This window comes from Falco punctatus (genome assembly GCF_963210335.1).
Source record: "Falco punctatus genome assembly, chromosome: 2".
Taxonomy (NCBI): Eukaryota; Metazoa; Chordata; class Aves; order Falconiformes; family Falconidae; genus Falco; species Falco punctatus.
Window position 1 is genome coordinate 91,519,026 of NC_137581.1, and position 462,329 is coordinate 91,981,354.

At 39.9% G+C, this 462,329-nt stretch overlaps 6 protein-coding genes across 24 annotated transcripts; 4 read left to right on the plus strand and 2 right to left on the minus strand.

Annotated features, from left to right (window-relative positions):
* The first annotated feature begins 33,492 nt into the window (after positions 1–33,492).
* Positions 33,493–96,998, plus strand: ADGRG2 (adhesion G protein-coupled receptor G2). 8 transcript variants are annotated; one of them, XM_080377121.1, is made up of 29 exons: positions 33,493–34,023; positions 45,092–45,210; positions 52,482–53,099; positions 63,810–63,851; positions 65,208–65,246; positions 67,101–67,133; positions 68,002–68,043; positions 69,933–69,989; positions 71,112–71,179; positions 72,759–72,832; positions 73,815–73,854; positions 73,983–74,017; positions 75,391–75,473; positions 76,150–76,210; positions 76,747–77,474; positions 78,255–78,453; positions 78,792–78,948; positions 81,030–81,179; positions 81,407–81,529; positions 82,666–82,711; positions 82,812–82,915; positions 83,498–83,622; positions 84,473–84,741; positions 85,586–85,685; positions 85,994–86,268; positions 88,169–88,270; positions 89,009–89,161; positions 91,837–91,864; positions 94,102–94,252. In XM_080377121.1, the coding sequence occupies exons 2-29, from the start codon at positions 45,093–45,095 to the stop codon at positions 94,115–94,117; spliced, it is 3,885 nt and encodes a 1,294-aa protein (XP_080233247.1). In that variant the 5' UTR covers positions 33,493–34,023; position 45,092; the 3' UTR covers positions 94,118–94,252. The 8 variants fall into 8 exon arrangements, with proteins under 8 accessions (XP_080233247.1, XP_080233243.1, XP_080233246.1 ...); XM_080377117.1 differs by lacking the exon at positions 91,837–91,864 and having other exon boundaries at positions 94,102–96,998; XM_080377118.1 differs by lacking the exon at positions 91,837–91,864 and having other exon boundaries at positions 33,495–33,596; positions 94,102–96,998.
* Positions 96,999–97,006: 8 nt separating this feature from the next.
* On the plus strand, positions 97,007–147,473 carry PHKA2 (phosphorylase kinase regulatory subunit alpha 2). 2 transcript variants are annotated; one of them, XM_080377125.1, is made up of 31 exons: positions 97,007–98,478; positions 103,887–104,045; positions 105,392–105,439; positions 105,930–106,098; positions 106,961–107,043; positions 107,706–107,786; positions 109,901–109,999; positions 110,323–110,469; positions 110,701–110,754; positions 111,284–111,406; positions 113,374–113,469; positions 114,881–114,988; positions 115,693–115,771; positions 117,177–117,311; positions 118,235–118,344; positions 120,798–120,942; positions 121,443–121,521; positions 122,408–122,571; positions 123,194–123,367; positions 124,501–124,589; positions 125,715–125,848; positions 127,358–127,514; positions 129,035–129,114; positions 129,362–129,440; positions 129,561–129,690; positions 131,437–131,538; positions 132,903–133,021; positions 138,647–138,814; positions 140,390–140,443; positions 141,812–142,012; positions 142,516–147,473. In XM_080377125.1, exons 1-31 carry the CDS (start codon positions 98,188–98,190, stop codon positions 142,687–142,689), a joined length of 3,831 nt encoding a protein of 1,276 aa, XP_080233251.1. In that variant the 5' UTR covers positions 97,007–98,187; the 3' UTR covers positions 142,690–147,473. The 2 variants fall into 2 exon arrangements, with proteins under 2 accessions (XP_080233251.1, XP_080233252.1); XM_080377126.1 differs by lacking the exons at positions 132,903–133,021; positions 140,390–140,443; positions 141,812–142,012; positions 142,516–147,473 and having other exon boundaries at positions 138,647–138,784.
* Positions 147,474–147,960: 487 nt separating this feature from the next.
* On the minus strand, positions 147,961–190,432 carry PPEF1 (protein phosphatase with EF-hand domain 1). 3 transcript variants are annotated; one of them, XM_080377145.1, is made up of 20 exons: positions 189,809–190,432; positions 189,507–189,599; positions 188,963–189,132; positions 188,489–188,607; positions 178,541–178,740; positions 173,889–174,016; positions 172,994–173,045; positions 167,125–167,297; positions 165,295–165,409; positions 163,203–163,249; positions 159,083–159,249; positions 157,530–157,566; positions 156,926–157,075; positions 154,597–154,797; positions 152,963–153,148; positions 152,204–152,346; positions 151,478–151,584; positions 150,336–150,499; positions 149,408–149,498; positions 147,961–148,934 (listed from the first exon to the last, which is right to left on the minus strand). In XM_080377145.1, the coding sequence occupies exons 5-20, from the start codon at positions 178,602–178,604 to the stop codon at positions 148,741–148,743; spliced, it is 2,019 nt and encodes a 672-aa protein (XP_080233271.1). In that variant the 5' UTR covers positions 178,605–178,740; positions 188,489–188,607; positions 188,963–189,132; positions 189,507–189,599; positions 189,809–190,432; the 3' UTR covers positions 147,961–148,740. The 3 variants fall into 3 exon arrangements, with proteins under 3 accessions (XP_080233271.1, XP_080233270.1, XP_080233272.1); XM_080377144.1 differs by lacking the exon at positions 188,963–189,132; XM_080377146.1 differs by lacking the exons at positions 178,541–178,740; positions 188,963–189,132 and having other exon boundaries at positions 189,507–190,432.
* Positions 190,433–195,782: 5,350 nt separating this feature from the next.
* Positions 195,783–213,241, plus strand: RS1 (retinoschisin 1). Its single transcript, XM_080377157.1, has 6 exons — positions 195,783–196,010; positions 204,232–204,257; positions 204,568–204,673; positions 209,135–209,276; positions 209,418–209,613; positions 210,746–213,241. The coding sequence occupies exons 1-6, from the start codon at positions 195,881–195,883 to the stop codon at positions 210,896–210,898; spliced, it is 753 nt and encodes a 250-aa protein (XP_080233283.1). The 5' UTR covers positions 195,783–195,880; the 3' UTR covers positions 210,899–213,241.
* A 103-nt stretch (positions 213,242–213,344) lies between these two features.
* On the minus strand, positions 213,345–355,652 carry CDKL5 (cyclin dependent kinase like 5). Of its 2 annotated transcripts, XM_080377128.1 has the most exons (19): positions 311,593–331,304; positions 304,976–305,205; positions 304,424–304,458; positions 272,884–272,929; positions 269,861–269,997; positions 266,754–266,874; positions 265,512–265,571; positions 259,607–259,697; positions 254,956–255,145; positions 250,494–250,574; positions 246,129–246,289; positions 242,789–243,815; positions 239,559–239,678; positions 239,206–239,311; positions 237,025–237,148; positions 228,886–228,988; positions 225,037–225,159; positions 223,787–223,906; positions 213,345–222,491 (listed from the first exon to the last, which is right to left on the minus strand). In XM_080377128.1, the coding sequence occupies exons 2-19, from the start codon at positions 305,037–305,039 to the stop codon at positions 222,105–222,107; spliced, it is 3,096 nt and encodes a 1,031-aa protein (XP_080233254.1). In that variant the 5' UTR covers positions 305,040–305,205; positions 311,593–331,304; the 3' UTR covers positions 213,345–222,104. The 2 variants fall into 2 exon arrangements, with proteins under 2 accessions (XP_080233254.1, XP_080233253.1); XM_080377127.1 differs by lacking the exons at positions 225,037–225,159; positions 239,559–239,678; positions 311,593–331,304 and adding an exon at positions 355,094–355,652.
* Positions 355,653–363,154: 7,502 nt separating this feature from the next.
* Positions 363,155–459,527, plus strand: SCML2 (Scm polycomb group protein like 2). Of its 8 annotated transcripts, none has more exons than XM_080377137.1 (16): positions 386,170–387,012; positions 398,963–399,070; positions 400,378–400,626; positions 404,370–404,438; positions 410,655–410,725; positions 414,166–414,400; positions 418,748–418,836; positions 420,277–420,520; positions 433,397–433,647; positions 438,477–438,612; positions 440,500–440,703; positions 445,076–445,258; positions 446,354–446,467; positions 451,393–451,674; positions 452,380–452,543; positions 454,097–459,527. In XM_080377137.1, exons 3-16 carry the CDS (start codon positions 400,566–400,568, stop codon positions 454,220–454,222), a joined length of 2,229 nt encoding a protein of 742 aa, XP_080233263.1. In that variant the 5' UTR covers positions 386,170–387,012; positions 398,963–399,070; positions 400,378–400,565; the 3' UTR covers positions 454,223–459,527. The 8 variants fall into 8 exon arrangements, with proteins under 8 accessions (XP_080233265.1, XP_080233266.1, XP_080233263.1 ...); XM_080377136.1 differs by lacking the exon at positions 386,170–387,012 and adding an exon at positions 387,227–388,111 and having other exon boundaries at positions 399,907–400,626; XM_080377139.1 differs by lacking the exons at positions 386,170–387,012; positions 400,378–400,626 and adding an exon at positions 363,155–385,729.
* Positions 459,528–462,329: the final 2,802 nt, after the last annotated feature.

The window sequence follows — 462,329 nt, forward strand, 5'->3', positions numbered from 1 at the left end:
TTGAAGGTCTGCCTGGAAGATCTAAACACCCACGTATACACTGAACATCAAATGCAAACAGAAACAGATCAAAGCCCTTCACAGAGAAAGACTGTTCCCCCTCCCCATACAATCAGTGGTTTCTACACTGATTTCTGTATGAAATTGCATCCCAGCCTCCTGAAACACTCTTGCTTGAAATGTCCTGTCCCTCATTCCCTATGAATACCCAAACAAACAAAAACCACTCCTCATCCCTGCCCTCCATGAAACAAGGTGTCTTTATAACACTGTAACTTTTATTGCTGATGTCAAGGATAAATCCTGGTTTCCATTTATTAGAAACAGCGCAAATCCTGTGTTTGTGCCACTGAAAGAGATTGCTTGATTGCTTTCTGGAATCCGCCGTGGCTTCCAGTGTCTTGCTGCCTGGCAGAGACCCTTCCCTAATGATCACTAGGCTATTCTGGCCCCTGTGAAGAACACCCTGTTATTGTTTGATACTCAGGAGATGCATATTATGGTGCTGTTAAGGTACTGCAGTTTATATATTCATCACGTATTTGGGTGGGGAACGCTTTGTTGTTATTCAGTCATCTTGAAATCACTCTTAATGCATGCCTAGTTAACCAAAGCTGCAAATAAAGCATTCATTCACTGAAACCAAGCAGACCATGCAGCTTAAAAGGCTTACAAAAGACAACGGTGAAGAAAAGAAAGAGTGCGCTTCACCTGTTTGAAGTATGGGATGGCTAAACTGGCCTAGCAGCTGACACCTGCCTCAGCACCCATGCTGCGGGAGAGCATCAGGTAGGCAGTCTGACCACACTCAGTGGGAACATTTCTGGGTTGCCACCAGTCTGATTACTACGGAACAGACCCTGTATTGCACATCTATATTCCAGCTGCCAAAGATCCAGAAGACTTTTCCATCATCTTCTTCAGGGTCTCCTCAGTCTGACATGCAGAACACCACAGGCAGGCAAACAACTGCTGCCTCATGATGCTACTGCCCTTGGAGACAACGGGGTCTCCCCATTAGTGTCCAGGCACTTCTCTTGCTCTGTAATCCTTGTAGCCCTTGTAGCTCTTGGGTTACAGTAGCTGCACCTGGTCAGACACTATTTATCCTTCCACCCATGTCCCAATGGAAGTGAAACAGATGAGCTCTGATATGAAGGAGACTATGCTTTGAGGCAGGGAATTGCAGGAGCAGGAAACATGTTTCATACTGAAAGCAGCTGCCATCTGGCAGCTTCCAGAAGAGTGGAAATACTGGTTCAGTCCATGGGTGCCATGGCTCAGTTTTCTATCTCCCTCAAGAGCCAGAAGTAGACCCTTTGAAGAATAACACAAAGCAAACTTCCTTTTTTCTCCTGGCCCAGTACTCTCCTAGCCTTCATTTGCATCTCAAGTGATTTTCTGAGCTTTTGTGGCTTTCCTTTGTGGCTTATTTAGTAACTCCCAGGTTGGATGTCTCTTCCAGGTACTTGGTCTGTCCCTTTTGAACCCACATAAACTTCACGCACTTACATGGAGTTCCCGTGTGGTGCTGAAAAAAACGGTGTTTTGAGGCCTTCCGATACTACAGTGGGCAGAATGTGTAGGGGCTTATATGCCTGCATATAGCTGTTGGCCCATGATGTCATTCTGGCGCCTAAAAGAGTGTGTATCATCACTTTTCTGGTATGGCTGCAGAACGAATACACTGCGTACCGGTACTTGTCAGTTACTATGCCAGGAAATATCAGGACTTCGAAACTGCTATGCTACAAAGTACCAGGGCAGCTCAACTTCATTCTTGAGTATCCAGATGAACTTGGGTTTTTTGGGGTACTCATCGATACAAACCTGAAGTGACTATAATAGCACATATTTACCACAAAAGGGCACTTTAAAAACAAATTAATATTTGTGAGGCACTCGCTGTGATAAAAGCTATAAAATTTTACACGGGAGACCTACTTTTAGGAAGCTGAGAGCATGTAGTTAAATATATTCTCACAATGCCTTCCCACAAGAAAGCCAGGCAAAGATTGTACAAACTACCGTAACCTGTTGTACTCAGTGCAGCCTTAATACTTGCTTTCTCAGTATTCCTGTGAGGACTTAATTAACAGCAGAGATGAATCCAAGTTACATGATCCTGATCTGGATCCAAATGTAGCTGAAATCTGAGGTAGCTCAGATGCATAATTTCCAAATAAGTATTGTCAGAAATGCCCCCAGCACATCCAAAGTGAAAGACAACTTCAAGAATCAAAATAAAACTCCACTGACAACATCGGAGGGGTGCATACTGGTATTGAAATTCAACAGAAGAGCTAAAGGTGTAAATTTGATTCCACTGCCATGTCTTAATTAGGATAATTAACATTTCTGTCTTTGGCCTGTTTCTTAGGACTGGCCCATACTTAGAACAAAGTGTCCCAGGAGCACGAGGCAATTCTGTAATAGAAATAGCATGTCCTTTCTGCTCCTTGCTGGGCTGTTTCTGGGAAATTGAGTTACATTCTGAGAAGACGAGCCTATCACCCTGTGCTCTTCAGCAACACACTGAGAAGCTGAGTTGCTGTTTGGCTGTGTTAGCCTGTTTTTCACTGTGATGCACAGTTTGATTAGTGGGAGCCCTCAAAAGCTGTGTTTTCTCCTGTACCCTAGCTATATAGATGACGTACCCTAACTATATGGATGACTTGCACTGCTGTCTGACTGAGCGCTCTGCCCTGTTCCAGTCCCTTGTTCACACTGTAGCGTGGGATACGATGGAATTGCTGTGCTTGTGCACTGCTAAAACTGCCTCTGACGTGGATACCTTGTGACAGCTTCTGAAGACACTGAGGCATGAGAGGAATATGAATATTTTAGGAGCACGTTTGCTGTGTTATTAACATTCCTTCAGTGTGAATCTAGTGCCACTCTCTGTAAAGGTTTGTGTATATAAAACTAATAAATGGCCAAAAAATTTGCAGATTTATTACAACATGTTGTTAAGTGTCCAACAGATAATCATGTTGTTTATTTTCATAGTATGTAACACTCTGGTTATATATCCTCCAGTATGGTGCTTGTAACAATCCAGAACATATGACTGCTGAATCTATTACTTATCCTGCCTTTGCTATAAAATGGATGTTAATATAAAATATAATCAAAATGTCTCATCATTATCTGAACATGGAAGTCCTAGGTTAAAATCATACTCAGGAGCTGAATACCTCATTCCAGGAGAGAATAATGTATCTTGGTTCTAAGTATATAAATGAATGTGCGTATCTAAGAACAGCTCCGATTTTTCAGACCTGGCCCAGCATCACCAGTCTCTATATTCTGTTATTTTTGAAAATTACTAAGCAATTGGAACATCAGCAACAGGCCTTGCAAATACATTTGATTCTTTGAACATCATTAGCATGCCAATAGCCAGCAGAAATTGAGCCTTCAGCACAACTTTTGCTCATTTCAACAGTAAGGTAACTTAGCCTTAAAACTGTTTGCGCTTAACTGAGCCGTTGACCAGTGCATCTACAAAGAGCTGCCAATATTTTTGAGGCTGAGTTATGATCTGCAATATTTATTTTGAGAGTGAGACATCTAAACAAAGCCTGATGTCCAAGAGAAATGGTGAGCACACAGTAATCAGGCCCTTCTGGTATTTCTTGGGCACTTGATTCATATAATAAACCCATGAAATTTCTTAGCACTTTTAACATTATGATGGTTATGTTAATAACTAGATTGTCATATAATAAACCCCTGAAATTTGTTAGCATTTTTAATATTAAGATAGTGATGTTAATAACCAGATTGTGGTGGTACAGACCATGACCCATGATGCCAAAATATCAATTCTTTTACTTGTTTAAGGTTAACTCACAGGATTCGTTAGACAGCATTTGTAGGGTCCCACTGATTTTGGAATTCATACAGGCTTCATAACAGAAGAAGTTTGCTTTTGCAGGAGATAAAAATGTAGACTCTTGGGGACACAGAAATAATCTTCTTGTTAAAAGGCAATATTATACAGGTCTCTTGCTGGTATTTTCTTGCATAAGTAACTTCAATGAAGCTACTACGCTTGTTAGTGTTGATCAGGATCAGTGAAAAGGGATTAGGCATACTTCTGGAAAAAAGCAGTAATGGAAGAAATAACAGAAATAAATAGCATTCAGTTTGCAGTAAGGGTTTCTTGAAAGCTAGTTCAACATAATTTTGTTTAGGTCTATCACACATCCTCACTGTCACTTGTGGGAAGCCACTACTTTGCAACTAATATTTGCACCTGCACACAGACAAAGAAAATATTAATCCATGTGTGGGAAGTGTCTTGAGATCTTGTGTGAAAGGAATTGTTCAGATGCATATAATACCATGTTTATGCCAGTATACAGCATGGAATTTGTTCCACAATTGCTTCCTTGTCAAAACTTTCATTAACTTTTGTGGGCAGCTTTGTATTTGGCTCTGGTCCATAAGAAGTGTTGCTAACAAGGCTTCTGTAAGTCTTTGAGCAATGAATACACCTTCCTCAGTGGAGTCACATCTGTAAGGCTGGCTCATATAAACAGCAGTTTGCAGGACAAAGTCACGACTTTAGCATTCAACTTCCATGCTTCTCAGATGCCTTCACACAGAACACGTGCAATTCCCCTCTAACATTTCCCTTTAATCTGTTCAGTGTCTTGCTAAAGCACTGCATAACACTAGGAAATCTGCCAAGTTTGCCTCCAGCTAAGCCTACTTTGGAAGACCCCTCTGGACTTCGCTTGCACGGGTGCAGCCCTGAGCATAGAGGACGATTAACAACATGCTCACCTGAGCTCTCAGCCTAGCTCTCTGTTGGGATCTGATTAACTTCAGCGAGAGATACATGCTAAAAAATGCAGTTGTTGTAGACAGGAGAAATTACAGAAGGAGACCAACACTTTTTAAAACATTATGCAGAGATATATATAAAAGGGTGATTGCAGTTCGTGGAAAGATTTGAATGACTTCAATAAGCTTTGGATCAGATCCTACATTTTTTTTAACTTTTAGTACAAGCTTTTGCTAGTAAAAAGTAAACTGGTTTAAGTGTTTCCTGTGACTCATTGAAAAGTAAATGAGTTATTTAATACAATGCTGTGTTCATTTCAATGGATATAATCTAACACCAGTCTAACTACAGGGCAGAATTATGTAAATCGCTATTGGGCTAGTAGCAACTGATAAGATAATTGCTAAAACACCATTAACAGGAAAGCAGTCTGTGTGAAAAGCAGTGTTGGATCGATGCTTATTTAATTGCTGTGTGATTTCAGTTCTGGAACCTTGTTCCTTATTCTTACCTGCCTAATTTAAATAATGAGATGCTGTGTGCTTTTCTTTGTCACAGAGAACATTATTGTGTGCTGTCCTCAATGTACAAAGCAATGCTTGAGATGCAGGTAACTACGCAGTAACTCCATTACTAAAACTAAGAATTTTTCAGTTCAAAATATGTTCCACACTTAATAAAACACAGAAAACCTTATCATCAAATTTGTATACCTTCCACCACAGCTACACAGTAACCATGAAATAAGAAAATGTACCAAATGTCCTTTACAATGAACTGCAAACCCAAACTGGGAACAAAAATGACAATAGCTTCTCTGGGTAATTACAGTGGAAGACTGAAATTCTTTTTTGGTATCTTGCAGTCATAACACAGATATAGATAAGAAGTCACTTTGATTGGCTACGATGTACAGTGAAAAAAGTCCAAAGCATTTTAATTTAAGCCTTGTATTTCATATAAAAATGATAGAATTTCTTGCTGGTGAAATAACAATGTGCAACAAAAGTTCTTAAAATGTAGGTGAATTTTACATCAACAAAAAGCTGTTCTTGTGCTTGCTAATTTAAGTGAAACCTGAGACACTAAAACCCCAGAAAAATGTCAAGGTCATTGCCAATAGCTTTGATTAGCAATAAAAAAGGGACACAAGAACAGGCTAATGGTATGAGGACATTAAATATTAAAAAGGAGCTATCGATTTAAAGGTGGTATTGCTAAAACTAAGCAGCAGTAGTTAATGACCGAATAGTAGACTGTACCTTTCTGACAATGTGTCCACCAACCTATTAGCATTTATCAGATTTTTCCAGTTGTCTTATAGATGCTACTTACTGTTATGTTTTCCATTTATTTTTAATCTACATTTTAACACCAGAGTGAAATAAGAGGATGAACATTCCAACCTGTTCACAAATCATTACACACACTAATTTATGTTTCTGTGTCTAGGTATATGCAGAAAAGGGAGCAAATAATACACATTATTCTAGGGACAAATTTTTATATTCCACTACCCAAGAAGAGGCATCAATTCATAAATATATCCTAGGTGCAAAGATGTGCATCTGTGAGCTGCAAGTATACATACCTTTGCCAAACACTGGAGATTTCTCCAGGAAGACAAGCCACAGGAGATGCAAAGTCCTCCCAAGAAAATGGGATCTCCCTTTCACTGTTCACAGGGGCTTGGACTGCAGAAAGGGGAAATAACAAAGGGAGAAGACCCTCAACTTACCTCTTTACTCATCTTCCTCTGCTCCACTCCCAAATAACTTACATGTTTTCAGCAGAAATGCACACCTGCAAGATTTTACTGCCAGGTCATACGACAGATGCATATGCCAGGGACACTTGCACATCATAAGAGGATGGCATAATCTTTCCAAGCATAAATTTTATTTAGAGAGTAAGTCATTCAAAGGTGCACTTATTCCCTGGATAAGCACACTGCATGCTTGTCCTTCAGTCTTGTGCCTCTTCTCTGGGTAGTTACAAAAAGAATAATGGAAGTCACCTTTCTGATAGACTGAGCCTCTTGCTCATTATGGGAAGGCATGAATTCAGTGATTTCTGTGGAGCTTAAGTTTTTGCACAGATATGTAAGAACTAAGGAAAAACTAATTTTATGCTTGAGAATGCTAAAACACCAGTGGAAATTATAGACCAACCAAACTCCAGCAAAGTGTCAACCCCATTTTTCATTGGCGAAATCTGGTGTACTGTGCATCAGCTTCAAGTAAGTTGAGTAATTATACTAAGTTAGATGTTGCAGGAAATCAGCTCAGATGTTCAACTAGTCACTGTGAGGTTACCAACCTGATGCTTTTAGTCAAACAAAGACATACAGATTTAAAGTGAATTATAATGAAAACTTTAGTCTTTAAAAACTACAGTGGTTTCTATTTAGAATAGCACAACGAGACTATAACATGTCTTTGTGAGGACTGTCAACAGGAAGCTTTAGGATCATTTTAAGAGCCATTCTGCAAATTACTGTTAAAATTCAAGATGTTCCAAGTGGAAAATTTCAGAGCGGACACACAGGTATTTTCCTATGATCGTCTGTCCCTCTCCAGAGTCTTACTAATCAGTTGTGGTTACAAACACAGTCGTCTTTCAGGCCTAACATTTATGTTGGTGCTAAGCAATCTGTAAACTGTTTTAGGAATCATCCAATGCAAACATTTAAAACATCACGTATAGTGCATATCCTTATTATTCTTGATAACTAAACTAGAAACAACATGGAAGAATGCTGCTGATAAGAGAAATTCAGTTGTTGGAGTTGGAGCTTACTAGTGAATTCATGGCAGCAGTTTCAGAATCTGAAAACGCAGCTGTTTCACTGGAGACCATAGATACTGCTTGCCAGAAGGGGGGATGTTTTGTTTGATTTCAGAATCCAGTGAAATGAGATAATCTATACTGTTACATGAAAGAATAGAGAAACCTGCATGTTGTTTGCCTTAGAAGTAAAATCCCCAAATACTACACTCCATGTAAGTAATAGGCCCATTTATGTAAATTGAATTCAAGGAGTGCACAAATCTTGTGCTAGCTTTCTGCTGAGGGTGAATTTCTCTGTATATGGGAGAAGAAACTTTCTTTCTGTTTGGTTTTGTTGTTTTTTTTTTTTAGTTTTTGGTTTTGTTTTTTTTTTTGTTGTTTGTTTTTTTTTTAAATATTTATAATGCAGCATTGAAGCTTTCTTAAAGTATCATGTCTTGACTGTTCAACTGTACATATTTCCCATTTTAGGATGCTGCTGAACAAGAGAGGTTAGACATCTGGCAAAGAACATAAAGCAGTATTTAGACATTAACACTTTCTAGAACCAAGATAAGCATTCTCATTATATTCAGGGGGACTACACACACACATGAAGTTAACAGGTGCCTTAATGTGTTAATAACTCTATGACTCAGTGAATGTCTCAGATAAATACCTAGAATTCTGCATGGCATTTTGTGGCTTTACATTGTAACCTTTCAACTTGGGATAGGGGGATTTTTTTCATGCTTATTTTATACCTTGATGACAACAAAAGCCTTTGTGGTGTGCTGAAATGCAAAATCAATGTAAAGCACTCAAGGAAAATCAGTATAAATAGAAAATATTAATATAGTAGTGTATTAAACCACTGGAGAAAGTAATATAAGAAATAATTCCACACTAGCAGTGACGTGGAAGTGATGAGCTATCTTTTAAATCCATTAACTCCATGACTCAGTGCATATCTCAGATAAACATCTAGAACTCTACATAACAGTCTGTAACTTCCTGCTTTTTTCCTGTAGCCTCTAAAATAATTGGAATTTATATTTGTCACTTATTATTTTTAACTCCAGGTGGTTTTAGCACCCTTTCTCTCCTGGGAGTGATGTAAGAGAATAGATAATGTAGATATCAGTGAGGAAGCAATACAGTCACTTCAGCCTCACCTTTGCCATCACTAGATTATTTGCAGTTGTGGCACAGACACTGCTGTGATGAAAGTAGATGTGGAGAAATCTCTTTAGGAGTAAGATTATAGCTGCTTTAGTGTGGTATAGTAAAATGTGTATGCATGTACAGAGGTGTATGAAAAGTGTTTTATTTTCACATGATAAAAGTCTGTAAACCTGTTCCTGCCCCTGTATACTTCGCCTTGACTTTTACATGAGGCTCAAATCAAGAGAATAAGTGGTTAGCTGGGTTTCAGAAGAAATGTTCTGTGGATATGTGGTATGGTACAGCAGTATAAAGAGTTACACATGCATCAGTCAGTGAAGCATGGCCGCAGACCAGGAGATGAAGCAAATTAAGTTTCAGCTTTCCCACAGATCACTCCATCAAAAAGAAGATGGTGATGATTTGTTCCTAGATTCACCAAGGGAAAGTGGTCAACAGACCGTGAAGTGTATGGCACTGTGCTCAGGTAGCTGAGAGATGCAGAGTGACAACTTCTTGGTCTGTACATCCTTAATGGCAAAAGAAGTCCCTGAGAGAATGTACTCAGGGAAAAATGTGCCAAGTTCCTCAAGAAGCTCTTAAGGGCTGCCATTTTTTGGTGAGACTAAATCGCTATACTCCCTTTCAGATCAGCAGAGGCCGTTTGCCTGCCTCATGACGTGGAGCACATTCTGTTTTTCCACCCAAGTGGCACAGTGAAGCCAGCTGGCATATGATGCAGAGGAGCAAATCCCTGCTCAGTTCCATGCAACACTGTCACCTGCATGTGCTGGACTCCCATTTCTCTCCAAGTTATCCCAAGACACATTTCTGTCTTTCCCTTTTTTTTTTCCCTCACCATCACCATGCCTCCCAGCGGCACATTTCACGGCTTCATAGAAATAGTGTGGATGAGCAAAGCATCTTGTGGGAAACATTTGTCACCCTTAAGAAAATGAGCAATTTTTCAGGACACTGCAAGCCTAAACATTTACTTTGACTGAAAGTACTTCAGGTTTATTATAAAGTATTTCTACTTTTAAAAAGATCTTGTGAGTGTTTTTGGTGTTTTGATACACGGACTAGCAATTTTGTCTTCTAGTATCTACCAAATATTATAGAACAGAAAAAATATGGCAGAAAACAATATACTGGACACAGAAGGAATTCACCTGAAAAAGAGGACATATTCTTTGTGTGTGTGCCCACCTCTAATAAACATTAGTCTTTTTGCAGAAATCTATAGGATTGTCCAGGGAATTTGATGTAGCCTGTGGTTAATCATTGATCATCTTCCTATGTAAAACTGCAAGTCACGTGACTTGGTGAATAGCATATAGGGGAAGAATGTAATAAGTAAATATTTACCCACTAGCTTATTCTTTCCATTGGTATCATGTAGCGCAAACAGCACTGTGTACAAACTGCTACTTCCTTAATAAGAGCAAAAAGGTAGTAATGCAAATAAAACGTTATTTTCTTTACAGAATATTAAAGCAGTTACAGATTTTTCACACTTTAACTTCATTTATTAAATTAAGATTATTGCACTAGTGCATAGCTTAGGTATTGCCTTTGTTTGCACTACAGTTTGTATACTTTGAAAAGAGTTGGAAACAAACTGTGAAGGAGTTGCCTTAAAAAAAAAGAGGAAAGAGGACTTTAAAACTACCTCAAAGTGTATAAAAATTAATGCTTCAGAAATGTTCAAGGCACTTTATCTTGGGACGTTTCCTGTTAAATGCTTTTTCCAGTATACAATCTATGTGCTTTAAAATGTTACATACTGTTATTATGAAAACAAAGAGACTTACAATGATCTCATTGCATGATTTATAATCATAAATGTAACCACAGATGCTTCATTTTCTGAAGATCCTCCCGGGAATCAAAACACCAAGAAGTTGATCTTAGCACCTGCACCCAACCACAGCCTTGGAAATATGTGTCATTATATAATCAACATGAGAAAGTCATTGAGCCAAAATTGGGAACACCCAAACTAGCTGCTATAAAACATACACAATCCAATTTTTACCTAGAGTAGAATGATGAAAATATTGATGTAAGTAACTTCAGCTGTAATTAAACTCCCTTTACAGTGGAATGTAACTTTACATATATTCTGGTGCATAGTGTCTTGTTTTACAGAGTACATGTTCTAATATACTGTAATATACAGCAATAAGAAACTCTTTCAAGAATGTACTTTTGTTGATTATTTAGTATTTGATAATAACCTTCCTTTTCCTCCTGCTTTAAAGCTCTCAGGCATCTGGGCAGTCAACTGGAAAATGTTGTTAGACATATGTGACTAATCACATACCATTGATAGTGAAGAGCCAATAGTCAAATTAAATACTCTTGAGGGAAAAAAAACACCAAACAACAAACCAAACAAAAAAACCCCTAAACAAAAACCAAACTGAAATTTATTTCCTAAGTTCTTTGGTAGAAGCTTAAGGATAGCAAAATGTGTTTACAGTGATCATGGTGAACCGGTGGATTATTCACAGGTAGGAAGAAGCCTTTTTTCAAGAAACCCAGCCTCATAAGCTTAACAAGCACAAGAACCTCCTAGCTGGAACTGACAGTAAGAGCAGCGTCCTGGGTATCCAGCACTTACCTCAATTCACTTGAATTAGCTTAGTGGGAGTCTGAGCAATCCCAGCCAGGGAGAGAGCTGCATCCTGATCTGACTGGGAGTGCAGGTCATCTGCCTAAAATCTGCTGGATGAAGCAGCATCCCCAATTCAAACACCAGCTCAAGTGTCAGCTGATGGTCACCTACCTTCAGCTTAAGTAGCGCTAACAAGAGTTAGAGATACTGTCCAGTAAATGAGAACCGCCCCAGGGAAACACTTGAGCTGTAATTTGGAGATAAGAAAGCATGAAAGGTAAGCAAAACTAGCAAAGACCAGAACAGATACTGGCTAAGGTCACATGATAAGCACAAAGCTATACATGTGTTACTGGGTGGCCTGCTCAAGGTGAAAAGATTTCCCATCCCCTTTCCAGAGAGTTTTTGAAAATAAATCTGCCAGTCCTAGAGAGTACATAGGCCTGAATGGTGTTTGGATTCTCCTGAAACCAAGACTGGTATTTCACTTCACATACCCCCGACTCCATTACAGCATGTTAGCTTTTTGTTTCCTTGTGGTGGCCTAAATAGAGAAGAGGTGATTATTTTCTTTCAGATTGTTAGTTGAATGTACGTCTTAATGGAATAAAAGTGCTGTAGCCTTGGAGTATTTTTAGACTGGAGTATTGGGTTCCTACAATATTTCTCTCTGAACTGTCACATTTATGTACACTGTTGAAGAAACACCACAAGAACTTGTTTATACAACATTTTTGTGGGCCAACATGTTCCATATTTGGTTGATCAGGTAAGGAGAAAAAATAAATCTGTAGAGAGGACTTTCCCTCAGCTGTCTTGGCACAAACTGTTTACTTTTGAACACGTTTCCCAGCACTCAGTTTCTGATCCACAATGTGTCTGAAATTCCTTTGACCATGGTGAGCTTGGACCTTATTTTTGATTTTTTTTATTAAAAGTAATTTTTTATTACAGCATTTCATTGTTGCTGTGCATTTAGCTACAGGTCTTCTCATTGTTTATATGTTTATGCCAAGCTGCTAACCATACTATGTCATATAATAACTTGGACATAACAGTTAAAAAGGTTTAAAAGCAAAAAATCTTGTCTTTGGGTTTCTTCAACCAAATACTGTTGATGATTTTTACTTGCTCATTTCAGTGGACTTTTAAAAATTGATTTTTGCAGTTAATGCTGACAAAAGTACACTGAGTTTCTTCCCTGGGGTTGTCTGTGTGAGGCTAGGAAAGCTCGGATGAGAACCCCCCCCAGCTGAGTTTCATCACTCAGCCAGCCCCCTGCGGTCATGCTGTGGCAGATGGGGACAGTTCCTTCCTTCCACTTTGCCCCAGCTACGATTTCCTACCGTAACACCAGTGTTGGCAGCCGCAATCATTCAGCAGCACATGGTTAAATGGCTCAAGCCGCTCTTCTGACAGCTACCTACTTTTTTATGGACTCATTTTCAACTCTGTTCATGAGTTGGTTCACCTTGCCTTGTGGCTGGATGCTGGCTGGTACATCTTCTTGAGAAGTCCCCAACCAGAAGTCAAGCCCAGACCCAGAGATAAGCGCAGCGGATCCTGGCTGTGAGGCCACCAGGGAGGCCTCCAGCTGATGCTAAGTAGGTGTTGAAAAGGCCTAGTTTGGTTGGGAAGCGTGTGGGCTGGCCGCAGTTTCCAGGGTCTGGGACACCACACCCTTGGGCTTGCTTTTGCAAAGGCAGCAGCTGTGCAGTCCAAGGAAAACAGAATGAGATGCAGCTGCTGGGTCCAGTCGCAAGCTCTGCTCTGCCACTCCCTAATGCATCCCAGAGCCCACCACAGTTCCCGAGGCTTTCAAAAACCTGTTCCTAACCCACATATGGTATGTTGATTCTGGGCCCTTATCAAATGTTGATTCACTTCAAATCTCGGATACATGTTGAATAAATTAATTCACTTATTCATTACAAATACATAAATTCACCACTTATTAGAAAAGCAATTAGCTTTTATTCTTGCCATTTATCCTTTTCCGTTGTCTCCAACTCATAAATATTTTAGTATACATGTGAGGCCTGAGATATTTATAACATATTAAAAGCAGAGCTCTTTTTAAGACAATCAGCTTGAGGGAGGTAGGAACCACAGGCTTAACTTCTTCTTCCGTGCCTCGCAACATAGAACAGCCATATTAGTTTTATATGTATTTATTTTTTTAAAAATAAAAATTTTCCTGGTGCTAAAAGCTTCTCTGCCAAATGTTACAGTATAGTAAGAAACACCTCAAAGTAAGGATTTAGAATGGAAAGACTAGCACACCAACACTAAAAATGCTGGAGGGTCTGCTCTTATACCACTTCCCTTGTGCATATCTTTCCAAACAAAGTGGACCCATCAAGATTATTGAAGTAGAACATTGACTATATATTTAATTTCCTGAGTTTTGGAGTAAAATATCCAATTTAACAGAGCAGGCAAAATCACTCTCCTGAAATCAATGAAGGGCTGGAGTTTTGCAGCTGTGCCTGTGACACAGAAATTTTAATAGCTTTAGAGAAACAAGAACTAAAGTTGGCACATTCAAATTGTAAATACAATTTGATAATTATAGTGTCTGTGATCTCATGTAATAGTTTTTCCTTCATATTGCAACATTTTTGTTTCAGTATTTTTATGTTGGCTCATGGCTTTTATTTACATATTCTGATGTAACCAGAAAACACTACAAAGTCTCTGAAAATATTTTCCTTCAGCAATTATGAGACGCTTTACTTCTTTAACTTAATCATATTACAACCCTGATTTGTTTAGTTTTAGAAATAGAAAGTTGTTTTTACAAACTTTTTACTGTACATGATGGATGCTGCTGGTAACTGGCTACGAAATATATAGCTAGGAAGACATGGTTCAAAATACAGAGCATTTTGGCAACTACTGCTTTATTTAGTAGAAAGCTGAAGCCCTCAGAATTCCAGCATTCTGGAGTGCCAAGCCCTAGGTTAAGTTGTACAGAATTTTTCATTTCCAAATCAGACAACCACTTTCCCTAATACTTCACTGATGTGTTCAAAATAAGCCATGAAACACTTTTCGTCCTTGGATGTTCTTGAGAACTTTGGGAGAGATCAACAAAGATGCTGTACAAGTAATGTTTCTAAAAAAAATGATACAATCTTCTCAGCTTACCAAAATGTGAATTATGGAAAATTCTTATGATTTTTTCTAGATTAGAGGAAGCAAAGATGCTGGTTAAAACTTTGTAAAATATTCCCCTGTTCTGAACACATCCCCAGCCTTAGTAGACCCCTCTGCAGTGAAAACTGCTGGTGGTGCACAGAAGAGAAACTACTGCAAATCTTCTATGATATGTTTCTTCTGCACTAGTTGGTATTTTTGTTAATGAATTATGTGAAGGTGCATTTAGACAAAAGTTGAAATACACTTAATGTGACTAAAAAGAATTTTAAACATCTTGATCTGCTGGAGAAATTGGGTGAATTTTTTGAAATAGTGAAACAAATTAGAAGTAAGATTATGAAAATATGCTTTGAATTTTAAGATGAATGATTTATTAAACAATGTGTACATGTAGTTAGGTAACTGAAAAAATTATTTCAGAGCACCACATCTTACAGAAATGGTAGGTCTGATCTTACCACCCTTTACTATTCTATTAATTAAAAGAGGAAAAAGAAAAGTTTCTTATTTTTTTCCTGAGGCTTTCTTTACACTGTTCACATTAAATAGAGGCCTTAAAATATCTGTTTCACCATTACTTATTGCGAGCTTTAAATAGTTCACATGATTTGTTATGTCCTTTTTATGTATACCTGATGAGTTGACAGAACTGAAGCATCCTTCTATGGGCTGGATAGTTTAACCCCTCTCAGCCCTAAAATCCTAAAATTAAAAAAAAAATCTTAAAGTGCTTTGCAGGCTGAGGCCATAATTTTCAAAGTAATATTCCTGTAACAATAGGTTTGGGCTTCCACATTTGGATTTAGATGTCTAGGTCTTTTTTGCATGGGAGAAGGTCAATTTGCCATTTCAGAGATTGACCTTCGTGCAGATGTCTAACAACTGGCATGCAGAGCTGCCAAGTCAGATCAGTGTGCAGCAGAGTACGTTAGTTGCCTCTGCAAAAATTGCCATGGTGAATACCTTGCATGTTTTATTTTAGGAGAGAGAGTGAATGATTTACCAGGAGGAAATACTGAAAGAACTCGACTTGTTTAATTTGTGGCTCTTAACACTGAAAATCAGTTCTGCTTCATCTTTGGATCAGGTTGATGGTCCTTTTCCTTGACTATGAGGCATGAGTGATCATAGAAATACCTGGGGACTTATCTCTGCTGGAGAAATTAATTCTGCTAAGGGGGGAAACTTATCCTCTATGTAACACAATTTCCCCAGTTCCCTAAAAACTCCATTACTAATTCAAGATGGTGGGGTTTAGCAAGGTTTTGAATACATTTTCTAAGCAGGCAACATACATTACATCTGCAGTTAGGTCATTATTCTGTCACTTGAAAAATCTTGGGAAGCTGTCCAAGAAAAATCAGATTACTTTAGATACTTTTGTGAAATCATCCAATTATTCAAAATATGTTAGATGCTATCTTGGCACCATTAGATATCACTGAGCCAAGAGGGTGTCATAATTGGGATACACTGGAAATAAACTACCTTGTACTTTTTGCAGATCCCAAGTTGATTTCATAATACTCCTTGGAATTGTCATCAGTTATTTAGAAGAAAGCCTGCAAAATCCACTTGTTAAAATCTCTAATTTAGGAGACAAGGAGGTAATCAAAACATAAAGATCCCATTATTTAAGAAAAAACTAGGCTAGTTTATACTGACTGTAGATCTTCTGTGTAGGAATTCTAAGCATTTGCACAGCCTTATGCTGACATTTGATACAAGTTTCATGAAACTTTGGTAACAGTTCCAGTCCTGTGGTAAAGCTTCCTTTACTAGGTACCTGTTGGACTACTGTGTTCAGGCCTGCCACACGAAGACCATAGTCTTAAACTTTGTGAGCTTGAGTATACTTCAGCATACACCTTTTTGCCTGCCTGCAGAAGTACAACCTGGCTTCTGGCATCTGGCATCAACCTGTACACTTGACTCCCACACCTAGGAAGTGTGCCTGTTCTCAGAGGGGACTGACTGGCTTCCCAGTTCTGTGTTTCTACTTAAACAACCAGTAGATATCTATGGGGAAAACCAGAAGGTTGCAGTAGCTTCTCTCCCCACACAACATTCAGTGCTTTGTGGGCTACAAACATGGGAGTAAAGGGGAAGTTTCTTCCAAACCCTTCTTATCTAAGATAGCCTCCTTGCCTGTGATTTGCCCTAACCTGTTTTTCTTATCCCAATGGCTCCTTGTCTTTAAAGCTTTCTGATTTTCATTTCTTGTGTACATACTGCATGGGCAGGGCTGGGCATGAGAAAATACATTACTGAAATTGCTCTTTACCTTTCCATGAGCATGTGATAATTTGAATATATAAAAAAAGACTTTACGTAAGTTTCCCAACAAATCACCTCTTACTCTAGCAAGAAGCAGATTCACACAGAATTGCAATCTACCCTAATACCATGGGGTAGAGTTCTTTGGGTTCAGACAGAATCAGCAGGACTTGGGTCATCACCACACACCATGAGCTCCTGGAAACAGTCTCTACCTGGTAAAGGATGAAAAAGTTCTCAGTCATTGTTCAGGCATTCTGATGCTTAAAGAAAAGAAGAGAAACCCCTGGAATGTATAGTCTATATACAGTGAGGTGATTTTACCATGAATTAATCAAATCATTTGCAATAGCTGCCTAAGAAACTATCATCTCCTTTGAGCATTTTTCTTATGTCTGTGTCCACAAACTAAAAGACAGGCTCAGATTATCATTAATATTCACATGCTTTTATCACAAATATTTTCATTTTAAAATCTATCTATTCTGCCTATTAATGTAGCAAGACATATTTTCCAACCTCTTATTACGGCCTGGTAAGCCTTCACTGACTTGTACCCTCGCTTTGGTAACCACTGACTTAAGCAATTAAATGAAGGCTCAGATGTCTTCAGGCAGGAAGCCTGGAACAACATCTGTTTTCTCCTTCCACTTTTTTTTAGTTGAAGTCAAATGAATGAAAACACTTTCAAATGCCACCCTTTCACAGAAAAAAAATATGTTAAGTGGAAAGAGATGCAGTAAAACCTGTGATATTATAAGGCGTTTTTTTCTACCACCTGTGACCTAGACCACGGTGTCTTACAGAAAAAATACACTTTTCTGTTTTTTGGGTGTCTAGAAATGAGTAAACTTGTTCTATTCAGGCATTAAGTCCTGCTTGACTTCTCCTCCCATGCAGACCACAGTTTCTTAGCACTCAAGAGTGTTTGTAATTTAGGCACTGTTTCTTTGGAATGTATATATGTGGCATATAGATGAGACTGGGAATTCAGTCATGTTCCAATCACTCATGCACACATTACCTGAATGCAGGCTTTTATTTGTATAACTTTTTTGAAGGTACCTTCTAAAGTGAATCTCCATACAGAAAGCCTGCACACTCAATACTAGGACATAAGGACAGTGTCCTGAGAAAGACATTAACACAGTCTCATCACCAAAAATGAAATGAAAATAAATGCCATGGACTTGTTAAGAACACGCTTGTTTCTGTGACTGAGCCCTCAATGTAACTTGAATATATAACAACAAATGTCTAACTGGCTGCACATTTGGTGCTCATTATGTCAAAAGGGAGGAATTTTCTAGCAGTTACCACACAGCCGTATCTGGCATTACCATTTTCACTAAATATAGAACAGGAAATGATTGTATTAACTGACACAGCAGTCCCATGAGCGTTTCAGGCTGAGACTGCCACTGAAAAAAGTGTCCCTGCCTCACCCCCACCCCTGCTGCTCGCTGCTCCTGCCTAGACCATCCTCTGCTCTTCATGTGAAAGCATCCCACGTGGCCCCTCATCCCCTGGGTTGAGGCACAAACCCAGGTGAAAGCAACCCCAGTTCACTGGGTGGGCACATGAGTAGATGTGCTGGTACAAAGCTGGACGTGATGTGAAAAGGGGAGAAGGAGCCACAGAGATGGGCAACTGGAAAAAAGCAGAGGATGTGGTGCACTGGCTTAGCCTGTCTTAGATGTCGCAAGAAACTACAGCAACAAACATTGACTTCTGCTTCACGCATGCTTAGGGACTAAATTTCTTTATAATTGCCTTCTTTCTAATCAGGTATCTCTATCTAATGCTGAGGAAGCTCAGGTGTATTTAGCAACTTCACAGTTATTTATTATGGAACAATAACATTATTAAAAATCAAAACACAATTTCCTAACTGAAAATCCTGTAGTTCGTGGTTAGCGTCTTTTCACAAAGAACAATAATTCAAGGGGTATCAGCAGATCTCTTGATCCTGCACTCTGCAGCAAGTATGACCAGCTCGAAAATCCATGAACAGAGAGAGGTATGCCTTGGGAATTTACACTTGCCTTTTCAAATGAATTTACCCACAGAAACTTTCTAATCAGTCCTTAATTGTAACAGCCTTTCACTGCTTACTTTTCCCTGTAGAAAACTTTGTGAGGACTTGCCATTTATACTTATCAGTTGCTCCTGTGGGGGACAGCAGTATCTAAGTCGTGTATATGGAATAACTCACATAAATTTTTAATATTCCTGAAACTAAACATAAAACTTATTACTAAACAGTAAAAAAATGCTTTATCTTTGACAATCGTTCTTTCAAATGCTTATTACATTTTTGCAGCACGTTCCATGAGAGTTTCTCCATCCAGTTGAGCTTCCAGATTATTTAATCCTCACAGCTATATCTCTATTAATCTTCATTCATTCATCTGTAAAAATGTCATTATCTGTCATTCTTGGTCAAAGTAGTAGTTGGATTTCATTACTGCTCAAATAATTCAATGATGGGAAAATATTCAAGGCGATAGATTAGTGAAGGCTGCCAAGCTTCTGATTCAATATATGTCAAATTTTGGCATAGAATGGTGGCAGATTTTTAATCAATAAGGAGCAAATAAGTAATTTTTTAATTTTTTTTTTTTTTTTTTTTTTTTTTTTTTTTTTTTTAGAAAATACAGTTGGTTCACTCAGAAACACCCATTATAAATGGAAAAGAATGCTCTTACACCCAAACACAGGGCTGGGAGGCAGGAGGGACAAATGATCCCTTTGTTTGCCCTGCACATTTACTGTAAATCATGCTTCCTTGTAGCTCATTGCCTGTGAACTGAGATTTGTCCTTCCCCTGTTTGCTCTGATGACTTGAGATTGGGACACATCTTACATCCTTTTTTCCTCCCAAACTTAAAAGAGCACACAGTTTGTTGTTATCAAGTCAAAACAAGACCTGTAGATAATGGCTTGCCCACATATCTCCAGTTCACATTCACAGAGTACTTGGGCAGCTTCTCATTCAGCTTTTCACTCTCTCATGACTCTGTTACAAGATCTTGTCTGAACTTGCCAGAACCGGAAAGAGATTTTCTCTCCTGCTCTTTGAACGATGCCAAGATGCATTCATCTACTGTTGGCAGGTCACTAGAAAGAAAAAGGGTCATCTTTATTCCTGTCCCAGATCCACCCACTTGCTTGCAATTACACTGCTGTTCTTCAACCTCTGATGAAATTTTTGAAAACCATGTGTGTTGAAGAGATATTTATCCATCTCCAGGAAATTCTTCCTCCTCTTCTCCAAACAGAAGTCAGTCAAAAATCCTGAATAAGGTGCAGAACAGATGAAGCTCAAATGGTAGTGGGTTATCCATGTGTCTGCCAACAGAAAAGGAGTCGTTTTCTTGTTCCAATGATACAGTAAAATACCCTGGCTATGTAAGATACAAGGAAGCATGAGCATCTTTCAGATTAAAATTGTTTGAGCAGGCTAATTCCTGAGAATGCCGATAAAATCACTTACTGTACCTGTGCTATAATCTGGGTTACAGACAGCCTACAGTAGCCATCACCTTTTCCTTCAGGAAAAGGTATCAAGAAAATATAAGGAGCCTGGGAGAAACCAACCGCTGTGAAAAAGCTTTCACTCAAGCCGTCATGTCTGACAGCAAATTCCAAACCTTTAGCTTGTTTTTCAGTGGAAGAGGATGAAGAGGGGTGAGCATAACATCTAGCCAAGCATCATGCCACATTTGCTTCTGTATTTGGACAGAATCAGGCCCTGGTTTGCTCACCAACGGCCCGAGCATTATATACTTGTTTTACCTGCAAGCAAAATGAGCCATGAACAGTTCAATACTTTTCTGAGGCCAGTAAGCTAAGCTTCAATTTTCACTTCTGCACTCTGGCCATTGTCTGTAAATAGCATACTTGAAGCTATCAATGCATCTAAGTATTTGGAATGATAATCCAGCTTACACTGACAATGAAGTCAGTGGAGATACGCCAGTTCAATGGATCTAAGCCAGAAGACTTGGGTGTGTAGCCTACGCAATGGTAATACACAGATGAACTTGCTTCCTTCTTTCACCAGCAATACTTCAGTACTTCAGATTACTGCAGAAAAATTAATTTGTCCAAAGAAACTGAATACCATTACTCCACAATCCGATACTCTCTTTTACTTCTCATGAATAATAGTGACCTAATAATTGAAAGTAATTCAAAAGCAAATTAAAAAGTAATTTTCAGAGAAAAGTAAATGTTTTCAGATAAACTAATTGCTGAGAACAGTCACTCAAGGGTACTTCTCAATTCAAGTTTGTTGAATATGTGTAGTCACATATGTACATGATCAAACTCACTTTTTTTTTGCATTTCAGAAAAAGTTGATGATTTTCTGGTTTTAGGATGATAAATTATTAAAGCCAAATCAGACCTTTTAATCACATTGATGATTATCCTTTATTATTCATATATACACATACCTAAACCATAACAATAAATTCATATGGATATTAAATATGGTATATACCTCACGCAAGGAGTGATACATGTTTCATGGTTGTAACTCAGGCTAAATTTACATTTTTACAAAAGCAAACTGAGAAGAGAATCAGACATTAAGAGTTTATACTGCAGGCTGATAGACATCACATATTAATTACATATTATATAAATTATACATTAAATGTCAAGAGGTATTTGCAAGTCAAGGACCACAATATCACAAAAAGAGTCAGAATAACCCAGGCAGCAAGTTCTGTTTTTCCTAGTAACTTACTTTTCTGTTGCTAGGTTTATTGTATCTCTAGATAAGCACTTTCAAGATTTTTGGTTTCCAGCTGTCAACTGTGAAAATAAATTCCACTCATGCAGGAATGCTTGAAATCTCTTTTTGTCCCCCTGGTCACATCACAATAGCTTGAAGACTGAGCTGAAACATCTGCTACCAGGATTAGATGAGTTACCAGGGCCTAACGAATCTACATTATCTTTGATCTCATAACATCTTTATATTCCAATAGCTGCATCTTTTAAACTACAATTATATTTTCAATGGAACTGTGGAGCCAGTACCCATAAAAGAAATCTGAAGTATCAGCAAATTTAAATTAAATGGAGTTAGAGATAGTCAACTAAATTGAGAGAAATACATTTTTATTAGCTTTGCAGAAAACCAGCCATTCTTTCAGGCTTCATGAAAAACAAAGGGCCATTTTTTTCATGCAAAAATGTAATCGACTCTGAAATGTTTTCTTGGCAAAATGGTCAACTTAGGATGTGCAAATCATGCTTTCCAACTTAGGTAATTTATGAAAATACTTCATTAATCCATGGTAGAATTTTATTGCCGTAGCAGTGTGCAACTGCCACATGAACCATAATAAATCTGTTGTTTCGGCAACACCTTGTGGCATTAGGGTGACGGTCTGTACCCCAAAGTGTCAGTCCCTTACTAGGGGATGTCTGGGGGTCCATCCTCTTCTCATTCAGAGCTGTTCTTAAACAGACATAACTTAACTCCATGGAGCTCAGAAAACTAACCCCGATTGACCCTTGCCTGAATAGCAATACTGATAATGCAACGCCTTGGGTGTCGGTGGTAAGGTTTGGCGTCAGAGGAGCTGCGGGTGCCCTCTGTGAGAAGCGGCCGGGGCCGCCCCATGCCAGACACAGCTGGTTTCAGCCAGTCCCAAGGGACTCACGGCAGGGCACGGCTGGGTGCCACAGCAAAGATGGTGGCACCTCTGGGAAAAGGTGTTTAAGAAAGCGCAAAATGCCACATGGCAGTATGAGAGAAAGAGCCCTTGCAGACACCAAGGCCAGTGAAGAAGGAGGGAAGGAGGCGCTCCACGTGCCAGGGCAGAGACTCCTCCACAGCTTCTGGAGGAGATCCCAGTGGAACAGGTGTTTCCCTGCAGCCCATGGAAAGGGTCTTGGTGGAGCAGATATCCACACTGCTGCCTCTGGAGGCAGGTATAGCCTGAAGGCAAGGCAGCCCATGGAAAGCCCACACTGGAGCAGATTCTCCTGACAGGAACTGCATCCCACGACGGACCCTTGCCAAAGCAGGTTTATCCTGAAGGACTCTGGAGCAGGGAAAGAGCAGCAGAGAAGAACTGTTCTGAACTGACCACAAGCTCCATGCTCCATCCCCCTGTACCGCTTGCAGGGAGGAGGGAGAGGAGCTGGGAACGAAGAAGCGAATTTGAGCCTGGGAAGAACAGGGGGTGGGAGGAAGGTGTTTTAGTTTTTTACTTTGTTTCTCACCATCCAGCTTGGTTACTTGGAAAGAAACTAACTTTCCCCAAGTCAAGTCAGGTCTGTTTTGCCTCTGATGGTAATTGGTAACTGATGTCCTTGCCTTTATCTTGACCATGAGCTTTTTCATCATATTTTCTCCTGCATCCTGCAGAGCAGGGTGAATGAGAGAGAGGCTGGGTGAGCACCTGGCAGCTGGAGAAGGCCAACCCACCACATGCTCTGTGATAGTTTCTGTTACCTTTTATAAGCAATATCTGGTTTTTTTTCACAATATGCTGCCACTTAAGTGTTTTTAGTGCAGCTCAGACCACATTCTCACCTCACAGTGCTGCAAAATATGGAACTCAAGAACCGTGCAGACACAGCAGAAACACATGCCAGATGCTAACTATGATTTTTAGCTGATATTGCCCTTAGTGACCTTAGTTTCTTACACTTATAATGCCTGATACAGTCTCTGGAACCAAGAGACCCCAGTAATTACCTCAGGAATGTCACACATTTGAAATCCAGTTATTCAACTTCAAATATTTTAATATCATGAAAGACAAATCTTGAAGACATTTCTTTGAAGATACCATAAAACTAAGTTAATATTTTAAAGAATCAACCATTAACTCAATATGACTATTCTGAAATTAAAATATTTCTGTGGGGCAATATTTTAATTTACTAAACCACTGAATGTGGTTAAAATGTACTTAACAGCAAACAAAGAAACACAAATAATATGTGGTTAAGTAAAAACTTATCAGGTAAAAAAGATGCAAGGCACCCAAGACTTGCCAGAAGACATTGCAAATATGGTTTTCCTGAAGTTACCAGAAGGTATAAGGTTAGCCCTTACATTATGGGTAGAAAACTTCTGCCAGGACCAGATCTCATGAGATGTCATATATGATCATAAGATCATATATGAATCTCAGCATGCAATGAATTTAAGATTAGTTAGGAATGTAAGGCCAAACGCAACTACTGAGAAAAAAAAAATTAGATTCTACTGTCTGAGTACAAGCATCCATACTCTTGCTTTTTTAATTACATTATTCTTTTATTCCACAGTATTCTTGGAAAATTGAAGGCCATTGTTATATCCATTCTGGTTTGCTCCAAGTAACTATAGTTACATCAAGCTCAGCAAAATTGTATCTTATGGAAGCATGTTCCAGGTATCAGCTGACATCATGATCTCAGCTAGACATTAACTCTGTTTGGCAATATTATTTTCAGGCATGTAACACATATGTTGTCCCTTTTATTTATTTATTTTCTTTTTTGGCCACAGGTATGGGCATTTTTCTGACCCAGGAACCTAGCACAATCAACTACCTTTCCAGGCTCATTTCCATTTGAATGGACCTTTCTGAATAAAGAGGACTAACCAAAACTCCTCTTAAGACCTTGGTGATACTTGACAAACCAAAGATATTAATACAAAGTGGCATGAAGAAGTTTATGTTCAATACTTTACTGGAGATACAAGGGACAACCACTGGGTCTTTCCTGAAAGGCAGAACAAAGTTCTGTCAAGATTAGTGAGGGGTATTTTACATCATTGCAAAATTAATCTGTCACCAGTACAGAAACCAAAGAATGAGATAATTTAAAGAAAATAATTTATCATACAGAAAAGATCCTAGAAAAAGTAATGTTAAAATTGTTTTTTTGTGGAAATCTCTTGTTTATTCACGAAGAAGAATCACATAGTTCTTCAGTTTTGACATGTATCTCAGGTTAAAAGTCAGACTCAGATGCCATTGAATATGAAAAGTACCCAAGGTAGCTACAAAACACTATCCTCAGCAATGTGTACCTCCTTTCCAAAAGACAGGAGCAGATCCAATTCTACATCCAAAATGCAAATACAAAGAACGAATTTGACCTATGTTCAGAAAATTTGCATAAGACCTAGTAATCACTTAAGTAATTAAGTAATACCTAAGTTCTCAAAACAGACATTTAACTCCACAAACTATGTGTAAACTTTCTCCTGGCCTTTTGAATAGGAATGAATTATACTTGAAATACATATGCTGTTATATTGGATTTGTTCACGCAGAATAATATTAAGATTCAGGACAAGAACCTCGATAAATTTTAATATAAACTTGGAGGTAATACATTTCAGAAGATTATATGACATCCAAATTTGTGTCAGAGCCAGGCTAAGTTTGAAAGTGTTAAAAAGATAACTCCTGAAACTCCCAAAGAGGTTTAGGGACTACAAAAAGGGAATCCTAGCAAAACAAATTTTATAGGAGATAGTTAACATATCATATTTACATATCAGCTATGGTGGTTTCAATTTTACTTTTCTGCACTGCAAGTCCAGTGCCACTACTCTACTCCATGTTTCAGCTGCCTGGTCTCAAAGCTACCAGGCTGGGTAAGAACTCGATATAATGCACAGAAATGTAAGCAGAACTTTGAAACAAACAAACAAAAAAAAAAAATAATGAGAGTTTTGGAGCAAAATTTGGGGTTGCATAAAGTTATGAAAAATTCTGAATTTATTTTCTCTAGATCTGTATGTTCCAATAACTTTACATGAAGAGACAATACTAGTTTGTCCATGACTTAGCCATTGTGCCAAGGTGAACTATAAGACATAACCATTACTTTCTCCTGAGTATTATTTTCACTGCTCATAAAATAATGCTAACCTAAACTGAATAATTAAAGTTGCTATTTAGTATAAAGAAACATAACAATATAATATTCTTTTTTTGTGTGCGTGTAATATGATGTATAGGTTTATGACTACTTGCTTCAGGGAGAATTTTGCTAAGATGCTGTGAAAGACAAGGAAAGCAGTCCCCGAAGCACAAAAGATACAAAAGTATGTATCTGTGTGCTCAGTAAAATGCCCATTTAATTTCAGTACAATAATTAGCACGTGGATCAAAGTCAGCATTAAAGTGAGTTCTATTTATGTAAGGCTGGTTTTAGGGTAGTACAATCCTGTGTTTTCCATGGCTGGCCAAATTATTGCATTTAGCTGAACACCAGAACAGGGTGGGCAGGAAAAGGGAATATAACAATGAACTGGAGATACAAAAAGTGGTTAAGAATACAATATAATAAGTAATGTAGTCAAGCAATAGGAGTAAGTAAGGCTTCAGGCGTAGAAAAGCATTTGTAGAAAATATACAATGGTCTAGAAACAGGCTGACAGTTTTCTTTCAAAGGTTTACTCCCTTAAGCTCCGCAGAGATTCATTTGGCTTATTCCAATGGAGGCTTTCATCTAGATAAACACATACAATATGTGAAAAACAGGGCAAAAGAAGAAAAGTCAACACCAAAAATATTAGTTAAGGGATTCAATACAGAAAAGCCCTACAGCCAAAAAGGTGTAATTCTTCAAATTACAAAAGACCATTCCCCCTGCCATAACACAAAATGTAATAGCTTCTGTTATAAAAACATGTTTTATTCAATTGAGTTATTCCAGTTGGAAGCCCTGTTTTTTTGAAATAAAATAAAGTCTTGTGAAAGATCTAGAAGTTTTAAGAAGACATTCCAAACTATTTGAGGAGACGGGCACATAAGGGTAAAAGAAAACATTAATTTCCTGGCACTTGAGGCTTTACGCACTTCTTTTTTTATCTCAAACATCCAGTATTATAGGCTGTTTAATTTTTAATATTGCAAATTACTTGACCTAGGTAGAAACAAGTGGATTTTCTGCACAGAGCATTTATAGCGTCAGTCAAATTACAACTAATGGCAGTGCTGAGGTTTATTAAAACCCCTGTGGTTCACTTAGCCAAAGAGCTTTCTGGCACCACCAAGAATGACATATTAGCATCACTGTTAACATTTTAAAATATTAAATAAAAATATATTTAATATAAAACAACTGATGCATATAGAAAAAAAGACTGAAATATTATCTCTGTTCTACAGATGAACAGCCACATTGCTGTCTACCATTTTATTGTCCTTTTCCATCAGACATGCCACTTGTGATTTCAGTGCATCCTGGATGAAGATAACTAGCCATATCTTATGTGGTGGCTGTTACCATGCGTTGTATGTGCTTCCAACCAGATGTAAGTATAGTTGACATGCAGATGACCTGTAGTAGGTTGTCTAGCTGCACATAGCCTGTCGCAGAACCTGCCACCTGAATAGCACTTGACATTCTAGTATTCACATCAGAACTAATTTCTTGAAAAGTATACATACGCTGAAGTCTTTGGAAAGCCAGATATCTCCTTTGCCTTAATACTCCTACAGAATACCAGTATTAAAAGTCAGGTTTCATATATATATACTCCTGCACCTCAGATAGAGCCATGGAGGAAGGGCTCTTCACACTCTGGTTTTCCTCCCAAAAGTTCTAGTATGAATAAAGAGAAACTTCATGAAACAGATTTATGCTGGTGTAAAATCAAAGGCATCATGGATTAGTTGACTTTTTAGGAACTACTTTCCTAACTTCCAAACCAGTAAAAGACTGAAAAATGGACGAGATTGAAAAGGAACATGATCAGTGGCATTGAAACTGTAGGAGCTGAAACTTTACCAGAAAGGTCTTCCACAGTTTGCTATGGTCTCCCCCCACTCCCTTATTTGATCACTTCTTGTAAAGTGTTGTGGGCAGAGTTCAACATTGAAAAACAGGGAAATAAATTATAGTTAACCTGGGAATAGGAAATCTCCTCTCCTTCGCTACATCAAAAGCAGTCTGCCTTCCTCACTAATCCTGAAAACATGATGGCATCTCACATTTCACACTATTTGCCACCATCTACCTCTTATTTTACAGCTACGATGCACATACTTTTTAAAACAGATACAGCAAAGCCAAGAACAGAGTTCAGACAGGTCAACTACGAATGCAAGTTTTCCTCTCAAAGAGAAGAAAAAAGTGTTGTCTGGGAGGAAAGGACTTGGCGTGAAAGCTAAAATCCTTTCCTTAGTACGTGAAAGATACACATTGCAGACCATACATCGGAAAAGTGTTGCCTGATAGAAAAAAAAAAAAAAAAAGAAAAAAGATACTTCTCTGTTGCTTTACAACTTACATAGACCTGGGAATCAACAGGGGTATAGCAACCCATTGGCTTTATTTTAATAGTTCATGCTATGATCAAGGTCTTACTACACAAGAGCATTTAATGTGGAATCACTAGAGTCAGTGTAAACTTTCAGAGGTTAACACAGCTTTTTTGTAAATTAAGTTTTAAAATAAGAAAAGTAAAAATGTGAAATGTTCTCAGAATGAGAATTTGCCTGCCAAGATCTACACAGGCTCATTTTTTATGGACAAGTTACAACTCCTTTAAAATGTTTGTTTAATGGAAATACAAATGTTGGTACGATTTAAAGAGAGTGAGTGCCATAAATAGAGAATTGAAAGGTTTTATAGTCTTTTCCAGGTGTTCTCTTCCTTGGCAACTCTTCTTTGTAGTTTCCCATAATGTTAATTAACACCTCGGTCTGGGCTTTTGGGCATGTGAACCTTTTGTCACCTGCAAGTTTTTTACAGTTTAAGGATCATTGTCCTTTGCTTGGCTAAAAATATATTTTCATACTGAAGGAAAGCAGAGTGTAAGCATCAGTTCTTCTCACAGCATCACAGACTGGCTGAGTCTGCAGGGCACCTCTGGAGGTCATCTAGTCCAACCTCCTGCTCAGAGCAAGGGCTGCTGCAGCAGGTTGCCCAGGATTATATCCAGACGTCTTTTGAATATCTCTAAGGGTGGAGACTCCACGACCTCTCTGGGCAATCTGCTCCACTGTTTGATCACCCTCACCATAAAAAAAAATAATAAAAATCTTATGTTTAAATGGAATTTCTTGCATTTCAGTTTGTGCTCTGTTCACTTTTAACTCCAAGGTAATAAGGAGGGCTCTCAACTCCACAAAATGGAGTGTTGCATGAAAACATATGCAGAGGGTAAAGTATTGAAGGGCTGATCACCCACCAAAGCAGGATGCTCATCCTGCTGCTCCATATAACCACTCACTCCTCATACAAGTAGCATGAAATTTTGCTAAACAAAACAGCATCAAAGATTTCTATTTTCTTCTGGCTTGGGTACCTAACAAAGTGCCTCCCCCCTTTATCCCATTTTGGAATGTAAATGCAACAGGGACACTGAGCTCACTGAGCTAGAATACAGTCTGCTGTGACATGGCTGTGTGTCTGTAAACAGGAGGATCTGCAAGATGGAATTTGATAGAGCCAGATAATATGGTAAACATAAATATTGTTCATCATCAGTAATGATACAGGACACAATTCTCTAAACATGTTTTCTCTTAAGAACTAGAGAAACACATGTTTCTTCAGTGAATTAAGTCTTAGAAGTTAACCACAGTGATATTATTATTATTATTGCTGTTATTATTATTATTATTATTATTATTATTATTATTATTACCAGCACCACCCTTCCTGGACCTTCAGTCGAGAAGATATTACGTATTTCAGAAACTGCAAGAGTCAAAAGAAAATCTTACCCTGGGCGTTGTACTTAGTATTTGACAACAGGTGTAAAATCACAGATGGATAGACTAAACCTCCTTATTTAAAGATTACATATCTAGGCGATTTCTTTTACATATTGGTTCAGTTAACATTCAGCAAATACTGTGCTCATGGTATCCACACCTATATGCTACTTTCTGATAAAGGAACGTTAATAAGTAGTTATTCCATTAGAATGCTGATAGATATATCTACTCAAGGACTCTCTTGTAAGATATGGATTTGTTGGTAAGGCACAAATTTTGAACAGAGGCAGCCTCTTTTTCACAAACTGAGCTCTCAACTTTGTGTTAAATAGTGCAGTTTTAAGACTAGATTTAAGAGCCCTTTCCCTTGCTATGTTTAACTCCTTTTAGCATCACAGCTAGTCTGTATCATTTCCTTATCCTAAAATTGCTTACTTGTTGTTTACATCTTTGCAATGCTGAAAGCAGAAAATGGATTGACACATATATCAGTGTTACCATCAGTTTAAAACCCCCACATAAACATAAACATAGGTTTAAAACCTATCTTTTACCTAATAATCTGTAATTTACTTGACTTCTAACTAGTACAAGAGATTATGGAACTAAGCATGTGTGATTGAGGTGTGTGGGGGGGAGGGGCACTGTATATATGAAACAGAGAAGTGAAACCATTTTAACTGCTGCTTTATACCTCCAGTCAGTTTCTGGTGTTCACAGAAACCTGTAATGTGGCAAAGAGGATGACAAATCCCCACAAAATCCAGAGCCATGGAAATTATCAGGTCTTTTTGCTTTGTTTTTAAATTGAGTAGATTTGATGTAAATGGTGTTACGTTAATGTGATTCATTGAAACAGTCATTCCCCCAACTTCACGCTTAGTTCTTTTTAAAAGAATAACCTACTTAAAATCTCTGGGATTGACCATACATACACACACCACCGGGCAAAGCAATCTCCAATCCCGTGCACTAGGAATAGTGAAGGAGCAAGGAGAAGCAAGCACAGGTCAGCTATGCTCTGCCAAGCACCTTTATGAAACAACAGCACCATAAATTCACAGCATAAATGAAAACAAAAACAGACCTCACCTCTCCCACCACCTCTCCTCTCCCCTTTCATGGTCAATTACTTAAGTTTTTTTCCTACTGAGACATGAATTACAACATTAGAACAAGTCCCATTTGGATAAATAAACATGAAATGAATACTGCAATATGTTGCAGTAATGTCTCACCTCCCTAGGAAACACATATACACATACACATAAATAAAGAGAGAAAGAATTTAAAGAAAACAGAATCATAATAAATCCCAAACCAATTAAAAAGCATAATATGAAATTCTGGTTAAAGTGAAGTTAATGGGAACTTAGGCACTGGCTTTGCTTGGAGTCATTGTTGGGGTTTCTACATTCAAGCTTCTTGAGCACAGTTGAAAATAAAATGCCTGAATTGCCAAACCCTTGAAATCCAGTATTTCTCCACTAGCAGGATGCATGGCCAAACTTATATCAGCACCAGTTTATGGTATCCATGCTCCCATTTTCAAGTTAGTCGCCTTTTGGTCAGAACATTTCTGGAGACTTCCTGCTCCAGGAACTATTAGTTTTTTTCAAGATGTTATTAATATGATCATTTTTCCTGGGGAGAGACTTGTCTCCTTGTTTCCAAGGGAGTATTACTCTCTTAAACCTGCGTATGTCACCCACCATTCCTACAAAACCAGTGTTCAGTATTGCACAAGTGTACAACAAAGGAGGCATTGAGCAATCTGAGTTAAGACAACCCTTTTTTTGGCATTTTCTCAGAAACATGACAAAACTCATGGGACTGAAAAGTTCTTTATTGTTCAGCTATCCATGCTTGTTCCTCAGACCTGCTATAGTCTACGATTTCTTGAGAAGCGCACAGGAGTTTGTCTTTGGCTTCCATGCAACGCTAGCCAGATTCAGTGTAGTCGTAGAACTGTATAGCTGGCATACAGCTGGTATCGGAGTGAATCTGCATAGATTTCAGGGACTTTTCCAGTTAACAACAGCCATAAAAATGCACTTTGGGAACTAAGTTCTTTACTTAGTCCTGGTTTTTAGGTCATTACCAATCAATTCTGTTTAGTTTCTCTGTATGTTACTGGACACTACCCAGTTGTAGGTAATACACAGTGTAAATAAATAATTATTGATATAAATTGTTTTCCTTTTTTGAATTACACAGTACTTTCTTCTAGTAAATGAAGCTGGTTTGAGTGGAAAGGGAATAGGTATTTTGAGGTAATTCCCTTGCCTGCAGTTATAGTTCAGTGCTTGAAAATCAACAACTGATTTTTATTCAAAAGAGCATTATCATTTGTCAGAAGCATTGGGAGGACAAAGACAGACTTCCATTTATCTGTATGCTGGCAACTACTTGCACAAGAAGCATCACAGTAAACTTACTAACCCTACACTGCCAATGAGTAAGGTGCCCAGGGGTGAGCTGGGCCTCAGTTTCCACCCTCATTGAATGTTTTAGCCTTTCTGTTGAGATACCACTAAGCTACATTGGTAAAGCCCACTGTTTGTGGATGTGTCAAAAGAGCACTGATGTAGAACTGCTAGACAAGTCTTTTCATAGATGAACAATACTCTCATATATCGGACACCCAGCATTAACTTCAGGACAATGTTACTCTTCCTCCTTATTGACCTCAAACATCCAGATCAGGACTGAATAAGGAGGCACAGTTCTCACAGGCTGCATAAGGTAGGAAGAGAATGCCATTTGTGATACTTAAACATTTGAGGAAGATAATCCATTAAGCAAGGCAGAGAAAAAAAATGCCTCCTGTCTTTTCCTGTGTGAGGAACTGCAAAAGCACTGGCCTTGCATTCCAGTAGATGCTAGCTCCAAAGCATCCAAAGACACCATTAATCTAACAAACATGAAACAAGCTTCTTCATCTAACCCCAGCTCTTTACAAGTATTTTTCTATGAAACTCTGCACATCATGTAGACTCATCACACCCTGCATCAGCAGGAACACCTAGTGTCTGGGGGGTTTGTAGAATTTGCCCCTATCTTATCTTCAGTAACACCGAGAAGAGTTGTTACCAAAGTTCCAGCTTTTCCCTCAGGATGTGCAGTGTGAGCGGCTTTGCCCAGCCGTGCCCTGGGTGCCAGGCACTTCTCAGCAGTGCCTACTGACTAAAGCTCCAGTCCACACACAGAAAGCAGTTCCTAAACATGTTGGTAATAATAAAAATGAAAAAAAAAAAGGAGTGAAAATGCTGTATTTTCAGAACAGCTTCATCCCAAGCAGTTAAAAAGAGGGAAGAAGAGGGCCACCGCTGCAGCTGACAGTGGGCCGGCCTGATGGCTAAGTGGTGCTCCTTTACCCTGCCGCTGACCGCAGGTGTGAATCTCAAACGGGACTGAATGAAGGGTACTAATTCTGAAAAACTACACTGACATTAGGGCCTAATGCAGTTAAGCCTGTTTAAAGCTATACAAGAAAAAGGGCCGTTTTAACGCTGAACACGTTGCCCACCAACGAATTCAAAACGGTTTAACCAGAGCGGTAATTCCTTCCCCCCGAGCTTGTTGTAGCCAGGGACGCAGTGTCCCTGCGTTTCCTCCCACCGCGGCCGGTGCTGCTCGCTGCCTCCCCCGCCCCGGCCAGCCGCACGCCGGGGGAGCTGCCCCGCCAGCCCCGCGCTGCCCACAGCGGCCGGGACGACGCCCGCGCCGCGGGGCCGCCGGGCGGGGAGGGGCCCGCCTTGCCGAGGGGCCCGCCTTGCCGCGGGGAGCGGCCCCGCCGGCCGCCGCCGCGCCGGGTTCCCTCTCGGCTCCTCGCCGCACCTCCCTCGGCTGCCTCCGCCCTCCGGCCGCGTCCAGCGGCTGCCCCAGCTGCGGGGGCCAGCGGCGGCCTCTCCTGCGCCGATCGCCGGGCGGGCAGGGCGGGCGGCGCGGGCCGGGACGGGCGGTCCCCCGGGGACAGGTGAGCGCCGGCTCGGGTGGAGGGGGCAGGGGCGGCCGGAGGCGGCGGGCTCTCGAGGGCGAGGAGGGACCAGCAGCGCGGCGGGCTGCGGAGGCGGGAGTCGCCCTGCGCTGCTGAGCTGAGGTGAGCGGCGCTCGGGGGCTGGGCGGCAGAGGTGCGCGCCTCCCGGCGACGGGCTTTCCCGGCGACCCTCCCGGAGGGACGATGGGGCTGAGGGCAGGCGGGTCGCGCGGGAAGCTGCCTGCGAGGCTGGCGGCGGCGGGCGGAGGAGGGCAGGTCAGAGGGCTTCGAGCTCCGTCGCCGAGCCCCGACGCTCCCGTTTAGTCACGTCCCCTTCACCGACCCCTCCCTCCCTCCCCTTGGGCGGCACTGGCGGGTCTCGCCTGGCCGAGGGAAGCGCGGGCGGGGGACGCTGAGGGGAGATCCCGCCTGCGAGGGCAGAGCGCGCTGCGGGAGCGGGAGCGGGGCGGGCGCGGGCCCCGCGGCGGGTGTGAGGCGGCGGGGGACGCGCGTCTCAGTTCGCCTTGGAGGGGGACCCGCTCCTTACCAGGTACGTTTCTCGGTGCTGCTGGGGAAAAGGGCCCTTCCTGGTTTCCAGTCTTGTTTGAAGCACGTAATTAACGGTGATGAAAACGTCGGTAACATACTTAAATAGACTTTAAAAGTGAATGATTTTGCGTGACGCGTCAGTAGGGTCTAGATGCGGTTTGCCATGAGGAGGTCGGGCGGCGTCCTGCTGGGACTGTATCTCCAGGCTGGCTCAGGTTTTGCTCTCACACACGTTTTCTGTGGGAATGGGTGCTGAGAATATGTTCAGCTCAAAAGTCTTTTGTGTCTTTTTTTTCCTTGTATGTTCTGCAAGATAGCCTGTGTCACTGGAAGTGAAACGTCTTCAGAGTGACCTGTTGCACACAATAATTGCTTTGCAGAGGGTTTTGTTTGTTTTTTGTCTTGACCTGTTACACTGGCTGGATGTACTGGAACCATTCTTCCCTGGCTGTGTTTATTTTTGCTTTGCTTTGCAAATATATAGATTTTCTTGTTCATGGGTAGTACTTAGAATGGTGCTGAACTCTTGCTTTTACTCTGTGGTTGTCTTGTGTTGACTTATGTGGAAATGTTGAAGAAATGTTTATAAACTAATTCACTAGCCTTCTAAAGACGTGCCTGCTCAGCAAATTAAATGTGGATGTATAAGCCTGAGCTGGTTTTGACTTACATGAAATCACTTATAGCAGTGCTGAAGACGTGGTAGAATGAGCTTCAACATGAGCCAAAATAGAGTTCACAACCTCAGGCGTGCAGATCTGGGTGTTGTTCAGTCCCCAAGCAAATACATTGGGGCTTCAGCTCTGTCACTTGTGCTGAAAAGGTAAAGCTGGCGTCATGTGTCTCAAAACATATTTCTTCCTTTTGCTTGCGTAGGCTAACAGTGTACATCATCATTAGAAGAGAATCGTGCAAGTTGATATTCCTGTTCTTAAGCTTTAAGCCCTTCCTTCCTAAGCTGGAAAGTATACTTTCTGTAACTGTTTGCATGAGGGGAACAAGCAGGATTTGGTCCTCTGCTGGTTGACTAGAAATGTGTTGAATTAAACTGGTGAACAGAAAGCATGTCTTTACTTAGGACCGTCTCCAAGTGCTTGTCTTCTCAAAGGAAGCACACTGACAACTTAGTGATAAAGGCAATCTCTAAAGTGAAATGGTTTGAAAGAAGATTCAGGAAAGAAATTGCATATAAACAAAATTCGCTCAGATATGAAATGGGGCCACAAAATTTTCTGCTTACACTACAAGCTAGTATCATTTCTGCAGTGGCAGTCAGACACCAAGTGAACTAATGTTATTAGTATATTTATTAATATTATTTTAGTATCAAGGTAATTCTGTAGATGGAGTTTTCTCTTCAGTGCCTTCCAAATTTAATGTTAAACTTCGATTTCTAATACATTAACAGAAATTGGCTCAAATTAGAGCCAGCTGGAGAGGGGTAAAGGACCAAATTCCCATTCTCAAGTTAATTGCTCAATTTATACAATTTTTGTGCTGTGAATGCTTTTAGTCAGGTCTTTCACTAATAACTGTAGAATATTGGCAGACTGAGAAAATTTTGGACTTCATGAAAGAATAACTGTTGTTAAATTTGGACAAGTTTTAGTTCTTAATATGTAACGTAATCAGTGGCCTTGGCAAATACAGTATAGATTTAAAACTGATCACTACACTTACAAAGTTTGGAATTTTGTGTTTTCAGTGGAAATAGATTAGATTACTTGAAGGCCAAAATCAGGGTAGCTTTTAAAATTTAATCTTGTTGACTTCAACAGAAAAATTGGCATGAATAAGGCACGCTATTTGGCCTGAAATGTTAGCTTTCTGATAAATGGTAAGTTTAGTAGTATAACTACAAATACATTATTGTATCTAGGTTCAATTAAAAGCTTTTCTTTTTTTTTTTGAGGTGCATGGATTTAAAGAATATTATTTTTTTGCAGGACACTGGTAGGTGCTGCTCTGCTTGTGAACAAGAAAGGAGCAGAGTGAATAATTTCATGTTTATTAGATAGGTAGTCCTGATTATGAGGATCTTACTCTTTCCAGTCATAAATTGCTGGTGTAAGTAGAATTTGGAGAGGATCAGTACTTGTTCTATGAGAAGACAGGCTTGTGTAACTATATGGTAATTAGTAGGACTCAGTTATGTGGGAGCCTTGCATTCCTTTTGTGCCAAAATATCTTTAAAATTTATTGTTGGTCAGTGTGGACAAAATATCGTTTGTAGTTGACATTAGATTGAAGGCAAAAAAATGGATCTCAAACTCCTCCCTGCACGAGTCACATGGATTTGACTCTGTGAGCCTCTGTTCGTGTGAGCTGAACGTCTTGTTACTACAGGTGCTCAGCCTGTGAGTCTTTTTTACATTGGCTTCAGGACAGTTTTATTGCAGGTAATGTGTAGTGGAACTCATACAAGATTTTAGAAGTGTATTTGGTAGCTAAAGTCCCACCCTCATAATTTTCTGTTTTTCTTTTATCGCAGAGAGTTGTAGCCTAGAAATCTAATTATTGTTTGACATAACAGCTGCTTTTCAGCTAGTGCCTTATTAAAACAGTGATTTTGTTCTTCCCTTCTAGGTCCTCTTCTGCTGGCTACTGAGATACAGTGTTCCTAAAATCTCAGACAAAAACTGTAGTTTGTAACATGATTTACTTATTTTTGTTTGCTTTAGAAGAAAATTGTGGAAAGTCAGTTATACTAGATGAGACAGTGTATGGAAAAGAAACAGGTTGTAAAGTTCCCCAGTCTGCTTAAAATACTTTTGCACATCATATAGAGGAAATTACTAGAAATTATTACATTATCTCTTGTTTTCTGAGATTTGCATGAGATGAGTAACTCAGGTGATGCCTTAGTTTCCAAAAAAAACCCCAACCACTCACAAATTAAACACTGTATATGTTCTCATTTATGGTGTTGCTTTAAGTATTCATTGAGGAGTGAAGGCCTGAGAGATCCATCAGTAGGTTTGCTGGAAGTTGTCATGTTTGACAGGATGTGACACATTTAGAAATGGTAGAATTAGCAAGAAAATAGGTAATGTGTATGCTGATTATGGAAACGTTATTGTGCACATGTAATAGAACCCAACATCTTTTTACTGATGCTTTTGGTGTTTGAAATGTTCTCTTAAAAATCCCTTTTATATTCTTCAGAGAAAAAATTACTGTGGTGCTCTGCCTGGATTTATTAGACATCTGGGCATGCTGATTGTGAATGTCACCAAATTCCACATTTAATTTACGAATTCCCAACCAGGCTTTTAATATGTTTGTTTCTTTTGCACCAAATTAATTATGGACATAAGCTGGCTGAATGGGTTTCTGATAATACTTGTTACTTGGTGTTTTGAGGTCTGAGGGACTTTGTTCCATCATTATTTATTCATAGCATAGTCCAAGCGTTCATATAACTTGAGCTAAAAAATGCATCCTTTTTTTCACCCTTATATATGTTTCAGCAACTCAGCATTGTGGTTAGGGTGGTTTATTTGTAAGAAGGCCAATCACTTTTTTTATAGAGGTGGTGATGGTGGAAGAAACTATATGGAGTGTAGTTGTACAAAGTGGATTTTCTGAGCTGATACGTTCCTGGGGGCTGCACACAGAAATGGTGCTGATTTAAATGAATTATTATGAAGTTGCTTTGAAGTCACTACTCTCTTGTGTGACAACTTTCAAGTATTTAAGAATGATTGCTATTGATTAACTTGTTGTAGTTAAATTAGTCTAACATGGTTTCCAGATGGAGCTTTGCCTCCCCTTCTTTCCCTAACAACTGATTACGGGACCTGTCCTGGCAATGGTACCATCTCCTTTCCTGTATGCACCATAGACTTGCATTGTACCCTAAGGAGGAGCAGTGCTAAAAGAGGCCCAGAATTCTGTTCTGGCATAACCATGTTGCCTAGAATGTCTTAATGGAGGACCCCTAAATATTTACCCTGTGTGAAGACGGAGGTGCCAAAGTGACTGTATTTCCTTAGGCTGTATAAGGGTAGTGATGACGTATTCCTAGTCAGAGTTGTAGTGGGACTCTGGAAGATGCTTTCTTTAGTGCATTTGTCTTTCAAAACTGATAAGCTTTATTTCTTTGGTACAAACTATTAATTTTGGTCATTGGGCTGTTGATTAAAATAATCTGAGAGATTGTTTAAAACAAACAAACTCTACCAAGGATTGTGCTTCCTAGCTTCGAGAGAAATTTTGACAGCTCCAAGAGACCTAATAGGTCCTTAAGTCTGCAAAGTGAAGCTTAGGAAGTGTAAACTGAACAGGAAGAACTATTTCCTCGCTGCCCCCCCCCCCGCTTACAGTAAGATGAGATAAACTTTCAGATCCCATTTTTGAAAAGTAGGAAAATTGCATGCATGACCTGAACACTCTTCTTTCTGCCATGCCTGGCCCACACTTGATTCTTTACAGCCTGCTTACATCGTTCACTGGTTTGAATCTGGTTTGAATATTCCAGCTTTAGAAAAGTCTTTGTTCTTCCATCTTCCTTTCTGCATCAAACTGAATATAAGGTTTTGCAAAACTTGGTGTTTGTCCGCTTTTCTATGCTTGCCTTTGTACACCCTTCCTCATGCCTTTTACATGGCTCAAGGTGCATGTCTAGCATTCCTTTAGTCTTTTTCTATATGTCAGCTTAAATGTAGTCTTTGTTGTACTTTGTCTTCTACTCTGTAGAACACTTCTTTTGTTATTCCCCTCCACCCATGAAACTTGTATACCTCTATACTCCAAAGTTTTATTAATGAAAATATAAACAAACTGCCTGTAGGTGCAGTAACCAGACTTGTGACAAAAATAAGTACTTTATTATATCTGTGCTTCTTACGCTTCATCAGTAATTTGTAAACTCTTTGAAGTGGAAACCTGCTCAGGTATTGTCACTGATGGGCTTTTTAGTTTGCTCTAGAAGTTATAATAGAGTGTGTGGTAGATAATACTATTGTCTTGAGAGGATACACAACGCAGAAGAGGTTTTCTTGGATATTGTAGAACTTATTTGTAAGAGCTAGGAGGACACCTCTTGCACATCTCCCAGGTGACTACTGGATATAAGGAGGTGAAACATTGCCAATCTGGGTAAGAGTGAACAAAAACTTGCTTGAAATTGTCCCCTGCACTATATATGGAGACACAAGTTACTGTAAGAGAGAATTAACTACCAAAAGGGCTTTTTGGCACTGAGGTCTGTAACGGAGAACCATCCAATAGCATATTACACTCGTGAATCCACTTTTACAAACCTTAATAATTAAGCTTACACTTTTACATGAATCTAATGGGAGATCTATGAGTTGAACTGAGGGAAGACGTTGGCTTGCAGAGCTTGGTATTTGTAGAATATAATAAAAAGAAATCTTTCTAATACCAGTATCCTGCAGCAGTTGAAAGACTGCACAAAAGAATGGATTTCTGGGAGAGTTTTTCCTCCTGTTCATTTCTTTTAAGAACTGAACTAATGAGTTATGAGTTTTGCAGAGGACTGATGTCTGCAGCTAAGTGGCTTGTTGCTCTCTGTAAGCCAACTTATTAAAAAATAAAATATTTAGTATCTTTGAAAACAGTAAAGATTTATGTCAGAAGGACATGTTTGGAAGGTCTTTGAACTAGCTCCACACGTCACCATTGCAGTCTTAGAAGAAGCTGGTGTTCTTCATGAAGTGACTAGAAGTAGAACACAGTATGCCAGTTTTTACAGCCTTTGATAAAGACTGGAGAAAATTAATGACAGCCAAACTATTATCAGATAGTAATAACCCTATTACTGTCTTCTGAAAAAAAATATTTAAATAAACCCCATGGAACAACATTTTTAAGTCAATGGTGTTACTTCTGCTGTTGTCAGTGAATACTGTATGTGCCAAAACTCACAGTGACATAAGACTTTCCAACATAAGTGTCCTCCCTATTACATGTAACTTGTTTCAGCCAAAACTTAAAAATAACATATAAATTTTACTACATTTTGGTTCCAGTCTGGAAAATATAAAGGGCTTATGGAAGAAGTCTACAGTCTTACGTTTCTGAAAGTAATTAAAGGTATCAAGAAGTTCTCATACCTGGGCAGTATGATGTTTCTCTTGCTCTTTTCTGCCTTTAACAGTTTATGCGTTGGCAATGAGGACCTGCTCTGGCTAAAACTTGACATAAAAGAACTAATAGTTTTTCAAAGACTTCCAGTAAATAGATATATTAAACAGGAATTGTAAAATTTGAATGTATTTCTCAAAAAGTGATTTAACAAAGTACACTACAGCACAGAACAGCTGTATTCACATTTTGCACTTTCTTTGGCTTTAAGTCTGTTGAAAATATATCTGCTGTAATACAAGGCAATCAGTAGCTTAAGGTAAGCCCTGTTTGTCTTGATACATGGGTGCACACTTGGAAAGAAGTCCAGGTTTCTCATACTGCACTTTGAGTGGAGCTGCACCGTGCAGTCCCCCTTGAGGCTGCTTGCAGAGGCACGGACTCCCATCTCCTCTGCCTTCCAGCTGCATTTGTAACACAAGCCCAGTTTCCTGGGACACCTCAAAGTCCTTTCACTGTGGATGCCGGTGACTGAACAGCTAGCTGAAGGGCTTTAAAAACATCAACTTCAAATGTTACTCATCTTTCAGAGGTACAAAGCTGGGTACAACTGAGTAAATGTGGTAAAAGCCTTACAGGCCTTGGTTTTAACAGTCATCTTAGCCTGCTCTTGTAAGTTGCTGTTGGCTTACTGACCTTCATCCCTGTATTCTGCCCATCCTTGAGCAGCAGGCTTCCTGTCACAGTGTTTGTCTTGGTCAGCCTGTTAAATTTCAGTAAATTCTACAGAAACTGTATTCTCTAGGCAGGTAGAACTCCCATGGTGCTGAAGGATGATTCCATCAAAAGACTAGAAAAATAGCATGACATAAGCTAATTAATACAAGTGATAAGAATGCACACTCCTTTTTATACCATCTTTCTGTCTTTGTTTCCCGTAACCTCTACAATTTCCAGAGAATGTGATACTAATGCACAACTGCAATGTGTATAACACAACATACAACACAACCATCTAATTTTTCAAAGTATGTTTGTTCATTTGTTTTTTAAAAAAGTTCTATCAATGCTAGTTTTACTTTCAAATTAATGACGTGGTACAAAATGTTGTGAAACCTGGGTACCAATGCTACAAGATCATCGCTGGTCAAAATAGAGCATTCTTCATGGAGGGCAAACAAGAGGGAACAGTTTTATGGCTGAGCCCTTACTTTCTGTTTTCTGAATTTCCATTTTATCCACTGACCATGAAGAAAAGTAATTAATATTTTATATATATATATAATTTTATATATATATATATATATTCTTCAGGGAGTTAGCTCTTTGTGAATAAAAGTGACTTCATTATTTGAGAATAGTGAGAAAGTAAAGACAGCCAGTTACATCTTTACTTGTAGCCTGTGCATATAATTCCTTCCCACACTTGGGTGGCTCAGTAGTTGTGCCTAGTAGCTGTTGTAATTTATTAGATATGCTTGATTTACAAGTGAAAATTTTTCATCATACTGCAAAAACTACACAGATTCATGCTGAGCTTTGTGAGTCATGCTGTTTTCATTTAGTATAATGAACAATAAAAATGTTCATTTGAACAAAATGAATAACAAATTAAAAAAATCACTTATGCCTAATTTTATAATGGCCACAACTATATATTTACAATTACATTACTTTTCAGTATCATTATTAGGAGCAGAGCTTTAGAATTCCAGTACAAAGAAGGGCTTAAGTAAGTTTAAGATAAACATAACATCAAAATGTTTTAGAATGTATCCTATGAACTTCATTTCAATAGATATGATGAAATCGTATTGTACATCTCTCTTTTTAAAAAAAAAATCTAAAAAAATCCATCAAGGCCAGCAGCATCTTTTTTTTGGTTGTGTCTAAACAGCATTGTTGCAAAAATAAAGAAACATTAATGTTATTTTCCTAACTCTTTTAATAGTATCTTTTATCCACACATTGGAACAAATCTTGAGCTAGCATTCAAGTATCTGGAGTCTTGCAAAAAGTCATCTGATCTGTGTCAGGATTTCACTTTATATATTTCCTCACTTTCCTGCTATCTGGATTTTATTGCTGTCCCTGGGACCATTAATCTGCATTCATAGCTCTGAATAGTTTCGGAGTTCTTGTGACTATTTTGCAAATGAGAAGCTGTGCCTCTGTCCCCACTTGTCTTTGCTGGGCTCACCTCAGGAAGTGAGAACAGTGTCAAAAAAAACCAGAGGAGACAAAAGCTAAATGTGCTGGAAGAATTTATTACTTTTCATTTAAACACTGGACAAGTATTAGCAAAGCTTACTCTGGAAGACCTGAGTTAGAGGAAGGTCTGTTGGAACTCCTCAGGGCTACTTAGCACTAGGGCAGAACTGGAGCCAGAACCAGGAATTTCTAGGCTCCTGCCCTCAAATTTAGACTCTTATTATTTCTGGTGACTCAATTGTCATTCTCAGTTGTTATTTCTGGTGGATGGGGCACTAACGTGGTTGTCTAATGAGGTCTACCAGACTAAATAGAAGGCACGCTTTATAGTACAAGAGTAAACCTTTGTCCTAGTCAGCTCATTTCATGTATATCTCCTTGCAGAACTGAGGCTTAAGGAGGCAACTAAATGCAGGAAATGTAAGAGCACTCTGAACCAGTACTATATGTGACACGTGCAAGGAATTTGCTTCGCCAACATCGATGGCTAAACTTCTGGGTGCCACTGAGTATTTTTGGGCTCCATCCCATTCATATTTCAACTCTAGTAGAGGCCAGGGATGCTGGAATTAGTGTTTGTTTGTTGTCTAAATACATCACAATGGATAGATGGTTTACTGTATAAAAGAAGACATTTCCCCATAAATGGAGGAATAGACGTGCAGCTTGATTCTGCTTGGAAGTGACCTAATTTCAGACTAGAGTGGGAAGCATGAGTAGGCAAAGAAAGGAAACACAGCTTTTGGATGGGCACCTCTTTTCACCCTAAGAAATTATATTGTAGATGCACAATCCTTAAAGTTGTAAAATGTATTTAAGCTTGGCAGTTTTCATTATTAGGTTCTTAGTATAATTACTGTAAGTCTGCTACTTAGTTTGCTGACTGAACTACTTTATTAATACATGATTTTTAGGCATTCAAGAGACGCAAGCTAAGGACATGTTTAGACAAGTTTTCTGTGAATCTTTGGAAAGCTAGCCCGCCACTGACATGTCTTGCTATTTTTGCTTGTCTGTCTTTGGGTTTTTGTCTGTTCCTGCATAGGGTTCTGTGTATTAGCTATGTCCACTGTTTTAGCAGACCATTTATTTTCTCTCACCTTTAATATGCTTGATTTTGTATTCCTTGTATCAATAGCCTTTCTTCCTGCTGGTTAACTTCTCCAGCACCCATGCAGATGTCATACATGGTGTTGCCACAATTTGACTGTTATTTCCTTAGTGTATTTCGATTTTAAGTGTAGCACCCAGAATCTGAGAAGTGGAAGCAGTATGGGTCATCGTCCAGATTGGCCTGTTTCAATGGAATCAGTATGATCTTATTTTTCAGCTAGAAATATCACATACTGTGTAATTATTGAAAACACTGGCAACAGTGTTGCAGTGTTCTAATTCTTAAAAAGCCTTTGCTTATTTTTTCTATGTTACATTATTATATGTGTACACTTTATTTGCACGTACATTTAATCAGTTTCCAAACTGTCAAATACCTAGCAACTTCACTGTTTCTCAGTTTATTTCTGTAGCACTTTCTTGGAAGGTTCAGCCCATAGTAACCATTTAATGCTCATAAATATTTATGTTAATGTGAATGCTTGCAAAAAATACATCTTAGCCCTAACCTTAATTGAATTTACAGCTTCTGAAAGAGTTCACAATTTACAGTCCCTGAAAAGAAGGGAACTTAACTGCTGCCTGATACAGCATGTATGAAAATACAGTAAAGTTTGCAAGCAGTATGAGTACTAACCAATGCACTCATACATGCACCAAACTTAACAATAGTAAAGTTGAACTTCTGGTGTCATGCAGCATGCTCTGGCCTGCCATAAAGCTGATACATCAAAGATAAACAATATAAAAAGTTTACTGCGTTGCATTTGTTCAAGAATCAGTTATAGAATCACTTGTAACTATGTATCTCTAAGCCTGTTTATTTAAGAAATAATACATGCAAAAAGCAAATGAATGTTTCATGTAATTTTTCTTTCGGCATGCAAAATATTCAGATGATGTACCTTTTTTGAAAAGATCTCTTTACAAAAAGTTTATCTCTTATAGTAGTTCTTTTTCTACCACCGTGCCCTATTGCTCACAATAGGTAACCATCGCTAAAAAGAAATGTGGACAAACCAGGTTTCTGTGATACACCCCATGAATTTGCAGCCCACAATGTCTTGTGGCATTTCTCTTTTTCTTTTTTTTTTTTTTTTTTTTTTTTTTGCGGTAGCTTCTTGTCTTGAGAATGAGGTGGGGATCAGGAATCAAACTCTTGCTTCTTCTGTTGGAGTTCACAGTGTTGCTATTGAAATGTCAGATGAAGAGATACTTTCTATATACTTACTGAGATTAGCAAAGCTTTTGGATGAGCTCTTCAGGCTTGCTCACTAGGTGCTTTTGGTTTGGTTTTTTTTTTGTGGTTTGTTTTTTTGGGGGGGTTAGGTTTTTTTGTTGTTGTTGTTTTGTTCTTCAAATGTTGAAAGCCTTATTTGTGCAAGGATCATGGCCATGCTCTGATGTATTTGTGAATCCTTGGAGAATTAGAGCTTGAGTGTCTGGGATTTTTGTTGGTTTTTTTTTTTTTTTGTGTGTGTGTTTTTTTTTTCTTTCAGCAAACAGCTCTTTCTTTATCCATAACTTGGCAATAATACACAGAGTATTTGTGCATTTCTGTACAATATATACCCAATAGTATAATAGAGTTGAAAAGATTTACACTGATGGGTTGGAAGCATAATTTGTCATAATATCTGTACACCTGCACTTTTTCTAGTCACTGTGGTTTATTTATTTATTTTTTCTCCTAGAATGGTTGCCTGGGGAAAACAGCACTGCTGTGTTGGCAGAATACAGGACATTTTCTTGAGATTCAGGCTTGTTCTAGCAGTCCTTTTACTTCATTTGTTCCTGGCTACAGCAGGCAAAGGTAAGACAATTTCTTCCTGATTTATCTAGTGTTGGTATTCCAAATAAATAGCATTAGTCATGGTGAACAGCACTGCTGAATATATTCAGAACTAGCAAGTTTCTGCCCTCTTGAAATCAAGAGGAAAAACTGCCATTAACAAGAAATTAAACAGTTGGTGCTTAGCACGTAAACTTAGCACATAAACCCTATGTTTACAGTATTTGTTTTCATTAAAAAATATTTAGTAGTAACTTATTTTCTGATATGGATGAGGAGAGAATGTAAACACAATATGTAATAACAAGATAAATTAACTTCCTTGCTGTTTTTTTGAACTGGAAATGTTACTTTTTTCGGAATATGTTGTTAAATCTTTTACACTTCTTGCACAAACACCACAAGATCCTTTAAGCTTCACTCTACTTAGTGCTCGTTTGAGTACAGCACATCTGCTGCGTTGCTCTTTGTTGTGTATCTCAATACGGCAAAGGAAAAGGTAGTAAGGTCCAAAATGTGTAACAGGAATGATGTATTTGAATTTGACAGCCTATGCTCTTTAAATAACAGTAAATAAAAGATAAGTTCATAAGGTTCTTGTACAAATTTTTTAACTGACATGGTGATGCTTTTGTATGAGGTGTGGTAGAATCAGTAATTTGGTTTATTCGTGGCTGTTCTGTAAGCTGGCAGAGACAAGTTTGTCGCTACTCTGGACCTCAAGTGATATAGGTAACAGTGCTTGTCACTCATAAATCTTCCGTATATCAGTAGTGTGTAATACATTTATCATGTTAGTAATGTGCATGGAATTTAAATAAAATTAGAAGTGTTTTTTTGCCACATACTTAATGACTAGTTTTAGAAACTGTTTTGCTCAGAGAAGTCATGGATGCCCCATCCCTGAAAGTGTTCAGGGCCAGCTTGGATGAGGCTTTGAGCAACCTGGTCTAGTGGAAGGTGTCCCTACCTGTGGTGAGGGCTTTGGAACTAGATGATCTTTAAGGTCCCTTCCAACTCAAACCATTCTATGATTCTGTGTTACTTTACTCCAGAAGGTCAGAGTTTCTTGCAGTTCAAAGGTACTTTGTAAGTATGTCTGCTTAACGACATTGTTCTAGCAATGAAATTTCATATGTTTACAGACTAGACTAATTCCGATTCTAATTCCCCAAATGTAGTAATTTTCATAGAAAGAAGCTCTTATTGAGACAAAATTTGAGATTCGGGTGATAAAACTCTTACTAAGATGGTGAGGTTTTAACCTCATGTACTTTCAATAGTAAAAAGGACAGGGCTGCTCAGCAGATGGGCAAATGTCAAGAATTTTTCCAGGGGAAATGCAACTGCATCTAGGGTTCCAAGTAAGCAAGCAAAGAGGGATTTTGTCTTCAACGATCACTTGCGAGTGCCAGTAATCCTTCAAGAAAAGATGAACTGGCACAAGAATGTATTTATGGTTCCACCCTATTTATTTATTATTATTATTTTAAGGCTGTTAGCACTGTCAGCAGCATCTCTGCTCAGTTCTCCCCCCATCTAAGGGGCCAGAGTATGTTTGTGTTCTCCAGGAAATACAAAGAGAGAATAACTGCCTGTGTTCTTCCTGATGTCTAGGACACTCTGCATAATGTGGCATAGTTTATCCAAATACAACTGTGAATGAAAAAGGAGGGATGAAATTAATTGTGAGGAATAAGTTCTTAGCTTTAGATTTCCAAAACATTGAGCACAATCAAGTGACCCACATGTAGAAAGTTTAGAGTTTTCAATTTCTTATAAAGAACAGTTATGAGCTCTAGGCGGAATACATTAAGATACAAGATTCTTGTGATGTCATTTTAATGGTCTGTCGCAAGCACTTTGTTACAGGTGGCAAACACTTGCATAGAAATTAATGACTATTGTTGTTACTGGTTAAAAGCCAGATTGTGCAGATACATAAATTTGTGAGTATTTTTATTCAAGAGAATACTCAGCTGTATTAATCCTCAACTATACTGGTAAAGTAGCTATCAGTAATAGAAAATTAGTAATAGAAAATAGTGCTAGTGCTTATGTACTGAGAGAATCTGCTCCTGTATGTCTATTTCTTACTACGTATGGTTGGCTATGTCTTGTAAAGCTATCAGTTATCACCATCTGAAAATGTTTGAAAAAAGAGAGATTACATTTGGGGTTTATGTTTGCATTATCTTGCCATTCTCAGAAAATTTATTTTAAATGTTTGGAAGTATGAGCATACATTTCAGGATTTCTTTCAGGGCTTAAGAGAACTTATTAAGTGGATGCTCTTTATTTTTAGTGAGGCTAAAAAACCCAGTTCTTGCTTCTATTAGAGGTAAATATATTAAGAAGGAACAATTTGTATTTCTGAAAGAGGTTAAGTGCCTGAATACAGCAAATGACATAAAAAAATCAGTCCGCAATTACTACTGCATGGAGTTTCCTTGACTCCAGATTGTGATTTTTGCTTATTTTTCTTACTCTGGAGATGTTTTGAGCATTCTTTCTACTATGCTACCTTTTCTGTGTTGGGGTGATTAAGGTATGTTCATGGCAAGGTTTCTGAATGTGATTTGTATTGTCTGGACCCAAAGGAGCTAATTGTAAGCTAGGAATGCCACTGTCAGAGCACAGCCAATTCCAGCTCCTCAGTTCTACGCTCAAGGGTAGATTGCAGCCCACAAGTACCATTACTAGAGAAAATAAGTGATGGTTGACAGAACTTCCAAAAGCTTTAAAGTAATGTCATCTCCTACATGCATTGCATCCACCCACATATCAGACTTATCCAAGATTGTTTTGATAATGAATTTCTAACTTAATGCTGTACTCCATGTGTTCTACTTGGAACAGTGAAGTGCATTTTCTGACTGTGGTTATGATTTCCTGTGTGCTTTTTCAGCATTCTTTGGGTAGACAAACCATATAAAATTTTCTGAGTCTTTCTTGTTACAACTCAGATAGTATTGGTATCTCTTCTCTTAACTTTGGCACCCCTGTTTGGCACCTGTTGCTTTTTTTAACTCTTTAGAGCAAAGTGGGCCAGACTTTCCAGGTTTTGGAAGGGTAGACTTCTCTAAATAACCTCTTTTGGTAGTTTAAGTTGTCAGGCCTTTTACGCCTATCAGTAGTGGTCTTTTTGAATCATCAACAGGACTGATGTAATTTTGCATAATTTCTGTTGGTTACCTGCCTTAGAACTGTTTTTATCTGCAAGTCAGTCCACACTGACTCCCTTGACAACTCTACAGTGTCAACTCCTCTAAAAAATGTGATTGGGTTTTGCAGCCCTTTAATTAATTTACTGTTGATGCATAAACACTGATTTAACATTTAACATGAAATTAAGCCTCACTCAAAATTTGTCCACTTCCAGAATCAAGTTGTCTGATGGTACCTGAAGTTTTGATGAACACTTTTTTTCTCAGGAATGGACTTCCATTCTTCCAATCTGGATAGTCAACAGAGACTTAAAGTTTTGAAGCTATGTCAGGAAACTTCCTTAACCAATGACTTTGGTCATCTCTGCATGCTCAAGACTGCTTACAGAAATTTTGCAGGGTATATGAGTCGTGCAGGTATATTTGACATATCTTCTCTGAGGAACAGCAGCTGCATCAAATCTTTCAAAACCTGCAGCATAATTCCTACTTGATAATGAAAGACTCGAGAAATTATTTTTCTTTGGTGAGATGTCACAAGTGTTGCCTTATAACTGTATATGTAGCTAGCTGTTTCCTTTATAAAATCAGTTTCCTCATGATCTGTCCAAACTGGAAGGTAGCAGATCTATTTTAATTGTAGGTACATTTGAGTCTATCTAAAAATCTGTACTTCTGTGACACTTTCCTGTCCCGCCCAATCTTCCTCACACCAACTTTTTAAGTCGTGTTTTAAAAACTAGTTTTCCATGTGGTTAGCTGAGTAGTCCGTATCTTGCTTCTGGGTTCTGACAAATGGCCAAAGTGAAAGAATTCATGCTGTAGGGTTGGACAGGGGGGAAGTAGTTCTACCGATTGCTGTTGGGCCAGTTGTGGTTTTCTTCTCCATTACCGTAGAACCATGCTAAATATTACCTTGCCATTCAAAATTCACTGTCTGCTAGTTAGGATTTTCACCTAATTCAGCCTGTGCCCTGAGAGATTTTGTTTGGTCTGTAGCCTTGTATGGCACTTTCATGATGTATGTTGAATTTCAGGAATGATTCAGAGTTATGAAAGATGCCTACAGATTTCAGCTAATTAGTATCACAAAAGGAGTCTCAAAGCTATAGTATGCAACAAGAATAGTTATCAGTGGGGGTTTGTTTTATACTTTTTCTGGTAGCTTATACCTATCAAGCCACACTTGGAAGTTAGGAACTTCCTCCTGTTTTCCATTTGTTGCTACTGAAAAAGAAACTTGAGAGCCCTGTGCTCAAGAGACAGAGAAGTTGAACACATTCCTGATTCAGAATTGGCCTGATGCAAGCTGGTGCTCTGGCTGGTTGAGAAGGTGACAGAAAAGCTGGCTGTGATCTTGACAGCTAACTAGGACTATAAATGTAACCTACCTAGGGAAAAAAAACCCCGCAGACTGATCCAAGTTGCCTGGAAATTTGTCTTTTCACAGGGGAGCTAATGGAAAAGCTTTCTTCCTGTAATGACTGACCTTTTCCTGCTATCCAACCCTGACCAATCATGATTAATCATATACCTCCTCTGGAGGGAACATAAAAGCTCTGCATATATTGATAAATAAATACCTTCCTAAAGGTGTCAGTAATATGTTCTCTTGCGCTGGCTGAGCATCTACCAGGCTCTTCCATTTTTCTGTAGCTCCATTTCATGTCCCATAGGAGTTTTTCTTAGTTTGGATTTATTTTGTTGCTGATGGGTACACAGTAAAGCAAGTAATCATGGTAATGATTGTGTGATTGGGATGTGTGTTTTTCGGCAAAATAAGAGTCAGCTGCAAAGAGTTTACATCTATAGCCACAAAAACCTGTGCTTTCCTATAGCAGGACAATGGAGGAGATGAGGCATCTACAAGAACTTAACAGTTATGATTAAGTTCCAGGGTTTGAGGCATTCCCTGGCACTACTTGTTTTACCACCATTGTCAGAGCCTGACACTTTGTTTTCACCTGTAAATGTACTGTTAGCACCTAAAATTCTTTTTACTGTTGCAGTTGAACTCTGGGTTGCCATCATCTCATTGCCTCAGTAAATTTGAGATTCACAAACCAAACTTCTCTCCAAGTGTGTGCCCTGGTAGAGAACAGGGAGTGGGAGCTGGATGAGATTCCATTTAAAATAAACCAGTGGCTCAGAAACACGTTTCTTGAAAGTTACCTAAACTCAGTCTCTTCTAGAATATGACTGTTTTCTACCTTTCTTTCGGAAACTCTGCCAGTATGCAACAGAAGATTTAAAAATCTCAGGGTTGGGAAAAAATCGTACAATCAGAGTGGTTTGAGATGGAAGGGACCTTAAAGATCACTACTTCCAGCCCCACTGCCATGGGCAGGGACATCTTCCACTAGACCAGGTTGCTCAAAGCCCCATCCAGCCTGGCCGTGCCTGAACACTTCCAGGGATGGGGCATCCACAACTTATCCAGGCAACACAGCTCCAGTGCCTGACCACCCTCACAATGGAAAATATCTAATCAAAATCTATCCTCTTTCAGTTTGAAGCCATTACCCCTTCTCCTATCACTACAAGTCCCTGTAAAAAGTCCCTCTCCAGCTTTCTTGTAGGCCCCCTTTAGGCACTGGAAGGCTGCTGGAAGGTCTCCCTGGAGCCTTCTCTTCTCCAGGCTGAACAAGCCCAACCCTCTCGGCATGTCTTGTCTTCATAGCAGAGGTGCTCCAGCCCTCTGATCATCTTTGTGGCCCACCCCTGGACTTCCTCCAACAGGTCCATGGCCTTCTTATGCTGGGGGCTCTGGAGCTGAATGCAGTAGTTCAGGTGAGGTCTCACAAGAGCAGAGCAGAAGGGTGAGGGGCAGAATCACTCCCCTTGACCTGCTGGCCACACTTCTTCTGATGCAGCCCAGCATACGGTTGGCTTTGTGGGCTGTGAGTGCACATTGCCAGGCCATGTTGAGCTTCTCATCCATCAACACTCCCAAGTCCTTCTCCTCAGGGCTGCTCTCAATCCATTTTCCACCCAGCCTGTATTTGTGCTTGGGATTGCCCTGACCCATGTACAGGACACCTTACACTTGGTCTTGTATTTCATGAGGTTTGCAGGGGCCAACCTCTCAAGCCTATCCGTGTCCCTCTGGATGGCATCTCTTCCATCCACCGTGTTGACCACACCACACAGCTCGGTGTTGTTGGCAAACTTGCTGAGGATGCACTCAGTCTCATTGTCTGTGTCACCAACAAAGATGTTAGAACAGCACTGGCCCCAGGACGGACTCCTGAGGAACACCACTCATCACTGGTCTCCACTTGGACATTGACCTGTTGACTGCAACTCTTTGAGTACAACCATCCAGCCAATTCCTTATGCACCAAGCTGTCCATCCATCAAATCCATGTCCCTACATTTTAGAGACAAGTATGTTGTGTGGGACAATGTCAAATATTTTGCATGAGTCTAGGTAAATGACGTCTAGCCCCATAGTAGAAGGCCACCAAATCTTTCAGGCATGATTTTCAGATAGTGAAGTCATGTTGGCTGCCGTGAATCGCATCCTTATTTTCCATGGGCCTTAGCATAGTTTCCAGGGGAATCTGCTCTATGATCTTGCCGGGCACAGAGGTAAGACAGATTGGCCTGTAGTTCCCCAGGTCTTAGTTTTTTTAGTTTTTAAGTGTGACATGGAGAAGCATGATCTTGCTCAGAGAAGGAGGATGCAATGCTGAGACACAAGAAGGCAGTAAGGGTACAGTCCCTTCTTCTAACTCTGTTTCTATATTTTTTCTCAGTATCTATTAAATGCAAAATATCTACAGAGTCCTGGGCATAGGAACTAGGATCTGTGATTCTCTTTTTGCCTCCCACTTGCTCTTTAAGACAGCACTCAAATACCTACATGGTTGTCCTTCATCTTGTACATGAGCTTTACTTCAAAACTTTCATGGGCAACTACAATTTATTGATTGCCTCCAAATTTGCCGCTTTCCCACCACAAAAATAAAGCAAAAAGAGAAAGATACAAGATTGTTTCTTATTGTGTTGTTTTGAAAACGCCTAGGTAAATGCCTAGGAATGGTACTGTATGGAAGAATAACGTTCATATAGAAGATTTTTAAAAACTGAAATAATTTTACAAATCACCTTTTCTTTATTTAGATCAGGAGGATTTCCTAGGACAGTATAAAGCTGTCTTTAAGACTGCATGCGAAGATCCTTGGATTATGTCAGCAAGAGTTTCTCTGCGTCCCTTGAAAGAATTCATTGTTTGTGTGCACCTCAAGCTCTATTCCTCACATAGTCCCTGGACAGCGTATGTATACAATCAAGAAACTCTTCACACCAACCTCTCTGCAAATAAGTATGATCTTGGACTTACAGGAGATCATGGTAAATTGAGGATATGGTTATTTGGAAAACAAATAAATGCAGCAGCAAGACTTCATGAAAACACTTGGAACCAAATATGTATCCTGTGGAAAAGTGAAGATGGGGAGATGAAGGTGTTCGTAAATGGAACAAAAAAAGTAAACAGAAAACTAACCGGGAAAATTAATTTTCCTGGAAAAGGGAAGTTCTTACTTGGCTGTTCAAAGCTGCCAGGTACAGCTATGTCACCTCACCTGGGTATGACCGGGGAGTTGTACATGTTCAGGATGTGGGATAAAGCAAATATAAAGCAATCTCTGGACTGTGAAGACAGTGGTGTTATACGCTGGAGAAAGGAGGATTGGGTCTATAATAAGACAGTAGAAGAGGATAACTCTTTGCCGTGTGGTAAGTGCCATTGCACTCCTGTTTTTAAAATAGTGTTTTTGTCAAAAGTTCATCGGAATATGTCTAATGTTTTTCTTCCAGATTTTACAAAGTATTTGTCTATTAGCCATTTCTAGGTAAATGCTTAATGAGATCATGTGAAGATCTGCAGCTTTCATCAGCTTTTATCCATATATAAAAAGCATAGCAGCAGTCCTTTGAAGACTTTCAGCTTGCTTCAACTTTTGTGTCTGTCTACTGCCCGTGTAATGGTAATGAGAACAGGATGCATCCAGCCAAAACTCCTTGGAGTATTACGGCTTTCTATCAATGTCATCTTAAAATAATTAATTTTCACACCTTCTATTCAGGGAATAAATATAGAGGAAAGCATTGCTGATCCTCATTCTGCATATTCACTGGGCCAGAACTTCAATGAGTGCAACTTTTCATTGTTTCACTGGCACATTGCACCATCTTTAGCTCATACATCTGTAAAGATGACTGGAGGCTCTGATTTCTTGTTTCTGTACCAGTAATGCCTTCCTTTATTAAAATGGCCAAATGGTTTCTCACGCATTTGTCAAAATTCCTCTCTGCCTTGAAAAAGAACCATAAAAAGCTTTAAACCAAACCAAAACAAGATTTTTTTTCAGAGAAATTCAGTTAAAGCAAGAGAATAATCTTCTTTCTAGCTTTTGCTGTTGCATCTATTGTCAAAAAAGACAAACATGAATCAAGCTTGGGCGACATCCAATTTATCAACCGTAGTAAATGGTATTACCCCCCAAGACCTTCAGAGATTTTAAGGTGACTAACTCAATTGGTTCTTAAATTTCTTACATGATATAGGTACTTCACTTAAACTGTGGCACCGATCTTACTCTTCATCACCTTTATATTTAAAAACTGTACCTATCTATTTTGTGCAGACTAAACAATATCTTTTAGCTATGTAAAGTTATAATCACTGCCTGACTGGGTAGATTAAAAATATCTTAAGGCATTAAAATAAGGTGACCAGATTTCTTTTTCTGGGTGAGAAAGAAATCTGTCTGACAAACCAGGACTCATGGAGAATGCCTCTAACACTGGGTCATAATGAATGAAATGCCTCTGCTGGCCTCATGCTGTAGTTGGGAGCACATCTTTTCGTTGGGTTGTGTGATTTGGGAGAGGAGCTGAAGAAAGGATGTCTTTCTTTTGCTCATGTGTGACTGTGTTTGAAAGAACACAGTTGTAGAGCTCTCTAGTTCCTCTGTACACCTGTGCAAAAAATACCTGATTTTGGGGGCTTCTCTGTTAAAACAGAAGGACTTTGGGTGGTAAGCTTTCAGAAAGACCTGATTTTGCATCTGCAAAGAACATAACTGGCAAAGGGCTAAAGCTTGGAAAGTGCTATGCCTCCTGTGTAGGCACAAAAGGTGAAAAGGAAGTGGTTCATTGTAGTCATCATTGTGCTGGAGGACAAGTTTCAGAATTTTTTTTATGACCTGGTTGGCATTTTGTGCCTACATAAAACAACGGTTTATAAAATGTTCAGTCAAAGATTACCGTGATTTCTGTGATTTCTCCTTTGCTTAACCACTCAAAATCTTTGCGCAGTTGAAGCCATTACCTAATTGGTGTCTCATAGGCAGTGATGCACTCCATTAATAAATCTGGATTTACTTAACTTCACATTATTTTCTTATGTTTCCTTACCTCCTTTTCCTGCCTTTCTTTTTGTTGGCTCCTCAGATTCTTTTTCTTTTGGTTTTATCATTTACTTTTGTAATAATTTTTCAGATGACCAAAAATTTATTGAGTTTTTATTAACCATGTGAGACCAGAATCCTGATTCTGCTAAGAGGTACGCACATGTGTAATGCTTAAAGGCATGCTCAGCTTTAACCAAGTAGTTTACTTTAACCAGGTAGCTCTGTATCTTATGCATCTGAAGGTTTGCAAGAAAGGACATATCTGACTACTTCCCAGTATATGATGAGGGCTGGTCATGTTTCTTGGACTAATGGAAGTCAGCAACAGCAAACTCTTAGGTCTGAGTTAAAGATGCAACTCTTGCTTCTTCCAGTCACACAGTCTTCCAGTTCTCCTCTGTTTGTATAGCCATTGCGCACTAGCAGGTGTAAGTACTGCAGGTAGGGCCAAAGGGGGAAGGAGGCCCCAGACATTGTGCGTCACTAAACCTTCCACTTGCATTCCTCAGGTTTCTCTGATAATTCCTCTTTTGCTGAGAATGAGAAGTAGCTTAACAACTGTGATATGGAGAAAGAGTGCCATAGATTGGATGTATCTCACTTTAGAGATTATCTCTTGGTATTTAAAAATATGTAAGTGAAGAAAGAAGTGCTCACTGTTCCAAACGCCAGCTTTGGAAAATTTCTTTAGCTTGTTCCTCGATTCCTATCTAACTACATACTTTAATGTGGACAATATGAATGATACCACTATTGTCTCTACATAATCCAGGAAAGAAGTACAAAGTAATATAAAGTGCTGGGTGATTTGAGAGAATACAAAACCACAAGAAAAGAGGCAAGTTTAAACGCTAAATGCTTGAAAAGAAATTTTAGTAATCTGTGAGCACCAGCTCTTCGATTGTCATTTTTACATGGGGTATTTGCAAGTTGCCTTTAATAAGCTGCCTTTAATAATAACCTGACAACTGGAAGAAATGTACTGTTTAAACATTAATCATTTCAGTTACATGTTAAACAGGAACATTCTTAATCCAAATATAAATATCCAAACTGTTACATTGTGCATTTATGCAAGGAGCACTGAGATGACAGAGTATCTTTTACAAATTGCAATGAATAAATAAAATAGATTATTTATGGCATAACTGTAAATAGTATCACTGACAGTAAAGCACTGTCATCTCATTGGTGGTATCAGTGCCCTAACTTTTAGCAGGAGTCCAGTGCCTGTTGCTTTTCGTTGCATTTTTTTTGCATAAGTACAATTCAGTGTTTATATTGTGGCATTTTAGGCTTTTCTAATCTGTCCTGTCCAACTTTCAAGACTAAGGTGTTGCCCTCTATTTTGCATGTATCCTTTTCACTCCCAATATTGCTGAGCCTGCTACTGGTGGTGCTGGAGGAGGTTTCCAGGCTTGTGGGAACAAAGCAGTCTAATGCTGATGGGAGAAATGTGTCCTGTGTGACTGTTTTGCCTTTGCATGCTCAAGGAATAGAAAACCTTCAGTTTGGGCTGTTGCTCTGCTTTGTAGGTGTGGGCAATAAGAGGCTTGTGTAATCCCTTTTTAAGATTTCTGAGGCTATGTGTACTTCTGGTGATAGGATCGGCTTTCCTGGAAGGAGGGTGGAGTTCCAAGGCTTTACCTTCTCAGACAGAAGGTGGAAAAGTAGCTGCCACTCATCAGTCTGCATCGCAGTCTGTTGGGTACCAAACTTTGGGCCATGTTGTTACATTTACTGAGCAAATCATGGAAGTTGGAGATGAAAAAATAAATTATTTTCCCCAATACTGTTTTCTTTCTGAAATTGTGAGGACAGGATACTGCAGAAACCTCTAGAAGCTCTTAAAGGAAGTAAATGTGATGGGGGCGTTGGGTGGGGAGAGGAAACTGAACTCTGGAGTGCCTATTTGATGAGTCATGTACCACTCCACTTTGTACCTATTAACTGAGTGTATGTTTGACCTCTTTCTTTGCCCTCATTGCCTCCCTTTTCTGTGATATCAAAGGAAGTAGCTTTTTGGAAATCAGCCTGCCAGATAAGAGGTGATTTGATTCACCTCAGTATCTAATGTACAGCTTTATACAAACAGAGCTTTATACAGATAAAAACTGTATTTATAGCCTAATATCCTAAAAACCTGTGTAAAATCAAAGCTGAGTTAAAAATATTTCACCTAAATTTTCTGTTCGGGTTACTAAAATGAACTGGCCAAAGTGACAGAGCCTGATGTGAACAAGCACTTGCATTGTTTTCTTATGCTTGCTTCTGTCCAATAGCCAGTGATAATTCATCCTTTCATCCCTGGTGCTGCCACTAAGGGTCAGAGCAGATGTGAGGTGTCATGAGAGGCACCAAAGTTTACAATTAAGATTGTACTTACACAATGTGCCTCAAAATCTGACTTGCATAAAAATTTGACACAGGCTAATGTCAACAGTGGAACAGTTGGAGAGGATTTTTACATGTTACTGTTACAAATGCCTTCTGTGATGGGATGGTTCATTTTGGCAGAATGTTTATCCAGCTGGAAGGTTTATCAGATGTTAAAGGGACCCAATCTCTTAATAGAAAATAACGATTTAATTTGAATATGAGAATTGCATGTCATATTTTTGGTGCTTATTTCACTAAATAGGTGGATTTTGTAACAGTACCATTTTAAAATTTTGGTGTTTGGGCTACTCAGTTTTGTTCATGAGCAAGTCCTATGAAATGTATTAGTGCCAGGCATTTTCATATGATTGTATCCTAGTAACACTGAACATCAATGGATGGTAGTTGCTACACTGGCCTGGTAACTGATGTAATCATACTGATAACTGTTGCCTGTGAGAATGTTTAGAAGAGAATTTGTATAGACCTGAAAATGCAGTCTGGAATCAACTTTTCAATGAAAAATGGTTTGATTTTTTTTTAAGCCAGAAAGTGATATTATGCATCTGTTTGGAATGAAAATGTGCACTTTGGTATTTCTGATGGGAATTTTTAATGGAAATCAATTCCCCTGCCTGAATCGGTTGAATTTTCAGTGAAAAAATCAGCACTAAGTTTGCTATCACATCTTATTTAGAAAATCTGATTTTTATTAATTTCCTGATATTTTTGTGTGTATTTGTAAGTCAAAACTGATCTTACCAGCAATGCACAGTTGTGGTTATCTAATGCCGCTCTGTGGTGTCAGCCAAGTACTTTGGCATGGGGAAAACATACTATATAGCCACCAAGGTATCCAATGGGATTCTTCCATTTGGATTCTGCTGTTGATCTGTTTGTGAGAGCTGACGTGGTCAAGGGTACATTTAGTTTGAAAGAGTAGTCGTGGGTGATAATACAAACTGTTCTGATTTTTGGCATGTTTTTCAATTACAATGAGTAAAATTTCATTTCATAAACCTGTCATCTAGGCCCCAGAACATCTAAGTCCATAGATGTATGTTTTTCTGCCAGTAATGTTGTCTGTGCTGCAGTAGATTGACAGGGCTGTTGCAACTCCTTAAGTGTTTAGTGCCTGTTCTGTGTCTGGGCCTGACTAGAAATCAGCTGTGCCTTGCATTCTCTCACCATGTTTCCTGCGAGACAGAGGCCAGTAGGACGCCCCTTCCTTCTGTACCATCCCCAGCACCTCCACATTGCACAGGCTGGGCAGGGTGGGTGTCCATTGGAGGCTCTAGTTCACTACAGTTCAGACTCTTCTGAGTAATCACTCTAGTTGCTGTTTCAGGCTTTTTCAAAGGATGCTTTCTGCCAAAGTTCGAAGGCAATGATGAAGTGTTAGGTACAACAGTATTAACAGCAACACTGCTCCCCTGAGACAGGGGAGCAAGAAGCAGCTGCCAGTAACTTAGTTCTTGCACAATGTCGTTACCTGCAGCCAGGTTCTAGCTGCTTCCCACTCCTCCACCCTGGAAAAACTGACCTGCTTCTGGCAGAGTGGATTGCCTGAAGACAGGTGAATCAGAAAGGGTGTTGCCTTTCCAAAAATTTGAAGAGTGTACTGGTGATAATTTACATAGGAGGTAGGGACAAAAAAAAAAAGGGTATTTTTCATTCTTCCAGTTGGAGATAGAACATTGTACACTGTTCATGCTTTAAGGGCTTTTTCTGTATCCTGTGTCTAAGTTACTGAACAAAAGGCATGCTGAGTGGCAATGCCTTTGGTGCAGGGACCAGAACCATCCCATCCCATCTTTACCAGTGTGTTACAAAGCCTCCTTCACCCTTTCTTTCCCTGTGGCTGAATTGATTTATGAATTCTGCTTGGCTTGGTGGAGCAGCTTCAGCAGGACATGTGGAGACCATCCCATCATAAAAGAGCCAGTAGACTGATGGTTAAGATCTGTCATGCTAAGGAATGGTGTAAGCACAAGGCTATTTTGTAGACAGGGCCAAGGACTGGTCTCTTTCAGAGCTACATCAGTTTGTGGATGTAGCCTTAAGTACTGTTATTAATGGATTTAGTCTCCTACCAGGCTAGAGCTGCTAAGTTACACTGTTTCCCATTGTCATACAAAGTCATTATGGGAAATAAAGATTGTCACAATGCAAATACTGGTTCCTAAGTAAGTTTTTTGCAGCTGTGGTATCCCGCAATGGCAAGAGTTGCTAAACAGATTCCATGTAAGTGGAACAGTTTTTTCTGTCTATACAAATGGGATTCTTGAATCTCCTCTCAGTGTCAGAAGAGTACAAAGTGATAGGAAGACAGTAAGAGACTTGCTGATTTTGTTTGCAATGATGCATGCTAGTAACAGAAACTGATGCTTATCTCATTTAATGGAGGTCCCTTTTCCCTCAAGACGACCCATTTCTTACGGAGACCTAGTCTGTCTCCCTTGCAGCAAAAGCAAAGAATAATATTGAATAATGTTATTTGCCTGTTTATTTGCTGTTTGGATCCTCAGGAATGTTCTCTATTAGAGAAAATGTAGAACATTATTACTACAATACTTTTTACATTGCTACATAATGTCTTCTTATGGAATAGGATATTAGGTATGTTGATTGGATGATCCTAAACTAAGAGAGTTGCAAATGAAAATGCATGGACCAAATAAAATGAAGTTTCATATATGTTAAGATTTTCTTGCTCTTCTCAATAGTAAACAACTTCAGGGAAATAAATTTTCTGCTAGCTTGTAACTAGCAGGTGCTGAGTTACTTTACCTTTCTTCTTACATGTCAACTTTAAGGATGTTTTAGATTGGACTTTAGTCCTTCTCCAAATAAACTCTATTTGCTTTCTTTTCTAGTTCTTAAACACAAAGGAGGAGGGTTGACAAATGTAAGTGACATTAAATAATGTATAACAGCCTCTCCTTCCTCCTTTCTGTATGCAAATTGATTCTGATTAAAGACTTGGTTAGTGAACTTAAAGCTGCACCTTGATCAATGACAAGTCTCATTCTCATGGATGCTTTCTAGTAACTAGGGACGTGAATATTGTGCTGTAAGAGAAGTCATGGTTAGATTTGTGTCCAGAAGGAAGTGCTTCTCTGATTATGCATGCCATCATCACTTGCTGCATGTGCCAGCTCCATATTCAGAGCTTGTGTTAGCTTATTTTGCTCCCTGTACTGCCGAATTTTTTTATTAAAAGCATTTGTCATTTTTAGAGTTCACTGTCTTCTTACAAACCTACAGTACTAAATGTGTTAGTGGACAATTTTCTCACCTACCTCAGGATACTACTTGTATTCTCAAAAATTCACATAACAAGTTGAAGGGATATGGAGGATCGGAAGTGTGGTTTGTCTACACTGACTATGTCTACACTTGACTCCTCAAGAGTACGTGAGAAAGATCTTAAGGTCAGATTCCCCAGGCAGATTTTTTTGATTTTTTTTTTAGTGGGTAGGGGCAGCAGTGTGGTCTTTTTTGTGAGATGCTGCACACTTCAAGATGTGGGTTCCTTTTGAGAATTTAGTTTCCTGCAGGGTCCTTTGGTTGGAAATAAGGGCTTTTGCACAAGGTGCTAGCCACTTAGTAAGACAGGACTGCTGGCAAGTAAATTTTTGGAGATGGAATTAACTTCCTATGGTAGAAAAGCCAGTTTACCCACATGTGGAAGGATACTTTCTTCTCTAACTGGAAGTTCACTTTACTTTATGTAGAATGACTCAATTACTTTTATTCACCCTGTTCTACCTTAAAGAACTTTCTCCTGTTTAAACAATACAGAACAGTTATATCTTTATCTTACATAAGAGCTCTAGAACACTTACCTTATAGGATCATGTGCTTTAACTGGACTTACCATTTAGTGAGAAGTCCTAATTTTCCTGAAAAATTACTGTAAAGATTAAGGTTATAGCCAAATTTTCATGATCTGTGAAGTTCATACAGTGCTAGGTGTTAAAAAGGCCAATTGTATTTCTCTGTAGGCAGAATCCTAGTTGTCTCAAATGAGATGTTTGATGTAACTTGGTTTTGTCTTTACTGAAATAGTTTAAATTCAGTAGACTGATACATATGAAGGTATAATACTTTTCTTACATTTTTTACTTAATGGATGTGTGTTATTTTAGTTGAGAGTATTGGTTCTCTCTCTCTCTTTTACATGAGAAAATTTCTACCCAGGATGCAAATCAACTAAAACTAACAGTTAATTTCAAGGAAGACTCCTAAAAAATTAAACATAGTGCCATTAATCTGACTTCCATGTATTCATCCTGCTGTATTTCAGAGTTGCTGCTTCTAGCTTCATACGGTAGATGACATTCAACAAAAATGAACTGACTTTTCTTTACATCTCATCAAGCTTTCATGTACTCTCTTACCCAGTATTGCAGCACTGGAGCAACCAGGCAGCAATCTGCTTACCTGGCTGGCAGCTGTAATCTTTGTGCATATGTCATAGCTCACGCAGAAATATGGATGACTGTGTCTACACTGCCTACTCTGTCTGCATAGTCAATCAGAGTCTGGGTGGTTTCTGACTCATATGATTTCTGGCACTTCCCCCTCCTTTTCTTGTGGCTGTCCTGCAGAACAGGCTGCCTCTTTTGAGCCTTCTTCCTGCATCCCCTCAAGAGAAGCTTCTTCAGCCTTCACTAACTGGGTCAGCCTCTGCTTCCACTGTTCCCTGTGGGCTGCAGGAGTGACTGTTGTGGTTAGGGTTATGTCTCTGATTTAGCCACAGCATCCATTTGTATGGCCTTAGATCCAGACACTCTTTTGCTCCTTTCAGGGTGTTGGACACAGTCCTGGTTGGTGTAGGCCAGGGCCCAACACAACACCAAAAGTCTCTGTCTTTGGTGTAAGAGAGACATCCTTCCTTCAGGTGGTCTGGTGTTTCAACAGGATTCTGTGCTTGTTCAGATGTGAATTCTCAAGCCATCAGAGCTGAAAACTTCTGTAAGCATCTGCCCAGATTCTCCCACACACCTTGCTACCCAGGAATTTGCTGCCTCAGAGCACTTCCCTGTGTGTCATCTCCAACTAGTTGGTTACTGGAAGTCCCACAGAGATGTGAACTTGGATCACTGGATTCAGAGTCAGAGGGTAGCCTTGTAGGTTACTGATGCAAGTGGACCACCACTGATGAAAGAAGGCAGGTGTCCATTATCTGAGGGGATTAGTAGTGGTGGAGGTGGTCTACAGCAGCCTAGGCAGCAACTAGGTCTCCAAAGATCTGGATGACGTCCGTTGCAAACGGGCCATGTGGCAGAGGTTAGTATAGTATGCACCAGTGTAATATACCAACACCTGATGATGTTGGACTGGACAGGTATCAGGGCATTAACTGTGGAGAAACTGTCCCACCAGCTCTGGCAATACAAAGAGAATCTCTCCCTGCAACCCTGAGGGCCTGCATCTTGACTGTGGCTAGAATTTCCCACCAGGTTCAGTGGCTTGAAGAGAATATCTCTTCCTCCTTGCCCCAGCAGCCAGGGTCTCAGCTATCAAGGGTGCTGAAGTAGGAGACAGTGCCTTAATGATGTATTGCTGTGTTACCACTTGTTTTTTAAAGTTGCAGGATGATGTTTTAGCTGATGGCATAAGCTGCAGGGTACATTTCTAGCCACCTGCTAGTTGCCCCCACTGTGGGAAGCACATAGCACTTGCCCTGGTGGCGGATTTGCAGTGGTGGTCTGATGTAATTGATCTGCTAGGCCTCCTCATATTGATAGCCCAGACACATCATCTTTTCCAGGGAGACTTAAGTCACTTGGCTCACTTGATTATGGCATGTTTCACATTTGTGGGTGGCCTGTGCAATAGCTTCAATTGTCAGATCCACACCTTGATCAAGAGCCCATGTGTATGTTGCATCTCTCCCTAGGTGTCCCTAGGAACATGTTTTATGGGCCCATTAAGCTTTACATTGCCAGTTCAGGTCCACCTGAGATGCTTTGTTTCTGGCAGCATGATCTATCTGCTCATTGTGTAGATGTTTGGTGGTGCAGCTGTTTGGCATGTAAGTGTCTATATGATGTATATGCACATCGTGATGTAGACGTATTCTCAAAGTACATCTCACGTTACTTGTAAATGTGTATGGAATAAAGCATCCCTGTCTTACCCAACTCTTCTCCCCCTCTTTTTTTTTTTTGTTTTGTTTAATTTCTCTGTTTCTCTTTGTATTAATAAAATCTTGCTTCTTGAGTAATTCATCAGCATTTCTTTTCCATATTTTTACAAAAATATCTGTGCGAAAGCACAGATGTCTGTACCTGTTACATTTTTCATTGCTATTTAGTCTATCTTCACTCAAGCAAATGTGCTGAAAGGGTTTCTGAAGACATTGACAGTGGAAGTGCAGTGGGAAAGCTGAAAGCCTAATCTGTGCCTTCCATAAGTATAAAAGTGATGAACAGTAAAAAATTGAACTCTAAAGAGTTCAACTGTCAGCTTTCAAAAAGACTGGTCAGACATTTCTCAGTGGATGCAGCGTAGTTTTGCAAATCAGGTTGATTTTAGGTGAGTAGCACATCTAAAATGGTTGCATTTAAAAAAAGTGTGTGTGTATATTGGTGTGTACAAATATATAAAAACTTCTGCTCCTAAAATTCTTTTTCCTTTGTAGTTGAAACTACTGCTACATTGCCTGGCAGAAGATGGATAACAGGTATGTGGGGGTTCTGTGTCGTTTTTTCCCCATTGTTCTTGTATTTTAGAAAGTGCATAGGAAGATTGCTCTGCTGTTACTTTTTAATTCATGGAGATAGTTAAGAATATGAAAATATCTGCAAGTTAATTATCCATATCATCCTTGTGGCTTATTAGCGTATTACATGGTGCAAGTAACATCAGTAATTTTCCAGAGAAAATGAAAATAAGGTCACTGAGATGACTCCTATTCTCCTTTCATTGCAGAAATTATATTTATATTTATTGTTTGGAAAGGAGCTACTACTGGTTTTCAGTAAGGCGAGCAGAATAGTCTGAACAAGGAATCATGTGAATTATTAGCATTTCAGAAACTCCTTGTATACTATGTTTAACCAGAAAGAACTGGGTTTCCACAGAGACTTTTGGTATCACTGACTTAACTTTTCTACAACAGTATGAAAGGCTGTACAGTGTAATTAGTATATTGTAAGTAACATTGTACAATGACTTTTGAATTCTGAGAGAAGAAGTTGAAAAACTATTTTTTAAAATAGTGTATCATATTTGCAGCCAGCTATTCTTTAGATTATATTTCTGTGATAACTGTGACTTGACTTGTCCATGGCACTGTCAAAAAACACTCAGTGAACGAAAGGGCTAACTTTGAAGTTGCTATGTGAACCAGGTATTGAATTTTCTAACTTCTTTTTGATCAAAATGACTGTAGCAACATCAAAGATTTAGTGGCTAATTTTTGCTGTATAAATAGTTGGCTGGCTCCTATCAAGATCAGAGGTTCAATGTTGAAATGAATTAGCTTTTTGTAATGCCGCCTTTTGCAGGACAAAAAAAGAGAACAGATATTTATAGGATAAATTTGAAATAGCAGGTCTTAGTGTTATTATGCAAAGCCTGAGAACAGTTCTTGATACTGTAGTTAGCCATCTTGTTATGTACGCTTGATTCCCATTCCCAGAATTAGCAAGACTTTCAGGGTAGGCATGCAGCTTTCAGATATAGTGTGGCACATACCTTGGGTCAATGATTTTTGTTTTCGTAACATTATACAATGCTAACTGTCCAGTCCTTGTTGAAAAAAAATCATCATCAGTTAAATTCCGTTTGAATTAATAAAAATTGTAAATTTTTTAATCAGTGATTGTTACATCTGCCTTTTTTGAACACCTGGAAGTGTTCTTCTTATAAGCAGGTGTTGCCCTCTTCTGGTGAATGCAATAAACGTTTGATAATGCAAGGAAAGGCTGCTGAGGATGGCTATGCATGTGTCTGAAACTTCATTATGGTCTTTTTTCTCCCCTCTGTTTTTTTGGGGTTTGTTTTTTTTTTTTTTTTTTTTTCGTCTGAAACAAAGCTGCAAGTTCAGAAGAATCGGCTGCAACAGTCATTTCTGGTAAGAAAATCAGGACTTAACTGATTTTTTGCAATGTTTCTTATTTGCTGTTAGGTAAATCTGCTTTTTTTTTACCTCAGGTAATGGAGAAAAGTTGTAACATAAATGAGTTCCAACATTTAATGTTCTCATTGTTGGGTTTTTTTTAAGAGAAAATTAATTTCTTCATTCTAATTTGTAATGAAATAGCTTACCTTGTAGGACCACTCATGGTTTGTGGCAGTGATGCTTGGGGATTTAGTAGGTGTGAGTTGCTTTTTGTCCAGTAACCTAAACGGTTAACAATTTGCAGAGATGTCAGAGGAGGAATACTGTAGTGGGAGAGCTCCCTTATATCTCCTGCTGCCCTAGCAGATGTGCTTATGTCATTTCATGAAGTGTTGTATACTGCAAACACACACACACGACTGTGATAACTCTGGGACCAGAGGTGATGAACATCATTTATGAAAGCATTTTTAAAAAATGAAGAATGTAGACACACAGAAATAGCTGTGTGAAACCCAGTTGCTTTCTTGCTCTAATGTATACTGACATATTGTGCTCTGGAAAAAAGAAATAATACGGACACAGACATGTGCTTTTGTTTTTTTACAGACATAATCTTTCTCTATGAATGGTTCATCTTGGTTCCCTTGAATGGTTCAACTGCAGCCAATTCAATACTTGTTGTAGTTTATACCAAGCCAAATAATACAGATGAAATCAGTACCTAGTCTTCACTCTGTTTCCTGATATTTTGGCTGCTTGTTAGTTGCCTCAGAAAACCCGTTGTCTTCAGGGTTGTTGCTGAAGAACCAAATAAGCTTAGCTTTTATTCTGAGTTGAAATAAATACATCAGAAAGAAAAGCTCCCTTTCCATGTAATGAAGTAGATGGCTTTTTTTTTTCTTGATATGCAACTATCTTTATGTAGAGCCACCAACTTTTCTTTAAGATACTTAAGATATTGCATCTACTAATGACTGATGCTTTTATTGAAGAAGTTTGGAAAGCATAATGTTCTTCTGTTATAAAGGTGCTGTGGCCCATTTTAAACAAGTCACTAAGTTGTCATTTTGGAGTGATATCAAGTGGTCCTCTTAACCACTTCGTAGTCCTGCACTAGCACCTAAAATATTCTTACTGAGGACATCCTTCCTGAGCAATCTTTAAATTTTCTTCTATTGTCTTAATACAGTTTGGGTTTGTTTTTTTCCTTTTGATGTTACTGGGGAAAAAAATTGCATCCTCACTCTATTTTACTTATGTATGGTTACTGGCAAAAATGGCTTTTTTGGAGAGACAGTTTGCCAAACCCAGTGCGTCATCTCTGCTCATGCGTTGTGTGTGCAGGAAAAAGTCCTTGGGGCTGAGTAGTTATTGCTGTTGTATATGCCAAATTAATCTGCATCTTCTGAAAGAATGAAACCAATAAAAGCACCTTAACTGAATGAATTTGATTACCAGCTGTTTGTATTCAGATACTCAGATTTTTGATATAATGTAAACATTATTTCAAATATTTATTTTGAAATAATGTGAATGTTCTTGAGGAGCACTGCAGTTCTTAAAATGGAATTTAGATAAATAACATTCAGTTCCTATTTAAAGTTTTGCATGCTTGATCTTTTTTCTCCAAAATTCATAGACATAAAATACTATATTAATAGGTTTTACTTCTTTTATTTTTTTTTTCTTTCCAGAATCCTCTATTATTACCTTTATCACTTATCCTGTAATTCCTACAGGCAAGATTTTATTGATGTTTCTCTTATTTAGATTTAGTTACATTTAGATTCAGTTACATTTAGATTTTTTAAAATTGTTATTTTGTTTTTATTCTTTCTACTGTTATTAATTTTTCTTTTTCAGATATGACTTCAGAGGAGACTACACAAACTACAGGTGAGAATTAGCACAAAGAGAGTTAGGTTCTGGAGATGTTTGTTGCATTCGTGAAAGATTGCTTTTTTTGTTAATAACTGGGATTTGTTTAGTCCAAATTCTTTTCTTACATGATCTTAACATTTATATTTATCTTCAATTTGTATTTTAAGTCTGTATGGCTAGGGATTTGAAGCACATTGACACTGAGCTGTTAACTTTTCTTTTTTATTCAAAATATTACATTGTTTACCAAAGCCAAAACTGGACATATTTATTTTCAGAAAGTATGTAGTTTTTTGGTACATCTATAGATAGAATGTTTTCTATACTTTCTGATACTGTTTAAAGTATTTCAAAGAACTAGAACGTACACCCCATTCCTTAAGGCATTTACATGGTACAGTTTCTTGCAATGAGTTGCCAAATAGGATCAGTAAAGACTCAATCAAGACATACTACCCCTTTTTTTCCTGATGTTTACATCTGAAAAGAAGTAGGTTCATCCCATATCAGTATAGGTTCTTACATGTCTGTGTATGACCTAGATACCCTGCTAGCCTTCATAGTGGATGGAGAGAAAGACACGTTTTTCAAACGTGTTTCACAGCTTAAAAGCACCACTTTCTCCACTGAATAACAGGGAGCCTGGCCTCTGTGGGGACATGAACATCTGACTGGATGGATCTCGCTCTGAATGCTGCTTTTTCATTGCCTGTGCTGAAAGTAATTTAATTCCCTTCTAAATGGTCATGTGTTTATACTTCTGGGAAGACAGTTCTTAAGTAGAAATTAGGAAACTTATTTTTGTGACATGTATTTCATAGACTTTTTAAGTTGAAATGTGAAAACTTAATTTTAAAACCTTTTTTTTTCTTCTTTTTAACAGAAGCTCTTAACATCACTGGTTATTACTCCACCATAACACCAGGTAAGATTTGTATATCACCACTGATCTTCTCTTATGCTCCTCAAAATGTAAGTGTGTGTGAGTTCAGGAAGTCTGCTCCCAAATATTTTTAAAAGGACTTTTTTTCTTGGTATTATGGTGTGTCATATTAGCAGTCTGCCTTACTTTGCATTGATCTCCAGTCTGGTAGAAGGTCTAATTCTGCAATGCTTGCCTAAATGGCCGCATACAGAAGAGCCTGGTTGTTTTGTAAGTCAGAGCAGCATGTTACCACAAAGATGTAAGAAACACAGTCTCAGGGACCATGTTTACTTTAAAAAAAATAAAAATCCTCATGCTTTTTAGTAGATTGAAGCAGACTGAATGCAGTCACAGTGTTCTCAGGGCAGATCCAGTCTATAGGAGCAGGCTGAATTTAATTTTTTTATTATCCATGTAGAAGCCTGGTAGACCAATTAGAATGTATTTGCATTGAATTAGTGCAAGTGGTAGAGGAATTGGCTTGGAGCCACACTGGCTGGTATAATTTGACTGTGTGAATGTGACCTGTAGAAAGTGCAGCTGTGTTATCTGATGATCTTTGGGGGCTGGAAGCTCTACTGATTTTTGATCAGTCTTTTATCCTCCACACTGCTTATCGATTTTGGTGGCATGCAGAGATCCTAAGCAAGACTAGGTGGCACACAAGTGGGTGCTCTGTAAAAAAAAAAAAAAAAAAAAGAGGCTGATGCTATGCTATTTTTGAGTCACTCCTGGATTTTTTCTTGGGTTTTTATAAGTGTTGTTATAAGTGTTATTCTTTATATAGTTAATAATTTTGACAAATTCAGTTCTTTATGAACATTTAATTTATTTAAGGATTGTTTAAAAAAGTGCTGACACATTTTTCATAAGTATTTCACTGACAACTTCCCAACAAAAGGGAAGGCAAATATATTTAAATCTAAATTGCTGTCTGAAAAAATAATATATTCCTAATAATTTTAATATTGTCACCAGCTCACAGTCTGTACCCTCTGATGGCTGTTTGTTGATGGTAATAAAATTGATGAAGCATCAAGGTATAACAGGCAGATTTTTATACCACAGAAAAAAAATCCCAACCAAACAATTACCATCTCATTTGGTACTAGCTAATGATAACAGCAGATAAAACGCCATTTGTTTTTCTGCTAATGGAGCCTGATCTCTCTGCTTAATTAAGGAAAGTTGTGCTGCCATGTTGTTTTTATAAACAAGTGTATATTGTATGAATAAGTTTTGTCTTGGATGCAAATATCTTTCTGGTCCTTTATTTTGATTTTATACAACCGAGCCAGCTGTTTACAGTATCCTTAATTTGGGATCAGTGTTATTTGTCTGCAGTGTAGGTAAGGTAGTATTAAAAATATAGGAGCAGCCAAAAACTTGCTGTAACTAGCTAAAGACATGTTCAGCTAGATGAGAGTATATGTGTTTGCTCATCATAATTCTAGTTCTATCAGGTAGAACAGTTTTAGTTTCATGCTATCATAAGTATCTATAGTAGGATCCTCAGAAGCACATAATATGCTACCTAGTGATTAAATACTGTGATATTTGAAGGGCTTATTTATGATATGTTGATTTCTGGTTTATTTGGATTTTTTTAAAAAAAAGATTGCTTGCATGTAGGTTTTCCATGGAGACTGTTACAGAAAAATTTTCAAAATTAATTAATCAAAATCAGCATGTTTCACTCAGTATTCAGAGTCTTGGAAAATGTCACGGTAAGTGCCCTAGAGAAGTGAAGCCTAGACAGTATGTGAAATATTGCTAAAAGGCAAGGACTTTTACCTTTAAAACACTGAAATGATTGTAAAATATGTACGTTTGTTAGTACTGGGTTTAAGTCCAACTTTTTACTCACTAAATTATTTTTTTCCCCAAAGAAGCTATAGCGGGAGAAACTATTTTGTGCAACGTAACACCTGTCTGTAATTTTTCAGGTCAGTAGTTTTCTTTTTCCTTTTTTTCTTACTAAAAAAATGTCCAACTATTTTCTATTCCGAGTAATAAGACAACTTTTAGTTGCTATGTAAAAGCATATCAGGTTTTTTTCTAATTTAGATTTTATACAACTTCTTTGAAAAAACAAGAAACTAGTATGCTATTGTAGACATTGTTTGCCATATTTGGCCTAACTCTGTATCAGGAATAGAAGTTGAAATAGTGTTTAGGTGACTAATTGTAAAAGCCTGTGTGTATTTTAAAAGTGTGATGTGACAAAACAGGCAAACAAAGGAAAATGGAAAGGGCAGTGGTGTTCCCTTTACGTGTGTTAGCAAAAACCCAGTAAAAGAAGATTTTGTTGATACGTGTTGCTGCCTTCCAAAATACTTTGATAAATGGCTTCTGTGAGAAATACCTAGGAAAGTCACTTCTGCCAAGTAGCCATATGCTGGGTACTTCATAGAGTAAAAAGAGTATCTGCTCCCCACTGCCCCAAAGTTTCCCTACTGGTTGACACAGTAAACTACTAGATGATTTGGGTGATGTAATGTATGCATTCCTGTACAGGTCTTTCTCTATACCTGCACTTGAATTTGTGGCTACAGGAAGAGAAATGTCATAGAAGTTACTTTTTGTCTCCAAGATGGGCCTACCAGTTCTCAAGGACTGTTGAATGATGCTTTGAATTATGGTATTCTGAAAGTTCTTAAATTCATGAGGGAATAATTTTCAGAGTATCACTTTGCCTTTATCCACGCATTTTGTTCTTGTTGAGGGAGTTGGAGTTGCAGTAATAGTAATGTGCAGTACAGTTTTTCTGTTTTGGGGGAAAACCAACCAACCAAAAAAAAAGAAAAAAATAGAAGGAATTTAGAAACAGCAAGCAAAAGTAAGTATACAGATAATAATGAAGTTATTGGACTAATTCATTTGTGGAAATAGTAAGTGAAGAAATGGAAGAACAATTGCAAAACCAATGAAATATTAGAAAAGCTAGCATAAGTGTTCTTATTTCCCTTCTATTTTAAAACAACATAGTGAATTTTTAAATTCTCAAATAATTTTACATCATGCCATTCTCCATTGATTTTCTTAACTTTTTTATCTTTTGGTTTTAGTGTTCTATGTGGGCAAGGTAAAACTTCAGGCAAGCGAAGAAGGTAACACGTCACTAAATGTAGAAATAGTAAGTGCTCTGTCTTTTAAAACTTTGTTGTAAGGAAAGTTGAAATGAGTTTCTTGGTCTACAATTAACATGCTGATATCCTGACATGATTTTTTTATATAGTTTTATTTTATTTCAAATACAGTTTGCAGTACAAGTTAATATTTGCAGTGGATGGATCTACTCTCTCTCTTACTGCTTTGCTGCTAAATTTTAGAATTTAAACTAAGTAAACTTCCTGCAGTAAGGGCCTGTATTCTCTATATAGTCACTGAAAGGAGGGGGAAGCGCTGGGAAGTCTGGAGAGAGGAACTGTCTAATTAAGAATCTACATTTAGGCATACAGGATATTCCTTTGGAGATTAATTTAGGCACTTTACTTTAGAAGGTGAGCATCATTAGATGGCAACAATGTGGGCCTAAATTAAGTTGGATTGCATCCGGGAATAATTCATGTTGAGAATATCATTCTATGGTTTTTGGCATGTGGTATATCAGTTATTAATTTTGCAATAGGCCTATGTGACATGAGTGTGTCCACATATACCACACAACAGTTTTAAGAGAATGGTATGCAAAACAATGGCCGTATAGATTATTCAATATTGAGGTAATACTATGATGATTAGAATGATTAGTTGTCATAGATGGAAAGCTTAAGGGAGGGAAAAGACATTAGCTTGTAAAGGACCTTGTGTCTTTCTCCTGCACAACTCTGTCTGCCCTCAGTCTGAGATTTCACATGCCAATCTCTGCAAGCTTGAAAGGAGTAAAATCACTGCAGAGAACTACTGAACAGGTGCACATAGAGCACCGAGTTTGGTAGAGGGTAGACAGCTGGCAAAAGCCACCTCTGCATCGTGTTGCATTTCAGTGGTGATAATGCCTACTGAAACCATCCTAGTATATAAATGTTATGCTTACAGCTACTAGAAAAATGGGTTTCCTGTGTCTTGAAACACTTTTACTTTTTAGCACAATATTTCTTAGGTAATGTCAATACCATATATGTTAGATAACATTTTCATCATGGTACTTGCTGCTTGCATGAAATGTAAAAATAACCAGTAATGGCGGCAACCAGAAGAACATCAGAATGCAGATCTATAAAGGGCCTTTAGATAAACCTTAGTGTATCTACCAGCCCTAAGGCTAGGTATTCAGATCATTCTTAACATGTCTTTCACCTCAGTTCTTGACTTCTTACTCCCAGGGTTCAATGTTGTCTCTAACTTACACCTATTATGGAGCTTGTCCCATTGCTGCACTTAAAAGTTTGTTTGGAGTCTGGTCTAAGCTCTCTTTGTTGCAAACTAAGCCAAATTCCTCTTTTTCCAACATGAGATATGGTGAGGTCACTATCCTTTTGCCGATATCTTTCACAAATCAGATCCTGTTATTCAGTCTGTACTAGATTGAGCCAATGTCTTCCGTAAGTTGTGAAAACAATGTCATGGTAAATATTTTTTGAAGGGTATTCATGAGAAAATGTGCATATCTTTGGAATTTCAGACTGTTAAAATGTGTGAAATTAACATGTTTCTTTTAAGGCTAAAAATTAGTGGTTTTACTATAGCTATGGAATCTTTGTTTTTAACAGATTAATAACATAACCACCAACAATCAAGTTACGAAAGTAATTGCAATTCCAGCACCTACCCCACAAGAACTGAGGTAACTAGTTTTGAATAAGGATTGAAATTCCTGTTATATTTGAAAAAGATAGTGAGACCTTCCATGTGGTTAGCAGACTCTCTTATCCCTGCATTTTATAAATTAAAATTTTGAGGCATTGTAAGTTACTTCCTTTAACATAAAGTTCATATTGGTTAGAATAGCCTTAGTTTTGTTTTATGTACCACTGGAGTTTATTTAAGAACTGATAGACTTGTTGATTTTCTTTTAGGTCCTTCACTTTCACTGGGGCTCATCAAGGCCCAAAGGCCTTGTCATTTATATGCCAGTGATCTTAATAGTAGTAATAATAATACCTGAGGACATGAGCTGTGGATTGTTGAGAATGCCAGTCTGGCTGCTGCTCTTCATGAATTTTTTTTTATATAATTTCAGGGGGTTCAGTCTGTTTCTTAGGAATTACTAAGAAAACTTGCATAGCTGCATGGTTTTTAATACATATTGTCATAGTCATATCCATATTTTTATTTTGGTGTAGTTTCTTCTTTATAAGGGGAGATTTGAATGAGTGAATATTTACTGCTATTTCCAAAACTTGCCCTGAAAATCAAAAAGATGTAATTGGCCAACAGGTCTTGTTTGTAGAAGAAATCTGTATTTCTTACTCAATTTTATTTCTGTACATTTGAGTATAAACTTAAAATTCCGTTCCAAATGCTTGGTTGCCAAAAGTCAACATTGAGATTGATCTGTTGCTCTTTAAATAACTTAAAGAAGTGGAGTAATGTTAACAGAGGTTTAAACTTAGTTTTTTGAGTGACTAATAAAACGCAACTTCTAAAATGCTTAATCCTTTAAAAAGCAGTTTTACAATATTAGAACTGGCACAATTTTTAAAAATCACTGATCAACTGGAAATATTTTTTCCCCAGTAATTGCTTGGGTTTTTTTATTAACTGTTGTAATTGTCTTTAGAAGTGTTGCTAGAAAGCCTCCATAATGGTAACTTTTTGTTTTAAAGAATTGCAGAGTTCAACAAAACCTTGCAAGCAATAAGTGAGGTAAGGTTACTAATTCTTGTTACTGCTTGGAAATGTTCTTTCCAACTTATTTCTGATAATATAATTATCTATCAGTCCCATTTTCTCCTGATAAAACAATTTCTTTCTGTTTTCACTTGTCATTACAGTCCTCTGTTATGGAATGCAGTGCAGAAAACCAGAGGTTTGTTCTTATTTTTTTAAATGCTCATATATTTAAAAGCTCATATATTGTCTTGTGATAAAGTAAATATGAATGGCTATATAACGGAAGAAAACCAATCTTTTTAGGAAGTTTGAGAAACAGACTGGAGAAATGTATTTAGACTGCCAGAAATTCTGATCTCATTATTATCCTAGAATTAGTGATTTTTTAAAGATTTTTTTAGGTTTTTTTTTAACCAAACTGTAATGCTTTTTATTAATCTTCTGGTCAAGTACAGGGCTGCCTGCTCTATTTCTTCCGCATCTTTGTATTAGCTGAGTCACACAGCAACTTAACCACTAACACTATGGGATTTGAGACCAGACCACTAAATGTCCAGAATTTGTGATTACAATGCAATCTGTATGAGGGAATTGCTTCAGACATCCCAAGCTGCTGTTTTTCAGCTTGGGAAACCAGCCATCCTCAGGGCAGGGGAAGCCTCAGAAGGTTACCAGTTCAGATGCCATGGTGTATCAGAATGGCAGGGCAGCTCCACAGAGGTGATCCTGGAAACCCTGAAATGTAGTTAATGTCTGCCAAAGGACCACTAAATTGCTGGTCCTTTAAACTGATCAGCTTGGAAACACTATATGCTAATAAAGACAAAATGTGTAACTTCATTTCCCTAGATACTTGAATTTGGGGTTTGTCTTCCTGGGTAAGGGTGAAAGAGAAGTTTAAAACACTCAAATAGTAATAGACAGTCAGATCACATGTCATATACTGGCAATAATTAGGCTACTTTTTTTCATTCTTGTTAGTTGGAAACAAGCTTCACTTCATCTTTTATGTGTTGCCTTTTCTTTGACCTATATGTTTGAGTTTGGTGAACACTAATACTTACTATAGGTTTGCTAGTTTAGGCAGGGTTTCAAGTGATCAGTCTATAATAGTACATGTGTAGTTATACGCTTGAGTGGGTCATTAGTCTAAAGTGAGGACACTGGCTTTCCCCAGGTGATAGAGTTCTGATATACACTGACATAGCCACCTAGAACACTTGCTAGTTCTTCTCTGGAGTTTCTTCAGAGTAGCAGTGGAGATTACATTATTATCTTAACAAAATTATCAAATCTTTAATGGCTAATATTAATTAGGGAGGACCCCATTCAAGAATTAACAGTGTCTATAGAGAAAAGAGAAAATAAGCTGCCACAAACTGATGTTTTACTCTTCTATTTAGTGTTTTATGTGCATAAAAAATATCCCCAAATCTGAAAGAGCCTAGGAAAAATACGCTTTCACAATTAGCATTTGTGCTAATGTTCTTTCACTTAGCATGTGATAATGTGTTGCAAAGGTGAGGCAGATCTGTTTCTCAAGTCTAAGGCTTTTTCTTCTCATTATAGTCTACACTGCAGTTTTATAATGAAGTTGGCTGAGAGAGAGAACATAAGCAGTTTAAAAGACAAAGCAGAAATAAGCCAACTTGGTAAGTTATGCTTTAAACACATTCTCATCACAGTTCCCCCTTCAGATTAAATTTCCTTTCTTTATACTTGACCTCCAGGTAGCTAAAAGAAAAGATTATTATTTATTTTTAGATAAAAATAATTTTTTGTTCAACAATGTAAATACATCAAAAATGCAGCCTTCTGATTTTTGGGTGGGGAGGGGGAAGGTAGAAATATTTTTTAAAAAGATTTGGTATAAAATTGCTGAGTAAATTAATAAAGCAGACTGTGAAAGGATTAGGTGTAAAATTACTTGAGAACTTAAATGTGTTACTGAAAAGGTGATCTGAATTGAAAAGTTTATAAAACACCCAAGCTTTCTTAGTGATATTGTGGCAGTATGGAGTGGTAATTCTTACCATTTGTCTCTTTGTTTCAAAGATGTATCTTTGCATTTTGTTGGGGTTTTTTTCCAATGACAAAAAGAGAAATCTGTACTTGTGAGACATTGAGCAAAAATCTGTAGATATTATAGTGTTCTGACTGGTCAAGATCTATTTTGCAAATGTAAATTCAGAAGAAAACTCAAAATCAAATATGCAATATGCACTATTGCTTACAAAACATAAAACACATGTTTATTTGAATATCCTACTTAACAGTATTAGCAATTTTTATACTTCAAGATAAACTAGATTAATGCTTATTTGTCAGAACGGTGCTGTTGTTCATCACTGAAGTATTGTTCCTTGACTGCTGAAGAATTACACACATAGTAAGTGTAAATACAAAATGTGACTTGTTTATTTCCTGAATTTTCTAATGCATTAATAGATTCAACTTCCATGTTGTAGTGTAATAGCTAGGAAGGACTCCACTAGAACAACCTGACAGACATTGCTGTATATAGCTGCCTGCTTGTTCTCCCTCTTCCTCTCACATCCCTTCTCTTCCTTCTCTTCCCCTTCTCCCTCCCCCCCCCGGCTTTTTTTTTTTTTTTTTCCTTTCCTTTTTTTAATCTCCTGATGCAGAAAGCTGTTGTGTTCAGGATCAGGTCACCTCCAGGACAGGCAGCAAAGGCAGTAGTAGTATAGGACTTGCTAGTTAATGGCTACAGCAAAATAAAATAGCGGAACACTCAAAATGTTGCGGAATTCATGAAATATCCAACCAGATTGATTTTACAATACAGATTATTAGTATTATGTCCATATCATTCATATATATTCCTCTGTTACTACTCTATTTAATTACAATATAAACAATGTTAAATTTAACATGCATCTCTGTGCTTTTTTTTTTTTTTTACAGTACTATACAAATACCACCTGATTCTATACGGGTTCATTTGCCTCGTTCTTCTCTCCCTAAAAAGATTTCCCCCAAATCTAATACTTTTTCCCCTACAATGATTTCTACCAAACAAAGCCCCATAATTAGACCACTGATCCCACCATTCACAGAGATTTCTTTTTCTGAAACTCTCTCCACATCTCCCACTACAGATGCTCTCTCTGAAACTTCTGCTGCATCTACTGCTGAAACTTCTGAGTTTTCCACCAGTGTTACCACTACACTTCCCTCTTCTGAGTCTCTTGCACAACCTACTGTGCCAACTTTTCCTTCCATAGCTTCTTATAAATCTGTTGCTATTTCCACACCTGCAACAAAATCTTTCACTAATGCTGCTTTCTCAGTTAAATCTGAGGCTGCATATCTTAGCAAGCCTATTACAGTTTCTCCTTCTGTAGGTTTCACTAAACACTCTGCAGTTTCCTCTTCAGAGCTTTCCCCCAAACCTTCAACAGCAATTCCTCACTTTGAGGCTACCACCAAATCTGTTGCACAAATTCATCCTGCTACAGATTTGACCCAACGTGGTCCTGCTAACAAAAATGTTACTACAGCACCCATTCTTCCCCTTACTCCATTCACAATAACTTTGACCCCTACTATTAGTCCTATCAACCATTCTGTCTCAGCTTCTCATCCTCATTCTACTGCTGATGGCCATGGTAGCCTGCCTAATGGAAGCACAGGTAAATATGACATTTTTTTTTTTTAATGCCATATACTGTATTTGCTTTTGAACTTTATTAAACAAGGTTATATTTCTGAACTGTGACCTTCCAGTTACTGTGAAAAACCTGAGACAACTCTCATGAGGTATATACTTGTTCTAAAATACATTCTGATGCCTTTAGCCATGATGAGCGATACCTCACTCTACAAATTGATTGGTAACTGTGATAGATAGGTACTGTGCTAAGTTCCCAACAGGTACCTTTGGCAGAAAAAATTAAGTCACAGAGCCAGGTAGCTATGTTTTTTTACGAAGCTAGTATTTAAACTATTGCAAGTCAGTGTTGGATCTTCCTTAAAATATTGCTGTTGATTAGAAATATTCTTAGTTGGTATGTATTTTCCTATGAAGATTGTATGCATCTTTACAAGCTTCTTTTTGAATTGCTGATCTTAGCTTGAATTTATTCTGCTTTCAGACATCCAGTGGCTAAAAATCCAAAATAATAGATTATTTAACATCACTAATTGTCTGATGTGAGGAACTTTGTAATCAACAAAAATGGAAATTAATGCTGGCCATTTGAAACATTGCCTTATGTTTTCATTAGATTAGAGGTATGGCTATTTGCAAAGTAGCTGATAGGGAGAAAAAAGGATTGTCTCTGTTGAGAGACTTTACAGTTGTGATAAGGTTTATTGGTCAAGAGAACCGCTTATTTTTTCTGCTTCTCAAAGCTTACTTCATTTGTTGAACACCATGTTTAAATAAATGCACAACTTTTCTTTTGTCACAGGAAAGATACTATCAGCAACCGCATACACAACTTCTGTATATACCACCATTACTGTCACCACAGCTGAACAAATTGTGTCCAAAATAGAAAATGATTTAGCAGCTGGAAAAGTAGAGCCAAAAGATGTAGAAAGGATGGTTAGTCAGGTTAGCAAAGTCCTAACTGCTTCTCAACCATTACCACCCCAAATTTCTAACAGGTAGGTCGTTCTGGCAGTACATTAAACGTGTGTTGTATTGACTGTCTTGATAAATTTGCTTCAGCAAGTTTCATTATTTCATAATCATAACAAAAAGAATATTTCTTACTCTTTAATGTACTAATGCAAAACAGAAGGGAGTATCATTCTAGTGTTACCAGCTGTACTATAATATCATACCATGGAAAACAGTGTATTTTTTTGTGTTGACACTGCAATAAGTGAGCAGTCAGCTGTATTTTACACTGTGCTTGGATTGCTGCTCCATAACTGCAACTGACCTGAGAATTTTGGGTGTATGTGCTTGGTAAGACTAAGTATCTCTTTTTTCTTAACAGAATTATAAAACTTGTGGATTATATTGGCCTAAAACTAAACTTTTCAGCAGTGTCTGCTGATTTTGCATCCCCTTCCTTGGCTCTGGCAGTTGTCAAAACCAACAGCATCCGCTCCAACCAAATGTCTTTTGCTGTCCAGGACTCAACTGATCTCCAGGTTAAACACTGATAATTCTAACTACTTAAAAATTCTCAAACATTTATTTTTAGGTATTTATGGGTTTATCTTTATATATAGCATGCGTTTTTTCTGTGTTCATGTCACAATTTCAGGATCTTTTGTTCACAGTAGTTTGAGAAGAAGAGTTTTTGTAGCCCTTCATAGTTTTTCCTTTAATTTTCTGTTGTGTAAATAAGTAACAAACTTAGCAGAAACCTGCATTTGACTAAGAAGCTGTTAAGAGAGGGTACAGTCACAACACCAGAATGGACAGAGCACTTGGTGGAACAATTTTGCTTCAAAACACCTGAATCAGGAGTCATTTAATCACCCACCATGACAGCCCTGAAATTTGTCAAGGAGTGTTCCCAGATGGCTTCATCTGTTAGAGGTTAACTGCAGCAGGTTCCAGGAAAGAAATAATATGCTTCCTGGATAATGACATTCGTCTGTTTGTCACTCATGACTAGTTGGTTTCACCAAGAAAGAAGTGCTTAGAAAGTTTGGATCCACTTTGTCTCACTCAGAACCTCCCTCCTGGTTGAGGAAATAATACTTTGGACAGTGCCAGTCCTGGAGGCTTAAGCAAGGAAGAGATGGAAAGTTCTGAACAAATTTTAGCACATTCTGGCTTCTCAGAGAAGGGAATATCTTAATGTAGTGTGACTTGTAGTAGTAATGGAACTGTTCTGTGATACTGAAAATTATATGAAATGCTAACCTTTGAGTTCTTTTCTATTTTCTTAGCAATATGTGGTGCCTGAATGTGAGGTGACTAGGAGGTGGTAGTGCTGAAAACCAGGTTTTTGCTAAATAATGCTTTTCTGGAAATCTCATGGAACTGGCAATGAAATACAGAGAATTTTCAACAAGTATCATCCAGTTCAAACCAAAGCACCAGGAGTGCTTTTGTGGAATTGATTTGTGATTCCTTTGGTGACTGTCTAAACCAGTGATCTCCAAAGTGGGGTGTGAGTACCCCAGGACATACACACAACAGTGCATTTGGGTGTGGGAAGAAGATGGTTTTATATGATTAATAAAAATAATATTTTTTTTAAAAAATATGTTTAATCTTTATCTCATCCTTTTAAAATTTCTTTTTTTTGTGTTTTGTAATGTGCATAATATATTAGTACAGTACTATATGCATATAACTTATAAATAGATACATTTTGGGGTGCATGCTCAAAAAATTTTTAGGGAGAGAATGATCAAAATAGTTTGGAGACTACTGGTCTAAACAGAAAAATTAAACCCCATATTGTTAGGGCACTGTGGGGAGCTCACACTGCTTCTCTACTACAGCCATTCTTTGCATACGTAGATAATTTATTTCTTCACTTCTTCTGATGTTTCACATCTCTCAGGAACTCTGAGATGATATTTGTGTGTAAATACAAAGTGACTCATGCTACAAGAAAACGTTAGAGATTTTGTACTAAATGAAGCTGTCTGTCCCGTAAGTACAGCACAGATAACTTGGTGAAAGTTCAAACCTTTTTTTTATAATTTTAGAACACTAACCTCTTGAGATATCTGAATTGTAGCTTATCCAGTTTTATTTTTGTCATTTTTGCCACATGATCATAAAAGCATGGTTTATGTTCTTAGATTTTGCTTAACCTACTGCACTTAAAAAGCTATTTGCAAACAATGACTGTTTACAGTTTTTCTGAATTCTGGCATACTTCGTATGGGGTATAAAAATTATTTGCCTTTGTAGGCTTCTGTGTGGTGAAATGTTAATCTCCCTACAGAGTTACATAGACCTACCTAGGTTGTTGCTGTTCACCTTTTTCAAATCACTATTTTTCACCACAGTGATGTGTTCTGTCCCTGTAAGCCAGGTAAAGCCAGAGCATTTTCAATGGTAGGCAGACCTGAAATGAGTTGCATCCTTTTTGGGCCTGCAGATGCTATTTATGCATTGGAGCAGGAGAGGAATGAAAGCAGCAGTGAGTTCCTGACAGTGATTGCTGAGATACGTATTTCAAAGTTCTAAACTGAAAACAAGTCATAATTTAATTTTTCTTTAGGGACTGAAATGAAGTATAATCCTTGCATTTATTTTCCAGATCTCTCTAGGCATTAATACGATTCATGATTTAAATAATCTCGGATCAATTACACTTCCTTCATCATTGCTGACAAATTTACCCCCTGAAGAGGTGGACTTAGCTTCTAGAATTATATTCAACTTCTTTAAAAAGACCACCGTGTTCCAGGTATCTTTCTGATCCTCTGTTCATAAGGGTTTTAAACTGAAGCCTAGAGCAAAATAAAACATGACTGGACTTTTTTTCCCACAAAACACATTTCACAGCTTCCTGATTTAAAAAGTAATTGTGTTTGTCCAGTGCTCATTCCACATAAGAATTGAGCTTGTGGGTGCTGTACTTTACTGTTGTTTCCTTTAATATTTTAAAATTATATGATTTTTTTGCCGTTCCAGGATCTGTCCTTGAAGAATGCATGTTTAATCAGCAATGTTATATCATCAAGTGTTGCTAACCTCACAATTAGTAACTTAAAGGCAAACGTTACTGTCACTTTACAGAATATCAAACCTAATCAGGTATGATTTACACTTTGGCAGACTTAAAGTACATTTCAGTGCCTCCATTAGAGTTGTTGAAGAAATACTGTACTAAGAATACAGATTGATTGGTTCTGCTTTACTAGTGTGGACATTTCATCTCCATCTGGACTTTCAAAATCATTCATCTTTGCTTATTTATGACTCATGAATTTTTGTTCTCAAATAGTTTTAGGTAATTTTGCTCTGTCACTTACCCATCCAGTTTATATCTTTCCTATCTACCCTTCTGTTTACTTCTTCAAAGAAAAAAACCTCTTAGATAAAGGCCTGACAGTGGGGGTTGCTATGGAGATACTGCAGTCATGACATCTGTAGGTGCTGCATGGCCAGAAAAGCAAAATAAGTCTTTTTCTCTTAGGGAGAATGTTGTTCCTTAAATTGGAACATAGGATTCTGTCATCTGGAAGTATTAGTACTCATATACAGGATCTCTTTCCTAAATGAGCATCAAGGATTAAAATATTCTATACCATATCTTAAAAGAGTTTTAAATACTAAAATTTTATAAACTGAAAATTGTAGCAATTCCAGTGATGTACCTGAAGCTTTTTTCAAGAACTGGCTTAGTGTAGTCTTTACTTGTATTGATATAAAACTGAGTTTCGAGATGTAACTGTAGAAGCGTCAGTAGTCGTAGCAGTATAGTGTATTACTGCTACTGTTTTTAGGATTTTCGTGTGTGTGTGTGAAATTATATATAAAACCTTTATCATCATGGTAATACAAAGTGATCAAATGTTTGCAAACGATTTTTTTTTCCTTTTCTGCGTGGTCATGTTCTTTATACTTACAAAATCAGGAAGGATGAGAAATCCCAATAATCTGTGTAGTGTGGGAAGACAATGGAAGAGTATTCATAATGTTCTACCAGAAACGGAATCTTAGCATAAGCACAAAAGCTAGCTCCCGTGTGGTGACTTCAGATTTGTTCAGCATATTTTCACATGCATGTTGCAATATGAATCCATTCTATGCACTTAAATTCATTTTGTGTTCATGTAAACCAGGTATATTTGCTGTATACAGTATTTTTGCCTGCATTTTGTAGATAAATTACTTGATCTTAAACTCAAAGTTTAGTAAACCATCTTTTTTTTTAACTTCCTAAACAGGATAACTCAACAGTTAGATGTGCTTTTTGGGATTTTAATAAAAATGGTAAGTACTTGATCTTATGTTATATACCATGCTATGTTAACTCATGTTAATAATGTTAATATAAGGCTTTTATGAATAAAAAAGCTGTTTTCTTTAACAGGTGGACATGGAGGCTGGTCATACGAAGGTTGCATAGTTAAAGAAAGTAGAGTAAATGAAACGGTCTGTTCATGCAACCACCTCACGAGCTTTGCAGTTTTGATGGTAATTATTAAAAAAATTATGCAATGATTCAAGAACACATTGAAGCACGTGTTATCTTAAGCAAATGAGTATTCAGTAAGCACATACAGCACATACCACCTATGAAATGCTACTCAGGTTTTATTCACTGCAGTATTAGTACATATAGCCATACAATTAGTCACATGCTTAAGCTGTTGAATGGTGGCCCATGAGTTCCATTGGAGTAAAAAATTTCTTAAGGACTTATTGAACTGCAGCTTTTGCATTTCAGCAGTTTATATTGTAGGAAATAAAAATTAGGATAAATCAAATTTAAAACAGGTTTTTAATCAAGTGGAATTTCACAATTAGAATCATAGAATATCTCAGATTTGAAGGGACCCATAAGGATCATTGAGTGCAACTCCCGGTTCCTTGCAGAATTAGATTGGATTTTCAGTTTTTCTGTTAACCTTTTATCAGATCCATGATGAAAATAACTGTTTCCTTATTTTTGTTTGGTTTAATTGCAAAGGGAAAGGTGCGTTTTGGTTTTGGTTTTTTTCTCTTTTTCCATTTAATAAACATGTTCTCTGAAATTAAGTTCTGTTTCCATTTTAGAACTTGTATGGAAATGCTCCTTTGAGTCCCACACAAGAATTGGTACTGACTTTTATATCCTATATAGGATGTGGCCTCTCTGCAATATTTCTTTCTATTACTCTTGTGACCTACATAGCCTTTGAGTAAGTACCTGTTCAACTAAGTTCCCATTATTCTTCAATAGTGATTGTTTGTAGTCTTCACTGCCAAGTCCTTTCCAATAGGTACAAATTCTGTCTCTTAATAATGCACAAATTTGTCCAGTTTACCAGGAAGGTGTTGATTCAGTCTTCAGGAATGTTAATCTTGTGGACAAGTGAATTAATCATGGGGCTCTATGCAGTAAGAAGTGAAGAAGTAGCACTCTTAAGTATAATGGATTATCATAATAGAAGTGTGAAGGAATGTGTTTAAAGTATAACATACAGAGAGCAGCGCAGAATGATAGTGTTTTAAAATAAATTTGTATTCTTATTTGTTTGTTGGAACATTTTGTTATGTTTGAGTCTTAAGTATTGAATCCTCCATACTGTGTTTTGGAAATCCTCCTCGAAGTTATTCAGCACACATTTACTCTCTCATTATCCTGTTATCAAGGACTTGTATCTATCAAGGCTTTAGAAGCCCAGTCAAAAGCCTAACCTATCTTAGCAATAAAGAATAGTCCCATTTTGTGTTTTAGAAGTACTGTAACAAGAAGTCCAACACACAATGTTAAAGAAAAAAATCATGGTACTAATAATTCTTAATCTTAAGAATCCACATTATTTTTTTTTATTTATTACAGCAAAATTTATTCAGACAGACTGTTAATTTGGAAATCTTTTGTAAATTACTCTCTGTGTATAAATGCAATATATGAAGCAATATACCTGAATGAAAATACGTAAATGATTTTTTTCTTAACGTTTGTGCACTAAGGACTACAAGATAGGAGGTGAGCCAGGGATCCATGGGTAATTGATGTCATCTCACAAATCTGCTTTTTTTTAGGAAAATCCGGAGAGACTACCCCTCCAAAATCCTTATTCAGCTATGTGCTGCATTACTTCTACTCAACTTAATTTTCCTCCTTGACTCATGGATTGCACTGTATGATACGCAAGGCCTGTGCATTGCAGTTGCAGTATTTCTTCACTATTTCCTCTTGGTTTCATTCACCTGGATGGGCCTGGAAGCTTTCCACATGTATCTAGCCCTTGTGAAAGTCTTTAATACCTATGTGCGGAAATACATTCTTAAATTTTGCATTGTTGGTTGGGGTATGTATTTTTTTTCTTTTGGATGCTATGTAGATAAATCCTCTTATCAGGTATTTCAGTGAATGTGACACAGTTCAGAAATGACAATGAAGCAGTTATTAATTTGACGACCTTGCAGTGATCAGGTATTCATTATCAGTAAACCTGATCCTATATATTCCACCTTTCTGAGGGAGGGAACTCCGCCCTAACTGCAGAACTGAAGCTGCTGCAATGAAAACTGATAATTATTTTCTCTTGTGCCAGTACAATAGAACCAATTTTGAATGTGCATATTTCCATTTACCAGACAGATAGTGTCGGTTGTGTTTTAAAAATAAATGCTAGTAAGTATATATAAATATTCCATTTCTGGGATACTGGTGTTACTAACAAAAAGCAGCAAAACAGGTCTAACTGGATAAAGGATGCAGAGATTCTGGACCTGATTATTCTCTCTGACTACTTAAGTAAACATGAATGAAGACACTAAAAACAATTTCTTAAAACAGATGTTGGAAAGAAAATCAGGTATGCTGTATTTGATGTTTTAAATCAGTTTGAATGATAGTATTTATTGCCTGATTCAGAAAGGTTTGGAGCTAGCTGTGGAGAATAACTCTTGTTTCTTGGGAAGTTACACTCCTGAGCAGTTTGAATGCTCCAGTTTTTAGATTCTTTCAGACAATAGTAGTCAACAGAATTCAACAGATGAATTTCAGAAATAAGTTGTAGATTTCATAGAAAAAATAGAGTAATTTCAAGTCCTCATAATATTGTCTTTGTCATGATTTTCACTTATAGAATCATAGAATTGTTTAGGTTTGAAAAGACCTTTAATATGTGTTTACTCATAATCTCTTAGGGTTACCAGCAGTAGTTGTGTCCATTGTGTTGGCAATATCACCAGATAATTATGGACTTATAACCACTGGAAAGGTTTCAATAAACAGACCTGATGAATTGTGAGTTAAAGGGAGGTGCTTTTCTGGGGGTGGGTGGAAGGGAGGTCCTGTAAAATTGCTTTTCTTTAAAGTAAAGGTGGGGAAGAGAGGGAAGCAGTGGGAGAGCTTTGAAACCGTGTAGCTCAGCTGTATGTCATGTATTTTGTGCTTATTGCCTATATGAAAGCTCTTACCCTTTGGCCAAAAAATCCTTTTTACTAAAGAGGCAAAAATGGTTTGCATGTGCAACAAACTACACCTTTATCTCATGCTTGTTTTACATAATTTCTCTTTCTGATAATGGTTGACAGACTGTTCTTGTGTTCTAGCTGCTGGATAAAAAACAGAATTGTCTTTTATATTACTGCTGTGGGATACTTTTGCCTGATATTCCTGATCAATATCAGCATGTTCATTGTTGTGCTGATCCAGCTCTGTCGTATCAAAAAGAAAAAACAACTTGGTGCTCAAAGAAAAACCAGCATTCAAGACCTTAGGAGTGTTGCTGGCCTCACATTCTTGTTGGGAATTACTTGGGGATTTGCTTTCTTCACAGTAAATGAGGTATTTACTTACCTCTTTACTATTTTCAACACTTTGCAAGGTAAGTTCATCCTTTGTGTGACAGCCCATTGCATATAATATAATGAACAAAACATTTGGAAATGGCCTTTTCTTGATTCAGCAATGAAGATGTGATTTAACATGCTTTAACATACTAATTAAATTAGAGATGATACTGCTTTAGTGTAATCTTAAGTTACAGCTGTGTTACAGTAAGGTATGGGAAAGTAGCTACTTTTTATAGGTATAGTATATTTATATCTATAAATACTGTCATTTTAAAAATGTATGCAAACCAGACACCATTAGAAGTGACTGTATTTCTCTAGTCAACAGATCAGTTGTAAATACTTGATTACTCTAAGTGTTCACATAATAATGCAATTAATTTAGTGAAAACTGTATCATTTCTCCACTTACCCCTAAGGCTTAAGGGTGAGGTGTGACAGTCAAAAACGGGCCGTCAAGACAGGAAAGGGTGCAGCATCGAAAAAGAGGTAGTGGTCTAACTCTTAAGCATTTGCAAAGGCCAAGATGCTACTGGACATACCCAAAAGCAGTTTCAGAGGCTGCAGAAGCCTTCATATGAATAGGAGGTACTGTAGGTGCCTGCAGTTATCTAAGTATACCTGAATTGCCCTACTAAAGTTTGGATCCACACTTCTGCTTCAGTGGCACTTTAGATGACTGGGTGGCTGATTTCCCAGGGAGACTAAAGCAATTAAAATTACAGTTCAGTTTATATAACCCTCCTCTGTTTGGTATGTTGATTTTTGAGTACCTTACTCTGGTAACTTGGGCGGGTTGAACACATATCTTCCCAGGTCTTGCATGCAAATGTGTTGAACTAACACAAGACTAGATTTTATGTGGTCAGAGTAACCTGTTATGTGAAGCTACGTTCCCCTTTTACCGGGTTTTAAGTTAGATGCTAGGTGCTATTGACTTTAATTAAGCTTATGCCAGTGTTTCAAAACTGCATTTGAGAATGGTATAGAACCATCTGGGTAGAACAACACTTGGTTACTTTCAAAAATTCATCCTAAAAGACAAAGTTAAGAAAGTTGTGAGTAATCTCTTCTAGTGGGATTTTACATGCTTCACTGGCCTTAAAAACAATGTAAACATAACGTACACGTGTGTCTGCACCAGTCTGATCATTTAGTTTTTCTTCATATTGTTTTCTATTAATTGTAAACCTAACACATCTGTTATCAGGGACACATTGCAGCTGGAAAATTGTGCAAAAATTGAGAGCCACTTTTTCTTAAAGGGGGATGATGATGATCAACTTCTAAGCAGGGAAAGTTAGGTCCCACCCTGTGTCAGTCAGAAGTGAATGAGAAGCAGGCCGTGAGTCTGTCATGTGGCACTGCCAAGAGACAAGGGTGAGCCTCAGCCCTTCTAGAAAATATTTGGCTTAGAATTTGTGGTAAAGGGGATACTATTTATTACTGGCTTAGATACAAGCTATTTTCTTTGCATGAATGCTCAAAATTTTACTGGTTCTGTTACAGTTGGTGGTAACAGGCTAGTTGCTAATAAAAGATGGAGCAGTGCTGCACCATGTGCTAACAGATGCGTAGCTTGACAGTGCCATCAGGCCCTCTGTTCAGCATTGCTTTGAATGATTTTCCAAAAGTGTTAAGTAAATTTTAGGGTCTACAGAATTTTTCCCCTCTTAACTGATAGAAGGAAGCTTTTATGCTCTTTGTGGATTTGTTTGTATTTGTTGTTCTTGCCTTTGTGTGTATGATTCCTCTCATCTATGTAAGGGGAAAGTACTATTCAGTGTTCAGAGTTGTGAACTTTTTCACCAAAGAAAGGTGTCATTAGTTTTGTTTAGAAATTTAAAAGAAATGGAAGAAAACCAAAACATTGTTCATCAAGAAGCAGTAAAAGTAAATTTTGCAACATTCTTTAATGTTATTGCTTTGCAGGGTTCTTCATTTTTATCTTCTATTGTGTAACAAAGGAGAATGTCCGTAAACAGTGGAGAAGATATCTCTGTTGTGGGAAGTTCAGACTGGCTGAAAACTCTGGTAAATATTAATATTTTTTTCCTTTTATTTCTGAATACTTCTAATTGGTGTTAAGTTCCTAGTATTTTGTAAGTTGTTTAAAAAAAAAATACTCAGTAAATCATGTTGCTGCAGTTGCAGTTCTAATTTATTATCCAAGGTATAATAAACCTCAAAAATTACTCATTAAAGGTGGTAGTTGATGCAGTTCTTACAGGCTGTTGCATTAAGCTGTTAACTGCAGTTGATCTCTTCCACTGCAGTATAAAGGCATGTCTTTGCAGAAGACTTTTGATTAGCTAGAAACTGTAAGATTTGTTCTGGCTTCTGAATCAACTGTAGCTTTACCAATGACTTCCATAAAAACAAGATGAAGACAGTTTAAACTAAAAAGACTATAAATGATTTTGTTATTTTGTTATTCAGTAGTTGACTTCTCATAAAGCTATATACTTTTTATACACTTTAACTTAAAGGATCAACTGTACTTCAGTTACTTTTTTGATCTGGTCTGTAGTCATAAAACTATGACAGTTGGATGCTTGTATTAAAAAGGGGACAAGAGAAAAAGGAACTAGATTGAAATAATTTTACACACCAAGAATCATTAAATTCTTAGGAGAATAAATTCTGTCTAGAATACTATGAGGAGAGTGGGTAAAGCCTTGTTTTTGTTTTAATTCAGTTACATTATTATCTATATTTTTATACGTTGCTTGTATGAGTTCTGCTATCTTCTGTAACATGTATCTGTTGTAGACTGGAGTAGAACTGCTACTAATGGTTTAAAGAAGCAGACAGTAAATCAAGGAGTATCCAGTTCTTCCAATTCCTTACAGTCAAACAGTAACTCCACTAACTCTACAACACTGCTAATGAATAATGATTACTCAGTGCATGCAAATGGAAATGGTATGTATAATGCAAAATAGTATTTCTCAGCTATTTTTTTCTTGTCTTAAAACAGAAGTGCTGCACTCTATCATGCTGATGTAAAGTGAAGTGCTGACAAAATATTATTCATAAGTATCAGGTCCGAATATTTCAGGGGGTCCTCACAAACAATACCACGCATCTGTTTTAGGGAACTATAGACAGTTTTAAAATGCTCATTTCTCCTACTCAGTGGGAACTCTTGATTTATATATCAAATACTAAGTAATATTTGTTATTAGACCAATTACTTACCAGAAGCTGCTGTTAAAACTGTTCTTGTCACCTGAGTATATGACAAAAAACTTCGAGCGTGTTTTAAAACAGTTCATATTTAAAACCTTATTAAAGTAAACATTGCTTGAAGAAGAAAGACATATAAGATAATAATATAGCTTGAAAGTATGAAAGAAATTACGTAGGAGGCAGTATGAGGAAAAAACATTAATGGAATGCTCACATGGTAGCTGCTTATGAGAGGAAAAGAGAAAATAGAGACTGACTTACAAAATCACCTCAGTGAAGAGAGCACTGCTAGGAGGGCTCACTGTTGGCTACAGAGTTAAGTAATGAAACTTAATTTCTCTACAGCTCTTTATTTCCCCTGTAGTGTTTTTAAGGATGTTTTTGCCTAGCAGATATATCATTGTTGCAGGAAACAATTCTTCAGAAGTAAAATTCTCTATGGTTCCTGTTCTAACACAGTATTGTCCTCTGAACTGTTACCCTCTCCTCTGCTCCTGAGAAGTTGAAATGCAGGTGTAGGTAGCACTTCAATTTCCCTTGCAAATTAGTGTGGCTTGTTTGTGTATTGAGAAAACAAGATATGAATCTCCATTGAATGTACTTATTAAAAAATTATCTTTTTTCAATGGACATAATCTAGTTTTTCCACACTCTTGCTGAACAAACATCATGCCTATGATTTGAGCTCTTACAGTAAAGAGAATCACTTTTTCAAAGAGAAAAATAACTTCTAAATCTGTAATGTATAAAAGCCAAAGTTGAGCAAAAGGTAGAGGATGTTACTCCTGTGTGCCTGAGGTATTTTTCCCAACTGATCAAGAGCTGAGGCTAAGAAGTCATGCTATCAGTTAGATTGTTGATAGTATGAAGTTGTAGAACATGCTGACAGAGGCTGTGTTGTCCTTGTTTCCTGGCATATGCTATTGGAAGACAGCAGATAATCAATTGGATAATCTCAGCGCATAATCTCTCAGATGTACAGAGTAAAAGCTATAGAATACGAATGTGCTGCCCTCTTAATAGGTTACTGTCCATTTGGGTGTTCTAGCTGCATATTGTAAAGAAATAGCAACGCTTCAGGAAATGGCATTTGGACATGCCCTGAATAGTTTTCCAAATTGAGTTTGTAAAATTAGTTCCTCTTGGGTGGTTTTTTTTTTTTTTGTTTTGGTTTGGTTTTGGGTTTTTTTTGTCAAACCTCTCTGTTTGGGTACCACACAATGTAATAATTAACATACTTTGTATCTAACAGATCATTTGAGAACCAGAATCCACTAACTCTCACTGTCATTAAATACAAGCAAGGCAGTATTTTTCAGTAGAAGTAATACTTTTCCAATCCTCTTTCAAAGAGAAATTTTCAGGCACAAAAGCCTGCATGTCTTGCAGGTTTTTTTCCAGCCATGTTAGTTAATCTCATGAAAGGTGCCACCTCTCCCTGCGACATTTGACATGCTCGTACACAGATACAAAAGCATTTTGGCTACTTTTCTCAACAGAAAGAAAGATAGCAGAAATTTTTTATTGAGCTTGGTTGTTGCAACAGCTGAGTGAATGGTCCTGTTGTGGCTTTCTAGAATAAGTTTTTGTTGATTTGGGTAGTATTTTAGAATGAGATGCAAAATTGATGGTCTGAACCATTGAGCGATGTCAGTTCTGTGTGACATGCTCCAGTTCCGTCCTAGTTTAGTCATATAATTAGATCTTTCCAGGGTGAGAGTCTGTATGTCCTGTGCCAACTTCTCAGACAAAGCAGCTAAAAGAACTTCAATAGCACTTTGTTCCTATACACTCATGAACACAGACATCTCGGGTGACCCACTCTTTTTGTATTCTACGGTATGTTTTGGATGCTGTGAACCCTGTACCGCAGCCTCCATTCATATCAAGGGTTGTATGATACCTTGCCTGCATAGTTTCACTGATTAAGTAATTCTTCTGGGTCTTTAGGACTCCCACAAAAAGACGCTAAACATATACTTGGGTAGAGTTGGTCCTCCCAGCAAAGCTCTTTGAGCTTACACTTAAATCTTCCAAACATGGGGCAGCTGTATCTTAGAAGAGCTGAGCAAATGCCTGCAAAAGGTAGTTGACTGGTGTTAGGTGGAAACATGAAACCTAATTAGTTGTACCGGATTTCCCCGCTCTCACTGCCAGAACTTCAAACTAACATTCCAATGCCTTATTTCAAAAGAGTTCCAACAAGAAAGCACTGTAGAAATTAAGACCTATGTCATAATGCACTGAGCTGTAAACTGAAATGCTATTCCAGATGCAGGACTGAATGACTTGCCATGGTAAGTTTGGGGTGTCTATACAACCTGTGGCTTTGCTTGCCTACTCGACTGTGTAACTTCGTCTTTTCATGGCATACTAGTATTTCCTTGGTTTTGGTTTTTCTTTTACAGGTCTGCATGTTCGGGGACCTACCATCAGGTATCACATGGCTGAACCTGCAGATTTCATAACTGAGGAACAGAACCCACCTTTCTGAATTTGTTCACAGAATAGCCTTATTTTCTTCTCAGATTTTACCCTAGCATTAGGGCACAGCTATTTTGAACACTCCTTCTAAAATATAAAACAGTTGTAGTCAGGCGGGGTTTAAACAGCGATATATACACAGTTATAGTGTCAGCAAGTATGGTTATTTTCTGTCATTTCAGTCTTTATCTGATTTGAATTAGCAAAGCTCTTCTGCTCGTCTTGCCCTGTTTACATTTGTGCCCAAGTGCTTGGTGGACTTTTAATAGTTAAATATTAGATTTTGTACTTAAGAGGGTTTGCATAATCTGTTGGGCCATTGCTGCCATTTTGTGGGTCCAATGGCAGCTCAGAAGTTGCGCATATAATTTGTGATCTTTGTTTGGCAGCCATCACCACAAGCCCACTTTCTTAAACTCCCATCCAGAGATGTCAAATTTATATGCATTACATTTTCAAACTGGTAGTAAGCTTTATCAGCTAGAAATACATGTTCACATTTTATTTAAAAAATGCCATATCTCATTCCAAAGACAAGTTTGCCAATGAGACTTCGATGCAGCTGATAATGCTGACATCTGCTTGAATCAGTAGGATAACTGCTGGAAGGTATGCAGTCTGTCTAAAGTGAAGGATTATTTTCTGGAGGAAATGTTTGGGTAAACTGATACTAAACCTGTGTGCTTGGGGGATCTGGCCCAAGTGGAATAGAGGAGCAGTCCAGCCCAGACACTCAAGCAGTAGAATCCTTTCTGTGGGAAGGATTAAGTGCAGGGGAGGGATGTCACCAAATACTTCTCCATCTGGTGACCCCAACAAGAAATAGTTGAAGAGCATCCTGTAATGTGGCCCTGCTGCTTCTGGAAGGGTTCAGGAGCTTGAGGTAGTAAGAGAGTGAAAGGGGAGGCAGAGCCAAAGCAGAATTCAGCTCCAGGATATTTGAGGTATTTTGTGTCTGATTACAACTGTACTACTAGAGAGGATCAGATTTTGATCCCTGTAACAGAATCATCTTTCACTGCCTAGGGGTTTCTCACTAGTGTTTTTCCTTCTCCTCCTAAACCATAAACCACAAACCGTTTCTACCTTCACTGTTGTGTCTTTTCAGTAGATTTACTGAAATCTCCCAAATCATGATGATGCTTGTGTATGAATTGTTGTGAATATTAACACAAATAGCAAACTTGGGTGCTTTATGGTTTTTATTAATTCTTTGTCTGGTATAAATGGTAAATGACAGCTCTGCATCTTAGTTTGTGAACTCATTTCTCAGTGTTTAACAAAATTATCCCTCCCAAAAGAAATACTAGCTCTGGTTTTGGTTTCTCCATTGTGCTATTCCTTATAGTTTATTCCTACTGATAGTGATGCATATGATACCAGGATCCTGGCAGTTTTCTTAAACTTGACGGCTTTGCAAAAAAAACGCCGACCCCAACAAATCAACCAACCAACCAAAAAAAAACCCCAACAAAAATCAAACCGAAATCCAACCAGAAGCATTTGCACAAATACTTACATTAAAAAAAATTAAATTCTAATTCTCATCAGAATTATATAGAACGTGATGCATAGAGGTAGGAGATTCTATCCGGTGAACTAAGCATTTGTGGAGCATTTCATTAATAGGCTTCAGTCAGCAGTGGTGTCACACGTGTTCATTGTAGATTAACCTAAAGGTGTAAGAATCTGTCTTAATATATCCTAGACCCATGATTGGACCTAGGCCGTATTCTAGTTGTCCTCCAGAAATAAATCCTGCAAGTTGAGTGCCTTTCAAAGGAAAAAAAATATCCTTATTTTCTCAAACACTTTTGTTGCAGATGCATAGCAAACCTGAGAGACCTTTTAAACTTAACTTGTTAAAGCAAAACTAGAATGAAAAGTGTTTTGCATCTTATCTAGTTATATTTATACCAAGTCGAAGTCTACATCCTGAGAATTGTGACCTTCACTGCTTAAAATATGGAATCCTATTGTGCAAAAATTTATTAACATCTCTCAGATCTCTTACTGATTTTGCACAGGAGAAGAAATACATACGCAGTATGTACAGAAAAGCCCACATTTTGAGATTGTTGCAGGGATAATACAAGAGTGCATGAACACCCTACAGTGACTGAAAAAGCATGGGAGACTTGATTCTGAACCTTTCTGATAGGGGACGCACTTTTTTTTTGTTTCAACAGGCCATCTTCCCAGTGAGAAGAATAGTGTTTCTTTCATTGTACAGAATGGTGATGTGTGTCTCCGTGACTTTTCAGGCAAACAACTTGTATTTCAAGAAAAGGATGATACAGGCAGCCAAAAAAGCCATATCTCACTCAGAAGGACTTCAAAGAGGGGAAGCCTAACTTTTTTTTGAGAAAATGTGATTTCCTTTTAAACAGCGCATTGTTTTACAGTGTGAAGTAGAGATTTACTTTAACAGTTTTACATAATGTGAGCAGACCAAGAACTGATCTTGTTTAATAATATGGTACTGGAACTTCAAGGCAGCCATGCAGTGGATTGACAAGGACAATTATTAAAAAAAAAAAAAAAACAACAACAAAAAAGCTACTATTTTGACAAGGTATGTTGGATGTCAAATTACAGCTGGCACATTTCCATTTAAATTCTTTATTAGATGTTTTATTGATGTTGTTTTTTACATTTAAAGGGAAGGTTTTGTTTAGACTTTTTCATTACAACTATGTTTGTCTGGATATAATGCATAGTAGTATTGTATAAATGTAGGAAGTTACAACTTGTGCATATAAATGATGTTCTCTTTAAAAACATTAGCTACACTGTCTACAACTTTTTGTATGTTGTAGTAGCAAACTGTAGTGATGTACATAAACAGAAAAATACCAACTTTTAAGCATCTTAATGATACTTTTATATTTATTTCTTGTAATATAAATTTAAATATTCCTTATGTATAGAAAAATAATTGATATTTTGTTTTAACTTTTATTGTAAGTTTGCATTTTTCTTTAATTGAGATAATTAATATAGCATGATACAGAATTTTTTCAGTAAGTGAAATTACTTACAGTGGTTTAAATATATCACTAGATATAGAAGTGTAAATACGAACACTATCAATCTTGAACCTTTAGCAACCTCTTAGTACACCACAGAGGGAGAGAAACTGGGTGTCATCAGAGTGCCATGAATGAGGGAGTGATAAATAAGGTAGTCAATAGGTTATTAAATATAACTAAGATATGTTAGTGGCTTGAATAAGTCAGTGGGAGCTTTTGCCATTGATTTCAGCAGGGTCAATATTTATCTTGAGTTGTGGTTCCAGAGATTAAACACACTGCCATTTCTTATTTGCAGTGATAAAGAAAAGTAGAGAAGTGTTATTTTTTTGAAGAAAAAAATAGAGTAAATGCTAGCTGCTATATTTAGGAGCTGAGAAATTGTTCCATTGTGTGGCTGTTTTTTAAGGGGCAGCTCTTGAGCTATTCTAATGAATATTTCTGCTTGTACCTTGGCCCTTGGTTGGCAAGCCAAATCCTGAGGCCCTAGCTCAGTGCTTCCTGAGGCAAAATTTCATTCCTGTTATGGTATTTGTCTGAAAATGCTGGATTTTGGCTCTTCATGCACAACAGCTGAAACCTATACAACGGTGTGAGGATTCTCCCTGAACAGAAATTAGCCTGAGCCCTGGTTGTGCCTCTTCTTCCTTACACAAATGTGCAGCTGTGGCCATTACTTCCTCCCCACCCCTTGTGTTCTTGGGCAAAGGTTGGATGCTCCTGGAGCAAGAGCTAGAACAAACTGGTGCCACACTGTGGAGTGCCAGACCCCATAAAGGGGATTTTATGAGGCAAGTGCATGCTGGAGGGGAGCAAAGGACATTGCTTTCCCAGAGGACTCTGTAGGGAGCCCTGGAAAGATCTTCTCAACAAAAGCATCGATTAAATGCTTCCTGTCTGGGGTTCTGTTGTACTTCAGCAATTGAACCTCTTCAGTACTCAAACCTGCTTGTGGTTTTATATGCAATGCATGGGTTCTTTTGGTCATCTATGTCCAAGACTACTCTGAATATGCTTTTAAAATGAGAATTTAAAGTATTTGTTGTGTTTATCCAGAAGGTTTTCACTGCATGTTAATAAAAGACTCTCCTGGAATGCTAGTAGCTGGAATGCATTTCTGTGAATGCTTTAACTGTTTGGCTAATTGCCTTTGCACTGTTTCCTGTAAATTTATTTAATGTTCTTGTATTTATATTTTCAACTGTAAAAAAAAATATTACAGCAAGTAAAACACGTAAAAAATATAAACTTTGTCTTTTAGATAAATGCCTCATTATGCTGGTTTTTGTTAGAATTCTTCAGATTATATGAGCTGTAGTACATAACCTCTTGGAGAAAGTGCAGACCCTAGCCCTTAACATTTATTGTCTTCTACATATTTTGCCTTTCACGGGAAAACCCGAAATTAAGTCTGCCCAGCCAATGCTCACACTCACATCTGCTGAAGCTCTTCCATAAGAATGCTATGAGCAGAAGTCCATGGCGACTTTGGCTTCAGTAATTAACTTACCTATGAAAATGCATATTTCACTATCACTAGAGTCTTCCTTTGTTTTTATTTCTGCACACTAACATATGTTAGAATTCTTTTAATCATTTTTTATTTGATATATTCCTGGGGGTGAGGAGTCTTTTCTGACTTCGCCACTTAAAAGCACACATATACTGTAGTAAAATCTTGCACCCACAGCAGCATACTGTTTTAGCGCAGTAAATAATTCTCATCATTAAACTAGCAAAAAAAAAAGTGTTTGCACACTGGGTGTTGTATCCTTTTGGTACTTGGTCTCTTGTGCACTGCTAGCGTTTTAGCCATGGCAGCCCAGAGCTCGATGAAAGCTGCAACCGCTTGCTAGAGCACAGAGTAAGATTCGGTGCATCATCTTGTGGCTGCCAAAGCTAACTGGAGGACATCTCTGAGGAAGTTTTAAGCTTTGTCATAGATCAACAGCAACAGGCTGTGTACAGCTGGAACCACCTTGCTGAGCAAACCTGTTCCCTAAGCATATGCAATCTTTTCTGTAAAAAGTAGTGCCCTGAAGAAGGAAGTTCATGCAGAGGACGGGTCTGTTTTGGGACTGCACAGCCTTCACCGAACTGCAGCTGCAGGGCGCTGGCTGATGGAGTTTAACCTCTGAGTAGTGCTGTCACCTGCCTGCTGCGCAGTCCCTACAGAAATGCTGTCTGCCGCCACTGCTGAATGAACACATCTGCTTTTGAGCCTGCTTTCTCAGCCATGGCTGTTGGTTACACAGTTGATGAAGTAAGCATCAGTTAGTTACAAAATTTACTCTCTTAATGCTTAATGCTCTTAAGACACGAGGAAAAAGAAAAAAAATCCTTTCGGAAGTCTCAGTGAATCCCACACCTTCAGCTACTCGGCAACAGCCTTTCCATGCTTCAGTGGCCGTCCATCCAGCGGCCGTCCATCCAGCGGCTGTCCGGCTGTCCATCCACACTCACCATCGTGTCTCCCTGCTGCCAGGAGCACAGAGCAAACTCTGAAGATTTTGCAACTGTAACACATGGTTTTGGTCGGTTGGTTGGTTTGGGGTTTTTTTCCTTTTAAGCCTTTGTCAAGTTCCCAAGTCTCGGTTCTCTTTGCCTGACTCCCCCACTTTCCGCTTGCTCCTGGCCCACCCGTGTGCGGGAGCTGCGGCGTCACAGCGCCAGCCGGCGAGCGCAGGGCGGGCAGGGCCGCGCGTTACCTGGCGCCCCTAGCGGGTGCTGTGGGAACAGCAGGCTCATTCACAGCAGGAATCTCTACATCCTTACATTAGTAAAGCTGGAAAGCCAAGACTGGGGTGTGACGACACCTGATAAAGCCTTGCTTTTTTGCCCTTTTTTTTTTCTTCAAGGCTTTCATTCTCTCAGATCTCAAAACGGTATTTTTTTAAGGCTGGGGGAAAAAATCCACCTTCCAACAAATGTTCTGGCCTTCTGCATTTTATCTTATGAACTTAACGATGAGGATGTATACAATCTCCTTTATTTTTGACAGTTAAGCCTAACTTTTGTCACTTGTCGCACTGCGGCTCCTGCCGCTGGGCCTTTGCTCCCAGTCAGTCCCTCGAGCACGGACCCCCGCGGCGCCTCCCGCCCATTCTCTGCCGCTTCCCAGGGCAGCGCGCTGGGCCTTGGTGCGAACACTGCAGGGAGAAGCCTGCTGGTTCCTCGGAAGAGCTGAATGTGGGATTTCAACACCTTACCCGCGCGGGAGCAGCCCTGCCCCTGCTCCCGTTCATGCGCCCGCCGCCACAGCCGGCGCCGCCCGCTCCCACCGCCCGCCCTGGGGGAGGAGCCCGGGGGCCGCCCCGCCCCGCGCAGGCCGGCAGGGAGGGAGGAGGCAGCGGCCGCCATCAGGCAGTGGCGCCGCGCCGGTCGTGGCTGTGGGTGAGGGGCTGGGCCGGGCAGCCGGGCCGGCTGAGGCGGGGGGCGCGGGCCGGCCGTGGGGCGATGAGGAGCCGCAGCAACTCGGGTGTGCGCCTGGACGGCTACGCCCGCCTGGTCCAGCGGACCATCCTCTGCCACCAGGTGAGGGCATGCGCCGCCGCGGGACGCCTGTGAGGGGCCGGGGGTGCCCGGCGCTGGGGGGCCGGCCGGGGCGTGGGGGGCCGCGGCGGGGGTCGCGGAGGGGCTGCGCCGAGCGGCTGGAGCGGCCGGGGCGGGTGACCGTAACCTGGGTGCGCAAGGGTCGCGGCGGGGCCGGGGGAGGAAAATACCTGCTGCGGCCGGCGGCCGGCCTCTGCGCCGCATCCCCTGTCCCCGCCTGCGGCGGTGCGGGAGCGCTGAGGCGGCGCGGGTCCTCGGGGGGGTCGCTAGCCGCTTACATAAACGCACGTCGGAAGATACGTGGAAAATACAGCAGGTCTGAGCTTGCAAACAATAATACAGCGCATGGCGATATGATACACGCCCACCCGTTGTAAGACTGTATATACGTGCGCGTAACACCGCTGAGGCCCAGGGACACAGAGCTCCCCGGCAGGGCCTTCACAACGTGCCTGTCAGCATCGGCGCGGTGCGAGTGCGGGGCCGGCGGGGCCCGGTGGGGCTCGGCGTGTGTGCGGCGGGGCACGTCCCAGGGATTCCCGGGCCGCTGCCCTGCAGCTTGTGCAGCCCCGGTGTCGGTGGAGCATCACCCGATGTGACACCGCTTGGGCTCTGGCTTGCCGGTGTGTGAGCTGTACAAGATTGAAGGTGTCAGGGCTGGTAGGGAAAAACCTGTGACCCGCTCTGGTTTTTGGCCAGGCCGTACAGAGGAGCACGTAGCGTAGTGCTGGCTGCTTAAGGTGCTCACTTCACCCAGGCAGGCAGCGGGGAATCGCAGTGTGCTCTGCAGCATCATGCTTTGCTTAAAACAGTTCAGTACATCAAGATGAGAGCAACAAGTGTTCTGGCACAAGTCGGTTCCCAAATAGACGTAGTTGCTGAGAGTTATGAGAAACTGGAAAACAGTGAAATAAGAGGGTAGGACCCAAATTGGCTTAAGGCAGTAAGATTTTTGTCACTGACTGTTGTGTGCACAGGGTCCAGACACCTGTGAATTAATGTTTGTGTACTAATTGCTGTAAACTCACCAGGAGGAAATGCAAGAACATGGTGTGAGTGCTGTGCTGGAGTGCAGGAGATGCCTTGTCTTGTGCTCCTGTCTCTGCCTTTTGTCTGCAGAATGCCAGAGGACAAGTCACTTTGGCTTCCAGTGCCTGCCTTGATTTCCACATTTATGGGATGAGGATGCTGATAACAGCCTCGATTAGGGGAGAGATGGAACCTGAGATCAAACATGCCCCATGAAAGCTATGCCTTAATGATATTAATAGTTAATAAGGGTAACTTAATGGTAATATGGTAGTTTATCCCAGTGACCTAGAATTTTGTAATTGCTATTTACAGTGCTTGGATGCATGTTCATGACTTGGTGCTGCCTTTTCCACTAAGTGCTCAATGCTGGGGAGAGCTCAGTGGTGGGGGAAGGAGATAAGTAAGTTTTCTGTGTGTGGAAAGCCAGTCACAGGCTAGCAGCAAGGCAGAGGGACAGTGATATCCCAAGAGGGCCCAGAGATGCTGCAAGATGTGTTTCTAGATTTGTTTTCTGTACCTATACTCTATGGTTTTGCACCGCAGTAGATTGTAAATGTCCTGTTCAGCTGGGTGAAAGGATGCAGTTAGACATGGGCAAGTTATGACCATTATCTCTGGGCTACATGCCCTGTCTTGCTTGGGACCAGAATAGCCCAGGCTGGGCAGCTGCTTCACTGCTGCTGGTGCCTTCCTGATGCCTTTCAGGACGGAGCCAGGGAGTGGAAATTTCTGCCATTGGTTTGCCCAGGAGCAGCCTGGCAGAAGAGGCAGGAGGCATTTAAGATTGCTGGTCAGCACAGGGGTGACGTGTGACTGTGACCTTGTACCTCGCATCCACAAGCATGCCGGATATGCAGATTTGGGCCACTTTGCAGGATTGCATTCGTAGCAAATTTTTTCTTGTTTTGCAAGTGTTGCATTCTGCTGATCAGTGTCTGCTGCATGCACAGTGATAAGTACAATCCTGTTAAAGGTTGTACAAGGAAGCTAAGACCAAATTACTGGCTCCTGTCTCATGCCCTTGCTTTGCTTATACTGGCCTGTTGTGGTGTAGAGTCTGCCAGCTATTGCATGTGCCCCTGGGGACAGGAGCCAGAGGAGTGCTTCGATACTGTAGCTGAGCAAGCGCTGAAGAGCATCACCAGAAGGCTGTTCTGGGCTGCTTATTACACTTGTTAATTTGCATGAGATAAGATATGTCCATGAAATAGCAAAACTTATCATCTATGTACACTTTAAATATTGCTAGGGTACTATAAGAGAAAAGCATATGGAGCTGATAAGGAAAGCGCATCTGGCATACTGTCGTGGTTTACTCCCAGCCAACAGCTAAGCACCACACAGCTGCTTGCTCACTCTCCCCTGGTGGGATGGGAGAGAGAATCAGAGAAGTTAAAGTGGGGAAAATCGTGGGTTGAAGTAAAGACAGTTTAATAGGTAAAACAAAAGTTGCACATTGAAGCAAAGCAAAACAAGGAATTCATTCACTGTTTTCCATCTGCAGGCAGGTGTTCAGCCATCTCCAGGAAAGCAGGGCACCATCACATGTAACAGTTCCTTGGAAAGACGAAGTACCATTACTCTGAACGTTCCCCCCTTCCTCCTCCTTCCCCCACCTTTATATGCTGAGCATGACACCATATGGTATGGAATATCCCTTTGGTCGGTCAGGGTTAGTAGTTCCTGCTGTGTCCCCTCGCAACTCCTTGTGCACCCCCAGCCAGCTTGCTGGTGGGGTGGTGTGAGAAGCAGAAAAAGCCTTGGCTCTGTGTAAGCACTGCTCAGCAGGAACTAAACATCATCAACACTGTTTTCAGCACAAATCCAAAACATAGCCCCATATTAGCTACCATGAGGAAACTAACTACACCAGCCAAAACCAGCACACATACAGTTATGGGTAACCCCAGTTGTGTAATGGCTGGTTTCATGCAAACACTCCATCAGCAAACTTTGCTGGAGCTTACGTCGTTTTTTGTCTGATGTATCAAAGAGACAGATGCAAAATAAATAGATTTTCAGCAAGATGCTAAATTTGGGCTTACTTGTATTGCTGCTTTGGTTATGACCTTGCTATTTTTGTGCCTTTATTGCTGAAGTTCTTATTAGCATCTGGTCCCCTGTAGGATCTGGTGTTGTGTTTAGGGATTTTTTTTTTTTTGTCTTCGGATTAATAGATAGACTTAAAAGTAGTATTTGGCATGATATAACAGTTTAAGTCTTAGTTCAGCAATCAGCTTTCTGTTGCAGTGCTTTCAGCTGACAGAGCCCGTGGGTGCTGGTAAAATTCTTTGCTGTGTGGATCTGTATGTGCAGTGTGATTTGCAGGATGAGACCTGCTAGGCCAATTAGTGATCGCTGCGTAGACATAATGCTTTGAAGTACTAGCTGAGCTGAAATCCCTTTGACATCTTTGGCATTAAGCACACTCAATATTTCTTTGGGTTCTTTAGCACCCTGTAAGGGCTGTACTTTTCATATGGTGTCAGCAGGTAAAAATAACTGTAGTTTTTAAGAGTAAGCACTTTCTAAAAAAAAAAAAAAAAGCCCAACCAAAACTATTTAAAATATTAATATATTGTGGTGTTCTGCTAACATTCTGAATGTGCATGAGGAAAGACATTAATTGTCAGTCTGTGAAAGCCAGCCCCAATGAGCCCCAAGAACTGGGACCTTCTTGTAGAGGAACCAAAGGCACCGAAATGGTGATAGCTGCCCTTGGATGTATTTAATGCAGCCTCTTGAAGATGGGCAGATCCCTCCCTGGGGACTGAATGGTCTTTTAAAGTCTTGCATGGGCCATTTTTCTGGGATTTCCATCTTGTTACTTGGAGGCATTTTTATTTCGCAACTGGCAGCCAGCCCAGTGTGAGAGGAAAAATAAGCCAAAATGATAATTTTCTCAGATAGCAGGGCGATCTCTGTCAAGCCAGGCCTGCAGGTACATAGGCATTTGTTGTCCTTCGTGGGAGGGAGGGAAACATAGTGCCCTCTAAAAATACTGGGAATGTGTAGTCTGCCTTTTGAGATCCTAGTTTTTATCACGTGGGCACAGTGATAAACTGGGATCGGGGTCTCCTTTCTTTGCTTGCTCATTTGTTCTTCTGTTACTCCCTGGTTTGACTTTTCAAGTTCAAAAAGTTTTTTAAGCTCTTTGGGTTCATGTGTGCAACTTTCCCCATCAAATAGATAAGTAAGTTGTCCTTTGGTTGCCATTTGGTTTGTGAAGATTATGCTGAGGGACTGTTTCAGCAGAACTACATGTTTCAGCGCTCCACGAGCCACTAGAGATTGCTGTATTTAAACCATAACAATTGCTCTGACTGTGCCCAGTCACATGTGTCAGGCTGTCACCCATGTCCTGTTCAGTTGACAGGTGCAAAGCCCAGGAAATAGTAATTGAAGCTCCTCCCTCTCAAAACTTCTTTCTTAAAAGTAACTACAGGAGTCGAGTGAACCAGTGTGTGGCAGAAATAAAAAATTGGTGTATGTATTCTTTTTAATTTTGCTTATCTTTATTATTGTGATCTTTACCCCTTGTCACAGCAGCCCTGGCAATTGGTCTTTGTTCACTGAAGTTTTCTGTAAAGGGTTGATTTGATTGAAAGCTCTGTTGGTCTTTTGCCTCTCTTTTTTTTGTTAATAAAGAACATAGAGCTGAGAAAGATGGTCTTAAAAATTAATGACAATGATGCAATGAAAAATTTAATGGAGTATTTGGGATGCAGGAGGCTACTCAGTGTGCTGGTTTTCAGGAAGTGTTGCTTTTCAACACCATCAGAATTTGTCTTTCTGTACATTTTCCAAAGGAGAATATAAAAAGGCTTTACATGCATTCATGCTTTAGCTATTATAAATCCAGCAGGTAAATAAATAGAAATACTTTTTTAATTTCCTAGGACAGAAGTAGTGGGTTTTTACTTCCTCAGGATTGTGCCACAGACCAGTTGCATAGGGAAGAATAGATCCCAGACTCAATTTCTCATGTTAATTCAGTACCATCTTTTCCTTACAGATACGTAAAATTTAAATTCCTATTTCCTCGATGTATTTCAAATTTCACTCAGTGACTTAGCTAGTAATCCTGTGTGGATGAAGAAGCCCAGCTGGCTGCTATGAGCTTTACATCCTGAACTGTTCAAAGAAATTTTGCATTTCACTTGTGTGAGTTTGGGAAGAAAAGATGGGACCTCACTTCTGTTGTGAAATTGTGAGCAGCCTCAGCATGCAATCATCTTCAGTCATATTTGGCACTCTCTTTTGTTTTATTACTCTTTGATACAGAAAGAACTGGTGCTTCTTAATAGATGGGATTTCAGGCAGTAATGTTTGTTCTTTATTCCTTCTACCATGGCTAGAATCCAATTACAGGGCTGCTTTCAGCCAGTGCGGACCATAAAGATGCTTGGGTACGGGACAACATCTATAGCATCCTGGCAGTGTGGGGGCTGGGAATGGCTTATCGGAAGAATGCGGACCGGGATGAGGATAAGGCCAAAGCCTATGAGCTCGAGCAGGTATGTCAAAGTTTTAGCATTAACCAGTTATGCTGTTTGGTTTTTTTCATATAGTAGTGGTTTTGAATGGTGCATTCGCATTCCTGCTGTATATAGGATCTGGCACAGTTTTGCCACTTGGAGTACGTGTCTTGTTCCTGTGACAGCAGCATCCACGCAGCATGTGGTGTGCAGGGTTCCTGGAGCCTTCTAGCAAGCAGGGTTTGGAGAACTGAGTGGTAGAGAGACTAGCATCTGAACTAAAATATAAACAAAACAAAAGCATTGAGGGGTCAAATTTCCATCAGTTGGCCAATTGTTGAAAACTAGGCTTCTGAGAGATTTTATGACCGGGTGTACAAGTCTCTGATTAAACCTTGTGATCCCTCCTGAGGTGTATAATGCAGCAGAACATCAAGCCTAGGTAGCTTAGATCGTAGGGTGACAATCTATCTGCTAGACCATTCTTCCCCGTAAGGAGAAGCATGCTGTTTAAAGCAGCAATCTTTGAATTGTGCGCTTGTCTCGTGGAAGTTGTACATCTGTTTGATCAAAACAGGCAAAGTAACAGTCTCCAAGCTGGTAAGTCTCATGTGCTGGAGAACTGGAAGGGGAGGGAAGTCACACCGTTAATTTCTATAATCTCTAGCTGGGAAAGTGGGTACCAGAAGTAAGAGTGTAGAGGTGGGTTAAATGAGGAGTGAGTGATGGTGTCAGTGTGCTGCTGTTGTTTTAAGGGACTGAGTAGATTTTATGCTGACATGTACAGTTCAGACCAGGGAGGCCTGTAGTGACAGAATAACTTTGACTCAGTTTGCACCATCATATTTTGAGGCTCTATTATTTTTTGGGTAAAAAGATGGGATTGATTTCTTCATTTAAGGCAAAATCCTGCGCTTCTCCTTGTATGCACTAAAGGCCGTTTCTTTACATTAGTTGTCTGCTTTCTGTTGTACTCTATAAAAAGCAGAAGAAACTCCGCAGGTTTGCCAGTCATGTCAATGTCTGAGTGTTCCCTGGATCTGCCACTCTAAAAATTATTATTATTACTATTATTATTATTACTATTATTATTGTTATACATAGCATTCCTATTACTTCCTTAGCTGAATAGAAGAACCACAGAGTTGCTGCACTGTTTAAAGAGGGCCTTTGGGAAAAGATTGTTCTCTTAGATAGGGATGTAGGAATAAAATTCAACCATTGTATTAAAAAAAAAAAAAGGTATGTAAAGCATTTCAGGCAAATAATGTGGTTTATTACCTTTGGTGGGACGTTAGTAGGGTGTGTGAACTTTGTCACTTTTGAACATTGTTTGTAACAGCTGATGAGGCTGGCCATGTCACTGGTCTGTTTCGTTCCTGCAGAATGTTGTGAAGCTGATGCGGGGACTCCTACAGTGTATGATGAGACAGGTAATGTCATAGGTATGAGTTGAATTGGTACATGTTGTATTTGCAAAGCATTTCATCTGAAGCATGTATTTCTTGTGTCTTTTCTGTAGAGTGATTTTTTTTTTTTTTTTTTTGCATATGTGTAGATGATGTGGGGAGTCTTTTTAAAACTCTTGAGCAAAACTCTGATCTTACTTGCACCTTTTTGAGATTGTGCTTGTAGTGAATCACAGTTTTGCATTTGCAAACTGATTTTCACCAAGATGCATACCTGTAACTAAGATCTGAACTAAGCAAGGTAATTACATCTTCTTTCCTGAAGAGATGTGGATTTAGCTGGAGCCTAAAGCTAGAGTTGTGTTTAAGCGCTCTGATCAATCTGAACACAGAAGTGAGTTTACAGGAATTAGGACTTTGTTTCTCCTCACCTGAGAGAAGTTGTTAATTTTGAAATAGTTTGGAGAATTTATTCCAAAATCTTTCAGATTTTATATTTGTGGTGGCTTTGTAGGTAGATAAGGTAGAGAAGTTCAAACGCACCCAGAGTACCAAGGACTGCCTACATGCCAAGTATAACTCTGCAACTTGTGCCACAGTGGTTGGAGATGACCAGTGGGGGCATCTACAAGTGGATGCAACTTCACTGTACCTGCTCTTCTTGGCACAGATGACTGCATCAGGTAAGCAGGAGTCCTTTTAACCTTGACTGTTATTGCACTCTTTTGCCATTCTAGCATTCACTTGAAAAGGAAAAAAAGTAACTATCTTCAGAGACCTTTACTTAATTATTACTCGGATGAAAATACTTCTCTGGAAAAGAGATATGACTTAGTTACGATTTTATGTTTATAGTAACTGACAACGTTCATTCCCTTAATGTTTGTTGGCATACAAATACATGAGAAGTTCAGAGTCATGTCAGAGAAGAGTTTCGTGTTTGAAGACTACGTAGGACATCCTAATGGACAGCTAGGTTTCTTCAGAGAGTGGCGATGTTGAGTCAGGTGCCACTAGTGCCATTTGTGTTCCACTTCTTGCTGGTACTGTTTTATTTTGTGCCCTTCTGAACGGTACTCCTCCTGTGAGGATAAGGATTTACTTCCTTATGTATTTTTCTGTCCTCAGAGCCCCTTGCCATTGACCCCTGCAGAGTGGACACCTGCTTGTCCTGATGGTCCCTCAATAGAACTCTTAAGCGGGCGAGGCGGGATGGGGAGCTGTGGGAATTGGGATGCACGGCTCTCAAGCGCCAGAGCTAGCTCAGATGTCTGTGCTTGGTACCAACTGTGTCTGAATGCCACCCTCCCAGGAGTGTTTTTTGGTTTGTGAAACTTCGAAACAGTATGTGTTGGTAGCATTTGAAGTATTTTACCAGTAGCAAGTATTGACTTGCTGCCTGATCTTTTGAAATCAGCGTGAGTTTTTCTATTGATTTCAGTGGGGAGTAGATGGTAGCAAATAAACAAAAGCATGAAACTCACTGAAGAATAAATACTTCAGTTCTGATACAGTGTAATTACTCTCTTCTCTTCTTTTAATCAGGGCTACGTATTATCTTCACCCTCGATGAAGTTACCTTTATTCAGAATCTTGTTTTTTACATAGAAGCTGCCTACAAAGTTGCTGTAAGTAGTTATTTGTGTGTAAATCACCTGAACACTGCTCAGATGTGGGTGGAAAATTATATATTGATGGAGAAGGAAAATACAGGCTTCTTTTTCCATTGTAAGGTATCATAACCTGTCAGTACTCTACATTGTGAGCATTATATTTGGAGATGGTGGGAGGGCTGTGGAGGATTTACTGCTGCCCGGGTGAGGTGTATATATTCAATCTATATCTAATAATAGTTTTTCTTTATTGATAATTAATAAAACTGCCTGATGTCTCATTAAAAGCTTAAGGTTCTTTCTAAAAAGAACATAGTGTTAAAAAAAGTTTTGGAAAGTGAAAAGTTGGAAGTGGCACAGGGAGAAGCACACACAGGGGGAAGGAATTAAAAGCTTTGTGTGTTCTGTGAAGACAGTGATTCATCACTGTAGACCTGATCCTGCTAGGGTATGTTTTTATGTGCTGCTCTTTAAATATGGGGAGGAGCTCTTTGGAGACTTGAAGCCTTTTGTTTTTTCTTTCTTTTTTTCTTTGTTTTTCTTTGTGGTTTTTTTGTTGTTTTGTTAAGTCAAATAAACAAATTTCATGCAGGGGTCTGATTTTGTTGGGGGTGAGGGGGCGGGAAACATTGGGTTTATATATAATCATGCCATTTTTCTTGATGATGTTGTTGCAGGATTATGGAATTTGGGAACGTGGTGATAAGACAAACCAGGGCATCCCTGAACTGAATGCGAGCTCCGTAGGGATGGCCAAAGTGAGAATGTCTTCCTGATACCTTCTTCATGGTTGATTTGTCATGCTGAAGGGCTCTGACAAACGTGATTATTTCCTTTGCATGGTCTTCTTGGCTACTGCAATAGTTAACTGACTGTATAAGAACTTTTATTTGGGCGTGAGTGAATATTTGTTAGTGTCAAGTCCTTGTGATAATGGCTTTCATTGAAGGACCTCAGTGGAGTTCTGGGGATTGATTGCAAGAAGGGTAGCAGGTTCATTGAGCCATTAATCTGATAGATTCAGTGAGGTGCAGTCTCATAAAGTGGCCTCTAGTTTTCTGTCCCTCATTCGTAATTCTCCAGACCCAGTATTATATGTGATGTTTTCATAGTAAGATTAAGTTGGATGTAAATTCTGGAAAACAACAGACTATCAGTCTAAAAATTATTGACAAATAACTTAGAGAAAAAAAATTAATAAGTAATTAAAAGAAAGTGGATATTTCTGGTTCCCCCATAGCACAAGGTCACAGAGATACCAAATGAAACTCAGAAAGCCATAAATGTGAATGTGTAATTGACAACTGCCTTTTCATGTGGTGTCTGGGGGACTCATAGAAGCCAAACGTAGCTAAGGTCAAAGGTTTAGTTGCATTTCAGTGGGATATATTAGTTACCAAGATCTTGTGTGGCTGCAAGAGGGAAAACCTGCTGGTCTTTGCCACAGTTCAGTTGGATAGCAATGGGGTGGTGTCCATGGGGGAGGTTATTCTCTCTTAGCTGTCCATTACGAGATTTCTTGCAGGGAACAGTCTGGTGCAGGTTGCCATGGTCTCTGCACAACTTCTGGGCATGTCGATGTGGGGATGACCCGTGGGACTCGCTGCACAGCTCTGCTTTTCTGTGGCTCCGAGTCCAAGAAAAGTGCTGTTTGGGGTGGGGACTTGGGGGGCATACTGGAAGCCGTGCTGCAGAGGGTGAGATAGATGCTATTTTTTTTTAATCTGCCTCTGGAATTCCCTCTTAATGTTTATGCCTCATATCTGCTTTGTGTGGCTACCCACGACAGCAGTACAGCACAGAGCACAGGCCTTTGGTTCTCAAGTGTCTTTTCTGTACCGTTAAGACTGCCCATGGTCCAGGCTATCAATTCTTCAGTGGGGCTTTCTGTGCTATCAGGAACATCTGCTTGCTCTAGCACTCAGCTAGAGAGGCTCTGCAGAGCCAGTAAACCCATGTTTGTGTTGGAAGAAGAAAAGTACACTTGTCCCTCTGCAGAGAGATAAGGCAGGTGGTGCTGTGCAATCCTTCGTTTGTCAGAGACTGACACTACTGTGAAGCTGCAGGAGAAAAACGGGCACAGAGCAACGTTCAGTGCTACTGCAACCCTGTGAATACGCATTTCAGAGGAGGGCTCTGCTAGCCTGGCTCTGGCCAGTCCTTGCTGTCTTTCTGGCGCATTCCCTGCATGGTGCTTCATACCTCGCTGCTTCAAAGCCAGGTTGTGTGGCCTGCTAGGTTAAAGTAGAAGTGTCCAGATGGAGTGGGTGGTTGGGCTGCTGATGTCTTCAGTAGGCAAACGCATTATGGCCAAGAGGTATGAGACACGGTGATTCCCCTGTTGACACGGAATGTGCTGTGCCTTGACTGGCTGTGGAGAGAGGCAGACATCTCTTTTCTCTTTCCCTCGAGAAGTGATAGTGTCAGAGTGTGGTGATGCTCTCCTGTTGGGGCACCAGCCTCTGCTGATTCTGGGTCGCCTTCCTCTTTGAACAACCTTTCAGACAGGAAAAGTGAAAGATCACTGAGTGGGGGCTATTTTGGAATATAGGATATGAGAAGCATTTATTAGGAAGTCCTTTGATATTTAGACATTATCTCAGTGGAAACCCATCTCCCCATTGTTTTGCGTTGCCTTTAAATTGTAAGAAGGGTCATCAGTGCATCAGTCCTGTATCCTGCTAGCAGAAAAACAGAAATACTTAGTTTTTCTAAAATACTGCCAGGCTTCTCTTTAAAGATGAAAAAATGTCTGTGGAGCGAACTTCTGTCTTAGGTAATTTCCTTCAGAGGATAAGCACAAGTGCTAGGATGTATACTTGGCTTAAAAGGTATTCAGTGATTTTGCGTGGTTGTTTTGTTTTTCTTGAAGGCTGCTTTGGAAGCAATTGATGAACTAGATCTTTTTGGAGCTCATGGAGGACACAAATCAGTGATTCATGTTCTTCCTGATGAAGTAGAACATTGTCAGGTAAAAATTAGTCTTCTGTTCCCTTTGCTAGGGGAAAACCAAACACCTGCTCCCTTTTATTTTTAAATGAAATGTTGATTAACTGAACCAAGCACTTGACGTAATAAGGATGGCTTCAGACTATGCTGTTCACCTTGTTTTCTAGTAGATTGTGTGAAAGTGAGTGGTGTGAAGCATTCTTTCTAATTCAGTTAAAAAAAAATCATGCAGTGAGTTCTTTGTCACTTTGCAGGTAGTATAGTCTATTCCATTTGCACTTGACATAGTCTTTTGAAGTAGGTAAATTGTTTTACATCCCTGTCTTCTGTTCCTGTCTCGCTCAGTCTATTCTATACTCCATGTTGCCAAGGGCATCCACATCAAAGGAGATAGATGCTGGCCTTCTGTCTATTATTTCTTACCCGGCTTTTGCAGTGGAGGATCTAAACCTTGTTAATGTAACGAAGAGTGAAATCATATCCAAATTGCAGGTAAGGATTCCCTTTATTTTTATTTTTCAGAGGGAAAGAGAAGCAGAACCTCCCTTTCTTAAACAAAAATCCTAATTAAACAAAGGTTTCCAGACTTGGTTCATCTGTGTGTGGAAGAGAAGGAGGAAAAACCCCAAGCGACACTTAAAACTCGGCACATAACTTTTATGCTGATGTTAGTCTGTGAGGAAGAACAGTATGTGAAGTTTTCTATTTTGTCTGTTTTTACAGGGCCGCTATGGCTGCTGTCGCTTTCTCAGAGATGGCTACAAGACACCCAGAGAGGTACTTCTGATGTATATTTTCAGTAGGCATTAGGAATAATTTTATTTCTTGTTTATAGAAATCTTTGTCTCATTTTCATGAAGGGGTGAAGTTCTGTCTGTATCGCTGTTGAGACGTCTTAGTGGATTTGGAGTATCCACCCTAGAAATGGATGACACATATCTGAAGGAAACTAAGGGTTTGAAAACAAATTAAGGACAGAACTTTATTAATAATTCTGTAAGAAATGAACCATTAGATATGCTTATGGTACCTAAGTGGAAGCGGTGTCTGATGTCTCCCAAAATATCTTTGAACTGAGACAGAGCCAAGATTATTTGGGTGACGCCTAGATTCTGAGACTGGGAAAAGTTGATTTGTCTAGGGAGTGATTAAATGAGTTTGGGACTGAATGTGAAAAAGAAGCCAAGAGACTGTGGAAGCTGTTTCTGGTGTGTTTATTGGTTTCTTGGTTTTAATTACTTGTATAAAGTAGGTGGCCATTATGATTGGAATATTAGTGACTAAATGAGTATGATTGAATTTCTAGGATCCAAGCAGGCTGCACTATGATCCCGCTGAGCTCAAGCTCTTTGAGAATATAGAATGTGAGTGGCCAGTGTTCTGGACATACTTCCTAATTGATGGAGTATTTAATGAGGACAAAATTCAGGTGAGGAAAGGAGAAATTAATTTCAATGAAAATGCAAAGCCATTTACCCACGGTATTTTGTAGCTCTGCTCTGTGTTTAATTTGGGTATCAGTTGGATACCCCATCAGCAGGATGGGAGTAGTCTTCAGCCAATCTCACCTTCCTGGGGAGTTTGCAACATGGTAGAGGCTGCAGCGTTGTGCACACTGAGGCCTTGTTGCCCGCTCTCTACGAGGTTGAGTGGCTCTGTTAGCTGGTGTGGTCAAACTGGGCTGAATGGGATTTATTTGCCTGGTTCTGTCTTACCACCAACCTTGATGCTCTTTTCCCAATTAATTCAGGATGAGACCAGCTTCTTTTTCCCCTGACCTCTGTGACTTGGCTGCTGAGAACAAGATTCATAGTGCTTTCAGTCCTTTTGTACATTCAGGGAGATTTGAGATTGGATTATGAGGAGCCATTTCATTTTCATTGATTGCCTGAGTTACTTCATGCCTTCACTGTGTCAAGCATTCAGTAGTCAGGGGAGCTAAACTGATTGAGCCCTCCAAAGTTATAGTGGCACCTGGAGAGTATTGGTGAATGAAAGAGTGACAAGTAACCAAGACTAAATGTATTCATACCAGGACTTCTGTAGATTGGTGGCTTGAAATACATGTGATTTAAAAGTGCCTAGTATGCAAAGGGACAACAGTCTGCTAAACATAACCCCTTAAAAAATAAAATGGAATCAGAAACAAAACAGAGTTTCAGACCAAAAAGCCCTCTTTCTGTACCAGATGTTGTAAATAAAGTGAAATACTTACTGACACTAGAAAATATAAGTTGCTTTCCTGAACACAGTAAAAATAGTCTGATAGAGAAATGGCATTAGGTCATGAAGAGGAGTATCAGAATTCAGTCATGTGAATAAAATACCATTTCACAAAGCAGTCTCTAGAAATTAGTTGGATTATCTGGCATGGTATATACCTGTTTTCGTTTATGGTGTGCAGACGGGCTGTGCTAGGGTATGGTCAGACTGAGCAATTGCTCCCAGTTCCCACCATTTAAACTGAGTTAAACTGAGGTTGAATGAGTCACTGAGACACTCAGGTGAGTGTCTGATCTGCAGAGAACTGGTTGCAATGGCAGCAACTGGTAGAAAAAGAAGCACCCTGAGGACTGAAAGAGTGGAGAAGGACAGGATACTGAAAAATCAGTTTACCATAATATGAACCTGTGGTTGCTTTACTTTACATGTTCCACTGTACTCAGAAGGGATAGCAGAAATAGCATTTCAGAGGTGGGTGCTGGTAACACTTTAAAACAGTTCCCCTGTAAGCAAAGATTTGTAATGAGGTAGTTAAGAAATCGAACAAAATAAGGGATCTGGTAAAAAGAATATTAAATGTTCTTTATCTTGTATCAATCTGGCGTTCCTGTCCGTTGTCTAACAAACAAGAAAAAAAGGATTTTAAGTTCAGTGAACTTAGATATTTTTAAGCAGTTTATTCTGAGTTTTCCATCGGGCAAATTTTTAAGCAAATCAGGTAAGAGAAACAGATTTCCCGAACTTGAAAATGAGAATTCAGAAGATGGTAGACAAATGTGCATGGTAGGAAGCTAACAATTGATATACCTTTTATGAATATTGGCAATCCTGATGTCCGTGTCACTGCATTGGTGTCTATTGCAAATTTCATGTAGGATTTGTTCCAATGGCTTCTTGATAGGAATATGTTAGAAGTTTTGTACTGCAGCAGTGTGTTATAAAGGTGTGTCTTCATGTTTCTGAGGCTGGTAATAGAGATGCTGGAACAGTCTCTGAGAATCTGAACCCTGATCTTCCATCAGCAAGTCATCAACCCCTCCCTCCCTTTTCATTTTTAAATGAACTTTCAGCAGAAAAGTACTGTTAGAAAGTACTAAAACTTTAACTTTACTCTTTTGGGCTTGCTGACTGTATGTAATGTAAATTCTCACTGTTTTTTAAAAATATTTCCAGGTACAAGAGTATAGAGAGGCTCTGGAAGGAATACTTATTAGAGAGAAGAGTGGAATAGTGCTAATGCCTGAATTGTATGCTGTCCCTCCAGAAAAGGTATTGTGAAAATGCAGCGTCCACTTCAGTACGCAAAGTATAGATACAGAGATGAACGTTGGTTTTATAGTTTTCCTGTAGCTGATAAATTTAAACAAGCAATAAAAAAAAAAAAATACTGCACATTATTTAAAAGTTAAGAGACCTCTCACAGCTCCTGCTGAGAAATGATGAACTTCAGGTGTCCAAATGGTCACATTTTTTATTTGGGAATCTGGGTGCCTGTGGAAATATTAGAGCAAGTCTAAAGTTTTAAATCTTTGTAGTAAGGCATATATTGAAGAAGTGCTGATGCTGACTTAGGAGCTGAAGCTGAAAGAAAAAAAAGCATACTGTCCTACCTGTGTAGTCTATTTGTTGATAGTCTATTTTTTTTCCACAGCTTGTATCTGAGAGATAAACAGGTTTCAGATGGGCTCTCAAATTAGAGTTTGGGCTGGGGTTTTTGTTTGTTTTGTTTGGGTTTCCGCCCACCACCACCCCATCTTTGCTGTTACTGTTTACCTCATTCTCCCATTGTGATAGAGAAATTCAGATGAGCTTATGTGCTTTTCCATGCTATTTGCCTTCATATCACTCCCTGCCAGCTTCTCCCACTCCAGACTTCTCAGCCCTCACTCACTAAGGGTGTGAAGCCTCCTGGGTTGCTCTGAGTTTGAGCAGGGAGTGTTGACAGCTGATGTCTTGCTTGCAGATCTGAGGTGGGAACTGTGAATTGCCTTCCTAGTGGGAACAAGCATGTAAGAGTTCAGAGCCGCCTTGGGAATTTTGAGGTGATGATGATCGGATGAATGTGCCAAATAAACAGGGTAGATTTTGCCTGTCATTTAGAAATTTTAAAATGATTACAGTAAAGATATTATCTAGGAGGGTTTTTCCCCCACCCTTAATAGATCTATATACCTCAAAACCAAGACAGTTTTTCTTTTTCTAAATTAATAAGAGTCTGCTCCGAATTTTTCCATTGACCATTCTTGCTAACACAGGAAAGGTGAAAAAGTCTTTGGTTTTGGATAGCACCTTTACTTCAGGAATCTAGTTGGGCGTTAATGAAGTTAAGTGCTGTCCTGCAAGGGGTCAGAAAGCAGACACACAATTACTGACAAGCTCTCCAGAGAGAAGGCAGCAAAGGCATAGTGAGAACAAAGGGCAAGTGCTAACACCAAAGCTGTAACTGCATGCAGAGTCCCCATTCAATGCCCAGCTTTGAAGGGTGGGGCAGTGTACTATAAGAAAGCACAGTTCTTGTCCCAGAAAACATACAGCCTTAAAAGTAAACCAGAGAGATCACGATGTCACAGCAAGTTAAAAAGGGTAGATGATAGACGATATTCTTTTTAAATACTTCCATGTTATTGATTGTTCTTCACAACTTTAGGGTAATTTTTCTTGTTTATATGTTTGCTTTCAGGTAGATGAGGAGTATGAAAATCCTCACTCAGTGGATCGTGTTCCAGTGGGAAAGTTGCCTCATCTTTGGGGTCAATCATTGTATATCCTTAGTTGCCTATTAGCAGAGGTAATTGTTTCTTGTATAGTAGGTGAGCTTGTATTTCACTTTCTTTTGAGATGGCTTGTGCTTAAAGTACAGTTCTGTTGACAGGTAGGGTTCAGTGTGTTTTCCAGTAGGAACATGTACCTGAACCATGGAAGGGTGACTCTGAGCTTTCAGGAACTTTTTTGTTATATATAGATATCTGTTTCTAGTCGAGCTGAATAAGTTGTCAGATGAACTGGATGTATAATTAAGCTAGAGGAGTATGCCCAGGCTGATTTGGCTGTTCCAGAGCTGCTAGGACTTTGCATTGTTTCTACTCCACTAGGCTATACCTTAGGATTCCTAGTCAGATTCCTAGTTGCCTGTGGAGTTGTCCCTTATTAGCCATGGACTTGTTAAAGGAACCACTGAATATCTCTGCGGAGCTACAAAAAAAATCACCGGCCTGGCAAAATTGGTCAGTTGCTGCAACTCTAAAATAGGAAACCTGAACATGCAGATTGTGTCAGTCATAACCTTTTATTTGTTGTTCTGAAAAATATTGCAGCCATTGTTTTTATTGAATGTACTACTTAGTGGAAGGGGTAGATAAACCAGGCTTTAAGTCCTGTGTCTCCTGATAAAATATGGAAATCAGTTAAGAATTCTTCTGGGTGTCATCAGAAGCGTTTTACATAATTTTTGTTTGTTTCCTTTCTTTTTTCTTTCCTTTGTATTTATTCTAGGGGTTTCTTGCTGCAGGTGAAATTGATCCCTTAAACAGGAGATTTTCCACTGGATTTAAACCTGATGTTGTGGTACAAGGTGAGGGAGTTTTTTGAACGTTCTGGGTGAATTGGATCATGTGATGGTGAAGTCCCTATGTACAGGAAGGAAGGAAGACATGTTTAAAAATAACGTGGATTTTTGCATGGGATATAGATGCTTTGATGATACTGTGAGAAGGAGAAAGGGGGTGTTTGCCTAGCTGCCTTTTTACAGGAGGGAAGATCAGGTTTAACAACTTCTTTTGTTTTTTAAATAGTGGATAAAACATTAAGGCTTCTCAGGGACTGGGAGACTGGCAAACTTGTAGTGAAAAGGAAAATCTTGGTGGGTTCTAGGTAGAAAGAGCAGGACTGACAGGTCAGTTTAGTTAGGTTTCTGTGCAGCCCCTTTTCAGAGGAACCAGAGAGCCACGAGTGGGGAGGATCTCTGTAAACAGAGGTGAGGTGGCCAGACTTATGGCTATCTATTGGCTGCTGCAGGATGGGACTTCCTTAGTCAGTGCAGGAACAGCCAAAACCAGAAAATCAAGTAGAGGGCAAACACCAACTGATCAGGGCTTAAAGGCTTTTCAAGGGCTCGTACTGCTCTGGAAGAGCAGCCAGCTCGTTTATCAGGAGCAGCCTCTGTCAATGATACTGTGACCTGGGCAGGTGCTTGCTTACCCCATGTTCGTGGATCATGGGGGTGATATTTTTTTATTCCAAAGTGCTTAATTTCTAGTAGAAATAAAGTGCTTGCTTATTTTTGGCATTATTTCACAAGTATTTATAATGCAAAGAAGAATACTGAGTTATCAGTCCCAAACCGATAAGCCACCTAACATGGGCAAAACCTCAAGCAGGACAAGATGTGGAATGAGGTCCCAGACTGTAAATTCCTCTGATTTTGAGACTGTATTTATTCCCTACCTCTGCCATTTTGAGGCCTCTGTAACGTTACAAGTAACAGCACTTATTCCCCGTTGACTTGGCTGTGTTGTTTCAGTATGCTGTATTAAAACAACAAAGATTTGCAAGTCATGTTTCCCCTTGTTTTATGGGGGGAAAGCCCGATCTGCTAAAAGAGACTGCGTGATCCAAACCTGCGGTACTGAAAGAAATCAGAAGAAACTGATAAAGCCCCAAAGAACTTGATCTAACCTCAGAGCTTGACCCTGCCTTGAGCAGGAGGTTGGAGTAGAGGCCTCATGAGGGAGGACCCTTCCAACTTGGAATATCCTGTGGTCCAAAGGGGACAAGAATGGCAAGACTTGCTGAGAAGCAGAGAGCCAGTATCTGTCTGACACTCTTGCAATCCCTTTTGATCTCACGGGCCGATAAATTCAGAAAGAATTAAGCTCTTCATGCATCTGGTCAACCAAATGCATTAGTTGAGAGGTGACAGTAGTGACAGTTGAACAGAACATCGATTCTTACTTGTGTTTTCATTTTCTGTTTTACAGTAACTGTTTTGGCAGAATCTAATCAAATAAAGAACCTCTTGCAAGACCATGGGATCAATGTTCAGAGCATGGCTGATATCCATCCACTCAGAGTGCAGCCAGCTCGCATCCTGAGTAACCTCTACACCATGCTGGGTAGGTATTTGAACACGGAAACCTCTTTCTGCTGCTGTGCAAGGTATTTTTTAAGGGTGATGTTTTGAGGTTTTTTGTTTTTTCTTGCTTTACACTGTCTCAATTCCTTTGATTTAATTTATATAAATCAATTTCTTTGATTTTTAAAAAATGCATTTGTACGAAGTAGCTTAACAAAATTAGAATTTCTGTCTTAAGTAGGGGACTCCAACAGGAAACATAATAATTCATAATAGCCTTCTTTCACTAGTAGGGGAGTAAGTAGGATGATTTGACACATTGGTGTATTGTTTTTAATAATGCCTTCTCTGGGAATTTTCACAGTGGTATTTTTTCAGGCACAAGGTTATTTGGAACAGATTGAAGATTCCTTGTCAGACAGATTCAAGTCAGCTCCTGACTGCTGGAGCAAATGGTGCATTGTGGGTCATTCACTAGTAAGCTCTGCTGAGAAAAGTGCAGCTTACTAGCCTGATGAAAAGAATAAAAATCTGTCTTTGTATTTAGATGTACTTTGTATTTAGATTTAGCCTTCTTCAGGCAAGAATCTTTAAGGTTCTACAGTGAAAGCAGTGCAGTTTCTGTTGTGTGTTGGTGGCCTTGTTTTTTGAAAGGGTGTACCACCTGACCTTGGTGGGGAAGCTTTGGGTGCTGAGCAATGACTGTAATTGAAAAACCTGATCCAGTGGTCAGTGTCAGTGAAGCCAAATTTTCTATTTTTAATTAGGCTTTTGAAGAACTCTAGCTTTTATATTGATGGCTGCTACAAATGGACCAGTCTGTAGCATCTCACTGTTATCTTTATCTGTCTTCTGCCTTGCTGATACCAATGAAGTAGGTCTCCTTGCCTAAACTGGTTGTTGTGGAAAACCATAGAGGAAATATTATGTGATTATTTTTTTTTCTTCCCCTTTTCTTTACAGGCCGGAACAAGAACATGAAATTAAGTGGACGGCCACACCGACATATTGGAGTGTTAGGCACCTCCAAGTTGTATGTGATAAGAAATCAAATATTTGCTTTTACCCCTCAGGTGAGCGTGTAAAGCTGGCAGAGAAATCACTGCTTACTCAATGGCTAATCGTTAATGAAGCACTTTGCTGTTCTGTGCTGTCACTCTAGGTAGAGCAGAGCTGATAAAGCAGATGTGCTTTGCTTTGTGGTTTTTTTAAGTGTTGGATGATCTGCATGGTAGGAGTGCTGATAAATATCTTGTCATACAGAATCTGGCTTCTTTGGCTTCTGGCTTAGGAGAACACAGCAAATCAATAGTACAAAGTTGTTACTGATCTCTGCCTGAACCAACATTCCAGCTAATGAAATACTTTCTCCAGAGATAGGTCACTTCATGTATCTTTCTCCTGATTGCTTTGATGGAAAATTTTGTTTCACAGTAAGCGTGCAAAGTACTGTAACCCCAAGAGCCTAAGATGTGATCTTTTCATTGTATTGCTGAAAGGGTCAGTAGGGCAGAGGAAGCGATATTTTTGTCTTTGTTTTCTGTTTAGTGCCTTTTTCAGTGTTACTCAAAGTTCGGATCCCCCCAGAATCAATGGCTCTTACTTATGCATGTAATGAAATACAACACACTTGTTCCTGTAGATTTATTCTAGCAGTTGGTACTAGACAGCCAAGGGGTCACCTACTCCAAACATGTGCACCTGAAGTAGGATAAAGAATGCTCACACCCTCCTAAATAGATGTTTGAATAATTTAGTCTTTAAGTTCCAGTGGAAGATTTAAGTTCAGTGGACTCCATAGATGGCTTCTGCAGTGCTTCATAAGGTCCAAACATCAGATTTACTGCCAAAAATGTGGATCCTTTCCCATTCTTCCCCATGTCAATTAATCACAAGCAGCTTTATGACAGATCATTTATGTGTTGTTCCCTCACATCCGTTGTCACTTTTGCAAATTAGGTAAAAATTCCTTAGTCATGATTTTTTTCAAAATATCTTTGTCCACATCTTACTATGCAAGTAGGACTTGCTACTAAAATTCCAGCTAAAATCTTGCCATGTGTCAAGTGTGGACATACTAATATATTCCAAAATGGCATTTATCGTTGCATTAGCAGCACACTGACAGTTCCTGCTTATTCTGTGTTTGACTAAAACCTCCATAACATTTTCTGTGGTACTGTGTAGCCAGACATTTCCCCCTGACTTTTTTTTTTGAGGCGAGTATGACTTAATGTTTAATTTCACCTTCCTAATGTTAGCTCAGCATTAGTCCTAACATTAGTCAGCTCATCTGTGTTGATCTTGACTAATGTCCACAAATACTGTGGTTTTGTAGATTATATTTCATCCTGTTCTCTAATGAAAACATTGATTACGTGTGGGGCAAAGGCTGACCCCATTTAGATACCCTCTCATTCTGAAAAAAAGTGGTTAATAACTACCTTTCGAGAACAATTTTTCAAGCAGTTCTGCCACATCAGATGTTTTTTCTTCACCTCCCTAGCGTGAAAATTTGCAGGAGTTGAGAGATATCAACCAGTTTCTTGTACCTACCATGTAGTTGCTCCGAGAGAAGGAAATTGGACTCGTTTGCTGATATTTTTTTATATGACTGTTTATCCATTTTGCTTTATCATTTTGTAATTATCTTGGCAGTCTCAAATTGGCTTTGTTGTCATGTGCTCTCAGGCACTGGAATTGACTTGACTGGTCTATGTTGTCACTGCTTTTCCTTTTTAAAGACGGGCGGTGTGTTGCTTCTGTCTGTATTTCTGGGACTTGTTCATCCACAATTAGCAAAACTAATTGTGAGTGGCTCGGGGATTGTTTTGGCTAGTCCCTTAAGTTCTCTGAAGTAACTTCTCTGGACTTGTCCAGCTTGAATTTACGTGCTTTTTATGTGTTGACCCCTCCCCAAGTCTTATATGCTTCCTTAACTTGTATTGTGGCAGCTTTAACATACTTACCACTGTTCATCTAGCTTTTTTGGTTTCCAGCTCCTGAAGTAGCCATGATAATCTCTTATTGTGGTTCTTGGCTTTTCTCTGTAGCGGAAAAGGCATGCTTTACCATTGTACATCTAGTGTACCTTTTATCCACAGTAACTGCCAGCTTTTCTGTATTCTGCTTGACTTTCAGATTGTTCCCAAGAGACATATGGTTACTAGTTCCCAGTCCTTAACATGCTACTGTTAGCTTTTTTCTTCCACATTTAGAGTACTTCTGTCTTCCAGATCATAGGTTACTGTAATTCGTCATTGTGAGGATTCTACTTCATGGCTGTGTTTGTCTACTTTTTGTTTGTATGGCTTACTTCTTTCACAGTCAGCTTACAAGTGTAAGAAAATGGACTCTGCATAAGTATGGATTTCATTTTCACAGTCACATGCCTTATTAGGTTAATTCATGCAGTTTGTTTTGTGGGCAGGAATAGCTCATATGGCTTTTGTGAATGATTTAAGGGAGGAAATGGGAATAAATGAGAGCACTGGCCACTCATGTACCATATTTCTCTGTTCTCTAGTTTACTGACCAGCATCACTTCTATCTGGCTCTAGACAATCAGATGATTGTGGAGATGCTCAAGACAGAGCTGGCTTACCTCACTTCTTGTTGGAGGATGACAGGAAGACCAACCCTGACGTTTCCCATCACCCACACGATGCTTGGTAAACTTGATTTTCTTTTTCAAGCAAAGTAGGTTACTGCAGGGGAGTAGGATGGAAGTCAGTTTGAGAGGAGGCAGGAGGCATGACTGTTTCAACATCTGAGTTCTAACATCAGAAGTACAATTTAACTTTCTCAAGTATACACTGAATTTGTATGACATGGTAATACTTCATTTTGGTTTTACTCCCCCTTTATAATCTTGCATCTCCCCATCATCTCCATACTATTTCTGTCCGAAGAAATTTGATAGAAATCCCTTTGGAACTTGTCTTGAGTGGGTTGGGTTTTGTCCTGAGAGATCTCTTTAGAATTTGCCTGAGGGCTGGTTTTTGTTTGCTTGCTTGTTTGGGTTTTTTTGAATAAGCTGGTATTGGTAGCAGTTGTGGGTTCTATTTTAAATTTGTCTGATTTACTTCATAGAGAATACCCAGTAATCCACTGGACATGATAATTTGAGGATGTGTTGGTAAGCTTCAACTCTTTCATTATTCTTTTTCAGTTGATGATGGTACTGACATTCATCCAGCAGTTCTTGCCACCATAAGAAAATTAAAGGATGGTTATTTTGGAGGTGCAAGGTAATATCAGAAACCCCAGATGACTGTCTCCATGATTTTTATTTTTTTTTAATTAAATCTTGTACAGGCCTTAGTTTTGACCTTGTGATAGTGCACAGACCTTGTACTATAACTCCGAAGAGCGAGGAGTTTCAGTTTTAGTTGTTATTTGGCGATCAGGTGGTAGCTGGACTTCAGATGTAGTGGGAAAGATCTGTCTCCCAAAAGGTGTAGCATCTCTGACTGCCATTAGTGGATAAGGAAAAACAAATGTCAAACTTAGGAAATACAAAAACTTGATCTTGGCCGGGCTTCTGTTTTTAAGAAGTAATTATCTTTCACAGTTATCAGACACATTTTAAACATGCATTACGTGTAGTACTGAGAAGCTTATGTATTCCATTCATCTACATATAAAAGCAATTTAATTGTACCTTCCTATTCTCTTTCTGCTTGCCATCTTTCAGTCAGTATTTTCCTCCGACAATCAGATGTGCTTTCTGATTTTTTAGCAGCAGTGCAGTTCTGTGAAAAGCTACTGCTGTTCAGAGGAACTTCTCAGCCCCAGTTCCTCATGCATTATCCTTGCAGTTTAGGTCTTTGTTTAGGTCTCTCTTCATGTAAACATACAGCACCCTGCATCATTAAACTTTGAGTTAGGCCTGTAGGTGTAATGCAGTTAGGTTCAATTAGCAAGCAGAGCAGTTAAGTACCCAGATGGATCTACAACTGTTGTTTTGTGAGGTTTTTTTTTTCCTCAGTATCAGTATCTGCTGCTTTGTAGTTACTAAAGGCAGATTTAACAGTAGGTCTTATGAATTTTGGGAGTTGTTGAAAGCTCATTGAGCATTAATCAGTATCAAAATGGTGGTTGTTAATGCTCTTTGGTATGTGTTCCTGTTTGCAGGGTGAAGATAGGTAAGCTGTCAGAATTTCTTACCACCTCTTTTCACACGTATCTGAGCTTCCTGGATCCAGACTGTGATCTAAAACTGTTTGATGACCATAATGAAGGCCATAATAGTCCTGACAGTGAATATGAAGGTTTTCCAGCAGATTTCTGTGAAAAAGGTAGGTTTTTTTCACTTCAGATTTTTTCTCTCTCAAGTTCTATCCGCAGACCCTGGGTTTACCTACAATGCAGAGTTTTTGTGTGCAGTTGATATTCATACAGGTTTCTTATGTATCAGTCCTGTACCTGCATGACTTAATTTGCAGAAGGAATTTGTGCTTATTCTTCCTACGTCCATAGTATGGCATTGACCAGTAACTGCTGCTGTAAAAGCTGAGTCTGAAGAGTCAGCAGATGGAGGGGGGGTATAGAAGAGGCTAGAGGGAGGAAGGGCCTGTGAGGAGCCATAGACAAGGGCTTGCATGGAGGAGATGATGGAATCATGGAATCATTTAGGTTGGAAAAAACCTTTAAGATCATCAAGTCCAACCATGATCTGTGGACTACCAGCAAGATAAAAACTATTTTGCTTCCTTTGAAAGGGAAAACCAACTTCTTAATATAACTGTTTTCAAAGTGTCAAAAACTGATTATTTTTTTTCTTTCCAATTTGTTCAGCTTAAAAATCTCTTGCATTTTTGTGTGCCTTTCTATATAAGTGAGAATAGAGTGGTGTGTTTGAAACAGAAAGCACTGATAAATTATGATTTTAGATTTAATAAACCTTGTATGTCACACTAGAAAGCCAGGATGAGCTGGATCAGTATATACATAATGTCCTGCAGAGTACAGCACTGAAGTCATACCTGCCTCCAACTTCAAAGACTGCAAATCAACCACCTGTGTTCAGCGCAAACCATTCTACAGAAGAGATACTGTCAATAATGGCCAAGACAAAGGGTTTAGAGGTTCCAGGTATTTCTCCCTATTATTTGCTTAGTGATAATAATAATAGAAAACCTGTTTACCTACAAGGGGCAAGTTCAAGTACTTCAGAACTCTGCCACTGAAAAAGAATTGGTGGCACAAGTATGTTGTTACCAAGGAATGAGTCTGAAGCTGTTACTGTTGTGTTCCCACAGTATCCAGTATCATGGTGTATGCATAGACAACCTGCTATGAAATGTAACATTTAATCAAAAATAGTGTTATGGAAACTCCTACAACTTCTCAGCTGGATAGAATTTTAGAACCTGAGTCAGTGAACTCATTTTTTTGGTCTTTGTTTATACAAAGGCTTTCAAAATGTACTTTCTTATTTTAATAAAGTTGTGGTGAAATTAAATGTTTCAGTGCCAGAAAAATATAAGTATGTGCAGGTACTTTCTAAATTTGTGAGAACAAATGGAGTAGAGATGACAGTATTCCTAATAATGCTACATTTCTAATAGACTGATTGGAGGATTTACACCTAAATAATGCTTTGACTGAATTTCTAAATAGATTAAAACATATAGCTTGTTTTATATGTAGGTATGTAGTATTTGATGCCCTGGTCAAGGGAAGGCTTCCCATAACTTCAGTGTAAATTAATAACTTTCAAGCTTTTTTGTTAGTTTTTTTTCACCCATCTTTCATGTGCCGCATCATCTGATCCTCTATTGAATTCAGTATATGAAGGTAACAGAGCATTAGCCTATATTTAGCATCACCACTTTGATTATGACACTTTGCCAGTTGGACCGTTTTCTCCACATTCTTCCTGTTAGAGTGTTTAAAACACTTGGCAGGGTCAGGTCATTGGGCTGTAGGATTTCTGAGGCATGGGCAATCAGAAGGGATACCAGTTGAGGACGTAGTGCCTGGGCCTTTGACGTGCTGATGTTAGAAGCTTTGGGGGCAAGCCTGGAAGGAAATGATGTTCAGAATGTGTGCTTGTCTCCCGAGTTCCACGTACAGCATCTCAGAAGCATCGCCTCTATATTTTGACTCTTGGAGGTATTTCTCTTCTTTTTACCTAGTATAGTTGCTTTGTGTAGGTGTTCTCGATTTTCATATTTATGAACTGGACTTTTAAAATCTCTTTTTCTGGTGGCTTTGCTTTCCAGCTGTGTCTATGTCTCTTCCCACTAAAGTTCTGAACACGCACCGGAAGTCTCTAAATCTCGTTGATAATCCTCATTTGTTTGAGACAAAGGTAAGCTGTGAGAATTTTTATGCTATTTGTAGTTTTAGGATGCAATACTGTGGCCTTTCCTGTGTTTTCCAGCCAAACCCTATGCTAGTTCTCATTTTCCTTCACAGACAAGCCATTTTGCTTGAGGCACTGGATAGCTGCTCCCTTGGTTTGAAGTTTATTTTTTGGCTGGGTGAAAGTATTCTGGTTAAATAGACATTATCAAGTGGAAAAATTTTAATTGTGTGTGCAAACCAGAAAATAATACAATAGGTGCTTGTTTTGAAGGGCCAAATGCTATTGTCTTTAATTCTAACTGAACACACAAAGGGAAGGATGGGATGTTCACAGCCTTTAGAGACGTTCTCCAAGAAATGCTACTTACAGTAATGTCTGGGGAGCAGCGTAGTGTGTGAAGGGACAGATGTCCTTAAGGCACCAGTCACATCCCACTACAAGGCATGAAGATGGGGTTGTGCTTGCCACTTATTTTGTCTTAATATATGTGTGCAGTTGCTGAGAATGGTTACAGGGGGTAGTGTCCAGCCTCCTAAAGGATTCTGCTCTACAGGCTCTGTTTGTGGAAATGATATTTTAGGATTGTATAAATTGCTGAATAGCTTATTAGGCAAAACTCCTCTTCATCCAAGATCTCACCACAGGATTGCATCATCTCATTAGATAACATACTAGTTTCATAAGCTTGTAAAGGTTATGATGGCAACATCTGCATTTGTAAAGCACCATATATATATACTGGTAGGAGGTGGAACTCAAAAACCTCTAAATTATTTTAGCTAAAAAAAGGTAGTATCCTTGTCCTTTTCTCTTTACAAGTAACAGCAAATGTCAGGAAGAGCATGCAAATAAATTGGTTTCCTTCTTTGACAAAATATTTCTTTGTTTTATCCAAAAAATGGCTTTCTTTGTTGATTGAACCAAAACTAGAGGCAAAGTTCCATTCTGGAACTTTCCTGGGATTAGTCTCCTTTTCATGCCTGCAGTGGTCTGGCAAGGACTATGTGATGCGTCCGTATGTCAGCTGGGGTTATGTTGCAAGTCTGTTGTGTTGTTTAATGGGAAGTTACAGTTTCACTACTTTTTTCAAGATGATTTCTTTGATTTTTCATCCATCTTTGTTATTAGGACCGTGGAAATGTTTTGCACTTACCTAAAGATGCTCATGGTGATTTGGATTGTAGGAAGCTTGTTGAGCAGCTGAAGGAATGTCCAACGCTCCACGATCAAGCAGATATCTTGTATATCTTGCATATACTGAAGTGAGTTGTCTGAATATAAACTTCAGCATCTTTTGAGTTTGGTCACAACTGTCTGATTATTCCTGTACAAAAGCTTTCCACTGTTCAGGGTGGGTTGTTGAGGGGAGAGGTTAAAATTTTCTGAGCTTTAACAAGCATATTTTCATTTAGCTTGATTACATAAATGATTTGAATACAAAAAAAAATGCTCATGCAGATTTCAGAGTTGATTGGCACACAGTTGTGAATACATACAAGCTGCAAGGCTCACAAGTGAAATGCACAAATCCTTTCCATGAGTGGGAACACACTATGCTATATTTGTGGCATTCTTAAGTTCACAAAGATTTGGTGTGAGTTTTATGCACAAGAAGAAAAGCGGAGGGAAACTTCATCTTGTCATTTTCTAAATAAAGGCAAAATGCTATTTAATGATTAATTACTATTTTTCCTCTAATACCTCTCCATATTTAAGTGCACCACTGGCTAAAACTCGACGTTCTTCAAAACATTCTTGGAAACCATCTAAGCCCAGCTGCTGGGGTTAGTAAACAGCTGCTATTTAAACAGGTTTGATGGGACCAAAATGGAAATACACGCCATCGGAATCATCTTCTGGAGTGCATTTTCTGGGCCTTTTTCCATGTGCAGGAGAACACTGCTGGAACCTGTCAGGAAGCTAACTTTGGGTGCAAAGACAAGCATGTATTAATCACAGATGATCTTTCTTTACTGCTACAAAGATTGTATTTCTGTTTATTTTCATTTTCTCCTATGAGGAACTCTATTTTGATCATCTTGATTTCCCAAACGAAATGTTTAGCAGCCTCTTTTTAAGAGCAAAGGAGATCCTGAAAAAAAATACCATTTTGTTGTTTAACTACATGTAATGCCCTTCTTTTTCCTGTTTTGGACTTGTTTTGCTGTGGGAGTCTCTGTTGGGCAGGCAGGTGGACTTCTGGTGCCCCCCTGGCAGGGATTGGAAGGTCATTCTGTGACACAGCAAAATCTTACCAAAGAGAAGCCGTACTGCAGTGAATCTCAAAACGAGGAGAGGAATAGAAATCTCCTTTGCTTTTTCAGTAATGGCTTAAGCAGCATAGAAGCTTAGTTAATAGCTAAGAAAGAGGCAGGCCCCCCTGAGACATCTAAAAAATGGGTGCAGTCTTCAGCAGTACTGAAGACATTACTGAATTCTGCTCTGAAAAAGCACCACATGCAGCAGTGTTCCTCCAGCAAACTATCTGCATGCATACTCTGAAGTCTGGTGGAAAATCCTTTGGGTGATTGCTTTGGAGTCACAGGCTCATGGCTAAGAGAATGCTCAAGTTAATATGAAGGTTCCTGGTGTCAAGAGGGTTTTGTCCACATACAACCAATCTCTGGTGAAGGCCCACATGTCCCATGCACTACTTAATTCTGTCACCAAAATGAGTAATGGGATCAAAGTCAGGCTGCTTGTTGTGTGGTAAGGTTAAGCAGTGTAGCTTTTTATCTGATGACCGTTACCTTCTGTGTCTTTTCTGGCAGAGGCGCTGACTGGGACACAGAGCTGGATGGACAGTACGGCGTTACTGTTCATTGCCTGCTCAATGAGCTTTACAGAAAAGCAGGCCTCAATCAAGAGTGGGGTTTAATCCGTTACATTTCTGGTATACTCAAGAAAAGAGTAGAAGTCCTGGCTGAGGTATGAAATATAAATAATGTTGATTCAGTTCCCTGCCTGGAAACCAACATAAACTACCGGTTTGCTGGTGGGGCTTATGCTTGCCCTTCTGATCTTACTTCACAACATACATAGTGCAGCATTTTTCAATAACATTGGTCACTTTTCTGATCTAAAATCTTATTTTGACATCTTTACCTTTCATCTGTACTATGAACTGTGCTAATGTTGGCATGGACCAAGAATGTCATACTGTAAATGGTTGTGAAGGCTTCATTTCATCTCAGTTAATTGGAGAAGTTTAATTATGTGCTTTGAAAACTGTAGTTGTCATTGGTAGTTATCTATTGCTGTTGTGGTTGCACGAACACTTTTGGAGCATCACTATGTCAGGATGCTAGCAGTGATGCAAAAGCATGTTCTGCCAATTTCCGGCCCATTGGGCAGACAGTCTGCTCTGTGTGTGGATATGAACGGTTGAAGGCATTAAAATATCTGGGACTATTATATGGCAAGAAGAAGGATTCACTGTAAGGGTACATATTTATTTTGAACATAACAAAAATGTTTCCTCTCAAGTACTCTTAAAGTATTTGTTTAATTTCCTGCTTACCCTGCATATTTCTGAAGAGCTCTTTCACTAATTCCTGGCCATTTTCAAAGCTTTGGCTGTCACACCTAGGATGCCCTATTTTGGTGACAGTCATATCTGCGGAGAGCACTTTGTGGTAATCGCCCTGCTCAGTACTTCATTAAGTGCATAACCTTTTCCATCCTGAAGACATGATGGACCAGTAGTACAGACATGCTCACAGAAAGCTGGGTATGTTAAATCAAGGAGGAAAAGAGTAGAGATGATCTGTTTTGTTCCACATAAGGGAGGGAAAATAGACCCTTAAAAATTAGACGAACAGTGCTCTGTGAGGTCTTTGATTCAGGATGCTAAAACAGGTAAACTGAACACCTAGTTTTAAAGGAGGTTGATACAAGAGAGTAAACACTGTAGTACTGGGGGAAGCACCTATTTCAGAATATATCAAGATGCCTAATTCAGGAATGTGATGCAATATGTTTGGTGTTTGAAGAGATTTATTAGTACGCAGATTTTTTTTTTTTTAGCTAATACTACCAATTTTCATTCATTAAAAATGGGGGTTTTTTTGTCTTAAATAAAGAACAAATGTTTATCTTATGATAAAGTCCTTTACTGATCTGCCAGCCCCACTGGAGTCCCTAATCATCATGCTGCTGATTTCACTGAACAGGGAAGCAGGCTTTCAGCCTGGGCAGACTCTCATAGCCCTGTTAGCCTCGGGGGATCTTTGGCAACTAGTTAACAGCATTCTGCTGGATCTGCATGTCTGGTAATTAATAGAAATGCACTTAAAAATTGTTAAAGAATTGCTTATTTCATGGAATACCGGATTGAAAAGGGACCTCAAAGATCATCTGGTCCAACCTTTCAATTTTTGGGAATTAAAAGCTCTGTCACGTCCACATGACTCAAAAAAGGTCTCTTGCTTTCTGTCCTATTACGGTAGGCATGCACAGACCTTCTCTCGCACCACAAGCAACTTACAGTGGGCCTGCCACCAGAACCCCGTGAGAAAATCATCACCACGTAAGTTGGAGCTCTGCCTCAGTTACAGAAGCAGCCTGCCCTTCATCTTCCTGCCTGTACCGTTCTGCTGCTATTACCGTGGCTTAAAACTTACTCCTCACCTTCAGAAGGAATTGCAGCCACCCAGGCAGACTCATAGGACCTTTGTGGTGCAAAGGGGTTTCTGGGTGACTTGGCTCCAGTGCTTGTTCAAGAGGTTAATAGCAGATGCCTGAGTTACTGCTAACTGTGGTTTGCCTTCTTGTAGCCCGCTGCCACCTGAGGAGCTCACAGATCTTATTTATGAAGCCAGCGGCCAAGACATCAGTATTGCAGTCCTGACACAGGTATGCAGCATGTGTAAAAAGGGTTCCTTCAGCTGTGCCCAGCGTGATGCCAGTGTTTGTGTCTGGGAAAGCCAAGAGGACCCACTCTGAATAGGTGCCCTTATGGATTTGTCCCTACAGGAAATAATTATGTACTTGGCGATGTATGTCCGGTCACAGCCTAGTCTTTTTGTGGAGATGCTCAGGCTCCGCATTGGTCTGATAATTCAGGTGATGGCCACTGAGCTGGCTCGAAGTCTGAAATGCTCAGGTAAGAGCAATTTTATCATAAGGGTACTTACAGCATTATTTCTGCTTCACCTCAGTGGTTGATTTTTCATTTTTGTGTGTTAAATCCTTTTATTAAATTCTTCATTCAGCATATGCAGTTTTTTGCTTTGAAAAAAAAAACTTTGAAAATAATTCTCGTTTTGATTTAATGAAAGATTCCTGTCCCTCCATCCCCCAGTTATTCAAACTGAAGTGGATATTAAATACTTAAGTCCCCTGACTTTCAGTATGTGTTTGAGGTCCAGGTCATCAAATTGCATGTGTGTGTATATTTAGGGACCCTGTGCTATTAATGTCAATGGGAATGGGACCCTAGGTATCTTCTGAATATTTGAGCCTTAATTCATAGTTCCGGTCATTTTTTTATTCAAAGTAACTGCTGATCATCTTCCTTTTATGTGTATGCCTTCTCCCCTTGAATGTTCTTAGTTGAAAATTATCTGCTGTTTAGATTTCAGCTAGTGAAACATTATTTTGCCAGGAGGTCAGTAAACAAAATAATCTCACAGGCCCCCAGGATGTTGCATACGCCCTTCAAAAACCCAAGAAGTAACAAACAAGTGGTGCAACACAAAAGTATTTTAAAACTTATTTTGGAAGAAAAAACTGAAACTAAAGAGAAATCACGACTGAAGAGAGATCTGAAAAATCACTGAAGAGTTTTCCCCATTGAAAAGGGTCAGAAGTCTAAGAAGGACCAGTCTTGAAAAGTAATCAATTTAAGTGACATATATAGTCAAACATATGTGTGACACTTAGGAGCACGATCTGGGCCATATTTTTATGTTGTCAGCTCTTGTTACCATTTCTAATGCCCTAGCACATCCTAAAGGGGGATAACTTTGTAGAAGCATATTTTCTGGTCTCCCCAGTTTTCTCCCTCCTGTAGTGAAGAGGGGGGTCCCTGGTAGCTGGTTAGATGGAGCCCACTTTGAATGCTACTGCTCTCTAACTTCAGCGGCTAGCTGCCACTGGGGGATAGCAGGTTTCTCCCTTAGGTTGACAAAAGGAGCCAAGTCATTTCTGGGATAATTTTTCTGTGTGAAGAATGTACAGAAAGCCCTGTTGTCCCCAAATCTGTAGCTGAATAGTGGAAGCTGTTTTGTTCACAGTCAAAGCCTGTCTTTCCTGGGGTCCCTGCTGTTACTCCTTAGCCTTAAATGCCAGCTGCTTTGTACACTGCCCTCGGCTTCATTGCTGCCTTTTTTTGTGGTCTCCTATGGGAGATTTCTCTGTGCATACATGTGTGCTCATGTGTATGCATGTGCTTTTTATATCTCTCACTTACAAGCATGATCGTTTAATTAAATAAAACACAAGCCTTCCACACGCATGCAGTTCTTTATAGAATAACTCTGGCCTTTAGTTGAGATCTACATGTTATCTGCTTTTGGGAGACGGCTGTAATGCCTTGCCAAGTGGTCTTGCCCTACAAAGGAGCAACTGCTTTCTCATCAGCAGCTTCAGTAAGAATTTGCACAAGGTGCAGCATAATATTCACTGTGCCAATAGTGTTATTTCCATTCAGTGTTTGTTGTTCAGTCCTGAAACGTATTTTTGAAATCTGACTCTGCATATTAGTTTTTTAAAGGAAGTCTTAGCTACAAAGGTAAATGTGATTGAACTTCATTCATTAGCAGTTTACTTAAGAAAACAAGCTGTAAAGCCACCTACAGTGATAATTTGTCTTTTTTGTTGGTTTTGGCGTGTGTTTTTTTTAAACTAGGTGAAGAAGCTTCAGAGAGTTTGATGAATCTAAGCCCCTTTGATATGAAAAATCTCCTGCACCATATTCTCAGTGGAAAAGAGTTTGGAGTGGAAAGAAGCTGTAAGTTGTCCACTTGGGCACTTTTATATGTTAAGTGAGAACTATAAATATAAAGTTAGATTGTCTTATGAATAGGAATCTACTCTCTCAGCACATAAAGTAGAGGTATATGTAATGTGTTAATTATGGGTGGGCAGTACCTGTGTCTGCCTGCTGTGGAATAAACAAAACAAGTACGATGGAAGCTGTTGTGCACTGGAATAAGGTTGTATCAAGTTTTCACTGATATGAAGGCAAGCTTTTAAAATGAAGAAATTTTATATGACCTGTCCTGGTTTTGGCTGGGATAGTATTTTTCTTCTCAGTAGCTGGTACAATGCTGTGTTTTGGATTTAGTATGAGATTATGTTGGTAACACTGATGGTTATAGTTGTTGCTAGGTAGTGCTTATACTAAGTCAAGGACTTCTCAGTTTCTCAGGCCCTGCCAGCCAGAGGGCTGGAGGGGCGCAAGAAATTGAGTGGGACACAGCCGGGACAGCTGACCTGAACTAGCCCGAGCTCCATACCATAGACCAGGGGTCCTCAAACTCTTTAACCAGGGGGCCGGCGCGCGGATGCAGTGGTAGGCCGTCATCTGTGGCTGCTTGGTTCCCCCCCCAACCTCCGGCGGGCGTGTCTGTAAATACCGGGGGCCGGATTGAGGACCCTGGGGGGCCGTATCCTGCCCGCAGGCCGTAGTTTGAGGACCCCTGCCATAGAACATCATGCTCAGTATATAAACTGGGGGGAGTTGGCCAGGGCCTGCTGATCACTGCTTTATTTTATTCCTCTCCCGTTCTTTCTCCTTTATTATTATTATCATCATCATTATTATTATTGTTGTTGTTAGCATTATTATTATTATATTTCAATTACTAAATTGTTCTTATCTCGGTACTCAAATGTTACCTTTTCCCTGATTCTCCTCTCCATCCCACTAGGGAAGGGTGGGGTGGGGGAGGGAGCAGCTGCATGGTACTTAGTTGCCAGCTGGGGTTAAACCACAACAGACCATAAGGAAAACCATAACAAGGTCACATGTAGCCTGCCTTCCAGGAGCCTGTCTCTGGTGCCCACATATTCCCAACTGGCATGTCAACTGTATCCTGGGTTCATTCTTGGCCCTCACAGACTCATTGTAACTCTAACATCTTTTAAGGCTACAATTGCTCAGTGTCATGGAAAATCAGGCCCCAATATCCAAGTATGGAACTAGGCCCCTTACTTGATGCAATCAGGTTTTGAACTGTTGATGTGATTTCAAAGAATGTTGTCATGAAAAGCATTGTACACTTCTGAAAGGATATGTGTTTAAATTCTAGATACAATTTAATCTGTTTTGCTACCCCTAGAATTTTAAAAATGTCCATTTGCTTCTTTTAGTGCGACCTGTAGATTCCTCTTCATCTAGCCCTGCAATTTCTATTCATGAAATGGGGCATTCTGGAGCAACCAAAACAGAAAGAAGTGGTATTACTAAATTGAAGAGTGAGATGAAGCAGGTGAGGGTTTTCTGTCAATGCTCATCAGAAAATGCAGCTGTTCTGGAACTGTGTTATGTTAGGTTTTATTCTTGGTAAATGGCAGAAATTTCCAAGGGTCTGATTTAAAGTTGGTAACTAAACAGAAGGCAGTAAGGGGATGTGCTGGTAACTAAATAGAAGGCAGTAAGGGGATGTTTCCTCCAAAAATGTGCTCCCTTTTTTGTTTTTCTTTCACATGCCTAAATACAGAACTTGAACAAACTCTAATGCATTCACGGCACCAACTTCAAAACAGCTCTTTTATCATCTTTAGCTAAGGAAAAGTCAGATGCACAAAGTGAAGCTTTCATGCAAACAGTGTTCATTCTTGTGCTCTGTACAAGTTGCTAAAGTGGTCCACGTGCCTTTTGGAAAAGATACACTTGGAAAAGAAATGTTGGGTTTTTTTTCTTCCTGTTTTGTTTCTTCAGGAATGTGGGATGATTGCTGCTAGAATACACTTAATTTCAGTACTTTAAATTACACAGCAACAGAGTATATGGGGAGATATCACAGAAAACCCAACAAAATATTATGAATGAATGGGACTGATGGTTTTGTTACGAGTGGTTTTGATTTCTCTGTTTTGTGTGTCTATTTTCTTTTGCTCTAGATAAATAGGAAGGTAGTGGTCAAATAAAATGCATTTCTAAGAATGGTTCTATATTTTCCAGCCTGGGTTATTCAGCCTGGAGAAGAGAAGGCTCCAGGGGGACCTTATTGCAGCCTTTCATTATATAAAGGGGGCTTGTAAGAAAGATGAAGATGTGATTTTTACGGAGGCCTGTAGTGGCAGGACAAGGGGCAATGGTTATAAACTGAAAGTGGGTAGGTTTAGATTAGACATAAAAATAATTTTTTTTATTATGAAAGTGGTGAGATACTGGAACAGGTTGCTCAGACAAGTTTTGGATGCCATCCATCATTGAAAGTGTTCAAGGTCAGGTACGACAGGGCTTTGAGCAGCCTGACCTAATGAAAGATGTCCCTGCCCATAGCACGGACTAGGTGATCATTAAAGGTGAATTCCAATTCAGCTATGCTATGATTTTGTATTAGAAACCTGTTGTTTAAAGGCTGTCTTAACGAGCCAGCCTGTTTCATTTAATCTGGGGCCATTTCTGCACGTTTTGAAGGAAATATTTGATGTTTTCCTTTCTGTGAAACAATTTGCTCAATGAGCCTTCAGAAAGGAGTGGCATTTCTGCATGGCCTTGACATGGTGACAATAAAGATCAGTTAATGATCCTTCGTAGGACGTGACCAGGCAGGGAAGCAAAGCCACCTGTGAAACGCAGTGTCTCTTATGAGACCTGCTTGTGGTGTTTAAGCCATGCCGCTGCCTCAGCATTGTCACAGCCAAGCCTCGTGCTGTGGCTGTGGCTGTGGAGGTGCTGCTGGTGGCTTTCCACGGGCCCTGAAGTGGCTTTGGGGGTTCACAGTTGCACTGCCAGCGTCTGACTTCGGCCCTTCCAGGAAGGAAGAAAGACTAGGCACTAGGTGGCAGCATTATTTTGTTTTAATACAATTTGTTTTAAATACAGAGGTGCACCCCAGCTGAAATATTTGGACCTTTCTTGGGGTTGGAAATGTCGTTCCTGTGTGGCTTCTGCATTAGATTAGATGGAAACTTGGTATTTTGCACAGAGGAGGAGTTGGCTGGACTCCTGGACATCATCTACCTGGACTTGTGCAAAGCATGTGACACTGTCCCACACAACATACTTGTCTCTAAAATGGAGAGACGTGGATTTGACAGATGGGCCACTCGGTATATAAGGAATTGGCTGGATGGTTGTACTCAAAGAGTTGCAGTCAACAGGTCAACGTCCAAGTGGAGACCAGTGATGAGTGGTGTTCCTCAGGAGTCCGTCCTGGGACCAGTGCTGTTCTAACATCTTTGTTGGTGACACAGACAATGAGACTGAGTGCATCCTCAGCAAGTTTGCCAACAACACCGAGCTGTGTGGTGTGGTCAACACGGTGGATGGAAGAGATGCCATCCAGAGGGACACGGATAGGCTTGAGAGGTTGGCCCCTGCAAACCTCATGAAATACAAGACCAAGTGTAAGGTGTCCTGTACATGGGTCAGGGCAATCCCAAGCACAAATACAGGCTGGGTGGAAAATGGATTGAGAGCAGCCCTGAGGAGAAGGACTTGGGAGTGTTGATGGATGAGAAGCTCAACATGGCCTGGCAATGTGCACTCACAGCCCACAAAGCCAACCGTATGCTGGGCTGCATCAGAAGAAGTGTGGCCAGCAGGTCAAGGGGAGTGATTCTGCCCCTCACCCTTCTGCTCTGCTCTTGTGAGACCTCACCTGAACTACTGCATTCAGCTCCAGAGCCCCCAGCATAAGAAGGCCATGGACCTGTTGGAGGAAGTCCAGGGGTGGGCCACAAAGATGATCAGAGGGCTGGAGCACCTCTGCTATGAAGACAAGACATGCCGAGAGGGTTGGGCTTGTTCAGCCTGGAGAAGAGAAGGCTCCAGGGAGACCTTCCAGCAGCCTTCCAGTGCCTAAAGGGGGCCTACAAGAAAGCTGGAGAGGGACTTTTTACAGGGACTTGTAGTGATAGGAGAAGGGGTAATGGCTTCAAACTGAAAGAGGGTAGATTTAGGTTGGGTATTGGGAAGAAATTCTTCACTGTGAGGGTGGTCAGGCACTGGAGCTGTGTTGCCTGGATAAGTTGTGGATGCCCCATCCCTGGAAGTGTTCAAGGCCAGGCTGGATGGGGCTCTGAGCAACCTGGTCTAGTGGAAAAGGTGTCCCTGCCCAGGGCAGGAGGATTGGAACTAAGTGGTCTTTAAGGTCCCTTCCAACCCAAACCATTCTATGGTTGCATGTTTGTTCCCCCCACCTTGCCATTCATGCTGCTTCCTGTCTCATCTCACTGCATCCTTCGAATAATAGGCTAGATATTAATTTAATGTCATTTTGGTGGGGAGGGAATCAACTTTGTGTTACAAGGAACATTTCAAGTACTTGTGCTACCATCTCTTTGCACCAGAGCTCAGGTGTTGAGCGACTGCGGCACTCTTCTTTGCTGCCGTTGTTTCTCAAGTCTAAACATCAAGCCTTTGCCTGGGTCTGGACCATTAATGGTGAATAAGGAGGCACGGCTTGGGGTGGACAGTTACAGGAAAGTGCTGTAAGTCTGCGGTGCTGCATCTGCATTTCAGCAGAATTTTTTTGCTGTGCATCTGTTTGTTTAATGCTGCCCCCTCCCAGCTGGCAGCCCGCAGACTTTCTGCAGCAGGATGGCCTTCTCGTGCAGAGTAGCTCCTGGCATTGCAGTGAACGGGGAATGGAAGGGGGGAGCTTGGGGTTTTTGCCAGCTGTAAGTCACAGGGAGGCTTCTACCTGCATCTTAAACTGTGGCGGTTTGCGTTGGAGCTCAGTGGATGGCGTGGGGGCTCCTGGCACCGTGGGGTCTGCCTCATGGTGGCCCTGGGAATGAGCAGCAGCTGCCCCAAGGTCAGTTGATGTGCAGCACTGCAAGGGGCCCAGGGGCCATTGCAGTTTTCCCCTGAGTACCTGAGCTTAATCCATGTTTCTTGTCTTTGCACAAACGGGTTACTTAACCTTGTTTGCATCCTGTTCTGTCATGGCTGGCTGGCTGACATGTTGGTGTCTGTCTGGTTTTTTTGTAGTTCTTTCATGAGGGCCACTCCATGCCCAGCAGCATGTTCACTTCCATGGTAAAACACTGTCTGCAGCTCTGCACCTGCTTTTCACCCTGTGTGTGTTCCCAAGGGTTTTAGTTCTAGACACCTCCTGTGACTTCTCCTGCCTACAAACTTCTTTTCAAACCCTGCCTCTTTCTTTTGTTCATCTTAATTGATAGCCAGTTCTCATTAGTGATCTTTTAATAGAGGTTGAGTCTTGCATTTAGATCTACTTAGTTCTTCTGAAGCTTAAGCAGTTGTAGCAGATAAAACATTATAGCAGATTTAGCTACTTGATGGTGGATTACGTTACAGGTGTCATCAGTATTTAAAAGTAACATAGTGTTGATAAATGCTGGCAGTCTCTGGGCAGTAATGAACCCAGAATGGCTTCAGGTTGCTGAGACAGGGGGTTTATGGGCATGAGTATCTCCTCACACAGTTACCTTCTTTCAAGGCAGAGAACTGTAGCTCTTCATTAGCTCTCACTGTTAAGAAGGAAGATTACTGTTTAAATAAAACAGAGACCTCAACAATTTGGGGTAAGTCTGAGGCTCCAAATCTGTTGTGAAGAGATGGAAAGTTTGCAACTATGCGTGCACCTTGAACTGGCAGTTGTGATTTATGGTTCTCTGCACCTGCAGATTTGCTGTCAGTGGCACACCTGCCAAGTGTCCTAAATACACATCTGCAGAGCACCACTGGCCCTGTGGCCTGGCCTGACAACTGCCAGGTTGCTGATGTCTCTGTCTGCCCACAAACCAGGGCAGAGAGGCAGTCTTCAACTGTGTGTTTGATTCAAGTGCACAGAATTGTTCAATGACATCTTTGCTTCTCTGAACCACCTGAATGGCCAGATTAATTATTGTATGCAGATGGATTTCTCTACTTTGGCACTGATCCTCTTGCTGACCTCCTGCATCCCCTAGCTTTGCTCAGCAGGGTGGAGGAAGTTCTGTCTGTCTTGAGCGGTGTGCAGTGGAAAGGAACAGCAAGCATCAAAACATCAAACACCACCTATGCCTCGCTGATACTGGTAGTAGTGGAAATGGGCTCTTCTCATTTGCTGGTCTGTGCAGAGCTTGGTTGTGTAGAATCAGTGAGCAAACAAACAGTTTTCAGTCTTAGTTTTCTCCTTCATAAGTACTTTGCTCAGGCGGTTACTTACTCGGAGATGATGGGATTTGAGATGGGGCGGTCAGTGAAGTCCTTTCTGGGCTGAAAGTAGTAGATGTGCAGAGAGAAAGGAAACAGAAGAGCACAGTCTCCGTGAGTGCAAAGAGCAGGCAGACTGCGTGTGTGGAAATGGGAACCAGAAGTTGGTGGTAGTGCCACAACTTTGAAGGTGATTGGCTGCCTAATTTAATCTTCGAGTCTGGTAGAGTAAAATAATAGAGCAATAGGGAGAAGGGAAATAAGACTGACTGATACACAGAGGCAGGCATGATGATTACATGACCACATTAAGTTAATTTTTAATCTGCTTACTTGAATGGAGCTTTTTGCATTGAAGACCTCTCTTGCTGGATGCATGGACCCTTTGGTTCTCTTACAAAACTGAGCCTGAAGTCCGAGTGAGTCAGACCTACCTGCAAATCCCATCGTCTCGCACTCCGGTGATGCTGCCCTGGCCGACAGCTTATGCTTGTTAAATCAGTCGGGCCATGTGTGGAGCCAAGCCGTGAAGTTTACCGGGTTATGCCTTGTTGAACTGCTTGCCTGTTCTGTTGAGAAATGATTGAAGTACTGGAGAGGTAAAGCTTGTTGTGAAGGGAATAGAAAGGGGTCAGGCCTGCTCCATCATCTGGTATGACGACATGCCCTGTATTTTTTCCCTGGTTTTGAGGTGACATTTTAACAGAATGATGTGTTCCCCAGGAGGAGCCCTTGGGGTGGTAGTAAGCAGCTAACCAAGGCTTTAATTTTTTTACAGAGGGGCAGTACTCCATCATCTCCCACTAGTACTTCTCCTACTCGGTCCAGTGGAGACACGAGCTGGGGTGACCGAAAAGGGCAGTGGCTGCGCAGAAGGAGGCTTGATGGTGCTATTAACAGAGTTCCTGTTGGCTTTTATGAGAAAGTGTGGAAAATCCTTCAGAAGGTAAGCTGACAGCTGCGGAGGGCAGGAAGCAAGCAAGCTGTACAGTGACTTGGGGAAGTGGTGGTCCAGAGGTGGCATGTTGATGGGAGTTTAAGCTGGTCTTCAGCTGGAAGTCTGGTGGAAACTAGAGTCAGTAGGAGTGTGTCTCTTGAACATAAAAGGGCTCCATTAACACAAGTTCATGTGTTTGAAAGTGTTTTTCCCTGAAACCACCAGCACTGAATTTTGGCTGAGTGATTCTCTTCTGTCACTGTTTTGCATCACCTGTGGCCTAATACAAATTACAGTCAGTGCTGCTGAGGGACACTGTGATGCAGTGCAGCTGGTGTGCTGCAGTTCAGAAAGGCTGTGAGGAATGAAGTAGGAAACTGCACTGGCTCTTCCAAAAGGTCTTGAGATTTCTTGCTGGCTCTTCTGAGCTGTGTGGCATTCTTAACATTTGTTTGGGTTTTTTTTTTAAGTGAAAAGTAAGTCCTTGTCGGCACCTTGAAGACCAGGGATATGGAAATGTTTTGAAACAGCTCTCCAGGAAGAAGGAGAGAAGAATTAGGAATTTTTATTCATTTCAAAGAACATTTGTTCTTCTGATTTGCTGGATAAAAGCCAGCATTCGGCACGTTGCAGCACTGAGCTGTTCATGCCTACACAGTTGGGAAGAATGTGTATCACCAGCTTTGATTTTGGTTGTCCTTCTAAAATCACTTACGCTGAAGCTGTTAGTGTTGATGTTAGCCAAGACGAGTCATATGTGACCTCGTGGCTATTTGCTAAGGGGATCTTTCAGCAGAGTGAGCATCACTTCTGTCCTGACCCTAATGTAATAGCTGGGGATATTTGAATGGTTTTCTCTGGCTGTTAAAATCGATTTTGCTTATTTAAGTTGTCTTCAACATTTAATTCTTAAACTCTCTTTGGACTATTCGTAAAATATCTCTCTTGCTCTTGGTGCATTTTTGATACCTTGGGTACCCAGATGTTTTATTCCTTAGCCTGCCTACTTTTCAGCATTTAGGTTTTGTCACTCTTTTCTTGTATACCACTTGGTATTTCTAACACTACCTCACCCCCACTGTTTGTGGCCCATGTCCATCGCCACAACATATTGACATCCTGGAGTTGTGGTGCCCTGGATCTAAAACACTTCATGTTGTTTTAGGGAAAATGAAAGGAAAAAAAAAAAAAAAAAAGGTTCTCACTTTCGTGGTCTGTTGTCATGCTTTTACATTATCATTTATTTTCACATCCTTTCCCACAGAATGTTCTCATTGATTTGTTTCTCTCCTTTGTGTGCTTCCTGGTGTAGTGGCTCTCTAAGTACTTTTTTCCCCTTTAGTAGCTGAACTGGAACACAGCACGCTCACTACGTGTCATGTCAGGCTATTTCTAATGTTTGCCAGGTTACATAACTTTTTCAGCAAAGATGAAATCATATTTTTAACAGGTCTTGTGGTTTTTGTTTGGGGGGTTTGGGTGCTGTTTTTTTAAACTGAAAGTTGTTACATACTGGCTTAGAGCAGAGAGCCCTTGGATTTCTTGCAAGAACTGTAATTTCTGTTCATTGTCAAAATGTTTCAGTGCCATGGTCTGTCCATTGAAGGGTACGTCCTTCCTTCTTCAACCACCAGAGAGGTACAGTACAATGCCAATGATTTTCTAGCCCCATGACTGAATGTTTGGTTTGACAGTGTAAGATGCAGCAGGACTGCTGCTGCAGGCCCTTGGTTTCTAGAAGGTCCAGATCTTCTGTCCTTCCCCCAGCACCTTGCCAGCTTCCCTGAGGCTGTGCCGATGAGTTCCTGCCAGGCAGGCCTGGGAGAGCAGCTGTGTGCAGGCTTTCCCGTCTCCCAGGCCTCCCTCTGCACACCTTCGCTGACCCCGTGCGCCCGTGGAGCACTGCTTGAAAGAGGCTGGCTGATGGCCGTCCCTTGGGCAGGGTGAGGAGGAAGCATGGCCTTGCTGGAAGGAAGCAGGCACATTGCTTGCCGCTTTTCTTTTTTAATATGCTGCAACAGCAGCCAGTGTATTTTGGCATTACAGTCTCAAAAGTAAATACCAATTAAGGATGATTGTTTCTAACCAAATCTTTGACTCCTTATATCCGTAAACCCTTCCTTACATTTTTTTTTTTTCCTTAGCTGGATTGCCACTCTATCTTTAGGTGCTCTGCAAGTTTTGAATTTGCACCTATAAAATGAACTCTTGTGAACTGTAATCCATCAGTGGAAGAGAGGTGCTTTTGTGCCTGAGACTTTTTTTCCTGTCTGGTTCCCTCAGATTTGTCTCTGGCTTCCTTCTCTTCTGAGGGATGGTGGTAACAGCTGAAGAGAGGAGCTGGAATTTTCTGCCAAAATTAAACATGTTTTTTTTTTTCAGAATGGAGAGCTTTATTTATTCCTATTGTGTAGACAAATAGGCTTATATTTTTAGCCTGTCAGACCTAGACAGTATCTAATTTTGGCATTTAAAGGAGTCCATCGAAGTAAGGACAAACCTCCTAAGGCAGCAGCCTTTCACATAACATCCATAGAGCTATGGCAGTGCAAATCAGGCTGCTTTACCAAAAATACAGCTGTATCTCCGTGTTGAAGAGTTTTCACTCTAAGCAGTTATTTTTAAAACTCAACAATGCTTTCGGCTTTGCAACTAACCTGCAATGCCAGAAAGATACTTACAAGGCAGTGTGTTGTGAGACCACAGCATGAGGAGCAAAGAGTTAATTTGCCAGCTAAGCATCAGCAGACCTGTATGCAACTAAAACGTGTGTGTGATGGATCGCAGGGCTGGAGCAGCCTTCGGAAAGCTGTCCTGTTCACAGGATCAGGGTCTAGCAACACAAAAAAATCTCTGTAAGTGCTAAAGCTGCACAGAAATGGTGCTCGCTTCAGTCAGCCTACCCCCGTGTGCAGAGAGGAGCATACATTTAAGTGCTTGCAGGACGTGTGGCTCTAGTCTTGTGATTTGTCAGTTTTTCTTTCCATTTCCACTCAAACTCGCCAGATGACCCCGTGTGAAATCAAGTTTGCTGTGCACGTGGAGTCGGTGCTGAACCACGTACCCCAGCCTGAGTACAGGCAGCTCTTGGTGGAAGCTATTCTTGTTCTCACGTTCCTCTCTGACCTCGAGGTGAACAGCATCGGGGGCATCATCCACATAGATCGAATTGTGCACATGGCCAACGAGTTGTTTCTGCAAGAGCTGGTGAGTTCAGGGGGCAGCGGTAGGAAGCCTCTGCATCTGAAAATTGTGCCCTGCTCCTTTTTTGATCCGTGTGATGAGCTTGATCTGATTCTTTGCCTTACAAAGAGAGACCAGATAACTTAAGTATCTTCTGGAAATATATTTGGAAAACTAATTTAAGGATTGTAGGAGATCTAAAGGGAATAAAATTGTAGTGGCTGGCAAGCTCTGAAGTGGGTAGATTGAAGTGAAGTTTTGCTTTACCACAGCATTAGAATTACCAATATTTGAGTAATCCTGCTGCAAAGAACAAAAATCTGTGAAGTTATATGTTCCTCATTTACTTACGCTGATCCAGCTAGGTCATGTGGGTCCTATAATGATCCTGATTAAGGTTTTCATGAGGAAAAGGAGAATTGCTTTCAGTGTTCAGCACAAATGCAAATCATAATGCAGTGGGGTTTTTTCCAATAAGTAGGCGTGCACACGTAACTTCCCTTACTTCTTTGCTTGTATCTTTTCAGAAATCATTTGGAGCTACAGGCTGTATCTTGGAGAAGGACGTAGCCACAGGAATTTGCCACTTCTTTTATGACAGTGCACCAAGTGGGGCCTATGGCACCATGACATACCTAACAAAAGCCATAATTATTTATTTACATGATTTCCTGCCTAGCACAGGCTGTACGATGCAGTAAGCGATGCCTCATGCAGGAGGGAAGGCTCAGAAGCTCCTTCTCCCCATTTCCCTGTCATGAACCTCTTGTTTGGTTGCTGCATGTTTGTGTGCCGTGCACTACCTCAGCATTTTACCCTAGTGATCGTGCTACGTGCATGCCTACCTGTGGGGGACAGGTAGGTGGAATTGGGCCTGGTTTTAAGAGAGTGTGTGAGAAATAACAAATAACGAGGCTTATTCTGCCCAAAGTGCATAAATGTAATTCATATTAAATTAGCAAGAATTACACAGTTCTGCCAAGGGGAGAACAGATTACTCTGTGGAGATCAAAAGGCATAATAAAACGAGAGCACTGTATCTCAGGCATAAAGCCTCCCAAATAAGAGAAGTGATGGAATTCATTAATTTTTCTCCTGCTGTGTGTAAATGTGCATTGTTGTGCATCACTAATGCACAGTGTGAAACATCCAGGGAAATGTAAATTAGAGGAATAGGAATAACTTGAAATAACCAGGTGATACTTCTGATACATTTTTATCCTGACTCTCATTGCATTTGCATCTAGCCAGTTCAGGGCTAATGCCAGTAGAGACAAATGTCTTAAAATATCCACTCATTTGCGAAGGTAGCCTCCCTCAGGAAGTTGCATCTGTCTTTAATCTGAACAAAATAGCTTCCTTCCCTGCATCCCCAAGGCTTTGGAGGCAAAATGTCAGGACTCCAGCTCTTCCAGGGTGACAGACAGTTTTATGCCTGTAATCCTTTCCTCTGAATGCAGCAAGATAAACCTCTTCCACTCAGGCACCTGAGTGTCCCCGTCCTTTCCCTTGCAAATAGCCTCAGAGTTCAGAATGGCCTAATTGCCGGCCGTCCAGCACAGCATGAATTTATGGAAGGCTTTGATGTTTCACTTCACACATCCCCACCCCTTTCCCTCCCCCCCCCTTTTTTTTCCCCTTCCCCCCCCCCCCTTTTTCCCCACTATTTTTTTCTTTATTTCCCCTTTTTTACCACCACCCCCTTTTTTTTTCTCCTTTTTTTTTTCTTCTTTCCTTTTTTCCTTTTTTTTTTTTAATTTGAAGTTGCACTTGTAGCATGTGGTTAGGGGTGGGCTGCCTGGAAGTCTCCCTTCAGACAGCTCCCAGGTTAGTGCCTGCACCTTGAACCCATCAACTGGAAACCACTTTCTGGAGCTGCTGCAAGAATGGTTGTGTCCTGCAGGGAGGTGGCTCTGTGGCCACTGAAATTGAAAACAGAGGTCTGCTGCCTCTGGAGGGGAACCCCTGCTTTACCCCAGGCCTCAGCTGAGGTTTTCCTTGAGCCAGGCTGTTGGCTTTGCCACCAGCCAGCATGCGTGTGGCTGACAGATGAGGAAAGTGGCTGTGGCTTTCGCCTCTCCCGTGGCCGTGGCTCCCTCAGCAGCGTGGGGGTGCGCCAGCACTGCTGCCGTGCAAGCAGGGGGGATTGGAGTGGTTCTGTCTTGCCAGGTAGAGGGGAAAAGAGCAGAGATAGCCTGTTAAAAGCAAGTATTTTCTGTGCTTAATAAGCCTGATAAGCAATTTCTGCGAGACCCCTCCTCCACTCTTTCGAAACATAACTATGCCATTTGTACAGGATTTGAAATGAGATTTTTTGTGACAGTAACACGTGGTGCTTTTGCGGAAGAGGTTTTTGGTTCCAGTTTTGTACAGGTATCTGAAATAACTTTGATGAAGGGAAGGGAGTAAACCCCTGTCTCACTTGTCGTTGCCAGCAGCCGTGGTCCTGGGCAGGCGAAGCTCCTGCTGGCCGTGCCACCCCGCGTGCTGTCCCCCTGCAGAGTCGCTGCTGCGGTAACATCTGGTCGCTGGCTCAAGAGAGCAAAGGTGTGGGGAGGCCTAAGGAGGTGACTTTGTGGTTTTGCAGGGACCAGTCTGGCGGTCCAAGGGTCTGGGATTTCTTGGACCGGGTGCTCCGAGAGAGGCACGTGCTCTGTTCACCACTGTGAAAACCGTGGGCTTGTTGAGGGTCTGCTATAAAGGTACGGTTTGGGTACAATTAGCACTTGGATGTGGAAGTGATTTTATTGGCAAGGTGCCTGTTCTGTAGGGTTTTGCCTTCATTATGGTTTGGGGTTTTTTTCCGTTTCATAGGTATTGTAGAGATCACTGAGCCTGTTTCCCAGCAAATGAAAGTAAAATCCTTTAGTGTAAGCAGACAGCTGTGACAGTGCAGAGCACGAGCACACGAGAGCCTGTGTGATGGCTTCTTGTTCTATCCAGTATCATACAAAAAGTCATTAGGAGCAGTTATTTTTGCTTTTCTTGTTGAATCCTAGATTGTGAGGGTTGCAAGGTGATTTTCCCTCAGACTCTTAGTTTATTTTCTTTGCCAAGGTTGTGATGTTGTTTTTGGAAACAAGAAGGGTGATGTTGGTTTCACATGCAGCTGCGCTGAAGTCTAAAGCAATTGAGCTTCTGGCCAAACATACCCAGACACCCCTTAACACGCTTTTTGTTTTAATGGGAGTATCGTTCATTTGAAATTCATAGTATGACCTAGGTTTTGGTAGTTTATGCTCATCGTGATCAGTTATCACATGGAGTGCCAGTACTTAGAAGCTATTTATGTGGTAATTTGAAGAGTTTAGGTAGCTGGTGGCGGAGGGTAGAATTCTGAAACGCTGGGCCAGTAGAAGGGACACTCGCGTTACCCCGGGGTCGGGCACAGCTGCGACTTGCTGCTGCGTTACTGCTCGGGCAGAAGAACCACGCTGGCTGGAGAGTCGCATTTTAGCCCAAACCTGATTAAGCACATAAGGTTTTATACAGACCCCCAGCTTTGCCGAGGATCCACCTGTGTGTGTGTGTGTGTGTGTGTGAGGCTGTTGCAAAGCAGAGGTAGCGGTGGTGCTGGCGGGGGTCTGCTCCGGGTTAAGTCACCTGACAGCTTCGCGCTTGGCTGTCAGGCCAGCCTCAAGTCCTTGAAAATTCATTTATGGAAACAAGGGAAAGGTAAACAGACACGTCCTGTGCCTCCGAAACCAGGGCACTGATGAATTAAAATAGACCCACCTGAGACCTGGTCTTTCCAGTCTGAGGGCACTGCTGCCCTAAGCAGTGTGCAGCTGTGGGGGCAGGAGCACTGGCATGGCCGTGGGGGCGGCACACAGACGGGGGCCGCTTGGGGGCCAGGGTAATGAGCGGTGCCCAGCTCGGCACACGTACCGCATGGCCCCCAGCCCAGCTCCTCCAGGCCAGCGCCCTCGTGGCTGTTTCCTTCTCCCGGCCGCTGTGCCGAGGGGATGAGTGTGTCATACTAGACAGATCAAAAGCAGCGTTCATCTCCCTCGGCTGCTGTTCCTCCAAGTAAATGTGCAAATGTCATGGTTGGGGGTACAAAGTTTATCTGGTTTCTGCCCTGCGTATTGTGGTCTCCTTCCCCAGGGAAAGAGCCCTGCTTGCTCATGGAAGGTGAAGGTGAGCTGAGCAGCCCTAAACGGGGACTGTCACTTTCTGTGGTTGGAAGTGAAACACCTGGGCTGCACCCCTGGGCACAGGGCACTGCAGGGCGGTGTCAGCCCTCGGCAGCGGCCCGGGGCTTGAGTGACACAAGAGCTTGGGTCAGTCTGGGCCCAGCACCGGGCACTTCGTGGTGTGGCCAGGGGATGGGAGCAGTTGCCCACAAAGTGGGAGAATGAAGGATGCCACCAGCGGTGGCATCTGCACCCGTAGGGCAAGAGTTTGGGGACTGATTCAGTCCCTGCTCAAGGGACCACTCCCAGCTGTAACATTAAGTAGCCGCTGCAATAAAACTGTGGGATAAAAATAAAGGATTTGTGCGTGGGGGTTATGGAAGAAGAGCTTCAGCTGAACAGTTCGGCTTTTAAGTACAAGTAGCCGGGCTCTCTCCCACTCCCAGTTGCAGTCTTGAGTGGCTTTTTATTCCTGGCATTAGATGTTTCACAGTTACTCCCCCTGCCACCCCCCCTTCTTCTGTTAGGGGTAAAGATGCTCTAGCGTGCCGCTGGCAGCTGACAGGACGGGCTTTTTCCTCTTCTGGCTGTGTGACTCAGCTCCTCTCATACCTCAGTACTGCATCCCTGAAAGCCTCTTCTCGCTGCCAGCTGAGGGAAGCGCTGCACCACAACCTTCGCATCTCCTCTCCTGAAGCGATCCCTCAAGGCAAGCATCCTTCAGCTCCATGTTAGGGTAGCTTCAGGATCACGTCACGAGAGGGGGACATCCAAGCTGGAGGCTGTCAGCCATTTCTGGGCTCCCACGTCTTGCTGCACACCCTAGCTTTGCCCTCTTCTCGTGGGGGGTGGTGGCAAAGGACTTTGGAGCTGCCACTGTCCTGTTCCACCTTGTTGCTTTGCGCCCACAGCAAGGAAACCTACAGTGGGAAGCGAGAGCCCACCACACGCGGTGTTTGTTTATCTTGGGTGGAGCCTTTTTGTCACCCCACTGGAGTAAGGTGGAACTCATCCTCAGGGTGCATAGATCAGAATAAATGCATGCTAAAAAATACACATTCAGTATTACCAATGCCATTAAAATTTTACTGTAAATCTTGTTTGCACTATTAAAGATTTTACTTCCCCCTCCCCTAGGCAACAGAAATAAGTGTGTGCATATTTATTCATTCATCTGTCAAGTTACAAAATACTTACGGAAAAGTAGTTTGTATTTAACTGTAGAAAATAAGATTTAAGACGGAGCAGTACCTTAATCTTGGGCTGTTGTGACATTGTGTGATGATGAACTGGGAAGGATGCTTTTTTTTGTACTGTCAACACTTATTAAATAAAACCTAGATACTGTACTTTGCTCATATTTTACTATTAAAATTTAAAGATGGGCTAGGCTGGAACCTTTTTCTACCCAAAAAGCACTTTATGCACATTGTATTTACTAAGGCAGAATTAGGTTGTACTGTTTTCAAAAAGCTCCTGACCTGGTGGCACTTCATATCAGCGTGTCGCTCTCGGAGCATGGCGTGCAAGAGCATGAGGTCCAGGTCTCCCTGTTCTCCCTGCCAGGAGCCGACATTTGGCTTGAAGCCTTGGGGGAGGCCAGGGGCGCTGGACTCTGCCATCTTGCTGTGTTCCAAAAACTCAGTTTCAGAATTTCTCGGTTTACTTGGTAAAGAATTTATGCTTAACTATATGTAAGGGTATTTAGGTTCGGTAGTATCAAAATTTGTTTCCTTTTGTGTTCTTACTGATCTTTTTTTAAAAGATATCCAGTTCATCTCAGGAAAAGTGTGGTGTACTCTGATTATGTGTAGGATACCAAAATGCAGGCAAGAAGACACCATACTTAAACATTACTGTGAAAGCTAAAGCTTTATTTTGTGATCTATCATCCGTTACATTAACATGCTATGGATTTAGCCTTTATTAAGGTGATGAGTTAGGACTGTTTCTTAGCTCCAAACCCCAACAAATGTAGGGGAAAAGTAGCCAGTGGCAAGAGGAAATCTAGTGCAAGTGTGAATGCTTTTCAACTAAGCTCCTTTAAGCTGTGTCTGTAAACTTCAAGGAGGATACAGTGACCCGGAATGTTTTATTTCCGCTGCATCATGCAAAAAGCAAGATTAAATGCCGAACTACCCATTTGAACTAGATGGTGGTTCTTCCCCGTTTCCCTCTCCTGAGCTGGCTAGCCCCTCGCCGGCCTCTGTCCTGCCTGTTAACGTTGCCAGGGAGGGTCTGATATGTTCCTTGTAGCCACCAGTGCTATTTCTCAGCTGTCGCTAAGGCTGCTCAAAGAAATGTACCAACATTTCTCCCGGTTGTAGGTGCGACCTCGGCAGTGTTCACAGGTGAGATTGATGGGGGAGATGCCAGCACGGGAGGGGGAGTAATCTGTAATGCACTGATGTGGCAGTACTCTTAAGTACTGGGTTTTCATCTCTTCTGTCTCATTACTAGCAGGTATATATCACCCAGAAGGGACTAAAGAAAGGCTTACACGGTGACCACAATGCTTACCATTTGTTGTCAGTCTGGAAATGGGTTTCCCAGACCGCTTACGACAAATGACAGCAAGGTGAGCTTCCCAAACAGCCCAGAAGACATTCTGCCCTTTCATGAGTTTGCCTTTTTCTCTAGTCTATGAACCACGTGAAAGGCCTCTAAAAATTCATTGAAGTCGATGTGGCCATCTTTGTTGTAGTCTATGCTGAGGACTAACTTGTCAATGGATTCATCATCTGCATCAATGCCCAGGTGAGAAGTGAAGAGTTTCCATGTCTGGCTGAACTCCTCAAGAGAAATCAGACCTAAAGGAGAAAGAAAGCAGGTTCCTTTTTCCTGTGCTGTTTCCCCTTCCTGCATGCGTGCAATGCACGCGCGCTCCTGCACTGCAAGAAAATTACCTGCCTACTGTGCCTCGGGTTGTTTTGTGGTTTCATGACTGAAGTACGTTTTTACTTCAGGTGATGATCTGTTTTCAGCAGTGGAATTGGGAAAGCAGTAAATACTGAGGTGGACAAGGGGAGAAAAAGCCCCCAGAAGAATGAAGCCAGTACTGAAGATGGGATACGTGAGAACTTGGTCTCAAGTTAGGCTCTGTGCGCCGTCCCTTATATGGTGTTACAGCCCGACTGCTTAAATTAGGCTTCACTAAATGGGGAAAAAATGACATCACCTCTGGTTCCTCTATATTTGGAAGCCTTAAGGAGGAAACACGGTGGGCAAAGATAACTCGTGTAGGGCTTCCTAGAGCTGGTACAGTGAGGTTACGTACACTTACCTGAGTGATCTTTGTCGATGACATTAAAGATGATCTCCAGATCCTTTCTGTATCTGCACAGTGTTTCCACCAAAGCTGGCTGAACCTGGGTCTGAAATTGCGTACAGGAAACCACTCAGACCTCAGTTTGAGTTAGTCTAACCAGCAGAATAGGTGCTATCCCAGTTCTGTTTCCTCACTTTAACTTGTCAAATGTACCGACAAGAACAAAATCCTTATGCTTGAATTCCCTGAAATGACACTTTGTGTCTTGCCCTGAGGAATAATCAGCTAAACCCTGTCACAGATGGCAGGGCATGGGGAAGGAGCCTTTCGCTCCTCCTGCTTTCAGTAATTATATGTGGAAATACGGATAATCTAGGGAAGATGCTGTATACCATGCACTCGTACAAAGTTTTTTGCTGTATGTATGTGAATGGAGCCTACTGTTTAGAAAAATTATGGTGATAGCTAAGTACTTGAGCACTACACAGCCACCGGGTAACAACTGGCCTCTGAAGAAGAGACCTCAGCTACCATTAAACATCTAAAAAGTCCATCGACAAATGTGACTCTCCTACAGGTGCCTGAACTTGGCTCTGGAGCACACTTGAAAAGCTCATCTCAAAGAGTGAGGGTTGAGTGCTCTGGGTAGGATTTGACGCATCTCCTCAGCCACGTTATCTAAACGCCCTTGCAAGTCAGGGGAAAGTTAAGAAGCAGTTCTAGCATGTGATTCATCCAACCTATTTTAGGCAGCATCTACCTTAGCAGGGAATGATGAGTCGTACCCTAGCAGTGCTCATTTCCCTCCAGTGACTATAAAAGGAAGCTCAGCAACTAGTTCAGCCGTAGATGTCTACCTGATTGGCCAAACCATAGTCTTGTGCCTCAAGTTGCACCAAAAGCTGTTCCTCCAAGATTCACAAGGAGGAGTTTTCCTCCTTACCTCTTTTATAGGTTGGCCTATTTTCAAATCGTAAAAGCATGACATGAAGTCAATTTCTCCATCTGGGTTCATCTGTGCTAGCTGAGGCTGCAGCATCCTCCAGGGCAGTTCCAGCTGTAGGACAGACTCCATGGCTTCAGCCCAGTTGTTGACAGAAATCCTGCCTGTCAGAAAGGGTCAGTTCATGGTTACGAGTGGTACGTGACACGGCACGCATCAGTCACCAGCAAGCCACCTGCCATTTTTAAGAACAATTGCAAGACGTAAACGTATCCTAACCCTGGGATAAAACCTTCAGATCAACGAACAGCGGCACTGGGCTACACGTTTGTTTCCACAGGTAAACCTCAACAACTTTGTGATGCTATTACAATGTTTGGTATGTTTTAATAGCTTCTGAGAAAACCAGATTATGCCATAAAGAGTAGTTCTGGTTTGAGCTGAGCTGCAGCTAGAGAGACCTAAGTGGCTGAAAACCCAATCAGACAAAAACGTTAAACAGTTGTTCAGCGGCCTAAGAAACAGTACCATCAAGTTATTGATTGCCCTTTTAGGGACACAGATAACCCGGTCAAGTGAGAAGCCATCATGAGGAAAAGTTGTATTTGTGCTAGAAATCAACTCCTTGCTCCTGCATAAAACGTTTGTGTATAATTTTGCCACTGACTTTTCTTCAGCTGATGCATGAATGTGTCTGCTAGTGGCATAACCAGTAAGCGTTCCATGGATGTCTCCCAGATTCAGGAGGAGACCGGTTCCCCCTCACCTGAGACCCTAGTTCCCTGCCTGACATCTTCTGAAGATGCTCGTAAGGAAAGGTGGTGACCTCTGAGCTTCTGGAGCTGGATTTGCCTACCCAAACTCTGCCCAACAACAAACACCATTTCCTTATTTGCCCACGTGTTTCAGTTGTTTTCTTCTTCCTACTTAAAGCTTCATCCCCTCAAGTTGTTTTCTGGGGCTAAACGCTTGCTAATACCTGTCCTTTGTGGTCAGGAAGAAGATGAGATCAACCAGTCTCTCTGCCCTCCAGCCTTACGCCGGCAGGCAGGACCTTTGTCTGTGGGGTTTGTCCCCTTTGCCCCCACACACACAGAAGCTGTTTTCCCCGTGGTGGCAACTGGACAAAGAGGTAGCATTACCTGTGCCTTTGAGGTCATACTGTGCAAAAGCACTAGTGAGTTCAGATCTGTGAGCATAAATCTTCTCTCGTAAGGACTTTAAGGCAGATGATTCAATTGTACCCACCCTAGAGGGGAAAAAATGCAGACCAAATCATTAAAGGATTTAAATCTTCTAGCATTTTATGCTTTTTAACATGATTTGCCAAATTGCTATGTCCTTTAACATGTAGTATGTTTAGGGTCATCCTAAAAGACAAGACAGGGGCAAAAAAAAACCCAAACCAACAAAACAAAGAAAGCCCCATAAGAATAATTTGAATTTACAAGATAATCGAGTTTATGCAGGTAATTCTAAGCTGCTTTGCTTTAGTAAATCTTATCACAGCGCTAGGCATGGCAAAGCTGTCATGATAAACTTTTTGGACTCAATTCATAACAGGATTTGTCCAGATTAAGGCTGTAGCCTTAACACAGACCTGACAGACAGGCATAGGCCCTTTTATGAGTCCATGACAATTGGCTGTTCTAACCACTTACCTTCGGGAGTTTCTCAGGAAACCAGGTTAGAGCACTTAGAACACATTTTTGTCTACTGTATTAATTTTTAAATTGTAAAATAGAAAAAAACAAGGAAACCCAAGGAAGATAGATGCTTATTCAATTACTCAGTCAAGCTATACATTTGTGGCAGGTACTCGCATGCTAAGTGGGTACGTGCTCACTGCACACAACGCACAGCTTTACCTCTCCCGAAGATTCTGCCTGCGTGTGTACTTGCTGACTTGATACTGTACAAACCGAGGAATCAGTTCAGGATTCAGTTTGATATATGCTCCCCGGTTGCTCCCCTCTTCGTAATAGTTAGAGGCAGAAAATATAGTAATAACCTGGTCATAGGAAACAAAGAAACTGGATTGGCTACAACTCTTCTTGTGACCAATTTCTGAAACTGATCTTAGAAAAACATGCAGGTTACAAAATGAAGTGTCTACATGTAAAACCAGAGATCAAAAACTATGTTGTTGACCAAATTGCTCATATTTTTTGAGTCAGAGCTTCAGGCCTGTATTTTTGGCCTGTCATAGGAAGACTTCTGTTCAGAGGGCAGTGTGATACAACGTGCTGCTTAACAGAAACCTCTTCCTAAGATAGACCTGTTGTTCAGGATTCTAGCTGGCCTCCTGATACAGCATATCAGAAAGCAGGGCCAGATACTAAAAGACTTCTAGAGCCTTAGAGTATCTCTTGCACTGTATTTACACAAAACTCTCCTCAGGGATTTTGTTTATGTACAATTGTTTTCACACAAATAAGCTAGTTCCCCACTCCTGAAGCTGTCAAGAATTTTGTTTGTCAGAACTCCGTAATTCATTCTAACAGCTATCTAGCTCATGATTCCCGCAAACCCATCTTCATTTTTTTAATTAACTTTGCAGACAAATCTACTGCGAATGTGCCTGTGAAATTCACAGGAGAGTTCTACTTTATATGGAAGCATCTTACCTTCCCATTGTGACTGATCTCATAACCTTCTGGCTTAAATTCATGAGATCTGATGAGCATCTTCAGGTTATACTTTTCAAACAGCTTGGCAGTGACATCAGGACCAAAGTAACAACCTCCTCCTCGACACTTATTTGGTGTACAGCCATTTTGGCTTCTTGGATCACTCCAGAGAATGTCAAGGATCTATAAATGGCAAATTCAAGCAAGTGAGGACTGACAGGCTATGGCTGTGTAAAGTACTGGCCATAACAAAAACCCCACAGCAGAGAAAACACCTGAGCTAACAAGTAGGTCTTGTGTTTTCTTCCTTCCTTTCAGTAGGGGATTCTTCTGGGCTGCAACTTTCGTTCTACTTTTCTTAAGAAACATTATGGAGACTTTGGGTGAACTTTTTTCAGATAAATATTATTTCAGAAACATACCTCCTTTTAACGCTGAGGTTTCCAGGCTCACGTAGGTGCAGCAGGTATGGTACCTGGGCTATTTGAGAGTGCAAAAGCTGCCGCCTTTGGATGTAGGTGTGAGACATTTTCTATTTCCCAGCACAGACCTGATAACCACATGGGTCTGCGGTTCTACCTAAGCTTGGGAGTGCCTGCTCTGAACATGACAGGAATTGCTTTTGCCTCTGTTGTCTTCGGTTAACTTGTATTTCTAAATAAGATTTTACATATTAGCATTTTAGCAGGATTTAGACATCAGGACGAATTATCATGGTTTGAAGTCACCTAACCTAATAATTCTAGTCAGTAGCAAACATTAGGCAAAACACATTTGTTTAAAACTCCCTGGACGAGGTTTACATGAACACATTCCATTTCACATTTGTGAGTGCAGCTCAGTGAACACTTGGTTAGCTGGGGGAATGACAGATTTGGGAAGGAGTGGGGGTTGCTTGTGCCTATTACGTTAGTTTGTGGGTCAGATAGGTATCTTGGGAAATCACATTTTCAGAGAGATTTACTTCCCAAGAAGCAAAAGAAAATTGTCTGCCCCTTAAAGCAGTTGGCTGAAGAGAAGCTCAGAAAAATAAACTTATACAGAACTAAATTTTGAACTTCTAAATTGCCTTGCAAATTAAGCTTTTCAAGTTGTCACTATTTATTAAATTGTAGTACAACAAGAGCTCCACATTGCCTGTAACCACTCAAGAGGAAATAAAGAGGTAGAGGACAAAATCTTCCCACTCTTGAGTAATCAGTCTCTAGGTCTCAGGAGCTGGGGTTTTTGGACAGTATCAGCATTCAGCTGTCAAAACCAGGGGCAAAAAAAGGTGCTCACTCTCACTAACAATTGCAAAAGCTGACCTATTTAAAGTAACCACGTATGTCCCAACAGATCCAGCCACAGGAGGGCACGCAAACACACTGCACAGTCGGCGTTTCCCCCTCCTGACGGCTAAGAAAAGGAAACACTGGGTAAATTGTACTTGTAAGATATAAAATCACAAGTTATTGCCAGGTCTACAAAAAGCATCCAACTAACAAATAGCTGGCTAGTATACTCCCCAAAATGATGGGTTTCTTTGTAAGAGACAGTTCCCTCAGACTCAAACATACTGCCTGAATAGAGCATGGGCTGGTTTTGTACAGGAGGGGGTTGGGTATCAGCCTGTCTTTGGTTTCACCTACTTGTTTCCATTCCTTCAGGGCAGGGTCCGGTGGCAAATGTGAGCCTGAAGGCTCAGTGGAGCCTGATGAAGAGATGTGTTGTGTTTTCCCTGCAACATTCTGGTTGGCAATATGTTTGCTGGGTCTGGTTGTGGGAATTCTCTCCTTCCCTTGGTGCTGTGTGTCTCTCACTGAATTCGGTGGCCGCATCAAAGACTTCAACTTAAAAAAAACAAAACCAAAAACAAACAAACAAACAAAAAACATTGTTACCAGAACATAAAGAAGATACAGAGATGTTAGCTGAAAGGCCCATCAGTTCCCATTTCCTATACTCAATATTGAACTCTTGTAATGTCCTGAACTCACAGGTTTGGTGGAAGCTGCAGATTTTGGCACTTGCAGAAATTTTGCTTTATATCTATCAGTGACCAGCCTCTTCAGAGCTGCTCTCTTATTCTTATCCAGATGCACAGACTCATTTCAAGCCACAGTCAATCATAAGGTCTCACTGTACAGCAAGCACAGCCTAGGCTCAGGGATGACACGTAAGTACCCAGCTTCACTGGAAACTGAAAATGTACATTTATTGTACTGAGATGAAACTGCATTCACTACTGGTCTGATACAGTAACTTGCTGCTAGGTCAATTTGGCTAAAATAAATGTAATATCAGGAGGATAACAGTAAAATTGATGAAGTATTACACCGGGCCCTTTTATTGTTAAATCAGCCTCCTCCACTGTGCATGGGCATTTGCTTTTTATGGCTCCGTGAATGCCCATTAATACAGACTCTTCTCCAGGGAGTGCCTTCTCTTCTCATTTGAAATTTTCTCATACTAGCTCATTTCCGGAACAAAAAATAAAACCCAGCAACAAAACACACACACTGCACAACGACACACACACACAAAATTCTACTCTTTAACAAAGAAAAGGACTGATGCAAAACACTGGGTTATTCCCCTGTGCACTGACCAGTATTTGAGACCTGTCAGTTGCCAGCTGTACCAATTAAAATACATCAGTTGGCCTTGAGTGATATCGCCCTGAGTTGTGGCCCACACATGTCTCATTAGCAATGCGCTGCCGTGGCAGCAACTTTGACCTGTTCATTCTGCATTTCACAGATACCGCATCGGTAACACGCTGAGCCCAGCCTTGGTGAAAGCGTGGGCAGAACTCAACTCGCAGTTGACACACCTAAATCTGTAGTTAGGCACCCAATTTTAGTGCACAGTGGTACAGCCAACAGAGCCTAGGCTCCGATGACCAGAAGTATTCATTGCCCTTTTTTCACATCCTTAAGAAACAAATTCACCTGACTGTCCTGTAAAGCATTTAATTCTGCATTAGAAGACACGAGCATGAAAGAAATAGCTCTAGATTCCACAGATGCTAATGACAAGGTACACAAGGTTGCATAAACATAGGTATCTTGTGCCACCTGGGATGCTCTACCATGCCTGTGAATTAGCATGAGGTGGACAGATACGAATCAGACCTAAAGGAGACCAGTGGAGGAGATCTGCAAAGACAACTTTCTCCAGAGGCCAGAGGGGACATCCCTAGGCTACAGGGTGCTTCCATGAACAGCAACAGAGACTTACACCTGAGCAATGACAAGACCAGGATCTCCACCAGATCTCCTGGATCTCCATTGATTATAAGGAGCCTAAGCACCCTGATCACAAGCAGACGTCTTGATTTAGTTGTCCAAATCGAGACCAAATCCCACACCATTTTCCACTGATTTGAAAGAGCTGTGTTTGCTCACCATTTCAGAAAAAAATGAATATTTCTGTCTTCCAAATCCCTGAAAAACAGTAGTTTCTGTTCTTTCAAGGACAGGTCTTGAAGTTTGATTCTGCTGGAAAGAGTCTCCCACATCTGCAAAGCTCAGCTGCTGCCAAAGGAGCACCTCACAGCTGGAGAACTTTCCCCACACAACAGATGGAAGAAGCACAGCCCCAGGACAAAAGGCAATGCTAGAAAGATGTGGCTAGATTGATTTTAAAGTGTTTAGAAATGGCTGGGAATTAAGTACTTTTCATACTTCTCTGGCTAATGCGTCATCACTGCAGGAAGGAGGTATCCAAAGTGGGTTTAGTTATTTCAGAGTCAAAAGACCCATGTTGTTTTACAGCAGCCAAACAATTGGCTCCCAACACTTACTAAAACCTTTCTTCCTAAACACTGGTTTTGAACAAAAACAAAACTTTTTTTTTCCTTACATGCCTTACACAGCAGCCGTTTCCTTTCCTATTGCAAACAACTTGATCTTAGCATTTGTACTGCTAAATTTTGTAAAGAAACAAAATGACCCCCACATGAATATGACTTCTTACCTTATTTCTCTTGAGTGCATTCAGGAAATCCAAATCTGTGGTGTCTGAAATCCCTCCGTGTAGGATAAGAACTTTGCTATCAATTATAGTGGCAAGGGGAAGCCAGCTAAAGACATCTTGCAGAAGACACAAAATCTGTTTCCCGTGGTCCTGTAAAACATACTCTTATATTAGATCCTATTTCTGGCAGATGCTGTTGCTTCTAAATTTAAGATTTTGCCGAAGCGTTTGCCACAGTCTGTATGAACAGTTCTGTCCAGACACCCCAAACTGCAACACTGACAAACATGTTCTGATATTTACTTTAGAGCCATTTACATTGTCTCTGTAGCATTTCATTTTTCTTTCATGTTCACCTCATTTTGTGTTCTTGAGTGGCCTTACGGATGTTATTTATTTCATCCCATAGAATTCTAAGCATAAAAGAGTTAAAACTGTATTTTTAGTTATTCCACTGACAATCCAAAATTATCTCAACTACATTACTAAAGTCATTCTGTGTTACACCTAAATGAACTGGTTGGAAGTTTTCGTGTTTACACAGGTTTCATTTTACATGTGCAAGACTACAAAGAAAATACAGTGGGAGGAGGAACCACCTTACCTTGTACTTCTTCGAAACTTCTTTTGTGAAGCCGTATCTGAAAATAGGACAGCATCGTGAACTGGTTTTCAGTATGCTTCTTCTGCATGATTTTTTGTGCTATAGTGTTTGCCACGAGTTTTCTAGACCTCTTTTTCTCCTGCCATTCTGTCTCACCTCAGTTTAAATGTGCTTTCTTCAGCTCTGTCTCGAGAATTGAGTTAAACCGATTCCTTGTACATACAAGGGATCAGGAACAGAATCCAGACCAGTTAATTACTAAGTTTTTCACATCTTTTTCACATCTAAATGAAATAGCTTAGCAGTTTTACTTTTTAGATACTGGAGAAAAATTTCAAAGGAACCTAACTGACGGTGGGCAAAAATTCTCACAAAACCTCCACAGAGGTTTTGTTCTAAATCGCTCAACTTGATTAGACAATGTTGTCTATCACGTCTTTTCCCCCACAAGGATTTAGATACTTTGTTCTTTTAACGCTAAGATCTCTTTGGAGCAAGAGGCATTTTCACAACACCCTAACTCAGTTTTCAGATTTACTGATATGCAGCACTGCTAATCAAAACGCTCGGCAAAGAGCCATACGCAGGAATGCATCTTTGCACTCCGTACCATCACAGACTTAGTTAATATTTTCCATTATTTTGGGTGGGAATTTTCCTACCTTGTAGATAAAGTAACTGGTTTGGTTTATGTTGGTTTGCTGTTTATTTTCTTTTAAATTAAGTGCTGGAAAAAGGAAGTATGTGAAACTGATTCTCTTAGGATTTGAACACAGGCAGGCCCTCTAACCCAGGTTTATGCCTGTGTTAAAACTGCAACGTATTCTGTGAGCATGCATCAAATGCTAGAAGTGGTACAACAGGTTACCCACCAGCCAGTCACCCAAAGACTTACTGGGGTGCCTTAGAATTGTAGGGACTAGGACTGAGGCGTTCTCGTGTCTGTGAGATGATTTTGTTTACAAGTCACACTTCCCCTATGGCAAGAGACACTGGCTGTGCTCGCTCCCTTGGCAGGGCTGTACAGCTGAGTGCTACCGCCTGTTTTAGAAAACAGGGTCTCAGCTGGTCCTGCAATGGGGCAGACTGCCACCTCTCAGCTACTGGACCTCCACTGTGTAGAAGTTGGGATATTTACCTGCCCCTCATGTCTGAGAAGTGACATCTTAGTCTAAAGTTAAGTGAAATATCAGCTCCTGGTTTACTGGTTCCATTATATTGCATACCATTATGTCTTTTGCTATGCTATGGAAAAAGCCAATGTTTTAACTAAAATGTCATCCTCAAATTTGATACTCTGGAAGCTGCACTGAGCCCACTGACTTCAATGGATTGTGGTTAGGTCAGAGACAACACATGACCGCCATTCAAGTGTCTGTGTGTAATGAGGATGTTCTTTGTCTCCCTCCCACATTTTGAAGATGCAAAGCTACACCTGAATATCTAATAAAACATTATTTCTGCTACAGAGTGTCACAGTGGCTGAAGTAGCATTCAAAAGCTTCAACATTTCTAGTGAAAGGCCAGATACTCCCCCCTCCCCCTAAATCTACCTCAAGTTCATGATGTAGTCTTCATGGTTTCCTCTATTTAAGTGTAAATCATTGGGGTAGATAAGAAGAAATGCGAAGAGGATTATAAGTATTTCCATAGAGTTTTTCCCTCTGTCAACAAAATCCCCATTAAAGACATAACGGTTTTGTTCTGAAGGCAGACCATTCTGCAGAAAGAAACAAAAACAAGGACATTTAGAGATGCTGCTGTGCTACTGTGATACAGGAAATAGCATTTAAATGATGATCACATTGCTAGAAAATCTGCAGAAAACCTGCCTAATACCAAGATCTAAAATGCAGCATTTCTTTATTTCCACTGCTTAAGAACAAAAATCTCCATATGAGACAATCTCTATGAGCCATCAGAGAAGAGGTGACCTCTTTAGCTGTTCTTATGATACCGTCCCCAACCCTTTGCTCTACTTATTAAATTAAACTGAAAAGGACCAAAAGGAACATGATTCTTGCAATAAAATACACTTTTCTGTTAATGCAGCTGCTGCCAGGAAGTTATGCACTTGCAAATAGAAGTCATTAATTTTTGAATGGAAGACAAAAAATCCATGGAAAATTATCTTCTGATGCAAGTCTGCAGGTCCTTATGCTTCCTTACACAGTAAGAAAATGGATTTCATATATTTATGTTGTTTGCAGCGTATGCTTCCAAAAGTCCTGAGAAAGACTAGTCCAGAGGACATCAAATCTTAATACAGAACTCTGAGGAACTTGATTCAAGTTGCTTTAATCCTGAAAGCACTACTTGAATTTTACTCATATTGCACTTTGTCCCCACCCAGGGCAAACGCTCACAAATACTGGAACGCTCACAAATCTGAGAGGCTGTACCTACAGGTGTTTCTTACCTTATTTTTCCCTGAAGATACAGAGCAATGCTTTATTATAAATAGTGACTTACCAAAAGCTAGTATTGCGAATTGATGTTACGTTTCATTAGATTAGTTATCAACACGTCAATGGGTGCCATCAGCTTACAGAAAGTATAGCAGCAGCTACACGCAGCTTCATCATTTCCAATCATGAACATCAGAAATATTATTTCAATTTTGACTTGCCAGAAAAAGGAACCTCTCTTTTCACTATTGGCATGCACAAGAATTATCAATAGAACATATCTATAAAATCACATTACGACTGTGTAAGCCACTCTTAACAGGTTTGATAGCATTGCAAGACATTCCACTTCCTGAATATAGCCACTGCATCAGTGTCCAGCATTTCCTATGTTCCTGTGGCATTCCCTGATGCACTGCCTTCGCAGGTTTATTGCGGAATGCATGACTGGGCCAGGTACTCAATTAAATGTTTCATTTGAATCCATTAGGAAATATCTTTTTTGTACCAATCAGTGTCCTCTGCTGTTATGTCAGGATGCAGTAGTGAATCCTGGTCTCTCAGTTCTCACAGCAGCACAATCCTGACTGCTGTAAATATGGTTTGCTTGGATTTTGCCATAGCTTCTCCCCAGCTCTCTTCAAGTTTAGAAGAGGCCTGTGGTTGCTCTGTGCTCACAAGAGTGGAAATTTCTAAGACTCTGCTAATGCAGTGGATTGTAGTGGTTTTAAAAAAGAAAGGACAGATTTCAGGAGTGGAACAGACAGGAGAGACTCAGCAGCAGCTCCTGGAAAGATGAATTAACAAAAGCTTTGCCTTAAAAACCAATAGGCATGTGAATCACCAGCAGGTTTTCACTATACACACAGCCACTCTGTAACTGCAGTCCTCACGAAAGGTAGATCTACTGAAGCACTTGCCAGACTCTATCATTCTTCTTTTGGAAAAGTTCACCCACAATTCTTAGTTTTAAATGAGAGTTTGTTTTAGACTTCCGACTTCAATGAACATTTTAGTTCTGTTCCACACTCATGCAAAGTTTTAATTTCCTTTTCTGTGGTTTTGACCAACAATAAGAGCAAAACTAAATTAAAAAGCTGTTGCAGCCTCTGATCTGTTAAAGAGGTGAACAAGGCCCTCTAATGATTAGCAACTTGTTGCTGAGCATCATTACTGTATGTGCTGGGTTAGTGATTAATTAACTTCCATTTGTCCTTTGCATTTTCTACAGCTTCAGGCTATTTCTGTCCATAGCATCCATTTAACAATCAAACTTAGCAATACATAATGTAAAATTCAAGCGTTTCAAGGAACTTCAGAAATGTTGTAATTTAATGGAGATTAATGCAGGGACTGAATGAACCTTACAATCTGGCTGTTGAGAAAAAAGTAATTATCTTAGTCTTACCCAAACCAGGTTTAAGAATTATACGCACTATTACAACCAGTATTCTATCGATAAACTGTAGACTGCTAGCTTCTGTGTATTTGTTGTTGGCAGTTTGTAAAAGTGCTGTGATAAAAGTTCCCTGGACAGAGCCCCATGCTCCAGGCACCTGGTCTGCATGCAGGACTGCAGAATACTTCAGCAGCGATTTCAGCTCTGCATAGCTCTGCACAGACTCTGGAGATCACCACGCTCCTCATTGCACTGTTTAGGATTGCACCCTCTTGTTTAAGGTTACAGGTGATTCATACCACGTTGAAGGAAGAAATCTCTTCCAGCTGAAACAGAGTTAGGGAACCAGAAAACAAATGGATCCCAGAAGCTGACTGGGTTCACTGCTCAGCTGAGTAAACTGCTCAGAGGGGACGGAAAATACTGTGTTATTTAATTTGCTTCTAAATAACTAAGCAGCTCTATCACGCGCTCTCCATTTTCTCAACCACTCTGAAATGACAAAGTATTTATCCATTTTATTTGGTTTGGTGGAAGGACTCCACTAAAAGCTTAACAGAGAACAACTAGGGGTAAACTCTTGTCCCTGAAGTCAGTGGGAGTTTTGGCTCTGAATTTACTGAAGTCAGGATTTACACCTTGCTTAGAGGTGTTTTCTCTGTAACATCCATTAAAGCAGGGAAAAAGAATCATCATCTGTTTACCCCAGAAGGGTAAAATTCAGGCTGACTGCAGTTGTAAATATAACTATAGTCCAGCATTTATCTTCAAAACAGTTCTTTTTCACATTCCAGTGTATGAAACCAATTTGTATCATACTCCTATTCCAGTTTCAAAAACGGAGATTGTCTAATTAAAATAACAACTGAAAGCCTGCAAGCCAAGGACCATCTAAACGTAACTGATTGATTAATAAGAAAAGCAGAACTCTGTAATAAGGTCTGATTATATTTCAACAGACTTCAGGTATGCACTTCGGCAAGTTTCCATTCAGCCAATGTCAGATAACGTGTAACGAAGTTGGAAGCAGGGGGGAATACATCATTTAAACACCTGGTTTAGTTCACTTCAGTTTCCATTCAGTGCAGATGAATGTATAAGGACCAGACACAAACCCTTTCCCCCGGAAAGCTCAAATCAAAGAGTATCTGCTAAATGAAAGGTGGTGATTCATGCTAAAGATAAATGTGAAACTAAATACAGGAAATTTCCCGCATCTTCAGTTAAAGATACAATTGTGCAAAAGATAGCCTGGAGCTTAATCTTTTTCACATCAGTAAAATGGAGCTAAGCTTTTTTAACATTAAAAGGTGATCAGCTGTTCAAAGATATATGAAGAGTGCCCAAGGTACTTCCATTTTGTGCAGGCTAATGTGACTGCTTCCAAGCCTTAAAAAGCTTTTAAACAGATAGCGCTGTTTCATGTAAACAAATAACAATAATAAACATTTTGCAGGTATCAACAGAGAACCTAAATGAAAGCTTCTGCATTTTTTCTGGAGGGCCTAAATTATCCATGGTGTACTGTTACATCAGGAATTAAGTTAGCTCCTGATTTTAGAAGACTTTAGTCAATATGGAATATGAAACAGTGGCAAGACTTTGGAGACATTGCAAGAAACCCTCTAAAGTTTTGGTTCGTGCTCCAGTTCAACATTTAGGAAGAGAAACATCTCCTGGATCTTCTTTCACAGTGAGGAGAATATAGAGAAGGAAAAGCTATGATAAAGACACCATTCAAATTGGTGCGTGGTACACACACAGCACATGTACAGTTCTAACAGTGATAAATAGATCAGACATAAATATGTGTTCTCAACAACAAGTCGTGAAGTGAAAATGCTACGTCCCAGACTACCTACTTACCTTATAGAATATCAGCAAAAGATCATCCAGGTTTCCGTGCAAATCTCCTACAGGAAACAAAAACGTGATTTTCTTTTTTTTTTTTTCCTCACAGAGGAGGGAAAAAATGAAATTATAAAACTGGAATTAGTTAATCCTAACAATTTTTCCCCTGTTTTCCTTAGTAATTTGCCTTGTATTAGGATTAGCTTCATTTTAAGGTACGTGCTGAAGCTGCTTGTAAAATCTGGCAATTAAATACTTAAAGGAGTATACAATTGTCTTGCATAAAGTTTTTGTCTTTCCAGCTGGATCTGAAGATCAGACTAGTCACACAGCCAAAATTTCACTCAGGCAAATGGGAGTGAGATGAACACACACACTATGAACTTGAAAACCAGAAAATGTCACTAAAATACATTTACAAATATGATAGACTTCTACATTCTAACGTAGCTCACTATATACAGCACAATTGAACATCTGCCTGATTTAGGGTCAGGTTTTGATTACTACAGGCAGGATTTGATGGAGAGTGTCAAGAACTGTCTGTATTTGTATGCCTCAGTGCTAAGGCTACAGGAATGACAGATTTGGCCTTTCCAAGAGGTTTATTTTGGCAGGTATATTAGGCAGGGGGATTTCACCCCAACAGAAAGGATCACTGCAGCATAGCTCCCCTCTGTATGTCACTGAATTTCATGCTCTCAGAAACAACCTTCTCACATCTGTGACTCACCACCACAAAGCCACAGAACGGTTTCAAAACCTATCTTGTGATAATATGCTTTCACCACCAATGAGTAGCAAAAGAGAAATGGCATTTTTACCCTGCCTACATATTTTCTGTGCAACTTTTTACCAGTTATGATCCTGCTGAAGTCATTCTAAGGAATCCTTCAGGCTATGACAGGTTGTGGATTCAAACATTTCAGGTGTGTATTTAATCTGTGTTATTCATTTGAAATCAAAAGAAAATGGGAAGAGGGATATCTTATTTTAAGGAAAAGAACATTTTGGACCAATTATATCTAAAAATTGGTCTTTCATCTTCTACAGAGGATCTTTCTGGTTAAAAAAGCTATTAAGTTTCAATGGCAGGAAAGGGACCCCTTCAGACACTGCTTACATAGTTCAAATGCAGTACAAACATAAGGACGTACCGTTTGCTTAGTAAAAACATGCTGTGTAGCAAACAAGTATGAATCTGTGTTTCCTTCCTTTGAAGAGAGGTTGTGTTGGTTTGGTTAATGAATTATTGTTTGTACAAACCTCATCTCAACAAACCATTTCCCGGCAATCAAAGTAGGTGCATAATCACATCTTAAAAAACATTTTTTGTTTTCCATGGGTCACAGTACCCATCTTTATACCGTTTTATACCACACACTGCTAGCTATCAAGAGTTAATGTCACCATTACTGTTCTGTTTTGCAGCTACTGTGTTCTGTGGTGATTCAGGATACTGCATCCCCTTATCCATAATTTACAAAAGCGTAACAAAATAGATGGGCAATGAGCTCTTGGTTCTTTACCTTATGACACATCACATCATTCTGTGAGACTAATTTGTTGGTTGTATAAAGACTGATTTATCCTCTTGGGTCCCTTTAGAAATGAGGGTTTATTATAATTTCAATTTATTTTAGATAGTCATGCTGTCAATGAAAGGTCTTGTTTGCCACCCTTATTAAGCCCTCATTAAAACCATTACTGAGTAAATTAAGATGGTAAAGTCTTTTTCTCAGTAAGAGGAGAAAGCAGTGAGACTTGCAGTCAGTGATCAAAATACTCAGTGGCATTTTAGAGATGGAAGTGCAGGAATATTTAAGCTAAACTGCAGTGTTAGCTGAATGAATACTGACTCATTCAGAAATGTTTAGTAAGAAAAGAAAAGAGGAGGTGAGGGACTTTCTTAAAATATAGTGTGGCTCAGGAACCTTTTTTTTTTGTTTGTTCCAATTTATGCATTTGGAGGGGTGGGGGAGTAGGGGGATAGGAAGTACTAAGAACTTTCTTGCAATGGCAACATTTGGAAATGTCTGTATCATTCTCTAACTACTCTAGAATATCAACCTGTAGCTCAGAGCAGTTATCCTCTGTGGCACCTTACCACAGATAGTTATCTCCTTGGAGTAAGAAGTTGAAAGATGGGTGATATTTGGCATCTCCTTGAGAACCCTCCTGGTTTCACATAGTAGCTGCAGTACATAGCGGGCATGAAGCAGCTGTGAGGAAAAAATGCAGGGAGAAAAGGAACTTATTAGACGTAGCAATATCTCTGCCTGCTTTATTAACATCAGACACGTATTGCCAAGATTATTTATACTACAGACCTCCAGACATGATTATAGTCTGTATGGTTTAGTGCTGGGAATTATGAGTGTTCTTAGCTTTGCACTTGCTTCCCAGTGAAAGGATATAGGGGCCTTTATGAACTTGCTTTACATATTTTCATTTTTTATTTCTAGTGTACTGTTTCTAGTCTTCCCATCTACAGAACAGATAAGAGACTGAGTTATATAGCATTCAGCATCATTGCATAAGGTCATTTGTTCAAAGTAAGGTGGCAGGGGGGAAGGTGGGAAGGCTGTAGTTCTAGCTGTGAGTAAAAACATAGACCACAAACCAATGAAAACAACCCCCGAAGGCCATAAATGACATTTCAGCAAATTAAAAAAATAATGAGAGGGAAACTCCGGCAAGGGTTGCCTTGGTAAGAGTTATTTTCCTGTTTACTGTGAAGATGTTACAACAATGCAACATTGAAGCTTCTGGTCTTCTCTGCTAATGCTTTTCATGAAAATTTTGTCAGTTATTTTTAAGGCTTTTAATTCAAACACAGCTCTGAGGAAATTTGGTAGAGGAGATGATAGATGAGCTACAGACTGACTTTTCAAGATTCATGTTTTTAAAGCAAACAAAAAGGTCAGTTACATATAATCATTTCCTTAATAAAATGCCAACCATAGTAAAAGGAGAGATGACAGTAAGGAGAAGTTTGGGTGGGCTCATTTATCATATTTTATATTGTAAGATCAACCTCCACAGAAAATTACAGAACCCCAGCACCACCATTATTTAGTAAATTAAAAAGCAAGATAGACCCTTATCCTTTATTTACAGAATATTCTTCAGCACAAATGATCACAAGTTCCACTAAAGCTAATGTAACGCCACCCTGCCCTACCCTCATCTTGTAAAAGGGCAGCATAGGGGCTGGCTCGGGAACACAGAGTCAGCAACAGCCTTCTCAGTGCCTCGGCAGCTGCAGACAGCAAGCTCCTGAGATTTGTGCTGTCACCCTGTTCCACTACATTAGCAATGCTTATGGTCAGTCTTCCATTAGGGTGGAGTCTTGCACACTGGAAAGAGGTGATTAACTCTTACACCTCAATTTCTCTGAAAAGAATGGGGTGTGAGGCAAAAAAAAAAAAAAGAAAGAAAAAAAGAACAAGGACCATACAAGGCGCACTTTTAACCCAGAAAGACAACTAGTTTCTAGGTTATCTTAGGACACCTTCCCCAGTCCTGCACCCTCACTGATAACCCCTACCTTGCAGCTGCTAAGGTTTCTCATTTCGTGATCACTGTAATCTCAGTGCTAGAGAGGAGGTTCCCACTAGTCCCTGCCCCTCCCCAGCGCTGGCTCTGGTGGTGTGCAGATCTGGTGGTGAATCAAATCTGGGAACCAATCCGGCTGAGAACTGACTGCTTTTGATTTTGTTGTGTCACCTTCCAGCCAGATCAGTTTCCCAAGACATCCCACTAGTACCTGTACGATCATGTGGGGCTAGCAGGAAAGGGTAATGGGATGGAAGGAAAAGGTGAAACATCTCATTGGGCAACAGTTTAGCCTTACATTGGATTCAACTAATTGTGTAGCTACAACTTAACAGAGATGTAAAATCAGTAAAAAGTAATCAAACCAGCTGCAACTTACCTGTTCATTCCTGAAAGCATGAAGAAGAGCATTGGCATCTTTAACAGTAAGGGGGAATGAGAGTCGTGGTCCATAATAGGAGTCTGGAACATCAATCTTCTTTTCAAATTCTGTTAAACATAAGCCTTCATCCAACATCTGAGAAACACCAGGGCTGGTGAAAATGTGAGAAACTGGAACAAGAGGGAAGAAAAGCAATCAATGTAGAAACTCCAGCAGTCCCCCATAGGGCTGTAACAGCAGGACCAGAACCGGTTGAATGTAACTGATGCTTTGCTTGCTGCAGTATTACCATGGCTAACTCCTGCCTTGTACAGTGAAAGAGCTCCAGGTCTCCCTAAATTGTTTCACAATACTAAAACCAACCAACCAACCAACCACACACACACAAAAAAAAACCCAAGCAAAAACCAACCAAATGAAAAAACCAGGCAAAACCTCTGTCCCAACAATCAGTAGCTGTGGTCAGGATGCAAACCATTTTGCACTGAAGTTGTGGAGAAATATTCTATTATAGGTGTTACAGTTACAGACTTTTCTTCTGCCCCCACAAAGCAAGGACATTCAAAAGTCATGGCTGATCATTCAATGACAATCATCTGTTTAAAGTGCAATATTACACTTTTAAAACAGTTTTTAAAGATTCATTTTTATTGCTTTTCTACATAAAATCTTTAGGCTAAATACCAGCAGGTCAGTGATTATTTAAAATGTCATCAACAAAATCCTATTTATTTACAGTGCTTGCAAAGCACTCCTTTCTGATACAACTAGGAGACAATGCCAGCTTTTGGTTGGCTGCCATAAAACCATTGGATGAAATAAAGTAAACAAAAACATAGCAGTAAAAGTAGAGCATAGCTTCTAATTTTCCTGGAACATAGACAAAGCAGGAACATTGCTAATTGCTTCCATCCAATATTTTCTTGACATACCCTTGAAATGTAACTGAGTAAACAGTAGATTTTCAGTGTTTTCTTCTTGCAGATTGTCTTTATCATACATCATTCTAAAAGACAGAACCAAACCCTAGAGGACCGTGTTCTGGCAGCTGCTGCTGCAGAACTGCTCTTGTGAGATGATTGTTGTAAACACTTTTTGCTGGGCCACGGGTAAGTTTTCTGTAACCTTGATTAGATGCAACTGGAAATAAAAATGTATTATTCATTGTTGGAAGAATACCTGTGGCTGTGACTCAAAACTCACAGCAGCCAAAACTGGCATGTGGCCTCATAGATTATGAAATTCATAAAGGCCAACTTGTCTTGTAACTGGATAAAATCCATAGTAAAGAAATAAACAGACAAAAATACACTTCTAATCAGCTCTGGATTAAACCTCCCCCCTTTTTTTTATCACTCTTCTGCTGTGAGCTGATTATCACATTCAGTGTACAGCCATGTAAATGGATAAAGGCATCAAGTAACAGCAAGGTGCTCAGGGTTCGCCGTTTCCACCAAGTACAGTCTGTTTTGCAGTCTTCCACCACAATGACAGCTTTGACTGGCTGGATGCCAGAGTATCACCCATGGACTGAAACTGCTGGTTCCCACATACTGATCAGCCAAGCACATCCGCACCAAGTCTCATCCCACCTCTAGCAGCAGGTCTCTGGACGGCATCTCCCCCTGTGCCCTACTTCTCAGGAAGTGGGTGGCTGCAGACCACCGAGCCAGTTCTTCAGACCACCCAAATTCCTCATTGCTTGCCTTTTCTAGCCAGAGGTTCTCCTCATCTGACATGATTCCTTCAGAGTCAGCGGTCTCCTCAGCGTTTCAATCCAGGCAGACACCTGCCCATGCCTGCTTCTACTCCGGCCCTCCCTTCCTGCACACAACAGGCTACCTCCGAACGTGAACCCTGCCTTCCTCACAGCCTTGCTTCCTTTTTGGCATATACCCAGGCTGGGAAACCCAATCTCCTTCTCTGTAGGGCATATCTCTGCAAAGTACACCTCATTTTCTACTTCTGGATGAATTGTCAAAAGCCAGTCATGGTCATTAGCTTTAGAGTGCACTTACGTCGCCTCAGGCAGTTTTTCAGTGGGATTTTAAGGCTTTTTCCTGCACAGAATGAGTGTCTTGTCTCAGAGCAGTCAGTAATGGATGCCCTAATGCAGCCTGGAGATTAACTCACTGGCCAACAAGTACCCCAGTTCACCACAAGCCCCATGCAGGACAAAATCTGAAGGGTTTGGCACCCCTCTCATTTTAGTCATCTTCTAGTCGAAACTGTCAAGGCTCTTTCAGTCCATGTTGAACAACAGGGACAAAAACGCTCAACGTGTCTAGTTCAGGCACATGTCTTAAGACAGAACGAAACACCCTCTGCCAGTATCTGCATCTCTCCACCGACTACAGAGAGCACAGGCGATGACCTGCTTTGTACTCTGACACCAGAGATCTAGCCCAAGCTCAGTGAGTTGAGCCTTCACTGTTAGCAGACCCCACACAACTACCCTACAGGACAGTAGCCATATTCCATGTTAAACATGAAAGCCCAGAGCTATGTGGAGTCAGTTTGGGCACAGAAAGTCCAGGGACCTGGTTCTCCTGGCAAGACCACCTCGCCATGAGAGTTGTTCAAGGCAAGTCAAAGACACCACTGCCAAGGAAGTACTCACTATTGGGGTAATAGGGAATCCGCTACTTCTGCAGCTTCAAAATAAGCTCTCTTTTCTGCTACCATCCATGCACCTTCAGACCATTGGGGTACCTGAGAGCACCTCTGACTCCTGAGAAGTGCTCTTATACCTGCCAGACGCTGATCCCCAGCCACCAGGTCAAAGCCAGATGGTCCTTGAGCCCACTGAGAGGATGAAGATTTCTCTCCGAATTTGTATTCCTTCACTCCATTCCTGGTACTGTGAGCTGCAAGCAGCTGTAATTCCCCACTGGAAGAATCACTCTATACAAAAAGCCTTGAAAGGGTGTTCATGATGTAAGGGAGGCATCATGGGGAGTGAAACTGCAGAAAACAGCAAATTTTTTTGTTCCCTTTTGAAGGAAGGCTCCAGAAGGTGTGGCTCCTGCCCTGGTGACCTTGAGAGGCACAGCCAGGACTACCTTGGACTCCCAGTCCTATCACTTTGCCCAGGACATATCTGCAGCCTTCTCACCCTCAATGCGCCCACAAAAGAGTGAGTAAATGGGTCACCTCTTGCTAGAAAAGCAGTTTCCACCTTTCTCTGACCAGAGGTCTTTCCATTGAAAGGCTGAGTAGCTATGAAGGTTTTTTGGTGATGGAGGAAGAAGAGTATAAAGTGGAAAAGGTTTTAATTTTTACTTCCCACAAACCCTTGGAAAATAGCCTTTAATCAGGAGCAGAACAAGAACAAGACACACAGCTAGATAATATCCCAATCACAACTTAAACAACACTGACATCTTAAGCAGGATGACAGGATGAAAAAAAGCTTCAGGGTACAACAGATAAATAATCACATCTAAAGCACTACTGTGTTAACGAGATGGTGGCTGCTTTCTTTCTTTGAAAAACATATTCTGAAAAAGAAGATTAAGAAGAGGAAAGTGACAAGATGAATTGTGGAGACTGCGTGGTTTATAATGCAAGGAAAAACACAGATCAGAAAATCTTCAAGTAGCTTTCTCATCACATACCGAGAACAGGCAACCTATTCTCTGGTAAGAATATTATATATTATCTTCTTGGAGAGGGCTTTTGAACCATATGCTATCACTCTAACTAAAGTGAGCACAGACTGATGAAAAAAAAAGCCAGAGAACCATGGGGTTTAGAACATGCTTGAGAATAGCAAAGCCAATTTAAAGCCTCTCTACCTGTTATGTTTACACTCACCATGGCTCACATCTTAAGACCATGATTCAGCAGAAGTGGAAGCAGTTTGTTAACAATCACTCTATTCAGCACTGATTTTGCTTAAAACAGTGGGGCTAGCATGCGTGCTGCAAAGGTCACTTACAGGGGCAAGCAATCAAGAGCTTGAAGTAAAGAGTGCACACAGCCAAGAGTTGGACAAACATAACCGCAAACCACACAACACAAATTTGATATGCAATTTCTCAAAAGAGACCTGAGTCAGCTCCTTTACATAGACGGCCTCGGCCATCTCTCTATTAAACAGGTACTTTATGGAATATTTGTTTCATTTTAGGTTCTGGTATCTGTAACACGGGGTGTTAGAAAGGGGGAAGTAACAAACCGAGATGAAAATAAAGCCTCTGGAGCAGTTACCAAGTCTTAACAACTTCAGTCCTAACAGATGAGTTTTAAGCAAGCCAGATGAAGGGGAGCTTTGCCATAAACCATACACTTTATCCCGTGTTCAGCCTCAACCACATCCACAGCTCCCAATATCTGCAAGACCAAGAAACAGGTCACCCCCGCACTGGTGACACAGCACAGCCCACAGTACTCTCCATCCCTCCCTGTGCACAGGTAGTGCCTGCGTCTCTACCTGCCCACAAACAGCCTATGCATGCAGCAGCTTGCTCTGTACCACCTGCGTACTGAGCCCTAGCAAGTCACTGAGGCACCTCACCTTTGTTCTTACTGTCAATAGACACTTCATAAAGGTAGATAAATCATATCTACAATGAGCAGCTATAAAATTCTCTTTCAATGTTATCATGCAAATAGAGATTAACACTATTTTTCCAAATCTCAGATGTAGCATTACTATTTTCTTTCCCACTCAGGTGGAAAAGATGAACTGAGGTGTGCTATCAGCATGTAGAAATAGACAAAGTGAACAGTCTCTGATTTTTCTTTAAATCTGCCAACTCCTTCCCAGGAAGTTAAATGACTAAAGCAGATTGTTTTTCAGAATACAGTGGTAATGGAAAAAAAAAACAACAAAGGAAGGACTGTTGTATCATCTGCCTTGGCTTTGGAGCAAGGCTCAAACATAATTTCTTTTTCTGCAGAGCACAGAGAGCATTAGGTACTCTAAAGTATTTAAGAGAGAAAAAAATGCCTTTTCTAATGGTTGTTATTAGAACACGGAACCACTTATGGTTTTGATGGTGGTTTTATCCTGCTATCAAAGTGTCTTGTGCAAATTTTAATTGGAATAACCTGTGGCTGGACCAGATGAAAGAGAAAGGGCATTCTCTTGTAATTCAATAAGAAGGGGACAGCCTCTTTTTTAATTCTGCTGGGATTAGATCTATACTTAGTTTGTTCAGGGAAGTCATGTCTGTTTTCTGGACTTAGGAATCACTTTCAGTGTGTCCTTCTGTAAAGCTTGGCCTCAAAAGTAAGTTTTGTCCAAGGATCCCAAAATACTTCAAAAATTAATGGTTTTCTTTGAATAACTGAGCTTTAATTGAGATGGTTTCTAAAGATTTATCTCCAGAAGTTGAAATGCATTTTATTTTTAATCACATATTGATACATGTTTTGCAGTGAAATCTAGAAGAAACTAAATTAAAAAGTGGTCCAGAACTGCTTCAGGGGGGAAAAAGAAAGAAAAAGAAGAGCAACCTCTTTGAAGGCAACTTCTTTGATTATACCTGCCCTAAACCAACTAGACAGGCCTTCTGGATAATCTTATCTCACAGTTTAAGAAAACAAGCTGTGAAAACTGGAGTCAGTAAGAATACTGGGAGAACAGCCTAAGGGCAGTAACATATAAGAAACAACTCTGAGCACCTCTGAGTATTCTCATAAGGACAACAGGTCTATGTTCTGTCTTACATCTTGACTCACTGAGTGGATATTGAGCAGAGTCAACACTTACAGGATCAAATTGTTATTACAGTATTTGGGAAATTAACACTCAGCCCCAGCACATGCCATAGGTTGTAAACATCACATTGAAAATTAACTTTCCTCAGATCAGGTTTTTTAAACAGAATCTCCATATTACTTTGATTTTTATCCTTACCTGAATCAGGTTGAGTACAGTGATCCAGCATGAATGTAAAGAAGTTGGATAGCTGAATGTGGAAAAGAAAAGAACAAACACACACTGATCAGTTTAGGGGATCCAACAAGCATTAACATTCTCTTTCCTTACTCAATTACTAGTGATTTCCCATTTACGGGGATCTAAAACACTACTGTAAGTTCCCATATCATCAGCCTGCAATAATGACACAACTTATGTCCTACTACAAAAATTGGTTTACTCCTTTCCTTCTTTGCTATGAATTTGACACTATATGAATACACAAAAAGTTCCAGGACTGTATCAATGCTGCTGACAGTTTTGGGTGTAATTCATCTTAGCTTTCATCTAGACTATTTGCCTAGACTTCCTTGTAGTCAATAGAAAAATACTGCTACAACGCACCAAACTGACTTTAGACACTGATGCTAGGATGAACACAAACCCCTAGAAGTTCCTAATTCCCTGTATTGATCCTAAAGGAAGCCTTGGCTGACATGCTGAGACACTGATGTCTCTGTTGCATGTATTGTGCCTCACAGACGTGATTAAGATCACCCATAGTGGGATAACCTGCAATCCCTGGCTAATAGAGCTGTTCTGCAGGAACCTCTAACCTAGATATGGCTGTATAGGCAGAATGGTGTCCTGCTGCTTAGATGTGTGTGTGTATATATATATATATATGTACACACACATGTATACAGATATATATACGCACACCACACATATTTATGTATGTATACTCACAACATAATTAGTTTATGTGTGAGGTAGGGAAGCAGACACAGCTCTGTAGGAAGAAATAACCACATGTCCATTTTGTTTGTGCAGCTTCAGTCCTCTGGGGACAACATAACTGTTCATACAGGAAGAATTGAAGATTACAAACCTGTAGTTGATCTTGCTCATCAGCATATTCAATTGACTGAAAGATATTCAGAGAATAGCGGCGCCTCATTTCTAGCCGGGCCATCGTGAAGCGGTACCAATTCTGGATGAGGATAGCAGCTCTAATGGCTGTCAAAACAGAAAGCAATGGAGTACACATGGAGGCAGTATAATCTACAATGAAAACACACATGCTGCCTTTGCAGAATTTTGCAGACAGATGACAAATTCAGTCCATTGTGCACAGTTGACATTAAGATGAAACTCTGCAAAAGTGAGACTGAAAAAGTGTTTTCTGATAATGAACACATGATGCTTTTACTGTTTCTGTCTTCATGGACAGATCCCAAACTAGCTGACTTGCTCAGGCCTACATTGTTAGAAACCTTCCCCATTTCATTGTCCTGAAGACAGTACTCATTTAAGAAGTCAGCCATGTTCAGCTGATGGGCAGTATGGGGGTTTTGGGAAGGTAAGGAAATGAAAAGCAGCAGTTTGGCCTACCAACAAAATGTATTTCTTTACCAAGCAGCAGTAAAAAGCTTCAGAATTCACAAGCTGTAACATGAACACCATGTAATGACACAGTTTGTAATAGCTTCTTTTAACAGAAAGTTTTTGCCTGCACAGCTGTATCACCAAGCCAGAAAAATTCAAACCTTAGGATAAAATGTTAACTAATAGTACTGAAGGGCAGCATATGTTGCTTAAATAGACGTGCCAAAAGGCTAGCTTGGTGAACAAAGGAATGCTCGCCACAAGAATTCAGTGGGACATGCCAGAAGATAATTTTGGACTATGTGTTGAATACACATCCCACTCAGCACTTTATGAAGTTGTGTCTACTATTGTCTCAGTCTGGAGTACTGCTGGAGTCTGGAAACATCACGGAAGGACAATCACCAAGACTGCAGCCTGGAGCAAAGGGCCTGCTGCCTACAGGACCCATTCATGCCACAAAAGGATCACATCCCCTTAGCTGCTCAGATAAAAGTTTATCAACCAGATCAACAACTGGTTGCACAAAGAGGTCCTAGAGTGGGCAGTGTCCTGTGCTAGGAGCTCCTCACGCCTTTATCAAGCAGTTAGTGCCACATGAACAGTGGCCACCAGTGAGAGCTATGCGGGACGACAAGAGCTCCAGGAGCTGATGCCCACTTGATCCCTCACTACCATGCTGACAATCCCTCCTGCTACTCCTGCTACCCAAAGGGCAGCAGCTGTAAGGAGACGGGGTGTGAAACATGGGTGGCAGTAGCACTGCTAGCAGGAAGACAAGAGGGAGGAGTGAAAGCAGAAGGCTGGAGGGGCTGTGTTCAGCCTGAATTAACCATGAGCTTGGAAAAGGAGGAACAGGTAACCTCAGCAGTAACTTCTGCTGTTGAAGGGTGTTTATTCAGAAAAATCAACTAACTTTGAGAAAAGCATTCCTTGGTCACTTGTTAACGGGTTTTTTAAGGTCAGCTACAGAGGAATAAATGCACCTTTCAGATACTTAGGGCATATGTAAGTATGGATTTATCATCCAGGGGAGGACACCATTTACTATACAAAATTGGAAAAAAATGCAGCTACTGCCTTGAAGATCGAGCAGCTGAAAAGATGGTAAATTCAAATCTAGTCATTTGCTTAAATTATGGTCAGAAGGGGACTCAGTATTAACGTGCTTAGCCCTACAGAGCACTAACAAGGGCAGTCAAGAGGCATTACATGCATCACTGCGTAACGGTGAGAGGAAGATAAAGCACAGGGGCATTGCTTCCTATACCTGTCCCAATATAACCACATTGCCGCTACCATATTGCCTGGCAACAAAAAATAGAGTAAGGTATGAGACTGCTCTCAAGAGATGACAAGTTTACTCAAAGTTGAACAGAAGTATTTGTCAGCTGGTTCCTTACCTTATTTTCCCTACCTCTTCTTCCCTATCTCTTTCCCCCTGTACTCTCAACAGGACACCAGTAAATAAATAGACAGGGCCAGCAATGCCAAGCCTTTGCCTCCAGCCCTGCAGCTAACACCTCACTTTAAGAAGTTTCCTAAGGAACTCAATCCTGAATAGCTCAGCATAGGACACAGAAAAAAAGTCTTTACGCTTCTGATCTTGGGGGAACAAGCCAAAGCACCTGCAAGGCACCACTGTCAAAAGTACAAGGACCAAAGGGGTACACTGATCTTAGCTCCTGACACTCCCAAGAGCTAGAGCTCATTTCTGAGCAGATGAACAGAGGATCAGAAGCACAGAAACAAAACTGAGATGTTCCCCTGAATTCCAGAGTTTGACACAATCACCACTGCACAGCACTGCAAATTCATGAAAAAGGAGGAAACGAAAACCAACACTAATGTCTTAACACAAATGTTTCTGTTTTATTACTGTTGCCAAAATGAACAGTTGATGCTGAAAAACAAAACAAGAAATAACAACCAACAAACAATTCATATTAATGCTTTTTCTCCCTGCAAAACAGCAAAGAAAAGCTCTGTATTAGAGGGACAACAGTTTATAGTAGTCAGTTATTCTAGCTGATCACAAATACCAGGAATTTTGAGACTCGGACAAGTAGTACCCCCGAGCGAGAATGATTTTTTTCTTAAACTGACAGTTACACAGGTAAAGAAAAAACTTCATGGAAAAGTGATTTGAGTAATAAATGTATAACATTAAGGGAGCTTTTTCATTAAAATGCTTACAGGTGCCATAATAGCACATTGTTGGTATATTTTACCGTTAATAAGTATACAATATAGTTAAAGTGGTAAAGTTTTCCAGTCCAGACAAAGCCAAAATCAGTAAAGACTCCCATCCTACAGGTATCACATCCAACCTAGAAAAATCCTCCTGCCTGAAGGGTACGTAACCCTTATATGACTAAGAGCATCCTTCATACCCTACATAAACTCTGAAATCTCTCTTATTTTCTGTCCTTTCTAGAATTCACCATCACTACAGACCTGAAAATCTGACACACCATAGCAAGGCTGTCATCAGCTTTTCTGTTTAGAAGAGTACCTAAGGGGCAAAGCGCAGCCACCAGCACAGAAACTGAATTCCAGCATCAGAACCATTAAACTTCCCATTAAAGCCCCTCTGGGTTGCTTAATGGTCCTGAGCACTTAACACAGCACAGTTCCACTGGTATTACAAAAGACAGATATATATCGACCACTATGGTTAATGTTGCAAATCTAACAGAATATTTCCTGGTGGTTTTTTTTTTTAATTGTACTTATTACAATCCTGTTATTCTCAGGACTGAATCAGAATATGATTTTCACACTAGGCTAAACTGCATCTGTAACAGAAATTAACAGCTGCAGAAGGTCCCCACGTCAGCAAATACCTGATAAATTCATGTTATTAATGCATTAGAGGGACGTACAGCCTCAGGCTGCAGATGGAATTATGGTTCAACATCATTTGACTACTGCTGAAGTGCAGAAAGAACACCATCCAGCAACTGGAGAGGACAAAACATTGTCAAACAAGCACACAAAATCATAAGCCAGCTTTGGAGTAGTGAAGCCTGGCTCCATGCCAATGTGTATTGATGAATGTAAGATGAGAAAGAGTACTACTCCTTGTGACGACTCCAAGCTTTTACACCCTCAGAAATTTTCCCAACTAACTCATCTCTGAGGCCTTGCAAGGCACAAATATGCATAGCATGCAAACCCAAAAAGGATGGACTGCTTCCCAGTTACAGGTAGGTCTGTGACTCCAGATGTTTCCATTCTACTTTCACTGCTGTGACACAGCACTGATGGTGCTGTGACAGCCAAGTAGTGTACACAAAGCTGAGGGCTACGTTAAACCAGTCAGCTTGGATCCCTGTAGCCATGTAGCTCCAGCTTCTTAGTCATGAGTTTCCTGTGACTTGTGTCCTGGTTGTTCAGTGAAATAATCTCCTAAGACTATGCACAGTGCTACAATAACATGGCTCTCGGCAGACCTGTAAATTGTGCTTTAATGACAAACCTTGAAAGAGAACACAAAGAGTCTGAACAAAGATCTGAGCTAATCCTGGAATCCACCTGTCTGTGCAAAGCCCGGTGTGTTCACATCAGGGTGTGGTATGATTAAAAGCAGGGAGATGATGCATTAATTTTTTAATTGTATGTTTAACTAGGTACTGTAGAAACTTCCGACTGACAGCCCCGGTAACTGTCAGGGAGAATTTCAGGCCAGGCACTTGGTATGGCAGAAAATTGATTCTGAGAGTCATTGTAGTAGCTCTGCTTTATTACAGTTGTTTCTTATTTGGGGTCACCCAGCAGCAGGGAAACTGGGGCAGTTTGCCCAGGAATCTTGTGTTGTGAAAGGGCATAAGAAGTCCCCCTCAGTACCTTACCCCATATGTTTTAGCGGTGACAGAGCAAGCACAGACACATCTGAAATTTAGCTTCTGTCTCAGATGCTGTGAATCTTTTCCAACTCAATCTGTAGATGTTAGAGATTGTCTACAGTTGCCCTCTGACCGCAGCCAGCATCTAAAAGCTATGAACAGTCTTTTAAAAAGAGGACTATCAGAAAATAATTTTTTCTTAATAAGTATTTTGACACCAGGACTAGGGAGAAATATTAACTTGCAATCCTCTTCTGGTATTACAGAGAGAACAACCACTGACCCTGAAGACAAAGGCAGCACTCACCTTTCTCTGACTTTCTGTCAGCTACAGAACTGCTGCACCCCATGGTTCCAATGGTGCTGCCCATCAGTTTTAATTGCTGCTGATACGAAGCATGTTTCTGTCAGCTGTTTGCATTACACACTTTCCTCTCTGCTCCTTCTGTGATGAGGATTACACCCCTCGGGGCTCCTGGGCACCTCCTAGCACTCCCAACGAGCGGACTGGGGGAGAGGGAGAGGGGAGGAGGGGGAAAAAAAAAAAAAAAAAAAGTGACAACACAGAATCGCACTTACCTACTGCTCATAACAAATTACTGTACAGCACATTCTACACAAACTGGACCTGATGAACCACACTAGGTTTCTTTTTCACATTTGATTACTATCAGCTTGCATTCAAGACATGAACTCAGTAATTAATACAGTTTACTCCTTATATGTTAGCTGAAAGTTAATGTGCACCAGTGATTTCTTAATCTGAAGCATAGCTATTTAAAGCCTTACTACCAGGGACAAGGGACTACAGAGGCATGTTACTCTTCATTCTTGTGATTTGAAAATCGGAACTGCAGAATTTTAAGGCCTTAAAATTACATCTGATACTACTGCTAAAAAAACCCCAAACCTCAGTCCTCCTAACACTATTGATTTGAAAAGGTGCCCTACCACCCCATTTATTACTTTAACCCGCAGTGTCACCACCACCACACTTACAAGGGGAAACAGCGCCATTGTAAATTGCTTTATTATCAGATTTCATTTAAATAAACCATCCAATTTTCTGTCGCATTTCTACTGAAACATTCTAAAGAAACAATCGGGTTTAATTAAATAAATGAACAAAGTACATTTTGCAGTGTGGCCTTTTGGGTTTTTCTCCTGGCACTTGCTCAGCCCTTCGCTAAATGGTATCATTCACTAATGCAACACACTTCCTAATCAACAAGTTTAAATGAATGCAATTCCCCTGAGATAGAAAATGGATTAATTTCTAAGTAACAAGAAAGTCACTGATGCTCTTAGAGAGACTGAACTTTGCTGTAGCTAAAGATTTCTTACATGATCACACTGACCCCACTCTCTCCCTGTCTCCAGGGATACATGTTTCTCTCTAGCATGTCTGACACCTACATTTTTACATTTGTTTTGTTTCATTGATATTCCTTTTCTTTAACTTGAGTTTTAAAACAAACAAGACACTCATTATCATATAATGAATACTTAACTACTATTCTTTTCCTTTGGCTTTACTAGCAGAAGTAAAAATAACAGGATGATAAGAGAGAGAAAGACATAAATGCCTATTTTCAATTTCAATAGTTAGACTACATTTATTGTTGTGGGACTATTTGCACGTTTAATATATTTATTATTTTGCATTATATTATAACATGTCGTGACATATTATATTAATAACATATGACTCTTTATACCTGTGGGGCTATTTTTCAGGGTCCCACAACACAAGGGTATCCTACACTTGAACTGGTTCTGTCTCCTTCTGAGTCAGTTTTTATTTCAGAAAAGAAGGATTTTAGGGTTTTTTCCCTACAATGGACTGCTTTTCTTCTCTCTGAAGGAGCTATCATGAAAACCAAAAAAGTGCTGTTACATTAATTTTGAGCCAATCCGTGGCTTTGGCAGCATCAAATACAGCACTGATATTGCCAATAGCTCAAATCAGTCTTCTCTCCAAACCATTGTTGTTCTCCTGAATAACATTTTTGCACTTGCCCTCTTCGGAAAATCTCAGGTTTTCATTGCTCCATCTCAAAACAGCCAGCCATGACTTGAATTGTGATCTGAAGACTAGTACCAAGAGCAAAATAGAGCTTACAATCTAAGTCCTGTTGTAGCAAGACTGTCTTCGCCAAAGGGCATGTCAGTGTATGCCCAGCGACTGGGCAACAGGAGCCCCAAACAGAACCATCACACCCCTCAGGACTCCACCCAAGCCCTAGCAAACAATGGAATAGCCCAAGAAAGGGTGATCTGAATCACCGTCACACCCTACTTTCAACAGCTTAAGCTTTTCTCCCAGTCATTCCCACTCTTCCTTCCACCTACCTCTAAATTCATGGACTTCTATCACCTCCTTGAGCAAAGAAATAAAAAAGAGACATAGGGACAGAATTTTATAGTGATAGTAAATGAAACGTGAAACATACACTCAAAGCTTGGAGGAAAACTTGCACAAACATAGCCTATCGTTAACCTCTTAAGAAAGCCAAATCTGGCATCAAAGAGCTGGTACAGGGGAATAATCATCACCTTCAGTCCCAAATATCTGCATCCTAAGATGGACACAGTAAGCATCCAAGCTACTACCCTATTTCCTGATGGCTTCTTAAGCTGCTTCAGAGCCCTCCTGGCCACCAACCTGCATGTCCAGACTCCAGCATGCAGGGTCCCCACCCAGGCTCAGCAAATTCACTTTCTTCCCTTCTTGTAAGAATCATGAATGAGGGGAACAAGCCACTGCAGAAAGAGCCAGTGCTACCCCATCCCCCCCACCCCCCTTCCCGGGCTCTTCATTGCTCCTGACTGAGCCGCTTCAAGGGAAGAAATCCCTCGCCTCCCCCTCCTTAGGTAGGTTTGTTCAAGCCAACTCCTGCTCCATGCCAAACCCTGCCTTCCTGGGCAAAGACATAGAAAAACACTGGGCAAAGGCCATGAAGGCCTTCCAAAGGGAAGAAGGTTGAAAACCAAGCATTTAAAATGTTAGAGTCATTTCTCTGAGTTATTTACCATGCAGTGTAGCAATGTCTGGTGAAGAATCATTTGTCATTACAAAACTTCCCCAAATGTTGGCTGATGAAATGGAAATCTGGGCGATTACCAAGGTACTGAAAAAGGCTTCAGAGAGCCAAGGTAGCTGGGTGAGAATTTGGGACATAATGCTCTGTTAGCATTCTGGTTACTATACCACTAATTCACCCTTAAGACAGAATCTGTCATGCCCACTAAAAAGCAGGCAGTAATTCAATCTCTACAAGGCAGTGACCTGTCCCATTTTCAGACATAACTCCAAGAAATTGCTACCTTTCAGTTCAACAAAAAGGCATTTTTGTGATGGACAGGCACTGAATACACAGCCCATCCACTGAAGCAAAATAAAATGTTATTCCAACCAGGCCAATAGACGTGCACCAAGCTAAGTTGGAGTGGCATATGCTGCTCTTTTTCTGGATAGGAGTCACTGAAGGTTACACTGTAGCAAGTGCTCAGAAATTTGGGGTTCAGAACCTGAGCTGTCGAAAGCCTGATTTACAGAGATAATGAATCAGCACCATTTGATCTGGATATGATAGGTGCTGCCCCAAATCAATCATGCTTCCAGTTTGTCAGTCACGTAAAGACCAGGTTGCCTCAAGAATAATGGAAATCTTGTAAAGATTTATAGCTGACTTTTAATGAAATCAGCCTGAAGATCCTTTGGGAGGGAGCTATCCTTTCAAGCGTACCTTATCTTTTAAAATTAGATGAGCTGTGCTGCTGGCAGACAAGTGTAAGCTAGGTCAAGCCTGAGGATGTGGAAGCCATATGAATAAGAGCCACTAGGCTTTAACTTCTTATTCTTGCTTTGTCCCATTTGTTTCTTACCTTTGATAAGCAAAGAATGAAAGGCTCTTCCCTTTATTTTTGTTAATATGGGATTTCCACAATTATGCTACTTCCCCTACAAGTTGTTTCAACAGCTACCACAAGCAATGTGCCTTGTTTCCCTACTTGCTCCTTTCTCAAACATATCTGTGAACAGATAGTTATGATCTCCCATGACTTAGAAGGTACTCTCATGTCTTAGAAGGTACATGTGATTGGAGAGGTGATGAGATAGGGAGAGTTTTCTCCATAAGGATCAGGTGGATGGATGGGTGGATGCTTCCAATGCTATCTATTTTTTAATGTTCTGTGACTCACAGATTTCTTCCAAGAAAAAGTTGTTTTCCTTTGGAAACAAGGACTGAGGAGAACTGAGAGATCCTTTAACATGGGTTTGTGATGGATTTGCTGCTGTGCATTGCTGAGGGAATGAAGCAGGAAAGAGAAAAATACCCTAGAAAAGAGAACCCAGACATTAAATCACAACACCTAGGTAGCACCTGTAGAGGGACAACTCTTTAAAACTGTCTTGTTGCCAGAGCTGGGATTGTCAAGGACAGGAATCTAGATATGAGTTAAAAGTTTTCATTAGCTAAAAAGACCCACTCAGCAAAAAGCGGGATGAAGCAGCCATAGTCAACTAACAGAGTGAAAGAGAACCTAGCTATGGCACAAGAGCTGTAATTTTGACACCGACACTGAATTTGGTGTGCTAAGAGGCTGACACGAGAACATCAAACATAGGCAAGACAGTATGTATTTAGTTCTCTCTTATTTTACATCCATGGGACAAATTGATGCTTCTATCAAGTGACTTTCAGTGATTATATATATGTGAAAGAAAGAAATGAGAAAGGCTTTTTGTTTACAGATAATTTCTTCAGCCTGCTCAGAGAAGCAAGGCTAAGCTTAATATAGAACTGATGGAATAATTTCTAGCGATGGCTGTGTTGACAGATCTCAGTGTTTGGGCCAAGAATCAATACGGAATGGATGTAGTAAGATACTGGAAAGCCAGCAATGCCTGAAAGAGAATAAGATGAAGACAGACCAGCTCATTAAGGTGTACTTATATTCCTGACCCCAAAAATGCACTACAAAAAAAGAAATAAAAGCAAGAGCTACAAAGGTGTGAACTTGCAGAGGTTGTTTGAGCAATTGTTGAGTTCAGGAACTGCAGGCAAATCCAAAGAGAACCTGCAGAAAAATGATGGGAGAATGCCAGTTCATGCTATGTAAAATCAATAAAGGATACATTTAAACAAAACATTTGCACTTCTTTGTATGGAACGTAAGTAAACAAAGCAAGCAGCCTTATTTTTTGTGCAGCAAGACTTTGGGGAGAATGTTTTTTTAAAAAGAGGGGAAATGGCATATACAAGTAGACAAATGGGGTGCAGATCACCTTGAAGTATAAGCAAAGCCATCATATCACTTTCCAGAAAGGTTAAATGCCTCTAGGGGGAGATTCCTATAGGAAGCAAGGAAAAAGCTGAAAATCCTGACGGGAAGTTAGTTCTAGTAAACTGGATCCAACTGGAGCATAAAAGTTAACACCCATTGTAAGCAAAATCCGAATCATGCACTGTTCTGCAGTTAATGAGCAGAGTCTTAATGACATCCCATTCAATTCTCCTTACTTGAAGAGGGAAAGTGGTGAAAAAGCAAAGCTCCAGCATAAATATGTGTTGACTTCTGAGTCAGTTTAAAACTGAAAATCATGCTTCAGCTGAAATTCATGTTGGTTTTAATAAAATTTAAGTTATGCATCAGAACAAGGTTCAAAATTATCATCATAAAATACTTCTTCCTAAACAGAAAGCACATGAAATATTCTCAAAGCTATTTGATCTCATCTGTGCTGAGAAGTTCTTGATAACTGATCTAGTCCAGGTCAAACTTTATAGTTTGAAGCACACAGATTCTTCTATCATAAATAGTCCACATACAACCGTCATTCATTCCCTACACAGACTTTAGGATGAAGTCAGTTTTCTCTTTAAGTGAGCTAAAATATATACATACACCCCACCCAAAGATATTACCTGTTTTTTTCTTTCTGCTTCAGCAATATCGGGATTTTTTCTACAAGAGTACCTTTAGAAGATTCTTTTGTTAAGAGAAAGCAGCCCCTTTTTGGAAGCAGAACTGCACAATGAGGGGCACAGCTCTGCAGAATAGGTGCTTCGATTCGCTCTGGGGCTCTGGAGCTCAGGAGCTGCAATGCACTTGCCCTCCACCTATTTATACAGCTTCCCGAGAGGAAATTTCTTGAGCGCTGCTCTTCAGAAACAGTCAGGGGAAAACACCGTATTCATTGTCCAGCCTGATGTGAAAGTTCATGGCTGCAGCCCTCCAGCTGCACTGTGTGCGTGCTGTTGAAGAGCTGGTTTGTCACCATGCATCCTGAATCTCAGGCAGAGAAAGGGATGGGCTGAAGTTATCTGCTTCGCATCTGGAGTCACATGATCTCTTTCAAGAGGAACGGTCTTTCTGCTGTGTTGAGGCAATGATCTGCATTTTAGCAGATCTAGCACAGCAGGAAAAAACCTAAGGGCTGTCTAGGTATTTGGTTATTGGATGTGATTGGCATGATTATGAAAGACCTTAAGGAAAGAAATACTGAATTTACCATGAGGCATTGTATCTGCACATTAGTGATATAGGTGTCCTCCGAAACTATCAGTCATACCCAGATAACGGGGCAAGTACAAAGCACTCAAATCTTGCGCTCAGAAGCACTGCATTAATGCCCGTACACTTTATTTCTTCATGTTCATGCACACGTTTCTCCTCTTAAACCGTGAATTCAGTGGACTCGGTTCATGCTTCAGCTCGTCTGCTCCTTGTGCAACCACTGGAAAGGGATGGGACAAGCCGAGAACGCTGCAGCATTGCTCCCCTGTGCGGTCAGGAAGCCACGGTGCTGCATGCTTTGAAATCAAACCCTGACCCCCAGCAGCAGGGTCTGCACCTCTGCCCTGGCTCCTCACCCTGCTGAGTCACTGCACGGGTGCTTGGGGAAGGGCAGAGCCATCACACCGCGGGTGAGTTGTCACTGCCCACTGCTGGCACAACAGCCCCTGAGGAATCTGCCACTTCTGGCAGTGTATCGATGGGGACACTGCGATATTGAACACATCCACCACAAACCGCTCAAAACCAGGAGGTGTCAGTAGAAGTATGGTATTGTAATATCACCAGTACAGTTTTGGGCCCAGTCTTCAACACCACTCGTCCACATCCTCATCACACCAACTTTCCCCCGGTCTGTCCTTCCGTCCCTCTCTGAAAGCTGGGGAGGGGCTGCTTGCTGCTGCGCATAGTGATGGAACAGAGCACAGCAGTCACTTCTGTGCAGTCAGCATGGAGGCCTGTGGGTCCAAAGAGGACCATGGGTTATAAAGCTCGCTGTGGTGGGAGAAAGCTTCACATGGATGGGCACAAGATGGGGGAATCACTGTGCCCCTTGCCCTGCAGCCTCTCCACATAACAGAGTCCCACCAGGACTGGATAAAGAGCAAAAGATTTCTGAGAAAACAGACAAACAAAGCAAGATCTTCTCCCTCCTGCCCCTGCCCCAAAGTACTAATAATACTGTAATGTGATATTTTCAGGAAATATTTGCCATCAGCCACCACTGTGAAGGACAGAGTGATCCAATTGTCTTTTGGGACAGACAGACAGCTGCCCTTACCGTGACAGAACAGATACAGTTGTTAATATGCAAAAGATATTTAAAACGTCAAAACAGCAGAGCAGAAGGCACTGTGTGAATACACTGGTTTGATTGACTGAGCTAGTCCTTTGAGATTCTGGAGTCCCAGACACAAGCTTCCACTTTCAAAGCTGTTCCTCTCCTGTGAGACAAGATAGTAAGTGGAATACATACCAGGCAATTCTGCATGACCCAGAAGACTTTTGATGTTTGTTTTTCTGGCAGGATGCACTTTCCCTGATCAGGGTTACAGTAGCTAATCATTTATGTATGATCACACTGTTCCGCCAAAATGCATGCAAGCAAAAATACATCATAAATTCTTTCCACTGCACTCTGGGGATACACATTATTTATAAAACATTTACAGTACCTGATAAATGCATCTATATTGGCATTGACCAAGATCTCTGCACAATTAGAGGCTATAAGGTTTGTTCCAATGGCCAACAAATCCATCAGAAATATTTCATCCAAGATCACTGGGAGAGGGATCAAACCCTTGGCTGTTAGATTCTGTAGGACTTAAAGTCCCCACTGCATGTTTTCTTTTGTTATTCATGGTAGATGTTCATCCTCTGTCTTAGTGGTCAGCCATGACTAAGCAACCTGATAAAGAGTCAGTCTTGCTGGACTGAGCCACCTCTCCAGTTACCTATGGGGATCACAGTAACATGCAACTTGAGGAAACACAAATGTGCTTTCCAAATTAACCTTTCCTGTTCAAGTCCAAGGACATAGGCTGTACCAAACAAGACCATTCTCCTTCCTACAAAGGGCGAAGAGAACATACCAGTCCCACCAACAAGGTCACACATACTACTGCTTTTTTGTTCAGCAGTCATATCACACACTTATGATACTGAGAAGGGTTTTAGCATTAAAAGCTGGAACAGAAAGTAGGCCAGAAATTCTGAGAATATGTTGTTGAGCAGTCTAGCATGACAAGAAAAAAAACAGTTATGTTGCTAGTGCAGAAATTGGGACATCCCTTTACAAGAAGCCCTTTTCAATGTAATAGCACATATTCTGTTTTCCAAATACTTTGGAAACATTAACCTCCTGACCAAGCCTCCATGCAGGCATTCGACATACATAATTCAAATTCTGCTTCAGGCTTATTTCTCAGAAACTCCCACTACAAAGTGATGTAACCATTATTTTTCAGAAAGACTGAAGATAACCATAGTCTAAGTGGATGTGCTCCTTCTGAGCCCTGAATATGGTTCTCCTCCTCTTACCCTACCAAGCTCAAAGAATTATTTTTATGTGACCCAATAAAGTATTTTAAAATACTAGCCAGGGGACAAGTCCCTGTCTGAAAGACTTGGCTATCCAGTCACAAACAGAAAGATTAAAAGGAATAGAAGAAATGAAGAAAGAAATAAATTCCAGAACAATTTTAAACTGTGTCTCAGTCAGTGAAACGACAGAAATCTGTTCTCACAATCAGAAGGAGTAAGTTAATTTGGGTGAATGAACAGGAAAAGAAATCTCTCCCCCCCCTGCCCCTGCCCCCCCCCCCCCCCCCCCCCCCCCCCAATTCTGGGTGAGATGATGAATAAAAGACATCAAAACACACAAAATCAGAAATGTGAAAGAAAGGCAGATGTAGGGCTTCCAGACTCCTGAAGGTCAAGAAACTAGACCAGAACTCTATGAAAGCATCAGGATACCTTCTGTAAAAATGAGAACAATTCTTTTAAGAAAGGAGAATTTCCCAAATTATTAGTTGAATGCAGATTATTCTGGGAAGCAATGACTAATAACCTAATTTGTACAATTCTACCTCCCTCACGTTAGCTTCAGCCTCCACTTAGACCTATAGAGATGACAGCTATCTACAGCACTCAGGTTTTGCCAAATCTTAGTAAAGCAACATAAGGAAAAATAAATGGGTTCAAGAATTTCCTAATGACAGCTTGGTCTGCATTTTGTTGGTCTCGTGAACCATAAGCTGCACAGAGAGTGCAAAACCTACATTCTGAAGCCTCAAGCCTACCAGATTGTCTCTTCCCAAAAGGTGCCTCTGGGTTAAAGCAGGATCTCCAGGTCAGCAGAGTACACAGATTTGACTCATACACTAATGGATCACTATGTAAAAGGATTTAAATTTTTTAATTGTTTTTTTTTTTTAAAGACTGGGACCTGTCAACAAAGTGAAGCCATCACATACATGGTGGAGGGTCAGCAAAGTTTATAGAAACAAATTTCTTCACCTCCATATTAATCTTGTCCTTATGAAATCGCTTCTAGTGACAAAAAGACAGAATTGCTACCTTGTAATGGTAAATCATCTGCTGCTTCAGCAAAAATATTAGTTTCAAAATTCATGGCAACTACAACATATAGCTACAAAATTACAGTTTTGCCCACAGGCACCACGTGCTTCTGAAAATTCATAAACTTACCTTTATATTTCGAACAACAGTTTCTGTTCGTAACTTTTAATCACAGCCCTATAAACACTGTACAGGTGCCTTAATTTGTACTTCTACAAGCCACTCCCTTTGGGATGTGAAGATTTAGTATGGTGGGTACTGAGGTAAAATGAATAGTGCAAAACCCCAGGTAAAACATAATAGAGGAAATAAGGCAATCATTGTGTGGTATAACAGAAGACAAAGAAGTCCCTGAATGAATGAATACCTGATGCAGATGGGCACAGAACTGCACAGAAACAGCCACGCTACTCTGTATCCTCACCAAGAGCCATCTTCTGCAGCGGATACACCGTGAATCCACAACCTGAGTAATCTTGGATATTGCTGGATGGAAGTAGGGGGTTAGCAGACAGTACTCCATCAGCTTCCCTTTAGTAAAGACACGCTTACGCACACTCTGGCCTTCTCATGCTGCTTGTAACAAAACACTTTCCCCTCCCCCCCCAAAAAAAAAAAACAGTTGCAAAGGGGTGTCATTCACAACCCCCACGGACCGGGCCGCGCAGCAGCAAACGTCTCGGCCCGGGGCCCTGCGGTGAGTCGGTGAGCGCGGGGCGCCCCCTGCTGGCGGCGCCGCACCGGCAGCCGCCCCGCTCCGAGCAGCCCAGCCCAGCCCAGCGCAGCCCCGCGGCCACCCCAACCGCCCCGATCCCGCCGTGCAGGCCCACACAGGCTTTACGTGCTACGCGACGAGATGCAGCAGCGTTGGGGGGGAGGGTCTGCTTTCGGGGCCTCTGCCAGGCTTGTAAAGGAAAGTCCTCGATGCTCTCAAGGTGGATTTTAGAAAGCATATGGTTTCGCTTTCACACCTCGTTTTAGAAACACTGATTGGTGTGTCCCATGCTGTGTCTGAAGGGATAAACCACAACTTTTGCAGATCCATTAGGCACCACACACCTTCCTCAAGGGCTTTACAGAGTCACCGACAAACTTCAGGCTCTGCCACCTCTTAGTACATTATTTTAGACACTGTCTCCTGCGCTGAGGAAATGATCTACACCTTCCTCCTGCAGCTGAAAAGAGAGGTGAAACACCCCACAGTAAGCAGCAGAGCACCTTCCCATGAGCGATTTACACAAAATCCATGCAGCCAGGTTCCCCTGAAGGAGTGGGGGTGTTGCTACACCTCTCACGGGGCTCAGCCTGCCTTTCCCACGCTCTGGGCAACCTGCCAGGTACCGAGATGTAACGCACCAACCCAGCGACCTCTGTTCTCCACTCACCTGGGAGAACCGAGCGGCCGAGCAGATTGCAGGAAGGCTTGCCAGCTGTTTCCAAAGTCAGGGTTGGAGGCAATGAGGTTAGGAGCGCATAGGCTGAAAGCAGAGATGTGCCAAACACGTGCCGGGGAGGGGAGTGCTCAGGGTCCCCGCTACAGGCGGCATAGGGCCATAACGGGGCCCTGCCCCTCAGGCTGTTACCGGCCTCCCTGGGCCCAGCCTGGCGGGGAGGGCCGGGCCCCAGGCTGCGGGCTGGCAGGCCTCACACGCAGGGGCAGCCCGCAGCGCTCCCACAGACACCTCACCTCTGCTTTCCGATGCCATGAGCCCTATTAAAGTGATTTACTCCCTTCAGTGCTCCTCTGCAGCTATCCGAGGGGCAGAAAACGCGTTAAGATATTTGTTAATCACTACACTTTTAATTAACTAGCAATTAAAAAAAAAAAAAAAAAGACAAGGAAAAGCCCAGGGGCTCCTGCTGCAGAGAGCTGGCCCGCCCCGCCCTCAGAAGCTGTTCCCCACAGCCCAACGGCTCGCCGCGTGCCCAACGGCTGCCCGCCGACGCGGGTGCGGCGCGCGGTGTGTGTGGGGGGCAACGCACGACACCACCCCCCGTCACGCACCGCACCCGCGTCGGCAGGGGAAGGAAGCGCGCCAGCGTCTTGTCGATAGGGGCACTGCTGCGGCGCTGAGTCGGCGTGGCGGTTCCATAGTGTAGTGGTTATCACGTCTGCTTTACACGCAGAAGGTCCTGGGTTCGAGCCCCAGTGGAACCATCGCCAGCTCTCCGTTTTGTGCTTTTGCTTACTTCTTTTATCATTTCCGTTGAAGCGATGAGTCTCTGGTTTTTTCCTGCCCAAGACGGGCAACCTCATAACTGTAAAGAAAGTGGGGTCCTGCCTCTGGCAGAGGGGGTGCAGTGTGTGGCAGAGGAAACAGGAAGGCCCTTCAAGCAGGAAACCCTGGCCCAGCAGGGTCATTTCCACAGGCGCCCTGCAATCACGTGTTTCTAAGGGTATGAACATAATTTAGACAATGTTGCTGCAGTGCTTGCTTTTATCCCCTAAAAAGCTCTGTTTGCTGCAACAACATCAACCAAAATGCACAGAGACCCAGCACCCTGAGGTGCTGAAGCAGCCGGCGCTCTCACCACCCACCTGCCTGGCACGGCTCTGTGGGACAGGATTTACAAGGTTTTAATCTGTCCACTTGCCATACCGTGCTGCCCGGCTGCCATTTTGTGGTGGCTCGTAGCCCCCATGCCCCTGGTGTGGGGGGGCAGCCTGGAGTGGCGCAGGGGCTGCGGACCTCTGCGCCGAGGCCTTGCTGAGCTGTGCGGTGCCCAGGGGGGGGAATGGGTGGCTGGAAGCCTAGTAAAGGAGTGTCACCCCTCCTTTTAAGCCTGTTTGATCTACGGGCCGTCAGGGGCCATTTTGTACCGTCCCCTGGGCCCCTTCTCACTGGTGCAGGTTAGGCCCAGGCCGGCTGCTGCTGGAAGGCGCAGGCAGGGCTGCTCCCTGCCGCAGGTCAGAGGCTCCATCCTCAGGGGTGCTGAGCACCCACCCGCAAGGGGAGCTTTTCCCTGCCAGCGCAGGCGGGGGATCCCCACCTTGCTGTGGTCCCTTGGCTGGGTAGCTAAGGAGACTGCAGAGACCAGAGGCAGCCGTGGCAGCAGCAGTGTGCCTCCTCCACGCAGGGCCAAGGCATGGCAGTGCCTGTGCAGCGGTGGCGGAGGCTGCAGCCCAACACACCCCCGAGAAGACATCTCACCAGCGCAGACCGGAGCACTGTTACCTTCACCTCTGTGTTCGGAGAAGTGTTTGAGTGCTGGGAGAAGGCCAGCACTTTTCACAGCACATACCTAGCAAGCGCAGTTAATGCCGTCCTTGTTTTCCCCTGTACTTGATTAACTGAGAAAGAAAGAGCCATCTCAGCCTGACTTGGAGCAGTTTAACTTTTGAATTATGACATGTTGTCTTATTTTGCACGTGCAAGCCTTTGGAAAAGGATAACCTCTGGGCATGGATGCTGCTATGGCATCTGTGCGTGGGAGCCCTAATGACTGCTGGGGCTAAGGTGCCTTTGCAGGAGGAGGAGGGGATCCCTTAGCTCCACTGAGCTGCAGTTTGCTCTTGAATATCTTTGCAGGATCAGAGCAGGAGGGTGTGATTTACCTGTCTTAAAGATGAAAGAGAAAAATGGGCTTAACTTACTTTAATCAGGGTCTCATTAAGAAACTTACTTTAATCATCATCTTACAAAAACTATTAGCCTTTGTCAGTGCTTTCTCTTACTAAAGAAACACTCTAGGGTATGAGCAAGATGTAGTTAGAGATTGCAGTGCAATGGAAGGATAGAGCCAGGTTGAAAATCTCTTTTGAGTAGAAAGCACCCATACATCACACAGTGAGACCCAGCAGGATAAGGCCATAACATTTAGCACTGTAACAACATTAAGGGCTTGTGTGTCCTGCAGCCTGAAAGGGCAGATGTGCTCAGGTCTGGCTTTCTTCTGCTCAGCTTCATTAGCAGCATGTATGCAACCCATGGAGGGTGAAGCCAAAGCAATCCCGCCTCATGGGTAAACTGTTTTCTACAGAGGCACTGCTTTCAGCATACAGGCTCAAAGCTGAATCAGCTATAGGTAGACTTCTCCTATGCAAGCCTGCATTGCAGGTACTTCCCTACTTCTAATAGAGATGGTGATCCTATGGTGCCTACTTTGCCAACAACAGCCACAGCTCCCCTGGGTGCATGTGTTAACAGGGATGGGCTTGATCCTGGTGGCCAGTACCAGGTAACTATCTGCATGGTGTTTTCTTACATTTAGGAAAAGCTCCTTTTCAGAAGAGGACTTAAGCTTACACTTCAGACTTATGGAAAGAATATTTTATTTCAAGAGCCAGATCTTCAGCATGTGTAGACCATCATAGCTCCAACCATTTCAAGGGGATCCAGCTCCTGATAGTTTGACTCAAGCTCTGAAAGCATTGATAGTCTTGGTTTCTCAGCACGTCAGTATCCTGCTTCTGAGACATGCTTATGGTTCACATGTACATGTATAATCGTGAATTTTGTACGTTCCCTAACTGTGCTAAAACCAAAGCGTGCCATTCACACATTTGTGCTGAGACATCGCATGTCATGTGCGTTTGGCTCCCAGACACATGAAATCTGTGTGTGCCACTGATTTAGCTGTCTGGCACTCTGTGAGAAACACTAAATTGCTACGTGCAGTAGCACTTCTGTCTCACGGATTAGTGCTTTTGCCTCCTCCTTCCCCTCTGAGGACACACGCACGTGCTGCCAGTCGGTCAAGTGCCAGGCAGGGCTCCGTGCTTATGTATGTGTTTTGGGAGCTCATGGATGCACAGCTCTGCCTTGCTCAGAAGCAGATTAATTTCTTATAAGGAGAAAGCTACAGACAGAAAGCATTAAGTCTGCACAAGATGCTGTCATGGGGCTTCTCAAACAGTGCTGACCTATATGTATATCGGTTAAAAAAGGAAGGCCAAAGTAGACTGGAGCACTGGCCTCTGGTCATCTATGCTGTTTAATTCTTCACAAACTCCTGGTAAAATTGTGGTTCAGGCCATCTAAGCCAGCTGAGGAAGGACATGTGCCAGGGAACATCCTCAGGCAGGGTGTCAAACAGCCTTCACTCAGCTTTGTTCCCCCTTCTGCCATCCCAGGGGCTTAGCACCCTTACGTACCTTTGTGCCTTCACATCACACCCTTGGAAACACAAGCTCTATTCTCAGTTTTATGGGCTAAGAGCATCCCAATGATGCAGCGTGGTCTTTGTGTTATTTCCCACAGTCTGGGAGAAGAAAAAACACCAAGAGGGCCATGAAAACACACCAAAATGTCTTCAGGCCAACGGAACACGAGCTGGACCTGGAGAAGATGTGTGGCCGAAAGGGTGAACCTGCCCAGGCAGTTCCTGCCTGTAGCAGTGCGGATGTGACCAATCTGTCCTACTTTGGACCATTTTGTACCAGTCACAATTTTGTTCCATAATCAATGCCAGGGTAATTTTTATCCTTGTTAAAATTTTATTTTTATTTTAAGGGCAAATGTAGCCCTTTCTGGTGCTGTATTGTGTACTGGTTTAAAAATGTTTTCTGTCTTCTGTACCTGAAAGTATTTGTGTGCTTGCTAGGAACTAGCTATGTGATTCATTTAGCAATGTCTGCAGTGGCAGCACAGTTTTGCTGTTTACAGTTATTAAAATGAAGGACCATCGACACCAATAGACACAGTGGGTCTGAACTGCATAGTATTTATACAGAGACTTTGATTTTAAGGCTCTTCTACTTTTTTTGAACGCTACTGGCACATTCTTAAGCAAAGTCTTCCCTTTTTTCTGTGGGGAGGGGATTTTATAACTGGGGAGCCACCAGTCTTGAGAGAGTCCCTTTGGATGAAATGTCCTTTGATAACAGCTGCACTATTTATGAGCATGATCCCTGAGATATTGCATTTCCTACATAAAATCAAGACCTATTTGAAAGGTGGAGTTGACCATAAACCAAGCTTATTTTAAACTGCTTGAGGTGACAGGAGAGAACTTAGTTTCACTTTTTACAAATATGGCAGGTGATTTCTTACTGTTTTGGACAGCTCTGCCTCCCAGTGACCTGTGCCTATGAGACCATATGGTGAGAGGCTGAAGCCCTGGTCTGGTTTTCCAAGAGATATGTGGATGAAGGTATTTAGGGATTTTTAAGCTGAGATTTTCAGGCCCATGGGATTTAGATACCAAGTGTTCATCAGTGCAGAGAGGGAATAGATATCCGAGTGTCTTCAGCAGCTCTGGAAGTCTGTGGCTCTGTGGCAGCCCATTTTGGACCGGTCAGCAAAGACAGGGAGAGAGCGAGCATTGCCCAGATACTACAAAGAGCCTGGAGTAAAGATGCTGCGCTGCAGCGGATGCCCAGAGGCTGCCCTGGTACCCTCAATGAGGCTTACATTTGTTCACCCCCTGGCTGGACCTTCTGGTGGGTCTTGCTGCCCCAAGAGGGGTGCTGCATATGAGTGTGAGGCCTCTGAGAAAAAAACAGGAGCATCCTCCTCCCCTTAGGAAAATTACTCCTTTCCTAGTGCCTAGGATGAGCCACGCTGCTTGCTTGTCCTGCCATGCATTGGCACTCCCCAGTGTTTGTGGTGAGCTGGCCCAGGTCCACGAAGCAGGATGGCCATGTCCATGAAGGGATATCTGCCTGCAATAACCTGCCTCTCCCCCAGGGTAGATTAAAATGGGAAAAGTGTTGTGTTGAGAAGGTTTTAAACTGCTCGAGGCTGAGCAAAGCATTGAGCCTCCTTGGCAGGAAACTTGTCCCATCTATGTTGCATGCCCTGACGAGGCTGGGATCTATCGGTGCTGGAGGTGCAACTGCAGAGGGATGTGGTACCTGACATCCCATTTATGGGGCATTCCAAATGTGTGGGTATGCAAAGGCAGGTGAGATGAATCCTGCCCAGGAGACTGTTTCTGAAGAGTCAGCATCCCTGTTTGTGCAGTATTTTTTGAATGAATGTAGACCAGAAGACTAGAGACAGGTCGAGCTTAATTCAATAGCAGCCTACACATTCTATGCAGCACTTTAATCTATTCCCTGAGCATGCAATCTGAGATTTTCGGAAACAAAGAAAGCTGCTTCTGAAGCAATTGCTTTCAAAAACCTCCATTAAAAATTCACTGCTAATTGCACGTAATTTACAGAGATTGGAGGAACGGGTGTAAGATCCACTGGCAAGACTAGCAGTCTGTTGTTGTCTTGAATCTTTCAGTCATTTTAAAATCAAATGTGTAACTCTCTTTGATGTAAATTGGTTGAGACGATACTATAGGTAGAACTGTTAGCAAAGGGAGGTTTACTTTTTTCATTTGAGATTTTTACAGCTCAGCAAGTAAACAACTGAAATGTGCTATTTCCATTTGATCTACTAATTGCAGTTTTCAGCCCCTTGCAATTAGGTGACTGAAAGAGCAGTAAGGCCAGGGCAGATTTCTACACACAGCTATTATTAGGAAAGGCATTGATAGTGTAGAGGTAAATAATTGGGGTGGAAGATAATGAATACATACTATATAAAATAGACAATATATATGACATTTATTTATAAGTATTAGGCATCTGCATTTCTGTGAGGGTATATGCGGTTTCTAGGTAGGTATATGCTTGTTTATTTGTACATATGTCTGCATACACAATCAGATTTGCACTCAGTGTCAGTACCTCAGTGCTTTTTATCTTTTAAAAACTGTTACATGTGACACATCCTCTATGCTGAAGCTTGACAGTAATACTTGTGTGGTTGGCTTGATGGTGCTTGATAAAATCATGAGAATGGAGGAGTAAGGTGCTTAGGCAATGCTTAAGTTAATCTCATGCCTTCCCAGCAAGCCAAGCAGCACGCTAAGGAGCTATTCCCAAAAGAGGAAGGAAAAGATGCGGTTCAAGATGGGAAGCGTCCTGCTGTCTCTTCTTTTCTGGTACAAAGGTACGCACTTTGCCTCCTGAGAGGCACTTTCCGATGTCCCTCTTTGCATTTCTTGTTTCATCCATGCTTCTTTCTTCTGCCAGGGGCTGTAGGGTACAGAACAAGCTCTTCTTTACATTCTCATGGAAGCATAATAATTTGGGGAAAGGCAAAATTGTGGAGGAGATTTGTAATTTATGTACATGAGTGAGCAGCGTTCTTACAGCTCTATGAATATTCAGTAGTAAAACTGTTTCACAAAATAATTGCAGTGTAAAAAAATTGCCATATAATTTGTCAAAATATGAATTTGCAAAGAAAATTGTAGTGCAGCTGAGCCAGTGTGTAAATAATAATGCTGATTTGAAAAATGAGGTACAGTATAACATGAAAGACTGGTCCTTCATTAATCAAAACCTGATCATTTTCTCTAGCAGCAACACATTGCTGATCAAGACCTTCCTTTTTTTAAAGGCTCTTTCAGGTATTTTGGCCTGGAAAAGACAATCAAAAGCACTTTAGGAACAAAAAACAATCATAAATCAAGAAAATGGGAAAAGTATTTATCAGTTTTGAGGCTTTGTCAAATTTACTTTTCAGAAAAGTAGCAATGAAAGCAGGTAAGCAGCATCTATAGGAGGCCAGATAATTCAGGGTCACGATCTCCTTCCATTTTAAGTAACCCAGCTGGGGAACGAGGAGATAAATTTTCTGGGTTGTGTTTGAACTTCTGGCTTCATTGAAGCCAAAGGTGAAGATACTATTATCTTAAACAAGGCTGGGGTTGTTCTTGCTAAGTGCTGGGCAATATCTACGTTTTGTGTATATAGAGTGTGTGATTACTACATTAATGTGTGAATAGGGTATGATCTGTCAGAGTGTGGGACAGATTCATCAGACAGTCCGGCTTTTCCCCCATGGAAGTTGAATACTCAGTGTTTGGCTTTGTCTAGGTTTTTTCATCCTTCTCTCTTTCCATTGAATACCTTGGTCTACCAAATTTCACGGATAGGAAAGTTTTCCTCAACTAGCCATGCCTTCACTTCACCCTGTTATGCTTGGCTGTCCCTTGTTTTGTCTAATTAATAGGTCTTCCTTTTAATCTTCGGGCAAATATTTGTTCATTCTCCTCATACCTTATCTCTCCACTCTCCTTTGTTTCACATGGGAAGGTTACTGGTGCCTGAGCTTCTTGGAAGGCTGTTTTTATCCGGAGTCCAGAATTTTTTTTTTCCCAATGGGTGGCATAACTGCAATTAGCCCTTGGAATGAGTTCATACCTTGCTCTGAATCCCAGACACAGCTTGCTTTTAATAGACACCCACACATCAGGATATTTTTGGAGAGCCTGCAGTGAAATATTACTTGCAGGATCACTTTCCATGCATCACTCCCTCAGAATTTGATTTATTTTCTTAATTTACTGGTTTTGTTAATTTACACTTTTTCTCTGCTTCATGATCTAAATATCCTCTTCCAGATAAAGAGCAAGCAGCGACCCTTTGCCCAGGTCCCCCTCACACTCCTGCCTCGCCCACCACAGGGAAGGTGCTGCCAGGTCAGTCCTCTGAGCCACGTGCCCTGATGCCAGTGATAAGCTCCTTAGCTTATTTTCTCTGGCAGAGCAAGTGGCTTAGAGGAGCACCCCCAGCCCCCACGCCTTGGCTGGGCTTGTGTTTGCTGGGGACACCACCGCAGCAGCAGTAGCATATGGTGCAGCAGGCAGGCTCCTGCGTCAAGAGCCACAGCAGCTGCTGGGCCCCCTCCATATGGTGAGGGGGAGCACCCCGAGCCCTGGATTGACATGGATATGCTTTTAGCACATTGATTGTGACATGCCTGTGCTGCATTACTCTATCCATGCTCACTACACACTGGGGAATAAGCACATCTCAGCAGTTTAAAGAGTGGATTTCTTTTTTTCTCTCTCTGTTTTTTGGAGCTTTGGAAAAAAGAAAAAAAAAACAACAACAAAAACCCAAAATCAAAGGCCCAAACCCTCCTTTGGATCATAGTAAATAACATCTTTAGTGCCACCCTTTGGCATAATTGATACATCTAATGAAATTACTATGCAGGTAATGTTCTGCATAGCTCTAAGCAGGAAGGAACATGTCAATAAGATCAGAAATTGCCAAAAGTTTTCAGAGGAACACTTTGGGAAAAAAGATATACGTCTCTTAAGAAGAAAAAGGGAAAGGCTGATTTTTTTCAAATTATGTACTTTTTTTCAAATATTTTCACAACTTCAAAAATTGTGTGGAAACATTATGAAGACAGCAGGCATAAAAGAGAAATTAATACAAATTAATAGGTATAATTGTCATTATTTAACTATGGGGTTTATCACTTCTAGATAAACACCAGTAAATATTAAGTAAGACACAATTCAAATGAATGAAAATGCAAACCAAATAAGAGTAATTAAAATAAAGAAAATTAAATGGAAATGAAAAATAATAAAATCATGAACAATACTCACAAAATGAATGAGGAAAACAGCAGCTGTGTTACAGCATGAGAGAGGAGCTTAACATGAAGTATGGGCTCTCTCCCCTTTGCAGACTGATGCTGGTGCTGGTCCTCTGGCCCTGACAGTGCCTGTCAGTGATCAACAGAGATCAGTCCTCACAGGCTGATGTGTGCCAGGGCAGTGGTGCCCTCCTGGGGAGTGCCAGGGCCAGAATATCATCATCTACAAGGGAAACAGGCTGAGCATTTGGGCCAATGTGGCTTTAGGTGTTGGGAGCCCCTGGCTGAACACCCTGCTTTCACCAGGCTAGCCTGGCTTCCAAGATCTTTTGGCGGACACAGACCTGCATGTGCCCTGGGGGTCTCTGCCTGCCAACATAGCTCCCAAGGACCATTTACAGCCTGCACTTTTTAGAAATAAAGGCACTGTTTGCACGACATGGTCCCATGGAGCCTGCTTAGCATGGCCACGGAAAAAGCCCTGGGGGAAAAACAGCAAAAGCAACCATGAAGTGACTGACTGAGGGGGCTATATCTGCTGAGGGGACCTGGGGACTGGTCATGGCTGCAGCAGGGGTCCCTGGGACCATTGCCACTGGTGCAGGGGCAAGGAGAGATGGGGAAAATGCCACATGTGATGGTGGCCTGGGATGTAGCAGGTTCTCCAAATGCACCTTGCTGCCGAGGCTGGTGCAGCCTGATGTGAGTCACCTCCCTTGCCTGGCACGATTTCCAGGGTTGGGATGTAAAAATAGCATAGCTTAATAATATAGCAACCCACAGACTGGCACCCCTATAGGCACAGAGGTGCCACAATGCTTTTTTCAGTGTCTTGACCCTCTGTGTTGCTTACAGACCACCTCACCTAACTCTGTTCCTGAGGGTCTCTAATGTGGTGCTCAAGGAAAACAGGGACTTGCAATGGTGTGCCTTTCAGTAAATGTGATAAAACCAGTGCTATTCATTCCAGTCACCTCTTTTCATTTCTGTGACAGCTCCAGTCACATTTTTCTGCTTTTAAAGCTGTTTTCCTTTCTCCTGCCCCATGGCCCACATGTGCATAAGGGAAGCAGGTGACTAGCTATGCACCACACTGGGAAAGCGCTGCATCACAGGGGGAGTGCTCTCCACTGAGAGAAAAGAAGAGAAAATAATTTTGCTTGTCTCCCTGAGCTCTGTTAAACTGCTAAGTTTCTTACAGAAATGAGGGGCAAAATTAACTAATTTTCAGCTGAAGCTTCTAGACCACCTAAATTGTAAAGTCAATAAATAGTCATTAACATTTTTCACATATTTTGCCTGCAATTACCAAGTTTATGTGAACTTACTCTAGTAAATTGAGTGACTGACATTTATTCTGTGTTATATTTTATTTCCTTGGTTTATTTTATAATGTGCTTTCTCATGCTTGTACATCTGCCATTAATTCTAGCCACATTAAAAAAAAGATGGCTAGCTGCCGTGGCTTGATGGTCAGGATATTCAATATGATTTCTCAGAGCTGACCTTATTGAAATGTGCTCAGCCTTTGGCGGTGTTACTTCTGCCCATATTTACCTTCCTCCTTTCTTTCTGTTGTTTAACTGTGCAATAACCACAAACTTTCTGAGACACTCAGTCACCTGTTCCTGTCATTAAAATGCCAGCAGCTGAGTTTACTTGCTACTGCTTGCTATTTCCTTTCCCCAGCTAGCCCCAAGTTGCAACTGCTGCTTTGTCATACTTCCACCTTGGGAAATCTGTGTTCCCTCCATCCCAGGACTGCCTCTGCTAGCTCTTTCCCTTGTCCCTCAAACCTGGTCCAGTCTCTGGGGTATCTCTCCCCTCCATCCTGGTCAGCAGCAGGTGCTGAGTGCAGCCATGCCAGGGCCCGTGCTCCAGCCCAGCTCCACCATGACGGGTGTTTTGACACAAAATCACCCCCTGCTGCTTGCCCAAGCCCCCAGTCCCCAAATCCTGTGCTACGGGGTGGCATTTGTGCACGGTGCTGCGTGGGACATGCTGTGCTGCAGGGTGGGACAGGACAGGAAAGGCACATGCCTTATCTCCCAGCCTCTCACAAACATGCACAGATAATAATTTATTTCACTGAACTGTTGGTTTGCTGAATGTCCCAGGGGGCTGTAAATAGGGCTCTTAATGGTTTGGGTTTGGGTTGGTTTTTTTTCAGTCCTGTACTTTTAAAACAACAGCCCCCGGAAGCTATGCAGGACTTATGACTCTCCCATGAATTGCAGCAATTCGTTCTGTCTGACCTACAATTACCAATTATCTTTGTAACCTTCCTTGAAGGCAAACACACTCACTATAAAAGCATGCTGGCCATCACATTTTTAGATTATTGGCAGCCAGCTTTCCTCTTCATTTCCTTTGTAGGACAGGGCCCGTCACAGTTGTAAACACACCAATATATCAATTACTACTTTTTTCTGGCCGACTGCAGGCAAGGGCATCTTTTCCTCTCTTTTCCTCTCCCGACACCAGAGGTTATCAGGCTGTGCTGCCCAGGCAGGACCCTTGGCCCATCTGATGCTATACCTACCCCAAGGCAAGGCTGCTGCTCCCCTGTGCCGCAGGCTGTGGCTGCGGGTGGTGGGATGGCTGAGCCAGGCATGGGAGCAAGCCCTTAGCAGTTAACCTCTTCTAGCTCAAAAAGGCAAAGCTGACCTCCTATTTGAGATGTTTGAACCAGCGAGCCATGTAGCAAGGGGTGGAGGCCCCCAGCCCAGCAGAGACAACCAGAGGGGCTGCACGCCGGTGCCCCTGCCCTGGCACTGTCTTTGCACCACTGCATGTTGCAGGGCTGACTCAGTAACACATGGCATTGAAAAAAGGGCTTTTGTGCTTGAAATTCACAGATTTGTAGTGATGTCTCCTGGCAGACGAGCCTAAAAACCCTAAAAGCTGCTCTCATAGTTCAGGAGCAGGCATTACTGTCCGGGTGCAGCCACCCAAGCAATGCTGGGGTGACCTGGGTAGGGGGATTTATTCCTGATGATTGAGTTTGTGTTACCATACACCCACTGACCTGAAACGTATTACTTACATTCCTGCTGTTTCACTCACAGCCACTGAATTTTCAGCTGCATGTGTCAATGACATGCCAAATTTTGACCTTGGCTTTCCTGTACGCAGGCAGGGACGCTGAAGAGCTCAGTCTGGACCCAAAGCAATACCCTACATCAGCCTGGTAATTCACATCCCCTTTCCCCACCACAAGCACACAATGTGCAAGAGTAAGCTTCACCACAACACAGTCTTCCTTATGCTGGACAAATGGACCCGACGCACATATAGTCAAATACTTTATTGCTATGCAAAGTATATTAATTTGCTAGTTTGTTTACCAGGTTTTCTCTGTAGCCCCTAAAGGTACCTTTGGGTGCTTCAGGGGAGCAAGTTTTAGGCAAAGGGGTGCAAGCACCTTGGCTTTCACCTCTGCATGGCCCCACTTAACTTGTGAGGACATTGCCAGGCCAAAGTGCATTTTACCACCGTAAAGAAAATAGACAACACCCCACAAAAGTTTTTTCCACAAAAATTTGTCTTCTAAAGACAAAAATAAAGAGGTTAAGAAACAACTAGTGAATGCACATCTCTAAATGAAACTTGAATGCCTACAGACTGAAGGAGCCGAGCCTGCAACCCTGCAAGCTCAGACCTGCTCGGTGATTGCTGGGCAGCGGGGACCCACGGTGGGCTGCGCTGGGTGGGGAGCTGGGCTCCCAAATCCCAGGGTAATGAATCTAGCCCTTGCAGCTGGTGCTCCCAGAGCAGGGCGCCTGTCCTGCTGGGAAAAGCCACTGTGCCGTTGGGATGAAGGGGCAGGAGAGGTGTCTGCCAGCCGGGCTCCCATGCCACTGCTGCTCCATCATCATCATCAAACAAAGCATCAAGCAGGCAGGAGAGGTACTACATTGCTTTTATTGGCATAGATGATATAGATTTGATTGGTGATAAAGTCTTGGTTTGTATTATATTGATCTGACAACAGACAGTGTTGACTAGAACCACTTTCACACCCGTTTCAGTCGACCTGCTTTGCCCCGTGTGGCACAGCATGGAGGTGGCAATGTACTACGTGGCCTTGGGCTTGTACCTCCACCTTGGTTTTCTCGTTGCACAATGGAGTCACAGGGCTTGGCTGTGTAACATCTATTCGGGGAATTGTGGAGCATGGTGTTGTGCATGGCCCCCAGCATACACTTTCCAAGATCCCAGATCCAGAGACTTGCATCCATGCTTTCCTGCTCAGCTTGATGGGGTCTGGGTGCCCCCTGCCTCCCTCCTGGCCCTGATTAAAAGCCACATCTTTTTATTGTAGACTGTTTACTTCTGCCAGGGCTGATGCCTTGGGTTAATGTGGTACGTTCCTGATGCCAGAAATGCTGCACTGGGACACTGAAGTAAAAAAGACCATCTCTGCATTAAAGAAAGGAATTTTTTAAAAAAGTCTTTATAATTTTGTTCTTTTCTGGGGTCTTTCTTTCAGACTGTTGATACATTAAGGCTCAGTGTCACACCCAAGGAGCGGTTGGATTTCAGTAATAAACAGAGCTTTGTATATAGTTTATATTTCAGCTGATTATAATTGCACAGTGTTTGTGAGTCTTTTGAGATGAAACTTGCTATAGAAATGTGAGATGTAAATTCCCAGCATTAGCTGGAGCTTCCTAGGCTCAGCAAAGTGGCAGTGTATGAATGAATAAATCATAACTAGATTTCAGTGAATAATTCAGAGTCTAATTCATTTGGTGAAAAGATACTATTTTTATATTCACAAAACCTCTTTTTGGAGATGGTAGGTTTCTCGGCTTCTGTACACAAGTTCTTACCTGCTCAATAACTTGGTCCTTAGTGGTTTGCATATTCCCTGCTGGCACTGAAAACATGATGTTTGACATTTGTCTTGTGTTGATGAGTTACCAGAGGCCATGGACTATTTTTAAAATATTTTATATTCATAGTTGTGTGGGCACTATTCTGCCAGTCCAGATGCTATGAATGTAGTCTACTTTGGACTTCACTGCACAGTGGGAAAGCCCTTTCATCAAGGAAAGGGCTCATAAAAAAGCTATTGCTCAGTGACAAGCAGGTGACAAAACAAGTCAGATGTTACAAAAGTAGTCGTTCTTCCTCTACAGCCACAACTGGTTTTCTATAAGAAAGAAAAAAACCAAAAGGAGTCTTGTATGTAAGATAGATTGGGAAGTCCTAGTTAAATTTTGTTTTCCTCCATGTGGTCCAGAGAGATTGATCTCAGACCAGGCACCTCACAGGATGTCCCATCTCCTTTGAAGGCACTGGGGATTTGCAGTGGCACCAGGATGGGATTTCACCCTTGGGGTTCATCAGCTCACATTTTAAGGGCAAAATGGGAAAGGGAAACCATGGGGCAGGAAGACAGCAAAAAAGGTATAGGGGCAAAATCAGCTGTATTAGCAGAGGCTGAGGGGGCTGGCATGGGTTTCTCCTCAAAATGTTTCAGACATATCTGATCAGAAAGAGAAGATGCCAAAGTCATCAAAAAGAACACGCAGTGGAGTAGTAGCACTGACATGGGCACACGCAGTTCCCTGTTCCTGCCCACGTCCTCTCACTTCCCCCAGCAATCAGCTTGGGGAAACATGGTAGATTCTGCCAGTGCTTCCTTGATTTATTTGTCCCCAGCTCAGAAGAAAATGTTCATTGCATTTCCTGATGTTTGCTTGCAGCATCTTCGTTTCTGACATCTCTCTCTTTCTTCTTCCCTCCATGCCCGCTGACACAGCTGCGATGGCCCTCTCCCCAGGAGAGGTAAGTCTCTCCAGCTGGTTTGGCTGCCAGGTAAATGCTGGGGGTCCAGCACTGCCTGGCTTCAGTGACTCAGAGCAGAAGGAAGGATGGCACCTGGCCCTCCAAGCCTAGGACATGTGCTCTGACCTCTGAATCTAAGGGAGAGTCATCCCACGTTTCATGCCAGGCTGCCACACAGAAAGAGGCTCAGAGAAGGTGCGGCAGCCCAGGAAAACACAAACGTTTTAAGTTTCAGGACACAGATTAAGCCTCATGCCACTATTGTTGACGACTATGGTCATTTATTACTGTTTTTTTACCTTCCCTTTAGGATGAGAGACTGGACCTGTGGCACAGCAAGGCGTGCAAATGCGATTGCCAGGGAGGTCCTAACTCGGTGTGGTCCAGTGGGACTAACAGCTTAGAGTGCATGCCAGGTAATGGGCCAGTGTGCTTTTAGCCATGTTTGTCTGGTGGTCTTCAGCAGCTTCCCCCATTGCACCCCGCATGCAGAGGTGGCACATTATGGCAGTACTTGTTCCAGACCCAGCTGCCGGAGCTGGGCCGGTGGGAGGTGGCAGGGTAACCCTGCACCATCAGGCAGAGGGGCAGCCGCAGTGGGGGCTGTGCCTGGGCCTTGGGAGGGCACCCAGGATGGCCGGTACTGGTGGCTGCTTGACTGCCCTGTCCCCACAGCCCTCGGCACCGATGGTCCCAGAAGCTGCGTGGGGCAGCTACTGCTGAGTGCAGGATTTGCTGTAGGAAACTTTTTGTACCGCCTAGGCTCATTGTCCCTTGCTGCAGTTTAGCCTGTGACATCTTCACTCTCCAGCGGTCAAGGAAAACAGTTTGTTCTTTCTTTGCAGCATATTTTTAAACAGTAAAAGACCACAATTTCTCTAGGCTGCCCCTGCCCATCTACTTCAGCCATTCCTCACAGATCATGTTTTATAGGTTTCTGATCAAGCTCTTTCGTCATGATTCTCTGCAACTGCTACATTGTCCCTGATGTGTTACCCCAGCAAGGCCTTACCGGTGCCCAGCTGATCCTCAGGTTTAGCTCAAGTGTCCCACAGAAGCTGCATTCCCGTGCAGGCCTCTGTCACGCAGATGTTCAGAGGTGTTCACCCCCTCTGGAGCTGAGTGCCAAAAATGGTACCAGCTCCATGCCTGCTAGCAACCACCTCTTCCCAGCTCCTGTAAGAGGCTATGCGACAACTTGAGGGGAGTTTTGCTGCCCCTGGGTTCCCCAGGTGAGATACATGGAGGAAGCTGTCACTGCAGTGCTCAGCATTTGGCACGGCTACCCTGAAGGAGGAGGGGGTTTAATGAATCACCCTGGAAGAACTCAGAGTGGAAGCCAGGACAGACTAGGAGGCAAATAAAAAAGTGTATTGACCAGAAGACACGACACCATTGGCAGAGCTTGCAGGCATACACAAACAGAAACAAGAGGGGAAAATCCCAGGCGTTTCTATCCCACACTTGTGTTGGACCTGCAGATTTCCCTCCCACAGTGTGAGGGAGCTGAGAAGCAGCAGAGGCTTTCCAGTCATCCTTGCCAGGCCATCTGCTTCCCCTGAGCTCTCCCTCTGTGCAGTCTGCTCCTGTGGAGGCCAAGTCCACCTGGGGCTCAGCCAGCTTAAGCATTGCCCACAGGCTTCTTCCCTGCCCAAAGAAGCTGCAAGGAGAGGATTCATTTGCTCTGCATGGATGGTGTCTTTCCCCCAGGGTGGAGCAGCCCCAAACATCCCCAGTAAAGGACCGTGGCTTCTCAGGCTCTGTCCTTCCAGTTTCTGCAGCTGAGATCTCCACAGGGCTGCCTGCTGGGGCAAGTATGAAAAGGAAGAGAGCATTTGCTGGAGACAGCCCCTGTGATGCAGAGGAATTGCTTATAGGAGCTCCAGAGATGACACTTTATATCTCTTGTTGTGGGGGTTTCCTCCAGTCTCTTATGAAAGAAACCCATATGCGTGACCCCAAACACGAGTCTGAGCTGGCATGGCCCTGCTCAAGCTCACCACTCCCTTTCAAAGGGCTGGCCACCACAACTCTTTTTTGTCACAGCATCATCATGAAGCCCACCTGTGATGGCCAGGGCCCTGCAGTGCTTTCATCCTTGCCCGGGTCTCTCTCCGTTCGGAAGGTGCCCCTCTGCACCTGCACATCCTCTACCTGTAACTATCCCTTTGCGTGAAACTGCAGTAAAGCATATTTTGGGCAATCAGAGGTTAACACACACTCCAGGTCACCATATAGGATCCCCCTGCTTTCTGACATGTGCAAGGAGTGGCATCGGCATGCTCACACACGCCGCAGAGCCTTATGGCAATGCTGAATTGCAGCTGGTCCAGCAGACATCCCTAACCAGCTGCTTGGGAAGTTCTCACCATGATTCCGTACTGGCACCTAGAGCTGGCATGCCAGTCTGGTCCTACTGCATGTTTTCTTGCTGTTTAACCTTAACAGTGTACAATACTCTATCTGAAGCCTTGCTACAGCCTGGTACCACTCTGCTGTCACTTGCACCAAGGAAACACAGAATCACAATGTGGTTTGGGTTGGAAGGGACCCTTGAAGATCATCTAGTCTAACTCCCCTGCCATGGGACATCTTTCACTAGACCATGTTGCTCAAAGTCCCATCCAACCTGACCTTGAATGCTTCCAATAATGGGGCATCTACAATTCTCTGGGTGACCTGTTCCAGTGGCTTACCATCCACATCATAAAAAAATTCTTCCTTATGTCCAGTCTAAACCTACCCTCTTTCCATTTAAAACCATTGCCCTTTGGAGGGCAGGGAAGGAAAGGAGATGTGGCAGGTTTGGTTGATCTGTCCATGGCTGAGGGATGTGTGTGAGAGGAGCAGCGCTAGGTTTCCCGGCTAGGTGTGTGGGGTGCTCTCACACATCAGCATGACGTAGCTAAGTAATGAATGCATCTTCCTTGACTAATGAAGGCTGTTCTCCTGAATAATGAATGTTCTCACTGTATCTCCCAGCTGTCTCTCTCCCCAGGCAGGGGGGCTTTGCACTCTCCTTGCCCAGCCCAGCCATGGCGATGTGGCCCAGCATCCCCGCTACCTGGGGGTGGTATGCTGAGCAGGCATGCTGAGGTGTTGCTGAGCTGTCTCTGGCATGGCCGGAGGGGAGCAACTGGCCTTGCAGCTGCTGCAGAAGTTTACTCCAGGTCAGCAGTAACAGTGTTAAATGGCTTAGCTGGTTTGGCCGGCTGGGCACCAGGCATCTATTTGCTGGTCCCTGTGAGTGGTGCAGCCAGACGTGCCAGAAGGTGACCCGCTAATTGCATCACCATAGTGTGGTCTGTGGATTAGTGTTGCTAAAAGTAAAGTTGCGTGGTGTTGGAGATAAGCCTGCCCAGTAGTAAACATGTGGGACCACCCCAGCCCAGCCGCTCTCTTGCACAAAGGAAGCAAAGGCTTTAATGTGGTGGAAAACTGTGATGTTTCCATGCCTGGAGGAAGGCAGGACAGCAGTTATGTGTTTCCATGGGGAAAAACATGTTAATGAGGTACCAGCTGAGCAAGATATGTTAATGAGATATCGATGCATATGATATCGACCTAGTGGAACTTGCTAATGAGACATTGACTGCGTGGCTGCAGTGCTGGGGCGTTGCACCAGGGAGACCATGGTGATGCCAGGCCCTGGGCACCCACTGATGCTTCCCACGTGAGTCATTTTTAACATGAGGCACCACACTGGTCAGTCAGACATGGTTAAGGTGAGGAAACATCCTACCCACAAGTGAAGCTGCACAGAGCTTCACTTGCTCCTTTATTGCCAAAACCCATGAGACTATGCTAAACTAGAAAACGTGACAGAGTTACCCTTGGGGCCACCACATCTGCTTCACAGGCTGCAAAATTAGAAAGTGCTGCCCTTGATACAGATGTTTGCCCAGGCAATCACCATGTGATGCTTGTGAGTGCCGCCTTCATGTGTAGCTAGATACGTAGTGATAACCTGATGCCACAAAAAATGATCATAACAAAAAAAACCCCAGAACTAGGGCCAGGTAAGGTACAGTCATGGCAGCATCACTGAAGGCTTGCCTTCCAGAGCACTGTGTGGTGACCCACCACAGAAAGTTTAATGATGAATAAATGTTTCTGGCCCACGTGGTTTCACAGCCAGCGGGAATCTTGCTGAGCTTCTCGCTATTGCAGAAGACAGCTGCGGGGTCAGGTTTGATAGCCTGAAGATCTGAAAGCAAACACTCTGACGGACATCCCTGAGCCTTTGGCAGGGCCAAGCATTACACTGCACTGGCACCAGAGTGCCCGCAGGTTTTCCACAAGGCAAGACCATCTCCTGATGCAAAGATAGCAGAAAATGCAGAACATCTGAGGGTGCTTGTGGAGGGATGATCAGAGCAGGCTCAGCTATTTTGCTGTGCAGGCATGGCTGTAAATCAAGACAGTGAATGGAGGAGCAGAAGAAGATAAAGCCCAGCAAGAAAAACTGTGCCAGACATTTCTCAAGGACCGGGCAGAAGCTGACAGCCTGGAGGCTAGGTCCAGTTTGATGGATCCAGTCTGGACCTGCTTCCACATGCTTGCAAGAAGGAGGTTTGGACTGCAACATCTGAATAAAACCTTTCTCCAAAATGCTGCAGGCAGCACAGGTTTAGTAAGTTTGAGACAGAGAGAAGCGTTAGAAATTCTCACAAGAGAAGAGTTAGACATGAAGACTCCATGGCCCCTGGAGAGCAAATACTTCAGGGGTTCTGGTCTGGGTTTAAGAGCATCCCCTGTAACCTGGCCAGGGAGGAGAGGGAGCAGTGAAACCACAGGGGGTGTTGACAAGTGTGCAAACACACCCAGGAAACAAAGCCACTCATGTCCCTTAAGGTATTTTTTCTCTTCTTCTGCAGAGTGCCCCTACCACAAGCCCCTGGGCTTTGAGTCTGGTGCTGTCACACCCGACCAGATAAGCTGCTCCAACCCGGAGCAGTACACGGGCTGGTACTCCTCCTGGACAGCCAACAAGGCCCGCCTCAACGGCCAAGGCTTCGGGTGAGTCCAAAAACGCCTCCCCGAGGAGCTCTGTGGGCAGGCAGGTGGGGGGGCCAGGGACCCCTGGCAGCGTGGGGGCAGGAGGGTCTGCCTGGAAGGGCAGTGGCAGAGGACATAGCAGAGCTGGTGGTGTCCCCCCAGGTGTGCGTGGCTCTCCAAGTACCAGGACAACGGGCAGTGGCTGCAGATTGACCTGAAGGAGGTGAAGGTGATCTCGGGGATCCTCACGCAAGGGCGCTGTGACGCTGACGAGTGGATGACCAAGTACAGTATGCAGTACCGCACTGATGAAAACCTCAACTGGGTTTACTACAAGGACCAAACTGGGAACAACCGGGTTGGTGGACTTTGCACTTTGACCACTGGTGGAGGGGTGGTCTGTTTGGTGACATGAACACATCAGGTCTTGGTGTGGGGGGTGCCCCAAGAGGGGGGTCCTGTGAGAGCAGCAGGGTGGATGGGGCCCGGTGCTCATGCCACATCTGGGGGTAGCACAGAGGGGGGCATCCCCCCTGTGGAAAGAGCAAGTGCCATGCTGACCAGCTGCAGAAGGACAAAATAATTTTTTTATGTTTCCTAATGATGATAATGGAGTATGGATTAAGCTTGGAGGCATTAGCTGGCATCACATGGGAGGCAGCACCTCCATGATAAAACCCCTTTCTAGCTGTGGCCACACAACGCCAGCCACGGCTGGGCACTGCGGAACGGGGGCTCCTTCTTTTGCCTAAGTCCAGGGCTAGTGCACAACGATGATGCAGAAAAACCCAAGACAAAATCTGCAACCAGTGAAGTCACAACCCAGTGAACTGTTCTCATGCTGCACTTAGTGGTGGGTTTGAAGCAAAAAATTGCACTGGGGAGACCTTACAGTCCCTGTGCAGCCCAGCTGAGCTGGGGGCTGCCACAGCTGCTGCCTCCCAGGCGTCCTCAGTGTCCATCTGTGGGGATGGCCCTGTCCCAGCATGGGAGGCTCTGGTGTCTTTACTGAAGTAACTGGTTCCTGCAGCCCTGGGGAGATGCTGAGCTTTCCCCAAAACACAGGTCATGGCAGCAGGAGATGTGGCAGCATGGCCATGGAAATGGCAGCATGGTGGAAAGGGCCCCCAAATACATTCTTTGTCTATATTGGTGTGTCTGGGAGCCCAGCTCATGAACTACAAACAGTCAAGGTCAACCACGCTCACTCTGGATGTGTGGTACCTTGGTGTGAGAGGGCAAGTAAGAGAGAATAGGGTGAGATTAAGTCTAGCCTAATCAGAAAAAGTGCAGGAATGATGCAGGGGAAGTGACTTACTCAGAAAAACCCAGTCAATGTGACAAAAATTGTCTACATCTGGCTACTTTTAAAGTCTTCTATTTTGGGGGTGGAGGCAAGAGAGCCTCCTCTCTGTTCTGCACAGGCACCCCAAACTCATGGGGCAGGATTTCCAGCCCCCCTAACCACCTGACCACACCTCTCCCCACAGGTTTTCTACGGCAACTCAGACCGCTCGTCCTCAGTGCAGAACCTGCTGCGGCCACCCATTGTGGCCCGCTACATCCGCCTCATCCCACTGGGCTGGCACGTGCGCATCGCCATCCGCATGGAGCTCCTCGAGTGCCTGGGCAAGTGTGTCTGAGCACCATCTCCTGGGATAGATGTGTAGGTGTCCACCTGTGCAGCCGCCCTGCCTCACCGTTGATGCCGGCTGTGGCTGCATTCCCACGGTGTAAATGCCCAGCCCGCAGAGGGACGGGCTGTCTTCAATAAAATGTTGCTTCACACCATGCCTGGTGATAAAGCTAAGCCCTGCTGTAAAGCCGACGAGTGTTTATGGGGCACGCATCGGGGAAGGTGGGAGGAATCGTGGCTGTGGCTTTGATCCCATGAGATGTGCTTCTGGCCCTGGGTGTTAGGTTGGGGAAATCACCATCATGGAATGCTGTGAAGCTGAAGTAAATGCAGAAGGGGTCCAAAGGCAGGGCCTGGATTCCCTCAGGGAGGGCAGGTCTGTGCTTGGGCACCCCCCACCACCCCACCAGGACCAGCAAGAGTTCTCATGCCGAGCAGACCTCTTACCCTGCTTTTCCTCATGCTCCTACTGCTGGTCTCTGCCATCCTTGGGACAGGGTTTTGGGCCAAATCTGGTCTGTTCCAGTACCAGGAGCCCTGCCTGCCTCTCACACTCTCAAAACACCTCCTGGCCTGAGCAGCTGTGGCTGTTTTTGGGACAGGCATCGGTCCCTTGCACACTGGATGGCCAACCCCCCTCCCATACACTCTCTGGTTTTGCACAGACACGTCCCGAGGAGCGCAGGGTGCTTTACTCCTTGTGGGTGTTTGGGCACAGGAACAGGAACTCGCTCTCATCAACTGCCTTGATCTCCATGGCCCGATCCCCAGCGGTGCTGAGTGCCTGAGTAATGTGGGGCAAGTGGAGGCTCTGGTGATGCACCCCGGGGTGACAGCCAGGGTGCTACAGCTCATGTCCCTGCCTCTGCCTGGGAGCTAATGCTCAGCGTGCCCCAGGTGGGAACTGCAGCCCCCACACCTCCCATGTGAGAGGGTTGCGGGGGGCTCTGGGGCAGCAGCCACTGTTTGGCTTTCCACACGTTTGTGGCACAAACCTGGCAAGGCACTGGAAGCCTTTTCCCTATTTTTTAACAATCCATGCATCCGTCCCAAAGAGTCACGGCACTGGCATCTGAACTGCCTCAGTGAAGAGCAGAGAGGCATGAAGACAACAGCACCACGGCAGGCCATCGGCCTCATGCCCTCTCCTGATCCCTACGGGCAGAGAGGCAAATGCTCGGTGTGCAGGACAGGAGTTAAGATGTGACTAAACCCAAATGAGATGTGACCAAAACCATGAGAAAAGTCTTTGGATGTCTGTGCAATTTTTCACATTTTTTTCATTCTTGAGGGCAGATGTCTCTGCCACATTTTTTTCTGTATATAGAGACAAATAACAGCTGTCAGGAAAATAAGCTGTTCTGGCGAGTCTGAGACCTTCTGCTTCACTATACAAACAATGTGAAGTCTACAGAGATGTAGAAAAGACCAGTCCCCATGAGGTCACCATCACTCCCTTGCTTCCCCTGCACCCCCCAAATGAGTTTTGCCTATCCACAAATGGGTCTAAGGACACATTTTCTTAGTAGAAAATCGGTGAATTTCCATGGTTCTCTAATGGTAATCAATTAAGGCAAGCTCTGCTGAGTAGGTCCACTGAGCTTGAGCCAAGTCCTCCATGCAGCCAAGCTGTGGGACCAGCGTGGGGTAAGAGCCTCCCTGGAGGCGCTGCACATACAACAACAGGGGGACAAGAGCTCTCTACCAGCCACCACAGCTCCTGAGTTAGTAACAGCAACGCTGAAAGCTGAAGCGTTTCCAGGCCCTGGACACAGTTGCCATCCCATTAACACACTGCTCTCCTTCCCTAAAAGTAGCACGAGCAGCTCTGCTCCATGTCCTGGCGGATGGTGACTAGAGGGCAGGAGGCTTGGTGCTGTTGTTTTGTTGCATGACTGAGGGGTGGTGGGGTGGGGTTGAAGGCTGAAAGGACGGACTGGGCACCAGCTGATGATTTTTTGTAGCACCCCAAAGCAGTTAAGCTTGACTGTAGCTATGCTCAAAGCCTTGGCTGTGACTGGCCTCTGAAGAGCTCCCACGCACAGCCCAGGTTTTTGCAGGTTAAGTTGTCTGGTTTTGGAAATACACCCTGTGGCAAGGGCCAAGAGCTCCTGCATAATTTGGAAGAGCTCGCAGGCTTAATCCACAGCCTGAATGGATGGACCACACACCATTATACACCAAGGCACCACACTAAATTATGTATCTTCACATGACTGATCTTATATAATAGCATATAATAAAACCTTGGAGGGAGAAAACACTTGCCTAGGTAGAAGGGACCTGTGCTATCACTCTTCCAGCCTCCCAGCTTCAAAGAACTCACTAGACCCGTTTACCAGATTGAAATGTACAGTGATAAATAAGGTGGAACTAACCGGCACACAGTGCATTTCACAGTTCATTTGCTTCCTGCCTCACCCTGCCCTTTGCCTGCCGTTCAACCTCTCCAGCTTGCATGGGGAACGGACCTACTTCTGGCTTTCATCTGCGATGTCTAAATGGTTCCTGATAAAGCAGGACTTTCTGTTATGATCCTAGCTATGCAGCTTGCTTGCTAATTGACCTTTGGAAATTCACTTAACCTCTGCCTCTTATCTAAAAAGAAGAGTGCTGAGAGGCTTAATTAATTAAGTGGTCCTAAAATGCTTTCAGAATTGCACTTGACTTCCACCTCTGTATAAATGCAGCATGTTGGAGTAACAGTGCATCTTGAGGGTGTTATGAAAGCAGGATAGAACCAGCCAAAATACAATTACAAAAATATGAAGCTTTTTCTCATAAAGTCTAACTTTTCCTAGCATATCGTTATCCTTTTAATTTACTGGCACAGCTGCCTCCAATCACAATCACCCAGAACAGAGCCAGCGACTCAGGCTGCCGGAGATGATGCAAAGCAGTGCTAAAAGCACATTTATCTTCTCGGAGTGAAAATCCCGTGGTTCTTTACGTGCAGAGGTAGGGAGACCAATGCATGGCTCTGCAACAGTGTAAAGCACAACAGGTGTGAAATAGGAGGCAGCACCAAGAGCTGCCTTCAGCTTTGTGACCTGAAGTTTTAGTCTGGGATGCATACAGAGAAGTGAGGGAGCTGTGCTGAGAAGTCAGGCTTGCCCAGTCTAAGCTATGAGACTGCCTCAGGCCTCCAGACCAGCCACACGTTTGTAAGTCAGTAGCTCCTTTCTCTTAATTGAGTCCATGCAGGAATTATCCCTTTACTTCAGTCTGAGAGAAGAATGCCTACACCCACCGTGCTCCCCACCCCACAGGGGACCAATGCTGACCTACGCTGGCTGGGGCTACCATGGCAAGGTGCTTGACTTCTCCTAGATGTCCACTCCATTTTCTGGAGCTCTGCAGGTGGTACAGAAAAGGGCACCGAGCGCCTGGGGTCACTACAAGGAGATCCTTGAAAGAGTAAGAGCACCATGAGGTTGTAGGAGTAAAGCCAAGTCCCCAGAGCGCTAGGCGCCTCAGGGAAACTGGCATTTTAAATGCATTTCTGGGTGGGACAGCTGAAATGGTGGGCTGCTTGTCCTGGTGGAAGCTGAAGCCAGTAGCTCAGGCCGGCAGTTTCCCCATTTGGGAGGCGATGGGTGCAGCTCAGTGCTAGCACCGTGGCACAACCCATCAGGAGGCTGTTTTGGAAAGATCTGAACAGGCTGCAAGTCCTGGCTTTCAGCAAGTCTGCTGCTGGAGCGCAGAGGGAAAGAAGGGAGGCCAAGGTAAAGTGGTCCCTGCTCCTCTCTTTGCAATTACCCTGAAGAACGAGAGACAAGCAGAGAAATATTTAAGGTTTTTTTTAAAGCTGCACACAGTTGGTGGGTCGACACTGTTCAAAAGAGAGAACGACAGAGATTTTTGCCCTGAAAGGAAGAAGAACCCCCAGTGTCTGCAATCAGACAACAGGAATGGTGGGCAACAAGGGCTCTCGGACAACAAGGTGTCTCAGAGCTGTTTTGTGCTCCTGTTGTCAGGCCTGTGGACAGATACAAACCAGCTTCTCAGATGGGGTGTTAGCCAGGACAAATTTCTTCACCGAAAGTGTTGTCAAGCATTGGAACAGGCTGCCCAGGCTGAGTCACTATCCCTGGAGGTATTTGAAAGAAGTATAGATGTGGCACTTAGGGACATGGTTTAGCTGTGGACTTGGCAGTGCCAGGTTAACGAAAGGTTATTTCCAACCTAATGATTGTACAACCTGGCCGTGACCTGTCGGGCAGAGGAGTCCTGGTGTGGTTCTGGCCCGTTCTGCTCATCCAAGGACAAGCTAACGTACGGGGAGGTGCTCTAGAGGAGACACATCATCACTAAGGTCAGATGTTGAGCAATGCCAGTGTTCTAGTGCAAAATCTGCGTTTTTATTAAAGACATATTTTGGAAGGCCCATTCAAAAATACATTGTGCTCAGTAAAAATTAACCATTTCCATGCTGTTACCACAGGATTTTTTTTTTCTGTTTTAGAATATTTACAGCAACAATAGAAATTGTACAGAAGTTAAGAATGGAATACATGCCCCAAAAAAAATTGGTAAGGTGTAACAACAACATGATACAAAGGGTTCTATACAAACACTTTACAAATGGTTTATCAACTTGCATGAAGTCATCCTTAAATATTCAACACATTTTAAAATCAATTTGTATTCCAGGATTAAAAAGGTTAACACCACATCACATCTCTTCCACAACAGAGAGCATGGCAGATTTAAAAGTTTGTGCGCTTTAGATTTCTAGTAGCTGTTAAAAAACATCAGGGAATCTTATCCATGAATTTAGAAGTTTTGAAAGCTACCTCCCTAGCCTGTTATTTTTGGAATAGTCTATACTGGCACAGATTGCGAAAGAAGATCACATCTTTCTAAACCTTGTTCTTCCTTCCTTCTCCTAAATGACACAAATTCAGAATTCAGCATTTCACAGTAGAGATCTACGCAGTCGTGGAAGTCCCTAGCAGATTAACCAGATTTTAAAATGCCTGCATAGAATTTCCAACAAAATTACGGTTTCAGGGAAGATTTTAGCTTATTCCACATAAACCAAATATATATATGTTACTTCTTTCAATTAGACATATCCTTCAGTAGTATGAGTCTAAGATGTACACTAGCAAAAAAAAAAAAAAAAAAAAAAGAAGAAAAGGGAAGTCGAGACAGTTACCTACACTTAAAAGTTTTACCTTGTTACTACACAGTTAAAAGCTCTGCCATTGGATTTACATGTCAAGAGTTTACACCAAGAGGTTCATATCCTATAGAGAACTTGAATAGCGGCTTCCATCTTGTGCTATGAACATGCTTTAACATTGCTAATGGAAAGCTCTACACAGCAGATACTTCACAACGCATTTCTATGCCTGTACAATTAAGATGCCACCTTGCATTTCTCAGAACGGATCCAGAGAAACAATGCCCTGTGAAAACAGAGACCTGGTGGAACGAAGAGCCTGGTAGACAGCGTGTTTTGGTGGGGGCACAATGAGGTAAAGTATCTCACCCAGATGAAATGGAAAATTAAAATTAAGAAAATCCTGAGCAAGTCTAAGGATAGCTGTTTGAATAAAACAGCAAACAGGGTGGAGTAGTAGATAAGGCCTCTAACTCCCTGATAATCTGCACTAGAGAAACAACAAAGAACAAGGCAACTGCAATATTTGAGAACCACAAGGGGAAGGGCAAGGGAAGACTGCAAAGCAGTGCAAACGATGGCATTGGGATTCTAGAGGGACAGCTCAGATGGCTTGGAGGTTTCAGAAGTGTATCAGATGAAGGCCCATCAAGATTTTATTACTTGTTTGCTAACAGTACCTAGAGAAAGCATCTTTTTAGATGTCTCTTCAAAATTTGGGAGTCAATAATAAGCTCAGAACAAACAAACCAAACCTTGACCACATTCTGCAAGAGCGAGGAGGTAGATTGACTTGCAGAGAAGACAAGAGAAGTGTAGAGTTACTCTTCATGTAAGTCAAAAATTCCATGTTCAGATTCTTGGGCCACGTCTTAAGAGTCACTTTTGCCCGGCTGCATATTTTGAATTATGTTCTAAAAGAGCCTGAGAAGCAATCTAATCTGGTGGAATGAAAGCATCCAAACATAGTGGGGCTAGTCCTCTCATGCATCTTCCACTCTTAAGTTTGTCAAAAGCCAACTTCTGCACTGAACAACTAGTTCTACACAAGGTAACAAATAAGCATCCAAGCAGAACTTGGAGCAAGTAAAATTCAGACCTAATCCATCAGATTTACCTATGCTGTCTCATGCAGTAGCTGTTAAGACAGTCCACCGAGAGAACAGATGACCTACCACAGCTTTTCTCTTCCAATTGAAGGAGGATCTCCTATAAAATTTGCTTTGCTTAATCTTCAAGAAATTTGCCTCAAGATTGCACAATGAGGAATCTTCAGTTTCAGTACAACAGCTGAACCAAGTGATGGGCACAAGCCTTCACTTGCCTGATGAGCCTGAGCATTGATGCACTGCTTCTGTTTGACCCTTTGAAGAAGGAGCCAACATCTAGAACTTCCAATTTGTGTTATACTAAAAGGGTTTACTCAAATTGCTCCCTTTTTAACAAAGGTCAGAAGTTAAATGGCTTTTCTCCTCATTCACTACAAACCCAGTTAATGAATGGTTAACATCATGACACCACTAGAAAGAGCTGTGTAGGGAAAGGCACCTGTTCTTAAATAGTGTCCTGATTTGAAGGTCATTTAAAAATGGTTAAATAGGGCACATCACCTTTCCAATCACCTTCTGTGACATTTCTATCTTATTTTGAATGGTGGGCCTACTCACATGAACAACAGCCCAGATGCATGGTCTACGATATAACCCCATTAACAGATGTATTATGTACGCTAGCTGGAATGGAAAAAGTAGACGTTCATTGCCACCCCACAATTTGCAGTATATTTTATATGGCTATCCTTTTCATACTCTTTGTGTGACTGGGATTCAAATATTCTCCCAGCTCTACTTTGACAGTGTTCAACACATACAGAATTAATTACATGCAGATATTTTTGAAGCATGTCTCACTACCAAATCTTTACAAGACAACAAAAAACTGGAACACGAATAAACACCCCGAACACTTGTAGAGCATGGCTCCCCTCAAAAGCGGCTGGGTTTTGCCTTAGCTAAACAGACCACAACAGTGCTGTCAGAGCTGTACGATCTGTGTTCCCATTCTTGTAAGGGAGGTCTGCAGCACTGGATTGTTAAGAATACATAGGTTTTTTCTGGGTGAGCACAGGAGTCTACTCAGCTAATAGCTACAGCAGCTTTTGAAGAAAAAAAACCCAAGGCTGGTATGTAGCTTTTTACACTAGTAAGATTCATCTAGTAAGAGATCTAACTGCAATGACAAGGAATGGCTAAAGCCTATCACAGGACACTGCTTCTTGAAGAATCCCTCCAGCTTTGCTCCCAGAAACCAAGCTGGAGTAGCAGAGAGAAAGGCAACAAGCCTAAGGATGACCTGAAGGTGTCTCGCACATTTGGAAGTTTGAAGCCTGCTTTAATATCAATCTAAAAGAGCAAGTACCTATAGAGTGGTGTCAGGATGCACACACGCATTTAGGTGCCTCTGACTGAGTATCAGAAATCAAACCTTAGTATCAGTCCCAAGCCCTGTGGGATGAGGAATGTTTTAGGAAGAAGGGACTGAATCTGGGATCGCTGACTTCCTGCCAAGAACTGCCTGGTGCTCCATGCTGGTGACTTCTCAGAGGAGCAATGAATCTTGGACTGTGATAAATGGAGCAAAAAAGCATTAAATAGCTCTAAGGGACTGTTCTCTGTGGTCAGGTGTATTGAAAAAAAGATGATGTTCTAGGTTAATACATTTACATGGCAGTTTAAAAGTACAGCATAAACACATATACAATTTCAGTTAAGATGAGCTTAAGGTGCTTCTTTTTCAGTTAAAAAGAGCTCAAGAGCTATAGTAAAAACATATAAACACGTTTAGGCAGCTTGAGTTCTGCAAAATGACTATAATTAATTTCTGAAACTTAGTTGCTTTTCTATTCACATCATTAATGATGCCATAAGGCAAAACAGATTGCCAAAGAATAAAATGCAGTTTAACTAAGATACTTCATACTAAGTAAATCTATAGAACGTGTAGCACAAGACTCACAGACCAGTGAAGAGGAAAGCTCACACTTACAAAACAGTTTGCTCTGTAAATCTCCTCCCCTTTATTGAGCCAGCAAATCTTAGTCACTATAACAAGACTCTTTTGGAAGCCTCGGCAAAATTACATCAGCAATATTCTAAACGTTGGGAAGCTAGACCAGGTTAAAAACACACAATTTATCCCAGCACCAGCTGGCCGAGCTGCTGGAATTTCTTTCCAACAGAAGGAAGAAAATACTACATACATTCAATACAATTGAGTATTTGACTGAAATCTACTATGGTTTATTGAATTTGGGACGAAAATGCAGTATGAAGTAGAAACAACTTTCTGTGAATATGGGCCACCAAATATTTCAACATTCCTTGGGTCACCCTTGAAGCTTTGCTAACTACTTTAAACAGCTATATGTACAGTCAGAGATTACCCTGATTTAACTTAATGGGTACTGAGAAAAAAAATCCTTCGGAAACATTTTTCCTTGCTAGAAATCAGAACAGCCACATACACTCCCATATCATCACCTCCAGCATGAAGCTCTTACCAGCAAGCTAAAAGTCTGGCAGAGGCAAAAGGATACAAAACCACAAAGTACAGAAGAGTCTAGTCTGAACGCTCCCTCGGAGACATTCAAACCATGCTGCTTAGAGTCCCACTCTTGGACGTTGCTTTTGTGAGGGATTTCAGAGGCATCAGCCCATTTCAAAGCTGAACTAGCGGGACTAACCTAGTTGTGACCAACTGGTGAATCCAAAAGAGATTGCTAAAATATGCTGCTAAACTCTGGTAGTGATGACCAATAAGTATCACAATGCCTTTCCTGGATGCCTACTAATCATACAAAAGACTGAATACCTTTTCATGTCTACTGTATTTATATATGCCATATATATGATATATCAACACAGTATATATCATATATAGCTAGATATCATATAGATCTATAGAAAATCACATGCACATTTCTTGCAGGCAATCGACAAAGAAAGAATTCTTATTCTGTAATTTTTCAAATCTACTAGACTAACCTTTAGCCCTGGACAAACCTGATGTAACATCCTTATTGTATGTTTTGACAAAGATTCTCAGACTAGTGGTGCCAAATTTGCCGTTGTTTTTAGAACTTTGGTATGACTTGAGAGGAACTGAACAGCACGTCCAGTTTGCATTGTTACCCAAGTAGGAAGTTCAGCTTTTACTGCCTGGCTGCTTCTGTTAACTACATCTATGGCTAAATCATCACATTTACATTCAGGTTAATCTCTTTTTGGAAAAGACAATGTATTTGCAAGTACAAGTGTCTTATGAGGACAGCATCTAGAAAACAAACTACGCTGCAGAGTAATGGAGTTGAACTAATGTGATTAAAAAGGAAAGATTGTATTGTTCTGACACTACAGGCCTGACTCTCCTCTTATTGCACAAAGTCTAGACTGGCATAAAACTTTTGACTCCTACTGGCTCACCATTGAGTTAGTTTACCGGTAGCAACAGAGGAGTCAGGTTGTGTATTTGCTACACTCAACATTCACCAACGTAAAGGCAGTTTTAACAATGCTGTACAGGAGACTGGAACCCAAGATCTAGTATTTTGCTGAGACTGGTAACTGAACTGTGTATGGGAATATTTGGATAGTAAGACCTAAGGAGAAGTTAAGCTGCCTGGCAACCTTCTCCCTCCATATCCAAATACCAGATTTGTAGCTTTAAATACATCCTGAAATATAATAAAAAGTGCAAGAGTAGTTTAGATTTAAATACAGTGTTTATCTTATTAGTTAACAGATTGCTAAACAAGATGTAAAATACACATACGCATAAAAGCTTATACCATGATCTGCAGTGCCATGCTATGCGTGTCAAAGTTTGGCATTTCACTTGCAACTCATGCTATGTTTCTTTGGTTTTCACCCCTGCTATGAAGTGGAAGAGCACCTGCTTTAGCTTGTAGTCATGGGGCACTTAATGTCTTCAGAAGAAACAAAAATTTGGTACTGGGGCTCTGTGCTCTTGATGCAGATGCAGAAATCCCATTAATATTACTAGGAAAGCTAAGGACACAGGGGAGAACATACCACATTTAGATTACTGCACAGTTCTGCAGTCTCTTATATTTAGCCAATACTTCCAACAAAATAGCCCATAATAAAGCTTGGAATTGAATGTTGTCTTTTGCTTGTTACCAGTAACGCCTATAATACCGGGCTCTCATAAGCTGAGCAAGATTCATACTGTTAAAGTCACGTTTATATCCACATTCAACTTCCTTTTATTAGAAGTATAATACTGCACTTTATATCACAAATGTATAAAAATATGGCAGATAGTGTCATAACAATACTTTTCTTTTAAATGAGTATATTTAAAAAACAGACAGTTATTTTCCATTTATATATATATTTATATATAGAATAAAATACTCCTGATGCAATATATAAATGTTACTGTTAGTTTTTTATAGAAACTACTGTAGCTGTTGCACTGCTTCACAATGTTTCAAACAGCTCAAAATAACTTTACATTATAACATAAAAGATATGATTATAACAGTACGATATTAGGTCATCATAAATAAATATTACAAATCCTATCAAATATGGAAGTTTAAAAAAAAAATTAAGACATACAATTTAACTTTAAACCCTTAACGGGGATACACTTCTATCACATAAACCCCACTGTTTTAACTAGGCAGCAAAAAATGTAGTAAGGACCTAGGTCTAGACATGAATGTTTTCACCCTTATAAGTGCCAATACGTACCAGAAGTCTCCCAGCTTTCAGACAGAGATGTGCACTAAGCTGGAATGTAAATGAGAGAAAATGGCAAAATGCATTTTTCTCCCTGACTGGCACACTCTGCCTGGCATCCAGCAACATTTCTGATGACTGGTAATTCATAATTCAACTTGGTTTACTGTATAATCCCTGACTCTCACTGTGGTGCCGAACAGCATAGCTCCACATGTACATATTGCACACCTTTATGAAGCTGAAAATGCAGTCTTACCATCACCAGAACCACTACCGCTCCCCTATGCTGATCTCCACCTGAATTTTCTGGAGTGCAATTACAAGGCTGTCTCTTTTAAATCATTCAGATTTGGCATTCGCGATCGGTTTGTTCGGTTGTACGTGTGCCCGTTCTGTCCGCTCTTGGAAGGCAGCTGATCGGAGTAGGGAGGCCCATCGCTCGTGCTCCTGTTTACTGGGGAGACGTGCCAGGTAGGTTCCAGCTGACTTGGTATCTGCAGCGTTGGCCTGCTTTTCGGCTGAGGCTCCTGCCGCACGTTGCTGCTGCCACTGCTGGAGCTTTGACTCATGGGGTGAATTCGCACTTCAGAAAAAGAAGCTTTGGCTGGCTGACTTGGTAAGGGCTGGAAGCGAGGCTCAGCAGGGCCAGGATGATTTGAAGAGGAGAGGTGTAAGAGCTTTCGAAGAGATTTTAATGGCTGACTCTGAAAGACACACAGAAAAGCACTTGACCTTCTGCTCTCCATCATATCGGACTTCCTATAACAAAACCATCATATCCTGAACTGAACATCTTGAACTTCACAGGACTCCTTCACTTTTAATTTTTATTCATTTGGAATATTTCATTCCAGGCTATGACTACACACCTGAGAAAACGTCTTCTCACTATGATTCAATCTATTAGCTACCTGAAAAGATGGGACACTTTGTACATCAGAAAAAAAATATTGTTACCATCTATTACTTTAACCTTGTATCCTAGGAAAATGGGGGCACAGACAATTGCATTAGCTGTCCATCTGTCACTAGTCCTGCTATTAACTTTAGAACCTCAGCCACATTTCATGAGGCACAGAAATCAGAAATATGAAGTTCCTAAAACTATTGTGAACAATCAGGGGATAGAGAGAGTCTTGAGTAATCATCTGCACTGAAATAAGGGCTGGCAGAACTCAGCAGTTAGATATTTTATTTGCTGGATGATAAGCTGCTCTAGTCCCTCACAGCTTCTCTAACTGGTGAGCACGTTGAAGAAAACGGAAACATGGGGTTACTGAAATGGGTTGCAAGAGCCTGGGGAAGCCTTAGTACACAGTGGTACAAAAACAGCCTCATCAAATTCCACAGCTCACAGAGCAACTTGTTTCTTCAAACACTTCAGCTGCAATGAACCCTCTTCTTCAGTTTTCAACGCTGTAATGGCAACACAGCATGGCACTCAAGCTCCTGCCAAACCCTGTCCCCCAAGCTGGTTTTAGAACCGGAGAAAATAAAGTTGCATTACTGCGGTGCCATGCTCCAATAATATGCATCCTGCTTAAACTGCAGTCCATGCCAGCTGAGGTACAGCTGCACCGTAACGTGGTCACAACGCTCTGGTGACCACATGAAGTATCACGCTGTGCCGAGTAGCAGTACGCCTGCAGGATTCACCGATCCTTGCAGAGCTAACTGGAGCGCTTTTCTACAGCACTGCAGAGCTACCATAGACACGCACCCAAACGTTGCTTGCCTCGAATACAAAAACATAAGCAGTATTTTGAAAGGCTCGAAGACTGACACAGGGACATTTAGTCTCTCTCCTTTTCCTTGCCATTCGTGGCGGGATTTTCAAAGAATTATGCAGGACTGCAGGCACATGATTTTTTATATGCAATGAGCAGGGAATGGGAAGGGTGGGAAATAATGTCAAAAGCAATTTTTCTATTCACCAGAGAAAGATCTGTCAAGATACCTCAGTGATTTTAAAATACAGGGAATTGATAATGTCACTTACATGAGGCTGGATTTCTGTCATCTTCTCAGGATGCCAATCCTTCTGCCTGCTGCTCTGGTGATTAGAAGAATGAATGGCTTTCTGTAATGCCAAGAGATCCTGACCATCACTGCTAGGCATCTGCAACAAAATTTTGAATACTGGTCTCCTAATACATTCTTAAGAATAGCTGTAAATTATTTCCCCCAGTTAATTACAGAATACAAGTGAAGCCCATTACTGCAGCAGAAATCAATGACCTTTCAGTATTTTTCCCCATAGTAAGAGCAAGTGGCTGTGGATATCATGCAGACCTGCTATACCCTTAGCCCTTAAAGCATTCACATGCTGTTAGTGTTATTTGCTGTAAGAGAGAGCAGTTAAACAAAGCTTCAAAAATAATAAAAAGAAACCCCCAAAAACCTGTCGAGCCTCATCTTCATTCAAAAAGCATTCCATACTGCAGTTAAGACCATGGATCAGTTCTATAAATTTGCTCCCGAGTGAAGCAGACCAGAATCTCTCTAAACTGATGTCTGGCTGATTTTGCTACCACAAAACCAAGAGCTTTTCCTTTCCTCATCTTTCTCCTCCTCCACAAATATCCCTAACTAAAGCAAAAATTAAGAAACTCCCTGCCCCTCAGACAAGCTGAAAACCCCACAAAAAATATGGCAGAAGGATAACTTCAAACTTAGTTTTATCTCATTTCAAGAATTCTATCCAAAAAGGACAGTTTAAACTTAACCTATTTTTAATGTAAGCTGTCTTTTATCATGTACAATCAGGACAAACAAAATACAGCAGAGGCATGAAAATTTAGTTTTCAGATAATCTGTTGTTAATATTTGATCATTTAAATTTATATATAAAGGAGCAGTTTGCATAAAAAAATGTATTTCCAATATAGCTATAAACCAAACCGGGTTATTATTTTTTTTTTCCTGATTGAAACAGAATGAGACAGTTTAATTTTAAACACGCACAATTTCACAATTGTTTTCTTCCTTTAATCTTAGTTCCAAGGCTCATTTTGCCTGGAACTTTGTATGTTATATTTTCAGTATATCAAATACTAAAAAAAAAAAAAAAATAGGCACAATTTAATTCAACAGAACTGCCAATTTTACTTAAATTTATCGAACTGGCCCAAGATACTTAACTGACATGAAGAGAAAGTGATCCCATGAAAATAAAACACATGCTGCTCTAGTCAGTAAAACAAGTTTACTGGAGCATTTTACAGTGCTACTGTACTTAAAAATTAATACCATGGGTAGAGTGACTACAGGAAGCTTTTTCAAAGAAGAACTATGCTTTAAATTATTCTTTGAATTAAAAAGAGGAAAGAGGGATTTCTTGATGCTTGGATTCTCCCCGTTGGTTGAGTCTGTCTGCAATATAAGATACAAAGACTAAATGCATAGTATTTCAATTCAAGAGATCTGTCCTTACTATATTAATTCTTTTTCCTTTTTTTTTTAAAAAAAAAATCAGACAATATATGGTCTCAATCCTATAATTTGCTTTGGGAAAATACAATAGTGATTGAACGAAAAAAGCATATGGAACAAAATCAAGGAACTCAATGCATATAGAGAATGTAAAAAGAGATCAGTACACCTATTCTTACATCTATGCTCATTAGGAATGCAGAGTGCATTTGGAAAAAAATGGTAGGTCTTGTTGATTTACTAAGCTTTGGATCAAATGCTGTAATTCAGGCAATTATTTGTTACTTATGATAATGACTTAAAGCAGTATGACGTTTCCTATTATTACATAAATAAAATATCAAAGATACACTGACAATAACAGCAATTGACTTCAGAATGAGCGGTTGATAGTTACCTCTAGAAGAAATAAAAGTATTCTATTTTTAACTTGTAAAAAGAGCTAGGGCTCTAAGAATTATTTCAGTTCTGACAAAACTATGCCGTCAACAACTTCAAGTATAACTGCAAGGACACTGACTGTTTTATTTGAATTGTAACGCAACCAAAGAGTGTACCAATGGATGCACAAACAACAAAAAGAACTAGCAAGTATTAAAATTATGAACAGGCCTGTTTCTCTCCCAGTCAGGTACAAACAAGCATAGGACACATACGCTGTGTCTGGCATTATTCTGCCTACTGAAAGAAAAAATTATAATATAATGTAATGATCATATAACAAAAGAAAATGATGGGTGCACTACCAAAGCAAGGTTTTTCAAAGAGCTTTCTCAGCTTCTAGAGTCCATACAAGTTAACGAAAGAAAGAGTCACTAATTAGCACGGCCTGTTGAAGAACTTTATGGTCAGAAGAATTTCCTGTTTCAAGTTCAGCAAATTAAAAAGGAATCAAAGCATTGCTAGGAGAAATGCTCACCTGCAACTGTTTGTTCCAAAGCAGATAATTTCTTCAGACCTGTAGCTTGCAATATGTGCCAAAATTTGCAAAATTCAGGCTCCTCTGAAAATAGCCCCTATTGACACTGTGCACAACCCTCATGGATAACAAATTGTTTGGTGGCAGATAACAGAAAACAACTAAGATTCTAGTAATGCTCAAAACCTTTTGCTATGTAACTAAAAGACTTCAAACAAGATGAAAAGTAGAATGGATAAGAACAGCTCTGCAAAAACAATATTGCAAAGAATTCCTGTAGCAGGCAGTAACGATTATTATCCCATGAGGAACTGCACCTGGAGAACTCTAGGGAGAATGATTAATGGAACAGCTCTGCAGGAGCAAGTGTCAGGAACAGGGATCCATTCTGGGCTATTACAGATTTTGAGGATGACATTATTAAGATGTCTTCAATCCAATTTCAGATATCTTTTATGACTCTTACAATGATCACCAGCAAAATGAGACTTGCCAAAGGATATCAGAAGTAAATAGTAGCTAGTAAATAGTTCTCAGTGTTGTGACAGTTCTTAGGTCTAGTTTGTTATTTGCTGCAGAAATTCTGTGTCAGAGTAAGTAAGTGGAATTTCATTCTTCTAGGACTCTAAGAATTATAAGCATCAGAAAAAACCCTGGGTGGTCACAAGCTATCTGTTAGATTTTTAACATGAATTCATAGAAAACATTATTCATGTAGTTGAAGAGCTAATATTACAGTGCTGTTAACAGCTTTCACTACTGAAGTCAAACTTGGTGCTGAACTGAAGGTAGTAATTTTTGTTTGTGCTGGAAGATCCTAATGAACATCCCAATGTGTTAGGTAGATGTCCTCAACTGACAAAGAAGAACAAAAACCTGTGTCTGAACCAGACACTTGTACGTGTATCAGTGGGTACTGTCTATCCCTAGATACTGTCCTGTTAAAGAGCTGTAAGTAGAAATGAAAAGAGGTTTTTCTGTCTGTGGTTGGGTCTAAAAATCAAGTCGACGTCAGCAAGTTTCTAGCTGAGGATGTAAGAGTTTTATCACTACCTCATTTCACTGATTTATTCATCTTCCTATGATATATTATTTCTAACTAGCCAACATATTTTTCCCATATGCAAAACCTCTCTCTCCCCCTCCCCCTCTTCTTAAGAATGAGAAGAAACAGGAGTAAGGATTATGTATAAAACTGCCCAGTCTTGCTATCAGTGATGGTTTTCGTAGCTATAGATCAAGGTACTTGTGATTTAGATGTTTTAGAAAGTGATGGATTTTGAGATGCAACACAATCCAGTCTATATTTTAATATAAAGTGCACACAGTTTAATCTGGAAGTAGTTTGATACACCATCCAGCTTTTAGAATTTTTATCTGGCCTTTAAAGTGTTCCTTGCCACCATGTCCAAATGGCTGAAAACACAGTAGACCAGAACAGTGCAAATTTAACATCCTTTTTTTTTTTAAATTGGAAAATGCATCACTGGAACTAATGACCTTAGGCATGCTATCCTTTCATGGACACGTTGATAACAAAAAAATCCCAGAGTTATAATCTACACATTTTATTCAGCTGTGTAATGCAAATGATCATATTTGAACTGCATACAGGTATCAGGACGAATGAGTTCCGAAGGAGAATGGAGAGGTAGATGCTGCTGAAATAAAACCTGCCCAGCACGAAGGCAAGGTGCATTTCTGAGTGCTAGTTAACACATATATGCACATTCCATACAGTTCAAAGAAACCATAAAAAAAAAAAAAAAAAAAAAAAGGAAAAAAGCCTGATAATACTCCTCTCCCCAAGTTTCAACACACCAGCCTTCCACCAACACCCAGAGTCATGCCACCTCACTCTGTCACAGTAGATATTTTGATTCATTTACTCTTCTTCACCAGGAGAAAGTGTTATTTACTCCCTCTGAGAACCTTCAACACTGTAACTGCAGTTACACTTACAGAAATGTTGAAACTTCATGTGAATAGAATTTTAAAATATTTGACTGTTTCCAGAATCGTCTTTGAGAATGAGATTATGTTTAGGTTACTTCAGTTCTTAGGGAGATTTTCATTATAAAACTTTGTGAAATGTTAATATACCACTGCTCTCTGACAAAAGAAAGCTCTTTTTTCCCCTCCCCAAAACTAGATGAAAATGTGAAAATGTATAAAAGACACCAAAGGCTTATACCAAATAACAAAAACCATAATCCATTCCCCAACAAAACATAAAACATTAAAATGGTTAAGACGCATCATCCTTATTCCATCCACGGAGTGCAGCAAGAAGATGGAGGCTGTTATCAAGACACTTCCATGAAAAATACTGGAAAGAATTCTCATTTATAACAGTTTGATCTCCTCCTAATGGGTGTCTGAAATTATTCAAGCTCTGAGGACACACAATAATGCATTTGCTATTCTTGGAATGGTATCACCATATCCTGCAAAGGAATTTGCTGCAACATCAGGTTAAAACTCACATCAAAACTGGCTCTCAAAGGGTCTGAATGAAACCAAAGAAGCACAGGACTAGTAGATAAAGAAATATTTGAAGGGGCAGATAAATAAACCCTGAACAGGAAAAGAATTTGAATTTCATATAGTGAAGAGAGGAAATAAAAGAACAAATAGATACACATGGGCACGATCATAAATAATGCAATGGTACTGTACTAACCTAGCATATTAAAATGGTATAAATCAAAACTGATATATTTCTATTAGAAATTCTGTTTACTTACAGTTTGAGATTTCTTCTTTTTCTTTTTTATTGCCCTGAAAAAACCTTGTTTTTCTTTCTCCTTGAGCTGTTCTGAGTGACTGTTAAGGTTTTCAGGACTTTTCCTAAACATGAAACAAGGTATTGTAAGAGATATTTCATTTTGATATTATATAAATTCTATGTAATAATGAGATCTGATGCCAAAGAATGCAAATTATTGATTAAAGCAAAAAGATTCTTAAAGTTTTAGCATTCATTGGTTCAAGAGTTACTACACAAATACCAGATAAATAGACTTATTAAATGGGATAGGAGGAACACAGTGTTAGGCTAAAATGATTAGCTCAAACCAGTGAATAGTTATTTAGGGAAAAGGAAAGCATGCATGTCTTTTTTTTTTTTTTTTTTTTTTAGCCAGATTTTAATATTCAAACCAAAATAGCACACACAAGTTCTTTTAGAAAAATGAAAATTGTATCTGAGAGAACATACAAATGGTGATGATGTATAAAATCACAGGTCCGATTTATCCATTGCTTGCTGGAGAGCCAGGAGTTGCCAAGTTCGCCAGAGAGAACCAAATTCAATCAGACTTCCTGACACGGTTCCAAATTTATCATCGGGGGAGCTGGGGATCTACTGTTGTCCATTTCAACTTAACAACTTCAGTTAGTTTGTTATGCGTGGGTGAGACGGTGCTGGCAAAAGAAGATGACCCGAAAGTGGAAGAGGTGACTTGCCTGAAGACCAAACTTCCACCTTTCAACTTATCTACACAGCTGAATTAACTACAGCTGATAAAGAACACGTTACTTCAGGTATACACGGTAAACTATGTATTTAAAGTACTGATATGGAGTAAAAAGATGGTTTACATAGGATGTAGGTGAGACAACTGAATGAAGTTCTAGTGCCCTTTGAAATAGTTTTAAAATTGGAAATGGTGCAGGAAAATGTCATGGAAATAATTTCAGAAATAGGAAAGATGGCCTACGTTAAAAGTGTCAGAGATTTCAATCTCTTTAGTATGTTAATAAACACAGTCAAACCAGCCCCAATATTTAGTTTCCTTGATTGTGGTGCACAAATACTTATCCAGGAAGAAATTACCGAATACTAGAAGGATCTTCAAAGTAAAGGGCAAAGACGTAACAAGAACAAGTAGGTGGATGATGAAGCCAGAGAAGACATATTAGAAATAAGGCACTGATTTTAACAATAAGAATTGTTAACCGCCAGAACAAACTCCTTAGTTAAGAAGTGGATTTCCCATCTTCAACATTTCAAATCAGGACCTCATACTCTTCTGGGAGATGCACAGTAGTCAGGTATGCTACCAGGCCTGGACCCCGGAGAATGGATGACGTTTATTGGCAACTAACATACAGAAAATCATACTGGGTGATTTAATAGTCTTTTTTCACTCTTAAGTTGTATGAAAACAAAACCTGAAATAATTCCATTGTCTTGATGGAAAACTTGAAGGAAAGCCACAGTTCTAAGGGCTCTGGATGACAAACAGGAGCAGCTTTTCTTGGAGTAACTGTAATGCAGCAACACTTAGCTGTCTACTACAGTTATCGCCGGGCTTCTAATTCTGGCTTTAAATGCTATGCTATCAGTTGGTGATTCAGCTGCTACTACATGCCAAGCAGATTTATTTTTTTTCCCCAAGCAAATGTGAAACACATAATTGGGGTAGGAATCACCGGAGTCATCTTCCTCATCGATAACAGCATCTTCACTCTGATACGTGGTTTGATCAGTTCCTCAATTTCTACACAAAACCACCTCAAGCTTGAAAAGCTACCTGGTTCTAAATATAAATGCATGCAGTGTTTAAATGCTGTAATAAAGTGCAATTGTTGAGTAAGAGAATGGGCTTAGAGGAAAGATTCATAGGCAGAGAGTATGTTCGAGATTTTCCTATTTTAGATTTTTTAGAACTTACATTTAGATCAAGAAACACATTCAGGTGCACAACAACCTAGATTTAATGTGAAAATTACAACACTACAAGAAAAATACCAAGTTTGATACAATTATAAGATTTCTAACACATATTTTAAATATACTGGATTGCTAAGATTCCCGTTTCTGGCATGTCCCCATATTTGGTACCACCATGTAATGGCAGTAAGGCAGTCTTGGATTAGCCACTTAAAGCACTAAGGAGAAAGCCCAAGAGTAAAGACTACTGACGGCTTTACAGATTCGGTGAACTCACGAGACTGACTTAACACGGACAAAACACCTATTGAATTATTTACTAAATGATTTTTACTTCATTTGTTAGAAAAGTCAGAGGCAGGAATACGTGTCAAGGATGCTGCTTGTACTCTAAAAGTCATGTGAATGGGGCTGAGAATCTTCTGAGCCTTTCCCCAAAGGAGCTGCTGTGCATCCATCCCCCAAACCACAGCCCCAGTGCAAATTACCAACCCAGTGACTATGTTGTCTGCTGAGGAACCAGTGTCAGATCATAAGGAAGTCCCCATGTGGTTACTCTACATAGTCCTTCAAAAATTTTTTTCGATGTCTTGCTATAGCTTTTCTGTTCCAAGGTCTATTCCAAAATGGAGACAATGTATTTTTAAAGGTGAACTTAATCTTCAGCATAAAGCTTGGGACAATTTTTGCCATACTTAGAGATTCACTCAAGTGTGATTCTTTTCTTTGGCCCAGTGAACCTGGATGAGAAAACTGCTCCCTACAGCAGATGAGCAGAGAGGAAAGAAGTGAAATTCTGCACCATCACTTCCTATTTATGACTACAGTGACCAGACAGAGGAGGAAAATAAGGGGCTGAGGACTCTGCTCATTTTCAGTTGCTGCTTACCCAAAAGGCAGTGGTTTTATACCAACTGGTTTATGTCATTAACTCCTATGACTCATATTGCAGTACAGTTGTCTGAAAAAGTGTTGACCTTGGAAAGTGACTGCTTCAAAACATGCTCATTATGTGAAGAGTGTGAACATATATAGCATTATAGCAGGAAGCTTCAACACCAGGATTTTGTACTGAGTAAAAATAGAGCAGAACATTTTCATCGTTGAGATGAAACACTGGGATATTTTAGGCATTCCAAAAGATGGTTTTCAGACAATGGACAGTACAGGAAAAAACTCACATTACCAGAAAAAATCAGTATGGTAAAGTCACTCACACTAAACTCTTTGAGTGTAACTGCAAGTATCTTGGTATTTTGCATAAAGCTTCAGCCCTTGAAATCAATCAGTTACACCAGAACCTGTTACCCAGTGTCTCTTTTACTAGCAAGGCTAGCCCTAGAGAAGAGCCCCATTCTTCAGAGAGCTCACCCTCAAGCAGAAACCAAAGGCAAAACGTGCTGTTCTTTGCTGTTTTATCTTTGTGTGCCTTTTGCATGCCTAGGACATACAATGTAGAACACATTGGTTATTCTGGTCTGAGACACTTGGAAAACGCATAGGTATAAACGAAAATTCTGTGATAATCACTAGCATTCATTGCCACTGACAGGAAAGGTATCCAAATTCATGCAGATACAATGAGGTGTAGCAGCAAACATGCATGGGGCAAGCAAGCTGATGTGCTTTAATATAAATCAAAAAGAATAAACAGGAGGCATGCTGCATCCATGCTGCCATAGATACATCTGTATTGCAGACAGCTCTTTTTGTGAGGCAATTCTTCATGCTTCTTTCAGTCATTCTTGAGCAACCCTAATTTCAGTGGGCAGTCTGGCTTGGAGATCCTCTTTAATCGCCAGTATACTACCCCCTTTACTGAACCGTTCACAATTACAAGAGTAAGATTTTGGTTTAATGCAGGAGGTACTGAAATGTCTGAAGTTTTCTTCGGAAGATAAATGAACAACACTAATTCTCCAAGTTAGCTTTTGGTTTTGCTTAAAGTAAAACACTTGGCAGTTATAGTTACCATAAATGAAAGCAAGAAAATGTCAGAAACTAACAAAGCACCTCAAATGGATGGTTTACTTAAGGTAAGAATCTCAGTCCCACAAGCTGAAGCCCATAGTAAAACTTCTTGGTCTAAAAGCCTGGCATTGAAAGCTTAAAAATCAGAGGTCAAATCTGAACTTTGCTTGGAACAGCAAATTTATTTATTTATTTTCACATAGAAAAGGAGGATTTAGTCACTGGAATAAACCCCAGATCTACTATCTTATATACTGAATACTACCCAGAAGCCACTAAAGCCACTAGATCACCTGACCTTATGGCACCATTAAAATGTACACATATAAATGTATATATACACACATACATTTTACACCCCTCCCCAGTACTGTTCAACATTAAGTTACCATAAAAATTTGAAGTGGCTGGTTTCGTAAAGTTATAAAGTGTATACTTCACCAGGTTCATTTTTTGGACACAATATTGATGAATACAAATTCTGGAAAGCTTCCTTGCAGATAACATTAGACTCATCATCTAATTTTTAGTACAAACCAAAACCACTGTTGATGGGGGAAGTGTCAAGTAAGAGGCACTGGTTAGTAGAAGAGACTGGTTGGGAGGCACAGATGTTGCCAAATACATCAATGAAGCAAACATACTGGATGACAATGCACATGGAAGAGGCATAAACAAGAAATGTCAGAGGGAAAGCTGTGCCATTAGGAAGCTGAACATCTTCAAGCTATGCAGAGCAGATTCCTAAAGCCTCAAGCAATGTAACACACACAGGTAATTTTTAAGCGTGCAAGTTACAAATCTGCAATTTCCTGATATTCTTTACACATTCAGAATTCTGTAAAAGAACCGGTAAGTATTTACAATGCAGCAACAGTTGTACTGCAGACACAGTTGAACAAGCATTAAACTAGCTTGCTCAGATATTGGTAACCCAGTTTCAGGAATATTAAGTGTGACTACATTTTTACACTGATAATGAAACAGCAATATAGCCAGTCATGTCATGTTTACAAAATATTGTATTGTTCTGCAGTCTTGAAAATTAATGGTAGATAGATGATTGTAAGCCTTTGACACTCCTAAGAGTAAGATGTTCTTTTTTTTTGGTTCTTTTCTTGAACGACAGTTTGTGTGTGTTATATTATATACATATAAAAATAATAATAAATATTATATGTTTTCCCTTTTTATTATTTTTGCAGTAAGGTCCTACATATGCTAGAGAAGATATGACAAGCTGTTTGCCATAGAATGAATACATTTTTATGGACATAAAAGGCCTAAACAACAAAGCTTTCCAGAAGCCTCCAGATATCTTGCAAGCAATCAATGCAAACACTTCCAATATGATGTGAGATAAAGTACTGCATGTTGGAGTTTATTCCAAAGAGATATTTAGAATGATAACAACAGTTAAGATAACTTATGCCAACATTTTGGCACACTGGCAGAACAAGGTTAAGCATCTTGCCTATACCTACTGATTCTGCCCAGCTCAAGACAAAGCTTGTACAAGTGAAGGAGAATAAAACACCTAGTCTTGCATGAAAAAAAGGAAAAAATAAGCAAGTTCAAGGTCACTTACAGGAAATTAAACTCTGGAAAGAAAAGATTTTCTAAAAGGATGAAAAATTTGCCATTTTTCATATCAAGTTGTCTAAAGTTCAGAAATGATCTAGTAGTTTAAGAGTAAAACCTGGTGACAAAAGTAGAGTTTATAACATCTTTATTTTAAAGAGGCAGGACAGTGGGGACAGAGTGAAGAAATGCACACAAAGACAAGGGAACATCTGTGACAATTCAGTCTAGCAAACATTCACAAAATCTTTGACAGAAGGCAGGCAACACAGAGCAATAGTATGTGAGAAGCAATATTTTACAGTAGTGGCAAGTCCATGTGGAATACATGTCACTCATAATTTGAGATGAATTGTCACGTACCAGTTACGTATGTCAGTCAAACATCAAATATTTACTTCATCATAAAATTGATGTAAGCAGAATCACATTCCATTAGAGCTTTCAACATTTTCATAAGCGTTTACACAACTTCTATACAGAAAATTAAGTAGAGGAACATAGACTCTACATCACTCAGGAATCTGATTAAGCTGTATTTATGGCACAGAACAATTTTGCAACAACATTAGACTATTGCCAGGACAACTTGCACAGAGTTAACATGTAGAGCTGGGCAGGAAACATTTCAGGAAAATAGGGAGTAGGAAAAGCAAAGAGAAAGAGAAACATACGCCAGCATAGCAGTAACTTGGTGTTGCGGGCACTGCCATTCCTCCCATTTCATAATAAGAAATGCTTATTCTTCTGTGAGTTCTTCTCTCAAAGGAGCTGTTCCACTTTGTAAAAATATTTGAGTACATTAATCGGAGCAAGGACTTCAATCTAACTGTCTCAAAGTTAATGAAGGGCCTTACTCACTAGGCCATACTCAGCATCTCTGTGGTACTTTCACTGTTTCAACAAGATGAAACAGCTTCAAGAGAATATACTGAGGGAAACAGAGAAAGTGCTCCAGAATAATCTCTAACTTCTGGTTCAGGGAGTTCGCTTGTTAGATCAAAGATCTTGGTTCAAGCCCCCGGCTTAAATAATGAAGAACAAAGGCCCTGCACTCAAGTTCCTCACATTCCAAAATATAACACTGACCCCAGAATATTTGTTGTTTTGAGAGTATCTCTGGTTTTGACTGTCAATTCCACCCTGGAGCTGAAGAATCTTCACAATAAAAGGTTAGTGGATATCAGTCTGTTCCTTTGAAAAGTTTTGGTTTCGATAATTTGGCATTGTAAGCCAAAAAAAAAAAAACAACTTAGTCAAAAAATTCCCAACCAGCTCTAATAACATATGCTATTATTTCAGTTCAGAGTTAAAATAACATTACATATTTCTTTGGAGTGACCACATAATAAAAGGTAATATACTGCCAAATGATATATAAAGCAAAACAACATTCTAGTTGTCTTATGTTATATGCAAGATAGAAAGATTCAGATATGAAGGACAAAATATGTAAAAGGCTTCAACAGCAGGAATAAATACCTTCTTTAATAAGTCACAACATAAATACCACCTTTTTACATAAATGACTGGATTCCTCAGCTAACTTCCACAAAATGGATGTAGGTGGAGCTACTGAAGGACAGGAAGCAGACTAGTGAATCAGAGCAGGTGACAAGGGTTCTGGAGTAAATATCTTCTATTACTGACATGGGTATATAACCTGAACACAAGCTGAAATACCGGTTGTTTTCCCTCCCCACCTCCCCCCACCCATTTCTTTTTTAAGCAGATAATTCACAGATTGTTCATGTGAAAACACAGTAAGTCAACAAACCACTGAGACAGTTCTTCAGATAGCATGATTTTATGACACTTTCAGAGAGCAGTATTTCAGACAGTGGTATGAAGCATAGCTGAACCATGCGAATGCATACAGTCCATTCCTCCCACCAATCCTTTGAAGCTCCATTTGCTTATTTTTATTCAGTGTGCTTTATTGTGATTGAACAAAGTAGAAGATTAAGAGTATTTTAGAGCTTAACAGCTCTCAGATCAACAAAATTAAGATATTCCCCTTCAAGTCCTGCAAAGCTACGCATATGCTGTCATTCTATTAGCATAATTATAGTTGTGTTCTATGTTACATAATGGAGCCATGTGATGCTTTTAATCTTTTAAAATCAATATACACCATTAAGATGTTGCTTAGTCCATTTTCCCATAGAATGTACTCATTTCCTTCTGTGGTGCGTAAGCAAAAAGAGCAGCAGTCCCCATTGTAGGGTCAATATTACATTCTTCATTAAAACAGTCCTATTTTATATATGAAAACATGCATTTTGATATTTTTTCCATTTGCCTTACAATTCATTCTTCTGGAATCCACAGATGAAGCTACAGCCTTGCTATGCATACTATACGCACACAAGCACTTTGCATTATTTTTAACCAAAAAACGGAAAAAAATCAGGAAAAACTGGGCAAAAATATATAATCTTTAATGCATTCAGTGTGATGGTGTAATGAAGTATTTCTTGTTGCTCAGAAGGGGACAGAAAACATGCAGTGCTATGTCAGTATAGTCAGGGGAAGCAACTAAGCACATACAGACAATTACAAATTTTGAGAAAAATGTGGAGTTTTTTTCCCTCCTGTTAAAAATCCCTTTTTTTTCCCTGCCATTCTCTACACATCTGTGTAAATAACAACTCACCAGGTATCAAAGGTGGTTTGTCTCTTTGAGTGGTTTGCCACCGTGCTGCTGTCTGTTGGTAACACAGAGGCTCTGTTTGACACATTGTTTTCTATGTACGTACTCTCTGGACGTGGAGATGGAACTGAACAGAGAAACAGCAAACAATGTATACTAAGCTCTGCCAAAAATCCCAAATCTTTCAGTTGTCTGCTTCCTCTCTACCTCTTTTACAGAAACAAGAGAGTGAAGACACAGTTGTACTTTATGTATGACTTGAAAACAGCATACTTTTTACAGTTTGGAAAGCTGTTGTTTTGTGATACTTGCAAGGTAACATTAGCTACAAAATGAGACCACCATCAGAACTTGGGTAAGCTGTTAATAGATTTGAGAACATTTCTATGTGTAGGCAGCCACAAATGCAACTGATATTTAAAATCAGGATACAGAATAAAAACTTGGAATACTGTTATTAAAGACACAAAATATTACAGTTTACACTTTGTCTCCACTTAGACCTTAAAAAAGGTAGTACTCATCCTGAAAAAAGTTACGTTGGATTTTAAGATAACAAAGAATAAGAGATTACTCACTAAAAATAAAAGGATCAAAATCAGATACCATGTATTTTTTAAACAGATATATTGTGGGTTTTAAAATAGGTTATACATACCTACAACTTAAATTTATTAGTTACGACTACCACCAGATAGACCTGCACTAGACTAAAAATTGATCAGATGCTAGTTGCACTATATATCAAAATCGAATCTGCAAGTTTTTGTTCAAGCTGTAGCACAAAAGTACACGCTAATAACCTTTGTGTTAAGTCAGTACTTAAGAACTGCATAAATACGAATTTACTTTTTTCATAGTAACTTTTTCTTTCAACGGTTTTTGCATATACTATTATCAATTAATTATTTACACAGAGTATAATTTTCCCAAAGCGATAATTAATAAACATAGTTAAAGAGGAAGAAACCTCTCCTTTATAATAAAGTATTGAATAAACCCAAGACATACAGTTTTCCTAGCACATGACTTATGGAAAGCCTTTCTTCCTTGCAACTTCTGTTCACTATGTATAAAAAAGAAGGATAATCCACATCCAATTTTAGGAGCATTTTAAGGATCAATAAAAGCAATTCAGGACTAAGGATTTGTAAGGATCTTCTGTTGTATGTGATACAAAACCTTAGACTCAAAAGCATTGCTCAAAACAGTACAAGTTTTATTATTGCTTAGAGGTTTTAATATTGCAATGGGACACTTGCAAGGATTGGCAGATTTTAACATGTCTAAATCAGGTTATCAGCCAACTGATCAACCTGAAGAGGATCAGAGGGAGATTTGTGACTCTACTTAAGGTTATTAGGTGACTCATAATCGAATTTTAGCTGATTGGGACTTCTTAAGGTTCAGGGGAGCCCCACAAGCCTCCTAACATTTGCAGGACAGTAGTAGCTTCTTACTACCCTTGTCTTTTTCAAAAGGATTACCCAGGTTTAGCCATGATGCAGCTGCTCAGAAATCATCTTTTGTGTACCATAACAGAACAGTGTCTATTTGTGTGTGTATATATATACACACACACACATGCACATACATACATATATATGCCGATACACAGTCCTGTTTTATTATTTATTCTGAACTGGGATTATCTAAGTGTGTTTTGCTCTTAGGAAATGCAGATCTTTAGTAAGTCTGAACAAAAGAAATGAACATAGGTCTTGACCAATGAAAAACTAGTGTTACAGTTCCATGCACCACAGTATTTGAAATAGATCAGTAAGTATGTCAATGTGTTACAAGTATAAAGATGTTTAGATATAATGTTAGTAGGAATTTAAAATACTAATTGAAAGCATTAATGAACTGCTTACTCTGGTAAAATATTAATTCATTTTGTTAAAACTCCCATTGATAAATTATCTTCTGCTTTACAAGGCACTGCACTGGATATACTTTTCAATCAAAGCAAGTTATCATTTGCAAATAAATAATATGATACTAACACAGTTACTGCATACAACCTAGGCAGGTCAACCCAGTCTCTGAAAGTGAGGTAACAATTCTTTTTCTAACAGACTTTTTTAGTTGTTCATGTTAGTTCTCTGTATCCATTCCTATTATTTAATTAATATTCCATGTTAAAACTCTGGTTTAATTTTGAAAGATCCACCATAAAATTACCTCTGTAAAAGCTGCCAACTCTTCTTGGAACAGGGTCATTATACAGAATTCTATTTTCCTTAGTAGATGCTCCATCTTCTGTGTGTGGATCATGATATGCTCCACCCTAAACAAAAGAACAATCAATATTTAAAATTAAAGATTATAAACTGATTTGCAGTTTTTAACCAACATACGTAAGCAAGAAACCCCAGCCTTAACCACACACAATTTTCCTTTCATGTTATTAATAACTGCAAATATAAAATCACAGACTGCGTAATCAACAATCACTTGGGTTTGCTGCTTGCTTTATCCAAAATGACAAATATGGCATTAACAACATTTTGCCTCTTAATCATAATTTTAAAGACTTGAGCATGATTCAGACCCCCAGCTTTTTGCTGTGAATGAAATGCAGTTGTAATATCTCTGGAGGAATCTTTTACTGGAAGTCTTGTTAAATTAATTGCTGATGGAATCTGGTCACACTGCTAATGCTGAATATTAAAAAGCAAACAGGAAATGTATATAATTTGTCATAATTGCAACACCAAAGCACTTTCTTTAATCAGCTGTTATCCAGTAGTACCTAGAGGTAGCAACAGCCACAAAATCTAGCATATGCAAAATAAGAGGTAGCTGCTGAACTAGGAAATTTATAAACTAAATAGTTAAGTTAGACAGGACATCAAAGAAAGTATCATTACCTCCATTTTCCTGAATACAGTACTTCCTGGAAGTACTTCATGCAAAAGCTTAAGCAAGCCACTAAAACATCCATTTTGTTTGCCACCAAACATGACTTAACCCCACACTTAAATGAAGCAGATGCTGCAATTTTTCCCACAGAATGGACCAACCAGATAAAATTCAATGCTCTCTACAAGACTGCACACGAAACTGCACTGAAAACGTTACATGAATTTAAATCTAAAATGTCCAAGAAGGACAAAGGTTAAAAAACGAAAACCTAAAAAAAAACCTGACCAGAATTAAAAGAGGGGATTTCAACTCACTATATGAGTGATTTGCAGAGTCTATTTTGCCTTTTTTTAATGAAGATCTGGCTTCACTCTCACAGATAAAACAACCCTTGAAACTGTGCCAAGATGAGAAGTGCAGCTAAAACAATGCTTTAAATCACAGTTTGATTCTTCTAAAATTTACAAGAGGCTGAAGCATTTGAGTAAATTGCTACTTGTGTAACATACCTCTTCTTTCTCAGCAGTTAAGTTACAAATATAAGACAGTAATAGCAACTTGTACTTGATTTTCTTCGGCTTGTCCCTTTTTGAGTACATTTAATTTAAAATTAAAAAGAAACCTTAAAGCAAAAGTGTTGTACTGAGACTGGAAAAGCCCCAAAACTAATACTGAATGCGAGACTTTTCTTCTTCTTCTTTTTTTTTAATTATAATTTAAAGCCTGGTAAACAAAGAATGTTTCTTTTTAAAAAGACTTGGTAGAGCTAAAGAGAAAATCAGTGAGAAACTAGAAACATGGAAGTGAGGAAACTTCACAAAACATGGGCAGAGAGAGAAAACCAGTAGAACTGATAGGGAAAAAAATAACAGGAAAACAATAACGAATGTCTGAGAACACTCATGTTATTCCTGAATTTTTTAGTTCAGTAATCCTGAGGGAAATTAAATTTTCTCATTTCTAATGCAGAATGTAAAAGGAAAAAATAAAAAAAAGGAGAAAAAAGGGAGTGTTAGGAAGGAGCCAAAGAATGACTTCTTTGTGAAAATGCCTTTACAAGGCATAAGAAGATTGACAATTTAATTCTGATTTGTTACTTAAGTAGAACAAACAAACAAAAACAACTTTGTGAATTTACAGACTTGCCATACATTTCAGAAGGGTATCTTTCCTTTCAGACTTCTGCTTATTGAAATACAGATTTAAAAGCATTAATTGAAGGCTTAAATTTAAAAACACTGACCATAAAAGATAAAGGTAAGTTTTTTCCAAATGATTAGGCACTCTAAAGCAAACAAAAATGAACAAAACCATAAGCATTATGATATACGTACATTTTTGTAATGAAAATAAAAATTTGTCAACCAATTCTCACAAGACAAAGAATGATCTGATAAAAACAATCTGCCTCTACATAACATGAAATAAAATTAAAATTACTTATCAGACTAATATCTGCTGCAGAATGCAGAAAAAGCTCCTCATGCACTGAAGAATACAAGGTAGCATGAGCTTTTGTTACAAAAACCCCTCAAATGTTGGTGTTATTGCCCATCTACAGTAACACTTGATATATAACAGATTAAGTATACCACTTGACTGAAATGAGAGAGAAAAATGACTACACAAGGAAAAACAAAAAAAAGGTTTTGAAATGGAGCTGCTGTAATCCCTTCCAAGTGGCTTTCTTTTGTCTATATTACGTTGTATTTCTCCCATTTTTATGAGATCTATTCTCATGTGTGAATAAACATAAACCTGAATGGAGGAGGTAAGTACAAAAAACTTATCGTGCCTTTTTTTCCCTGCTGGGCTGAAGAGGCAACCACAACATGAAAACTCTTTTTTATGGTATTTGTAGACCACTACTAACAACTCAGCTACATATATTTCTTACATAAACTAAGTAGGCAGAGTTTTTCAGTCTCTCACAACAAAGCACAATTTTTAGACCTTAAATAATATTGGCAGCTCTTTGAATTCCTTTAATTTGTCAACAAATCTGAACTACATGTTGTCTTCTAAGAAGTCACTTTATCACAGATGTACGTATAGAGAAACAAACACTCATTTTTTTTACTTCTCCCTGCACTGTTTTGCTCCAATCTGGATCAAAGGTACAGCAATTTAAAGATCTGGGGACCAATGCAGTCATCTTTACACATCTGATGAGTAAAACATCAGATAATTCAGAAATGTTGTGTAAGAAATGTAAATTAACACCAGAACTAGGCCTTCCTCTACTTATTAAATAATTATCACAGTAAAACACAACAAGGCATCTAGTGACACTGTAAGGATTCAATTTACCAGTGGGTTTCTCCAGCATAAAATCCCTAGACTACATCAGTTACATATCATACTAATCAAGAGAAATATTACAAGTTTTGATATTCCTCTAGTAAATGATGGTGTTTCAGCAATAATGCCCTGCTCTAAGTGATTAAAAGCTCACTTCAACAATTAGCATCAGCCTTCATAACAGAAATACTGTCATGGGGCTGAAACCAGGACAAATACATACAAGAAAAGCTAAATAAGACCACAAATGAGAAGGTTAATTAAGCAAAACAATATGATTAAAATAAAATCAGACAATGTAACCAAAGTCTAGGAACTACTAACGAAGTTTTAACTTCATTTTTTTTCCGTTCTCGCATTTCAGTACTTGAAGAGAATAGTAGTATTCGAAGTCCATTTTTTAAAAAAAGCCTCTCATTTTGCCCTTGAAATACTTAGCCCTTCTGAAAACACATCCCAACATCCCTCGTCTCACAACAAGACAAATCAATGAATAACTGCAAAGAAACAAACAGAAGCGAGAAAGCAGCACACTGTCCCCACATGAAGTAAAAAGAGGATAGTAAGCCTTCCATAATAGGCAATATTTTGAACTAACCCTATTAGTATCTTCTGTACAGTCTTCTCGTGACGAGCCAACAGATCTTGTGAGTGACTTATGCTGCACCTGTGGAGATAACAGTTGCAGGCTGTTTGCTCTGGCTGCCATCCCTTGCCCTATGCTTAAGCCACCCTCTGAGCCCTTTGACCTCACTCTGTCCCGGCTCACATACATAGAGTGTCTATGAGGGCGCTGCTGTGAAGAAAAAGGACTGGTATAACCTAGACCATAGGAAAAAGATTCGTGTGGAGCAGACAGAGAGTGGGAATGGCTTCCATCCATGTGATCTGGCAGTTTTAACTCCTCCATTGTTTTGGAGTGTCTTGTTGATGGTCTTCGGGTGTCCAGGGTACCCTCGCTGCGGTTATTCCTCCCGGATGGACTGAGCAAAGTTCTGTTATCACTGTGTCGGGGAGCAGTTGGACTGGTAGGAGAGTTCAAGTCCATACAGCTGGATGGAAAATACCTACTGCTGTTTGGTTCTGCAGCCTGGGCCCTGGCCTCAGAAAGGTTGCCCACGGATTTCGAGTCTGTCAGAACCCCATGGCTCTTTGACTTTGTCCGATATGAAGGACTCTTAGAAGACTGCGGGATAGTATCAATGTAGCTGTGGCGACTGTGCTTATCGCCGGGTTGCAGCGTCCCAGTTTTGCTTTGAGAAGTTTCCATAAATGAGTGACGGTTCTGCTGAGATCTGGTATTAGACTTCAGGTACTTTGTGCCTGAACCATCAGAACTTTTTGGGTCCACGTTAAAATCAAATTCTGTTTTTCCCTTTGTTTCCTTTGGGCTGAGAAGATGCGGCATGTTATTATTGGCTAGATCCTTGTTGCCAGATCCAGGTGTGTTGCTTGATTTTTTAGCATGCATTGGACTATGCGCAGCTCCAGGAAGGTTTCCATTTAAAAAGCTTTCATTTGCTGGAAGACCCTCTTCTCTTGGCCCGCCAGCCCCTAACGTCTGTATATCCTTGCTGTTTGATCTGTGGTGTGACTGCAAAGCAGAACTTTTGCTGGCTTGATTTCTACATTAAAATGCATAAAGAAGCATTAATATACCAGATTACATATTCATGTATTAATAACTTCAACAAAAGTATACTCATTTCAGAAAGGAGCTGCCATTTAAACCCACAAAATTTAACTGCAGTAAGATCAAATGCTGCCAACTAGGCATCAGAAGTTCCACTAAAATAACAGATTTGCAAGTGTTAGTACATTGCAGTTTCTTTCTGCTTAAATCCTGATGGACAAACTCAGCTTTGGTTAATAGATTTTGCTAACAAGAAGAAGTGAAGATATAAAATACAAACAGAAACTCCAGCATATATTTACACATTTATGCATGTGAGTAATATAACTGCACAGCAATAATGTAACACTACATTATGAAAATTAGCTGTATACCCATTGAACAAACTCTTAAATACACCTGGCATATCAAAGTGAATGCAGAACAACAAAGTATGCCAGCACTGTCACGAAAACCTGATACAATCAATGCTCCAGGCCATCTAATGTATGTCTGACTTGGAGGGGGAGGGGAGGGGGAAAAGAGGTTACTGTGCTGGTAAAGGCATCCAGAGTAAGCCTGAGCCCAGTACAGTGGAGAAAGCCCTGTAAACACCAAACCCCAAACCAGGTCTACCACAGGAACCCTGATTTTTGTGGAACTTGGCACCATCCCAGTTCTGGGCACACTAACTCATCCCCAAAGCTGCACGTGAAATGCTCTGCAACCAGACTGAATTGGTGCAGAGCTACTTGGTGATGTCCTTAACCTCTACTCTACCTTCCAGCTTTCCTGGTTTTAGGATTGCAGGACTGAGATATGAGTTGGATTCTACAAACATTCAGTCTGACTTCATTTATTATTTAGCAGGATTTATTATCTCAGGTTTTCTGGCATAAAACCAGTTCTGCTTCTAGGCTTACGCTGTCTTTGCAAACTAACCACAACTAAGCAGTGCTGCAGCTGTACTTGTAAACCTTGATGGACCTAGGCAAGCTATGAGCAAGTTAACTTACCTCTGTATCAAATCTATGATAATGTAACTCAGATACATTACTGAGTGTTAAAGTGAGAGCTCACTGTACAGATGAGTTTGTACCTTTGTTGATAATTATAACTGAATGATGCTAGTCATTTTTATACCTAGGATTTTTGTATTAGCTGCTTCCAGTGATCTAATTGTGTTATTATAATTAACTATTACAGTTTCTAGAAATTTAGCAATTTTAATGCCAGTTTAAAATATTTTTAGTTAAAAAGAAGTGTATTTTTAAAAAAACTTATTGATATAAGGAACCTAGTAATTTTAGATCAAGCAGCTAGGCAAGCCTTTTAGATAAGAAGTTTCCCATGGACCTAGGTTCTCCTTTCTGATGCCACATTTCTAATGGTAAAACTTCTAAATAACTGTAAGGGCAGCTAAAACTTTTTGGTGTCTATCTCTGAAAAAGTATAGATCATAAACGTCATCATCCCAAATCTTAAAATGAGGAGTAATTTTTTGAATTTCACAGGAAAAGCTAAAGAAAAAACATGGCTGGAATTAAAAGCCACTATCATTCTGCATACTTCAGAGGGCGACCTTTAGGAGAGCTTTTGTTAGAGGAATACCATGAGGCTTTTTGTACTGAAGTATTTCATCCACCAGTAAACCTGGTTCATTGATGTATTAAAATCAAGTGGGTTCTCGCAAGCTCTGTGTGTCCAACAAGGAAGTCACTGGGCAAATATGCCCTGCTTTAAGTTCAAGTAGACTAGACTTCACTCGTAACTGCAACTTCAGACAAAACTCTCTTCATTGCCGATTTGGAGCATGATCAATCCATGCAACTTTGGGACATTTAGCTGCTAAAAATCTGTGTGAATTTTGAACTTTCAAACACTAAAACCTTGGACAGGTTGCAAATGTACAGTAGTGCTGGCATTCCAAAGAAAACAGCATTCCTTTGGAATCTCAGGCATACTCCAAGCCACAAAATTCCTAATGTTGTTCAAGAAAAAGGTTAACATTTTTTTAAGAGTGGTAAGCCAACTTTTTTTTTTTTGTCAAATGCAGAGATAGCTTGAACATTGCCTTTGTTTTTTTCTCTTCAAGAAGCATTCACCTGACGCAGAAAGTTACCAAAACTATAACACCATAAAACTGTATCTACTTCCTTCATTTAGTGAGTCAACATGGAGCAGTATATACCTCTCAATGTGCCTAAACTCTCAAACACAACTTCTCTTTTCTTGTAGATGATGATGTATGTAAGCATGATGGCATCATGAGCATTATTCATTGGCAGAGCAAATGTCAGTGATGATGGTGAGATAATAAGTTTACCTGTTAGATAATGTGTTGCTGTCCACGTGGTAAGGTTTTCTCTTAGCTGACCTCGAAGGTGAGCTTCCGCAGCGATCCAAGAGTCTTTGGGTTTGAAACGAAGGATGGTTCAAACATTGCTCTGTCAAATATCTATCTGCTGGATCTAACTTCAGTAAGTTCTTTTGGAAAACAAATCCCAAAGTTTAAAAGTTAGTATCTGTATTTGCATCAGCAAACAATATAACAAAATAAATATTATTGGGATAGCTTTTTAATCTGTAGAGTTTCTGTGATTAGATCTAACTGCTAGAACAAATATATGTTGCATTAAACTACATGTGATACAAAACAAAGACTTACAAAACCTGTATTCTACTTAAGAGATGGAAGGTCTCAGCCTTACTTATTATGAAACATATATACTTGCTATATGTATGTAATGAATATACATACACATACATAAGTAGTTAAGTATGTATGCTTAAAATATGTCTAAAATACAAAAATATCTAAATTTTAAAAAATGTTTTATCTATATAACTATACATGCCTAAGATGTAAGTATTTTAAACATTTTCCCAGGATATATATATTAAAAAAATGTTTTTTAGAATTAAAAATATTAAATTTACCAGTAATAAAATGCTACAACAAAACAGGCTTTATAAATAGAACAAGCACACAAGAACAATCCTATACAAAGAAAGATATTTTAAAGTTAGCATTTTAAAAAATACACAAATAAAAGAGTTCTGCTTTTTTACTGCTAGAGTTCAAGTCCACCCGTAATTTTAAGAAATCATCTAAACTGTTTACAATGCACTCAGAATAACATTTGCCTTATAATTCTGCTAGATCTGCTGCGATTCTAAACAAAGTCACTTTCTGGCATGTAGAAAATATTTAATCACAAAATTGAAAACCAGTAGGTTGGGTATTTTGACAGTTTTGAAAGGTTTCTTGCAGGAACAGGGCAATAAAAAACTTATCTTGGAATATCTGAATACGCATGACTGTCAGCAAAGATAAAAGTATGAATGGCTATTAAGTAAAAAGAATAGCTATTTTTCAGGGTTATATAGGTTGAATAGAGAACAACTCCATGTGTATATATGCATGTGTATACACACACAGAGTGCATATCTGTATATGTATTAACATAGTATTCAGCCACTTGACCACAAACTGGTTTTCCCTTCACAGGATCCCTGCACTTCGAATTAGAAAATGCACAGCAAACAAAGCAAGAGGCAAACTACATCCCTACGTAGTTTGGTCATACAGTATGCAGTATCTTCCTTTCTGAAGTGACAAACTGTGTACTGAATGATTAACTTTTTCTTTCCCTCTTTTTTTCTGGTGCTCATCACTATGGTGGCTCAAATGGCCAAACAAACATGAGAAGGCCACAAGTGATACCCACATTCCTCCTCAGAAAAGAGGATGTCCAGAGGCTTCCCTCAAGTGCCCGTACACTAACTTGCGGAGCCTGAACCATGAGCATGGTTAACCAGAAGTCCATAGGGAAGCACAAGGCTGTGAACCTGCCTGGAGTCACGGAGAAGTAGTGGGACAGGGGCTCATGGCTGAGGCATGATCATCGATGGGTACAGCTGGCTTCAGAAGGAAGGAGGTGTGGAGGCAAAGGAGTTGGTACTCCATATAATTGAGTTCCTGGATGGTATCAAATGCTAGCATGAAACAGAAGGTCTATCCATTGACAGTCTCTAGGTCAGGATTAGAAGGGAAAGCAACATTTGTGACGTTATGCTGGGGGTTAAACCATGCACTGAAAAGCGTGAAGGAGATGAAGATGACAACTCTCTACAACAACAAGCAGAAGCCTCCTGATCACAGGTCCTCATCCTCATGCCAGACTTCAACTATCCAGACATCCAGCCTGTATCGACGATTCAGGAGATTTCTAGACTATGTTGGTGGCAATTTACTAGTGCAGCTGCTGAAGAATCAGCCAAGGGTAGGACTTGAATCGACCTGCTGCTCACCAGCAGTAAAGTACAGGAGAGCCATCTGATTTTTAAAGAAAATTTATTGAGAGTTCAGGAACAAAGCATCTTATTGTACAAAAGACCACAACATTTTGCATAAGGCCAGGCTGGCTAAACAGGGAGTTTCTTAATGAACAAGAATGCAAAATGGGAGTGTGCACGAGCTAGAGTCAAGGACAGGATACAAAGGAGGACTTTAAAAGCGCTGCATTAGCACAAAGGTTAGACCACTTTGGAAGGCCAAAGTCCAGCTGGAGCTAAGGCATCTGAATAACATCAAGGGTAAAAAGAAGGTATTCTACAAGTATTCTAGCAGTAAACAGAAGGTCAGAGAAAATGCACGTCTGCTGCTGAATGGGAGAAGACAACTGAATGATATGAAAAAGACTGAAATACTCAACATCTTTTTTGCCCAAGACACCACATGCAGAACCAGCTCCCAGCTCCGAAATGCATGCTTACAAAACAGCATGATTTGTGAAGGAGAGAGGAAGAGAGGAGCAACAAAGCCACAGGGCCAAACGGGTGCCTCTTCATTAATTCAGTTCAGAAATGCTCTCTAAATATCAATAACTCACTACTTTAGCTGGCATAAGTTGAAGTGTGCGTTATTCAGCAATCTAGTAACCAGACCTGAGATCCCTGGGAATGCAGATAATGAGGAACACACCAAGCAGGGACATATGCCAGACTGTCCAGTGCCTGGAGAAGAGACAGGCAAACAGCAAAGTATGTGCAGCATTTGCAGCACGCAACTTAACCACAGATCTCTTCTGTTCTCTTCCTGTAGTGTTTTGCTCATTCTTTAACAATGTTCCAATTCCTGAATTATGTAAGTCAAACACAAAATATTTTCTCTACAGAATCCTTGACCTTTTTCACCTTGTAGGGAGAGATACAGACAGAAAGGTTGAAAAGAATTATTTGAAGTGGAATGGAATTATTTGGAAACCTGTGTTTCCCTAAAATTCAAGTGCTATGTTTACAACTTTATAACTTCTAAATCACACCAAAAGAACCCAAAAGACATTGAAATATAACATAAAAATCAGGATAAAATGAAAAACCCTGCCCCAGCACGTGTAACAATGGCCTGAAGAATGATCTTGAAACTGCTGTTCTGCAAATTATGCTACTACAGCTTGAGCTACAGCTAACTATGATAACCAGAAAAAGTGTCTGTGAATTAGAAAATAGAAATAGGAATTCTGTGAACAGAAAATATCAAACCAAGCAATTACATGCACCGAGGTACCTAATTTTGTGGACTCCATGAAACCAAGCTAAAAGTTATGCTGACTCTCTTCATAATGCAGGGAGATTAAATGGAAGTGATTTGAACCAGTTGCATTTAAGAAGAGTAGAGCAAATGTGGTGAGTTTCTGCTAGCTACATCAACAAAGTAAATAGCAAAGTATAGCCCAAATAAAATGACCTCTGGTTTCCAAGACAACTGGTGCAGATGGACTTGGCACCACACAATTCATGTAGAGTTCATTAACCATATCCACTCTTCATATTTAGTCCCGATCACCTTGAATTCTTAGGTGACATTCCTGTGACTCTAAACCTAATTTTTGACACTATGACTTCTTTTTTCAGCTTACTGTGGACGAAATAATTGGAGGGTTGTACTGCATCTTACCATGGTGATGTTTTTATAGTACAACAAGGACAATAGGTGTTGCACACCTAGGAATAAGGTACAAAAAATGCATAGCACAATGCTTTACAGTGTTTGGCCATTTTGAGGGGAGCCAGCTTCTACTGATCCCCTGTAAGAAACCATCTCAGGACCACATCCCAGTTTGGCCATGGGTAACTAGCTGACTTGTTCCAAAACAGGACTGAAGAGTAACATAATATACACACTGTATAGAGGTGAGTGATAGCAAGCAGATTAAAGGCTTGGGTTAAAAAAATACTATGGTGCATCAACTTTGTCTTTGACAACTGTCCACATCTTCATGTTTATCCAACAACAAATGAAAAACAACTCAGGTTAGCTTAATACTCTGTGGATTTATCTACATTTATTATGGGTTGAGAGCTCATGCTCCATTACAAAGGCAACCTGTGCATTTGAATGTTTGTCAGCGTGAATGCCTATTGCTGCAAATGATGGTGATTCTTTTGTCTGGACTATGTACTGTTTATCAAATTATCAAAATTTGAACAGACTCTCCTGACATTTGCAAAGGGTATTTTCCTGATTTCTAGGAAATATCAATCCTTGCTACAAGCAATGGTGATATCAAAACATTTCAAAAGGAAGTTCGCAAGTACTTTAAGACATATTATATTAGGAAAAAAAAAAGTGTCACTTACATTTTTCCTACATATTACGGACAGAAAATAAAATACATTTTCCTACCTTCATAAGATCAAGCAATACACCACTTAAAATTCCCAAGTATCTTCTCTCTAAAGACTGTGGATGATTGACTGCTGGAAACTGTAAAAATAATACAGCACAAATATACTGAGAATGTAAACAAGGTATACATGAATATAATGTTTCAAAAAAAAAAAGAAACTCCATAGTGAATCAAAGCATGTAATTAATGGGAATCATATGCACTGAAAAAGTTATTAGTTTATGAAACATTATAAAACATTATAATGAAACAAATAACTGTTGGTGTATGATTTGCATCCAGTCAACCAGACAAAGTATACTCGATTAGTAGGGCAGTCAAGGAACATCTCTCAAATGAGAAATAATCAACTTAGATCTATAGATGTGTTTGTGGCGTTATGACTGACAAGAAGTGGGAGGTTTAAAATAGATTCAGAAATAACATAAGTAATACATACTTTAGAGAAAGATTAAAAATAGCTTTGAGAGAATTTGAGAGTGCAAACACAGTACTGATGAAATACCAAAGATTGACAGACAACTCCAAAATTTTTAGTGAAAAACCCAAAGGTTTAAGGTTAAGGATTACTCTTGTGGTCATGCTGTAGTTAAGATCTGGCAACACCACGAGGGGTAGCGCACACTGCTGGAGGGCTTCTTTTGTCAACTGGAGTCTAGACAAAACCTGATGAAGGCAGCATTTTAAACTAGCCCTGTCTAGAAAGAACAGGACAGGCAGGGATGATTTGAAGAAAGAAAAAAAAAAAAAGTACAGAATTGGGGGGTTTTGCTTGCTTTGTAAACAAGACAAGAGTCGAATAAAATGAAGACAGAATCTTTTCTTTTTATCAAATGAAAGAAAAGTTGCTCAATATTTCATTACTATAATGTAATGTCTAGTACAACCAGTTGAAAAGAAACATAACAAAGAACCATTTCCAGACCATATCATGTATTGAATTGACAGAGAACAAACAGATTTCAGTGAGGTAAATTCAAATTTCAAAACTAAACATATACGCCAATGTTTTCAGAATTAGAAAGAAAGGCTGGATTTCCAACAGAGATATAAAAAAACCCTCATGGATCCAACTTATGCTGATTTTAGAGAATTAGAGAAAATTATGCATTTGAATACCAGAGAAGCCTCTGGAAAAAAAAACCACAAAACAAATAAAACAAATGATCAGCTAGCCTATTAGCATTAATTATAGTTTATCCCAATGTACACAACTGAGATCCAGAGACTTTGTTAGCAGTTCCCAGAGTTGTGGAATTTGCCTAATACTATGCAAGTGTTCCAGCTCCAGCCTGGCTTGATCCCACATCCCATGCATTTTCTAAAAAGCCCTCTTAAGCTAAGACATCAAAGAATACTAACAATAGGAAGCATGCAATGTTCTTGTCTACTGGCACATAAAAGCCATCGCTGTATGTCCATATGGGCTCCAGTCATACACAAAATATACCCACAAAAAATACTCAACTATAGTTAAAAATCACTGCAAATACAAGAAAACAACAAAGTTCAAGTCAGTGATTAAGACAGACAACAGCAACAAAAAAATCAACACTTGAAGATAAACATTTTATGTGGAAGTTTGTTATAGTATACAAACATGTGAGAACTAGATGTTTGGTCTAAAGTGTCAATGAGCAGGGAGTCTTAAAGACCTTTATTCCTTTACTTTCACTTGTACATTTTCCAGCTCTCCCTTACCTCTAGGGATTGTTAGTCAGGTGCATATATTTACATGTTCACCCTCAGATTAAACAGTAGCTTCAAACCTATGCTTTAAAGAGCAACCTAGTACAAACACTCATTTCCAAAAATGCATTTTATTTGGAAGCAAAATGCACTGCATATTCACTGTATAGGGGTAAGTGTTCGACCACTACGGATTGTTGCCCATTGTTTGTACTAGCTTTACTTTTCATAAATTACACTATGTGAGCTTTGAAGGAAAATGAAAGAACATTAGTTTGAATGTGTTTGTTCCTAAATTGTCTCTGTATTTTTCTTTTTACTGTGCTTTCCTTTGAAGTGTTTTACTAACAATTAAGAATTATTTTAAGTCCAAGTCTACTACGTTGATTTTGGATAGTGACTTAGATGAACCAAGGCTTCTATGTTTCCTCCACTTTTTGCATAAACCAAATGGCAAAATATTCTTGTCTTCATGTAGAATGACCATAATAAAGAAGATTTTACAACTAGAATGATCAGGGCAACATGAAAATGTGCCAAAGCCATGCAAAACAGTAATAAGAGATGGCTAGTCACTGGAACTGTTCAGATTCTCCAGCTTATTTATAACTTACTTGTAGAACAATATTTGCAGCCCTATATTACCACTTACATTTTCCATAAAAGCATGAGCCTATTGGTACTTTCTGATCCCATATTATTTTATTTCCTTGGGCCTTCAACATACCATGGATGTTTTCTTCCTTAAAAGGACTGAAAAGAGACCACTAAATACTCCCTAAACCTCAGCAGTGAGGAAAACTGTGTCTATATATATGCATGGAGGAAACTAGAAGGAAGAGATGATAGAAAGTTTGCAAATGTGCATCTGTATACATGTGCATGTGGTGCTGGAATGTTCATATTAGAAATTTTAAAATCCTGTGCTACAATACTGTACTTACAGTTACCATAATGCAGAAAATCACAAAGCCCAAACATATGGATAAACAATTCTACATCATGGACTAGTTTCTATCTTGTGAATATCCAGAGCCAGATCCAGCTCGTAAATAATATGTTGCATGATCTGCTATGCAACAGATAATCTTCCACTATTAAGCACTATGCTACATTCAGAAAAATGTACTTTTAAGGTTGTCTTATACCACGGAATATTTTTTTCCTATGAATTAACTAATGAATATCACATTCTGAACCAGTATTTTTTGAAGTATTTTTCATGTTTAAGCCATTATTCAGACTGCGCTTCACTATTCAAAAACTACTCTCTATTGGAAGGCATATGTCACTGTCGTCATCATTAGTGTTCTGACTTTACAGATGGGGCTACGAAGGCAGCAACATGTCTGAGGCCAAGTAATAAACCACTGATCCAGGATAACAACAGAGACTCAAAACTTTAAACCCGTGCTAATTACATTAGGTCCACACTGTCTTTTTCAATTACTGTATTTTAAAGCAACAAAACAAAGATACTTCCTTCTCATTCTAAGATATTACAGAGTATTTATCCAAATAAGATTACACTGCACAACTAGAACTGCTGCAAAATAATGTTGAACAGGCAGTGGACTTACTTTGCTTACAACTTTTAAAGCATTGCTTTCCTGATAAGGGGTTATAAATTTTTTAAAACAGAAAATCCCACCCAGCCCATTGTTCTAAACAGGATCAAATACAAATAGGACCTTGCAAGAAATGCTTGTCTAATAATTTTTTTAAACCCTCCACTGGTGAAGGCTCTACAAACTTCAACAAAATCTCTTATGCGTTGGCTATCCTTGTAGTTAAAATAATTATCCTAACGCCTTAAGACGACTATTTCTTTTCTTACCATCATCAGCTAAACCCAATTTATGGCAACTTTTAACACATTTTAACATAACTAGGACCCCCCTCTTTCCCTTTCTCATTGTCTGAGTTTTCTCTTTTACGGAGTAAAACTCAAATCTTGAGCCTTTAGCACATATCACGTCTCCTAAATCCTCTGTATCTCTCATTATAGGATTTTACATTAACAGTTTCAGACCATTTATCAAGATCACAAATTCACCTTTCTAAGCAATATTCACTAATAAAAAGACAATCAAAACTGAACGACAAGGAAACATGAGTACAATCAATGACCAGGTATTGTTAAAGATAACAGAGCTATTATATATTGCTCCTGGGATTTTGCCATATTGCATGTCCCAACCTGAGCAGCTTCTCCACACTAGTAAGTCATTACATGGTATTGGCAAACCCCTGAAAGGAGAACAATGCCGTCAGCAGGAAGAGCTTTTTTACTCACGTGGCCAATACCAACTCCCCAGGAATGCAAGTCAAAAGGCAAAAAGCTCTTCTGCCATGATCTATGACTCAGATTTTTCCGTAAGAGTAGCCTGAAATGACAGGCATGAATTTTCCACACCCTGAACTGACAGAGCTATGCCACTAAACTTCACAGTGCAAATCTGGCAGGGCAATGCTAAGCTGGGTATAAATGCTAACCTGCAAGCCAAAAAAGTCAAAGAAATAAAAGAAAACTTTAATCAACTTTTAACAGTAAAACAAACATATTTATAAAACTCAATACCGGTGTAATCAGAATTTTACTTTGAATTATGAAAGCCTTATAATCTAAATATCCTATATTTACACAGAAACACATGCAATAGATAATGTACAACGTAAATGAGAAGAATCTTCACAGCAACAACGACAATCCTGTAAATATTGTGTCAGTAAATAAAATGAAAAAAAAAGAACAAAGCTTTCTCTTACCCGCAAGCCATGGAAGCGTGGGTTGCTGTAGAAGAGCTTCATCTGCTCAGCTGGCAGTGGGCCTAGCACCTTCTGAATGGTAAAGAGTTGGTCAATCTCACTCTCGCCAGGAAACAAGGGTTGCCCATCACTCAGCTCTCCCAAGATACAGCCTACAGACCACATATCCACAGCCTTCCCATAAGGGGCTCTGTAAAGTGAACATACAAAGTCTTTCACCCATTGACACTGTTTTCTTACTGAGCTGTTTCAATTTATTTGCCATATTTCCTACGGCCCGCTTCCTTAGCACACAGACAAATAAACTTTGATATTAAAGGAACTACTTCAAATACCAAGCTCACTTTTTCTCCCCTGGATTGTCTGATGTACCGCTGCTGCTGAAAAGCCAGGAGAGGAATTCTCAAGTACCCCCAAGGATCTGGTTACCTTCGTGAAAAATCTTACGTACAAGAATAATCTTTTTGACTGCGAAGCAGTAATCATTCCCAGTTAAACCAGCAATAACTTCCCTTCTCTCTAGGAGTAAATGACTGTGCTCTATTTTTGCATTATATTTGTATTGTGCTTAACATATGAATAGGCATACGGGGTCTGGCCACTGGGAGGACAGAAATCATATGAAATCTTTCTTTCAGTATTCACACAGTGAAATTTTAATTGAAAACAGAATGCCCCTGAAAAATATTCCTTAAAAAACACAGGTGAAGAAGCAACAAAAGCATCACAAAAGCCCCAGGTGGGGTTTTGGGGAGAAAAGCACCTGGTACTTTACTAGTGCCAAAAGAAGATAGGTCAGCAATGGAGCCGTGTAGGGAATTCATCAGAAATAAAACTAGAGCGATGTGAGTGTTACACCAGCAAGAGGTATACCAGCTTTTCTTGAGACTATATATGAGGGTATTTAATGTAAGAAGAGGCAATATGGATACTCTAGTCGGGAGAGACTACGGGCTTGAGAATGGTTTGTAACACACATAGGACAGAAAATTGGAATGTAGAGAGCAGAAGTTTTGTATGAAAAGAAGAGAGTGGTAGACCACTGAAACATTCAATCTAAAGGCATGAACACTGAAGGAACACAGAATCCTTTTGGACAGTTTCTGATTTGCACTCTAAGTTTCTGTGCCTCAGCAAGCTTTCTTAGCGGCTCACCTCAACTGTGCAACAGTTAAGGCACTACACACTTTTGGCTTTTCATTGTTCCTACTGTAGACTGAAGCAACTCTGTATGCCTGAATTCCTGCTTGTTGAATTTGTAAAAAATTTTTGTAAACATCCAACTTACTCCAAGAATCTCCTTTAGATGTTTAGATTTTGAGCAGAACAACCAGAAAATTCTTGTGTCAAAGAAAAAGCATATAAAAAGAAGACTGGGATAAAGATTGAACTGAAAACGTATTTTGCTGTGTCTCTTCTTTTTGAAACTTGTAATCCAACAACTCAACCTCTCAAGAAGTTTTTAAGTTACAGCTGGCTTGCTGATTTCTGGAATAAGACAGCACCAGGAACTGCAGGTGAGATACTGTATCCTAAACCTGTTCCCTTCATCCCTTCCTTATGCTGCTGATTGAAGATGTTTAGAGAGAGAACACCCTCAGACTAAAGACAAAAATATCTGACACTTCCCCATTAACTACTCATGATTAGTTAGAGGACACTTGGCCAGAGGACTCTGTAATCCCTGTGATGATTTAGTTAGGTGAAAGTGAGAAAGCATTTCTAGCTGGACTGGCCTAAGTGAAACTATACCCACTGAGATGCTTAGTGCAGGAGTCTGCAGTAGCCAGTAAAGCTACAGTAGGACACCAAAATTTCAGGAACCATTTGCCTTTCAGAATCTGCCATGAGACACTGCAGTCCCTTCATAAACAACCACCACAAAATCAAAGTTTGCCCCATTGGAATAGACTGCTGACAAGAAACCACCAGTGGCAAAGCAGAGCATGCCAAAACTCCCCAAGTACTACTACAATGTCTCTGTGGGTTCATAATTCCCTTACTAATCTCACATAGTGACTGCTCATGGATTTGCTGAGAGACTCGGTGTTGGTCCTTTCTGTGATGCTGCTAGTCCAACCCACCTATTAGGTCATGTCTGAGTGTCAAAAAAGGACTGTTTTTTCTCCACACTGCAAAAGGCAACACAACAAGAACAGACTCCAAAGCCAAGGATCTGCTCTGAAGATACTCTGTGCTGTCCTGGAAAACTGAGGCTCTGTTAGCAAAACAGTTTGTTGAGAGTACAACTGAAAAAACCTACCTTTTCATTATGACAGAAAAACAAGCACATCTTTTTTTGCAACCCCTTTAATAGGCAGGTTTCTCCACTAAAATGCGAAATGGGGGAAAGGTTGCAGTAGGCTGGGGCATTGGAGAACAAGCTACAGTTACAACTGAGGAATGGGCTAAAACTTCTTTGAGGCAAGGACAGTTATCTTTCCTTGCTCACAAGAATGAAGGAAGCTGAATCACAGTTTAAGAAGTTTCCGCTCTGTAGTCAAACAGAAACAACTCTGAAAATACCCATTTCTTAAGGCAGTGGCACGGTAAACTGCAACTTTTTTGTTTAAAAAGGCATGCTCAGAACTCCTACTGACAGCTCAGATTGGTCTTGTCAGATCACAACCAGCAAACAACGCAAGAGTGCTGTGGCTGGATAAAGGAAATAACTCCTGTAGGTCAGACAGACCGCAGTTCAGAAGTACTATAGTCTATTCCCACACAAATTAGATTCTCCAAAACATGTTTTCATCTAGTAATTTGGTATGCCTTAAAATCTACTGGCTTTTAGCAATATTTTGTCACCGAAGGCTACAGAGTACTCCACTAACAGTTACCTGAGGCTCTCCAAAGTGAGTAGATTTTGGATGTTCTGTGAATAATTAGGCAGCTATTTCCTTCCTCCCTTGAAATTTAAGTCTTGAACTTTATTGCAAAACAGAGCATTTAAAAAAATTAAAAATAAACCTGTATTCATTAAAATGTATATATTTAATAATCCTGGCAAGGCTCTTGAATATTAGATGCTTATGAAGATTTGATAAATGCAGGGGAAGGGGGAATGGGTAAGATGAGTGTCTGGGAAATAGAATGGGATTGCCAAGAAACATACATCACTTCATGCCCGAAAAACTTGGCATTAAAAGAATACACCAGCATTCTTTTATGAATGATATGCATTAAATACACATACCCTCTCCCTTCCACTACAAGCTAATCAAACAAATTTAGTCAATTACAAACAGACATAATTCCTGTTAAATTTCCTTTGGTAATGAAACAGTTTTGAAAACTGCAGGTTAGATTAACGATAAGCCTGTCAAGCTTTTCATGCCTTTCCTCCTAAATCCTCATTACTACTAGAGACAAAAGAGTAAAATGTGTAACTAAAAAGGCCAAACGGATGCTCTCTTTACAAGTCTTTTTTTATACTTACATATTTTCACACACACACACACACTTTCTTGGAAGTTTAATAATATCTGTTTTCTCCAAAATATGAAAACCTGAGCTTTTATGTTTTTAATGGCAACTTTACATACTATTCTGCACATAATAACACAACTGCCTACCAATCTGGTTAAGAGTAGCACAGCTCTGGGAATACTGGGGTGACTTTATTGACTAATGCTTTACCTATTCAAGAAATGTCTAGTTCATTGTTAATCAAAAGAAACAAAGACTTGTTTCTCAGCAGCGTGAAACATGTTGCTTAAAGAATCTTAGGAATGACCAGTACTTTTTTGATTCACTCTGTGGCCACCAATTCCTTATTTCTAGAATATGTGTATATAAATACATCTATGTTATGCCTACAGGAAATGTGTTCTGTGAGAGTGTTCTTGTGGTTTAGAATAATGCAGTGTTAAAATTGATACAATGGGAAGATCACATATAGTAGATCTCCAGTTATTTTTGTCTGTTCCTTTGCCCTTCTGGGTCCTATGAATTTCTTCATATAGTATCTGAGAATCTGTTTAACCCTGTGAGGTAGTAAAACACTCATTTTAGAGATCAATGAAAAAGTAAAACTAAATTGTCTGGCTGAACCTACTCATGTAAACTACTGCTTTCACAGGTAATGGAACACTGACTTCTCTGCTTTATTGAAATGATTCATACAGCTTCCTTCAAGAAATTCTTCTGGACTAGTACAAAGCTAACACCATCCTTCTGAGCCACTTCAGCAGTGCTGGTACAGGGCAACTGGGAATGAAAACCAAATCACAGTTTTGACCCAAAGAATGAAGACAACTAGGAGAGTAAGTGTAAGAGGCTGGTGTAAGAGGCACTGCCATGGCTATGTGATGTCCACCACAAGGCTGATGGAACATTTCAGGCCACAGGACTATCATGAAAACCTCTTCTGAAAGGAATTGGGGTGGAGGGGGCAGGAACATGAAGTGTATCTGTTATAATTCAGCTTCATATTTTAATCACTTAAACACGGTTCACCTCGAGAGAGGTCAACACATCAATGATTCATGCTGACGTACTGGAAATGAACAAAAATCAACGAAAATCTGGAAGCCTCTTGAAATCTTCCCTTTAATCAATCACAGTTCTCCATGGGTAAATCTTAAAAAAGGCACTTGAAAAAATGTAAACAGTCAAGATTTATTGTGTCAGTTCTACAAACTGTACTTACCCAAGCAAGAGTTCAGGTGAGCGGTACCATCTGGTAGCCACATATTCTGTGTAGTTAGCATTGCTTCCTTCAGAGAGATTACGAGCAAAGCCTGTCAAAGCAACAGTGTGAAAGATTATACCCTATTTTAAATGCAATATGCATATCACCACTGATTTTGGCAGCAAGAGGTCACACCTATTTATATAGAAGCAAATTGTTTACAATCCCTAGTACAGAATGATGCCTCCAAAAAATTGCTTGTCTACTGAAATGCAAGCTTTTATTGATAAGACAGTGCAAGTCAGCATGTCTGCTTTAATGACTACTTCACTTGTATACTCTCCTCATTAGTCTATGGGGTTTTGCTATTAATTTTGGACCTTGCCATAATCAAAAAAGATTGATAAAAGTTACCTGACAGTATATCATGCAATCTATTGAACTACTGCCACTAAGTTTCACAGAGATACTGTTTGCAGAAGAGTCATAACATCAGAAACGTAACACGTGCATGGGGAGCAGACTTCTCCAGTCATTGAGCCTAACTACTACAGTCTTACTGCATTAAATTTTTTAAACTAGCTAAAAAACTATGTCTTATTCTCATTTAAGAGCACTCCCTGCCTGACCTGGCAAGGAACAGGGTCATCTCCCTAAAACTACAAAATGCAGGAGTCTCCCAAATATCAGCAAAACTGCTTTATATCTGCATTTGGCTCACTCCGTATGTGTCAGCTTCCCACCTGCTTTAGCATCACATTCATAACAAGGCTCTTAATGAATTAGGATCAGAAACCAAGTCCAAATTAACTTCCTCATCATTTTGTTAAGAATAAATAATAATAAAAAGTAAACTTATTTGCAATTATATCAAAACTTAAGTCCTGTCCTAAGGCATAACAATTAACACCACTGACTGAGAGAAGAGTGCATATACTGGAAAACCCAGATGTAGTAATAATTTAATTTTTGTTTTTGTTCTCCTTCATTTACAAAAATTCAGCTGAGCACCACAGTAATGATGTTACTGGATTCTTCATGTAGAAGTACTCTAGGGCAGATGCTGGCACTGTTTTCAGAAAAAGTAGTGTCTTATTGTTCTCAAACAAATAATTAATAATAAGGCCAGACAGGACAGATGGATCTCAGCAGTAAGACTCCAGATGTGTAGGCTCCTTACTAGAGCTCAAAATTAGATGAGTTTTTGGGAATGAAATTCAGAAGCAACATTATAAAAATGCTTTCTTACTGGGATGTGGCATTAAAACTTGGTCCAAAATTTACTTCAGTGAAATCACTATGAGTCTTTCCATTACTGCATGAATGATGAAGAAAGTATAAGAATTCCAGAGTGTTGCAGAGTTAAGGTATAATTTCATTTTCAGAATCAATAGGTGCTACTTAAATCCAACAGTAAATTTTCTTCATATCACAGTTCTTATGCAGAAGCTGCCAAAATTGATTTTCCCACACAACTATGCTTGTAAAGTTGTAAATTTTTGATAGTTTTTTTTCCAGTATTCCAAAAGTGTATCCCATTTGGCAGCTTAGTGTGAATGCACCCAGCCCCACTCACCCCTGTTGAACACTAATTTACTCTAAACTGAAGTAAAAGTTTGGATGCAGATTATTATTATTAGATTAGTGATTTGAGAAAACACTGATAAACTTGTTAATGACATAGGTTACTCCTGTTACTTTTTGCAAGATACCTCTACTTTCAAGACTTGGTAAACTAAAAGGCATGTGTGCTGAGGAACACATATTTCAAAGCTGAACCAAAATAATAATAAATCTGATCTGTTCCCATAAAGTCTAATGAACACTACTGATGCTGCTGGAGAAAAGCTGGAAAGTAATTTTTTATTACTTTCAATGTTAGGACTGAGTAAATTTCTAAACGTTACTATATTTAGAACTACTTAGGCAGCTCTGTTTCTGTTTCAAATTACATGACCTATCTGATTAATCTTGTCAGTGAAAAGTCCTTCATTCATGTGTTTAAAGAAGTGAGGGAAGATAACCAGGAGCTACACTTATAAAAATCAGGGATGGCCAAAATGAACAGTAGGAAGCCCCATAAGGCGGGGGGGGGGGGGGGGGGGAGGAGGCATGGGGAGAAAGAAAGAAAGAAAAGAAAAGGTGTTGCCTGATATAAATAAACACATGTCCTAATGTAACATATAAGCCTAGCAGCCCATGAGCCCAGAAGAATTAATAAGTCAAGGATGCATCCTCCTCCTTCCAGGCCAGTCTATTGGAACTTGGTCACAGCCAGGTATTAAGTGTCCAGCAACAAGCAGCAGCTAATGTAGTCTGAAAAATCATCCCTCAGCTTTACAGGCTAGGCACAGTACAGATTTGATGTGGCAACACAGAAAGCAAAATTATTGTCATGGGCTTCAGTGTCATCTATATATTGTTGGGTGATGTAAGAAACCATTTTATGGATTCGCTACTGCTCTGACTCTGTGACACCATGCTGAAAGACGATGTACAGAATTCATGAAAGCATAATACCTTTCTGAGAACACAATAACTTTTTTTTTTTCTTTCTTTGTGGTGGAGTTAGCTTATAGCGCCTTCCTCCAAATTGTGCTGAGGTATCAGGAAGAATATTTTGATAAAAAATAAGAGAAGGTAACTAGGGAGAAGGTTAGACCAAACTCTAAACAGTGAGAAGGAATAGATTAAAAGATGAAAACAGAAGGTGATCTGAATGAGAGCAACTATGAAAGCAAAAGTGTTTGCAAAAGCATCACGATGCAAGAAGGGAGAGCAAGCCAAAAAAATTTTAAAAGGGACTTTAAACAACTCAGAACATGGTAGGGGAGGTGTCAAGGGCAAAGGTGTAAGGAAAAAAGGAGAAGACTGTCAGTTTCTTATAGAGAAATAAGGTAAATTTAAGCTAGACAAAGTAAAGCATTCTAACATTAATGGCATGTAAGTACTTTAATAGACGCCTGGGAACACTGGGGAACCTCCATTACCAGAATTTTAAGAATACACTAAGCAAACACCTGTCAAGAATGACACAGACGTGCTTAATCCTTTCTTTGAGTAGGTGGGAGAAATAGAGAATTTCTTGAGGTCTTTTCCAGTCCTGTGTTTCATGACTTCTATGCTTACACATCATACAGAGATTAAGAGATTGCTAAAACAAGTAATTTTGAAGCCCTCGTGTTGAAACAGCATACACTAGTCAGAAAGCCCAACTATTTCCAACAGTCAGATGCATCTGCTGTAATTGGCATTTTGTACTGTTCTTTTTCCACTTCTATTGGCAGAAATGACACCCACACAACATGTGTCCAGGCAACCACCACATTCAATCTCATTTTTATCTAGCACGATATGTACAGAACACATGGCACAAGGATTATGAAGAACTATCTTGTTAAAAAATTATGAACTTTTCTATTCAAACTGTTTTGTCCACTGGGAACATTGGAAACATCCAATTACTTCAGTATCTGCATTGGGACATGCATAGATCTTTTCTTTGCATTTGTTATCACATAAGGAATGTGGCACTGTATGTGACAAGTACCTGTGGTCCAGAACATGAAGTTAGGTAGGCAGACAGCATACATTAAATCATGTTAAAAGGCAAATTCTTATATCCTAATCTCTACATGTTCAGAAAACACTTGTGGCTAATACCATTTTGACCAACATTTTACTGTAATAGCTTAAGCAACCAGCAATAATGTCATAGAACCATAGAATCGTTTAGGTTGGAAAAGACCTTTAAGATCATCAAGTCCAACCATTAACCTGGCACTGCCAAATCCACCACTAAATCATCTCCCTAAGTGCCACGTCTACACATCTTTTAAAAACCGCCAGGGACAGCGAGTCAACCTCTTCCCTAGGCAGCCTGTTCCACTTCGCAGCAATAAGGCTGAAAAACTAAAATTGACCCCAAATTATCAGAATTGCTTGGAATTTTGAATTCCACTAAATCTGAAACATTGACCAAAATTCAAACTAACCCCCATGAATGGTAAGAACAACAGAAATTCCCACAGCTTCATTTGCCTCCTCAAGGTTGCGCTGAGCACTGCGAGTATATTGTGGTTGCATGTCTTTTCCAACAGTAGAAAGAGAATGAAGCTGGCGCGTACAGTGTGAGCAAGCCAAGGGACCACACCAACACCACCGCCAACAGAATTCACACCACCTATCCCTAGCGGGAAAAACAATGCCGAGAACACAACTGTACCATTTGCTCAGCCTTTTTATTTTCCGGTAATATTGCTGCACAGAGGACGCTGAGACAAGTCCACACGCAAAGATCTGTCAGCTGATGGCGTGTGTCAACTCTGATGGTGAATGTTACTTTCAAGGGGGGACATCCCCCTCCTCCAAAAAACAAACACCACCCCAGGAGGGAGCAGGGTGAGGAGCAGGGCTGGCCCTTGGCCCTTGACCCCTGCCCCATGGCCCCTGCCATCAGGACCTACCCACGCCCCCATTGGCTGCTCCTGCTTGTGGTGCCGTCAGCCCCGATTGGAGCAGATGTAGGTCAGGGGCAGGCACTGCCCGCTGATTGGTTGATTAGCTCCGCGAGGGTGGGACAAAGGGGTGGATGGGGAGCAAGGGGCACCTGCACCAGGCCTCTCCGCAGCCTGGGAGAGTGCTGCCAGGCGGGTTTGCTTTGCAGGGGCAGGGCCCTGAAAATACGTGTAGGGCAAGGGAACAATCCTGCCCCACCAGCTCTGGGCAACGGCGCTGGGGCAGCCTGAGCACGGAGCTGCCAGGGAAGGGTGGCCACAGCAGCGCAAACAGGAGGCCTGTGGACAGTGAAAAGGCTGAGGGTGCCGTGCAACAGCACCCTGGTGTTCTGTCGGAGCTGTGCAGTTCCTTACAGGGTAGAATAAATTGCTCTTAATTCAAAGAACTCATATGGAACAAAACCTCTAAGGCTTTTCCTAAAACAGTTATTGTTTCTGAATGCTTAAGCACAAATGCCTTTAGGATTAAAAGAATTTAGCAGCACTGCAAATGAGAAAAGACTTTTTTGTGTTCACAAAAGCCTATTCTAATCTATTTTTTAGCAGTTCTTCTTCTCATTCAAAATTGCAGAGATTTGAAAAGACAGCTTTCAAACTGCTGTCATTGAAAAGTGTACTTGGGTAGCGTTATGGAATTGTTTTTTATTTGCCAGGCCAAACTGTAAGCTTTTTAGAGGGAACAATATTTTATTCTTTGTTTATATTGCATTTAGAATAAAAACAAAGATTGTTGGAAGCATGTATATACTCTGCCCTCTCGTCTTCTGAGGATTATGCAACATGGGCAAAGTTTGCCTCGTGCTTGGGTGCTGATTCTTCAAAGTCTTAAAGCTGACAATAAACAAGTATTGATAGGTTAGGAAACATCAGTTAATGCTACATGTACAGTGCTGACTCTTAACCTCCAGACATTCAGTCGCTAATAATATGTGGACATATGACTCCTTAATTAACATAAATAACAGTAAAAGCTAACCTACAACTACACATATAACAGTCCATGAAAGCCACTTTTTCCAAAAAATATAGAAAAAGTGTAAGTTTATTGCATCTTTGCTAAACAAGGAAGTATTACCTTTTCATTTAATATGCAGAGCAGATAAACCGACAGTTTTGCTAGCTTCCTAATCAGCTTATCATCCGTACTGTTCTCAGCTGGGTGCCAACAGCACCACCAGTAAAAACCTTGTTGAATATAGGAAGAGATAATTGCAGCTTTTCTACTGACATATTAATACAGGTATTTCACAGGGTGTGCAAATCAAGCCCAGAGATCTTTCAAATGAAAGTACTAGCCACAAGCCTGAGGAAGTAATCAATTCTGACAACTAAATGGGTTTTAAACAGTACATACTGTAGAACTGTTACAAGAACAAGGCAAAATTCCAGGCAGGTATTGAACTTACCAAAGTCACACAACTTCAGAACATCATTGTGGCTTATTAAGAGATTCTCTGGCTTGATATCTAGAGTATCAGAGTGAGAGAGGAAAAAAAAATGCTGTTAAACTTCTCTTTTTAATTTTGAACTTTGTCAACAAATATTATTTCATTATAACATATTTAGAGATATTCATGCAACCATAAATGAAACATTACGAGAGCAACTGCTGAAACAGCTTCCAGCAATTCAGTTTGTAAACATGCAGAATTAATTTTCTGCCTTTCAAAGTCTTTTAAAGCGTCTCCCAACAAAATACAGAAAGATGAAAGGTGCTTACAGATATCCCTGGGCAGCAAACCAATATGTAGAATATTGCATATCGCAAAATAATACAAAGAACTGACATTTAATTACCCAGTTAACCAATAAAATGTTAAATGTGTTGTGCTCAGCATTTTCAGTTATGATGCTGCTCTTGATCACCTCTTGTCGTTTGTTTAGAAACAAACGTGTTGTCTAGTTTTAAGCCTGTTTTTTTAATTCCTGTATGGATATTATGGTATCCATGTATGATACATTTTTCAAACTATATTTTACAAAATATTTTCAGACTCTCGCTTATGTTTGATCAACCTTAAATATAAATTACATACTGTAGAGAAATTTAATTTATTGGAAACATTAATTAGAGATGTTACCCTTGCAAAGCCACAAAGCAAAATACAGTTTTATTAAATCAGGAAAAAAGACAGGGAACTATGATAAAGTCACACATCAAGATATGTACTCCAAGTGCTTGAAGCTTAAAGGAGAAAGTAAATATACAGAGCTGAACTCATGGGAGCTGGAGGAACTGCCTTAAGTAGTAAAACACAGGAGACCAAGCTTTAAGTTTTGGGTTATTTTTCTTCTAATATTCTATTATCAGATTCAAAAGTGAAATGACTGAGCATCATGAAATGTTTGAAAATATTCCCTTTCCTTTGGCAACATCTGTACTGCAGTTACACTTTGCTGTGCATATGATACAATCTTTATATAATACCCCAAAGAGAGTAGACAACAAGCTGTATATGTAGATCAATTTAGTTTTAAAACATTCTGAACTCACGCAGCTGAGTTAAGACCCAGCCAAATTTACTGTTTTTTTCTGCTGATATAAAGCAATTACTTGTATTTATGTTAACAGCAAAATACTTCATGCTGCAACATCTTTCCCTTTAGAAAGCAAATTCCTACTTACTTCCATGTGGAGAACTACTCACCTCTATGAACAATGTCATTCTTATGGCACCAATGAATTGCTTTAATTAGCTGATAGATATAGCTTTTCACTTTTTCTGGTGGAACTCCATTTGGCATTTCTTCTAGCAATTCAAGCATATTCTAGATGTTTAAAAGATACATTATTTAAAAGAGTTATACTGTAGTTGCTAGAAGATAACATGCTTTCAGCATTATGAAGTGATATGCTTGCACCACTGAGCCTAGCTATGCAAAATTAGTAGTTTAACATTTAAGGAGTGTATTTTAATCATAAGCATACTACTAGCTGTTTTCATTCTAGAGCACTTGTGAAGACAATAATCCTTAAAGGTGAACCACAAACATACCACAAGTGCTTAAAAGACTGTCATCAAGCCACTTACCCTAAAACTTATAAAATGCCATTTAGTTCCAAAAAGTTGCTTAAACAGAAACGTCCGTTCAGTATGGCTATATAAAGTGTTTAGCAGAACACAGCATTTTGTAAATATCTGACTGTGCTTTAACATGCTGTTTTCTTCATTATTAAGCTGCTGCTGCTGCTTCAGCGTAGCAGGGCCATGATTAATGACAAACCATGTCTGTACAGGAATGGCTATAGTTAAAGCAACTCAAGCCTGCTAGTGCAAATGAAGTAACAGGTACAAAAATGTCTCACAGGAGCATAAATAGCAACTAGGGAGTATCCCATAGCTATATATCAGCTATATTGATCTTAGACATTTGCACTACAGTAACTATGGCCCTATTAACTGTTTTATGGCTGTACCTAGTGAAGAAAATAAACTGATTGTTTATACTAATAAATTTCCTCTTTGGAAAAGGACACTTAGAATCCCACCATGTTAGCAAATGTCTCCAATTTTGCACAATTAGACGTATACTGGAGTTTGTACTCTGAATCCTGCATGAATAATGGGCTGCAGCAGCCCACTTGAAGAGAGGAATGTCTCTTTTACTGAACACTCAAATAGAAATAAGTATTTTGGCTATATTGCCTTACACAACTCATTTAATTATGCATTTGAACATTTGTAGGTTTTTCATGTAAAATAAGTTTATCTTGTCTGTAACAAACACTTTCTTTAGCAGTACAGTAAAATTTTTGAGGTTTGTCTTGTAAGGTATTTTAATGAACACAAATATAAGACAAAACAAATGGAGACTGGTAATATTTGAAAACATTTCTAAGTTTGCAGTCTTGACTGAATACTGGAACTTATGTGCTTGAGTATAAATTTCCTTAGAAATACACCTCCAATCCAAGAAAAGGAATTTTCTGTTAAGGAATCATATTGATTTTAGTTAGACTTTTGTCCACACAGAAGCTTGTGGGTTTGGATAAGTAAATCAAGGACTTAGTGTTACAAATACGAACCAAAATAGTAGTATCAACACAGCAAGACATAATCCTATATGAAGACATTAACTAAGGGGATGATGAATAAAGGAGATTAGACTAAATGTGAATTTAAGTAATCTGGATTTGAGCAGTGCAGAACTAAGATTCCCTAAAGGACATAAGGTGCTCATCACCAGTTAAAACAAAAATTAGCCTACTATACCATATTTTATTTAATTCCTTCTACCTTTCCCCCATCCAAAAATACAGAAATCATCCTGGTCCTCAAATAAATTATTGTGGAAACTGACATACCTGAAAATGAGAAACATTCATGGACTATAAAATGTAACTGATACCAAAGGTGACCATTAATATGGAAATGACATTAGGCACCAACTATACATGATGGCTACCTTTATCATTATATTCCTTTATTCTGATGCAAATAATGTTAGATATTGCAACCTGGTGTTTCTACCAATATTAATTTTTGAAGCACACTCCTTATCAGATCAATTAAATGTTTTTTACTTAGGCTGCTCTTCCATCCCACTACTATGGAGAGCTTAGCCAAGTCAACTACAATAGAAAATTAAACGTATGTTCTGAGTTGGTATATGATCAAAGACATTCCACGTGCCTGGATCAATGACAAGAAGCATGAATGGAACAATTAAAGCTTTGGATGTTTGATCTAAGTATGATCTACCCCATAAGAAGCCACTGATCTGCTGGCAAAAACTGATTTCTGCCAAACTGTGGGCTAATATAGGTCACTTCACATTATGCTATAAAATTATATGACATAATAAATTGTAAACTGAGGTCAAGGAGACAGTATTTAGGACAGTATGAGGAATCTTTATGCGACAGAGAATTGAGTGAAAACCACTAGCACTCAGCTAGACTGCAACATCACACTGGCAGGATATTAAATGAAAACTTCAGTCAAGGGAACAATAATATCTCATGAAAGCTAGAGATACATATATTTAAGCTTCTGTTTATTTTTACTGTGTGTATCTGAATACCATCTAATTATTTCCATGAAGAAATGCTAAATGGTTAGAATTCAGAGGGAAGGCCTACCTTCATCATGAAGGTTGCAAAAATAAGAAAAGACCAATCTGTTCTAGGTTGTTTCTCCCTGGAAACAGACCAGAATGCTTGGCAGTCGCACACCAATCTAAGGAAATTCTGGAATTGTTTCAAATGAGGTCAGGATTGGAGATAATGACAGTGATCTTTGCCAAATTCTTCTAAGCAACTATTGATACTGGCCTTGTAACAGAAATATACAAACAAATCCTATTTTTAACAGGGAAGGATGGAGAAAGTTGAAACAGATTCCAAGGTCAAAAGACTATGATCTTGTTTTGAAAGACTATGTCAAGATTTATTACACAACACAACACAGAACAGTTAATCAGGTTCACAATTAAACTGGACTATCGCATTTGGATGGAAATTTTTCTTCAAATGACATCTTTTCCAGTCTACATAATTTGAACATGTTTGTGTTCATATATGGAAGAACTTTTTTTTAAATACCAACACATGAAGTAAAAACAATAGTGAAGTTATCAGTGTGGCTTTCTCACAATGAATGTCTAATTACTACAATTCAGACTGTATTAAATTTTCTACAGTTCCTCTTTATAGATTAGTATAGTTTAATTTTTACAAGTAAAAGCAATTTTAAAGATTTTTCCAGTAAGCTGATGATTTAACTGCGGCAAGGACAGTACAAACTCAACTCACCTTTTCCACATATTCAAAAACTAAGTATAATTTTCCTCTTCTTCTGAAGGCTTCCTTCAGCTCCACTATGTTCTCCTGCTTCAAAGTGCGAAGCATTTTAAGCTCTCGTAAAGTGGTTTCTTTGACTTCTTCATTTTCTAGAGTGCAAAGTAAAAGTGACAAATTTATTACAAAACAAAACAAAACCCCCAAGTAACAAGTGTTGTATTTTTTTATTTTGAACCCATGATTAAGTTCTGTTTCTAGATATTACAGAGAAAAAGGCTTATTTTCCAGTATGGGACTCTCTCTGCTGCCTGGATGCTTCTGCACTGGAAGAGAGGTAACTGGTGACTGTGCTATCATTATGCAACCCTCACAAACTATCATCTCTACCATCTAGGTTTTCAGTGGCAGAAAAAGTCGTAAGAAACAAATCATTTGCATTTCTATCTTTTTCATTATGAAGAGCACTAATATACTTCCAAAAACGTGCATGTATGTGTACAGACATACCCTCCACCCCATAAATACATGTCACATGCATGAAGCACTGGCAAGGCTAATATATACTCAGACGAAACACTGGAATGCAAAGCTCATGTTTGATCAATGTCAAAGAACTCTATTTGATTCTAAAATAATTTTATTCTTCAAAAGCGATGACAGATTTTAAGACTGAAGCAGAATTTGTAAATCCTATGTTTCCCCACATGGCTTTCAATGAATTTCCATTGAAATGCAGGTCAGTATAGCAGCCATGGAGGGCGGTAGAGCAAGTATTGATTCAACAAAGCCTTGAATCTGATTCTGAGGAGTCAAGAAATTTAACTGTGTTTTGACAATTTGGTTGTCTGAAAGTTGTTCAAGAAAGGAGGAATGTTTCACTAACGCTTTGTACACTGCTTATCATCAAGGGGCCCTGAACTGACTGGGTTCTAAAGGATACTACCAACAAAACGTCAAGTAAAGCAGGCTATATTAAGTTTTATTTTTCATTTTGTAAAATGAAATCCATTAATTCAGTAATTTTTTTCCATGCACATGTAGAAGCAGGGTTCTGAAACTCGTAATTACAAGTATTATCCACAACAGAGGAATATAAAATGGGATATGACTGCATAAATGCAAAGCTGAATCACTTTTGCAGGTCAGGTACCACAAAGACAGTCAGAGACAGAAGAAGAAGAAACAAGGAAGAGAAAATCTTTTCCCAAGCAAGCAAAAGGCAAGAACAGGTTTGCAGGGGAGAGAGAATAACACAGGTCATACAAATGCATATAATCGTCATCAGAAGAGGGGAAAAAATAAAAATAAAAAAATGGAGAGTAGAAAGAGGAAAGGGGAAAACAAAATACTATCAACCCAAATGTTTTGATTAAAAAATATATAATTTAGTGCAATCTAAATAATTTCTTTTTAAAACTGAGTGCTCGGTGTTGGCTTACATCAGCCTGATTACATAATTTCATCTATAACTAGACACACTCTTTCCAGCGCATTCAGCATGCATATGTCAAACAGCAGCAAAAATTCAGTGAAACAAAAATGGTAATAGAAACAATTACAGTACATTCAGATTCCTAATGAACTACCATATTAACGACACAGATGTGAAATGGGCTGAATCAAATCCATCAAAAGAACTTGTGTCTTATTTCCAGAAACTTGTAAACAACTAGCTACAACTCTGAAAAGCAGCCATCAGTCATGTAAACTGGTATTATGCAATACTTCTTGAAAGCCAGACCTAATGGCAATGTTGTATTTTTTGTTTTCATTTTTTTGGGGTATCCAGGTTAATATAATAAATCTATTTAGGTCTTAATACTGAGCTTCACCACCTAGGATCTGTACGGAATAGCCATATCAATTCCTAAAAGCAGTTCTAAAGTACTCTCGCAATCTGGTCAAGATGGTCACCACAATTAAATTACCTCCTACATTCCTTAACAGGGATTTGAAACAGATTTCTTAACAGCAGAGCTAAAAAATTCATCAAATATACTCTTGAAGTGTCTGGCAAAATCAGCTGCAAAGCAAAGAGTTTGCATTGCATAAAACAACACGGTATATGGTAAATCATAGCTGCATTGCCTCAGACTGGGGTGATGCCTCTTATTACTTCATGCTTGGCTTCTGTTTGTGCTAGGTCATTAAGGTCAGGGTTAACTTCTGCTGTACGCAAGGCAGGCAGCTGCTCTCACGGTTGATTGCCAGTTTTGCCTATGATAGGATGCTGGGATTCACTGTCCGCCAACAAGCTCAGGTCAGAGAGCTAGTGTCATCTTGTACAGATCTTTGGGTTTATTACTGCTGGGTCAGAAATAAGCGTGTGCAGCACTGGCAATGATTTCCATGTGTCCTGCCTTCAGCCACTACTCCCTTTGCCAGCACCAGTGAGCCTCGCAGGAGCCAGCTCTTCCCGCCTCGCAGTGAACTGGGCAACATGGGAGAGCACACAGAGGCTGCTCTGGGGGCGAAGAGCAAGTTTCCTCTGGAGAGTGGAGCCTGCTGAAGGGAGGGCAGAGCTGCTGCCTCACCACACGGCTCCCTCAAATTCTCCCACAGATTCCCGAGAGCTCCCTGATTCCTCTTCATAACACTGAACTTCTCGGTGACTTCTCTCGGTCTCCTCCATTTACTCCTTCATGTCCCCCTGTCCGTCCCCCCCATTTAGATCCCCTCCTACAGATGAGGGTGATAAAGCCCGAAGACTCTGTAAGCCACTGCTACAAGAGGAGTTTTTGCCATTTACTTATCACATCCCGTCTCCAGGTGGTAGATCTTACCACCATGTACGGCACCACAATCTTAGCTATATTAAGATAGATGCCCCAAGAAAGAAAGCAGTTATCCAGTTGGAGTGTATAATGCAGTCCCCACGGCAGCTATGAAGGATCAAGTGCCTTGAATATTCAGAGAGCTAGTAAGTCATTATAATTTTAAAATCATGTCTTGATATATGAGACATTTTACTTTAACTGGGGAGATATTAACAACGTACTTATTGACATGAAAGATTACGCAGCAGAAAAGGTTACCTTCACTGTCTTTGAATTTCTTGATAGCCACAATTTCATGTGTCTCCTGTAAAACAAAAGTGAAGAAAGGGAAATGAGCAAGATCTGTTGTGTGTTTTCTCTTGTGGTTTTTTTTTCCTCTGAGCATCAGACAAAGAAAAACAAAAGCATCCAGAAAAAGTTCACAATGCAAAACAAAATGAATTAAAAATCTGGCAAATACCTCAGTGATCAGGCCAAATGCAATAGAAAACCCCATGTAGCAGATACCTCACAATTAGGAATCCCAGTATGAAGAAACAAAGTTAAATGCCCAACATATATATATATATATATATATATATAAAATACCTGAATTTATGTAAAATATATATAAAAAAACCTGAAAATTAAATTTTCAGAAGAGTTGTTCCTGTGACTCTTGTTGCTTAGTTACTCTGAAAGTCAAACAGTCTTTTATCTTACCAAAGTATGAGTGTGGGTGCTTGTCTTTGTGAGCTGAAATGAAAATAGTGTACTAGCATGTGGATAAGGCTTCCAATGAGACCTGTAATTTTAGTTGCCAAAAGTTTTTGGATTTCAAAGTTCAAATATCCATAAAGAACACAATTTTAGGAAATTCTCTGTGGCTCCTTAAAAAAAAGTTGTTGTCTTAAGGGGAGCCTATCTAAAACCAGAATCACCAATTGCATTTCAAAGTGTTAATCCATGATTACTATATGGTCATAGGTGATAATTTCTTAATGCCTGCATGCTTTGGCATGACTCTATTATTCTCTATTCTCACCAAACCTGATCATCATAGGTCACGTTTTTCTCTTAAATAAAGACATTTCTCTTGTGTGAGCAGGAATGCATTTAGCACATGGCCAAAATGTAGCCAGGGTGACATGACTAGTGCAGGTCTGTTCATGCAATGATGCAGCACCTGAATTTTAGTAACATGATGGGGAAGAAGCTTTAAGGGTCACAGAACAAGGGCATATGAGCAGACAGGCACCTGGGTTACTTGATGACCTAGATGTAGATTACACACCTTTTCCAAATATCACCATTTAAAAAACCCCAAACAATATCCCATTATTAACAACATACAGGAGCTGGACTGGAGAACAGCAATAAAAAAGCAAAGCCATTCAGGAATACCCGAAGACATGTGCATAACCAAGTACTGAGTAACACACTCATTTACTCAATTTTTAATTTCAAATCATCATAACAAATGAACCTGTAAAAAACCATCTAAACCATCTAAAATAAAAGCACCTGGAAAGACTACTGTGGATAGTGAGTAATGCCTTTCAAATGAAAATGAATACCACTATGAATAAAAATCAGTAAAAATGAGTTTGCAAACAAACTTAAGTATATGTATGTGTGTACAATATTTGCATGTTTTAAAAAAATAAAAACAATCAATTGATCATCACTTATAAAATCTATCAGAAAAACTTGGAAACATGTTTTGTATTGGTTTAAGTGACCAAATTAGATCTTCCTTGTATTGAAGAAAGTTAGTTCAGCAGAAGCAGCACATGCTACTAACTCTTAGAGAGGACTTGCATTGCTTTTCTGCTACTGAGATCTACCCTTCGTATACCCTGGCCTAATCAGAAGGCTGATACATTGCATAAATTCAGCTGAGATACCACAGAAGTCCAAGCACTACCCTTTTTGCTCGATCAGTTTACACAACAGCAAAGGAATAGATGTCAGAACTGGGAAGATAATACGCATTTCAAGTTCTGAGTGATTCTGAAAGGCTTGTCTATAGTTTTTATGTCAAATACAGTTCCTAAGTATTTTTGTTTCTGGACACTTACAAACTGAATGGTCTAACCCAAACTGAACGGTCTAACCCAAACTGAACAGACTATTTTACTAATTGTATTGTTACTGCTAAGTTATAGTATTTTTATACTTATTAACTCTAAGTATAGTAATAGTTACTAGCACTATGAAGGAACAGAGCTAAGAAGGTGAGCAAATTTAGCTTGACTTCTGGTATCTACTGTTAGGTGCTCTGGCTAATTAAGCCTCTGAAAGGTTTTTCAGAAAAGGAACATCCTAATTGCCCTCAAAAGCCTCTGCTAACTGTAATATGCCTGTGTTTAGACATACGCATACGCCACTTCGCAAAAGAGCCAAATTTATCCGTTAGCATTACACTCCTATTTCACATGAAAGAAAAGAAGAGAAGTGTAGATGTTTCAGCAACCATCGAAAGGCTGTATTTTATTCTCAAAGTAATGGCTAAGTACACTGAAATAAATGTAGGAGTTAAAAGCTGTTGCCTCACACAGACAGCAATTCTGCACCATTCAAGAAATCTAGTCCATGTGAATTCTCTGCCATATGCTGCTGTCCCTGACGTGTACAGTGAATATGATAATTTGGAAATTAAGTTTTAAAACTTCTTGGGTCACAGCATTGCAAAGACTTATGTAAGATACGCTATCAAATGTCCTGTAGGATTTTGACTATTCACAGTATTTAAAGCCTGAGTGGCTCTATGAAGAACAGGAACATAAAGATTTCAGCAACACGCATACGAAAGAAAAAGTTACCAAGAAAAGAAACAGTTCAAAATTCTGTAACATTTAAGAAATTGTCATTTGAAAAGCTTTATCATTTATTATTTGTATTATTTCATTAAACTAATTAATGGTGTCATAATTGAGCAACCAAGAATTTATACATGACATATTCCCGATCTTAAAAAACCCAACAAATAATACATGTAAATAAGCTCAAGAGAAACACCACTAAAATGAGACCAGACAATAGGTGCTTTGAAGAGTCGCACTAGCAACGTGTTGCTCCTCCTTAGGAAGGGACATTCCTGTCTAAGTTTCCTGGAGGACTCTAAATGGTTTTCTCTAAGAATCAGCTACCGGTGAAACAGTCAAGCCAAAGCTGAAATGGATACAAGGATACTGAACATTACTGTTCATAGATTTTTAAATCTTTTGCTTGACAAAAGGTCTGTAACTTTCCTTTGATGTGGAACACCTCCAAAACAGTAGGGTTTCAGAGTGCTCCATCAGCAGAACAGAAACCTGAAGCAGAGTGCATATTTCCCACTTCTCGGTCGAGTGCTCTAAACCAACTAAATAGTTTATATGGGGTGACATAAAAAATAGTAGCTCCTCATCAATCATCTTTTAAACTAGTTTACAAAGGAAGAATTCATCTGAAATGCCCTGTTGCACGTTTTGCCATCACTGCCAGTGATTTTGAACTAGATGGCCAATTTCAACCAAATTTTACAGAGAAATGTGAGTTTTAAAATTGAGAAACTTTAAAAAAGATTTCTTAAACTTGTCAGCCATATATAGAATATCCTTCCTTGGGGGAAGAAAGCAGTAAGAAGTCAATCTCCTATACACTGTATGCTGTTGCAGACAAGCAGCGTATGTAGACTGTGCAAAGAACTAGCACTCAGAGCTTTTGTATCAGCCATTGCACATAACTGTCATTTACACAAACTAATGCAGAATGAGATTGGTAAACACAGAATACATTTTGTATATGGCCCAGTTCAGCAGGTGTATAGTAGGGGTGGTAAGAGCACGCTTCCTGGGTTAGGAGACAGATGCTAGAGATGTCAGATGATGCAGGGCAAACCTGAAGTTTCATACAAGTACTGATACACACGAGGTATAAAGCAAACAGATACCACATTGGTAAGCCCTAAGAAGACTGACAGAATTGGGGATACAAAGAATAGCAGAGCTTTGAGCAAAGAGGGGATTCAACAGTAAAAATTCAGACTCCTGTGGGAATCTGAAAGGTCCTTTACAGATCAAATTTAGACTTTGTTACTTAAACCTTAACTTAAATGTCCTTTTGGAAATTCAAGCTCTTTTGTGGATCTGGTTCTCTGCTCCTTACAACCAGAACAAATTACAATGCTCCAAAATAGAACTGCCATTCTCTAAAATATATTTTTTTTGCATTTCAAAAGGTTCTTTTCAAGAATGTACTCTGAAACAGAACATTACTGAAAACAATGTTCAGTCTAATTGTGGAACCCCTCCTCAAGACAATAGCTCAGTATCCAACTCCTAGCATGGAAATTTCTCATATTCAGTTAAAGTATCTTCTAGCTAGATAGGCTGTTACTAGTTGATTCAATGTTTGAGATTTCAATGAATGTCAAGGAAAGAAAAAACCTCAGCAATCCTAAATATTCTGTGCTCTTTATGGAAGCCAGAATATTCTTTCTGATCTCTGCTACTTACTACTACTAGCTTACATCATGAAGTATGAAAATTTGAGTTCACTCAGCTGTAGTTTTGCTTCACTCAGCTACATTTATTACTAAGCATCTCATTATCTTGGTCTACTAAAAAATTCTGGCCTCAATATTTCACTTTACATTCTGAGGCAAAGGCAAATTTGCAAACAAACAAGTCAAGCCTCTCTTAGGATTGGTATTTCCTCTGCTTATTGAGCACACATATGATAAACATAATGCGTTATAAAACTATAGGAAAACCACTGTTTTACAGTTAAGCATGCAACAACAAATGAATGTTATTGAAAACACTACATAAAAGTTAAGGACATACAGAAAGTGATTATTCAGACCCCATAATTTCATGTGTCTAAAATGGGGCAAAATATGTCTCTTCTCCATGTACACACCTGCTAATACCATTTAATAAGAGCAAGACAATTTTCTTAATCCATGTCTGTTCTATTTGCTTTATATAAAAATATTTAGAAAGAGAGGAAGAAGGAGATATCTGTTCTGTTCATGGGAAGAAGATATCTCCAGTCCTGGAGATGGGAATGACTTCATGCTAGAGCTCAATCCTTTCCTTTCCCGCAAAATATGCGTGGCAATTGCATCTGAAGAAAACATGTGATTTGCTGTCTGTCCACTTAGCCACAGATGAGAGGCAAGTATCCTTATGCTTGCACAGCTGCTCTCACAGCCCTTCTGTTATCCACCCAGAGATCTGTGTCCCAGGTTTCATCACAAGATTGTAGCAGCTGGTATTTCCCGTCACCAGTATCAAACTAAGGGGGTTCCCCACTTCAAAAGCATTTCATTTTATCTCGTTTAAAGGACAGAGGTCCCCTATCTTTCCGTTACCTCTACGTAATATATATGACATGACAGTGTTTTTCCAAAACAGTGAAGTACCTCTGTTGTTTTCTAGAAAAATCTTTGATGTTAGTGATGGGAATACTCAAGGACAAAGGTGCTCCCTCATCATAACTCAAGATCCTAGAACTATAACATTCTTCTCTGGAAAGAGAAACATAGCCTACCAAATTATATGCTGTTCTTCAAAATATCATGTGATAAAAAAAGATTCTTGAAAAATAAAATTATGTCCTTTAGAAAGTTACATCATTGAGCTATAATTTTACTGCCTCACCCTGTATGACTACAAGAATTTCTCAAGTAGGATTTTTTAAACAACCAAAAGAATAAGTGTTTAGAAAAATCAACAAACCTTAGTAGAGACAGCAGCAGTCACTACAGAGCACGTGCCATGCAGAAGCAGCATGTTGCTCCCTCTACTCAGGCAGTGCCACTCAAGCAATATCTAGTACATCACATCAAGGTTTTATACTGATATATTAAGTGGTATATGAAGATATGATATGGCATGTTCTGTGATTGGCTCATGTTTTCTGTCTCTACAAGTATGAGGCTATAAGACCCAAAGATAAATGCATGCTTAAATTCTGCTACATAAAGTTAAATCATTTGCATTCTCTACTCACAGATAATATTTACATTTTATAAAAATAATTCAAAAGCAAGCAAGAAACTGTTATTTGATCCTCACCGATCCATAATTACATCCATACTATTTAGTTTACCACAAAAAAAGACACACATTAAAAAAAAAAATAAATCAACAAAATTCAGCCAAACATATCCTATGGCTAATATCTTTTCTGAACAAAGTAGTACAGTTTTACTTCAACTTGCATAAGCATTATTATGTTCTTCAACATTTAAGTGTTTAGATTAGATTTTTCAATAATCTTGATTCTAGCAAAAATCACAGAACATTAAGCAATCACTGACATGGCAACAGAAGTCCATGGAACCATTACAAGATAGTAAAGCATTTATTTTTCATGAGTCATTTAAAATGAAACTTTTAAAAGACCCACAAATTCATTTTTCAAAGTTACTCTAAAAGCAAGAACAGTATCAAAACAACTCTGTATTGATCAATGTAGCATAAATGTTACATGTGTCTTTACAAAAGTCTTTAAACTTCGGCCAATCTACCTCGCAATGGAAGTTCTGAGAGGTAACAGGCATCGTTACCTGCATGTGAATCAGGTCCTTAAGGCATTACTCAGACACTGTCCTGACTCCATTTACATTCTGCCTTAAAATGCTGCTACCTTTGGACAGTACTGACAGATCAGAACACAGCCTCCTGTCTTCCCAAGACTTCTACTATTGTTCTGGCAATTTTGCAACATCACTTTAAAAATCTAGTAGAGTACCTTAGAATATTCTCTGTAGAAAGAGAGATGTGCGAGATGATGGATTCAATTTATTTTTTCAAACAGTTTGACATCGGGAAGTATAGGTCATAGCACTGTGTATTCTTGTACATCTACAATGCTTTGAGAAATTTCCCTCAAGAGGTGTTTCTCTATTTTAATCTTCTCTCTCTCCTTTGAGAAAATTGTAATACTCATACTTTTCAATTAAAACCCCCCTCACACTTAGTTTATCTAGAAAATATCACTTTGCACAGCAGCACTTTCAGGAAATTACTTCCTAATTCAAGTGTTCTATTTATTTTTAGGAAGGGATTGAACCTCTGGTAAATAATGACAGAACCAGACAGAATGTCTGGGTTATCACAATGCCTTTACTGGAGAAACTGATTAGAATTTTTCCAACACATACATGTTACAGATTACTTGAGAAGAAGCCTCTAGAATGAATCACCACAAATCAATTTTTTATCTTTTGAAAGCAGAATGTTATTTACTAACCACCTAAGTGTAGGAGGAGACTTAATGGAACAAAGATGTATATATTTCTGATGCCCGTTTGAAAGAACATGGCCCTACTGTCTCCTAGGTGGGGAAGAACAAGAGGAGGACCCACTGGAAGATTTCCAAGGAGGAACAGCTATAAAAGCTCAGCTATTCCACTGGGGAAAGATGCATAAGAAAAGGCTGAAACCTTCAGCCACCCGTTTGTCAGGAAGTGACCGCTAAGCGCGTGCAATGACAGAAACCAAGATTTTGCAAAAGAAAAAAATGCAAGCAGATTGAAACAGTTTCTCTTATTTCTTTATCTATGTCTGTCATAAACACTTAGCAACAACCGTGTTGTCCTTCAGATGTTACAATTTTACCAATCTGGTTTAAATAAAAGTGTAATTTAAGGGAATCATAAACAGCGCATTATTACTCACCCAGCCATTCAACAAATCTGTAAACCAAGTCAGTGGCCCACCCGCAGCCCCAGGCTCACAGATCGGGGCGCACCCCTTCGAACTGCCCCAGCCCCGAGCGGCGGGTGCAGGAGAGACTGAAAGACACCCCGACACCCCCACCCCCGCTCCACGGGCAGCAGAGGCTCTCCAGACTGCACCAAATTTACATGCTCACAGGACGATTACACAGCTGGAAGGCACCTCTCAACCCATCTCGAATGTCCCCAGCCCTGGAGATATTCTGAATAGCCTCTGAGATATTCAGAATCCACCAGGTCAAGATGTGGAGCAACCTGCTTTGAGCAGTTATTAGGAGGCACACCTGAATCCTGAGGAGCGCATTACAATGCATGCATTTTATACTCTTAAAAAACTTGAAATCTACCACTTTATAGTTTCTTTGGGGTTTTTTTCCTTCTACTTTCCACAGAAGTTACAAAGACTAATCTTAGCCTTGCAGGCTAGTCCCTGTCACTTTCGTTTAAGATCGGCAGAGGCGCAAAGAGTGACTGTATGAGGTCTAGCTGAGCCCCATAGCATCCCTCAGTGCTGTGCTTGCATTGGTAGCTAGGAAGGTGCTGATAACACACCAGGGGTTTGGCTGCTGCTGGGCGGTGCTTGCACGGCACCAGGGCTGTGTCTCCAACCTTCCCCCCTCACCAGCAGGCTGGGGGGTGGGCCAGATCTCAGGAGGGACACAACCAGGACAGCTGACTCAAAGTGAGCATATTCCATACCATATGGTGTCTGCTCAGCAATAAAAGCTAAGAGAAAGGAGGAGGGAGGGGTGGGGGCATTTGCTATTTACATTTGCCTTCCAGAGCAACCGCTACACATACTGAAGCCCGGCTTCCTGGGAAGTGGCTGAACATTGCCTGCTGATGGGAAATAGGGAAGGACATCTTTTGTTTTCCTTCGCTTCCATGAGTGCAACTTTTGCTATTGTTTCATTAAACTGCCTTTATCTTGACCCACAAGGGTTTTTTTCCATCTTACTTTCTTTGCCCCTGTTCTGCTGAGGACAGGAGTGATAGGGGGGGGGTTAGTGGTGGGCACCTGGTGTCCAGCCAAGGTCAACCCCATTGCAGTGATTCAGGGCAGGACTACAGTTAAGGTGCTCTCAGTCACCTCCACATAAATGGAGGACACGACTTCCCTAGACTCCCAAGGAAGCCGAGGGGGCCTCATCTCTCTAGAGTGAAGTTGGCTCTGTGCAAATTCTCCCCGCCTCCTCTTTTATGTTACACTGAATGTTGGCTCTTCATATACATTGGGAATTAGTAGTTTCTTTAACCCAAGGTAGTAACATTACCATCTGAACAGTCCTACACCCCCTAAAATACTACCCTGAAAAGAACACTTGAAGGAAGTGAACCCACTCAGTACTTTCTGCTGACTGCTAGGCTGATGACAGTGCTTAGCATTGAAACCTCCATTGTTCCATATTTATTCACGATTTTCTTCAAGCAAAAAAGTAAATATGTATTCCCAAAGAATTTGTACAACAGTGTAATGGAAAGTATCTGGAATAAAAAGCAGCTTTTAAACACTATAAATGCAGCTATTCTGGCTTTTCATGGTAAACTAGTATTATTATAGCAATTTTTTAAAATAAAATGGCCTCCATTTCATCTTATGATAGTACTAACCTATATCATTTTACAATTTGACAGCATTGCTTAATCCCAACACTAGATGTAAAACAGAACCTCAATTCACTAAATGCTATAAAATTTTTCTGATATTGAAACGTGAATAAGTCATTTCAGTTTCAGATCTCAGTCCTCTTTCAGTTCTGTTTGGTCTGTTAATGCTGAAAACTGTGAAAATTCTGGGTAATAAAAATAAAGATACAAATAGCATAATACTGCATTGGGCAGATATGGGCTTTATTTAATTACTTACAGCATAACCTTGACACTTGGAATACAAGTGGTGATAAAGTGGTAAAAGCAGGAAGACAACCTGTACTACCTTTATGGCTTCCTTTAAGATATTGCTGATTCCATAGATACAGAGGTCAGCAAGACATTTATAATTACATTGTATTTCTTAATTCTTTGTTGCTACTATCTAATGTTCCTTCCCTGAGCACCTTTTACCTTAAGAGTAGGTAGAAATTATTGGAAAATGTTTGTTTTGTTTGTTTGGTTTTTTAAACATGCATCAGCACCAAAGTTCACTGTTACTATTCAAACCTTAAGCATCAACAAGGTTTTAGCATGATTGGCTAAACTTCTAAAGTTCATAACAGTTCAAGCTTAAATTTTGAGATCTTCACTTCTGCAACTGATACAATTTATTTTTTTATCTTGTACTTTCATATTTTGAATTTTTACCTTTTTACTTATCAACAGTCTGACAGGCATTTTCTTTAATCTGTAAAACAAGATCTGCTACGAACCAGAGGCAGACTTGCCAGGCAGGTTCTCGAGGCCAAGACTCTTCAGATGGAATTCAGTTTCAGATTAAGACACCTAAATTCAGAGGCACGCGAGTTGTTCTTTCAAGCTTCTACTACAACAAGCAGAGCCAGAGAGCTCTAAGTTTACCAGTCACTCAAGACACGATTCAATAACCTAATCATAGACATCTAGTAGCATTTAAGATTCCCTAGATATCTACAACACTCACACAGTATTGGCAGAAATGACAGAGGATTTATAGAAATGTGGATGTCTTGGAGCAGAAGTTAGAGGTAAGACACAGCATGCCAGATATCACCAACAGTAATAGGAGCTTATGCTTAGGCAAAAGTGCACCTTTCATTCCTAAGGAAGCATGAATTGAACTTCCCTCTATCCCTTGACTAGATTTCCATTGACTATAGTGGGAGTTCAGACACTACAGGTCTAAAGCACATACCTAAATTTGTATCTTAATCATGTCATCTTTCCAGGTCCACCAGCACATGAAAAGAAAATCAAAGCAAAGCACACATTCATCTTAAGCATGTATGGGAAATGCATGGAAATCACATTTGGATTTTCTAAACACGGGTAAAATCAGTTGGAGTGTTAGTTTGGTGGGTTTTTTTTTGTTTCTTTCATTTAAATAAAAATGTTGGTCCCTTCTCTTCTTATTAAGCATCTCTCCTAGTCTCCAGAACCTTTCAAAGACAATCAAGAGCTGTCCTGCTGCAAGGACTCAGTACCTTTGGATGCTCCCCATCTGGTCCCATTAAACTGCATGGGCTGAGTTCTCCTGAGTAACTCCCAGCTCAATCCTCACCCACTGGTGGCAATTCATCTCCTTCCTCATTAAGTGTGACTGTGAGACTTTGCTGGTGAAAACCAAGGCAAAGGTGGTACTGAGCACCTCAGACTTTATCGGGCTCTGCTGTCACTAAATTGCCTGCCCCACTGAGCAGTGGGCCCATACTTTTCTTGTTCAGCCCTTCACTAACAAAGTAGCAGTAGAAACCCCTCCTGCTGCCCTTGCAAGTCTTAACTCCCAGCTGAGCATCAGCCTTCCTGATCCTCTCAGATCCACTCAGATCCAGCCAAGCAATGTTTCTCAGTTCCTCCTTTGCAGCCTATGTGTGGCTTCCACCTCCTGTATGCTGCTTTTTTTGCCTTGGAGCTCCATCATGAACTCCCTGCTTAGCCAAGTCAGTCTCCAGCTAGCTGCTTGCTTTCCTGAGCACTGAGACGTACTGTTCTTGTTGAGGACTTCTAAGAGGTTCCCTCGCCTTTTAGAGCTGCTGCCCACGAGCTCCCCACCTACCAGTTTCTTGAATACCCTCTGCTGAAGGTCTGTGCTCTGTTACTTTTTTCCCATCAGTGTACTCGTGAACTTGTGCTCCGCTATTTCACAGCCATTGTAACCAATTATTGTAATAATCTGGTTGGCGCTTCCAGCACCTGTATCAAGAAATTTTCCCCGACATTCTCCATAAATCTCTAGGACTGCTTACATTTCACCATTTCAGCAGACGCCAAGGAAGTTAAAGTCCCCCACGAAAACTAGGGGGTGTGATTCACAAACTTAATCAGCTGTTTAAAAAAAGGCTTTGCCCACTTCTTCCCTCTGATCAGGTGGTCTACAACAAAGTCCCAACACAATGCCACAGTTACTGGCCTTGCCTCTGATTCTGAACCACAGGCTTTCACCCACACTGTCATCCACCCCAAAAAATCCTCCATGTATCTGAGATACTTCTTCACACAAAGGGAAACTTCACCTTTCTTTGTCTTTTGAGCCCATCTTTCCTGAATACCTTGTATCCAACCACCATAAAGCTCCAATGTTGTTTTAACAATTTTAAATACTAAGTAAATTTGCATTTCATAATGAGAGCTAGAGATTGCTCAAGCTTACTTTGCTCAGTTTACTGTTACCTTAGAAAGAAAAATTATCTATCTTGCTGCTGGATGAAAATAAATAATTAATAGCAGCAGCAGGTACTGTCATTTCCATGCTGCAGACTTACACATGAGGTTTGCCCTAACTTTAACTTTTCCTCTCGTGCAAATGGCAGCAACGACTCCTCCGTGTTCTGGAGTGGGCCTTAAATCACCAGAGGTGGTAATCATCTATTCAGATACCAAACCGCCATTCTGATCTGCTCTGGAGCAGAAGCCAGAGACATGGCTGGGGTTATTTTTTAATACATTAATTTGAAAGAGTATGTGTTAGCAATGATAAGCTTTCTACCTCTGGAGAAAAGCCCAAGCTACAAGGTTCTTCTTGTCTAGAATCCTAAAGATGAGAAGTTCTATGTTTAGTGTTTCCAATTAAAAAAATAAAATCTTTTAAACTGAAAACTGTTCCCCCCACCCATCATTTTGGGCACCCAAATAGTATAACAGTGTTGTCCATGCCATTTAGGAGATAAAGGGTGTTATTGAATGTAACCAACACCTTTGATAATCTGGTCTCAGCTCATTGATAAGTTTGGCTATGGAACATTTCATAGATGCCTACATTAACCCTAAGAATCTGCTATTCCATGTCCTCTCCATCACATGGTTTCTCTTCTCTCATCTCCTCAAGTAGCACTAAGGCTCATGAACTCCCCTTTCACTTATTTCAGATCTTTAATGACAATATTTTTGTGTTGTTCTCTAATGAAGGGATGATAAATTTGAACAGGAATTGTCACTCCTGCTTTCTAGCTTAAGTTCTTTGGCTACTTCTTCCATCAGACAACAGTAATATGAAGAGAAAATAATCTGCCTCCCCCTGCCCCGCCAAGGATTTTGGGTTTGTTTTTTACAAAAAATACTTTTTGCTCTCTAAGTTGTTGGGTTTTTTCACCTCAGTCAAGAGGTATTTTTGCTGACATTATGCTCTTACCAATGCAAAATCCTAGGGCAACCTGGTAATAGCGCAAGCTCTACAGTTGCAAGTTGGTACTATTTTCTTGTCCTCGATTTTTTGGTTCAGCATTACAATACAGCAGGATCATTTTTCCTGGTGCTTTATTGATCAGTTCTCCTCACTTCTGACTCCTTCCCTACCACCCTGATGGATGTTCTACAGAATCCTAAATCAATGCTTCTTCCTACTTCCCTTTCCATTTAGCTATTTTTACAAAAAAAGTTTTTTCCAGTCTGTATATAGATATGGGTTTCAATGGACACCTTAATTTCTTCTCAAAGTTTCTACATTCAGGTTTGCAGAGAAAGAAAGGCCTTTCTTCTCTAGGATTATATGGACAGTGCATTCCTTAGATAATAAGAGATAAATTCTTCCCTCTTAAGAAAACTGCCATTTTGCTCTGCCAGTTTTCTTTATAGAATAGCATCAAGGATTAAGATTCAACTCAAGCTACTTAAAAGAAGACAGCAGGCAAAGTTCATACCTCAGACACATTCAGATTTTACTGATCGCTGTTGCAGAGGTCAGAGGAACAGGAGGGCTGCCTCTGCACAAGCTGCATGGTAATTTAGTTAACTTGAGAAGCAGAATGTAGATGACAAAATATAGGAATCTGCACCCAAGGAAGGCTTCTGTTACTACTAATAGAAGAAGATGAAATGGCAGCTAAGTCTTCACAAAAATAGCATTTCTAGAAATGAAAATTCAGTTTTGGAGCTAAATTGAGAAGGAGAGTTTGCAGACTTATTTCAGGCACTTTCTGCAGCATCTGAAGACTCATGACTAAATCAGTGTAATTTCTCTTATATCTTAAAAAGAAAAGAAGTCTAAACATCACACAAGCTCCAGGAAGATTAAATAAAGCTGTTCCAATAAAAATTGCCCCTACTGATAACACTAACTCTAACACATCCCACTTTTAGATCTCGCACACACACATGTGCTTTGGAGCCAGGAAAAAAAAGATATGCAGAATTTAAGTTCACTGTGAAAGGTTGCCCAAATGTGATAGATGAATACTTCTTGGGAAAAGGGGAAGGAAAATAGCATCTTGATCTCACCAAGTTTATTGTCCCAAAACACTGGAAACAGTATGTGGCAAGAGGGTATAAAAAAGTTCAGAAAGAAGAGCTGAGGGCCAGGAATACCTGGGCTAAAGAGACTAAGAAAAGGTGGCGGACAAATGCAAACTGAAAAGATTGGAAGAGAACTGGGATAAGGCACCTGGACTCAGAAGTCAGTATTAAAACCAGCATAACAAATAAATGAATCTGAACACCTAAAACACCTAAAAAAGAGTATCAGTGAGAATTCAAAGATAGCTGCAAACCCCCTAAAACCACAGATGACTCTCATTTCACAATGTTCCGGATGCATGGGGGATGAAGGCAACAGGTTACTAGCTACACCATCTCAAATACTAGAAGCCAACAGCTGTGTGACAACTGCGTGGGTACCCATATGGTGTTATATGATGAATTTTTTATTTGAGAAGCCTAGAAAATTATGTGCAACAAAGTTGGTTTATCACAGTGTATGTAAGCAAGGCAGTATTTGAGGGGAAAAGGTAGCATTCTTTTATTAGAACTACTGGTGCATGCAAAAGAATCTGAAGCCCTTCTCCAGGTCTAAAATAGAAACAGCAATCCCCAAAGCTAAATTTAAACTAAGAACAAGTATATTCTGTGTTTAAAAAGACTCAACAAATCTACAGAAAGCCTCAAATATTTCCTAAGTTAGAGTCCATCTCATTTAGCTTTAGCCAGCTCCGAGTTACGTATCTCGTGTGTGTTTGTCAAGGCTTTCCCCACAGCTACTAAAAGCAGGGGAGGCAGAGAAGATTCAGCCAGAAGGATGCTGAAATTAATCATTTCCAGATGACAAGAATGGCTTTTCAGATGCTGGGCTCTCTCAATTCATATAAACTAGGGAGACTGGTTATACAAGACCTACACAGTGCAGCAGTGAGTGAGATTAATTCCACCCAAGTTACTTGACTTTGCAGCCCTTTGTATGTTTTATTTTTTCACAGATGCAGAAACTTACATGCATGTATGTGCTTTTAAGGTACATTTCAGAAATAGTGGTCAACACTAGTAATTTCAGGGTATTAACTTCTCTGTATCAGTATTCTTTTGAGTTCCATTGCTACATTAATATCACAGTCCATTGGATTGTGTTTGTAATACACAAATAAAGTATTCCCAGCTCTGCTACTGAAGTAAGAACGTCTCCATTGCCAATGTAACTGTGCAGCATCAATTCTCACATCCCACAAAGCAATCTGGCATAACTAGCAGCAAGACCAGAATTTCTGAAGCTCATCCTTCTTTAACCTGCACATTAGAGAATAAATTAAATCTTCTCTGGCGAGTATCTTCAGGAAGCTATAAATATCTTTGCTACAAGCATTCCATTTCCTGGTATAATTGAAGGTACTACCTGAGATCAACAGCTTTAAATAACTTGCAAGGAAGGCCCCATTAGAAGTAGCTCCCTTCTTTATGTTAAGCTTCCAGGAGAACATTTCAGATAAGATCCTTAAGTAAGAGCACAAAGATTAACATGAGAGGTTGTCATAGGAAAAATATGGATTTAGAATGTATGATATATATTGATCTCTTAGAGCTATATTTCTCGCAGTTCCAAGGCACTATAAAGATTCATTTAAATGGAAGCAAAAGAAAAAGTAACAACTGGAAAAGCTTTAGGATTCTTCCTGGAATAAAGGTTTCAAGTCTTCTAGTTAGTAAAATTTCTCATTAATAGCTCATAGTACTCTCACTTCAGATTTGATTAGGGGGAGTGATACAAAACATTTGAGAGCACCGCAAAAATCCAAAAGCTAAAATCTGTGATGTTTGGAGCTTCATGGCAGTACTTGGTCTAAACAAAGCTTCTTCAGAGAAAGGTTGCCTTCTGTCCTTTGTAAACTGATACAGTAGCAAGCCTTCTGGTGGTACAGAGCATGAACAATAGCCCCAACAGCAGTTTGTTGACCAGCGTTTATGTTTGAATGTACTAAATCTGATCTAGTTTCATTAGAACATGATTCTGGATGTGATTTTTTTTTTTAATGACATTACAATATAAGATTATCTAGCCAAAGCTCTGGGTGTGATGAGTAATATAAAAGAACATTAACAAGTGAATCATTAATTATTCTAAATCCAGTTAAAATCCTCATTGAAAAAAAATGAATCAGTCTCCTCACACAGGTTTCACTCAGGTACCACAGTGTGAATGGTCAATTATCATCACCTCCTCAAATAAGAAAAAGGTGCCCTTGCAGAATGTTAATTGTTAACCTACCATAATCTAAAAATGAAGAGGAAAAAAAAGCAAACAAATCCATGGAAAAAAGCCCTGGACATTATTATTCCTTTCTTCTTGTCTTTCCACAGATTTATTCTTTGCAAGAATAAACTATCTCCTCATAAATTCTTTTCCTAGCCAGATATTTTCAGAAAAGGCGTGTTCCCCCATTGAAAAATTCTGGCATTTAGTGTTTACTGTAGAAATAGAGCTATCAATATTGAATAGACTCTTCAACTTCACTTTTTTTTTTTTTTAATAGCTCAGAACGCAAACATGTCTAGGGAAAAAAGCTGAAAGATGCTTCAGCAATGCAGATAATTTTTCAGAAAGTTCCTGAAACATGGTCTTCAGACAAAGGGACAAGTGAAAGCTGAGAAAATATAATCGCAAGACTTCAGTTGTGACTTTTATTCAGACTCTGGTTAAAGACTTGTACACTCCTGCTAAATACTTTAATAAAGCAACAGAATCATTGCATTTTTATGTCATACTGAGGCACAAACATTCAGTTCTCATATTCACAAAAATAAAAAGGATCGGCCTAACAGCATGCTAACTAGTACATACAAAAAGCTGCTAAGAGGCAACAGAAGGAATAGGCAAGTATCAGTTTTAGAAAACTGACCAGAAGAGACCACTTGCTCTAACTCATTAACAAAACAAATGTGTGTGTGTATACACTTTGTGTATGGCTCTGTACACGTACGCACATGAAACTGAAAGGATGCTGGTCAAGCAAAAGAAGCTAATCTTCAGTAACAGAAATGAAAAACCATAATTTCATTGAGAACCACAGTGAATAGAAAATGAGAAATACTATAGACAGGCCGATCTCCCTTGACATTGCTTTGAAATTTCATTTGCATCTCTGATATTGACATCTGAGAGATCTGGCTTGCAGTCCCTGTTTTATGTGATCTGGGGAACCTGGATGAATGGGGAGCTACACCCCAGAGTTTCTAAAGAGAAATACCACCACCACCTGTTTTTTGTTTGGGGTAGGGGTTGGTTTTGGTGGGGTTTTTTTGTTTGTTTTTGGTTTGGTTTGGGGTTTTTTTGGTTGGTTTTTTTTTTTTTTTTTTTTTGGGGGGGGGGGGGGGGGTTGAACGTCCTACAGTCCATAGGATAGATGTTGTTTGGCATCTCTTAAGTATTCTTAAAGGCCACTAGTGAAATTCTGACTGATTCTCTTCTGCTCCCCAAATAGTTTTGATTCCTTAGCGCTACAGCAACATGTATAGCAGTGAAAGCATAAAGACGCTTACAAAATTAAAGCAGGTTCAGAGCCCAGGCTGCAATTCCACCAGATACTATCTTGTAACACCAGTTTTCACTAGCTGATGCTTTAAGAGGGGCAGGGAGAGAAGGTACGCACCACTACAATGAATTTTTCACACAAACAGTCACAGGAAATTTGATCCTGTAGAAGCATCAGCTACTCAGCTTTAGTCTGCAGATGGCATTGCCTGCAACATATTTCTGTGCATAAACATGGCATTACTCCATCTCTGTTGGAAATGTTAATTGATTTCAAGAAGATAGCTTGCCTCCTGGTCAAAATGTATACTGTCAAAAGAAGAGGTAGGTGCAACCAGCCAACCAAGGGGTTTTTTGGTCCTATAGAACTGCATCTTTCCACACCTCAGTGCGTGATTACACTCACATATGTCAACTACCTCTGCTATACCTGGAAACCTCACAACTTAGAAAAAGTCTCTCTCTACAGCCAAAAGGAAAATTGATAATGATGGTAACCTTGTTCAGCCAACGTTAAGTCTAAGAAAAATGCTTTGCAATTAATTTTCAGCACACTGGAATCTGCAGTAATCTTCTGTTATTAGAACAGTATGTAAAAATATGCTTCATAACACATTTGGGAAGGAATTCTTCTCAATATTATAAAGGGCGTTTGCCATTACAAGACTGAAAAGTCAGGATATAGCATCACCCAAACTAAGCTTTCTCTCTCAAAGCATTTTATGGTCAACTGATACTTAGTTTAATAAAGCAGCACAATTCTACAGCAAGAACAGAATAACAGACCTCTCGGAGGGCATATGCACTTTTGCACCTTGTTTCTGCTGCAGAAGTATGTAACAGAGCAGGGTAAGTATGGGTAGGATATTGGGGGAGGCACTGAGAGAGTATGCAGACAAGCACGCACAAGCATGAGGAGAAACTGCACAAGTTTTCAAGAACAATTTTTATTGGTAACAAGAAATAACTGTTCCTCGGATAGCATTCCCAATAGGAAAACTGAGTGAAATATTATGCCAAGCCAAGAAGGTTGCAGCACAGGTGACTCATAAGCAGACCTTGCATCCTAACAACTGGAGAACAGCAACAAGGTTGCAGCTTAGAACACATGCAAGCCTTTCTCCTGCTAGCCCATCAGGGAAACCAATTACAGACATACATTTCAAACAAATTCCAAACGAGAAAACACGTAAGAGGCTCATGGAAGTTGAAGTAAGCACGATGAGGCTAAGGACCATTCCATAACAACGGACAGCTTCTAAACATTAAATATATACAAAAGATCTAAGAACTCGTTTGCCATCACCGCCAAGAGGAACTCCAGAGATGTAGCGGGGACTTGACAGCTACGTACCCTTGTCCTCCATCCTGCATGTTAGAGAGACTGCTGAAATCAGATACCGCCCACACAGCCACACTCACGCCTTAATACTTTTAGGAGTGTGGGTATGAGGGTACAAGTGAATGAAATCATGAAAAAATGGGCGTCTGAGTACAATTGTTCCACTTCAAGATCCTGCAAATATTCATCTTCCCCTCCATAAGATTTACACTGAATTTTGTTACACTAATCATTCTGTGCTGCAGTACTCTACAGAAATTACTCACATGGATATACTGGAATACAGAAGTATTCACATGGAATAAGAAATAGAAGATGCTTTCTCAAAGTTTTTAAGGCATAAGCAACTATAAACGAGAGAGAGGTATCCACTTCAAACAAAAGTTACCTGTGCTGTTCAGATACAAACCCACACTTTGGTACACATCTGGAAAAATAAAAATAGAATTCCAAAAAGTGGGTGATTTTTCATAATGGGCAAAGTCAAGTCATTATGTTGTAAGGGGTTAGGATTTAAAAGGGACTTGCATGAAGACTGGTCTAATTTAGCAGTCTAAGCTAACATAATTTAGGGATAATGTAATAAAAATGCAAATACTTCATAAATCCAGAGGGTGTTCTGGTTTTCCTTTTAAACTTGAAGAAGCTTAAATAAATTCCCTTTAGAACAGGAGAAGATAGCATGCAATTGGACTATTTATCACAAGCAAGCAGCAGACTCATTGAACTTTGTGGTCTAGGTACCATATCATACCAGCTAAATACAGCAAAACAGGAGTATGTATTCTGGAGAGTTTCAGAATCGTAATATATGTAAGAAGGGACATATAGTGTAAAGGATGCTTCCAGTTCTGTGCAAACCTGTAACAATTGCTATCAGTTAAGAAAGACTGAGCACTATGCAGTCTTAAAAAAATACAGCCTCTACTCCAGAGCCCAATCTGGCCTCCCACTGTATCCAATGTACTCTTGATGCCAGGCTTGTCCAGTCCCTTAGGCTTTTAGCTGAGATCAAACACCACACACTGTTAAGTGAAATTATTAAGTTCTTTACATGAAACTTCACACATTTGTACACATTTTAAACAGCTGTAATGTTATAAATGGAAAGTGTTTTCCTTCCCCCCCCCCCCCCCCCCCCCCATTTATTGTTATCCAGCTTTGAATGAGAAGTAAATACTCACTTGAAAAGAAGTTATATATTGCAGGAATTTTTATTCAAGGACAATAGAAAGTTTTGAATATTTTTAGGAGGGTATTCCACCAATTAGGAGTTACACAGAACTGAGTAATCACGGAAAATTAAATTACTTTAACCAAGACATTCTGAAGGACAACTCAGTATTTAAAAAACACACTGTAATCCTTACGGATGGAAAAGATAACGTGTCAAGAAGAGCTATAGCTTTCAGATAAAGTGAAATGCTGGGAAAGTTTTCATTATTATTGTCTGTATTTTACCTACACTGTCAAGCGTTCCTTTTCCAGGACTCCTGGCTTAAAAAAAAAACAACCTGTTTTAAATTCACAAAAACAATTAAGAGAAGTTAATGTAACTGGTATATTCAAGAGACTTTAGCATAGTAACATTTTCTATCAACTTGGCTTCTACAAAAAATTCTGAAAGCAGCTAGATGATCCCGATCCATTTTTACCATGGAACATTTAGTAATCTACATTAACAATCTTCTCAAACACTGAACTGTGCTCTGTTTTACTGGCCTTCATTTAAATACATGGAGTGTCCAGAGATCAGCAATTAAACTAATGCTCTTAGAGCTGCTCACATGTCCTACAAAAGTTTAAAGTCCACAAGAATCCCTCACAGGAAAACAATTAGCCTTAAAAATTCAGAAACACAATTTTCTTTGCATCAGTTACGCTATGCAGTAATTTGCAGTTTGATGACAAGACTAGACTGTAATCCAATATTCAAGCAATTTCATACTACTACAGATGTAGTCCTATAATTAGCCATATGTTGTTTCTTCTCCCATATATTAATTTGCATTAACTATAAATTCCCTAGCCTGCACCACTACTTTCCTAATGATCCAAGACCGTACATCAGGTCTCAAATCCTCATTTATTTCAATTTATTGTGCTGCTGCTTCTACAAATAGTCATACCCTTAAAGTTTAATTTTCAGCATAAAACTTTCAACTTTTTGCAAGAAGGAACAATTTGTATGAGTAGTCTTGCTTTGTGTGCTCATTGCATCTACACTTAAAAATAAGTTTTCACGTACAAGTGCATTAGCATGAGATCTAGCACTACAAGCTGTTTGCAATTAAGAGCCATTAGGGGCAGCCACAGAACACACTGCTGCAGGTCTGCATATGATTCCTCTATTATTACAAGTGTAATGATACATAAACCCTTTGCAGATGGGAGTGTGCAGCAACTACTAAGGAGCATGTTTATTTATTGGCATTTGTTTGTGGCATAAGCAGTAACCTTTCACTTAGTCAAACCAGTACCCACAGCAGGAATTCATGCAATATATTATGTAAAAGACCATGAAAAAGAAGTTTCTTTAAGAAACAAAAGAAAAAGTGTAACAGATGTCTGGTTAATCTAGAGCCATCAGTGTGACAAACTGGAAGAAACTGTGTGACCAAAAGAAATACTGATCTGAGATGCTGCGACTGTAACAAGTTACTTACCTTTGACTTAATGTACATGGAAAACCATCAGTGATATGTTTCACATATCCTTCCCAAGATATGATGAACCACTCTTGCTATTTTTAACTCAGGCTTCTATGCCTCCTTCAGTTACCTGCATTACTGAAGTATAAAGGTGATCACCCGTTTCTCTCCCCCTTCTTTTGAAGATGTTCTGCAGCATCAGGTCTCTCTGCAGCCCAGTTTTGTGCTCCATGAAATTGTTACCCAATGTTATAATGGCCAAACTAAAGCCATCCTAATTTGTGGCACTGAAAGTAATACCTTCACATTGCACTGCTTTAAACTGAAAAAAAAAAAAATCTTAATATTCCCTTCCACAGCAAGTTAGTTTCTTCCCTCTGAAAGCGCACTCTCATCTTTCCCCTGCAACTTCCATTTCTAAATTAACCTTTGCGGAGAAAGGAGAGAGGGGATGACTTTTGAATACTGAATATCACCCACATCTGAGCAGGGTTCATGACATGACAAGTACAAAAAAAGGAGGTAAGGGAATGGAGTATCCTACAAGGGACCTTTCATACAGCAGTCTGGATTGTCATAAATGACTCGAAGGGAAACAACACAACTGCAAACATCAAAGCAGCACTGTTCCACCGATACAGCTATAGACAGACTGACCAACAAAAACTATTATATTTAACGCATTTATTTCATGCCTGTTTCATACAGCCTGGCCAGGTCCTCAAAGAAAACATTGTATGTGACTGGAAAAGATAACAAGGCTTCATATGAAAAAAAAAATTAAAATCCTTAAATATGAAAAATTTTAATCCTTAATATAGCAATCTGTAGCAGAGGTAACAGCCACAAAAGACAGAAAATGCAACAAAAGTAATCAATGGACACCTGGGACTATCTTACTTTATCCTCTCAACCTATGTAGCCTTAAAGTGTGAAAAGCAAATGTTTAGTTTTGTTGTCCTACGACTCAGACATGTAGGAAACTGGGACAACACCAAACAGATCTAATTTTATTAGGGTTTTTTTCCACTGGAGTAGGTAAGTCATTGTAGAGTTGGATAGCTTCCTCAAAATTAGTGCTTTAATGGTTTTTATTAAGAGATACCTTATCAAAAAAGGCTTTTAAAAAACTGCAGAGACAGACTTGAGAATTAGACTTTGAGGGGAAAAAAAGTCAGCAGTCTTGTGATATTATTATATAATTATACATATAGCCCACCTTGAGGGCGGGAGAGGAAGAGAGACTGGTCAGCTGTCTTCTCAACCTGTGGGATCTCAGCAACTCAAGTTTCTACCCTCCATTCTGCTGCACAACTACCTGAACTTTGAAGCAAAAACAGTACACATATGAATCTTCCACTTAATCAGGACTTCAGTGACATCAATGACATCCAAAACACATTACTTTAATGCTAATCTGATTGCCTGTTTCCCCCACCACAGGAAACAGAGAGGACTATGGAAGAGGCTCAGGTTCAGGTATAGACAAATGCCACAACACATCAATGAAAAATGAAAGGTTTAGAAACTTTCAATACCACATTAGCATCTACCCTGCATAGCAAGTAGTTACAGATGTTTATTGCATGTAATTTATTTATACGTATAGGAAAGTGCTAACTGAAGTGAACTAGCACTAATCGAGCTTGCCTCTCATGGGAATGCCACGGAGCAGAATATGGAAGCCCAGGAAAGAAATACTATATACCTAATATTTCAAACCAGAATTCTGTAAGGAATTCAAAAATGTTATACATGGCCTAATGGTGAAGTTGAAGAAAATGGCCATTAAAGAGTTAATACAATTTTCAGCACTACATCTTGCCTAATAGCTCTATTTCCCTCACACAATACTCAAAGACAGATCTCAGCACTGACTACCGCAAACATTTTCTACTGGCATACTATTTACTTCAGAAATCCAATACAGGTCTTATGTTTACTGTATGTATTTCAAAAAGTTCTGGCACAAATACACATTAGTGAGTTGGTACTTTAGCCTGAGGAACAACAGCATTAAGTGCAATAATCCTCCATAGGTAAGCTGCCATTACTGAAAGAAAATGGTATTCTGCACAGGGATTTGCCCTTGGCCATGACTAAACCCAAAAATCTTGCCAGAGAGCAAAAGCATACTTCATTAGAAGAGAAAATTAACAATGCTGCTTTAAATTACATTAAAAAAATATCAATGAAAAAGATTGGCAAAAAAATGTGAAGATGTAACCAAATAGAGAAAGCAACAAGATAGCAATAGTAGCAATGAGAGAATGCGTGACATCTCAAACATAGATCAATAGGATTTGGCACTGTATTTTTTACCTCGTTTTAGGTAAAGGATAGTTATATGTAAATTGATGGTATATATAAAAACGCATAAGCACAGAACACTTTACACAGTGTACCAAAAAAAGTTGGTGAATACTTCAAACAGTATGCGCAGGCAAGTAGAAGACTGAAAGGAAGATGGCTTTAGCTACAGGATGTGGTTAAAAACAAAATGCTGGCATAGTACGTGCTAGAATATTTGGTGATAATGACCTTCCAGTAGCACTGTACAATTAGAGACTGTGAATACTGTGAGGAGTACAACAACATGCCTGCCCTGTTCTTAACCCATTGTTTACCTCTAACAAAGTCACTTCTAAGATCCTGAGCTAGCTGAACTCATCTGACTCAAAAGGACCATTCTTGTGTATATCAGGGTAGTAGACTGGAAGAAGGCTATGCATTACTCAGCTTTCCACTTTACTCCAAAATGAAAAAACTGAGTGCTCAAAATACTTTAACATAATTCAAGTTTTGCTGGAAGGTTCTAATTTTGAAAGTCAATAGTATATGAAGACAAATATTTAAAATATCCTTTGCCTGAATTTAATCACTTGCCATGTAACGCTAAATGCTCTGCATTATTATCTTCTATTACTTACCACCGCAGTCTGTTTCCGTAACTTAACAGCAATACTTTCATATTTACTTTCAGATCAGTCATTAAAATGTTGAATAGCAATATTCTACCTAGTATCTATCTCTGTCAAAAGCAAGTCTCCTTGACTCACCGTATTAGAAAAAGTTTAGTGAAATACAAACATCAAAACCTAGAAACTACTAAACACACACAGCTAGTGTTCTATGGTTCAAATACCAGACAGTGCTAGTTTAATCTCTAGCTGAGTAGTCAAAATCTGAAATAAGCTCATACTACCTCTACTATACAAAAAAATGTAATATTGAGGGGGGAAAGTGCAGACAGCAACTGGTGCTTGTTTTGGGAACTCAGATTTTTCATTTACTCATCATTCTGTTTCTCAGTCATCCAAACAAGAATGACTGTCAAATCCAAAGTCAAAAAAAAAAAAAAAAAAAAAAAAAAAAAAAGTTGTATCCCTTTCAGTACAGAAGCTAATACCCCCAAAAAAAGCTGCAGATAAATTGCAATGAAGACTGTATTCTTCAGTCCAAGCACTTGGCTTAAAACATGCTGGAGAGCTAAGGAAACTTGAAAGCCAGATCTAAAGCAAGAATGTCAGAAAACACAACACTGAAGATAAATGCAACTTCTACAAACAAGTACACTTACCTTATAATTTTGACACTAAAGAGAAACTCATCAACATAAAAATAAGGATTAGCAGATTTCCAGTGAGACAAGTAAGACAATAGTATCAGCAGATATACAAGTTAGAGAAGGGATTGTAACTTCTACCAGGCAAATTCAGAATTTTGTTTTTATAACATCAGAGATGCCCCAAATTTTCTGAGTATGAAGCTCTCATTCCCTCTGTGAAAGCAACATGACCAGGTCCCAAGTGCCTGTACACAAAACGCAGGTGTCACAGGAAATAAACAGGAAGAACTAAGTGTCCATGCACAGCTAATAGTAGTATGTGCTATCTGAACTACCCGTCATCCCAGATGATGAAATCACTCATTAGGATTACAGAAAATATGGTAATATAGCTTGCATGACCAGAGCACTTCCAAAAACAGATTCAGGACATTTTGAGGAAGCCTAGCTAAGATCTTAGGCAAGGAGTTTCTTGCAAAGGAAAGGGAGGCTTGAATGCACAGACATTTGTTTTGCAGTACGTGTATGAGGGTTAGAAGACAACGTCACAACACAGGTGACGTTAGGGTGGATGTCTGCTTCAAAGCACCTGATCAGGAGAGTGAAATAGATAAAGCCTCCTTAAGGGAAGCCTCACCATAAAGTCCATTTTTCACATAGGACTTGGAGCACTCCAACATCTGCTGCATGGTTAATACAGCATGATGGAGACAATCAGGAGATTTTTGGAAGACTGAGAAGGCAATTTCCTGACACAACTGACCATTGAACCAACAGGAATGTGAAGGCTGATAGTAACCTCAGAGGCAGTGACAACGTGTAGTCACCCTGACTAGAAGACCACTGCACATTGAAGAGGTGGTGATCCACATCAGAGTTCACCTGAGGAGGCCCAGGACTGTGCGGCAGAACTCCCTTGGCCACAGGACAAGCTTGGCCAGCTGAGGCTGTAGCAGAAGTGCTCCCACCCAGCACCCGCAGTCACACCACCTGCCTGGCCTTGCCTAATCTAAAAGCACATCAAGACGTTTGCATATGAAGATCCGTTTTGTTTGACAGCAGAAATGATTAATAGTTTCCTTGTAGAAAAACCTGTAATTGCTTGAATAATGAAAATGGAGTAACCCCTTCTTACAGACACTGTCTGCACAGCAGGCTGCACCCTGATGAGAGGCCCATTTGATGCTGCACAACTCAAGGTTCCCAGCATCTAAAGGGATGTAAGATTACCTGTACTGTTTTTACTTTACTGAAGCTAGTACTACAAGGAAATAGCACTTTAAAACAACATTTTACGGAGTCTGAATGTCTTTCTTACTGGGATTACAACAGACCAGCATCTCCTGATGCAAAACACCATGATATAGTGGAATTTAGGATCCTGAAAGAATTAAGGAAGAAGGACAGTAGAATTACAATCCTGGCCCTTCAACAGAACAGGTTTCATCTTGTTCAAGGATCTGCTTAGAGACAGCTCTAAAGGGTAAAGGGATCTAGGAGGGCTGGTCTACACAGATGACTTCCCCAAAGCACCAGAACGGCCTGCTCCCACACACAGAAAGCTGGGACAAGTTTCTTGAGTTAGCCAGCATTGCTAAACAGGGGATTCCTGACTGAGCTCAAACACAGAGTGCGAAGAGCGCAGAAGTGGGCTGCCTGGAAGAACAGAAAAACATTGGTTTCAAAGGGAAAACTAAGGAAACTGTGACCCTGCTGATCAGTAAGGGATCTAGGGATAAAAGACATGGAAAAGGCTGAAATACTCAAATGAAATTAATTATTCTGTTACATATGCATATCCATTATATTTTCTAATGAGTAAACTATACCTTTCTTTTAAGAGGTCAGTAAATGTTTCCTTCAGATACTTTGAGACACACACAAAACTCACCAGGAGACAATGCAAGAGTATTACTTGGCTCAAACAAGACAAAATTAAATACTAGGCAAAGAGGAAACTGCTTGGAAGTATTAAACCTCTTAGAAAGGTTATTTTCCATTATTCTTCAGTGCACTGAAGTGGCCAAATAATTCTGTAAACTAACATTTCTTCTTTGTTTTTAATAAGGGAATTCAGTGGTTATCTTAAACAAAAAGGTCTAAAGACACCTCATACCATAAAGAACAACCAAAACCAGACACACATGTAAAACAGAAAACCAGAAAAAAAATCTTATTAGGCAGGAGATGATGTACACATAAGAACAACTGGCATTAAATTTCTAAGTCATTAAAATGTATCCCCTCAGGCTCAAGGACTCTGCTAACACACAGCACAGAGCAAGAGAAAGGATAACTCTAGGAGAATTCATAAATTTCTACTGTGCTTTTAGAGAACTTGCATCACCACACATCTTCCTGCACACCTAGCTGACCTAAAACAAGACTCAAACTTATACATACAGATACACATATATAGTCATCTTCCCTTCTGCGTTTTTTTCCTGCAAGTTTCTGCCAACTCCCCACATCGACAAGTCTAAAAGCAGAAAACCATCAGCTACCATGCTTTGTTATTTATATAACAATCAGCTTTAGGTGTCTAGGTGTTTCACGCTCATTTCTTAATATGCAGTCTATTCCTTATTTACCAAATAATAATGAAAATCTGCTCTGAAAAAAAAAAAAAAAAGACCTTATTTTTTACAGACTTGCATCTGTGTCCTTCTCAAACATTTAACTGAACATTGATAAAACCCTGGTTAGATAAAGCAAACCACTATGCACGCTCTGTGGATGGGAACTAAAGCAGAAGTCAGAAACACTGCTTTCAAAGCATCGGTAGAACAGCTATGGTTTGACTGCCTGCTAGTACGAATCCTGCTGTCTCTCTAGCCTGGTTTGGTGGTGAGCTCTGCCTCATTCTAATGAATGACCCCCTGTTCCAGTGTCATCGTCTTGTCTACTTAGAGTTTTCACTTATCTCAGTCATGCAAGGATGTATTCACCCGATTTCCAAAAACTCCTCCTACTTGCAGCTACAATTTTCAATGTTTCCTCTATATACAGTTTATTACCCTACAGTATAGGAATACATTCCCTTTTCACACTGACTTTTGGCTTAATTTTTTCCTCTAGGCTTCCTTCTTCAGTGTGCCTGTCTCTGGACACCTATGGCTTTCCCACAGCACCTTCCTATCATTTTATTGATTTTAAGTCACAATATTGTCCTATTAATTTTGTATCTAATGTCAGAGTCCTCTTAACATTTATGCATTAAGTCTCTATTAGCAAAGGATAACTTCACATGAAGCTCAAGTACACGTTGCAAAGTAAAGGGGGTAGTGGTTTTATTTAAAGGGCAAATATCTGACAAGTCTTGAACATAAGCAAAGATTCTTTTCCTCAGCCATGATCTCTGACACTGCTGAACTGCTCAAGTGTTTTTCTTTTAAGAAAACATACTTTTAGAGTTTGTGAATATAAAATACTTTTCAAATATTTTCAGACACAATGTACTCCATTATATTTCCTTATGAAAAGTCCTCTCATCAAAAGAAAAAAAGAAGGAAAAAGCCTTTCAAAACATCAGATATGCTTTATCTGAACATTATTTGTATTAGCTTAACATCAGGAAAAAAAAACCCACAAAACAAAACCAACACAGATAAACAAGTAATCTTTATGCACAATCCACAATTAGCCATAAAGGATTTGTGATAAAAACTCGCTGTATAATAACACACACATTCTAGAGAAGCTACTTTAGCTTTTCTGATAATGTTTCCTTAGCAAAGAAAAAACACATATAATAATGGCAAGGTATTTGTTCCTTATGCCATTCCCTCTAATTTAAATCCATACACAGATGCCAACAAAATGCGCTGGGGCAAAAAGCTACATATTTATTGAAGCACTGGTGGATTATATGTTGGAAAATTGTTGCAATTAGGGGTCAGTTCTTCACACAAAATTTACCTTCTCACCAATACAATCCATTGTATTTACCCTCTCACCACCAATACACTGACTTACAATACCTGATAATTTGTTCCCTAGCATGTTACCACTATTCTAAAGATGAATATAAATACTTCTACATTCAAATCTTATACATAATTGCTAACTTTGCACAAAAAGAAAAGCAGTACATGCTGAGAGTACATGACCAAGGATGGCTTGTTATATACCACACATACATCAAAAATACTGCAACATTCTCTATGTTTTCATTTTGTTTCTGGACTTCTTATGTGGTGCTGAATAGACTTACTATGTAATGCCCTCAAAGTTCAGCTGTGCTACCTGCAGTCAGATATGTAGAAGAACTTAACTCTTCAGCTATACTAAAATACGCATGCCCATCAGCAGCCAAAAAAAAAAAAACCAAAACAAAAAAACCAACACATATCCTTGCATTTGCATTTCCAGGTAATTCTGTGTGGACTTCATCCCCATTTTTAGCTAATTAGTGACTGGTTTTAGGCTTCACCTAAAACCCACCCTTTTCGTTTATAACATCTTTGATGTCACAAGAATTAGAATCTTCTCCCCTTTTCTTCCTCCCCTTGCCTTCTTATTAGAAGGGTGTTTCTATACAACTACAATTCTATCACGTACACTCTAGTCAATGATTAACATCAGAGCCTTACAATTTCTGTCTATAATTTGAAACTTCTCTGTCTTAAGGGAAATGAAAATCTGGAGCAAACAGGCAGCATTTTTTCACTTCACTTAAAGCTCCAACTCATACTGTCCCTCCAACTCTCTTCCTTCATAGCCACTTCACCTCCATATTTAAAAGGAATAAACCAAATAAAAAAATAAATCAATTAAAAATGTAGAAACTAATAAATAATTCTACTTATTATGATGCTTACAATTGAACACTAACAAAACTCTTGCAGCAATTATCAAATGTTTTCTTAACAAACCTTGTCTATCTAGGCAACAAGCGGGACACGTCTGCTGAATCTGTGCAGTACCTTGCAAAAGAGCTGGGGACAGGTGTTTCTCAACATATTTTACCAAGGCATAAAAGGAAAAAGTTAAGATGACATACAGCCAGGGGAAGGATGAGAAAAAAGATGCATGTCAAAGTTTAACTTTTAGATAGTTATTCTTTTTAATAAAACAGGCAGCCCCTAAAGTCATCTGCTCTTAGAGGGTGGGTGCAGCTTGTTTTAAGTAAGCGAAAATCATAAATCAATAAGTCTAAAATTGCAACATACCTTGCCTTTTCTTCATATCTCCAAATACTGGAAACCCTAGGTCTTAGCAAACTCACTTGCTAGAAGCTTTAATAAATACCACTTTGTTTTAGAAGTTCAATACAGTTGTTTCAATTAAGCTTGAAGCTGCAGAAAAAAATGATGCAACTACCTAAAAATTTAGAGCTTCACAAGCAGTTTAGCATCATCACACAGGCTGTAGGAAGAAGCACCTCCCTCTGCTAAAGGAAAGCCTTTCCTTTCTAGTCATCTGGTATATTATAAAGTATTCTTATAGGAACTCAGACAACAGATTACCCTGCCATTATACTATATTCTTAGAGTACCAACCTCTTTAGAACGACGACATGACTGAAGACAGGCAGAGCTTAAATTTCACTCAGCAATGCAGGAAATCCTAGAAACTTCTTGATACTGGTGAGGTTACCTTCCATAAAGAGAGCTGCCCAGTATAAACTGTATTGTCCTCAAACTATTCACCCTGAATTATTATTCTGTAACTATCCAAAAAATATCCAATTTACCAAAGCCATTCTATTGAGCATAACAGTCTCCCCGAAGCCTGACACTGCTTCAGCTTCAGATAGGATCTTTCCAAGTTCTAATTTTCTTTTTTCGTTTTTTTAACTTTAAGTCAGTACAATAGCGCAAGTCAAAATACAACTATGTCCTGGGCAAAAGTCCTTCTGTGTACATGCTATAAAAGCCACCACAGGAACACAGGCCCTCTGCATAGTGTTAACTTTTTCTAGAAAGAGGTACGAACTACATAGAAAAACTTTCCTTTGTTGCTGGGTCACTACAAATGAATAATTCCATGATTCGGAAGCGTTTTGCCTCAGAGAAGTAGAAGTTATTTTGTTATATGACTACACTGCAGCTCCAACAACAGCAAAGTAGTTCATGCCAGTTCCCTGTTGATGACCAGTAAGTTCAGATACATCTAACTTACACAGTAGTTAAAATAGCGTAGACAGGCTGCCAGACTTCATTTTTCTCTGAAACAGGGTTTTTCCTTTCCTTTTTTCCTTCTTCCTCTTCCAAATTAAAAATAAATAAGCATAAAAGTCAGTGCTTTCTTTCTACAGTTTGACTGCCCAACAGTTGTAGAAATTCCACAGGGATCTCACTCCTTCCTCCCACCAAGACAGGTAAGTGCTAATACAGCAGTATTTGGCAATTAATTTGACATTCTAATTGAGACTGCTTGAGTGTAAAGTGCCTTCCAAAGCAACTTTTTCCCCCCTTTTTTTTTTAAAACATCTTAGTTGTGATTAATTTCAGACAAATATTAAACACCAAAAAATGGAGGTTTGGTGCTAGACGTAGCCATTTCCTTCGACAGTATTGCAATTAGGAAAACTGAGTAACTGACAGCAGGGAAAAGCCCACCCCAGCTGCCACATCTCATAATTAGTAACATTTCAGCTCTCATCAAAAGTTGTTTCAAACAAATACTAATATTAATCTCTGACTTAAAGCAATTTACTTACCTTGTGTCTGCATTTAAGTACAACGCCATAGGCTCCTGAAACAAAGAAGAAAGGAGATAAACCATCTCAAAGCAGAAGTAAAAAGCAAAAAGACAAAGCAGTCTTCAGTCACCTTCTGGCTATAGAAATATTATAGTTCCAAGTATTATTATTCAGAACTTGCACATATAGGAACTTGGACTAAATTTCTGTGCACTGAAATAATCTCATAAAAGTTGCTTGAATAATGCTGAAATTATTTTAAGTATACTTGCAGAGAATTTTGTTAAGTTGCATCTCTCTAGTATCACTACAGAGAAATGCAATACATTAAACAAAAACCCAAACAAAAAATCAAACCGCCCCCAAACCATCTCATTTCTATTCCCTTTATCTTCCAAACTTCTCCTTCCACCTGAGAATGGAATTAGAAGGTACTGCAGATAATAAGCTGATGTTTCTTAAGATCTGCATACAAGCAGTATTTTGCAAATGAAAACTTAGTACCATTAAGAGGACTAAGTCAAATCTATATAAAATTCTAATTTATCTTTTATTAAAGATACTACTTACCTTCACCTACAACCCCAAGGATCTCAAATTTATTCATCACATTACCAATGTTAGGAATCTTCATCAAGACAAATTCCTCTTACGGTGAGAGCCACAAAACATGGCACAATAGGGAGCGTCCAAAGATTTTGCAAAAGGCAATTGCGAAAAGGCTCTCAGAAAACAAAACTACACCTTGGTCAACCAGACTTGTCACGCCCTTTTTTAATTTCTAGGCAGTCAGTAGCTTCCTGGGGAAAAAAAAGAGAAAAATAATGTAATTAGTACTTTGTTTTATTTCAGTAAGAGAGCAGTGGTACATATACATCACACATATACTGTCCCACAATTGTAACAGACTACTAACTTCCACGTTTTAAGGTCAAGAGAGCTTAGCAGCGTGTATAATGGACAGAACCTATTGAGAACATATCTGACAGAGCAGCTGGCCTTGTAATCCCATACGTAGGATAACTATGTAAATAAGTTATTACTGTAACAGACATTTTCTACAGGACAGAAGCAAACAAAAATGTCCATAGGAACTACCACAGTGAGCAAAAAAACACCTATAACTCCTTGTGTTCTCAGTTTGGTAAATGCTGACAGCTAGGTATAAAAAACAAATTTATGATTTGTCCACCGTAATGACAAAAAGGGTAAGGCAGAAACAACACTGAACAATAGAAAATACTCTTCTACTATTATTTTCTGTGCCTGTATAAAGAAAATAAAGGAAATTACTAGCTAGACTGACTAGCAATCAGATTTAGAAAATTATTTCTATCATCAACTTATTTAATGTAAACGTAATAAACAGAAAGAAAATGTTTTTGCAGGATTTTTTTTTCATGTTTCCCAAACACTGAAGTAATTTGTCAAATCAAGCAACTACACACAGGCAGAAGAACAAATTTTTTTGTGCCTGTTTTACACTCACCACATCTCTCCTATAATCTTAGAACTCTGCAAACTAAACACATCAAAGTTCAGTTTTGCTAATTCATGCTAATTTTCTTTCCCCCCCCTAATATTAAAGGCATACAACCCCCATTCCAAAATAGGAGAAAACCTAAAGCAGCTTCACCACAAACAGGTAATATGTCATTTCCACAGTTCGGTGCTCCAAGAACGGGACTGCTCACGAGAAATGAGATGGCAGGGTAGAATTGAATCATTTCACTAACTTACGTGTAATGGGCAAGTGTGACTTCACAATACTGAGTTCAGCTTACACAGATGGGATTTCACTATAAACTAGGGGTGATGGCCAAAAGACCTGTGTTGACCAAGTCACACATAACAAAAAGGATGACTCAAGGGTGGAAGGAAACAGCACTAGCCTCCAGCAAGACACAGGGAGACAATTTTTTGAGGAGAGACTTATTTTAGAAGCAACTTCAGAGTTAATCAACCACAGTATTTTGGAAACAAACTTTGAAAATAGATCAGTGACTTCTGAATTAAAGGAATAGTTAGGAGTTACCAGTTACCAACTCCTTAATGGATTATTTCAGTGGTTTAATTTACTGTTTTAATTAATAATTTTTTCTTCTCTTGTGTATTTTATAAAATACTCTTTCCTTTCCCTTCCATATAATCTTAGCCTATCTCACTCGGCATCTCCTTCTCACAAAAGTCTTTGTGTTATTTGTCCAGGCTTTCTAGAAAAACAGGAGCATCTGTTCAGTCGCACCCATCAACATGAGAACAGAGCCCACACTGAGCTGCTCTGGCTTTCTACCGAAACCAGCTGGTACCAGGCACACGGGCACAGCTGGCTGTCCCTACGCTGCAGCCGAGTGACAGAGCTACTGCTGCAGAGACCTTTAAGGAACCATTAATGCCATAACATAAGCAAGACACAAAAAACCACCTCAGTCACATTGAAAGCAGCGAAAATACTTGCCAGGAAGAAAGGAACGGTCAGGAAACATATATTCTGTTTTCTATTAGCAGCATTCAATAACATCAACGAATTTGCTACTTCAGTTCCCAACATTATTCGCTGACAAGTCTTTCTTAAAAGCAGTTTGTGATAACATTTGTTACTTAATCTGCTAATGTTATTACCATACATTGTCTTTCTGCCTTACTATGTATGCAAAACTGTTTGGATCTATGACAAAAGTGAAGAAGCTTATGACCGAACCAGAAATTTAGATGCAGTTTCCTCTGTCCCTCATTCATAATTTCTAAATTTCTCACAAACTACTTAAAGCTATACAGGCCGACAGCTTGTGATCCGTTATTTTTATTTTTCTATTTTTAAAGAGTCTGTAAGTGTATCCAGTACATACACTACTTTTTAACTGGGAATAAAGATTAGATTTGCAAGCAGCCTCTCTGAAATTCGGTACTACACATCTTCTCCCCACCAACAATACAGTTTTCCCTTTTCACTCCATAAAAATTAAGAGCCACAGAAAGCTGACCCACTTGTTACAGCGGTGCTCCTTGGACATGTGGCACCTGGAGCAGCATTCATATGTAATTCCCAAAAACACACAAACCAGCTTCTTGAATTCTCTCCAAAATGCATCATGACTGACAGCAAAGGTAATATGGATACAGGGGGACTCCCAAAAGAAAACTACACTTGAGTGACCCACCTCTTCTATGCTCACTCCAGAGTTCCTGCACAACTCCTCTGCAGAGAGCATTTTATGAGAACCTAATCTTGAACTAGGGAAAGCTAATGAAAAGATGACAAGTGACATGCAGCAGTAGCATGGATTCATACCCAAACTCCTTTTGCCACATCTCCTCAAGCAAGGCAATAATTCAAACTAGTTCTCTCCTGCAACATTAGTGAACTCAGACTAGCTAGACCCACCTAATCCCTAGACAAGAAGTATACACTTATTTGAGATCTTTGCTTTCAAAAGCTCCTGAAAGATTGAAGATAAACTGCTAAAAATACTTGCTGGGTGGCAGCACCCCCTGAACTTTTAGGGATTTTTCTGCTTTTTGAAAGGCACTGGCCTTGTTCAGACTATTTTTGAAATCACTGACTCTTGTAGGAAATCTGGTAACGTGAAATCAAACTCCATAAACAACACAGTCTTGCAAACAGCAGAGTAACTACAATAAAAAAAGAAAAAATCTAGAAGTTTAAACCAAAAAAATTTATTTCAAGGAATTGATCCATAGCAAGAATAACATTATTCCATAACTTAGTGAAGACAGCTTGGGTTCTTTCAAGCTGAATACTGGAAATAGCAAGGAAAATCATATTAATGGCAACCACAATTTTGTTCTTTGCACGGAGTACCATATAGGTCTGTTTTAATAAGTTGCCTGCTGGCTAGAATGATAACACTTGCAGAAGAGGAAATAAGGCCATTCTTTACCGTTCAGAGGTTCTCAGTAGGGAAATAGCACTCGTTCTCCTAACAGCCCTTGTTGTGAATCTGGCTGCCTCAATACATCAACAACTTATGAATTAAACCAACAGATCTCTGAAATGGTCTCAATGTTACCATAGCATTCTACAAAATGCAGAGCCAATTCAGCAAAATGAAACATCAGGAAATGAACAAGAACAAGTTAGTTTTACTTAATGTAGAACTACAATAACGTGAGATTTTAATACAAATGTAGTTGTTTTGCAATAGCGTGTAAGGCTTATCTGTGCAAAGCAAAAACTGTATAAACATTCTAGGAATGAACAAACTAATACAACATTATGGCATATGATCATTTCATTTAAAATAAAACAATGGGGAAAACTCCAGCTGTTCCCCACTTCCTTTTTCCTTCATGACCATTAGGAATCCTAAAGCATCACCCAAAAGGATCCCACCTAAGCACTCACTCCAAGGTCACAATCCTAAATAAAAATGCTAGTGATTGTTTTATAATCATCGATAGCTGGAGGGATGAAGCACCTTTTACATAGATTTTAAGACATCGAGTGAGAATTATAAAAAACTTGACACAGACATTTGTCTTCACAAAATTTGGAGAAATAAAGCTGTTCCATAAATATAGTTATATTTGTGTATCAGTATAATGTATATCAAGTATACAGTTCAATTCATATGTCAAGACAGAATGCAATTTGCACCCTGAAGTTAGTTACAAACTTCTAATTGACTTCAAAGTCATCCATTAGCTTTCAAACAAGCTTCTTGCTAGTAGTTAATACACTCACCCCCTATTGCTCTCCTAACAAAAGTAGTAAATTCAATCTTTTTATCTATTATTTTTTACTTACTGAGAAGATACAACTAAGGATTTCTAGGGGCTGGGTACATTTTCATCCATTCACTAACAAAACAGTGGGTTAGTAAACAGATGTAAAGAACTTATACCATGTAAGTATCTATCTTTGATGTTTACACATTAATGCAAACCCTGGCACATCATCTATCATACAAGGTGCACACATGAAAGGATGCTTAGCTACCTCTATCAGTCATGATTTACTACTACTACAGTATCTTTCTTTCTCCCCTTTGTATGTGTAGGTCTGTTTCTTGAGATTTTCCAGAAAACTTCAGTTAGAGTTATAAGCACCTGATCCAGTGTTATACCAGAATATACAAATGACAGAGTTAAGAAAATAGTTGGAGAAAATTTTCTGGATTTACTGATACAGAAGAATGTGCCAGGAGTATTATGAGGGATTACAGATTAGAAAGAACAAATTCAGTATCTAAACAGCTGTAAGGAAGCTAGTAGTAATATTCTAACTTTAAGAATGAAGAGGGGAAAAAAATGTAATTAAATTGCTAGTGAAGTTTTGCCAGTCTTGCTCTTGCATATGGAAAAAAGCTACCACTTGTTGTTTTTCCATTTTGTAGAGGGACAGTAGACCTTCTAATGGGACACAGTTCTGCAGGAAGAGCCATCAAGATTTCATAATATGAAGAAACCCACAAAGTGGAAGTTGAAAAAAGAAAAGGCTGAAAGAGATAAAAAGCAACAAGAACTTGCAATTAAGCAAGTCATTTTTCATACTCCAAGCTTCAATCTATCCTCCTCTGCTCATAAAAAAAAAAATTAGGAATGAAAAGAACAGCTGGTGAAAATAAATACAAAATTTAGAAAACTGTCAAACTTGAACAAATTATGGAAAAGCAAAACACCAAGGTTGCTTGCACAAGCTCACAGCTTTTAAAATTCAGTTCCAGAAAGCTTTTATTGACATTGCTAATATCATCACTGGAACTTAACTTCATTGTTGTTGGGTTTCGGAGGACTTGTTTTCACCTTTGGTTTTGTTGCTTGTTTTTTTTTTTTTTAATAGCTGTTGATATACTGAAACCTGCAAACTTATCTGAGTAATTTATACATCAAAGGAATTCACTGTCACATAACTGGCCTAAAAGGGAGAATGACTCCATGGCAGCAAGGGCCAGGGGTGTGTGGGGGGAAGAACCCGAACAAAGTTCCTATCATGCAGCAAGCACACAACAAATAAAAGGGATTGAATCAGGTCCCAACTATCAGTGATACCCGTTTGGTTAAATTCCTAAAGGAACACTCAGCTTGAGGACCAGGGCACCACTAACGATTTGGGTTTTTTTAAAAATCTTGTTCTTCCTTTTGTATGCAAGTAACAATTCAAAAATAAATTCATCTCATCTTGCATATATGAACTGAATTCACTTCTCATAGTTAAAACACAGGATTCATGAGCTTCTCTAACAGCTGTGGCCAACTCAAAAAGAGTGGGTGCTTAGCAGGATGCTTCTAAGACCATACTGACAAATAAGCAGACTGATTATCAAAGCATTGAGCACAAAAGCAGCTCCCATGAGTCATAACAGGAGGACAGGAAAGAATTTTGCTTCCATTTTAGTCTTCCTCTCCAATAAGAACCTTAACAAATGTGTCTGTTGGGGGTGTGACAGCTTCTTACGCAGTTTATGCTGGTCCTTACGCATGCTAGGCTGTCTTTGCCATACCTGCAGCAGCTCTGAAAAAAAACAACCACTGTTCAGAGGACAATGCTCTCAACAGCAATCTGCTAAAACCACAGCCTTTGCAGTCTCATCTGGCACAAGGAGCATTCACTTTATCACACAGAAGTGCCCAACATTTGTAGTTAAAGCAAAACCACGCTTCTGCTTACTGAGATACTGTTAGGCAAAGGGGGGCAAGGAAAAAAAAACAGCTTATATTTTTAGATAGAAGAAGGTCTTATTGCATAACAGAATATCTTCCTGTGGAAGGAGCTAAATATTTCTTTATCTACACAGTATTTGTAGTGGTCTCCTTAGAAGTTTGGTTTTGTCATTTTAATCTTTCCTTTTCTCTTCTGAGAACACCAGTCTCCAGTAATATCCTATATTCATTTGTCATGTTGCTTACTATTTAGTCCCTTATTATCTTTGACAATCTGCCACAGACTGTAAAGCCCTAGGCTACAAAATAATATTACAGGCATAGCTTTCCCATCTTTGATGATTACCAAAACCCCCTACTCTCTGAATAGAGTTACATGTTAAAACCCACTTTCTGACTCAATTTCCACATTTTTGTTTGAAGATTTATGCTTAAAAGAAAAAAATAAATAATAACGTTGAACATAAAAGTCTTCCTCCTTTACCACAAAAAAAAAAAAAAAGCAGCACATTTATAGTCTTGAGCAGAGGGAGTTCCTGTCCAAGAAAAGTACAATATATTACCTTTAAGGGAACAACTTAGAAGCACTGAGCAGCAAGTCAGCTGAAGGACTGTTCTAAATTTTAGCTCAGCAGGGTATTTGTGGAAAGAAAGGGCCTCTCCAGTTCTTCCATCATGGTCTCCAGTCCCTCTGTTCTCCAGCAGCCTACTGTCAACGAGCGCACTGCTAGGTTCCTCTGCACAAGGGCAGCAGCCACAAACTGCGCATCAGCAAACCTATGCCACCACGCTGTCAGCAGACAAAACAAGTGGAAAAGACCTGGCCATTTTGCAAAAAAAAATAAATAAAAAAAATAAAAAAATCCTCTGGTGCTTTCCTAATTAGATCAACCACCACATCTTTCCTACATACATACAAAGCATACTGGTGATTTAAAGACTCCTAACACACACAAAAAAGACTGAATTTTTTCTGATCTGACAAACCTTCTCCCTCCGACCAACCCAGTTTTGTCTTCATTGTCCTAAAAATAACTCCCATTCACATTCTAAAAGTCAGATGTTCCTCTCTGCACTGGCTTTGGCTGGGATAGAGCTTTCTCATAAGAGAACAGAAAAGTAAAGGTGAATATAAAGTATTTATAAATCTGAAATGAATGCCGAAATTAAATTCTGTGGGCATTCTAATGCAGATCAAAATAACCGCAATGACTTGTAAACTTCAAACATGCAATTAAATACAGATTACTGGTTCACTATCTGAAGAGAAAAAAAAGAAAAAAAATCACTTTTTCCTTTAAAAGTGCATACCAAAGATATAGAACAAACAAAAATATGAGGGGGGTGTCCTCCAGAATTTTATATTAATATGAAAATATAATACATGCAACTGAACAGAATTATATTCTAATTACACTACAAAAATTAATTATCATTCCTTCTTGATGTGTTTTCCAGACAAATAGTCAGAAGCATTTTATTTAAATAATACCAATCCACCTTTCACAAAGTGAACCTTGGAAAGAAATTTTCAATAAAAGACAAAAAGAAGCCACTCAATTACTAACTGTCCTAGCACCCAAAGACAGGTAATTTCAAGAATAAATTCACATTAGTACACAAGCACATGTGGAGGAAACATATTTAAAGAAACAAAGGCTTTTCATCACTGGCAGTTTTTCACAAAAGTCATTACAAGTGATTAAATCACATGGTGGGCAAATAGTATAGTGGAGGGGTTTGGGGGGAGTGCTGGGGTTTGTTTTGTTTGAGTTTGCTTTTTTTTTTAATTAGAAAAACTCTCTAACTCCACCAACCTCAAAGCGGCTTGCTTCAAAAAACCTAAAGAAATTGAAACCTACAGAAACATTTCTCCATACAAAGTTTCATCTGAATTTGAAGGTATTGCTACTATTTCAATGTGTAAAAGTCTATTACAAGATGTTTGCTCCAATTCTACAGATTTCAGAGATAACAGCATGTACAATACTGAAAACGTTTGCACGTGCTTATTTTAACACTTCATAGATTTTTTTTGTTTTGATGTCTATTAGAGTAATTAAACACCATGTTTAAAGAAAAGGTGAGTTTTGCCACGCTTTGTAGATGAAAAAAACCAACCTGTTAATTGATTTACTTATCTGGGTAAGTTTAAGTGAAACCCAAGTCAAGAAGACAGAACACCAAAGTGGCCCTGATTGCATTAAGATCTTATAACCATTACAGTAAGCTGAAGTTCAATAAAAGAGGTTCACATTCTGGAGACCGAACAGGAGAGCAAAATTCAACAATTCCTCTCAATTAACATAAGCTTCCTTGAAACAGAGGATTCAGAGCAGAGCTTTGAGTCTTCTGGAATGCCATGCCATAGATGGGGCAGCATCAATGTATCAGGTTCTCTAGCATGAACTCTGAACATTAAACTGAAAACCCTGAAATAAACTTCATGTTCAATGCAAATCCACTACAGAGAAAGTACAGCAACAGAGCAATCAACTTGTGCTGTTATGACAGATGCCCTCATGCTAGGCCACCTAGAACATCGTCAGGTAAGGGAACTTCAGTCTGCTACATAAATACTGTAAATATATTTGGAAGATGTATTAAGGTGATCAAGTTTATTTGGAAAACGTGTAAACAGTTTTCCAGTAAAGAAAAAAAATACAGAAACAAACCCACAAATTTAATTTAGTGATGTCATCTAAAAGCAGCAAAAATCAACTTGGAAATAATCAGGCAAAAGCAACAAAGACCAGAATATTATCTTCTGCACAAGATCATATGCTTATGTCCACTACTGCTAACTGCACCAGTGAATGGATACTAATGAAAAGTTCATCTGTATACAAGAAAAAACATGCTGGAAGCAACACTTGCTCATACTCATTCACGTACCATTTGTTTTACCTAAACACAACATTTAAATTCCATTGAAATTATAGTGAAACCAAGCTGTGGTGGAGAAAACAGGCTGTTGTGATTTTTATCAGCTTTTGAATATTTGTACTCAAAAATCTCTTCAATGATCAAAAGATTCAGTTTCATCTCATACAGCATAAAATAAAACTACTACAATCAGGACAGTTCAGAGCTTGGCAGCTTAAAAATTATAAAATCTAGCAGCTTAAAAATTATAAAATCTAGTGATTGTAGATTTAACGTAATTAGAGCATTAGGCAAAACAGAAGTACTTTTTCCGGAAAAAAAAAAAAAAATAAATCTACCATTGTGCTCCCTACTGCAAAGCTGCAGGTGAGTTCCAGGTTGGAAGACACATATTGTATTAGTATGTTATAAGGCAGGGAGCAGCTCTGCTACAAGGAAACAGGTAGAAGAGCTACCTTCCATGAAGACGAAAGGAAACTGAGAAACCAGTGACATAATTATGAAGGCTGATGGTCTGCCATCCTGTACACACCATCCAAGAATAGAGGTGGATCACAGCAAGGCTGAACATGAACCCTGCCAACAGGCTTGGAGCACTGGAGAGACTTACTCCCTTAATGAGACCATTTGAGAATACTGAAATACATAGAATACTTCCCCTTGTATACCTTTCCCGTACATTATGAATTTAATCTACAGTGGAAAAATTATTTGCCATTTCTAAACTTGGTATCCGTAATTTATATTAAAACAGACTACATTCTTACTATTATTTTATTTCTCAAAATTAAATGACTCCATAACCCCTATTATCAAACTGTACTGGGTTTGCGTGGCAAGGTTTGGGGATAGGGGCACTACAGGGGAGGCTGCTGTGAGAAGATGCCAGAAGCTTCCCCCATGTCCAACGGAGCCAACGCCAACCGGCTGCAGGATGGAGCTGCCGCTGGCCAAGGCCAAGTTAATTGGCGGTGGTGGTAGCACCTCTGTGATAGCATGTTACGAAGGAGAAAAACAATAATGATCTGCAGCAGCGGGAGAGGAGTGAGACTATGTGAGAGCAGCAACTGTCTGCAGACACCAGGGTCAGTGCAGAAGGTGGCAGGAGGGGCTCCAGGCGCTGGAGCAGAGATCTCCCTGCAGCCCGTGGCAATGACCATGGTGAGTCAGGCGGTGCCCCTCAGCCCATGGAGGTCCACAGTGGAGCAGATATCCACCTGCAGCTTGTGGAGGACCCCACGCTGGAGCAGGGGAATGCCCAAAGGAGGCAGTCACCCCATGGGCAGCCCACACTGGAGCAGGCTCCTGGCAGGACCTTCGGCCCCATGGAGAGAGGAGCCCAGGCTGGAGCAGGTTTGCTGGCAGGACTTGTGACCCCATGGGGGACCCACGCTGGAGCAGCCTGCTCCTGAGGGGCTGCACCCCATGGAAGGGACCCACGCTGGAGCAGTTGGTGAAGAACTGCAGCCCGTGGGAAGGACTCACATTGCAGAAGTTCATAAAGGACTGTTTCCCATGGGAAGGACCCCACGCTGCAGCAGGGGAGGAGTGTGAGGAGCCTCCCCCTGAGGAGGAAGGAGCAGCAGAGACAGCTGTGATGGACCGACCGACACCCCCATTCCCCTCCCCCTCGCTGCCAGCAGGAGGAGGTAGAGAATCTGGGAGTGAAGTTGAGCCCAGGAAGACAAGACTGTGGGGGTGCTTTAAGATTTGGTTTTATTTCTCATTATCCTACTCTGATTTGACTGGTAATGAATTAATTTCCCCGAGTCGAGTCTATTTTGCCCATGACAGTAATCGGCGAATGATCTATCCCTGTCCTTGTCTCGACCCATGAGCCTTTCATTATATTTTTCTCTCCCCATCCAGCTAAGGAGGGGGGCAATACAGCAGCTTTGGTGGGCTCCTGGCGTCCAGCCAGGGTCAACCCACCACAGAAGCCTAACTGCAAAGACTTTAATCACTTAGGAGGTTCACTTTTCCTCTCCTGCTTATTTCAACTATTAGATACATTCTTGGGTCTTGCCTTTCATTAGGTATTAAGTTCTTTGATAAGGAAACTTTTTTTCTGTGTCGATAAGCCTCTGGGTGTTGTATATAAAATAATGTGTGAAGGTGCAATGTTTAAAACCATGCTATGGTACTGGTTCTTTGCATGAACACAGTTGTGGTAAAATATAAGTCTTGAGGTAAATGAAAGCCTCACCAGATGACTCAGGGAAAAAAACCATCAAAAACATTAGAAGGCAATTTGATTCATCTCTGGGAACAGGATGTGGTAATAATTTTTTTTTTCTAATAATAAACAATACTGTTTCAATGCCAGCCTCCATAATGACTTTAAAAAATAAAATCAAGTAATAGCTTCACTTGCTATACCAGCCTAGCAGTTTCCATTTAATAGTTAAAAGAAAAAAAAAGATATTTTCAATCTCACATAACAAGGAAACTATCCCAATAATTATAAGTATGATTGTTCACACAAACTTCCTTATCACAAATGCAGCCTTTACTTGTTCTATACCTTCATCTACCACCATCAATCTACTGGCAAAACATACATATCCAACAAACCACGGCTGACTAGTATTTTTGTCAAAAGTCTAGTATTTAAAATAAAAGCCCAATGAAAGAATGCCACAGCCCTAGTCAACGTTATTATTCTCGCAAAATGGTCTCTAAACTAAAGAGTTCTCTTCTATTAAAGAGAAACTAAAAGGCACGAGCTACCTCAAAAAAAAAAAAGTGAAAGACTAGTATTTACAAGTTTCTCACTATAATCTAAAGTGAAGAATCATCTAGATTAGAAGTTTATGTTTCAATGAAAAATTTTTTAAACATAAGTAAGAAATGGCAGGTGCATGACCTTTCTTCCAAGCAGACTGCTTCACAAGCGCCAACAGTTTTTCTCTGGTATGCTGACGGCTTCTTGCATGGGAGATTCCCATGGCAGCAAAAGCATGTCTGGATATGTAAATGACCCAAAAAAGGACCTGAAAAACAGGTCTTGAGAAAAGGCAGATGCATCTAAACAGTAAACAATGTTGGCAGGCTTACCAAAAGAAAGGTAATTAAAAAAGCTCGTAATCCTGATTTTCATCCTTCATGTGTTTCTCTATTCTTTGACTCTTTTAAGTTTAATTATAGAGTGGGGAGGGTGGCAGGAGAAGGGGGAAAAAAGAAGGAATGCAGTGCCCCAGCAAAGGGCAAGAAGGGTGGGTGAGGGAGGAAGGGAAAGGAAGCTACTCCATGGAGTCATGGAAGACAACAGTGAAAGGTTGGCATATAGGGAAGTTCTGGAATGAAAGAAAAGATGAAAACAAAAATTTAAGAAGATGTTTCAGGCATAAACAACAAGTTCATAATGAGATTTGAGATATATTTTAGCCAACCCAAACCCAACAAAACAGATCTGCAGCACCCAAAAGTCAATATTTGCATAACTGACTTTCCTGTTTGTAATATATTTAGTTTCTTCTCGTACACATAGTCCTGTAACATTAAGAGAAACACAAGTAATTTGGGAGATCTGAACGCAAAAGTCTGCTCCCAGCAAATCGTTATTATTTATTTCCTGTAAAAGTAAAGTAACAAAATCTAAGAAAATAAGGGCTGGCAACCGTATGAGGCATACCATGTCTCAGAGGATTAAGAACTTCCCGAATTTCAGTTATACCTAGTGACGAAAGCTGCTAGGGAGCTTCTGAGGTGAAAGGCTCAAATCAAAAAGATGAAAGAGCCACCTCTTGCTTGCAGTAAGCAAGTTGTACAAAACCATACACATATAATGGCAGACCTAAATATCAGTCATCAAGAAACTATAACTGAATGGGTGCACACTGAAACATTTCATCATCCACCACAGGCAGTAATCACAAAGCAACAGCGCACTGACCCCGTGCCTAACCCAGCACGTGCAACCAAAGAAGCCACTGCCCAACAGGTAGGGAGACAACATGCAAGATTACAGTTTTAACTGCACCACATTATTTCTTTCCACTAACATTCTCTTTCTCTGTGCCTTTCTAACACTGGAAGAATCATCTCCGCTTTCCTTCGCAACCCAGGTAGAATGGGGGATACACTATCTACTCAGATAATAAGAATTATTTCTGACTTTTTATCTAATTTATACCACTTTGCTGCTGAGACTGCATACTAAACCACTTTACATGCAAGTTTAACACTTCGTCCTCTCGTGGTCCTAGATATGCATTTCCTGTTCCTGTCTACTCGTATCTCAAAAAAAACCAAAACCCAACCCAATCAAACCCAACCCACCACTCTACAGAACTGAATACCTACTGCTAGAGAGACTTTTTTAATGTACAGGAGACATTCCTCCTATCCCCAATGAACAGAACTAAAAGACAATCAAGTAATGTAAGAGTCTCCATCCTGAGCTAGACTTTCAAACATGGATGTTAAACACATTTCATAGCCTATTTGCATCCATTTTTAAACTGATCAAAATACTCAGTAGCGTAGAATAACTCCATTTCTCTGCTTGCATGCTCAGATTTTTCTAAAAAAGCAAAATACTTGCCTGACAATTGGCACAACAGCATTTTGCAACAAAAACCAGCTAAAGTATTTTTTCCCACTGCAAGGTATTTACTAGACTGCACTTAGTAGTCTAGTAATTCTCTTAGCACTTTTAAAGCTTGAAACACACCTTCTGTTGAATGCTATGAGTCAGTTTTAATGACAATGTTCTATTGCTCTGTAGCTTATGCAAGAGAATGAATTTGCATTAAGTACCCAACTTTAGAAACCACCTTCTCTTCTCCATTGTTAACACTGAATAATGGTAAAGTAGGCTATATTCCCTGCATGCTGTCTTAATTTTTAGAAGAATAAATCTAATTAGCTGCCTGTAATGTAAAATGGACATAAAATTTGTTATTGTCACCTTATGGATATGTACTTGCAGAAAGCCAGAACACAGAAAAAATAGAGAGTAATGACAATTTTCATATTTAGTAAAATTTCAGAATTTTAGTTGTGTTACCTGATTTCTGTTATTCTTCTCCCTGACCCTGGCTCGCAGGAAAACTTAAACCAATACCTTTAAATTACTTCATCTGGAAGAAAACTAACTTCACTAGGATGAGGATAAAACAGTCTAACATGCTAATTGAAGGTGGGGGGTGAGGGGAAGAGAGGGAGTAAAAGTAACTTTTGAAGACTGTCACTGCAGTCATTGGCAGGGAGGTGTGTATGCAATAGCTATGCCTTTTTCAAGAAATTCAACAAGAAAAAGTTATAATGCAACAACTTTTGCCATCATGGGTCTTTAGTCCAAAAAATGTTCCATTCTAAATATGCTTTTCTTTCATTTACTTTGTCCCCTCATTTAAAATGCCCCAAACTCCCCACCCTCCCTAGAACAGCACATGTTATGTTGGGTCTTTTTTTTTTTTTTTTTGTAATTGAAAACATGATTACACTTCACTCAGCTTGACAAAAATGATCGTTTGTCCAATTTATTCCTAGAAATACAACTGGAAAGTTTTGTAACTGGTTCTCATGCAAACCAATGGCCAAAACCCCTCACAAATACACCCACAAGTAGCTGTACAGATATACAGTTATATGGATTTTTATCTCTGCAGATATATATATATACACACACATTCAGAGAAATGTACATATGCATGCACCTATTTTTAATGACAGGCGACAAATTACTCCTTCCAGCAAATTTATTTTCTTAGAACTTCAGCTAATTTTTTTTATCACCTTTCTTTTCTTTATTGAAAATGAATGTGAATAAATTTGATTACTACTTCTACTCTCTACTTTCTAGAAATGAATCATACATAAGCCAAAATCTTAACTTACTGTCAAATCAAGACACTATTTTTAGCACTTTTAAACAGATCCCAAGTTGCCCAAGCAAGAAAAAGAACATTTATTTCATTTTGTATAGTGTAAGTTCACAAGTTGAACTCTACAAGAATGAAGAAGGGGTCCGATGAATATCTTCTGCCATGGCTGAAAGATCTGTTATAAAAGGCTAAACCATTACAGTAATGCACGACAATTTCCAGTGCAGGAAAAGCATGAGGAAAACAAGAGAAAACCAGATCCCACACCTATGGATTGGAAGACTGATACAGACAACTTCTGAAAGGTGTGCATAGAACACACTTCTAAAATAAAGCAACGCTTTGGACTGAAGAAATAATGTATTTACAAACCTGTAAAGACAGCAGCTTATGCATTAACAAAGGAACTGCACCTGCATAAGGGTTTAACAGAGACACAGATCACACCAGGATCTACCACAATCCGAGTAGCAGATTTGCCCAGCACACTGGAGAACAATATCCACTTTAATGAAGACAACTAAGAAAAACGTCAACTGTCTCCTGCACTGAGGCAACTTCTCAAAATATGAAGTCTGTCATTATTGCCCTGAGATGTGAAAGCAGATTATACTGCCATTTTTATTAATTTGCAATTAAAAACAGAGATGCAAAATCTAATACCATTCTCATCTTGTTTGGGGGTGTGAGGGGGAGGTAACAGCACTTTTCTTTTACTTATGTAAAAGCAAGCCGCTTTTTTTTTTTTTCCTTCTTTCCTTACAAGAACTTCTTATAGTACTTGAATCTGCTCCAATAATAAACTCTCAATTAACTTCAGAAATATATTCTATCTCATGAACTTCAATTAATTGGGGGTAGGGGGCGAGGAATCCATCAGCACATTTTCCAACTATTAGAGACTTGTTTCTTGGCAAGCTGAGCACTTGGCCAACTAAAAACTTAAATAATTTTGTACCCTTAGCTCTAGTGGTGGTGAAATGCAATGGTCTTACTTCTAATTTAGCCTGTAAGCAGCAGCAGCAGCTAAGTAACACTAGAAATAGAACATGGAATGCGGTTAACTTCAGGGATTCTGAAAGATTCCCCAGCACACATTAACACCTATATCCATCACACAAGAAAAATACCAGTGAAATATTTAATCCAAAATTCACAGATATTCATACTGCAAACAAAAGCAACTATGTTAAGTCTGCTGAGAGAAGTGCTGATGGACTTTCTCTAAATAAGGTTACATTAATTTGTGTTCAGTACATAGTTTTATTAATAATTTTAAAATGGTATGTCATTATTAGGAAGACAAATCTATTTGCACACAAACCTGAAGCAATGAGATCTTGCAATACTTGATTCCAAAAGTGGAACTGAAAAATTATCTTCACTCGCTTTTTAAATGCACCATGCCATCAAAAATTTGCATCCTCTTCTTTTGTGGGGGAAAAGGAAAATCCTCTCCCCAGACACACTGTACACAGGTAAGCTCTCCTCAAAGCTGTTTGTAAACCTGTGTCTACTTCCTCAGCAAATGTAACAATAAAAAGGTGAAATAGTATTTAACCCTGTCTCAAGCACCCAATTAAAATAGCAAACCATTAAACTTTCAAGGTACAAGAATTTAAGAGACTAAAAGTTATAATACCACACATTTCAGTTTTAACAGAGGTACCATTAGAGGTACACTTAAGCAAGTGTAACTCGTACAAAAACCCAGAATTAATTTAATTTATGTCCTTTTAGCAGTTCTTTGCCTGATCTAAATTTATCCACCTTAGTTTATGTAAACTGTTTGGACACAGAATGTGCCAGTTTGAATTTGGCAAGGAAAACATACTTTTAATACATAAAGCCTGATGTATTTTAAATTCTAACCTAATTAGTTAAAATAAAGTTTTTTGATGGCAGATTTACGCTAAACTAAAAGTCAAGATCTCCCCCAATAACATTTATACAATATTTAAAGGTATGAAGCTTTTTTTAAAGATAATCTACTGCTATGAAAAGTCAAATCTGCCTAGTACTGAAAATATTCTTTATAGTAAGATTATGTAAACTACTTAGGAAAACTCTACAAACCAAAGCCACCACAATACAAAGCATCAGCCACTGGTGTGGTGATCCAGTTCATTCACAGCCATAGAAGTACAGCATTCACTACTCTCACCAGCAAGCTACCTAACTGGTAAGAGTAATGACCCCAGCACCCGCCAAAGGATATGACCATGTTGATCTCAGAACACTTTCTCCTCACCCCAAGTACAAACAAAAAAAAACCCCCTAAGATTACTTCAACTTTTCTTTTAAATCTAATCCAAGTCAGTTTGAGGTGATAAGTACATTTCATCCTCAAAAAAAGTCTTCTCCAGAGTGTTGCACCAACTCTGCACATAAATCAGCAAAAGACCACTGAGAAATGAAGAGCAAAGCACAGCCAAGTCTAGACGCTCTAATGTTTTTTAAATTCCACAGAGAAATGAAGCCAAAGCCTTGACAAGCCTTCAATTAACACCAACCAACTTTCACATAGCAACTCAAGACAACACGAAATATGAGCACAAGGCTCGAGTCCTCTCCATTGCCTTCACTAGACACGCAGGGTCTCAGTCCCAACATCCTACTAGGGCTCTAACCTCCATACCAAAAAAATTGCTGCAGTAAGGAAAACCAACTTCAAAAACCTAGCTCAGAAGAGCCATACAATCTTAATATTCCCCCAAGTAAGTTACTTTAAAAGTGAAATATAACAGAGGTTTTGGGTGGTGGGAGTACAACAGTAGTACAGTTTTACAGCGCCTTTAGAGATACTGTCCAGTCTAACCTCATGTCATTAGGGCACAACAGGTAACAACCCACCATTTCAGCAAGATAGCGACACACGTTTTCCCCTCAAACAGGAAAGTCTTTCTAGTTATCTCCACATGTAGACACAAGAAAAGGAAAAACAACAGAGGCCACACCAGAGAAATGTCAATCTGCCAAGGACATCTCCACTAGGAGTAAAACAAGTGTTTACGTTCGTGCCTGTAACAACAACACAGCTTCAACAGCTCATCTGATCTGAAAAGAGTAGACAACCCAGAGAAGAGTTTTTACAGCTGGAAGGAAGGAATCAACATTTGCTAAGGGCTTGGCTTCCAGCAAAGCTACACCTACACTGAACTTCTCTTTCAACATGTAACTTAGATCAGCATGCTTTTGAACACTCATAGGTTATTTGGCATCAACGTGTAAACCAGCTACACTCAAATGCGCTATCTTAATTAAAAATGCTCACCTTTATAGCATGTAATTTAATTCACTGGAAAGCACTGACCAATTTACTAACCAGCTTCTAAACACACGTAACTGAAGCTGCCAGTATCAGCTTTCATGTAATAAACTCTTGACACCACATAACTTGCCAGACAGTAGAGGCAAAGATGCAAGAAGCTCTAGACACATCATCCAAGTCTTAGCAGCCAGAAACACACCACTTGTCATACAGTATATAGTTTTATAGATGCACGTATATTTATAAATGTATATACACTATACAGTATACCTAGTTATAAGGAAAAATAATAGGAGGGAAAATGCAAAGAAGCATTTGTCTTTGAGAATGTCTGCACGGCATACCAATAAACACACCCAGCCCATGGAAAAAAAAAACCACCAAAAACTGGTTTCCAGAAGCGAGCAGCAGAGCTATGAAGAAGGAGGTGCACCAGATTGGAATCACACAATCATTCTGGCTGGAAGGACCAAACGAGAATGCCCGGTCTGCTCTTGTTCAAAGCAGGACAAAGGCATTCAATTAGGTTGCTCAAGCCTTAGCCTATAATTCTTACTAGGATTGCTGAGCATTTCTAACAAGACAAGCTAGAACAACAAGGTGACAAAGTGCTTCGATCGTAGTTTCTGAAGCAAAAAAATAAACCTGTAACACATTTACAGCCAAATCAGTAACAACAAGAAAACAATCCACATAAAACCAAAACAAATTTAAGAGTGCAAGGAGAAGCAGACAATTATTCAGTCTCAAGGGAGCTTCTGTACTTAGCATTCTTCTATTCACACATTTACATTTAACAAAAAGCTCACTGAACTGTCCAAAGATTGTTGGGGTTTTGTTGTTTTGCTTTTTCTTTTTTTTTTTAATTGTTGGCACTATCTCCCAGTATCACACCAACCTATTGCAATATGCCTATGCTAGGAAAACTGAAGTCTACAAAAGTACTTCTAAATTTGATTCCATCTCCTCCTCTTAAAAGCTTCTCTAATGGCATCCAATTAGTCTTGAAAATCTCTAAAGAAAAACTAAAATTTTCTTATGTGCAGTGAACAGAAATGGAATCTCTTTTATTTTCTTTAGTGTCATTCTGGCCAATTAGCTTCTTTTTCATACTCAGGTAAAACCCCAGTACCCAACTGGGAACCCCTCCAAGCCCACAAATCAAGATGCAGAAAGAAAAGGTGCTTGTCAATCCTCAAAATTACCATTCTGAAAAGCCCTGTGCTTACTTGGTTTCTCCTTTTTAAGTGAGTTCAGTACACAATCACCATGTTCCAGAAGGAGAAGGCAGGGCCCAGATGAGTTGAACAATCAAACAAGGTCAACTGAGATCGTGGGGTGCTTTTTCAGGTGTTCCACCACTGCTAGCAAATTTTCCACAGAACTTACAGCTCCACCCATCTGCTCCACCCATCTGAATAAACCACAACAGTAATAGTTGATTGGAAATTCCGCACAGAAAATTTTATAAAGCCTGTACTTTCTCCAGGCCCAAGAAAAATAATTTGCCTTTAGTATTTTCATGTTGTTCAGCCCTAAGAAAAAGTAACTTTTTTAAAGGTAATATTTTTGTCTACTTAAAAGAACTTTGAATAACTGTGCTCTAAAATAGCTTCATCAGTAGCCAGAACAATGACTGTAATAAGGGACTACAGTCAACTAAGTACAGTAAGCAAAAGGCATTGACAAAGTTTCTTTTCCAGAGAACAGATGATATTTTGCAAGACATATGGTATTTATTTTTAGGCATTAAGTCATATAATAATACTACAGATTTTATTTTTCTTGGAAATAGCACAGTGTTTTATGTTGAGGTGCCTTGCTGGTATTAATTTTATACAGCTTAATATTTAGGTTTGCTGGTACAAAAGTTTTGACTGTATTTTTCAAATCATTAACATACTGTACATGGAAAGAAGTATTCAGTATACGTACAGCTATACAGTGCACCTTTAAAAAAAAAAAGAGTAAGTTTTCACAAAAAAGTAACACTGAATTCAGACATAGAAAGAAAAAATGCCATATGCAAACACATGCTTCTTTTTGAGTATCAATCAAATTTTGCAAAAATCTCATTATACATGAAACAGCAAAACTGGCTTTGGGACTGCTGTAATGACTGACAGGCCAGTACAGTGCAGGCAAAAAGGTGCAAAATAACATCAGCAACAGGTTCCATCTGGACTTCAATTATCCTTGTTGACTTCATCTAAGCAGAAAGTGTTCCAAGACCTTACAATTTTCAATATTCCTAATTTTTACATGAGAACACATACGAAGGAACATATCCCCTACTGATTATTCTCCTCAGATATCAGTTTATGCAGGTTTTGATTCAAATCTACACTTGCAGTCATTTCAAGGATATTTCCAAGTTTACTTATTAGAATTAATTAGTATTAACTCTCAGGTAATGTAACAGATTCTTCGGGTGAGGTTAAGTATTGTCTATGTAAATTTGGTATAATTTATTTTCATGTCATCACCTTTGTCAGTTCCTCTCCCCTTTCCCTAATATACTTTCTAGTTAAAGTACTTCAGGGCTCTAGTATATGAAAATTTTCATGTAGCATCAAAAATAACCCACAGGACTACATTATTTATTCCTTAAAGGAAAAAAAAAATCCCCACCTAAAAAGCCTTCATCTTTATTCAAAGAAGAACATTAACAAAAATCTATGAACCTTGCAGACACAGAAAACTGAGCTTGTTGGTTTGCAAAACAAATACTTGCAAGGGTCAGCCCACTCAGAAAGAACATAACAGAAGTTGGCCAACACCTCATCATTAAAAACCAGTCTCTACCATGGTAAGACCAGCATGTGTTTGAAAGGTTAAAACGCCCTAATATTATTTTATGATGTTTGAGCAGGGATTTTTTTTCTTTATGTAAGCATTAAGAAGCCTGTACAGTACACTAGCTTTTTTGTCTGAGTTTATAGAAGGTCATAGAATTGAAAAATAAAACTAACAAAAATAAGTGTCCACAAATATTTGCAAAACAATAGTAAAATGTTTTAGGATACAATCAGATACTCAATTCTAGCTGCTACAGATCCATGTAAAATCATCAGCAAATTCAAGTATCCATTGCTGACTGCAAATCCCTATTTCTACCAGCTCTACCACTCTGGGCTCAAAGCACAGTTGTTCTAGTTTAAGTTTTTACACTAATTTATTTGTTTTAACAAGTATATGTAATTATTTTTAAAAGGAAGAAATCCCCATACACTTATTAGGCTTTCTTCTTTGAAATTAGATACTATTTCCAAAAACCTTTGCAGTAAACCTAGTATAAAATTTATATTTTTTTTCAGTCCAGAAGATATTACACAATGAAGATAAGAGAGCAGACTCCCTGCCCCTCCCAAAGTTTTGCTCTCCCTTTACGCCACCATCAAAGCAGGCTCAAGGGGACACTTGGGAATAGCTTTGCCATCTAGATCCGACAGGATCCAGGTTAATAATGCTGTTCCATACAATGACTCTAAGCAAAGAGATCAAAGCTGTTGGGAGTATCCTGCCATTGTTTTCTCTTGCTAGATGACAATTCCAGCCTCGTATCACTACAGGCAATTCACAGATCAAGCTACCTAGAATACATGGACTCCCACACACCTACTCTTAACCCAGCCTAGGTTAACATTAATATTTCAACACAACAAATACATTCAAGGTTGTCTTCTAGTTCTGTTAATGATGTAGTGGAGACTTAATCACTACTGTTAGATACAGATTAGTAGCATGACAATTTTTTTTCAGTAGCATGACAACTGCAATGGTAAAAATCATACCTGTTTAAAAAAAATAAATTGAATGTTTCTGTCCCAATGCAACACAGATTAGCTTGAACAAAGATTAAGAAAGACAGAAGTACTTTTAAAAGCAGTAAATTCACTTAGTTTTAACAGCTACAAATGTGTTTCCTATGTCACATACTTAGACCTGGGTATATCACTACTCCATGCTGTTTAATTCAATGCCTACGGATACTAAATATAGATCATTAAGGTACCGTGATGAGGGAACTGGACAAAGGAAAAAGAAAACATAACCGATGAGCATCTCCATAAACCTATACAAGAATACGTGTCTACAAGGTAACTGTCATGAAGATGTAGTATCCATCCCTCTCTTCCTAGTGTGAAGGATAACATTAGTCTAGTACTTGAGGTAGAACATTCTTATAAGTTCAAAATTTAAGACTTTTAGAATGATATAAACAAACTGAAGCATTAGGAATCATTCTGAGAAAATAGATATATTTTTTCTTAAAACCCCTACAGCATTCCAAGAAGTGGAAGTTTAATTTACCATGAATGAAAATATATTTAAACATTTGAAGAACCCGTATTAGGTCCCTTGCCTATTCAGTTAAAGGAATTACTCTAGTACAGGCAAGCTATTAAGGAAGAGCCAAATTTCCTGAATATCATTTAAGAAAAATTAAATTATCTTCATCCTCCCACGGATTAACTATACTCTCTAATAAACAAAGGAAGTCAGCACAAATAAGCCAGTTACATGGCCAGCCAGGAAGTTTCTGGAATTAAGTTCAAGAAGCTCTACACAAGACAAACAAGTCAATAAATTTAATTATTTCTAAATGGACTGCACTGAAGCTCCGTAAAACAAATGCTACCAAAAAAATCTGTACAGCATGGAAAAACTCTTCTGTCATTCTTCCCTGGGTTCCCACCTTGATAGCTTAAGCAGGTTTTTCCAAGCATGTACACCATTCACAGCTGCAACTGATCTCAAGAAGAGTAAAACTAAAGTATGAAGTACTAAACTAAATATTAAAAACTAAGTATCTAAAATGAGACACTAAATACTAAAAAATATTTTAAACTTTGTGCCCACTCAAGTCTGGTCAAATGGGAACACCCACCTTTCCAAGTAGAACACAAAATCAGAGAATTGTACCAAGTGCTCATACCATACAGTGATCAAGACACTCCGAGCCTATAAGAAAGCAAGCAAATTTGCTTTCCCACCAGTGTTCTAACACTGTAAATACTGTTTTCTTTACCATTTTGCTCACTCTGTGCAATATACAATGCTCATTTAATAATCAGTTATTCAAGATTTCATTTTTTTAACTCCTGTTTGGTGTGGGTATGCAACCATACAATTACTGAAAAGCAAACACAGTAGACCACAAATTCAGATGACACTGGCACCTCAATTTTCTCATTTCTTAACTGAATAGTCTATTTTGCTACGCTAGTATTTTTAACAATTTGCCTATGTGCACACAGGCATAGCTTTATGTAGGTTCTCTAGACCATGTGCAAAAACTCGAAAAGCAGATTAAGTCATTTTGCATGAAGCTTGTAGATAGTTCAAAGGCTAGTCAGAACCTCTGACTGTCCCAGACATATCATTGACATTCAAGCAATCATTGCACCCACTGAAAAGTGAGCTTTCACAAGCAGCTTCTCAGTGGTGCCCAGCAGCAGAACCAGAGGCAATGGGCACAGACTGAAAAACAGGAGGTGCCACGTGAACGCCAGGAAACACTTTCTCACTGTGAGGGTGACCAAGCCCTCCACAGGTTGCCCAGGGAGACTACAGAGTCTCCATCCTTGAAGATAACTCAGAAGTCACCTGGACATGGTCCTAAGCAACTGACTCTAGGTGGCCCTGCTTGAGCAGGGGGGGTTAGACCAGATCACCTCTAGAATTCCCTTCCAAGTTCAATCAGTCTGTGATGCTGTGAAGAAACAGCACTAGACAGGAATAAAAGACATACCTTGCCTCTGGTCACAGCAGACGCAGACTGAAGAGACTCCCTTCCAAAATCTGGCATTTCAGCAGCCTCCAATCACCACCCTTTTCTCCCAACTTTTTTGTCTTCTTTTCCATTCTCGATAATCTATCTCTACATTGTCCTCAAATACCTTCTTCCCCTTCCCACACCATTATCCTATAGGCTAAGCCCTGTCTTCATATCAAGTCAGATCAATTTTCTGCTGTCCTCAGGCTTTTCATCTTTGGATCCAGGTCACTGCTAAATTCTAATAAGTCCACTCAAATAGGAATTTTATACACATGCACATACACACATATATTCAAGTGCATGAAACCTGGCCAGTTTTTAACCATTATTAGTGAAAACTTGACCAAATACAAACCCATGAGAAGGTGATCCTTCTGTTCCTTATTAAATATTGTAACAGCACTGAAGGTGTTTAAAAGAAACCTTCTAATTTTTTCTTCTGAAGTAGCTTCTTTCTCAACAAACAACTGCTTTGGCTTGAATTAAATAAGAGTCAGAACCAAACCACATGCAAATAAAATAATCAGGCTGAGGCAGTCATCCAGTATAGGGAGGGTGGAGAGAAGGGGGAAAAAAAAAAATTCAGCCCAGACACATTTGGCAAAAGCTATAAGCAATTTAAAAGCTAGGTCTTAAAGGGGAAGCTTTGGGAACCTTAATTATAGATAGCAGTTCCAGATCTGTCTACTTAACAACAACAAAAAAAAACAGAACAAAAAAACCCACCAAAAAGCTAGTATGATCAGATGTATCAATTTCTTCTTTTTCTGCATTTAGTAAAGAAACATCTTTTTAAATAAGCTTAGAAACTCCCATATATTTCAATATCTGTTCCAAACTAATAGGATTTAAATAAGTTTTTAATAAAATTCTATATGATGCTAGTTGTCATTCCATTACCATGAAAAGCATTAACAAATTCTGCTTTCTGGACTAACATTGCATATTAATGTTGATAATTGGATTTATATATCTGCCAAGAAAATGCAATTCAATGTTCATTTCACATTTTATCTCCAAATCTGTATGTATCACAGGATACAAGTACACTTGCAATATTCAATTACCAAATTTATAAATTTCAAGCTGACAATGATATTGATGAAGGCTTTGCTCAATTCAGAGCAGATATCTGAGACATAGGGATGCATTCACCATATAGTATGGAACTGGTGGTTTCCTTGCTCTTAGTGACAAATAAAATTGACACTGCAAGACAAACAAGGTTGCTTTAAATGTATATACTATAATCTTTATAAGTTCTTAAAATGAGCTTAAGGACAGCAAATCAAACAGAGCAGCCAGTGGTCTCAAAAAAACCCAACAAACTAAAAAACTCCACATCTTTGCACAAGCATTGAACCACGATCTGGGTTTTTTGTTTTGAGTTTTTGTTGTTTTTTTGTTTTTTTTTTTTTTTTAATTTCTTAAACTATCTTCTGCTCTGCTACAAGCTTAAAACTGTATCAAGAAGCCCATCAGTTACCCAAGCATTTCTTTCCAGCATAATCCTGCTTCTTCATAAGTTTCTCTCAGTGAAATGAAACAAAACAGGAGTTAAATCAAAAAAGCAGTTCATGCAAAATCATGAATACAATAGACTTCTGCTAGGTCTAATAAAGGAGAGACCTGCAATCAAGAACAGATGGGTTGCTGCTGGTGAAACAGGCAAGGCTGAAATAAAGGAGAACTGTAACAACACAAAAGCTCAATACAACAGAAAAAGAGGGAAAGATAATTGGCTACAAAATTAAAGGCAATTACTCAAGCAAAGTGTTTTAAATCCTACATATGGGATGGAGGAACCACTCCCTTCTGAAGTACTGCAATTCATTAGCTATTGCATGGGTATAATTTCTTTACCACAAAACTTAGATCAGTAAACTGATAAGACTTAAAACAGATGTGAATGTAATTCAAGCTGAAGACTGCCGATTGCTTACTCAGTAGGACATTTTCAGGATTACCTGAAGGGAGCAGAAGTTTCATTAGTAAAACTGGCATCTTCTGGAATGGCAACTGGGATAAAACCCCTCAAACCCTAGCCTTTTATATATATATATATATATATAATAAAAATTATCACAGCTTCTTCTTACTTGGGCTTTCTAAAATGTTTTGGTTTTGTCACAACAAGGAAAAGTCTACAGCTTGAGAAGACACATTTTAAGTGTTCATATTATTTTGTATTAAGTAAAGACTGCATACTCTTACCAGAGCCTTCAAAACTCATTTTTCTGGATGATGTTACGTTGTCATTTCACTACCATGAAAAACATTAACAAATTCTGCTTCCTGGATTAACACTGCAGATTAATATTTGATAATTGGATTTATCACTCTGCCAGGAAAATGTGATTCAATGTTCATTAACAATACTTACTTCTCTTAAGTCTGAGCATTGCTCACTGTATCCACATGGTTAGTGGGGACCACATGAAGAGTATTGCTACAGTAAATGAACAAGTTACAAAGTAATGCTTAATTGTAACAACACATTTTCCTAATATATTATATTTCCTAATATAATTGAGAAATTCTGCTTGTAATTATAAAACTTAAAGTTATCAGATTCAATTTTGGAACTACTTTGCATTCCTGTGAAGAGGGGAATGTTACACAATGAAGTAGAGAATAGTATTTGGGACCAGCATCCTCAGCAGATAAATACTGTTTAAATATTAATCATGGAACCTGTTTTGCAGCTTAGTTAAACTGAAGCTAGAAATTGCAGCCTTGGAGAAAAACAAAAGTTATTTTTGATCACTGGTTAGTTACCGGTAATACAGTTTTCCAGAAATCAAGATTTTGGCAAAATCCTGAGTTTCATTTGTATCTCAAACACTGTACTGCAATGCTGTCTCTCTTCGTTCCTATCTCTTGGGCCACTACAATTTGGTAGGCAAATCAGTTTGCATCAGACCACACAAGAAGAAGGGCACTAAGCCTGCATTCCATCCAGTTATTAGGTTTTTTTTCAGCATTAATACTTTTCTCTACACTGCTTTACCCTGGGAGAACAAAATAAAAATTGAGGAATATGAATAATCACCTATCTTCTTCATAGTAACTACAAATTGTCCCGCTCTGGCAGGATTTTTACCTTTAAAACCCAGTATATAAGAAGTCAGTCACCTCATTATTTCAGTACTGTACTGAAATTTTACAGGCCAAACTATAAAATTCCGAGAGAAGACACTAAGTTTTCATTAACTCATTATGAAGAAATGAAACCACTGTTAGAAGGCTTATGTCTCTACCACAGGTGCTGAGCTTGTCTATACAGAGCAATAACAATGGATTTTATAATACATGTAATATTCTCTGCAGCAACTCTAGCACAGTCTCACTTAAGTCTAATTCATTGCTTTATATACACATATATACATAGCACTTTTGCTGTTTTAAGTCCCCTTCCACATGATCCAGTTCTATACATCTTTAACTCCTACTTTAGGGACTACACAGCAGATCATTGCAAGAATAAATGGACATCTACACAGATTCATAATGCCACATTACAGTCAGAAAACTAGGAGTTACTTCTGTCTGTACTGATAAAAAGAGTACTGCTTTAATCTATACTATCCCACAATAACAGTGATCACTGCAAATACACTGTGGTTTGTAGAGACAAACATAATACCTTACAAGTCAGCCTCGGTAATAGCAAGCAAGTTGCAATAACAGCACAAAAGTTCTTGGACCAACTGACGTAGCAATAAGAGGAGACCACTAAAAAACGCTCAGCAGAGTGCTGAAAAGGTAAAAAAATTATATAGAAACTTCACAATTCCAGCAATGACTAGAAAGTCCTGTGACAAAAGACACAGAAGGCTCCTGAGGTTACCTAGTTACTCAGGCATGCACCACCAGCACCTGCAGACTAAGGATACTCCATCAGCTCAAATGCTAGCAAGCATCAGTTAGCCAGTTTCACACTGGCAGAACAACATTAGGGCTATTGTGCTCTGCCCCTTGCAGTTTTAACAATGGTAGAATGGTACTGGCAGGACATGAAAAATCCTGACAGCTTCAGATTAACAGGGGTTCCCAAATTTCCCCTTTCTCATAGGCTCATAAATTGAAAAAAGCTATTTCTTCAGTGCACTCCACAACCTACCTGATCACCATGGCAATCTCACAATAAATAACACTGCTCGCTCATGACTAGAATCTTTAGCAACTCTCACCTCTGAGATGAAAAATCAGCATGAAAAGCACACTGCCATGGACTAACCCATTCGCTTTCATCATTATGATTGTATCAATAAGATTGCCATTCAGAAGCTTAATTCACAGAAATAGAAAATAAAAAGTTTACCAATTAACTAGAGAAGAACTGCTTAAGAGATAATTAACCAGCTGCAGGTTGAACTTTTTTTCATGAGCCTGAAAAAAGATGGCAGTGTCTTGTGATCAGATTACAAGCTGCTGAGCAACATTGTTCATAACCGCATAAGCAACATCTGTGAACTTCACTGATGGCCAAGAAAGAAGAAAATTCTCAACATGGTCCTCCATCATTCAAAGCACTTTCAGAATACAAGCAAAATTAGCAGGGTTCATCTCAAGCTGGAGAACAGAAACACATGATGTTATATGACAACAGGAATGCATTTCCCAAATCCAGTTCAACAAGAGTGCAAAACTTCATGTTATCCCTTTCTTTTCCTGCAGTGTCCTGGTCCATGGTTAACTCCCACATTTTGATTTGCCATAATCCCCCTTAGCCCTGAGATGTTCCTTTGCTCCTGCCCTCACTTCAAGGCAGCTAGCAGTCTTCTAAACATGATGTTATCTGCAATCCCTTCAGATGCACCTAAATTAAGACAGTTCTTAAACTTAAGTGTTGCCAATGTTGGCTCAGATATCTATTCTGCCAAAGGTGAATTGCCTGTTCTGTCTTTCAACACAAAGTGTCTCCTGACTGTTCAGACGTCTTCATAGCTTCCCATTAAACGAACAAAAAAAAAACACCTGATAGCTTTGCTTCTTTACTCCTTGTATCTTCTACATTAAATAAATGAATTTGTTAACTTGTATAGTAAAGGGCAGTTGATAACTGTTGTGCATACCACAACAGGAACAGTTACTTTGGCAAACAGAAATTCACAAATGCCTGTGAACTTCAGGGATGGTTCAGCAATCGCAACTTTTGTTTTAAAATAGTTTCAATGATCCATCACCAAAATGCTAATAAAATTAAGGTAATAGATTATTCACTTACAATCCCTATCAGAGGCCCCCAGGAATGGAATGATCTCACTCTGTTAACTTCCTATGTTGGAAGAAGCAATAGGAGCTGTGCCATCATCCTTCAGGATCATAAAATAAAACAAGAGATTTAAGATGAACTTCAACTTCCCCTGAAGATGCTGCACACAGCCTGAAACGACTCTTCAAGATATTCTAGGTTACCAGTGTTTGCTTCACCAGGGGATTATCCCACCTTAGTGATTTTATTTGCATAGTAAATGACTTAGCTGCTTAAATTCTTGACTTCGTACTACAAAGAGAAGACTATCAAGTCTAAAAAGCTGTAACAGAACACTGGAGTAGAACTCAGAGAATACTATGACATAATGCTATAAAACGTCAGGCCTACAAGCAGGACATTGATCAAACCATGAACCAAACATGCAAAAATGTGACACCATCTCAGATTCTCCTTAGGATTTTAGTCTTTCTAATTTGCTTTGGAAATCCAGAACAATGGGTGAAAGTTTACTATTTGGACCACCAAAGAGGAGAAAAGATTCCAGTGAGAAGTTACTGAAAGGGACCAAACTATTTTTGTTCCCACAAGAACAACAGGTTTTTGTCTTTCCATTCCTTGCTTAACTGTAACTGTATTTATGATTTCTCTGGAGCGTACCAGTGCTGATTAAGCAATAGTTTTTCCAAATTAGAAAGGACAGCCACACATAATCAAGGAAGGAAGACTGGCTTCTATAGTCCCATCTACTTGCCACACCGAGTAAGCCGGGAATCCAGAGAAAACTCTTAGCTTAGAAGGTCCCTCCTCTCTAATATCCCTCTCCCATTTCAGCATATGGCAACAGCCAGCTTGGCACTCAGCGCAAGATACAGCTCTAAGGAAACAGATTCTAAGCTTCTTAACTTTGTTTTGAAACTGATGCCTGCACTACTTGCCTTTTACAATTAGACTGCCAAGGCACAGCTCAAAGGCTATCAAATCACATCCACGTACCAAAGAACCGCTTAAACGCTCTTCTCCACAGAGGCGCACTAGGGGAGGAAAAAGTCCAAGTATGTCCATTTATACACATCACATGCCTATTATAACATTTAATACATCAAATAAAACAATATAAACAGAGAGAGAGATTCTGTTTGAGGTCCTTTTCCCAGTTATGTAGTTTGAGTATAACTGACATTGAAACCATTGCCTCTGACCTGCTGAAGGCTTTTCCATCACAATTTTTAATCCATTATGATGGATTAAATCAAAACTATCTCTCAGAGTTCCTGAAGTTTTCAGTAGCCTCAAATTCCTCCATCCTGTTCACAATAAAATGTGATCTACTGATGATATCCTCTAAATTCCTCTACGAAATTGCTGACCGAGAGGATGGTATTAGAGAAGTTACTTCAGCATAACCTGCTCCTGATACAATACAAAATCATGCAAGAGCAGATAGAGGCACCAATAAAAACCTCCTCTCATGATCATCTGCCCAATTTATTAATCTATCCAAAACACTTTGGTTAATATTTTTTTTTCCTACTGCATTTATGACATGGAATAAAGAGCTACACAACTTCAGTTAGTGAATTTCTTGAATTTTTTGAAGGCAGATACACTACTTTCACTATTAGAGAATGCAAAATGTCTTGCTACCACAAGCAATCATTCAAATATTTGGAAGAGATAGGCACAAACACCCAGATCTTCTCATTTAAAACAAAACAATCATAAAACCAGTAATACAGACAGGGAACAGCCAAGCATAAGACTCGCAGCTTAAGCACAGGTTAGGATCGGCACTTCCAAATATGTTAATGAAAATAATAAAATAAAAAGCTTATTTACTGCCCTCTTGCCAGTTAATGACCAGGGAAAGATACTGTTACTCTTTCCTCTTCCATTTGCTTCTAGTAGGGGTATTCCACTTTCCTTGAGAGTCACCTTGTGTTTTACACAAGTCAAAAGGTTTCCTCACAGCTACCAGTTCAGATTTTAAGTTAAGAAAGTAAAAATCCTATCTGTAACACTAAAAAAGGTCTGCCTAAATACAGAATCAAACTAGGGACCCAATATCTAATCAATCTAGGTTAGCAAATTTTTCTTTTAAAAATCCCACCCCAGGCCCCCAGTCAAGAAAGAACACAGGCAGCGTGTTCAAAAAGTGTTATGCATTTTTCCTAAGCATAGGATTTGTTCTTGTAAAAGAAGGGGTGGAGGCTGGATATCTGTAGATGCTCCTAGAGGAGTAGTATTTTTTTTTTTAAACCAGAAGTAAATCATTAACACTAGTGAGACCTGGAGGCCATAGGTATTTCAAAGATACGTGGAACTGATGACATCGTATAAGTCTATATGTAGTATTCTCATCTGCCTAAAAAAATGGATCTTTACTAAGATCCAATCTTTCAAGAACATTACAGTAGCTATACTTGTTTGACTACAGGTCTTCCAAATCCAGCATATGGTTTCTGACAACAGCCAGAAGGGAATACAGAGTACACTATAGGAATAGTACAAGCATGTAAAGACAACCCTAAATATTCTCCTGAAGACACTGCCCCATACACACACACACATCCCTAAACATCCTATTGTCCTTGTATTCAAGTCAGATAATCTCTTCCTCGGATCTAGATTTCAGTACAGTCCTGTTTTGCATACTTTGACAAAATAGTATCTATTTAACAACATAGCCCAAAAGCTAAAAAGGGCATAATTTCATGCCATATTTGACAGTAAGACAGTTATAACAAGAGTAATTTAATACAAGAATAACTTACCAAATATGGATTAGCAAGTAAAGACTAGTTTTGCTCAAATGTGATGTTATCATACTTACACACACAAGTTACTGGATGGAGTTTTATAAACTAATTTGTAGCAGACTGAGGCAGTTACTCCAGGACTTAAAACCTATTAGCCTTACCCTGTGGTTACTCCAGGACTTAAAACCTATTAGCTTTATCCTGTGGTAAAAAGACCATAGGTCTAAGGAACAGAGCAAGCTAAAAAAACCAAACTGCCTTAGCTAACCAAGAGTCACAGCAGCTAATCCAAAAAGACTGAGTAATAATTCAGCCATATGTTCAAAGTATTTTTTCCTAAAAACATCACATGCATTATTAAAAGGCCACAAAGCATGTAGCTTGTTTGAAGAACCTAACTGGTTACACCCAAGAGTCAGCAAAAAAGGTGAGGATCCCAGATAAATGAACAAAGGGCTATACTATTTTTCACTGGCAACAGCCCACATGAAATGCAGTAGAACACTCCAGTTCTACCATGTCTTTAGATTACTTTCACTGAATATTGAAAATAGTGCTTAGTGGTAACTGTCTGAAAGAACAAAGGAACCTAGAAATTTCAAAAATTATTAAGTTATAGCTGTAGTCACAGTTTATCTGTGTTCTTACAACTGCATCTAGTCAGAAGTGATTATTCTCGTTTTATCAGTCAGTGCTATTAAGTGTAGCAATTCAGCTATAACAATGAATTAGAACTTGTACCCCAAGAAGGGAGCTGACCAAGGCAGGAAGAGAAGGAAAAATAGCACACTTATTGCACACTTTTGTAGAATTGTGTTTCAAGTCAAAAAGATTTCCCTTTCTTCCTCTCAATTGTTTAAAAATTCAGCAATTTCAATATGGTGAAATTCTCATTTCAGTCTACTAACAGAAACAGAACATTCCTTACCTACTTACATCTTCTAAGAACTCTTTGCCCCTTTGGTTTTTTGCAGATTTGTGACATCCAAACAACAGTGGAGTGGCTTTTGACCATTGTCCTTTGAAATACACTACTGTTACACTTTTCTAATAGTTATTAGGTGCAAATCCCATTTGAGTATGGAATCCTGACACTAGCATCAAGTTAGTACACAGCAGCAGTCCTATGTGTTCTTCTTTGACTCTCCATTTCTTTTATCAATTAAATGGAATTAGAATGGAAATAGAATAGGGTGTGTTTTCAGTACTTTGATAAGTTTAAATTACTTGATCCATTCATCTCAACACTCATTAAGGGTTGTAATTAAATTGCTTTAATTTCTCTTTTTAGAAATACTGTTGTTTATATTTAGAAATTGTAAGCAAAACATATTAAAGTCTTCCTGAAAAGGAAGATACACTTGCTCTTTCTGGTTTAAAAGCAATTCTAACTGATACAAGAACATGAAACAATATGGAGTTGCCACTCTAAATTTAATTTTCTGATCTCCTTCAATCTGTTTCCATTGATTAGCACACAAATACGCGACAAACAGAATCTTATACTCACTACAGACAAACTACGTCTTGTAAAAAGAGTTGATCCTTAACAATACACATTTTCTTTACTATATCTTTTATCTGTCATAAATATGCAGAGTGAACAAGTATTATACAGACCCAGTTGCAGAAAAACATAAATAAAGCACTAATATTGAAGACACTGTCACATGATCTTACGCTGTAAAGCAAACCCTATAGGCAGTAACAGTGAATTTTTATTCTCAGGCAAGTAAAAGAAAGTAAGAGATCATATGTATATGAGTTCCAGTTATGAAATATACCTTGATAAAAAAAATAATCAGAATTCAAAACGTTAAAGGCTGCTGTTAAAAACCTCATTAATACAACCATGTATCAAGATGTTAGCCACACGGAAGTGCAGCAGAGTAACAACAGAGCTTCCATTTGCAGAAGATCATTAACAAAACAGAACTTGCTAAACATAATACCCACTAGCAAAACCTATTAATTAACATCAATTTTATGTATGCCTATTAGTCTTCTAGAGGTGAATGAACTCTTGTTTCTTCCCCTCTCTCAATGTACCTGATCAATGCATTATTGTGTCATCTGGAACAAGAAAACAAGCATCAGCTTTTCCAGATAATTGGGGATAGACTTCCTATAAACAAAATATGTTTTACTATTACAACACCTTGCATCATTCTGTGTTTTCAGGGATATATGACAGTAAGTAAGGCTTTGTAGAATAGTTCTAGTTCAGTATTTCATTTCGTTACCATTGCCATTACAGATAAGCTATCATAGCCACATCTTTAAACAAAAATAGTATGCCTAGAGGTTTTTCATTCTTAAAAATTTGGCTGTGTATTGTAAATATCTAAAGGTAACTGTCAAAAAAGCAGCAGGAATAAAACACAATTAGCTAACTAGTTTCAGTCCCCTTTTTTTTTATTCATTTAATTGATAAAACAGTTCACCGTGATTTTTCAAAGACATTTTCTTATTACAACTGAAGAGCTTCAAAACCATACTTGGGGAAGAAAAGTGGGCTATGTAAGACAAAACCGAAAAGATTAAAAACCCATATACCACACAAAAGACTTCTTCCTTTAAGAAGATCATCTTCCATTTATAAACTACACACATAGTATTTCTATATCATACAAGTGGCCTATTTGTAAGAATGTAATCATCTAACCTAATTTAATACTGTGTATTACAAAATTCAATGCAATCCTATTTAAAAGTTAAAAAAACAACTAGGCTTCACTTCAGACTGTCAAAAAACATAAAACTTCAGAGAAACAGAAATGGACTGAATCAAGTTCACATGTGTATTTTTTGCTCTAGTGAAAATGAATGTATGTGCTCTGCAGGCTAACATTTTTTTTCCCTATTTGAGGTTGACACAAGACACAACTGGCATCTAAGCATTAAGTTCTTAAATTTTATTGCTAAAATAAACACAGAAGTGTTGAGTTTGATATTTCACCAGGATTTTTTCCACACGAAGACTTCTTTTTCTTAGTCTCCCTAATTTACTGCAACATTTGCAGAAGTCCCCAAAAAACTACAAAACCTTAAAAGCCTACCAAACAGAATAGCCCACACTGGAAAATTCAAGAACTGTAGAGATTAAACTGTCTGTAAAACAGAGTATAAGAGCAGATCTCACCAAAGATGTATTTCCCACTGTTGAAAAAGCAAATTAGCCTGCTGTTCTTGAAATACAGTATTTGTAAAATGTGTTTATAGCTGTACTACAGCAAAACGCTACCCCCTCCTCCCCCAGTCTCACAATCAATGCTTCCCCTCTTGGTACTTCCACATCTTATCACCTCATTCGTTAATTATTGCTTAAACCCAAACATACACTACCTTTATAAGACAAACTCTTAAACTTCATTTGTTTTACTGTCTCATATACAAGAGTACAACAAAACTGGAGAGCTAAAAATGTAGTTTATGCAACTTAATTACTACCAGGCCTTTACTCTTCAAGAAAAAAAATTACCAACATCATAGTGGTTTTTTGCATCCTAATTAGAAGAACAAAACTGTTAAATGCATGAACAAAAAAAAACGCATTATGCAGTTGAACAGCTCATACTAAATGTGGATTTTTTTCCTACACTTGAATGACTTATCTAAAGGACAGCTCACATTTTAGGTCCTCATACAGACCAAAACCAACACCCTGCCTCTCACAGTAAATTATATTAAGCCACTATCTAAACACAGTCACAAAATAAACGCTTTTACCTTTGCAGAAGATGAGAGTATTGTAACTTGCAAATAAATAACAACTTTCCAACACTATATAGATTTAGGACTCCAACTTGATTTAATTATGGTGCTGGGGGGTTATTAATCTCTTTTGCAAACCAGCATAAATTAGGTAATAAATCTCTTAATTTCTCTCCATACAGAGAATCTGGATACAGAAGAGCTATGAGATCCAACTCCTAACATTTGCTACATTTACTTATTAAACACCCACTGCAAATACAGTTGTTAGAAAAGAACTCAAACGTTTTGAGGTTAATATTCAATAAATATACATTATAATATCAAAGACAAAGGCTTATCAAAAAAACTTAGCTAGATCCTACAAGAACTGCTTATTTTCTAAAAAAAGGACTACCATACACAAATTTCCTTCAACAATCAATAGTCTTAATCATTTCTAGAAGTCAATGGTTAGGCTACTGAAAAGCACATAAAAAGCCATAACAAACAAAACTAGAGAAGTGTGACAAGTAACACCTTCACTGTCACATTAAAATAATTGTTACTAGACAAAACAATCCCCATTCACTTCCTAAACTTACCCTATTCAACATCCACCCTCCACGGCAGCAGTCCTAAAAGAAGCATGACAAAAAAGAACCGTTTCTACCACTGATCTTCATCATACCTTCTAGAGGCTCACTGGAAGACACACCAATGTCCTACAAATAAGCAAATTTATTTGAAGCAAATCACAGCATAAAATGGTGATCTTCATTAAAATGCATCACTAAGCAGCTCTCCATTCATAATTTGAGCAGTATTTCCCAACAAGAATGGCAGCCTGCAAGATTCCATTAAATTGCAACAGAGAGGAAAAAAAATAAATCAAAAAACAACAAAACCAACCAAAACAATTTAAAACATACACTAATTACAAGCAAATCCCCTGAAGCAACATCCTAACCTTTCATAACTTTATAATAGAAATGGACAAAGTGAAGGGCATATTACCAGAAATTCTAGGAGAAATGACAATTATCGCTCAATAAAAGAGCTCAGCATATTACAGTGTTCTATCTTAAAAGCAGTCTACAGCCTAGGGAGTCTTTTTTTGTTTCTGTTCCTGTTCAGCAATCTCAAATGCTGAGCCAAGAACTCTATATAAAATACCTATAATTCAAAACAAGAAAATTAACAAGTTCCAAACAACTTTTTATATTCAGAAATAGGAGCAGTAACACTCTGAGGTCTGCCCAGAACACCCCACCTCATGTCACTGGCAAAGCTGCAACATCTACATCCGCAGTATATACACCAGCAAAATTCATTTCCACATAAGCTCTGTCTTTAGGTTTCTTAAGTAGAATAGATGAAAACTTTTGTTGTTCACATCCTCCATCTCTGATTCAATTAAGCTGTGCCTCAACTGCAAAGAACAGAATATAGGGATAGCTTATAGTATTACCATATAATTAGAGGAGGGAGAAATCACGCTTGATATTTTGCAAAAGGACTACTTGGTAATTATACTCTTTAACTGAGAGAATCATTACAAGTAAATGTCAAAGAAAACACTGACCACTTTTCTACCTTACGTACAAACAATGGCATGTGAATAGTAGTGCATGAAAGAACAGAGACACCACCCTGAACAGAGCCAAGCAATGACAGTGAAAACCACATAGCAAGTTCAGATACAGCCCAGAACATTCAGTTTCTACCAAAAGGCATAAGCATGCTACAGATTTCTGTTTTCTCAAGTTTTGCTCAAATTTGTATTTCTCCAATTTGTTTCACAAACCTCTTAAAATAAGACATGCAACACAAGGCAATTAAATAGGCTCATTCATGAAACTCAAAGTACTGTTTGAGGTCATGCTCAGCACAACTCCTTATACAGCACAGATTTTTAAAACCACATATATTTTTCCACTCTTTCCAAATTCACTATTTACTCCACTTACTACCTTTGAACAATTGTTTATAGTCATTTATACCATGCTGCACAATGCTTTATTGTCTAAACTCCTCAAAGGCACGAAGGCAATTTAAAAACACATATACTATACTTACTTGATGTCCCATAGTTCTGGTAGATTTTAACCAAAAAGCTCAGACTACTTGTTTGCAAAAACTGACTCTCAAAAGTGCTGACAGAAGAGATACAGCTTTCAACGTATAATTAAGAATTACTTAACCTGCATTTGTTATCTGGCAATTTAAGTAATCAGTTTCACACTACCCAAGGACCAAGTCCTATTTTTACCTAACGGAAAGAGAAGGGTCATAAGGACATATGTTTAATATGTTTAGGTTTTAATTCAGGTGTGACTTGTTCATAGCATTGTAGAAACAGAGTAATGTACAAAATAAATGTTAGTCAACAGCTGCACACCAGAACCCTTACTTACCTGGAATTTAGTCCAATTGCTACCTTAACTTATGTTCCACTTTTTTTTTGCCCTCTGGTCACAGCTGTACTGTATACAGCTAGCACTGGCACATGCACAGTATTCTCTCACCCCACTACTGACATCTTACCTCAAAATCAATTTGGAAACTTACGTTTCTCCTTCAAGAGGATTACATTTCTCTTTAGTACTGCAGTGCAATTGCTCAACACTTACTTTCATCTCTTTTTTTAGATTAGTTTGAGCTATGTTTCTCCTCCTCCAATGATTTGTTTTTGCTATTAATTAAATAACAGTATTATTTTCCTCAGGTGGAATTATTAGAAAGCATCTTAGCGAGCTATAACAACTATAAAACTGACAAGCACGACATACATTGTTCTGTATTGTTAAGGAACAATGTTCGAAAGACTGTCTACTTGTCTTCATTGAATCAGAAAATGGAAAAAGACATATCAAACTGAAGATGTTACTGGAAAAAAGTAATATAGTAGGCACATATTCCAGAAGACTACTTTCTTGAAAATTATTTAAAAACATTCCTTTATATTCTAGTGTTCCATATATCTTTTAGATAATTTCTCTCCAGTTCATGTATTTTGGAAGCATATTTACAGGAGAAAAGTTCCAATATAATCTGTGGCCTTTGTGCAAGTGCTTTCAGTTTTCAAAAAAAAACCAAAAACAAACAACAAACAAACAATCGGAAGAAAATAAGCTTGTTTAGTATGCTCTCATTTTCTCCATTCCTTACACAACAAAGACAAACAAACAAACAAGAAATCCAGTATTTTCCCCAGTATCAATACATCACCATTGGCAGTCCCACATCATAAATGACTACAGAAGTGGCTCATGTCAGGGGCATGCAGGAATACTAGAAACAGCAGCAAGACAACCCTAAGAGCTACTTCTTAGCCAAGCTAGATTAAGTACAATATGAAATAAGACTTTTGTAACATTAAATTTGATTTTGTAACAAATAATTTGATTCATAATAAAACTGTAGAGCATTAATGGTCTATTTTGGACATTTTTGTACTCTTTAAGAGTCAGATTTAAAGCAAGCATCACAGGGAATTCTCTAGTCTACAAACACGTGCCCAGCACCATTTGCTGTTCTACCACTAGTCCTACACAACCTAAACGTGAGCACCTACTACACTGCAGTAATATACTTGTGATTTGTTTTGCAGAAAACAACTAGACAAAAGCATTTTCATGTAAGCGTTATTACACGTTAAAACAATCTTGGCTTTTGATATTTTGCTTCTAGATTTAAACTCCAAGCTAAAGCACACTAATGCCACTTCTGCTATGGTATCATGATGAAAATCTGTCCTATATAACTATCAGGCATTAAAAGACATTAAGCAATCCACATCACATTCAAATTTATTTCTGGTTTTCGCCAGAGGAACTTCACCACCACAGTCTGCCATACATAATGAAAATTAAAGCCTACAATTTCTTTTAATCTGTCCTGCAGTTCCTCAATAAAATAGTAAAAGTCTATTGGAAAAGGAAGCAGGGAAAATTTACCACCCATATCAGAAAGGCAATCGATTCTACAGGTCCATTTTAATATTCATCTATCATTGCACCCGAAAAAAAACCCAATTATTTCAGCTTCATAGGCAGACTAGATTTTCATCCTGAGAGATAAGAGTGAGCGATGAAATGATAAAAAAATCCCATAAATTAACATCACACAAATACACATGCTACATACAAAGCTTTCGAACTCCACACCTTGAACATTAAACAGAATCCTCAGCTCCCCAGTTTAAACCTTTAGCATGACATACCCTCTGAGCCATCAGTAGCACAGCACAGGGACTGCTGTCCACTGAACAATGCCACACCTGGGCAGCACAGCTTGCCCACGCAGTGTTTCACCTCAAGCAGGGAGGCTCAAGGCTAGCGGGAGCCCTATCCACAGGGGCAACCTCTCACCACAGCCCTGTGCCGCAGCCTTCTCGGTTACACAGCCCAGCACAAGGCAGCTTTCCATCAGACCCAGCACACAGGTCTGTCAAGGTGAGGGCTCTACAGCAGATGAAAAATCTGTAAATATGAGGCTCTTGTTGAGCATTTTCATCCCTGCTTCCATTTCTTAATTCTCAGGACCATATGCAAACCCAGCTCTAAGGACAGGAAAGATGCCCTATTTTCCTAAGTATTAGTTACACGCACAACAGGTGGAAGAAACTGGAAGTGGCATTTATCTGTACAGCAAATTCCATAAGCACAAATTAGGATGGGGGTCTCGTCATACATCCCCTACCCTCAAGACTCTTATTTTCATGCGTTACATGCCCTACACCATCACCCTTGTACATCTGAATACTACAAATCATTCCCCCAATTTGGGGGTATGTATGCCTGTTGGACAGTAAAGGTGCATGGGGCTTGGCAACTTGTGCATTTTGATGCGGAATGTTCTAACTATTGCTGTACTTCACAAAGTAAAAAGACATTAAAATTAAAACTAATGATCAAAATCAGAAAGTGAGCAAGAGAAGTTATATTAAACTAAGAAATGTAAGAAAAAAATCCATAAAATATTTTGATGGTCACAAAGGCACAGTTACAACTATTGTTAATAAATTAAAAATCTGAGATATTAAAAGCATGTAAGAACTAGCATTAAAAAAAAAAAACACTGCTTTTACAGGGAAAAGTAAGTTTACTAGAATAAAACTGTTTATTCATATTTTATGTAATTTAACAATCTTTTTTCCACTAGCATTGAAGCTTTATGTAGTCTATTTAAAAGGACAGCATACTTCCTCTTTGTTAATTTCTTTGAAGAGCAGCAAACTAACGAGCTTGATCTGCCATTCCATTTTCAATGAAATAGCCAACAATAGCTCAAATGTTATTTTAAGTGAATATAACTGGAACAGTCAAACAAAAGGTCACCCATTTTACTGGTGTGGAAAAATACAGTATGGGCCTCCTACCCTCCCAGGGCTGTTCAGTACTTTCTATGATCAAAGGCAAGTGGACTTTGGCCTTAATACAAGTATCTTCTTATCTCCCCTCATTCATACATATTATTTGCAACACAATTTAGCCACTGTATTTTACAGTGACTCGTATAAACAAATTTGATTTATCCCACAGGAAAAAAATACAAACAGCTCCCTGCATCCAAACTTATACATAAACCAATTTTAAGTTTCAAATACATTTATTACAAATATACATTGATTTTTTGCTGTGAATTACATCACACAATTTGAGTCTGCAGAAGGAACTGAAAAAACATTTAGGTTAACAGAAGAAAGGCATTTTTTTGTTGTTGTTTTTCAAATACAGTGTTCACTCACAGAGCTTTAGGCAACTAAAATGTCAATGTGTAAAGAGTTTACTGAAACAGATTTAATGATCTCCAAATGACAGGAACAGCTATTTGGTTAGGAAAAGCAGAGTCAAGGTTCACCTTCTGAAAATACTGTTTTGTTACTATTACCATGGGCATCCCACATCATCACCTTCATATCAAAATCCGGTTTTATTTATAGCAGTAGTACAGTTTTTAAAGAAAGTCAAGCAACACATTTGTTCTGTTGAAATTGCAGAATTCTTGAAATCCTAAACTGAAAGACCATTTCCACCCTCCCAGTTTTTCAAGAAATATTTCCGTGATTTTGATTTGTTTTCCTGTACTACAGCCCCTCTTTTCTCTGTAATCCCCCTATGTTTGACACATGAAGTTCTATGTTTGAAGTTCCTCCTGGCTGGCTGCCACTCTTCTTCCTGCACCAAGTCCATATTTCTGTCAGTGACTTCGTAAGATATGTACAAACTCTTACCCACATACATCAGATGACATGTTTTCTATTCCACCTACAACTCCCTCCTTTTTGCTTTGCTCTTTACCAAAGGTTTAAACGGAGCAGCTCTTCCCCCAATTCTTTTAAAGATAGGAAATTCTTTAAAAAACATGTTACACTTCTGCGTAACCTACATCAGGCACTGTCAAACAAGTCTCCCACAACACCACTGGGTCCCATGTCCAACCATGAGAATACCCTTACTTCCCTCCTAGAATAACTTCCCCAAATTATTGCCCCCAATGGCATGCCCACCCCACCCCATTACACACAATGCAATAACCTATCCTGTCAGCTTGATGTTTCTCCTACTTTTCATACTACCTTGACTTTGCACACTATACCTTGGCAAAAGGCACAAATGCCATTATAGGTGTTACTACAGGCTGACCACAGAGACACTGAACGGTTCCCCATTTCTTGCTCAGCCTCTTCTGTACCATCTGCCTGTTTCTGTAAGACCTGTATGTCTGCAACAGACCTGGAGAACGCTGTCCCTCTGCCAAAGTTGACTAGGAATTGAGCAAGTGGTTCAGAAGTTACTGGCATCGTGGGAGGACAGGCTAATGGACAGATGGATGGACAGATGGAACAATTGCATAAGCAACCTTCCCTCAAACTAAAATAAAACTTTGAAGTCCCACCTGTTCCACAAAAAATTTCATCAGCTCTTACCACTCCCCACTTCAAGGTTTTCTGTTTTATAATAGGTTATACTGCATAAAGTAGTAGCTTCGGTCTATAGACTTACCGGATCAACTCATTACTGACTGTACATCACGATGTACAGCTAAAGTTCTCCATAAATAACTGTCTTTAAATGCAAGCTGCACCCAAACAAGATTTCACAGTCAAGTAGAAAAGGAATGGTTGCATAAAAACATTATAATGACATCTAATTTAAAACATCCTTTGTAATAATAATGTAAAAAAAAAAAAAGGAGAAAGGAAACAAGACTTTCGGGGTGGGGTTTTTTGTGTTGGGCTGGGGGGGTGTTGGTTTGTTTGTTTGGTTCTTTTTTTAGAAATACAAAAAGATGTAGAGAAGTAAAAATAAAGACTACTACCAATTAAAGGATCTGCAAAGGCGTCTTGCATTTCAACAGCCTAAGATTGTGTGAAGGGATGAGAGAAAAAGCTGTGCTAGATGAACAGATGGATCAGGAAAGTGTGAAGAGGTCCATAAGGTAGACTCAAGTTTTTAAAGCACAAAACTTCTGAAGCAAGCATAGACTGATTGTAGGTTTTTTCATACAAGGATTAGTTAAGGTAAGGGATTTGGGGGTTTTCTTTTAGGTTTTTTTTTTTTAAACTTATAGATGTAGGTAGATAACAGCATAACCGTGTGTGCATGTCTGGAATGGTGGATTCAGGGATACTGCAACTCCATCCTTGTCTGATGGTAAGGCAAAGAAGGGTGGAAGCATTTTTGCAGAGGTTAAGTGAACAACCGTATGGCAACATTGTTGATGTGGCAGATTAAGAGTAGGAACCAAAAAAAAAAGGGGGGGAAGATCAGAGCCAAAAAGAGGAGAAAAAAAACAAAACACATCTGCTTGCATCAAAGACCTTTTGCTTCCTTTTAGCTGGAATTCTCTTTTCAAGTGCTCAAAATAAGATAATGCAGGCAGTGTCATTAAAATTAGTTGAGCACTGTCAGGGGAAGAAAAAGGTGCCCTGGTAAGAGAAGAATAACTTCATTTTATACAACTTTTTCCTAGTGACATTTTAGGAATAAACATATTTTTAGGAAAATACTGCTTTTGAGCAGAAGGTCTAACTAGGCAAGCTCCTGAGGCCTCTCTTACATCCTCGATGTCAATTATCACTTCAAAATCCCTAAGCAACCCTATTAAAAACAGCAGCAGAAAGTCAAGGAGGGGGTATTCTATATTTGTTAATAGATTCAGCCTCACTTCAGCAAACTTCCATCTTGCAATAAAAAGGATATAATTTTAAAAAGTGTATGTTCTGAGGTTCACAGCTGAAAATTATTAACATCTACTGTCACTGCTATGACAATTGCCTACTCTTAAACTAATAAGCAGCTTTAACTTTTGGATGAATAGTTCTATACATAAGTAGCCCATAAGCAAATTAAACTTTTTTGATCTCAAATGGTACATAACATAAAATCTAAACTTAATCTAAGTTATCATAGATCTATGCCCATTCCCTGTTTCTCAAACTCAAAATATATTCTAACACAGAAAACACTTAAAGAGCTTCCAGTATATCTACCAACTATTTTGAACAACACAAATTTGAAATATCAATTAAGATGTGAGAATAAAAACAGTTTCATATACTATATAAGGTGCTGTATGTTTTGACAGTTTTAAGATTTCTTCACCTCTGAAGGGGGTCACAAAAACTGAAGTTAGCTGGGCCCCAACCCTGCATACACTTCTCCATAAGCAATACAACTGAAGCTAAACATACATTTAACTCATTACATGTGCACAAATGTTTGTAGAGAGGGCTTAAGTGGCTCCAGGGAATAAACAAAATGCTGCCAAGTGTTCAAAATAGAAAACAGAAGAGGAAACTTTTCCTGTAATTTGTTTTCAGCTACTGTAAAGTTTTTACTGATCACAGCAGGTTAACAGGAATTTAGTGTAATAGCTCTAACAAGAGCAGCTTTACAAGAGCTGACTATGACATATCCCCAACTTCCATGGACCTCAGTTTTGCTATTACTATTTAAGTTAACAGCCAAAAATGCAATCTACAAAAAAAAACCCACCATCCTGAAAGATGCAGAACAATCAAACTACATTACGTTTATTCATGGAAAACCACTCTGATGAACCTGCAACTAACATGACAGGCTGCAGCAAGCAAGATACCAGGCATACTGAAATTTGTTGTAAGAGTAACAACCAGCAGAGAGTAACATCCAAATCATTCCAGCAAGCATTTGGGGCTTATCTACAACAGGACTCCCACCAGAACACATTTTCCTCTTCACCATCATCTAGAAATGTTGTCCACATGAAAAGGGAGAGGAGAGAGAAAAGAGCAGTGCACACCACCAAGCATCCTGAGTCTGCAACATTCAGGGCATACTGGAACTTCTTTTTCTACCAACACCAGCATAGCGCTGATGCACACACAGGCAAATGCAGGGGGTTTGTGAGATGTGAATTACACACAAATATGGCCTTCTTAAGATTGGGAAACGTAGCAACAAGCAGAAAGCTTATAAACATAAATTTACTGTGCCCTCAAGTTTAATTCAAAAGTTTCTATGCTTTAAAGATAAATATACAAAGTCCCACTTGCTGGTACAAAGCTTAAAAAAGCTACCAGCTGGCAGTTATTTTCTGGCCATGAAATCAGGTAATTTAACAAGTTAAAAGGTCACCCAGTCTATCACATACAGACTAAACAAATATCCACCTTCTCAAGGTCATAAAGGGATAAGACTGTAAAGCTCATGTAGACTGATGTACATTCAAGTAGCTATTCACTTACTTCATATGTAAGTGGGACTTCACAGCTGAGTAGTTGCTCACTTCATAAGCATTAAGCTCAAAGTAAACCAGACATACTGATTCTATGCCAGATAGTTACCCTACATAATTATCAGTTCAGTAGAAACTTTAAAAAATCCATTTAAAGATCACAAATTCTATGAGTTTGAAAACTGTTTCCCCACAAACACAAGGGCTTCACAATTAGTTGTTAGACCATGAGATCAACCAAAACATAGTTCTAAGGAACCAAGCTAAGTAAGAACTCTGTCCTACAAATAAATCATTGTAAGTGTTAACCATTTCCTTGAATTCACTAGGAAATGTACAGTTCCTACAACACACGACAACTTTTAAACACCGATATCTAATTATGAAGAAAAGTGGAGGAAAGGGTGAAAAAAGTTTTGGTTTCATATTCAAGTCCCAAGAATTTTACATTTTTTTTATACTTAATAGTTGGATAAATATTTTATTCTACTGAAGCTTACAGCCATATCCTCCCTTTCCTTCAGCTGAATGAAGCACTGTTACCATTAACATCTGTACTTCTATAGTCATCTGTAACAAAAAGTTAACAGACAGTGCTACAACTAACCAGAATAAGAGAGCTCTATGTGGATGGCATAATGCAAATTCAGTTAAGAACTGATTCACATTTTGTTTTTTTCAGAGAAGAAATTTGGGGGCTTCCCTCCCCACCTTTTTTTTTTTTTTTTTTTTAATATTGCCATGCAATTATTTCTTGTGAATGCCATCCACACCATGACTATCTTCTTTTCCCAAAATAAGTGTCAGTGATAAATTAATTTATCCTATTGTTAAAAATAAATCAAATAAAGGATTAATTTGCAAGACATCAACAGGCAATTCCAACCCTCTTAGATTAGGAACACAAATTTCAAAGCCAAACTGAAACACACTAATATCTCTCCTGAAGTGATGTTAGAAAAATAAATCTAACTGCACTAAAGCTAGAATTAAAAGCTTCTGAAGACCTAAATACTTCAGTATACCAGGTAAGTATCATAGCATCATATATTAACTATACCTACTTATTTCATACACATTTTCCTCATTTTAAGACACAGCAACAGATTATTTTGACTCTACAGCAACTAAATAGAACTTAGGTACGAACTTTCAAATGAACAGAGAAGCAGAACCCAACTCTAACTTGAGAACCCATACATTCATTTCTGAAAGTTATTTTGCCTAAAAGAAACAATCATGGAAGTTCTCTGAAGGCTAGCCTATTCCTATAGAATTCTCATGGTTGCCTCAGCAAAGGGAAGGGGGAAAAAATGCAATATTTCTATAGCAACACAGTTTAAGACACGTAGAACCTTTTAAATTTATTTTGTTCTTTCATCATGATTTCATCAAGATCTTAACAAAATTATTTCTGCTATGCTAAAGTATCTTAACACAGTGACAAGGAAACATATTACCACATTCTAAATAAAACTCCCTTATTTTTAAAAGCTGCATACATTAGTGTTGTGAACATTCAGAAAATTAACATTTTTTCTTCATCCATATTTAATATTCTGAAATTGCACAGACTCAGCAAGAGGGCTGACGTAACAGCTATTTCCTTAGTTTACTTATAAATTAGTGAGCATTAAAACAATACATACTATGAAATTAATTCTTACTGCTTCTGATGCAGAAAGCCAGTATTACCATTCACAAACAAATCTTCATCTAGAAACTAAAATAAAGTACTATAGTTAGAATACACAATTTGGAACCAGGAAATAAACTCTATTACTCATTATATTACATACATTCTTTAGTGATAGCAAGTAACTGATCATTCTCATGCCTTGATGTTCTGATGTGAAAAATCAAGACAAAAAAAATCTAAGTTGCTAGATTTAGCTTGAGTAGTGCCAAAAGTCTCAAACAGAAGTTATGACAAATGTAAGCCATTCTTGTTCCTTTCACACAATGAGCACCCAGTTCACAATGACTTATTTAGCCTCCATGTCAACACGTTTTCAGGGTGGCTCCCTCTCATTACTGTTCCATGACCCATGTTCATGCTCTGCTCAGGGTAAGCGTATAAGCTCAAGAAAATTCTCAAAAATAAGAATTCATATCTTATCCAGAGCTTAAATAATACCTAGGGAAACTGCTGGTTAGTTCTTTCTTTCCAGATTTCTACTGCTGAAACGTTGTCTGTTCGAGTGAGAGAGAAAGCTAATGCTTATATGTGAACAGTTTTCAAGAGCATCCATATATAGTCAGCATTATAAATAGCTATTTTTGTAACAGCACTGAACTGACTTTTTGTTATATATAGAGAGAGGGTGTTCTCTGCATACAGAAATTATTCTTTTATTCTACCTTGTACTTGCTGTCTTAACTCTCCTCCCACTCACGTAGTCCTGCTCCATACAACAGAACTAGCCACTGCCAGTGTCAAACCACACTGGCACTATAGTTCATAGAATCATAAATACCAGAGTCGGGGTACTCGCATGGTAACTGCTTTCAACTACAGGTCTAAGCACTGGCTGAAATTAATTAAAAAGATTTTGTTCCAAAATACGGTATAGCACTTGCTCCTTGCAGCACTTGATTGCTACAGTTTAAGATTTCTCGCCTTTCCTACAAACTATGGTCTTTCACCCATTGTAATACATGATCCCGTTTTTTGACCTGCCAGAAAAATCTAAGGGGCTAAAACATGGCTACAAAAATTCCGATACAATTATTTAAATCCTTAAACACTACAGTTTTAGGTAAATACTGACAAACAAGGCCATGCTCCTGTGTGTTATTTAATGTGGAGGCTTCTTTAGGCAGAGAGCTCTCTCCTAGCAGAACATCTTGCCAGAAGTACAAAGGGGGAGATTTTCCTTCCTATTGCCAAATGAGCAAAATGAAAGAAATCTTTGAACACCCACACAACTAGAGGTAGTATTTAAGTCTGTACAATAAAAAAAGCCAATACTTCTATTCTTCAATCTACCTGTTAAAATGGCGCTTTTTATTCTACTACAGGCAGGTATGTATTTTATAAAAAGCTTGCCCTTTTTTTTTTTTTTTTTTGCAACTGCAGACATCTTCACTATTAAGTCAGCACACAAACCAAACCCAAGAAAAATCTTAAAGATCATGTTGTTTCACGTAAACCCATCGGACTATTTGAAATGTTAGATTTGACATTCTTGCACTGAGATTTCTGGAAAAAAATAATTAAGTGTTCTCATAGACAGTAAAATCAAGAGGGAATTGTAGGTTGTGCTAGCCAAGAAACCATTATCAACTGGCAATATACAATTTGATCGCTCATTATACTGGAAGCTGGTAGTGCTCAACAGCAGAGAGACATGAGAACGACAAAAGAAACTAACAGGACAATTTAAAACTTCTGTCCTGCAATACAACAGGACCTGAAAGCCATTCATGATGTGCAATCTATCAGTATGCCAAAGGATTTTCCTAGCCCTGCTGTTTTATATTCTGAAGCTTTGCTAAATAAACACATATTTGCAATAAATAAGAACTCTTCCACGTAGAACCGCAACTAATGCATTACCGTCTTGACAAACCTACTGGGTAGAAGTCAGGTAACAGCTTCCCTCAACCAAGGCATGGCACACAGGAATTTGCATGATCATTACTAATTTCACTATGGCAGTTTCAGGCTGTTGCTGTCTCAGGCAGTACCTGCCGCAGCAGCAGCACACGATGCAGACAGGAGGAGGATCTCGGAGAGGGAGGCTGGAGTAGTTCAGCAACAGCAACAGCACGCAGAGCCCTCACATACACCAAAGGGAACCGAACAGGAGCAGAGCTGCTCGCTCCTCCAGCCCAGGAAAGAGGCATCGCACACAAACCACACAAAACCCTGCTTGTAAAAAAAATCCTTTTCTTTTCCATACGCTCAAGTCCGAGGATAGCAACCGAGTTCTCCCTGCTCACCGAGCAATACCGAAGATGAAACCTGAGAGGAGAATCAAGGAATAGCCCAGCAACGGGAATCCCGGCATCCCTCTTCCTCCTAGCGGCTCCGGCCGAGGAGCAGCCTTCCCTCCTGGGTGTTGGCCCCTCTCACGCTCTCCATCACCGCTCACCCGCCGGGTAACAACCAGCTATATTTTCTCATAACTGGCACAGAAAATACACAAGCCCGTCGACAGTGCGACTGAGAAAAAAAAAAAAAGGCAAAAACCAACCAAAAAACCCACTGCCACCAACACAAAAAAAACCAACACAGAAACCCGCAGGGAAACACTCCCTCCCCCCGATGGCAGTAACCTCGGGAGTATCGCTACAGCAAAAGCCCGAGCCCGCAGCGCGGCGGAAGGGAACACGGGGAGGAAGCGGGCACGGCCAGCGCCAGGCGGGGAGCACGGGCGGAATCCCACAGGCGGCCGCCCCCCCCCCCGCTCCCGGGGCACCTCAGTGCAACCCCGGCCAGCGGGACCGAAGAGGGGCCGCGCCCGCCGGCTCTGCCCCCTGCCGAGAGGGGCGGCGAGCGGACACGGCGCCGCCGCCAGACCCCGCTCCCTCGCCCCCTCGGCCCCGGGCCGAGCGCACCTGGGCTGCGGCGCTTCCCTGCCCGCCGGCGGAGACCCCCACCGGCGGGGACACCCACCGGCCCCGCGCCCACCGGGGCAGCGCCAGCGAACGGCTCCCGGCGGGACGGCGGGGGGAGGGGGGTGGGCGGCGGCCGCCCAACGGCGGCGGGGGCGCGAGCGGCGGCGGTCGCGCGGCCGGGCGGCGGTGGGGGAGTAGGGACGGAGCCGAGGGAAGGGGGTGAGACGCGGGACCGCCCCGCCGCCGCAGCAACAGCCCGGCAGGTGACAGGTGAGGGCAGAGGAGGGCAAGGGGCGACCTGCCGGCGCTCTCCCGGCCCCGCGCAGCTCCCCTACCTCCGCTCCGGCGCCGCCGCTGCTCTCGTTACACCCGGCGGCGCGCGCTCACTCACCCGCCGCCGCCGCCCCCTCACTCCGCTCCCCCGCCCGCCGCGATCCCTCCCTAGCGCGGCGCTCAACCGACGCCACTAGCCACCCGGCCCCGCCCTCAAGCCCGCACTGACATCCCCTCTCACCAATAGCAAAGGAATGAGCCGGCCTCAGGCTACGCCTACACCCTCCTCGGCTAATAGAAGCTGGCCGTGAGCCGGCCCCGCCACCCCCCACTAGCACCGCCCCCAGCCTCGGTTCGGTTGCCTCGCAGACGCCGAGAAACGGGTGCTGGGCTTCGGGCGGCGGCGGGCCCGGGCCGCGGGGGTAGCGTCGGGGGAGAGGCGGCGGCTGAGGGCAGGTCGGGTTACGGGAGGGGCGGCAGCAGTCACGGGTGACAGCCCCGCTGCTGGCAGCGCAGGCAGGTGGAGGTGCGGGGTGTCGGCCTCCGGCAGCAGCGAGGGCGGTGAGGGACGTGGCCCTCGCTGGACAGGCAGGAGGGCCAGGTGGCTTCTGGTTCGAGGGGATTTCGGCAGCGCAGGCAGGTGGAGGTGCGGGGTGTCGGCCTCCGGCAGCAGCGAGGGCGGTGAGGGACGTGGCCCTCGCTGGACAGGCAGGAGGGCCAGGTGGCTTCTGGTTCGAGGGGATTTCGCCTAACTGGTGGGCTCTTCTTTCTTTTCTTTCTTTTTTTTTTTTTTTTTTTTTTTTTTTTTTTTTTTTTGGCGTGGAAACTGGCCCACGCCCCCGGCACGCAGAGCCGTTAGTCACCCGTGTGGGGAACGGGGAGGGGGTGCAGAAGGGCAGTAGGAACTGATGCTGCTTTTGCTGGCTGGATGCAAAGACGGGCAGTCAACAATCAGTATCTCCTTGTTTCCTCAGATCACCTCCTGAAACGGTGAAAATGTCTCCAGCACGCAAACGTTTCTCCCACCTTTAGAAAACCATAACCCCGGCTTGCAGATTGTGTTGCAAGCAGCTGTAAGGCTTGCACTTCCCAGGTTTGCTCACACAAAAAGACAGTTAAAAACTGACGCCACTTTCAGCTGCCACTTTCAGGCAAACATCGACTATCAGATAGGCATCATGGCAAAATGCAGTTCTGCAAGTTATGAATGCTTGAACTTAGCTTCCATTTTCTTGATATGCTTGAATGCTTATTTAAATTAGAAAAGTCTGATGAAGCCCACTGGACATAACATGCCGTAGGGCTCAGCGATAGCTGAGGATTGCTAATCTAACACTAACTGAAAGTGTATTTCATTTGAAAGGCTATGAACCTTAAAAAAAATCTGCGCAGACAGATAACAGAGCTTAAGGCATTGCAGTGCATAAAAATCAGGCTTCTCATTTTCATTTGTCGTTCCACACAAACTGCTTCATGAGCCTTGGGGCACTTAAGTGTTTTAGTTTGGATCAGGGATGCAATTTTGAAGTAAATGCTGTCATCATGTCTGCTTACAGTGCTTTGCTTCACAGTGTGATGTGGTGTTGGAGTGCAATGAAGTAGATCCCTTTAGGACGAAGCTGAACTGGCAGAGGTGCTCCAGGAGCGCACCTAATGCGTTCCAGCCACAAATGAGAACTCAGCAGGACTCAAACTGAACTAGTTGAACACTAGGGACCCCTGAAATTAGTTTAGCTTAGAGATCAGGCCCTCAACACCAACTGTTGCACTCTACAGGTCTTCTGTTAGGCCATGGTGCTTGCCAGTGTAGTCAAAGACTTGGAGCTTTGTAGTTCAGAAGGTCCCAGAAGATTTCTAATGCAACATCTGAAAGATCTGATTCATGGTTCACGGCAGGCAGGCGAACTGATCTTCTGAAACTTTGATGCTTAAAAGTCTGCCAAAACTCGCAGTTTTCACATGAATCTTCCTATGTAGTTCTGTCAGGAGTACAACATATCACCCATAGCGATAAGGACAACTTGGAACTGAAGTTCAAGATACAATGCTGTGTCTAAATGGTAGAAAAGGTGCTACCAGTGTTGCTACTCTAGATATTGTCAATGGATTGTGTAGTCCTTAATTACCTCCCTATGCCTGTAACTGAGTCCAGGATAGAAGGCAGAGGTGCTACATGTTAAAAATCAAGATAAATGACTGGGTAATGCTTTAATGCTTAAAAATAACAAAATTAATTTTGAGCAACATATGCTAGCAATTAAAACAATTTTTTGCTGTCAGTGTATCTTGTCATTTTAATATGAGGCCAGATTGTAAGTGATGTAGTACATGTTGAATTTTTGTGAGAAGGCATAGACAGAACCACTGCTGTGGCAAAATCTGAGCAGAGAACCGTGCATTTTTTGTTATAACCTATACAAAATCAATTTCCTTTTCCAACAGTGCTTCTCACAAGTAGCCAGTTTCACATGCTAACATGATGTAGTTATTCTTTTTACTGAGATCTGCCTTTTTTATTATTATTTCTCATACAATATGTGATAGAGAAGATAGAACACTTTATAATACATTTTAATCTTGAGCTTTGCTTCAATAAGGACAATAGTCCATAACATTACATGCCTGAAATCAAACCTCATAGCTTGTCTTCTGGATTTCTTCAATATTCATCATAATATTTTTCTCCCCCATCTTGTGGTTGTAACAGAATTGTTAGAGTACAACAGATTTTTGTTTACTGCATCCAAAAGTTTAAGGCTAATTTCACTCAACTATAAAGATGGCATTTTCTAACATGAACCCTTGCAAACCAGGCATGGCTGTGGAGGCCAAGCCCTTTTTTTCTGACATGCACATCATGGTCTATAATAGATAATTTGTTTTAAGAAGCTAGACTAGACTCCACCAAGTCACTAAAATAAAATACAGGAAAAAATATTATTTACCAGGTAAAACAAGCATATATGACTCTGAATACAAATAAGCAGCAGATCTCATTCATAACAAGATACCATTTTTAGACATTTTTTCCCATGGAGGGGAAATGCCAAAGTTTGGGCCACCTGTGGTTTTTTTCCAGGGACTCCGAAGGAGGTTGTGGAGTAATCCAGGCCAGAGACAAGCACTTGAAGGCAGCAGCCAGATTGTCTTGGCTTCCTTTTTTGGTCCCACAAACTAACTGGCTCAGTGTCAGGCTGGCCCTCCAGTGCAGATCAGAGCAGTCTGATCTGTTCTGCTGGAAACGGCCTGAAGTGCCAAGTCCTATGCACGTCTTCTCTAGGAGTGCCTATGAGTCATTGTATCAGCTAGGCATACAGGCAGCTACCAGTTTGATGGCTAACCAGTGTAACACAGTCTCGGCAGGAAAGAGCTGCTTACCCACTGCACCTGTATCAAGCCACTGACGCTAAGAGTGAAGTAGGGATAAACTTAATGTAAGCATCAGTAGAAGTGGATGGCAAGAGGACACTGAGTAAGTAGCATTACCCACACAGTTTAGGCAGATAGAAATGTAAATACATAGGGCAAGATAGTACCACAGCATAAGAGCCTTTTAACTGGCAAAAATCAATGGGAGTTTTGCCTAGCTGAAAAGTGCAGAAATTGGCACATGGATAGGAGCAGATTATTCATTTCTTCTTTCTTGCAGTGACATTTCATTACATACAGAGGAAACAAAACCCATGAAGAAGTGAATAGATATTGTTTCTTTCCTAGAGTCTTGAGAGAAAACAATGTAACAAAAGGGAGTGATGCTGATTTTATTATTATTCTCTACAAACTCGCTCTTCCTTTCCCAGGAACCAAGCTCTCAGTTGAACAAGCAATAATTTAAAAATAATTTTATCATTAGTTTCCTATACAGCATTGCATATTTAATACATGCAATAAAGGCCAACAGTAGCAATTCTCAGGTGGTGGAGTTTTCTATAACAGCACTGACATGCTTTTACAAAGCTTTTCTTAAAACATGTATTTTAAAATGTGTAATTTGCAAGTACAGCTCCTGAATGGGATTATTTAATTTTGAAGATAGGGCTCATGATCAGAGTTACAGCTTTATTCCTCCCTATGCAATCATTTCTGTGCAAGGGCTACAAACCAATTTTTTCCTCCTCCTTTTGGTGGGTGCTGCAACCATCCTTCATCGAAACAGAAAGTGGTTCACTCCACAGGATGTGCCTGGTATGAGTATTTGTGGGGATTCAATAGGGATGAGGGTTTTCTGTGCATCCCCACCACAGAACTGCAGGCTGGTCTGCCCAGCACTTTTAAGCCAAGCACCCCTTCCAGGAGAGAGGAACTAACAGAAGAAATAGTGCTTAGTCTATAAGAAACAGTTTTACTGTCTTATTTAACAAGACTTGTTTAGGCTATGAAAAGTACCAATGATCTAGAGCTTACCTACTCTCTGCCTCTTAGTTTAAAAATAGGTTTTCTGTGCTGCTTAGCCACCTGCTGTATTCTCCTCTTATGCATTACCACTGCCCTTTCTTCTGGCTTCCTAAACATATGTGGGTAGATTGCAAGATACATATTCTGCTTTTACAGAGCCAGGACTCAGCCTAATTATAACCTGCAAGATCAGGATGTGACTGTTTTGACTTGCAGAAGCAAAGATGAATAATTGAGTTGTTGACATTTACTTTGTTTAGACATTCTGAGCTCAGTCCACTTTTTACTGTAATTTATTGTGTTTATGACAGTGCTGATACCTGGTGAAAATGACCTATGTATGCAAGCCATCATTTGCATTGTATTTCCAATGAAGTAAATGGACTTTTAGCAAAGTAAAAACACTTCAATTGTTCTTTTATGATTCTAAAGCCAGTGTGGTTTTATAACTTCTCCATGACAAGAAAATAGTACACAGAATAAAGTTAAATAATATTTCTTTCCAGACTACAGTAATTTAGAAAATCTGACATTTCAAAGAACTATACACCTTTATTTCAGTAATAATGACTAGTTATGGTTAATGGATTTCATTCATCCTAATATCTCTTACTGTGTGTAATAGGCACCTTCTGTGTGCACGTAGGTAGCTTTGCCCGTGAAGTATTCCATCCTTGAGTATAATTCACAGTTTTATGTCAGCATTTCGTTGGAACAAGACAAGGGGTAAGATGACATGATTGTAGGGTGGCTTTCTGTTGCAGCAGTCTGTGTCTTAAGCTCTTGAGGGCAATTCCTGTATGTCTAGACCATCAGTGCCTCAGTTCTCAGCCCATCTCAGAGTAATGGTACTGACATACATCATTATAGTCTCATAGATCACATTGCCTTCTACCTCTTTTTTCCCCCCATGGAGCTCTGGTCTCCCTAGCAATGATGTCAGAAAGAAAGCAGATTAGATAGGATAGCTAAGTATTTTTTCTGTTTATTATTTTCTTAAGACGAGTTTTGTTTTCAGAGCATTTGTAACTTTCTATAAATAGTTTCTCAAAGCATGCCCCTCTCATTATGTTTATGTATTCTATTTTCCTTCTCTGTCTGACTTGTCCCTCACACTCCTTTCTCTTTTGGTTGTATTTAAACTTAGTTACTATTGTTTTCAGCTATACGAGCAGTATCCCCAACTTGGGGCTCTTTTGACCTGTTTTCTAAGAGAATAGGTTTCCATAAGAAAGAAGAATCACCCTTCCTCTCTAGAAGAATTAGAATTTATGAACTGTCTTACTAAGCCAAGCTTGATGTAGAGCATCTGCATAGAGAACCCCAAAACTTTATGTACAAAACAGTAATATATGAAATATTGCATCTAGGCTGACATTGTCCTGCTAAATGTAATCTTCAATTAAATCAAAGCTGTAACTTGGTTTTAATATATTTTTAACAAGGGAAAAGATGTGTATATTTTTTGTAGTCTGACATATAGAAGATTATGTTCTAAAATACGAATTTTAATGTAGAAGAGAGAGAGGAGTTGCACAATACCAACATGGCTGAGATGTTACAATTTCTACCTATTGAAACATGTATTATCATCACTATTGTACTTTAAAAGAGTCCTGTTCTTGGTCATAATTCTTATTTAGGTGGATCAGGTGTTGTACAAACACAAAAGAAGATGATCCCTGCCCCCAAAACCTCATTGTTCAAGAGGTATGTAGTGGTTTGACCCTGGCTGGATGCCAGGTGCCCACCAAAACTGTTCTGTCACTCCCCTCCTCAACAGGACACGTGAGAGAAAATATAACGAAAGGCTCGTGTGTCGAGATAAGGACAGGGAGATCACTCGGCAGTTACCATCATGGGCAAAACACACTCAGCTCAGGGAAATTAGTTTAATTTATTACCAGTCAAATCAGAAAAAACACTTTCCCCCAACCCATCCCATCTTCAATGGCTTAATTCCTGATTTCTCTACTTCTCCCTGACTAGCGCAGGGGAACGGGAGTTATGGTCAGTTCACCACACATTGTCTCTGCCGCTCCTTCCTCCTCACATTCTTTCCCTGTTCCAACCTGGGGTCCCTCTCACAGGAGAGAGTCTTCCATGAACTTCTGCAATGTGAGTCCTTCCCACGGGCTGCAGTTCTTCACAAACTGCTCCAGCGTGGGTCCCTTCCATGGGGTGCAGCCCCTCAGGAGCAGGCTGCTCCAGCGTGGGTCCCCCATGGGGTCACAAGTCCTGCCAGCAAACCTGCTCCAGCCTGGGCTCCTCTCTCCATGGGGCCGAAGGTCCTGCCAGGAGCCTGCTCCAGTGCGGGCTGCCCATGGGGTCACAGTCACCGCCTTTGGGCACCCACCTGCTCCAGTGTGGGGTCCTTCACAAGCTGCAGGTGGGTATCTGCTCCAGTGTGGACCTCCATGGGCTGAGGGGCACCGCCTGACTCACCATGGTCATTGCCACGGGCTGCAGGGAGATCTCTGCTCCAGCGCCTGGAGCCCCTCCTGCCACCTTCTGCACTGACCCTGGTGTCTGCAGACAGTTGCTGCTCTCACATAGTCTCACTCCTCTCCCGCTGCTGCAGATCATTATTGTTTTTCTCCTTCGTAACATGCTATCACAGAGGTGCTACCACCACCGCCGATTAACTTGGCCTTGGCCAGCGGCAGCTCCATCCTGCAGCCGGTTGGCGTTGGCTCCATTGGACATGGGGGAAGCTTCTGGCATCTTCTCACAGCAGCCACCCCTGTAGTGCCCCCATCCCCAAACCTTGCCATGCAAACCCACTACAAGGTAACAGGTGACAGCATTGGGAAAGGACAAGGTAGTTCACACAGCATGATGGATAGTTGGCTAGATCCAAATCTGTAGCATTGTGGCAGAGGTGATTTCAAATAGAGTTTCTTAAGCAAAATACTGAAGTGCCTTTGTTGATATTTATGAGAAATTTGGCAAGAGCACGTGGGAGCAGTATGGGAGATAATGTGGATGTGCCTACCTGGAATTTTAACAAGCAGATGATAACTATCATCCTGAGTAGGCTGGCTGTAAGAGCTTGAGAGATGATATGGTGGGAATAGATTGCAAATGGACTTGAAAATTAAGACAGCATACACTGATGCCATAAAGATTGGGAGAACAAAGAAAGGATTGTAAGGGAGGAAGATTTAGAACTTGCCATCTCCCTGAAGGGTGATGAATTATTAAGGTAGTGCATGGCAAGGGTAAGGAAACAGATGTTGCAGCTATCAGTGTGTGGCATAATGAAAATTCGGATGAGTTTTTAGTATGCAGATGAATGCACAAAGCCTTCTACTAGAAATGCTAGAAGAAAGTCGTGTTAGGATTATGGCATAATTTGGCTATGAGAGAAAAGATGGAGGTGGAAAGTGCAGATAAGTGGCAGGCTAGATATGGTTTGTCATGGTGACTGCAAAGGAGATGCAACTGAAAATGTTGTTTCAAACATACTGTTCTTGGGGTCATGTCCCTGAAGAATAAATCTGAGCCAGAATTTTTGAGACTTTCCTTTGAATAAAAACAGACAGATCTGGAGTGAAGGGATGAATATTCAAAATAATAACTAAATCAATATAGGCTTAGATCGTCATAAATGCTGGAGGTGGGTCTTGAAAGAACTCCAAATGGCATAAAGTGGTAATGGACAGATGCACAGAGGAAAAACAAAAACAAAAACAAAAACAAAAACAAAACACCCCCCCTCCCCCAAAAAAAAAGGACAGACATGGGAACTTAAGGAGGACAAGATTTTGATGGTGGATTATTATTTTTCAACTTTGGCTCAGTTCAAAACCAATGAGAGACACAGGTAAGACCGGACTATGTTGTGTCTAAGGGGAGAAGGCTAGTTTACAGAGGTTCTGGCATGAAACTGGAGAATAGCTATGTTTAATGAGCTTGGAGATGGGAAAGAGGAGCAGAGCAGTCTGTAGCTGGTGAGAAAAGGGGATCAGAAAAAGAATGTTTTTGCTGGGAGCGTGAGAACTGAAGGAGGAGTGAACAACAGTTTGCTCAGGATGAAAGAACTGAGGCAAACGGAGGAGTTGGAAAAGAGAAATTCTTAATATGTGACATGGAAGAAGGAAAGGAGTTACAGAAAAGGAAGTGATGGAAAGCAGATGTCTTCATGTACAAGACATGGGTGAGATCCCGAAGTGGAGAGTGAAGGAAATGCAGGAGCAGGCTGAGCGGGAGGATGATTTAGGGTAAATCATTTAAATTATAAATTTATAATTTATAAATCATAAATTTACAAAAAACCTCCTTGAAGTGACAGATATTCTCCAACTGGAGAATGGAGAATTACTTAACTAGGAAACTGGAAGAACTGAAGGTGGAAAAGACAAACTTGTAGTGGCAAAAGACAGCTCTTGGGTGAAAAGGGTGAAGAATGAAGCAGATAGAAAATGAATGTAGGAAAAGAGAGGGGAGACAAATACTGATAAATACCGACGAACTGGAGATTGTGGAAAGACTGGGTGACATAGCATGAGGGGGAAGGAGACCTTAAGTATGAAGCTGAAAGATACACGACCATTGTTTAAAAGGGAGGAACATCACATCAGAGATCTGAGAATATGGCTGATGAAAATCATTGCAGTACAGTTGGCTTTGGCATAGGGTGAACTGAAGGAGGAATGGCGACTGAACCCAGAAGGGAGATGTGGGACTCCAGTAAAGAGAATGGATGGACCAGCACAGACTTGCAAGGCGTACGGTGAAGATAAAAATGCATTGAGTTGAAATAGAAGAACAGCTGCATGGAGAGCAGACAGCAAGAAAATGATAGGGGGGAGTGGAGAAGGGTCATACGCTGCTAAAAATGGAGAAAGAGTATAAGGGATGTAGCCAGGGAGGAGCACAGGCAGGGAGAGAGCAGAAGCCCAGTGTGACTGCCGTGAAATGAAGCTGAGGGGCAAGATGCATTTAAGAGACCTCTGAAAGAGAGGGAAGAGAAACAAAAGGATCCAGGACTTGGTGAGGCTGAAAGGAGGGACATATGAAGAAGTCCTGGGTGACAGGTTTTTTTTTACAGAGACAAAGAGAGTGGGAGGAAAGAAGGGTGTGGGTGTGAATTTTGAAGCTCTGAAACAAGACAGGTAGAAGCAGCAAGACAGGAAGATGTAGCATAAGGTAAGACAAAATTTTCAAACTTGGGTGGTAAAAATAACGGTCCTCAATTCTGTTCAGTCATGTCAATAGAAAGTGGCTTTAAAGCATAGTCCCCTCAAAACATTTATCTCTTTTCTTTCAAGAGATCATCTGCAAATAGTGTGGGCTTTCTTCTGGAGAGGGCAGAGGGAAATGAACTACTGATTCCTGCTCTCTCCTGTTCAATGTGTTCATTTACACTGGTGAAGAGGCTGATAGAAACCATTGTTAATTAAGCAGCAGGTGATTGATTTAGCTGAGAGAAGGCATAGATGTTAACAGCATCATTCCTAAACAAATTTAGATCTTTCTGTTTCATCACATGTGGCAGGTCTAGTTGGATGATGTCTGTATTAATGCTTAAGATGGACTTCAGCTTGAATGCGGTCTGAATGGCTGAGACCAGGTTTACCTCAGCAGTCTGCACTGGAGGGCTCTGCTGCTTGATGATGGTGTTCCTTTCTGTCTTAGGGACTTTCCTATTTCTCCAGCTGCTTCTGCAAAGTAGCAGCAGCCATGAAAACTTATTTCAGTGAGAGCTTTGCTTGGAAGTAGATACTTTTTTTCCTCAGTGCAGGCCTTGCCACTTCTCCGTGCTTCTGTCACCTGGAGTTTGGGTTTCTGCAGAGAGTGCTCCATAAAACCATGCTCAGAAATCAAAAGAGAATACACGAGTGCAGAATGCCCGCTGGCTAAGTGAGTTCCTCGTAATGTTCCCAGCAGGCAGCCTTGGCTCCTGTGAAATTCAAAACGTGTGTTTTTACATGCGCTGCAAATCTTTGGGACAGGATCTCTCTCGATCAAAATACACCACTCACTCCTTGCAATAACTCAGCAACTGAGGTTCTTCAGGTGAAGGGGTTCTGCTTTCTCTCATACCAGGGAAAGATCTGTTGATCTCATATCTTTCGTGCTCATGAAGGTGCTCTTGAACAGCATTAGTATTTCATTCATTATGTCTGCAAAAGAGCCTGAAGCTACAAAGCCTGTTTCCAAGATAAGCTTTCTCCCTTCTGTTTTTGAAAAGGGATTTGGTTGTTAGGCTTGGGGAGCCGCGGCAGACTGCGGTTCTGGTTTGTTTTCTAGGAATGACTAAGAGAGGAGGAGTCATTTCTGATGACTTTGTTAGCAACCGCATTTATTTAACTGTACATGAGCTTGCTGAAAGTATGTTTTTAATCTTGTAAAACCCTCCTCAGTTTCCGATGTTGCTTCTCACACACATTCTGTTATTTTCCCTTTATAGCTTCAGTCCTTCTGTGTTTGACATACAGGTATTTCCAGGAATATTTTAAAATGGATTTTTTTCAACTTGGTAAACTTATTATGTTTGAATATTTTCACTGTTGCCTAATGTCTGAAGATTTCTTGTTTTAAGTAAAACCCCTCGACCCTGGTTAAAAGCAACATTTTGTTTTACTGTATTATCAGCAAAGCCATCTTAAAAGTGAAATACATGAAATCAGAAATATGAAAAAAATAATCTGGTAGACATTTTGCTTTCAAGTTATATCAAGAAATGCAGAGAGAAGGCTTCATATCTTCATCAGAATAATGCATACGTGGGCTTAAGGATTTGATTGGAGACTGCATCAGAAAGAAGGTTGTGATTTGAGTCCTCAGAAGCAAAATAAGCGAAGTGCACAAAAGCTGGTTTTGGTTCAGAATGATCAGTCCCCATTAGCTTCCATGATGTGATTTCAGCTGCATCCGACCATGACAGCAAATAGTTTCTTGTGTTTGGTCCCAACCAAGACGCAAAAGCTTAAGAAAAAATTTTGGATGTGAGGACTGATACTCAGTGCTGCTGAAAATCTGAAAGCATAAGGCTTCAGTTCTCTGTTGTGGACCACACTACCTGGTAAAACTAACGTTACCCTTTTCCCCAAAACTGTGTTGGAACTAGTTATCCTGTACTGCAGTGACATCTACTGAAGAAAAGCGAAAAAAGCCTTAGGAAAGCAGCGTTGGACTCAAACATAAATGCAATCATCAAAGCTTTAATATTTTTTAAATATCGAGGGTTTTTTTTTCTGTTGAATATTTCAGAGCTATTATCATCTGATCGTTACTCAGCACCCATCATCACACACATACCTAACTAATGTATCCTGCAACTTGTTTTGTATGCAAAATATATTTGATTCCTGAAAGACTGTATTTGTTCTCCATTTGAAAATGGAAGTGAAGGGGTTTTTTTCGCACTGAAAGAGGGAAGACATGAGAATTTCGGGGCTGGCAAGTCTACAAGGTGTTCAGACAGAGCTGGCTGCGACCTGCGTTCCTCAGGTGTTGGGAAGAGGTGGAAAGGACAAAAATTTTGCTATTAAGGTGAACTGCTTGTACTTGCATTCCATTTATCTAGAAAGTATTTGATGACATGTTTTCTTTATGCTTTCCTCTTGCCAGCAAGCACTGTTTTTACCGGACATTAAACTGAACCCCTGTTTTTATTGACTAATGACTTGTGTTATGTATAGCTGCTTGTAGGCAATATCCACCTTGTTTGCTGGGGAAGGTTTGTGGTCTGTAGCTGCCCCACCTGGATACTTCCATCTTTTTCTTCCAGGGGGCTGGATTATGGGCTCTAACCTTCCTGCCACTGGCAGCAGTGGTTGCAGGTCTCTGGATCAGGAGGAAAGTGGGATTCCTGCCTGCACCTCTACTTCTGAAGCAGATAGCATCTTGTCCTTTCTGTTGCAAGACCCTTCTTGAAGGGATACTTCCAAGCAGAAGAAAATCCATCAGTGTATGTATGTGCCAAACCATCAATGAGCTAGAAAAAAAGAATAATATAGGTGCAAAATGTTGCTCGATTGAGATTACTGTTGTTTGAAAAAGACCTGAAAACAGTGATGGGAAGGTTTTATCGTTCTTCTCTCTTCTGCATTTTTTTTCTAGTCTCCCAGCATGCAACACTTACAGCCTATAATTAAAACAGCTTGCTGCTATTTGCATTTTCATGAAAGGAGCCTCTTCTAACATACCACTCTTAAATCTCCTATTTGAAGTTGAGTGAAATTTAATTTCAAGGCTTTCCTCTCTGCAAATCATTTAACTCTTAATGGCTTTTTAGTCTAAATTTTTCTCTGCTTCTCTCTGAGTGTGTGTGTCCCCTTCCCGCTCTCTGTCTCTCTCTCTCATTATTTGTTCACCTTTAAGCCATTCCAAAGCTATTGGAAAGACAGATTGCAAAGACAGAAGCCTGAATTTTGCTATTATGCTCAACAACTCTGGCACGAGTTCCTACATATTCCTATATAAAAATATGTCTGGAGCCGAAAACCCAGTGAGGGAAAAATGGGCTTCAGGCTGCTTATTAGTTAAATAGTTCTATATGGCACTGTCTGCACATGGGAGCCATATTTTCGGATTTAGATGAACAGTGGAAGAATAGTGCTTGACATGATATTCTTGGAAGTGCTGAATTTAAGGACATATATAAAATTAAAGTACTGTGCATATGCTAAGTGGTAGGTACTTTGTGCAATACAACTGATCAAGGCATCCCTTAGAAAAGTAATAGCTAGCAGCAAATAATGTCTAGCGAGTGGAATTTTCTGTTGATTCTCTCATTCCCTTCCCTATCTTTCCTTTTCCTGACAGAAACAGATGGAATTTTATTTTCTCACAATTAATATGAACTGAGACTAACAGCTCCTAAACTGGCAGTGAGGAGGTGGAAAGGTGTGGAAAGAAATAAAAACATGCAAACCCTCTGTAACAGTCTTGAACAGTGAAATGAGGAAATAAACCTCGTCATATGAATTAACCATGACTTGCCTGTGGCTTGTGGATTACGCCCAATATGTAATCATCCATCAACTCTTCAAATAATTTGTGTTTGTGAAACAATAACACAACTCTGTTGTCCTTCTACTGATGATTAGATCTTCCAAACTGTTATGAAAAAAAAGGAGCATTGCCATGTTATTTACCTAGCATTGAGGCCTGCAAAGGTGCTTTTCAGCTTTGAAATTTTTTAAGCATTGACTATATGGAAGCCATCAACTTCCTTAGAACATTTCCTTTAAGTTCCTTTTTGCTTAGTTTCCTCTTTTCCCAAACTATTTTCTTTTTGTGACCATTACTTTATTTTTAAAATTGTATTATTTAATCACAGGGAAGAGCAGTGGTATTAAACTCAGTTTAAAATCTACTCCATCCAGCATATGGACATCTTCTGAGAAAGCATCCACTTGACTTTCTTGTAGGCTAGCTCTGGAAACAGTCTGGATGTGCCCCAGGTACTGGCCATGGTACGATTGTCTGACGCACACCCCAGGAATCACACAAGGAGTTTCTGTGCCACAGCTATCCTTAATTTTGAGAAGGAAGACCTTCTAAATTGAACAGATTCAATATCTTAACTGATCCCCTAAGCAGGTCATATGGAAAGACGAGGAAACTAATATTCAGAGAAACAGAAGCTGCTGAAATGCCATTTTATAAACCTTGGCTGAGGTGTGCAGGGGGAAGTCCTGATACAACACTCAGTTTCGTTCCTGAGGAGGATCTTGGTGCAAATTTCTGCACGTGCAGGACCTGATCCCACGGTGGGGAATGCATACTGCCCAACCTGGAGTGAGGGTTCTCCTGCAGCATGAACAAGGTGAGGATATCTTCTTGGGCGAAGAGCAGTAAAGGAAGAGTTTTTGTGTGAGAGAAACAGAAAATCATGCAAACTAGCATCACAAAAAGGGTCTAAATCTCAATGAACAGCATAGACAGATTGAAGAGCAGAAAGGACTGACTGAGGAAATACAAAGCATGGACTAACTTACCTGGTTATCATGAGAAGCCAAAAGTCACAACAGACTTCTTCCTTTTCCTGGGTTTAATCTGGTCTCTGACGAAGATGTTTTGGATATTCTGGATTTCCTAATTCTAACCCTGGTCTGTTACCACCGTGCTAGTTAGACAAGGCAGTATTGCCAAGGCTGGCACGCCTGCTGTCATGCCTTGCCCAAGGAAGGAAGACTTGTGACCTTTTCTGAAAAAAATATTATGACCTTGAGTGTGGGGTCCTCACCAACTACTTTTCCCTCTCCACGTGCGCATTTTCAGAGGGGTTGGGCAGGGGGTAGGTCTCCTTCAGTCCTGAGGCACTTGACCTCTGCTACAGTTGGGGTATATTTCAAGCTCAGTTTTGGTTTTGCTGAAGAACCAAGATCATGCTGGTCCTGAGTACTGGCTACATGTTACTCTAAGATCAGTAAATTTATTTGGGTATGATGGACTTTGCAATTGATACTGATATTGCTGATCATGATCTCTTATTTAAAAAGCTGGGGGTCTCTGCATTCTTGGTACTGTTTGTATTGATCATAATCCTCCCTAGCATTCATTATCAAGGTCAAATGATCAGAGTCACTGTTTCTGGTGTGACATATGTGTATCTGTCCTGGTTTCAGCTGGGATAAAGTTAATTTTCTTCTTAGTCACCAGTGCAGTGATGTGTTTTGGATTTGGTGTGAGAGCAATGCTGACAGTTCACTGATGTTTTTCATTGTTGCTGGGTGATGTTTATACTAAATCAAGGACTTCTCAGTTTTTTGGCCCCTGCCAGCGAGAGGGCTGGAGGGACACGGGAAATTGGGAGGGGACACAGCCAGGACAGGTGACCCAAACTAGCCAAGGGGATATTCCATGCCGTATGATGTCATGCTGAGTATATAAACTGGGGGAAGAAGAAAGGGGGGGACATCTGGCATTATGGCGTTTGTGTTCCCAAGTAACCATTACACATGATGGATCCCGGCTTTCCTGGGGATGGCTGAACACCTGCCTGCCCATGGGAAGTGGTGAATGAATTCCTTGTTTTGCTTTGCTTGCATGCACAGCTTTTGCTTACCTGTCCCCTAAATTGTTCTCATCTCAACCCTCAAGTTTTACATTCCTTTCCGATTCTCCTCCCCATCCCCCTGGGTGAGGGGGAGTGAGTGAGCAGCTGTGTGGTGCTTGGTTGCCAGCCGGGGTTAAACCACAACGGTATCCCTTCCTCTTTGCACTCACACGTGCATGATTCAGGCTGTTTAATGCTTATCTTAGCCTGCCGTGCAAAACAGTAGCCACAGAGTCTGTCAGTGATTCCTCTTCACTGAGGAAGCTGAAATACAGAGGGTGCTGATGGTTACACACCTTAAGCTTAAGCATAGCTTCCACGAAGGTGGCTGTGAACCATGGGATGAGAGATGTTGAGTATACTAAAATTATTCAGCTTCATATTTTCTGCCAAGTGGACTCTGAAAGTTCTGGGAGGAATGCCAAAGTGATGCTGGTAGATGAACATTTCTGAGCCATCTTGTCCTCGACTGCAGGAAAACAGAAATGTTGTTGGATCAGGATATTTTTTATAAGGCTACCTTCTCTTTGCTTTGCTTTTCTTCATATGGAGTCATGTTAAATACTGGGTCGAAAATCTTAGGTGTCACTTTTGATGGTGTCCTTCTCATGGAAAACCATGTGTTGGATGAACCTTTTAGCTACACAGTGTGCATAGATTGCACCTTATTTATTTCATGCCAGTATCATATGCATCTTCCTCAGTTTTCTGCTTTTCCATTGTTTTGCTGATTCACTGCATACAGCATATTGAAAATGCTTAGTAACTTTGCAAACACCATCAGCCTGATTCACATTCCTTATATTGTGTGCCCATTTCATGGAAGATCCAGCTTCAGTCCACCTCAGTGTAAAAAGCTGTGAAAGGTTCTGCCCATGTCATATGTGAAACCTCCTTCTTCAGCATTTGCTCAACAGGATTCTGCACTATATGTTGTCTTGTATTTTGTACCTAAAGGCAGTGGCTATTGAAGTTTCTGCCATGGTGACTCCCTTATGCAGACCTGCCCTCTGAAATACGGCTTGTTTGATTCTCCCAACTATTTTTCTTTGCTTAAAAAGTTAAAAATTACTGCCGTGGTTGCATTATGATGGTTTGAATTAAAATTTTTGCTCCTGGTAATTTTGATGAGGTTGAAATGTTTCTAGGTAGTTGCTAAGCCCTTTTCAGCACCTTAGCTCCCTACTATTATTTTTGTTATTACTGTTGTTGTTATTATAATTATTATTAGTAGTAGTATTATTACAGTTCTGGAGCTTTCTTTTATGTTTAGCACAACCAATGTGGAGAAATTTTCATTTTATGTCTGTCATTTTTTCCCATAAACAGGAAGATTTCTTTCTATTTGACTTGAGTTATACATTGATTGATGTTTCTGATGCTCTCTTCCATGCCTTACTTTTAGCAATTGTAATTGCACCTTCAATGGAACATTCATTTTGCATTAGCTTCTTGTATTCTGGAGGGATTTTGTGGTGATGTAGTAAAATAGTCTAAAAGCCGTTAAAGAAAGATTGTCAAATTTAGTTCATTTTTGAAGCATTTTCTAACTTTTGACTCCTGTGAGAGCTAAAGTGGCCAAATCAAGCATATGTTAAAATTTTAAGCATTGTTATTCTGTAATATATTGCTATGTGAACAGAGGGAAGAAAGTATGTAGGAGGTGCTGAACATGAAGAAGTCAGTCAGCCTGTAGTAATAAATGTCCCAGTTAATCTGCACAATGCTGGATTTAAAGTCGTTGTTAAGAATTCTGGGTTATAGATTACATTAATAGCTCTGAACAGGTATATCTTTGTCTGGGGGTTGCAGATTTATTTGAATATGTTGAGTATGATGCGCAGAGTTGAAAGAAACTTATTTGCATAAGAGTAGCTTCAGAACTGGAGGCACCACTGAAGGACAGAGCCAGACATAAGGCATTGTATTCTGCTGAGACTGGTGATGGCAGATGAAAAGCCCATGTAGAACTAGGGGACAGTAAAAGAAACACTGGCGCATGATAGAGCAAGGAGGCTTTATCAGGTTGCTTTTGGGAAAGGCAAGCTTGGAACTGTGGAGGAGACCTTCCTCCTATTTGACTCCTCCTGTGTTTAGGGCAACACGGATGTGCAAAAAGTCTCTGTAAACTGAATCGAAGAAATACTCATGGAATCAATGACTGATGTAATTAGCTTTCTTCCTAGTGGAAATACACAACAAAGCCCCACATGCTGGCTAGCCGTGTAATTTAACAGTCAGTATAATAATTTTTCAACCCTAAGAATTAATGCAGCACATCGTTGTACACACACTATCTAATGAAAACATGAAGTGTCTTGATAAATATAATAAAATTGTTGATATTTATATAAATCTGCTGTGGTGCATAAACTTCAAATGTAGCTAAAAGAAAAAACAAACAAATTAAAACCATGTATAAATCTGCCTTTTTTTATGGGTTTGCTTATACTCAGACTGAAGATAGACCGAAAGTGGGGTCACTGGGACCTGTAACATCGTGCATGTCAGGGCTGATATTACGTGGGAGTTGTTCAGAGCAATATGATTCAGATTCAATGTTATTTGAGGCCATGCTACCATAGTCCTGACTCACGAGAGAAAATTAATATGGGCTGAATCCTATTATTCTCCCTGTGAATATACCTTTGTCGGAATATATGCATCTTTTAATCGAATTTGGTATCTGATTTTCATTTCGGTCCTAGTTTACCTCTTTTTTTTTTTTAACATGTGTAAAGCTAAAGCGGTGGATTTCCAAAGCTGCAAAACGAGAACAGCAGTTCCTTTTGATTCCATTCAGTCTGCTGCTTCTTTCTTCTGCTGGACCATGCACCCTCTCACAAGAGTTTGTAGCCCAATCTTCAGGTTTAGTGTTTACCTTCCCACTTCCTTCGTAGCTACTTTGCCTTTTCGGACTAATGCAATTTTATGCCCTATGCTATGTTTTCTTTAGAACATTTTTTCCTAAAGCTACTGAAGCACTGAAAATGTGCACAAAAGAGCAGATTTCATTAAAGGGCAGTACAGGAGTTTAATTATAACCCAAAGAACAGAAACCATCACTTCTTTGTGTCATCTTTATGCAGTAGTCATTTCTCAAAATGCCTCAGGCATCTTGGAATGTCAATTTATTAAACTTGGCCTAACAAAAAATTCTAGGGCATCATTTTGCAAAGGATGTTTTATTACTGAGCGAACATCAAGAAATATCAAAAATAAATGTTCCTGACTTTGTGTACTGAAATAAACTGAATTACAGCCTCTTCAGTAGTGAAAAATTTCTATCTTCAAAAGGAGTTTCCTGTGACCAGGACTGGATGGAGTAGTGATACATGGATGGGGACAGTGCAGTGGCATTACTGTTTTCCTAACCCATGATCTCAGAAGCACTACTTGGGCATTACAGCTAGCTCTCTGTCCTTCAACATCCCTCCTTTATTGGCTCAGATGAGAAAAGTCAACCAGATAAATCACAGATATATGCTATTCCATGGTGGGCTCTTTCCAGCTGGAAGCATAAAACGCCCCAAAATGTGGGCTCAGGTCCACAAGAAAAATTGATTACTGTCCCCATGATTTCTATGGGCTAATATCCTGGCACACTTCCACCATATGTGGGATTTTATAAATGTATTTAAGGGACAGCTGTTAGCCAAACATTATGAATTAAGAGGGTTCTGTAACTCTGCTGCTGTGGTGTGTCTGATCAGAGCATCACCACAGCTAGCTGGCCATGGCCAAAAGAGTGGTAGATGGCATGAATACAGCAATGGTGCAATGAACTGAAAAGGTCCACTGTGAACACAAGTCAGGGGCATAGAAAGCCCTGTTCCACACACGGAAACATGCCACTTTGTAACAAAAAAAACCACAAACAAAACAGTGGGGGTTTTAATCTTCAAATTATTTAGGTGGCCATACACATTCACTATTTATAGCAGTGCTGGTGGCAGGGGACTGGGGAGGAGTGGAAAGTTTTATGAAATATTTTGGAAATCCAAAATAACTATATTTTTCCTTGTGACAAAGCTGTTGTAAGTAGGACATTAGTCATTTGCTATTTGTTTACATGAGCAGTCTGACAGAAAGATAATTTTTAGCCCAACTAAGAGAGGGAAAAACCCCATCAACCCTCAAACAAAGTCTGTCCGTGCAACGGTATGACATTAGCTAAGCAATCCATGTCTTGTCAGTATATTACTGCAACTTGTTCTTAAGTTGTCACAGTCAGTAAAAAAAGTCTTTGTCTTGTGCAAATAAAAAGACATTTGAGTATTTCTAAGTACAACTTTGAGAGAAAAAATATTTGCTTGAGACAAACAAGTGTTTTGTGACAGCACTATTTCAGGTGAAAAGAATGTAAGAATCTAAGCAATGTGTCTCTGGTGTATAAATAAATGCCCTGTAATTGTCTTTGCTTAAAGTGGAGGTAATGGTGTTGAAACAATAGACTCTTTTGAAAAATTAAATCCTGTAAAGTGATATATGTGTAAGGTCAGCTGAACTATTTGAAGGTAAATCATTTTTCTTTCCTTAGCTACTGGCATCTTTAATCTGAGTAAGAAGACATGCAGAAATTAACTCCGTGTGTTCCACAGAGGTAAGAAAAGACCTATAACAGGTATAGGATCACACCTGCCACTTCAGTCAGCAGGAACCCCTTCAGTACACTGCCTCTTGACTGGATTAGACAATTTCTAGCACAAAAATGTCCAAACTGTGTTCAGACATGCTCAGCTCCCGCTAAGACAGTTTTACACAGATGGCTGGCAAGACTAATGACACTGAGGCATTTCTGACCAGCTTGGGGCCAAGGGGCTAATACTTCACATTCCTTTTAAGAGGTTGGGGTACTTTAAACAAGCAATGGCCAAAACACCTCTCATATACACAAAGAAATGCCAGATCAGTGGGTCCAGATCCTAGCTGGAGCTCCCATCTGGAGAGGAGAGCACTGACCAGCAAGTAGTTATAGTTTAGGGGTGCTTTGATACTCATGCAGCTCATACAGTTTGCCATAACAGGCAAAAGTGGCCAACAGCCTCCAACAGGCTGCACACACCAGGTAACGCCACCCAGAGTGGAGCACAGATTTAGCACTGCAGAACTGGTATTGCATCTTATTTCATGTCAGATTACATGGTCACATGGTGTACTCGTACTGTACTTTCTCCATTTCTCAGTTTCCATTTTGCCTTCCAGCCATTTCCAATTCCAATCTCGCAGCTCCCTCCAATTTTATGTATAATTTACATACATAAAAAGTATGTGTTACACTGCGTATACATATATCTGATATGTACATATCTATATAGCACTGCTGCTCTCCCAGGCGGCAGCAGTATCCTGTTGTAAAGAATTCTCTACCCAAGCACAGTCAGTAGTGGAGCTGAAGGATCCTTATTGCATGTGTAGAAATACTCCACTTGTGATGGGAACATCAGCCTTTGCACCAACAACTGGGTGCAAGCACAGAGGGCTTAATTTGAAAAGGTTTTGGCTCTGTCACTGTGCTTATATCCTCCTTTATTTTGAATACATGAGAATTTTTCCATTAGAGCTCACTTTGTGCAGTTATTTTGGGAATAATTTCACAAGCAACTGAACAAGAGTAAAGACATAGCACAAGAATAAAGACATAGTGAAAGAATAAAGGAAAAGCTGTTAATGCCAAGTGGGCAAGAAGTTACACTCACAAAAAAAGAACTACTAGAAAGAAAAACACTATACTCTGATAATTCAGTTATTTGGTATCTTACTTCTTATGCAACTAATTTTCTTTACATCCCTGGTGTTTCCATTAGAAATATGATTCTCCTTCCCTGCCTCCTGTTCAGCTGGTATTTTGGTCATGACAGTTTTTCATCTTTAAGAACAAAGGAATTTTTGTACTTTATAAGATCAGAGTTTCATGCAGTCCCATGACTTTCCTCTAACAATGACAACCCAACTGATTGCAAAAAAAGGAACAAGCAATTGTTACAGGCAAAAAAATAATTTTCTTTCTTAACCTCAACAGCTGTCAGCTGCAAAAGAAAAACCTGAAGGGATGCTCCCTATTTAAAATTATCTCTATTATTATCACCATAAATCATGGTCAGGACTATTTTAACCTCTACAGGTCTATTCCTTTGTGATATCCTCTTAATTCTTGATAGCAATGTTATATTGTGGTAAGGGTTTTCAGAATTATTCTACTTTAACTCTTCACATTTCCTGATATTCAAGTTCAGTGTATGTTCTTATGTTTGGAACAAAAGACTATATAAGTTTACATTCTTTGTATTTATTTTCTTTTTAGTATTTATTTATTGCCCCTCATTCATCTCTACATTAAACAGCCCCATGTATATAGTCTCTCCTTGTATGAAAGTCTCAAGAGAATTCCCAATTTGTTTCATCAGCTGTTTTTGAAATAATTTTATTTGCCTTGTTTTGAGACAGAAAGAATAAAACTAAAAACAATAGAAAATACAACTCTGATTTAAATAATGCTTGCATATGGTCACTGTTATTTTTGTGTTGCTTGTAGGCCTAGCTTGATAATAATCCTTTTACAGAGACAATTCCAGTGTGGTATGATTTGCCTTAGGGACCAGTGGCATCTTTGACCCCTTGTTGAGAAACATTCGGAAAAAACCCTTAGGCAGAAAAAGTATTCCTACCAAGGTCCTGAGAAGTTATCTCTTTGTTTTGCCTAAGAGTGAGAGCATATTATTTTAGCAGTTCCACGATTCATTTCAAAACTCTCTGAATGTACCATTTAACCATGAGGACTTGTCCTTCACTTTATCCTGCTGTTTCAACACCTCTCCCTCCAGTTCCTCAAACTTCATCTTTACTACCTGGAGGTAGAACAGAAATGGTGTAGGGCTATTCTGACATTTTCTTACTGTCTCTACCCTCCTTCACACCTAAATTTTACTCATATTCTTATATTTTTAATGAAGAACATTTACATATTAAAAAAATGTTACACAAGAGAAAATCTTGTTATTTTTTAACTATGTAACAAGAATAAATCTTGTTAAAATTGAAAGCTAGCTAAAATAGTTGAAACACTTCATTTTCTTCACCCAAATGCTGAAAGCTGAAGGTAAGGTGGTGTATATGTATGAGAATGGAAAAGCACATCATTTTTGTATCTTTTTAAGAAATACTTCAATGGCTGTATCATCGTTTCTTACACTAACAAACTAAACTATATATATGTTCAAAGTATTTAACAGTAATGTTTTGACACAGAGAAAAGAAAACCCCATTACCTCTATGTACTGCTGATTCAGGGCTGTCTATTGTTAATTCAAACAGTTGCCTTGGGAAAAATAATCCTTACTTATGAATATTAATAAGAATGCTCCATTTGGCTCTGTTATTCTGCTCCACAGCTTGAGACATTCCCTGTCCCTCCCTGGCTCGGTCTTGTCACTGTGCAGATGAGGTGCAAGCCCAAAGGACAGGGACGGGTGGCGGGAGGTGACTACTCTTACCTTCCAGAAAGGGAAAGACAGAGGTGCTGGCAGCCACCGCTTGTGCTCCTGGCCCTTGTTCTACAGCCTTTCCCCAGCCACCTGCCCTCTCGCTCTCCTTCCACACCTTCCAGCAGCAAGAGTACACTCTGGGGTCTTCTGCGCTTGGTGGGGCTCTGTCCCCAGAAAGCTGAGAAAGGCTGTGCCTGGCAGAGACACACACCCCCCCTCCCCCGGCGCCTGCGTTGCTCCAAAGGTGGGTGTTGAGCACCCTCATGGGCAGAAGCGTTATTCCTAATATAGCTGAATGAACTAAAATACAAGTAATTGAGAAACTGAATAAATTAAATAGCACTTTATGTATTCTATTTTAACCAAGCTATTCTCTTTACAAAGAATATCATTTTAAGGAAAGCAGAAGCTGCTGGTGCTTGTGAGCTCGCAAGCCCGGAGCTGCAAGCAAACCGCCTCTGTCATCATTTGAAAACACAACGCTGACAGATCTCTGACTTGACGGTAGCACTAAACAGGATTAACCACTTTGGCATCTCAGGTTTCATTGCACTGAAATGGAAATAAGTGCTGTTCACACGAAGAATGGCATTTATTATATTATTCATGCCTGCAGTGGCCTCTCAGGGTGTACGTGGTCAGTCACGTCATGCCAAACAATGTTTGACTTGAAACTAAACTTTCAAGAGTGCTTTAACAGTGTTATTATCAGTTAATTCTTCTTTGGGTCTTAGGGTGCTAATTGAAAGACATAGCAGCCTGGTTCAAACACCCTGATAACACCCAGCTTCAGGAAAAGCACAATTTGGTTTTATTCTTATGCAGCACATTTATTTAGCAGTTAGCCCCTCACCCACCCATGGCACTCCCTACCACCTGCATTTCATCTGGGACATGTTCACCAAGGGGTATAGCACAAGCAGGACTTATACAGCTGTGATTCAGAGGCCTGACTCATTTGATGGCAAATTTGGGATCCCATTGCCAACCAGAGCGACTCCTTTCCATGGCTCCCTCAGGTCACAGCTGCTGCCCTGCCCCAAAGTCAGCCCAGGCAGTGGCCAGCTTGAGCTTCTGGCTTGCTCCCCCTTCCCACTCACCAGCTGGGCTCCCCCTCACTGCCTCCATCTCTCTGTGTCTTGCCTCCCTTTTGCCTTCCTCCAGCCCCAGCAGAGCTGAGGGGCCACAGGAGGCTGCCAGCAGGCGCTGGTGAAGCAGGGAGACAAAAGAAAACGTCAAGGAGTTATTGGTAGCAACTGGCAAATCCCGTGGCAGAAGTGCTCCATTCAGTGGCATGACAGAAACCATACTGGATTTGGAAGCTGTGGGATCACGAGTTCCAAAGGCTGCATAGGAGAGAAATTCACCCCTCACAAGTACCTGTATGACCATGCCAGGTTGCCTAAAAAATTTGGGAGAGAACAGTGCACTTGCTTAAATTTGTTCATTTTCTGCAAGCTTTTGCACAGACAGAAGAGCTCAATTTTTATTTTTTGTTAACCACCCACAGAGCTGTCAAACCTTGCCAGACAGACCTCCTGCTGCATGCCTGGGACTGAACTGGGCAGTGATCCTCCTGGACAGCTGCATAAGCCCCAGTGGCACGGATATGGCAGCATTGGCTCCAACCGCTGAATTCAAAGGCAGGGATTATTAGCACCTTAGGGAAGAGGGTGCTCTATTTTACTTGAATTTCTTTTCCACTTTTAAAGAGCATCCAAAGGAACAATGTTAGTACATTAAAGGAGACTATGTTTTTGTTTGCCAAAATGTGACCCTGGAGCCAGAACAGTTCCTCTGTGGTAACTAAAAAGCTCCACCATTCATTACCCTCCTGTTGGATGACACTTGCAGTATCCCTTGAAGAGATCCGTCCTTACCTAGGTATGCAGAGAAATCAACTGCATTAAGGGAAAAGGGGTAAGTCATACCACCTTCCATACTGTTTTGTGGAGTGCCTCAACCGAATGAGAACAATTAATCATGAATTTTAACTGCTGCAAAATTCATTGGAAATTGGGTCAAATACATTGCTAAAATATTTGTTGATGCATCAGGATCGGTGACTTAGCACGTGCATAACAGCTTTTGCATTTGGCCCCCTAATACAAATCACTGATCCAGATTATTGTAACCCAAAAGTAGAAGCTTTGTTTTCTGGTGCTGCTGCTTTATTTCAAATCTCATGTTCATATCCATTCCATTAAATGTTTTCTCCCATTTTATTCATGGATTTTAAACTAGTTGGAAAGCTTCCTACTATGTTCACACAAGTAGTTGTGCTTCACTGAAATTGCCTCCAGTAAAGGGATGATTTTTTCTGCCATTCCTAGATCCAAAGAAAAAAAACCCTAAGGTTGGCTATTTTAACTCTCAAAATAGGATATTTAGAGCTAAAAGTTCTGAAAATGTTTGATTCACCATATTTCAATTCAAATACAATGCAATTTATGAGGAAAAATAAGGGTCAAAACAGAGGAGTTACACATACTGAATCAAAACATTTCCATTTACTGAAACAGTTTTACTCAGTCCGCATATGAACATGTTGAGGATTTTGATATTTCAGCTATGGAAAAAATACCATAGAAATGGAAAAGTTGTAGGGAAGGAAAAAACATTTTCTGTCCAGCCCTGCATATTATTTATTCAACCAAGAGGCAGCCTGAAGCTCCAGAGAACTTGACAGATGCAGGGAAAAGAGCCCCCTTATCATCTCTTATTTTATCTTTTTCGGTATTACAAATCTATTGCAAATTTTTGTCCCAAACATTCTGGGGGTAAGCATTTTGTTCTTTTTGCTTATCACTCTGCAGGAAGCATTCACTTTAGATAATAGAAAACAAGATAAAACAAATCTGTTTTCCCTTGCTGGAGCAATTTTAATCACTCTCCATCCAAAGGCAAAAGATTACCCATAGTTTAAGTCCATCTTACCTGAAATTGGTTCTTCACTGCTTTTCCCCTACAAATCAATTCCTAAATAATACAGCAAAATATTTTAACAAGTTGTGTGGCCAATAATATTCTGTTCCCACTTATTTCTGTGAGCTTCCTGTACCTCAGAGAATTTATTTTCAGGTTTGAGAGATGCAAATGAAAATAATATAACTCCTTTTCTTTCAGTGTTACCAGTTCCTACATGCATGTCGAAACACCTTATGTATATACTGTAACGTTATAGCATTATATGAAACATATAGAATGTCTGAATATTTTTACTTAATATAGTCACAGTGAGTGTTCTTTACACTTGTCATCTGTAATTATTCCTGTTCTTAATCTACACAGTTTAAAAATTGTGAAGGAGGTGATGGCACTTCCTACAAGCAAGCAGAAAAGAAAAAAAAAAAAGAAAAAAGTTATTAAAAGAATATGTCATTGTCACACTTCAGGTCTTGAAGTTCTTCTGAGGCTGTTCTGGAAAAGGTAGATTAATTCTTGGGAAAGAACAAAATGTTAACTTGCTGTCAGATAAAAATCTACAATATCTGTTGAATTCACATAACTGAGAGTAGAAGGCAGACCTATTTATGTCTGAATTACGGCTCCCCTCAGGTAGTGAAACTGTGCATCCTCTCATGTATCTGTAATATACTTAGTTACATAGGACAACCATATTGTGACAGCTTGAAAGAAGGAGGACTCAGAAAATAGGAAGTTTAAAATTCTTACTGAAACAATTCATTTTTAGAAGCTAGTGGCATGCTCATTGCAGAAACAATAAAATCCTTTCTCTGAGGAAGCTGATACTTTCCAATGGCCTTAAAGATAGCTTGCATTCATTGCATCGTATTGCTGGCAGGGACCATGGAAAGGTGACTGAGCCCACCCTCCATGTGAGGGCCAGTCTACCTGTGCCAGCTCTGACCAGTGGTGCCTAGCTTTTCTTGAAGCGTCTGAGGTTGGAAGCTGCACAACCACCCAGCCCATCTTCTTCCCTATCCTCATAACTTATATGTTCAAGTCTTTCTTGCTCTGTTTTAAACCTGTTCTTTCTTGACTCATCCACTATGGAACCAGAGAGCAAATCCATCCTTTTCTCTTTACAGCAATCTTTCACATATTTAATACACATTCCTATCTGTACTGTATAGCTATGTATGTTATTTTCTCTTTTTCTGCTTTACCCCCTTCAACCTAAATCCCTGTTGGGTTCTTTTAGAATTTCCTTATAGGGGATATTTTATAGATATGAATGTTCTTTTCTGCTCTCTTCATGGGCTACACATTTACTGAAGCCAGACAGACCACAGCTACTGAGCTTTTCTAGGGCTGTGTAAATCAGGCTATTTCACAAAATGTTTGTGCTTCTCTTTCTGTATTTTTTTATGTGATTTGACTTTCTCACTGCACCTCTCTGACATTATCCTCTTTGTACAGATTGTGATTTTTCTTTTTTCTTTCTTTTTTTCTTTTTCACATAATTGCAGCTTTTTTTCCCTGCAGAACACCCAGTAGTTCCCTCTTCCTGTTTGTATAGCTGATCATATCTGCCTCCACCCAGTAGTGTGCAATTATCCCTGTTGAATAGTATCCTCCTTTTTTCAGACCCAATCTCTAGCGTGTGAAAATCCTTCTAAATCCTGCATCTGTCTTCCAGCATGCTAAAGTCTCCCAGTTTGATAAAATCTGCAGTTATGTAAACAAGTTTTCTAAACCATCGCTGAGTTCATTAACATCATTCTGACAACAAGGTGCTTGTACCAGCTCCCTAAATACCTTCATCTACATTGTTTCCCTTGTTTACTTGAAGAATATCATATGAAACCATATCAAAAATCCAACTAAACTGACATCCAACATGACACCCAATGTTCCTCCTCCACTGACGATTCCTCTTAGTTTGTTGCAAGAGAGAATAGATTTGTTTGACATCTTTTGTTCTTGACAAAGCTATGTTGGCTGTTTCTTGTTATAAGTTCTTAAAAATAGCTTGTTTACTTGCTCCAGTATCTTTTCTGGGCACTGAAATTAGATTGGTATACAACTACCCATTTCCTTCTTTCCTTTCAACAATATTCTTTGTCCCTTTCTGTCCTTAATATCCCTCCACTGTAAACTCTCACAGATAACCACTAGTAAGTGAGATTTCACCAGCCAGTCCTTTAAGTCCAGCTGATGGAAAAGCAGCAAATTTTGTCTGGATAATTTCTCACTTGGTTTTTTGAGTCAAGTCTGATATTCATCTGTTTTCCCAAGTATCAATAATGCCTGCTTTCTTAAAAAAAAAAATCAAAATTAGATGCAAAAATATTAAGAAGCTTGGCTTTCTCAGTGTTGTCTGTCAAAAACTTTCCAGTTCTGCTTGATACTGGAGTAATCATTTGCTTGATTCTGTTCCATTTCTGGTAATGTACTTAACGATTTCAGGTTACTCCTCATATCCCTTGCTAGTTGCGTCTCATTTTCTGCTGCCTTTTCTGATTTCATCCCTGCACAATCTGACTACACTTTCATAGCTCTCCCAAGTAACCTGACCGAGCTTCTCTTTTCCGCATGCTTCATTCCCATCTGAGGTTCAGGAAGAGCTTGTAACAGCCAGGCTGATCTTTTACTGTGCCCCTTACCTCTTCTGCATGGATTGTTCAGTTACTTACACTCTTAACATTACTACTTGGAGGACCTGCCAGCTCTCTTAAACATCTTTTTTCAACTGCATCAGCCTCCCAGAATATCATACTAACTGGTGGTATGAGTTCATTGGGATCTAGCTCCATGAAACAACTTGGCTTTGTTTTGATGTTGTTGCTTCTTTCTAAAATCATGGACTTTCCTTGCAAAAAAACTGGAAAGCCACACAGATGTATACGTACATACATATATACACATCACACATGTTTATGTTGCTCTTTGTGAAGAACAGTAAGAACTTAGAAATTGCCTGGCTTTTCTGACCCAAATAATTAAGTTTAATACTGACAAAAGAAAATGAAAGATGACGTGCAAGTCACCAGAAAACAAATTCATCATTCTACTGGAAAATGGAAGCAGGCAGGACTTCTTATTCCTTTTCTAATAATGCTGTAAAGAAAATTTTTGCTTTACATCAGCTGTAGCTCATAGGTGAAGAACACATGTGAAGGCATTTAGCTCCTGGATTAGAAAACAGTGTTAAAAGTTTTCTTCTGTGCTGCTCTTTTCACTGGTGATTTATCTGTGATGTTGTAGACATTTATTCTTATGTCTATTGTTTATTCTCAGTTTCACCATGTCAGGGTTCTAAGAAGCTGGATTAATGCTGGCCAGGCTTCCTGATTTCAGCCTCCTGGGAAAATTACAAGCAGGTAGAGGACTGCACCAGCTCTTATTTGACAAGATCTGCAACAATAGCGATAGAAACCAACGGTATGGTGTCCCACTGGCTCACAGCGAACAAATTCCTCCGATGTTATATCTAGCACTGGCTTGGGTTTAAACGATATCTTTAAAATATGTTTTTGTTTCTTCTCTGTCTCCCAATGACTTATTCTGTAACACTTGGCACATTTCTGTATCCATCTCTATATGAACATAATCTCTCGATTTCCTGCAGAAGTTCAGTATGACAGAAAGGAGAAAATACTTCAAATTAAGCAGCATCCATCTGCACTGGCTATAAGTGTACCACACATTTGGCCATCATGACTTATGGCAAGCATGTTTCCGTATTTCTTTGTCTTTCTCTTGTATATTTTTACTCACTTGGATTAGCATATTTTTACTTGTTTCTCTCATGTTGTCTAAATATTAAATATTTATAATTTATGGCAAAGACTCATTTTCCTTGCTTCCAAAGAACCATTTTCTGCTTATGAGAGTGCTTAAAATAAATTGTTAGCAGCAACTTGCAATACATGCATGATACTGAAGCAGGCTATATGAATTTCCCTTTCATATAGAAGAGTTTGAGGTGGTTTTATTGTTTTTTTTATACATTTGGGTTTCCTTTTTCTTTTTTCTTCCCATTAAAAAAAACCCAAAAAAACCACCAACAAAACAAAACCCTCCCAGAATCTCACTCTCACAACCTTAGTTTTGAATTTAAAATATCACTTTCAAGTACCGAAGATGAAACTTGGGCATGGAAAGTCCTGAACGTTGTAGTATTTAAAAGATGATTTCTCACCAGACATACTTAGGCTTACACGCCTCTTGAGGTCTGAACTAGAACACCTAGCGCTTATAAACCGAGAACGTACCCTCCTAAAAAGCCAAGGAAGTGCTTTTCAGCTATTACGCGGTATTTATAAGCACGGTTCTCTGTAAAGTAATTGTGTAAAACCCCTGAAGTAGACGTGCACCGACTGTAATACGCATCATACAGCTGTGGCCATTCGCGCACGTTAACGTGAGCTGCTCCTTGAGGCGGCCGGTGCGGTGTGCGCGGCTGCACCCTCACGCCGGCACCGCACACGCGGCTGCAGCGCGTCGCCTTACGCGTCCCAGCAAAAAACTTTTGTCTTTAATCCCTCACGCATCTTCCAGACATTAACTGCTGGCACCCAAGTCTCCCACAGAAACACCTGCCATGGGGAAACCTTCCCGCCCCAGCAGGCGGCCCCGCCCGCAGGCACAGGACCGCGGAGCCCCGCGGACCCCAACCCTCCGCAGCCGGCCGCCCCCCGAAGTGTCGCCGCTTCCCGCCGCAGCAAGGGCAGGGGGACAGGTGCCGCCGCGGCCGCCGTCGCCACCGAAGCCCCCCAACGCCGCCTGCCGCCCTCCCCGAGAAGGGCGGCTGGGCGCGGGCCGGCCCCTACCCCGCCGCAAGATGGCTCCCGGGGCGCCCCTTGCCTTCGCCGCGCCCCGCCAGCGGACGGCGCCAGGTGTGAAGGCGGGAGGGCGGCGGGAGGGCGACGGGAGGCAGCGGAGGGGAACGGCGGGGGCAACGCCGGCCGCGCTGCGCTCGGCGCCGCCTCACGGCTCCCCCTCAGGGGGCGGTTCAGCCCCTAACGTGCCCGCTCGTGCGGGGCCGCCTCCCGCAGACACGGGAGAGGTGCGGGTATGTCGGCAGCCCCGCGGCACGTGGTGGCCCCGGTGAGGGGCTCCGGACCTCCGGTCGCGCCACGGGAGCCGCTTTCCCCCGTGGCGAGCGGAAGGGGGGCGGCGGGGGGGAGGCCCGCGCCCCCGGTGCCGCTGCCGGGCATGCGCGGTGCCCCCAGAACATGGCGGCGGCGTGAGGCGGGCGATGGCAGGAGCGGCTTGACAGGCACGCGAGCCGCCGCGGGAGGCTGGGGACCCGCTTCCCGCCCGCCCGGTGAGTGGCGGCGGCGGTGCCGCCCGCAGCGGCGGGGACAGAAGGGGAGGCGAGACGGGGGTCGTGCCCCCCTCCCCGGGCTCCCACCGCGACCTCTGCCCGCCGTGGCCGCACCGGGCGCCGCGGGGAAAGGAGAGCGGCGGCGGCCCCGTCCCCTCGTCACTGTGCCCTTTCTTCCTTTCCGGAGAGTCTCCGGCTGCCGGCCGCCGCCAGCCCTGCCGCGCTGGAGGCGGCAGCGGCTCCGGCCGGGGCCGCCCCGGGCTCAGGCGCCGCGTCCCGGCCTCTCGGAGCTGCCCGCTCCCCTCCTCGGCGGGCCGAGCTCTGGCGCCGCGGGTCCCGCCGCCCCCCGCCCGAGGGATCCCGCCGGTCGCGGGGGCAGGGGCGCAGCTGCGAGGGCGGCGCGGCGGGACCCGCTCCCCGGGCGAGGGGAGCGGGGCGGCTCAGCCTCCCGGCACCGACAAAGCTCCGCTCCCCGGGCGCGCAGCCAGGGCGGCTCAGGAGGTCCCCGACCCGCCGCCTGCCCGCCCCGCCGGTGCCTCCGTGGCGGGGCTGCTGCCGGGACGGGCCCCGCTCCCTGCCGCCCGCCGGCGCAGCGGAGCCGGCGGTGTTTGACAGGAGCGCCGGGAGGACACGCCTCCCCCGGCCGGGCGGCCCCGCTGCCTCCCCCGGCGTCGTCGTCTCCGCTCTCCGGCCGCCCGCCCTCCCGGCCGGGGCGGCGGGGCTGCGCCCGCCCAGCTCCTCGGTACCGCGGGCAGAGCCCTGAGGCTGGCGGGGTCCTGGGAAGCTGTTGTTAACCTGAAACCCGGGATGCACGTTAAAAACTGAGTAGTTCGGAGCGTTCCCTGGTGTTTGGTAAGGGGGTTGGGGGTGCCGCTTTGTGGTTGCGGGGTGGTGGGGGTGGCCAGTTTGGGGGGCACTTGGCTTGCGCTGCGGCACCATTCCCGTTTTCTTTACAGTTAAACTGCATATAAGGTCGCACATGGGCAGCCGACTTGGGAGTACCTTGCATGGGGAATTGTGTTTTCCGTAGATGTGGCATGGTCCAAATGAGGTCGTTAAGGTACGAAGAGTTCTTTTCTTCGTGTTGTGTATCATCACTGTCTTTAGCTGCTGGGACAACCTGCAAAGCCGAGTGCAGTGCTGTCGTAATGACATCGATATTCAAGTTAAATTTTATGCTCAGTTATTCTTTATGAGTAGAGAGACACCTTAAGTGTTTTTAAAAATTGCAGACTAATTACTTATTGCAATTTAAAGCTGAAACATTTCCCTACGGTTATTTTCTGCTTCTCACTGATTAATTAGGCTATAGGAGACAGCCAAAAATAATTCTAAAGCCCAGAAGATTTAATGAAGAGGTGAAATACTGATAACTTACTGAGTTCTAGTAATGTAAACCTTACTTATAACATGCATGTTCTAGCTAATGTTTGCTTTGTGATTAAAACTTTAAAAGCTTAGACTTTGTGTGTATAATGGTAGCTTTTCAGACCATCCTATGTCTGACCTGTAAACAGCTCTTCAAGTCTGACTGGTTATGAATTTTTTATTGTTCGGAGTAGCAGTCATAAACCTTCGGATTTGTAAAGCCTTTGTACTGCACCTTACTCTTTGGAAGTGGCAGAGAAAAAGCAGTCAGTGAGGCAGGCGCTTGGGGTCAGTAACATCTGTGGCACTTGTGCAGATGGGAGGAGTAACGGCAGGAAAGCATTCGCTGTGTTACAGTTATGTTTTAAGATGTCATATTAACATTAGGTAGTAAACAGGAAAGTGAAGCGTTGCAGCATACCAGTTCTCCACGGACCACCGTCAAGTGCTGCTCAGTCCACAGCAACCCAGAGCCCACATGAGTGGGCTCACTGGTAGCGTGTCCAGGGAAGTTACTTGTACAACCAGGCTGCGTGCTTGGGGGCAGGGGCAGCTGGTTTTCTCCCTTAAGGTATCATAAAATGTAAGTACTGTTTAGGGACGATATTACTTGAATATCTGCTCGAGGTCAAAAGCAGCATTGCGGAGTGTTTCCTTTAGAAAAGCAAGTATAACTTTGTTTTCACTAGTGTGAAATTTGTAGCACTGAGAAAGTATTAATTCCAATGTCAGTCTAAAACAATGACGAAGCTTTACTTAAGAGAGAATGTCCAAAAGCCTGAGGCAAATGTAGATAGCTGTTTCTGGCCACGGGTGTCTTTCTCATGATTTTGCTTCGTTGTTTTTTTGCTATTCCAATGGGATTGTGAGCTCTGAGCAAGCCTTGTTTACTCCCTTTACTGTTGTAGTTGATCCATAATGGAGTGGATGTGTGGGGAGAAATGAAGCAATTATCCCTTGACATTAAATAGTATCAGGAAAAGACATTTGTCATTAACTGTCCAGGACACTGCAGCTGGCTTTCTTACTTGTCTGGATACACCGACCTGAAACAGGGATGGGTGAAATACACAGTTATTCTTGAATGTTTTAAGACAGTCTTTGAAAATATCATTTGACAGTCTACTGTAATATTTTCTAAGTGTAAATATAGAACAAACATACTACAGGTAGAGACAGGGATGCTGCTTCAAAGAGTCTACACAAGGGGGGTTGTTAACCAACTCCTTGACCTCCGCAGGACATTTAAAGTTCTGTTCATTCCCACTTGAAAGAAATAGCCTTAGGCACCCAGCATTAGTGCTGATTGCTTCTTCCAGAGATTAAAATCTTAAACGTAAAGGACTATACCATTTGTGATCTCTAAAGTGTAAGACATGCAACATAAGTGGCCTAGAACTCAAAAGATTTTTCTAGCATGTGAGAAAAGCCAGCAAGTCCTGTATGAAGTTATTGAGACTTAATAGAGCAGTTTGTAAATATGAAGCAATGGAAATGTTAAATGGAAAATTATTTGTGCTTGACTGTTACTGGTGTTTTCATTACATGTAGTAGTCCTGGTATTTTTGCAAATACTTTTGATTTTTAATTTGGCTGCTCAATGTAATTTGAAGTCCCAGAATATTTGTTAACGTTCTGATAGGATTTGGTGAATTACTTTTCCTGTGCTTTGTGTTTTGGTATAGAAGAGTGTTTTTACTAATACAATTTGTGTGGCTTCTTTGGAGACTTCTTTCAAGGTCCAAGTGTTCTATAATTTGGTGATACCTTGGTGTGGTAGGAAGCTTTAGTTTTATATGCAATAAAGTTTATTTTTGCATTGTAGCCATGACTGATGATGGTGAGGTACATGGTGTGTGTGAACACCTTTACTTACAATGTCTAAGTGGAGAAGCAATCAATTTGCTTCAGATGAAGCCATTTAAAAGTGCAACAGTTAAGTCCTGAAGTGAGTTGTAGTTTATTTTAAGAGTATATTTCTGTGTAAATACCAGTTTTGTACCTTCACACGCCTGCCAGCTGACTTGACCTGCATGGTCAGTGAGGGCTGACCATATGTACCCAGCTTCTGCCACCTCTCCCTCCTGCAGCAGCAATAGCCATGGAGCAGCAGTGTTGCCTCTTGCTCCTGGGAGCAGCAAGAGATGATTTGGCGAGTGACCAGCTCAGTCCATGTGTGGGAATCTGTTTAAATTCCTCACATTGCCTAAAACTTGTATCTGTGATCTCCTCAAGTGTATTGTCTTTTGGAATGGGCACGGGGGGGGGGGGGCTTGCAGGAGGGGAAGGGTGGCTTCAGGTACCTGAGCCAACAGTAAGCAGGCTCCCCTTTTATCTGCAGCAGGTGTCCTTGGAATAGGACCAAAAAATCCAGTATTTTCTTATCTTAGATCTATATAAATTGAAGAAGTATACGCTTCTTTATGATGGGAAGTTACATGTCTCTCATTTCAGCAGTGGAGATTCAAGACTGATTCATAGTTCTGGACATAGTTTCTTTAACAAAGGCGCCTGCTTTAGGGATAGTGGTTGGTAGTTTTAGGATCCAAATTGGTGCAGTACTAAGTGTGTCCTTAGTGGTTCTTCCATGTGCTCTCTTTCTGCCTTTCTGAATTACTTGCAGAGCCTAATATCAAAATCTTTCTGATATACTAAAACCTTCAACAGAATTCTAGTGCTGTTTCATTTCTTTTAGCAGTGGGGTAGTAGCCTTTCTGTTCCACAAGGAGGTATCTTATGCCCAAACTAATCCTAAAGTACTCTTTCTTTTTTTTTATTTTTTTTTTTTTTTAGAATAATGCTATATGCAGTTTAACTATGAACAGAGTTTTGGACTGTTATTTTTTTTACCCTTAAATGGTATATTTTCTGTGCAGCTCCTCATTTGTATGTCATCATCTAAAAGCAAGCAAGACGTTGCATTAAAGGTAGATGTCCTGGTTAAATAATTTGATTCTAGGCTTTCAGCTTCACAAATCATGTCAAATTCCATTTAAGATACAAAGGAAATTCAGCCTTTTCATGAAAGGGATGAACTTCTTTGATGGAAGTCTTAAGTCTGTGGTCTTCTCAAGGTAATATGATTCCTTTTAGCATAGGGCAAAGATGAAGTTTAGCCTTTCATCCTTTAAGAGGGTAACACCATTTTAATGAGGTGCGTACCTAAAATGAAGCACGTACCGTTATTTATGTACTGTATGGAATCTATCAGAGATTAATGCTGGAAGGTTCAGTGGAAGGAGTGCAGTTCTTGGTGTATTTTTAAAAGCCCATTTAAAAAGCACAGTTTGTAAAAGTGAGTCTTGTGCGTGGAGGAATGTGAAAGGGTATCAGAGCTGCTAAATTTGGTGGAGCTCCTTATTGTCATTACCGTGTCAGAGGCTCAGAGATTAAAAGAGCTGTAGCATGTTTGATGGCACTTGTCATACCAAATCTCATGTATGTGTACTTTGCCCTGGAGTGCTATAAAGAGGCAGACAGCAGTTTTCTGGAAAGGTCAGAAGATATTTCATGATTAAATCCAGTACATAAACAGTGTTATAATTAGCTGGGAAACTTTGTATGTGACATGTAATTTTTTACTTTCAGCTCGTAGGTAAATGTTACCCGGGTCCTTGTCTGAATATTCTCCAGTGCTTAATGGTGTAGGCACTGGGTGGAGGGGGGGGGGGGGGGGGCGGGGATTGCTTCCAGAAAGGTGATCTCTAGAAGTAGCAGAAACGTGATCTCCAGAAGCAGCAGAAAGGGAGATGTTCTGCGTCTGTCCTGGGCTAGAGCTGCACAAAACCAGTGACAGCTCTGCTGAAGAGGTGGAGGAGGTTGTGCTGTTACAGCCTGTTTCACTTGTTTTTTGGTTGTTTGTTTGTTTTTGGTGTTTTTTTTTTTATAGTCTGAAAGTTGTCCTGGGAAGTGAAAAAGAGATACAGATTTGCTCTGGATGTTCCTGATGCTTTGGGTCTTTCATCTTCTTCCATTTTTGAAGAATGTAGCAAATACTACAGCTGAGTCTTTGCAGCTGTCTAGGCCTTTGAGCACTTAGGAGTTGTCTTTTCTGACCTGTCAGCATTTTAATTGCAGAAATGTCTAGCAGCACTGAGTGGTGCTTATGAATGTTTGTCCAAATAGATGAATAAATATTTTGGGTGGCATCTGTGTGGAGGATGAACTCCCTTCCTGTGTAAGGGGGTTAAAGAAGGATTTTCCTTTTTAGTCAGAGAAATAAAAAGTTGGGGAAACAGCACAGCCATCAGTACCAACAGCACAGGTGAGTCCAGTATAGGGATGTGTGCCTGGAGACTGTAAGCAGCTTTATGGGGTTTTATCCCTTCAGAAACATCCTCTGGAAGGAGGAGCTATTGGGAAATTGCTTAAGGGTTTTTTAAGACTGGTTGGTTTGGTTTTGTGCCTTGATTAGACACATTGTTAGTGTGTGGGACCAGTGGAGTTGTCCCATTATGTGAGCCAGGGTACACTGCAGTGTTGCAGCAGCAGACAGATGTGGTGAGGCAAGTTCTTGTCTTTGTTAATATACAGTGGCAGGGAGTCCCAGCCAGCATTATGTTGTTTGGATTCTCAAGTGGGGAGAGAGAAACAGATATGTTAAGTGCTGTTAAGAGCATGATAGCAGGAGTATGTTGCTGCTGACAGCAAGGGGAGGCAAGCGTATTGCTCTGAAAAAAGCTAACTCCACCTGGGGTGCTGGCTGCAGACTGATCCTGTGCAGAAATGTCCCAAGGCTGTTCTCCGTGCCTTCAAAGAAAAAAATAAATTGTGCACACTGTTTGACTTCCATAGATTTCTGCGTTAGACTGAAGTTGTTTGTATTTCTCTAGATATTCTGTAGGATGAATAAAAATCAGGACCACAGGGATGGTTTTGTCGGCTACTCAGTATGTGGAGAGAGCTCTGTTAGATCATATCTGAACAGAGCTTCCTCAGCTCTTTTCAAGTTTGGAGGTAATGTAGACGGGAGGAAGCCAAAGTTGCCTAAGAGGCTGTAAAATCCCCTTTTCCACCATCCCTCCTCTAATTGTCTTTTTCCCCCCTGTCCACTTATCTACACATACTCTGACTGCTGCTTTTAAAGCTGCTGGTATTGCTTGTTGTGTGCCAAAGACAAGCACAGAAAAGCTCTATGGGGATCTCTAGCATCTGGGCATCTCTTCCTGTGTTTGCAACAGCAATTTCTTTTCTCCCTTACCTGCTGTATTTACTCTGTGCTGAAAGCATGCTCAGTGCCTCACAGAACAAATAGTTCAAGAGCTCTCTTCTGTGTCAAAGGAGGCTGAGCTGAAGGCAGAGGAGATGCATTGGGCTGTAGAGAATATTTCATGCAGGTATGTAGCCCTTAGCTAGTGCTAATCATACAGAATTGTTGGGGGGTTTTGTGCATAATATAGTTCGTTTGCTGTATGAAAGAAATTTGAGTTAGGCATTTGAACAAAGCCAGGTTGAATGATGATGATGAATGTTTTCAGGAAGAGTACTCCAGGCTTGAAGGGGGAAGTGGAAAACAGCAGAGGTTTCAGTGAGCTGAATTCACCAAAACGTTTAAACAATTTGTCAAACTGTTGTGCTACTGTAAATATATACTAGTAAACTACTATAATTGGCAGTTTTACTTAAGACAGAAATGCGCTGCAAGCTGTATTTTTGATTTATTTGAATATAACATTAAAATGCTCTTTCATGTGGGAAGACTGGCATTTTAAGAATATTTAAAGCTGTTAATGGCCAGTCAGCCGCTTTGCTGAACTGCTGACTTCACACATACCATTTCCTTTTTCAGGTTTTTACAACCCCACATCTTCTGACTTTTAAAGCAGGATGGGGAGGGAGGGAAAGAGGAGAAAAACTATTTTTATTTTCCACTAGTAGCCAAAGAGCAGCTCTAAACTTTAATTTTAAAAATTGCTTTCAAATTAGTAAATGTTGAATCTACATGACAGATTTCTTTCTGTTGTGCATTGATACAAGCTATGCTGTTTAATTTGGAGACTTTATTTATCTGCTCTTCTCATTTATAAGTATTTATTTCTTGTTTCAGGAATTTTGGGGACAAATATTTGGTCTAAACCTTGTTAAATCTTTGGTCTAAACCTTGTTAGTGTTGCTTTTTAAAATACACAATGCCTTGCTCTGTACTGAATAATACACTTAGTACTGTTTGAGAGCTTAGAGAGATTTCTGTAGTCTTGAAATGTATGACTTACTGTAATTACAGTTGCTCATATTCTAAAGCAGATCGTAAACTTACCTGGAGAGAGGGTAGAACATTTACAGGCAGTGTTTTACTGTTGACAGCTTAAATGTTTGTTTATGCTAATCACTTCATAAATAGTGAGCAGTACACTGTTGGTGACTTTCTGAGGAATTTTGCAAATGCAGAAAATTTCTTCTTGATGTTAAGGCAAATGACATTACAAAATTATGTTTGTAAAGCACTAAGTATCCCCTCTCTTCCTTTAACAAATTAAGAAATATTCAAACTTAGTTGTCGTAATAATACATATGGCTAGCTAATATTTGGTCTTTTGAAAGCCTGTTAACTTGACAAAAGCCTTTCTCTCCTAGCTTGGTTTTTATCAACTAAAAAAGAAGATATATCTCTAGAGAGAAGAGATGTCTCTAGAAATTCAGATATATCAGCTTATTAAAGTTCTGTTGTATGAAAACATGGAAGATTTTTGCTTTCCTTGAAAGAATATAACTTTTTTCTTTTCCTTTTTTTTTTTTCTTTACAAAGAATGTGAACTAAAAGGGATTGTGAATTGGGTCAGGTTTCTTGTCACAACACCAACTGGTTATATTTTGTGTGCATAAATGAAAGAAGACCTGATCTTATGTTTTGTTTTGAAATCATATAAGTGTAATGCTAAATAATATTGATAAGCTTGTGTTACATTTTATGAACTTCTGATTATGTTCATGTAAGTATTTTCTTTTTATTTTAGCCTTTGAGACTTTACTTTTCTATAGTGATGCCACAGTATGTTTAAAAGGTGTAAAGTGATTATCTCTATTGCAGAAATAAGCAAGTATATGCTCTTGTGTCTTGAAGTATACTAAATGAGTCTACACACTGGCTAATATCCTGGAAAGTAAATTTTCAAGTATTCGAGATTTGGAAGTATTGCACCTTATAGAAATATTCCTTTTAAGTCTTAGTCTCTTTATTTGCTTCTTTTCAACCCCTTAAAGGCTTGTGAAAATGATATGAAATAGGGCTTTTATGTAAGAGATAACAGATTAATAGATGATTAGGTTTAAAAAATGTATTCCAGATTCATGAAGGATAACTTTGAAGGAATGCAATGAAGTCACAGTTGTTTGGGAAGCGACTGGTGCTTGTGGGTACATGTTACCCATGCATGGAAGCTGGAGTGGGAACCGCAGCTGCTGGACTGTGTGTCTGTCCATGGAGGAGGCTCTGTAGGTCCTTTTCTTGAAGGGCTGTCTGCAGTATTGTCTGTAACAAACAGCAAGAAGGAGGTGAGGAGCAATAGCAGCGATGGGAGTATGGTGATACTGGCCAGCAGTTGTAACTGGTGTCTTATGTTTCTAAAGGTAACAGCACATGAATGCTGGTGGTGAAAGCAAATGTAGGTCTTGTACTATACAAAAGAGTTGTGGGGGAATATTTGTTTGCTTACATTGCACCTATTCTCTGTCTATAACTGGTTTTGCTGTTCAAACTATGTGTAGTTCTTTTCCCCACTTGTGTATGGAAATTTGACCTGGAAGCATTTGTAAAAGAAAAAGAATGAAGAGAGGGGGAAGTATAACTCCTTTTTTGGACTAAGCCTGAAAAATGACTGCCTGTATTTCAAGCTAAAATTAAGAAGAACTTAAGTGATGCTTCAAAGTGGACGTTTTGTTAGACTCCTCTTCTGTGCTGTTTATCTCTCTAAAAGAATAGCCTCAGTCCTTATCCAGCGGAGACTGCCCTTTGACAACTGTCCCTTCCTTCCCTGAGGACAGTAGTGATGAGGTCTGAGTTACTGCATTTATAAATAAAGCAAACTGGCTTTAAAATTGGTGTCTTTGTCTTACCTCTGGGGGCATCATTGACAGAAAAACCTTAATCTCTTTGGTGGGGACTAACCCAGAATCTAGTGGTTGCTTAGGCTTCTTTTGATTGTTATATTTATCTCCATAATTCTGTAGTATGTATTTTTATGAGCAGGCATGCTGTCAAGATGAACTTGCATTGGGAAGCCCTAAATGTGCATGATTTTTTTTCAGGATATTCGGCTTACTTGAGTGCTTGCTTGACAGTGGGAAGGATAATGCAGATGCGTAGCAGGCAAAACAGAATGATTTTGACATTTTCTGAGATTACTAGCTTATTTGAAATGCAGCAATACATGTCCGTTGAGTAATTCTTTCAAAATGAGAAGAGTAAGGTTAGACAGGAAAATTGTTTTCCATCCTGTTTTCTGACACCTAGTAGTATGTAGTAGCAGCACAGAGAGGGTGAAGGCTTAGGCTTGTCTACTAATATGCTGCTTTCTGACAAAGGGCTCACACAGTGGGAGGTGGCTAGTAGAAGTGATTTGGGCATTAACAATAAAAACTTCAGTAAGGAATTAAAGGCAGATGAATGCTTTCCATCTGTTTTTTTGAAGATGTAACTGATGTAGGGGATGCTAATCACAGATAGAATTCAGTTTACAGGATGAACTGAGATGTAAGTGATGAAATGATGTAAATAATAGACCTCATGAGTGTGGAGATCCTCCGTGGCTCCTTAAATTGAAGATATTTTGATGATGAATCCAATACTGTCCTAGGTTCATGTATTATTTTTTTTTCTCAGCTTTTTCAGTTTCCTTAATTTATAGCAAACAGTTTCTTACTGGTGTCTGATATGGATTCTTTACCACCATTCCCTAAATCAGTAGGTTTTGGCAGTTTTCTGTCTGTAACTGACAATCACTGTGCTTAGCTTAGTCTTTGTAACTTTGGTTTTCATCCTGCTGCTTTGTGCACCCTAATGCCATTATGCTTCATCCTTGCCATTGCATTTCTTTGTTTGCTTATATATACCTGACCTTGTTTTGTTTCATTTTACCCCCTTTGTTTCTAGAAGCTGCTAGATTCATTTCTGAACTCTGGCTTTCTGTATCACTCACTTGACTTGCTTGTCAAGGTGAGCATGCACAAATGCCTTGAACTCTGTCCTTTCTGCGTAATTTTGCCAAAATGTCCCTGGAGGTTTCTTCCCTGTATTCCCTGTTTTCTCCTCTTCTGTGATGGGTGTGCTGTGGGTTGAGCCAGGCTGGTGATGGTGAGCACAGCCTAAGAGGAGTCTTTCTTGGTTAGCAAAGGACATAACTGCCTTGCTTACGGTTTGCAGCTGAATTACGCAAAGCAATGGAAAGCTCTTTCTAGGTTTGTCCCTGCAAAAGAAGTTCCACTTTGTTTCAGACTGATCTGGCTCTGTTTTGGCGGTAACTAGTTTCCAGATTGCTGTAACTGAGCAGCATGTAGCCGTTGCTAGATAGAGGCTCAGAAATACTAGTTTTGAATGTTTTCTGTGACAGCACTATCTACTGAATACTTAGGTGTAACTGAGTTTTAAGTAGCACCTCTTTGAAACAGTAATATACTGTATTCCTGCAGTTGGGATTGCCTCATTTTAAGTAGTGCCTTCAGAACTTTCAGTTGTCTTATATTTTTAACAGGCTGGTGGGCATGCTGTAAATAGCCGATCTGGTACAACACAAGCTAATGAAAAGCTGGAATCCTTTTTATGTTCTGACAGACACTCCGGTTGTGCTAAACTTGATGACTATCACTGCGGGGTTGGAATCTTTATTACTGCACCAAGTGCAATCTGGTACTTCGAACAAAAAGATAAAACCCATGCACTGTTTTGAAGTAATCTGTAAAAACAGTAACTTTGACGCTGCATCACCTTTCACAATTTATAACTTGCAATGGAAAAGCTTTGAAATTTTTTTTTAGTCTATTAAAGTATCAAGTATTTAAAATTTGATTGCTTAAAAGGATTTCTATTCTTAATCCTGATGATCACTTATGCTATGAATGCTATTGTGTAGCAAAACCTGCTTATTTTATGGTAATATTCAGTTTTATTTATAATTGTTTCCAAGTCTCAGTCTTGAGAGTTTTTGTAGTAACCATCCAGCATGTTCACGCACAGCACACACACCCTAAATTAATTCTTCAGTCACTGGCATTTTTAAAACCATATTTAATTAATTTCAGTCATGGTACTTGCACTGTATAAAGTTTTCAACATGCAATCCATCACCATAGTGTGCAAGTTCCTAGAAATTTCACTGAAATGTCACAGTTTCAGGAAAATGCTCAGCGGTATGACACCTATATTGTTATATGTAACATGTATATGTATTTTTTTAGCATGCGAATACAAGATTCAAGAAATTCTGTGTTGATAACTTGTTTTTCAACTTTTTTAAATAACACTGCAAAGCTGTAGCTTCTAAAAATGTTACCTTTGGCAAAATTAATTTTGGGAAAAGTATGCACCTATATAACATTTTTTTAATAAATCTTGATTTTTTTGTTGCAGTAAATTTTAACCTCACGAGAGTTCCTTGAAAGGAAATTATCAAAGAAGATAATTCAGGAATTTGAATGTATTTTTACCCATTATTACTTGAAAAGTTGATGGAAAAGGATAATAAACTTGCTAGCTTTGTTACTTCAAGGCTAGAAAGCTTCAAATGAGTTTGACTTGAATTGAAAATAGTCAAAATTCAAAAAACCTAGATGGTGGAGTAGAAAATCGCAGTAACACACACAAGTTTGTTTTGCTGTTTTACAATAGTTAACTAATCTGGCCCTTCTAGTTTCTAAATGCTACAAGAATGTGTTTTGCTGCTTTTATCTGCAGTTAGCGTTTCCTTAAAAAGTTCTCTGTGCTGTTACAAGTCCTAGTGGGCAGGGGTATCAGTGTGCACTTGGGCCTTTGTGTGGATTTCTTACATGGCTGTTTTGTTCCCCCTTCCACTGTAGTTGTACAAGGTAGTGTGTTTTGCCTGAAGATGTTTAAATTGATGATTATTTAACCCTGTACAAGTGAGGCAGTACATGTGGGTTATGTATAAAAGTCTTCTTTCTTCCGTTTTTCAGTATTGTTTGTTGGGAAAAAAGGAATAAAGCACATTTGATATCCTTCTTTTTATTAGTAATCCACAGAGAATGCAAATAATTATAGAATTAACTGTCTAAATGAAATAAGAGTTTGGGTTCTGTACCCTTGCTACTTTGAAATATCGACTGTTTACATGCTGTTCTTCTACACACAGTTTGTTAAACATTTGCAACTTGAAAGCAGCAAGATCATTATACACCAATACAAAAAAATCCTTCTTTCCAAAAAAAGAAAACCCAAACCCCAACAACAGCCTCCCCCCTAACTTGTTGTATTACTACTCCACAGGAAACTGTTGTGCTGAAAGGAAGAATTAACTGGTCTTTCAACTTCAGCCTTTTTATTGTGAGAGAGGAGATCACAGAAGTGTTACCATGGGGAGAACAGCAGCTAAAGGTAAGGCCTGGTAACTTTTATCCAAGAGGAAAGAAAATAGGAAACCTGCTAAATTATCTTTTTGAAGGTGGTAGTATATTACTTGACAATTACTGTGCTGTTAGATTAAAGAAGACAGTTTATGATACATACTGAATACAGGTAAATTTAAACTTCACATTGTTTTAGAGTAAGTATGCTAAATTTGGCTTATCCTGGAATTCTACAAGTTCAGGCAAAGAGATTTTGTCCTGTGACAGCCTTGAAGCTATTATTCTACTCTAAATTGAAGAATATGTCTAGGTGTGATATTAAATAAAATGTAGTGCTTTATTCTGTAACTGCATATAATTTAGCAGGATGATAACAGAGTAGTACAGGGAATCAAATTTTATCACAGTGAATGGCATTAGCAGCTGTCTCTTCAAGATGAAATAATCATTTTTAAAGAAATTTATTCACAAATGCACAGTGTACTACGAAGGTGTGATTTTTGCTGTGTCATGTCTGCAGAAGTTAATTGTGAGTTAAGTGCTAAAATAGTGAGACTAAAGAAGAAACAAGGGTGTTTGAGTTGGTGAAACAAAGAGAATGTGAAGAAAGACCCACTGTCTGAAACCAGGTTGCTGTTGCTTTTCAAAGCTTTCAGATGGGTAGTCCTCCCCCATAAAAGGCTGCTAACACTTTTGTACTTTTCTTGAGCTTTCCACCTTCAGCTCAAGATGCTTTATGTGCTTGTGTGCTCCCTTGGTAAATAATTGTCTTTTGCTGTAATAGATTTTCTGTAATGGCAGGAGTCATCCATTTAATTGTTGCACCCAGAGTTTATGGAGGAAGCCTATCTCCTTCTTTTGCAGGTTTTCTGCATGGCTGTTGTCTAAATATATGAAAAGAGACACCCTGTTCTGGGCAGATAAGATAAGGATCTCACTAGGGAATCACAAAAAGAAGGGAAAGGAGTCATTTCATATTCACTGTCTTGATATCCTCAACTATGTGGACTGAGGCTCGTGAAGGGTAGCTAAAAGGTGCTCACAACCTTGTGTGGTAGGGAGTTAAGAAGGCCCCTTCCTGAGCGATGGTAAGTCTTGGGCTTGTCTTAATAAACCTCATCTGAAAGCGAGCAACTCTGTGGCATGGAAGAGCAAATGTTCTGTCACCCAAAGGTATTTCACGTCCATCAGGAAGAGACAAGGGTTTTCTTTGAAAAAAGTGGTTTCCTGCTATTTTTTGAACACTCACCAAAGTTCAAGACATTAAGGTGGCTAAGAAATAGCTGCAAAAATATTGGAAGCACGACTGAACTGCTTTTTCCCCACATTTGACAGCAAGCAAACAGCAAATCTGAGAAGATAACACATGTGCCTCCTTATGTAGCACACCATTCTGTGGGAAAGACATGATGCTTGCCAGCACATGAACAAAGGAATTACCTTGATTGTTGAAAGGTTAACTCTTCCCAGAAAGAAGTGTTGTGGATTTTTAAAGAATCTCAGACAAGAAGCTGGAGTTCAACATGGGAGTTTGTAAGAGGAACCGTACACTGGATTATCTGTACCAGACCTTATATTCTAAAGGTGCCTTTTCTGATTGTTGGCTTTCTTTGGTGGTGTTTGGGTTGGTTTTTTTTTTTTTGGCATTCACAAGTCAGTCAAGATAGCTTTTTTCCTTCCTTGTCTCCAATTTTTTGCACGATAGATGTGGTTGCCCTTGCCTGTCTTCTATTGAGTAATCTTATCAGCCAGAAGAATTCTTTAGTTACAGATAGGGTGGGAGTAATGTAAACACATGGGGGTTTGAATTGGTAAGCAGAAAGCACTGTGTTAAATACTCTAATCTTGTTTTGTATCTACAGCTTTAGTTTATGAAGTGCACTGCACAAAAATGGTTAGTTGGTGAACAATAGAATGTGCTGCTTTTGTAATTTTGGTATGTCCTGTATTCTAATCACTACCTCATGAAGCTTTGAAAGTAAGTATTTAGCTTGTATGTATTACAGGCTGAATATATATATTTACATAGCAAATATATAAACTCTATATACTTATATGTATTACTGTATTTTAAAAGCTTTCTTTGAAAATGGTATCCTATTTTTTGTTCTTTTTTTTTTCAGAGAGCTGAGTAGCATGTGATTAAGTAGCATTTCATTTTTGTTCATATTCTGATAAGTGATCTAAAGCATAGTGTGTTTTACGTTGGAAAGTAGACTGAAACTTGTCTCTTTCAAAATGGACTTCATGAACAGAGGAAGATAGATAATGAATTAAACTGACTTTTTTTGTCATCATGAGCTTCAAGACTAGAACTAATAATCTCTTCTGTCTCTAACATGAAAAAAGAAAGTTCCCATTTTCAGGACCACTTTTCAGGTTTCAAGGAATAGTCATCGAATGTGGCTAGGTGAAGGAGATGAAAATACTCTTTGTACCTGCAGAAGTATTTCCCTCTTTCATAACCTCATTTTTGAGGTTTGACCAAGCTGAGGGTCAAATGCTGAAGAAGTAATCAGTGATTCAATATGTCTTCCATGTCTTAATTTTGTTTTCAGTGATCTTTTGAAACTAAATTTACTAGAATTTAGAATATCAAAATTTCAAATATAGATTGGTACACATTTTTAAAAAATGCAATGTAATTAATATTTATAAAATTTGATTTTAATAAAATCTTATTTTCTTTAATGTTGCTTTTGGAAATAAACCTTACGTTCTTATTCACCCTAACTACTGACATTGAAAGAGGCACACCAGGCCAAGACATCATAGCAACTGTGAAGTATAGAGGGCAGGAAAGTTTTCTGAGGTGATAGTAGATACAGGGTATCTCTTGTGAAAACAGGTTAGTACTTCTTGTTGCTTGTAGTTTTTCACCTGCTTAGACAAAACACTCCAGCTTTGTAACAGTCTTCCCAGTGTTGAAGACTGGAATGCAGAAAAGCAAGTGGACTCTTTGAAAAAAACAGTCTTGGTTTTATTCAGACTTAGTTTTGAATGCTTCTGCATGAGCTGGGTAAGTTGTACTTGAGTGTTTTTAGAGTAAATTTCTGGCCATCAAAAACAAGCAGTAGTGATGGTACTTTGAGTTCATTATATGGCTGAGGATGCCTCCACCTCAAATGAAATAGATTTTTAAAGTGCTATTGAGGAATCCATTTCTTCTCATTAATGTCATCATCTCTTCTTGTTCTCATAATTTTCTAATGGCTGATGATAAGAAAAACATGTTTTCAAGGGTGTTCAATTTCAACATTCATATTTGCTGTGATATTTGTGGGATAGGCACTAAACCAAACTAGTACAGGAAATAAATAATTTGGGTGGTGGCTGTCGGCGAGAACTCATCTGGTGTCCAGGCTGTGGTTTTTCATTCTTTCACCTGTTCTTGATGTCTCATGAAAGGCTGTGATCTTGTTTGAAATCTGGCATTGTTGGGTAGATACTCTTTCATGACTTGTCCTTTCAAGTTTTGGGTGTTCACAGGAAACAGTTATTAGTTCTTTTCTTCAGTAAGTCTCTTATGTGGGTCTCCATTGGATTTCCTCTTCTGAAATAAGTAGATTGGGAAGTTATCTATTCTGTGAACTGTCAGCCTCATGTGTGCAATGGTCTCATGACTGTTTCAGGGAAAGCCTGACTAACTCAGCTTGTAGAACATCACAAAAGGCTCTGCTGGTGATTGCCACTGCTCAGTAGAAAACTAGCTGGATTCAGTTCAATCCTAAAGAGGCTGAAGGAGAGGTGGATGTTAACCTTGTGTCTTGTTGTTGTTACTGAACTAGCTTTAACACTACCCCTTTCTCAGATTCCCACTGGCAGTAGTTGTGAGGACGAAGGGTGTCCGCTTGGGTGTGTTAATGCCCTACTCCTGAGTAAGTACTGGGATCAGAGCTCTGTGCGTGTCATCCAGAAGCATTTCATCGGGTCCATCTGAAGAATTTTTCTTTGGGAACCTATCAAGTAGAAAATGTCGCAAAGCAAACTTTTTCCAAAAGAAAGAGCCTGTAAGTCAAGAAAGAAGACTGTCAAGGAGTAGACATAGCATTTTCTTTCCTTTTCAAAGGAACTGTGGTACTCTCCATGCCTGCTTTAGGAGATATTAATATTAACAGGTTAATATTTTTGCAGCATATTTTGAGCAGGTATGTAGCTGGAGGTATATTTTCTAGGACTGTGGGACCTGGATTATTCCTGAAAGGTGTCTTGACTCTGAGTACACCAACAGGCTTTAATGTCCCTGACCAACCCCACCTGGGGCCTCTCCCCACCCTGCTCAGGTGCAAGCCAATCAATAGCTAAAGACTTAAATGTGAGTAAATCCAGGAATCAGCTATCAACACAATCTTTGGATACAAGCGAGCCATCCCTTCACATGTAACAGTTCAGGCTAACTAGGATGACCCAAGGCATGAACTGAGGTGTATGGCTTCCCAGAGGAGCAGCCCCATTCCCAATGCTGAGGCGTTCGCAAACCAAGAGAGTTATTCTGACACACAGAGGCTGATAACCTTTTTAAATCTGAAAATGTACTTGCATTTGGTTGCCAACTCGGTGTCATATTTTAATTGTGCTTGAGCCAATGAGCGTCAAAAGCAGGTCACCAAACCCCAGTGTATTTTAAAGACTGAAAGGAACATGTGGAACTGACTCCCTCAGTTCTCTCCATTCTGGCCTCCCTGTATCCCTATGTGTTTTATTCATGCTGAAATGTGACAAAAAAAGAAATATGACTGACTCCTTTCTGTATGTGTGGGGAGATGAATGACAGAGAAGATAGATTCTTCTGATTTTGGGGTTTTTTTTATAAATAACTGACTTGCACTGTGTTGCTTGCATTTGAATATTGAAGAATTTAAATATAGAATGGAATCTTTAACTCAGAAATACGCTTTGAGCGTGGGTTGGTTTTAGTTTTTTTCTTGTTTCTCAGTTCATAGTGGTCTAGGCAAGATTTAAAAAGATATCCAGTGATCTTCAGGATCTCAAATTGCATGTAGCTTGAGTAAAGCTGTTAAAAAATTAGGGCAGGGTTGCTCTTTGTGGAGCTAATACTACATTTTCTGCAGCTAGATTTATTCTGATAATGTAATATAAGTCGACAAAAGCTCTGCTTTTTCATGCTGTACTTCTCAATATGTTTTGAAAGAAAAATAGCACACTGATTAAATTTATAGTACTAATACCTTTTTGACTATGCACTGAAATGAATAGAAGTATTTGGAATAAGGCATTTTGTATTGTTTGAAAGCATTCTGTGTTATGCTGGACATCGTTATGATGTGAATATTACATTTATTATGTAATGGAATCTTGTCTTTTAGATTCAAAGAATATTAAAAAAGAGAAAGATGGACAGAATCAGCAGGGAAACAACACATCTTTAAAAAGTGGTAGGTATTGCAGCTGTCAGGTTATTAGTTAAGGTATCCTAAAAGAACAAGTGTGTATTTGGATTGCACCAAATCTTTGTACTTTGTATTTCCTGAAGCTTTTTTTTTTTTTTTTTTTTCAATCTCTAGATGTTATAACATTGCTTTTGTCTAACTGTTAAGAAAGTATGTTTTGGTACAGAAAATGATGGTTGAAACTGCTTGACTTGAGCCTCATACTTTTACTAGTCAAAACAAGTAGCCTTTGGGTGTATAATCAAAGATGCTGTGTAAACATGATTATTTTTTTTTTAGCTCATTACTGATTTTTCTGTTCTTCTCATCATGTGTTTCCCAGTTGCATGCCTTTTCTGCTGCAATTATCTTCTCTTTCCTTAATATGTTTGCTGGCACCAAAGAAACCCAAAGTCTGAGTTTTTAGGATTGCTAACTGGATTGAATTGTCAAGGATTTTAGTTTTACTTTAAACAAATTCTGTCTTCAAATCAGTTGTGTTTATTATAATAACCTGAGGAAACTACACACTTGCCAGAAATGATCCAGCTTCTTATCAAACTTAGCCCCTACTATCCTCAACAGGTGCAACAAGGCAAGCCTATACATTGAATCGCTGGCAGTTTAGCTTTTGTGGGCTGCAGTGAGAGAGCAGCAGCATCCTTATATACCCTTTGTATGTTCATATTGGTTGCTTGAATTTGGGGCAGTAAGAAGTGTCGTGAGTACTGTTGACGGAAGCAGAAACCTCTTAGAGTTGTTAATTAGTTCTCAATATCACTGGGTTGCTTAAACTCTTACTCTGCTTACATTTCCATGCCCTCAGACTCCTAATAGATGGTGTGATTCAGAGCTTTTCTTGAGTACTGACAGAGGAGTCCTTACAAATAGTGTAGTCACTGGACAAATGTGCTGAGATACTGACACCATGGCTGGGTACTTGGGGTGATGGCTTTGCATAAAAGATACATTATCCTGTTACCACCAGCCGTAGTACACTCTTCTGCAGTGTAGGAGGACCTCCAAGTCAAACTGGACTCAGGTAGCATGTCTGTGTTTTAAAATAATGTTGTCTGACATGACAGAGCCCCATAAGACATCCCCCACCGGCAAAGTGCTTTTCATACATAGATGAGATAACAATATTTTGAGTCACTGGAAGACACCCCTGCCTCCTGTGGTAGAGAGCAAGGTGTTGAAAAAGCTTTGTGGAAAAGCGGGGCTAAGCAGGCAAGACTTATTCTATCATCTGTTATTCCACTCAGGACTATGCTGTTAATCTGGTGTCTGAGCATTGAATTTACTCATGAATTCTAGTCCAGGCTCTGTCAAACACTTAGATGAGTGCCTTGCTCAAAATCATCCAAGATCTCTGATTTGTCTATAGATGAGACAGAGATTTTTATCCTGTGTTTTTGCTTGTTAGCGGCAAGGAAGAGGAGCGAGTGTCTTGATGCTGGATGAAGAAAGATGCAATACAATGCTAACAGGAAACCTCCAGAGTTTTCAGGGGGATGTGTGACATGAAAAGTTAAAGAGAAGGGGAGATACAGAGATATGAGAACTGGTGAAAAAGGAAACTAAGGCAGAGAAAGACAGGAGGAGGAGAAAAACTCTAATTGAATGATCACAACATATAGAAGGAGGTACATGGTATAAAGCAGGGTATGAAGTACCTTACAGTTAAAGTACTATGTGTGCAAGAGTATGTAAACCAAAATTAAAAGGAAACCTCATCTCTGACCAAGAGAGACTGTGGGATAAAGACTAGAAAAGGTACATCTCTGCATCAGAAGTCTCAGATGCATGCCAGGGGAACCTAAGGATGAGATGAGAAGACACAGGGTGCTCCGTCAGCTTAAACAGTGTTTAGGCTATGGTGATACTGTATTAAACTAACCTAAATAAACCAGAACCTTAAATTCTGCCTACCTACAAGTGACGCTTAACTCAGAGCTTAAATTTTCAATTTAAATTTTGTAAAACTTTGACTTAAATGAAGATGAGGCATTAAGTACAGTAGAAGACAGGGACCGGTTCAACAAACTGGCCTTTCATATAACCATGGGAGCAGATGGGATGCCTCCAAGGGTGCTGTGGTAGTTGACTGTTGTCACTGTGAGGCTTCTCTCATTTGGTCATAGTGATAGGGGCAGTTTCATGGTGACTGGAAAAGGACAAGCAGTATGCCCAGTGTCAAGAAGGACAAGAAGCGAGCACCCGGGGAATTACAGGCTGGCCTGCCTGTCAGTCTTCAGGAAAACTATGGAGAAAATCCTCCTGGAAGTCATTTCCAAGCAAACAAAGGACAAAGATGAGGTTAGGAACAGCTGAGATAGATTTGCTGAGTGTGAACCATGCATGACTGATTGCCTTTTGTGGTAAGTGATTCTGTAAACAAGGGCAGAGCAGTGGTTCACCTCGACTTTAGCAAGGCTTTCGGTATAGTTTCTGTAGTGTCTTTTCAGCCAAACTTGTGAGATGTGGTTTGGATAGGTGGATGGAAATTGACTGAACTGCCAGACGGTACAAGGTCCACCTGGCAGCTGATAGCTAGTGGCGTTTCTCAGAAGTCAGCGTTGGGGCTGATGCTATTTTATGGTGTACTGGCAGACGGGGATGGTTGGACAGGAATTGCTGTCAGCTAGTTTGTGGGCAGCATCTAACTGTGAGGTGTAGCTGGTCGGCTGGAAGGCAGAGCTGCTCTTCAGATGGACACCCCCCCCCCCCGCTGGAGAAATGGGCTGGCAGGATCCCTGTAAGATTCAAAGGCAAATAGAGAGCCTCTCCCACTCCTGGGCAGACTGGAGCCCTGTTAGCAGCCCAGGAGGGAAGCTGGCTGCCTGGAAAGCACTTTTGCAGGGAAGGCCCTGGAATCCTGGCAGGCAGCAAGCTGAGTATGGGCCAGCAGTGTGCTCTTGTGGTGAAATACGTCAACTGCATACTGGGTCCTGTCAGCAAGACTGTAGGCGGCAGGCTGAGCCGGGATTTGCTGCTTTTTCGTATTTGTGAGACTGTATCTGGAGTACTGTGTTCATTTTTGAGCTCCCCAGAACAAGGAAGGCACTGCTATACTGGAGCAAACTGGCTGGCAGTCCACGAAAAAAAATGAAGGAGCTGGAATGCAAGATGTAAGCAGAAAACTGGTACTGAAACTAGAAGAATGATTTCTTCAGCCGAAAGAAGAGAAAGCTCATGGGAGATTGTCTTGCTATCTTCAGTTACCTGACAGGCAGCTGTAGAGGGTTCAGAGCCAGGCTTCTCTCAGAAGTGCAGTGAAAGGATGAGAAGCAGCAAACACTGGCTTGGAGCACAAGAAATTCACACTTGATGGAAGAAAAAAAAAATCTTCACTTTGAGGGTGATGGAACCCTGAAGGGGCAGAAGGCTGAACTATAGACCTCCTGGGGTCCCTTTTAGCTTGAGTTACTTTGTGATTGGCAGGTCTGACAAGAAGCAATAGGGTATTTATACAACATTGCAGGCAACAAGGTTTGTTGACCCATGGGTCAACAGGTATTCCCTGTTTCTTGTATATGCTGATTTGTTCTTCACTGTGAAAATTCCTTTCTCTCTCTAGTTTATACTTCACTGGTGGGTTATAAAGTTTTGCTTGTTGCATAATGGATTTTTTTGTAAGCTGTTTAATTCAGCCTGCAGGTTTGAGTGGGAAGAGAACTGCATGTTACGTCACTTAGTGGGAGCTTATTTTCTTAAGGATTTCTATTTCTCAAAAATCACATGTTTTCAGGAGCTTTAGAATTAGAAATATATATAAAACAACTGCTTCTTTACATGTGCACATGGAGAATACAGAGAAGCTTTCTGCATAGAGATTTTTTTCAATGTGATTATCTTCCTAGACATGCATCTTACATGTTGCAAGCATACATTCATCTCCTATTTCTATGACTGCAGTAATTAAATGATAATTAGCACCATCTCTGAGAGCCTGGCTTTAATTTAATACAGTGTATCTTCACAGGTGGAGAGGTTCTAATTTAAACTTCAGGTCATTTCTGCCTGATGAAAGAGGTTTTGATACTCAGGATTTAAAGCAGGGAGCCAGGCAATGCTGTTTTCCTTTTGGCTTTACGTGCAGCTGACCGCTTGTGTTACCTTATGTGTCTTTCTAGTAAATGTTCCCTGGAAAAAAAAGCCGCTATTTTGTTTCCCTCTGGAGTCATCCCACCAAATTTACAGTCCTGTTGTAATAATTGAGATCATTTGGGAAATGCTGGTATATAGAGATAATTTTTTTGGAGAAGGTGAATGGGGTTTCTCCTGGTGAAAGCTGCTGTCTCTGAAGTATCTACATTTATATGGTCCTTAACACAGTGAGGCTGTGATTTGTGATTACAGCTTTTACATCATGTTAGATCCGAGACAGCTGGGATGTGGCTAACGTGGAGTTTTTTTGGCTAGATTTAGTTTTACTTTAATCAGAGTTTTACCTTGGTAAAATTTAAAAAACAACTTTTTTTTTTTTAAAAAAAACCACAACAGAAGTCAACCTGAAGTGGAAACTGCATTATTAGACTCAAAGAAGACTTTTTAGAAGATGAAACTTTGCTAGCAATTAATTGTATTTAATTTTGGCAGCCTCCTTAGCCTGTCAGTGAAAAGAGCAATGGATCTTGAGGCTGCTTTCTGGAGAAAGCTCTGAAGAGTCGTTTTCCTGAGCATGCCTTCCTGAAATACAAATATATAACATATGTTTAAGTTAATTTGCCCTGCCTTTTGCAAGTAATACAAATTTGATGTAACTGTATAAATGTGCAAATAAAATTTCCATTCCAAAATAAGTGGATTTCCAAGATACTGTATGGAAACGTCTTTGTTACCAGCCTACGTACAGTTCAGACCAGCACATTAACAGCTTTTGTGATTATACTGACTTGTTACGTAGCTAACAACCCCATGGCCTCTGCAGTGCCAAGGACAAATCACTCGTACACTTTTGAGTCTGTTAAGCTAAAAAAAGAGGATCTCAGCAGGCCAAGGGAGTAGTTCCCTTCTGCTTGAGGCACTATATATTTTCAACTCGGTGCTCTGCTAATGCAGGCAGACTGGGTTCGAGCCACCACGCATCCTTCAGAGAAGCAGTGTGCGAGTGCTGGAAAATGCTGCCATTTTCTGGTTGTTTCTTTGCTTCTCTCTCCTGTGCCCAGTGGCGTTTTGGAAAATTACTGATATGCCTGGTGCGGTCCTTCCATTGTCACGGAGAATCTTGCGACAGGCTGTGTGAGTGGTCATTGCTGGGCCACTGGGTGGCATCGCTGCATCATTTTGGGGTTCATGGATGTTTTACTCTTCAGGAACATCAGCAAGATGCCAGCTGTCCAAACAAGAAAAATAAGCAAAAGAGCTCACTTAGATAATTTAGGAACAAAAACATGAGCTGTTCCGTTGTAGTTTTTCTCTTGCGCTTCATATTAATGTAAGTAATGCTTGCTTATATCTTTGACGTTAGTACTTCATACTGCTCCATTCATGCAAAACTGATAACACCGATTAACTTAAATGCAGATTACACTCACCCATGCACATAAACAATGACAATATTAACACTGGAAAAAATACCATGATTCTGTTGCTGAACATTGCAATAATATTTACCCGACCAAAAGAAACCTTTACCAGACTTTAGATGAAAAGAGGCAAAGATGCAGTTGGAAGGCTGTGCTAATCCTTTTGCTTTCTAGTGGACTGGGGGTAGTATATATAGAAATAAATACATTTCAACAAAATCTACATGTCCATGTTTTTCAACATATATCATCTCAGTATTCCTATGAGGTTATCCTATCAGTCCTGCTGTTAGGGGATCTAATACAGAAAGGGTAATATGATTTGTATGAGGATGCTTGGAACGTCCTTATGCAGAGAATTGAATCTAGGTATCCTGACTTTTATCTTTGTATGTGGACAACAACAAAACCCCCACAAAAAATAATCTGGAAGGTTTATATTGATTTTGCCTATTTTGTGATTGCACCTATGAATTAACGGTGCTCTTAAAATTCTTCAAGGGTTGAATGTTTTTCAAAGGTGGGTTTTCCATTTGAGAGTAATCCTGTTCTTGAAAAAAAAAGATTATTCTATAAGATAGTTGGGGTTTTCTGTCCCTTTCTTTCTCTAACTCCCCTTTTAACTTAAGTTGCCTTTAAAAATGGTCTGTGTGGGTTTTTTTGTTTTTTTTTTTTTTCTTATGTCTTCCAGAACAGTTTAATTGGGATGACTATCTGAAAGAGACTGAATCAGTGGCTGCTCCTCTACATTGTTTCAGACAGGTATGCCTGATACTATTTTGCAAGTGTGTGTACGTGTGTGTTACAGGGTGATCCTAGAGCAATTTTTATGTTCAGACTGCTTGCAAACTTCCCATTTGACTTCTTTTGATCTGGAGTTATCAGTAGCTTACAGTTTTGGCAGATGCTAGCTGCTGAAGTTTTTCATACTTGGTGTCCGCCTCAAGCCAAACTTTGAGGGTTTCATTAAAATTGTAGCTTTGGACTCTGTTTTCTTTTTAAAAAAGACTAGTTAATGAAAACCGCTAGGCTTATCAGAGTTCAAAAGTATTTTCTACTTTTTCCAGTAATCTTAGAGGTACCATAGTTTTAGTGAAAATTAATTTGGCTGATCATCAGAGGAGCCTTTCTCCTGCCCCATTTTTGAAAGAGTCCTTTCAGTTCTGGCTAGCTACAAGATGTATGTGGGTGTGTAGTGGAGTTTATTCACCACTTTTCTGGATCTCTCAAATATGTTTAATTTTGTCTCTTTCTGAGCACAGTGCTTTTTTCAAAGGAGTAACAGATACTGAAGTTAAAAAAAATAAATCAAGAGGAATATATGGGAATACAAAGGAAATACTGGATTTATAATGAAGGGTGTTTAATGTACTATTTCATATTCTATGCTCTGCCCTACAAGCTTGGTTTCCCTGCCCTCCCCGCAATGGTTTGGTATGTAGTTGCAGATGCAGTTTGAATCTACCATCTTGTGTGAGCTAATGACCTCCGGTTATTCGGCTCTCTGGAGACTGAGTCGACCTCTGCAGGCATCTTTTTCACTATTGAAGGAGCTGGGGCCACTGTTTTTCCAATCTGAGGAGCATCTTAGCTGCGTAAAGTTAAATAGGATGAGTTTTGGTCTGTATGCCTTCACTGTGTTAGGAAAATAGATGCTGAAGGAATTGGATAGTTCAGGTTGATAGAACTGTAATAGGTGTGACAAGCGGTGCATGTCTAGTTTAGTGGATTGGACGTGTTCAGAAAGGTATCTTCTAGGGTTCATTGGTAGTCTGATGATATTGTAAATCTTACTGGCCTCCATTGGCGACCAAACAAAAAGCAACGCAAATGGAATAGTCTCAGGAGAGGAACCATCACTCAGTGAATCTGTAGTTGTTGCAGGAATGGAGAACAGGGAGAGAGAAATGCAGGTGGGAGCATTTCCTTGTAGTAGATCTTGAATCTCAGCTTGCTGTTTGCAGATGAGGAAGGTCAAAGAGCCCCTCACATGCTGCTTTTGATGAGAGATGGCTAAGAATAGTAGTGCCCAAAGCTCTGTTTGAGTGCAGCTTCAGAAATTAATTCTACAGCGCGTGTTTTTCACAGTGGATAGCAGCTCAAGGCAGAGACCTCAAACTCTGCTTGGGTAGGGGCAGAGGGCAGTAGTGTACCCCTGGATCATTCTGAGGTCAATGCCATACTCACAGACCATAGACCACCATGACCAGAGTGTGTATGTTCCTGAGAGATGTAGCTAGTGCAGAAAGCCGCTCAGAAGCCTTTCTTTGTGCCTTTCTTGCACCTTCCTTTTCTCTACTACTGCTCAAGAGGTCCAAACTGGGCAACTGAGTAACACCTTAAAGATGCTTAAGTGACATGCATTGACTGGAGCTAGATAAATCCAAGTGACCTGGATTGCTTAAGAAGTGTGTGGTTTGGAAGGAAAAGCTTTAATTTTTGTGCATAGAAAATTTCAAAACAATTTACATATGCAGACTTTCAGTTTTTCTAAGAGTTGACCTTTAAGTAGAAAGTGATATGCAAAGTTAATTAGTGCAGAGCTAGCTCCTCTCACTACACAGTGTTTGCAGATTTTAGAAACTAAAGTGCTTGAGATTTCTGTAGGACTAATTTGACTTTTATTGGGTTACACATGAATTCTACATGTCATTATCACTCTGTGTAATGCAAAGAAATATACTGCTGTGGCCAGCCAGAAAACAAATAGCAGAGAGAAGCTTAATTTGACAATTATATCCAGAATTTGTGACCTGTGGGAATTCTACAAAGTTTTAATTTTGTAGTAATTAAAAATGACTGAGGGAGCCATAAATTAAAGTCTCTACCATAAATTAAGATACAAGCACAGACACCTAATGGAAATTGATTAAAGTATTTATCTTAATTTAGAAGGTATTTTATCTGTTGCTCTAAGTTGTTTTTAATTACTACTTACAATTTTGGTGCATTCCACATCCCTTTCTCTCACCCTGAAAGTTTTTTCAAGCAGTTGAAAATTTTAAATTAAAAAACTCGGTCCCTTGTGGTTTGAACAGAGCTTAAAACACTGAGTGGATTTTGTTATTTTGCTGAAAGGATGGACAGGCATGGGGGAGTTACCTTTGAGTAGAATGCCTTGAGTTATTGTTATTTAAACAAGCTCACCTTTTCTACAAACAAACAAACTCCCCAGTTTCTCAGTTTCAGTTGCTTTTCATGGTTGTAGAAAATAACAGCTTGACAAGCAATATTCTGAAATTGAATTGCCCTTTAAATTTAATATGCTTAGGCTCCCCTTTCAGACAGCCTGCTGTCTAAATGCAGCATTGGCAGATGCTACACTCAGTGTTCACTGAATATTACTCTCCTCTGTTTTTGGGCTTGGGCTCCTCCAGGGCTACTGCTATTGATCTAGGGTGTGTTGTAAGTAGTGCACCTGCACACCACAGCAAATAGAGCAAGATGTATTTTAAAAAATTAAATGTGGTGGAGACAAACTAACACTTATTACGGTAGCAGATTTCTTCAGCCTTTTTCTGTGTACCCAGACAAATAAGCCCACCCTTGTCTACTTACTATGGGATCCCCACCTGACCTGGTCAGGCAGGCAGGAGAAGGAACATGTGAATCTTGTGAGCATGAATGCCCATGGTTTTGGTTTTTCTACCTGCCTCCCATATTAGGATTCAGATTGTATTAGTCTGTGTGGGATAGCTATGGGGTGTAAGTGTCAGGAGGAAGGCTGCCTACAATTCTTGGCATCTGTGTTCAAGAGCAGCTTTGTTCTGGAAGAGCTGCAGAAAAGGGCTTCTGAGTTTGGTTTGTTTGTTTGGTTTTGGTTTTTTTGTGTGAGTTGGTTTGGAGGCTTTTTTCAGTTGACTGGCATGTTTCCGGATGTCCTTGTTTTCCATTCACTTCAAGTATTAATCGCTGCTCCCCCATCTTTATGTTCATATCTTCATCCATATTCCCTTGTTACCCTTCTTAGCGTAAGTCTTGTTTTAGAAATCAGTCATGTTTATTCAGTAGGAACATCAAGTATCAGAAATGGTAGCTGTTGGCTGGCTTTTCTGACTTGCTGCTAAACATTAAACACGTGCTGGTGAACACAAGTTCAAAGGCTTCCTTATATTTGCCATTTGTATATGTTTGGATGAATGAAAGCTGTATATTGAACTGGCTGGTAAATTTATCTGTACTAATTTAACCTTTTATTGTAGTCTAGAATTCCACCTACAAACGATTTCAAAGTTGGTATGAAACTGGAAGCCCATGATCCTCGCAATGTTACCTCGGTTTGTATAGCTACGGTAATTGGAATCACCGGTGCCAGGCTAAGGTTGCGGCTGGATGGAAGTGACAACAAAAATGATTTTTGGAGGCTTGTGGATTCCTCAGACATACAGCCCATTGGGACCTGCGAAAAGAAAGGGGGCATGCTCCAGCCTCCACTTGGTGAGAAACAAAACTTCTGAACTAATGTGTGTGGAGTACTGCTTTGACAAGTTGATTTTACCTTTTTGTCTTGGTGAAACATTTCACCAAACTATTATTTAATTGAAAAAGATGTAAGCAAACTGATTCAGGCTAATTGCATTGTGGCTTTTTCTTCTTTTTGGATTCTTCTGACATAAGAATGAGCAGAATAATTAGTTTGAGTTGTGTTTGGGGTTTTTTAAGTAGTCCCTTAATGTTAAATGGGAGTGTCTGACAGCTCTGTTGACGATGAGATACACTGTTGTGCACATTTTATAAATGTTCCCTCATACACACCCTGTCCTAGGAGTGTGTACAGATACCATGTTTTCTTGCTTGATGCTGTGTGTGCTCCTTTGAGTAGACCTTGGTAAGAGCTGGGGAAAGCTGACCTGCCTGGTTCCTCTTTGGTGACTGGGAGAGCAGCTCAGTAGAAGGTGCTCGCTGTTAGCCAACCTGTGCAGCACTCGGCGGAAGGTGCAGCAGTTCAGGACAGCCTGAATGATTTCTTGGGCACTGAGCAAATGGGTTGAGGTCTGGGAAAGGCAGGATAGGGTGCGTTAGTGGTGATATTGCAGCCTTCTGCTCTAAGATAGGAGAAACAGCATTCCAGAGCTGTAGGAAACTGCAAGCTTGTATTGTGTGTGATTCTCATTTCCTCAAAGGAACACATGTTGGGGAACATCTGCTCAGTTTTTCATGGCTAGTGCGTGAGCACAAGTAATGCTCGCGAACAAGGTGTAGCTTTCCTATGCTTAGAAATAGTACACAGAATTTCTTTTGCCTTCTGTGAGCAGTATGGGTGACAACATCACGTGTCTTCCGAAACTGAGATATAATGCATGGGCTTAGTCTTACTGAGGAAGTTTATTAAACGGGGAACCGTACAAACAGTTCCTTGCTATACAAGGAATAGTCAGAGGTAACTCTGACTGACTGCTAGGGATAATGAAGTGTGGTATCACCTTGCTGTGATTGTCCTGTATATTTAGATCTGCATTTTTGTACCAGGGATTTTTACAAGGGCATGTAGTGATAGGACAAGGGGTAATGTCTTTAAGCAGAAAGAGGGTAGATTTAGGTTGGGTATTGGGAAGCAATTCTTCACTGTGAGGGTGGTCAGGCACTGGAACAGTTGCCCAGAGAAGCTGTGGATGCCCCATCCCTGAAAGCGTTCAAAGCCAGGCTGGACGGGGCTTTGAGCAACCTGGTCTAGTGGAAGGTGTCCCTGCCCAGGGCAGGGGGGTTGGAACTAATGATCCTTAAGGTCCCTTCCAACCCAAACCATTCTATGATTCTGTGATATTTGTTGTAGGGAAACTTCTAGGTGTGGAAATCTTTAAAGAAACACAGTTTTCACATTAGTCTGAAAATAGGTCTGCTTTTAAAAAGGAGGAAAAATAATGATAAAAATCTATCTTAAAACCTCCACAGCAGCAACACCCCCTCCCCTGTTTCCTGTTATCTTCTGTAATTTTTAGAAGATGCAAGAAATAATGTTCTTAATATAAAAAATGAACTGTAAGCAGAACTGGTTACTGCTGGTTTCCCATTGTATCGTTATGAACCTGCTTCTGGTTTGGGGTTATCAGTAACTTACAGATTTCTCATTAGAGGTTTGGTGAACATAGGTATGCTTTCTCTTAGTAGCATCTGAAAAAACTTGTCATTCCAATTTGTTAACCACTTTCAGTTCTTCTGTTTGAAAGATGAAGTGAAAAGTATCACTTCATTACAGTATGAAACCTGATTTGCTTGTAGAGGCAGACAGACACAGGAGCAATTGATGTAACTGTTAAGGCACTTCACATAGATTATAAGGGTAGATTCTTTTGTGCTGTTGTGCTGCTTTAGAAACACAAGAAAAGCTGTGCAACCAGGGTGCCAGTCTAGAAGAATATTATTTGGGATAGATAGATGTGGTTTGAGCCCAGAAGGGCTTTTTTCGTTCTTTCCTGTGGATATATAGAGGTTTTGAATGAAAGCACTGGATAGTCTTGACCTGGGGGGAAAAGATTCTGATTTTTATTTTTTTTTAAGTTACTCAGTTTAACCTCTCTGAAGTTCTTGGTATAACCTTGTAAAATGAATGCAGTGATACCAGTATGCAAGAGGGTTGTAACAGAGAAGAGTATACCTATTCCTTCAGCGGCACCTTCATCAATGTTAAATATATGGCTTCAGTTCAGGAGCTTAATGCTTTTTTAAAAGGTGTTTCTAAACCAGTCTGAATAAAACAGCTCTGGTTATGTATAATGGGGGCAGTTGATGCATTAAGAAGATAAACTTTCCATGATTGTCAGTAAAGGTTGATGCCTTCTTCTTTGGGTACTGTTTCTTACTCCTATTTGTTCAGGCTGCTTGTAGTGCAGCACCTAAAGCTGTTTCCCTGCACCCCAGCATGTAAGTTTACCTGCCCTCAGAACAATTGCTGGTTATTCAGAAAAGAATGTGAGTGCCATTATTTTGTCTTTCCAGCCCTAGATTTTTCTAGAGATAGGCTAAGTTCCAGCAATCAAACGTTCTGGCATACCTAGATAAATTTTTGAAAAAGCCTTTTTGGCAGTTTTACAGCATCCTGTTCCTGGGCAAAGCTGGGAGCTAATTGGGTGTATAATTACCTCCTGTTAGACATTTAAGCAACTGATTTTTAATTTTTTTTTTCTGAGTAGTAGGGAACCTTCTGGATACTAATGTTCCGCTTCTATCATAATAACAAGCTAAAATAGTCCCTCCTACCTGATTTTTACATAGGTTTAATTATGCATGTTGCATAAGGGTTTTGAGAAAGTGATTAATGTAGCAACGGGTTCCTGTTTCAGCCTCTGTTTTTCATAGGTGAGCTTCTCTGTTGTTGAGAGCTTAATGTTCTCAACAAATTCTTTTGAAGATAACATTTTCTCTGGCTTTACCAGAACAACTTAAAGGCCAAATGAAGTTAATAGAAACTGTTGTTTAGTTGTCATTTCTTTGTTTTGCGTATATGTCTCTTCTGAGCTGGCTGGTTAGGAATATTGTGTTTCAGTAACCACATGTGTTTAGGTTGTGTAAAGACTGGTGTCAGACCAGGACTGATAATCAATGAGCTCAGCAGTCCTCAGATTGACACCGTTTATCAAATATGAGCTTTGTATTCATTTAGGTGTTGCATAGATACTTAAAACCTGAAAACTGTTTATTCAACTGAAGATAGCTTAAAGCTACTAATAAAGAACCATTATAGCATATAATCCAATCTTAGATAACTTAATGATTTAAAGGATCAAGAATTGCAGATATGTTGCACCTTTCTAGTTACATTTTTTTAGTTGAATTGTTGAGGCTCAGTTATGAGAGAACTCATCAGTTCCTGGCAGATTCTGGTACTATTTGCTTTGTGGAAAAATTTCCAATTTGCTGTATTATGTCTGTTTTTCTGTAGAACTGTGCCAGACATATAACTGCTAAAGACACAGAAAAAATGTCCACTATGTCTGTTATCTTACTCATTACTTTGAAACATCCATCTGGAAAGCACAGAAAGCAAAATGAGAGGGATTTTTTTTTTTTTTTAATTTAACTGGAAAGTAGTTGATCGTAAGGGAAGATTATCTGGAACGAGAATGTTTTCAGCCAAACCTTTGTTCTGCTTGAATAGGGTAGTTCATCTAAACAAATTTGATTATCATTTGTGCTTTTTATTCACTTGTTAATGAAGAATATTAAAGTGGAAACATTTTCCTGTTTATGTTTTTGAATATGATACATGCATTTATAAAAATAATTGTATTTTTGTTCTTCCCTCATATATGTTCTTTGGTTTGTAAGGCTATTTATTTTTTTGTTTTATTTGATGTGGAAGGGAGAAGAAATGATTTTCTTTCTTTGTCTGTGGTCTGGTGAAAGAATTAAAAGTGTCTTGAAAATAAAAAGGTATCTTCTCAATAAATGAGAGGAGCTGGAGTGGAGGACGTTATTTTAGAATGAGAGCAAAAAACAGACATGAAAAGTAAGCCAGATGCTTGTGCTGGGCAAGTTTCACTGGACCAGAGATCATGTGGGACAACCTTATGAACTCAAGTACTAGAACTGGCGTGTCATTAAGTCCTAGATGTTTATCTGTAATATCACAAATTATGGTGAGTGATTCTGCAGGCAAATCACTCAGAATGGAAATGTATTGCATAGCTTTCTGCACTGGCAGCAACCCTGTTTCTTCCTTCTTGGCTACTTTCATTTTGGCCCAGTCCAAAATAGAAGGAATGAGGTGTTAGTAAAATAGACTTTATATCCTCCTATTTCATTTTACATATTGAAAGTAGGGCTATTTGTTTGTTTGTTACTCAGGGTTCCAGATGAATGCATCTTCTTGGCCAATGTTTCTCTTAAGAACTCTCAATGGAGCTGAAATGGCACCTGCAGCATTCTTTAAGAAGGTAAGAAGAAAGGGACTGCTAGTAAACAAGTTTTGATCAATTGGTCCATAGCTACATTTTTTAATGAGGATTCCAAGATGTTACTCTGTTGTCAGCAGCACGGGAAGGCAAGACTATTATTTGAAATTACTTTGAACTGGATTGGCAAGCTACAAAGCTGGACAGGAAGTGATCTGCTTCTAGTCCATTGAGATAGGCATCTCTTTTCCTGAGCTGAGACTTCAAAGTATGGTGTATTATTTAGAAAAATCGTGTTAGCTCATTTTTTGTGTCTTGTAGATTTACGATACAACGTATATCGTATTTCTTAATAGCACCATATTAATGTGATTGCGCACAGGAGTAAAAAAAAATTTAATGGGGAATAAGAGTCATTGGAATACAGTGGTGCTTGGAAAGGTTCTATTAAATGTTTTCATTGGGCACATAGTCATAATTTAAATGTAGTGAGAAAGTAGTTGAAAACAGCAGAAAAAGCTCTTCAGTTTTTTAAACATGTCTCTTCAGTAAGTTAGTGTAAAACATGGAAAATTATACAAAACTAACAGTAATATTAAAATGACTAGTTGATTCATTTTTTTGTCGAGGTGGTAAAACCCTGCTGTCACATTGAGTGACTTCATTTTTGATACTGAGAGTGACACTGACAAGTATGTCAGCAAATCAAACAGTTGGGTTCAGACCTGCAATTACATTGCTTGCGTGTTAACTTTATATAATTATATACTTTCTTTTTATGTAAGATTATATAAATTTCCTGAGGTGTGATGAGCCTCGCTTCCCAGTGCTAGCCTACCAGCATGTTTGAGGTGGCTTTTGGGTAATGAGGCTCCTGAGGCTGAGGTGGTAATTCATGTTCCATCAGGTCACAACTCCTGCTGTGGGGGTACACTTATGCTGGTCACATTGACTTGATTTTTGGGGTTTTTTTGTCCACTTGGAATTGGTCTCAGGCCAACTGAGTTAACAGAGGCCTGTAAATAATGTCCAATGCTAATGAATTTTTCATGGATTAATTGAGAGGTGAAGCTTTTACCAGGCAGTTATCAGTCCCCAGAAATATCCATTCCCTGCAAACCTTCTCTTCTTTATTAGCATGTAATAATTTCATTTTAGTGTCTTCGCTGTCTTGCTGCTCCGACATAATGTATGGGGTGCAACCTACTGCTTATGTAAATACTTCTAGCAGGGTCTTTCTGTCATGGAGAATTTTGCTAATTATCCCAGCTGTGTTTTTGGGAACAGAATCTGGATTTTTTATAGCACAGAAGAGCAAAAGCAAATTTGAAATATGAGTAGGTGTCCTTGAATGTCTACTATAACTTTTTGAGAGTAGTGGGTATAAGAAGTAAGGATTTGAAGATAAATAGAGGTTGTTCTTTTTTTTATTTTTAAGAGGCCATAGAAATACAAATATTCTACTACTCTTTACTTTTGTAGGAACCACCAAAACCTGTGCCAAACTGCTTTAAAGTTGGAATGAAACTTGAGGCTATAGATAGAAAAAACCCATACTTGATTTGCCCAGCAACCATTGGAGACGTTAAAGGAGATGAAGTTTTTGTTACATTTGATGGCTGGAGAGGAGCATTTGACTATTGGTGCAGATGTGATTCTCGAGATATTTTCCCCGTTGGATGGTGCAGCTTGACAGGAGATGCATTACAACCACCAGGGAACAATGGTAAGAGGACTAATAATATTGCTTAATTATTTCCCCCTCAATTACAGCAGAATTGTAAAAACCAGCTGGCTGTACGCAGATAAGACTGAAGATTTGATTTGTGAGTAGCTGATGAGGATGAAATGTTGTTAAATTTTCTTTATGAAGTTTAAAGCTAATAGGGTAGTTTTTGGGAAACAATTTTGTTCATAGTAACTCTGAGAACATGTTTGATTTAATACTGTTAGGAGGGCTTTTGATAATCTTTATTTTTTGTGTGCTTATGGAGAATCTGGGACTCAAACAAGATTTTGCTGTTTGTATTCTAGTTAGTTAAATGCTGCCGTTTAATGATACTAATATATTGGCTCCATCAGCACTTTAAGAACGTAGTCTTTGCCTCTGTGATGATCGCAAGTTTAAACTATATATTTAGTGTTTCTTCCTTCATACTCAAAATATTCTGTCTTGAAGCTGCCTATTCTGAATGCGTTATCATCCTCATGCCTTTAAGGAGGTTTGTACATAGGGTTACAGAGCCCCTTTAACTAATGGCCACTGTGCTTTATAATACACAGCTATCTACCTTAGGAAGAAGGGAAATGGCATAAAGAAGGGTATCCCTGAATGCAACCCCTCTGCTACTCTAGGGACCTCTTGTCATGTTTCTGTAGTATAAGGCATTTTTTCTCTCAAGCTGTTTGAGTTCTTCCATCCTCATTCCTTTCAAATTTGACAGAAAGAGAGGTTTTTAAAGAGGGGTACCATATTTTAGTTAATTACTTTAATATCGTGGACCAGAATAATTGTTCTTATGGTGAGCATTTTCACAGCTGGTGTTAGGTGAGCAAGGAACTAGCAGACCAGTATCACAGAACTCTCACTGGAACTACTAAATGAACAGAAGCAAGAAGGCAAGAAATCAGTCATGTTTACTGCCCTCTCCATCCCCATTGTTTTTCTCAATCTCTTGCCAGCAGGTCGAGAACCATATGGAAAATCTAAATGAAATTGAGTTAAGTGTACCTCTGCATCTTTGCCCTCATCTGCCTGTCTGTATTTACTGTCTACAGTTGCTGCCAGTGGTCATAGTACCTGTAATGTAGTTTAGTCTGTTTTGGTGGATTTTAGCAAGGGAGCAACTCTGCGTGTAGCTGTACTGGCAGATCCAGGATGACCTGCCAGTACAAACCTGCAGGGGGAAGGCAGGTGAGGGCAATCTGCATTTGATCAGAAGGCATCTAATAGGTACCAAGCTGACCTCAGTCTTAATGTTTCTGTGCTCCCAATCTGGAAACTGTCTCAGCTTCTTCAGAAGGTTGACCTTGTCTCGAGAAATCATGATGAGATGTGTTATTATGGTAAGTTAATTACATTAATTGTGGTGAAATAAAATGGCTTTGTACAAAAGAGATTGTCTAAATAAGTGGCATAAAATTAAAATTTTTAGAAGATATTTTTGTGACAGTTTAGGTGGCTGAGTCCAATTGCATCTTCTGGAAAGATGTATTATTAAATTGTTCAGTCTACTCCAGTTTTCCAGCTGGAAAACCAGCAATATTTTGAGATAATACATACAGAATTTTTCTTGCCTGATTAGGGCTTGATAGAGATCAAAGAGTTGTTTAACAATTAGTTAGTAAAGTTGATTACATATTCCAGTTGTTCAGGTAATAAAACAATATTCTTGCCTATGTTCAAATTTGCTGAATACTTGAAATACCTTCCCAGGTACTTTTATGGATTCCATTGCTTTGTTATGCAAAACAATAATGCTAGGCATTAATAAAACTTGAAGCAAGGTTCTTACAGACTTGTAGTCAAAACTGAGAATTTTGGACGTGTGGTAGAAACAGAGTGCAGAGAGGTGCAGACTGGGGGTTTTGTTGTTTTTAAATCTACAAGTGAGCCCAAAGTTAACTGCAGTTTTATTAAAATTGCATATGCTCCTTCTTCCCCTGTTCAGAGCATGAAGAATTTGTTCTTTGAATTTTGCTTCATGTGTTTATTTTTTGTGGTGTTTGTGCATGTCATACACATACAAGTCAAATTGACATAGCTAAATGAAATATTTTTTGCTCTCAGGTTATGTTTTTCACTGTTATTTTATAGCTTTTGAGCCATTAAAGCACTGTAATGATAGTCCTTTATTAAGATGTAAAGTGTAATCAAGTCATTTCAATTCAGAAATATGATGATGTTGTCAGGATTCTTCATTAAGTCACATTAACATTGACTACTCCTGTTAAGGAAGAAATGTATGACAGATACTGTGTTGTAGGGATTCGCTTGAAATATTACAGTATTATTCTGGCCTGGACTTTTTTTCCTGTAGGTTAATTTAGTATTTGTGCCTTGAATTTCTGCAATAGAAAGTGAAAATAATTGACTGAGTGTGGCTTAAATTTCAGAGTGAATATAATGAGAAGTATTCTTGATTCTTCTAACTACCTCTCCTGAAAGCATTTAAATGTGTTTAATCATTAGTTAAAGGACTGGGGTGGGGGGGAACACACTCCCTCAGATTTTAGGGAACAAGCAAAACCAATATCCTTCAGTCTAAGTATGAAAGTGATAAAAGATGCTTTAAATTTCATCCATACCTAGGACAACAATTCCCTGCCTTGAGACTTATATTTTGGGGTCTGATTTAACCTTTTGAAAGAGACATGAAATGCAGTAAGGGAGAGAAGATGGCAGGGAAGATTTTATTTCAGCAGTTTACTATCTTAGCAGTTTAGGATGCCTGGAGAGAATGTAGGACCTCTGTCATGGAATGTTTTTAAGAACAGTTTAAACACAGGCTTCTTAGATGTGGATGAGTGTATTCAGACCAGATTATGTGGAATGTTTAGTCTTTATAGCCTTTCCTTCTGTAACTCACTATCTGTCTAACTGCTTTAGACACATAAGGTCAGGAACTAAGATGCAATTAATAGCAGATAAAATGGAGAGGATAGGTGAAAAGTTCTTTTGGAGAAACTGTTTTTAGCATTCTTAATTTTCATGTTGATGTTTTGTCTCTGGTCCTTATTAGATGATGTGACTTAAGTGGACCTGGCTGGGTGTCAGGGTATGTGTACGGTGGTGTGCAATATAGTGTTCAGTTAGCTAATATTGTAGCTCATTTTCTTAGAAATACTCTGATAGGAGTAATTTATGTTAGGTATGGTTTGACAACAGTGCTTGATGTTGGCTTGGCCTTCTGGCCCAAGGTTAATATTCTGTGTCTTTTGGTCATAGAACCATAGAACACTTGGAGAAGGAAGCTGTTATCATCACATTCCAGGAACCTCCTGGATTGCTTATGCCCTGCTATGCTGTCCCTCCAACAGATACCGGGGTGGTTGAAGTACCCCATGAGGACCAAGGCATGTGAATGTGAGACTGCTCCTGTCTTGTCTATAGTGGGCCTCATCTGCCCGGTCTTCCAGGTTGGGTGGCCTATAGCAGACTCCCAGTATAATGTCACCTGTCCTTGCCCTTGCTTTGATACTGACCCGTAAGCTCTCAGTTGGCTCCTCAGTCACTTAAGTGCTTTTAGAGATTACTTGTCACTCAGGAACATAATTGTGAACTATAGCTGGTGAAAAAAGTTGGCATGATAATGTCTGTGCTGGATCAGTCTGAAGGACCATCTGCTCAAGCAGGCTTTCTCCAGCGGTGGTTGAAAGATGTCTGAAGAAAAGCATAAGCACATAGGAGAGAGGTTTGCAGAAGTATTCCTAATACCTGGCCGTCTACAACCCAGCACCACCCAAGCCCAAAATAATGCTTTTGAGTACCTCCTGCAGGAGCTTGATCTATTTTGTTCAGTTAGATTTTGGATCCATCTGAACTTTTAGCACCTAAAACATCCTGTAGTTAAGGAATTGTGTACTTGAGTATATATTCTGTGGAAAAGGAGATATCCTTTTTCTTTCAGGTAGTTTCACTTGTGCCCTTGTGTTCTTGTACTAAAATAGCTTCTTGTACTTGCAGTACTTGTACAGGAAGAGACAGTAAATAGTCATTCCCTAATTGCCTTCACAATTTTTCATCACAATTTTCTAGACCTCTATTCTAGCTTCCCTTACCTGTTTGTATTCCAAACTTCTAAAATCCTGTTCTGTTTTGTTTTTTATTTTTACATAGTTTAATTCCTGTGATCACCCTTGTTCTTTTGTACAGTTTCCATTTCAGCTCTGGCATTTTTGAGCAACTGGAAACAGAAGTGCATGAGGTATTTAAGGCTTAGTGGCATAGTGGTGGTTTCTATTTTATTTTCTGTTCTTTCTGTAGTTATTTATGAATTGGATTTGGGATTTTTGGACTACTACTGAGTAGTGAATTAATACTGTCATAGAAATACTTATTTTAATGCTAAGATGTCATTTTTGTATACGTCAGCTAATAGCCCATCATTGATCACAGGATCTAGCTTGACACTGAATTTAATCTTTTACTTGCTCTACTGGTTGCAAGATCTTTTTATACATATTTACTGACTCAAGTAATTGTTCAGCAGTTGTTGCCATCTTATGCTTTACTCTTGTCCTAGATCATATATGAATTGAATGGCATAAGCCCAAGCAGAGATCTCTTCAGGATTTTCTAGAGTCTTCTCTTGACTGTGGAAACGTGTTTATTCCTGGCCACCATTTGGTATTTTCCAAGAAATTCTTTAGAATGATCATGAGTATCTTCCCTCATATCCATTGCCAGCTAAGGACTTTTTTAAGAGATCGTGGTGTGAGATCTTGTCAAGTGCAAATCCAGAGACTACATCAATTGACTTTCCATTATCTGCTTGCTTATTGACTCCTTTAAAAAAAAGATCAATAATACATTTGCAAAATGTGACTTTTCTCTACAAAAGCTATGATTGGCTCTCTCACAATACATTGTATTTATCTTTGGGTTCATTACCTCTGTTCTGTACAAGCGTTTTTAGCCGTTTGGCCAGTACAGTTTTGCTGGCTAAACTGTTGGCATCACATTAACCACCTTTTTATGTCTCTGAACTTGAGGCAGTTTTAAGCACAAACTTGCACAGTACCGTCGGTAGGTTAGACGTTCCATTTTTTCAATTCCTTAAAACTCCTAAGTGCTATATGTCCTGACATCTCTTTACTGCTTGTTTTATCTCTGTTTCCTGACCTCTCCCACTGGTACTTCATGTCAGGGCACTTGTTTCAAATCCCTGTGAGGAGAAGTTCTGATATGGGAACTGATGGGATGAGTTTCCTTGAGTGAGTATGAACACAAAAACCCATTTAATCTTGTTGCTATAGTGTTATCTTCCACATTTGTTCATTCTGAAATTTGACCATTTGTTGGGTCCATATAACTTCTGCACTGCTTTTGATATGCTTTAAAAAGGCTTTTAAAGTTTGATATCTTTTGGATGTTTTTCTATTAACTCTTTTTCCAGGCCAAACATATTATGCTTTTCTGTTTAATCACCATAGATTGTAATTTTTATTTTACTCAATTGAATAATATAAAGCTGTTACTATGCCTAAGAATATTCTTGTATTGCACTGTAGCTAGTCGTATCTGAGGCTTATGATTGAAGTAGATGGCAGATGACTGAATATTGTCAGAGCAGTTTCCGTTTGCCTTTTCTATATAAATTCATTTTACTGTTTAGTCATTACACGTAAATGGTAGTTACTCAGGCAACCCACCTTTTTATTTATAATAGAAGTACAACCTTTTCCATAAAAGAGAGAAAACAAAAGAACAACTGGTGACAAGCCATGTGGGAAACAAGTAGTTTCACCTGCAAAGATTGATTTCAGTATAAAATAGTATCTATCATTTGGATGTGAACAGCATCTGGAGAGGGATCAGTTTCTGTATATCCTTGATCCCCACAGTCTTATGAAGCTGGATCTTTGATGGATAAAGGTGATACAAGAAGTCACGAAGGAGGAACTGCTGTCTGCGCTGTACAGGAGAGAATTTGGGTAACCAAAGGAAGATGCTGTAGTAATCTACATAAAAACAGTGGTACACTGTAGCTTTTATCCTTGGTGGCTTGCCTTCCATCCGTCCTTCCTTCTGTCCTTGTCCTCTGTCTCCCACCCCTTCCACATTGTGTGTCCCCTCATTGCTCTTCTCCCAATTCAGTGCATTTGTTGTCGGTGAGAGCAATCTTCTTTCATTACGCTAATCAGCCTATGATGTTAAAGGTCTCCTTCAAAAGCTGTCTGCAACAATAAGAGTAACAGGCTCAAGCAGAGATTAAAAAGTATCTCATTTTTTTGTTTTATGATTTCTTAGTTTAGTTCTATTTAATTTTCAGCGTGCTCTCAATGCTTACTTTGTGCAGATTTTTCCAAGCTAGATACTGGAGATGCACTTCTCTGTTACTGAGAATGAAATTATGTCAAAATAGCTGTGCTGTATTTTCAGCTGAACTGTACACAAATGTGCAACATCAATATAAACATAAGTACTACTCATATGTTTGCAGGTGAAACAAAAGAAGTGTTGAAACTTTAGATGGAGCTACAGTTAGATCTGTGAAAAGACTCCGCGTTGCTTAAAGTAGCCAAAAAAAATATCAGATAAGCATGGTTATTCTTAAGTTTCATCAAAGAAAAAAACAAATGTTGGTAAATGGTACAATTTCTTACTGCTTAAGGTTTCATTTTTCTCTCAGTGCAGCCAGCTTCTTTTCATGAGCAGGTCACAGTAGTTAAATCAGGCACGTACAGTAAGCAGATTTATGCTGTCTTCAGAATTGTACATGAAAAACTCCTCGAATGCTTCAGGCTAAAATCTGGTTTGCCACATTCTCTCACATGTTAAGCTTTTTTTATTTGGTATTAATGTTTCTTGGCATCTTGCAGCAAGGCCTGGATGGTGCTGCTACAGGGCAGTAATCACTTAAGAAAAAATAAAGGTTTTGCCTTTCCCAGAGCTGTGACCTTACTGTAAGTCTGGTTTCCTCACCATCTTACCATGTTTATTTATAAGGTAGTTGTAATTTTCTTTTGAATTAGAAGTACTGCAACACATGTATTTTTAACTGTTACATGGAGAATTTTTTTTTTATTTGCTCTTTTTCAGGTCTTGTGTATACTAATACCAACAGTAGTTGTGTTGCCCAACTAGTGGATGGGAATGAGTGGATTTTTTTGAAATACGTGGTTAGTACTTATAAGCTATGTTAAGAATATGGGTTCTGTCATTCAGATATCAAGATGAAACAAATTGTGGCATTGCACTACCCATGCTCTTTGTTTCTTTTTTTTCTTCCCCTGAAGCTTGTTGCATTTTGTTGTTTTATTTTGGGCCCTCCTTTCATCCTGCTGATGCTATTTGGGGAAAAATGATGGCAAAACTTGGTCAGAATCAGTAATGGTGGGGCGAAGAATCGGCGTGTTAAAACTCTTACCTGATGTGTAGAGCTAGGCTTTGCCAGGCTTATTGACAGATTTATCATTAGCACACCTAAATCGTCTTAAGTTAACTCAAGTTCGTGCTGCTTTGATAGTTTATTGGGTATTTACTTGCTCTCTTCCTTCTCAGCTTATCAACAAAATACAGTTAATTCAGTTAATTTGCAAAAGGAATGCTTTGTTGAAGGGTGAGACTTAGAAGCTGGCTTTTCACACTTCTTGAGATTAACTGGAGAGATCTTCCAAGGAGTCTTTCTTTTGTTTTGCTTGTACCCTGCACTCCCTCACACCCCCTGCTCCAGCTGAGCTATTAAAAGTTGATTTTTTGGAAGTAATGCACGCTAGTTTGGTTAGCAGTGGGTTTTGATGGAGCATAACTAGTATTTTCACAGGTCTGTTCCGTAAGTGCTGTCTTGCCTAGCTCTTGAAACAAAATGTGGGAGGCTGGGGGTGGGGTGACGGACCAAAGGTGGTGCTACAGCGCTGCCTGGGGAAGTCACTAGCAAAGCAATGCTTTCCTTTCCTCTGGTTTGGTCTTATGTTGCTTGGAGCCCTCCATTTCACCTTTCAGGGCTGTGAAAGGAAGGCTAGGGTTTTTCACAGAAGGTAGCAAGCGACTTCTTTTCCTTTCCTTTCCTTTTTTCTTTCCTCCTTTTTTCCTTCTGTTGTACTTGTAGCAGAAACTAAAACCTAGAAAGAAGAAAATTGTAAGCCGTAACGTCCATGTCTTGCCAAGGTTGATATTGAAGCTTCCAAATGCAATGTTGCTTTTTAGATGGCAAAATGATGACTTACAACTGATTTTGTATCATAGCAACATATCAATTAGGATCTTGCAGCTACCTCTTAATCAGAAGTAATCCAAACACAGATAGAAAGAGGTGGCATGTATTACAGATACTTACGCTTTTGTATGGCTTTCTTGTTCAATTGAGACATAAGGACATAAATTTTTATAATCCTTGGCAGTAAGCTGTTTTGAAAAATTGCTAATCTTTTCCACCTCCTTTGCCAGTTGTCAAAACTATCATGATAATAACTTACTGTATTAAGGAAAGTTAATTTTACAGTTAAAATCCCAGGCTAAAATTCAGGAGGTATGTTTCCATTACTTCTGCTGTGGAATACTCACATGGATTTAGGGTAGGTTGCTAAATCTCTTAGCCTCTTTTTTTTTATCTGTAGGTGAGAGAACAGCCAGGTTTTTTTTATTCTCAGAAGAACATTTGGCTTGTGTCTCAGTGGGAGCATAGGAACAATACTGACATACAATTAGAATTGTTTCTGTCTTGAAAGCAATGCTGGTTTAAACACTGGATTACTGTTTTTACTGTCCTAATTGGCACCTTCACCTAAGGTAGCAATGCTGTGTTCACAAAATGTATGGCAAAATCGGTCTCTACCTTGCTGCATGTAATTTCACTAAAAAGTAAAAGCGTTTTAAAGTCTTGTCTTGTAATTGCTGCTCTGTAACACTACCTGAATGTAGATTTCTAATGTTTAAACATTAAAAATCTGAACCTCTTTTCCCTCACTTTCTGTAAAAACATGGAGCTAAACCATCACTGTGGATTATCTGAGGGTATTTTACTAATTAGAATTGCATGAGAATTCAGGCTTTTGAGCTGTCATCTTGTCCCATCCCCTTCCCAAGCGCTGGAGGTTTCAGTGGCTTCAGATTTCACAGTTGTCTTAAATATCTGACTTATTCTGGCAAGAGATCTCAGGGATAACATTCTGGGGTCAAATTCTGCAGTTCTGCATGTGTCTGGGCAGTTTTTCTGCTTCTACAAGCAGAATTTGGCTGTCTAAGCTTTCATGTCCTTCTCATGCAAATGAGCTTGTTTGACTCCAGTGGATCTGCTAGTTCGAACCAGGACTGAGTTGTGGCAAAGCATCTTTAGGCTGTGAGTTCCAATGTACTGGATTTGGGGTTTCTCTTACATGTGTTGGATGTGTTGTGGGTATTGGAATTCTCACAGAACATTTTGGGGGGAAAATGAGAATGTTCTGAATAAGCAATAATTGAAAGTATGAAAGCCGTTTGTGTGTTGCATAGAGGTAGTCACCTATAGCCCTCATTAATGTGACAGTATAACTAGAGCTCTGAACTTTGAAAATGGTATTTAACTGCATTAAACGTTAGCAATGCCGTTGCTAACATTACTATGTTAAAGTGTGTTTGTGTAGTGTAATCTGTGCTCTTCAGTTATTAAGAATGCCAGTACAGTTTTTGGGTGTAAACAAGAGTGCCATGCAATGCATCCTGTTCCTGAAGCTGGAGCAGTGGATATTTGTGTGGAAGAGCAACATGACACAAATGCTTGATTTTGTTTGTGCAAATGAGAAGGCCTTTGTGATGCAAAGCAGCATCCTGAAAAGGCAAATGTGCTTTTTTGGTTGTAAATATCCCAGCTAAATACTGCAGTAATTGCAAGCAGAGCTTGGCATTTTTTCTCTCTATTCTCTTCATCGTTATATTTTAACAAGTTCTCATGAGACTATTAAAATGTCTTAGTTTTTGGAACATGTGGCCTAGTGGGGATAACTCTGTCTACAGATGCAGTGGGTTGGCAGCTCCATTTTGCATGTCTTTTCATTTCCCTCCAGATCCTGTGACCCAGTGTAACCTTTGGTCTCCTTCTGAAGGCCCGGGTGAAGGAAGTATGAGCAGGTGACTGATGATCACTGTCAGTACAGCCTGCAGACAATATGGGAATTACTTTAGCAGTCTCCTACTCCCTTGCGCTCCCCCCCATCCTCTCTTAAATCAACAAATGCAAATAGCAGTCTCCTCATTTGCTGCTATCTCCAGGAGCCTGCCCAGGCAGCATGGGCTTTGTTGCAGTCCTGCCTATTGAAAAGAGCAGCTTCAGCCCTAGGCAGAAGGAAAAATACCAAATGGGACCTGACCCTCCCCTTAATGGTTAATGCTGCTAATATTTGGTCCTCTGGCATATACAGGTAGGAAGATGGTGACATAAGTGTACTTGGTGTGTGTGGTTCAAGAGGGCAGCCTGTGATTGGAGCTGTTTGCATTGTTGCTCTTTGTCCAGTAAATGTCCTTCTGTAAGGGAGTAGGGATTGCCCAGTATCCCAACACTCATACCTGTGCTAGAACCTGTTGACATTGCAATTAGCTGTGTATTTAACCTTAGCTGTGTCTTTACTGTGTGAGAGTAGAAATGCATTTGCTAGATTTCAGCATAGGCAGAGGCACAAAGAATTTGTGAAATAACATTTCTTTATGAGGTCATGATTGTTTCGTTAAATATATAGTTAGTTGTGTGGCAAAATAAATAAAAAAATAGCTGCATTTTACATGGGTGTAAGCATAATACAGGATGCAGTATGTAGAGCTGTATTGTACAGCATACAGTTGATAGTGTTTTGCTTTCCAGATGTACAGCTTAATGCAAGATGTCATTCAGCAATTCAGAGACATAAAAGTAATGCTATGCCAGCATTTGGTTAAAGTTCTGTTCATTTTATTTTAAGTTGTCATTGCACATAAAAATAAGTTTCAGCATACATAAATAAAAGGGAAGTGATCACTTTGCACATCCAGAAGGTGGTCCTTTTCAAATACCAAGGGATATCATGTCTGTATTTGATGTATTAGGATTGCAAGCAGCCATAATGAAGAGACTTGTTCTGAACTGCCATTTAGGAGTATTAGATTAGTAACTGAATCAGACAAATAGCAATGTATGTAAATGTTTCTGCGGCTTTAAAAATGTGTGTCAGTAGTACTTGTATTTTATAAGAAGTCAGTTTGCAGTGTGTATTTCATCTTACTGTGACATTTTCTATTGCAAATACTTAATAACAGTTAATTCCTGAATAAAAATTCAGAGCTAAAGTAACAGTTGTAAAGCTAGGTGCTGGACTGTTAAGGTAAATATCACTCATAGAACTAGACATTAAAACTGTTACTCTACCTTTAAGTATGTTCGTCTCTCAAGATCTCATTTCAAATGTATCTTTGCATTTTATTTCATGTTTTATATGCTTACCAGTAAGCCTCAATATCGTAATATTTTAGGAGAAGAAATATTCCAAATTCACAAAGATCCAGGAAATTAAATAGTAGCAGCCCCTTACACTCCACTTTCAGTCTGTAGTAGCACTTTGATTCAGACACCGATGACTGGCATAGTCAAAGCCCATTTGAACCCTAACTTTTAATGTTTCTAAGCTGTGTCACATTTAGTTCATAGTATCTAAGGTTAGGGTGAATCACAAGAGTTTCATCAGTGAGATGTAAAAGGCTGTGGTAGGGGCAGCGCGATACTAGAAAGCCATCTAATTTTAGTGTAAAGCCTTCAAATTATTTCATATACGTTGCATGTGCCTTTCCCACACCGCTCACAAGGGTGGTTTGAAGTCACAAAATCTCCCATTTTCATCTTCTGCTTACCTTTTCCACAACTTATGCATCTGTCTGCCTGCCAGCAATCACACCAACAAAACAGAATATTTATTGGAGTTTTGGACTTAGTAATTGCTTTTTGTTGGATACAGATGCTACTGTAGCATGGTGCGGTCCATCTTTTCATTGAAGGATGAAGGACATTGAAGATACATCCTTATCTTTAGGTTCTGTTTGGCATCCTTCTGGTGTTCTAAACTGTCCATTGCAAAACAGGTTGTTAAAATAAAATTATCATCATTACTTCAGGGAAGAGTGAATTGGTTGGAAAACATTGCTAACTAGGAAGTTCTGTTCAATGAAATCTGGTAACATCTTGCAGCTTCACACCACATTATAAAACAGTCAGATCATATACATACTGGATCAATTTTGTTTTGGGATGGGATATTCAACAGAGAAGCACTTCAGTGTTAAGAATGCATAAAAACAATACTTTGTGTTTGACTTTTGGAAGTCCTTCTTCCAAATAAAATGTTATATCTGGATGACTCCAGGTAGAAAAATCTAGGTATAGTTATATGTGAACTTAACTTTCTAAACTGGCATCTCGGACAAATGCTCATCAATGATACTTTGCCTATCATTGGTTTCTCCTTTTCAGTGGGGGGATTTTCTTTGCTACTTAAAATTGGTGTGTAGCTCCCTAGATGTAGTTGACATATCTTGTAATTGTGAAAACTGCTCTTAGAGGAGAACAGATGTATTATGGGCTGTATAATTTGTGAAGTATTTTGAAGGCCTTCTTGATGAATGGCACTTTAGAAATATCTTATTGTAATTAAATTATGGGAAGCATTTATAAGGTGAGTGGATTCTTTTTTTAATTTTCGTTTGAATGTTTTTCTCTTAGGAAAGCCCCTCTTAAAAATCGATTATGAAGAGTTCTCTTTGGCTTTAATGAAGTTACATAGTTTCATGCCAACCACTTAAGTTCAAAATATCCAGTATATTTATTTTACCATGTAAATTGTGCACTACTTTTTTTTTTTTAAGCCTTTGTTAGAAAAGTTGCTTTCCATCGTTCATTTTGAGGTTTTCCCCCCCTTCCCTTTTGTTTTTGTTTTTCTTCAGTTTCCATTACAAAGAGCAGTGCAAAAATCCAATCTTCCCCTTCCAAAGTGACCCGGCGTTCAATGCAGTCTCCACAGAAATCTGCTCCAGTACCAGCGCAACGGGGCAGGAAACCAGGTCGGGGCAAACCCCCTGGACAGTCTGCAGTTCCCAAGAAGGGCAGGTCTCCTAAAAATATTCCCCTGACAAAAAGCACCTCTCATACTGAAAATCTTAAAACAAGGAAAAAAAGTTTAAAACCTGGAAAAAAGGTTAGTTCTTATCTACTACTTTATTTTATGTTGCAAAATTTCGTAGTGAGATTTTTTTTTAATTATTATTTAATTTTCTGTCTTCAGCCTTCAGGGCTTTACTGTTTTCAGCAACTGATTACAAGAAAAAGTCTAGAATAAATATTCTGGAATATTTCAGTATAAACTTCTGTGGATTATTTTATTCCAGAACAAGATTACTGATTTATTTATGGGTGAGTTGTTGATGTTGAAGAATACTATTCTGGGACAGCTATTTCCAGTGAAATTGCAAAAGCCAGGGAAGCCTTTAGGCTTTTTAGTCTGGGTTATTTTGTTACTGAACCATATGTATAGTTTGCGGTTTTGGTGGTTTTTTTTTTTTCTTTTTTTTCTGTTTCATGTTTAGAAACAAAGGCTTAGGAACAGTGAGGGCTTTGTTGCAGAGTTTAGGCATTTTAAGCATACGTCTGGATTTGCCGAACGAAATCTTTTAGATACACCCTAATCCTTGAGGTACTGGCATGATGCAGGAAGCTTCTTTCCAGGCAATACATTTCTGCAGGTGTGGGCCTAATTCTGCCCTGGTCTGAAAGCCATGGTGCCTTTCTGCTTTTTCTCCCTGCCAAGCTGAGTCAGACCTGGAGTATTGGCAGCTGCCTCTAGCTTCAGCTCCTCTGGAGCTGTTAGATCAGGTATGAATTGACACTGCTGTAAACCCCCCTCTTCCCACTCCCACATGATGCCACCACTGGTGGGTAAACAATCCCAGAGCAACCTAGTTCGAGGAGCTGAACTGCCAGACAGCTAACCCAGCATCCATCCCTCTTACTTCCTTCTGTGTCTGCTCCACCCCAAAAAAGCACAAGTGCTGTGGCTGCTGCAGAGAAGGATAGGATCACAGCAGGGCAGATTTAAGGCAACTTGAATTGCTGTGGAAGTAAAATCTGTTTTCTGAGGCTGGCTCACCCACTGCAGGCTGTCAGGAGTAGCAATCCTGCAGTGTCTTTCCCCAGACAAGTTGTCTGTCCCTGTGCTCCTCATCCTTTGCATTAGCACCAATGGGAGAGTAGGAGGCACTGTTTTCTCTGGGGTTTGTTGGTTTTTTTTTTCCTTCACCCTCAAGTTTCAAAAAGTTGAAGTTTGGAGGGGTTTCTCCTCCAGTCTGGATCACTGGGCTATGGGATCTATTGCTAGTGGTATGAGGGAAGGGGTGAAGTAATATAGCACAGGGGGACTTCTCCCTTCAGTGATAGCGCTGATCAGTGCAAAGTGCTAGGGAAATAACATTGTTGTAGTATACCCAGAAGGCTCTAGCACAAAACTGGAAGCAGGCACTTTGTTGAAATGTTGACCACAACGTAAGAAATTATTCTGGGAACCAGAAATTGAAAGGCAAGCACTGTCTCCTCTGCTGCCTGCCCCTTCCAGTTGGGCATCCAGACTGGTAGGCTACTGATACAAGTGGTCTCCAGCTTTATTTCTTGCTTGGTGTATAGAAGTGCACAGAGACACAGATTAAGGGGATAAAGGTGCTCCCATCCAGACACAGCTTGTGGATGGGGTATTCTCTGTAGGTCTTTGGGGGTCTTTAAAGGAGCGCACCGAACACAGGACTTTCATATCTTCAGGATGTACACAGGTATGGCAGGATGCACACTTTCATGTAAGAGTTTTGTCCTCAGTGTTTGATGAAAAAGAAATTGAGAGGCTTTGCATATCCTTTGAAAGAATAGTTAGAGGTATGTCAACCTTAGAGGAGGCTTCTGGGCTTTAAACACTGGGTGTCTGGAAGTGTCTGCTTGGAGCACTGCATTTGGCACCTGATCTGTGTGTGGTATTTGTGGGGATTTGATTTGGTAATGGGGGTTACTGCTGACACTCCATGTCTTGAGGCAGTGAATCTGAAGTACCTCTACTCACTCCTGATTTCTCCTGTGGGACCAGGCAACTCAAAGTTAGGTTTTGCAGAATCTATGTTTGATAAATCTAACTTGGGGAGTTTTACTACATTAAGTTTTGCATTAAAAACTCGAAAAAAACAAGCTCCTTTTGAGAATCCACAGGAGGTTGTTACTGCTTTGGTACATGGTTAAATTGCTAAGATCTTATTGCAAGGTCTTCATTGGACTGTTACACCTGTTACCATGAGGGTAAAAAGAAGAAATGGGGCTTTGTGGGAGTTCTGCACACACAGGGTGTATCTGACATGGAGTGCCGTAGAGCCTATATACCTCACAATACATATGCAAATATAATGCAAGTGGTATGCGCCTAGAGATTTGAAAGTGCCTTTTTTTTTTTTTTCCTCTCTCTTTTCCAATACTGATCCAGAAAAACCCTCCAGATTTCAGGCTAAGTAATTGTGCTTCAAGTGTGAGCTGGCTTTGTGGTAGTTCAAAACCTGTGTATTTAGGGAGATTGGTCAATGCCTGATACTCTGTAGAGCTGTTTGACTTTCCTTGCCCTTTTATGTTTGTTACGTTGCATTGTTTATCATTGTGCAGGTATTAACTTCTGTTATACAGTGGGAATGTTGAGCCGTTGTCATTTTTCTCCTTTATTTTTCTAGTTTTCTAAGCTTCTCTGTAAGCATGAGATGCATGTTGGGTTTTGTTTTCTGTTTGTCTCCCCCAGTTTGCACTGTATGTTTTACTGTGTCATAATGGAGAAGAAATCTCTTTGTATCTCTTTCATTATTTTTAAAGTATACTTTGCATAACAATGCAAAGAAATCCTTCCAGAATTTCTTGAAGAGGTGCCTTGTCTAAGTGTGGATCATAGCCCTAAATTCGACCCCACAAGAAGAGAATTTTAAGCATCAGGGTAAAGCCTGTGAAGTTGACCATGTGGTGCCAGACTGTGAGCATTGCTTTATGTGGGCAAACAGAGCTGGCATGCCCTCCCAGCTGGCAGGGGCCAGCCAGGGCACCCTGACCAAGCAAATGTGCTGAGTCCTGCTGGGAACATGGCCTGCCTCGTGAAACAACATGGCTTTGGGATCGCAATTTGCTGCTCTTCAGTTTGGGGTTGCAAAATGAGAACCTCAGCTGAGCAAGCATAACGTGAGGTACCTCCAAAATAGATGCTCCTTCTTGCTTCTGAAGGAGAAGGTAGAAGATGGCTGGGTAGCCTCACCACGCTGATGTGTGAGTGTGGGTGTGGAGGGTGCCTTACAGTTTAGTGTTTGTGTTTTTGTATTTCCATTTCTCCCATTTCCTCTTTCCCTTCAACTTGACCACCCATATTTTTGTAGTGCAGTGACAGGCAACTGTGCCCACCCCAAAAAAAAAAAAAAAGTCCCTGCTCTAGACGGGCCTTCAGGAATGTCAGACTTCCGATCAAAAGCTGAGTCTTCCCAAGTGCATTTTTGCTCTCTGTATTAAGGATGGAGACCTTTCTGTCACCCAACGTTAAGATACATAGGCAATTCCTGACAAGTAATACATCACAGCTTGGTTCAGTGTCTGACCTGAGCCACCTCGTCTCATTCGCAGTAGCCTTGGCAGTCTGTTCCTTAGGTTCATGGGGATTCCATGCAGTGCCATATTGTCAAGGAGTTTCTCCAGCCACGCCTATTTTCTCTGAACTGGAAAGGGGCACAGAAATTTTCTTAAAAGTGCCTTGTATTTCAGAAGAAAGTTAATTTATTCTTCATAGGTGTTGTCAAGAAGTTAAGCACTGCTTAACTGTTAAGAAGTTGTATATTTTGTTTGCTTTCAACATGTTTTTTAATATATTATTTGGAAAATATGCTGCTTCTAAAAGTGTGAAGGATGAATACTGCTAAGTGGAAGAGGGCTTAGCTTCCCTTAGCAACTTGACTGAATTTTCACTTCACTATAGATCAATTTTTGCAGTATATCCTTACCATATGAGTAGCCAAGTCACTGCTGCCTTCAGCAGTGCCAAGACCTTGGGTAATCTCTTATATTCCTAATTTTTTTTGATAGGTAAGAAAATGAGAATGTAATCTGTTCTCATGCAAGAATAAATGGTGAAGGGAGAGGTGATGAACTTTTCTTCAATTCATTATTTCTTTTATTTCCATATATTTTCATAGCATGTCAAAGCACATTAGAAATGCCTTCCTTGTTCATGTCTCTTTTCTAAAACCCAGTCCAAACCAAATTGCAAGAAAACTCTCCCTTTCTCAGGCGGAAGGTAAAGCACACTGACCAATTTCTAAATCTGTGCTGAGAACTCTGGTTGTCTGTTGTATAATAAGCTGCAAGTAAGTCTGACCTGGGAAAGGAAAAGGTTTTGGCAAGCCATGTAACTGGATTGTAACTACTCGTTTATTTGATATTTTGTGTAAAGCACCAATTCCTGAAAGTGATTACTTGAGAATTTCAGCCTCTTTGAAACGAGCTGAGGGAATATCTGGGTACACTGTAAAGTTGACACCTAAATGTGACTCAAATTTTATAAGGGAATAAATACACAGCCCAACTAATTGATTTGAGTTGTGATAAACCCAGATGATTGGGAAGGTATGGACAGGAAAATAATCTAAAACACCTCTTCTGTGCTTCTTAGGATTTAGAAACATTGTGAATTGATATATAAAGCTCCTTCTTTTCCTACTCTTTAGATAGAGGTGGGCTCTTTTTTTAAGTCCTTTTTCTTCCACTGCTTTACTTAAGTAGCTGTAAATGCAAACTGACAGTTTCTGGTCTTCCTTTCCTGGACAATATCTTCTCTGCTGTGTGTATTAATTTTGTAATAAGAAACCCCACATATTCAGTAAGATGGTAACTGATAGCAAAAAAGGATTTGCAGACTCCCTAAACAACATTAAACATTTTGACTTCTCTTTTTTCTTTTTTTCTTTTTTTTTCTCTAAACAGAAAAAAGTCTTACTGGAAGAACTGACTCCTGCATCTCCTTCTCCTCATTCTTCTCCTGAGGGGGACAGTGGCACTACACAGATACTTAAAAGTGGAATTGGTTTGACTGGTGCAACTGCAGCAGTTATATCCACAGGTAAAAGGAAAAGAAAAAAAAATATTACATTTTTAGTGTGAAATGGCTTCCATTTTAAGCAAACTAGCAGTGTCATTTTATGGAAAATGTGCTGCAAACTTATTACTGTAAGTCATTATCCAGCTACCTTATTTTTTAAAGATACTTGCAGGTGCTAGTGTTACTTTGCAGAACTAGTATTTTGATGCCTGCGTTATAGCAGGAAGTGCTGGAGCACAGGGGCTTTTGATAGATCTGCTAGACCTGGCAGTTGTTCCTGCCTGAAGAAGGAAATTGTACAGTTCTTTCATGTCTGTCCCACTCCTTAATGTATGAAATGGGAATAGATGTAGCTAAAACCCCATATGATAGTCTGATATCGTGCAGACTGTACTATAATATAACAAAATGGAGATTTTATCTCTGTATAGCCTTACATTAAAAGAAACAACTCGGACTGTTTAAATGAAGTGAAGGCAATTAGAGGAAATACATTCCTCCTTCCTCTTATGTTTGCTTGGTTTTGATATATAATGAAATGTGTCTTGGAAGGGTTTGGCGAAAGAGAAATAAGCTAGTACATGAACTAACTCATTGAAGAACTTGTAACCCTGTAGTGAAGCAAGTTGTTTGTTGTCAACTGAAATCTCAGAACTTTCTAAAAACTCCATAAATTATGATAATTTTGTTTGGGGTGTTTTTTACATTTAAAACCTGTTTTAACAATAGAAGTTGTCAGGCTCTTCTCACACCCAACTTCAGTCACGGATGACAGGAAAATATGTATGTTTCCTAGGAAAATAAACCTGTAGAGAGGCAGTTGTCACTGAGGCCAGGCTGAAGATGCCATGAAAACTGTTTTTGCTGATTTGTATCTTTATTTGTACAAGTAGGTTCTTTCAGCTTGCAGACATCAGAGAGTAAGCAGATATGCATGAAGACATAAGATCATTAAAAACCTTACAGAAATATTTCATTTTTAAAGATACAGGGTTTTAACTAAGCCCAAATAATACCATAGTTCAGAAATTATGGCAGTCTTTTGTATAACAGAATGCTTAGATTGTCTGCTTAATTACCACAGGGACACATTTTTTCATTAAGCTGTGATAATGTCTTGGGTGCATTCCTGGTCCTGTGACAGCCAAGGCCAAAAAGGAAAAAATCTTCACTTACGGCTTTTTCCCACGCTTTTTCTGCCTCGCCATTCCTTTTGAAAGACAGTTTTGCATAGTCTCTATAAAAAGTAATTTCAGAAGTTCTATTTGATTGTTTTGTGCTAAGCTTTAAACCACCTTACAGTTTTTTTAGAGAAATATGTTCATTTTATTTAGCAGAGAAGGCCAAGTTGCAGTGTGGAAATCATAACATGAGTGGTTTGGGGCTTCTGAAAGTACAGACCTTCAGTAGCCGTTACACATGCACAGGTTAGCGTTATATGTGTGCTTCAGAACTGAGCATCAGTGGTAGGTGTATACCATAGGGTTGACTTTGTTGCAGCTTCTCAAACAGGAGCAGAATTAGGGCAGTAACTTGGTAAGGCCAGCTTTTAAGAACCATGGCATCGTAGTTTAGAGTACCTGCCAGAAATTTCTCCTTTATTAGAACTAGTGTATGAACAGAGATTAGTCAAATTAAAAGGTAAGCACAGATTATGACAGCTTTGTTACATTAATGAGATGTAGAAGGGCTTTAGAGACCAGAAAGAAGTGGGTTTAGGACTCAGGCATGAGAACAGAAGACAGAGCACTTTTTGCATGCTCTGAACGTATATATGTGTGTTCAGCTTCTTGAGTTGATCAGTAAATCTTTTCCTCAAAATTTAAAAACTATGAAGACAGTTTGCAGTTCTAGCTTGGAAACATGTCTTTTTTTCCCTGGCAGTAAACATGGCTTGTTCTTTTTCAGTGTGTGTTTATGTCAACAAGCATGGAAATTCTGGGCCTCACCTGGATAAGAAGAAGGTTCAGCAGCTTCCAGATCACTTTGGACCAGGTCCTGTCAACGTGGTACTTCAGCAGGCTGTACAGGCTTGTGTGGATTGTGCCTATCAATCCAAAACAGTCTTTGGATTTCTGAGATCTGGCCATCATGGAGGGGAAATGATAACTGGTATGTGAAGATGCTTTGTTTTTTCTGTTTCTTCACTTGGTTGCAAATTTGAGGTAGGGCAGAACTGAAGTAGCTGCAATGAGTTTGTATCACTTGTCTAACTATTTAAGCACAGTCAAGAACATATACTTGTGAACTCCTTTTCTAAGGGAGTATTGGTGGATGTGATTTATCTCACTCGGCGTCCAGGATGATTTGAACAATTCTTTAAATTAGAATTTGGCAATAGCAGCATTAGATTACATATACGCAGTACAGTTAGATTCTTAAGTGGAGCTCATGTGCCTCGTTTAGTAGCTGTAGCCAAACATTTGTCAAGTAAACTTAGTACAAGTGAAATAATCAGCTTTAAGTCAAGTCATTCACATAATCCTATCCATACGTAGTGTTTGTATTCTTGATGCCTTAACCAAGTGAGTGAAAAGTTTCCAACTAATCTGTTCAGCTTCCAGGCAAGTGATTCCACATGTTAAAGTAGCTGCTTCTTCCCTTCCCTTGTTTCCCAGAATTGTTAGCAGTATCTTAGGTCAGTGTTCATCCACCGATGTCCCCTATTATGGAATGGGTTTATTTCTATTACATATTAATGGCAGGTTTATAGATAAATTATCTGTATCTTAAACCGAGTAACTGCTGCTTGACATTTCTCTTCCTCCTAGGCTGGGATGTATCCATATAGCAGTTAGCACATCAATTCATAATTCTGTCACTGGCGATAAAAGGACTTTCTGTTACTCTAATCTCCTTACATTAACACCAGATGTGAAAGATGATTAGTGGAATACAGGTTCAATTAAATCCTCATAAAGATATTGCTAACAATATTTAAAGAGCAGCACCCCAACCTGCATATAGCAGAACTACAGTAAGCCTTGCTTATGCATCCCCGTGAGTTTGTTCACAAAATGGATGCTACTTCTCTGCTGCGTAGTAAAGGTTTAATGGCATTGTGTATGTGTGGGTTTGGAACTCATTGCTTTATTTTTACAAGATATGTGAAAACTTATTACATTATTAATATCTTGCTGTACCTAATTCAGACAAGTCAATTTTCTAGAACAAAATGCAGAGATGTGTATCACCAGTATTCTGTTTGTGATTGTTTATCATGGAGTAAATCGTAGGCCAGTGGCGTATCTGTGACTGAGTAGTTGAAAATAATTATTTCACAGAGGAGAGAGAAATTTCAGAATCCTTATGTATTGTGGTTTGTTTACATTCAAAAATTCTGTACAAAAAGAAATTACTGTTCTGCACCTGGCTTCACCCCAAGGCCTGGATTCAGAGCAAGCATCTCTGTAGCCCTGGGTTTGAGGGACTCGGCAATGTGGATTGCTCCTGAAGCAGGGTCCTGGTCCAGGTGATAGTGAGCCACAAGACGCCAGTGGGTTTCCAGTGTTCTTGAGCTCTTGCCTTCTCATCAGTTTGTCAAACAGGTCGCTGAGAAGTGGGTGAGCAAACACTCCCTGTCATGTTATCAGAAATTTGTGAACTATCTTGAGAAGCACAAAAATGTGACTTAGGTTAATGTAGCACATTACAACCAGCTGTGCACATGAACAGTAAGGAAGAAGAGGAAAGCTACAGTAGAATAAATAGAGAAATTACAGAATGAAGTTGTGAGAGCGTTTTCTTGTAGAGTTTTTGTTTGAAACTGGCTTTGGAGTGTGGTTTGTTATTCAGGTGATGGTTGTTTGTTTTTAGACTGGCAGGAAAAAAAGGTTGTAGCAGAGAATGAGCAATCTAAATCTTTTGTGGACTGATACTTTCATGACAAGTATTATACCTGCTTTAGGAGGAAACTGTATGCTAATGAGGTTGTGGATAAAATAATCTTGCTTGAATACATGTGAATAAATAGTGGTTCTTTTGGTTCAGCTGCCAAAGAAAATAATTGTTTTGAATAGAATAGATTTTAGGATTTTTCCACCTTTTAGTACTCAAACAAAAGCACAAACCATTTTATTTTTGCTTGATGCATAATGGTTCAATTCAGGCAAATATAATTGAAAGGAAATTAAGGGCTTGATTAGCAAGCCAGTAATGGTGGTGGTGGTGTCAGCCCCTTTTTTCTCCTTGTAGTGCAGAGACTATGGTGTTCAGTGGGATGAAATAGACTCAGATAAATCTTCTCAAGCAGAGAATTAAAATCAGACTCTGGGGTGAGTTTCTTTACTGTCAGACAAATGCATTTCTCTGATAGTTTAGTTCTCAGCCTTTGTCCTGGCTTGAAGTTGGTATCTAAAACATGCTTATACAATGAACGGCAGGTGAAGAAATGAGAGTGACTCTTCACCCCAGGGACTGGGATTGCATGTGCAAGCTCCAGCCTCTGTTTATTTGTCATTAAAGGTTGAGGTTATTGCACCTCAGAAGTAATCCTTTTTATTTTTCCCCCTAGCATTTATCTGGGAAGTAAGAGGCTTATGTTGTCCCAAAGCAGAGCAGACAGTTGAGCCTATGGATCTGGGTCCTACACCCTTGGAGTTCGTATGGTTGTCCTCAGGTGTTCAGAGTACAAGGGAGCTGTGTTTGCACTGAATTTTTATTTGTGGATTTTTCCCATGGTATGTCTTGCTGGGGCAGTCACATTGCCTCAGCTGTTTCTTGCTTTATCCTCCTGACAGCTCTAGGATAATATTGTTCTTTTCAATGCTTCTTTTCAAAATGAGAAATTAAGGCATGGAGAATAAGTGATTTCCCCAAGGTCATATAAGAAGATCCGTAAGGCTATTATAAAGCATTTTAAATGTTTGCTGTAGCTGACTACTACCTTGCAGTAAATTTGTCAGGAGATCAGGCCATGCTAGGTCTCACAGCCCATTTACTCTCCAGAGCTGGTTGAGTTCCAAGCAAAAATTTGCCTTCAGAGACCCCTTCCCCTAACAGGAGGTAGAAGACCTTGTGTCTGAGCCACATGTGGGACTGTGAATCATTAGCATTTCATTTGAACGCTGAAGCCTGGAAAAACTGAATGGGCCATGGAAACACATTGGTCTGGGATTTGTCTCTGTAGTACTGACTCTTAAACTTTAAGCACTTGCACTGGATGTCATGAAGGAGATGAGAAAAGTTGTTGATGCCAGCTGGTTAGCTTGCATTAACTCTAATCAGAAGCTTCCTTACATCAACAGTGTAAGTAACTGACACTTCTGATTTCCTAAGGAAGCCTAAAATATGCTAAACTTGGGTGTTTTCTTTGGTTTTGTGTATATTATCTATCTCTTTTGTAACACAATATGGAAATGTTCCTTAATTCAGATCTGTGAATAAAGGCTTTCTTGACACTTTTGGGTTTTGGTTTTTGTTTTTAAATGCATCTGCTACCAACAAAATGTGATCCTTTAAAGCTCTACTTATCATTTGGAAACATGTTAACAACAGAAAGCTGCATGACAGGCTGAAAATCAAGAAGACAAATTGATGCATAAACCTGGTGTTTATGTCACTTCTTTCTAGCCCTAGGATTACCTTACAAGTTTGCTCCTGCTTTGTTGTAATGTCTTTCTAATCAGAAGTAACTAAAAGTTTCAGCTAATGTAATGGTAATTATTCATCTTTTAGTATTGAGTAGTACTGAGTCTTTTCAAAATCTTACTAGTTTTCACAAAAAAGGAAAGTACCATCAACTGCAACACTCTGGGGGGCAAGGAGGGAGGTCAGCAAGTAAAAGGCATAGGCACATGTCCAGGCTTTTTTGTGATCACTCAGTTTCAAAGACACCAGATCCATTTGTGGCTGTTGTGGTATCTCTGCCATCTAGCTCCTGTTGAAAAAAAAGGGAGCTTGACCACTGTAGTGTTGACAGCAGGATAGATTTCTCTAGTGATAAAATAGCAAATGGCAAAACGGGTTCTGTAGTCAGAATTTCAATGGTGACGGATGCCAGCATATTACCAAAACTGTGCTCAGTTCAGTTAGAAACTGAGAAAAAAAAATCTTACAGTTGTTTCCTTCCTTTTTTTTAAAAAAAAAAATGTTGTAAATTTTTTTTGGCAAGTACCGTAAAGGGTCTTTTCTGTGTAATCTCCTGCAAATAGGTGGCGGAGAGCTTGCTGGTTTATAAGTGAACAACAGAAATTATGCATAAGGTTTTGGTGATGAGGGAATAGTTGCAAGTTTTGTTATGCTGGTGTGAATCCAAAATTATTTCATTAAAATAAGTGCCCATAGAGCAAATTTAAACTAGCATGTATCCAATGCAAGGTAAAATCAGTCCTTTGGATGTAAGTTTGTTAAACTACCAGAATGATTGTTTAATCTTCTCATGTGTAGTTTAAATCAAATCTGGACGTCTTCTCCTTTTAAGTTAATGATGGTGTTTTACTACATGATGCTTAGGAGGTGTTTGACATCATCTTCTTATTCACAGCTTCCTTTGATGGGGAAAAGCATGCCATCAATCTTCCTTCTGTAAACAGTGCATCGTTTGTCCTGCGCTTCTTGGAGAAACTCTGCCACAGCCTGCAGTGTGATAATCTCTTCAGTAGCCAACCTTTCAGCCCTTACAGGGGATGTGCACATAGTCCTACAGAATATGATAGGAACAAACCAGGTACTGTTAAACAGCTGTTATTTTCAAGTGCTGATGTTTTTGAGAAGTGTGATGACTTTCTGAAATGTAACTTTAAAATCTGTCTTTCTGTGACATGAATTGATTGAAATGAATATGCTTAAGTTCTCAGTGAATTGGTTCCAGTGTGGTAGTGCTTTGACAGGATGGAATAGCTCATACCACATGTGCAGAAATCATTTTGTTCAGGAAACTCCTCCTTGTAGCCAAGCCAGGAAACGTATGTATTGTACCACTGTGATACCACCAAAAGGACAAGCTCAAAACTTCACATTTCTTTTGTTAAATTTATGTTTGGATCATAAAATAAACTTACAAAAAGATACTTAATGCCTTATGAGAAGGGGCTTGCCCTGAAAGGTCTAGCCCTTCCTGCACCGGTAAAAGGTCCTTCCTTCCCGCTTTATTCACCTTACTCGGTGACGGCTCCAAAAATTTTGCATCCTGCTATGTACCATCCAGTCTTCTAGTAGAAAAGGTGGGGGTTGTGGGTGGCTGCTTGCGATGTTTTGTTTGAGGCCAATATGTTTGTCTGCTGCGGTGGGAGTGTAGAGCGAGGGAGAAATGAAATGACTTGCACAGGATCTTTAATCGGGTTGTTTGCAGGGCCTGGTATTGCAAGTCCCAGCCCAAGGGTTACCAGGAGCCATAACTGAGAAAGCCTTGATGTTGGGGTAAATTCAGAAGATTCATACTGGGTGTGAACCTTCCTCACAGCTGTCTGATAGCTAAGTCTGTCTTCTGGGTGCTGCTTTCGAAAATAAAATAGTCCTCCTGCCCCTTTTCCAATGGAGAAATTATGTTTATAATTACGTCTGTCATATAAAAATCATTAGTTTTAACTCTTTTCAGAAAAGTAGACAGGATCAGGGTAATTTGGGTGATGACAGTATAAACTAAGCTGTACTTCTGTACTTCAGCTTTGAAAGTTTGTGTCAAAATGACTGAGTCTGTGTGACACAAGAAAATGAACTGTAACCTAGTGAATGGCTGATGTATGTCTTTGCTTTTGTCCCTGGACTTTCCCCATGAACAGCTTTATGCTAGAATAACAGGCGGTGACTTTCCTCTTCACAGCAAAAGAAGAAATACCTGAAAACAGGAGTGCTAAACGATACTCTCAGGACTCTCCACCATATACTGCTCCTCTTTCCCCTAAGCTTCCCAGAAATGATGCTCATCCATCTGAAGGTAATTACATTATGTCGGGATTATATATGAGGATTATTTATGGATTCAGTATTTCCAGTCAAAAAGGACCGAGTACAACATATGTGTCTGGTTTGTCTCTAGCCTTTGACAGGTCAGGGTGAAAGTATGTTAATTATTGATCACTGGCACAGATTTTGCACTTAGGAAAGATCTACTGCAAGTTCCAGCAGTCCTTCTCCTAAACCTGCTAGCCTTTTTTGTGAAGAGGCTCAGGCAAATAGGTGACAGATGAAGCCTCCTGCTTCATATATGGCTATTTAGCGGAAAACCAACTGCCCTGAAATGGATTAGGAGACAAATTGGAAGCAACTCTTAATAACTGTAGGCTGGGGGCATTAAGTAAGGGTGTAGCTTCATGATACAGCGCGGCTGAGTTTATGGCTAGCTGCCAGTGGAAGCTGTGCTGCTCCTGCTTTCCTTGCCTCCTTGTTCCTGCAGTGGGTCCCTGGCTGGGTGGTGAGCTGAACCAGTGAGCAAAAGCACAGAAAACATTTTAGTGAAGTGCAGAGTCATTTGCAGTTTACTTCTCTGGACTGATGCACCATGGACTTGGATGAACGCAGGGAAGAGCTGAATAAAATGCAGCTGTGGCCAGGGTAGCAGTGTAGCCTCCCTGTGGCAGCTGACTGTTAGATTGATTTAGCTCACTGATGAATAGCACCTTTTCCTGCACTGCAGCTCAGCTGCAGTAACTGAGCATGTGTCTAGTCTTAGGCCGCCACAGATGTGAAGTAAAGCATCTAGGTTTAAACCTCAGTGAGAGAGACTTAGGAAAACATGTTGGTTTTTTTACCCTGCATTTGCTACTTAACTGGTTAAGCCACGGTAACTTCTTGATGTTGACTTGTCCTGTCTGATACGTACTTTCTCTTGCTGCAAAACATTTGCACAGCATTTTCAAAGGCTTTTTTGAAATACGATGAGGATTAGTTATTTTTTCCTTCATATTATTTTTTTTTTCTTCTTTTTGGAGATCCTGGGGTCATTTTGTGTCTATTAGCATCATCGGGGCAGAATTGTCTCTTCTATGCAGATTAAAAAGTCATAGGACTACAGTTAAGGCCAAAAAGGGTATAAACTAAAAAAGCTCACAACAATAGCTTGTTTTAAATGCTACATCTTATTATGTTATATATGTGTAGCACATTCATGTCTTTGTAATAACAGCTGCAGGAAATACAGTTCTGCATTGATTATTGATTTCTATGTCTTTCCAAAAGAAGTCTGGCTTCATTCCCCTGATATATTGTACACCTAAGTCAGATACTTCTGGTAGGAAACTTAATAAGTGTGGAGCACTTGATTATACTCAAATTGAGTAGTTTCAGTTGGAGCAAAACAAATGTTTGAGTAGATCTGCATTATCTTGTAAGAAATCTTCCTCAAAGTAAACGTGTGCACATACTGCTTTTTAATCCTTGTTTGCCAATGTAACCCTTTTACAGATGAAGTCAGTGTAGTCTTTGAAATACATCTTAAGATCAATAGTTCATTATAAAGTAAAGTTACTTGGATTAAAAAAATAATAACAGTTTTGCCATAGTTTCAGAGCTTTGAATTTGTGCATTTCAGGAGGCAAAGTGTTCTGTAGAGTTATGTGTTTCACGTTAGGGCAAGGTCCTCTGAAAATCTGGAGACAATTTTATAAGTCAGTCATGGGCTGGTTAGCAAGAAGGATCTGCCCCAAAAAAGTTCTGGTTCCATCGAGACACAGTTGTCTTGAAGTAGTTGTTTTGAAATATCATTTGAAGGCAAAATGGAATAATTGTGGGAAAGGGTCTTTTAAACAGCTCATTTTCCTTCTGATCTGCTCATGGATGTGTTTTGCAGGTTTTGCTGTCTTTCCTGCTCGCTAACAATTTTTTCCTAAAGTTATGAAAGATAAAGGAGGAGCGAATAGGGAATAACTCTTTGTCTCCCTCCCCCTGAAAACAGTGTTCTTACTGCTGCAGCTGATTACATCATTCCTGTTTATGTATGAGGCAGAACAACTGGCTTCTAATTCCCAGAAGAGCTTCAAGAAAGCAAAACATCTGATTCCTGCGAAGGCCTTCAGTGTTTAAACAGTCTGTTGTCGTCCTTACACTTGAAACATAAGGCCTTTTATTGGCCTTTTATTAATCTACCCAGAGATCAGGTACTCTGTTGTGGAACCTCCTGTCTCTTTCCATACCACTGTTACCCACAACTGCTCAAAATGTCAAGGCAGGAGTGTGTCATTCATTGCTGCATGGATTGCAAAGCTCCATTTGCTGGATGCCAATTTTGAATCAGCTGTTGACCCCTTTTTCAACCAGATTGCAGCTGCTTTTTGTTTGTAGAGAGGTTAGATGAATAGAAAGGAAAGTGGATTGGGCACCATAGTTGCTTAACGGAAACACCTTCTCTAAAAGATGAAATATGCCAGCTTTTCCACCTTCTGTATGTGAATTCAGAATTTACAGTAAGATAAATTCAAATGCTGGTACCTGGGGGAAAAACAGCAGAGTTCATCTTTCCCAGCCCTATTTACTTTTGTTTTCTTTAGGATATATATCCTCAGACAGAAATGTGGGATATAATTGGAATAAATAAAACTAAATTCCTTTGTAATATAGTCAATTAAAAAAAAATTTTGTCCTCAGATATCTTGACAAGGATTATGTAAACATTTTTTTAAAAAAAAACAACTGTATTTGGGACCTCTGTTTACTACAAAAACTACAAAAAGTTTTTTTTGTAATACAATACATGGAGTTGTGTAGTATATGCTTAAATACTCTAGCTGAAATTTTCTGCTGGGGACTGTTGTCTCCATTATTTCATGCTACCTTTTAAGTCTTTTGAAAACTGAAGCTACAAGTTCAGTCAGTTAACCCTTAGGCTCCTTTGTATAGCTTTGCTGTAAGTATTTAAAGATATCACCTGTGCCTTTTGGTCTTGGACTGAGATTTCTGTTGGTGATTTTGTTCTCTACAGCTATAATTTTCCCTTGGCTGGCTACCCTTTAATTTTATAGTATGTATTGTTGACTACATCTCTTAAAGTCTCTCTAAATTATATAGAGTACTGGCTTTTGTTTTTCATTTTGGTAAGTTGCTGCAGCTACTTCAAGCTGACAAATGTAAAGAAGTTAATTTTCTTGTTTTCTTTGAAAACCTCAGTAGCTGCTTCTTTGCTTTTGTGATTAAAATGTAACAAACTAAGTGTGGCCATGGTTGTTTTCAGGGTTGCGTATATGAAAGAGAAGGACTTGTGTCCATAAAAGCTTCTTTATTTCATGACTATCAAGTTTAGTAAAAGATGTTACCTTGTGTTGCAGAACTTGCCTTACCAAATTCACTAGAGTAGCAAGCTGGCGCTCTGAGTGCTTTTGTTCCCTTTGAGAATTACGCTGTCTGAAGACCAAAATATGCTTAACAGTTCTTCACCACATTCCACTTGAGAAGCTAACTGGGTTTTTTAGGAAAATGCTCTTCCTTTAGTTTTAATTGGGTATTCACCCAAGAAATTCTTGAAAGTTGTCATTTAAGGAGGGTAATAAAAGCTTATTTCAGGAACTTGTTTTACAGAACATACCAGTTCTTATTCCAAAGAATATGCTGCTTTACTAGCATATGTTTTATAACTTCACTAGAGTAATTTTCAAGATGGTAGTGTGGGTTTTACACTTCTGTGAACCTGTTATCTGTATTTTCCAGCTCTTAAGTCTCATGCCAAAGCAGCATTTGTTTCATACAGATTTGTACATCATGCTTCCAACTTCTTTCTTGGGCTAGATATTGGTCTGGTGCAAACAGAGCAGAATACATATGATTGCTAGGGAATGGAGCAGTGTTCTCATTGATTTGGGGTTTGTTTGGTTGGGTTTTTTAATCTCACATAGCATGTTTCTGCCAATCAAACCTGAATTTGGTTGACCAACAGTGGAATTTTCAGTAATCAAGCAAACCTGACTCCTGTCTCATGGCACCGGGAAAAGGGACCTGCTGAACTCTGCTCATCTGGCTTAGAAACAGTATTGACAGGCTCTAAAAATTCTTCAGTCTTCTAAGTGGGCATTGTTTGTGTTTTGCAGAAAGAACGAAAAAGGGGAATGTTACCCTCCCTTCCTGAGACCCGTTTTTATTTTTCTAGCTTGCTCAGTGGGTTCAGTAATTTACGTATATCTTCAGCTTTCCAGAGTCTGTGCTCGTAGACCCTGCCCTGCGCAAAGAACTAACTGTATGTAGATACAGCATTGTGGTCAAAACATGTTACATTACTGTGCCATACCTGGCACCTACCACTTCTGTGGCTTTGCCTGCAACCTGTTCAATTTTTAATGATGACCTCTGTGTCTGAATGTATTGGGATCTATCTATGATAATTGCCCACTTCTTTTGTTTGTGAAGTTACTGACTCCCTCTGCTGTTTAGAGCAAATTAAACAATTGTTAACAATTTTTTGAGGTTTTGTTTGTATTAATATTTTCTTGCAAGACAAACGTAAAGCATTCCTACTGGTTAGCTTTTTGAGAATATAATTTTTAAAAGGTAATGAAAATGCTTGACTAAGGTTGTTTGATGTATCAATATTAACATCGGACAGTTTTACCACTAAAAAAATTTCCTCTGTCATTTCCCGGTTCGTAGTAGTTAACAAATACAGCTGAAATGATTTATGGAAGATTCCCAAACTTGACATATTAAATCTTCTGCTTCTTCTAAAACATAAAAAAAAAAAAAGTTTTAAAAATACAGTAAGAGCGCAACGATTACTTGAGGAAAAGGGGCAAACATTCAGCAGCAGTGATTGCCTCACAGGAGATTTGTTAATAGGCTTACAGGCTGTCAGTATCTTCAGGGGAGAACACAGCAAGGAGTTAAATAACAAAGGTATAATGTCCATCACTCTGAACATATTGATACTTGCTTTTTCTGTAGCAGAAACATTACCTATAGAGGAAAACAGCACTTCCAAAGAACACAGATTTCCTGAGGACTCTATGGATTCTGCACTTAATTCTGTAAATCCTTCAAGCCCGACCCGTCGAAATTCCACTGAATATCGTACTTCAGGAAGTGCAGCATATTACAGAAATTCCCTTCAGCCAGTGACTGCTACCTCAAATTCAGCCCCAGTCCTGCGCAGGCTGTCCTTGAGCTCCGCTGGGAGCAGTGGTTACTATGAAGTTAGTAGGAATCGAATACAGGGGCGGATTGAAGGTATGCTATATAATTAAACTTGCCAAAAATATGTAACTTTTTTATTAACATACAAAGTCTGTGAATTATGCATGAAGAAGCTCTTTGCCATAGAAAAACTTGCATACGGAGTGAAATGTTGTGCTGTTGCCAAGCACAGGCTTGCTAACGTAACTGCAAATGCAGAACTTAAGCTTGTTAGAATTAATACTGTGGTGCAAGCTAGGGAGGTCGTGCCTGCTGCACCTTCTTCTCACTGCTGTTGTGGACCCTGCAGCAAGCCAGACCCGAGGGGGCTAACTATATGCAGCTCACCTCCTGAGCATCTTATTAACTATTACCGTGGTGCTGAAATATGGGGATAAAGTTTCCTCCTGTCCCTCCCTCTGTCTGCACAGCCTAACTTTTGCCTTTGCCACATTCCCACTTAATGGCATCTTGGGATACAGGAGCCAAGTACAAGTTGAACTAATCCCTCTAGGTATGTCATAGTGCTAGTGTTTATGCTGCTGTAAATATTTGCAGTTATATAAGGCATTTAGAGTCAACTGGAACAGTTCACTATTATTTGGAGGAAAATAAACCATCTTTCATTTTAATATATTGCAAAGAATGCATAATAAAAGCTGCATGTTAATATTAAGAATGTCTTTCATAAAATGGAATGTGTTATCCTTGTATAGACTAGTGATACTTCTTCCTTTCACAATATTTTTGTACTAAAAGCTGCAAGTTCCACAACTGGACCGGATTTGAATTCACTAAAAAGGGAACCTTCAAGAATATTGAATAAGGATCCTTCCACCTGGTCAATAGAGGAAGTAATGCGTTTTGTGAAAGAAGCTGATCCACAGGCACTAGCTCCACATGCAGAACTCTTTAGGAGACATGTACGATGCATATCCATTCTGTTCTAGTAGATTGTGTGTCACGTTAATCTCTTAAAATACAGCTTTCGTGTCTATCACTATTTGCAATTGAAGGTAGAATAGACTCTACTCATACATTAGAGGGAGGCTGAAAATTATTTTTCCACTCCTGCAGTATGTTTTCTGAAACTCCTCCTGCAGTATATTTTCTCAGTGTTCTACTCTTGTTAGACTCAAGTAAATACCCACTGTTCCAGCTTATATGGAATAACGCCAATACTGGAAGTATACAAGTTCTAATGGCTAACATCCATGGTACCCTGTCGTCCCCGGTACCTCTGGAGAAGATGGCATTCTCATGTACGGTCTGGGGCATTTGGCCTACATAGGTGACACCTCTCTAAGACAATCTGTTTTAGAGACTGATTATCCCGAAGTAGAGATGCTGTTATACCTTGTAAGCTTTCCTCTTTGTCTTTAATACTAAAATTCAGAGAATCAGTTGAAATGTTGATCTGTTTTGAAAGACAGTGTGTAGGGTTTCATAAGCTCTAACTAGTTGTTGTATTTCGAGAGATAAACTGTGTCAATTTCTCTGTGCTGTTTTTGGTCTCCCCTCTTCCTTCTCACTGTGCTTTTCTATGGCAGGTTGCTCAGCAAAGAGCTGCTTTCTTATTTCATTGTATATATGGCACTCCAAAAAGAGGTCTGCTTTCTCTTTAGTAGTATTTCACCCTCGTTTTGTGCCAGCTCCTACGAACAGTTAAATATCAGGGTAAGCTGGATTGGAATGAAAACTCAAAATAACTTCCTGTCTTATGTTTTATTTTTAGTTGTACAACAAGACTAAATGTGACTTGTTTTGTCAGGTTTGTGTTTAAACAAAAAACAAAACAAACAAAAAACCAAACAAACCCCCCAAAACAGGTTGGATTTCCTTAAGGTGTTTTAGGGAACTGATTGCCTGTTTACAGTATGTAATGCTACTAAGACCTTAGGACTGTCAAATTTCAGCAGCTTTTCAGGCAGGCACTTGAAATCTAAGTTGTCCTTGGTCTTGATACTAACAATCTGTCTGGTTTAACCTGGACTTAGATCTGTCTTATTTCACAGATTTAGTTGGTCTGTAACCCCTTCCTCTGTGTGCCTGTTTGCACGCACATGCCAGAATCCTCCCACAGCTGTGTTCAAGGTTCAGTGCAAGGCCTCAGCGCTTGGATCATTTAATCTCTAACTGCACAGACCTTCCTTTGCAGCTTCTTTTTTTTTCCCTTGACCCATTCACTTTTTTTTCCCAGCCAGTATCTAATTTTGAGGGCAGTTTGGTTGTTTCTTTTACTTACTATAGTTCTCTTTAACATCTCAAATGCCTTGATCATACATTAAAAAATGCTAAAATAAACTAAATTTCAGTGGCCATCTGTAAATATCAAATTATACCGAGTTACTGTTTATATATATATATTAGATAAGTTTTTACTACAGTATAAACAAATAGAATGTACTGTCCAGTTTTACCATGCAGCTTGTTAAAGTAGTTGTATGTTGTTGTGTTTATTCTCTTCCTTCTGCAGGAAATTGATGGGAAGGCACTACTCTTACTGAGGAGTGATATGATAATGAAATATATGGGACTGAAGCTGGGGCCTGCCCTAAAGTTGTGCTACCACATTGAAAGACTTAAACAAGGAAAGTACTAGCCAGTGGGGATACCGCAAATATGTGTGTTTGTGTCGCACTAAGCTCTCAGGTTCACAGCCATTGCCTTTATTTGAAACTATTTTGCTGATATAAATCATCTTTATTTTTTGAAAGTGTTCTCAAAATGGAAAAAAGACATTCAGGATAAAGAGGGGGGGTCGGGGGAATCTGTATGACATCTTAGAAGTGTTCAAGGCTGGGTTGGATGGGGCTTTGAGCAACCTGGTCTAGTGGAAGGTGTCCCTGCCCGTGGCAGGGGCTTGGAACTAGGTGATCTTTAATGTCCCTTCCAACCCAAACTATTCTATGATTTTAGTGTTTTGCGAACTATTTCAGGAAGTTTTCAGGGAAGGACAGTTGATCGTACTGGGGGCGGGCAGGTGAGGTAACAGTGCTCTCTGAATTCTGGAAAGTGCATTCTCCGTTACAGACTTCAGCCAATGTGTTCATATTCAGAACCAAAACAGCTGAATCCCAAATGAAAGTAATAAAACAAACCAGCATCAGGTGTTAATACTTTTTATAGGGGTGATTGTAAACTTTTATATTGCAAGAAAAATTTAAAATAGAAGATCTCATCTCTGTAGCGAATACTGTGTCTGGTCCTCCAGCAGAGTAGTACTCTAGTATATTATTCTAGACGATTCTTCCTAGATTTCCATAAAGGGAATAGCCATATGAATTGGTCACGGGGGATGGAGGTGAGGGGAGGGAAGGGTTATGGAGGAGAGGGTTTAATACAAATATAAGCTTTTATAAAGTGTGATTATCAGTCCTTTGGTAAGTTATGAGGACAAATGTACGGTATATTGTCAATTTATGCAGACAATAAATATTTCTGTTTCATGGAAGGGCATATTGGCTGTATAAACAGCCATTTCTGGGACAGACTGACTTAACTGGAACAATGCATCCACATTTTAAACATTCCATCTTTTTGCTGAGTTTGGCATGGATATGTGTGTTCATGCTTTTTTTATATATACATGTGTATGTGTCGGGAAATACATACTATATATATATATAAAAATATATATACACACTGTACATATGTATTCAGTTTTTTAACGTGTACTTTGCACTGTGCCAGAAAGAACTGTACAATTCCATGTTGGTTTTTTACCAGTAAATTTAGTTGTGTACTACTTTCATTAGCACCTGTTTAATTTGTTGTCCAGTCAGAAGGTGACAAACAATCAAAAGGTGGCTTTATTCATACAGGTGAGATCCCTGTACTATGCAATACTCTTGGTTATTCATCCCTTAACTCTGAGCCATATATTCTGGTATATTTCTGGAAAGACACATTTGGTTCTGATGCTTTGGGCTTGTATTTCCTAGAAGAAAGTGCTACTATGTAACCGATATGCCCTTTTGGGGTAAAATCGGTGCTGTTTCTATAAGCTGCAAGAATGAGTGGTGATAATAAAGCAGTTTGTTGTCACTGCCAATTGTAATATACATCAGGGACAAGAAAATACACTTTCTTTGTAGGAAACTGAATGTACTATATGTAATAGTGCAAGTGATAAAAACTGTTTCCTAGGGAAGGTGTAGTCCTAAAATGGTAGGTTTTATTGTATTTCTTACTGCCTTTTTATGTGAAAGCATATAGTATAAATATATTTCTTACAAATTCCTTTTCTGAAAATGCCTTGCTTTACCAATAGTCTGATACTCCTCAGGTTTCAGCAGAGATACTGCTGCAAAATAATAAATTTTGTGGCTCATAAGTGTCCGAGTATTTTGTTAGTTTAAGTGACTGCAGTGCAATTTTAATTTAGCAAGTCATTTGGACTTGGAGATATACATCATTAGACACTTGACACTAAAGGTTATCTATATCTATTTGTTTTGCATATCTTTTGTGGTGCATGTGTGCTTAGATGAATAATACAAGGGTGTTCTTTATAGTAAGAAAAGGTCAGAGCATTGATTGAAGAAACAGAATATTTTCTCTTTGTGTTGGGAAAATACTGACTTGATTGTTGGTGTAACCATATGAAAGTTAGTTACATATTGAGGAAAACAGCATGCCCCACATGTTCAGTGTATTATTTATACCTTATTTCTTCCACACTTTATTATGCTGAATTTCAGAGTTCTTTAGCGTAAAGAGATCTCATACGATTTAAGTGGAAATAATTGACTGAAAACACTTTTCGTTTTTTATGTTGCCACTGGCATAGGAAAAACAAAGATGTTTTAAGTTTTGTGTTTTGCCTTTATGGAATGAAATTTTTTTACATGGCACTATTATGGGTATAAATATTTGTTCGAGGCTTTCTGTGCACTCGTGTGCACAAGGATTACTGTGCTGTTGCAGTACCAGAATTTCACCTTGTGCTATAGCGTGAGATTCAGGCATTCAAAATTTGTAGCAGAATATAATTTTTATTCTTTATTTTCAATGGGATGTTCTTATCTATCAACAAAAATAAAACGGTTTGTTCATTGTTGTAACTGTCTTTTTTGTTTGATGTTGTGCATATGTGTGAGCGCTGTTTGCGTAGGCAAGGGTAGCTATCTTATCTGGCATTTGGCAGCTCTTGACAGTTCATGTAAACATCTGATGTAAGGAAGTTTTAATCAAAAGGGTAAAATCATTCTAACGCTGTTTATCTGAAGCAATGTTTGAACTTGGGTTGGTCTGTGCTTTCAAAATAACAGTATAGGAATATATTCAACTATTTAGTTTCACATATAGCATTTTGCCACTTATATATCTTACAGGATTCTTATATAACCACTCAGGGGAAGAGACTGCTAAAAACTGTTTTTCCTGTGTTCAGAGGAAGACCTGAAGTATTTTAAATCAGAGCAGTTGATGGCAATAGGTTTCAACTTCATACACTTCATGCTTTTTTATTTCTGTGATACAGAAATCTGTTCCAGTGGCTGTTCACTTGCAAAGCAACTTAAATTGGGTTAATGGTAACTTCAAATCCCTCAGAGACAAAGTACGGAACTTGGAAGTTGGTAATGACAATAGTCCAGAGGTATTTTGCATCCGATATCTCTCAGAAGATACTGAATTATCTTTTTGGTGCATATTTAATGAAGATGACAACGTGATGTATTCTTTGTTTCTCTGAGTTGCTTTTTTATCAACAGGAATTCATCTGCTTATCTGGTTCTGTATCTTTCAGTCATCTTGCAAGACAGTGCCGTAACTCCTCAGTACGTCGTAAGATTTCTTCTGTTTGAAATTAAAATGCTGATGTCTGGGAGGACTAGCAGCTCTCACGATTCTTGTCACAGAAGACCTATGCAATATTGAAATTGAAGAGTGCTGTATGGCAAGGTGAATGCATGTTGCAGTTGCCATCACTACACTTCTAACAAGTTTGTTGTGGCTGTATACATGTTGTAGGACTTTCTCGGGAATGACAGTGAAAGACAGCAACATCATGTTATAAATGTTGGCTCAAAGGATCAAGGATCCTCTTCCCCTTTTTTTATTGCTTTTAATAAAGGCACACCATTTCTTACTTCAGGTGGTAGACACAGGGACAAAGATGTTCATCTGAATGCCCATGATATTCTTCCTTTCCAGTCACTCAGGGATGTAATTTGCTGAAAAGCGATGTTAACCTTCTCTGTAACTCTGTCAGGTTTATGTGAGTCTGTGGATGTGATCATTTATGCCCTGAATGTGATACAAAAATTCTGCATTTGATTGTCTCGAGTATTCCTGTAGGGGAGGAATGAAGCCCTGGGTAAGGGTGACCAAAATCTTGATGTTTGAACCCGGTCAGATGAAACACATGGTTCTTTGTGCTTATCTTCCCTTTAATTGGAGGTGAAATTCAGAGAACTGAAACATGGGTACACTGTTGAATGAATAGTTTCTCTTCCTCCTTAACTCGAAGGGCTCCAGTCACCTTTTCCTGTTCATGCGTTATTCTGGTGGGCCAACTCAGGATCATGTTTTCCTTTTAATTATGAGTAGCTAATAAAAGTCTATTCATATGTTTGTATATTTGACTCTATAATGTAAATGATTTTTAATTTAAATGGCCTGACATCCAGAATCAAGCAGTCAGAGCAGCCTGTGTCCAGCCACCTTGAAGCAGAAGCTGGTAGTCCCAGTTTTAAGATAATTTAGGTTATACTATTTATCTATTTTGTTTCCATTTTGAGCTGACTGTTGGGGGTTTTTTCTCTTCTGCATTATCAAAGTTTATCTTAAGTCTGCTTGGTGTTTTTGTCTAGGACACTTACAAAACTTTTATTCATGGTTCTCTATACCAGTTACTCTGAAACAATATAATTTTTTAAAGCTTTTTCTGTAATAGACTTAAAATAGTAACTGGAAGTGAGGAGTGTATAGAAAACAATGCTACAGGGAAAACCAAAAATACTGCTCAGCATGGATGCGAGAGTTTTCAAATTAAATATAGCAGGTTTTGTATCTACAGCTTTTTGTGTTTCTAGGTTTGTCTTGGATTTGCCCTGTTCTAAGTAAGAGTTGAGGAGTGCATCACAGAATCAAGGACTAGCTGAGGTTTAAAGATACCTCTGGAAGTGATCTGCTCTAACCCCCCTGCTCAAGCAGGTCCACCTAGAGCTGGGTGTTCTGGACCAGATGGCTTTTGAGTGTCTTTAAGGACGGAGACTCTGCAGCCTCCCTGGGCAACCTGTGCCAGGGCTGTCACCCTCGCAGTGAAGAAGTGTTTCCTGATGTTCAGCGAGAACCTCCTGTGTTTCAGTTTGTGGCCGTCGCCTCTGGTCCGGTCACTTCATAGAGCCTGGCTCTGTTCTTTTTTGCCCCTTGCCCTCAGGTATTTCTGTACATTAGTGAGATGCTCCCAAGGCTTCTCTTGTCCAGGCTGAACAGTCCCAGCTCTCTCAACCTTTCCTCGCAGGAGAGATGCACCAGTCCCTTCATTATGTTTGTGGCTCTTTGTTGGACCTTCTTCAGTATGGCTGTGCCTGTCATACTGGGGAGCCCGGCGCTGGACCCAGCGCTCCCAAGTGTGGCCTCACCAGTGCTGAGCAGAGCGCAAGGATCACCTCCACCAGCCTGCTGGCAACGCTTCTGCTCATGCAGTCCAGGGTACCATGAGCCTTTTTTGTGGCAAGGCCACATTGCTGGCTCATGTTCAACTTGGTGTCCTCTAGGACATGCCAGGGCCTTTCCTGCCAAGCTGCTTTCCAACTGGGTGCTGCCAGCACATACTGGTGCCTGGGTTTGTTCCTCCCCAGGTGCAGGGCTTTGCATTTCCCCTTGTTGAACTTCCGAAGGTTCCTGTCTGCCCATTCTCCTGGGTGTCAAGGTCATTCTGGGTGGCAGCATGACCCCCTGATGTATCAGCCCCTCCTGCCGGTCTGGTGTCATCTGCAGACTTGCTGAGGATGCTCTGCCCACTCCTACATCATTAATGAAGATGCTGAACAGGACTGAACCCAGTACTGACCCCCGGGGTGCTGTGCTAGTGACTGGCCTCCAGCTAGGCTTTGTGCCATTGGTCATCATCCCCTGGGCCTGGCCATTCAGCCGGTTTTCTACGCAAGCGTCTGCTTCTCCAGCCCATACGTCAGCAGCGTGTCTGTGAGTATCTTACGGGAGACGTTGTCAAAGGCCTTCCTGAAGTCCATGTAGACAATATCCACTGCTCTCCTCTCATCTGCTAGGCTGGTCATTTAATCATGGAAGTTTATCAGGTTGGGCAAGCATGACTTCCTCTTGGTGAAGCCATGCTGACTATTACTGACGATCATCATGAGGTATGGCTGACCAGCTAGTAGTTCCCCGAGTCCTCCTCCTTGCCCTTCAAGATAGGATGGACATCTGCTTTCCTCTGCTCTCCAGGCACTTCTGCTATTCACCATGATCAAACAAAACCTATGGAGTGGCCTTGCAATGTCATCTGCCAGTTCCTTCAGCACTCATGGGTGCATCCCATCAGGCCCCTTAGACTTGTGTATGTCAAGTTTGCCGAAGTATTCCCTGACCTGATCCTTTTCCACCAAGTGTCCATCATTCTTGCTCCAGCCTTTCCGTCTGGTCTCTGGGATTCCTGGAGCCTAGTCTTTCTAGTAAAGACTGAGGCAGAGCAGTCAAAAAGTGCCTCAGCCTTTTTCAGCTCCTGTATAACAAGGTCCTCCATCTCATGCAGCAGTGGGCCCACATTTTCCCCAGTCTTCCATTTGTCACCTATAGAGCGTAGTCTGATTTAATGCAGTATCACGTAACAAAACACATTTTTAAAAGAGGATAGAAGTATTTTTCCTGTGATTGGCTAGCTAGTTATGTAATAGAGTAAATGAACATTTAATTCCAACATTAGATGTGTGAACCTGTTCTAAATGTTATGAGCATCTTCATCTTTCTGCTGCTCTTTCTGCTGAGTTGAAGCTGTGTAGAGTTAGGCGGGTTTAGTTTAAAGGGGAGGGGTGGTGGTGAGAAAAAAGAGATTCCCTTGAGATCAATTTCAAAGGTCATATATTCCTCCTCTCTTTTTTATTACATGTAAAACTATTGGAGTGAGCAAAAAGTGCTCGTTTGGAACTGCCTAAGAGTGATGCAGGGAGGCAGAAGCTGATTTCATGTCCATTTCAGTAGTGAAATGATAGCTGCTTTTTTCTCAAGCTTTGTTTATAATCTTTTGCTCTGTAAAGCTTGCTAACTAGTCCATAATCCTGGGATTGTGTTCCCCAACTGTCAGTGTTCCTGTTGTTTCAAAGGTCACACAGAGCTATTTTGAGACTATCTTCTTAAGATCTGAACAGTCTGTTATAAACGCACTGTATGTTGAGTCTGCAACTATGAGGCATTTTATAAAATCTTGTCATTTTCTTTTTACAGTGAGTACTTCAGAGGTGGTTTGTTTTTATTTTAAATACCAAAATATTTTGCTACTTTCTTCTCTGATGGTTTGTCCTAAATAAAATCTCATTGCTGTGGCTGTGTAGATGATGGGAGTCCTATGTGTACTTAAACTATGCTATCAGTGGTCCAATAGGCTTTTAAATCCCTCACTTACATGAATCATCCATCCCTGTCCTAGCAGATCATTTTGATTAGTTGTAATTTGTCCCATTTGAATCAGAATTAGCTTCTACCAGCTCGAGAATCTCCCAGCTCTGCTGTACAAGCTGAGGAGTCCTGCATGAGCTGCTTCTCATCGTAGCTTTATGGACCACTGCTAGTTTTATTTCAGCTTTCATTATCTGCAGGGGAATTGTTTAGTGCTGACAGTGAAGGCTGCGCACCTTGGCTTCTCTTCTTTTTAAAATATATTAAGACATTTTCATCCACAGAGATTCACTTTTCAGCCTCTAAAATCAAAGCCCTTCCAGGACAAACAGTATGAGCAAACAGATGCCAGCACAAGAGGAAAGGGAGATTGCATCCCATGTTGTGTGAACAGACAAATACGAACAGATGTGCAGCTTGAAGCTGGCAGAAACCCTCTTTGCCAATGGTTCCTTTCTAGTTATGACAGCTGAAAGAAAATGAATACACCACAAAACCACCATGATAATTGCTGTTATCCTGCATTGGCAGTCTCAGCACTGAGGTCAAGAACTAGAAAGGCAAAGACTCATCTACAGGTGGAAGCTGAGGCAATTGGCCAGGGCACTGGGAAAAATCTTTATGAATGGTGGCACATCTTAGAAAGTCTGGTGTTCAACCGCAAAACGCCATAATTTTGCTAGATTTCTCCCTTTCTCATATTTAGGGTTTTTTCAGCAGTTATGGAGGCACTCTGTTTTCCCAAGCACTTGTGCTAATGCTGTCCGGATCCCTAAGAGTGGGAGTTTTCAGCCAGGTCTGGACTCTTCTTCCCTAAACGTCCGTCTATCCAAACCAGTGCTGCCAAACAGCTGGTCGTCTTATTGGAGACCCTTTTGAGGGAAGGGTCTTTGCATCTGCTTCTTACTCCTGCATGTTTCAAAAAACGAGAAAAGGACTTTGCAGCTTGCTGACTTTATCTTTGCAACCAACTATTGCTACTGATTTCAATCCTTGCCTGGGAATGGTGGTGGTGCTCCGTTATGAACAGATGCCCATCACCTGGGCAATGCCACTCAATGTGTGGTCTGCAAAGTGCTTTTCTGTCTGTCAGCCTGTCTCTCTCTTTTTAAGTCTCTGTGCTT

Bases quoted from the DNA above. Each gene is read 5' to 3' on its own strand.
- ADGRG2 (XM_080377117.1), top strand. From the start codon at position 45,093: ATGGTTGCCTGGGGAAAACAGCACTGCTGTGTTGGCAGAATACAGGAC. The intron at 84,742-85,585 runs GTATGTATTTTT...ATAATCTCTTAG, and splicing joins ATTTTGCATTGTTGGTTGGG to GGTTACCAGCAGTAGTTGTG. The intron at 89,162-94,101 runs GTATGTATAATG...TTGTTTCAACAG, and splicing joins AGTGCATGCAAATGGAAATG to GCCATCTTCCCAGTGAGAAG.
- PHKA2 (XM_080377125.1), top strand. From the start codon at position 98,188: ATGCGCCCGCCGCCACAGCCGGCGCCGCCCGCTCCCACCGCCCGCCCT. The intron at 121,522-122,407 runs GTAATATCAGAA...TCCTGTTTGCAG, and splicing joins GGTTATTTTGGAGGTGCAAG to GGTGAAGATAGGTAAGCTGT. The intron at 140,444-141,811 runs GTACAGTACAAT...CAAACTCGCCAG, and splicing joins CTTCTTCAACCACCAGAGAG to ATGACCCCGTGTGAAATCAA.
- PPEF1 (XM_080377144.1), bottom strand. From the start codon at position 178,604: ATGGGCAGCACCATTGGAACCATGGGGTGCAGCAGTTCTGTAGCTGAC. The intron at 165,410-167,124 runs GTAAGTTGCAGC...TTTTCCTCACAG, and splicing joins ATGCTTTCAGGAATGAACAG to CTGCTTCATGCCCGCTATGT. The intron at 149,499-150,335 runs GTAAGGAGGAAA...ACGCAATTTCAG, and splicing joins TAGGCCAACCTATAAAAGAG to ACCCAGGTTCAGCCAGCTTT.
- RS1 (XM_080377157.1), top strand. From the start codon at position 195,881: ATGCTTAAGTTAATCTCATGCCTTCCCAGCAAGCCAAGCAGCACGCTA. The intron at 204,258-204,567 runs GTAAGTCTCTCC...CCTTCCCTTTAG, and splicing joins TGGCCCTCTCCCCAGGAGAG to GATGAGAGACTGGACCTGTG. The intron at 209,614-210,745 runs GTTGGTGGACTT...CTCTCCCCACAG, and splicing joins ACCAAACTGGGAACAACCGG to GTTTTCTACGGCAACTCAGA.
- CDKL5 (XM_080377128.1), bottom strand. From the start codon at position 305,039: ATGAAGATTCCTAACATTGGTAATGTGATGAATAAATTTGAGATCCTT. The intron at 266,875-269,860 runs GTGAGTTGAGTT...TTAAACATCTAG, and splicing joins TTTTTGAATATGTGGAAAAG to AATATGCTTGAATTGCTAGA. The intron at 223,907-225,036 runs GTATTAATTTTT...ATTTTGTTGCAG, and splicing joins CTGTAGTCACTCTACCCATG to ATGCCTAGCAGTGATGGTCA.
- SCML2 (XM_080377137.1), top strand. From the start codon at position 400,566: ATGGGAGTTTGTAAGAGGAACCGTACACTGGATTATCTGTACCAGACC. The intron at 404,439-410,654 runs GTAGGTATTGCA...TATGTCTTCCAG, and splicing joins CAACACATCTTTAAAAAGTG to AACAGTTTAATTGGGATGAC. The intron at 418,837-420,276 runs GTAAGAAGAAAG...TTACTTTTGTAG, and splicing joins CTGCAGCATTCTTTAAGAAG to GAACCACCAAAACCTGTGCC.